At 33.6% G+C, this 550,420-nt stretch overlaps 6 protein-coding genes across 8 annotated transcripts; 4 read left to right on the top strand and 2 right to left on the bottom strand.

Annotated features, from left to right (window-relative positions):
• Positions 1-16,364: 16,364 nt before the first annotated feature.
• On the bottom strand, positions 16,365-206,253 carry LOC124365043 (vacuolar protein sorting-associated protein 13D-like). The gene is given in 72 exon segments (XM_046820942.1): positions 16,365-18,591; positions 21,414-21,567; positions 27,924-28,043; positions 29,615-29,755; positions 32,479-32,591; positions 34,262-34,461; positions 35,514-35,691; positions 36,168-36,350; positions 38,939-39,145; positions 41,692-41,790; positions 41,793-42,002; positions 43,251-43,370; positions 45,005-45,171; positions 48,578-48,758; positions 49,860-50,052; positions 55,969-56,168; positions 59,766-59,910; positions 61,849-62,027; positions 64,822-65,046; positions 67,584-67,799; positions 70,279-70,458; positions 71,673-71,886; positions 74,122-74,338; positions 75,131-75,284; positions 78,887-79,029; positions 89,969-90,069; positions 90,164-90,307; positions 91,503-91,655; positions 93,163-93,359; positions 94,974-95,155; positions 96,655-96,802; positions 98,262-98,441; positions 100,804-100,955; positions 101,194-101,315; positions 101,408-101,507; positions 103,383-103,587; positions 109,253-109,404; positions 111,366-111,563; positions 112,677-112,869; positions 113,868-114,039; positions 117,161-117,422; positions 118,131-118,290; positions 119,271-119,440; positions 119,667-119,901; positions 121,584-121,720; positions 126,190-126,472; positions 127,354-127,543; positions 130,134-130,349; positions 132,474-132,677; positions 133,829-133,997; positions 142,480-142,725; positions 144,040-144,243; positions 157,371-157,466; positions 158,119-158,316; positions 160,616-160,779; positions 161,920-162,098; positions 162,937-163,084; positions 164,142-164,302; positions 166,454-166,577; positions 167,703-167,844; positions 168,857-169,043; positions 170,050-170,248; positions 173,386-173,533; positions 175,445-175,602; positions 184,286-184,614; positions 186,157-186,297; positions 187,495-187,677; positions 190,907-191,077; positions 192,377-192,622; positions 196,828-197,010; positions 200,196-200,386; positions 205,941-206,253. Coding segments are annotated over 72 exon segments (12,552 nt in total). The 5' UTR covers positions 206,038-206,253; the 3' UTR covers positions 16,365-18,498.
• An 8,275-nt stretch (positions 206,254-214,528) lies between these two features.
• On the top strand, positions 214,529-219,893 carry LOC124365287. The gene is made up of 3 exons (XM_046821255.1): positions 214,529-214,667; positions 217,948-218,046; positions 219,452-219,893. The coding sequence occupies exons 2-3, from the start codon at positions 217,963-217,965 to the stop codon at positions 219,806-219,808; spliced, it is 441 nt and encodes a 146-aa protein (XP_046677211.1). The 5' UTR covers positions 214,529-214,667; positions 217,948-217,962; the 3' UTR covers positions 219,809-219,893.
• Positions 219,894-245,616: 25,723 nt separating this feature from the next.
• Positions 245,617-458,657, top strand: LOC124365041 (hydrocephalus-inducing protein-like). Its single transcript, XM_046820939.1, has 56 exons — positions 245,617-245,721; positions 252,466-252,684; positions 254,330-254,553; positions 254,828-254,895; positions 258,962-259,176; positions 262,415-262,657; positions 264,854-264,981; positions 267,868-268,054; positions 271,546-271,787; positions 274,669-274,779; positions 275,539-275,622; positions 277,003-277,187; positions 279,704-279,939; positions 284,357-284,551; positions 284,956-285,120; positions 286,644-286,808; positions 291,973-292,182; positions 296,011-296,250; positions 299,544-299,783; positions 300,498-300,651; positions 303,317-303,573; positions 307,519-307,658; positions 310,805-310,970; positions 314,067-314,284; positions 316,085-316,272; positions 319,436-319,603; positions 320,534-320,677; positions 323,440-323,634; positions 331,723-331,918; positions 333,779-333,966; positions 334,779-334,981; positions 340,268-340,442; positions 341,857-341,978; positions 342,829-342,927; positions 343,887-344,010; positions 345,840-346,045; positions 346,654-346,864; positions 348,928-349,142; positions 352,476-352,582; positions 353,085-353,223; positions 358,845-358,955; positions 360,814-360,989; positions 361,619-361,718; positions 410,723-410,922; positions 414,878-414,986; positions 416,616-416,752; positions 418,719-418,869; positions 418,985-419,100; positions 422,672-422,801; positions 426,219-426,377; positions 427,277-427,525; positions 428,610-428,846; positions 430,079-430,157; positions 431,223-431,457; positions 458,150-458,391; positions 458,524-458,657. The coding sequence occupies exons 2-55, from the start codon at positions 252,499-252,501 to the stop codon at positions 458,277-458,279; spliced, it is 9,258 nt and encodes a 3,085-aa protein (XP_046676895.1). The 5' UTR covers positions 245,617-245,721; positions 252,466-252,498; the 3' UTR covers positions 458,280-458,391; positions 458,524-458,657.
• On the top strand, positions 364,674-380,314 carry LOC124365042 (juvenile hormone esterase-like). The gene is made up of 9 exons (XM_046820940.1): positions 364,674-364,839; positions 368,636-368,786; positions 369,802-369,987; positions 370,735-370,928; positions 374,353-374,518; positions 375,239-375,408; positions 377,232-377,376; positions 379,165-379,306; positions 379,918-380,314. The coding sequence occupies exons 2-9, from the start codon at positions 368,654-368,656 to the stop codon at positions 380,216-380,218; spliced, it is 1,437 nt and encodes a 478-aa protein (XP_046676896.1). The 5' UTR covers positions 364,674-364,839; positions 368,636-368,653; the 3' UTR covers positions 380,219-380,314.
• A 2,110-nt stretch (positions 458,658-460,767) lies between the features above and the next one.
• On the top strand, positions 460,768-487,623 carry LOC124365039 (hydrocephalus-inducing protein-like). Of its 2 annotated transcripts, XM_046820935.1 has the most exons (11): positions 460,768-460,902; positions 463,741-463,870; positions 466,545-466,687; positions 467,916-468,063; positions 468,223-468,386; positions 475,276-475,426; positions 477,095-477,331; positions 480,764-480,991; positions 482,023-482,168; positions 485,132-485,312; positions 487,361-487,623. In XM_046820935.1, the coding sequence occupies exons 1-11, from the start codon at positions 460,796-460,798 to the stop codon at positions 487,523-487,525; spliced, it is 1,800 nt and encodes a 599-aa protein (XP_046676891.1). In that variant the 5' UTR covers positions 460,768-460,795; the 3' UTR covers positions 487,526-487,623. The 2 variants fall into 2 exon arrangements, with proteins under 2 accessions (XP_046676891.1, XP_046676892.1); XM_046820936.1 differs by lacking the exon at positions 477,095-477,331.
• A 1,048-nt stretch (positions 487,624-488,671) lies between these two features.
• On the bottom strand, positions 488,672-525,283 carry LOC124365040 (UDP-glycosyltransferase UGT5-like). 2 transcript variants are annotated; one of them, XM_046820937.1, is made up of 7 exons: positions 525,168-525,283; positions 517,803-518,051; positions 512,532-513,136; positions 510,486-510,708; positions 506,190-506,298; positions 505,921-506,031; positions 488,672-488,978 (listed from the first exon to the last, which is right to left on the bottom strand). In XM_046820937.1, the coding sequence occupies exons 1-7, from the start codon at positions 525,172-525,174 to the stop codon at positions 488,687-488,689; spliced, it is 1,596 nt and encodes a 531-aa protein (XP_046676893.1). In that variant the 5' UTR covers positions 525,175-525,283; the 3' UTR covers positions 488,672-488,686. The 2 variants fall into 2 exon arrangements, with proteins under 2 accessions (XP_046676893.1, XP_046676894.1); XM_046820938.1 differs by lacking the exon at positions 517,803-518,051 and having other exon boundaries at positions 525,168-525,189.
• Between the last annotated feature and the right edge of the window lie 25,137 nt (positions 525,284-550,420).

Genomic DNA, 550,420 nt, shown 5'->3' with positions numbered 1-550,420 from the left:
CTTGGTTACTATCATGTGTGTCACTTTTTGTATAGGCTTGGCTGTTTCCTGTGTCAAATTATGGTTATGTTTGGTCTTGGTTATAGACAAAAGGACGGTGGTTTGCCTGGTTTCCTCGGAGTGTCTAGTGTCAGAGAGTAGAGATTCTCTTGAATCTTTTTTCGATTGTCTGTTAATTTTATTCAGAGTGGAAATTAGAATTTGGCTGTATTTTTGCAACTTAGAATGAAATACTACAGCAATTTTGTTTTATTGATGCAGATTTCTACTTGTATCCTTATGACAAATCTTTGGTATTAGTATTGAGTGAGGCTTATATATCTCTTGTCTGGATGAGAGGTTTATCTTCTCTTCTAAAGACTTAAAAGTGTCCTATGCCATACTGCCTATTTTTTCATGTATAATAGAGTTTGTGACATAAGAGGGTACGTTTGTTAAGGTCATTTCATTTTGGGGGTCTATGTCTCAGAGTTAGTATATGTCTTTAAATCAGACTGGTTATTTTCAGACCTATTTGAATTTTATTTGTTGATTTTAGATATAATATTTTGGAGTATATTTTTAATGTCCTCTGAAGTATAAGGGTTTGTTTATTATCATGCTCTTCAAACAAGAGTTGCATTTCAGAACTATTCTGTTTTTCCTTTAAAAGTTGAGCTACAGCGGCTTGTATATTTTTCTGTAAATTTTTCAATTTCAGTTGAATATTTTTTCCTGTCTCTGTCATGACTTATAGAGTTGCCTCCATTTCAGCTAGTATTTCTTTTCTTATTAAATTTTGGTTATTAAGGAATTCATTGTCACTTTTTAAGTTGCAATTTTCTGCTAAGAGAATGTTTCTGGCCTCTGCTGCTAGAGACAATGATGTTTCAAAATCTGTCTCTTCTCCATTTTCATGCTCTTCAACTTTAGATGTAATATTGTCCAGCTTAAATTTAGAGCCAGTTGGCAGTGCTGTGCTGGTGTTCAATATTTGCCATAGTCTCCTCTTTGGCTCAGATATGGTAGGGGTTGGAGCTTGTTTTACCTTCCATAGGCCATGTAGTTCACTTCTGAACTAAGTGATGTGTTAATTGGTAGGTTATTAGTATTTAACATACTTAGGGGTTTTATGGCATCAGCTAGCTCTGTATGGGTATTAGTTTTTACATGTCCTGGTTTTATTTGATCTTTTACTGCCTTTTTCAAAAGTTGATAAGAATATTGACACAGCCACCATTGTACAATTTATTGCAGGAACTAGTGCAAAGTATACCAGAATATTTCACCCTAATACCACAGCCTCAGCATTGATATTTGGGAGTTATGGGTTTTGACATTTTGAGAAAAATATTGACTTTAACCTACTGTAAAAACTGTAAAAAAATGCATAGACAAAGTGATGTGGCTTAATGATGGTCTGGTTGTTTTCAATTGGTAAAGTGGTGGAAACTAGATATATAATGACTGAATAGAATTAAATTGCGTTTAGTCATAAGTAATTTATTTTAATACACTTCAGTGATATTGAATTGTGTATTGGGGGATTAATAGTCCATTTAAAAAAATAAAGTATAAGAATAGTGAATCAGAGTGTAAATGTGCAATGATAGACATATTTAAAATGCAATGGTAGCCACCATGTTATTTATATTCAGTCAAGAAGTGTTGTGGTGGATCAGCACAATTGACATAGTATCTAGGTCAGCGGTACTGTGTCACATATAGTGAAGCACCTGGATAATAAAAGTATTGGTGTTTCAGACAACTTAAATTGAAATACCAGTGATGTATGTATTGCCACTTTTATGTTGGCTATTTTTGTGATGTCAATGAGTTAAATGTGTTCTTATTGTTGTGATAAGTCAGGTTTTTTTTACCTTATTATTTAAAAGAGTTATTTTTATTCATACTGATATATTCAGCTTCAATCTTGTATTATTAATAAAGGATCAATTTGTTAGAAGTATGTCAAATTCAAGCGTTGCCATAGAGTGGACTGACTTGTTAATATTCTATTATTAAAGATTTCTTACGTGATTAACATAGGCAGTTTGACTCACAGTACTTTATATGTGTTGCTGACAAAGTCCATCAAATGTCCTTTGTCTAAAGACACACTAAAAATTACACATTTAGAAGACTTAGTACTCTGGTTTGTCACTGGTCTACCATCTTGTATAGTCAAACTAACATTAGCTTTAGAGGCTGATTTAAATAGTTTTAGTCATTTTAGTTCTACTTTTTAGTAACTTGTCTATTTAAAACGTGTCAGATGTGAATTATAAAAATGTTCTACTGATAAACATATATACAATACTTTACGTCATTTCAATATAAAACCAGGAGAAAAATTTGATTATTAATATAATGTCCTGTAGCCGACCAAAATATATTGTAAAGTTGATGATATAAGGGTAAACATTTGCCACACGTGCTCACAGCACTAGACAACACAAAACTCGTATAATATATTATACAAATAAAGATTTTTTGTACTGTAAATATTTTAATATTAACATTATTTTGATAAACCTCAATTAATATTGTGATTTTATGAAAATAAATATCTCTACAGATGTTGTTTTTTTACAGTTTAATAAATTGTGGATAAGATTACTAGTAGTATATTTATAAATATACTAACTATATTTTGTTACATGTCCAACATAACTTAGATATAACAAGATTTTATATACCAAAGTTTTATGAAAATCCAATTGTCATTCACAATATGACTAATTTATCAATATGTATATAAAGTTCTGCTTTAAACAGATACAAAAAAAATTATTTAAGAAATGTTGAATAGAAATATTTGTATAATGTATTTAATTTGTATAATTAAATATTTAATTTTGTAACACCTCATTTTCTAACCCCATCTTCTTTATCATACCTACAATATTAATATTGCAAAGTACAGGTACTGTCAGGCTAAAATGTTCAAGAAGTAAATTATATATTAACCCTTCCCGGGTCAATGACGGTTATATACGCCTAACTTAACATTTCCCGGGGATCATATGCGTATATTTACGCATACACTTATTTTGGCCAAGCGTCAAGTGCGTGTATATACGCATAATAATGTTCATGAATATCCTTATTGTTTGCAGTTGTCAGCTATTCCAGCTAATCGGGAACATAATATAAGTGGTTTGGCGGCAGTATGGTTGGGGGGTGGGTGCCGGAGTGGCTTGAGCTGCTTGGGGGGGGGGGGGGGGGGATGAGGGCTTTAGCGGCAACTGAATGAAGGTCATTGTCGGTTGGTTGCCTCTTTGTTTACTGAGTCGCTCTCCACTCGGCGTACTGAACTGAAGTTGTTAGGTTGTTTCATACTCGATCATACCTATTGAATTGATGTAGATGAAATTTATAATGTACGTTGCCTTAGAATAAGTCATGAATATTTTATTCCTACATCACACCCAGTTGTACTCTAAAAAGTAAATTTGCAATCAGTTCTGTAGTTATTGAGTGAAGTAGTTTGGTGGCAGTAAGTTAGGAGAAGGGTGTGCCGGAATGGCTCGGGCTGCTTGGTGGGGGGAGGGGTTTTAGCGGCATGTCAAGGTCATTGACGGCTGCCTGCCTCTTTCTTTCTCAGTCGCGCTCTGCACCCCGCGTACCACGGCTAGACGGAAAACTTCATCTCATGAGAAGAGACGCAAAGGGTCATAGATGCCATGTCTGCTACAAAAAATATCTGAGAAAAGAAACGATCTATTTTTGTAAAACGTGTGTCAACAAACCGTTCCTTCACCCAGATAGCTGTTTGAAGCTTATCATAACATGGAGGACTATGTGAATGGACAGTGATCAATCTCCTTTGTTAGATTAGTTTTTACTTTTTTTAGATTTGTTTTGTATGTTAACCCTAATTATGTAATACATACTTATTTTTAATCATAAAATGTTTGTATTACGCTAAACCTAAACATCAATTATATTTATATACGCATGTCAATTTGTGGAAGGGTCAATGACGCTTATATACGCATACTGGTCTATCACACAAAAAAAGGTGGGAAAAATTATTTATGGATAGATTTCCATTTTTCCATGACAGGTAAGCAATTTAAAATCAAATTGAGCAGTTTTGGTCAAAAAATTTTTTTTACCCCAACACATGAATAATAGGCAATCTAAGGCTACAGTAAGTTGACCCTGGAAGGGTTAACATTTCCATGTCTCTATGTTTTTATAAATTCTTACGCAGAGGCTATCTTTATATCCTCTTTTCGTACTGATGACTCATTAAATTGAGTTACATATTCACTGCACATAGTATGCAGAGGCACCCATTGCATTGTTGAGGTAAATGCACATCAGGTGACAAGTGTAAAACTTTAATATTATTTACATTTTATAACATAAATACTATTACGTATCAAGCAACATATAAAACGTTTTAGGTTTTGAAGTAAAATATTGGGCAGTGTACTTGGGCTACCAGCATCCCAGGGAAGACAGAAAGAGTAGCCAGAAGTGCCCATGAGTAACCCATATCCCAGATGTCACGCTTGGTGAAATAATGACTCTGGACCAACTCTGGTAACTATACAAGGATGTGCTTTCATATAAGAAGCAGGCATGCACAAAACCATTACTATTAATTTTTGATAGTGAAAGTGTGAAAATAAGTCTATTTCGAGATATTACATCAGCATAAATAAATGTCAAGTTCAATAAATATTTCTATATACAACAAGAGTAAAAAATAATTTAAATAGTTGTCAATACATATTAATTGATTAACTAATTGTTTATAGAATATTTATGTAGTTTTGTGACTTACATGTTTTACTACTAAAGACTTAGAAAACACACGTTCTTTGATAAAATAACTCACAATGAGTAAATTTAACAAACAACATGGAGAATTTATCAAGTAAAGAAATTGCACAAATTTAAAATGATCAAAAGGGTTTAATATACAAAGGGGGCTTACACAATAAAAGGGTAAAAAATTTTTTTTTTAGTTGTAAAACATATTTCATTAAATTTTGGTGAAGCAAAATTTCTCTGAGGGTAGTTATCCGTACTGCCTCAACAAAATTTTGGAGGAGGTTTTTTTTACTTATTAATAGCATGCAAAGCCAAATAAATTATAACTCCGACTTCAAAATATTTAAAAATGGTTCGAATTAAAATATTAAAAAAATTACGTATGGATTAACATTCTTGTAGACAAGTTGAATTACAATTTGAAATTTCTTGATCTTAAAGGAATTGATCAAAAGTCAAAGTGTTCGACTTTAAGATTATAACATTCAAAATGGAAGATGTTGTCATATACAAAGTCTGTCTCACCGATGGTGTCTTCAGTTCCACAGGGGAGGATTGATGCTTAAAAAAAGGGAATAAAAAAAACTACTGTGGTACTATAGATTAGGTAGACAAAAAAATGTAATTCCATTGAAAAACTTGGGGAATAATTTACTAGAAATTGTGTCCAAAATTAGCTAACACTGCCTTCTCCTATGTCCTTGGTGGAGGAATCATGATTTAGGAAATGGTAAAATAATTTATTAGTTTAACAACAAGTACAGAAAATGGCACTGGTGAATCAAATTCCTTCTTTCTTGCTGGTTACTTCACAGCTCTATAACTTGTTGGTGAGGCAAAATAAATTTAAAAATATTAAATAAGTTTAATTTGACTTAATAACAGTGCATCAATAGTTTTGCAGAACGTGGTGAAATGTAATGTGATGATTAGCCATATGAAAAACAAGTTATTAGGATGATTTTATAACTTAAAGTCAGTTATTGACAAAATATTAGATTTTGTCACATGCATTACAGTTATCCTGATCTGTAAATATTAATTACTAAATAAGAAGGGGAAAATTAATTTCATTAAAATAAATTTATAAAGCACATTAGGAAAGATGAAAAAAAAAGGATGCACTTTAGGATGCTAAAATGTTAGATAAATTAATGAGACCTTTCAGAACACCATGGCTTATCAGTACCAGTAATAGCTTTCATTAGATATTTATTGGAGCTACCAGAATTTTTCTATTTATTTAGATCTACCAGGATTTTTCAGATGGAGCTACCACATCACATAATTTAGATAAAATGCTAGTTAAACAAAAGCAAACTATTAGAATTATAAAAAAATAAAGAGAAGAGATTCAGTTAAACATCTATAGGAAACTCAAAATATTTACTGTTTACAGTCTTTACATATTTAAAACTATAAATTACGTTTTACATTTCTGCAATCTTGCCTTAACAGAAAGAAAACATCAGTATAATACACAGTACAATATATCTAATGACTGTCATCACTTGGAATTTTATAAAAAGAAAACCTCATACACCGGGAAAAAGTTTCTAAATCATTTACCAATTAAATTGAAAACTCACTACAACACTAATAAATTCAAAAATAAACTCAAAGGAGTATTTACTAAATAAATCTCTATATTCTTTCAAAGAATTGTTTGAAAGGGATAACTGATTGGTTTAGTTTATTATGTATATATGTATGTATGTGTCTGTGTGCATGTATATGACAACTATTTATTAACATAATGTAGAATATTTTATAAGTTGATATTAGATAATTTTTATTAACTATAATGATCTTTATGTTACTATTCATTGTACATTCTATGCATTTGTTTATGAATAAAGAATTTCTAAATCTGAATCAGAATGGTTGTTTGTGGGAATTTGTGATCATAAATTGTGTAGTGGTAACGTAAAGTTGATCATCATTCTTTAGTATAGTGGTTGAATTTCGAAAAACACTCTATTTGCTCTGAATAATTAATACAGTATATTATGAGAATAAACATAGTGATTCAGTCCCTCAATGGTGATTACAGTTGAGTATTTCCAAGTAGAAAAAGGCACTGTCAAAGGTCCTACTTGATGGTCTGTGAGCAAAACTATTTAGATTGTGGCTTTGCCAATAGTTCGACATACTACACAAATTTCATGTGGAAGTTCACTTGCAAGGTAAGTTGTAAATTGTTTAACTCATTCTCCATTGTTTCATTACCAAAATTCCTACATCTTCTTTTATGAAGGGAGCTAAGAAAAACCATACAGTATGTTGTAGCCTGGCAGTGTAGTACTGGAGAGCTGTGACTCTCTAACTAACACTATAAACAATACAAATTTAGAAGCTGCACCACCCAGGACTGAACACTTATGCTGTGTGACAACACTGGGAATTCAATTATGGACCCCAAGCTTCTTTCCTTAAGCTTCGTGCATGAATACAATTTGAATATGGAAGGTAGGACATTTTTTAAAAACAAAACTATTTTAACCCTTTTAGAGCAGACAAAAAATTAAGTTATTTCCAAGAATGCCAGGGATTTTTCATCCAGTACTACAGAAGGAAACCAGGCCAATTACAGCTGTTTTGCAGTGTTCTACTTAAAAATAGTTGAAATTACAAATATTGAGATATTTTTCTATTATTTTACCAGTTAACACGTTCACGACAGCATGTACCCCCCCCCCATCAGGTACACATAATCTTTCACAACTGCTTTCATATACCCGATCAGGTGTACAACGAGCTTTCATAAAGCACATCATCCCATGCATTTCCTTGTTGCGTTATTATTGTTTGCCTGTCTTGATGGCTTATTAAATGTGAACCTGTGCTTAAATAAATATCTTGGACTGTTGTGTACCCAATTGCAGGTACACAATTGCTTAATTTTTAAGGTAATTAATATTTTAGGTACTCCTTAGGGTACACGGAGAAACATTGGAAAAACATACAGAAATAATTTTTTCTGTGAAAATTGCGAAGCCTACATACATTTTTCGTTATACTCAGACGTTTAACATAAAAAAGATAACAGATTTTTGCCATTGTTATTAAGAAATTCAACATTAAATAAAAAGGTCCGGAAATAAGCCATATGAACGTGTTCTGCTACTTTCAGTCTATATTTTTTTACCAGTTTCACATGAGAAATAGCACTGAAAAATTATTTCACTATAAAATATAATATTACTTGAAAGAGAATAAAATGGAATACAAACATAAAACGTATTGATTAATATTTTAAAAATTGTAAAAGTTATGAAGTTTTTTAAAAAGCTACATCTCACTTTTTTCTATTGTTTTACACTAAATTTAAAATAAACAATTAATAATCTTACAATACTGCTATAAATATTTTTTTTCTTTTAATTTTGTTGATTCTGATTGTTTGTATACAACAAATTTATATTATGTTAAAAAATATTGCAGGAGAATTTTTTCCATGAAAATCCGTATATATGGTAGATATGGAACACGTCTGTAGATATGGACAACATTGGCACTAAAAAGTTTAAATCAGGATTACATAAGATCTTAGTTTATTTTTCTTCTTATAACTTGGTATTTCAGTTTAGTTTTCTTTTGTTGCTGTAATTTTTGTCAACTTGCCTAGTAAAATAGACCAAAAGAATGTTATTAAACTGAATTAAAAAGAAATGTTAATTTGATTTTTTTATCTATGTGATAATTATTACCAAAGTAAATAAATAGTAAATGATTGCAATTATATTTAATTAGTTTAATAAAGTATTCTATTTAGTTCTTTCTACATGAGTGCTCCTGATTTCATAAACCACGTGAGTTACTCCATATTCAAGGCCAATGTCAGGTCTGTTACTAATTTACTACATGTTGCCCAATTGTACCACTCTAGATCCAAGAGTCAATTCAATTGCAACTAGCTATAATAATATGTGTTTTATATGTATACATTCATTGTAAATTACTTTTTATATTTTGCATGTACAAAACTTGTTGCCTGCTGATGAGGTTAAAATATTTAAATAATTAAACTAAGCAGCAATTCGTTACTGCATCTTGTTTGACATTTTATTTGCAACACAAAATGCTCAATGTTTCTTTTCTAACATTCCTCATATTTAGAAAAACTCTACCACAGATTTTATAGCAGACTATACAGGGTGAGGCAGACCACCTATCTGCGATGTGTAGCAGCTGAAGTGAGAAACCACTTTATATCGTGGACATGTGGTCTACCTCACTTTGCATATAACCACTTGGACACTACCTGTGTTGTGTGGTAATGAAATTGTCAAAACTTAATTTTCAAATTAAATTTAAATAAAATTTATATATTTTACTTTGCACAACCAAACTTACCTACCTAAAATCATTGGAGTGACATGGATGATGTTCCTTTTGGAAACTCCCATCAGCCGCTATTTGCACAAAACTGAATATTTTCCAGTTTACAAGCATTGGGATAGTGACGTTCAGAAAGAATGGACATTATCGGTTTTTAAATTTATTAACAATACTCACTTAAAACTATTAACAATGATTATACAAAAATAATGTATTAATAAGCAAAACCTATATAAATTATTAAAAAATGCAAGGAACTATATAAATTAACAAATATATGCACACTATAATACATATTAATGATTCCATAAGTTTAGGTTTTAGTGACAACATATAATGTAGTGCCAAGAACTTGATTATTATTTGGTTTAAATACAAACTCAAAAATAACAAATAACTAATCACCCTTTAATTGTTTCTTAGTAAGTGACATTCATAAGACTGGTTTATCAACTAATATCCAAAACCTTTGCTTCCTATTAAGTAAAATTAATTGGACTTTATTTACTACCACTATTTTTTTATCTTTCCATGTAGGCTATAACAATTAAAAAAATCCAATAAATAATAAAAAATTGTAAGAAAATTAAAACAAAAATCTAAACAAAGTGTAAAAAATAAATGTTAAGATTTTTTTATGAATTCAAGAGCCAATCTTCAACATGCAAGAGTCATGCTCATAGGACAGAAGTAGAATATTGTCAAGACTGCTGTTTTTTTTTTTTTTAAGGAAGAAGTTTCGATTAGTATGAAGTTCGGTATTCTCGATCTTCGATACAAGTCGGAGAGAAGAAGAATATTGTATCTAATTTTCATTCTTGTCATTTCTTTTCTTTGCTGTTGTTTACGTATTGGTTTGTTTGTTTGTTTATGTTTCTCGTTGCAAGCATGTAATATTATTTGAGTTATTATTTAGTCAAGTGGTATAAACATGTTTAAAAAAGTGTCTTTCACAAGAGTGGTAGTGAAACAAATTATTAGTGTTTTGTTTCAAAATAACTCAAGTTTCGTAATCTATGTAGGCCTAGGTTAAGAGTGTCAAGTTTGTGTATTTTAGGAAGTTTTATTTATTTTGTATGTTGAATTTTACCAACATTATATGCATTTGAAATGAATATGAACTATTTAGATCAATCTAGTGATATAAGAGAGTTGTTAGAAAGAGAACTAGTAGACCATGACAGAGGTAGGTGAATCTGATTAGGCCCAGTGTAAGATCTCAGTGCCCCAACCGAAACTAGGTTTATAATTGTACATCTTTGTAAATACATTTTTTATAACAATTAGGGATACCTGTTAACAATACAGAATGTGTTTAGTGAATAAATAACATTTTATTTTTCAAAATGTGAGAAAATTTAAACATTGCTTCTAACTTTGAAGATATAAAGTTTGACGTGTAAGAAAATTTACACTTTCCTGAATCATAAATATGATGAGTTTTGCTACATAATTTTGTACTTGTACTTGTTATTGATAAATTATATGTTGTTGCTAACTCTTGATGTGATATAATACTGTTTCATGTCTGGAAAAGCTATATTATTGTTTTAATATAGTATGTCACCAGGGTAATGTCAATTTTCATAAAGAAACGCTCTGTTGCAAGTTTATCAATATAAAAATTAAACTTTATAAAATAAGTCCATCAAACTATATTTTTTGAAACTAGAGAAATGTATATATAACTTTTATATTTTGGAATTTTGATTTAGTGCAAATATACCAGCTCTGCAGGTATGGTCCAAACCCCTAAAACAAAAACAAATATATAAAAAAAATACTTATAAAAGTATGCACAGTAAAATATGCAGACTTTTATGAAAAAATAATATATGACAATGCACAGTCAAATAAATTTTAGTGTTTCTTATATTTTTTATAAAATATCCTTGCAAAACCTGGAAAAGTGCCCTGGAAATAGAGGTAATTTAGTTTCAGCCCTTGGGTTAATGCAAAAGACAATTATTTTACTAAACTAGAGTTGTGTAGTCCATTATTTTACAAGAAATTCACAAGAACGAAAGATTTAATTTACAATGTATTCAAACAATGTATCATCTTATGAATAATTACATGGGAATTACCTACAGAGACGATTATGATAGAAAATATCTTCTATTGGCTCATCAAGTTTAGCATGCTCAACTACAATGAACATGAGAGCTCTTAAAGGTATGAGAGCCTTTAATTTATCGTCAATGACATAACCAAGATGTTTTGTTCACATATTGTCAGTGTGTTATTTTGGCAAGTGCTTTGTTAGAGTGTTTTGGTTACGTTTATGTTTGTTTATAATTAACCCTTTGAGTGCCGCAGCGTCTACATAGTAGATGTTGTGAAATGTGCATAAATTGCCGGCATCTACCCAGTAGACGATTTGTATTTAATTAATATCACATATAATTCATTTTTGTTTTGACAAATAACTTATTTCACGCCAATCTACAAGTTTCGAACGATCGATTGTGATTGATTTTTATTGTTCACCGCCTCCTTGTAGTTATTTGCCATCATAAAAAACAGATGACGCAATAGTTGGTCAGCTGCTACTTGTTGCCATTAACTACACAGTGTTTGGTTCGTTGGGTGTTTACATTGTGCTAGTTTCGTGTGTTTATGCTGAAAACTGTTGTTATTACTATTCTGCAATTGTGTTCAGTAACACTTACAATGCATTTATAAACTTCTTTTTTCGTGTTTATTTGTTTAGTGATGTATATTTTATTGTTGGATTGGTGATGAAGTAAAATGCAAGTTCCAATCAAACTATTGATTTTAGGTGAAGTAAGGTTATATTGTAGGCCTGTGTATATTTTTATATACTTTTTATATAATTAGTATTTTACAGTCGTCTTACTTCATTGAGTGAAATAGGATAGTTATAATATTGTTTCTAAACTTTTGACAAACTTGAACAAAAATTGCTTTTTGTTGTATTTTGTATATATTGCAGTATCTGGTTAAATATTACTGTAACACACCATATTATGCATAATTTTTGTTCAGTTTTTCATGCTCTTTCATATGGTATAGCTAAAAAAGAATAAAAAAATATTGTATATATAAAATTTTAGTTCAAACTTAAAATTTATTTTTTTTAATTTTTTAGTTTTTTGTTATAACCTATATTCTTTTTGTGTAAATAAAAATAAAAATTATTATATTATATGGAAAAAATACCTTGTTTTATAACACACAAATTAAAAAAAAAATTATTCAAATCGGTTGAATAGTTTTGTTAATATAGTTTTTTCCCCACACGCTTGCAAAACAGAAGGAAATGCTCCGGCACTTTATGCGTATGACTTGGGAAAATATGCTGTGGCACTCAAAGGGTTAAAATATAACCAAATCGTGTGTGTGTAATTTAGGGGTGCAGTGAAGTATTATGAATCGTTCCATTGCCCCCACTGAGTAAAAAATACTGTTAGAAGAGTAGTTGGAGGAAGAATACCGAAATGACAACTTTGTAACTGATATTTCTTTTATCATGTAAATATTTTTAAATAGCCAAAATCATGTTAGGCCTATTATTTTTTGTCCTATCCTACAGTGCTACATAGTTATTATTATGGCTATCACTCATAAGAAAAGTATTAAAGTCAGTAAAGGACACGGACATTTTGTTAATCAAGATATATTACACATAAAGCAACTATGGTACGAGGGGCTGATTCAATGTGAATGTTGAATTTAGCTCCAGTTCACCTTCCTCTTACGTGAAGCATCTGAAATCTGATGCTTTTGCAGACCCGACTCCTGAAATCTAGAGTTGTGTTCGAAGAACGAAGACGTTCAAAACGAACCCCCCACATAGTTTCAATATCAGACACATCCAGACTACAAAAAGTAGTGCTATCTAGGTGGTCTAAGGTATTCTCATTGTTTCATCAGGTGCACAATTGATAATGAGCCAATGAGAATACATCTTCATCTAGCTTGCACTACTTTATGTAGTCTGGATGTCTCTGATGTCAAAACAACGTAGGGAGTTCATTTTGAGCGTCTTTGTTCTTTGTCACCATCTATTTTTGGATCCCTTCAGATGAAAATGACTCCAGATTTCAGGATCAGGGTCTGCAACAGCATCAGATTTCAGATGCTTCACGTAAGAGGAAGGTGAACTGGAGCTAAATTCAACATTCACTTATACATTTTAGTTCCTCACAAAAAGTGATTGGTGTTAAAAAAAATGCTGTAATATTTTTATTTTGGGTGATAATTTGATGAAAATTAATGGATATGTTTAAAATAGTGTTCTTGGCTTTATTTTGTGAGAGAATTGTTTGGGTACATATTTTAATGTCAAACCTGAAAATAAAAAAAAAGTAGGTTAAGGTTTTATTGTTGTTACTATTTTATTTTTCTTGTAGTATGAGAAGTTTTTGAGTCTATTTAGTGTTAGTATAAACATTTGTGTTGTTAAAAGAACAATTATAAAAATTAGCCTATAATTAAAAATTATTACATTTTATAATGACTGTATGCAAATTGCTAAAATGTCATGGCGGTTTTGGATAACTCCTGTAAAATTACCCTTGGCATTATTGACTAACATATGAATAAAAATGCCTGGCACCGAAAGGGTTAAAATGAGATTGGTGAATAATGACTCATGATATGAATAAAACATAATATGACTAATAAATAATTAGGGTAATAATATTTTACTAGAACTAATAAGTATTTTCTTAATTACAGTATATAAGATTATTAAAGGTACATAATACGTATCTCAGAAGCGTTCACAATAACAAGGTATATTTAAAAAATGGTCATATTTTGTGTAGTGAAATGTTGATTTTAATTACACCCATTTCAAGTTTTCTTGTTATATCTCTTTAAAATAGCTTTTCACATTTAATTCATTTAATATTAGTTTTCTCACCATAATATTTAAAAAATTATACTATTCAAGTATAAAAAGTTCTCTACTGAATTGCGTGGATCAGCTAAAGTTCAAACAAACGTTCAAGTATTACATTTAATATTAGTAGGAATAGCTCTCTCTGTCAATCAGTAGTATGATCACATCAATACAAATGTACTCTTTAAAGGTACTAAATGGTCATTGTAGAATGAGATGTTTTTTAAGTAAGAGCCATTTTGTTGTATGTAACAGTGACGTGCCCTGGCATTCGTTAAGAACATCTGTGCTCAGTTGCAGCTCTGTAGCAAACCTGAACAGTACTTTTTGTGTTTTTTAAATGTTCAAGATTATCGAATATCTGTCCCATGTGGTGTTTGTCCAATAATATGAGTTTTGTTGCCAAGAAGGCTATCTGCTGCAGACATTCACCAGCAGATTTGAGCAGTTTACGGTGCTAATGTCATAAGTAAAGACAAAGGGTGTATGCAGGTCAATATTTAAACAGGCCATGATACCATCCATACTGAGGCTCTACCGGTGGCCTATCTTTCACCACAGAGTTTGGAAGATTTACGAGGGGTATTAGAAAAATAAGGTTCCCTATACCGCCGAGACAGAATGCGATATGTTGGGAGAAATCTGGCAACACTGTCCTACTCATCAGCTGTCCCTCTCTCTATCCATACCATTCGCGCCTCGCTACGTCTAACAGTGCCGGTCTAGCTGACTTCGAAGATGGAGTTCCCTGTCGTTGTTACCGCCAGATGCAAAATTCGTGCTGTGATATGTTTTTTAAATGCAAAACAGATTTCCCCTATTGAAATTCAAGGTCAGTTAATCGAAGTTTATGGCGAAAACTGCATATCTGTTCAGCATAATCGGAAATGGTGTAGAGAATTCAGTGAAGGCCGTATGGAAATTCACGATGAAAACCAAAGTGGACGGCCTTCAGTTTCAGATGGAGTTGTTGAAAAAGTTGAGACAATATTGTTCGAAGATCGGCCATCCCCCCTACAGCCCAAACCTAGCCCCAAGTGATTATCACTCATTCCCAAAATTAAAGGAACACTTGGGTGGAAAATGCATCAGTACCGATGATGAAGTCAAGGAAGAGGTTAATAGAATCCTCAAAGGATTGATGGCAGAATTCTACAACATGGTGATAGAAAAGTTGGAGCATCGTCTACAAGAGTGTTTTGACAGAAACGGTGATTATGTGGAAAAATAGCTTAACTTTTAAGTTTTAAATTGATGTATAACACTAAGTAGAAATATAGAGCTGCCTATTTTAAAAAATCATGGGAACCTTATTTTTCTAATACTCCTCGTAGTTGAAGTGAAAATGTACGAGAACAGATGTTTCCAACAACCAGTCTCTTTATAGTGTAAAAAAATTGGTTGAAAATTTTACATCGGGGGTAATCAGGGACCAGAGACGATAGGTAAGCAGCAACTACAAAAGTGAGGTTAGTTATTATTTCTTGTGGTTTCTACCTGTGCCAAAACCTGGTATTTATCCATTCTTAACTATAAGAAAACTGGAAGTTATTGTTAGTAAATAGTTTTATAATTTATAACGCACAAATAAACAGGCTACATTTTAATATAACTACTGTTATTTTAGTTGTAGTTGTTAGTTTGAGGTCAACTTTTTAAACTCAGATCCTTTTTATCAAGATTTATTAATCTTGATTCATGATTTAAATTTAACTATTTTGTGTAACATGTTATGATCAGTTAAATACACTTAATATAAACTGTATTTTTTTGCAGAACATTGTAATTACCACTGTATAAACTTCTGTGGATTGGTGGTAAGAGAGGTTTTACTTTATACATTATACACTCTGACTTGATCTTTTCCCTCCTTTTATTAGTTCATAAGTATTACAAAATTATATTTTTAGGACCTAATATTTTCCCGGGTGGAGCTCCGGACCCGCTGGTCTGGAGTTTTTCTATACTCCTGACTCCCTGGTGTTCTGAAAACTCCCCAGAGAAGATTTCTGGGTGCACCACTGGCGGTAATCACCACAACAGTGAAAAAGGGGTGAAAATAGCCCTAAAGTCTTGCCTATCTGAGCAGGCAAACAAGTTTTTATAAACAGGGTTTTCTAAATTAAGCTGAAATGTATGATGTGTCTAAAAAAAATTTGTATGTGTTTGCATTTTTTTACATGTTTGAAAAATGTCATTTTCTCAGCCAACGTTCAGCTAGTAAAGTGCAAGCCACGTATACGTCGCCATACACACTTGAAGAGACTGACGTAACAGTTTAATTTGACCATCAAGTACTGTCTGTCTGCCAATAACTGTAGTAAAAAGCTGTTCCTACAAACTTAGATGAATTTGTTTACATTTATATAACTAAAACATTATCAGATTCAAATGAATAATTTTTTATTGACTCAAAAACAACAAACAAAAATTCAAAAGCTAAGCTAGGCTCTTAGGCATTTGAAAATTTTTAGATTCAGCTAAATCTGTACAACACATAACACATCATGGTGCGTTTGCAAAAACTTTCAGATCCTCAATTATTAATTTTGAATGCTAAAGCAAATTTTTTGAGAGGAATTTATCGTTTAAATTTATATAACAATGGTGTCATCAATGCATATAATATTAGAACAAAACACTAATATGTAACTCTTATTATGGTTACATTTAGAAAACAGTGTAAATAGTATTCACTAGATTTTTCTGCCAACTTTCTAACCTAGCATACAATGTAATGAATAATGCTAATGTCTCTTTACCACTCACACAATATCTTGGTTAGGCAACAACACATTTTACAGCGGTAACTGTTAAATTAGAAACTATATGATAATCTAATATTTGTACAATTAAAATTGACATAAAAACCAATACTTACAAGCTTTTTAATCACAAAGCTTTTCTAGCAAAACTATTATATTCAGGCACAACAATAATATAATTTGAACAGTTAAATTATATTTATAGTCAAATCCAAGATTCACATGACATTTGTACACCATATTACATTTTTATAAATAACTGGAATAATCTGCGATGTGTGAAAATCGTCAAAAAAATATCCATATCATAACGCAAACTAACATATTTCTTAACAAGTCTAAATAAATAATGTCTATTTTTAAATTTTATATCATCAAATTCCTTGAAATTAGACATTTTAATGATGTTTTGATTGGTAAAACTAATTTTGATTGGTTATGTTAAAAATCTTAAAATTAAAAACGAATACCTGATAAAAACTAATTTGCACAGATAATAAGTCTAAACTACTGCACAATGGGAACACAAATTCACACCGCAACCACTGATCAGTTATTAAAATCACTTATTTAATTTTACAATAACATATTTCAGTTGTACACACACAAAAACAAGATGTATATATCAAAATTTTAGAATTATTTAACAGCTTACAACAATAAAAACATAGTACAAAATAAGTTGAAACATTTTAAGTAATAAATATCTTAGTTAAAAACTATATAACTTATTGAAGAATCAGTTCACTGAATGTTAGTTTTTGTTGCACAAAGAGCATAAAATACATTATGATTTTTGAGTTTTTAAGTATTTTGATTATAATATTGGCCAAGACTTGACATACCATGTAACTTGGTTAATTCTGACACAATCATATAATTTTATATAATACTGAACATTTTATCTTATAATAGTAAAACAAGCAACTGTCAACTCACAATAAACAATTCATTTACAATTTTTTAAATGAATATTTTTTGTTAGTGGTACCAAACATAATTAATACAGGTCAGCTATTTTAAACTGCCTTAAAAGTTTTTCTCTAAAACATGTGTTGAACTTAACTTTTTGTGCTCACTTATGGTTGTTTGGAATTTTTCAAGTAAAAAATAAAATGTAGTTTATGGCCATTTTAAATGGCTACAGTCAATTCTTGGCCACTCGGTTTATTTTGTTCCAAATTGCATTGCTCTTAAAGTTGATATGGCCACTGCGAATGGCTAAATAATGAAATTAATCTTGCCGTTAGCCTTTTGATTTCACAGGAAATTTTCTTTCAGAATTTCCAAACTAAAAGGAGAAAACAATTCTGATATGGCAACTGCTAGCAATCAAAACAATGGGTGAACAGCAGAAAACAGAATAAACTAAACAAGCAAACATGATCCGTTTTGTTCGGGAGGGAATAAACTTATGTGAAAGCAAAAAGTTAGAAGTATACAGAGAATGTGATCACTGAGAAAGCAAAAACGATATAGACTAGAATCATCTCGTTGCACACAAATACTAAATAAATATATGCAAAGTATTATGAACAAGCAGCACCTATACAATCAATAAGTTATCACCTAGAACGTAAAAATATAAAACCCGCATTATTGCTCCCATTCTTATTATTAAAATACTGCGGAGATTATGTTACGAAAAATATATTCAATAGTCGAGAAAATAAATGGTCAACAGTGGTTGGATTATGAACTAGCCTATGCTATATCACAAGGTAGAGTTGCAGTCTTGTAACGAGAACAGTCAGTTCAGTCTTCCAGCAAGTTTAGTTCAGAGTTGGCCATAAGAGTGTGCTGGCGTTCAATGTAGATTGTGCGAACATGGTTCACTTTCTCTGACACCTGAAAAAACATGCAGGATAATTGTAAATTTTAAAATAAAACAATTTTTGTTAATTATTTTTTGCATAAAAACAAAAGATGATGCCAGATGCATAATTAACCGCTTGAAGCCCACAAGCTGATATCTTGGCTCTGAAATTGTTTCCAAAACATTTCCCTCCAAAGTCTTGGCACCCTATCTTTTATCTTTTTAAATTTAATTTCTGTTTGCTATCAGTGATGATATAATGACAATGACAAACAAAAAAAGATTTAAAATACTTTCATTTGTTTCATCTATTTATTTATCTCTTTTTCATACACACACATATATATATATATATATATAAATATAGTGCCAACAAATTACATGAGAATGTTCCCACATGGGCAAAAAGCCTGTGTGTGAGAACCGAGTCCATCTTCACTCGAGTTTGCAATCACAATATTATTAATATACAAAATCTACGATATGAAATTAGATGGCTATAAGATGAAGGACAAAATACGGGATGAACTTAAAGACTACGCAAGAACACATTTTATAAACCATGAAGAAAATAAAAATGAAAGGAGAGAAAAAATGCTAATCGATTTCTGAAACCTACACTAGTATGACAGAATTAATGTATTCCTTTATAAAGAAAAAACAGCCCACACAAAAACACACACACACGTGCATGCATGTACACACATACCAAAAACATGCTCACACACTTTCAGATTCTCATAATAATAAGCAAGCATATTAAGCATTATACTAATCAATTCCACAACTAGAAGTAATTGAGCATCAACATCTAAATTTACAGAGATATCTTTAGTGAATTCATTAAACTATTAGCTTTCTTTAGAAGATATATATCCGAATATCCAAATAGCTCTTAGAATTTACTTTACACTTCCTGTCATGATGGCCTCTTGTGGGAGAAACTTCAGTAAATGAAAGCTCATCAAGAATTATTTAAGATCATCCATGGAACAGGAACGCCTGTCAAATTTAGCCATTTTATCGACTGAACATGAAGAGGTAGCAAAACTTAACTTAGAGGAATTAATTGATAATTTAGCAAAAATAGAAGTTAAGAAAGTAGTATTTGAGTAAATTAACTAAGCTTAATACCAGTATTAAGTTAAATTTTATATAGGTATTCCTAGCAACTCAATGTATTTTGAAATAGACTTTGTAAAATATAATGCGTTCTTGTAATTAGATGCATTTCTGTTTCTTAATCCTTCGTAACTCCTTTGAATCTGGGGTGTAAATTAATTTCATTCTTTTTTAAATTTCTGTAAATTAACAATATTGCTTACCTATCTTTATTTGTAAATATATATATTTCCACCAAGAAACGCCTTCACATATTATATTTTTTTCTTGGGATAAGGGAAAATATAAATCTCTCTGTATTGATAAGGAGGTGGGTGGTTCTTTGTTTCCTGGAAGGTTCTTTAGAGGGTGCCATTTAAAATTCTTGCCAAGGGCACCATATACCTATGGTACACCACTGTTTCTATAAAGCCTAATAAGGAATCGTAAGATACAACTGTTGTTTTAACAAATTTTCCATTTTTTTTATTATAAACAATATTTCTTAAGGAAATACATTTTGTATATGTAGATATAAAATGTACCTTATATTAATAATAATACTTACTTTGAAATATTTTGTTTATCCCAGCCATTACAAACTAATATAAAATAGTCAATATATAAAAAAATATATTTATTAATACACAAAAAATAATTGAGATTCTGCTACTTTAGCTGAGCTAGTTTAAAGATTTTAGTAAGAGTGTCAACAGTTTCATTTTGAATCTGGCATTTCAGACAATAGTAATGGGTTTAACCCTAGCAATGTTTACCATCCATTTTATGGTCAATCCATTCATTTTGTAAGTGCAATCAACAATAAAACTGTTGGTTTGTATTCAGCTGGAACAATCAATGTAGAGTAAAACTTTGATTATCAAAAATAATATTTAAAAAATAATTTCCTGGGTTATAAGATTATATAGGGTTGTGTTAATACAAAGAACTTCAGAGAAATATATATATATAGGTATACAAAAATTTTGCCATTATTGTATTATTTTATGTAATTGCCCATGTGTAAATGTAATATAGAAAATAGAAGTTGAAAGCACAATAATTTGTCAACGCTCTGGTTTTACATAAACAAAATACAGCAGTAATAAATTTTAGCAATTATTAATTTGCATACTGCAGATTAGCTACCCTCAGCAAATATACACATTAGACTCATCGAGATGCATTTATATAGATACAGAACTGCAAGCAAAATATAATTTTTTTAAACTACAATATTTTGTTAATTAGGTTACCTATCTACAAAAGTCTGTACACAAAATACAGCAAAAACATGTTTTAATGATTGATAATTTGTGTATGGCCGATTAAGCAGTAATTCATAACGCTAATCGATTCTTGTATCCAAATATTTGTTGAAGATTAGATTTGAGATTTGGTTTTTAGACACCACTAACTAAAACCTTTTTAGATTATACTTTTCATTTCAATTGTTGTTTAACTTCTAAACAGTAAAATTTAAAAAAAACTAAAAAATTAATATATTTTTTACAGCTACAACCCTAGAGATTTGGTAGCCATATTAATTATTAAATGAAGGCACAAATGTACATCTACTGTAAATGAGAGGTGAAAGAGTTAAATTTAGTGAAAATTTATTTAAATTACAATACTATTCTTTCATACAGTTTGGATAAGTCTTGTGCGAATTAAAAACAACTAAGTGATGAAATAAAATTAATGTTACTGCAAGTACTGTACCAATATTTCAAGTCTGAATAGCTAGACCTACCCATGATGCCACAGCTCCGGTGTCACAGCGGACTCGAGGTCGCTTGGTGGGCTCTTGCCCCAGTGCCCCACCATCCACCCGGATGGCCAGCTCTATATAGTGTAGTGTCGTCCCACCCTCATACAAGCTCAAAGGCTGACAGCTAACCAGCTCTCTACAAACACCATAGACAATGAATTACACTAGACCATTCTTGTTTTTTTTATTTAAAAACTTGAATTTCATACTCATGTGACATGAAATGACCAATAGCCCTTTTCTTATTCTCTTTACAGTAAGGCTCCAACTTATGGACAATGGTAGCATACTGAAGGTGGCTTTTGATCAATGACCGAATAAACATACACATGAATCTATATCATTAAAATTAGGGTGAGGATTTCAAGTTCCTCTAATCTTCCATCTTCAGAGAAGATCAGCTTGGACTCTATGAAAAGCCAAGATATTATTATATACATTTTCTTTATATTAACCCTTTGGACGCCAACGCCCAAGACTGTCGCCCTACCCATCACGCTAGCGCCCGAACCAACTGTACTAGCCAAAACCGCCAGCCCTGTTTTGAAGTTTTTGTAACCTATTACGCTTTGCTCTGTATTATCCTTAGTTTTTATGTTAATTGAATGTTTCTTTTTTTATTTGTAGGAAATTATATGCACTATCGAATAGTGTTATTATAAATAGCATTTAGAATGGAACTACATTGTTTATGATGTGGTAATGCCTAACCAAAACATTTGTTTACATAAAAATGTCACTCCTGGCCAAAATATCAGTACGAAAAAAAAATATTTTTACTTATCAGTGATATTTTTATTCGTTACAGATATTATATCTAAGACTGCTCACAATAATTCAGAACTGAAAGTTGAAAAATAGTTTCACAAAAAATACTTTTAATTAGTGTTGATATTAGAAAAAATGTACTATAACTAGAATTAATTTTACAGTAGGAAATAAGTTTGTACATACTTACATAGTATTAAAATGAGAGCATCTTCTCACTACTATAAAGTCTATATCAAAGATTTTCTTCAATAAAGTAAGAAAAATCTTTGTCAGAAAAATAATTATTTATAAATATTTTTATATTTTTATAAATTAAATATATTATATTATATTTTATATAAATAAATGTGTATTTAGGGAAACACAATGGGTGGACACTAAACTGAACAAAATTGATTACAGATAGTCTTATTTACTTCTAAAATAGTCCTAAACAGTTTAAACAGACTTTTTAAGTTAAAAAATAACTTTTAAAAGATGTTTTTCTTGAACGGCTGATCAATCGGACGTTGGCGCTTTTCGCCCGGACCTCGGCGGTCCGATCGATCAAACGTTAGCGTTTTTTCGGCTAGACTTCGACGGTCCGATCAATCGGACGTTGGCGTCCAAAGGGTTAATGCCTCCATAGGACTATAAACAGGAATTTGTTTTACAAGTAAATATAACAATAACCTTTATATTAATAGTCCTAAAGGTAAGAGCCTATTTGCATTATATGCACACAACTTAGTTTTTCATTAAATTTATAGAAGAATATCCATAAGAAATAAATCAATAATCAGCCATGCTAGTTTTAATCAAGGTCAAAATGGGAAGGTATCGAAAGGGTTTCAAATATCACAATTATTTTATTCTAATAATATATATATATATATATATATATATATATATATATATATATATATATATATATTTCTATCACATTCAGTCTACAGAGTACAGAGATTGTGGGCCACCAATTTCAGTGAAACAGCTTTATAAGGTTGGTTGATGCTGATTTAACTGTTACTTACGTGTTTCATTTGTGGTTGGTTACTTAATAAACTTTCAAAATACAATCCATCAAGTTATACTCTAAAAACCTCAGCAGCAGACTTATAAACTTAATTAATCCTCAGATGGAAATTGGAAGTCCTCTGTCAGAAGAATTTCCAGCCAACTGACACCATGGATATAACTTTTAAGAGGAATATGACTACTGTTTTTACCACTGTAACACCCTCCGATCATCAATATAATCCGGTTTGGTCATCAATAGTTAATACAGACCCAATGATTGTAAGAATGAAACATCTATGTCATTGACAGCAATAGAGCTGTGGCAGATTCAAAAAACTTAACCCTTTTGCCAGACAAAAAATCAAAAGTTGGTCTGAGAAATGCCAGTGATTTTTCACATAATACTACTAAAAGGATACCAGGCCTATTTCAGCTGTTTTGCAGTGTTTTACTAAAAAAATTGTAAAAATTACAAATATTGAGATATTTTCCTAATTTTTTCATTGTTTTGCAGTAAAATAAATTCCCTTATAAAAAACTACAAAGCAAATTATATTTCTAAATGTAATTAACTTAAAAAAATTTATAAAGTAGGCATTTTACTTACAGTTTTTATATTTTTCCAGTTTCACATGAAGAATAGTACTTTAAAAAAATTATTTCACTATAACACATACTATCACTTGAAAGAGGAATTAAGACTGAATACACACATAAAAAGTTTTGATTAATATTTCAAAACCAAAAAAATCATGTTAATTTTTTTAGAAAGTTACATTTTCACTTTTTTGTGATATTTACACTATTTAGCTTCTTTATAAAGTTTATAATATTTTCCACTATGAAACCATTAAAAACTGTTTGAAACTACTTTCTACTTTAAAAAAATGTACACTTTGTAAAATGTCAAAAAAAAATGTACACACTTTTGTACATAGGTATTATAGTTAGGCGGTAACACAAATAAGGTGAGGCAAACATAAGGGATGCAATCCTTTTTGACAGCGTTTTAACAGTATTCTCGCTAAGTAGAGATCGCGAGCGTTTCATTTTATTGAAGTTTACCTTTTATGTTAGTAAAACATTGTTAGTAAACTATTCATCAACAAACAAACACTGTGGAAGCAGCAACACAAACAACCAAACAAAGAGGTTAGACGTGAACTATCAGCTGACACAACTTTGTCTGATGCAACAACCACAGCCATTTCTATCATGGCTAAACACCTGACTAACCTTACGATATTACTTCTATTATTTTTTTTTATGTAGATTGGTTCATTCTGATTGTTTGTATACCAACAAATTTATAACAAGTTATAAAATGATTATGGTATGACTTTTACTCCAAACGTCCGTATATACGGACGTCAGCATTCTTTGGTAGTTATTCAAACGTCCGTATATATACGGACGTTGGCATTTCTCGGTAGTTTTTCAAACGTCCGTATATACGGACGTTGGCACTAAAAGGGTTAAATCACACAAAAGAAAATTACCCTATCCTAGAAAAAAAACTTCACTTAGAGAACGATGGCAAATGTCCGAAAAAATTCTGTTTCCTTCACAACTCTTCCATCGTAAAAAACACAATTCAAACAAAGCATAAAACATGATCTCACCACCCAAGCAAGAGTGTATAAACATTGCTCTATCAGACATTACTCTGAGGTAATAACCTAACATTTGTCACACAGTATCTGATTTCATGTGCAGGAAAATGTTTACATGATACACACTTAACGTTAGTAAATCTGTACTATTATACTGTGACTGAGCTGACTTATAGAAACCCCTCCCAGATTATATTGGATGAAAACAGAGTTTTAATAAACCATCAGTTCAATGGATAGGCCTTGTTTGCATTCTGTATTATTTTCTGAAGGCAAACTATTTTTCTATCTACTATTACTGTATTTGTTTTAATACAGAATGAATAATACAAAATTCACTTTAATTAATCAACCAAATAATTGTTTTAGTTCATCAACAATGACTAAAAATCATGTTTTAATATTTTTTTTACTAAAATTAATTTTAAAACGTACTATTTCTAAAACTGAAAAGTAATAACAATATTGCATGAAGTTTGTCATGTTATATGTGTAAAAATTATTTTTGCTGTCATTTTCCAGGAATTGTTTTATTTTAATTTAGTCTACGAGAGTACATGATACACAATGTGTCAAATCCAGTGCGTTAAACACTAGACTAGAAGCACAATTTAGTCTACAAGAGTACATGATACACAATGTGTCAAATCCAGTGCGTTAAACACTAGACTAGAAGCACAATTTAGTCTACAAGAGTACATGATACACAATGTGTCAAATCCAGTGCGTGAACACTAGACTAGAAGCACAATTTAGTCTACAAGAGTACATGATACACAATGTGTCAAATCCAGTGCGTGAACGTGAAACACTAGACTAGAAGCACAATTTAGTCTACGAGAGTACATTATATACTAGACTAGAAGCACAATTTAGAGTACATGATACACAATGTGTCAAATCCAGTACATGATACTGACTAGAAGCACAATTTAGTCGAGAGTCAACACTAGACTATAACACGATACACAATGTGTCAAATCCAGTGCGTGAACACTAGACTAGAAGCACAATTTAGTCTACGAGAGTACACGATACACAATGTGTCAAATCCAGTTAAACACTAGACTAGAAGCACAATTTAGTCTACGAGAGTACATGATACACAATGTGTCAAATCCAGTGCGTTAAACACTAGACTAGAAGCACAATTTAGTCTACGAGAGTACACGATACACAATGTGACAAATCCAGTGCGTTGAACACTAGACTAGAAGCACAATTTAGTCTACGAGAGTACATGATACACAATGTGTCAAATCCAGTGCGTGAACACTAGACTAGAAGCACAATTTAGTCTACGAGAGTACATGATACACAATGTGTCAAATCCAGTGCGTGAACACTAGACTAGAAGCACAATTTAGTCTACAAGAGTACATGATACACAATGTGTCAAATCCAGTGCGTGAACACTAGACTAGAAGCACAATTTAGTCTATGAGAGTACATGATACACAATGTGTCAAATCCAGTGTGTGAACACTAGACTAGAAGCACAATTTAGTCTATGAGAGTACATGATACACAATGTGTCAAATCCAGTGTGTGAACACTAGACTAGAAGCACAATTTAGTCTATGAGAGTACATGATACACAATGTGTCAAATCCAGTGCGTGAACACTAGACTAGAAGCACAATTTAGTCTACGAGAGTACATGATACACAATGTGTCAAATCCAGTGCGTGAACACTAGACTAGAAGCACAATTTAGTCTACGAGAGTACATGATACACAATGTGTCAAATCCAGTGCGTGAACACTAGACTAGAAGCACAATTTAGTCTACGAGAGTACATGATACACAATGTGTCAAATCCAGTGCGTGAACACTAGACTAGAAGCACAATTTAGTCTACGAGAGTACATGATACACAATGTGTCAAATCCAGTGCGTGAACACTAGACTAGAAGCACAATTTAGTCTATGAGAGTACATGATACACAATGTGTCAAATCCAGTGCGTGAAACACTAGACTAGAAGCACAATTTAGTCTACGAGAGTACATGATACACAATGTGTCAAATCCAGTGCGTGAACACTAGACTAGAAGCACAATTTAGTCTACGAGAGTACATGATACACAATGTGTCAAATCCAGTGCGTGAACACTAGACTAGAAGCACAATTTAGTCTACGAGAGTACACGATACACAATGTGTCAAATCCAGTGCGTGAACACTAGACTAGAAGCACAATTTAGTCTACGAGAGTACATGATACACAATGTGTCAAATCCAGTGCGTGAACACTAGACTAGAAGCACAATTTAGTCTACGAGAGTACACGATACACAATGTGTCAAATCCAGTGCGTTAAACACTAGACTAGAAGCACAATTTAGTCTACGAGAGTACATGATACACAATGTGTCAAATCCAGTGCGTGAACACTAGACTAGAAGCACAATTTAGTCTACGAGAGTACATGATACACAATGTGTCAAATCCAGTGCGTTAAACACTAGACTAGAAGCACAATTTAGTCTACGAGAGTACATGATACACAATGTGTCAAATCCAGTGCATTAAACACTAGACTAGAAGCACAATTTAGTCTACGAGAGTACATGATACACAATGTGTCAAATCCAGTGCGTGAAACACTAGACTAGAAGCACAATTTAGTCTACGAGAGTACATGATACACAATGTGTCAAATCCAGTGCGTGAACACTAGACTAGAAGCACAATTTAGTCTACGAGAGTACACGATACACAATGTGTCAAATCCAGTGCGTTGAACACTAGACTAGAAGCACTGACACAGTCGTTGCCCAACAATGGCCAGTTTTCAGTATACATAAACTGAATTATTAAATATAAGAAATAAACTACCTTTTAGTGATGATTCAAAGTTTTTGAGATTATATCGTTTGAAGGTTTCAATGGAAAGAAGTAATACGAAATTGAACAGTCAATATTCCTTTTTCTTTTTTTTTGTACTGATTTTACATTGTGTTTATCCAGCTTTCTACTTATAAGAGGGTGAAAAGATTAAATTATTTTCACTATATTTTGTGAATAATTCAGTAGTTATTTCACATTACCTGGTGATTTACAGTAATGAGAGAAAATGTAACTTTAAATGCAGATGATACTAACCTCATATGGACCTGTAGAAACATGTTGTTGGTATTGCCACTGATTACTCGTACCATCTCGCTGGAGATGACGATACGAAGGTCCTCCGAACCGCTGCGCAACACTTCATAGGCCATGAACCTGTGCAGCCCAACAATTCAGTCCAACTCACTTTATAATAAAATCTTAATAAAACAACACATTTTAAATGTATTTATATTGGATTGGAATAAATATATTAGACTAAAAAGTAGGAGTTACAGAGTCAGTATGTAGATGCAAGCTTTGATAAATCCACACATTTTTCATGTTTACTGGAATGTACTTTCCGATGATAAAGGGCCATCAGTAAATCACATGTTGATGACAGTGACAAGTTGCCGTCTCTGCATAACCAATTCTATATGGTCTGAGATATCCATTGGTATGTTTATCATCATCATTATTATTATCAAAATGTTTGTATTTTATATTGATATATTACAATATAATAAACAGGTAGCAAGATCTCAAGTCCGTTGTGATCTTATCATCCATTGTAATTGTGGCTTGTAACTTGTTCATTATCTGCTTCAGAGCCGAAGACACCCACATACAATCAGCCAGTATGTGATCATGTCCAAGAATGTTGGTTTCCGCACTATTTCTTAATTTTTTAAATATTTATTTAAAATTTCCAAAATTGGTTAAAAATTAAATTTTTTTGAGGGATGTCATTATTAATTCAAATATATTGTTTAAGTATATGAAAAAAATTTGGTTAAACTTGTGGTTTTATATTCTTTAATCTCTTATGATATTAAAAACAAATAAAACATTTGTCTTTACAGTTCAAAAATAAACTTTTTAACCTAATGGTGCTGCATGAATAATATCTATCTTCATATGACTTACTAAGAGCTAAAATACAAAATCTTTTAAACCAATGTTAAAAACAATTTGGAAAGGCCCATTTCCTATTCATCAATACCCTTAATTATAAAGGAATCTTGATCTTAGGACAAAAATTCATGGATGATTTTGTCAAAATTCAAGTACTTCTTGTGTGTATGTGAGGCTGTGTCTACCATACTCAATATTTTTAGATATCACAATTCAAGCAAAATAATCAATAGATCATTGAACATATGCTTGCTGATGAAAATACACATGTATCACCAAACTAGAGTTTGAAGATAAAGTATAAGTCAATAGTTCTGCATTATGTTTGTTTATTAGTAGAAATACATGTATAAGACGCCTGCCAACTTCATCTGTTCTGAGACAGACCAAATATGAAAGAAGATGACAGAGAAAGAGACAGTAGAATAAGTCGCTAAAGCTACCAACGAATACTAGTATGGCACATTGAACTAATTGTGGCATGTAGCCTACAAATTGGAACAATACTCCCATATCAAGTTTTTATCAACACTCAATTTATTAAATTCATTGAAGGTCAGAGCTTCATCTGAAAATTGCTTTAACTCTAAAACAGAAATATAAGAATTATTACATTTAACTCTTTAGTGGAGTAGTAATATCGGCATTTAGTAGAGACAGAACCGATATAAACACATTAATTACTGGGGTTGGTATTTTGGAACCTGTACATTAAGCCTAAAATTAACTCACTCAACTTGTATGAAACAGATTTAAAATGTTATAGGTCTATAATATCAGCCACTACTTTTCAGATCCCAGTTCTTAACGGTTATTAACACAGTACTCACAACTCTGAGTAGTCACAGTTGCTGATGGTGTAGAGCAGCTCTTGTCCACGACTCTGCTTCTGGTTGTATACAGGCATCAGACCAGTGACACTAGAGACACACCGAGGGGGCCTGGTGCGCTCGGGACTCTTGCGGTTAGAACTAAATACATACACATCAGTCTATTCAAAATTATTTACCATTTAAAAATTCAGGTTTTTACTAACACCTGTTCTCAAAATTTTATTTATTTTGACTTTTTGGAGAGGGTTTTTTTTTTTCTAAATTTTAATATTAATTTCTAAAGTCATAATATTTTAGTACAAAAAAAAATTGGTACCAAAAACTGGTAAGGTTTGCGATAGCTATTCATTTATAACACTTATCAGCCACTAATGTCTTGATCACAATACATTATATTGCAAATTTTTATTGCTTTGCAATTATATACAATATGTTTTACATATTATTATATACTGTTACACAATATAAACAGTAAGTTTTGCTACATTATAAGTATAATGAAACACATTGCGCTGAAGAATATATGTTTGAAATTAAAAGATATTTTCAAATTTTTATGTTTGAACAATGTTGGACTACAAGAAATAAAAGGAATTTTTTAAAGTTTTATTTCAAATTATTACCATTGCTTGAATTTTACTGAAACTAGTATTACATGATAATATGTATTTTGTGTTACACATTTACTTTTTACAAGTTTTTATCAAAACTCTTGTAAATAATACAAATCAGGTGGTTGGGGCAAAAAGGTTTGTAAGAGTGAAGCGTTAAAAATACCACAAAATTATCTTTTTCACTTTATTTAAACTATAATATTATATTTATGTTAAGAAAATGTTCAAACTAAAGCTTTGTTCCCCTGCATACAACACTTAATACCTTAAATAAATGTTACCAAATAAGATTAGACTACTGTTTTCATTGTCAAAGCTATATAGGTTAAGATACAATTGGTTATTTAATTGAAGAAAGTTTTATGGTGATTGGTGAATATTTAAGCAATCACAAGTCACAAAACCAAATTCTCGCAAATGCACCAAATATCCAGCGATAGTAATTGAACAACCACCTTTCTCACTGGATATGTAGTGACCACCAGTTCTAGGTTAAAATTATAATAATATCATGTATATAAATAATTAATATTTTAATTTGTGTGACACGTATTTGGTTTCCTAATCACATGGTAGTTTGGGTATTTAAACACTAGTGAGACAGAAACAGCCAAATACAAAATAGTTGATGGATAAAAGGTGAGGGCTCTGCGGTGTAATAGTCAGCATTCTCGGCCAGAATGTGAGATATCCATATACAAGTTCCAGCAGAGGAACTAAATTTTGTTCATAAATTTTTATTGAGATAAAATTATTGTATGGATATTCATGGATGCGGTTATACGAGGGCAGTTCAGAAAGTAAGTTTCTTTGTCGGCTAGTTGGCTAACGGGTGGGGGTAGCGGCATGATCCGAGTAGCGCTGTGTGGCTCTGTTCAGTGCGCGTCTGGCAGTGCCGCTTTGAAGGTCGTGACGTTATTTGTTGTGCTGCAACCTTGCTTTCAAAATGGCCGCCATTATCGAGTCTCCCGCCTACTGTGAAGTACTTTCTGTTATAAGATTCATGTGGGCAAAACAAATGCCACCAGTGGAAATTCATCGTGAGTTGTGTTCGGTATATGGAGAAAACATTATGTGTTACACTGCCGTGAGAAAATGGTGCCAATTGTTTAATGATGGACGCACAAATGTCCACGATGAAAAGCGATCTGGCCGACCATCTGTCATTACTGACGACCTTGTTGCGAGCATTGACCAAAAGATTAGGGAAAATCGCAGATTCACGATTACAGAACTTTCTGAGTTTTTTCCTAACATCTCAAGAACTCTAGTGTATGAGATAGTGACACAGAGACCTTGGTTTTCACAAATTTTGTGCTCGTTGGGCCCCTAAACTTTTGACTGATGAGCACAAAAAGAAGAGAATGGGATCCGCTTTAACCTTTCTTTCGCGCTACCATGAAGAAGGTGAAGAATTCCTTAGTCAGATTGTGACAGGTGACGAGACATGGGTCTCCTATGTGAATACCGAAGAGACAATCGATGGAATGGGGTCACACGTCATCGTCAAGAAAACCTGTGAAATGTCGCCAAACATTTTCGACAAGAAAACTTATGGCAACAGTGTTTTGGGACAAAAAAGGGATTATTCTAGTGGAATTCATGGAAATAGGGACAACCATAAACGCTGCAGTCTATTCTGACACTCTCAAAAAACTGAGAAGGGCTATACAGAATCGTAGGCAGGGAATGTTGACTTCGGGCATTGTTCTCCTGCATGACAATGCGCTGCCGCATACAGCTGCCCGAACTCAGGACCTTTTGAACAGTTTTGGCTGGGACATCTTTGAACATCCCCCCTACAGTCCAGATTTGGCGCCCAGCGATTTTCACCTTTTTCCCAATATGAAGAAATGGCTGGGATCTCAGCGCTTTACAGACGACGAAGAACTGAAAAACTCCGTTAGCGGCTGGTTACGTGCACAGGTGGCAGACTTCTACGCGGCGGGTATTGAGAAGCTCGTAACCAGATATGATAAGTGTTTAAATAATTTTGGTAATTATGTTGAAAAATAGTGTAAGAGTTGCTCTTTAAAATGTGTGTAATAAAAAATCTGTAAGTATATTCTGCATTTTTTTATTAACCAAAGAAACTTACTTTCTGAACCACCCTCGTATATAGCTGTATAGTTACAACTTTTGTTGCATAATTTGGATTTGTAATAACAATTAACATAGCATACATACAGTACTATATAAAATACAACTTATATAAGATGCGAGAAGGTACAGAAATGTCATCGTTACCTGCGACTGGAGACACGCACTGCGCTGGCCGTCTCAAAGGTCAAATCCAACACTCCCACCACAGGCTTTGTTACAGTACCAACAATCCCCTTACCGAGCCCTGAGATAAATCCCTACATCATAACAATATAAATTATTTAAATGGCAATTTATAGAAAGTTTTTTTACTGACTATGGTATTAGCTATGATTACTTAAATTGAATAGGTCTTTAGCTTAATTTTAACGCATTCAAAACCTAGAATTTGGTTCTGTAAAGAATGTCCATACCAGTAAACATTATTAAAATGTTAAATATTAGAGTAAAACTTAAAAGTTTAGATTTTAACTACATACATGCATCACAAACAAGCTTCAAGCTTTAAACATCTGCATAAAATTCAAAAAGTGAAAGGAATTAAACAAAATAGCAAATAACAACCAAGAGGTTTTCATTACACCATTGAGACATATCACTAGATATTGTACATCAATTTTATTTAACCCCCTGACTGCCCTTATTATTTTCCTTAAACGCCAAGCCGTTTTTTCCCAGTTTTGCAAGCTATTTTTCTAAAATCTGTAAAAAGAATTTTTTTACTAAAAACAAACTGTATTTGGTATTGGTATCACTTTGCTCACAATGAAGAGTAGAATACAAAGAAAATAAGTAACTGGGTAAAGTAAAATAAGTAAATATATTCGTATATTTCATAAGTTCGTATATTTTCATTCGAATATTTTATGGTGAGTGGGAATTTTGTTTTGTTTTTTGTGTGTAAAAAAAAGTGAGGTGGTGTGCCTGGAAAATTTAGTTCAGTAAATCAATTTTAAATTCCAAGATAGCCTAAAAGTCCAAAAATTTGTCTAATTTCATAAAATGTATAGTTTTGTATAAGTTTTTGGGTAAATAAGTTAGTTTAGCACAAAAACAAGAAGTAGCACACAAAGCGTGGTTTTCGTGATCAAAAACGCAAATTCTAAGAAATTTCTATAAATTGTTATAAACTGTAAAATTAACTCTTTTTGGTATGGTTTTATTTACAATAAACTAGAGAACACTATCACAAATCACAAATAACTTTAGACTAATAATCATAGCTAAGGTTTTTAATTTTTTTATAGTTCATAGAAATCAAAATTTGTATAATACATTTCTAAAAAAAGGATACTTACCTGACAAAACCGTTATTGCAATAATATTTTGGGTTATGTAAAATGTTATAATAACCAATAGGTGTGAATATTTTTGTCTGCATTACATACATTATTGAGCACAAGATACATGATGACAATTCATATTGTTGAAGGCTTTCCACAAATCTTTTATTTTATCTCCTACACACATATATTACTTCACTCAATCTAAAGTTATATGCAGGACAAGTAGCAGGACAAGTAGCATGAATTGATTATAACAATAAAGCATCGTTAAGACAAGTATTAGTAGGCACATTCTTTGCCATGACGATATCCTTCGTCGATAACCTAAGTTCGAATTTGTAAGGAGGAAGTACCTTTTAACTATTAACATGTTTGATCAAATGTCCGTAGTAAATATTTAGTAAAATGTAATAATACTAACAAACATGGACAACAACTTCATCAAAGATTTAAATTATAATAAGAGTAATTACTAATTTCAGCAATATGGATTTATTGTCATGCTAAAGATGATTCCTGTCCAGGACAAGACACACGGGTTTAATCAGAACATTTTGGTCGAAGATTAGTGTAAACTCGTTATGTACAGAAGTAATATCAAATGGTTTTAAAATAAGATGTAAAATCACTAGAAAACTAACCGGAATGCCTTCATTGGCTGCTCCCTCATAGGTCTGCTTGAAGACACTGGTAAGGCCGCCGAAGAGGCCATAGCCAAGCCCTTTGACTCCTGCCACAAGATGGTCTCCTGAAGTTCCGGAATGGGCCCGCCGGATTCGCCGTCTTGCCTCTTCATGATCATCATCCAAGATCACCATGCCCAGACCATCTGACAGTGTCTCTGTAAAAAAAAAAGCTGATTACTTGTTAGTTCTTAGGCTTGTGTGGACTAGTTTCAGTTCAACGTATGTTGACTTAAGATGGCTCTCCACAGCGAAGCTGAAATATCTCAAGAATGTGTGTACGCAAAGTTTCAACAGGGTTGCTACAGGAGTCCAATAATAAAATTCCCTGACTTTTCCCTGATTTCCAGATCAAATTTTTAATTTTTCCCTGACTTTTTTCGACGCAATCCCCAGGGTTTTTGGCAATTAATGGGTGGAAAAAAGCGGTGTTGAGGGAAAAAATATAAAATCCCTATTTTAGCAAAGGGATTTTATATTTTTCCCTGACCAACGTCGAAATTCCCTGACTTTTCCCTGACTTGAGACCGGATTCCCTGACTTTTCCCTGATTTCCAGTCCTGTTTTTTTTTCCCTGACTTCCATGATTTCCCTGACCTGTAGCATCCCTGTTCAACACAATGTGAACTGCAAGACTTCCATGTTGATTTTACTCTTTGTTAGAAAAGTTTACACAATTTTAAAGTGTTAACCCCTATGCAAGGTTTACAGATTTGTCTGTACTATTAGAATCGTGATAAATACGGCATATTAAAATATTCGTACTGTCTTATTTTAAATTATTTTGTACACTACAATTCATAAAGTGTTGTAAATGTGTAGATGTATTGATTTATGACTGTCAGAAGGCAAACAAAAATGTTGTCATTCCAAAACTATATCAATAACCAGCGCTATTCTTTTATCGTCATTTCATCTGACAATAAGTAGAACAAAAAATACCACCACCAACCAGCCAGTACCAGTAGATTTTTTCCAAAAAATAGGGTTTTGTTTATTACTTCTTCTTTTTAGAAGTAGAAAATAAACTAAACTGTGACAAAAACAGAATTGGTTATAAGTAAATGCAGGCTAATTGTATCAAGGTTAAATTTAAGGATTAAAATATTTGATTCTTTAAAATTATGGAACATTTGGTAATATTGAGTTGTTTTACAACATACACAAGGAATGAACCAAGCAAGAAACCTCTCTTTCAGCAAACACTCACCGGAAACTTTAGCAGCAGAATTAGAGAGTCCATGAGTAACATTCCCCACTAGAGCTTTCACATTTCCACCTTCTGAGAAGAAACGGGATACTCCCTCAGAGAGATCGTTGACGAATCCCAGTGGGTTGCCAAGAAAATCTGTTGACCCCAGGATTACAGCAGCTTGCCACTTTAATTCCTAAAACTTCTTTTAATTAAAATAGGAATTCATATTATACATTTATTATAACAGAGCAGTTACAGATCTTATGAGCTTCCCTCAAGCTAATTCATAATTGAAATCTAAAATGTACCTCTATGGATTTTCCAAGTTTTCATTGTGTTCCTTAACAATATTTAATATTAAAATGTTTTAACATTTAAAAATTGAACAAAGTATTTTAAAATTTTAATGCACCCCTATATAATGTTTTATACAAAAGTATAAATAGTACACAAAATAATATACACGTATAATATTGAAGTTGCCATATTCTTAAAGCAAGTTAAACAATCTACTACTGAAAGGTACAAAAAACTTACTTCATAAACGTTTGTCACATCAGTATTTTCGGTAATTTTTTGACATTTGTTAAGTTTGCTAAAATGTTCAACATTTTCATGACAGAGTATCCCACGAATGCAAAATATATTATACTAGATTTGACTACTTGCCTCTTTGTAATGTTTGACAATAGAATTCATCAGTAACTGGCTATTTTCGAAGATGTGTCGCTTGACAAAGGGCTCAAGTTCGACAGCTGCGTCCTGGAACTTGATGAGCGTGAGGCCCAACTTGCGCTTGATGGCCACCAGCTGATCACTCAACTTGCTACTGGTTGCCACACTTAGACGCAGCTGCCAACATACAGCAACATTTTTAGCCCCAAATTCATAATTTTCTAATATAATTTAAACAACTTTCATATAATAAATAACCTTAACACGTTCGCTACCACCATGTTAAGAAAAGTCATACACCCACAGACCAGCCGGCTCAAATACGAGCCGCACGGTTTCTTCCCAGTGCACCGGCGTCCCAAATATGCGCCGCTCGGGACACCTCAAATAGACTGACGTCCCATATTTGCGCCGCTGTTTGCATGCCACTATTATTGCCATGAAAGATCACTGGTCTATTTTAGAGGCTTGATACTTTTGTATTGGTCTATGGGGATGTCTGGCTCACATGTGGGACGCTTGGTCTCTGGATATCTTAAAAATTATGTCCCGCACAGTTGGTAAACTTGTTCATTGCCGCCTACACTGTTCTTGTTGTAAAACCTCACACCACGGGCTTCTTTCTTCTGAATTACGGTTGAAGTTATGTTTTGATAGTGTTTAGAAACTATTGTAGAACAAAATGGAACGAAATAAGAAACGTAAGCTTGTGTGTACTGACAGTAAAATAGATCATGAGCTGAGTAATAGTGACTGTGAATCTGACTCAAGTTCTTTGTTTTCATCGGATGGACAGAGTGGGTACGTTCCGAGCTCTAATAGTAGTGATGATAGTAGTGTAGTAGAACAAAATGAATTGTTTGATATTGAGGCTAATAAAATTGTAAATAACTCCAACATTGTCACTGATGAAACTGAACAGTCTCAAAATAGTTTGGCAGATGACTCTAACGTGCAGTTCGTACAAATGAAGTTCACAATGCCTACGTTAGTTCAGTTGCTTGTTGGACCAACACAAACAATGTTCCACTAGTTCACGAGTTTACAGGTAAAGAAGAAATACACTTACAAACAACAAGATCCCGTTGAAGTTTTTGGTGCTATTTTTGACAACGTTCTCCTAGAAAAAATAGTCACTTGGACAAATAAGAGAGCATCAATCATTCGAGGAAATCCTCTTCCTAAACATGCATCATTGAACGTTTTGGAGGATGTCAATATAGAAGAACTTAAAAAGTTTTTGGGTTTGTGCATGTTGATGGGTAATGTAAACTTACCGTCAATAAAGCACTATTGGTCCAAAGATAGCCTATACGAACATCCTACTTTTGGGCGGACAATGTCCTATAACCGATTTGAGTGCATTTTAAGATGCTTACGGTTTTATGATTCAGGACACTGACAACACAAGCAACAGAATGCATAAAAATATGGTCCTCTTTAGAGGAAGACTGTCGTTTCGGCAGTATATAAAAAAAATAAAGCAACAAAATATGGGATAACACTTTTACGAGCTGACTACATGAGAAGGATACATTATAAATATTATAATTTATGAAGGAAAGGGGGACTCTGATGGACACAGATAAAGGCCACTCCTTTGAAGTGGTCAAAAAAGTTAATGAAGGACTACATTGGCAAAGGCCACATACTTTTTCTTGACAACTTTTACAATAGCGTCGAGTTAGCAGAGTATCTCATGAACAACAAGACCAACATGGGTGGTACTTTGAGGTCAACTAGAGCTGGTAATCCGGAGGTTGTGGTTCAAACAAAGTTTGAGAAAAGGGGAGTCTATCAGTCGCCAAAAAGGGAGATGTTACAGTTATGAAGTGGCGTGACAAAAGAAATTTGTTAAACTATTTCAACATGGAATGGCCCTGAGAATTAAAATACTATCATAATAAGATATGCATGTTTGATTGAAACTTACCCTAAAACCTACAGTAACTGAGCAAATAAATAATGGCTCATATATGGGACGCTTGGTCTATGTTAAGATTTTGATGCTATAGACCGAGCGTCCCACATATGCGCCGCCGTAAAAAATTACGAAAATCAGCAATATATCAAATAAGAACAGTACAGACGTACATTTTAGGTTATTTTGTTAAATTATAGGTCAATTCGACAATATTTTATCCTTGGTCTGTGGTTAGTCTCACACCAATTATTCGCGGTCTGTGTAGAACAACTACATTTTGTAACGTTTGGTCTGTCACGGTGACCCGAGTGGCGCAAATATGCGCCGCCTGGTAGCGAACGTGTTAAACCCAAGAAAAATTTATAAAAATGTAAAAATGAACCAAACAAATTAGATACATCTATTAAATTATATTTGTGATAAAAAAAATGCAAGAGTATTTATAACTTTTATAATATAGTAAACACCACATATGACGTCAAAATGCTTTGTTGGATGAGAAAAATGTAGTTTACAACAAAAATCCTCATTATACCCTAGGCTATAAAACATCATAATGAGCTCAGCATTATTTATATCCAGTAAGATTTTATGCATAGTCACTATCACTCGTTTACGTTTCACTCCACTATCTATGTAAACTGATTATAGAAAATACTATACATTTCACTCATAAAGATGTTGTATAATCTAATATCAATAAAGAGCTGATTTTCACAACAACTGCTCCATGTTTAGAAGAAATGCAATTTAGAAAATGCATACAAAATTCATTGAGCATAACAAGAGAGAGATATTACACGTGAAGCAGAACTTCACACTATACTCTAGTAACACAAACCTGGCAGAATATCAGCTTGAGGGAGCCGAAGTAGTAGCGTTTGGCATGTGCTGATGTAGCCTCTGCCAGGATACGTTGAGTTTCAAAGTCACTCTCATCAGCTGTTTCTGGCTCTTCATGCGCTTTGAATCCGACGAAAGCAAACAGTTTCAATAACAGACGCTCCTCCACATTCAGTGATATGTTTTTCGTTCGTACAATCAAGTGCTGCACACACAATCAAGAATTTGTTAATATTAAATTACTTGCTTAACTAAATTTGTTTGGACCATTAAGATGGTTAACTATGTCAAAATGTTGCCACAATTCGTTCTATATACTTTAGCTCTCAAGAGATGCAATATTGGAAGCATATTATGCTCGTTAAAGATGTATTTTGTTAGCATAGAAGTTTTGGACTCCAAAAAGATGTCACTTCTGAGAAATTACATTACTTGTAATGGAAATCTTACATCAAACTTCTGAAACAATGTGAAAATTAAAAAAATTTGAATAGCCAAAATGAGATTATTTCTATTAATGTGGGTCCACAAATGCGTTCTTTCAGAATTACAGATACATAAAAATAGAATTTTAGCTATAGCAGTAAATCTACATGACAAAAATATTTAGCACTTATTATTATTTAGAGTATTCTAAACGCAAAATTTGGTTATACCTATACAAATAGACTGTGATTATTCTCTGGAGGTGATTATGGAGATTGTTATTAACTTAAACTGGCAAAACACTATGTAAATATTCAAAATAATCTACTTATTGTAACAACTGTAAAATTCTATTTATCCACCGTCCTGTAGTTCACACTTGGTAATCCTTTTAGAAAAAGTAACATTTTCCTGAAAAACGCAATACCCAATCATTTAGGCAACATAGTTTTTCTTTCTGTTCGTGGTGGACACAACGTTTAGGTAGGCGTGGAAAAAAATCATCATATTTGGCTGACTTCAGGTGTTAACAATTAATAGTGAGTCACGTAAACAACTATGGACGTCGGCTGTCAGCCGGTGCAACCAGTTGCACTTTTGTATTTTCGTATCAATTCAATTGAATCTAGTAATGGTAAGTCAATTTCACAGTTAATGTGCTCAGCACAGGTTTATGATGGAAGGACGACTCTTAAACAACTGACGTCTCGCCACTGCCTTCTGAGATAGGCAAGTAGTGTCTAGAGAGGCTGGCAGTGGTAGTACGATACAGGGCTGTAATCAACCGGAATGAATGTGCCCTCGACCTTGACGCCATATTGTTGTGATGCGTAGACTACACACTGTAAACGGATAGTTAAAATAATTGTTCTTATAGATCCACATATAACGAGGACCACCTGAAGATTATATTTGAATGTGTTTTATATATATATCCAATAATCTGGCATATTTGATGATTCGAGCATGCCTCAAGTCCTGACCGTGCGGGATTAATAGAAGTTTACTGTATTTGCGACCAGTGAAGAAAAATAAAATATCTGAAATTTCAATGTTCAATGACAAACCATTATTATCAAAATTTAACAAAGTTAAAAGCCATTTCTCACAGAGTGGTTATATATTGAACAATACAATGACTTATATGCCGACTTGGACATCTGCAGTTCTGAGGACTTGCAGACTTGTTTATACGAGAAAAAGTTTCATTTTTACCTCCAGAATACAATACTCTCAAGAGGTTTCAAGTATGAGCATTCGATTTTGGGTTTTAAAAATATTTTCTTCCTGTTAAATTCATAGCTATTTAGGATAATTTCCTTGAGGACCTGACAAATAAATAATCTGTTTTCTTAATTAAGCCCAAATAACGATTTTTTGGATAACAAAATGTAAGAAATAAGTAAAAGAGATATTCAAAAACACACAAATTTTGTAAACTTTAATTAAATACTTCTTAAATTAGTATTCAATTGAAAATACATAATTTATGATTAAATATAGCCGCAAAGGAATGAAAATATCACTCTCTAAAGGTATGACTCAATAACATACTGTAGAAATTTCAAATTTTTTCTACAGCTCTTTTTATTTGGACCTGATTATAAAGGTTTCCAAATTTCCTACTTTAAAATGCCTGTAATTTCACATAAGGTGGGAAAAAAATTGGTTATACTTTTTCTGAATTCAGGAAAATTATTTTAGAAGACTATTTATTTAACATAAATAAATATTTTCTAAGCCCAAACTCTATTGCACCACCTACAATAATTCCGGAAAACCCTTTGTATAAAATTTCAGGTTGCAATAAGTGGAATGTTCCAGGGGTTTGCACTAACTAGCATGTAAAACCCTTGAATTCAAATTTAATTTTAGCGTTTGACTTATTTATCTACTGATTACTAAATATATCAATAAAAATTCATATTAGTACACAACCACATCATAATGATAAAACATTATTCACTTGTTTAACTAACCTTGGCTTAATACGTCAATGTTAATAGTATCTTTTTACTTTGTTCCATTCTTTACTTCAACTTAAGTTAAGAACATATATCCATCAGGACAGCAGGGACTACTTGACCTTTTTGTATCAATACTGACAATGCCAGAGTTACAGACAGTGATACAGGATGTTTTGCTCATAGATCAATATTATGTTTTTGTTTACTAAACCAACAATATTTTTTTTTTAATAATATAGCCTACCATAATATCAGAAAATTCCTGAATGTACTTGTTGAAAAGCCTTACAGTGTTATATTTTTTCTTTCTCATCATAGACTAATTAGGTTCATAATTGAATGGAATAGTTCACAGCACCTTGACAATCTCCACATTGGAAGTGTTCCGGTGAGGCACACGCTCGGCAGAGATCTGTATGGCAGGCCTCGCTACCTCCTCAGGATCTGTGGAGCGAGAGTGGTGGGCGGCGTCACGTACAACACGACAGGACACTGAGCCTCAAATAATTGATTGTCGATCTGCAGATCCTCCACGTGGAGACTCAACATTTCCATCTCCGCTGTCCACATCACATTCAGGTGCATCCGGGAGAGTCTAGCGTACACCAGCTCCTCTGGGGGACTGCGGGACACCAGGCTCACCCCGATACAAGGCAACTCCACTGTTAACTGAAGCAGAAAATCAAGTCAGTCAGTTAACTCGACGTTTATATCACATCATTGTACTGAATACTAATATGACTGATTGATAAATCACACCAGTCACAGTACAGTCGAAGGCAAGTTTAGACGGAGGTTAAGTTGACTGAGTACAATATTGAGAATATACACTATTCATAATATTGCTTATTTATTTTGGATTTTAATTTATGTTTGTTGAAATTAGATTCCAATGTTTCAACCACAGAGCCTTTCAAAAGCAAAGCTAAAGACTTGTTTGAGGTGTCTGATGAGGGCAGCTTTGCTGTTTAAAGGCCTCACAAAATAAAAAAATTATAAATATTGGTTTGTTTTTACTCTAAATTATGTAATATACACTTAAATTACAGATAAAAATGTTAGTAAATGAAATAAAATCATAGCAATAGAAAAAATCTTAAATAGCATAATGATAAAAAATTAATAAAAAAATAATTTAAAGCAATGAAATGTATATGAATAAAAACAATTACTTATAAATAAATTACAATAAAACTATACTAAATTAAAAATACACTAAATAATGGAAATTAAAATGAAATAGAGTGAATTAAATAAATATATATATATATATAAATATATAAATATAAATATATATATATATATATATATATATATATAAAGTCAAACAAGAAATTGATACAATATTGTGTAGAATGACATATTATTGTTAGTTATACATTTCATTGTATTGAATGGAATATTGTTGTATATCTGATAATTGTATACTTTTTTATAATTTACATTTCATGTTTGTTTTGTAAAAATACTTTATTATTGTTTGTAAATTGAGGGGAAATAAATTTAAGAAATTTAAAATTCATTGAAAGAAAATTAATTAATTTACACAGTATTAGAGAAAAATATTTTTTAGCCAAATACAAGAAATAAGTAAAAAAATTTATTAGATTATTAGATTATTAGATACATCGCTCACATATTTGGTTCACCAAAATACTAGTGTTAATATCTTATACCCAGTATAATGTTAATTTAATAATACTATATATTTAACACTACAAAGTTAAATACCTCATATAAAGTTTTCTTCCTTACAGTGTTTTTTTTTTTTTTTTTTTTTTTTTTTTTTTTTTTTTTTTTTTTTTTTTTTGCCAAAAGATCAGCCTTTTTAGTGTAAAAATCCAACATTTAAGGTTCCAGAAAAAACAAATAAAATCAATACAAAAAGAAATATAATACACAAAACTAAATAAACACCTGCACTTCCTTATTGTCCCTAGGAGCCAGTATGGTTGAGTCGTCTGTGAGAACTGGAGGAGGTCTCAAGTTGGTTGCAACATTCATCCAATCACTTTCCTCCACCACTGCCACTATCCGCTACAACAGGTCATATCTCAGACAGTGAACTATGCAAGTAAACTGTTTTTCTGAAAGTTCTCTTTTTAAATATAGGAAAGAACTGTCTAAAATGGTAGGAACACTTATTTTCCTTTATCTAGTGAGACAAACGACCGCTTGAAATAGTTTTCGCTGCTGCTGAAAGATCACATAGGAATACTGTCTACATAATAATGTGGCGTTCACATGAAATCACTGCAGCGTGTCAAGTTAGCTGACCAAGACTGTCACAAGACACCACGTTCAAGGGTTGATTTAAACCACCTAAGGCCAATGTCTAATAGACAACAAGACTGGTAATATTTTATTAGTATCTGGTGCCTTGTGAATTGATTCATGAGCTCATATGAATTATAGTAATATCTGTAACTTGTGTAAGTCAAATATCCATTACACACCAGAAACATCTGAAGAGGTTACGGATTTCCATGTACATTTTAATCATGTATTCTCTTTACTACTTTATCTGTATGAATGATTAGTAAAAAAACTATATAATTAAGAATCAATTGTATGTATTCATATAGTTGTAATGGTTTTAAAATGTTAGTATATCATAGTAGGCAATGTGTTTGGAATACTTACTACGTGACAGATTTGAGGAATAACAAATTTTATTTACTGGAATTATAATTTAAACAAGTTTGTCTTGTACTTTGAGTACAGCTAGTCACATTATATAATATTTGATAAATACATGCATAATGTATGGTATGTGTGTGTGTGTGTATCTGCTTAAATATGAATAAAATCTATTGTAAGTAAATCCCACCATAAATGTTCAATATATTATGTGTTACAGTAGTTTTCTTTCTTTCCTTATACAGTGTGTGTATATATATATATATATATATATATATATATATATATATATATATATATATATATATATATATATTGTGTGTGTATATATATATACAATATAAAAACGGCTTTATAAATTATATGTATATATAAAGACAAATTCTGTAACACATAATATATTAAACATTCATGGTAGGATTTACCTACAATAGATTTTCTTCATATTTAAGCAGTTTTATTTTATCATAAATAAAATAACATTGCCTATAAAACTTGCATCTGCTTAGATTAAAAAATTTTCTTTTCTTTTTTTTGCTACAGAAACTTCAAATGATTTATTTTTTACTCAAAGCAAATATTGAGTCTAAAATATATAAGAAATACTCTTAAAACAGTTTGAACATGTTTCATAGGTCACACAAGTAATTATTAATTATTTCTTTGCATATCAACAAAAAGTATTTGGCAAACTATTTTGCTCAAAACAAAACAAAATATAAAAATGTCCGAAAACTGTTTTAAAGCACAAAACCGTAAATGAATCTGTTATATTTTGAAATTAACAAAAAAAATTACACAAGAAATAACAATTATTTAAAAAATCTTCGTATATTTTTAAAATTACAAATTCATAATATAACTTTGTGTTTTACTTAATTAAGCGATTACAGAGGATTATGGCAGTAGAATTCAGAATGCTACAAAATGTATTTTTCAATTTTACAGATAATACTGGATATATTATACAGAGTACAAATTTTAAAGAGCAAGCAAGTTTTGAAGAGGTGAGCAGGCAAGTGATGACTTACAGAGTCATTGACATCAGTGACTTGCAGGACGCGGGTGGGGCCATCGGTGAGCACCTTGACTGTGAGAAAGCCTGAGCCAGGCCGCAGTCTCTGACGGTTGACTAGCTGCTCCAGCGGTACACTGCGCTCTTGCGTCAGACAGCTGGGACCCAGCACCACTTCACTCCCTGCACATATTAGATTCAGTGATGTAAAATATTACACGTTCCAAACCCGACATCAAGAATTTCAAGTGTGATCTTGAGGTAAAACTAATACCCCTTCAGAACACGTGTCTGAAAACACAATCTCTGAAAGCTATAGCTACAGTTGATTGTTAGTACTAAAGTTGGAGAAATGTAGTACTTTACCATTGGCCTGTCTTCATCAACAAAATTAGCATTTTCAAAAGTTATTTTCCAGTTCTATCTGTCTACTAACACCCCTTACTAATGCACTACACAACAGGGAGAAGGGGAGGGGGTTGAATGATCCCTTACTGCTGCCCACTCCACATAATCTCACATTTTTCATTATTGCAATTTTTTACTATTTGTTTCTTATTTGTATTTTTAATAGCATCTTAGAGTAATTAAATCTTAGTACTGATGTGTATGCTGAAATTTTAAAGTTGAGATTTGCAAACTTATCAATCTATAACATCAATACTTAACCATGGAATCGAGTTTGAGTGCAATGTGCTACATGAGTGAAAGAAATAATGCAAAACACAGTGCAGCACAAATGAAAAAGCTAATGTGATCCGGAACAAATAACCGCAGCACAACAAGGACAGAGCTTGATATGGTACAAAAGACTGAGTTAAAAACAAACATGCAACTTGATTTAGCACAAAAGGTTGAAAAAGACATGTTATAAGGCACAATCACACTTCAAGTAGACCCAAAAGTTAAGTAATAAATAATTGTTAGTTCTAAAATTGAGTATGTTTTTCATTTGTTGTTAAAGAATAAAAAGTCATCATGACACAAACAAGGATGTTAACTCACAAAAAACAATAATAATATCTAGGTGGAATTGAGGAACCAACACTTTGTGATATGTTTCCAGTTCTGGATCATTTTCAAGAACTAGTGAAACTGAGAACCGACTTTAGGAACCAACACATCACTAATTTAATTATACAAGTAACTTCTCTTTACTACTAAGACATATTGTACAACGGTTAGGTAGAATCCAATGCACAGAAGTGGAATTACTCAGAGTTGACAACCAGAGAATAGAAAACTAAAATCTCCTTGCTCAAACAATTCTAAAACTGCAAACGGACATTTCAATCCCAATTATACACTATTTAAATTTTTTCAATTATGTTGAGCTTCAGAATAAACTATTTAAAAAAAACAATATTAATACGCCTGACTTCCTTTCGGATAATAAATCACACTAATACCAACAATGAAAAAATAAAATATTACTACAAAATCATGATTCCAATTCCAAACAATTTACAATAAACACACTTTAAAATATGAGAAACTACATAAAATACAAAAAAGTTTATAATATGTATCAATATATAAAACTCGTACACACACAATATAATATACAGGTGAAACAAGTTAAATAAAACCAGGATACAAAACCATGCAAATACAACACAGCAAGGAAAAGTTACATACACATTTGCCACGCAACACCACGTTTTATTCCTGTGAACACATACCAGCCCTATATGTGAGAGATTTAAAATTCTGTTAAACTATTATATTATTTGCCCCTTTTGTCCTCACTTAATAAACATTTCTAAAGTTTAAAGTTCATTTTTACTCATCTAAAAAAGTAGATGAATAAAGAGACTTCATTCAGTTTTAGTTTTAAAAATACACACTTTAAAAATTTGTAATAGTGTTCAAGAAATAAACAAAGTTGAATTTCTTAGAAGTAATTTTTATTTGATGAGTTACAAAAGTGGGGGTTCTAGTTGAAAGCTAAGTTGCCCCCGTATCTATAAATGGGCAAAACGAAAAATTCTAAAGAAACTTTGATTAGCCAGATGATCAGCCCCCCAATTTATATGTAATTAAATAAAAATACGATATAATGTTAGCTACATAAAATAGTTAGGATGTGTTAATTAATAAGATTAAAAAGCGTTAAGTATAGTAAGAATTCTGTAATTCTCCAGAGAAGAACATTATTTTACAATCACTCAGCTGACCATTCCACAATCACAGAATTACCTGTAGCCTAACCTAAGTACACATCTGATAATTGCATCGACCAACACTCGATATGTGGTAAGCGTTTCATCAAAGAATATTCCCTTCTGGAGAGACCCGTTATAGAAAGTTCTAGTGTCAGATCGTTTTATCACTGACTGTGAGACAGTATGTCTTTAGAACTGGAAGATTTGGAGCAATCAAGATTTAAAACTCTTTTCCAAGTACTGAGGATGCACACTGTGTTTGAGTATTCCAACAAACCTAGTGTTTAATGACCCCAATAATAACATGGAAGCAGGTCAATTCTGATTTGGAAAAATTAGGTTTTAGTTTCGTTAAAAACCAAAGTTAGAAAAATAAATATTGAAACAGAAGATTTGAGAATAGTTTCCATCACATGAACTTTTTGTGTTTTGACGTAATAGCAATATAAAAATTGCATAGAAAAATATCTGGATTATTTTGGTAATGTCAGCGGTATAAGCATTAAAACAATACTGGTCTGAAGTCCTTCTTACTTCCCAGATAAAACTTAACCAAATTGTTTTCATTATTGTTTTCCTTATCAACAACAAAAATTCATAATTGGGTTTTAAAAAACAGAAGAATGCTTTTGAGTGAAATCCACACCAAATGTTCAATACTAAATATTTAAATCTAATCAATGTTTAAGGAATGAACAAAACCTTACTGAATGTATTGTGTGTGTAAAATTAACAAAATACATTAAATATATAAGTTGGACAGATTAAAAATAGGATTAATACAAAGCAATATAAAAGTACGAGAGCTATCCAGAAAGTAACAGACGTTTTGACATGGCACGGCAATAGGCAAGAAAGCATCCCTAGCGCTCTCCCCCACAGACGCACATGTTAATGAAACACCCTTAAACTACCAGGAAAATATTTGTCAAATAGTAGGTGAGGCAGTTGAGTCTTCGAATGTTACAACTAGGAATAAAAAATTCTTAAGAGCAACTGACTTTGTTGGATATCATAAAACACGGGGAACCCTCACAGGTTAGGTGTAATAAATATATGGTTTCCACGTTTGCTAATAAGAGCTCATTCTTTATATGATTTTATCTAGTATTAAATCTGATTTCATTCTTATAAGATCAAAATAGATTTTGACACTAACAATATTATTTCCAATGACTGTCCTAAAATTAGACAAAACAGTATAAGAATACTTTCTTGTTAATGAGTCAAATTGGAAAAACAATAAATCATACGACTACAATAAAAAGGGAAGGAAAATTACTTTGTTGTTTATATAAAAATGTTGCACTTAGAAATTGACAATGTTGCTTAACATTCGATTCTGATGCTTTGTGAGCCAACAGAGCAATGAACAACTACTGAACATTTACACAACAAGCACATAGACTGACTGAGTTACAGACCTTGTCGGAGACCGAAGAAGCCATCTTTGGCCTGAACGCACATGTTGTTGTGGACACAGCATAGTCGGCCATCATCTGTAAAGCGCCAAGTCTGCGTTGACTTGCGCCGCTTGTCCGGCCGGCGCAGCAGCAAGTTAACACAGTGAGATGGCTGTGGGGCGGGTCCTGATATATCAAGCACCTTCAACCAGAAATTACAATAGTTAGTATATAAAGGATATGTATTTCACTTATCCTATGTTCACTCATCATTTTGTAATTTTTTGGCTTTGGTTGATTGGCAAACTAAGGATAAGATCATGAAATCTTCATTTTGGGGTAACAAAACCTATACAATTAATAGTACATCCTAATCAAGCACTGATAATTTCAATTAAGAGTAAAATATCTTCAGTAGTTCAGGCTTTGATTCCAGTAAAAAGTCGTGATGGTAAGATATATTATTTTCCAATCTCAATTCCAAATCTTAAAAAAAAATTCTCAAAATTCAATACCATTTATAAATCTAAATTCGATTTAAATAAAATCATTACAAAACCAATATTGACCATTATTAAACATTGGAAGTCCTATAACACAAAAAGTAATCCAATAACACCACTCTGTTTTAAAGGGATCAGCAAAGGTTTAGGAAAATGGATATATTTTAAGAACTAACTTGTAATCTACTCCGCATTCTACTTTTATTTGATATATCGTAAAATGCGCTACCACAATTTATGCCATTAATATGAAAAGATGGATATAGTTTTGCATTACTTATAATATGTATTTTAAACATAAAATTTTTGAAAGAAATTCCAAACTATTCCTACTCACGTTAAACATTATCAATATAAACATACATATACTCTTATAGAGGACATATTTATACAACTATACAATATAATAGGTGAACACTAGAAATCATCTGTTTGTTTATTATAGAACAGTTTTATTCTGTGAATAGATGTGTGGCAATGCATAAACATAGATATAGGAAATTCAAACTGCAAAATTAATCTTATTTATAAGATGACAACATTCTGTTATCGTGGTTGTCTATATACAGTTCTCTTCAAACTAAAAACGACAAGAAAGTTTTAGAACCTTCATGCTTGGATTGCTTTCAGTATTTGAAGTAGTTTGAGCATCCTGACCAATGTCATTCCAGGATTCAAGTAATTAGAAAGATTTTGATGCAAGGAATATCCCTCAAATTCGTAGGCTCATCCAAAACTAATCTTTACCTTGCCAGTTTCCCTCTCATGTTCTCTACTCTGTCTGGATGAATCTTACTCACCAATATCTTGTCAGGTGAAGCACGGGGAGGGCTGGAACCCTCGTGCTGAAGCTGGCCCTCTCCTGTCATTCTCCACAGCTGACTGCGAGCCCCGAACTGTTTGCGGGCCAGCACCACCTGGGTACAGCCATCAGGCACCTCCAGAACCAGCTGTTGGCACTCCACGTCCAATGGATCCACTGAGTCACCCACACTGCACAGAGACATATTATATTATTGTTTATTGACTGCGAGCCCAGAACTGTTTGCGGGCCAGTACCATCTGGGTACAGCCATCAGGCACCTCCAGAACCAGCTGTTGGCACTCCCACGTCCAATGGATCCACTGAGTCACCCACACTGCACAGAGACATATTATATTATTGTTTATTGACTGCGAGCCCAGAACTGTTTGCGGGCCAGTACCATCTGGGTACAGCCATCAGGCACCTCCAGAACCAGCTGTTGGCACTCCACGTCCAATGGATCCACTGAGTCACCCACACTGCACACAGACATATTATATTATTGTTTATTGACTGCGAGCCCAGAACTGTTTGCGGGCCAGCACCACCTGGGTACAGCCATCAGGCACCTCCAGAACCAGCTGTTGGCACTCCACGTCCAATGGATCCACTGAGTCACCCACACTGCACACAGACATATTATATTATTGTTTATTGACTGCGAGCCCAGAACTGTTTGCGGGCCAGTACCATCTGGGTACAGCCATCAGGCACCTCCAGAACCAGCTGTTGGCACTCCACGTCCAATGGATCCACTGAGTCACCCACACTGCACAGAGACATATTATATTATTGTTTATTGACTGCGAGCCCAGAACTGTTTGCGGGCCCAGTACCATCTGGGTACAGCCATCAGGCACCTCCAGAACCAGCTGTTGGCACTCCACGTCCAATGGATCCACTGAGTCACCCACACTGCACACAGACATATTATATTATTGTTTATTGACTGCGAGCCCAGAACTGTTTGCGGGCCAGCACCACCTGGGTACAGCCATCAGGCACCTCCAGAACCAGCTGTTGGCACTCCACGTCCAATGGATCCATTGAGTCACCCACACTGCACACAGACATATTATATTATTGTTTATTGACTGCGAGCCCAGAACTGTTTGCGGGCCAGCACCACCTGGGTACAGCCATCAGGCATCTCCAGAACCAGCTGTTGGCACTCCACGTCCAATGGATCCACTGACTCACCCACACTGCACACAGACATATTATATTATTGTTTATTGACTGCGAGTCCAGAACTGTTTGCGGGCCAGCACCACCTGGGTACAGCCATCAGGCACCTCCAGAACCAGCTGTTGGCACTCCACGTCCAATGGATCCACTGACTCACCCACACTGCACAGGGACATATTATATTATTGTTTATTGACTGCGAGCCCAGAACTGTTTGCGGGCCAGCACCACCTGGGTACAGCCATCAGGCACCTCCAGAACCAGCTGTTGGCACTCCACGTCCAATGGATCCACTGAGTCACCCACACTGCACACAGACATATTATATTATTGTTTATTGACTGCGAGCCCAGAACTGTTTGCGGGCCAGCACCATCTGGGTACAGCCATCAGGCACCTCCAGAACCAGCTGTTGGTACTCCACGTCCAATGGATCCACTGAGTCACCCACACTGCACAGAGACATATTATATTATTGTTTATTGACTGCGAGCCCAGAACTGTTTGCGGGCCAGTACCATCTGGGTACAGCCATCAAGCACCTCCAGAACCAGCTGTTGGCATTCCACGTTCAATGGATCCACTGGGTCACAGTGAAGTTCATAACCCAAAAAAGAAACAAACCATCAGAATAACCAATCATTAAAGTTTGTTGTACGAAACTACAGAGTTGAGACTCCTCCATAATTTTTTCGTTATACACAATTACTTTATGTTATCTTAGAATAGAGTCCTCAATAAGTTTAGTTATTATACATTAGCTATTTAGGTAATTGCGACTGAAATTCTTCTACAAGCACAGCACTAATAGGCCTGGTTGAGTTTGTAATTGATCAGGATGAAGAGGGTAACATTTCTAAAGCAATCCTTCTTGACTATGGCTAAGCTTTTGACTGTCTTAAAAGCAAATATCTTATAAAAAAAAGTAAAATTACTCTGAATTTTGGGAACAGCAAAAGAATAGTTCACAACAAAAAGAAACCAAACTGTAGAAATGAAGCACAACCACATTAGAAAGACAGAGCAATATAAGTCAAAATCTAATATTTGGTAGTAAGATCACCAAAGGAGTGCCCCAAGGATGTGTGTTTGGACCTGTGCTCTTTCATTAATGCTTTACTCACGGTACACAAAAGAGTACAACAATACAGTTATATCTGCTTATGATACAGTGCTGCTGCTGCTGTACAAGAAGGATTCAGAACAATTTAAAATAACTTCTTATACAACTCTTAATATGGCCATTCATTACTGCCACTGAAATTACCTGGTTCTAAATTAAGGTAAAACAAAACAACTAATCCTTTAAAGGTAACGAGGTAACAGTGATGGAATACCAGATCTGACATAAATAAGCTCCACTAAATATCTGAGTGTAACAGCTGATGATGGCTTAAGTTAGACTCTACGATATTAATTCCCTCTGCAGCAAGATTAGTCCTGCCACGAGCCATACCAACAACTCAATACTCAACTTGTCCAATAGAGCAAATGTCTTGTTATGCCGTTCTATGACTTTTTAGAAAACAGCGATTTAATAAACACCAAGCTGAAGTAATAAGCTACTTAAAGAAAATTTCCAAAATAGAAATAAAAATTCTAGACCAAGCCATTTCGAAAAATAGTAAACACTCCTTGAATGTAAAACAAACAAACACATAAAAATACTCCATCAAATGCGCAATCAATTCAAAATAATATTGACAGGCTAGCACACTTTCTAGATTGCACTTCCCTAGACATAGCAATTTTTACTGAAAATTTATTTATTTATTTCCATGCTAAATTACAGACAAGTTATCCAATTACATTGTAGCATATACTATAAATTATTAAATTTAAGCTAGTTAGTAAATATACAAATAATCAATACTCAATCATGCAAGTCTAAATACTAATAACTGTAACTAGTAATAAATACGTTATACAATTTATTCTCATCTGAAATAACCTTAGATAAAATATTGAAAGCTGAACATATTAATTTAAATATAACATATTTTACGAGACTACGAGACATACATAATACATTTTACTAAGTTAATTTGACTAAAATGGCATAAAAGAAGAATTAATACATTACATAAGGCTACCTGGATACATTCTCAGAGCAAGTTTCAGCAGATGGAACCACAGACAATGAGGAGTAGCAATAATTGTCAAACACAATCTATTGACAGTAGTATCTATTCATCTATTCACAATCTATTCATCTTAAAAGTTGAGAGTTACATTCACATCAAGGCACTAACAGCAATGAGGTCAAGTGTACAGCTTCGTGATTATAACACATACATGTTTCCAACAACTTCCTGTGTGGTCACAAAAAAGCCAAATTACCAGCAAAGATATGGAACAACCAACCAGAGAAGCTAAAACAGACATGCAGGTCACAGTTTCTAAAGCAACTGACAACCTAGCTCCAAGACCATCCATTTTATACACTATAACAATAGTTGTATTGTATTGTAGTCATCAACAATAATTCAGTATTCAATAACTCAATTGTAATTTTGAGTTGAACTTATATGTATCTCTACTGTTCTACACTGTAACTCTATTGCTGATTTAGCAGATTTGAAAGATCTTGTTAATAGAGAATTTGTTGATTTTGACTTTGAAGCAACCACATGAATTTTAGTATACTGAACAAAACGATTCAAAAGTTGCAGGTGTCGTCAGGTAATACCAATTCCCTGTGCCATTACTTCATATGGAGGATGTATAAATTACATGGGATTGGTACTGTTAGTAGCTTATCTTCATTCTTCTCCTCTTCTATCCCCAACTCTCTCACTTATTGTTCCTGTAGCTGGAAACAAGCTCCAGACATACTATTTAGGATGGTGGAGGAGGTTGAAGTTAATATTACTGATTTATTGTCATGTTTAAACAGAAGCTACGTATGAGCTATCTCTGGCTTACACTGAACTAACACTCCCTAATTACTCCTATTGACCAAAGAGTGTAAGCTCAGATCAAATGTGCAACGGATTGGTATAGAATAGAATAGAATATATTTTATTGCGTTGACAATATATATTACATTGTATTGCAATAGTCAATAATACCAATTTTTTTACGGTATTTATCTTAAAAACTAAATCCATTCACTCGACTTTCCATACAGTTGCACGCAGGCACACATTCATACACATACAAAATTCATAATTCGTGGGATCAACCCCCAGGATTGCAACACTGCCGCGAATATCAATCCCAAGTGTGCTCCATAAACTCGCCAACTGAGTAAAAAGCACAAGACACCAGGTAGTGTTTTAATTGGGTTTTAAATTTTTTTGGATTTGTTTCTAAATTTAATGTTTCAGGGAGATTGTTAATGAATTTGATCCCAGCTTGAGAAGGGAGGCGTTCAAATGCTGCTGTTCTATGCTGTCGGGCTCGAAAGCGCCCCCGAGCTCTTGTCTCGTATTTGTGTATATCACTGCCCTGCGTCAATATACACTGAAATCGACAGTAAAATGAAGTCTCTAAAATATACAAGCTGGGTAGAGTTAGCAAGTTGAGCTCCCTGAAGGCACTTCGACATGACTCTCTGTTGTTCAATTTTGCGATGATTCGAACAGCTTTTTTCTGCAGTCTGAATACTCTTTCCAAGTTTGATATGGCACAACTGCCCCACAGAGAAATTCCGTACGACAGGTATGGAAATATTAATCCATAGTAAGCCATCATTAAGACATCAGACGTACAAAACTTTGATAAATTGCGAAGGACAAAAATTCCAGTTGCCAATTTAGCACATACACTTTCAATGTGAACTTTCCAGGTTAACCCTTTATCTAGGTGTATTCCTAGAAATTTAGCAGAATCAGTTTCTTCTAGAACAATGTTATCCATCATTACTGTTGGGGTTTCATAAGTATTCAACCCACGTAAACAGAAGTTGATGTAATTTGTCTTTTCATGATTAGTTTTGAGATTATTTACCAGAAAATTTTGAATGCAGGAGTTAAGATCAATGAAGGTTTGAATCTCCAATGTAGTTAGAGAATCAGCCCGGAAACAGAGAGTCGTGTCATCTGCGTATTGAATGATTTTCCCATATAAGGCTGACGCATGGATATTATTCACATAAATCAAGAAAAGGACAGGACCCAAGATTGATCCCTGTGGGACTCCTTGGTATATTCTAATAGTACTTGATACTGCATTCTGGACCTGAACACATTGACTTCTACTGCTCAAGTATGAGTGGAGCCACTGGTGTGCTGTCCCTCGTACACCACAGCCTTCCAGCTTGTGTAGCAATATACCATGATTAACAGTATCAAACGCTTTTGAGAGATCAAGAAAGACACTGAGCGTTCTTTGGTGTGTCTCAAAGCCCTCCACAATAAAGTCTACAAGTTGGGTGATTGCTCCAAAAGTTGATCTTCCTGGTCTGAAACCAAATTGTAGATCAGACAAAATTTTGTGTTTGTCAAGAAAATTAAGAAGTCGGTCCAGGAACAGTTTTTCAAAAATTTTGCTAAAAACAGGTAAAATTGAAATTGGTCGATAGTTATCCGCTAATTTTGGATCGCCTTTTTTGAAAACAGGTACGACTTTTGCCAATTGGAGTGCGGATGGGAATGTGCCAGTTTCAAAAGAAACATTTATGATTTTTGTCAATGGGCTTAATATGTGCTGATAACATTGTTTTATAAGCCACATTGATATGCCATTTATGTCATTGGAAGTTTTAGCTGAAAAACTTCTTACAATACGTCGCACTTCGTCCTCACACACAGGAGTCAGAACCATAGATGAAGCAAGGGTATGTGTGGTGACTGTATCCAGTGTCATATTGGAATGACAATTGTTAATATCTAGTGTACTAATATTGGTATAATAGTATACTAGATTAATCTATTATAATGTACATTAAAGTCTCAGAAAGGTTAGGAGCGTACCTCTTGAATGTGCCAGTGAAAGCAATGTAGATGAAGTTCTCGTAGGTGAGACCGTTACCCTCTCCTAGTTTATTGATGTCATAGCTGGAACTGACACCTCCTGGAGCCACCACTGTTAGTCTCTGAGGTTTGGTGGGCTCGTCCAGTGCATAGGGCACGGAGGAGTGAGCTCGTACAGACGTCACGCACTGGACCCCTGTCTGGAGTAACAATACAATAAACATCCGTATTTTAAACAACCTTTGTAAATATATTACAGTTCTTGTGGTATAGTGTAATTATATTTGATACATTGCCGATATAAATGCAAAAAAACACACTAAACAAATGTTTTTAAAATATATATATTAAAAAAACGGTTGGTTTTCAAGTTATTTAGGTTTTAATATTTTAAATGGCCGCCATTTTGAAAATACACATAAGATTTTTTTAAATATTTTTTTTACAACTTATGTTCATGTTTATTATATTTTTGCAAAGTTTCAACAAAATTGGAAAACCCGTATTGAAAATAAAATTACTTGTATGTAAAAAACAATGGCCGATCTAAGGTAAACAAAGCTAGATAGGACTATACATTACATGACATTTTTCGTTCAGTTTGACCTCCTGAACAATTTGGTGAAGTTTGGTCCTGTAATTTTGGGACACCCAGTATAAAGTATATAAATGAATATTTGTCTATTTGTCCTTAATAGAAATGTAAAACTATTTGACCGATCATTACGAAAATATGTATGTATATGTATTTTTTCACAGAGGAGGTTTATATGCTATGCCCATTGATGTAACTCGCCATCAGGCGGCACTGTAAAAGATAAGTTTTAAAAGCACCTGCACATTATAAACTGCAATTACGAGATAGTTACGTATACTAGACCACTTTATAATAAAGTACATGTACGTGTACAATAGCTATAAATTACACTTTTGACAGATTTTCTTGATCATGGCAAAAAGGTAAACTCTATATCAGCATTGGAAATATATTGCACTTGAACCAGAAGTGCTCATATACAGCCAAAGCTTACGAAAAGCATGTGAAGCTGCGGGAAACAACTAGTTCAAAATGGAATAACTGCACAGTTTACAATATAACTCAATCAACACAACTAATATAGCTTTGGTTTTATATACCTCAATTTATTACAACTAATTTAATACGAATTAATATATGTGAAAATTTTTGTAATTTGTGCATTGTATACTAAGACCTTAGGTATTACATGATAAGAGGCGCATCCAAAGGTTTCATCGTAATTCCACCCCAGCGCTAAATGTCAGCACTCTACGCATGTTTAATATTCTTTAGTTTATCAACTTTACACTGATACAATTACATTTAATTAATCCTTTAGTTAACCCTTTGCACGCCAACGTACCTATATTACGGCCGTCGGCTACTCAACCGAAAATCGCCAACGGCCGTAATATAGGTACGTCACGTTTTTCGCCTGTAATTTTCTTATAGTTCATCTTATTGCCGCGAAATTTTGACTAATCGATAGTCGATTAGTTGCTTTGCAACCACAAAGTAGTTAATTCCTTTATGGACTGTTTGTTTGGTCGTATTTGAGCTTCGCAGCTGTTGGATTGTTTGGTCGAGAGTGAGGTTACGTTCGTGTTGCTGTGCGTTGTTTATGTTTGTAATTCTCTCATTACTTTTGTTGTTAGGGCATTTTTATTATGCCCCTTTCATTAGATTCATTGGTACTTTGGGATTATACCGACCACACCCAGACATGAATCGTTATTTGACATTTAGCTTCAACTGATTATAGAATAGCGTAGAACAATATTTCGTCGATATAAAACAGGAATTGTCTTATCACAAGCCCCTCCCCATCCTCAGACAGAGGTCAAAGTCGAGCGGTCTAGTAGATAACGTGATTGCAGAGTCTCACCGCCCGTTTGCTTTGTTGTACTTTCGTATTTTACCCCTACATTTCTCCAAACACAAAAATTCAACAAAAACAAACATTACCAAACAAAAACTAAACTCTTTATTGAAAAAAAACACACAAAACTTGTTTTTATTCTTGATCAAACTCCGCCACCCAAAATGCGAGTGCCTCCGGCCGAAGGTGCTTCCGAAGCTCGCGCTGATGTCAACGAAAGAAAAAACATCCCTCGAGATAGTATCTATCAGTAAAATATAATTCTAGAGGGGCTGATCAGAAATATAAATTGAATTGTAATGGAAAGGCAATTATGTACCGTGCAAAAAACTTAAATAATCATGTGATGCCGAGCGGCCTGCCGTAATCGGGATTCTCGAGAAAGATAAGATAACAGCGACCACAATACCTGGAAATGCTTGTTGATTGATGGAATGTTAGTTCTGTTACTCAAATACATCGTTTTATAACGTTCTAAGTTAATTTAAAAAAGTTTAAGCGAATCTGACCTCAGTAACAATTGATAATCTTTGTAAGTTTGTAATTTTGTAATTAAAGAGTTGTTTTTTCGTTCTATAACGTTTGTTTATGATATATCTATAAATTTATATTTTTGTGTTCCTCATACTGGTGTGGTTGGTATAATCCCAAAGTACCGATTTGTATAGTGTCAAATATTGATTTGTGAATATAGTGTAACATTACATACAACGTCCATGCAACTTACAAAAACTGTGCCCGTGTCACATTTAGTGAAAAAAAATCACAACTGGACTTCTATATAAGGCAGGCTTTTGAAATTTTGTAATTCGGTTAAGGGGTAGATATAGATTACTGGGATATAACAGGAAATCAGCTTAAATGTTTTTGGAAACCATTTATTTGTGCTAAAAAACATTTTTTTGAAAATTTAAATTTTTTTTTTCTAAATTTAAATTTTTTTTATAAGTTTAAATTGCATTTATGCAACTACAATTTATTAACTGAACAAGGGAAGTTTATACGCAAAACAATAGTAACGAAATCATCAATATCTGTTAAAAAAATAAGAAAGTTATGATAAATGTTGTGAAAGCTTGCAAAACTGCTGAAAATGCCCTTGGCGTTTCTGGGTAGTACTTTTGGAAAATAGGCTGGCATGCAAAGGGTTAATATTGTTGTTTAAAACAATTAATGATCCACCGCTTGCTTTGAGATTCAGCCTGTTAATCAGGTTTTGAACACAAGAAATGTCAATAAATAGATTTTCAGATTATACAGATTTATGGTGATAGTACAATGAGTGATGGAATAGTACAAAAATGGATTAGACAATTAAATTAAGGGTAAACACAAAACTTACTACAATACACAAAGAGAGGCCTTATGTTTTATATGATGACTTTGTTAGGAAGGTAGATAAGAAAATTAATTAGAACAGAAAATTCACAACACTACTTTCACATGAAGTTCTAACAGTTTTGATTATTACAAGCTAGGTTCCAAGCGTGCTCATAGATGTACACAAAACAAAACGACTTGGTAGTGGTCACCATCCTGTACAATCCAGACCTATCACCTTATAACCCACTTGTTCCTTCCAACAAAACATGAGTTTGATTATAGGTGCTTAGAATGCGATAGTGATGCTGAAAACGGAGTACATATATACCTCTATTAACTAATGTGTCTTTGCAGAAGGTTTAGATGAGCGGGTTGTCATTAAAACTGGTGACTGACTGGTGGCACTATGTTGAAGATTACACAAAATCTTTAATTTAACAAAATTATCTTAAAGAAGTTTTGTTTTTTATTTTAACTTTAAAATAGTATTTACATTAGGAATGTATAATTCAAGCAACAACATTATACATTTTTGGCTATGACTTTAATGAAAGTAAATAAGTAAACAATAAATACCTGGTGGAATGTGACAGGGACTTGTGAGAAGTTGTCTACTCGTATGGGAGCTGGCATGGAGTCAGCATCAGTAAAGACAATGAAGAAAGTGGCTCTCTGCAGCATGATCTCCACCCTTAGGAAATACATTTGTCCGCTGGCATTCCTGCAGAGTATGTAAATGACTATCAGAAACTCAGTTATTTTAATTTATATTTTGCTTAGACAATAAGTAGAGGCGCTAAAACCTACAAGATCTTTTTATGACTTTCAGAATGACAGAATACTTATCTTCCCAGATAGGTAAGGGTGAGGAATTGGTGCCATCTACAACCAAGATCCCATGATATATTCACTGTGTACACTATCTGAGCCATGCCAGATTGAATAAAAGGCTTGCTATGCTCCAGACTTCACCAGTCAAACCAGGGTGGAGACGTGTTACACTCATGTTTAGGCTTACTAAAACCTTTAACTTTACTCACTAAGTGCAACAATAAACCACAGTAGAAAACTAGAACCATAGATTGTTATCCCTTTACCCCAATATCTTGGTTTATTAGCTTTCTGAGGGGTTGCAGCCAAATAGTAAAAATAGCTTAAAACAGTGCTGGCTCTGCCCATAAAATATCTATTCCCTTCCCGCTATTTAGAGGTGGGTGTAACCCAAGGGTCAGTTTTAAACCCAAAATTATTTTAAATTTGTATAGGCTACATGACTTACCCAAGCAGCTCAATGTACAAATGTACATTCTAATTCATGAGCATTTTAATTCTCTTTGTTAATGACACCACAAATTTTATTAAATCTGATAAAAAACCTTGACCTATCTAAAAATTTCATGAAAGCATTTATTTTATTTTTAATTGGCTTACATGTAACAAATTCTCCTTAAATATTCCCAAAACAAACATAGTTAATTTTAACTTTATTATAAATTAGAGAACAACTTGAAATAACTTTTTACCAAGTTGAGTTACTTTGGTCGACAGGATCTGAGACAGGAAAATCACATCAGTCAGTCAAATGAGAAACTAAATTTAACCTGCGACACTATTCATAAAATTTGAGATTTTATGCATTTAACAACAGAAAAAAATATTTATTTTGGTTATTTTAAATGTAATGATATACAGAATTGTTTGCTGGGGTAGGTTGCCATTTATTGAATAGACATTCAAAAGTCAAAAAAGAACAATCCGAATTCTAAGAAATTTAAAATTTAATCAATCATGTAGGACACTCTCTTTAATCTTCAAACTTTGACAGTGAGAATTATTTACACAATGAAACTTTTAACTCAAACTTATAAAAAATTGCAATTCAATCTCTTTATCATCCATCTTAACTACATAACAAGTAATATTCATTCTCTTCCTGTGTTTATACACAAAACAATCTATTTCAATACATCTTTCTCTTACAATAGTCAGTGTTTTTTTAAATAAATTACCTTTATCACGGAGGGGGAGATTCTTACATTACAGACTTTAAAAAAAACTATTAAGGAATCTATGCTTCAAATTTAAATGAATGCTTTTGATAATTTTTTTCCGAATTTACCAAAAAATAATTAAGATGAAAATATCATACTTCACCTATAAGATAGTTTTTTAATTGTTACTTAGTATTTAATGTTTTTATACCTTGATGAGCTTTATAACAGTGTAATGTTCTATTGAGCTAACAAATCGTTTCATTTCTTGACATTTGCAGTTAATAATGTACATTGTGGACATCCATTACTGTAAATGACAATAGTTGTTGCTGTACCCAGGGTAGGTTCTACTCGCAGGTACTAACCAGTCAGAAGTGAGCCCTTCTGGTGGGAGTTATTTCTTTACCAAGGATATATTCATAGCAGTTTTACAAAACACTTCTTTATAGAGAAGATTATGTTAGGATATTCAAGAAATTAAAATAGTCCATAAAGTTCACAAAAAACTGTTAATAGAGGCGGTTCATTCTTGATATATATGATGGATTAAACAAAATAAGTGCTCTTAGAACATGAAAACGACAGCTTAGGGGAGATAATGAAGAAAAGCCAATAAAATAAACTTTTAAAGCTCAAATTGCTACGTACAGTGTGTAATAACATACCGAACATTGATATGGAGGGAATCATTGCTGTCAATTTTAAATCCTCCGGACCAGCGACACTGTTGAACATCACAAAGTCGCAGACACAATAGTTGGTCCTTGTCCAGCCTGGGCCAATGGAATGCTAGGGAACAGTCTGGAACTGCGGACAGATACGTGGCTTGGGCTCCTGGATCACTCTGTGACAGGCACAGAGCAAAAAGATAACACAATTGTAACTATATTGTTTCAATACGTTTAAAATTTATGTAGTTAATCCTTGCCATACCAATCATTGCTTAAGCAACTTTAGCAGACTTATGAATGGTAATTAAATGTTTAAATAACTGTCAGTCAAGCTATAACTGTTAAATTTTTATAGTAAAAGTAACACTGTATCGCTTTAATTCAGTTATCATTAGAAATAGCAGCAATTTGCAATCATAAACTTGATTTTGTATGCTAAAAGAAGAAAGTGTGTAAAAATATCACTTAGAACTCATTTTTAAGCTCTCTTTACTATTAAAACATTTGGTTCTTTTTTTATTCACCTCAAAAACAGAATGATTTTGAAGATTCTTCCAGTAAATGGAAATAATTTAACTAGTTAGTAATAACCCTTTTGGGACAAGGCTTTTTGAATTTAATGTTTTTGTACCGTAGTTGTAATTAATATGCTGAATCGCGGTAGGAAGTAGACTCTTTTGTTAACTAGACGCTGTGCGTGGACATTGTTTGTTGGTTCGAGACAAGTAAATCAGCTGATCGAGATGTCTACGGTGATACGTCCCGAGCCGGTTGGCAAGAGAGAGGGGGAGCAGTGTTGGAGTGTCGACGACAGGGTGCAGACGTCCAGTTGAGAAGCAGTAGTTCTTCCTCTAATCCTCTAGTTTGGGATATAGAGTAATTCTTTTTATCGGGTGTAATTTAAATCAAGTTATTAATTTTCTTTTAGTGCGTATTAGTTTCCTATCAGCCTCCATAGTCTTCAAAGTAGTAAGTCCCGTACCAGCGTTTAGTTAATATCTTTTATTTTTATACTGTTGTGATTAAATTTCTAAAGTTTCCCATATTACAGAGTCTGTGAATTAATTCAATTTCTGAAGTATTGTCAATTAGACTTTGATCGTAAAGTTAATATCAAGTTTTGTGTTATTTTGATTTTGAATATTTTGAGAAGAGAACCTTTTAGTTTATTTTGTTAATTTAAACCATTTTGGAGAAGTATACATTTTTAGTTTCATTTTAATTTTAATTCATTTTTTGAACAGACTCTTAATTAGATTTGACCGATTGTGAGAAGTTTTTGAAGAAAATCTAATCTAAAGTTTGTAAACTTTGTTAAATTTTTGGGTGTGAACTTTAATTCGGAATAAATCAAGTATTTCCGAAAAGTTGTTTTGATTTATAAAGTATTAGTTCCAAAGTAATATAGTATATGTACTATAATAACAGTACATTTTATCCAAAGAGGAATCCATAATATAATAAAAATAATATTTGAAAAGACATATTATTACTAATTCTAGTTTTATAGAATTATATAACTGACTGAGCATCAAATATAAAAAAACTTTAAAAGAACATAATATTTTAGGTTTCTCAAAATTTGAATACTAAGTGACCTTTTTTGAAGTTTCCATTTCTGATTTCCACCAATTCCTCATTAGACGTTCCTTTGAGGATATGATGACCTTATTCTGAAGTGTACACCGATCATACACAAGAATAGCTCTTTTCTATCATGTTGATGTGCAGTGTTATACTGCTATAAATTAGATTATTGCAAAATTATTTAATTTCTCTGACAAACTAACACACACAAAATACAATATTAATAGTAACCCTTTTAGTGCCAAACAAAATTTTCAAAATTTGTACCAGGAATGCTAGGCGTACACATGCATGTTTGTACCAAGATTGCCAGCCACGTTTAGCCAAAATGTACCGTAATTCTTTAAACAATTATAAATACACTATTTTTTAAGATAAATGTATGGGTTTTTTTTTGTTTTAAACTTAAATAGTTGTATTTTGTTTCCTGCACTTTATTTGACAAAAAATTGTGTTTATTACTTAAAAAAAAAAAATTATTAGTATTTAAAATTTTTTATTTTTTACTTTTTTGAGTTTAACTTGTGATACACAACAATAAAAAGAACATTGGAAAAACATTGATTACATCACTGAATTCCTATTTTTATTCTATTGAAATTTACAAACTTTCAAACTGATAAATTAAAAATTGTGAAAGTACAAAAAGAATATCCAAAAGTGTGCTAACCTGGAAAAACACTCCGTTTTGCCTAATCTGTTAAATGTCTTCTTGTTTTCTTGAAGGTCTTAACACAAGAGTCAAAATATTTCACAGATCAATAGGCTAGGAACTCTCTTGAAATAAATAAAAATTGTTCTCTAGGGATCACTTAAAGTAAACAAATAACTATTTACATAAAAATGTACAAAATAGAAAATTTTAAGAGAAAGTTCAGCAGAAGTGTAGAGGGTAACACTTGGTGTGCACTCCTCTCTTACAATTAGCACACATATAGGATGATTTTTTTAGTTTTCCTCCTGATTTAGTGCTTGCTACGCTACATACACAAAAGTTTTTTTCCTTTTTTTCTCCAATTGTTTCAAAAAATTTTGACAGCTGGGAAACGAAATGCACAGAATAGCCAACTTTAAAATCAAAATATGGCTACCTAGTATGACTTATAAACTGGGTAATGTAATTATCGGAAAGATCGTTGTATTGTGATTCTAAAACATTACAAGTATATTTATTTTGACTAATTAAAGTAATTTTTATTTTTTTTTTTACAAAACATCCGAAAATACGGACGCTGGCAAACTACGCACAATAATCCAACGTCCGAAAATTCGGACGTTGGCACTAAAAGGGTTAACCTCATAAATCATGTTATTCCTACCAATCCTCTTTACACCAACATAAAGTTTACGGAGAATATAACTGATGGATGAATAACTCACTACAGTGGAAGCAAAACACAGTTGAGCAAACTGTATTCTGCGGGTAGACTTGTTGTGTATCTGGTAGTGAGGAGTGAGAGTGACAATGTTGGTACACCTGTAGCGGCCACGACCGGGACGTATGTCTATCCCGATCATGTACACAAGATCAGGTCTGTTGTCCCACTGAGTCACCCGCAGTCTTCGCACCTGCACACCTGGCTGTAGTCTGAAGTGTTGGCACCACTGAAAATATACAGGACCACCTTTGTGTCAATCAATATCACAACAACATACAAGAGTTATCAATGGAATACTCTACTCATAAATCAACTTTTGGACACTTCTTATTGGAAAATCAAAGTAAGGTGATAAAAGGAAGGTTTTTACAGACTTTCTTTGATTAGTGAAAGAAATCTCAACCAGACAGAGAAGATCATATGAGATTTAGTCTACACACGTAGCTATGGTGGGAAGGGTTAATTCCATGTGAATGTTGAGTTCAGCTCCAGTTCACTATCCTCCTAGCACAGCGTCTGGAATCTAACACTGTCACAGACTTGACTCCTGGAATCTGGAGTCACAATATTTCTTACACAATCTCATATCATTGTTCGCCTGAGGTGACAATACAAACACCTCTTCACCTAGATTTTACTATATTTCTATATTTTGTAGTCTAGATGTCTCTGATGTCAAAGTGATGTAAAGAGTTTGTTTTAAGCTTCTTTGTCACCAACTTTTTAAAATCTTTTCAGACGAAAATGACTCCAGTGTCTAGCAATCAAGTCTGTGACAGCATCGGATTCTAAATGCATTAGGAGGAAGGTGAACTGGAGCTGAAATAAACATTCACATTGAGAGTTAGTGTTTGTCATATAATATTACACTTCCTAATACATGCTGTCCATAAACACAGGTATTAACAGCTTGGACTGATTATTCTGCTTCCTGACTTTACAACAATTACTAGAGAGATGTGCCTTACATTTTTAATGGGCATACCAATCCCATTGATCTAGTATCCACCAACAATTTGGAGTTTACTTCTGCTATAAGTTCCCTAGTCTGAAAACCTTGTTATGAATCATTTTTACAATGAAAGAGGAGTCATCAAAGTTAAAAAAAAAGATAATATTTGTAACGTTATGTTCTATTTTCCATTGTTACTATGATTCCATGTTAAATTAGATATTAAACGTAGTTAGTTATTTATACAGTGCGCAGTACAGTAGTAGTGCGCAGTACGCCGTAGTGGGTACGGCGGTTATCGCAAGATAACCAGATCAAGCAACGCCGAGCGTGGCTGCTGCTTGGACAGGTGACCGCTGAGCGATCCTGTCCTTGCAAGCGGCCCGCCTGCTCGGCCATTGGTGGTGGTTCAGAAGTCACTTTAAGCCGTTGGTCCCTAGGTTAAGTGTTAGAGAGGGCTTCTTAGCCCTAACTTCGCCTGGTAAAATAAGACCTTTTTTTTTTTTTTTTTTTTTTTTTTTTATACACTATAAAAATTAATATTTCGATCAGTGTCTTCAACTTAAGGCTAACAAATATTCTTCTCCAAATATAAATGATATTAGGAATATTGTACTTTAAATCAATTATTAATTAACCAACAATATTAATTTTGCACAATGTATTAAACTTCAAAATCTTAAATACATGTACAAAGGTTTTTACAGGCAAAATTGTGTTACCTCACCATTTTTTTAAAACAAGAGAGGCCAATACCCTTTTAAGCCTTATTCTGCCCGTCCTCATAGGCCACTGGCCTATGAAAGGATCTTACGACACAGAATAAGGGGGAGAGTCTAAAGAATACAAGGCTTATGGTATTGATAAAAAATACTATGGTCACAGACTGAATTTGAACCTGCGCTATCTCTAACTCAGATTCAAAGTTTGGCGTCTTAGACCACTCGGCAATCGGGATTGCCATAAAATAAACAAACATTCATAAATTATTAATTTAAATACAAACATTCATCCACTGCTACTACCAGTCAAAGTAGGATTTCATTCAACTTGCATTCTAGATGTCCCAAATGCCATAACCTAAGATTGTCCATTGCAATATCCACATAATACAGAGTTGCATTACAGTATCAAGGTATCAACAGTTATCAATACCGCAGCTCTTTCCACTCAATTCTGATACCAATACATTGAATGTACTATATTACCGTTCTTAAAATATGTTTCAAAAGCCATGATATTTTATGTTTATGTCTTCATTCTGGAATAAATAAAGAATTTAAGACAATGAATACCCTGCAGAAAGAACAACCGCACATTAAAAGACACCCATATCCCAGTTGGGACATTTGTAGCATTAATATTTCTCTTATTATAAAATATATAAAAGAATTTTATAGTAGAATTTTTTAGACTTACCTATATTCTTAGTTACACAGGTATCGATATTGAATTCATTACTGAGAATTGCGATTACAATTTTTGAAATAGGTAACAGAATTGAAATCAAATTCATGTTTTATCGGCCCACCCCTAAAAGAGTATCTAAAGCCTGAAAGAGAATAGGGTTGCCTTAATAATTAGAATTATTAAGGCAACCCTTTAGAACTGTCTGAATGAGAACTGATTTCAATCTTGATTTGTAAAGTTTTGCAATAATGAAGCAGTGACTCAGATATTTATCTTTAGTTATGAAGTGGATTGTATATGTCAAGTGTGACATAGAAACCTTAACATTACTTCTTTTATGAGAAACAAAAGAAAATTAGCATATTTCCCTAAGTTGATTATCATTGACACCTGTGGCTCACCTGGGGAGTTCCCTCAGGATGCACTTTGCTGCCCACCCTGGCTACCACCATGGGGCTGGCATCCTGTTCTACGAATGAAAACAGCAGTGGTGCCACCATTCGCGCCACTTCATGTTCCTCGTACTGTCCGGCAGTTTCAGTTGCTACCCCCTCTTGCCTGAACACCAGCGGCAGCCCCGTCTTGTTGACCAACCAGAACGGTGCTGACACCGATACCTGTCAACAGGTTGTCACATTAGTTTGACATGTAACTGTGTCAGCTGCTCATCATTCACTTGGCTGAAACCCTTTACAACTATTAAGCGTTCATCTTTATTAATGTCACATTTTAAAATGTATTTTCTTCATCTGAAATTTATTCAGGCTGTAACTTTACTGTGACACAACCTCAGATAATGTGAGAATTTTGAGTGACCTTGTTATTGGCGAATGATTTGAGAGAGAACGAAAGATTTAAGATATAAAAAGTCTTAAGACACAAGGTTAAGCATAAACTTACAAATTAATCAATGTGTGGCAACAAACTTGCCAGAATGTGTTATTGGAAACAAAGAGAACAGGAGAGTAATGGTCTGAAGGAGATTTTTCTTACCAGAAGTGACTCATATTATTTAGAGCATTGTATTGACATGTTTATACATGAATACACAATCAAAGTAATCATTTTTAAGGCTGCTAGGTTAAAGACATTTTCAATTAAACTAAGTGAAATTATCAATAAAATATTAATTAAAGAACTCACTGTGTAGGTAGGTATTTAAAAAATTTAATACGTATAAATATCTTGTATTAATAAAATTTTGTACAATAAAAACGATTATTTGAAAACTAAATTCGCTAGTCAGTTTGTAGTATTGAGAAAAAAAATTTAAACTCGAACTTGCTAGTAAAAGTGAGCTATGTGACTGATATCAATGGAAGTTACATGTGTCCAAGCGTACACGTAGGCCACCACTGAAGTCTCTTGGTGGTTGCATTTGTACCACAATCTGACATTCAAGGACCCCATTACTTCCTAAATCACTCTTTCTTGCATTAATGTAAATACATTAAAAACTATATTAATTTAATTAATAAAAAAGGTACATTTTTATAGAGGAAAACAAACAAAGGACTTCCAAAAGCTGTATCGGTTAAACCACTATGTTAAGAAATCACTAATATTTTCATACATTTACTACAAATTAATGTCATAAAAATCTAACACCAAAGAGAAATAATCAGTTTTTTTCTAATATTATTACAACAAAACCATATAAACAAGTCAATATAAAAAATTAAAACCTGACATTAGTTATGATATTTATTATGGGTAACAGTGTACTAAATTTCAGGTCTTTACCTTTCCTGGTTTACTTCAGTGAGGCATTCAGAAATTTATAACCTGTTGATAGAACATCCTGCAGACTGTATAAAATAATAATGTTTCTAATATATTGTGGTTTTTTTTATCTTACAGCATTTATAATGTAGCATTACCATCTTAGTTTAAATACAATCAATGTTATTGCTAATGGTAACATTCATTAACTTTTAATGTTTCCTTCTGTTAAGATTTCCACTCTTAAAAGTTCAAAGTTATTCTGATATTACAATGGTTTTACTCCTCTTTAACCTGTTGGATCCCGTAGCCGCACAGTTGCGACTGAGGCAAGTGTGCAGTCGTGGCCCGTTGCCGTACTGTTGCGGCCGCGCGCAGAGCGTTTTATTTTTGAGTTTTCTTCAACTCAATTCGCTAAATTAAATGACGTTCAATATACCGGGTTACTCGGGAGAACACTGGCTTTCTCGTGAGGTATATTTTGTTTCGCGCTACGATACTTGGCAGCCTGTTTTTTACTCTAAACGTCGAGGCGTTTCAGCCGGTTGCTGTTGTTTGTACACAATAATTATGGCTTCGCGTAAGCATGAGTTGTTTGATCAAGATATTAATGAATTATTGGGCAGTGAGTTTAGTGAACTATCTGATAGTGACGACGAAAGTGATGTGGATATTTTCAGTCGTGTAAGAAGTGGTGATTTTATTTTTAGTGAACTAGTTCGTGATGCAGACTTTAACCACGATTTAGGTTATCTCGATGAACCAGTACCAGGACCATCAGGTGATACTGTTTATTCTAATAATCGTCCAAATAAGCCTACTTTGGATAGTGTTGACTTGGTAATAAACGAGGTAGTTCAAAATTATATAATTATATTCAAAATTATATAATTATAATAATTATAAGTTGATTTATAAAAAATAAACTTACACTTGGAATCAAAATATATATATATATATATATATATATATAAATTTAAATATGTATATTTGAATTTAGAAATATCAATAATATGAAATAAATAAACATAAAAATAAAACTTATGAGTATATGATTATGCAGATGCAAAAAATAACTATAATGCAAAGTAGTAACCAAGTGTCAGAAAAAACCCGAGCCAGCAGATGCCCCTGTGCTGCCATAACCCGGGACTCAGCAGGTTAAACAGAATTTCACTGTTAATTAGTAAAAATTTTACACCACAGGATGTAACCAAGGGTTTGAAGGGAGTGTATGTTAACCTTTATAAAATACTAAGCATTACTTTTTTTATAGTGTCTAAATTACTCCTTTATAAGTATCAACTAAATATATACTATCTACGGTTTATAGTTATTACAGAGTACTAATAACTAAGATAGATAAAAGAATACCTTGAGACCTGTGCCTTGCTGAGCTACCACACTCGCAACCACCTGCAGTCTCCGCCTGGCCTGATCATGAAGTCTCAGTTTGTGGGTGAAAGGGGTTGGGAGGGGTGGAATGGTCAAGGTCCCCACCCCAGGGTAGTTCTCCAGACCGATGTTCAGCTCTATCTGGTGGTCCTGATCCACCTGCAACCACCACATTAGCGAGGGTTAATTTGTTCTGATGTAAACATAACTAACTACACCCTATGGATTCTGTTTGTAAAAATCCAAGCACTGGTCAGACCCATTATAAATGGGTAGATTTGATAACAGCTATCATTTTGTTGTTATTTTTATTAAGTATTTGAACCCTAGATAAGTTGCTAGATAAGATGTTCAGTTTTGTTGTGGTCCCACTGGGAATACAGGGAAGTAGTAAAGGGTAGGTAACAAGTCGGTTCACTTCACTGAATCCTCCATATTAAATTCATGGAAGCAGGTTACAACAAAATCATGAAAAATAATTAGACTTTATTACTTTTTATTTAATGCCAGAGCTATTTTGATAACAGTTTAAGAAAACAGGTTAAGAAAATGCAGATATCTCTATTGCAGATCTGGTTTCTTAAATTTTTCTTATCACTTTATCTAGCCTTGAAACTACTACCCAAATATGCTATGTTGAGAATGTTATGTTCCCGATGGCAAGAAGGTGTCTACTCCAGTTGTTCGTCTCCAATCCAAACCATTGCCCAGAATCTCAAATAGCCAACTGAGACGTCCTTTTTACTTTGTACTAGCAATTATTGTACTGCAATACTACAATCAATTATGTAATAGTTAAACTTTCAAAAAGAAAGTCAGCACAATTATTTTCTTAAATTAAAAATGATATAATCTGAGAAAAAACAGTAATTTTGTATTTTTAACCATTTTGATTCACATCCATTTCGACCTCCACCAAAATTAGCATAACTCACAATTAATTCTTTTCTTGGAAAAATCCTCTATCGATTTCATGAAAACCCAGATTATGTGCTTATACAATGAAAACTTACTCTCAGATCCTGGACTGTGTGGGTAAGAATAGATTTGTCAAGTGAATTATGAATAAAAATCAAACACTGCTCACAGAATTTTTGTAGACCATTGCTTTTCTGTTTTCAATGCAATTTATTTTAATTTAAAACATTTAATTATAATATTTGCAACAATAAACATGTACTTAATATAAATGATTCAATTATACGTTGAATAGTTTATAGGTCGTTTTACAAGTTCAAATATATGAAAATCAAGGGTCTATCTTATATCGCAACACCAGTTCAAAAGGTTAAGTGGTGAATGAGATTCGTTGCTGCTCATAAATCTGTCCCCCACTATTTTACTCTGTTGTACACAGTTCCTAGACAGCTGACCTGGTGTATCGCAGCCTCCTGCCCAGCCCGGACACGGCCAGAGACCATGTTTTTGACAGAGTAGTTGAGCTCGTAAGGCAGCAGGTTTACTAAGGTGAGAGAGTTGAGCAAGGTGATGGTATGAGCAGGCTGCAACCACACACTGGACAGGGGAGGAGCCAGGGGTGGCGGCCGGTCCACAGGATAGTTCTCTCTGCGAATCACCACTGAGAACCTGTTGTCAAGAAAATATGTGTCTTACTTACTGACAAATAATGAAACTGTTACCCAATTTAGAATTAATTATTAAACAAAATAATTAGGCCACACTTTAAAAAATTCAAATTTGTTGGCTAAATCAGAAATGTCGGAGGACACAAAACAGTTATTTACAATAACAATATTTTATAGTAATTTAGTCTACTCTGAAAGATTTAAATATATCAACAAATTATTATTATTAGTAATTAAGATTTATATTCTGAAGATGTAAAACCATAAATTGATTACCTCAAAAATGCATTTTGTGTTAACTACATCACATCTTTAGTTGAATTTTGTTGTACAAGTATTTTGTTGAATTTAGTTGAGTTTTGTGTTTTTTTTTTTAGTGTTTTGTTGTAGATGAAAAGTGACTACTAACAACTTAAGTGATAAATAAATCAAGAAAATTTCAAAAATTTATAGATTAAAAAAGCTGATTGTGTAACACTCAACTAGTAAGTCTTTAAAATTAATTTAGTTAACTACATCCATAGACATACACATAGATATAGACATTCTTTATTGCCATTAAAATGAGATGCAATAGTCACATAACAACTTCAAATCTAACCCAATATCACAATAAACAACTTCATTGAAAGTTATATGTCAGAACTAAACGAATTAGCAAATACATTATCAGGGAGGTCATTAACCATAATCAAAAAGAGAAAAGGGCCCAGAACAGAACCCTGTGGGACACCATATTTAACTTAAGCAGCATCAGATACAAATTTTTGAGAACGATTACTTAAGTAAGATTTAAAGAGTTTCAGTTTAGTGCTGTAATGCTCAAACTTTATCAGAAGTATACCACAGTCAACACATTTGAAGGCCTTACTTAGGTTACACATAGTAGAGCTTGTAACAACTTGACTTTCTAATAGCCTTCAAGTATTGAATCAACAAGACCACCAACTGTGCCAACCACAGAAATACCAGACCTAAAACTAAACTGAGTAGGAGTCAGTAACCGATTTGTATCAAAGTGTAAAACCAATCTGGTTCTTGACTACCACTTCCACAATGTTTGTTATGACAGGGACCAAGGATATAGGCTTATAGTTAACCGTATCCTCCTTGTTTCCCCTCTTAAAAACTGGTACAACCTGTAATAACATCACTTGTTCAGGAAATGTGCTTTCATTTAGACAAGTAGTTATGTAGAAGGTCAAGGGTAGAAATTACATCAGTAATAGATTTTATAAAGTCATTACACATGTGATAGATATCTTTAGTTCTAGGTGATTTAAGACTAGATATATACCAAGCACTTCATACGGTATCACACTCTTCCACCTAAAACGGACATCGAGTCTGGGCTCCTGGCTCAGGAACACTTCCACTGAGGCCGCTGCAGGAGAATCCTCGATCACAGTTCTCCCACCATGCCCTCATAGAATGTGGTGAATTCCTCTAGAGATAGTGAGATGACAGAATGAGAGGAAGAGTCAGTCAAGGATCTCAACACCTGCCATGCAGCTTTAACTTTATTTCTTGAAGTGTCAATAATGCACTCATTGGTAATTTTCTTGGCTTATCGTACAGCAGCTTTATAAAGATTTCTTGCATTGATACGCCTGCTTGTCCTCAGGTAATTTGGCACAATTTGCAATCATTACGTAATTTTTATTTTTGTAAAGCTCAGGTGAATAACAGCTGCCAGTATTAAGCTCTTCAACCATCTTAGGACCCTGCGTCCATTGTATGTATGGGAAGTATATCTGCATCATGTTTAAAATTGTACCAAAAAACAGATTCCACGATGAAGTTGAGTCTCGACCACCCAGAAGGAACAACCAATCGATAGTACTCAGATGATCCCGAAACAGGTTAATTTTACTGTGTGAGAAAATCCTAATGGGCACCATTGGATTCTCTGTAGGTACTTCACCGTTAACGTTTCTTCTAGAATGTATGAAAGTTATCACCTGATGTTTATCTTAAATAAACACATCAACTATCAAACGTAACTCACTTTTGATTGAGGCTGTGATTGCTGTGACATTGATGCATTTCCTCCACGGCGCGCTGTGGTCGAGTACCTGATGTTTATCTTAAATAAGCATATCATCTATTGAACACGACTCACTTGTAGTTGAGGCCATGATTGCTTTGACATTGATGCATTTCCTCCACAGCGTGCTGTGGTCGAGTACCTGATGTTTATCTTAAATAAGCATATAATCTATCGAACATAACTCACTTGTAGTTGAGGCCACGATTGCTGTGACATTGACGCAGTTCCTCCACGACGCGCTGTGGTCGAGTGACATGCTGCCAGGTGATAGGCCGGTTGCAGAATGCATGGTAGTGGGTGGGCACCTGAGATCTGTCCAGAGGTCGCACCCACACCTGCGCAAGTGCGTAGGCTAGCGGCACAGACAGTGTGGCTCCCGGGTTGGCTGTCAGGTGCATGGGAGCTGGGGGCAAGACACATCTCTATTATAAGACCGTCCATTCTAATAATGACAAGAGAACAAATTTACAGATAAATAATAATAGTTGCAATACTATAAAATGGAAACATATACACTTAATATTTATAACACTTTTTTTATCATAGTCTCCATGCGGTTATTAAACTCTCAAACTGGCTTTTTGTACTTTTGTGACAGATCTTCTTTAAAAATTCATAAAAACACTACGACATTGAGGTTAAGAACAAAAGCATAAGAATCCTAGTGTTTGCCCTAACCCTCCTCGTGCCCAACCATCACCTTTCTGTTCCCTTTGTTTCATAAGACACACTGTGATACCACAGGAAATGCCAACATTGATATCCTTGTCAGTGTTCCACCTTTGCTAGTAGGTGTGTGACTTGTTTGTGCTCTTGACTCCTGTGCAGTAACATCACTTTGGTTCATTCTCTCCAGTCTGGACTTCATGCTAATGGTGTACCAGTCAGGTATCACTTAAATCTTTGAGTGGTAGTCCATTGCGGCACTTTTTAGCATTTAAGTTTTTGTTGTTGATGTATTAGGGTTTTTGACACCTGAAGAAGAGACCAGATTTAAATACAAAAACTTGGTATTGTATTTTTTGTGACATATAATGATGGAAATGTTCGAAATTCTACTATACTTTCAAATTATCCATCGTCAATAATAATCTTTGAAACTAGATTTGAAATAGTCTACTGCTACGCCAAAATGAACTTAGATGAGTAATCATAATACTCAAGAGAACAACATTGTGTGGAGTGGTGTACTTACAGCCAGAGTGGATATGTGTGTTGTCCAACTTTACTTCCACTGTATCTACCAGTTGGTTGCACAGCTGCAGAGCTGATCTGACTGTCACCAGCTTACGAGCCGAGCCTTCCAGCGTTACCTCCAGTACAACTCTGGCTTGGGGCAGCTCACTATGCTGTCAACACAAACCATTCACTAAGTACATATAGTTCTGATAAAAAATAATGAATAGTAGATGTATCTATTGTATTGATGTTTTATGCACAAATAAAAAATAAATGCAACCTGAAAACTGCTGTTGTTTTCCTATTTTATTATGATATTCCATGACTTTTAACATAAATTCTATACTATAACAACAACTTGAATTTATTTGAATATTTTAAATTATTCCTGATTTTTTCAACTGCTGGACTTTCTGTACCAAGCGTTATGTTATTTTATAGTTAAAAAATTTATTTGTATAATATAAGCATGTAAGAATAATAATTAACACTTAAAGCATAGCACACAGATAATATATCTTACCATCAGAGTCACACTATTCACAGCATATGGTTATAAATTATATTGTTTTATTTTTGTTTATTGGGTACATGCACAAAGGTTGCCGTGAACGTGTAGGGATACGTAAATGTATTAATTTATTAATCAAATTGAAACATGTGATGTGCCAAAAATATATCAATAATCAGTGAGTGCTATTCTTTTATTGTTGTTTTATCTGACAATATGTGGTGCAGTCTGCAGATATATGTGTATTGCACACCTACGTGTAGAGCTTTTGTAAAAAATATGTTTTTTTACTTCTTCTTCCATGAAACAGAAAAATACATTAACCCACTGCGGATCGTGAAAAACGGCGCGTGCGCGGGCCTTATAGTACGAATTAATCCGTATTACAACGCAGCACCCGCAGTGGGTTGCACGCCTACCTGCCTGCTTAGCGCGCTCGCTAATTATACATGTTTTGTTTGTTTATGTTGTTATTTATGTTATATAAACATTATACAGATCATATTAAACAAGTATATTATACTAAAAAAATGTAAAAATACAAGTACGTAACATTTTTACTAACGTTTTTTTGCGTGTTGTAGCTGCTTGATGTAGGACGGATCAAACGTTTTACACAATAAAAAAATGTTGTAATAATACTGACACTTCAAGAAACAACTAATCTAATATTTACAAAATATTTACACTGTATTTGAGACTGTCTTTTGTCTTAGTAGTGGATTTTAGTGTGATAGCCCGCTCGTCACTGTCAACATTAGTATCCGCGTAATTATGAAAAACGTGGACAAATACGGCGTGATAGAACCGTCTACATCCTCAATAACACTATCGATATCACTTTCATCACTTCCAATTTCTAATAATAGTCTATCTAATTCAGATTGATCGTAAATTGTCACCCATTTTATTTACGTACACGCACACGAGGCAAAGGAAAATCGAACGCCACGACTGTACGCCTTAGACAAACTATTTGTCGCAAATAATAACGTTAATTGACCGATAACGAGGGGAGTATTTGTGGACGAGTACCAGAGATAAGATAGGAAGCCAGTCCAGGAAAACAGACTATAAATATCTCCGAGGCTTATAACAGCGATAAGCGTTCAAAACAAATGAGTCATCCGTACCACGTCATCCGCGTGAGGGTCACGTCATTGTGCTTTTGGTCCACGCCTCGCTCCGCGTCACCCTCACGTCGTTGATCCGCAATGGGTTAAACTTTTACAAATCTGAATTTTCTTAATATCTAAATGTACCTTACTTGTACCCACACAAAATTGTCTTCAGAGCTTTAGAGGTTAAAGCATTGTGTATCAACAATAACAGAAGCAGTTCACAGTTTGTATTATGTGCTTTGATTCAGCTTATCAAAATTAATAGGATATTATAGCACAGTGAATGAAAGTTTCAATTTCTGATGAAGATATTTTGAAAATGGTAACACTCGGGCTTGTTTTATACGAGAAGTAACTTTTCCAGTTAAAGCTGATGCTCAATAATGTTCAAATACTTAAAAAAGAAAAGGACACAAGATAGATCCTTGTGGAACTCCTTAGTGTTATCCAGTACTGTTAATATCCCCCCCCCCATTCTGAACCTGCACACACTAACTTCTACACACTAAGGTATGAAAAAAGACAATCGTGTAGAATCCCCTGCATAAACACAAACAGTTTGTCTTGGGTGTAGGGTCTAAAATCAAATTGCAATCAGTTAAAATTGATTTTATTTTAGTAGAATTATCATGTTTAGTTTCTCAAGTTTTCATTTCAACTATATATGAGTATTTCAAGTTATACTTCTTTACCTCAAATAATAATAAAAATATTAATAAATAGTCAAAAGATATGGGTACATCAAGAAAACCATGATGTATTAATAGTTAGAAAGTCGAGACTCCACATTAAGTGTGTTTCTCGACTTATCTAAGGCATTTGACTGTGTTGACCACTCGAAATTGCTTGACAAACTTGAATCTCATGGCATCAGAGGCGTGCCGCTCCAATGGATTAGCTCATTTTTAGGCCACAGAACACAAATCGTCCAAATCTCAAACAAATTCTCTGAACCGATTCAGCTGAGCTATGGTGTCCCTCAGGGATCAATACTCAGTCCGATTCTTTTCCTCATCTATGTCAATGACATGGAGTCATCACTACTGCATGGAAAACTTGTGCAGTACGCTGATGACACGACACTTTGTTTCACCAACAAATCAAAAACTATTCTGGAACAGCAAATTTTTCTTGACACCAACAATTGTGTCCAACACTTTAACAGCCTCAACCTCAAAGCAAATTCTTCAAAATCAAATTTCTTGACTTTCGCGTTGCGATCAGGAAACTCCAATGACGGGCCAGCCGTGTTATTGGATGACTTTTTCCTGGAGGAAGTCGACTGTTCAAAATTCCTCGGAATATTCCTGGATCGGGGATTGACTTGGAATTATCACATTGATCATGTTTGCTCAAAACTGGCCTCGGGCATCTATGTATTGAGGTCTTTAGCCAAATACTGCCCCAGTCAGGTACTGATGACGGCTTATTATGGCTTGATCTACCCCCACCTCACCTACCTACGGTTTGGTGCTGTGGGGAGCCAGCGCAAACTATCATTTTTTCAGGGCATTCAAATTGCAGAAGCAAGCAATTCGCATAATCGCACAGCTAAGGTTCAGAGAAACATGCAAGGAAGCTTTTAAAAAACTGCAACTGTTGACTCTGCCGTGTCTCTACATCCTAGAGACAATCTTTTTTTGTATGTCTAAATGTGCCATGACACGTGGCCGAGACATACATTCGTATGGGACAAGAGGCAGAGATACCTACCGAACTGGAAGTCACAGGACGGGGGTTTACGAACACTTGCCTTCGCAGGCAGGAGTTCGTTTTCTCAACAAGTTGCCAAATTCAATCAAAAACGCCCCAACGCCCAAGGCATTAAAAGCTCGTTTAAAACGCTTTTTAGCGTCTCAAGCATTTTATAGTGCTGACGAGTTTATGGCATTCGACTGGGTGACCGCACAATTGGAACACTGACAACCAGCGTTGGAAAATGGGAAAATTGGCAAGAGTGAATGTGGGGCGACTGAATTTCTGTATGTTTGACTGGTCTCAATGTGGAGTGATTGGTCCAAATTATAGAAAAATGACTATTGCTATACATTTTTGTAATGTTCTGGCAAAATAAAAATGATTTGATTTGATTTGATTTGAGTTTAGACACTACTCTTTGAGATAGTGGTGTCATACTCACTGCGGAAGTGTAGTCAGGGGATGCGAGCCGGAAGTAAACTCCCACCCTGTCTACTGTGACTGGGTCTATTGGCTCCCATCCTTCCACCCTGACTCCCAGCTGATGTATGATCACCTTGTGTGTATACCGATGTCGCATCTTACCTATCACAGAGTAATGTGAAGCTGTTAATGTGAGCAGGTCCGACAAATGATGAGTAAGACACTGTACAGTCAATAGAGAGAAGGAGGAACAAGATAGAAAGAATGAGGTGACAATGATGAGCAAGACCACTTTCAAAATTAAACTCTTGCCTTGCTTGGTTAAAAGAGCACTACCTTTCTAGTAAGGTAATTTACCACATTAATTTTATTCTTTTTGGTTTAGTTTTAAGTTCATGAAAAACACAAGATTTCTTTCTTCTTCGACACCTCATCTTGCCAAGAAGATTTCAGCTCATTTTGGCAGCTCTACATCATAGTCCCGGTTTCCACAATTACTCTCAGAAAGGCACAACAGCTGATATGACAAAACAAGCTGTAGAAAACACTAAAGAGTCTTAATAAAAGTAAAAGTAACAGAAACTTTTACTACTTTAATTATATTTTCATGGTTTTTACAACTGAAATTAAAAAGTATTTACATAAAGTTTCACTTTCTCTAACTCCATTTTCAGTTGAACTTAGCACTTGGAAAATAAAGAGACTGTTTTTATTCCAAATTTATAAATAAAAAAATGATTTAATTTTAAAATTGAATGTAACCTGTTATAATGTTTCTGAAATTAAAATATTTTATTTATACAAACTACATCGATAACAAAAATAAATAAGATATTAGATAACACAGATCATGTATTTTACACAAAAAGTATACTCAAAGTGTATTCAATTTTTATTTTCTTTGAATCTAAACTACACTGAAATTACTGGTTCTATTTGATATGATGTTGATAAGTTTATGTAGTTTATATTTGTATAAGATTTCATATATAATAAATATAGATTTCATAGTTTTTTATAAATATATACAGATACTTGGATATTATTTTTTAGAAGTTTTAGAATGAGTAATCTTACTTGTCAGATAACCAAACTTCATGCTGGGGGTTTTAGGTCCAGATCTGGTTGGTCATCCTGTTGTTTCTTTTTTTACTTGATTATTTCTGTTTTTGATGAAAATTCTATACCACCATTTGGTAATTTTCAAAGTTCAGAAAAAATATATGAGTCTATATGAAACCTTGTGTCTCAGATCTTGAAGGATCATGGAGTATGTGGAAATAACTATGTTGGACCTCATTAGGGCTTTTAACAATACCTCTCATGATGTTTTATTGAATAAATTACAATATTATGGAATATGCAATCATAACTTACAGTTCTTAAAAACATGCTTACGCAATAGACTACATATGGTCAATGTTGGTAACTAATATTATTCATCTTTAAACAAAGTTTCTTGCTAGGGTACCTTAGGGCTCTGACCTTGGGCCCCTCCTATTTATTCGAGGAGCCAATGACTTACTCATCAATTTATGTAGTAATACTGTATTGTACGTGGACGATACTCTATAATAGTAAAGAAACACGTGTATAGATGATGTTCTTGATAATACTAAAAGGAAAATCAGTGCAGCGTCTTTGTTGTTTATGAAAATAAAACTGAAAGCACACTATTCTCTTTAAGAAATAATGAAATGAAAGACTCTATTTGAAGGCAGTAAAGGCTTTTAGGAGTCAAATTTAGATCATAAGTTTACACGTATGAACATACGAGGGTCGTCCATAAAGTAACCGTCGTTTGGTGTGATGCGATAAGTATTGGGGGTAGCGCCGCCATTCTCTCATCAGCGTGTGCAGCCGTTCAGTACGCTTCTAGCTGTGCAAGGGAGAGCATCGTGTGATCGCGCGTTGTTTTGTTACAACGTAAAAACATGGCGCCGTGATAGAAAATCCCGCCAAGTGTGAAGTGCGTGGTGTAATAAGATTTCTGTGGTCAAAAAGTTACACAGCAGCTGAAATTCATTGTGAATTGAGTGCGGTGTATGGCCCAAACATTATGAGCGAAGGTGTAGTCCGTCAATGGTTCATTTTTTTTTTAAATGGAAGAAAGAACGTTCACGATGAAGACCGGAGTGGTAGGCCATCTCTCGTCAGTGATGACTTGGTGAACAAAGTGGATGAGAAAATTTGTGAGAACCGTCGCTTCACAATCTCTGAACTTTCCAGATCATTTTCCTGAAATTTCTCGAAGTCTTGTGCATGAGATAGTGACAGAAAAACTACGCTATCACCAAGTTTTGTACTGCTTGTTGATTCCAAAAGTGCTCACCGATGATCACAAAATGAAAAGAATGAGTTTCTGCCATAGACTTTCTTACTCGGTATGATGTTGAAGGAGAAAAATTTTTTGAACAGCGATTGTTACAGGAGATGAGACTTGGGTAGCCTATGTGAATGCCGAAACAAAACAACAGTCAATGGAATGGAGTCATACCGCTTCGCCAAGCAAGCCAAAGAAAGCTCGCCAATCTTTTTTCAGCGAGAAAAATTTATGGCTACAGTTTTTTTGGGATGCTAAGGGCATCTTGCTCGTTGAATTTATGGAGCGTGGGTACGACCATTACAGCTGTAGCTTACTGTGAAACCTTTAAAACGGCTACGACGAGCGATTCAAAACAAGCCGTGGTCTTCTGACATCTGGTGTTGTGTTTGTCCATGACAACGCCCGCCTCATACAACTCAAAGAACAACAGAACTTTTGGAAAAGTTCAAATGGGACATGTTTTTGACCACCCCCCCTTACAGCCCGGACTTGGCTCCCAGTGATTTTTCCATCTTTTCCCGTACATGAAGCGGTGGCATGCATCTCAGAGGATTTGCGAGTGATGAAGAGCTTCAAAACGCTGTGACAGGTTGGCTACGTTCTCAGGCGGCAGATTTTTTTTTTAAGACGGAATTTCAAAAACTGTTAAAAAGATATGATAAGTGCTTGAATTTGTATGGTGAATATGTAGAAAAGCTGTAGTTTTTAAACATTTATATAATAAACTTTTTGTATCTCAACTGGTTTATTTTTTATTTCAAAACGGAGGTTACTTTGTGGACGACCCTCGTACAAATAATTTAATTTAAAAGTTGTCAAAAGTTTGTTTTCTGTTACGCAAACGTTAAGAGCTTTGTTAGTATTAAATTAATTAAAATTGTGCACTTTAACTTTTTATATTCTATTTTGTTGTATTGTATATATGTAATTTGCATATTTTACCCCATATGCAAATATATTATTGGGTAATAGTGTAGGTACAGAAAACAGATACAACAGACAATTGTTAATTTATGTTTACCTCGTAATTTTTGTAATATGTAAATTGTAAAATTTTTGTATCTTATTTTCTTAATATTTTTTATTGTCACTACGAGGTGAGTGAAATTTTGCAAGTAATATACAAAATGTCATATTAGAGGCTATTTTATAAGTAATAAAAATACATGCTAATATCTTTTGCAATGTATTTATTCTGTAAATTCATTTTATAAACCATCAAATAAAATTAATTGGGTAAAGGATATGAGTTATTAAACTACAATCTCAAACTATATTTCTAAAAAGTTGTAAATCTTTTATGTAATATTGGATTACGCTTTATATTATCAAACTGTCTGAAGAGGTTTAAGAATGCCAGGAATCATTTTGGTGATACTTTTATTAAAATTTAAATTGAGACTAAAAAACTATTAGGAATCGCAAATTATTTTTTCTGGATTTAAGATTGGATTTTAGATTCAACAATTTTAGATTGGATCACTCTAATGTTTACACAGTCCACCCTTTGAGTGCCGCGGCATTTTGCTATATGGTTTGCATGAAATGCCGAGCCAAAATGCCTAATTTTGCAAGGGTCTGGTTACAAATTTATACAAAAATTATTTATTAGTATAATGTCCTGGGTTTTTGTTTGTTTTGTAGATAAATATATTGTCTTTATAAATATAATACATTTATTGGTAATTTAACATTTTTATACCAATAAAAAAAAACATTAACAAAAACTTTATGAGCAAAAACATTTTGTTTTTTATTTTGACACAACGTAGTGTTATTGAAATATTTTTTTTCATTTTCAGTTATGCTATCTTATACTCCATTTAATTCTTTACAAAAAGACATATAACACCTTTTTTTATATACTTATAATTAAAGTTTGGAAAATAAATATGAAAATATGATCTGCTACGAAACTAGAAAGTTTCTAACCTAACCTGCAATCTGTGTCTTGTCTACACTGCTAATGCTTGAATCTAATGACTGCAATACTAGGTCTTCATTGTCAGCAATGTTTTTACACTCATTGTTTATAAATATCACTGAACAAACACAAAAAAACATAAACACAATACAAATGTATTTAGTAAGGTACTAGCTGCTTACGATCACCGTAACTCACGGTCAGGTCATTGTTCTACTTATACACAGACTAGAACAACATAAACAAACAAAATAATATGAAGATACTAACACTACAAACCCATTTAAAAACTTTCAATATTTACAATAATTTGTTAAATAAACACCAGCGCAAACTAAATATGTGACGGCTCGCCTGTGTCGCTGTCGATTCTAAACCCGACTAGGACGCAATCTCCCAAAATAAAAAAAGAATCTACCCAAAATTCAACAAAACCTTCATCAAAAGTTATGTTGAAGCCTTTGGAATGTGTATGTATAGTCATTGAGCCAATTTAGATAAATACTACATAAAATATAAGCGTTACTGCAGAAGTCGCTAACAGCGATTCTGGCATTTCTTGCATATAATGCAGGATCGCAAATAGCGATGCTCTGGCACTCAAAGGGTTAATTACAAATTTGTGTAATTAAAAATAATACATTTTTATTCCAAATAAAATTATGAACATTAAAACAGCTGCAAAGCAATGTAAACATGTCACTACCCAAAAAAGTAAAATATGGACTTACTAAAATAGTGTTTCCTCCACCACCTTAAGCCACTCAGGAAAAACATGCAGCCATATTGTATATTTTTAATGTATTTAATTGATACACTTTCAAAAGATTTGTGCAAACCTCCTGTGAACATACATTACGACATTTGGACACAAACATAAAGTTACACTTACTTTAATAATGTATCTGATAATAGTCTTGGCGGGGTTGTTGATATTTGATGTTCAGTCCGTAGTGATATCTAAATTTATGGGACTCGCAGAACTAATATACTGCCTATTCCTACATCAATAGAGAAGTTTTACCATTTATACTACAATAAACTGGAAATGTTTCACTGGAAACATGAAAAAATGTTTTATTGACATCCTTAATTCAGTTTAATTTACTGACTAGCAGATCCACGGCTTTGCACGCAATTTCGCACAACTTCCATGTCAGTATTTTTTGTTTCATAGCTGATTTTGCTCCTTACCAGCCAAGAAAATATATATAAATATAAAGTTCTGAGAAGCCTACTTTTATCAAAGGACAACAAATTTAGGTTTCATAACACTCTTTAAATTGAAAGTAAAGTTAGACTAGATTGTCTTTTATATCTGCACTGCTAGCAGTTACCCCCTCCTTTGCACGCAATTTAGTGGGTGATGCATGTATATGACCACTGCTGGTTCGAGTGAATTATATTTCCGACGCTAATGTTGAGTTAGCCTTGTTGCCACGATCAAGAAAATATGTCAAAAAGTTTATATTTATGGCCATTGTAATTTACTTTGTTCTAAGTATGTTTTTGTTCCATACTTGATTTTGCTTTGTTTCCCATTCATATATATTAGTATAATAAAAAGTCAACTAAAAACCCTTTTAAAAATGTTTTTTTTGCTATACACGTGTTTTAGTATACAACCATCATCAGTGTACATTAACCTCTAAATAAATAATAAACAATTAACCCATTGCGGATCGTATTGTTTTGGCGCTCGGGCACCAGCGGACACGAATTAATTTACGGCAGCGGCCGCATGAACAGCAATGGTGCGCCACATCGTATCGCTCGCTATTGTATACTAGAAAATTCAGCTGTGAAGGTATTCGTTCAGATGGAACATGGACCTGCTGGGGTATCCGTGATGTAGGAACGATAACACACAAGCAAGGTTCCGGGGTGGCAGGGATGATGTCTGAATCATAGTCTAAATAAATCGGCTCGGGCGAAGCGATTACAACATCCGGGCCATTGTCTAGACTAAACCCGCCAACATGTACGTCTGCATCGATTAGTTGTGTCACTAACCTCAAAGTATTATAATAACTAATGAGGAAAACACCCAATCAGAAGCGCTAAAAAGCAGAGAGTAAACTCATATGAATGATTTTTCAACTTTGACATACAACTGCGATCTGTAGGATATTTATAAAACTTTTGAAAACTCTAAACATAAGCCGTTGTTAAACACTCTTAGTTGACAAGTGAAGACGATCTATCAGACATTAACAGAACTATTTGGAGGGAAACTTATATGTAGACCGCTTTTGCGACCTGAGCTCGTCATCATGCCGTTAGGCCCGGCCGCTGCGTGACGAGCCCAGCTCGTCAGTGATCCGCAATGGGTTAAATATACACATGTGGACCATTTAAACATATGTTCAATTTAAATGACACAGTTGTAATTTTTGATTAGTAATCTGTATTATTTTAATATATTATTTTTTTCCAAAATTGGGTTTGTCTTATTTTTCAGATTACTATTTAAAATGTTATAAGGATCTTTATTATAATTTACATAGATATGTAATTCTTTTTTAGTGTTTAATTTCTTCAATATCTAAAATTTCCATGTTCTTTTCAATATTTGTGTAGTTATGGTCAGTTTCTAATAAGTTTTCAGCAAAATTTGATTTTATTGTAGACATGTTATTTGTTTTCAAAGCTTGTATATGTTCTTTAAACCTTTTATTAAAATTTCTACCAGTTTGCCCAATATAAAAGCTTTCACAGTAACTACAGTTAATTTTGTATATTCCAGATTGTTTGTATAATTCTTGTTTGTCATCATTTTGGTTCACTTTGTTTTCAATAAGTTTAAATGTGTTATTTCTTGTTTGGTAACTGATGGAAAATTTTGAAAAGGTTTTTCGAACAGCTTTGTTTAATTTAGTATTGAAAGGCCTACACATATATATTTCTGAACTTCTCTAGTATTAGGATTAGGTAGTATTATGTTGGTTTTATTGATTTTTCTTGTTTTCTTCTTAATAATTTTTTCTACAATATGGGGTTGATATCCACTTTTGACACCTAGGTATTTTATTATTCTCATTTCTTTAATTATATTCTCATCACTCATTGGTATATTTAACATTCTGTTTTCCATTGAGTGAAATGCTGCTAATTTGTATTTCCAAGGATGGTTAGAGGATGATGGTATTAGAAAGGGTCTGTTTGGGTTGTTTTTTCTATAAATTTCAAATGAATGATTTCCATTAACATTAAAAATGCTTATATCAAGAAAGTTAATTTTGACTATATGGATTTCTTTTGAATGAAAACTTAATTGTTGGTGATATAGAATTGAGGAAAGTTAATAAGTGTTCTGCTTGGTTCTCATCTCCGTTGAAAAGACATAAGATATCATTCAGTAAACTTTTATCTAGCATAGTTCTTGCTGACTGCTTCAAAGGGAGTTTTCGGAGTCAAGTTCTGACCATCTTATCTTTTAGGGCATTTTCTAAGTTAGATGAATACTTACCTAATCGCTGAAATCTAAATTAGCATGAAAAATAATCCTTATTCCTTAGAAAATGTAGTAACTATAAATGTCAACTAAAAATGTATTGAAAATAATAAATAATGTTAACACAGATCAATTGTTTATATTATGATATTATTTTAATTAATATTTCAAAAAGATTAAGATGGGATTTTTTCGCTACATTAAAGACCAGTGAGGAAAGTTAATAAGTGTTCTGCTTGGTTCACATCTCCGTTGAAAAGACATAAGATATCATTCAGTAAACTTTTATCTAGCATAGTTCTTGCTGACTGCTTCAAAGGGAGTTTTCGGAGTCAAGTTCTAACCAGGAATTCTAACCCAGAGGAATTTTTGAAAAATGAATAGGTATATTCATCCAAGGGACCATAAGAATGTCCAAGTGATATTGGTTAAATAGTTTACACGTGAAAGCAAAACAAACAAACAAAGGCACTTTTGCATTTATAATATTATTAGGATGATAAATCTCAACATGTGATCCTCTCTTTGGACGACAGATAAAACAAAAATCTAGTTCAGTCTACACATTATAACAAATCAGTAATTTTGGAGGATAATATTTGAAAGGAAGGATATTCGCAGCAAATCATACAGGCGGATCTAGCGTATCACATGACCTATCCTCGTCCCTACAGGCAGAAATAATAACCTCATGAACTTGTTGAAACTAATTAAAATAAACAACAATGAATTAAAATGGACTAAAAATATTAAATTAAAATGATTGTAGCCTGAATTTGTATTATATAATAATGTATACTGGATTCTTATACTATTGGCACAAAACTATTTGTTACACGGGTGAAACAGCTATAGAAGCTCTCTCTGCAACAAGACACTGAACAAGAAGGATGTGAAGGTGTCGTCTTTCCCTTTACCAACATGTGCTATTGAATCTTGATGATATATTGACTAGTATTAAAGAAGGAGTTTTCAATTGATGTGTTAATAGTAGTGAGAATTTTTACTGGTAATCACGTGTTTGAAAATGTATTTGTCAATGTGTTATATTTAAAAATAGTATTTAATAAATAAATTCGTAATGTGAATCCAGTATTAAAAGAAAATCTGTATGATTATTCTTAACTGGCTAATAAAAATAAAATGTTGAAGAGATGATGATCAAATAATTCAAAATGTGCAGAAAGAAAGACATTAATAACTAAAGTGAACGATATCAACAAAATCAAGGAAGTACTGGTGAGTGATAATTATATCTTCAAGGACATGACATTTTTTAAACTGAAATAAACATAAAAGTTAACCTACACACCCACACCGAAAAGAATTACATCAGGATTTGTGTAGTAATTAAAGTTACAAAAATTTAAACTTTAAAAATGTTAATTTAATTTTAAATTGTAATCAATACCAAATAATACAGGCAATGTAGGGCATATATTGTTGTATTGACCTATAACATATAGTGCAACTAGCTTCAGGACTACTTACAAAAAGTTAACATACATATTTTTGTCTAGTGACCTACAGAATTTGATCATCATAAAATGTAGGGCATATATTGTTGTATTGACCAATAACATATAGTGCAACTAGCTTCAGGACTACTTACAAGAAGTTAACATACATATTTTTATCTAGTGACCTACAGAATTTGATCATCATAAAATGTAGGGCATATATTGTTGTATTGACCAATAACATATAGTGCAACTAGCTTCAGGACTACTTACAAGAAGTTAACATACATATTTTTATCTAGTGACCTACAGAATTTGATCATCATAAAATGTAGGGCATATATTGTTGTATTGACCTATAACATATAGTGCAACTGGCTTGAGGACTACTTACAAGAAGTTAACGTACATATTTTTGTCTAGTGACCTACAGAATTTGATCATCATAAAATGTAGGGCATATATTGTTGTATTGACCAATAACATATAGTGCAACTGGCTTGAGGACTACTTACAAGAAGTTAACGTACATATTTTTGTCTAGTGACCTACAGAATTTGATCATCATAAAATGTAGGGCATATATTGTTGTATTGACCTATAACATATAGTGCAACTGGCTTGAGGACTACTTACAAGAAGTTAACATACATATTTTTGTCTAGTGACCTACAGAATTTGATCATCATAAAATGGCACCACCAGTGAGTGACATTCAATTAGACCTATATTCATTCATCAACTATACAACTATATATTTGATCTTCAAAATTTGACACTACCAACCTGTGCCCTACTATTTAAATAACCTGACTTTCAACAATTGGGACTACCAACGTGGGGCATAATCATTTTTAAATTGAACTACTATGTATGTCCTTTGTTTGAAGTTTATTTTAGACGATGGAAGGATTGTGAAGGAAACAGGATTTTTCCGGACATTTTCCATCGTTCAGTGAAACAGCAAAAATCAACAATACTCAAAACGTTGTGTTACTGACTTTTTGTTTCACTGAACGAATGCAAATTTCCGGAACAATCCTGTTTCTTTTATTACATACGGCACAACCAACTTGGGGCTAAGCCTATATACTCACAGCTATGAATTAGAACTTCAACATGGGACAACATTTCCCACGTAACTATTTCAATTGCTTTATGGAATCAAATCTGAACTTTTTGGGACCAAAATATGAGGTAATCTCTCTGTATTAACATGATTTTCCGGCCAGTGGATTAACCTTATCTACAAAAAAATTGTTTTAGACATCTTAAATAACTCAAGTGACAAATGAATGAGAGTTTTTGCAAAGATACATAAGGAAAGGAAAGCTCAAAGTTTGGTGTCCAAAAGCTCATGCTTTGTGCAAATTTATAGCAAACATACCAAAAATGTTTAGCAACAGAAAATATTATTTAATTTCCTGAGCATGTAGCTCCAATACAAAATTAGTAATCTGTTTGTCAGATTGATGAAATGTTCAAAGTATCATTAGGAAAATAACGTTTTAGATAAATACAACAGAACTAAAGATACAAACCCAAAAACAATATAATCAATCAGTGACAATATATAATCTATTACACGTTGGTTATTTCAGGTGCATTGTGACCTGTATTATTTAGTTCAGTTTATAATAATTAGTATTAGTTTTGTTAAGTGCATGTTTGCAGAGATAGTGCATTGACTTAATTTGACACACATTGTGTTTGCTGTCTTCCTCACTTATTCATGTCACAACACTGTTACAAGTATATTTTGTTTTTTAACCTAGACTGTAGTTATGTGCTAAGTTACCTACCTGGGGAGGAGATCAGATTGCAGATCTCGTAATGTAGTGTTACTGATTTTTAGTATCACTGGACATAGGCAAAAGTTTGAAAAAATCCTGTTACCTTCCAAAACCGAAACTAAACTTTAAAGAAAAGATACCAACCTCTCTCCTCAAAAGAGAACGGGACAGTTTCACCAGGATCGACGGACACCCACTGGAATCTGTCTGTCTGCATACTCTGGCCTTCCATTCCATCAAGGAATCTGAGACAAACATATGGAAATCAAATCTCTAATCCTAATAAACACAATCTGCTTATGTTCACATCTGAATATTGTGAGTTAAATATCGACATACCGATTATTGGAGGTGGTGATAGTTGTGTACCAAAGCCGTGAACCGGTGTCGTTGCGCAGAGCAAAGGGAACAAACGGTGATCTCCTACGATATCCCGGTGGACTGCCGAGTGTCTTTATGTTAGTAGCCACGTCACACCTGGTGCTGGAACATCACAAACTCTGACTGAACTTTCACAGTGGTCTGAAGCTCTTATCATGGGATTTAACAAAATCCACTAAAACATTATCAGACATTCATGCAGAGGCTACATGACATAAGTTCCATGATAAAAACAGTATTATAATTTATATTTAAGTACTCTAAACACCAATTCAGAATTACATTGAAAAGATTTAGTTAAATATTTTTATTTATTAACAACAATAATGAATGTATTATAAAACAAGCGCTTTACCAGCAAGTAAATTATCAAAGACAAAGTCAAATATCAAAAGGGTGACCGGGCTCTACGAGCTTTCGGATCCCAAAAGAGTCAAAGACAAAGTCGGATTTGCAAAATGCGGTATTTTGGCAAGGTAAACATACAAACAGTACCAGCTGTAATGCAAATTTCCAAGTTCTATGGCTACTTTGCCATACTGATGAGTTCCAAAAACAGAATGAAAACAGGATCAAACGCAAACTGGGTCATCAATCAATTTCCCAAGACACTTTGTCCAGGCGACAAGGCTTTGTCACAAAGAGATCAGTTACCCTTTTGGGATCCGTTACTCCATGACAGCCAAAACGCTTTCGGATTGCGTGTCAGTGCAAACTTATTCTTTTAGCTCTTGACATATTTGCAGATTTTCTGTTTCGACTTTGATTTGCCTCTTCAGCTTAGGAGTTCATGTGTATTTTGCAGATATTCGCTGCAGCACACACACATACCTTAGGACAGGATATGGATGGTAAAAAGTAAACAATAACATGTAAGTTATGTTATCATTATACACTTGTGCTGTTATACACTTGGAGTATGCTCACTGTTAGATGGACAGCAAGATGATTATTGCGTTTTTGTATTCTGTCACAATCACTGTTGTACTGTATAAGCTAAATTACTGTTAGTTTTAAGATTTTGGCTGTAATAATGAGCTGTATTTATGACTTTGTCAATGATGTTGTACATTTTTGTGGCAAATAAAAACGATGAAATGAAATCCATATCACTAACTCACCACACCATCTCAGACTAGGCAGTTCTAAAAAATCTTTTTTGTTGAATGAAATTGTTTCTGAAAGTGCTTGTAACACAGTAACCTCAGTAGATACTTGACCTAGACAGAATAAGTATACTTATAAATATAATCCAACTGGATTACTTATACTTGGATTATACCACATAACAACTCACCTTTCCCTGGGATTATAGTAATCCTGAGTCCACGACTCCTTGACACTGTTGAACAGTTCTACAAGAGTGCTAGTGATGTTCACGTTCAGAGTCTCCTCACTGGTGAGATGGACCTTCAGCAACTCTTGGGTCTTATCCCAGTGTACACTACACCTGTCAGATCACACAGAAAGTTTTTTTAAATCTTCAAAAAACTTGCTTCTTTATTTTTCTTCCATTTTCAACTAGTACAAACCTTAAGCACAGTAATATTTTAATATAAATGAAATGTAGGATTGATATGAATTATTATATGTTATAAAAAAAGTTTCCAGTATTTGAAAATTCATAAATTAAAAAATTTGTAAATCAATCAAGTAATTTGTAATGATCATTTAATTTAAAATAATAAAACTAATAGTTAGGCTCTTTACTGTCACATATAGCATATTACATAAATGTAGTCAACGAGGATCAATTAAATCTATAAGATAAAGTAATATAAAATTTAACATTATTTTCACAATTATTAGAAAGATAAAATTTAAAGATTTACATTGTACAATTCTAAGTTATGCTTTAACTTCATTTTACAAACTAAAACACAAAAGACAGCATAACAATAAAATGTCATGTTTCTAAGTATTACAAAAATTTCAACAAAATGTAATTTTTGTATTTACTTTTGTGAAGTGTCAGTGAAGACAGCCTTGCTATTGAAAGGTCTCATAAAATAAAAAGTCTGACTATTTTGTGTGTATTTTAATTAAAATATTTTTACACGTTGACTAACCAATATAAACTTCATATTCAAAATTACAATCAAGTAATGTTTTGATAAAAGTTTCAACTTCCTTATCACTGACTTTGCATATTTTAGAATGTTATGGAATTACCAAGTTAACATTTCCCCCACGTTTTGATAATCATGACAGTGTGGTATTAGTTGTGTTACAGTCATTGCAAAATAAATAGTCATAATGTGTTTTTTTTTTAACTAATTACAATTAAAGATTATATTAAAAGTTATTTGAAAAAGGTTTCCAATTAACGGTGAGCGGCCCCTGCTCCGCCAAACATGCTATACAGTTTGTCTGATGATTTGTCAAGCTCTTTTATGATCTTCGAGTTTTGGTTGAGAATTCTTGGCACTGATCACATTAAATTACCACTTTTCATTTAACTCATAAATACTAAATATATTTTATTATGTATCCCAAAAACCACACAATCAAACCAATTACTTAACAATCTCATGAATTTAACTGGATAAAAATAGTTGTGACCATTTGATAAAGGAAAACGTTAATTTGATAACAGCTATTTTATATACTGTACTCAATGTACTAACTTACTGACAATGTCTATTTTTTGTAATAAGGTGCGATAAAGTTCTTGATTCTTGATACTACTTGTAATGTAAAATAATAAGGTTAATGAAACCCTTGTAAAATATGATGTATATATATATAAACTACAATACATGTTAAATTATAGCTTTGTTTATATTTTTGGGAAACTTCAATTTTACTTCCTAATTTTAATATAGCGATACTAACTAGCAATATTAATTAATAAAACTAATCCTTAGCACCTTTAAATGTTTTGTCCCTACTGATTTCATGTACAAAGGAATGAATATTAATTAAGTAAAGTATTAAATATAATATAGATTACATACATCCAGGGCTCCAAGAAAGGCTCCCAGCCGGAGAGAAAGCGGTTGTAGTAGTCACTGTTGAGAGAACAAGAGGCTGATCCCAGCTGCTGGGCCAGATCTTGTCGCAACAACAGAGAGCCTAGAGTCAGCTCCAACAATGGTACATCAGCGTCTCTACAGTCATCAATGATGCACATCGACAGGCAGTCTGTCTCAACCTGCAGTCATATTTAAGAATTTGTTTCAAATTATTTTTGAATGGTTTTGGAAAGAAAGATAACACTACCCACAATAGAGGATTATAGAAACTGGAAGATAAATTTCCAGTTCTTAAATCTGATTTTTTCCGTAGATCGATGACAAACTTAAATCAAAGACATAAAAAATATATAACCACAAGCATAAGTGAAGAGTTAACATTTCAAGGCATTTCATCGTACCATGATATTTAGAAAATAAGTGTTGGTTAATAGAAAGATTTTATTATTTAAGTTTATAATTAGTCACGTGCTCAAATATAGTAAAGTCCAAAAATATTCTATAACCCCTGACTTGGTACAAGAGAATCAAATATATGTAAACTGAAAACTTGTTTCATAAAATGCACAAATAAAGTATTACAAGAATATTAACCTAAAATAGAAAATGTAAAAATTAGCAGTTTGCAGACTAAAGCCTAGTGTGTGAGATGACAGGTAGGCCAGGCTGCATGTGCCACTGTGTGTGCATGTTGAGCCACGAGGGTGGGGCTCTTAAGTCTCCGGACAAACTATAGACCTGCTCCAACAGGTCCAATTCTGAGGAAGCATTAAATGTTGGAATACCCTTCTTATCTTAATACAATTTTCTCCGGGTATAACAATGATTATTAAATCACTCTCATGCACTTCACTCAATATAAAGTATGTTTACAACTCACAATGTGCAATAATTTAGGAGCATTTTTATAAATTACTTAGGCAGCTCGCCAACTTTAAAAATTAGAATATATATATATATATATATATATATATATATATATATATATATATATATATATATATATAGATACTTGGCATGGTGTAATTTATAGTTCTTTGAATAGGCGATAGCAAGATACTTTATCAGGAGAACCTTAGGTAGCTCTTAATCCTTTTTTACTAAACAAATTTTTGTTGCATTACTACAATTCCCCCACAGCAAAATTTAAACCTTAAATGTGGGTGGAAAAGAGCATAAAAGACTGTCATTAGTATGTCTGTGCGAACAAAAAATTTTAATTTTCTAAGAAAATATTTAACTATTGTTGATTGTCCACGTATTACATGGACATGTGTACATGCCAGCTTAGCTTGGGATGACCAGTAAATAAAGAATGTGGTACTTTTATAAATAGGGCTATGGAAAATGTTATGTAGAAATTCCATGTCAATTTTTATTAAGGATTATCAACTTTGATTGTAATGAGTACAGAATTTTACAATGTATTAATTTCTTATATAGTTAACAAAATCTATAGATTTAAATTTAGTTACTATTTAATAATTTGCAACACCTTATGAAATTATGTGCATTTGTTTACATTAAAGTGAAACGCTGCAAGTTTAAAAACATTCAAATTGCATTTTTATTTATTTTTATTAGTAGAGAAATTAAAATTCCATAATCTCTTAAACTCAACAAGAGATAATAAAATTGTTATGGAATAACACGTATAAGAATCTGTAAAGACAAAACTGGTAACAACATATACACAACTTTAAGAAAATATAAGAGGCACCCCTTCTTTGTCAAGCCTTATTACTCCTTCATGTACAATAAAGTAATGCACTACCTGAATCAAATAAAAATACCTCAATAACTGTGAATGATCTGTTGACAGAAGCACTGTTTCTGTCACCACTTGTGTCCTGGACTGGAAAAGCATGCTGAGTAAGCCAGAGAGCAGCATCGTCCAGTTGCCCATTACACTTTTCAAGTGCAGTTGCACAATCGCTCTTGGTGAAGCCGAGCGCACTAAGTTTGGTCAGCTGGCCTGAAACAATTATGAATATGTTATTTACACTGGCTATATTACAATATCTCAAATATTTTTGTCACAGACTCAGTATTTGAAACTAAGAATATTATAGATTGAAAATCTCTTGACTCATTTGAAAGTGTTCAGTAGCCAAAATAGTTCACTCATATGTACCCATGTGTACTTATTGTATGAGTGTTTCAGTATGTTCTGAGCATTTTCACAGTTTTCTAATAGGTTTTTGTTAAACCGTTGGCCTAATATGATGGAATGTCTCCTACAAATGATTATAAATACCAGAAGCACAAAAGGAAGAATCATTATAGCAAAATCGTAAGTGAGCTATCTGCAAATACAAGACTTCAAGTTGCGATGTCTGCATGGTGTAAGGCGCTACTCTACAATGCGAGAGTTAGCCTTGGAGTCACGGCTTCAATTCCTGCACCTGACATTAGGGATTTTTGAGGTTTGCTGTACACTTATATGAGAATCACTGGTCTATGATAAAGCTGATGGTACGTCCCAAATAATGGTAGTTGGCTTGGACTGAAGTTAACGGGATCAGTGTACTTTTGTGTAATGTAACAGTTCCAAAACACCTGTTCTCCATTTTTGTCTTTACTGCTAAAAACACCACTCAATATGTGTTCTTTTATGGCTGGCAACACATTTATTACAAAATCATAACCATAGTAATAGCTTTCAAGAGTCAAAACCCGTTTAAACCTGAACAACAACAAACCATGAAAACTAGCAGGTCAAAAGGTTAAAATGTATTCACCTCTACTAAGTAATAAAAACAGTGAATAAAGGGGAAATACTGGATAGTGCAGGAAGGCAGACACATCTGTATCAAGTTGGATAATTAGTCATCTCGGTCTTACATAGAAAAATTGGGTTGGATCATATATAGAATATTTTGTTCTTATTGGGAACATTTTCAATAACAGAAAATTCAATTATATTTGAACCTGATATTAATACATCGAGAAAAAGAGAACTACCATCCCAATTTTGTAAAGATCTTGCTCCTCTTACCAAACCTATTTATTTACTAAAACATAGACAGATTGAATTCTTTATTTAAACAAATTATTGTTCTAAAAAATACAAATTGATATGTAGAGAGCAAAACAAAGCAACCCAAAAAGATCCAATAGAACAACACTGATTAATTAGCTTGTTTAAACACACTCTGACCAGAGTCCATGATGTTAAAACAGGTTTTCTGTAACTGAGAATTGTTGTTATTCAAAAGGGACAAAATAAAACCTAGTTATATCACATTAATACTGTGCTGATAAAATATTACACTCATTATGAATGAATCTAAAATAATAGTGATAAACATTTTGTGTTTAATCCTTGGACAACAATAATAATGGATAAAGAGCAAAACCCTCTGGCCCATTATTATCTTTAACAAAAGCAATCTAACTTGAATCAATATTGTTTGGTATAAAATTGTTTCTTGTGACAGCTAAAACTAGAAGAACTACAATTAAACATCTCACTTTTAAAGTTAGCAGGTCTGGTGTCTACCACAGCTTGTAAGCTGTGACTGCGGGCCCACCGGGTCTGTTTGGGCAAGGACTCCAACATCTGCGAGAACATCCTCACGTCATGATACGAAAGCCGTAAACTCAAGTGTACCATGTGTACCTGCAACATCGAGTTCTAGTTAGCTGAAGAACTATAGTATCAAAACAACCACAGTTTTATCTCTTGTGATGGCCTATTTTGTAAGGTACCAGCAGTCACATTACAGTCAAGTAACAAAGAAATGACTAGACACCGAGTCGTTGTGTTCATCCATACAGACCATCAGTTGTGACATAAATTTCATTCCGTAATACACTGAAGTGTTGATTTATTAATTTTATTTTCCACTGCAGTCAAACCTAATTTGATGTTGCCCCAAATGTTTTAATAAAAGAATAAGAACAGTATATTCAATTGTGAGTGATAAATAAACAATAATGACACATTGTTGTGGGAGTGCCGATGGCCTTGCGGTCTAAGTCGTTGGACTTTGAGTCTGAATTAGAGATAGCGCAGGTTCAAATTCTGTCTGTCTGTGACCGTTGCACTTTTTATCAGTACCATCAACCTCGTACTGTATCGACTCTCCCCTTTATTCTGTTTGATAAGATCCTCGCACAGGCCAGTGGCCCATGAGGACGGACAGAATAAGGCTTAAAAGGGGATCAACCTCTCCTTAAAAAAAAAAAAAAAAAAAAAAAATGTAATTTCCTTTTCACATTAACTAAATTTGTCTTACGTATCTAACAGTGTCATAGTGAAGGTCGCTATGTCATTCTAAGCATTTTAAACTAGTGTCTGAAATGACCGCAGCTATCAACTGCTGACTGTGAAGTACACAGCATCATTAGATTGGCAAAGAAAATGCAACCAGTGGAAATTGTGTTCTTTCATTACAATAAAACATGAAAAATTATACTAAAGTTAAAAATGTAGCAATTTTCCATGTAGAATGTATTAATATTCACAATGAGAAATAAAGTGGCTGACCATCTATGAATACTGATGACCTCATCGAACAATTCAATCTTTAGATTAAGGAAAGCTGAAGGTTCACAACCAAAATCTTTCAAAATATTTTCAACCAATGTAAAAAAAAACTCCAGTGAGTAAGATTATGACTATACAAATTTAAAATCCCAAATTTTATGCCTTAAGGGTGTCGAGATTCTTGTCTGATGAACTCAAAACAAAGAGAATAGATCCAACTCTTCAGTTTCTTATATCATACCATAAAAAAGGTGGTAAATTTCTTAACCACGTCAAATAAAAAAGCAAATTAATGGAGTAGGGTCACACCTTGTTTTCACAAAAACCATAGTGATTGATTACGTGCATAGGCTACAGAATTTTATTTAGTAGGTACTAAAAAGCTTGCACCTACATATGATAAGTGCTTAAATTTAAATGTTAACTATATTGAAAGAAAATTAAGAGTTAAAAGTTCAAATATATATAATAATAACAGCTACTTTATCAAAGCAACTTACCTTCCGAAACACCCTCATATGAACAACAACAAAAAAAAACAAAACACACACCCTCACATAGAATTCCAAATAGGAAGAATGTAGGTTACCTTGAGTGTTTTAACATCCTTATCGAGAACTATCTCAATGTTGACAGTGACAGGATCAATAATGGAGAGAGCCGTCTCATCCTCCATGCCCAGGATACAGGAGAACATCTCACAATGGTTCAAATTACAAGAGAGAGGCTTCTCCACCACCAGAGGCCGGTAAGTGATAACTGTTGTGCTCTGAGGGATTTAAACATTCACAGAATAAGAAAAATACTGATACTTCTAGATTTAATAGCTTATTGACATTACATAAAACTGGAGTTATATTTTTCTGTTACGTTAAACAAGACGTTTAACTGATTGTTCCATTGGTGGACATAAATTGTAAACAATATAAATATAACATACCTTTTAAATTTTCCTATAATTTTTTGCTATGTCTTTACGAAAGATATATATATATATATATATATATATATATATATATTTAAATAGCTAGGAATAATCAGGTATCTATTTAGGATTCCATTTAAAAATAAACTGGCACCAAATATGAGTAAAATATTACGTTTCTTACAGATCAATATAATTTTTACAGATCAATATAATTTTTAAACCGCAAATTGACTCTGCATTATGTTAAAAAATTTAACTAAACAAATTTTGTATAAAACTACCAGGAATAAAAATACAGTGGTGCAGAAGAAGTATAAAAATGTAAGGACGTGTTGGTTTAATGCAAGTGAAAGATGAGTTATATTTTTAAATGAAAAGAATTGTTGTATGTGTCTTTATAAGGCAGCACCAGGGTTTTATACAGATATTTTTATATACCTTTGTAGAAAAGTTTAAAGTGTTCTATATTTAAACAAACAATTAGCACTGTTTAATAGCTGAAATATTTGCAAAATATGTAGATTCTTTTAAATGGTTTGTAAGAATACCTATATATTATCATATTAAGTGTATAAATATATTCCTTTGATCTGTACCGATTGTATTAAATAATAATTCTGGGGTAACTGGATTACCGGTGGAAGGAGTAGGCCCAGAAGAATGATAAGGACTGGACTGTACAAAAGAGGCTGCTATCAGCGAGGCGCGCATCGCAGATGGCAGTGTTTGATAACGAAATTGAGAGGTGGGGTGAGGTAGACGTGCCGTACCTCCCATCTCAGTTGATTGGAAGTTATTGTAACGAGTAGATTTTGAAAGTGCTTAGAGTTAATCTTTTTACTAATCGTCATCAAACCTGCGGGTAAGTGATCTTTTTAACTGGAGTCCAGTCAATATTCATTCTTAGTTATTTTGAATAATTTTGGGGAAAGAAATATTGTAAAAAATAAGTTTAATGGGGATTTAGGAACTTGTCCTTTTGATCTGTGCAATATAAAACTTGTTGGTGCAGTGAGCACATGTATATAAAATGTTATGTAAAAATACTAAAAGAGTTTTGTGGTTGTTACAGATGCTTTCAGCAATATTTTTAATTCTTTAACACTGAAGAATTTTTAATTCTCTAACACTGAAGAATTTTTAAAGTAAAGTAAAGGTAATTAGTAACAAATAAAATTGTATTTTGAAGATAAATTAAAGTGAAGAATTGCCAGATCAGATTAGAGTGTGAAAGTTTTGAATTTTGAAAATTGAATAAAAGACAAGCTGTAAGAACTTTGTAAATTTTTGGAGTCACGAATGTATTACAAGTTTGAATTTAAAAGTCATCAAGAAGTTTTTATTTTAATATTAATTCCAGTAATTATTTTTAAGAAGAAGTTTTATTTTAGTTTGAACTTTATTTATTTCAGAAGATTCTCTTTCATTTTTAAACCTTCATTTCATTGTTTTTTAGCTTTTTAAAAGTTTTAAATTTTAAAGCTAACCCCTCATGTGCCAGTTAAACGGTACAGATCCATTAGGTATTTATTCCTCTGCAAGCCTTGTGGCAGCAATTAACATAGCTGGAATAAAGGAGTTTAATTTTATTCTTATACTTTCTTCTAATTGCGATAAAACTATGAAATTAAAACATTTTTCTCTATAGTACAATGTAGAAGTACACCATGCCATGTGTCCTGTAACAGGCTTCACTGAGAATGTATGCAAAATTTCAAATCTATACCATCTACATGCGTTACTATGTCAGGTGTTGATTATATCCAGTTTGTTCACAATTTTATTTATTTAGTGATTTTCTCGTTGCCATCATGGTTACCTATAAGACTAATGTATGAATATGATCACTAACTCTCAGCCAAATCCCAGTGTTTCAGACACAAAATCTACCTATCTATAAAAGAATGAAATTCCTGTTACATTACAGATGAAATTAGCAGAGCACGCTTTGTACTCGCCATTAAATATACATATATTTTAAAATACACAATAAAAACAAGAAATTTATAAAAATTTTAAAAGTTATTTAGATGTACATACGATTCCCTCTAAAACAATTAGAAACTGAGATACAGTCTTAAGAAACCGAGGATGAATAGTTATGTCATAATTATTTCTGCTACATAGTTTGGTGTAGTTTTGATAAATCTTTAATACATTTCCTAATCTATGAATAGTTTGCTTAATTAATTTAAATTATCACCTTTAAAATTACTGAGTTTGAATCCCACTGTGAGGTATCCTCAACAAACACAATTTCCGAATTGGTGATATTTAACTTCATTTCAAAGGCCACTGGTTCTTCTGCACCTGAAGGCTTCTTCTCTTCTCTGTTCACTCCCAAGACATTGTTCACTACAAAGAAAAAAAAACAAAAATCATCAAGTTTTAAACTATTTATTTAGGATCTCCAACATAAGAAATGTTACAGAGCAGAAAAGATAAATAATTTTACAAAATAAAGTATTAAAATTTGGTTCAGATTGAATTTGATAACTATGATTACTGAATTACTTAAATAATGTGGAAATACAACGCAATATCTTCTGTGAGCACAGACAAATTCTTGAATAAATAGATATGGTATAAAGACCTGGACAAGGATTTTCTGGATTTTCAAGGATGAAGTCCCGAACAGTTTCCCACCAATCAAGAATAGCCATGAGCCTCATGTTGTTCAAGAGAATTGTGAACTTGGACATGTCCAACAGTCTCCTAAAACAATTAGAGAACATACAGTGTTAAATATAGAAGAGGTAAGTAATAATATAAAATATATCAATCTTCTTTAATAAATTTTTACTAACCTATGATGTACTTGAGCTTGGACCGTGCCTGCCTCTGAACTCATCAGAATAGGCTGTAGGATGTTGGTAAATATGTTGGACCTCTTGTTGGCTGGTTCATCTACAACAGATTCTTCTGTAGAGTCGAAGTGCACATGATGTGTATACATATATACTGTCTTAATTTTATATATATGTATATATGTATTTTTACTTAGATAAATAAATAACAATCAATTAACTAACTGCAGTACAAAACAAACCTCATTTTGGAAGTGCAAGCAACCCCACATATAACAGATATTTTCACTATCTGTTCAAAAAAGATGCATACAAAATGTCTGTGATCAAAGATGGGTAACCAGAGCCGCATAATCATGACGTTATCATGGGTTGGATGGATATCTTTTAAGTCTCTGACCCACTTACACCCTTTGCCTTTACTCATGGCATTAGTGATGTAAACTTAATAATCTGCTGGTGAATGTCTGCAGCAGACTTCTTGCCGACATAGGCTGTATCACTGACTAAATCTCATACTGGGGCAGACAATTTTTAACATTTTGAAAGCAAAACATTGACCGTAGAGTTACAGTGCTGCAATTGAGCACAGTTGTTCCCAATGAATTCTAGGACTTGTAGTGGCACTCGCACGGACTTCCTTTATATAACAAAAGTGCTCTTACTGTATAAAAAACTAGCTTCAAAGACAGGACAGGTAACTACAATCTACAGTACAGTTTTGAGTGACTGATGAATCAAAGTGCACAAAATAGTTCAGGCCACATGTGTATGGCTAAGTAAAGTGTCTTCATATTGTAAAAAATTGGGTGTTAAAAGATCTCAACGTTTGCTCTTAGTAGACATGCATGTGCTCAACTCAAAAACTGTTTTGGCACTTTTCAATAGTAATAATGATGAGTTTCTGAGTTGATATATAAGTGTAGACAAAAATATGGATTAACAGTCAAAACAGTAAATCTTTCGTCTGAAGAAGAAACAGACAGTAAAATTGAATTGCATGCAGAATCATCCTTTTTGATTACTTCGTAAAAGGAAACAATTTACAAGAGAGTATTTTACCTTGATATTGCACTGGTTGAGCAAAGAAATAAAAAAAATTATCTTTATTTGAAACAAAGACTTTTCATCCATCAATACAATTTTGCCTAGTTTCTATTGTCAAAATTTTAAAAACCAAAGATAAAATTATTACAAAATTCACAATATTTATTAGGTCTTCACTCCAGAAAATTTTTAAACAATATATTTGAAAAAAATGGCTAAAGAAACTGTTTGGATCAAATATGGCGTTGCTGATCACATATGTCTATTTTTAAATCCTACTTTTGGCTAAAAAGTTGGAGAAAAAATTGAAAAAGAATATAAAACTTAAATGAGAACACATAAAAAATTTTACTGAATTAATTAGGTATTTTATTTTTTTCCAGGGACTAATATATTAACCGCTCACTGCTGTAGTGTAGATCATTATAACCTAAAAAATAAATAAAAGTTTATAAGGGTACAAGATAGAGCCTAGAGGCTTAAGTAAATTAGTTGTAAGTATGAACAGATTCAATAACAGTGCAATTTGTTGTTTATGTATCACTAGTGTATTGTGCTTGAAGAACTAAACAACGGTATCAAGGACATAAGGAGGATAAGACTGACAACATTTCAAAATGTAATGCTCTAACAATTGTTTATCATGTTTAAAATTATATTTAGCACTATACCAAATAAATAACAATAACAAATTTGTTGAACAATCTGTTTATTTTTCTTATTGCCTAATATCAAGTTTGAAAACCGTATCAACGCTGTATAGTTAACTCTCAATGATAATGGATGGTCTCTTAATTTTGCAGCTTGTTCATACAATTTTACTACCATTTGATTTGGCAGTAAAAAGGTCAAAAAAGTTCTTGAAGTAAAAACTCTTAGGTTCAGAATAAATCTACTTAGAGTCGCTTAAAGAAACTAAAAAACTTACTCAAGAAGCGAGTATCGGTGATGAGTATCTCCTGAGAGACCAAATCTACGTCCTGTGTATGATCGCTGAAACTGTCGACATTGAGGTGCGACTTCACAAAGTTCACGCAAGCCAGTGTGAGTTGCGGATTGCGTTTGAGACACACGCTCACGTCCACCAGCTCCAGATGGATGGAGTTCCACAACCAAACGTTGCAGACCTCTTCCTAATAACAGGAACAAATAACATCTTAATTATATTCCATCTTATTTAATCAATTAAAAATTATCTGTAAAACACCCCAGCACAGATTATAACTACAATCACAAAAAATATCTGCAGTTATGCAGTTTTATTACGTTCACTTAAATTTACACACTAATTGGCTTTTATTTCTTATTAGTAAAGAGTCATGAATTTATCATCGCTGTTACCAGTATATCACTGGTACTTAGTGATTAATTGACAACACAGAATACTATCCAAAAAATTAAGTATGCATATGGAATTGATCATGATAACTTTACCCAAAACAAACCAATACAATCTGTAAGAAACACAATATACAGTGTTGACACGTCCTTACAAGTAACCTAAATACTAACCCTTTTAGTGCCAGACATTTTGTTGGAATGTTGGTCAATAACGCAAAGGGTATTTCTGCAGGTGTTATCCAAAAGTAACATGCCATTTTTAGCAATTTGCATACAGTTACTATAAAATGTCATAACTTTGTTATTTTATGGACCAATATAACTTCTCCTTTGCTTTGTACAAAAATGTATATATTAACACTAAATATACCCAAAAACTTCTTATACTACCAGAAAAATAATAGAAAACAACAATAAAATCTTAAATTGTTTTATTTTTAGGTTCGACACTTAAATAAATACCCAAAAACTTTCTCGCACTAAAATAAGTACCCAAAAAATTTCTCACACTCAATAAAGTCAAGCACACAAAGAGAACACTTTATTTTAAACATATCAACTAATTTTTCAAATTATCATCCAAAATAAAAATCTTATGCACTTTTTTAACACTGCTCAATTTTTATGAGGGACTAAAATGTATATGTTGATTAGCAAATGTCCATGTCCTTTACTGACTTTACTACTTTTCCTATGAGTGATAGCCATAATAATAACTATGTACAACTATAGGATAGAACAAAAGAAATATGCCTAAAATTATTTTGGCTATTTACAAATATTTACACAATTTGAGTGTTTCACACAATGGAGAACTGTTAAAAAATATTCATCTATCAGTTACAACACTATATTCAAAATTTAAAGTGTCATGCCAACAAGGAACAAAATAAATTAAGCACCAGAAATGAATACAAAATAAAATAGTATTAGCATTACTTTTTAAGAGTATTTTTGGTTCTTCTTGTAACACCTTGTAAAATTGTTACAATATTGACTACAATGGAATATGATGATCATTAGTGTTTATACTTAATATGTTATTACCTATATGTTTTACTTAAATACTCATAATGAACCTGTCAGACAACAAAGAAACATTCTTTGTTTAAAGGTTATTTTTGACGATGGAAGGATTGTGAAGGAAACAGGATTTTTCCGGACATTTGCCATCGTTCAGTGAAACAAGAAAACAGTAACACTACGTTTCGAGATCTGCAATCTGATCTCTTCTTCAGGTAAAGAACTAACCTAATACATAATTACAAACTAGGTTAAAATAAACAAATCTTACTAAAGCGTTGTGGCACGCCTAAGTCAGGAATCACAACCTACATGTTGTTGTCAACTTCACTAACACTAAAGACATGCACTTAATACAAAACTATACAAAACACTAATCATTAAAACTAAACCACGGAATACAGGTCACAATACGTCTTCACTCGTCTACTATCCACCTACTACTGACCAGAGGGACTAGCCAATGGCAATCGTGACGGCTGGCTAAAACAAGATGGCGGAAATACAAGGGAAGGGGAACAGGAATGGGGGCCTTTCGTTATTATTGGTTCATGCGAGAGATGAACTTCTTAATACCATATTGTGACTCCGCATTGGTTTATTACAAATATCCGATCCGTTTGATATACTTTTGGTTTATTCTCTTTAGTTTCATTTTATAGAATTGGCAACCAAAGCGGCCTAATCTCGACTGATGGTTGACTGATTGGTTGGTCTGCCAATTTAATGTATGTTGCCTCAATTAATTTCCTTTTGAAGAAATGTGGTTTCCCGATGTATTATGTGGGCTTCATCCCAATTCATATGATGGTCTTTCGGACCAACAATGGTGTGCAATTTTTGACTTTTCTGTGTGAAACCCTTTCCTCGTGTTTTCTTTGTGTTCTTTTATCCCGTACGTTTAGTGGTCTTTTTGTCTCGCCTATGTATTCCCTATTGCAGCTACATTTTATACTGTAAAACACAGTTTTTGGAATCCTGTGTGCCATTTTTTTGGTTTTGTTTTTACGAGACTTTGTCTAAGAGTGTTGTGTGTTTTAAACGCGGTTCTAATGTTGTACTTTCTACCTACTCTTCTAATTTTCTCCGATAATCCCGGCACATAAGGGATTGACATAAACGCAAATTTTATCACAATTTCTGTTTTTCTGACTCAGGAATGATTCTTCTGGTTCGTTTGCACTTATTAATTACTAATTGAGGGTATCCATTTGCTTCTGAGATCCGATTCAATTTTTCTTAAATTCTTCTTTTAGTCCATCTTTATCTGAGCACAAGCTCTTTGCTCTATCAAACAACGAGTAGGCTACTCCTTATTTGACAGATTTTTGATGGTTGGATTGATAATTTAAATATTTTCCTGTGTGTGGTTATCTTTCGAAAAACAGTTGTCTTAAGGACATCCCCTATCTCTTAATACACACACATCCAAAAAGGGAAGCTTGTTTTGGACTTCTACTTCCATTGTGAGGCGGATGAGAAGAGAAATACTATTAATGTGATTCAAAAAATTATTTAATTCAATGTCTCCATGAGAAAAAATAAAAAAGGTATCATCCACATACCTCCACCAAATCTTCGGTTTGAACTGAGCTGAAGCCAAAGCTTTTCGCTCGAATTCCTCCATAAAGATATTGGCGCGAAAATAGGAGACAGTGGAGAACCCATTGCCATCCCCTCATCTTGACGGTAAATTTTACCCTCTAACTCAAAATAATTGCATTGAGTGCATAGTTCTAACAGTTCCATAATTACTGGGCACGGGAAGTTTAGTTCTATCCTTTAATGTTTGGTCTTCTTTGAGACGTGATTTAATAATTCCGAGAGTTTCTGGAACTGGTACATTTGTAAATAGACTTTCGACATCAAAACTTACCAGTTTGTCAGTTTCAGTCAACTTTAGGGATTTTGACTTCTCTACGAAATCCCTGGAATTTTTGATGAAAGAGTCAGTTTTTTTCCTACCAATGGCGTTAAGATGTCCAAGAGGACTTTAGACAATTCCCTGCACGGTGAATCACGAGAACTAATGATGGGCCGAAGAGGGATGGTAGGTTTGTGGATTTTTGGGAAGGCCATACATATGGGGGATTTTTTGAGTGGTGGGGAGTTAATTTAGATCTAAATTTATCTGAAAAAAATTCTTTATGTTTTCTTAAGTGTGTTTGCTACTTTGCGTTCAAATGAACCAGTCGGGTCTTTATTTAAAACTGTATATTTGCCAGTATTTAAAGTTTCCGCAATCTTTTCTTTATACGCTACTGAGTCAAGTACCACAGTAGCGTTGCCTTTGTCGGCAGGTAAGATTTTGACCGTGTCGTCTTTCCCAAGGATCGACCTGGCCTTTTTCTCCTCTATTGTCAAATTTGGGTTTTGTGGGAGGAATTTTTCTGAGTAAAAGACTGGCCTCACAACGAAAACCGGTCACCCTGTTTCCTCAGGTAACTGTGAAACAGCCGACTCGATTCCTTAGGCGTGCCACAACGCTTTAGTAAGATTAGTTTATTTTAACCTAGTTTGTAATTATGTATTAGGTTAGTTCTTTACCTGAAGAAGAGATCAAGATTGCAGATCTCGAAACGTAGTGTTACTGTTTTCTTGTTTCACTGAACGATGGCAAATGTCCGGAAAAATCCTGTTTCCTTCACAAAGAAACGTTGTCTAAGCAGAGCTGAATTTCGGCATACTAAGCTATGATGTTGGCAACTTATCGTAGCTTTGAGAAAACGTATCATAGTAACAAACACTTTTCTAAAGACAAATCAAATTTACTAACGTAAATAATATTAATAAACAAATACGTCCCGTTAGGACAAAATAACCGCTTTGTTTACTCATGCCACCATTACCGCAATCAGCTGACTGAAGCCTATTGAATATTGACAATATGCAGCTAAACAAAACAACCAGAATGAACTACAACAGTTAAAAAACATATATTCCATCTTTAGTCAACAACTTTGTCTTACAGATACTTAATTGGAGGACTTAATTCAAGAATTGGGCGCAACATAGGACCACATAACTGGTTATCGCCAATGTTACATGAACGTCAAACCACATAACGAGTTTATACATTGGCATGTCCATATAACGTCAAACCACATCATGAGTTAAGAATAGCATAATGCTAATTGTTACATTAATATTCTTAAGACACAGTCAGAAGAAAATTATGCATTTTAATATTTTGAGTGATCACCATATTTCATGTTGGAGATAGTAAAAGTCTTGTAAGGTCACAGGTTTTGTAAGAGCCATAATGCAGTTTTAACCATTTGACCGCCGTGAGCCACTATAGTGGCTCGCTGTATGCGGTACCTTGAGCGCCGCGGGCCACTATAGTGGCTCTGTGAACTTTACGTCTTTGTCCTTATAGTTTAAACATAATATATATAAAATGTATTTAAATATATTTATATCAACTTTGAATTGTATTGCTCTGCTTCATTTCAACTATAAAATATTGATATTTACTTGTTTCTATAGTAACAAGTGTATCTTCATCCTACAGCGGAATTTTTGAAATTTTTTTGAATTTTACTTAAATTACATTATTTTATGCAATTTCTGTGGAATATATTGGTAACTTTTAGTATATGCTCAAAACAATACGTACTTTTAGGTTAAAAAACGTTATTTGAGCCCAAGTTACTTATTCAGTGTGTTTTTGGACCTCAAACTTAAGATTTTTTATTTTTTTAATTACGACAGGCATACATACTACTAAACAAATGTAAAAAAAAAAAAAATAAAACTGTAATTTATTACATCAACTGAAAGTACATCTCTTCCCCTCAAAAACAAAACCAAAACTAAAAGGCTAGCTCAAAATTTACGAAAGTTATGTAATTTAATATGTGACCATGCAAAAATGGGTGATTTTGCCGTGGCGGTATTGGATCCGTGCGGTGCTCAAACGTCTGGCGGTCTAGCGAACGACGGCGCGCGGGAGCGGCGGCGCACAAAGGGTTAATTTGTTTCTATTCACGTTATATAACGTACAACACTAATTGAAACTATGTTAAACACTTAAATACTGAAAATATTATTTATATGAGGATGGTTACCAAGCTCAACATGTAGTAGTCCAACTGTCATTGATAAATTAGAACTGAAATCACTTTAAAATGAACACAACAATCAATATTGATCTTGTGTTCACAATATTGTGTTAAATTCCTAACATACAAATGAATGGCATTCAAACAATGATAAATGGGGGTAAAATGAACAAATTAATCTGTGGTCAGATTCAACTGAGATTTAAGAACATTACTGGAAATGCTGAGATAAAATGTATTTCACGCAATTAAGGAAATTGATATGGACTTTACTCAATATTTCATTAAAACCGAAAGTGTCTCATTGGTTTATATCAGCCAGAAGATTGAGATTGTACATATGTTTACTACACTATATCAGTCAGCTCACCTCTTCTTGCACAGTGTCAGTCTCCACAGGTAGCAAATCATCAATACACTCTCCGATGTTGAAACTCAATAGACCTTTTATGAGTTTGTACTGGTCCAGGTCTACAGTAGCTGCCAGAGCAGATAGGGTACCTTGTATCCTCATGTCTGGCACTGCAATGTACAGAGTGCATTCATTTATCTTTTATCTATTTCAAATTTTACACTAAATTTAGGTTTTTGAGAAAACTAAAATGTCTGGTTAACCCTCTCCCGCTTGCAAGGCATGAATCGGCACGGCCACCACATAGCCACTGCAGCTTAAACGGCACAGATCGGCACGCACTGCTTTACCCGCTAGAGCCGATAAGTGCTGCTCTCGAGTAGCAATATTTTGTACTACTACGGGTTGTTTGCTATCAGGAGACCATTCACTTTACTTTTACAGTAGATTTATTCCATTATTTTGCTATTTATATTAGTTGTGCGTAAACAATGGCGAGTTGTAGTTGTACACTTCGTGACAGTGAAATCGATATCGTTATTAGTAGTGATTGCGACGATTCAAGTAAATGAAGTAGTTGGTGGCATTGAGGATGTAGTTCGGAGTGATCACAATGGCAGTGGCAGTGACGGCAAGCCAGACAATGACCTTCACCAAGTAACTGCGCAACAAACAACCCTGCGCCACCGGCACCCAGCTGTCCGTGTGCCACCTCCCTAGTCTCGTACAATCAACTTCATTGAATCAATATATAGTAAAATAATTAATATATATAATTATAGTTAATTACAATGACAGAACGTGTGTAAGTTGAGGCGCCGCATATTTTTACCGAGTGCGACCGGCAGAGCGAATTAATTGAGGTTAGAAGCACCGTGAGCGCCTGGAAACAATGCAAGCGGGAGAGGGTTAATATAAAATTAAACTAAATATATTGTCATACAATGATAATGTAGCCATTTTATTTCTTTACTAAATTTAACTTAAACTTTTCCTATGAGAAAATGGGCAGAAATATTATTAAAAATTGCACTACATTAATATTTAACTATTTTAATTCTGAATATGTTTTCAGCTATTTGAGCTCCTGATTATAAAAATTATTTTATTGAGAAACAATGTTATGAAAAATTGTAGATTCATTCCTAATAATATTAAAAACGTTAAATAACCAAATAATAATTACAAATATTTTTGTCTAGTTTTTATTTTAATTTGTATCAGGTTTTGTTAAGATTAAAATGTTATAGAACTTAACACAATAGATACAGTAAATTAGCATCTCATCTAATTCACAGATGACGTGAAAATAATTGCAGGAATCTTGGAACTAATTAGCCCCACACTGGATATACCATATGAAGAGTGTTAGATATACTTTTTGCAGCACAATAATAAGTTTATAATTTCAGGCCTCAAGTTGGTGCCATCATGCAGTATGATACAATTCAAATAATAATTACAAATAAGGTTGGTGACGAACCAATAGTAAAATGTTTCAATTGTTTTGACTATTTAAACTTGAAAGTGATGACAGTAAAAGGAAATAGTATAATTATACCACACTTTAAGCTCATTAATACAAGCCATTGTTTCTTCTGGATGACGCTAATTATATTGTCCCATTGTAATAATCAGTATTGTAGGCTACCTTAAGACTTCAATGACCACACATTTGAAATAGTATAGTTCAGTTTCAATTAAAAACCATGAATTGACTGAGAATATAGTCTAAGGCTGAGTCACTATTAAAAGTTAAATTATTACATTTTTACTTAATGTTCAAGTGACACGTGTAGTGGCTAATTTTACCAGATCTTTCAATGTAAACATGAAGAATTAATCTCTGCAACTGGTTATTATGGCAAAAAAAAAGAAATGAAGACTAAAAGTAGAAACAAGGTAGGTTGACCTGAAATCAATTTATCAATGTAATACCAAAGGTATTAATTAATATCTTGTACCTTTTCCATGAAGGGATAAAGGATCATTGATCAAAGAAAATTAAGTTTCTTACATATCACTGATATTTTTACTTGAGCTACATCAAATTGAGTCGATATTGATAAAATTCTATAGCAAAGGATAATTTTTAATATACTACTCAAGATTCAACAAGTGGTTAACTCACCTGGGTGGGCGATGTGAGTCATCAGGTTCCGCTCGACTACGAGCTGCAGCTGACACTTGTCACGCAGCAAAGAGCCGTCGCGCCGTGTCACCCAATAGCTTCCCAGACACAGGCTGCTGGGCTGGGGCTGTGTCACTCTCTGCCCACTCAAGATGTCCATGTTGTCCAGTTGTACTTGCATCACATCCAACAGCACTTCTGACAATGTTATAGAAAGTTGTCATCATCATAAATCGCAACAAACAAAAAATTACTCTTAGAGAATTTTATTCTTACACAACTTACGTTGTTGATGATTTAGATTATAGAGTAAATAAAAATAGCAAAGGTGTGATCAATTGCTAAATGACAGCAATATTAAAGCATCACCACTCCTCAATTCTTTGCCATTTTTAGATGTTGTGGTCCGTTTACAGAAACAAAAAAATATATTCATTTACTTTTGAATTTCAGTGGTACCAGATCAGACTTACTAGAGATCGCTAATTACAAGAAAAAACTTGGTGGCAATTCAGAGAACTAATGCAAGCAAGAGTGATATAGAATACAGTGAACATAATATGGTAAATAGAGCAACACTACAGCACTGGCTTGGTAGATTCGGATTTACTTATTGGCTAATTGTGTTGGCTTAATGACTTATGATTATTATTGCTTACTTCTTTACCCTCCAAAATGTATGGGTAATTTCTTTCTCTTTACTAGATTATAGGTAGATTGTTTAATACAAAATCAGCCTTTTGCAATCGCCCTCACCGTAGCACTTACCAATAATTTCACCATAACTATGATGAAGTATATATGCTTGTAGAAACAATAGCTATCCAAAAAAAAAAGTTGAAACTTGGTACAAAAATTGATCTATTAATAATGTCTCAGCTAAGGTCATTGGCTTGCTTGGTATACCATTTTATTTCAATATTGCAGTAATTCAAACATTAACAGAATTCACAATTCCAAATTTCACATTGATGCGCCCTCAACTGGCCAAAGGAAATATCGTGTCTTCCACCACCTGTTCTGCACTGTAGCTGATTGTTTATCATTCTAAAACTATTTTGTTAAACAATTTTGATCCATTTATAGGTTTACTTACTATTATTCTAATAAAGTGTCTTGTTTATCCTTTACTGAGAATGTTTAAAGGTGAAATAGACCTCAACAAACATAAGATGTCAAGAACTGTTAATAAATACACAGTAGTTTATTGAACAATAGTTAAGGTTTTAATTCTTATTGGTCACATGAAAGTCAGGTAAAGTTCATGTTCTCTTGTAACCAATTAAATTCCAGAACATAATTTTAATATACCTTTTGCTGTGTCCTGACCACTGTCACTGGAGCCGTGAGTGCCAGACATCACAAACCGGTTGCTCACACTCAGCTTTCCGAGGTCGGCCACCAACACTTCGTTCGACTGAGAGCTCATCGGCAGAAGGATCACAGGAGAAGCAGTGTTCACTTCTAGCTTTAATCTGGTCCCTGGGCCTTGCAACTCACTAACCTGCAACAGCACTAACCTGTTAAGTATATTCGTACAAATTTGACTGATATTGTGGAAAGGAGAATTCTGAGTCAAAACCAATACTTTCCACAACTGAAGTATTCTTAACCCTTAGAGCAGAGCACTGCATATAGACTTCTTTACTTTCCCCTAGCATGCAATTAGCTTTATAAAAATGTTGATTTGCTTAACCCTAGAACGGCTGTGGAGCTACTTTTTAGCTCTACAAATGTCACCTTTGGCGGCTGTAGACCTACAATGTAGTTGTTTTTGCATAATTTGTTACAAATCAACATTTCATTGTGAAATACTGCTCCAAATGGAAAGTAATGTATACCACTAGAAAGATGATGAAACGAAACTGTTATTTCATGTATAATACACCTTGCCCAGACTCATAATTTGTACAAAATTACAATAAACACTTTTTACTATGTTTTCAAACGTGCAAGTTTGTGCACCAAAACTATGGTTTAATATTGTATACTTTCAGTATTTCATGTGAATTTCTTAAATAACTAGAACTGGTTTCATATTATAAATTTACTTATTATGTAGAACATTTTAAATTTACATTTTTTTAGTGTAGGTGTTTTTTAGGTAGTGTAATTACAATCTTTGAACTAGCAGTAATAATTAGTTTATTTAAGGCCTACTAGGCTATCAAAAACAGTTAAAAAGATTATTTTGAATAATGGCAAAATAAAAAAAATATATTTCAACATTTACTATATCCTTAATATGTTGGAATTAAAAAAATATTGTTAAAAAATATTGGATGGTACAAAATATCTAACAAATACATTATGACCCGGGATGTTTGTACTCCTGCTTTGGTAATCTGTAGAAAACTAGATAATCCTGACAGTAGATTAAGTATTTGTACCCAAAATAAAAAATAAAAATGATTTACAAATAAATACTTTTAACTAAATATAACTAACGAATAAAGTAAAGCTTCCTTAATTGAAGGATCTTTAAAATTAACCAAGTATGACCTGTCTTGCAGAGCGTATGCTGTCTAGAATCCTCTGCAGTTGAGAGAACTGCCGGAAGAAAGCCTGCAGCTCTGCGATGAAGCGTTTGGTATGAACGTATTGTACGGATGTCATGTCTAGTCGCAGGTACATGTCATATTCTCTTATCAGGTACACATCAGGTGAGTTATACCTGTGAAATTGTGTTATGATAAGTAAAATTGTACAATATTTATCATGATGAAATATTAATTTTAGGAAACCACTCACACACATTATTATTATTAATTCATATATAACACCTTCTTGTAATATATGTACAAAATAAGTTTAAGTTTTTAATAAGTATGTAAGTAGTAATGGACACTTAAAATACGCTCGCTTTCAAGTATAACAATAACAAACAGAAGAGAATAAATATTTAGACTTAAATTATATCATTAAATGAATAAGCGATATATTACACAAACACATAAATATACAGGCTATATGGAATACTACATATGGGCTTAAAAAGTGACATTTATTTGTGATTTAAATTATTCAATATTAACCTTTATGCTCGAAAGGCCAGCACCACTGGCCACCCCAAGGTTGCACACAGCTTGCGTTAGTTTTGCCGTAGTTTGTCCTCGCAACTCAATGGCTAGCACATATGGTCGCACTACTTCCATTGACAGCTCAGTGGCCACATTTGTTGTTAGCCTCCCCAGATCGGAATTATTTTTCAATGTCCGCGCTAATTGCATAGTAATTTAAAATGTTTCAAAAAGAAATGAAAAATAATTTACAATTTACTTTTAATGAATCTGTCTAATACAAAGATAAACATACATTTACGAAATGTAACTCTTATACGTATATTGTTAACAAAGATATACAAATTAAACATTATAAAGTAGGCCTTTAGAGTTATGTTATACTCAGACATGAACTATTTTAAATTTTTCTGTCTTTACATTTTTTTACAGAATAAAACTTTTAAAAATACATACCTATGTGTAGTCAAGAATCTAGTTAACACACGTCAAATTTTATAGGTCTCTATCACTTCAGTTTACAGACCCACTACGCATCATTCATCTTATTTGCCCAGTCCATGTTTAGAGAAGAATTAAGGCTAATCAAAAATTACTTTAAAATAAAGCTGTTTGATAGGTTTCAGGGACTAACCCATTCATTATAAAACAAAGAGAATATTAGAAAATAACTGCTATGTTTAGTGGCCAGTGGTGCTGACCTACGAGCTATGGAAGTATATCTTGGTCAGAACAGCTGGACATACGAGCTGAGATAACATTATGACAAAATTTAGTCTGCGCTTCCGACAAAATGGCAGCGGCCAGTAGAGCTGGCCATACAAGCTCCAAGGACAAATTATAAATACTGCCTTCGAGTGCATAGGGTTAAATTATAATTCTTATAGTGACGTGAACTAATATCAAATCTACTGATATGAAGATATGGTAAGAAATAAGAAGTGAAGCTATTAAATCAAATAACAACTTCTTTACATGGAATAGGGTCAATTCAGTCCATTTCTAACAGAACTGTTCCATTAATCTAGGCCAATGTATTTAAAATCCAATTTTAACAAAAAGTGAATAGGCTACACCCAGTTTATTTATTCCAGTCAATTTATATTTATACATTTTTATAAAACTGAATTAAAAAAGAAAGTATGTAAAAATCACAAAAAATGCAGTGTGCCAGAGTAATAAACAAACAAATCTCACCATACAAGCAATTTTTACCAAATAAAAAAAAACTTGTAATAATGAGCATCAAAGTCTTTCAGTTCACACTGTGTCAAAACATTACTTACACAATTATTGGTTTAATATCTGTTAATTGAAGATGGCTATAGAATTGAAGACAAGTTTTGTACTTGCACAATATTTAATTTAACCCTCCAAGTGCTGGTTAGAACTGCCTTAAGTGCTGGGGCATTTTTCAGTATGTTTGCAAGCGTTTAGAAAGTTTTTTTTTATATACTGTTACCTTAATGTAAATACTACATATTATATATCATTATTTTCAGGAAAGATCACAGAATATGATAATAATACTTATATGACTTACCTTTACATGGTAAAATATTGCTGAATGTAAATCTTGACAAAAAAAAAAAAAAAAAGTTTTTATTTTTTCACTTTGAGCTTAGATATCATTTCACCAAAGTTATGAAAATAAAAATCCAAGATATACAAGTTGTAGGTAATTTAATAATGAACCCAAAAGTATATACATCTTATGGGTTTACATATTGACAGAATTCACTCAGAGCAAAAAACGATAAATTGTAACACGTAAAAAATCAGTGATATTTGAAACATTGTGTACTACATTGTAACACCTTTCACATTCCTTATTGCACTAGACCTACTTAATTCACTCATTTTTACAATAAAACACAATATAAAAACAGTAATAGTCAACTACAACACCAAAGGTATGATGCAAACAACGACGGAACAGCAATAAACAGAACGACCGAACCGTATGACTTGGAAATAAACATACGCTTAGAAACAGCTGTCGTATAGCGCCGGTCTTTGAGCAAAGACGTGCTCCATAGAGTATAACGAGTTCCGCATTTCTTCTAGTTTAATACTATATAAAATAGTTCGTGATATTCCGTAATATATAGCCACTAGCGTGGTTTAAAGAGATCGCGTTTCTGACATCGCGCTCCGCGAGGTCAGCACTGGAAACAGGTACGCTAACATCGCGCTACGCGATGTCAGCACCTGGAGGGTTAAAAGCACTATCGCTGTCATTAAAATCAATCCATCAAAGTCACTAAATTTAGTTTTATTATAGTTTTATTATTTAGTTAATTTAGTTAATTATTATATATGCTTTATCTTTTGTTTTCTATTCTATACATGTTTTCTATTTATATTTCATAACTAATGATACCCTAACTGGCAAAAGCGCTTTTAAATTAAAACTTTGTGGAAGTACAAAACATGTCACCCATTCTGAAACTTTACTACTTCCATTAAGAATACAATGCAGAAAATGGAGATGGCTCTCCGCAGAAAGGCCGAAATATTTCAAAAAGATAGTTGTGTAAGCAATGTTTCTACATCGTGTGAACCAGAAGACTTTGATGTCAGTTATGGCTGGCCATTTAAGCCTAAGAACTAAGAAAACGTATAATACGTAATCAAACAAAAGGAGTTACTGAAGAAAACTATGTTCCTTAAAAAAAAACTATTATTGACCAGGAAAGAGAGAAAAGTAACAGCTCTGTTATTTACCTATCTTAAAAAAATCAAAAATTGTATTTAATTGTAATATTTGCTCACTTCTTCATGATAAGGTTGAGGCCTGCAGTGAGGAATCTCTCCCTGTACAGTTGACCGTGGACTGGTGTCAGGTCTAAGAGGCTGAGTGATCCAACACTAGCCTCTGTGTCCGTCACGTCACTGCCTGCCTGCGTGACCACCCGTGCACTCAGTTGTGACATGACAGCACGAGCCACCTCGCACTCGGCACGGTTCAGCACCACACTGAGTGAGCGCACTGAGATCTCCGTTTCCGTGTTCATCTGAGGCTTGTCACTACCAACTATCCACATTGAGATTAGTAATTGTATACAAAATTTTCGTGACAACAGATTATAGATTTGTTTAAGTTGATGAGCCTCTAAGAGGTTGCATACAGAATACAAATAATATAGTTTATTTTATCACTTCAGAAAAAAATGACAATTTTATAATTTTATTATCTGACAAAAGCGTAAGCTTAGTTTCTTTTAGGAGTTCTAATGTATGTACTGTTGTAAATCTATGTTTTTTTGTAACATGAGCAAATTCTATTATTCTATATGGCACCTTATTTAAACAACATTAAAAGTGGAAAAGATTTTACTCCTTCAACACATTTTTACCTTTATAAAATTGTGTGTCAATACAAAATAATTTTGTTTTCCATCCTTGAATCTATTTGGTTCTACTTGAAAAAAATAATGACAAATAATTGAGATATTAATTGAACTATAAAAATACAATTTGAACTGGATTTAAAATTTGAATATTGCACATATATAAAAACATTGCACTTAATGTTCCCTTAAGAAGGAACTTTTATGTTACTCAATAATTTTAAATAAAATTGAATATTAAATGAGAGAGAGAGAGAGAGAGAGAGAGAGAGAGAGAGAGAGAGAGAGAGAGAGAGAGAGAGAGAGAGAGAGAGAGAGATGCCTTGCCAAAGCCTTAAAGATGATGATAATGTCGAATTGTAGCACTGTGATAGTCATGATTGGGAACTTACAGCTGACTAGTTCCGAAGTAGGTGGCTGTCCCCCCGGGCTCTGCTTGTCCAGAGGTGGTTGTGTGGAGCTGATGCCGAAGAAGTCCAGGACTACAACCCATGACTCAACATTGACCACTACATCCAGACTATTAAAATCTATATTCACACACCTAGACATCTGCAAAGCAAAAGTACAAGTTATAAATACTACACAATATTGTATACAATATAAGGTTAACAAACCTTTCATCACAGAATGTGTTTTGAAATGTCTTTCTTATCTTATTTTGGAGTTTTCAAAACTAATTGAATGGTAAAATACGCTAGGTTGTTGCACAATAATAGTTATTCAATTATTTTCTGTTTCTAACTGAAATGTTACATTTTAATTTCCTTTTAACATGTTCAATCCTGGAAGACCCCAGTGGCATCATGCGCATGTTACATCATTAGTACCAACGACATTGCGTACATGCCTTTTTGAAACTACAAAATGTTATATTTTTTAATATCTTGCTAATTGCTATAAAATATGTTCTTTTAGATATTTAATAATACAAAACTGATGTTGGTTTCTAGAAATTAGTCCTGAAAATATTGTAACCTTTGTTATTTATAACCTGATTCAGCTAGCTATTATAAATCAACCATTCTGATGAGCTGACAGATTCTGCTAGTTCTCCACACGTGACGCTAAATAGTAATTGGGAAAACTCCGAGTTTATGATTATAAAATGTGTTCCTTACTCCATTATAATTGGTGATTTAGTGAAGTGAATTATATTCTATAAACAATAGTACTGATGACGCTGAGATAGAATAATAGTATTTTTATGAAAAAGTAACTCTCACTTGTTAAAATTGTGATACTTAGTAATTTTGTTACTACATAACCAACACTATTAATTATTTCAAAACCATTATTTGGTTAATAAGAGGCATATCAACATTGTTAATACTGATGAAGCTACAGTTGCACCATAGTAATTCCTATGCATTAAAAGTTAATTATTTTTAAAATTTACTATATTTAGCTATTATAATGTTAAATGAATACAATGACCTAGATAGAAAAACAATTTTGAGATTTCAAGTGTTGTATCTTTATTATAAGACTAGGATTGAATATGTTGACTTTCCTGGATGAGGATCACTTACATTTAGAGAAGGATGTCTGGGAGCCCTAAGCACCACATTGATGTGGACCAGATTGTCCTCAGAGAAGACAGCAGGTGAAGGGGTGCCCCTTGGCGAGGGAGGAGGGGTGGAGGGGTACAGGCCGTTGACAGCTGCAGTCATCGGCTTCTTAGGTATGGCACTCGGTTCTGCTATAAAATAATATCAGTGATAGTACTCAATTTTTAATTATTTGCTTAAACAAGTTAGATCAGATCTAAGACTTCAAAACTAATAAAAACTCTATGTGCAGAGGTTAATATTACAAAATTTAACTCACAATGGTGACTACTAATATATTGTTTTAATTTCCAGACAGGCTTTATAATAATTCTAAAATATTTTGCTTTTAATACCACAACTCAACATTTGACCCACCTGGCATATTGGGTCTGTACCACCTCCCAAACGCGTTATCAGTCTCCAAGTGGTCAGGCAAGGAGATGTGAGTATCACTCGTGCCAGGATGTAGTACCGCTGCCAGATTGGGGCAGGACTGCGATACGAAGGCTAGAGGTGCTGCGGGGTTGGCCTGTGTGGACGACATGATCCTTCGGTGTCGTGAGTCTGGGGCCTGCAGCAGGTCTTCCATCACCAGAGAGCGAAGAGACATCTGTTGCAGTCACCATAACATCACATTAAAACAGTTGTTTAGCCCATAGAAATTTTAATTAAGATAAAAATTTAGCAATATAGCCCTAGACCAGGCAGTCTAAATTGTGTTTATTGATAGGCCTATGTTTGCTTTTTTACCATACTTAAAAATACCATTGGACCTTACATTAAATAATAATTTCTTATCAAATTTAATTTATGTACTATTTTATGAAATATCATAACATTTAATTTATTAAATATATTTTTTACACTTTTATGTACAATTAAATCAAGTTAATAACTTTTATTATTTTCAAGATCAGCTATACTTACTTAAGAAATAAGAAATTAATTTTACAAACAATTCTCATATTGTACTATAACGATTTTCAATTTAATTGATAAGTTTATTATAAAATGTATGGCTTTAATTTTTAATTTTTATTATGATTTAAATATATTACTAGTAACTAGAAAGAGCCATATTCACACAATTGTTGAAACTGATTTAATATTTCATAGTGGATTTGGTTCAAATTCTTTGCAGCTTGCTAAATATCAATATTTGCTACTTTTATTAATCATTATTTAATTTATATTCTGATTCATTTACATCTAAAATGCAGAATACAAATATTATATTTATTAAACACTAGTAATGTGCAAGTTCCTAAACTCGGTTTTCACTTTAAGTTCTTTTCAATTTTGTTCTTCTTTGGAACCAGCAATCTAAACAAAACATGAGTTATCTTGGTTCATGACCAGTTAGTTAGTCCTTGTTAATTGGGCTTTTGCTATCACCACAATCATTTGTTCTGACATATTTACATGTTTACTAGATCAAACCTGAACAACCCAAATGCAAATATTACTATTTTTAAGTTTAAATACATTTAATGTATATACCGCTGAAAACCTGGAAAGCCATATACGATTTTAGTAGTTTTAATGAAAAACGAAGTGTCAATATTAGAATAAAGATCAAATGAAAAACCAAGAAATATTTAATGAATAATTCCCCAATTCCACTAATAATCTAATGATTTTGGGATCATTTATTGAAATTAATCACATTCGATTATCTTATACATAATGAATATAAAAATAAAATAATTTTTAAGTTACATTTAAAATGTTTTAACACCTTCCTTCTCACCTAAAATTAAATTATTTCCACAAAATTATTAATGAAAATCATTAATTAGTTTTATAGACTATGGTGTTCAGAGTATATCAAGTTTACTACATACAAAACAATATTTTTTTACTCTGGAATTCATAAATATTCTGAGAAAATTTTAATAAAAAATACTAATTAGAAATGCAACAAGAATCTAAGCAATGATATTAAGAACTATATAGTAAAGATGTTGAGCTTCAAAGATTAAATTTTCAACCTGATAATAAATCTAAAAAATATATAACCATACAAAATTATGACTCTGCATTTAGCAACAGTGATAGGCCGTGATTTTAGACAACATTTCTAACTTTTATATGTTAGTAATTTTTGTCTGCCAAATAACATAAAAAAGTTTGAATGTTTTACTTCAAGATATTTTTCTGGATTTATTGATAAAATGTAATACACTAAATTAAAATGTCATTGAATATGTAAAATATTGATTTCAAAAACTTTTGTTAAAATTAAAGAAAAAAGTTAAATCTAACAGAAGATTTGCCCAAAATGTCACCTACCTGAATATTTGTCTCCAGAGAATGAGATTTGTCATAATGAACTTGAAGGTCTCTAAAGGACAGGTCCACCAAACCTTGTTCACCAGACCCTAAATCTGCCTTTAGTTCAACTGTAAATATAGGTAGATCCATGGATGCTGGAAATCAAGATAAAAAAACATCCATTGAGCATTTATAATCCAAACCAGTATTATCAATACACACTACATCTTATCAAACTACACCTTCCAAACATATTAAAACCAGAAGTTTACAAAACTTGATAATATTTTATTAAACATCTTTATTGGCAATAAACAAACTGAAGAATTTAGCCAAAATACATGGCTATTTTGGGTAGATTTTTGTCTCCAATTTTTCTACTCCAATTGTCTGGAACCTAATTTCCCTATCGATTCAATTTCATTGTGAAGTAAAGCTGCATAGTCATCTGTTTACCTTGGGCAAAGTATTTCTCTCACTTCTGAAAGTCAAATGAATTTTTGATTTGTCATTTATATATAAAATGAAGCATACATTGATATAAAATAAACATTTACTTTTAGTATTTTAAATTTAAGAAGAACATCAATTTCTTTTATCAGCTAATGTAAATAACAAAATTTACAATATATTTCAAATTGAAGTAAAAATACAAAATTACTTACAATCTGTTGTTTATGTTTTTATTCACAAAATGAAGTAACTGATTTACAATACTTTAAGACACAATTATTCAAAAGCGAAATATTTTTAGCAAAACAAATATTTTATGGGTTTTATCACTAATGTATAAAAGAAATTTTACTGCTTATTTTCTTTTGTTTGATTTACATTTTTAAAAGCATACTATGTAGAACAAAAGTGGTGTGAACAATTATGTGTTCATAGCTAACTTTAAACATTATATAATTAAAACACATAAATTCATTAGCAAATTTTCATTTACACTTTTACAATTTTATGACAAATTGCTGATGTGTCTTCTGACTTTTTAATAGCAATGAAATCTGAAACCATTATCAGAATGAAATGTGCAACAACTGCTTGACCCCACATTCACAAAGCAAATCAATGTAATCCATTTATTTCATAAAAAAGCAAAAGATATCACTTAATTCAAACAAAGAGAGCGCAAGACACCCTGATGCATGGTTTTATCTTTCGTAAAAGAGTAACCAAAGATAAAGCTCCTTGGAGAAATGACATCATAATAAAACACACCAAATTAAAGAATAAGTTGAGAAACAAATATTGGAAAACCAGGGACAGTGATGATTGGAAAGATTACAAGAGAGCTCACAATAACCTGAATAAATTGGTGTGGAGGACTAAGAAAACCTTTTTTGCAGAAAAGTTGTAATCCAATAAAAATCCAAAAGAATTTTGGATGTGCCTAAAGAAATGTAATGTTGTTGGAAATAACAAAAATAAAAGTTTCCCACTTCAATTAAATATTGATGATATAAATAAGTATTTTATTGAAATGGGGTGTGGAAAAGAAGTAAGTGCTGAAAAAATTTCCTTCTTTAAGGAAAACAGGCGAGAGGAAGTGGTAAATGATTTCATCTTTTCAACAGTAACAAGTAACGAAGTAAAATCAGCAATGAATGAAATTAAATCAAAAGCAGTCGGGAGTGATGAAATTTCAATAGATATGATCAAGGCTGTGAGTCCGTATGCCGTAGAGGCCATTACACATTTGATAAACGAGTCATTAATAAATTAGATTTTTCCTGAAAACTGGAAAATTAGTCTTGTACACCCTTTGCCAAAGGTGGCAGCCCCTAAATGTGTTGAACAGTTAAGGCCCATATCGATATTACCCGCAATATCCAAGATTCTCGAGAAAATTATTGTAACAAGACAAATTGTTAATTATATGGAAAGAGAAAACATTTTGCCAACAACACAATCTGGTTTTAGGAAAAGCCACAGCAGATGCACTGCCCTGGTAAACTTATTCAGTGATCTGATCGATGAAAGAGACCAAGGAAGATATAGCTCAGTTGTAATGCTTGACTATTCACAAGCGTTTTATTCAATAAATCATGAACTGCTGGTAGCAAAGATGCAGCATTTATGGATTTGGCAAAAGTGTAATAGATTGGGTCAAATCATATCTAGATGATAGGAGCCAGATTACAAAGTTGGGAGCTGAGGCATCTGCTGTCTTGTTTAAACGTAGAGGTGTACCTCAGGGAAGTTGTCTGGGCCCAATTCTTTTCAACCTGTACACATCAGATTTTCCTTCATGTGTGCAAAACAGTGGAGTACACCTGTATGCAGATGACTCACAATTGCACTTGTCATATGCGCCTGGCAACATTGAAGAGGCGTTTCTGAGGATTAACTCTGATCTAGAGAGAATCAGCCATGACAATGGTCGCATGACAATGGCCTCAAACTCAATGTTAGCAAGTGCACTGTGATTCATCTTGCCCCACACAACCTTGTAGAGGCCCTAAGTGACAGGGGTCTGAGAGTCACGATCGGTGGCGTGAGTTTGGCTGTTTGTGACAGCGTGAAGATTCTCGGCGTAGTGCTGGATAGGGACCTTACGTTTTCCAACCATGTCACATACCATCCAGCGTGCCATTGGCAGGTTAAGGGGTCTCTACAGGTTTAGGGATCTGCTGCCGGAGTCTGCAAGGCTGCAATTAATGCAGGCTTTTCGTGTTCTCTGTGTTTTACTATTGTTATCCTGCTTATGGCAACAGTATCTCGAAGGGAGACCAGGAGCGAATCCAGAAGCTTCAAAATTCCGCAATTCGTTTTGTTTTCAAATTGAAACGCTTTGATCATGTTTCTCCTTATCGAGATGCTGTTGGCCTATTGCCGATGGAAACTGTGTGCAGGATACAGACCTGTATTTTAATTCACAAGGTTCTGTCTGACGGAGAGCCACAGTACTTAAGCGGGAGGCTCTCATCCCGGGAGGAGGTTTCAAAATACAGAACCCGTCATGTCACGCACTTGCTACACTTTCCAAAAGTGAACCTGGAATTGGGTAGGAGGAGCTTCTCTTACTTCGGCCCAAAATTGTACAACGACCTCCCCGAAAACCTCAAACGAGTAAAACTAGATTCATTTAGAATAAAAGTAAAGGATTTTTATAAAAATAGTCATGTAGTTTAAGTTAGTTCATTATTTAGTTACTGTTAAGTTTAGTGTGTACTTGTTAAATATTGTTTGTTGCACCTATTTTAAATATTTATAATGATTGGCCTAAGTTATTCTGAAAAACAGTCTTGTACTGAGAAACGCTTGGAAATAAAAGGCATTTTTATTTATTTATTTATGCAGTAATTTTGCTGAGCACCATAATTAGTCAAGATCCATCTACATATTGTATAAATCAAGGGCAATCTGTGGTTGATTAGTGACCTGTATTCTTTAGTTCAGCTTTAATAATTAATGTTAATTAGTATCAAATGCATGTTTTAGAGATAGAGTGCATGAAGTTGACACACAACATGATTGTTGTGATTCCTGACTTATGAGTGTCACAACGCTCTGGTATTATTTGTTTACTTTAACCTAGATTGTGGTTATGTTAGTTACCTAACTGAGGAAGAGATCAGATTGTAGATCTCGAAACGTAATGTTACTGACTTTTTTGTATTACTTACGGTGGCAAATGTCCGGAAAAATCCTGAATCCTTCATTAAGGGCAATCTACTAAGTGAATTAAAACAACGTTAATTCAGGCAATACAGGATTTCCTTTTTTGTAACTTGTATTTCATTTGTTTGAAAATATTACATGTTATACCTGTAAAACTGTATACTGCAATTGTCTCCTATAATTTTTGTGAATATATTGCTAATATTTAAACATTATGCTAACATCTTCATTTATGCTAACATTTAAGCATAAATGAAGAGAAAACCAAAATAATGGAGTGTGGGAGAACAACCCAAATAAACAATGAAAATAATATAGAAATAGAAGGGCACAAATTTGAAAAAGCAAACAACTTCACTTATTTGGGAGTAATGCTGACGAATAATAATGAAGAAGACATGGAAATACAACAAAGGATAAATGCAGCACACAGAAGTTTATCAGCATGCTACAAGCTATTAAGCTCTCGACTACTATCACACAAAACCAAACTCCGTATATATAAAACCATTATAAGACCAGTTCTGTTATATGGCTCAGAAAACTGGGTGTTAAGTAAAAAAAACAGAAAAACGTTTGATAGTATTTGAGAACAAATTATTGAGAAAAATCTATGGGCCAACCCTTGAAGATGGAGAGTGGAGGATAAAACATAATGTAGAGTTGAGGCAACTATATATGGACCCAGACATAGTGGCCGAGGTGAGAAGTAGGAGAATGAGATGGGCTGGCCATTTAATAAGGAAGGAGGACAACTCCTTAGTCAAGAACGTCCTTGTAAACAATCCGGAGGGCAGAAGACCACCAGGAAGGCCCAAGTTGAGATGGCGAGACCAGATCAGAAGAGACATAAGAAAACTGGGAAGAAGGGAAGAAGAGGCAATGGATAGAGAGATCTGGAGGCAGTGTGTTGGCGAGGCGAAGTACCACCTTGGGTACCAAGAGCCACGGCAGTAAGTAAGTAAGTATATTGCTAATATATACACTGCACATAATTTACCTTTTAGTATGAATGAGGACTGCTGCCGCAGCTCCTGGTTAGTGGGAGTGTTCAGGTACATCCTAGCTCGTAGTTTGGGGTCAAGATTGAGCGTGGTGACACCAGTGAGCTCAGAGTCCTCCTCGATGTCCTGCAGTGGACGCTCCACCATGTCGCTCACAGAGAGAGGCTCAGTCTGCTGAGTAGTCTGTTCACTCACCATGTAACTCACCGTCTCTAACACCTGCTCGTACTGCTGACGTGACAGAGAAACCTTCAGCGGTGTCACTACACTCGCTCGCACCTACCACAATCACAATCCATCAGCTTTCACTTCAAATAGTTTAAACTATAATACTGTCACACTTGGATATTTACAATGTTCCTACAAGATCGGTCCCAAGGCTTTTGACAAACAACGTACAAAAAATGGCATTTACTAAAGACTCTTACATCATTTCCGAAAGAGAATAAATTAATTTACACCAACATGTTGACTTGTGATAACACATTATTTTTAACTCTTGAACCAAAGAGACAATAGAATGGCAAAGCTTTGTCAATAAGCAATTGACAATATCACTGGTTATAAACGGCTCTACAGGTGATAGTCAAGTCATTGTAGAGAACAAAGCTAGTACTCTAATACCAGTGCTCGCTTCACTGAGCGCAGAAGTCTTAAAAGTAAAAGTAAAGTTTATAATTTATTCACTACCAAAATTTGTACTTTCACTCATAATTCTGTTTTCATGTTCCATCATCAGAATTTTCTATGACCCAGACTGGCCAGGATCCTAATTTCTATTTATTAACATATGCTAAACTAAACAATGGATTTTGAGTGTTTGAGTAATTTCAGTTACATAAATTCAATATAATTTAATATCTTCCAATGACCAATTAGTTTGTTAATATCCTCACAAACCTGACCTGATTTAAAATGTATTCAGATTTAACAAAAGGTTCTAATTGATGTAAAGTTTCATAATTTATTGATTGTACCCTGAGTATTCAATGAGTGAATCTAAACACTGAACTTGGTCACAATTTATTTGTTCATTTAGTTCCTTGTGACATATAAAGATAGACAAAAACGTGTTTATACGATAGATAAAATCTATCTTAAAGTGGGCATGTGGTGTTAGAAATGTATCACTGTACAATATTTTAAAATGCTGGTCTGACCTGGAAGTTATTCTGACGCTCTGCCGCAGTGAACTCTGGCCCTGACTCGAGCAGAATGTTCTCAGAGTGCCTCATGTGCATCTGGCCAGCCTGGTGATCCACTGTCAACTGTATCACTGTGTCGTACAACACTGGCTTACCCTGGTCCGCACAACTGTACAACTTCTCCACTCTCTGCATCATTGGGCCTCTGTCACATATGACATTGTTAAGTGTTACAAGAACAGAAACATTGACACCTTGAGAACTAGTATCTACTGTCTTCTTCAAGTGTCAAACCCTTCAAAATTCCTTTAAGCATAACAAAAATAAACAATTCAAAACATGGTAATAAACACACCAATATCAAAAACCAATATCAAAATAGACAAAAAAAAGCTATTTTAAACATCCTAGTCCATGTATATTTATTAGTTTATCAAATCGTCACTATCATTAATTACAATACCACTCATCATCCTCAATGGCTGATTAACACCTTTACTGTTGCTCTATACTGAGACCAAATTACTCACAATGTGCCTCTGTGCTGCAAGGCGTCTGCCACACAGTCAACTTGTCAACATGTTCGCTGCATTGTTAAATAAGGTGATTTTTCTCATATTGTAATGGGAGTCTCTTGTGACTTATAAAGATGCATTACTTCAGTGCAATAAGGTTCATCAAATTACTCATGAAGATGGTGGACTTTGATGTTTGATAGTATAGGTCAGCACTAGAGCGCTCTACACGCAATTTGTGGAACTACCAGATTGTGTTCTGTTAAGGAGCGCTACCGTGAACGGTGTTTACTATTAAATATTATGAGTCAATCACACACTATTTATATTGAATTAGACTAATGATGTTGTCTACTTAAAAGTTGTAAGCAAATTTACTATATAAAGCTTCGAAACATGACAAAACGATCTACCGCGTATTGAAGGCTGATGCAATATTAATAATTTAACAGACAATGAAAGCAGCTGAAATCGGTGCAAACAAGCGATACAACTGTGCATGTTTATCATGAGTGGCTCATGGCACACACATGAAATAACTGTAAGCAAAATAAGTCATATGCGGCATGAGTCAACTGTGGCTCATAAGTAATAATATACTTTTTTGTAATAATTATAAAATATACTTCATGCAAATTCAAATTCAATCCCCAATAAAATCAGTAAAAAAAACTGTTAAAAATATATGTTCCACAATACAGAGTAGGTTTGATGAAATCTGGTAGGATTCACAACTAAAATTACTGAGTTAACAGTGAACCACCATGCTGTAGTTAATGTATTATAAAACCAAAACTGTTAACGAACTTCAAAGACCTCTTTGCAGCTTCAAAGCAAGATCTAAGCCCTGATAAGGTAAGACATAAGCCCATCATCAATATCTAAAACAGTAGAGATTTGTAACAAATCCATTCTAGAAACTTAGAAGTATATCAGAAGTACATTGATTTAAGCTTTCCATACAAAATATTCTTAAATACTCATGTCGATGTTTACTTTTGAACCCTTAATGACACTTTTTATCCTCTGATGGCTGGAATATTTCCTACTAATACTGTGACAGGCAGCAGTTCTTCATCGTAACAAGTGCTAGATGAAATTTAATAGGGGTATCTATAAAAGAACAGTGACAAACCTTGTTTGAAACAGAATAGTAATACAAACTCAAGTGATCCAGAGAAGGGAAACTGAAATGCCAAAACGATTCTTCACCCAGCTTATATTATGAATGGGTATCTCATAAGAGAGTTATCACCTGTCAAACCAGTACAATGGAGATCCGCTAATCCGAACTAATTGAGACCGAACCCAATCCGGATTACACGATTGTTTGGATTAACCGGATTGACAGAAAAATATGGTGCTTAAAATGAGAATGGGTCTATTTTGTTATAAAATTATCCACATTGTTTATTAAAACACAATTTCTTACTGTTGTACTGTATTTCATGCAACAAATGTGTTGGACTGTGAATACTAAGCACAATATCGTAGTTCACTTTTGTAGCGCACATTGGACATGTCTACACGCTATGGACCAGACTGTACTTCCCCTTCCTCGGGGCGCCAAAAATACACACACTGACTCATAGAACAGCTGCACATTGCGCTGTAGTCGGCAGTGTGCCATCTGTTGTCTCAGTGCAAACATCGAATCCACTGTATTTGGTACTGTACTTGAACTTCATTATTTTATGTACCATAAACAATTTGGACCTAATAAAATACTGTACACGTATTTAATGAAACTTTCTTTACTAAACGATGCACCCATTCTCATTTTTTAGGTAATTAGTTGTTGGTATAACTGTGCATTATCGTTAAAAATAAATATAATAATTTACTCCTGGACCTGTTTGGATTAACCGGACGTTCGGATTAAACATGTTCGGATTTGCGGGACTCCACTGTTAACTTCGATACATTACTTGGATATTTATTATTATTTTTAAGTAAAAATAAAATTAATATCTATCAAAGATTAAAATTTACCACTGAACTTTTTAACACCAATTTCTTCTCCTACAACATTTTAACAACCTTTTATAAACAAAACAACACATTATTACTCTCTTATTGAAACACCTGTTTAAAACATATTCTAAAAATTAATGATTAGATCAAACCGTTGTTATGTTACAACTTGTTCATAGTTCACAAAGTATTTGACTTTAGTAACAGTTGCCATTAAAAGAATCCCATTATAGCTCTTTTTTGATTTTGCGAACTACCTTAGGTCTTTTTATCATCATCTAATTGAGAAGAATAAGAGTGACTCACTCGGCCAGATGTTTCTGTATATCCAGAGTGTACACATTCATGTCACGTATCTCTATATCGTAATGGTCACAGACATCGGAGTCGTATAGCCATGAGCTCAAGGGTTCGGGCTGATTGTTGGTGAGTGACATACGGCCCAGGTGAGCCACTAACACTTGGGTGCTGTTGGGCGCTCGCGGTAACACCACCACCGGCGTGTCCAGGATCACATCCCACCTGCAGGCACAGAAGGAACAGAATTAGATAACGGTTTCCACTTATGAAGTGTGCCAAAAACTCGTGACTTTTCATAACACGTCAACTATTAGAACAAACATTTGAGACCGGAAAACAATGATAGCTTAAAAAAGTAAAGGTTTTTGTTTACTTTTTATCCTGAAAACACTTATTTTGGTAAAATTCCAGTTCATACAATATTTTACTATTGTTTAACTTAAGCATTTTAAGTTTGTCCACTGATTTTATGGCACTGAACTATATTCTAATAGTTGTTTAGAAGACAAAATTTGAGAACAGTACAGGCAGATTTGGTAAAATGGATTCAATTTTTTTGTTGGCTTTAAATTATGGTATATATTATAATAGATACTGTTAAAACCGTATAAAAATATAAAGCCAATAATTAATAAACTAAAATTACTTGCGTAATACACTACTTTAATTCTGAACAGTTATCAAACAAAAAATATCATACAAACAAAACTAAACGAACTGTTTAAAGCAAGAGATACAAGGTCCCAGAATATTTGAACACATTCAATTTTCTTGTATCACTTTAAAAAAAATATAAAATAAAAATTAATATACACAGGGGTAATCAGAAAGAGTGAAATTTGTAAAAATCTGGTTTAACTGTGCAAATAATTTTATTAATGTGTTTTAAGCAATATGACATCATAACTTTTTAGGCAAATTGTAAACCATATTGCACTATCTGCTAATGGACAGGTACTAGTATGCCACACACGTGTCACGTAATTCGCTTTGCTGAGGTTGATGCAAAATATCAAGCCTATAACTCATTTCATTCTCGAAATGGCCTGTGGATAGAGAACAAAATGTATTCCTGTAATATATTGTATGTATGTAAATGTAGTTCTGTTCTGTAGACATCATACAGGACAGAAAATTTGGACATCCCTCCAACAGACAAATTGTGTCAGCCTACTGAATTATAGGCTTCAACGACACACAGCCAACTCAATAGTTGAAGATGTACCATTACAGAATTCTTCTTTTACATTCTTGTCTATGTGGAAAAGAAGTTTCATGCATAATATAAAGTCTTCAGATGATTGACTTTTTACTCTTTTTTACTGTATGAATACTGTATATCTCTATGATAATATAACTCATGATATCTTAAACAGGTTTTTTACAAATTTATTTATTCTGCTATTTTCTAGTTGCGAACATGATTATCCATAAGACTAATGTACAAATATTTGTTAATACTCACCCAAATTCCATATGACAGGCACCATCATCAAAATCAGTATTGTTAATATGGAAATGAAGATTCATGCAAAATTTCACGTCTATAGGTTAATTTGTTTTCGAGATATGGAACTGGCAATAAAATAGATGGACAGACAGGTTTCGTTAACACTCAGCCAAAAGAATTACTATGTAGTTTTGTAGACTTACTAGTGCTTTAATGTTTGTAATGTTCTTGTTCACTTATTTTTCTACAGGAAGGCTGAGCTTTATCATAGTAGATTACATTATGAAGAAAATAATTTTCAATTACTCCTACAATTGATATGTATAAATTAACAGAAATTTTGTAAATTTATCAAAACAACACCATTACTTATAGTATTTTTATTCATGACATTCTGGTAGTTCTTATTCTTACAGATTTTCTGAAATTTCATTGATTTGTACAGGTCATCAATCATCGATTTTCCACCTTATAAGGAGTAAAACGAAAATCAAGGCATAAAATATTGTACTTAACCAAACCATGCAGACTTCAAATTTTCTATATCACACCCACATAGCACACAGAAAAGCACATTTTGGTACACATCAGGCATATGTCAGAAAAGCGGCACAGGATCTGACATCATTGAGGGAAAAGGATTGTTATTGAGGTGTTTATGATTTTTATAAATCTAAATGGTCATAACTGTCTGCTAGAGTCCTAATCAAGGACTCAAGGAGGAAGGTTCTCCTCTTGCAACCATGCATTATGCCATTCTTATTAGTGTGTGACTCCAATTTAGATATAAAAAGAAAATCATTAATAATATTGCAATGAAGCGCTGGATTGTAAGTAGTGTGAACACTTGGGTACCAAACAGTTGCAAGAGCAGCAGCGAGATTCACGTTACTCACTGTATCCGAGTGCGCAGTAGAGGGTCCTCAGTGGGACTGAACGGTGTGACTGTACCCCGAGTATTGGTGACCTGGCCAGAGTCCAGCATCTCCAGGGACTGAGACAGACTGCTGCGGCGTCGCTTTCGCGGGGTCGAAGCAATATCCGTCGCAGACCCATACAGTCGACTGCTCATTGACAGCGACTGAGCCAACTGTTCGGCCCTGGACATTTACATGTCGCTTTTGGATTTCCAGCGATGTCAAGGAGTAAATGAATCTCGGTTTACGTTCAAATTGACTTATTTTCACATATATTACATTAGAATTACATAACTGCGTTACAGAATTAGGATAACAAGTGAAATTGTTATATTTCTTACATAAACCAACAATTGAATTATAACTTCACTCTAAAGGCAAAAATGTGAAATATGTAAAAATGTATTCAACTAGTTTTTCAATTATTTTTTCCAAATGTGGATAAAGATAGCAGTAACAATTATTTATTAAATTAGGCTACTAGGAGAAACTTTACATTTAGTGATTGACAATATTGAAAATATTTGTAGTTTGTCAAAGTCACTACTACTCATAAATAATAATTACTACAACTCATCCAATATTTGATAAAGACAATTTTAGGATTTTCTGTACTATATGTGGCCACCAGTTCTCTCACATAGAGGAAGATATGTTTGGGAATGACATATGCCCAGTTGCAATTTGTTGGGTTTCTTTTTCATTCATTCATTTAGTCTTTTGGAAAATGCATGTATCTCAATAACACCTGTTATTCTATAAAATTATTGATATCAAAAATTGATCACTATAAATCAATTATTCAGCGTCTATTGAAGAAAGTCAAATTCTATAATGCTTTATTGTTCCTCAAATTCCAAATTGATTCTCCATACAAAAAATTGATTCACAAAAAATCCAAGTGACAGAAATTATATTTACTTGTTGATGCATCACCTTAGTTTAACTTTTTATAATTAAAGTGCCTTTTACGTATTACTGTTTGTTTCTTGAATCTTGCTTCATTTATGTTACTATTCTGTTAAATTTTAACTTGGCTTTTTTGGAAAATATAATATTGGATAGTCACATTAATTTATTGCTTTAGTAAATTTAAAAACATTTTTTCAACTGATTTATCATTGAACCACATGAATCAAACTGATCAAATAATTCATATTCTTATTTAATTTTAATCTCCAAGTGTAATATTAAAAAGAAATTATCCAACGTAATTCATTCAATAGTTGCTGAATGGTCTAACATTATTAGGCTTATCAATACAAAAATACTCACAACGCACATGAGTGACCGCATTGAAAGCCACAGAATTAATGATAATTTTAATAACTAACCTGGCATGAACGAGTCCAATAGCCATCTCCGTAGCTGCTGAGCCAATGGAACGTGCCAAGTTAGCCAAGTACTGCTTGAACTCTTTGGCGCAAGACTGCAGCTCCAGCAATAGGTGGGGGGAGTGAGTGTACCACACAGATGCAAACCTGATGGATATAGCAGCACTATCTGCAACAACACACAATTCAGTATATTATTGGTTATATTTATACAAAAACTACTGTTCTAATATATTAGTCTACTCTTTCTTGATAGGGTATCTACTTTCCGAGGAACTCAAATAGTAAAGTAAGAAGACTGGTCAGAGTAGTGTTATATGAACACCGCTGAAAAAAAGTCTTTTCATGAAGAAAGTATTTTAATCGATCTCAAGCCCAGGGCTCTCTTTTTCAGCTGTCTATTGGCTTTCTAGATGTGATAAGAGGCGAATAAAATCGATCTGCAGAAAAACTTACTGTGGTAATGAGAAAAAGGTATCTAAAGTTATATTTTAAATATAAAACACAACATACAAAGTATGTAGTTTATGGTGAACTGTCATTTAGTTAGATCTTCTGGGTTTTACAAGTGTATACACATTTTTTGTATTAGAAGGAATAAACCATAAATAATTTAAGGTACGAGTGTGATAAATGAACGGATGAATCATATAAACTTATTCCTTCATATGAATGGTTATTTTTTGTAACTCTTATCAATTTTTATAGTCCAACAAAAATCAACCTTATAAAAAAAAAAAAAAAAAAAAAAAAAACTGAATATTCAGCTAACCAGTTACGCAATAACTTTTACTACAATACAAGGAGCAACACTGCAATAGGATGTGTTATAATAATCTCCCAAAAATTCCTCATTAACACTGAAAAATATTTCATTCATTATATCTACAGAGTATTCCAGTGAATTCAGACAGAAATATTAACTTGCTATTATTATTAATATTATCAACCATAATTGATTATCTTAGTAATACATTTTCTTCTATGACAACAAATAATAAAAATTCAGCCAATAATTAATAAAAAAATGCAATTTTCATATTAATGCGAGTTAGATAGCACCAGATACTATAATACATGCTAGTTCTCAAACTGTTTTAACATCATTGATATTTAAAACAAGAAAACTACCAATTTGACAGCTTAGTTGTTAATCCACCTGGTGTTCAAATTCAAATTCAAATTCAAAATTCCTTTATTCTTTTTATACATAATGTACATGAATTGCGTCAATTACCTTTACTACAATATAAAACATAAGACTCAGGTTAGAGTATTCATACTTTATATTTAATACAGTATAATAATACATATAATATTTTAAATATTTATGTCCATAGTGTTAATATGTTTTGTAATGGTAGGCAAATACAAACAAAATTACTTTCAAGTCACAGTGTAAAAAACTCTTCAAGAGAGTAGAATGAATGATCTGTACAAAATTGTTTCAACATTTTCTTAAAATTATTAAAAGAATTCTCATTCTTAATACAGCCTGGAAGGTCATTTATAAATTTTATTCCTATGTATGTCGGACACTGTTTATATTTTTCTTTATTATGTTTCTTTACTACAAAATTTTCTCTATTTCTTGTATTATAATTATGATAATCTTGTTGCCTTGGTATAGACTCTGCATTTGTCTTGACATGTAATATAGTTTTATAAATATATAAACTATATACTGTCATTATTCTTAGGTTAATAAAGTGGTCTTTACAACTATCATTATTTTTAAGGTGTAGAATATGTCTTATTGCCACTTTTTGTAAATGTAATATTTTGTTTAAGTTATTTGCACTGGTTCCACCATAAATTTCAATGCCATATGAAATGTGTGGATGTATCAAGGCATAGTAAACAGATTTCAGTGCATTTATTTCTAGGAAGAAGGATAACCGCCTGATTGCAAATATTCCAGAACTCATTTTATGACAAATTTTTTCTACTTGTTTTGTCCAACTTAATGTATTACTTAGAGCCAGACCCAAGAATTTTGTATCTTTTACAAATTTATTTCCAATTGTATTTATCTCATTTGATTGTTTACATTTAAATTTCATTAGAATTGTTTTATCAGAATTTAGTAATAAATTTCTATCATTCAAGTAACATTTTAGTTGTGACATTGAATATTCTGTTGTATTTATTACACTTTGTAAATCTTTTCCAGAAACTGACATACTTATATCATCTGCAAACAAACATAAATGATTTTTATTTGATAAATTTGTTAAAATCTGTGGCATACCTCCCAAGTAGCATAAGAACAAAAATGGGCCCAATACTGAACCTTGTGGTACAGAATATTGTATTTTTTCTATTCTTGAATTAATATTTCTTATTTCATTATTACCTAGATATTTAATACTAACATACTGCTGTCGCCCTTCCAGATATGACTGATGCCAGCTTAATTCTTTATCCTCAATACCATATGATTCTAATTTTTCTAGCAAGGTTTTATGGCAGACACTATCAAATGCCTTTGTCAGATCCAGAAAGGCTCCAACAGTATGATTCCCTTCATCCAAATTTTCTAGCACATTCTCAATATAATCAATTAATGCTGTTACCGTTGATCTATTTTTTCTATAGCCATGCTGCTCCAAATCCAGCAATTTACCCTTCTCAAAATAGTCTACTAATTGAATCATCATAGTCTTTTCAAATATTTTTGATAAAGCAGGTTGTATTGCCAATGGTCTATAATTTAGAGGATTTTTGCTGTCTCCTTTTTTTAACACAGGAACAACTTTTGATATTTTTAATTGAGTTGGGAAGTTTCCTGTTATTATAGAAACATTCACCACATGTAAAAGAGGATTTAAAAGTGCATGTTTTGCCTCTTTAATAATCTTTATAGGTATGTCATCATACCCTGCCGACCATTTTGGCTTAATAGAATCAATTATTTTAATTAGTTGATCACAGTCAATAGTGTTGCATTTAAATTTACTTTTATAATTTGAATTTCGATTAATAGAAATTGACTTTTTGTTTAAATTTGGAGCAACATGCTTTTTTACCATTTCGACAAAACTTATGTTTAATAAATCAGCTACACAAACAGGGTCACAGATTATTTTACCACCATCGTTAAGCTCTATATTTTTAAATGACATTTCCTTACTGTTTCTAATTTCATTATTTACCACTTGCCATATAGTTTTATTGATATTTGTTGTATTCACCACTTTATTATTAATGTAATCTCTTTTCTTTTTTTGAATCAATTTTTTATATTTATTTTTTTGTTCCTTCAAAGAAAGTTTTATTTGTTTGTTATTTTTACTCTTCCTATATAAATTATGTTTATTTATAAGTTCTTTTTGTTTGCAAGTTATTTCATAATCTATCCATTGGTTTTTATTGTGTTTAATAAAGAAGCGTTTTAAGGGAAAATTTATATCAAAATAATATTTTAGAATGTTGTAAAAATATGTAAACTTATCATCTACTGGTGCCATATAAAGTTTAGTCCAGTCTTCCTTAGATATGTCTTTCTTAAAGTTTTCTATATTTCTTTCACTAAAAATTCTTCCAATTCTACTTATTTTTAATTTAACATTTTTATTTTTCTTTATTTTGAACATTTGAGCATCATGATCAGAGAGTGATGTTATTATACATTCTACATCAAATAAAGTAGCTTTCATGTTGGTGAGAAAATTATCTATTGCAGTTTCACTGTTGTCTGTTACCCTGGTTGGAATTTTAACTGTATAACAAAAACCATGCATATTCAATGTATTGACAAAGTCTTTTTTTTTCTATCCTCCCTCAAAACATCAACATTAATATCACCACCAATAACAATGTTATCACAAATTTTGGATAAAATCTCTAAAAACATGTCTAGTTTTTGTAAAAAACTTGCAGTATTTTCAGATGGACTCCTATAAATCCCTCCCACTAAGAATTTTACTGAATTGATTTTAATCTGAATAACACAAGATTCAAATATTTTGTCTTCATTCAGTAGATCCAAATTAACATCAACAATTGTTTTGTAATTTATTAAATGCTCCGATACCAATATTAATACCCCACCTCCCTCATAATTTTTTCTGGCATACCCTTTTGCTAATACAAAACCTGGTATTTTAAGTTTTTCAACTTCATCACTATTTAATTTATGTTCAGTCAGAATTATGATGTCAGGTTCAAGCTCTTGGATAGTTATTGTCAGAGGATCAATTCTGGTGGCCAGGTGCTGTATGTTCTGATGGAAGACAGTTACATATGAAGTTTGATTTTGTATGTAGTTCGGTTTCCTTTTTATCTTACAATGACTTTTTGTTTTGTGAACATTAAAAAATCTTCAGAATTGTTATTTGAGTTATTAATTAAACTACATGCCTTATGCCTACCATTTAACAATAATTCACCACTAACAGAATCATTTAAACCTATACTGCTAGAATGACAGCTATCATTAAAACTACTATTTGCCTCAGAGCAGTCTTTTCTTGTAATACAATGCGTCGAGTTGTCATGTGGCGAGGACCTGGGTATGTAGAGTGTAATTTCTGCTGGCTCAGTGAAACTTATCTGGTTCTCTTGAGCTGCTGTGTGTGCCCCTTCCAGCTTCCCTGGTGGTAATGGTGGGTTGTTTGTCATGGGCGTTGGTGTTGAAGCAGAAAGATAGTCAGTTGGTGCTGTCTTTTTTTTATCTTCCACTATTTTATGTAACTGTCTGGTACTAATAGTATCCTGAATTTTTTTCAGAAAATCCTTGTGAGTCATACCATTTCTCAAGCTTCTTTGGGATTTTTCATTAAAAACAATGATTTTAATTTGGGCATTAGTTGCATTCTGGAACTCAAAAATATTTTCAATGAAGTGACCTATTGTTATTTTGTCCCGCATACATCCCATCGGTGAGCAGACTAATGTTTGAAGACCTTTGTTTTTGAAATCAGCAGTGAGTTGTTCAAATGCCTCATCATAGTCGCTTTTTGATGGTTTCATAAAATATTTTGGTTTGGTTATTAAACTGTATATAGTGGCTCCATTTTGTGATTGTTGGCAGGCTAGATGGCTGGTTATACAGCTTGACTGTGTAGGTTTCCCAAACTGACTCTTAAATACCACTGCAACACCGGCACTCATGTTTTTTTCGTCATTCAAGTCGCTTGATATGCAGTGTGAGAATGCCACTGATCTGTTATCTTTATTTTTTTTTTATTTCTTTTGACATATTGGCTTCAATTACTGTAATACTTTTGGTGCTAGTCAGTTTATCTTGTGCATTATTATTGGTTAACTTTGTATTTTCAGAGTTCTTCAACAAAATTTTTAATTTTGGCTGAGCACATATCAATATTGCTTTATTTATTATTTTGCTGACAGTCATAGAACCCTTTCTGTTTAGGTGGACTCCATCTCTTGAAAGGCAGGAGTCATTAATGTACTTCCCAACATCCAAATAGACTGCTTTAAGTTCTTTACATGCCCACCTAATATTTTGGTTTGTTCTTTGCAACAAGGATTGTGGAGTATTTCTTCTAGCAATTATACTATTTACAATTATTGGTTTACCACTGAACGTTTTCTTGGCTATTTTAATTAATTTACACATAGCTCCCATTACATCTTCTGAACTTCCAAGACAATCCAAGTCATTTGAACCAAAATGTAGCACCACAGTTTTCGGGTTTTTTGCAATCGTACTCACATTTTTAAGTCTTTGACACATCTGTTCAGCAGTTGCTCCCCGATAGAATTTTAATTCTGTGTCTGGCACTGATACATGCTTCAGCATAGAGTCCCCTAAAACAAGAGCATTGACTTCCTTTTGCTTATCTTTTTTATATGTAAATGTAGGATTTTCCCAATAGTACTTAGACTGTTTAATATTGCCTCTACAATGTTCCGGCTCTACTTCTTGGGTATCAATCTCCTCTTGATCTTCATTTCTGAGACATTCATATTTGTTAGTAAGAGTTATAGGGTATTCATTTAATTTTGTGTTTGTTTTCACACTCTTGCCACTCTTAACCTGTGTCCAATTTCCATTATTTTTTTGTTTGACTTGACAGGCTTGAGACTTCTGAGTAACACGGTTCATCTCATTATTCTGCGGTTCACTATGTACAATCTTATCATTTAATTTATTTTTCAGTTTAGTTTTGGCTGAACTTAGAATTATTGGGGCTAGACATTTGATATTACTAGAAGACCTCGTGTTGTGCAGTATTGAAGCAAGTTGAGCTCTTTTGGTCCACACATCAATTTCATACAATCTTGGAATTTCAAAGTCTGTATCCACTGATCCAGTATCCGCAATGTGAGCCAGTAACATTTCTGCCACTAGCAGCATATGTAATCCGCAATCATAAGAATTGTTCTGCTTTGTTATTGTACATAGCTTTATTTTCACTTGTTCAGTCATACCAATGTGTAAGAGCAATTTCGCTGCCACCGCTTCAGCTACTTTGAGGTTGTAAGTACCCAAAGAGTCAAAATACAAAAATTGTTTTTCTTTTCTTGCATAAAGTAACATACTCCAATGGGTTCCTGATCCTTTACTGTCTGTAACAAGAGGGTCTCCGATGGAAAAATGAGAATCGTTTATTGGCATCAATATGTAGGATTTTTCATATAATTTTAAAGGTTCTAAAACATTTTCAATGGTGTCAGAATGTTTCAAAATAAGTACAATGGCTGGTAGCATCAAACAGATTTTTCTTTGGTCTATAGTAGTATTAAGTAGATCAAAATATATAGTTATAGCATCATCTGTAACCCATTCACCATCAAGCAGAGACAGGGCTACAGATACATTATTTTCGGTGTTAGACTGTGCCACTGTAACATTCTTTTCTTGAGAGGCTTGTACAGTGTGCAGTTTGTTATTTATTTCTCTGAGGTCTTTAATTTCTTCCTTGTACATTTTTTCTTTTTTCAGTAGTTTATTTATTAGATTTTCATTCTTGTCTACCATTGAACTGTCACTTTTTCCTGATTTTTTTTCATTTTCCAATGTTCTTATTGTGTCAGACATGGTTTTAATTTTATTTTTATAGTTATTGCATGTTTTACTGATTTCGTTCTCCATTGCTTCATAAGTGTTAGTTAGCTCTACACGTTTATTTTCCAAGTTTATTAATTTATTTTTTAAAACATCGATTTCATTTTTTAACCTTTTGTTTTCTTCATAGTTCTTTGTAGTTATTTGTTCAACTTTGTATTCAGTTTCTTTAAGTTTATCCTCGAGTTCTATTTCATTCTGTGACTTCCTTAACTTTTCATTGTGTAGCTCTTGTTTTAGATTTTCGTTTTCTTGGAGAAGAGCACTTCCTAGCTCAGCTGCAAGATTTAATGAGGTTTCAAGATCCTGATTTCCATTTTGGCATTGTGTTATTCTTTCAGAGAGATCTAAGTCAATGCAGAGCTCTAAATTTTGTTTTTGTACGATATTTATACAATTTGGACATTTCCAACATTGTCTCTCATTCTCTGATAGTTTCTTCACCTCCGAGTATGCAAAATTCAAACATTTTAGATGAAACCACATTTTGCATTGTCCACTGCAGCCCAACGCTCCATACCTGACATTTTTATGGCAAATTCCACAAGGATATTTTGTTTCTTGGTCTTTGGATTTAGAGTCATAGACAGTTTTCATTATTAAAAGTTAACAAAATAAATCCAATTTTAAATATCACTTTTATTTGGAAGACGAAATAATATCATATGCACACAGATATAATCTGTCTTTATTTGTTACTTATATAAGTGTCAGTTTTACACTGAAAGATAAATTATTTTATTGATTACAGAAATTTGTAGAAAAATGTTAAAATGATAATAAAAATTTTTGCAGCTTATTTATATTACAATAACACATTAAATATGCTAGCCAGTTAAAATCAGCCTTGCAAAAAGTATATGCTACTGGTTGGATTTGAACTGACGACCTCCAGAACTTGAGGCTGTAACTTAACCAGTTGAGCAATCTCAACTGATAACAGCTGGTATTGACAGTCCCTCTCTTCCTCCTGTCAGATCCAGTTCAACATGTGGTCCTTTCAAACAGCATGTAATTTATATTCAACACTACAATCAGTCCACATTTAACTACAGTGATGAAATAAAATTAATTAATTTATTATTATTATTGTTCAGTGTTGTGCACAAGTATTATTGAAAGTCTAGTATTGTTTTATTTATAGTTATCTGTACAATCCAGGTAAGCCTAGGTTCTGAATTTTTATTTGATTCTATAAATAACTGTAGTAATTTAACACTAGTAATAAGTAACCTTTAATTTAATGGCTTATTATTTTGTCAGAGTTTCATTAACACAAAAACTTCACAGATCCAAATTGGAAATTTAAAAATAATGCAAAAAAAATGCAAGTTCACTGTTCAGGTTAGGTCTGTAATTAAGTGAATAAATTTTATTGTGTCGAATGAAAACTGAAATTTAATTTTTCAGTCTATTCAAGAGACTTTATTGACTGTACAAAACAAATACTATAGTCACCGTTTTGGCTTTTCCACTCAAAATCCCTCAAAAACACAGCACCATTTACCACTGCAACTTCACTATCTATAATGCACAAATTTGTGTATTAAACAAATGGAGCTGATTTAACAAATTTTCATTATTATTTTGTTCAAGTTGATCTAGTAACATTTACCAGAATCGGAATGTAGTTTCCTCTGGAGTGTGAAACTAAAGGCCTCTTTCTCCTGTCGGCGTGAAGGTGTGTACGAGGGTGTGCCTGCCATGGTATATAGGTCAGCACTGAGACACGCCATCAGGTCCATGTTCTCCGTCAGAGGGTCTTGCCCCAGACTGAGAATACGCTGATGTGTGTGACCTTCTGCTGTCAGATCCAGCACCTGAAGTCCACCCAATGAGCCCTCCACCAGCAGCTCTGACCCTGCAATATAAAGTACAGCTCAGCATCAATAAGACTATCAAGTAGTAGTCTTTTTGGCTTATCATAGTTATTTTTCCAGAAATTGAAACAAATTAGCAGTAAAAATTATTAGCTGGACTTTTATAACAAAAAAAAACTAACCCCTCCACCAGCAGCTCTGACCCTGCAATATAAAGTACAGCTCAGCATCAATAAGACTATCAAGTAGTAGTCTTTTTGGCTTATCATAGTTATTTTTCCAGAAATTGAAACAAATTAGCAGTAAAAATTATTAGCTGGACTTTTATAACAAAAAAAAACTAACCCCTCCAGGTATACAGTTCACATAAAAAATTCCAAATTAAATTCTCTCCATTGAAAATTTTAAATTGTATAAATAACTTTAAAGTATTAATTAATTCTTGAAAAACCTATGTACTTATTTGAATAATTTGTACAATAATTGATAATTATCAATAGACTAGTTGGAACTGTTGCATTCATTATCCACGTAGAATTAATTTTTACTAGATTATTCATAATTACATAATTCTGTAATTATTGTACAAGTTTCAATATGTGAAAATAATGAAACTGTCTTATTCCACATAGATCGACTGTTGCTATCCTCATGTAAGGTTTTAGTTTTGGCTGGAGAAATGGGTTTGAATGAAAGGTTACACAAAATTGTTCAGTATTAGCAAATATTCTATGTTTTTTATGTTTTACTGACTGATGTTTCTATATATGTTTATATTTTAAAGATTATGACTATTGTTTATTTTACTATATTGTCTCTGTCATTATCATGCCAATATGTCTATTTATTTAATGACTACTTTCTGCATACTTTTAAATCTGTTGCTGTTGCTTTATCGTTTATTAAAATCTTTAATCACACTTCTACCAAATTAAAAGTGATAATTCTGCTATGTTTGTGTAAATTGTGTTCTATTTTAATTTTAATGTTTAGCCATATACCGTATATGAAGTATTTTGTCAAAACATGCTCATTTGATTGCGTTTATTAACATTGCCATTACAAATTGTGTCGTATGACAGTTATTATTATTAAATGCACGAAATTATTGGTCGATCAAACAAATCAGGAAACACACTTTAACTGACAAACAACAACAAAACCGATCTTTCTTTTTACTGAAAAATATTTGTATAAGACATTATTGAGCAATGAATTTTGAAGGATACAGGTATTCTTCTTCAATAACACTGTACTTTAAATGTATAAAACGACAAAAAAACTTATTTTTAGTTACAGGAACCAAAATAAAGCAAACACTACAGATTTACTTAAAGATATCAGGTATAACTGACCAACTGAGGCATTAATCTTGGCATGACTGAGAGTAACAGTAGCGATCTTGCGGCCAACGAGAACATTGTCCTTCAAAACGGCCCGCAACAGCAGAATGTTGAGGCGGTGGAAGTCAAAGGTGAGCTGCGTCCGAGTGCTTGGAGGTGGAACAAAACTCGGCCGTCGGCTGACCGGCTCTGATGATAAACTGTCCACTTCATCTTCTGTACCAAGCAAACGCATCATTTTAAGAAAAGTTCATTCATTACAAGTATTTACAGTAGACTATGGCAAGTAAGACTGAATAATTTTTAGCATTTTAAGGAAATCTAATAGTGGTGTAACTAACCAAATAATTGATGCCTAAAATTTTAAGAAAATGATTTTCTAAATCAAGTTGTTTCTTCCCATTTTAAACTGAATGACAAAAAATTAATGTCTCAAATTTTAAGAAAATTATTTTCTAAATCAAGTTTTTCTTCCCATTTTAAACTGAATGTTATATAGTACAAGAAATATTCTGTGTGAAAAGTGGTTTTCTTTGTCCAAGTTTTTCTTCCCATTTTAAACTCTTTGTTATATATTATATAGTATAAGAAATATTCTGTGTGAAAAGTACCTTAACCCTCAGTCCACTCTCCCAGATCAAGGGATGAAATTATAGTATTGTATTTTGTCAAGAATGAAGTGCGTTATGAATTATTATTTTATATAATATACAGGAATTGATTTAAAAAATTTTAAAGAATGTCAGCATAATTTAAATATTACATAAAATTGAGATTGATTACATAATGAAAATAAACGTTAACTAATGTAGGAATGTAGATTGAAATTTATAACAGTTTGTAATTTACAATAGCAGAATAGAAGATATTGATAATGGGTCAATTTGTACCAACTTGTTCATTTTAATCTCACACTGAAATTAAATATATTCACTGTGTCAGTCCACAACATATTGTATATGCCCATTAAATTAGTGATGGTCTCAGTATTGAGCGTGACCCATTCAAAACATTTTTTTTTGTCTGGAGTTAAGTGAAATCCGGGACTTCAAAAGATAACCAACTACCTTGCATCGGAAACTGAGGATCCAAGTTCCCCAACTCATTGATTAATCCTTCATATGGATTCTACTTCAGCATTATCCAGATACTGAGATAATTAGAATTTTGTTAAGTAGATTGCGACAGTTCCATCCCGTTCATACAGATTTTTAAATTGAAATTTGTGATGGCTATTAGTACTTGTCCTGAGCTGAGGTTTTGGTGACAATGCTGGTGCAAAAAAAAAAAAAACACTCCACTACCTTGTGACACCATCAGAGGATCTTCCGAACTGTGGAACTGTACGATAAAATTTGGTCAGCAAGATCGATGTCGCGTTTTATTTTATTGTAGCTTTTTACAACTATTGACTTAAGGAAGAGATTTCCTTATCTGTCTTCCTTGCCAGTGTCAAACATATCAATTGTACATGAGAATTTGAATCTTGTCCTGCCATCTTTTAATAACAATCCCATCTTTATTTTCTGCACATACCATTTGCAAAAAAGTTTGTCAAAAAAGAAAAAATTCTTAAGTATGCCAGCTTCATCAGTTCTTAAAGTACCTAACAGATGAGTGAATTTTCCTAGTAGTACTCAGACCAACTCACCGAATTGTAATAGTTGACAAAATAAACAGTCTTTTCTGAATGAAGATAAGAGCGTAGTAGTTTTGAAACTACAGAGGTACACATGTAATAATCAGGAGATAGGTTGGATACTTTACCAGAGTATATTTTAACTTTGCATATACAGTATAGACTGACTGGTCACATAGTTTAAATAATTTTATATCATTCTTCTTGGGATTCTTAGGGGAAATATTGTAAGAAAAGCAATCATTCTTAAAATGGAACCATAGATTCATCAATGGCAAGATCATTTTAAACTTATTTACTTATTAACTTTTTTACTTATAACTTATTATAAGCAAAATTCAATATCTGAATAAGGTTATCCACCTTAGCAAGTCTACCTGCACCATTCTCATTGTAGTTAAAATGCCAGAAACGTGACAGCAGTTGGAATCTGTTGCGGCTCACGACATTAGGAGCAACTTGATTTTTAAACAACATATTATTGCTCGAATGTTGGGGTTCTAGAGGCCAGGAAATCATTTGTAGGCCTAAAAGTGGACCCCTAGTTGGATCAAGTTCATGTCTTTTATTGGATCTGTTTCTAATTTCTTTGTATTTCAAGACTAGGATCCAAAGAAGTGTCATCATAGGCATTCTACATGTCATAATCAGTAGGAGTATTTGTATAAACAAAATTGTTGTTTAAATCATTTGAAGGACTATTTAAAATTGTGATAAGTCTAATGGTATCATCAATGTCTAATGCATGTTTTGGTCCGAGGTTGATGGTGCAGTAGTATCAAAGGGCAAGTTGGCTAATTCAACCATTACATCTTGTGAAGGATGTTAGAGGTTCATAGTGAACACTTTTTCATTTCTTTCGAATCCATACAAAAAACACAAGCAAACTTTTATAACATATAAACCTGTCAAATCATGCATTAAATCTTTGAATATACCATTCTCAAAGGCAAAAAAAATTTAAAGTATACTGGTAAAATTTAAAAAATAAATACATATCAGAAGACATAGTTTCTAATAAACTGAAAATTTTAAGTATACCTGGCTACAAGGCTGGGAGTCATTCTTTATACTAGAACTATCATCCTATATCTATTTTATCTATAGTAAGGAAAATCATGAAGTACCATAATATGGTAAATAATTGAAATAAATACCTAATCAGTAATAATATAATTAATGATTGCCCATATGGATTTCAAAGGAAGAAAAGCACCGAAACGTTGCTAAAAAATGTTTCCAGCATTGTTAATAAAGAGATAGAAAATGTAAATCAAATAATAGATACGTTCATCTATTTGTTTAGGGCATTTGATACACTATAATTTGACAGTCATTGAGAGCATTGGGAAAATTCCTAAACTGGTGTGAAGACTACTTAAAAAAAAAGGAAATTGATAGTAAAAATATGAGATTGTTTTTCAGAGAAACATAATGCATCTAAGAGCAGCATTTGGGGACCAATATTAAGTAAACTTTACATGTATACCATCTCATAGGTAAAACAATTGAAATTATGAGTCATTATACAAAGTTTTTACATGTTAATTTATATATTTAAAATGACTAATTGTAATATTTTAGAAAATGTTAAGAATTTTAAATGTTTAGGCCTTTAAGTAGACATAATTTTAAATAGGATAAGCATATATACGTATTTGTAATAAAGTTAGTGTGTTTACAAACAGTACTATTTAAAACAGTTTTCGCCCTATAGCACATTGCTGATGGTTTACAATTCATTATGTTATTATATATTGTTTAAGAGCATGAGGAATGCATCAATCAATTTAAACCCATTGAGAATTTATAAACACAAGTGCTTAAATGTAATATACCTAACAACACAAAGGTCATACCAAAATGGAGAAAAATTCTACAATATGCAAAAGGCTACAAGTAGATAAATGGTTGTAGCGTTTTTAAAGCTACATTGATTTATTTTTTTAATTAAAACTTAAATTAAATGAAAATTTTGGGATCGGAATATTGGGACTTAATTTTAGATTAGATTGTGAAAAGTCAGGGTAAAAACGAACATGTAATCCTTTGGCAAGTTAGTACTGGTAGTTTTAAATTGTTAGGAAGGCAGGTTGACTGCCTTGAATTGATTAGAACTTGTATTGTTACGAGTATTATTCTCCTTGTTTGATACAGCTGGACCAATGAGAGAACACCGCGGATGTCCTGCAAAGTTGATTGGAAAGGGAAGTATTTAAACACCCGCTCATAATTTTCGCCCTTCTTTTGCTTATTTTCGTGAGTAAGTATTAATATACAGTGCACCGTGTTTCTTAAATTTTTTTCCGCGAGGGATTTTGAGGTAAGCACCAAATTTATTGTACGTTTTATTGAAATAGTCTTCCTGATTTGATATTAAATTAATTTTGTTGTCTTTTTTATAGGAAAAATTAAATTCATAGAAACTACAGAGCAATCTGAATAACTTATTCTCGATGAACAATAGAGCACAATAGAATCATACAAGTTACATTTGGTTCATACTTGCAAGAAAAGTGAATTAAATTTGAACTTAGTTAATAACTTTAATTGAGATTTGGTAATTTATTAATATTCAATTGGAACTGTTTTATAGTGAATTGTTAATTGGTAATTAATTGAACTTTAATAATATGTTAGAGAGAGTTGTAATCTGAATTGCAGAGACTTGAAAGTTAAGGTTCAACTAGTGGAAAGGTAAGTTTAAATTTTTATTTTGAATTTTGAGTGTACTTAGAAGTGAATATTTTTATTTTAGTTATTTAAAAGTGGTATTTGATTTTTATTTTAAAACCTTATTATTTTATTTAAGAAGAGAGCTCTAATTTTTAGTTTGATATATTTTATTAATATTTTTATTTCTTGCCAAAGGAACTTTTAAATTTACTAAACAGTTTGTCAATTCTTTGTGGAAAATAGAGTGACAAAAATACTGAAACGTTGAACTTATTAATTTTCCAGTTTTATAAATAAATCCTGTGATTTTTATTTTAGACAAACCAGATAATATTTAATAGTTAACAAATTTAGTAATAAATTGTACTTAATATTCACTAGGAGCTTACGAATCAAAAAATATTTTATATCGTCTTGGATGCCTTATTGATAATTTAAATATTAATACTCTGGAATATTAATATCTACAATCCAAGTCGTTATAATGGTTTATGTACATAATTATATGTGATAACCTACAAGACAGTACTTATAAAATAAAAACACAGACACACCTACTTGGTACGATTTAATTATCTAATTGTACCTAAAGCAAGTAATTAACATGGAAGAAGAACACTGAAGTTTATATGCCCACAATATTTAATAAAATTCCCATTGATATATGAAGCATTCAAAATTTGAGATTGTTTAAAATTACAAGAAAAGTGTTTTTATGGAAAAATGAGACTTAATAATGTAATTTAGAATTGCTCATATTGACTTTTACGTTTTATAAATCTCTTATATAAAAGTGTTAAACTGTTAAAACTACTAGTGTTGTTGGTTTATTGCCTTCTAACGTTACTTGTTATTTATTACTAATTTTTATTAATTTATTATTTACATTTGTTGTTATCTATTGCTAATATTATTTGTTTCTTTATTGTTATTCTTTGTTATTTATTATTAACATTTAATGTTATTTACTTACATTATTTTTTCCTTATCACTATAAATTACTCTACATGTTATATATTGATATTATTGTTATTAATGGTTGATTTAATTTCTGAAGTTAAAATAATAAAAATGTACTCTTTCTTTCAAGCATCAAGCACACTGAGTCCCTGGATTCTAAATTAAATAGAAACAATCTAATGGCAACAGACCCCGTACAAAGTACGAGCAGCTTTGCACAGGAAGTACTATTCAGTCTATACTTACAATTTATTTTTTCTTTCAAGCATCAAGCACACTGAGTCCCTGGATTCTAAATTAAATAGAAACAATCTAATGGCAACAGACCCCGTACAAAGTACGAGCAGCTTTGCACAGGAAGCACTATTCAAGATTCAAGATTCAAGATTCAAGATCTTTATTGGTCTTTAAACACATTCAATAGTGCAATGGACTTCGTCAAGTTACTAAAATATTCTAAAACTAAAACACTAAACTAAAACTAAAAACAAACTACTCAGATTCTACCTACTCAATCCAGCCTACCAGCAAATATATAGATCTATACAATTAATAACAATAATAACCAAACAACCAACAGATCTATATAAATTAACAATAATAAATAACTATTAACACATTTAACATGGATAAAATTTTAAAAGTCAACAATATTAAAACTAAATAAATAATAAATAACTGAATAAATAAATACATTGAGAGACAAAATTTAAAAAATTATTCATTTATGTATATACAGATAAGTTAATAAATTAAAATACATACTATATCATGAATAAATAAAACAAATACAAACAAACAATTACGGTTTATAATTTAACAAATCAATGGGACACACAACGAATATTAATTTTAAAAGCATAAACATGTAATATCGCTGCTTAAGAAATCTGAGACTGAGTAATAAATATTATTCTTGAACCAGTTCTCTAATACTCTCTTAAAATTGTTTAAAGGTACAATCCATGCATTTTGTGGTAATTTGTTAAACAGTTTAATTTTCATAAAAATATGGCTACCTCTAGTTTTTTCTAATCTTACTTGAGGAAGATCTAAAAAATACTTCCTCCTCGTATTATACCCATGTACTTGTTCCCTAATTGTAAAGCTGGGGAGGACTTCTTTTACACTTACTAAACAACAGTAAATATAAAGATTTGGCAGTGTCATAATTTTATACTCTCTAAATAGAGGAACACAAGTTTCTCTGTCTGATACATTTTTTATTGACCTAATCGCTTTTTTTTGCCATATGAATGCTCTTTGTGCACTAGTACTGTTTCCCCATAAAGTTACACCATATCTTAATTGCGATTGAAAAAGAGCATTATAAACTAATAACAATGTTTCAATAGATACATAATTTCTTAACTTTCTTAGAAGATAAACTATTCTAGATAGTTTTTTACAAAGGTAATCAATATGATAGGCCCAATCCAACTTACTGTCCAAACAAATACCTAATAACTTAGCAGTTGAAGTACTCTCTTCTAATAATAGATTGTTTAAAGAAAAAACTATTTTCTCTCCGTCTTATTACTATTTACAACAAGTGAGTTTGCTTCAAACCATTCTAATGCCATTTTTAATGTTTGATTTTCTTTGTCCATTAATTCATCTAAATGTTTTGTGCTGTTAATCAGAGTAGTATCGTCAGCATATAACACTGACTTACATGTCACATTGAATGAGAAATCATTGACTGCCATTACAAATAAAAAAGGACCTAAGATCGAGCCTTGAGGCACACCTCTGGTAATATTCTTAAAGCTAGATTTATCATTACGTTGTACAACCATCTGTTTTTCTGTCATTCAGATATGACCTTAGTAAATTAAGCTCATTATTTCTAATTCCATAACTGTGAAACTTATCCACTAAAATTTTGTGATCTATACAATCAAAGGCTTTAGTTAAGTCAATTAACATAGCAGATGTTGTCATACGCTCTTCAAAACTCATTAGAATATTATCAATTACAGTCTCTACTGCTTTGATTGTACTTCCCCCTGGAATAAACCCAAATTGTTCTTGACAGTATACATTATTTTGGACAAAGTAAAAATGAAGTTGCTGTTTAATGTTTAATTCAAATATTTTACCAAGTATAGGTATTAAGGAGATTGGGCGGTAACTTGAGGGATTTGATTTGTCCCCTTTCTTGAATATTGGACACACTCTAGTTAGCTTTAATGCCTTTGGAAAAATCCCTTGCTCCAACATCTTATTAAATAACCATGTAAGAGGTGTTACTATTCCTTCAATAACATTTTTTATGGTTTTATTCGAGAATCCATATATATCTACACTACTTGAATTACTTAATCTAGAGACACAGTTTAAAACTTCTTCTGCTTTAATCTCATGCCAATTAAAAGATAGGTTTGTATCAATATTTTCATGTATAATATACTTATTAACTAGGTTTAAAGCTTTATTATCAGGTACACTTTTACTCTTATTAAGATTTAAACTACTCACAATATTAACAAAATAATCATTAAAGGTACTAGAATCTATAATACACTCTGAACTCTGGGCTGTTGAATTAGACTCTTTTTTAATTATCTCCCAAGCAGCTTTACACTTATTACTAGAGTTTTCTATGTAACATTCATTCTCCAACCGTTTGGCTTGATCTATTCGTATTTTAAACAATCTTTTTGCTTTGATATAATCTTTTTTGTAGTCTGGTTCCTGGGCTGTACCTTTGCTAATTTTATATCTATCGTAGAGGGCTAATTTGTACTCATTGATTTGTTTCAGCTCAGGTGTGAGCCATTTTAATTTTACCTTCTTTTGCTTATCCTTAACCTTAACATCTTTAACTTTACAATTTTTCTCAAAAGAAATCGTCAACAACTCCATAAAATAATCAAAGGCTTGTTCTACATCATTAAAACAGTTTAAAATACTCCAGTTTGTTTGAAGTAAGTCATACTTAAAATTAAAAATTGCTCTATCACTCATATCTCTAATACATTTTTTTTCAAATTTAGGCTTATTTTTACATACATACATGTCGAAAAATTGAGCAAATACACCAGAATGATCAGATAAATGTGGTTCTATAACATTACAATTAGTTTTATTTCTACTGATTGATGTTACAATGTTGTCTAGGCAAGCCTCGCCCCTAGTTGGCTCATTGTTTAACAAATACATGTTATGTGATCTTAAAATATTTAAAAACCACTTCACTTCTGGTTTATTTTGTCGTACGTTAATATTGAAGTCTGAAGAAATTATATACTGTAAATTATTGTATTTGTCATGTAAAAATAATAAAAATAAATCAAGAGTATTTAAAAACTGTGGTACATTAGAGTCTGGCGTGCGATATAGAGTGACAGTTATTAACTTAAGTTTAGGCAAGAGAATACCTGCTACCTCAAAAAGGCCTGTTACACAAAAAGGTCTTAAATCAATTGTTTTAAATTCAATCTCTGGCTTAATATAAATAGAACATCCACCACCTCTTTTAGATAGATTATTCCTAGTAAAGGAATTAGCTAAAATAAAATTATTTGGAATATACAAAGAAACTTCCTCGTCAAACAGCCAATGTTCATTCACCATGAAAATGTCACAATAAAAATCATTCAAAAATAGGTTTATTAAGTTTAATTTATTTCTAATTGACTGGGTGTTTAAATGTAAAATACTAAGAGGTGATGTTTGTAAGTTTGCTACATTATCTGGGTTGTTGATGCTTCCCGGTAGTTTCCCATAGAGGCCTCCAAGTTTCCTGCCAATTCCACGCCAAGCGACGAGGGCTGCTGCAGTTCAACGTTGCCCTGTTCAGGGTGCTTCATGCCTTCATGCCTCTTCAGTGAAGAACCCTGAAGTTCTGCACCGCCCTGTTCAGTGTACTTCTCAGATAGTTCCTCTTCATTAAGGCTCAGCTCCATATTGACCAGAGCTTGGCTTTGTGCATTACTGCCCATCTTGTTTATTGCTTTTGATATTTTTTCTGCTAGCCAAACTTTCCCCCTGTAGTTGTAGTGCATACCCTGTCGGGTGTGAAAATGCCTTTCTGCCTCACTTGCTTTTACCAGCGTGACGTTTGGATGCTGTCGACAAAGTTCTTCCAAAGAAATATTTGTTTTCCTAACCTCTTTATTTACACACGACCATGATTTCAGATCGTACCTATTTGGTAAGTCCACAAGTACAATATTTGTATGTTTATATTTGTTTAACGTACGAGTTAACCCCTCAAGGGCTTCGCTAGCCTCATTTCTGGCCACATCGTTTGTACCACATATTAGGATTAAGACATCATTCTTTTTCAAATTTATTGTCTCTAAGTTTGTATCATTTAATATATCCTTGGTTCGACCTCTAGGCCTAACAAAACCACATGCATTATTCGACTTGCGCTTTTGGTTAATATGATATGCCAGGTCACGCCCATGGCTGTCGCCATAGATGTAGTATTCGGATTGTGAAACTTCTTTATCGCCCACATCTTCTTCCTCCTCCTCGTCAGCCACAGCCAAGGGTGAAAACCCATTTGTGCACTGTAAACCTTGAGGTGACTGTGGATGCTTGGGCCAGCCAGCTCCTCTTCTAGATTGTGTTATCCAGGGGGATGATGAACCTGAAAGGTCCATATTGGAATGTGATTGTTGTATGGCTGGGAAGCAACTCAAGCAGGTTCTCTTAGATGTTTGTATTTCTTGAATTTTATTTTCCAAACACCTGATTTCTTCCTGTAGAATTTTAGATGCTGTTCTTAAATTTTCACTTTCCAGCTTTTCCTTTTTTAATTCCTCCAGAATAATCTGCGTCTGATAGTCCTGTTGTGTCGTGGGATGCTTTTTTTTCTGTTCATTTAATTCTTTTAACTTGTTTCGCAATTCCCCATTTATTTTTTTTAGCTGTTTATTTTCTTTTCTTAATTCGTTTTCTGTTTCCTCTTCAATAATTGAGATGAGGTTCTCGTTATCTTCTTTTTCATTTTTAAGTTTTTTTTCTAAAGATTGTATTTGGCTTATTAGTTCTTTTTCTCTTTTATCAAATGATTTTTTTTGTGATTCAATGGTTTCTTCATCATGTCGTATCTTATCTTCGAGTTCTAGTACATAGAGAGAGCTATTGTTCTTCGCTATATGTAGTTCTTGTTTAAGTTCCTCATTTTCATGTATGATAGATTTGTTAATCTCATCGGCAAGAGAGGGAGAATTTACTTGATCAAAATTTTCTTCATTATTTTTAATTAATACACCTTTAGGGATTTCATTTGTTTGCATGTTATCTTGACAAGTTATACATTTCCACTCTCCCACGAAATCCTCCTTTTCCATAGTTTTCACATTGGATAAGGTCAAACTTACGCATTTAAAATGAAACCATTTGCTGCATAGGCCAGTACATAAGATTGCTGATGACCTTACATTAATTTCACAAATTCCACAAGGAAATTTTGCCATATTATTTCTGTGTGCCTAATGTGTGTCTTAAAAACTTTTGTACAAATAGTCAAATTTGTTTACAACAACAAAATAAAGCTTTAAATTAAAGCAAATTTATTTTTCAGTGGAGCAAAAAGATTACACTCCTAGAGGGAATTGAACCAGGTTGCCTCTGTACTGTAAGTATGCCAGGTTTATTTAATTCAGTCTATACTTACAATTTATTCTTTCTTTCAAGCATCAAGCACACTGAGTCCCTGGAGTCTAAATTAAATAGAAACAATCTAATGGCAACAGACCCCGTACAAAGTACGAGCAGCTTTGCACAGGAAGCACTATTCAGTCTATACTTACAATTTATTCTTTCTTTCAAGCATCAAGCACACTGAGTCCCTGGATTCTAAATTAAATAGAAACAATCTAATGGCAACAGACCCCGTACAAAGTACGAGCAGCTTTGCACAGGAAGCACTATTCAGTCTATACTTACAATTTATTCTTTCTTTCAAGCATCAAGCACACTGAGTCCCTGGATTCTAAATTAAATAGAAACAATCTAATGGCAACAGACCCCGTACAAAGTACGAGCAGCTTTGCACAGGAAGTACTATTCAGTCTATACTTACAATTTATTTTTTCTTTCAAGCATCAAGCACACTGAGTCCCTGGATTCTAAATTAAATAGAAACAATCTAATGGCAACAGACCCCGTACAAAGTACGAGCAGCTTTGCACAGGAAGCACTATTCAGTCTATACTTACAATTTATTCTTTCTTTCAAGCATCAAGCACACTGAGTCCCTGGATTCTAAATTAAATAGAAACAATCTAATGGCAACAGACCCCGTACAAAGTACGAGCAGCTTTGCACAGGAAGTACTATTCAGTCTATACTTACAATTTATTTTTTCTTTCAAGCATCAAGCACACTGAGTCCCTGGATTCTAAATTAAATAGAAACAATCTAATGGCAACAGACCCCGTACAAAGTACGAGCAGCTTTGCACAGGAAGCACTATTCAGTCTATACTTACAATTTATTCTTTCTTTCAAGCATCAAGCACACTGAGTCCCTGGATTCTAAATTAAATAGAAACAATCTAATGGCAACAGACCCCGTACAAAGTACGAGCAGCTTTGCACAGGAAGCACTATTCAGTCTATACTTACAATTTATTCTTTCTTTCAAGCATCAAGCACACTGAGTCCCTGGATTCTAAATTAAATAGAAACAATCTAATGGCAACAGACCCCGTACAAAGTACGAGCAGCTTTGCACAGGAAGCACTATTCAGTCTATACTTACAATTTATTTTTTCTTTCAAGCATCAAGCACACTGAGTCCCTGGATTCTAAATTAAATAGAAACAATCTAATGGCAACAGACCCCGTACAAAGTACGAGCAGCTTTGCACAGGAAGCACTATTCAGTCTATACTTACAATTTATTCTTTCTTTCAAGCATCAAGCACACTGAGTCCCTGGATTCTAAATTAAATAGAAACAATCTAATGGCAACAGACCCCGTACAAAGTACGAGCAGCTTTGCACAGGAAGCACTATTCAGTCTATACTTACAATTTATTTTTTCTTTCAAGCATCAAGCACACTGAGTCCCTGGATTCTAAATTAAATAGAAACAATCTAATGGCAACAGACCCCGTACAAAGTACGAGCAGCTTTGCACAGGAAGCACTATTCAGTCTATACTTACAATTTATTCTTTCTTTCAAGCATCAAGCACACTGAGTCCCTGGATTCTAAATTAAATAGAAACAATCTAATGGCAACAGACCCCGTACAAAGTACGAGCAGCTTTGCACAGGAAGTACTATTCAGTCTATACTTACAATTTATTTTTTCTTTCAAGCATCAAGCACACTGAGTCCCTGGATTCTAAATTAAATAGAAACAATCTAATGGCAACAGACCCCGTACAAAGTACGAGCAGCTTTGCACAGGAAGCACTATTCAGTCTATACTTACAATTTATTCTTTCTTTCAAGCATCAAGCACACTGAGTCCCTGGATTCTAAATTAAATAGAAACAATCTAATGGCAACAGACCCCGTACAAAGTACGAGCAGCTTTGCACAGGAAGCACTATTCAGTCTATACTTACAATTTATTCTTTCTTTCAAGCATCAAGCACACTGAGTCCCTGGATTCTAAATTAAATAGAAACAATCTAATGGCAACAGACCCCGTACAAAGTACGAGCAGCTTTGCACAGGAAGCACTATTCAGTCTATACTTACAATTTATTCTTTCTTTCAAGCATCAAGCACACTGAGTCCCTGGATTCTAAATTAAATAGAAACAATCTAATGGCAACAGACCCCGTACAAAGTACGAGCAGCTTTGCACAGGAAGCACTATTCAGTCTATACTTACAATTTATTCTTTCTTTCAAGCATCAAGCACACTGAGTCCCTGGATTCTAAATTAAATAGAAACAATCTAATGGCAACAGACCCCGCACAAAGTACGAGCAGCTTTGCACAGGAAACTTTGCACTATTCAGTCTATACTTACAATTTATTCTTTGTTGCTTTCTTAAGATTTCTTGATCTACAGTTAAAACCCACCCCTCATTAGTTTAGTTGATTTTTAATGTTAAGTTAAGAACAGACAAAATATATTCCGCATACCTGGTGTCAGAAGTACAGGAGGTTTGTGATGAACCGGTTTGCTTGGAAATACTCTTTTAACAAACCCAATCAGTTCCACAATTGTCTCCTGGTTGGCTGAAACATATTAGGTTTCGTGATACAAACAGAATAAAAATAATTGAATTAGGTGGAATCATAATATTGGATCTGTTAGTGTGTTACATATGTTTCATCTTGGAACAAATATAGACCTCTTAATTTAATATTAATATTAATTTAATAATAATATATTTTGTTTTTATTGTGTATTTGTATCTGATAAATGTTAATGAAAAAATATATTAATCAAATATTTGATCAATAATTACCAATGAAAAATAGTCTGTTGACAAAAAATTATTGTTCGTATTATAATTTAATAAGTACTGAATTTGTTTGACATGAATATATCTACATTTATCATAATATACCTATAATACAGAGAAGAACTTACAACTAGAATGTAAAGAGACTGATAAAATGTTTTATTACATGATAAAACTTGGTGCACGAATCCAAAATGTCAATTTAATCATCAACTCAATAACTTTAAAAAGAAATACTTGAAATTACTGATTGACAATTGAAGACTCCTGTCTTATTTGATGAAATAGCGGGACACTTATTAATGACGTGATAAACTTTACTATTAGAAGACATCGTTTTAAAATATAAGGATTAATGAAGAATTAAAATGTTATCAGATCTGTAACAACAATAAAATAAAACACACAGTTTTCCAACTTACCAATGATATCCAGATTGTTGAACTGTATATTGGCGATTTGCAGCTGTTCCCTGGCGTCAGTGTTAGTGGGACAGTCTGCGCTGACAGACACCAGCTCTATAGTGATGAGTGCCTCAGTGCTGGGCACCTCCAGGGGTACCAGGGGTGGCCAGGGGCCAGTCGGGGGGGAGGAGGGACAGAACCCTAAAGGTGACTTGACTGTGCCAACATCAACAACACTGTAATACTACCTTAACAACAATTTTAATTACTAACAGACATTGTAAAATACCAACTTTGCATGGTCTTGTATTTTTTCTTATTATATACATAAAGTTAACTAGAAATCTTTACCTATACAAAGACCTGCATTATTTAAATTACACAAGATAACTTGCAGGTGTTTGACACAATATTTGGAATTCAAAAAAGACCTTTACATTTTTTTAATGTTTATTTGTAAACTTCAAACCTTTACTTAGATCTTTAAAAATTATGACTTTACTACAAGTATATATTTTTGGTATCTGTAAGTTATTTTTTTTAAATCAATACTTTTTTGTTCAGATAACTTACACAATACCAGAAGATATTTCACTGACTTTATAAACTAAAATACTTCAAATTTTGGATACTCACCATCTTATATGGCTTGCAAAACTATACGAGGGTCATTTAATAAGTAATCAGACAAGTTACTATTGCTCAAAAGGCTGAAATAATCTATATGAAACTTTCAGGAGATAAAGTTGGCAACCTTGCAATGACATCTGATTAGCTGTTCAATCATATTTTGTAAACATAGCATCAAATTTACTCAGTTAACATTAGCAAGTCCGCTAAAGAATTGCACCATGGAAGAGCAATGTGCAGTGATCAGATTTTTAGTCGCGGTGAGAAAGGTTTTAAAATTCACAAAAAACTGTTCAAAGTGTATGGAGACAACTGTTTGAATCGATCGAACCTTTAAAAAAGGGTAGAACAGTTTCAAAGGGGCCAAACAATGTTTTCTGATGATTGGTTGAATTTGGAAGTTCCTCTCTCGAATCTCGGATTGACGCATTAATTCGGGACAAAAGGCATATCGCTGTTGAACTGATAAGTGTAAAAATAAACTAGTGTTGGAACTGTCCATAAAATTATTCACAACAAGCTGCAGTACAATAAAACCTGTGCGAGATGGGTGCCCAGACAACTCACAGATGCTCACAATGCAACCCGCCTTCAATCAGTTGATAGTTGAAAAATCAATATTCGACTGAATTGTAATGTGTGACGAACCATAGATCCACCACTATAAGCCAGAATCACGACAGAGCCGTGAGTGGAAGCATAAGACTTCTCCCACTCGCAAAACATTCAGGACTCAGCCATCTGCCGGTAGTCATGTTTACAGTACTCCAGGATTTTTAGGAGCCAATTTATTGTGATTTTCTTGAACTTCTATCTGTTTGGACCTCTTAAAGAGAGTGTATAAGGGAAACATTTTCAATCCAATGAAGAGGTCAAAAATCAGGTGCCAAAGTGGCTTTCAGATCAATTCAAAGATTTTATGCCAAGGGCATTTACAATTTAGCAGAAAGATGGGACAAGTGTAGAAGTGATGATGGAGACTATGTAAAAAAGTAATAATTTGTCTTGTTACTTAACGAGTGAACCTTGTAAATAGAACTTTGAAACAAAATTTAATATATTTAAATCTGGAAAATCATTTAACAAAGATATAACAGGATTATTAACAAATAATGAATACTAAACAATAAAAGAGTATTTTAAAAATGACTTAAATGTTTCAAATGAACAATCTAAATTTCATCTAGAGTATAGATCAAATTAAGTAAGTTTAGGTTTAACATATTAACTTATTAATTAGTAATATATTGTGATTATTTAAGTTTATATTGATAAGTCCAAATTGCCATGGTACAATATGCATATTTAACTATGTATTATGTTAACATTAACTTTTAATATACAATTTACTATTTGTATGATGATTTCCAACATACTTTAGCATGTAACTAATAGGAAATAAAGTTTTGATTATGAGTAAAAGATAAGATAATGTTTGATATCAACTCCATCCATTGCCAGCTCTTCAAATGTGAGTCACTGTAATGTATATATATACATACATATACTAATAGTAAGTGATGCAGCCCGTCCAGTTTGTCCCACCCATAGGGAGGTAATTGATAGTGTTTAATTTTACTAGGCGTTTTGAATGCATCAAATGTTTTCAATAATACAAATTTTTGGTGTTTCAATACATGATTATAACCGTCATGAAGCTTTACAATAAATGTATTTAAGATGTATCATAATTTGTGTTTCAGTTTTATCCCACGGTCATCTGAAAACACTATCCATTCTTTTTCATTTACAGGTACCTGCTTCACTTTCATATAAATTTTAAATCTCCTTAAACTATATCTACTGTGTTTACAGATGTACTCTATACCATAAAATTTGTCTTGAACCTGTATAGGTGTAGTTTATAATAACTAGGGGAAAATACCTCTGCTCTGGTCAGTGGAAAGCGTAGACAGCGCTGTGGTGATGGCCGAAGGGGAGGTGATGGGGAATCCTCGCAAGTTGCGGCTATACAGCGGGTCCGGAGAGCCAGGAGAAGTGGGAGATGTCGGTTCACTGTCTCGTAGACTTCCACTGACACTGTCCATTCTGAACCAGACACAATATACTGCACAACTGGTAACTATTCATAGTTCAAAAAATCGTTGGTACTTTCTAATTTGTTTCCCTATTTTTACAAATGGTTTGCAAAGTGTTAATTAAACCGGATTTTCAAAAAACAATTCTGGCAAAAGAAAAATTAATAGGAAAATATTAAAATTTAATTATATTCAAATCTTGAACAATCAAATTTGTCCCCTTATTCTTGATTTAGATTTAAATTTCAATTCAATTATTTATTGTACAATAATGTAAAATATTACTATTACATTTTATATTTTGCTCAGGAAAAGTACAATACTTATGGTATTTTAACTGAGAAACAATACTTTAAAAGAAGTAAAATGTCATAACATAATCTAATTTAACTAAACCCAAACTAATCTAACATATTGTTACGCAAAATCATTGTAAACCATCTGCCATGTTGCATATCTGTCCAAGTCACAGTAAGCATTCCATAAAATTCCTAGACAAAGTATGAAAAAAGTTCCCGAATAAAGTATAATTGAATTGAATGGTTTGTGTGTAAAAATATTTCTATTCGGTTCAGTTATTTATTCTTCAAGTCATTTTCTTCCTGATGGGCTGTGGTATCATAATTTTCTCACCAGATTACATAAGTTTCATTGTACAAATATCACAATAAACATTATTAAATATCTAAGTTGCGTTGTAACCTAAATAAATTCAAATGAACTTACACAATTATTAGTAATAACAATTTGCTATTAAGATATAAAAAGAAGGTTAATATAACATACTCTATTATTGTATGGATTCCGAGACTTGAGTAGTGGTAAAAAGAGAGAGGAATAGATTGAGTGGTGAGGCCTCATAAGAGGTGAAGTTTCTGATGAACAGCACTCTATCGACTAGAAGAGAAAGAATAAAGGATGAAGGTCACTAGAAGGATTTGAGTACGAACTAGTGATAAAACGGATCAGAAGGGAGCGGCTGAGGATACGAGAACATAAATTACAAAAAATGCTACACAATAGAAGAATGGAAAAACATGTAGAGACAAGACTTGTTGAGGTGCTGGAGGAGAAGAAATGGGAACATCACAAAATTGGAGGGCACCTATGCTATTACTGTACTTAGTTAAGAATCATGATGATGACTCACCCAACATGTTTGTGGCTAGCAACGAGGAGCTCAAAGTCAGGACCAAAGGTCTGGAGAGCGTCCACCAGCAGCAGTCCGTGAACACTGAGGGTGAGACTCGTGTCGAAAGGTCGCTTGGTGTATGACACTCGGACACCAGACACCTGCAGTTCTGCGACACTGCGGCTGCGAGACTGCACCTAGACACAGTGTAAAGAGTGACTGCCTTGGTAATGTATATTAACACCTTCACTGCGACACGAATCATGTACCAACTTTAGGACAGTCGGGGTACTTGCGAGGTGCGTCCTCTGTAATTTGCTAATCCTGTATATTTCTTTGGTCACCATCGCATCTCAGTCAAAGTGGGTTGATCAATAAATTATATAAAATATAAATTTTCACGCATTGATTAAATAACCATCTCTAAATGTGGACATGATTTAACTAATGCCATATCTTAGTCAGATGATAAATTTAATATGATTGAAATATTAAATAAAATTAATATCAAAATATTTAAGGCAGTTAAAATAATTAATAAAAAGGTTTGCTAAAGTAGAATTGTATATTAAATAAAGTCAATGATTTATATTAATAATGTGAAATTAAGAATAACAATGTTAAAAGGGATCTAAAAACCAAGAGCAATGTTGTGTATTTTTAGTTGGTGGCTTCAAATAATATTTTATATATGGAGTCAACCAACGTCCCTGGTTTAGTATGGGTTTGAATTGCCTGATAGAGTCGTCCATATGAATCACACTAAAAATTTGACTTTGTCCAAAATCAATGTTATTATTAAATATGAATGAAATCTTCACATATTGTGTAACATTGTTATAAATTGTCTAAAGCAATTTAAATTTTGTTAGTAATTTCCACTTTAAAAAATTTTTATGTTACTAAAATATTTCAAGAGCTTTTGTTTAATTCACAGCATTTAAAATATTAGTGCCGCAAAATAAATAGTGCTATTTATTTAAAAAATAGTTTTTATGAAGAACTTCAGTACAAATAAAAAGTATCTTCACTTACTTCCAAAGCCAGTTGGTCCACGCAAAACTGCAACATCAAAAGACGTGCTCCACTGCAGTCATTTGTGTCCCCCGTAGAGTGTGATTTGTTCTCACCGGTCACAACTGTTGGTGCCATCTTAGTCTCATCTGGAGATCCTTCTTGAGACCTGGAACCAAAGTCAAAATTGAGCAATCTATTAATAGAGTAATACTAAAATTCTTTTTTAAATACTGGATTATGGGTTTTTATCAAGTTTCCTAGGTCAGTGAAAAATGCCAAATACCTTGTTGCAGTCAATAAGTCAGACCATCCAGTTTTATATTAAAGTAACTAGAGGACAAGATATTCTGTTCCTATGCTTGCTCACTTCCCATCTTTAGCATAATGTTATAATTAAATGCGTATTTCCACTTTTATATCCACTATCTATATATATAAAAATGAAACTGTTCGTGTGTAACAGCATCACTCACAAACGGCTAGACGGATTCGCCTAATTTTTTTTTTAATTTGTTCGTCTTGATCTGTAGAAGGTTATAGGATACTTTTTATATCCCTTTCCCGATTCAGGATTCCGCCCCACTGGTTACAGAAATACCCGTAAGAAATGCATTGCAGCAAACATATGTTATTAAGTGAAAGAGTCTTTTCAAATTTTTAATCAGCTGTTCTTTGTAAACATATATAATGCGACAAAAAATATATTTATATATAAATTTCTTTACACTTATAGTTTTAAAGCATAGAGTAAGCTATTAAAATTTGTCGTTTTAAGAGAAACGACAAATTTTGTTTAAACTGTTTCTGCAATCATAATATATAAAAATGAATGTTTGTGTGTTTGTCCTTTATAGACTCAGAAACTATTGGACCGATCACTATGAAAATTTGTATTTTTCTATGTAGAAGGTTTATACGCAATGCCCATTGATGTAACTAACCACCAGGCTGTACTGCAAGATATAAAAGTTATCAAAGCGCCTGCACATTATAAACTGCAATTACAACACAGTAGTTACGTATATTAAAATATCCAAACACTATTTGAAGGCAAAGAAATATACGGGCAAAGCTTAAGAGACGCGTGCGAAGCCGCGGGAAACAGCTAGTAAATATATATAATCCATCGTAACTACAAGAAATAATTACTAACTAACTATATGTTAAACTTTGTAGTTTTATAATTTTAGGCAAACAATAGAATATTTGTAGTAGACCATAACCTGAAAGGAGATGGGAGACCTTTCCCTGAGATGACATCAACCAGAGTGCGAAGTGCAAGTATCTTCTGTTCATTGACGTGTACCACCAGTTTCGGCAGGTTCCCAGCAAGGGTAAGGCTTGGAAACTGCGGATCAGTGGTGTAAACAATTCTTCTTTCCACCTACAACATTCGATATTCAATTACTGTAAACTTGAATAAACTATTCATAAAGAATCTACAAAAACGCTTGAAACACTGTTACTCATGCAATAATTTATTTTAAATGAACCCTACTAAAAAAAAATGTTATTCCTAAATAAAAGTGAGAGTCATATAATAATTAAAATATTGCAAAATAACAAGTCTGTGTATCAATACTTCATCTTGTACATATTCTAGCATTCTGCTACTTGCTACCTAAAGAGTCCTCCCCATTATACGTTGTTTACCCATCTTCTTTCTTTTACTAATCTTTCTCTCTTTACAATACACACTTGCTCCCTCTCACTCTTTCACCTCATTTGCCGTCAGTTTGCCTCTTGATCATCTGCTCTATATCTTTCCTTCAAGATTTTCTCCGTACTCTTCCCTCAGATGTCCTTGTTAACTGTCCATGCCTTGTACTAAATCAGTTGATGGAATTATCGCTACTAAACAACTAGTCATTGCTTCCACCAGTTATACAGGATGAATTCTGTACTGTATGTGTGTACATGTACCTTATACACAGAGTGCTGTAGTTCATGTTTCACTGGTATTATAAAAGTTACAATCAATCATTTTGTAGTAAATGTTAAATATTCTTATTATTTATTATTGCACCATCAAGGTACATCTGAACTCAGGTGACTTAACAATTCAATATGCTTAACAGCTTAACCCATTGCGGATCGTATTGTTTTGGCGCGCGGGCACCAGCGGGCACAAATTAATTTACGGTCAGCGGCAGAACGAACAGCAATGGTGCGCCACATCGTATCGCTCGCTATTGTATACTAGAATATTCAGCTGTGAAGGTATTCTTTAGATGGAACAAGGACCTGCTGGGGTATCCGTGATGTAGGAACGATAACACGCGAGCAAGGTTCCGGGGTGGCAGGGATGATGTCTGAATCATAGTCTAAATAAAGCAGCTCGGGCGGATCGATTACAACATCCGGGCCATTGTCTAGACTAAACCCGCCAATATGTACGTCTGCGTCGTTTAGTTGTGTCATTAACCTCAAAAGTATTATAATAACAACTGAGGAAAACACCCAATCAGAAGCGCTAAAAAGCAGAGAGTAAACTCATATGAATGATTTTTCAACTTCGACATACAACTGCAATCTGTAGGATATTTATAAAACTTTTGAAAACTCTAAACGTAGACCGTTGTTAAACACTCTTAGTAGACAAGTGAAGACGATCGCCCGATCTATCAGACATTAAAAGAACTATTTCGAGGGAAATTTAAAAGCAGACCGCTTTTGTGACCTGAGCTCGTCATGGCCGTTAGGCCCGGCCGCCGCGTGACGAGCCCAGCTCGTCAGTGATCCGCAATGGGTTAACAGATTCTGAATACTTACCATCTACAAGCTGAAAGTATCAAGAATATAGAACTACTAACTCCATACACACACTGGGATTTCTTTATGAAAGCATATAAAACTTTACCTTATGTACTTTTCAATCTAGTATGTTCCTTGTAATTAATAACTTGCTAAAATTGAAGTGAATTTAACGTGTTTGTTTAAATAGTTGTATTTGTTCAAAATATCTGCCTCTTTATTATGTACTTGTATTACATATCCAAAATTTGAATCTATAAGCATAAAAAATTATATACCTTAAAATTTCTTAAATACCATACAAATACAAAAAACAAATAATAATAGGAAGACAATGATACATTTATTAAAACGTTGTTTATTTTTAACTCACAAGTGTTGGCATAGCGTATGGCAGGTCAAATCAACCAACTTAACCTTTGGTTAACCTCATTGTTGTTACAATCCAAAATTAACTACAACAAAAAGTGATAGCTAAAAATAGAACTGGCACTCAAAACAATTCCTTTAAAAGTAAACATCCAATGAAGATGGACTACTAAAGTCCAGATTGAGATATTATTTAATTTGTTCAAAATAAATCCTACAACAAAATATACTTAGTCTAAACAATACATATATTGTTGATATACAAGTACAATACATAATAACAAAACATTTAATTTTGGATGTAAATCTATGGATCTATATTATGTTTATCTTTAATAAAAGTTATTCACACAAATAATTAACTAGTTGTCATGCTTATTTTTTGTGATGCCTAAAATAACAAAATATTTACCTGGAGTGAAATGCTGAATCGATCCAGAACGTGGAGTGCAGATGTTCCTTTCAGATGAGCAAACTTCCAGTTGTCCTTTACTCTTCCTACAAGGATCTGTAGCTCATTGAGGTCCATTGAATACCTACAGACAGTTTTTGTTGTATATAAAACTATTTTGGCTTCAGTTTTATTTCAAAATAATACAAGAAAAATAATTATGGTGATAGAAACTGATTTGTCATCAAAAAGAACCTACCAATAAGGTATTAGAAGCTGAGAAATCCTTAACCTTTCATCATCTTAAATTATTAGTAGAAAAGTAAATCTTGTCCATATACATTCTTTAACACATGGAAAATAGTAGGGGTATGTAGTATTACCTCACTGCTTCTGTCTTTTATTTTTCATGGTATTAAATAATTAATAGTATGAGAGTACCCTGATTTAAGAGAACTTTAACATTCGGTTGGTTATAATGTATTCAATGTATTCAATAAGAAAGAAAAATTAGGGACTAATTTTGGACACCAAGGACTGGAAAAAGAGAGAAATGGAAGTTAAAAAGAGAGAAGATAACTTTTTCTTTGGGCAATGTTCAATTATATTATCAGGTGGAATTTATAAAAATGGTTGCTTGTATTCTGCTCATACGGACTTAACTGAAGATTATGTATAAAGAGTACGTTGGTGTCTACAGCCCAAATTTCTCAAACTGTCTTTGCTTTGCTTTTAAATCTTAATTTACAGAATGCATTACATGAACAGTAATAGTCATACATTGTCATTTTTATAGTGAACTTTGTCAATAAATTCTGAAACTCCTAATGCTTGATCTAAAAACAATACTTTTTTAACTCCAAATTGACAAAAGCAGTCAAGAAAAACGTTTGTTACAACAAAATTTGTTTTCCACAGAACAAATTCAAATTATTTGTGTGAAAGAAACATTTCACCGGTGATTTACCTAGTCTAACCTTAATTTGTATAGTAACCAATGAATTAACGAGTGAGCTTGAATTATGCGATGACCACTTGACAAGGGAGTTACTGAATCCGTACATGTCACAAATAAGTCTACAATGATGCAATTTTCGTCTTACCACCTTAATCATAATCAATATATTATACATTTAAAAAATGAAAATGTATCTAACGGATACAGAAATAGCTCTTCTTGGGAGTGCAAAAAATCTCATTATGTTGTTGAAGCATTTTTGAGTGGAAATTTCATGAGTTTAAGCGAGTTTCACTTAGTGTGAAGACTCACCTGTCGTATAGCTTGTGGTGCAGAGCCAGCTCACTGATGCTGCCAGAGGTCTCCAGAGTCTGGTTGAGAGGAGAGCCAACGGTTTCTAGCGAGTCGCTTGCCTCACTGCCTGGCGGTGTGGAACATGGTGTCTGGAATGCCTCTGACGCAACATTTCCAGATCAATTTTAATAACAACCAAATATTTTTATTAACTTTTTGATTACTTTACTCTTACTACTTTTCTGAAATTATCATTCAGAGGAGAGAACTGTTTAACCCTTTGTAGTGAATATAGGCCTAAATGATGATCTCAATCCTAGGAACTGAACCTGGTCTAGGCCTGTGCATAGGATGAATGACATGGAAAAGTTTGGAAGATTATGCAAAAATAAATTACATAACTTTGTAATTTATTGTTATGTACATGACATAGAAAGTATTTTGTGTATGCTGTAGATGGAGCTTATATTGGTCACTGTTAAATTACATTAAAAACATAAAACCAATATTTATTTATTTATTTTTTTTTTTTTTTTATGTGTCTGAAGAAGATATCTTGAATATCGAAAGGCCTCACAAAACAATAAAATGTATTAAAATATTGGTTTTATATTTTGTGTATGCTTATATCTTTAAAAATAGAAAACTTTCAATATTACAAGTAATGCACAACATGAATTAAATAACACCATATACTAGCACTAAGTTGTATACAAAACACCAAATCTAGCCAAAATTGCCAAATTACGTCATGCAAGATAGGTTAGTGGAGGTAAAATAAATAACAAGTCAAAGGATTAATTATCAATCACTTTCCATAAAATCATCCTAATAAAGAAAACTTAAACCACTATCTACTTTTATGGAGAGATAATAAAATTTACTACAGGTTAGCATTTATCCAATTTGATTAGAAAATTGTATTTGACGGGATTTATATATTATGGTGAGATTTTTAACTACTAAAACTTCCTTATTTTAAAATACGTTTTCATCTTTGCCTTTTATAGCTTATTTGAAGAATATTTTGATTCCAATGGTTTTGATTAAATATGGGCAAATATTTAGTTACTATGTTTTAAACTAAACTAATTACCATAATGCATTAAAAAAGTACTTTTAAGTCATAGTTTAAAATGTTAAGTTTTCAAGAGCCTAAGTTAAAATCTCACCTTCATCCTCTTGGTCAGGGTCAGAAACGACAGACAGACGTACATCCACGACAGGTTCTCTATTGGTGAAGTGCAGCTTGCCCAAGTCCACCACACACAGCACAGCATTTTTATCATTGAAATGTTCCACAAGAAAGATCTGCGGGGCGGAGATTGCCAAGTCAATGTCCCATGTCTTCCTGGCAGTCTGCAGTTCCAACAAACAGAATGAGGAAAATACGTCTAGTATGCAGTGTGAGGTAAGGTACTCTTATCTTTCATGTAATATGTTTTTTTTTTTTAATTCTGCATATACATAATAACCTTAAAAATTACTTTTTAAATAAACAGTCAGTTTGTGTAGATTGGTCATGAGAAGGTGTTGAAAGTCCAAAACATTAATATTAATATTAATTCAGTTTTTTACTAGTAAAATTGATAGTTTTACTAATATGTATTGTATTTTTATTACCTCATAAAGATAGTGAAACAATAATTTTAGTTTTTACGTTAGTTTCACATTAATGAAAAATAAGTATAATTTTATTCTGTTTGAGAATCAAATAGATAATAATGGTTTTGTTCATTTATTTATAACATTAAGGCTTAATGAAATAAGTTTAAGTACAAATCCCATAAATATTGGTTTTTAAATTAAACATTTTAAAAAAGCACCTTTATAACTGTATTTTGTTGAATTTGACATAGATCTTTAAATGAATGAAACTTAAGGTGCAACAATTTTTCACACATTATATGCATTATTTACACTCACTCGTTTGTGAATGCCGCTTTTAGTAGTTTTTTCTATATGGGAAACCTATAAACAAGGAGCCGCGCACAAACCTTTATCACCATCACTGTACTGGTAATGTGATTGTTTGTGCATGTTATTCTTCGAGCATGCCTACACTATCTTCTTGCAGGTACTGTTAACTACCTACTGTTATTTATTTCACAGTTTTCCTGCCACCAGTCACAGATGAAAATAAAACAGGTCATTATTGCAAACGGATTAACTCATTAGCGGCCCTTTTTTAGTCATTAGTCAGCAATGAATTAACTCGGCAAAAGCTGTTACGGGGCTAAGAACCAAGTTATAGAACTTAACTTAAAAGTGTGCAGATAAGAGTTAAACTAATAACAGTGTATTTTTTGGTAACGCTAACTAATAATAAATTTTAAATTTGATTAATTATTTTCCCACCACTGACCAAATGTCCCTGGAGGATTTTGTCCCAATTTCTGAAGATCTCCTGTTTGGTACGTTGCTTCATGGCATTGTAGCCCTGCCTGGCCGCAGCTCGGAAACTTGGGTCTGACGTCTGGAAAGGTCGGACGAAGAAGTCTATCAGCCATTTAACAGCACCTGGATTATACACTACATCCAATGCTTCCGAGCGGACTTCCAATCTGCAACAATATTTCAACATTAGAAAGAACTGATACTATAATAAGGTGAAACATGTGGCGAAGTGCATCAAAGCAGTTTTGACCATAATGTGACAAACATAAAAATTATTACAAAATAAATAAATCATAATGAAAATTCAAGAGCTGTCAAAATCAAATGTTTAGCAAACAAATATTGATGCATTCAATGTTTTGTATTAAAATAATGATTTTCATTACTAAATAATTAATTAAAAACTTAAAAAAAACAACAGAAAATTAACTAACTATTTTACACCAGTAAAATTAACTCTTGTAATTACATGATATAGAAAATTGTGATTGAGTTTTGAACTGGTTGCCCATAAATTTAGTTATCTTTAAATTGGTACACCATAAAGCATTTTTTTCAAAAATGATAACTGGGAAATAGCATATAAATGCTGTATATAAATGAATGGTTAATTTTATTGTACAACCAATAAGGATGTATACATATTTAAGAATGTTTTTCTTCAATGGTTTAATTCAATTTGTCAGTCTATTTCACTTTGAGATGCACTAAGAGTAACTTTAACTTAATGTTCATTCTGCATTCTAGTGGCTAACCATGAGATTACGATTATGTGTTTTGTCTACTCTCAGTACTGCTTTAGTATTTTGCCATAACTTCAGAAACTGCACTGGCTCATAATTTACCAATCCAAACAGATCTACGACAATTTTAAAGTTTTATGAACTATTTGTACAATAAATTGATCTTGTGCTTTTCATTAGCAATGACTTTTTTTAATTCAATATGCCCATCTCCTCTGCCCTGACTTAAGATTTCTATATTTTTTAAGGAGTTATTTATGTACATGGAACAACACAGCAATATGTTAAGTATATCACTTACAAACTGATTTATTTATGAATTTATAAACAAATAGACAATAGACAATATTCTTTATTTACATATTCATAGAGAATAGTAACAGCGTCCTTAAAACTAATAATATTAAAATTTGTATACAATAAATTGGTCTTGTTTTTTCCATCAAAAATCTCTTTCTAGATATTCTTCAATGGTGTAGTAGGGATTTTCTAGTAGCCACTTCTTTACTTCACTTGTGAAAGCCTTTGTGTTACTCTTCTTCAGATCTTCTGGTAAATAGTTCCACAGCTTCATACCCATGTATGATGGCTTCTCCTCAAACAGGGCCATTCGATGCACAGGAAGATGAATGTTTTCTGCCCTTCGAGTGTTGTAATGATGGATGTCACGACCTCTTGGTAGTCCATTATTGTGAACAAAGGTAACTGCCTCCAGAATATAGAGAGCCGTGACCGTCAATATTGATAAGTTGACAAAGAATGGACGACAACTGTCTCTCTGTTGTAAGCCAGTCAGTGCTCTTACTGCCTTTTTCTGGATTACTAAGATGCGATGTAGGTTGCCTATTGAAGAGTTTCCCCATACTAAGATACCATAACGGAGATGAGATTCTAAAAGAGCATGATATGCTATTTTAGCCGTGGCAGTGTCTGTAATTTTTGTTAATCTTCTTATGACATAGATCCCAGTATTTAGTTTCTTACACAAACTGTCAACATGAGCTGTCCAGCTGAGATCCTTATCTATTGTCACTCCCAGGTACTTTGCTTCTGAAGCCACCCGAATATTTGGCAGGTGAGCTGTTTGTTCCTTTTTGCTGCCCATAATTATCTGCTGGGTTTTAGTTTCATTTACCACTAGATTGTTATTGTGGCAATACTGTACAGCCATATTCATAGCAATATATGACTGGATTTCTAAATGTTCTATAGATTTTTCAGACAGAAGCAGAACAGTATCATCAGCATACATCAGGGTTGTGGCAAATTCTTCCAAATATTTAGGCAGGTTGTTGGTAAAAAGTGTAAATAGGACAGGCCCCAGGACAGATCCCTGTGGAACGCCTCTTAAAACTGGTAATGGGCAGGATCTAATTCGCTGAACTTTATTATGTTGGGCATATTTAATTTCAACCACCTGTTCTCTATTGGTCAAGTAGCTCTCCAGCCATTCTGCTGCAGTGCCTTGTACACCTAAGGACGATAGTTTGGTCAAGAGTTGTTCATGGTCAAGCGTGTCAAAGGCTTTACTTAAGTCAAGTAGTATTGCAGTAGTTGTGTTTTTCACTTCTATTTGGTCTATTATATATTCAATGAAGCTAATCAGAGCAGTTGATGTTGATTTGTTTTTTGTGAATCCATGTTGTTGTTGTGTAAGAAGATTATTAAGTCTGAAGAAGTCAAGAAGTCGAGAGAGTACAACTTTTTCAAACACCTTTGAAAAGGTTGAAATAAGTGAGATTGGCCGGTAGTTTGTAGCTTCAGACTGATCGCCTTGCTTAAAAATAGGAATAACCTTAGAGAGTTTTAGTTTACTGGAAATTTGCCACATTGGAAAGATAAACTGATTAAGTTAGTTATGGGATGAGCTAATTCTTGCACGCAGGCCTTTAATAATTTTGATGTGATTTCATCTATACCTGAAGAAAGTTTAGCTGGAAGAGTGTTGATGATATTTATTACTTCCTCAAGTGTTGGACTTTTTAGGTCTCGCAAGTACGGGATGTTAGGTTTCTGAACAGTATTTTGTGACTTGTTAAGAGGGGGGTTGTTGCTTTTAATAGCAGCTGTGTATATTAATTACTGCTTGAAAACACTTAACAGGTGCTGATACTGGACTACTAGTGAAGAACTGAATACTGGAGAGTTAGAAATAATTAATAACTAAACAGATTTTTGTCAAAATCTCTATTTTGTTCTCCTAATATTGAAAACAGAGTTTAAAAAAATTTTAAACTTTGATTGATTTTCATACACCATCCACCAAAGACCTACCTAAGTATTTCCAGTTGAACAGTAGTTTCAATTGTTATTAATTTCAAGAAGTGTTCACTAAATTACGCAAAGTGGATATATTTAAAATGTATTAAACAAAAAACATACTCTGATTTTCATTTAAAAAAACTGTTCATGGTAATACTACATTATATTTTAATAACAAAATATTTGTTAGTTTGGGTAATTTTAATCAAAATTCAAATAAGCTAGCAATTATGAGCTGTGAATTTTGAACCAGTGACAAACCTCAGCAGTGTAATAATTTATCTAACGAAGCTCCAAACCTGAAATCAGCACTGGAGTTGAACGGTTTGTACTCATAGCTGAGATGAAAGAGAGGCTCTTCCTTGGTATCAGAACTCTGGTTGAGAAGGCGCTGCAGGCCAGGAGGGAGGTTTCTTGCTGGACGACCGGAGGGGGCTGCCTCGCTGCCTGAAATATGAAATATACATAGTCATATTTGAATGACCTTAATAATTATTTTATCTGATTACTCATCTAGAAAGTGGGCTATCATTACAATATTTCTGAAAAAAAAAGAAATTTCATAATACCTGAATACTAATTTACAAAAAAAGATTCTTAATTTAAGAAATTAACAGTTGTTGACACAGGACTTTTTAATTTTGGAATATTATTTTAGTAACTAAGCCATCTAGGTGATGTTCTGTAATTATGCTAGACATGTACGTAACATAATGAGTATATATTTCTTTGAACATATTCATAATGTAGACTTCCATATAAACTATAACAGTGACACACATAATAATAATTATATATACTTAAAGTAATATAATTTTATCCTTTTAGTGTAAAAAAAACACTGTTTTTTCTAATTTAAAGCTGAAATTTGGTTAATAAATAACAGTATATAACATTAAAAGTAAATGTCTTAATTTATCGTATTGATCAAATTAGGGCTCCTACTCCATTGTATAGTTTTAGACTATTAATTATCTTTTGATTCAATTCAACTGGTTAAAAATGTCCACAAAATAATAAAATTATGAATGGGTAGAGTGGATCTTCTGACCACTGAATGCATTGGTCTAGATTCAGATATTGCGGAAATGGACTCCAATGTACATAATTAATGAATCTGAACTGATAAAATAATTGACTAGGCATTGTAGGTAGTCAGCTGTGGATTCACAAAAAAATTTAAATATTAAAAATTAAGTATAGGTCGGGCCGCGTCGGCAGCGCCCGCTACCGGCGCCCGAGTATAGCTCGGGTTGTGTTATTTAATTGTATTATTTAGCTCAGTCATCTTATTTTTGGATTCAAACATTTTGATTATGTTCATTGCTTGTCTAAGTTCGTATTTGTTGGTATTGAGATCCCTGGGTCACCTTTTAGTAATGAAATACGTATATTTTTCGTCGTACTACAAGCGAGTCTACACAGCTGATCGTAGGTGTCGCGGCTGATCGTCGGTACTGTGAGTTTGCTTTGAAGTGTTTCACGTTGTGTATTGTGAGTCTTAGTGATGTCTTACTAAGTTTTCTACTACAAATCTTGCCAACAAATACTGAAGCAAATGTTATTATAATGTATTCTAAATGTGAATTTAACTGTTTGTAAATAATCAGAACTTTAGTTTCTTACTGAATGAAGTAAAGACAAATGCAAGCAATGTGAGGTTATCCGTGTGTTTTGTTATGTATTTACACTCGCTTTGTTCTTTCTTCTCGACTTTCCGTTGATTTTCTTTTATATTCTTTACTTATTATTTTTGAGCTTAAATAATATTGGTGATGAAATCAAAAGTGATGCGATTCGCGATCTTTTGTTTGACTCCGAGTCAGAAAGTGACGATGATTTTGATACACACCTGGAACCAAATATTGATTTTATGAACGATCTAAACGAAAATGTGCTAGATCCTGTATTTGATTCAGACCATTGTGCTACCACACTAAGGCGAACTACCTGAACTAACAAGCTTTGTAACTAAAACTTTTTTTGTATTTTTTACATATCATTCAATATTATGTAATAATTTTATTTTGAAAAAACTTTATATTTGTATACATTTAAAAAAGGTATGTATCTCTATCTTTAAAAAGATATATAGTATGAGTTTATAACATAACTACTGTAATAACACAGAATGTTTTAAAAGCATCATAAAACCCCAGGGAGCCACACCGAAACATGTATTAAGGCCCAGGGTACAAAGTGTTAATGCATAATTGGACACAGAGTGTCTGTATTGTTGTATGTTCAATAAATTAAACTATTGAAGTGAAGATAGTGCAATCATGATTTATTTATCATCCTTTATAAATAAATCACTGTAAGTCCACAATATATTACAAGGTAAGAGGTAAAACTAACTTTGTGGGGAGATCAGAACTGGGAAGGCAGAGTCCAGTGTGAGGTTGTCGTGAAGCATGAGACCACCCAGCTCCACCTGCACACAATGAGAGCCGGTGCGAGGTCTACTCTCTAGCCCCAGCCGTACTCGCTCAAACTGCAGCTCCATCACTGGTGTCCTGTTCATAGACATTCATTCAGGGCCCAACTCAAGAATCAAAAAGCTTTATTGTCATTAAATACACGAGTGTACAATAGACATAGACATAAACATAGTAAGCATGTACTATAATACTAATATAAACTATATTACACTAAAATTATTTTCCTTTAAATTGTTCACATATTTGTGGTCTGAAAAAAAACATTATTCTAGTGGTGAAAATTAAAATTTTATCAAATAAAATACATAATTTATTACATAAAAATGCACAAACGAGGAAGATAAAACAACTTAGTACCATCAGTGTGACTAAAAAGCTTCAACGTTAACACTTAAAATTCAAACAATTAAAATGATCACTTAAACAGGGTGTCCAGTGATGACCAAATCTAAAATTCAAGCACATTTCAAGGTTTTCAAGGCTCAAAATTATAAAAATTCAAGGCTATAGTCGCGGTTTTACTTTTGGCTCTTTATCGGTAACTAACAACTTTACAAGGCAAAATCAAGTCACGAAATAGTGTTCACTTTCCATGTATTAATAAAGATTTATCAAATATTTAAGGCTTAATAACAGCATCATGATATTTTAAAATAACAGTTTAAAAGAATACATACCTTTATTTTAGACGATGCTCAAAGATAGTGGGTCCCCTGTTTAAATTATTAAATAATGTCCTTATACATTATTATAACATTTTATAATTCGTTGTTGAAAAATCTATAGTAAATGAGCTTTTTTTCATATGTTGTAACTTATAATTGAACTTCCATGAGTTCAAAAACTTTAAACTGTTAATCGTATCTATAAAAATATGTTAATTTAATTATTTAAACAATACTAAGCTATTTATGAAACATTTCATTTAGTTTGAAATGAATTTTTTAGTGAAATGTTACTATTAAAAAAAAAGTAAAAAAAACATTGCAGGCCTATAAAAAATTATGATAAAGTACCAGAGCTTAATTTAATGTTTTATATTGTGATAGTTTGTTACAAATACATTTTAATATCCAAATAGGTAAATGATTTAGATTTTGTATTTTAAGTCTGAAAAACCCTTCAAATACACAGGATAGTAAGAAAAGAACAGTTTTACTAAAAAAATTTCAAGAACAATTTTTTATTGATAGAAATACACAAATAATATTTACATATATACATGGAACAGCTTTTAGTAAATTATTTGATCAAAATTTTCTATTTCCTGACCAATGCTTTCACATTCCTTTTGGGCAACTTCCCAGAATTTTTTCTTTTTTTTAGTTCCAATTCTCGTACTAGGATTTGATTCCTTTTCCTACTTTCCTTTTCCGCAGTCTCTTGTGTGGTCTTCTTCTTTTCCTCTAACAAATGCTCTTTGTACATGGAGTACGAATTAGAGGCAGAAAGAAGAATCTTCTTGCAAATGGGGCACCTTCTCCACCCCACCATACACACTTACAGCATTGAAGATTGTTCTGGCTGAAACTAACGAGTATTCTTCTTTCATATTTTTCAATCAAAACACTCTTTGTTAATAGAAAACCCGTCGCTCTACCTCAGCGTTTGCCATGTGAGAGGATCAAACCAGTTTAATAATCGTCTCAATAGACTGATAGTTAGAGCAATATTTCCTGACCAATCTAATCCAGAAATGGTCCAGTCTTCTTGGTTCCTTTTTCTGGCACCCACTCCTTTCCTCTACGTCTTCAACTCTCTTGAAAACTTTTCATCTCTTGGATGACGTCTTTGTTCAAGGACAACTTTTTAAAACTCTTCTTGAGCTATCTCTGCTGTTCGTGTGTGTTAATAAGATTGTTCTGGGTCAGAAGGATTTATTAATCTTTCAAAACCTCACCTGCCCTACTTTAGTGTGTGCTATGTTGGGGTCAAGCGAAGTAAGAAATTTTTGTTGCTTCATAACTAAGTGGGGATCGATCCAATAATCTTTCCAACAGGCATTTCAGTGCTTTTCGGCATTCATCTTTAAACAGAGTCACTTCTTTTAAACTAATCTTTTCATGAAATTTCCCCAATTCGCATTTTGCTCCAATTCCAATGTTTATCTTGGAAAGTGGAATTAAATTTTCTGATTTCATGAAAACTTTAATAGAAGGAGAAACTTTCTCTGGCAGAACAAACCGTTCCATCTCTTTTATCACTAAATTTCTTAAAGAAGTGTACAGAAAAGGGGCAAGGGGCAAATTACTTTGGAACTCTGTAAGAAGGGGTTGTACATCAGAGGACAGAGTTTTAAAGAAAGCTAGCTCAGCACCCAATAAGTGGTTTTTTTAAGACACTCTTCTATGATAGAAAAAACTTCTTGTATTGGGTTTAGCCTTCACTTGGTCCAGAGATTCAACATATTTCCTTAAGTCAGGTAGAATGTTTATGGCTCTTTCTGCCACATCTGCATTTTCCAGCCACCTGACAGCACAAAACTTTAGAGGAAATTTCGTTGAACCCGTGTGTTTGGTAAAACTACCGCGGCGAGCTGGCTGGTCCTTGAAAAAAGTTATAAAGGGCACGCAGAAAGGGAACTATATTCCAACCAGTGGAATAGACTATATTCTATTCCACTACTATATTCCACTATATTCAACTATTATTCAACTATATATTCAACTATATTCCAACCCTCCATCTGTTAGACGACTAGTCACTAGTCGCCAAAAAATGTTTCTCCAATGTTGAACGACTAGTCACTAGTCGTTCATGCAGTCATCTTTTTAATCAAACTTTTCCTTTCGAAAATAAGATTTTAGTAAGACAAATATTATATCACATTAATTGGGAGGTTTCACAGAATAATTTGATGTATAGTTTATTGAATAATAATGCCTAATAAGTGTGCACTGAAATTATAAAGTTGCAATACAAATGTTTCGTTTTCCGTGTCTGCTCGCGCCCATCGTAGAGAACGGAAAAAAACGGGATTTTTCCCTATACTCTTGACGAGGGAAATGTTGTGTGGGAATGAGCTTGGCTACATCACTGCGTTCGGAATTCCTTTCTTTACAAGAACATCTGCTTCAAACATCTATTTTTAGCCTCCACATTGTGAAGAAAGACCTTCGAAGCGACCATTGTTTGCGACATTTCTGTAATGTTAGACGACTAGTTTGACTAGTCGCTAGTATTTTGGTGTATATAATACTATTATTAGTGATGTGTTTATATCAAAGTACATCAAATTTTTCGTTGTGAAATTTGCCACCTAGTGATATGAACATCTTCATGGAATTAATCAAGTGTGTGCGTGTATTTGATGAACAAACTTTATAAATTTCGAGGGGACTGTGACCGCCATATTGATTCACCGGCATCACTGACTGTGCATTTGAACTTGTGTTGTAAGTTTCTAGGATTTTATTTATACACAGTAAGGTGAAGAATGGTTTTTGTTTTTGTTTTATATATTGCATAATAATTTATTGACATACACAGGTGAGCCTGTAGGCTAAATTTTTAATTATAAACTTTTATACACAGGACTAGGCCTAGTTTACAAATAGTGTTTATTTTATTTATTTTTATTTATTTATTTTTATTTATCGAACAATATGAGTGACCTAGTAAATAAGTCAGGTGAACTCAGACAATTACTCTTAGATGATGAGTTTCTAACCGACAGTGAAATTGATGAAACGCCCCCCGTAACATCAACACCAATTCACCCTGGCCCCAGCACATCTGCAGGGATTTCAAGACTCTCGTCCTCTCTAGGCCTAAGGGAGGTGAATTCCTCCGATATATAGAGGTGGCAAATGAATCGGAGAGTGAAAATGGATTCTTTGATGTCGATGACATCTTTGCCCTGTCTGAAAAATGATTTGGATGTGTCACTCACAGACTTTTCGAGTGGTAGTGGGGACGATTACGAACCACTAGAAGGGGAGGAAGAAAGTTTCAAGCGATGAGGCCCAGAAACGCCCCAGAAAAAGAAGACGGCGACAGCCTTTGGCATCCCCGCCACCTACTGCGGAATTACCATATTTAGCTGCTGAGCCACCGGCTGTACAACCCTCACCACCAGCTGCGGATCAACAGGCAGTACAACTCCCATCACCAGCTGCGGAGCCACCGGCATGTACAACCCCCCATCACCAGCTGCGGATCCACCGGCTGTACAACCCCCACCATCAGCTGCGGAGCCCCAACTTCCTCCTGTCCAGCCATTGTGGTTGAGGGCGTATCCTCCTGAGAGGCCAAGACAGGTGAAATCTAAATTTAAGGTTAGAGGCCCTGGACCTCGACACACCGAAAGGTGTTTCGAAGCCAATAGACTTTTTTTTTATCTGTTCATGAACAATTTTGTTTGGAACCTAATGGTTCGGGAAACAAACAATTTTGCTCAAAGACACATTGATTCACTACGAGCTAGAGGGAGGCTTCGTCCCAGTTCACGGCTGCTCTCTTGGGTCAATGTGACTGTTGAAGAGATAAAGAAGTTTTGGGCTCTACTAATCAGCATGGGCTTACGAAAAGAAGACTGTTGAATCATACTGGTCGACCCACCCTAGTCTGTTCATACCTTTCTTTTCTAAGACCATGACATTACGTAGGTTTCAACAGATCCTAGGCATGTTTCATGTATCGAATCGTGAATCTCCAAACAAGGGCCACACCCTGGGTATGACCCTTGGGTGAAGGTGCGTGATTTTATCGATCACATGAACGATGCCTTCAGGTCTCACTTTGTGCCAAGCCAGGAAATCTCTGTATTGATGAAATATGATTGGCATGAAGAACCGTTGTACTTTTATTCAATACATGGCTAATAAAACGGCACGCAAGGTTTGGCATAAAAGAAATTCGAACTTTGTGATTCTGCGACGGGATATGTCATGCAATCGGCATTATATTCAGGCAAGGACTTTTTGGAAGGTGGATCTGATCCATTTTACCCAAAAAGTTGTGGATGACTTGATGACGAATGCTGGCCCTATACCGTAAATATTACCACCTGTTTACCGACAATTTTTTACACAAAAGTCCCTCTTGCAAATTTTTTATTCACAAGGAAGACCTTTCTTACAGGCACTATCAGTAAAGGAAGCAGATTTTATTTTCAAATCTTGTAAAAGAATCTAACATATCAGTTGGCGAATCCCTATATTTCAGGAAAAACAAGGTGCTTATCGTGAAATATAGGGAACGCAAAACTAGAAAAACCTGTCATGCTTATCACTACGGCCTACCATGCAGAGGATCAGGAGGTGGTAAGTCGTAGTGGTAAGCACAGTATCCAAACCGGTGGTAATAGCAGGATACAATCAACACATGGGGGGTGTTGATTGCAAAGATAAAAGTATTTTTCACTTGACCTGCAGCCGCACAACCAAGCGATACTGGAAGAAAATTGTATACAATTTTTGTTGATATGGCGCTCCTAAATGCTTATATCTTGTACAGATACCACTCTGAAAAGCCTATGAGCAGATGGGAGTTTATGAACAACATTGTAGACAGTCTTCTTTTAGTTGCTGCTGCTCCAGTTCCTCAGGGTGATGCACCTCTACATCAGCGCCCCCTCCCCCCCACCAATCATACCTTGCAATCCTTGCCGGAGAAAAACAATAGAAAGTGTACAGTGTGTAATAAAAAAACTACAATCTGGTGTGCCGATTGTAAAATTGGAATCCACTACAAGTGCCAACCCAAGTTTGAACACTTCCTTCGTCCTGAACAGAGAAGACGTCGAGTGGTCAACTCGTCTTCCAGCGAGTCCGACTAATTTTTTGGATTAAAAATGCCATGGATTTATGTATGTACATATTTTTTATTATTACAATAAATTTTACTTCATTTGAAGCATTTTCTGTCAGTATATTGTGTGTTTTTTATCAACTTTTATTTCCTGGAAAAAACAATTCTCAGAATTTACAACAAAATTTTTTTTACATATAAAACATAGAAAATAAGCTAAATAATATATTTTTCTGTTCTAAAATTTTATGCTCTACAACATAGAGAATGTCTAAAAATATAGTAAGCATACAGAAAATATCTAAAAATGTTGGAATGTGATTATGTATTTTTTTGTAAAAATACAACGATTCACAATTTACCAAAAATAATGTAAACACTTTTGGGAAAGTGTAATTTTTTTAATGTTATGCATAAAGAACCTTTCTTAGAAGATTTTGTATATCTTGAAAAGTGATAAAAATATTATTAATATTTTTTATGAGGCTTTACTTTTGGATTTATTTATTTTTTTTTTTTTTTTTTTTTTTACTTATAATGAAAAAAAAGTACTAAATAGAAATTAAAAAATTACTCCAACTGCATATACATGTTTCTGGTTTCATACTGAAAAAGAAAATATATAATAGTGTATACTTTACTTCAAAAATAAACATTCTACATAGGTTTGAATGAAGGTGTGCACAACTAGCCAAAATAGTGCCTGCCATTATAGGAATTTGAACTGCCAGATCCAGGGTTAAACAACATTAATAAATAAAAAACAAAGTTACAAACAGATATAATAATTTAAAAAATAACATAGTTTACAGTTAAAATATTAAGGTACTTGTATCACAGGCAAAGAATTCATAAACAGTGTATAAGGGAATTATCTTAAGCCACTTCTTAAGAACAATTTTAAATTTATTGATACTTGTTGTCCATGCACTATCAGGTAACTTTAAAAAGTTATTAAAAAGTTGAACCTCCATAAAGCAGACCTTTTTTAAATTTCTCAAGTCTTTACAGGAACTAAATTCAACATATGTTTGGCCCTTGTGTTATAGTTATAAATGCCATGACGCATCTCATACTCATTCAGATTTTCTTTAACTTTAACTAAACAATAATATATGTACATAGATGGTAAAGTCATTATTAAGAACTCTTTAAAAATTGGTCTACAAGATTCTCTACCCTTCACATTCTTGATCAAGTTATTGAGCAGAACATACTATAAATGAGTGGCTCTATGTTATATAGTAATTTATATGCTGAAGCAGTAGTATGTAAGTTTAGAATAAAACTACAGTGTTTCTTACTTGATAAGGAATTCTACTCTGTGAGTGATTATTTTATATTCAAAACCATTTAAGTTAAGGCGTTAGGAATTAATGTTTATTTTGGCTGTTTATTGTACTTATCCTGACAATTGTCATGCAATGTTTTATATTGTTAATTGACAAATAAACACTTTGATTTGATTTGATATTACAAATAATTACAAGAAAAGCTAAGATTTTAATACCTTACTTAACCCTTTTACTGCCAAACACGTTTTTTTTTGTATTTTGAAGCCGAACTTTTTTTATTGACTTGCCTAAAATGCCAGGGCAAAATTGACTAAAATATAAAGATTTCTATTAAAAATCGTAGATTTATTATTTTTTATCATACATTGATAAACTTTGTCTTGTTTTTTCCCCTTGTAACTTGTATTTTGCTGTAAAAATAATTTAAACCTTATCTGTAATTACAAAAATGTATATTTTATCTTAATGTCATAATATTAAATTAAGTGTTTTTTTTTAGTTTGTACTGAAATAACTAGGTTGAAACATTAAATCACCACCATAATTATATTTGTGTATTGTAAAAACATATTATATTATGTAAACAACCTTAAAAAATCTCAGGAACATACTCGTCTTGATATTTGAGTACTGAAGCAATGATGAATTTCCTAAACTGGTGCAACATCCTCAAATATCCAAATCAAACTTATTAAAGTACTGAATGTGCACTATGTCAATTTGTAATAGAGGAAACATTGTCCTAGATACAAAAAAAATTTGAACTTAAAAGTTAAAAAGGGAAAATTTACAAAATCTAGTTAAAATAAGAAATAGTGAGGCATCGTGTGCAGGGCAATGCTTTGGGCCTTATATTTCATCAAAATGAAATTGGCCTCAGAAACACTCATCATTATTTTAGTGAATCCATTAAGAGTAAGGCAAGTTTGCAATAATTTTCTCTATTGGAACATCAACACAGATATCAATGGTATCATTGTTAGGCAATACAGGTTCTCTGTAACTGTTTACAACACTATCCATCACAGCATCAACTGAACATGGTCTTGTATGTATTACCAACTGTGGATGATTTCTTTTTTCCTCAACAGAAGATTGTTCCGAAACAACATAATCGAAACATTAGGTTTTGAAGATTGAAATCCATCCTCGCCAGGTATGACATATATAAGTTTAAAAAAGCACAAACATTTTAAAACGCAAAAAGTTTGTCACAATTTTTAGTTACTACAAGTGATTTGAGTGTCAGCTTAAGAAACTTGTTGTAAGAGAATTTTTTCAAACCAATATGTCACATCCACAATCAATTGCCTCAATAACAGATGTATTCTTTGTTTGAAGGTTATTTTTGACGATGGAAGGATTGTGAAGGAAACAGGATTTTTCCGGACATTTGCCATCGTTCAGTGAAACAAATGTGATTTTTTGTTTCACTGAACGATGGCAAATGTCCGGAAAAATCCTGTTTCCTTCACAGATGTATTGTTGCTAATTTCATTCATACAACATTACAATCTTAATTTGAACGCACAAGTCTTGTGTAGTTATGTGTTTGTTTAAATTGACACATTGAGAATGCCTGAAACATTTTTATTAGTCCAATGAGACCATAAGACACCCTAAAGTTTTGCAGTAATGTGTAACAGGCCTGCAGTCTGGAGCCACAGAATACAAGTCTAACAGTTTCAATATGAACAAAATGAGCCACTCACTGGTTGTCTCCACAGAGGTGGAAGATGCCCTGGTTGACAGTGAAGTTGATCTGACCGAACACAGTGTCTCGCTTGAGTAGAGTGCTGTTCTCTACCGTGTCTGCCAGAACATCCAATATCTCATCTTCCAGGGTGGGCGGGCCAGGAGCAGGAGCGGGGGCAGAGGCGGGGCCCGTGTCAGTAGCAGGGGACACAGTGGACGCTGGGGCAGGAGCAGAATACCAGCCCCACCACTGTGGGAACCAGCTGACCAGTACACTGCGGCCTTGCTGTTTGTGGACGGCCACAGCATTGGGCAATGCGGGTGGCCGCACTCGACACATTGCTACCTGCACAATTAACTCTTCAATTAAATTCAATTTAAACTTGAGTTATGCATTACTTACTATTCGTAAATAATAAAAAATCTGAGTTGATCTGTAAATAAAACTTTTAGAGGAACTGTCAAGTTTAAACTGAATGGATGTGTATCTTAAGCCAACAAAAACAAACACTAAACATTTTAAGGCAAGAAACCATGCTCATAAAGAACTAACTGAGACTAATTATATTATAGTTGATGCACTTAAATTTTGGGAGTAATTATTGATTAAAATTTAAATTTCAAATCACACATAAATTATTTAGTAAATAAATTATCGACTATGTTTATATTTTCATTAAAGGTTTCATTTAAAACACTGCCAACTGAAACACGTAAATTTGTGTATTATGCCAACATATAGTCAGTTTTTGAAAAAGGACTTACTGTTTAGAGAACCTCATGATTCAAATAAAACTTACATACTTTGGGAGTGAATTACCAAGGTGGTCAGACTGTCTTGTTCATTAAAATATAGGGCAGTGGGGTATCAAATAAATGGTTGTAAGAACAATAAACCTACTTATGTGTGTGAATACCATAAAAGCAATGAAGAAGAGTAACAAATTTGAGGCTTTTACAAGAATGATCCCAAGAGTCTGAGATCCCAAGTATACTGGCAATGGAAGTTTTGAAAGAATAATAGGACTTTGAACATTAGCAATTGTTATATTTCCACTTATTATCATTATGTTACATTTTGTAATATATAACAATTGTAAATGTAAAAAATTCTATTATCTTTTCCATGTAAGATTGGTAAAATAATATATATATAAATTTTATTTTCAGGTGTTCCCATGGGCCGATTTCGTATAATTTTGGATGTGTTATTTAGCAATGGTTTCTGATATAAAATCACTTTAAATAGCTCCATTGCAATTTTTCATATATTTACCAAAAACTAGCCTGGACTAAATTTGATTCCAAATCTTACAAAATTGATAAATGATTCTTGAAATTTGGACCTTAATAGCCTTTTTTAGCCTAAGTTTGATTTGAATAAAATCACCAAATTTCTGCTCTTATGCACTGGGACTGAAAAGAATTCCAGACCTACACTGCAGAGCTACAATTAAGGGCACTGAATCAACTGTGTTTCAAGAAAGATCACAGAGCTGTTGAGAGATTCTTCCAGGTCACCAGTGTCAACGTGACTCTCTTAAGCTGCTATCTGTCCCCAAGTGATGGTACCACAAGAATTATAACTTACATGCATTGGAGGATGCAACCCTAACAAATTTATTTATTCCAAAGAATTTTTTCCCCTTTGAAGGGTTTGGTATGAAAACAGAATCTCTAGACATTAATACAATTTTCAAACATCTTACTAATCAAGAAAAAATTATCTGGAATAATTAATTAAATTAAGAAAGTAAATAACAACCATTTCTACAGGAATGTTGAGTTTAGCTCCAGTTCACCTTCCTCTAAGTGCAGCATCTGAAATCTGACTAGTTTAAATCACAGACGTTTACAGTAATTTCTAGTGAGAACACAATGTACTAACCTCTCTGAGTGCTCGCAGTTCCTCGAATCCACGTTCCCACTCAACCTTATCCTTGAGCTGCTTGTTGTCTGGGGCCAGGGGTGCTGACGCTGTGCTGGTGTGCAACAGCTTGCTGTAGATGTCTACATATGCTATGTTCTCCTATACAACAAAGATAGAAATTTTATGTTCAACTGACACAAATGGAAAAAATGAACATAAATCAGGATAGATTAAAATTCTTTCCCATATATGAATTTAAAATAAACAAATAAGCAATACTAAGTGACAACGCATAGTTATAGGGAAAGTAGCCTACCTTAGTCCACGTAGAAATAAAAAAATGTATCATCTGTAAACATGGCTCAGATGCACTGGTATTAAAACTAGTTTCCAATGAAATTAATATGATAAAACTTACAATAGAGAAAGAAAAAGAGGAGCACTTCTAAATTTACATCTCCAAAACAAACAAAAAACTTGGTGTGATTTTAGATAACCGATTTTTTAGAACATCACTTAGAGTATGCATTTTGACGAACAGCTTCCAATTTAGAGACAGCTAAGATGCACACTGTGCTTTATTTGAAACACACATAATATATTATATACTGTTTAGGGAGTTACATGGAGAAAGTACTACTAATCCTACAAAAACTTGTTAAAATGATTTTAGCTGGATTGAAGCCAAGAGATTCATATAGGGATGAATTATTCAAGGTAAAATATCCTCCATCTATATAACCAAAGCAATCATGTATGCAGAACAGCATAATTTACCAACATCCATATCCATTAAAAATGATAAGACAATCACAAGACTATCAGTTACCAACTTGCACACTGACTTACTCTTTTAGAGAATGTTATCGTATTCTAGCACATACTTCTGTAATAGACACCACAAATTCTCAATAATAACCAAGCAATGGCTCTAAAGAACAAGATGAAAGTTTTGAAAGTTGTTTAAATTTTGTACCAATTGCATGTGTCACTACTATGATTCTCTTTTAGAACTTGATGTTTATGAAATCAAGAGATTCTGATTCTGCAAAAATTCAATTCAATTGGTCTTGTAAACTTCTTCCGAAATAGAAAACTAAGTATTGTCAAATCGTGCAGACACCACATCCAACAAGAATGGATAATATGTCATCAGAATGTGTCAAATACTTTGTACACGATACCTAGACACAATTTTTCACACTTTCCAAAATCAGCTGATTTACGAGTTGATTATAATAATATAATCAGCTTCTTTTTGAGTATAAAAATAAATATTTTCACGCAACAAAACATCACCTCTCCATAATCTCAAATTCAAAACAGGCCTCCTAAATTAACTCAAACTCGGCTTACCTTTGCACGCTGGTGCATTGTGACCCAAGTTTGCCGGGGGACTGTGATGCATGTGAAGGCATACCTCCACCAGGCCCGAGGGTCTTCCATTATCGGTGTGCTGGGCCGATGTTTACGATAGCGTTGACTCAACATCACACTATCCAACATCTTAATACTGCTCACCATCTGGTCGAACTGTTTCTGATACACAACATTCCAACTTTAATATCAAAATATTGTCCAATTGTGCAGAAGACATACTCTTCATCTAATAAAAACATGACAAGAGCCAAGAAATAAAATATTCTGAAAACGTTTAGGTGTTAGAAAAGTAACAATTTATTATTTTAAAAGCAAGGAATCTATGTCCTATACAAGGTGTTTCGTAGCAGTGACAAATATTTCAGATATTGCTTTAAGCCATCAATTTGTTTTATGCCCTATACAAGGTGTTTCATAGCAGTGACAAATATTTTAGATATTGCTTTAAGCCATCAATTTGTTTTATGCCCTATACAAGGTGTTTCATAGCAGTGACAAATATTTTAGATATTGCTTTAAGCCATCAATTTGTTTTATGCCCTATACAAGGTGTTTCATAGCAGTGACAAATATTTTAGATATTGCTTTAAGCCATCAATTTGTTTTATGCCCTATACAAGGTGTTTCATAGCAGTGACAAATATTTTAGATATTGCTTTAAGCCATCAATTTGTTTTATGCCCTATACAAGGTGTTTCGTAGCAGCGACAAATATTTCAGATATCGCTTTAAGCCATCAATTTGTTTTATGCCCTATACAAGGTGTTTCATAGCAGTGACAAATATTTTAGATATTGCTTTAAGCCATCAATTTGTTTAATGCCCTATACATACAAGGTGTTTCATAGCAGCGACAAATATTTCGGATATTGCTTTAAGCCATCAATTTGTTTTATGCCCTATACAAGGTGTTTCATAGCAGTGACAAATATTTTGGATATTGCTTTAAGCCATCAATTTGTTTTATGCCCTATACAAGGTGTTTCATAGCAGTGACAAATATTTTAGATATTGCTGTAAGCCATCAATTTGTTTTATGCCCTATATATACAAGGTGTTTCATAGCAGCGACAAATATTTCGGATATTGCTTTAAGCCATCAATTTGTTTTATGCCCTATACAAGGTGTTTCATAGCAGTGACAAATATTTTGGATATTGCTTTAAGCCATCAATTTGTTTTATGCCCTATACAAGGTGTTTCATAGCAGTGACAAATATTTTAGATATTGCTTTAAGCCATCAATTTGTTTTATGCCCTATATATACAAGGTGTTTCATAGCAGTGACAAATATTTTGGATATTGCTTTAAGCCATCAATTTGTTTTATGCCCTATACAAGGTGTTTCATAGCAGTGACAAATATTTTAGATATTGCTTTAAGCCATCAATTTGTTTTATGCCCTATACAAGGTGTTTCATAGCAGTGACAAATATTTTGGATATTGCTTTAAGCCATCAATTTGTTTTATGCCCTATACAAGGTGTTTCATAGCAGTGACAAATATTTTAGATATTGCTTTAAGCCATCAATTTGTTTTTATGCCCTATACAAGGTGTTTCATAGCAGTGACAAATATTTTAGATATTGCTTTAAGCCATCAATTTGTTTTATGCCCTATACAAGGTGTTTCATAGCAGCGACAAATATTTCAGATATTGCTTTAAGCCATCAATTTGTTTTATGCCCTATACAAGGTGTTTCATAGCAGTGACAAATATTTTAGATATTGCTTTAAGCCATCAATTTGTTTTATGCCCTATACAAGGTGTTTCATAGCAGCAACAAATATTTCAGATATTGCTTTAAGCCATCAATTTGTTTTATGCCCTATACAAGGTGTTTCATAGCAGTGACAAATATTTTGGATATTGCTTTAAGTCATCAATTTGTTTAAGAAAACCTTCAAAACTTCCTAGTTTTTATGAAATCCAACACCTAAGATTTTGAAAAAGTGTCATCTTAATCTATCAACAAGGGGTCTTCTGCAAGCCACAAGAGTTATTCAGCTTAACATCATTGACATCATGAGTCAGCTACCGGGTAATTATTTTAAGTCTTTTGAGGTTACTTTGTAAAATACAGTAAAAATACAATTGTGATGATATAGCTATTACATTACTGATGTTTTACACCTGTTTCAATTATATCAAATAAAAACAATATGGTCATACTAAGACTTGACCTAAAAAAGCCCATCAAATTAAAACACTTACCGTTTTCCTTAATGTAGACTACAAAAATGTATATCAATACTTTAATCTGTATTAACAAACAGTTAATATTTTAAAACTGTGTAATGAAAATCATTGTAAATTCAAACTGTAGCACATGAAGGGAACATCACAATCCATAATGTTGAAACTACCAATCTGTTAATATAAATAAATTGTTTAGTTAAAACTCAGCTGAATAAAACAAACAAATCACTGTAGTAATGACAAATCAGAATCAGAAAGATACAAAAAAAGATTTATCTTATATACATTGAGACAAATAACTGCTTGTAACAGTTCTATCAAAGATAGATCGCGTAGGGATCCTGCCTACACAAAAATGTGATATAACGTGACACCACTACAGCACGGTAGTTTATCAACCGGTCAAATGAAACTATGTTGTAAGGTTGAAAGGTAAAAGTAACTTGTTCTGCTTTGTTTATTAACAAAGTATAATAACAATATAATAATAATCACTACATATAATTAAGTATTACCAGACAGGCTACAATAGTTGAAAACAATTCAAAAGTGTAATAAATTTGAATGTTGTCTCAAACCGTTTATGAATAATGAAAATAGATTATAAAAACACTACTACAGATGGACTGGTAGAAAAAACGCTTTCAGAAATGGTTCATTGAATTAATTTTTTTTATTTGATATCTTGAATCAATCTGAAATTCTATATGTCATCTGCTAAAAAACATCATGTATAAACCAAATATTATTCACTCTGCACTCACTGCAATATGCTTCAAAGACAAAAAAATTGGTTGTGAAACATTTTTAAGTAGTTTGGATTGTGATATTTATTCATTGTTATTTTCAACTAAATATTTGGAATATATTCAATAATTTGGAATATAATGGAATATTTTGTGCCCACTGGGCACTTTGTTAATCACAAGGAAAGTTTTACAATTTCTCTAAACGACTAAATTTCTTAGTGAATAGAGAATAAACAAATTGAGAGATAGATAATACCTCTTTTATCAACTCATTTTTACGTTATGAATGCGAGCACCTTAACTTTTAAAAGACTTGACAGAAGAGTTACAGATCTAAAAGAATTTCTTTGAGAGAAACCTTTAAAACTGAGCGATCACAAATAAGTGTGACATTTTGCTTCTTTTAAAAACAATATTTAGGAAATAAAATTTCTTACATCAGTGAGTGAGAGACGAACTTCCTCAAACTTGAGATCACAGACAATGCGTGGTTGATGGCGCGAGCGCAGAGGGTGCTCGGAGCGGTTGCGTTTCACCTGGGCCTGTGCACTAACAGGTACCAACAGGTAGTTGTGGTTCACATCACTGCTTTTCTTGCCCATAGCAGCCTATATATCATCAACATCAATACATAATCAGCACAAACATTTTATACCAACTTTTATAATTTATTTTTAAACTTGTCTTTAACCCTTTAAGGAGTATAGACGTCATATAACGTGTTCTTTTGATAGGCTAAAATGAGTAATGCATGAAGTCCAAAAGGAGTAAAAAAATTAAAATCTTTAAAATCTCTTAAAAATGTTTATTTGCATTTTAAAGCTTAATAAAAAAGGACTACGTGTTCTACAAGTCAATATTTCAGTACTTTTCAAAATCAAATGTCTTATTTCCTTACTACGACAGACTCAATCAATATTGCCTGCCATTTGGACAACAGAAACAAACTAGATAGTTGCTCAACAAATATGTCACTCTCACAAGATAAATATGGTCACAGTACACAGTATACGAGGCACGTCCAGAAAGTAAGTGTACTGGTACTCTCACAGCTGTACGGAATACTTTTTTGACATGTTGGCAACACTGCCGCATAGCCTGAATCCTCCCCTTCAAAACGAGACCAATCCGAGGTTAGTGTGTTGAAAACTCTTGATGCAGTAGCATATCTCGCGAAAAATGTCGATCGTACCTCCCGCCAAGTGCGAAATTCTCGCCGTCATTCGCCACCTCGTTGTGAATGGAAAAACTCACGATAATACAAAAATACTGAGGTTAAACGTCATATGACACCCGTACTCCTTTGGGCCACTTTAAGAGTATACATCATATGACGTCCTTACTCATTGTGTAAAGTTTACACGCACTCCTTAGAGGGTTAAAAAAAGACCAATAAATAATTTATCCAGCATTTACGTAAGAGAAACCATCTCTGATTGAATTCAAAATTTGTTTCTTACAATATATGTTATCAGTATATAAAATGACTATATTTTTGAATAGCATACCTTTTATGAAAATTCGCTAATGAATGTACTTTGCAATACCAATGAAAATAAAACTCTCAGTGTTATGAATTTATAAACTACGCACAATACAATTTGATATTTTTCTTGTATTATCTAATTCAGACTTGAATTTCTACTAATTGGTAAATTTCCTACTAACCTAAGCCCCGATAAAAACTAATTAAATACATTAATTACCTTTTTCTTGTAGATAATTAATTTTAAATTAAAATTTGAAATTGGTGAAGTACATTAGTCACTAAATTTTGTAGGTTTTCATAAGGAAATTTCTTTTTACAAAAACTTTCAATGAAAACATGTTTGATAAAACTTTTAGAGCTAAAAATATGTTATTTGTGTAATATATAGAATAAGTTATAGACTGGCTGACATACTGACCGACAGCTCAGGTATGGATAGGTCACTCATCATCTGTTCCGTGGATACATTGTCCCAGTATATCGCCAGGTTGTTAAGCTGCAGCAACTTGAAGCTATTATTGCTGTCCTTGCCGACACTGCCGGGGGTCCAGCTCTCGTCACAACTGTGGGCCGTCAATGACTCCACCTGCAATCCCAGCACAATCCCACAGCCAGGGACCGTCAGCTCATCTTCATACCGGAAGTGGACATCGGAGATCTTCAGCTGAAAAGGACAAGACCCCACTTTTCTGTTAGTAACTTTGTAATAGTATTGGCCCCATCCAGTGGCAGTTACCATTTAGTGGTAAGTTACAGTCCAACCATGACAGACCACACTCCTAGAACATTTATGGAGTATTGATCAATTAGGTCGAGACTAGCACTAGCCTAGTAAATACAGTTATGCATATTCATTGAGATTCTGACAATCTACTAGATTACTGAACATTTAATTTCTTACACGCTTGTCTTAAAACCATTCAAAAAATTCCTGTCAAGATCATATTCATTTAATAATATCAGAGTCATGGATTATAATACTTTTTAAGATACTAAAACTTTTTAAACTATTTTTCTTACAAAATAACTGTTTGAGAGATTTCACTTTCTTTGGAGATCCTGTAAAAGAATCCAGAACTAAAGTGACATTTTCATTGTCTGTAGAAGTTTTGTTTTGTTCATATTGCTGCCTATTAATATTTTTTCACTGTCCCATGTGCTTTTTAAACTCATCACAAATTCATACAATACTGTTGCCAGCAATATTGTATTCTAAATTCTTTTTGCTAATTTTTGGATTCCTTGGGTATTATCAGTCTTCCAGTAATACTTCCAAACCAAGTTATTTCAAGCAAAGGACAACTGAACAGAATCAAAGTTAATAAGATAAAAAAGTTACAACAATACATTACAAAATAAATGTCTTGAATTACGAGATGATAAATATTTTCAGTTTCTACCACAATTCAAAAATGATATACTCTCTGAATCTGTGTAAAACAATACTAACATCACTTCACTTAACTTTGCAACAAAATTTATGCAACTTGTTTTATTCCTCGTTGAGTTAAAGTTTTTAACAATTTGGACATTCTTTTAAAATTTTGATATTTTTATTCGCCTTATACTTCTTATCGAGCACTTTTAGTACAACACTCAACCTTTCAGCTTTCAGAACCCTGAAGATTATCTTGAAAACCTCTCATATGTCATATTTTCAAAACAGGCACATAAAGTAAAGTTAACGGCCCATCTCTATTCTCCCTGTCTTGGGAAAATTATTAGAGACTTTAGTCTATCACTACGTATGTCTTTATCTTGAAATAAATCATATTTTGGATTCCATGCAGTTTGGATTTTGAAAGAATACATCTGCCATTCAGGCCTTGTGACATTCTGGTAAGGAGCTATCCTCAAGCTTTTGATGAAAAAGCTTTAGCTCAGGTAATATTGTGTGACCTGATAAGGGGCTTTTGACTGTGTAGAAATGGATGATCTCATTATGAAACTATCATATTATAATTTTGACACCAACTCTATTATTTCTTAAATTTTTCTTAGTTGGTAGGAAACAAAAAGTATTAACATCACAGTAAAAAGTTGTTAATGGAACAACTCTGGAGAAGCTACAGTGAAATATGAAGTTTTTCAGGGATCTATACTTGGCCCACTATTGTTCTTAACATCTATTATGACCTTTCTTTTTCAGTCCCAACAACAAAAATTATGGATGCTGATGAAACAAATTTCTTAAGTATTAACAACAGTTTAAATGAACTTAATTTAACTACACAATCTGTTATTGCAAAAACCTCAAATTGGTTTAAAAGCAACGGTTTTCTTTGAAATATCAAAAAATGCCATTCAGTTTAAGGCCAATGAATAACAATTATGCCTCTTTAACAGTAACCTATCAAGTGCCAAATTATTAGAAATATTTACGAATAAAAATTTAAATTGAGATACACACATAAATTACATATGCATCTCCTACAGAACCATAACCAAACTTATCTGTGGCGTCTATTACTGCTTTCTCGGTTGTTACGAGTGCACGTCTACTACGTATCTCGTTATTACTCTTCATCGTGTGGTAGTGTTGAAAAGAGTTTTAAATATTTATCTTGTTTTATATTAAAATTGAAATTTATTTAAATAAACAATTTTGTAAATATTTGTTTTATTTTTATTAATATATATGTTACTTTTAAGTTAAATGCTCTGTTTTATACTTTTTTTGCTTTTATCTTTTATAATTTAGCTATTGTAAAAATTAGCTTTGAACTTGAACAACATTTTTTTACTTAACTTGGTATTATAGGAAAGTTAATGGATTTATTGGTGATGTATGAATGGTTTAACTGCCTTTTACCTCTTTTCAATTCATCCTTATATATGGGCTTGTCGTGTGGGGAAATGCCAACAAAATCAATACTATTCTTATTCTTTGAAAAAAGGTTGTAAGAATTTATTACCAATTTACATAGTTCAGAAATTTGTAACCTCTTTTTAAAGATTTAAAAACTTTCATAAATCTGTATCTTTTTGGTTTGATAAAATATATTTTTTTAATCCAACAAACAAAATTTTTTTTTAAACCCCACAGTGATGATCACTCCTACAATATAAGGCATACGAGTTCGGTATTAATTGATCATAAGTGCCTAAACAAAACACAAAATAGTCACTCAGTAATTTCCTGGAAAGTACACAACTATCTGCTATTATCAGTTCAAAAATATGATCAAAAAAGTTTTCTAAAAAAATATTATTTATCGCTTTTGGACAATCCCTTCTATTCATTGGAAGAATTCTTTTACATCAAATCTGTAATATTCTAGATAATTTTAAATTTATACTGTTTTTGATCAATTAATGCAACTTTCTATACATTTTAATCCATAATGGTCACCCAAAATATTTTCATTTTCTTGTTTTATAACTAGCATGTTAACATTAAGATGGACATGGCTGTCACTAGGCCTCCTAGTGATTTTGATTTCATTTTATTTAACTTTGTGTTACTAACCATTAGCTGCTATAGAATGTAAACATCTTATTTGACATATTGATTGCTATATAATACTGTACTCATCTCAAGAATATTTTTAACTATGAAAAAGAACTCCATGATACCATATGATTTTACTGTTTGTTATTTATTGGTCTCAAACTAGACATCATAGTTGTAACATCATATTAACACTTTGACAACCGAGTGACTCAGTGGCTAGCATTAAGCATCACACCACAGACTAACTATAACTCTTGATAGTGAACTTTTTAAACCACTTTGGCACTGTCATACTGTAGTCTTCTAATTCTTTATCTAAATTCAGCTCTAAATTAAGACAGTGGTTGTTGGAAATTGAAAATATAGACGAAATATTATTTGAGATAATACAGTAAAAGTTTTTGTTTTTAAAGATTATGGCAGATAAAAAATGTAAAATCTTCTGATATGGATATACGTTATTTTTTGTTTATATATTATTTAAACTTATAAAATATAAAGGTTTGCATATTAATATTTTATGTACATAAAATCAAGTTTTAAGGTTGATTTTTGTTTTGTTGTAGGGTAAAACATAGAACAGTTTTGTTTATTCATGAAACTAGATATTTTTGTTTAATGGTTTATAATATTTGTATGGGCTTTAAAGAAAGACAAATTATTAATTGAAAGTGTATTTTTTTATGAGTAGACTTTGTTGGTTTTGGAGAAATTATTTTTCATTCTATATGTAATTTGAAAATTAGATCAGCCATTTGTAAAATAAATTCAGTAAGACCTCCAATCAGGCTGTGCCTTGGAGGAGTCTATTTCTCATAATTATATTATATTATGCATTGTACTTGAAATATATTAATTTTATAGGATCTGCTTGGCATTGTTTTAATTTTATTGTTATGTATGTTATGTATTGTATTGTGCCAGTGTACAATGTTCAGCATGATTTGTAACATATTTGTTGTTTTGAGAAATAAATTTATTATTATTATTATTATTATTTTCTGATTCTGTGGAAATCGGATCACAAATCAGATCAGGATCTTTTTTCATTTTTTGGCACCCAAATCTAACATAAAGTCTTTGTTAGTTCACTACATCGCATCCTCTCACGCAAGAAAGGAAAAAATTAAACTGTAAATTTTCCGCAATAACAATTAAATACATATATTACTCATAATAATACATCAAAAATAACTGGTCCTAGATATTTCTCTGGTTCTTACAGACATAAAATTAAAGCATCCATCAACTGATTGTTTTTTCTGTAAGAAATTAAATGTAGGTCCCTACAAATGTATAACAAATAATCAAGAATGGGTGTAATTGTCAATTTATAACTAATATACACATTATTATTCACAAATTTGAAAATGTTGACAGTGCATATGTCATTACGTGGACAATGAAGAACAAACCTGTAAGTTCTCGACAATGTTGGTAACCAGACTAGTGCCGTATCCAAGCCAAGAACTGTAACTGGAGGCGTAGTAGCTGTATTCTGGGGCTGTGTCGGTCTCTGATCTCCATCTTGCCTCTATGGCGTCCAGCAGACTTAGTTTGTATTCGTACACAGCGTGCTCCTCCCCCTCCTCGTCCCACTGATAACATTCTCATGGTCATGAATGGAAACAAATTAACTTATGGATATCCAATGTGTCTATGTTAAGAAAATTTTTGTTTAGGTATATGTTCCAGTGTTTTATGCAACAACCACATCTTCGCCTCACTGGTAATATTTTATTGGTTATTAATGGACAAACATTACTTATAATGATCCAAAATGTCTATACTATTGTTATAATTAAGATATATTTTGTGGTATTTCACACCATAACCTACAATAAGACAATCACACTTCTGAGTACTATGTAAAAATAGTCAGTAATAGTGACGGGCAAATCCAGAATTTTTTTATTTGAAATCCAATTATGAATTTCAAACAACTAATTATTGTTTTTTAAATTATTTTTCTAATAGGTTTTTGTAGTATAAGTATGATTATAACAAAATAATCGTCAATCCAATATAATTTGCCATTTTTAAACTGTTAGAGATTGCCCGATAATATAAAACGTAATCCATGAATACGTCTGTATTTTAATAGAATTTGCTGAAGTTGAAAGAAATAGCTATATATTTTAAGAACTAAGTTATATTCCTTAAATTCAACTTCAATTAGATAATTTGATAGATTATGATACTGACTTCTAGGATAGATGTCCCTAATCTGCAAAGAATATGGACATACATTTATTTATATTGCTTATTAAACATATTTTAAACAAAAAATGTTTGAAAAGTTTCAATCGACCTGTAGTCATAATAAAATTAATTAAATATAAACATAATATATTTTATGGATTAAATTTTTATACAATTACAAAAATTTTGTCATAATAAAAAGTAAGCAACCACCTGTTTGCTTCCTGTGGAGCAAATGATATCCGCTAATAGACACATAGTATTGCACAAACATAAACATAGAAAAAACAATCTTCATGCAAAATATTAATTATAAAAGGACCATAATTTGGTAATTAGGTGATCTACCTTCAGGTTATCACAAAGTGCAACAAAATATCATTTTAACAATAAGTAATTTGCATACTGCCAATCAATGGTTTTCCATGAATATTTCATAGCGATGCTCAAACAAGTATAGAAAATACTAACTATAAGTAAAATATTATTTATAAAAGTACAATAATTTACTAATAAATTAGGCTATCTATTTATGTTTTTATTTTTACATAAAGTACGATAAAAACACCGTTTAGCAATCGATAATTTGCATACTGCCGATCAGCTATCATCCGCAAATATATACAGTAGACTTATGGTGATGTATGTACGTAATTACAAAAGTCCAAGCAAAATAAAACTACTATAATTCATTAATTAAATTACCAACCTAGGTTTTAATACACAAAGTACAACAAAATTACAATTTAATTTTCTCGATCAGAAATAATTTTTGTAATGCCACTCAACTGTTGTACATGAATAAACACAGCAGACCCACAACGCTACAAGAATATATCTCGTATAATAATTTCTCATGCTAACTGAAACCAAATTTATTTATAAAAGTACAGTAATTATCAATAGGTTATTTACTTAAGGTTTTTATTTTTAATTATGGCAAAAACACATTTTAGCAATCGTTAATTTGTGTAGATAATAAATAAAAATGTGATAGATCTCCACAGATTTGATTGTCAAATCGGAATCTTTGTTGAAGATTCGGTGTGTTCAAGATTCTGGATTTAGCTACTAACTAATCTATCTTCTAACTATCCTATCAATCATGAATTTATTTTAAACGTTTAACTGCACGAAGCTACTTGTTTTACTATGGAACCACTAACATTATATACTTGTATACTACGAAGCTACTTGTTTTACTATGGAACCACTAACATTATATACATGTATACTAAAAAGTACAACTATTCAGTTTACCAACCCTTTTCACTGGGGAACGTATGGCCTACTTATCTACTTGAGTATGCTAATTTTTCATTCTAGTGGCAAAACATGAAATCATTATTACATGTTTTGTTTATTTACTGTACAGTGCCGCTCTCTGTTATCCTTTATTGTAGCCAAGACAAATATACATGTTTTTACTCATCACTTAATATATGGTCTGTTTTGAGAGTGAATAAATTTTAAAACTTTAGTACGCTTTTTAATCAATAGATTGGTTTTTAGAGACCCATAAACTATCAATATTGCAAGTTATTAGTATAGTAAGATACCAATGATTTTAAATGGAATTTTAACCAAAGATGCATAACTTATCTTATTGCCCCAAAATCCTAGCAATAGGTAATACTGGATTGTCAGAAAACATTGCAGTTAAAGGGTTAAAAAAACAATCCTTTAGTATTTAACACAAACCAAAGACAAAGTGTTTGTTTTAAGATATGGTATGTTAGCTTATAGTTCCTTTCAATCTAGTTAACCTTTAATACACAACCAGGTCTAGAGCACACTCAGGAAATATTAATTGCATACAGTATTCTAGGTACAGTATTCATCTTTGCTACATCACATTTAAGTGCATTATTACCACTCAAACCACCAGATCAAACTCACATTATATGGACACTCTTCCTATAGTTTTTTTGAAGTTTACAATCAAAATTAAATGTAATCATAAATATAGACGTAAATTGTATATAACCTGGTAGTTGACCATTTTACACAAATAATTCTCATGTTATTACAAAAGTGAAAAAATAAAAATATAATAAAGAGCTTAAAACATTTTTAAAGAAACGTATTTGTTGTGATGAATTATAAACTCAAGCTAACATTACTGGAATGATAGTTTGAATTTTGCTATAAATTAGTAACGCATTCTGTTAACTTGAAGGTTACAGTGCAATCCAACACTAACAAAAATAAAAAGTGCTTTAGGAATTGCATTCAGTTGTAACAATTGGATACAAAGGTAGTCATTTTATTTTTCATATTTGTACATTCACAGCTTGCTATAAATATATATTATTAGGGCAATTGAGTTATGTAATGATAACAAATTGATAACTCCCCATAATTAATTACTTCAATTAGCCTAATCCCTACAAACATGACAAAGCTCAGCTGTTCAATGATTACATTTGATGAAATTAGTGTTCATTAATCAAACCAAAACTATGCCCAACAGAATATGAACAATTTTAGATGGGAGTGATTAATTTGTAAAACTTGGTTGGTAATGAAATACTTGTTCTGATATTTTCACAAAAATGAAATGTCCAAATTATTAACTCACATCTGATAAACGCACAGGCCCCGCTACCAAGTAAAGCTGATCTATGCTGATCTCCCAAGGTGCACTACGTATCTGGCTGACTGGCACCTTTAGTCGGATTTTACCGATGAAGCCAGCTCTCACCTCAATTGGCAGCCCAACATGTCTCAATGCATCCTTGCGCAACGGTAGATTCTCTAACTCGACTGCACCTAGGGTCAGAGCATTAAAAAATAATACTTGTAGCTTCAAAAGAATAAAAGTTTAAAATAAAGAAAACTAGAAAAATGTTACCATATGTACTATACCTAATAGTGCACATTTTTATTAATTTGGAAAGTGGAACAGAAAATTTGTGTTTAATGAGTGAAATTATTAGAATATAAATTTACACTGGATATGAATTTAATACTGTTCCATGGAACTGGCCTGTTCCATGTTTTTCAATACATTTAATGGCAAAATTGCAGTTTATTTTTCACATTTAAACCTACAATTCATATAAATAATATTATCGGATTACAGCAGAAACCATAACAAATGGGTAATTCACTGCATCAATTCGAATTTCTTTAATATTAAAATAGGTACCGGGTGTCCGAAGAAGAACTCCCTAGTTTTGGATTCTTTTTATTTATTGTACAATATACAAATTACAATGACATGACTGCTACATTAAATGAAAGGTAATGAAATACATTTTTGTTAACACTAGTACACCTCTATATGTGAACCATTTGTAGGCCTACAGATATCCAAGCGATATTCGAACTCTCTCCAGGTATTAGTTAGCATATTAGGTGTGACCGATGCTACTGCTGCTATGATTCTCTGACGAAGATGGTCAATGTTTCGTATCTTCTCTGAATACACAAAGTTCTTGACATAACACCACAGGAAAAAAATCTAATGGTGTTATATCGGGGCTTCTTGGAGGCCATGCGATTGGGCCACCTCTACCCATCCATCTTCCTGGGAAACAGGCATCTAAGGCTGAGCGCACACATTGTTTGTAGTGGGGCGGCACACCGTATTGTTGGAATATGACCGGTCCCTTTTCCGCCTCGATGTCATCCACCTGTGGAAACACGTACAGTTCCAGCATGTCGCAGTAAATATCACCAGTTATGGTCTTCTCTGCAAAAATAAAAGGTCCAACAATTCGGTCGTTCATTAGGCCGCACCACACATTAACCTTAGGCGAGTCTCGTTGGTATTGAACGATCTCCTGTGGTTTCTGAGACCCCCAAATTCTGCAGTTGTAGCGGTTTACAACCCCATTAAAGTGGAACGTCAATTCATCAGTAAAAATTACATTGTTTAAAAAGTCTTCACTATCATCAATTCTGTTTAGAATGTCCACAGCAAAATCTAGCCTTAAACCTTTATCATTTGGTTTTATCTTGTGTACCAGTTGGATTGTGTACGCATGCAATTTAAGCCTTTTACGTACCACATCATAAACAGTAGATCTTGGTAATCCCAGTTGTAGACTACGTCGCACTAGTAACTTTTTCGGGCTGCGACAACAAGAAGCTCTGATTCTCTCAACATTCTCCGCTGACACAGTTGGCCTACCTGGCGATTTTCCTTTCAAAACACTACCAGTGTTTTAAACCATTGTTGTAACCATTTACGGATTGACTTAGGATCAGGTACATTACCACCATATTCACGCCTAAAATAACGCTGCACAGTAGTAACGGAATTTGTTTCCACTCACCAAATAACACATTGTGCTTTCTGCTGAGGAGTAGCCATTGCACTGACAGCGCTGAGCGCTGGATGCGGCGCATGGTAAAACTACGCTCAAGGTCAAACAGGTGTACCAAACTTATTGCCAATGTTTGAAACTAAAACTTACAAATATACTCTACAGCACCAAAGGATTATTACTCATCCATTTAAACTAATACTATCATGAGTAATTTCCAAAACTAGGGAGTTCTTTTCCGGATACCCGGTATATTACAGAGTGAATGTAATTGAGAAGAACATTATTACAGAACATTTGAGAAGAAAACAGTTATCAGATAGACAAAATCCTAAATTGAATCTATCAATGTAATTCTCTCTCCTTGTCCACTATTTATAAATACGTGATACAGTATACCAATTTCAATTTTTTTTGTTACTATTGAGGTACATTAAAAGGTTAATGCTTTCAATAACATTTCAGATAATTACAGATGATGGAAAGACGAAATACCCTAAAAGCACTGTTTTAAAAATATCAAATGAAGCAAAGCAAATTCTCTATCCTGATCAACTATTTGTAATTAAGTGAAATTTAAATGATTTGAAATTATTGAAAATCTAGGTACTACCCCAAAAGAAGTTTTTCTTTGTCTACCAGAAGTGTGGACCACTGAAGCCCACAATGATGGTCAGGAGTATTACTGAACAGTACTTTCTTGAGCTCAGATTGGACAATCTAACTCATGAAAGTATATCAGTTATTATAATTCGAGACGTTGGAAAAATTTCATCTGTCCACACAATATCTTGAAAACAAAATTACCTAACTTATAGACTATAAATTTTACATGAAACTTCATTTCTATACAAACAATACTGAGTTCGATGTGATGCATGTCATTCTATGGGATTTGGCTGAGCATTAGTGGATATTTTTTCATTGGTCTTTTGGGTGGCAACCAAAATGGCAACAAGAAAATAGCAGAGTTAACAGACAAATCGAGACAGTTATATGATATTTTAACATGTGATATTTCTACTCCGAATAAAAAGAAAAAAAAATATAGTGTGGATAGTCAATATTAAAAGTCAGCGATAAGATTTGACTTCAGCGCACTCTTGCGTAGCAGTAAACCTCTCTAGCTTACCACAATGTTTATTAATTGAACAAATATCTCATGATTTCATTTGTAGACTAAATTTTGCATGAAACTTTATTTCTACATAGACATGAATGTGTTCTATAAAGTGTAATTTTTGTATCAATTCCTTTTCTGTATGATTGTCTGTCCACAGGATATCTAAAAAATGAAATGATGTATAGTAAAATAGTAAAGTTGATATATCCCGTAATCAATATAATGAAAGTTTACGGTCAATATATTCATAATAATGAAATTCATTTGCGGCCATCAAAGCGGACAGGTACAGCTAGTTTTATGATTTGGTACAAATGGCATTATTTAAGATTGAACACACTAAAAAGCCACTTTTTTTATATAAATAAAAAACACATTCTCTTAAAATCTTTTATTTGATGCCTTTACGAGCTTCCCAGCTGTTTGAAGAAAAAAGTTACAAACGTTTTTCTAAAACCTAGTTTTAGTTTCGGAAATCATAATAAAATCATGCAATATAATTTTCCTAAATTTTATAAAAACTTTAATTTCTGTGTGTGTTTAGTGTTATTATCTGTATATTGCATGACCCAATACTCTTTAGATTGATATATGTACTTGAATTAATGAACCCTGATTAAATAATAGTTCTTAGTCAATATATTCATAATAATGAAATTCATTTGCGGCCATCAAAGCGGACAGGTACAGCTAGTTTTATGATTTGGTACAAATGGCATTATTTAAGATTGAACACACTAAAAAGCCACTTTTTTTATATAAATAAAAAACACATTCTCTTAAAATCTTTTATTTGATGCCTTTACGAGCTTCCCAGCTGTTTGAAGAAAAAAGTTACAAACGTTTTTCTAAAACCTAGTTTTAGTTTCGGAAATCATAATAAAATCATGCAATATAATTTTCCTAAATTTTATAAAAACTTTAATTTCTGCGTGTGTTTAGTGTTATTATCTGTATATTGCATGACCCAATACTCTTTAGATTGATATATGTACTTGAATTAATGAACCCTGATTAAATAATAGTTCTTAGTCATATCATGACTGTTTTGTATTCTTAGATGTAGTCTTCCACAAAATGTATGATTAATTTTAGTTTTAATATTCACATTTATGCCTAGTTATATTTATATAGTTATATTGTATTAGTGCAGGGCCTGTTATATATTGGTTATATATTAATTAATTAATTGTTGCATGGACATGAACTAATGCACACTGTTTGTAACTATTAGTCAAATCTTTATTTTCTTACATCTAGTAATTTTTTTTTAATGTTGGTTAGTGTTTAATTTTAATACCTGCATAAATGCTTAGTTTTATTTATATTTTTAGTATATGACCTGATGGACATTTATTGGTTTTGATGGACATTATTGGACATTGCACGGACCCTTATTATTGCACACAGCTAAGTTTTGTAGTTGAATGTTGTTTTCACTAGACGTAGCCTATTACAATTTGTAGATCGGCTGAATAAATCATTTGAATCAGAGATGGTGGTGACATTTCATTAAAATGTTGGGTGATTTGATATGGATGACCCAGTTGCTTCTCCTGGATAGATTTGGTAGCATAGTCATTTAAAGAAATAGACACTTTTCTTTCGCTTTTGAGGTGCTAGTGAGTGATATTTTTCTGCATATTCGATGTAAAAGTTAAAGGCATGAATGCACTTTAAAATATAGCCTACTACTATTATTGTGTCGGAATAGACACGAAAAAACATTTGTGTTTTCTTTTACTTTGTAATGGAAATTTAAATTCTTTGTGTACAGTGTACAGATCTATAGACTATAAGAGTTAGCCCATTTCCCACTATACAATTTTGTAAAATTTTATAGGTGCGTTCCAACGAGCAATAGTAGATATATAGTGTAGATTTCATCCCCAGACTCCAGCTCATTAGGGGATTTACCATGACCTCCCATTTTTTTTAAATTATCCGATTTCGACCAAATGTTTTTATAAAACATGTGCTTTAATGTTTATTTTCAGGAAACCCAACTGAATATTTTTTAACCCCCAACTTTGGGGGCTTCAAAACTCCTATGAGGAAATTTTAGGGGTGTGGAGGTATAAGTACTTGTACTAATTCCACAAGAACGGAATTGTACAAATATGTAAAACGGAAGAGATCATTACAGTCCATGTGACTACATCCAAAAGAACCCCAAGAGGGTTACCATGACTCCCTTTTATAAACGTTATCCGATTTTGAAATTTTTGGGAGGGACTCTGATTTCTGAGGATTAAATCTGCATCATATATTTAGGTGCTAGTGATTAGCCTTTTGGAATTTTATATTTTACTGATTGGTATTCGGTATATCTCAAGGAATGTTTTTCACTCATCGCCACCAGTGCAGAGACATTACTGTTAGCCTGTTTAACTACTGGTTCCTTTCAGAAATATTTGCTAATTGTTTTCAGTTTTTTTTTAGTTTACTTTTTTCTTTTGAAAACAACAAATTTTGTGAAGTGGTTCTTTAGCTAATTAATTCAATTAAACGTTTACCCAATACAGTACCCCAACACTGCTATAAATTATCACTTCAAAAAGGAAGCTGATAAACTGATATGACGTTAAAAAAAAATGATTCCTTCATGATTAGCAAATATGACTCCCATCATTAATTGGTCTTGCACCACCATAATTAATGGAAGGCTAATAAACTTATTTAGACTTTAATAAACAGAATTCTACTTTCTGTATATTATGCATGCCCACTGAAATGTAAGAAATAACTTATGTATGCTACACAATAAGATACTCTTTCATCAAATTATTTATTTTAATATAACGTAACAGAACTTTAATTTCTCTAACAATACATCCTTGTCAATAACCTATGACTCTAAAGGTATGTTTTAAACTTTATAGGATTAGTACTTTAAAAATATTAGTAGGACTATCTTATGAATACTCACCTTGAAGAAGAGCGATACTCAATTGGTCAGTATTTAGGTTTTCTACATATTTTCCAAGATAATTGTTCAATACCCAGGCTACCAGTCCCTCCAACATGTTTATATTCACCACATAACAATTTCACAATCATTAACAAGTCATTTAAAATTATCGAAAATCAAATAAATAATAAACTACAGGAATATCGGACCTTTACTGGATTCGTGTTTACCCACACACAGAGTTAACCTACAATTTTATCAAATCATGATTCATGAATGAACATTGACCGATACGGAATAACCCAAGTTGCCGAATATAACACTGAAAACAATCAGTACAGAACGTGAAGGACCTGTCTACAAATCAGCTGTTCAAGTCTGTTTACAAGCAGCTGTATGTCAGCGCTGCCAACAACATATTAAAATAAACCACTAATGAGTGTTGCCAATTGTTTATAAACAAATCAACTACTTTAATTACTAATTAAATGTCGGCTCTTTACATGTATTTGAACAAAAACAGTACATAAATCACCAATTCTACAGATAACTACAGTTTTATTTGGTTATACCTATAGATTTTCAAATCATAAAACGAGTCAGAGATAAAAAAAAACTACGACAAACACCAACTCACCCTGGAAAAAACAGCCGTTAATATGTAACATTTCAGGACATTTAAAATCCTGTTTACCTAACGATCTTGTGTATAACATTTGTGAAAAGTGGAAATGCAGTCGCGGGACTGACCTACAAAAGTGACCTCGTCTTATAACGATGTGTGTGTGTGTGTGTGTGTGTGTGTGTGTGTGTGTGTGTGTGTGTGTGTGTGTGTGTGTGTGTGTGTGTGTAAAGTACGTTTCCTAACTATTAAATGGTGATTTTTGATATTTTAAAATTATATGAGACACTCAATTCTGTTAAAAAGTGTTACACGTTCTATTAATTATATACATAATTGTGTAATATACTTTACACTTCATATACTGACTTCTAAATAACAAAGTAATAAATATTTATACTTTTTTTCATTATTATCGTTTACATACGTTTGTATAATTTTGTCAGTATCATTTTCACTACAATCTTGTATTTCCGAAATAATTTCTTCATTTTCATTGTCATTATCTAAAAAAAAAGAAGTTATGGGCTTATGATAACCGAAATAATAATTTTTTAAAATCTTGAATTAAATTTTGTCAATATCTTGTAAAAATAGCACCTACTGTTGTTCCATATCTCATTGTACTAATATTTTTATCGTTTGACAGTGTTCAATTTAATTTATCTTTTAAAAAGTCAATTCACGGTTTTGATGTTTCTTCAGCAAAATTTGTATTTATTTATAATCTGCTTTTACATAATTTACTTTTTAAGTAAATTTAAGGTAAGGCCCTATGTAATTGAGTAAAGGTTATAACTACAGTAAACAAAAAAGACTCATTTTCTTCCATGATTAAATAATGCTGCGGCTTTGTTAGCTAGAACACATTTAATCCAGTTATTTTAAATTCTTTTTAAAATCTCATGAGGATGAAATTAGTAGTGGATAGGAATATGAATTGATATTAACCGTGCTGAAATCTAGTTCAGAATCCGAAAAGTTTTAAATATTGTTATTAAATGATACAGTCAGGGAATACATTTTTGGTAGAATTTATTAATATTTAAATTAGTAGTTTGTATATTTATTCTAACATTCTTCTTGGGCTAATTGCCTCAAAACCTTGATGGCTAGGTAGTGAGAGCTATTCATACCATATTTCACAGTAGTGAGCTGGTAGACAGATGGAGATTCAGAGAGATTAGAACGCTAAAATCTGAGCTGAAAGCGTTGATCATGAGGGCACACCTTTTTTTATCTCATTTAAGCCTCAGCGTCAGCTATGCCGGCTTCGAAGTGCAGTTTCTTTTTTATTAAAGTACAAATTACATGATTGGACCTCCGCGGGATTTGAACCCGTGATCTCTCGGTTAGAGTGCCGAGACTGTAACTATTAGTCTACGGAGGAGGACAGGGCACACCTTAATGGCGTGGAACTGGATAAGAGTATCACATATGTTATTTTGAAGTTTTGGTCCTGTCATCTAGACACCCTTGGGAGAGAGGCCTGAACTGGTCTTGCAACTGACATAAAAAGCAATTGATGGGGACGATTTAAGTTGAGTAAAACGTTTTTATCACGGCTCCGTAATTGTTCCGATATATTAACTGCAAATCTTACTCCATTTTAAATTTATTTTACATCTGTTTACTGTGAATACTTCTATTTATCTAAAAAAAATTACCATGTATATTGCTATTCAACATGAAAACAAAGTGTATTTTTGTTTTCAGTTAGTTTTTTTCATGTCTTGTTTGCGCCTCGTTTGAGATCCGGATCCAAAGGTCAACCTCGTCTGATAAAAAAAACTGGTGTCCTGTTATATTCTCCATCGACGTGTAGCTCGTGAGCAACTCACGTTTGATTTGTTGTTAAAAATAATGTCATAAAGATTATTGTAATGCATTTTCTGACTAAATAATACTGAATTTGTCCTTATTATTATTATCTATGATATTATGGCTAGTTACACTCATGTAATAGAGATGGGTGACTTAAGTACTGACCTACTTGGTACTAATACGATTGACCAACGATATTTAACTAATGTTTCACTCATGTGGCATGAGTATACAGTTACAATCCACTCACCACTCTGCCAACACTTGGTTAGACATTGTAGCTGTTGCTGACCCGACTTACGTTGCGCACCATGGACAAATTTCAGCACCAGGCCTTTCAAAACATAATCTTATCTTTTATATCTACAAACTTCTTCCTCCTAAAGTCCAATTGTTTGCTCCTGAAATTTTAAAATAATTAATCACGAGGCTCTCTTAGCTGATGCTTCTGTAATTCCGTGCCATATAGTTACCCCATTAAATTGTATTGAATACATTTTTACCCTGTTCAATAGATTTATCATAAATCTATTTGAGTATCATGCACATTTGGTGAATAAAAGAATGGATCAAATTCTGCGCCTTGAATATATGATCAAACCCGTTAATTACAAAACTGAGATTTTTGCCTTTTTAACACTAAGCGAACCAAATTTTTAGGACTGGAATGCCTACAAGAGAATCCGAAATCAGACGGAACAACATATCAGAACGTCAGATTTTATTACATGTCCTTTGCAAAGCATGAATCTTCTAAGACTCTGTGGTCAAAACTGAAAGATCTTTGTGTTGGCAAATCTAGTCCCGACACCCCAATCCCCATTGATATGAACGTCTTAAATTACTATTTCATCAACATCTCCGTTGTTGTTTCAGGGGCTCGTGTGACAATACCTCTCATGACCAAGAAATTCCTTGTGGCGGTCCTGGCCGTCAGTTCTCGATCTCTCCCGTGATAACTACAGATAACTAATTTCCGGTACTTGGAGTGGAGGGGAAATGGGCCAGCTGGCTGCTTATCGCAGAAACGACAGTAAAGCAGGGAACAATGTTGCTCATGCGATCTAACGGTCAGAGTTTGCGATACTGACGCAAGCTCAATCTCAATTCAGCGATGTCCTCTCTGGTCAGTACAAGAGGGTCTTGTTGTGGCTTTTCCTGAAAATGAACAACGTCAGCCAGCACTCTTATTATGTGTTGAGACAGCGCTACAGGGATTTTCTATTTAATAATGTTTTACTGAGAAGTGCAACTTAATTATCGCTATTAAACTGGCCAAATGAGTTATTCTGTAAGCAGCAATGTAAAGAATTTCCCGAGTGTACCGCGTAGTTCTTCAGCACCTTTAGTTCCTATTTTGCAAGTCGGTATATTTATTTTTCCAAGCGAAACTTCATCTTGCATTTTTTTTAGATTTATTTTGTGTTCTAACTATTTTGTTCTGATTACACCACAATTTGGACAAATATGTAACATTATTGGTCTGATGGAGGTGCATCTAAAGTGATAGTGTTAACACTCTAACTGACCTTTAGTTTAGGTGGGTTGCATTTGTGTTTGATCAAATCTCTATATCACCAATTAATCGGAATTGTATAAATATCGGGATTTGTAAGTTGTTTCAATATTTCAACCAGTTTAGGATGAACTTTCATAAAAATCTCGCACGGATGGTTAAGTTTTTAAGGCATAAAGGCGATAGTAAAGGAGATATCAGAAAAACTGGCGGGCAGGTTTTTGAAAAATAACAGGAATCGATAAGAAAACGTTTCTGTAAGTTTGTTGGTGCTATCCTGAACGTGTGCTATTCTTTGATACAATTCCTGTTCCGCAAGTGTTACATGTAATTGAGACTGCACAATCTTTTCCTAAACATCTACAGGACACTTCTCAATTCTTCAAAATTTGTGACTAAAACAGCTCGTCCAATTCAAGGAAGGGCTTATCAGAGTGAGTTGTTTTAATTGTAAATAACATTGTGTTTTCTGAAGTGGTCCGGTCAAATTGAAATGGAAAATAGACTCTATTTTATGAGGGAATATGAGCTTTTTGAATCTGAAAAACTATGTATGGATTGCTAAGAGCGTTGCGCCTTCAAATGTATCTCTGTAAAAGTAACAGTAGACGCGACTTTCTCTGGAAGATGGAGGGACGAGAACAACGAAATCCGCAGTTCAACTGGAACATTATGAAGACCTTCAATAGCAACAACGCCTTTGTGCTTTGTCCAAGTGCTTTATTTACGAAGTAAGCGCAAAGGTACTTTTAGGACAGCAAGCAATGAAAGGTGTCTAAGGTACCTTGTCATAAGGGAACAAAAAGGTAATACCAACATTTTCATTATTCAAGGGAATTTTACTGCAACATTTAATACCTAACCTGTTACTTCCACTGGACATACAAAGAACAACGCTTGTTACGGTTTATGCTACTGCTGCCGAGTATTTGTTATGCTCTTTGCAGTGGCCGCCTCGTTTTATTATTTTACCAAGTTTTCCCTCTGTTCTCTGCCTTTTTGTTCTGCAAAAATACTCCAGAAAGCTGGATCTTCCACTTCTACTAGCTGTTCAGATTATATTATTGCGGTACATTGTATAATATTAACGTGTTTGTTTTACAGAATAGGTGTATTATTTGACTTTTCCTTATTTCTTAGTAAACTAAACTTCCATATAAAATTAATACCACTATATATTTCATACAAACAAGAAAATTACTTTCAAGGTATTCAAAATACAGTAAACATATTTTTACTTAAAAGGCATCACTTAATCTATTCCTAAGCGGCAATCCCAAATAGAAATTATTGCATTTACTTAAAACACTAATTCAGAAACAAAAATATATAATTTAAGGGATTCTGTTGTTTGGTTCCAAAAAGAACCCAAATATGTATAATAAATAGGTTATGTTTAAAAGATATCACTCTTTTACTGGTCTCTTCATTTTCCGGTTTATATCGTGAAAAAGCATTGTTCACACGATGAAAATTTTGAAACATTTCTACTCTTCTGCGAAGAACCATCTTCCCATGATTCTTCTAGTTATAACACCAGCCAAGAGTAAACATGTTTTAAAATATGCCTATTCAATAAACTTCCTTGAATACAAAATAAACATTATCTGTCCACCAACCCAGTTCTACTTCAGACTACTTAATATGTTTAAATCAGAATGTTTGTACTTAAACAAAGTAGTTACACTGGTTAAAATAATTGAGGTAACAGAACATTTCCTATTTTTCACTTTTCTATCAACCACCAATACATGTAAAAATCACTTAGTTAAAACCTAGAGAACTTAGAAAAGCATATCGTTATAATTTGAAATTGAAAGCTAGCGGTATACACTCTATTACCGCTTTAAAAATGGTGGTATACAAATTTAGAAAAATTTCAACCTTATGACTTTATCAGTTTGGGGAAAATGTTATATAACTATATTTGAAACTCAAATACCGGACTCGCTTTCTTCAAAGTTGGCATTTCCACAAGTAGCTGAGCTCATTCCTCAGCCATAGTACGTAAAAAGGCGAAATTTCAAACTAATTTTCCAATTCAATAAATTTAAGATATAGAGTCCCTCAGGGTTCCATTCTCAGTCCAGTCCTCTTTTGGAAATAGTGTCATAAGTACGACACGGGCGACTCTTACAGTATGCTGACGACTATGTTTCAGCTCAAAAACATAATCAAATGTGGATTTCCAATCTTTTGTCAATCTTAATAATTGCGTCCAAAATTTTAACTCCATCAATACCACGAATAATTTTGCAAAATAAACTGTTATGTTATATTTCCTTGCGCCTTACAGACTCACAGTATGGCCCTGCCACAATGTTGACAGACTCCATGCTGTAAGAGGTGAACCCAACAAAATGTATTGGAATACATCTGGATCAAGGGTTGACGTGGAATGATCACATCAATGCTGTCTGTGCCTATCTATCCTCAGGCGTTTATGTTTTGATATCGTTAGGTACATACTGCTCAATTCAGGTGCTGATGACGATGTATTATGGGCTCATTTACCCACACCTCTATTACGGATTAGTGTTTTGGGCAAACGCAGAATTTATTAGGGCATTCGGCTTCAGAAAAAATCTGTCCGAAATATTGCACAGTTAAAACCCAGAGTCGTTGCAAAGAGGCTTTCAAAACCCTGCAACTGTTGATGCTCCCAGTCTATACATCTTGGAAACCAGATTGACTTGTATGACTACATGCTCCTTGGCAGAGTCCAAAGCATTCACAAGTAGGATACTAGAACCATAGAAAGCTACCGAACTGAGAGGCACGGGATGGTAGTTTCTGAACACTTGCCCTCACAAACGGGTGTTCAATTCATTAACAGGTTGCCAGATTGTATCAAAAACTTACTAAAACGCTCTTTAGCTACTCATGCATTTTTAATATCGGCGAGTTTCGGGCATATAACTGAGCATGACCCCCAGCCCATTTGGCTCGATGACACCGAAGCTGGGACTGGAATTGAAAAATTAGCGAGTGGTTGAGTGGAATCAATGTATAATCCCTGTATAGTTAAATTGGGAAAATTATGGTGTGCGTGTCAAAATTCTCAGTTGAATTTGCAATGCAATTCTCGTTGTTAATATTCCATCTATCTATATAGTTCTCACTACCCACTCCTATGGTGACGTTACTACAAGATATCATCAGTAAGAGAGAAAGTCCCAAACTATGGATTTTGTGCATATTGAATATTTTGTCACCCCAAAAGCTGCGCAGAAGACATTTCACGTTAAGGTGCAGCAGAAGTCTCCTCAGCTTCATATCTTAGAAACAAAAACGGTTCCTTAATTTCCATTTTTCTTATTTTAAAACCTGAGGAATCTAGCGTTAGTGGAACTGTGACAGATTATTATAATTTTAAAAGAGTTATATTCTCTATTCCAGGATTAAAGGTTATACCCTTAATCAGGCCCGTACTCAGACTGGGGTTTTTGGGAAATCTACCAAGGCCCGCTACACTTGTACTGGGACGGTTGGCGGTACATGACAGGCCCGGCCTAATATCTGTTCCGGGGCCCGAGATTGCTGGGTACGGGTCAGCCTGCCCTTAGGAAAAGGCACTCATGTCATACCATAACTCGACATAATATTATTAAATAGTCCGTACCGCTCAATCGGAAGATCTAGGTAGCGTTTTTAACAATTGAGACATATTTATTATAAATTATCTTGAAAACCGATAGAGTACAACAAAATTTGAAATTACTAAATCGTTTTGAAATGTTATAAGCATTCCAAAATCCTCTTGCCTAGGGAATTAATGGAGTTGTGAATTTTGCAAGTATTGAAATATGCAAGTAGAATGGCCGCCGTATTAAAACAAAATGCAGTATGAAGCTGGTCGAGGCAGTTACTCGAGATATTTATGTAATCAACTTTTGTACAAGTTCCAACTTGGTTGGTTTTTTTTTGGAGCAGTCATTGTTTCCATACATTTTTTAAAGGGTGATTTGTTTGTTATAAAGATCATGTTCGGTGATGTTATGCAGAAGGTTTTGGTCCGGCCATGGGGAACATAAAATTGTAATAGGCTGATTTTGTATAAAAGTCAAAGTAAACCATAACACGCAAAAAGAACTATAACGGCCCCTTTCTAAGTTGTCCACATCTGGTTTGCTCGTTAACGAATTCAATGAGTCGTCGTTTCTAAAAGGTCTGTAGTTCGATAGTTTTGTTGATGTTTTTTGATAGTAAAACCACAGAGAGGTGCAGCTAATCCAATACTTATATGAGGACAGTGAAAGAGTTTAATAGTTAGAACTCAAAACCCCCTTCTGTTGCATGACACATAATGAAGGACACCAGGACATAACTTTCGAATTCAATAAGCCATTCTACATTTTTACTTGACTCGATACGGTATTGATTTTTATTTAGGTTTTTATTCTTCTACAAGCAATAATTCACAAATAAGCACATACTGATAAGGTTAGTTAATTAACTATTGTTCCCGTGATTAAAAGTTGATTAAAGTTACGCTACATAACTCTTATTCGACAGGTTAACAATGGTTACTCGTTCTGCGCAATAAAACCTCAGAACACAAATGTAACGGTACATAAATATTATTTGACAGGTTAACAATGGTTACTCGTTCTGCGCAATAAAACCTCAGAACACAAATGTAACGGTACATAAATATTATTTGACAGGTTATTAATTCGTTTTTTGAGTATTTATATTCGAGAAGAACCTTTCCATTCCTCAGAGTAACGTTCGACACTGCACGTCAAATAGACAACATCCTTTCCCAATTTACCCGATCGAGGTAAGTGAAATAAGTTTACGCATTGTAGTCAACCAACCCATTGTAAAGTGCATTTTCATATTACTCTTTTTATTAACTCCAGCTGCTTTTTGAAATACCCTACAAATATTCATCAAAATATACTGTATATACTGTAAGGGATCTTCTAGAAATCCCAGCACTATCTAATTTTTTCAGACTCACTTATATGAATTAATTTCACTAACTTTTTAAATAATTGCAAAGATTTAAATTTCTTTTCATTCATAATAAAATATTCTAGATTTTAAGAATTGCGAGGAAAATTATATTTAAAGTGTGCAACTATGTCCAATTTCAAAAGTTACATCACAAAATGAGTCACAAATAAAATTTTTCTATAAATTTATGTTTTTCGGTATGACTAAGTTTCCTTAACATAAAGTAAAATAATAAAGTGGTAAAAGGAATAAAATATTATGTTTAATGTAAATGATAACACACAAATTAAATCTGTAAGCCATTTCTCTTAAGTGTTTGATTATAAAGAAATAAATAATTTAAAAAGGTTTAAATATTTTTTAATTATAAATTACACCCGGAGTAAATATAAACAAGACTAGAGTATGAATTATTTTTTTTTATTTTTTAGGTAGTGCGTATAAATACTAATATGTAGGCTGAGAGGGACACAAATTATTATAATACGAATATTATATAATATTATTTATAAAATTATAATAGTGTCTCTGCATGTATATGCGTGTACATATTTATAAATACGAAGTTGGCAAATATTATAATAAATTAAGTAATAAATGAACATTATTGTTGAATTTTATTGTATGTTTATTAGTTATTAAAGGTTGGTTGTTATATAATATTTATTCATAGTTAAAATTGTAGTTTGATAATTATTAAATAATAGTTGGTAAAAAAACAATTTGCTAATATTTTATTTTCGACTTACGGTACTTTAAATTACATATCATTTTATATAAATTAAAAATAAATAATTATTTTGTTTTAGCCAAAAACATACTACATATTTTTATAGTGTTGTTTTACTGACTACTAGTTTAAACTTTAATCTGTATAATTAAGAATATCTTAATCAAGGATAATCTAGATCAAAGGATAAGTTAAAATTGTAGTTTCTTAGTAAATTAATTAGTAGTTAGTAAAACAACACCAATATTATTTATTTATTTACATATTTTAAATCATATACAAATTTCAAATAAATTAAAATGAACTAAACTATTATTTTATTTTAGCCAAAAAATAATATTTTAAATTTTTTATTTTTTTTACTGACTAACAGTTTAAACTTTTTCCAATTACTTCACGAGTCTTCAATATAATAATTATTTTCAATAAAATATTTCATTAAGTTATAGCATTGACGTACATTCTGCTTTGTGAGCGTTTGATAACAATAATTTGAATTCATTTAATTTTTTTTCTTGTTTATTGGTTTTGCGGGATGTACTGTAATGCGAAAACCAGCTAGACGATTTTAAATGTTCCTAAAATTATATATAAAACTATGTCGACGAACCCAAAACAACGTAAGACAAACATGCGTCTAAAAATATATATATAAAGGAAAATAATTTTAGTCTTTTAGTAGTCCGTTTAATATTTATTCTGCATATTTCACAGGCTACCGTACAAAACATCTTCGTTTAATCATTGAAATTAAGTTATATAATTACAAGTATCTTAATCAAGGATAATATAGATTATTTGTTAATAATTGTGAGACAAAATCAATTTCTTTTTACAACTTTCTTTATCATCCAGACGTGTTAAAATTATATAGTTTGTATGATTTACTCAATCTTTTACTAATGGACCTATAAAGCACATATCATAGGTAAGGCCTAATGTCAATAATACTTATAGGATAATTTTATACAATTTTCGTCACCTTTCGAGAGACTATTTTAGATGAAAATGCAAAATACGCTTATCAGTTTTAAATCTGTATGTATTAAAAACTGTTATACCAACCGACTAAAATTCAATAAATCTTGAAAGGTTTAAACATGTGTTTTAAAGTTTCGTAGTTTATGCCCAGATGGATTTAGCAGAGGATTCTTGCAAACATTTGGCTCCAAAGTTGTAGTGTCTACTGAAATAGCGAGTAGCACCACAGCATACAGTTTTAAGTTGTGTGAGTGACCGTTTTTTATAAGCAATAACACTATTTCTAGTTACGGGTTACAATGTTAAATTTGATTGCATGCAATTAGAAAACCAAACCTTTTGACCGAAACGTAATATTTAGTAATAGCTGGAAATGTGATCAAAATATTCTATATCTGAAAGTAAATATGGTGAATATTATGCTATTTATAAATTTATCAGGAAATAATGTTGAACAAATTTGCTTAAAGTAATTTATATCTAAGTATTTACAGTGTATCACCATTATAATACTGTAAATCTGCAAAAACACAGCAGACCTATATGAGAGATTTACCCGAGTTTCTTAAAAAGAAATATATCTGCTTACCATTCTTCAAAATGGAATCATCCTAAATTTATTATGTCAGACAACTTTGTCATAACTTAAGATTTAAAAAATTTAATAAGTTGTTATAGCTGAGTTAAGTTCCAATAAAACTTCCTCCTAGTGTAACGTATGGAATCTGAAGGTGTCACTGACTCCTGGAATTTGGAGTCATGTTTGTCTCAAGAGATCCAAAAAGAGCTAATTTTGGGCTTCTTTGAGACCGCCATTTTTTGGATCTATTGAGACTCCAAATTCCAGGGGTCAAGTCCGTGATACCTAGGAGGAAGTTTTAATGGAGCTTAACTCAACATTCACATTAAATCTACCCTTCCCACCTTAGACTACGTTATGTCTATTCTTTGTGTGTTTTTGTTTTAAATAACAGATTTTAATTCATGGGCCTGTTGTTTAAAAAATACCAGTCAGCAAGGAGGAAGACAAATAAGATGGCAAATGCTTTTTGCTTTTTTTATTGGAGCGACTAGATCGGTAAATAGGATGATCCCCGCTTTGACCGATTACCTCGAAAGGTGTGAATATTGCCGATTCAAACGGGTTTTTCACAGTGATTGACACAAAAAAGTAATTTGTGTTTGAGAAATGATTAATGGTAGGCATTTGTCCGATTGGGGTTTTACGTTGGCACACCTGAGACATTCAAGATCACAATTTTGCAAAACACACAGAAACGATATAGACACAGGATATTTTTTGTATATTTGGGAAAACCATTGCCGAAATTAGTGTCAGTGGTAGTGTAATTTGCTGTATGTTAAATGCTCTCATGTGTTTTTATTTCAGAAAAACTATTCAAACATGTGGATTGTTGTATCTTTGGCAATATCGATAATCGCTACTGCTTCGGGATATGTGGAAACACAGCCCTACTGGGGTTATCAGGTAAATCCTAATAATATATTCCAGTATTTTTTTTTTTACTATATTGTGAGACATACCACTAAAATTCTAGCCATTTAGCTTATTATGTATTACTAATCATATAAAGAGATCTGAAGAACCAACTTGAATACTGGTGTCATATCAAGGAATAAATCCTCTACACTTATGCAAAGTTTAAACAACATATGTCAGGTCTAAGTGCATTCAAGAACAGTTTATTCGCCGAACCCAAGTTTGCAATGATGTGAATACTAGCTTATACAGTTATGAATAATTGCCGTGACCTAGTTAAGCAGTTATTTGTACTTAAATCCATATTAAGAACTAGAATCCTGTGAACAACTCTTTCAAGGAGCCGCAATGTACATACTGGAATGTACATTCCGGGGGGGAAAGAATGTTTGAATGTATTTTTTATCCAAAAACAAATAAGGTTCTACCTTGAACCGTGAAGAACCAATGTATCAAGTTTCAATTTCTATCAAGAGTTATCGTATAGACGGGCAGAGGGACAGATAGACAGATGGACGGACTGTCATTTGACATTTTCACCCCAAAACCAAAAGAGTATTTTCTTGGACTTTACCAGATTTTAAATCTCTTGGACCTTTCTATCAAGAGTTATCTCACAAACAGACGGGCAGGTAGGTAGATATGAGTCCTCCATATTATCCTTTTCAATTAAAAAAAACCAACAGTTCCCAGTCAAACTCTGTTTTTCTATGACGGTGAAGGTCTCGTTAAAAAATAGCAACAATAGATTTAAGAATCCCGTATTTTTCCCACGGTCAGCTGCAAGTGGCCTGCTCTAGAATATGCTCTCCTGACAGCCTGGTGATTCGGCAAACGCTACGCCATTATTGAGTGAATGTTTTAGACGAAAAACTTGCAATACTCATTATTAAATCATTTATTACAGTATCCGATACACAGTAATATTTGGGACATAACAAACTAAGTGAAACAAGATTATTTTTTAATCCCGTAGTAAAGTACGGTTATTCAGCTAGTAAGTAATATTCCCATTTTCCATAACTTCTAATCTGTCTTTCTACAAAAACCTAATTTGGATTATTACAAACCTTTTAAAACAAAAAAGCCAAATCATTGTTGCATTCTCAAGTCAGCGATTACCAAAGAATAACGTTTCATTTACAATATTTCAGAAGGAAAAATGGTTCTTGCGTTTGGTATATGCCAATAACTGTTTATTATGCTCGAAACCAGAACCTTACATTTTAATTTCCATTTCCAGTTATGCCTTAACTTTAGTTCACATTTCACAAAACAGTGAGCCGTGTCTATGGAACAGCAAAAATCAAGTAGATCAAAACATAAAATATATATTGGATCAATCATTGTTATTTTAGTACTTCATTATAACAACTTCCTGTTTTGTACGCAGGGTTATCCTGGCAACCCCTCCTACAACACCTGGAGTGCTCCAACTGGGAATCAAGGGAACGGCTTGCTACAAATGGTTTCCAGACTGTGTCCTAACTGCCTACAGTCGGGTGGAATAGATGAGGTCTCCGGGATTCCAGGTTTAAGAAATGCCATTGAATATTCATATTTCAACACGATAAAGCCATCCATGAACGAAATGTTTTCCAACTTTGGAATCGACAGAGGAGCCACGTACAGATACGCTGACAGTCTGTGTAATAAGAATTCACAAATTATATCACTCTTACCCGGCAATGACGTGGTGGATATGCTTTGTTCTGATATTCATCAGACGGTGCAGCAGGAAAATTTGTAAACCTACTATATTGGTGTTTGATTGTTTTTGGATTTCGCAAATTATATATTTCTAAATGATTTACTCGTATATAATTCAAACATTATGCTTGTTTTTATTTCATTCCCCCATCATTTAGTAATAAGTATACAATAGTAGCGTGATCAAAATAAGTAAAAACTGGAATTCCGATACTAGGTTTGCGTCAACAGCTGTATTTTATGCTTTGGAACATTTTACATGTTGCATCAAAAGCTTTCCATTTTTGTTGACAGTTAATTTTGATTTGGTAATTATTATTAACTGGAAAGATTTTTAAATTTTAACCACTTTAAGCTTATAGTACTAAAAGCTTTTAAAAGTAATTTTTTAATTAACTTAAAAAAAGGTTGGTGGTATTGTTCAGGGTAAAGTGTGGGCTCCTCATTACTAATTGATTTTCTAAGGCTGCAATAAAACGACTAGGTATGCGTCAACAGCTGTATTTTATACTTTGGAACATTCTATATTTTGCATCATAAGCTTCCTATTTCTGTTAAAAATATTGATTTTGTAAGATTTAACATTTTAACAACTTTAAGCTTATAAACAAAAAAAGCTTTGAAAGAAAGTTATTGATTAACGAAATAGGTTGGTCGTACTGTTGAGGGCAAAGTGTGGGCTCCTCATTATTAATTGATTTTCTAAAGTTGAAATAAAACGAGACTAGGTATGCGTCAGCAGCTGCATTTTGGACCTTGGAACCTTTTATATTTTTCATCATAAGCTTTCCATATCTGTTCAAAATTTTGATTTTGTAAGATTTAACATGTTAACAGCTTAAAGCATATAATACTAAAAAGCCTTAAAAGAATGTTAATTAACTTAAAAAGTTTGGTGGTACTGTTGAGGGAAAAGTGTGGGCTCCTCATTATTAATTGGTTTTTTAAGGGTGCAATAAACCTTTAGAGTTTTCAGCACTATACTAGGACAGTATACAACCGGTTTATTAGGGATGGTGCCTATTACGCTGTATCCGTATGATCTTCCGATCGTGGGGGTTGTTTCATGCTGTCTGAAAGAAGCAGATGGTGGGAAGAGAGAATGGAAGCTGAATTGAGGCCGGTGATTGACTCATGGAAGAATGGGGACATAGCCAAGGTCAGAAAACAAAGCCTTCTGGAAATGAAAGAGGCGCCATTGACTTTTGGATGACTCTTTAGCTATGGAATATGATTCAAATATATTATGAGGCAGGTACTGTACACGTAGGTTCTTAAACAATATTTAGGCAATGCACATGAATATAAATTAACAGTACTATATAATAGACATGTACTATTTGAACATTTTTACCATATCGTGTGTCGTGTATAAGAGACAAGAAATATAATTAATTGTACATTTTTGTACATATGAATTAAGAGCTGCTTTACAAAATCTTTACAAACTGATAGAATAAATGTACGTATCGTGGATAAGGGTTGCAGTAAAGTTGTAAACGGTTTGTTTGTTTGTAGAACCACACCTAATTCTGATGAGAGTGGCCGTCGTTACGTTTTTTAATTCTAGTGATGCTTTTACTACATTTGTACAGCGTACTGACAAGGTTTAAACATTAACAACAATTTGCTCAAACCTAAACCTAAGCTAATACATAGGAAATGGATTCCAATTTTTGGTGATTTTTTAAATCACCGACAGCATTATATTTCTATCTGAGTAATAGGGCATTATACTAACAAACTCACCTTCGACTCGCTGGGGGCCCCTAACTGGGGTGTTGGATGTTGGCTAAATTCGGAGATAATCAGAATTCGGGGACAGGTTAAGTCCGAGTATTAGATTTGGGATTTGGGAGTTTAAAGTAGACCTATCTTATCGAATTTTTCGGATTTAACCAAACTTTTGACTTTGAGGGCGTTTTGTGGCTTAATCGTTAGAGATACGATAAAAAGTGAATTGGCCTTTCTTGTAGAACATTTAAAATTGGAGGGCAAGTTGGGCTGTATACTGTGACCCCATGTAGGGTTCTAAGGCACAAACGTAGTCACATATAGCATCACTAACTACAAAGAACTTAATACTCTACTTGGTGGGCTTGCCAAGTGATCAAGTGGGCTTACCCCCCCCCCTTGGTAGGGCTGAGCAAACCAAAATAGTGGTTATTTGTTTATTATTTAGTTTACAATCAGCCCTGATATCCAGGCCAGAGGAGCATTTAAGCAAAATGGCAGTGGCCACTATACCAGGACAGAGGAGTGAAACGCCATGACACATCACAATATATTAGGAGTTGACTAATAAATGATGACGGCTTGGATACTGGGACAGAGGAGTAGAAAAACAGAATGATTACATAAGCACAGGACTGCAAGGTTAAATTGACTTTTTATTTTGGGAATTATTTACTAAGATACAGTATTTTGGTCACTTCATATCCTTAATTGTTGTTCACATAATGAAACTAATATGGTATTTTATTTCTCTTCAAACCTTTATTTAAATTCTTAATCAATAAGTATTCCAAATTGAAGGATAGGAGTAGCCTTTTATGAAGAAGTCTTTTCAAATCAATCCGACAAAAAACATACACTACACGTGAAAAGCCAATGTACTATTCCCTAAATCTATTTGAAACTTTAAATTAGTAGTACATTATCTCAACTGACCACGATGTAGAAAATACAACATACAGAGTAAATTGCAGATGATAGGAGTATCACATTGTTTCTACGACCTTATAGAATAGCAACTTCGAAAAGCCACAGATACCAGAATTGTTTTTTTTTCTTACGAACGATTTGTCAAAGTGTATTCGGGGGTACCGTTTTTGAAAATGGAAAATTGTTGTTATAATCAAAATGCATAGTTGCGATGAGCTGTAGCAACATACAGAAACGCGTAACTTAAAGAACAGAAAACAGTGTTAAGATCGTGGTAACTACGTTTGAGTGAGCTACTCTACTGTCTACATGTACATCGGTTTAGTTATCTTGTTCAATTGTTATTTAAAATTAAGATCGTTTGAATTCCATCATCAAGTCATGATCACAGTGGTAAAATAAAATTGACATTGCTGCAACGAAATTCATGAAAAGGTGTATTCCAAACAATCGTCACAAGAGAGGGTGAGATTTTTGAAATTGCAAGAGGGCGCATAATAAAAATCTAGAAAAAGTAGATTTAAATCTACTTATCGCTTATACACAGCAGGTATGCATCAAAACTATTTCACACCTAATTTGTAGTCTACCTTTAATGCAATTAGGTCCTTTAAATTTGATCGGACTTGTTTCCGGTGTTAAATGAATAATTTATTAAATATTTCTTACAAAATAGTTCCTCTAAAGGTTCATAGGGATCCAGTATTATCAGTGGAAATAAGATTAAATAGAACGACATATGTATTTTTGATGTTTCGTGTGTTATCCGTGCAAGTAAGCTGATGGTTTTTCTCTGTAAGAAACGATAACAATTCTGATTTAAAAAGTGATGTAAGCAGAGATGGGGAATCGTATTAATTTAAGGATGCAAAGAGAACTTCACGTTTAAATTATAGTACCTTTAGCCCTTAAAATATACAATAATATTTTTCAAATAAAGTGTTTTGAAATTGTGCTAAAGATTAGAAACCTTTTTAAAGCAGCGCTCCATATGAATAAAATACACCTCAGATTTATACAAAACTATTGAATAAAACAATATTGTTCTTATTTAACCCGTGATGCATCGACGTGTACGAGTAAAGGTAAAAGGATAGTTCACATTCTTATAATTGTATTAAAACGTTTAAAATATAACCTAAAATAATTAATTTACTTCTGCATCTGTCCGGTGAGTTCACGTCAACGTCACATTTTTGACAACACATCCTTCTCTGCAAATGTTGGCGATTTAAAAAATGCACCCAAAGCTTTAATTCCTCATTCGTAAGGAACGTCCTCGTTTCTATTTCCTTCTCTTTTATAACTGATTGCTTGCAATCACGTGCTTGTAAACGAGCCTGCCAGTGTTCTTTTACGATGATAATTAGCGTGATATTATGTTATCCCTTAGTACAATTAGGCCTGGGGTGGCTCGACTGTGCTAATTACAGAGTTGTTAATCAGGGTGTAACAACTGACCTCTCTCATTTCTTCCTGTATTAAGAGGTCGGACTTTGGATCTCAGTTACAGAGAGCGCAGATTCAAATCCTCAGTAACGGTAACACTATCAGTGCTATCGACTTTGCACTGTATCGACTTCCCTCTTATTCTGTTTGATAAGATCCACGTACAAAAAAACGTACAGGTCAGCTGCTAGTGGGAGAATCGAATATTTTACAGAATCGATTATGGTGTATCGAAAAGCACTCTTTTATTCGAGCATGTATTCGAATATAAGTATTTGAATAGTTCATCTGCGTTGGTTATTTCTAAGAGACAAGTCTACACTGTCTTACTTCCTTCATGTAACCCATTGTTTCTCGGTTATTTGGAATTATACTGCCAAAAAAAGTGAGAAAATTCTTTACCTTTTTGTACCTTTAGCAAACATGCCATTCCTATGATTTATGAACTTCAGAAAAAATAACGGTTTACATGCTACTTCAGTCCCGTCTGAAAGAATCTTGTGCAGGTATTGTCACCAATGATCGTAGAAATATATTGAAGACCCAATCATATTTTTTTACATAACAACATGAAATCAACATTCATTGTTGTCTTTGTTGTTTACAATTGTGTTTATCATTTGAATATTTGTACAATTATACTCAAGTTTGAAAATTTATGTCATTGTATGATAGAAATATAATTGAAAGAGAACTACGATGCTTCATGTGATTGCTACTAAGCCTAAGAAGAAGAAAAGTATCTCTACCTAACCTTAGGTTAGGTCTTGGAAACTTGGAACTATAAAATCTGCTGAGAAGATTGTCTTTTGTTTGAAGTTTAATAAGGTTAACTGTTAAGTTTAAATTAGTTTGGGAATTTTTTAGTTGCTAGGTGGTACATGCAAGAATCCGTTTGATTATCTTCAACTTGTTGCCAAACCTATCTACTGTATTTATCAGTGACAAATGTCTGAAGTCCCGGTATCAATCAAAACCATCTATTTTCAATAATAAACAATAAACAAACCACCATGTTTTAAGTAACAACAGATTTTAACATTGAATGCAACATCTTCCCTTTGTTATATAATCAAAGCTTTCACCATAAACATTTTAGAAAATTTCCGTTTACATACTGCATAATCTTGAAATAAACCAAATATAAGTTTTGTTAGTATTTTCTGTTAAAAGTTGTTGATTGTGTAATACTATATAAATTGACACTATAATAACTTCTTGTTGCATTATTACCTATATAATTGTGGTATTTATTTCACTATAAAATAAAATAAATCATATGTATTGTAGAAATTATATATAAGGTCCTTGTTAAGTTAGCAGTAAAAATAGCTATAGATGTTGTCTCCAGTTTTATGTAAAAATATTTATTAATTTTGCTTCATATATAAATGTGTTTACTCTATGATCTACAACATCAGTAATCAGCTGCTGCCATGATTCAAGACAAGCTTTACAAAATTGTAAGGATTTTTGGCTCTGTTTATTTGTTCAATTTAAAATCAGAATCATAATCCCTTTTTTCAGCTGATACAAAATGAGGTACTTGTGAGTTATATAAACCCTGAACAACAAAATATAATTTTGGTGTGTTTATATTTCAATTTTCTCTGAAATATGTTTGAAACAAACTCAAATTAAGTGTAAGTTATTGACTTATTACATATTATACATAATTACCATAGCTAGGGTGTGTAATGTATAACATGAAAACTTACACCTACAAAATGAAAATTTTAAGGTTTTGACACTATCCCTAGAGCTGAGAAATGTTGAATTTATATACTGCAAGGCTTTTGGCATCTTTGCACAGTACATTTAAAAAATTCATAAAATCTATAGTCATACTTAGCATTTTGTTTTATTCAGAAAGAAACGCTCTTATAATTTATATCATAATTATAAGCTTTTGTAATTGTTTAGGCACACTTCTTATGTTTTTGGTGATGTGTCTGATGAAGATAGCCTTGCTATCAAAAGGCCTCACAAAAATAAAGTTATTAGTATTTGTTGGTGTTCTCAATGTAGTGAATAAATTAACAATAGCCAATATAAGCTCCATCTTCAACATAGTTCTTACGTTTATATAAAAATGTTTTCCATTTAACTAAAATTACAATCTTACCCCTTTGAAAACTATAATAAAAAATGTATGTAAAATTTATTATACATAAAAGGTAGCAAAAACTTATAGTTATAACAATCAAAAATAAAATTTATGGTGTTTTGTATAGTAAACATAACATTTCAAAATTATTAAAGTGTACCAAATTAGAAAAAAGTGTCCATTTTCTTGAACTGAAAACTTCAATTACAATCATCATAATTATTTATACATTGCAGTTAGACATTAATTGGTTCACATGAATCACGATGGTTTTAATGAATAATTCATTATTTTTATTTTATTTTTACTGCTGAATTAGAATGTTGAATTTTATAGGAAAAAATTACAATAAAACTTCAACGAAACAAATTTTAAATTTAACGAATACATAATAAATAGTTAAATAAATTTATAGGGATTAAAAAATGTATGCATTTACATAAATTGTTTGTAATGTCTGCTCCCAGCTCACTTTTTTTACATCAAATTGTACATTACAAACTATACAACTTACATACATTGCATAAAGAATATCAGACAAACACTAAACCAATTTTATATTGTAGAATTTCTTCTAGTTTTTCTTAACACAATGACTTAAATAGAAAATATTATTGGTTCCCATCAACAGTGACAAATTGAAAGATTTGTTTAATAGTTTTGAAAATGGAAACTCCCAAAGTATGCCATACAATAAAATCTGTAGCTCGGATGACAAAGCAGCATCAGCCTAAAACATATAACTAGATTGTAGCAGAAGAGATTTCAAACAACATAATTGAATTTCATAAAAAATACTCAACTTTGAAAATAGAGCCGACAGAAAATAGCATTATTAATAAAATATTCGTCATTGGTGCTCCCGCGATGATTGATTTTGATTTTGTACTAAAGTTTATAATTTTATATTAAAATATTTGGTATGAAAACCTCCAGTATCTTACATCACAATACTGAGCATATTTTTCTGAGTGAAATGGTAAATAGATTACATCATAAACTGTATTCACATGCAAATAAATATGGTATTAAAAAACCTAGTTCAAGAGACTCGCCATGAATTATCTGCCAATAGCGGAACAGTTACAAAGGATTCGTCACATCTTTAGCGAGTTTTATAATTAATAAAAACATTATATTTATCTATAGACCAATATTGAATTTTAAATCAGGAATTTTGTGACAAATTCAGTTTAGGAAATTAAAAAATGGAACAGAACATGGAAAATTTGTCTCTGGTGTCTTATGTAAGGGGGAAAAAATAACAGCTCTATTATGAATGTACTTTTTAGTTTACATGCACTTTAAAATAAATATGCCCCAAAAGAACGAACTCTGTTATTAAACATAACAAAAGGATATTGTAATTTAAACTTATTGAAAGGACTAATAAATGGAATGTTCTTGGAAAGATAATACATTAGTTTTATTAACAGTTTAATTTGCACTTATTAACACTTATTTATTAGGTGATGTAAGATTTTATTTAGGAAATTAAAACAAAATTCTGTTTTGGTAGTTGTTGCCTGTGTACTGTGGGATGATCGGATCCTATAGAAGCTTATAGCTGTGTGAAGTTCCTAGACCATGCTGTGATATAGATCTGTTGTTATGAAGTTCATGTAAATTTGGACAATAAAGGCAAAACAGTTGTTTTCTTTAAAGATAAGCTCTTGTATATATTATTCATACCTTTTTAAACATTTTTATTACAATATGTTAAGTTTTGTAATTTTTTTTATTTAAACTGTTATAAAAATGTAAGTATATTTTTTAACCTATTGTCATCAAAACAAGATTTGTTACATGAGAGTATTCTTATTTGAAGTTAAAATGAAATCATCCACTATCTCATATTCTTACTATTGAGGTCATACTTCACCTTTGATCTCCAATGATCTTAGGGGCTACTCCTCTTTTTACTGGCTCAGAATATTAGATTCTGAATGTTGTCTTTTTCTGGTTATTTCCATATCTGAATAAGACAATAAACCTCCGGATAGTTCAGGCTACAAAATGTATTTTCTATACCTCCTCTTGGTTGAGTGGTGAGTTTGTATATCAATATTCACAGGCATGAAAGAGAAGCGATATACAAGGAATGATAAGACTCAAGTCTATGGAACAAAATTGGATCTTCTCGGGCTAAAAACTTAATGGTCTTTCTGTGTATTTTGATGCTTCTACAAATTCAGTTTCTAATCATCTTCTGGCCATTCAGAATGTAAATTCAAATAATGACTAAGATCCTCAAAGTCCTTTGGTAAGGAGTTCAGGAAAATGTAATCAAATGTAAAAAGATTCACTAAAAAAATACTAATCTGAACCTTAGTAAGTGAACTTACTTATCTTATCTACTTCCATGTTCCTGGGCATACGAGACTGCGAGACACCTTTGCAAGACTGTACTATTCAACGACCTACCAACAACAGAGTACGATACCTCGACTTCTACGCAGCGGAAATGAGATGGGACATCTTGTTGACTTCTTCGCAACCAGCCCTGATGATTTCGAGAAGAAATCATCAAATTAGTATATGGCACTCTATAATTCTGTTTCAACTATACCTTTTTTTTCTGTTTTTACTCGCCTTTTTTTAGTAGTACTTTGTTATATATTATAGTCTTTGCATTTAAATTGTTCGATATTGTTGTTGTATTTATAGTTTATTGATTATTTCATGTACCTGTTCTTGTTGATCTTGTTTAATCAACCCTGTTTTGCTTGACTCTCTGTGCATCTTAAATCTCCAAACTTTTCTTGTTATATTGTCAAATGGTTACCTGTTGTTGTTATTGAATTATTGTTATCTATTGATTTAGTCGTTATCAAGTTATTGTTATCAAATTGTATCAGTTGTTGTATTCGCTTGTTGCACTCTTATTCTATATTGTTATGTTATTTTACTATGTAATGGTATTGTAAAAGTGGCGATTGCCGTGGAAATAAATAAATGAAATAAATAAATGAAATAAATAAATGAAATGAAATGAACTGAAACGGTCTGTTCTATTCTCCCAAGCTGATCTTTTTGATTTTTTAATATATTGATTTGAAGAGATTCTGCCCAAAGCAAAGCCATTGCTAGAAATGAAGCAGTTTTCCTGAAGATCTTCAGGAATTGTTAGTGACATTGATAATACTACTGAAATCCATTTACTCTGAATAAAATGGTTAATTTCGACCAGCAATCAGGTTTTGAAATTGCTTGTTGAGAAACATTAAATGCTTGTTTTTTATGGTGGTGAAATACAATCAAATATTTTAGCAAAATTTGCACACTAAATGAATAATTTGCAGCAATTCTGCTCCTCACTAAAATCCTGGCTATTTACAAAACCTGATATTGCTTTTTTAACGAGTGTATTAATTTAAGTTTTATGCAACCACTTATTACGTTATTTACAACATTATTACATAACTTTTGACCTGATTGTGGAAAACTATCATAATTATAGTAGTGTGTACGTGTGAATGTATGTTTTAGAGTGTGGATGTTCTGTCGTATGCATGTAAGTGTATGTATGTGATTTCTCTGATATTTGTAAGTAATGTTATGTAATACATTAATTTAGTTTTTAATTATTCAAATACATTTGTTTATACATTAAAAAAAATTATTTATGATTTTAGTACATAAGATTGTGTATTTGTATTGTTTTTTGAAAACAGCTTTTTATTCTTTACATTGTCTAATTAGTTCCTAGTCACTCTATATTGTATAAACGTCTGCTAAACATATTTATTTTGGTCGTAGTTTTGTGCAGATGCTGCGGAAAGCAGTCTGTTGACCTTTTAGTTTTTTTATGTAAGAGCTAGCTATAAACTGTTTATTTGTGTATTGTTTATCTGTTACACTGACCAGCTACTTGTTTTTGGTCAGTGACTTCCTAAGTTTTTCATTTATATGTAAACATAAATGTAAATGTTGCAAAATACAATATTTATTATTATTATTAGTGGATGGTACTACTGAAATCCGATTGCCCTTGGATAAGTTAGACTGATTTTGACCTGGAATCAGGCTCTGAAAACTACTTCATATTCCATTGTGATAAGGAAGAACTGCCCAGGTTGAAAACCCAACATAGAGAACATAACTGAAAAATTATCCATTTATATGTTTCTTTCCATTTAAAAATACCTTGTCAATTCAAAAAAAGAGTCTTCACACTCTGTAATTTTGACAAATTTTAATTTTAGGCATACAAAATATATTTGAAAATGTTATATTACACATTTGTTACTTATATGAGAGGTTGCCATGGTATAACTTAACACCAACACGTCTTCATGAGAAGCCACAAACTTGTAATTGATTTTTGCAGTGGTTAGTTTTGTGGTTGAGGTTCAAGATCAAGTTAATTCTATACACCTTGACTTCCAAAATGTGTTCAACAAGTTCTCCTATCACATCTTTTAGTGAAAGTTTCTGAATTTTATTTTTATTTAGTCAAGTCTATTCTGAAAGTCTTTTTCAAATCAGGATCACATCAAGGTTCGAAATTGGGTCTTGTGTTTTTTATTGTTTATCAGTATTCTAAAACCTACCCTGAACTGAGATATCCAGATTTATATTAATAGTATTAATATATCTCTTCTCCTTGCTGAAGTGGTGTTCAGCTCTGCCAATATTTTGTTGTAATGTGGGCTGAAAACAACCACATTCCTTTGAATGTAAATAACACAGTAGTAATTAATTTTACTTATAGAGCCAACCCTTCATTCTTTTTATGTTATCGGGTGCTGTACGATTAAGAGGAAGCATATTGTGCAGGATCTTGCTGCTCTAATATACTCAAATCTGATTTTTTATGAACATGTGTTTTTATGTAGATTGCCTAATCATTCTGCAACATATAAAATCTCTTGGTGCAAGTGTGACCAATATTTATTTGTGAAGCCACCTGACGATGAAATATTTGGTTTCAAATGGCCTCATCCAAATATAAATTATATTCTAAACGTGTTGTTTTAACTACTATTAAAAAAATTTCAAATTCCTCTAAGCGTCTTCAATGTAATATCTATTTAGGAATCAAATTATCAAATGCTATAACATGCAATTTCATTCCCCATTCTGTAATAAATAATAGAATTCAATTTACAATTTCAGAATCCGTAACAAAACCATGCTGAATCAGGAAGAAATCGTTTGTCAGCAAAACTCTAAAAAATCCAGAAGAATATCAATTGAGCGACATGATACAATGAAGCTAATTCCATTATTTTTACGTGACATATCACTGAAATCTCATTCTCTACAGGTAAAAAACTAGTGATTTTTCAGCTTACCAGTAATTAAATATATCTTTTATTAAAATTGTTTCTGTAAATAATTAATTTTGTAACTTCTTTTATGATAAACGTACTTTTAGCCTTTACATTGTCAAAAAATATCAACACATTCTGTGTAGGAGTATTGTTTAGAAGAAAAATATTCTATAACATTTTGAGTGCCGGATGGGAGTGTGTTCAGTTTACAGACTTATCTGCAAGATCAAAGGATACCCTGTAATGATTAACACTGATCTTCCTAGATGGTAACATAATACAGATCAGACATGTTGGTGCTGGCCAATGTGGAATTTTTATTATTTTAATGTTTTGATGTAGTTTTGTTGTTTGTTAATGTAGCACTTTATTTATAAATACTTGTAGTAAATTTTTATCATAAGAAAAGTATTTTTTTAATGTATCAAATTTTGATTATCTACTGGATGTTTCTGTCATACAAACAAATTAAGGCAATCCAAATAAAACAACATTGAGTAATAAGTTAATAATAACAACTCTTAAAATTACGAATATGGTTGATTTTTCCCTAGGTGTGTTTTAAAATTAACTGTAGCTTTCCATCTAAATGTTTGAATAGCATTACTTCATTACTTACTTTTATGCCCATGGATATCCAAAATGGCATTTGTTCTCATCAATTAGCTACCTCCAACTCTCCCGGTCAAAAAAGTTCATCTTCCACTCCTAACTTTCATCTTATTATATACTATATTGTATTGTATAACATTAAGCATGCATTATTCGTTTCAACGACAACTAAAAAATCCATAAAACATTAAAATTTACTCAGTTTTTTAAAATTGTCAAATCTTTTACTGCATTCCTCAAAATACAGTGAAAGAATTGTACAGTTTTAGTATATTCATATTAATATACAGAGTGTGGCTGATGGATTAATACTAAGTTACATAGTAACTGAACATTAATTTTACCTCACTGTGATAAAGGATTAAACAGTGTTTGTCAAACAGCTTCTTTCATATTTTCCTTTGATTTTTATTTATTATTGCATCAATCTGGATTCTTGCGATAAAGATTTAGAATGATTCCAACCAGATTAAAAATGGAATTAAAATTGAAGGATATATCCTTACCAGAGTATTATGTATATGTACATTATTTCTTGTATTTAGGCAGAGAGATTATGAAAATATACATTTAATTATTTTGAATGCATTTGCAGATTTTAAAATATTGTCAGTGATTTCTTTCGTAGTTTATACAATTTTTACAAAAACTTAAGCTTTTATTTTATAAATGTATGAAAAAATCTTGGGTTATTGCAAAATAAACAAACTACTTGTATTAATCTTGATTTCCCACAGTTAATGCTTTGAAAGCTTTTTTTAAATGGGGAAAATGGAATGAAATGAACATATTTTTATTTTAACAGTCAATATGGAAACACAAGGCCCTTTCTTACAGTTAACCTGCATCATAATAGAAATAAGTAAACTAAAATAATTGTGCTATAAAGTAAAAGTAGCTTTTAATATCTAACAAGTAAAAAAATAACACAAACTAAAATAAAAAACTACATGCCATTATTTAAAACCGGGACAAAAACATGTGTAACCAAAAAACACATGTATATGTATCTACAACTCGAAGTGTTGCTCATGAAAAAGTTCATAATGGGGCATAATCCTGTTTTTATCTTTTTGATAAATTGTTTTTTTGTCCCTTACACCACTTTGTGTTTTGAGTGACTATGTGTAAGCAATGATATCATCTGGTCTTCTTGTCTTTAACTCGCTTTGGAAAGTGAATCGCAAAAGAATTCTTAACCCATTGGCCTTGTATCACGGAACCGTTCCGTGACAAGTACAGCGCCATCTAAATAATTTTTTTTAACTCCTTTTTCAACCAAATGTTAGTATAAATTAGACTAATATTGTTGTAACACTAAAGAAAAACTGCAATAATACAATTAATTGAAATTTAAATTAATAATATTACTATAACAATATTAGTGTACTACAAGAAAAAAAATCAATATTCTTGGAATTTTCAGTATTTAGAAAAAACATTTATTTTGACAAACTGTGCATATACATACACATATTCTAGTATTACTAGGTAGAGAAATACATGTCAAATAAAATAAAAGCAACAATGTTGTATTTTATTTTATATTATTTGAGTACAAACATTTTTTTTTATTTAAAAAATTCCAAAACTTTTTTAGTTTTTACAGCATTATTATTTTTAAATTATGACCAAATATATCACTATCTATTTATTATTAAAGCCCATTTCATGTTAATCCAAAAACATATAAAATATAACCAAATAACTTGAAAAATAAATGTTTTATAAACATATAACAAAACTCTTACGTTTTTAGCATTTTTAATAGAATAACTCCAGTTGAGCTGATAGTAAAAATATGTATAAGCCAATGGGTTAAGCCCCCAAATCGGATAAAAAAGTTCTAAGACAATTTTGTTTTGCTTATAAATAGTTGAAGCCGAGTGTCTATCTGAGAGAGATGCTTCTAAGCACAGATGAGAGGCTAGAACAACTTGTCAAACCATTGCAGAAGCAGCAGGGCAACCCACTCTTTCTTGTTGAAGATCACAAAGACTTCAAGGTTATGCCACCTGTAGTTATTTTTCAGTCTTTTACGCCTGGAAAGCAATATAATGCTACTTTCACTGTTCGTAATACATCAGAAGTAAGTAAATTGTACTATTTTATTTAAACTGTAACATGTCTAAATAATTTTCATATGTGATTGCAACAAATGTATCATTAAATTATTATTTGGATCTTTATTTTTATACATATTTTATGATAGCTGTTAAATATGTTAACTGTCTATGTTCTTCATCACAAACCTTTGGATTGCTGCTTGGACTTTTCAAGAACAAGCCAGCACAGTGGAGTCATATAGATATTAGTAAATTTTTCACTGTATATGCATTTTTTGCAGTTAAATCCTTTGCATATAGTATGTCCACTGAAAGTGCCTATACAGAAAGCCTTGAAAATTCACATGGTATTTTCAAGTACCATTGTTAAAGTAATAATTTTGTTAATCTCTATTATAATTATCTTTATTTTAATTGTGAAGTGAATAAATCTATTAAAGAAACCTCACACTGAGTAGAAAGAACAATTCCAACGCTGAAATAGTCTGTAGTCAAACTAGCATCCTATCACAGTAGGTGTGAGTGTTTCACCTAGTGAACAATAATTTGGGAGTGTAAGGAAGAAATAGTAATGCATAATGGTCTTTAGATTAATATCTTTGATTTTGTTATCATAGTTCTATTGTTGCTTTTGAGCTGTATATGAAATGTTTTTGTATGACTGTACATAAAAGTAATTAATCAAATGACATTCAATTTGCATAAATAATTCACATAATCATTTCTTGTTCATTTAGAAATAGTTGCTGATTCCGATTTTAGTTAAAGCTTGTAACCCTAACAATGTATTATTTTCTAATTAGTGGATGTTGATCCCTCCTAAACCCCTATTGTTCCTATCACTAAACAAAGAAATCTTAATTACAATCTCTGCCCTTAGGGAGTATGAAGAGTAAGCTTCTTCAGCAAAGTTAAATATCTGGACATGGTGCTTGATAAAAATTTAACCTATAACGCAAATTTGAAGTCGATACTACATTGTGCAGTGGTTGCTGTCCACACCAACAGTATGTAGTCTAAGATGGTTGTTTGGTTTCACTAGACCAGGGGTGCCCAACCGTTTTTACCCAAGAGCCACATTGTAAACCCTTTATGGCCAGGCGGGCCAACATCCCAGGGGATTTGCAATCCCAAACAAAACGTATTGCCCGGGGTTTGTTCCAGAAATCTTGTGCAAAATATGAGTTTTAAGGTTATTTGGCCCTTGTTTCCTGATTATTGTAATTTCTTATTATTTATTAGTTGTTAGGTAAAGGTTTATAATGTTTTTAGGTCCTTTTAGTAGAAATAAATATAAACCCAGACTTTTGGATGTTTGCTCTAATTCTGAGGGAACAATAAAAAAGTCACCAATAAATTGAATACATTGATTTAAATTAATCCTACTAGGATACTAAGACATACAAATTACGTGGCGAGTGGTGACCTTGAGTTGGGTAGGGGTTACGTTGCCGCACCGCGCGCTGTGCCGTGCTTTACGGGCGCTCTATTCGCCAGCCGGCAGCCACCACCGTAGTCAGTGAAACCTGTCTGCAACTACTTTACTTCTTTCAACACTCATACTCCACCAAATGAATACGGCTCGTTCTACGTGAAATTGGCTGGACTGCTTGGTTCTCAAAATTTGTATTTATTTAATATTTCAAATGCTTGTAAACAAATTTGGTTGTTTTGGCAACAAGGCGGGCCACATAAAACTGACTCGCGGGCCGAATCCGGCCCGCGGGCCGTAGGTTGGGCAGCCCTACACTAGACCATTGCTAGCCCAATGATCGCCTATTGCTGTTTTGTTTGGTGACTGAAGGTGGAACAAAAAATGGCAATGGCTGGACTCCATGGCATTCAGCGCCTAGCTTCTCTTTGCATTAGTGGAGCCATGTGTTACAACAGCTCTAGAAGCCTTGTATAGGGTTTTCTCCTTCACCTTTACATGAAGGGCGAGGCACCATTAGTACTATAAAATTGCTTCAAGGGACCAACCTAGGGCTACTTGGCTAGGAATATGAGTATAATTAATAATTTGAAAAACTCACAAATGCTAATATCTTGCCCAGATTCTTTGCCATAACAATTCTGCTCTGATTATCCTTTTCAAGTGGTCATACCATAGTGACAACTGTGGTAACAATGTGGGATCTCTTTAGAGAAGGTACCATAGATTTTGAACAAAGTTGGATCAAGGATATATGAAGGGGGTTCTGAGTGTCAAAAGACCTAATTTCTGGTCCTCTAAGGCCCTGGATTCCTTGTAACTTATCAAGAAAATTTAAGGGGGCCAAGACCTATATTCTATCGGATAGTCAAGATGCAGTGAGGTCTCTCAGCAGCTGCACTTTTGTTTCCAAGATGGTCTGGGACTGTCTAATACTACTTACGATGCTAGCTGTAAAGTGATTACCCTGACTAGATGAATTCACCTTTACAGGACATTTCTAAATCATGCTGATTTGTTCAAAGTTGCAAATAACAAAAATTTACTTTTCAACCTTACAGCAGCTCCTAGTGACGTCTTGAGGTTTATCAAAAGCCTCAAGATGACTTTGGTTGTTATAAGGGTTCAGTCACAATATATTCCAGGATTTTGGTGACAGGGATGTTCTCTTGCCCAATCGATCCTGTCATATCATACTATTGGCTAACAAATTCAATGATTAAAATTTTTCACCCGTTAACATCAGTCCAAAATATTGTTCTAGGGCTCCAAATTCCTTTCATTGGATATGAAACCCAATAAGCTGTTCTCTGTGACGTACCTGTCCAAGGTGTGTACCCGACTGGCTCCCGGCATCTCTCTACACTTTCTGGTTAAGTTCTCTCCCCAGTCAGACCAGGACTGTGGCTACATCGTCTCTCTTGCAACAGAGAATCAGCCGGTCAGAGTGCCTATCTTGGGTGAGCAGTCAAAAGTGAAGTTTAACTTAAATGATGAACATTGTTTTCAGCAGTAAAATTAGTGATTTTTTCCAAGAAAGTATGTTTAATGTTCAAATTTTTACTATAGATAATATACATGCAGAGTAAGTTAATGATAAAATATGTACATTTTAATGTTGTTAGACTATATTATTTCAAATTTTACTGATTTCTGGATCTTTTGGTTTGTGTATTGTCTGTTTGATACTAAAACTTTATCTTATTCTATTTTAAATATTACATATTTATTTGAAGTATATTGAGCCAATCATTATAATTTACATTATGGTTAAGAGAAGGTAATAGTTTTTTAAATAATTTTGATTCAGAATTTTCTGTAGGATTAGATTGATAATTTTTAATTTGACATTTAACACTTTCAGCTCCGGACGTCTATGTTACTCTAAGTAATATATACCATAAGTTTAAATACCATTATCATAACTGTCTTCGCATGGGGCTGAGGCCTCAGAATGACTGCCATGTACTTCTTGACAAAAATAAAGCCGAATTCAAAACCAACCGCATCTCAAAAAACGTATACCACTTCATTACACCTGAAATATTTTGAAATGTGAGACGCGGTTTTGAATCTGGCTTTATTTTTGTCAAGAAGTATACATGGTAGTCATTTCAAGCATCTCATCTGTTGAAAATGAGGTGAGATTTTCAGATTATTACTTTTTTATTTTGTTACAAAATTATTCATAGCTAATGGGGGTTTTATAAAAAAATTCAAAACTGAAATGAGCTACCAAATTTGATAGGGTAACATTAGTTTTTGCTATTATTCTTCTTTTGTAATACCTTTAAATTGATTTATCACTTGCTAGGAGTTCCTATTTACAAATTTTGACATAGGTACCTACAAACTACCCCATTTAGGAGGTGGGTGGGGTAAAAAATATTCATACGTAAAAGACTCCTTAGATGGTCATATAAACATGCTCCAAAGTAAACAACTTTATATCTATCTATAAGAGAGTTAATAGGGAGTGTAACTTTTAAGACATCTGATATGTACATCTTTTCATATAATGCTGGTTTGATCAAAGTTCAATGGTATGTATATTGTACCTCCTATACATTACTTTGTTAAATGCAAAATCTGAAAATTTATTTCAAACAATTGCTTTTTCATATAAAGAGCTGAAAGGGAAAATAACCCTTATTCCAAAATGTTTGCTGTTCCAAGAAATACAAGTTTAAGAAAGTTCTTGTACTTTAAGAGAGCAGTGATCTTTGACATTTCCCTAAATTGAAAACATTCCTCAAACAAACAAGATTTGAGAACTTAATGGCAATTAAACAAAATGTGAGGAAGGATGTATCAGTGATTCCTGATGATGAATCCAAATATGTTTCTGGAAATGGGAGTTGTGATGAAAGAAGATAGTGGTCTTGTGTAAAATGTAAAAACTTTTGTAGTAAAACCTGCTTAAATAGACAATTAAAATAATGTATAGTGATGGAAAAATATATGTCTCATCTGCCCCCACACAGAGGTCACCACGAATGTTGTCATTATCTCACTAAAATATTACATGGAGTCACTGCAGATACCAGACTGGTACTCAGCTTTCATCAACAATATTTGATCTTCAGCCTCCTTTCAATGATGAACCCGTTGTTTAACATTGGAGACTTATACTGTTGCATCTCCGAACACGTTTCAGCCTTTCAGGAATGTGAATGGGCGTTTCACTTTTTGCATGTAAGAATCAATCACCGAACAATGTCAAATACAAAATGTAATATAGCAGTTTTTTTAAAGGATTCAGTACTGCCATATGTTGGTACTAAACTTTGTTGCTACAGTGGATTGGAAAAAATGAGAGAATTTTTCAATTTAATGTTCTTCCTGTATTTAACTTACATAAAAAAATTGGGAGATGTTATGTATAATATTTATACTAATTAAGTCTTTAAATCCCCTAATATTTTTGTCTTATCTAAACATTATGTTTTGGTCTAAGAAGCCAAAGTAATTTTCATAAGGTTCTTTAGTATGAGAAATATCATTGCAAGTCTGGCTTTTGGCAAATAAATTGTGGTTTAATGTACTCGGCCTGTTTAAATTTCACTTAACTATAAAAGATTAGTTTCTTGTAATAACTTTAATATTGCAATGATTAAATGAGACCTCTTTAATTTATTAATATGTAATAAAGCCAAAAAGGCAGGCTTGCAATGATATGTCTCATACTAGAGTAGTTGATTTGTTATAATTCATTTTCAGTAAACCTCATCTGCATAAACTTCTCTGCAATGAAAGTAAAACGCACAACATATTGCTTAGCCTTTCTCGAAACGATCACCAATCTGTCAATTTACTGGGAATTTGTATTGACACGAAATTGAATTGGAACGATCATGTTAACGGATTAAGCAAAAAACTTTCGAGAGTTGCTTTTCTGTTTTGGAAATTAAGATCTATAATATCTACTGAGTACCTTAGGACAGCGTATTTTGGGTTATTCCAATCACATATTGCTTATGGTTTGATATTATGGGGCCATTCTGTAGCAGTCTCAGATCTATTAATAATCCAAAAAAGGGTTATTAGAACCATTTGTCATGCTGCACCATTAGATCATTGCAAATGCCTATTTATACAATTACAAATACCCACCATTATTAATCTCTACATTTACCATATTATATTATACACTAAAGCTAACCTCAGAAACTTTTTCGTTAGAAATCAATTTCATACACACAACACCAGAAATAAAAATAAGCTTGACATTCCTCAACATCGACTGACCAAATTTGGAACATCCCATATGGTAAATTGTGTAAGATTTGTTAACAAGCTTCCAGAAATTGCTCATGTTACTCCCATAACTAATTTAAAAAGAAAATTATATTTGTGGCTTTTAAATAATCAATTTTATTCAATTGAGGAGTTTTTAAATATGGATGTCAATATTCAGTTTTAAATCAATGTGTTTTAATTTTAAAATATATGTTTATTTAACAACTGTAAGGTAAATGTTTTTGAGTCTCTAAAATCTGTTTTCTGGTTTTCAATGATGTTTCTATATTAGTATGTTTTATACTTAAAGTGTATTGACAATGCCTATTTCATTGTATATATGATCAACGGCAATAAATATCTTATGTCTTATGTCATAAAACCTATCTAAAAGAAATGTAATTGCTTGTGATATGTAACTACAAAATAGAACCGTTATTGGACCAAAGACTCCTGTTTCTTGCCAATTGTTTATTTCTCTCAGAGCCTCTTACCACCACAATAAATTTCAAAAGATCATAAACTTGAAAAACTAGTATTCAACAATAATTTCAGGTTTGGGACCTCGGCCTTTGGTGAATTTTCCTGATTTTGTGGACCTAAAACAAACACTAGTTAAAGTTCCATGTAGTAAATCTTTCTATGTGAAAAACATAGGACAAGTGCCTGCTGCCTTCAGCATGATGTGTGAAAAGTAAGTTTTTGTCCATAATTTAAACGTTTATTTATTTACCATCATAAAATGTTTAAACAACATTCTAATTAGTCAATACACAATTATTGTATGATCCTTATTCAGAATATATATTTGTTATTTTACTGTAAATGATTGAAACCATTCATGTACTTTTTATGTACTGATACGAATAAAAAATATTTCACTTCAATTCAATCCGCATTTAAAACAACTTTATATGTTTACATTTAAAACAGTTGTGCCAAGACTTTCACTGTTTCTCTGTTTTGAATCTGAAGCTGCCATTGAAGCTGTTACTGGAATAACGGTATATACAATGAAGACAAATTATTAGTTATTATTAGTATTTTCCTTCATCATGATTAGGTGTTTGAGATATCAGTTAAAATTTAGGTGTTTTTATGCTCGATTCCAATCTACAAAGCGTGAATGTTATAAAGAAATGAATACCTCTATAAATATTCATTCTGATGCAGTAACAATAAAGTAAAATTCAAATGTGATTGTCACATATATGTATCAAATTGAAAATGCATTATATTTTAAAAAGTTAATTTGTACAGCACTGATGGTATAACAACTCAATCGGTTTATATGTTAATATAATACTTTTATACTATCAACATTTAGAAACTTCATCAACAACTATTACAATTTATATTATTACTAGCAGTTACCTGTGGCTTACCTGGGACACCTTAACCATATCCTTTTTAAATGGCATACCAAACACTCCTGCGATAAGTGATAAGATGGTCATTTGAATGTATTCCAATCTCCTGATCCATTTTTGAATAATTGCACTTTAAGTGTACATAGTAGTATTTGAAGGCCCTGAAGTCAAGAGTGAAACAGTTTCTATAATGGTCATTGAAATAAATCGAATTCTCTGTAACATTCTATGATATTTGATAGAATAGCTCCAATGATTTCAGTAACACTTGAAATATTTTAGGCCAGTGTGGAGGAATACAAAAAGTCAAAGTCCGTAGTATTTTTAGTTAAATCACTTATAATGTAGTATGATTGAGCTCTAATTATCATAATTGTTGTTTTACGACAATTTTAACAAGGAATTAAGCATGTTTCAAGTAGATATTATTCCAATGTTTATGGTTAAGACTATCAGAGGATAAGCGAAATTGTGACGATTTAAAAAGGAAATAAGCATGTATCAAGTAGGCCTAGATATTATTCGAATGTTTATGGTTAAGACTATCAGAGGATAAGCCAAATTGTGACTGGCGCTTATTTCAGTTTTTGCGGGTTTAGGAGCACTTCTGGTTCAAATGAATCATATTGCATTTAATTAAAATGCATGGCTTCAAAGATATTAGTAAACCTGATACAGTAAAAAAATTGCACTAATCTTGTATGTCAGTGCAAATTGTTAATTGATGTATAATATATCAATATGTATAGACCTCCTAAAAATATGAAAATATATAAATTAATTTTTTTTTGTAGGCATTACTACCCTTATTTATATATTACATGTTATTATTCCATGTCCAGGCCTTTTTCTGTGACGCCAGAGAAAATTATTTTGGATGTTGGAAAAATTGCTATGATCACCGTACAGTTTGAAGCTGATGTTGTAGATGATTTTTTCCGTCACATGACAGTGCGATTTGAAACAGGTAAGGTATTTCCAAATAGAATATAAGAATTTTGGAATAATAGAATAATAGAAATCCAAAATAGAATAAATTTGGCAAATAGTAGCATGTACGCATTAAATAATATTTTAAAATCAAAATTACTGTCTTACAAAACAAAATTAAGAATATATAAGACTGTTATAAGACCAGTTCTTCTCTATGGAGCAGAGACATGGATTATAGATAAACAGACAGAAAAGAGATTGGTTACATTCGAGAATAAAATTTTGAGGAAAATTTTCGGACCTATTAGAGATGGAGATGGATGGAGAATCAGTCACAACCAAGAAATCAGAGAGATGTTTCAATCTCCAGACGTTGTAGGAGAAGCAAAGAGCAAGAGACTTCGGTGGGCAGGCCATGTAATGAGGAGGGAAGATGATAAATTGATTAAAGAGGTTTGGAAACACAATCCAGTTGGAAGAAGACCTCGAGGTAGACCCAAAAATCGCTGGAAGGACCAGGTGGAGAAGGACTTGCGGAAATTGAGAGCGGGTCAGGGGGATTGTGAAGACAGGGAGAGATGGAGGCAGCTGGTTGGCGAGGCCAAATACCACCTAGGGTATCCATGGCCATGAGAGTAAGAGTAAGTAAGGTATTTCCTATTCAATTAAAGTTGTTCCTTCAAAACTGGTTTATGAATAATATAGAAAAGTTATTAATCTTAAGGGTTTTTTGTGTTCAATTTTCAGTTTTAATTGTTTCTTAGGATTATTATAGTTTCCAGACCCAAAGTTATTGTGAAATTTTCAGTACACTATGGTGTAGAAGATACTGTAGACAACATTAAACACACACACATGCAAATGTTTCATAATAATTAAATAATTGAGCTAAACTTCACGTCTGCTGGCTGTACATGTATTTGTCTATAATTTTTGTGTTATTCATAAATTTTTGTTTGATATGAGATATGTGTGTGTTTTTACTTTACACTGTTCAATTATGAATAACCATTATATACTTATAACTAAAATATTAAATAAGTTGAAGATTTTACTATGTTATTAAATTATGTATTAAAACTGAAATAATTCTCAAAAAAAAAAAAAAAAAAAAAAATAAGACTGAATATAAGATATATGTAATCGGTTACAGTCTCCTATTTGTGGATATTAATGAAAGTGTGTGAAGCTATATTTAAAATTCATCCACCACAAGTATATTTTTAAGTAGATCAGAAGAAAATAATTAATTATAGAAATTAGATTTGTTTTCATCTAATTTTCTTGAGTATCATAACTATTCCGTTAGAAATGCTATCTTATAGTTTTTAAGCTACTTGGTTTCTTTATACAAAGTTTGTTCGTCATAAATACTGTATCTTATGAAAAATTTTCTATTAATTTGAGATTTGTCACACTAAGCAATTGTTTATTTAAAAGGGTAGTTTGATAAGTTAGTGCAACTTTAGAGAGATAACAACACTGGTGCATTTTGATTGTCTCAGATAATAAGATCTATTTAAGGGACTAACACCAAATTCCATGGTACTGGTAGTATGTGATTTAAATTAGGCAAGTCAAGTAATGTAATAAAACGAAATTCCTTCCAAAAAGTCCTATAAAGTGTTCCAAAGATCATTTATAGTGGTTTTTGTGAACTCCAGAGATTTTTTGGGTCCAAACAACGGGTTAAAAGAAAAAAGGAAGAAATAATATATTTAAGCTAATTAGAAAACATCAAAACAAATTCATATTATAATTGTTTTTATTTTTGTACTGATTGGTAAAAGAAATGCCAAAAAACATCCATGGCTAACCACAGCAAAGTACTTTCCCATCCTAAAGACATACCGGTTCAATATTTTGTGGTTAATAGAACTGAGATACGAGGGGGTACCCAAAAAAAACCGGAATTATTTAATAAAAATTATATATTATCAAATTTTTTACAATACGACCTTATCTCCTTCAAAATAATCTCCATTACAACTAATACACTTGTCCCAACGGTATTTCCATTGATCAAAACATTTTTTGTAGTCATCTTTAGAAATGGCTGCAAGCTCGAGCTTCGTTTTTTTCTTAACCTCTTCAACGCTGTCAAATCGTTGACCTTTCAAGCCTCTTTTCATGTGTGGAAATAAAAAAAAAGTCGCATGGAGTGAGGTCAGGCGAGTAAGGTGCGCGGAGCAGCGGAACCATGCCGTTTTTGGCTAAAAACTGCCTAACTGAGATGGTTGTGTGTGCCGGTGCGTTGTCGTGGTGAAAGAACCAGTCTGCCACAAATCGGGTCTTTTCTGGCGAACACTGTTGCGCAATCTTCTTAAAATCTCCAAATAAAATGTTTGGTTGACAGTCTGACCTGGAGGAACAAACTTAGAATGAATAATGCCTTTAGCATCAAAAAAGCAAATCAACATGGTTTTGATGTTTGATTTGACTTGCCGACATTTTTTTGGACGAGGTGAAGATGGCGACTTCCATTGGCTTGACTGTTGCTTCGTTTCTGGGTCATAACCATAGCACCATGACTCATCACCAGTAATTACCTTTTCCAGAAAATCGGGATCATTTTCGAGATGTTCTTTCAGAAGGCGGCAAGTTTCAACTCGATGTGCCTTTTGATGGTCAGTCAGAAGTCGAGGAACAAATTTGGCAGCAACCCTTTTCAGTCCTAAATCTCCTGTTAAAATTTGCTGAACCGAGCTCCATGTTAACCCACTACTCTCTGATAGTTCCTCAATTGTCTGTCGATGGTCGGCGAGCACAAGTTCACGAATTTTCTCAACATTTTCGTCCGTTCGAGAGGTTGATGGACGTCCAGAACGAGGTTTGTCTTCAATCGACATGTTGCCATTTTTAAATCGAGCAAACCACTCGTAGACCTGAGTTTTCCCCATAGCAACATCTTTGTAAGCTGTATTCAAAATTAAAATAGTTTCTGCAGCATTTTTACCAAGTAAAAAACAAAATTTCACAGCTGCACGTTGTTCACTTAAACTTGCCATGACAAAAAAAATGAAACAAGAACAAAACAGGGTTAGCGAAAACAGTCACTACGAATGAACAGAATGCACTAGGACAACGGAACTGGGGTCACTGAGCTCGCAATGGGTTGCGCGACACACGCCTAGCGGCAGGAATGTGTACTACACGCTGCTGGCTGCCAGCAATACAATTTCGGTTACTTTTGGGTACCCCCCTCGTATGTGTTCCTACACGTTTTATATGTAACTTGCCTTCTAGTTTTGTCTCCCTCCAATTAAAGCTGCCTATCAATATGAAAAAAAATGGCTTGCAAACAAGAATGCTGTAAAATAATGATAAAGTTACTGTTTTACTACTTGGACGTGATGAAAATAATGGAGTAGCTCTAGAAAGTGTTTAATTTTAAGAATAAAATTGCTATGAGTTATGCTGAAAAATAAATTTTTTCCGAGAGTCAACTAACAATATTTCCTTTTTGTAGCTACTTTTCAAATTACCCTAGTCCAGTTTAAAGTATTAAAATGTAAACAAACACTAAATTCTGTGGTATAGCATGATTGGTAAACAGTCCTATTTTCATAAATAATCGTCTATATTCATGTATGACTATTCCAGGTGAAGAAATGATTGTTGAGTTGACTAGTTCATCAAAGAATGGTAAAATCTGGCTTGATACAAGTGAAGTTCATTTTAAAGATACATACATGGGACTAACAAACCAGAAGAAAGTCACCCTTTACAATGATAGTGAAGTAACAATTAAGTACTCATGGCTAAAATTTGGGACTGTACAAGAAGATTTGAATGAGCTAAACAAGTAAGTATGACACATTAACTTGAAGATTCTAGTCAAAAACACTGAGGCTATTTTTAGAGTTGTTATAAAAAATAATGAGCCATTTTTAGCAATTCGCGCACAATGATACAAAACTGTCATAAACTTGTTGTCTATTGGCCAATTAATATAATTATTTTTTGTTTTGTGAAAAAATATTTATGTTAACATGCTATATACTCAAAAGAGTTTTAAAATATTAAAAACCTAAAAATCTTAATTTGAGCTTTTGTTTGAAAGTTTTAAGTTTGATGCTCAAAAGAAATTCTAAAATGAATCCTGTAGTGATTGAAACCAAGCTACACTAAAAGAAAGCTAATTTTAATATATTTATCAACTTTTACTGAAAGATTAAAGATTTTTATTTGAAAAGTTATTGTATGGCTACATTATTGTTTGTTGAATGTTGTTAATTGTACTGACTGATCAACTTAGTGGCATAATGATAAAAACTAGTAATTTGTCCAGCGGAATCTAGAATCCACCAAATCTTCAATTCGATACTGGTAATCAAATCAGTGGAGATTTGTTGCATCATTAATTTTTGTCATACTTTTGTTTGAAAATCATAAATAGATAATCTTGTTAATGAATTATCTAAGTTTTGTAACTAATATTTTGCTTGCTGTTAGTGTTTTCTATATCTACATACATGCATCCCTATGATCTGCTACATATATTCCCGGATACAGCTGATTGGCATTACACAAATTACCGATCATGAATTCGTAATTTTGTTGAACTTTGTGTGTGAAACACCATAGATAGTTAATCTAATTAATTACAAATTATCTTAGTTTAATAAACTATATTTTGCTTGCAGTTCTATATTTATGTTCATGTATCACCGCAAGTCTACTGTGTCTATTTACAGATGACAGCTGATTGGCAATATGCAAGTTACCAATTTATTGCTGAAATGTCTTTTTTTTGGTGTATGTTGTACATGAAAATCCATAGATACATAACTTAATTAACAAATTATCCTAGTTTTGTAAATATTTTGCTTTCAGTTCTGTATAAATGACATGCTTCGCCCCAAGACTGCTGCAATTTACTATACATTATTATTGTGCTTTTGTCAATAATATTTTTATTTCAGTTTGTACATGTCATGATTTTTCCTGACAAAATTGTCATTATTTTTTACAAATATAGATAGTTATGCATTAAGATTACTTGGGCTGCTGAATAGACAGTTGACAATAGACAAGTATTTATTGTATGTTTTCTGTTGTCACAATGTAATAAAAAACTGATACATAGTCAATGATTAAATCTACATAACTAAAGCTTATTCTAAAACATTGCTTTTTGATATATATTTTATTGATATAAAAACTTTATAAAGCATAAAAAACTTTGATTCAATCTAAAGCTTTAAACAATTTTTAAAATGTTATGAATATTTTTATTATTATTTTAAAAATGTGATAAAAGACATATTTTATTATTATTTGTTTTTATCAAAACTGTCTTCAAAGAATTAATTTACACAATAATATGTTTGTTGACAAAGTACTTCTTTAAATTTTTTAGTAAATATAGACAAGGGAAGTTTTTTTATATAACTGTGGAATATTATTATATAATTTTAAACGTAGATAAAATTGCACATACAATAGTCTAAGGTAAAATTATTACGGTGCTTCGATCTATGCATACATACCCCTGTTTAATTAGATAAATATGCTCTAAAATATTGCTTTGTAAAGATTTTTCTTTTCGCACAGTACTTTTGTAATGGTTGTCACTAATTTTGTGTTTCAAAGGTCACTGAAAATCACCAAAAGTTACAGATTCTCATTATATCTCAGCAGTAGACAGCATAAATACGCTTAAAATACAAAATTCTAAACTTTTGTGTATTTTTTATTAAATATTCTGTAAAAAATTCTTAATTGTTAAGTTACCTGGGTTTTGGCACTAAGAGGGTTAAATGAAAAAAGAGTCAAAGGATTTTGTTTAAATGTTTAACATAAATTTGACACAACACACACACGAATTGTTATTTTTAGGTGTCTATAATATATAGGTAATACTGTTGGAAAAAGAGTTATATGGAAATAAAGTAGAAAAGACAATTTATTTATTTTGATAACTATTATTATTAAATAAAAATGTCAATAATAATAATTTTTGTATCCAGGTTGAAGGAGGGGTTTGAATTTGTAAAAGTGAATGAAACCTTGCGCTGCAATAAACTAGAATATAATGATGTCATGAATGAAAATGACCATGCTAGGGTTTACTCAAGGATATGCACTGATGAGACTCAACTACTGTCGACACAAGACTTACTCTTTTCCAATAAAAATGTTTGAAATATTTCCTATGGTAAGTTAAGTTGGTTAAAAATTTATGTAAGACGAAGGTTTGAATTTTTAGCATGGGTATACCTATTAAATTTCACATAAATAAATTATTGTAAATTAAAAAAGTAAATAAAGTTTCAAAGTATCGTGTATCTTTTCGTAAAAATTCTAGTAGATTTGACTAAAATTGAGGTTGGATCTTTCAATTTGTCCTTCATACAATACCATTTTCAAAAATCACCCTTTCAATATTCAATTTTCTTTTCTTGTACAAATATACAAATGTAGTCATAAATTCTATTAGTACAAATATTTTTAGTATCACTAATAAGACATTTAAAAACTGCACTACAAAATTTTATGATCTTGCATTATTTTTTTTACAATTTTTTTTTACAATATACTTTATTTTACATATTCTTTGAGAACAGTAAGAGAGTCATAAAAAAGGTAATTATACAAATCAAAATTTTATAAAACAATTATACAAATCAAATCTTTGTAAATGATAGTCCAGTCACTGGTTGATGTTCAAAGCTCTCCAGTTTAAAAACTCGTCAATTGAGTAGAAAGGATGTTGGAGGAGCCATCTTTTCAGCATTTTCTTGGGGTTTTGTTCTGTCTTAATGTCGGTAGGTAGGGAGTTGAACAGCTTTGCACCCATATATGAAGGCTTCTCTTCAATTAATGCTGAATGGTGTTCTGGTAGTGTAAAATCTGCTGCTCGACGAGTGTTGTAAGAATGTAAATCAATGCCTCTGGTCAAGCCATTTTCATGAGCATACATTACTGTTTCTAAGATGTACAATGAAACCACAGTGAGGATTGACAGCTCAACAAAAGATGTTCTACAACTGTCTCTAGGCTGCAGGCCTGCCAGTGGTAGTTATCATTAAGACACACAGATTCATTGAGATTTTGAAGGTGTACTATAATATTCACACTTCCATATGTGTCTATAGTACATACTTGAATAAATGTTCATCTAAAATAAACAGTTGTTTCTATGTAGGATGTAGAATCTTGGAGCATTGGAAAAAATGGTTTCTATGGTTTATTAATAATAATATTATAAAGTTAAATAAACCTTTTTTACCTTATTTAATGCATTTTTTCTCTTCATGTATTCTTAGTTGAGGACAATTATTCAAAACATGGCATGGGCTAATTTAAATTTTCTAGAATTCTCCTTATAAATTTTGGAGTTACCACATGAGACACAATTTTCATGTCTTGAAATAGGCTTGAAATGCTTATAGTACTGAATTCCATATTTCCGGCAAAAAGTTATTTTAAAACATTTTCAGTTTCCTTTATAACCGACAGGAAGTCAATTAAGCATTACATAAACCAGTATACCAGTAGTACCAAACTAATGAAATCAACGTTTTGATTACCATAGAATCACAGATCGTTGACAAAGTCTTATTACAGCGTTCATTGATGGCCGCTTCTACCTTTTTATTATACTTGACCACAAAGAGTACTACGTGGCTGTGTACCTACAATGCAATAACTGAATGGCTATCAAGATTCTTACTTAATCTATTAAAGTGGATAGATGCAGCATTATTATTCCTGGTGTTGTGGAAGTTTTAAATACAGCTAACCTTTACTAATTGTGGATTTTGCAGGAAACAGTGTCATAAGATCAAGCACATTTATTATGGTCTTAATTTTACAAGTAGTGAAAAAGAGGTTTACAATGTTCTAGTGGCTGTGAGTTAATAATATTCTAATAGACTTTTTTGAATGATAAGAATGTTATTAATCTTACTTGCATTGTCCCACACTACAGGTCCCATATCTTATAATAGATTTTAAAAAAAGTAAAATAAGCCATTCTCGCATAATTTGTATGAACACAGAATGTAAGCCGTCTAAAAATATAATTTACTCTAGACAACTTAGCTGAAAGATAATATGGGCATCCCAATTTCAATTTCTGTCAATAAAGATTCCCAAGAATTTAGTGTGAGTGTTGTAATTAACAGATTTTCTTAAAACGAATTAAATAATTGTTTTGGATTCATTTAAATGGAAACTGTTGCTTTTAAACCAACTTGAAGCTTCTAATAAAGTATTTTGTGTTAAAATGTAAAATTCCTCAATGCTATTGCTTGTATTTAAAAATGCTGAGTATCTGCATACAAGATTGATAAAATCACTGGCTGCTAGATGCTCAGTCATTACAGTGAGGCCCGTGTTGGGTACCTCAAAAATGCAGGGAACACAAGAGTGGTGATTAATGAAGGCGAGTTTTGGTTGAGTTGGTTAAGGATGGATAAAATAGGATAAAAAACATCAAGGAAAGCCAGAAATTTTAAAGATGAGGAATTGGAGAAAAACACACCAGAAGAAGATTCTCAATAAACATAAGAATAACTTGCAGCAACATTCTTACTCCCAATAATTCGACAAACTATTTTGGTATGTCTAAAAGCCATGGGCAAGATCCAGAAACAAGGGAACTGGGTACCATACGTGTTGAAGCCAAGAGATGTTGAAAGGCGAGTTTTCATCTATGAACAGTCGCTCCAGAGGCAAAGAAGAAAAGGTTTTTTTTTCATTTCGCTAATCCAAAGTGAAAATAATCAGTGGGAAGACCGGACCATGCATCAAAATTTACTAAAGAAAAACATTAGTGGATTCATGATCCTCAGAATTTGGTGGGATCAGGTAGGAGTAGTGTATTGAAAACTAATGATTTTTGCTGAATTCTAATGTTCATTTGATACATTTCAAATATTTGCAATATCTTAGAAACCAAATAAAAGACAAAGTACTGTAGTCGTTGAAATGTAATTAGTGTAATTTTGGAAAATCAACACAGAAAATTAAGAAGAGACAATTTTACATTACATACATTTCAAAAATGTTACCAGCATTTATTATTTTAATTTGGAGCCGGAGTGGCAAAGATAATCAATGATGGTGTCTGGATCTATGGAGTTCAAAATTTCAGTCAATCATTTGTTGTCAGATCACGAAGTTTATAATGATGTCATGAGTTAAAGGATAACAACAATCCAGGCCAGCCTATAATTATTAACTATAAATACTTTTTAAAAATTCATCAACCATTTAAATACATGTTTTCTTTATTATATTCAAGAGTCAACTTTTTTTGTCATCCTAAAAAACATTATTAAAACAGTGAATATTTTACACTGTTACATTTATAGTAAATATCCTAAATTTTCGTTTATCAAAGACGATCTCAATCTGATTTTGATAAGTTTCAATTAAGAAAACGTTCATTCACAAGAGGCATGATTCAATGGGATGTTTAAAAGAAATTTATGTATTTTTGAAAGTTCTGGCTATTGTAAATAGTACATGTTATAATCTCATATAATGTTATTTGCACACTTGGTACAACTGTTGCATGATGCCAACTGCTGTATCTCATGGCCTTCGTCAAACTCCTTGGAGAACTCCAAAAGTAGTTTATACTATTACCTGAAGAAAACTCTTTCACAGCCTCATCAGTGTGAGTGTGATCCTTCTGAATTAGATCAGGCACAGAATAATGTTTCTCAGTTACTTCAGTTCTATACATCCAGTCCCAGGAAACAGATACATCGTCCAAAATAATCTCATCTGTTATGTGTTTTTCCATCCTTTGTAAAATATAGTGTCCGTTAAATGCTGAATTACGTCTCAGAAATGAGGAGTCAAAACCAAATATTTGTTGAACCAAAATAAAAGATAGTTTCTGTTAAACCTTTCCCAGTATAGTCTTGAACAAAGGTAGTTATTCTAAAAATAAACATAGTTGAATATGCAATCAGAAAAAATTGTAAAAATTGAGACTCTTATACCAACCATATCTTTATATCTGTAGTTGATCAACGATGTAGGCTGCAATTTCTTTGTTCAAAACCTAGTGTTTTCATGTGGTAGAAACAACCTTCAAAACTCTTTTGGCTGATTAGAGAATGCTACAGAACTTTCCCTTTTGCATAGTTTAGTTACAATAGACTCATAAGATTTGTATGACGAGTTCATGTTTGTAAATTACTTAAACAGCACTTAAACAATTACATTTTCATGTTTGCTTAATCTGGTTAGGAATATTATTTGTTTATAGAGTTCGTTAATTTATAAAAAGAACTTCTCTAAACATTGTTGTATTTAAGTATGAAATAATGAAAGAAAAGTGAAAAGTCGGGAAAAGTTTAATGTGATTTGTGTTTTAAGTGTTGACATTGTTATTAGATGGAGTGTTGTTGATTGGAAGATATGTGATGTAGCTGTGTTATTTTATGTTATTTAGTTATATAGGAAAAAATGTTGTAGCCTAGGGAAGTGTGATGTGACTATGTTATTTAATTGTTACAGGAGGGAGGGTTGTAACCTTGGGGAGATGCGGTGTGACAGTGTTTTTTATCTTATTTAATTGTTATAGGAAGGAGTGTTGTGGCCCGGGGGGAGGTGTGATATGACTGTGGTCTTCAAGCCACAGACAGCAGAATATCTCTGTACCGAGGCGTTCTGTGATGTGGCAGGCCGTGACAACAGGCTGCCTCTGGGTCTGGATGGTCATGGACTTGGGCCTCTACTAGAGCTATGCTTCCATTCCCTGGATATTGGTGCAGTCTTCCTAGGTGCTATACAATGCTATGAGGTATGTAGTTCATTCATCTAAGTGTATAACTCTGTATTAAGGTTGGAGTAACAGTGAGCTGCCTCTGGTTATGGGTGGCTAAGAGCATGGTCTTCTAATAGAGTTACGCTTCCGGTCCCTAGACATTGGTGCAGTCTTCCTAGGTGCTATACAATGCTATGAGGTATGTAGTTCATTCATCTAAGTGTATAACTCTGTATTAAGGTTGGAGTAACAGTGAGCTGCCTCTGGTTATGGGTGGCTAAGAGCATGGTCTTCTAATAGAGTTATGCTTCCGGTCCCTAGACATTGGTGCAGTCTTCCTAGGTGGTATACAATGCTATGAGGTATGTAGTTCATTCATCTAAGTGTATAACTCTGTATTAAGGTTGGAGTAACAGTGAGCTGCCTCTGGTTATGGGTGGCTAAGAGCATGGTCTTCTAATAGAGTTATGCTTCTGGTCCCTAGACATTGGTGCAGTCTTCCTAGGTGCTATACAATGCTATGAGGTATGTAGTTCATTCATCTAAGTGTATAACTCTGTATTATGTTTGGAGTAAAAGTGAGCTGCCTCTGGTTATGGGTGGCCAAGGGCATGGTCTTCTAATAGAGCTACGCTTCCGGTCCCTGGACATTGGTGCAGTCTTCCTGGGTGCTTTACAATGCTATGAGGTATGTAGTGCATTCATCTAAGTGTATAACTCTGTAGTACGGCTGAAGTAACAGTGAGCTGCCTCTGGTTATGGGTGGCCATGGGCTTGGTCTTCTAATAGCTTCCGGTACCTGGACATTAATCTAGTGCCATGGGAGCCACTGAGTTTTTGATAATACATTTTTATGAAAATAATTCATCTTTCTTGTGTTGTACCATAAAAAAATCACTTAACTTCCAGAACTAATCTTTGAGTATGATGAAGTTTCTTTCAAAATATTTTATTTTTGTTGTGTTGAAATGCAAAATCTACAGATACAGTAAATATAATGTTAAAATAAACCTCCTGAAAGTCAGTACTGGATCCGCCCTTGGCCTCTGGCTTTGGATGGCCTTGCACTAGTTTAGGATACTGACGATTGTACTTGAGTTAGCTGATTTGTGTAGTATAAATTGCAGTAACTAGATTTTATTTAACAGGGTACTTTTGCAAAACAACATTTATAACAAGCTGTGTAGTTCAAATGTATTTTGGGTGTCATTCATGAGTCTTGATACATTTTAGTATTAATTTTCTCAAAAATTTAAAATTTGTTTTTAGAACTTTGCAAGTGTTAATTATAGATTTTTTTCATATGAAACTATACTTAGAGTATAATTTATTAACCATCAGTATTAAAAGGGTATTTCATATTTATAGCACAATTTTAAATTTTTTATTCGTGCTAAAAGCGAAACCTCAGATGCACAGTCGGCAGGTAAATTAAAACAATCATTTTTTTGTGGAAGAAGATATTGTATTTTGTTGCAGCTTATAGAATGTTTTGTAATGAAAAATTAAAACATGTCCCTTTATTCTTATAACCAACAAATTAAAATAATTCCTTATTTAAAAATAAGACATTTTCTAGGTTTCAAATAATTTTTAGTCATTTTGATGCACTTTTTAACAAAACTAAATATTTGCAATACATTTCCTTTAGATTTTAAATTAGGATGATGAAATTTTTCAGATTGTGGTCGCCAATAAAGGAGATATCCCTGGAAGTATTGAACACATACCTACCAAAATGGTATTTGGTGGAAACTTGACATGCAAACCTGAAACTTTGTGTTTACTGCCTTTTGAAATGAAGTCGTTCATAATTTCGTTTTCCAGTGGTCGCACTGGAAAATTTATGGAAGATGTAAAATTTAGAATAAGTCAGTCAGGTGAAGAACAGAAGGTTTTGTTAAAGTAAGTATGTAAGATTGTTTTCAAATGTATTTTACTAAGACCGTTCATTTCCTTATCATTTTAACAATTTTTTAAACTTGTTTACATTCAGTTATACTTAAATTTTCATGCACCTCCTTATACTTAATTTTTGAATATGTATGGTATTTTGCACAATAATTAAATTTTGAATTTATATTAATGTGTAATGTGAGTGTTTTGAGATAAATAGTGAGTATAATGTTTATATTCTTGTTTTTATGAAATATATTTATTTTTCAATGCATATTTTTAGAGGCAGCATTGTCAACCCAACTGTATCTTTTGATGTGACCAACCTTGATTTTGGTTGTGTTGCTGTAGGTGAGTAAAATTTCAAGAACTTAATATTACACACACATATATAAAATTTTAAATTTAAAAATAAAATTACTTTCAATAAAGGAACTGACATGAGCACTCACTCTTTATACATCAATATTTTCATGGGGCTATTAAAAACAATTTCTTAACTACTCAGAATTATACACCTCTAATTTGGTACAGGTAGGCTACATAGATGATATTTTTATGCTTTGGCACAATGGTATTAAAAAATATTACAATATTCTCTCAACCATAATGAATTAAGTGATTTGAAATTCACATAATATAACTCACCATATTCAGTATCATTATTATAAAGGTACTGATGTATTTATTGAGAAATATAAGTTAAAAACTTAAATTCATATCAAAGACAGTAAAAAAAATGCAATATTTTCATTTCATCACCTATCATCCAACTCACATTTAAAAATCAACCCCATAAAGTTTATGAATAAGACCCAAAAATCATTGTAGCAATCAATCTGATTTTCATAACTATATAGATTTTCAGATGATCTTTTGGAAATGGGGTATATCCAAAAAACTCTGATATAGATAAACATTAGAGTAACTAGAAAATTCCAATATTATTAATAAGAGAGATCTTAAATTTATTACTTAATATTTTCCTGACCTTCAAAACATCAACAAAATTCTGAAGATCCCTTTTCCCATTTAGAAGTCTTCATCTGAGATTAGAAATTTACTATCTAAACTAATACATTAGGGCTATTTAAATTATCAGTGTTGTGTAATAAAAATAAATCTTTTGGTTGATATAAATGTTCCATTTCAATTAATGATTAGCTAGTGGTTATTTAGACCTCTGCAGACCTGGTAACAACAATTAATTTCAGTTAAAACGTTAGACTTTGTTTAACTTTTGCTTTTGGTACCATTGCTTTTGTTTGTTTATGATAGAGAAACATTTTATTTAAAAAAAAAACCTTATATATATATATATATAAAATTTCAATAAACATTGAATCACAAAAAGTACTTGCTCCGCCGGGAGTCGAACCCGGATCTCTCACTTGTGCTACCATTACACCCGGCAAGTGAGAGATCCGGGTTCGACTCCCGGCGGAGCAAGTACTTTTTGTGATTCAATGTTTATTGAAATTAAATAAGGCTATTGCCATTTATACAGTTTAGTGTAAATAAAAGTCGTTTGACAGGTATTTGGTCTTCCGATCATATGTTAGTTTGCTTATTTAAACGCATATGTGACAGATACGGCCAAATACAAAATAATTGAATCGGAAAAAGTAAGCGCTCTGTAGTGTAATGGTATATAATATATATATATATACACATATAAATATATATATAACTACATTGTTACATTGTCTTAAAATTCTAGTTTACAATTAAAAAAACTCTAAATACACACTACTGTCAATATCAAGTAAGTTATCAAACTCTTTTCATGCTACATACGTATTAGTATATACAGTATTTAGAGGCTACACTTTTATATCTTAAGTCATTTACTAAAAAAAGTTTTGAAACGATTTTGTACAACAACAAACAAAGGTGCAGTGGTACTTGGAATTGTTCGCACATCCCTCTTCTATCTCTAGAATTATACTTACAATTACTCTACAAAACCTTGTCAAATTCAAAATCACACAAGTTTTCACAATTACACAACTTTATCATTATAAGTAATGTAAACAACGTGTCAGACAGTACAGTGTACAATTTTTACCTTGTCAACAAACAATAAAATCAGCATAAATTTGGTTGGCTACATTCATTAAAATGAAACAATCTGGTTAGTTGTTGCATCTAAAACCTAAGTAATGAATGTTCCAACAATATCTATAGTCGAATAGATACAACTTCCGTATCGGCGTGCTGGGGCGTTCTGACGTTGGAGTGAGAGGGAGAACTGCCTGGTTGGCTACCTGACCAATAGGAGCGAGGAGCGTCTGACGCGGTTGCCATAGCAACAGGCACTGTTGCCACATCGGCAAAGGCATATTGGCAAAGGTGGTAGGCTGATTTTACTGCACCCTGGTACATCTGGAACATGGCTTCCAGTTCTGTTATACAATTAAATAGCAATAACTGCAATGGAACTGTATATTATTATGAATGTACTTGACGCATGCATGCAATGTAATAATTGTTGACGCAATAAAGATTATTATTATTATTATCTGGAGGGTTTGTTCCTAATTGTTGCTTGTTATTTGCTTCAAAGCAAACCACAGACTACCATGAAGAAATGAACCATGACACTTTTTCAAAATGGTTCAGAGAATCACTTCTACCTAACCTTTCTGCTCCATCGGTTATTGTTATGGACAACGCCCCATACCACTCCAAGATTTTAGATAAGGCCCCAACGCAAGGTAACAAAAAAGCGCGGAGCTGGGGGGCGGTGTTTGAAGTATTTTGACAGCCCCCGCAATAAATATATTCGTGCTGTGAATGCAATATTAGGTTTTCAGAGTACCCAAATTATTTGTCCTTCACGATATCCGAATTATTTAGTAGTTGTAGATTATTATATAGTATAATGGAAACATATTAATATCGCACATATTTGTGTTAAATTAGAGAATTTTCTTTTCTGATTACTAGTGTAAACAATCAAAAGACAACACACACTGACGCGTTGTTTGTTGGTAAGTACGCTGGCGCGCACCGTCTGATGTTCTCTTCTCAGTGTTCGGTGAGAAAGTGACCGCTCTCGGCAGTGCCCGCACCAACGCGGCAACGCCGCGGCATCAGTCTCCCCACTGCTCGCCGCCCCTCCACACCCTTCCAATACGGAAGTTATATCTATTCGACTCTAGTGGAGATACACTGAACTAAGTGAACAGTTTCAATGTCAAATGCAGACCGTGTAAACGTGTGTCTACTCCAGCTGTAACGGGGTTAAAAACAGCTGTATTGGTGCTAAAATAAAACATAAATCAGTGCTTGGTTCTAAGAATACCCTTACTATCCATAAGAAAGAATAAAAACATAATCACTAAAATAGCCAACTTTTTTATTTCTCAACCAATGTAAACAATTAGGATGAAATTTATCATTACATTTACAACATCACTTTTTTCATTCAATATTATTCGTGTAGGAATAACGGTTTTCAAGATATTTAGTTTTACAAATTTCAATTTACGCCATTTTTTTTTAGATGGAAAAAGGTATTATTTATTGAATTTTTTCTGAATGTCCATTTGATTAGCTTAACATAACAGCCAAGTTTCAAGTTCATATTAGATTTTTTTGAGATTTGAATTTTTGTTATGAAAAACATTTATGGACAGCTGACACTAAAAGAAGCATGATAGGATGCATGTACATACAAACTTATTTGCTTGTTTTTGTGTCTACTACCATTTTCTGAAGTTGTACCAACTTTTCATGAAATACCCTGTGTATGTATATGAGTTTTGAATTGTGGAGCTTTTGGGTTCGGGAGTCATTATCAGAAAAAAATTCATAAATCCCTCGGAAATTCTGTCATGAAGGTGATTGCAATAGGCAGATTTTTATGAAATCAACATCAATTAAAATACAATTATACAATTGTTTATTACTACACTTATATTATCAAACCATATGTTTAAAACTCTTATCATAATATACATGTTTAGTTTCATAAAGTATTTATTGAATTTCAGCAGAACCAGAGTTTTTGTTAGCTAAACATTTCTTTAGTGAAAACTTGCTCGCCAAATGTTTACGGATGTACTTAACTTTTTTTTATTTTACCTTATAATGTGGTACAGAGAAAACTGTACTGCAGTGTGTACAGTGTATATTAATAATACATTTTTTATTAAAGTCAAACAAAACATACACCTATTTTGTATTGCAAACATAAAGTAAATTAATAATTTAATTATATTCATTGTTATTTGATTGAAATACAATAAAATTGGAGTTAGAGTAGTTAGTGTCAAGCAATAGATGTAATGATAAAGTGTAAATTTATTGTACAGTTTATATTCTTCACAAATCTTGAATTTCAATGCTCAATGCTGTAAAACCCACACAAAGTGTTTTCATTACATAGTGATAAATGCTAGTTGCATGGCAGGTTTCCCAAAGACGACAGGAGTGTGCTTGGTCAACCAATCAGAAGTGCCTGTGGAGTTCTCATTGAGAGTGCCCAGTGATGGATTCTATGATCCGGTGACGTGTTGGGACTTTGCCCAAGCAAAGATTAAACCTGCTATTGTTCCGTTCTGCAGAGAGTTTACCCTGAATCCAGAAAATGGAGTGGTCCATGCCAATTCCACTTTACCCATTGAGGTTAGACTAAGATAGTTTTTCTTCAATTGAATTTAAACAAAATACATTATGGAAAATTCAATTTCCGTAAATTGTCTCCAAGACCTGTTAATTGTGATGTAGTGCAGTTACTTCACTGCTCAGATACTGTGAAAGATTTCATCAGTGGGGATAAAAATATGCTAATCGAGTCAGAAGCATGTAATAGCCCACAGGCAAGTGGACAGTCCAAGGGGCTATCGTAAAAATGTTAGCATGGTGTATCTTTAGATTATTGGGAGCAATCTTGTTAGGCCATGTTATCATTATGACAACAAAAATTAACATATTGAGTCAAATCATACTAAAAAAAAAATAAAACAAGACAATAAAACACTTTGGCTTACCAGTTCTAAGATTTAGGTAATTTACAATGCAATTATTAATACTGTATTGGGGTTTTTAAACTTTGAGCACTGAACCACTTGGCTCCTGAAAGCCTGTAGAGTGTACACAATACCACCATAAAATCTAATTTCTGAAAGCCCCAGAGCATTGGTATTAGGATTACCAAAGCATTTCTAAACTTATATACAAAAATATGTAGCATTTAGGGCTACTTATGTATTGATTAAAACAGCGTTTTCCTAATGTGAGCGGTACAGAAATACAGAAATCTTTATTCGTATACATGGAGTACAGAATTGTGTCAATATAATTTAGTTGTACAATCAGGTATTTAAAAATTTTCTTCTAGGGTGTAATATGGTTTCTGCAGCAGCGAGGCCTTAAGTGCTGTCTTGAAGTACTTCTCATCTCTGCGTCTCTTGAGGTCCTCTGGAAGTTGATTGAAAAGTTTTCTCCCCATGTATGTAGGTTTCTTTTCAAATAGGGTCAGGTGGTGTGTGGGGAGGGCATAGTCATAGGCGTTTCTGGTGTCATAGCTGTGTGTGTCACCTAGCTGGTCAGGTTTCTGAGCTATTGTGAAGCAGATGGTCTCGCAGATGTAGAGTGAGACAGCTGTCAAGATCGCTAGTTCTCTCCAAATGCCTGACGGCATGAGTCTTGAGGAGTCAGTCCCGCAAGAATTCGAATTGCTTTCTTTTGTAGAACCAGAAACCCGCTCCCTGTTTCTTACTGAGGAGTTGCCCCACACGAGTAGTCCGTACCTCAGATGAGATTCAAAAAGAGAGAAGTATGCTGTCCTGGTAGTATCATTGTTACAAGTACTTTTTATTCTTTTAAGAGCATAGATACTAGAATTGAGCTTGCTGCAAAGACCATCAATGTGTGAGTTCCAAGAGAGATTGTCATCTATTGTTATGCCGAGATACTTGGCTTCATTATCTTGGATTATTTCAGGTAAGCCATAGTAGTCATTGGTTCTTCGGCCCTTTCCATATTAATTGTTGTGTTTTGCTCTCATTAAGAACTAGGTCATTATGTTGGCAGTATTGCTTTGTCATATTCAGGGCTATAAATGAAATTTATTTCAAGAGATTCTGTGTCTTTTTTTGCAATAAGAAGAGCGTTGTCATCTGCATATAACATAGCTTGGGCCCAGTCAAGAAGATAGCTTGGTAGGTCATTTGTCAGCAATATGAAGAGCAACAGGTACAAGTATAGATCCCTGAGGTACACCTCTAGTGATTGGGAGTAAGGTTGATCTTGCTTTATGGGATGTGTTGTTTCTGGTATAATTTTACTTCCACTAGTTGCTGTCGATCTTTCAGGTAGCTAGCAAGCCAGTCATGTGATGCTCCCCTAATTCCCATATTCCCTACTTTTTGGAGCAGTAGAGAGTGGTTTAGGCAATCAAAAGCCTTGCTGAAGTCTAGTAGCATGGCGGTTACTGTTGTACCTTCTTCAAGTTTGTCGATAATAAACTCTGTCAGTTGAACTATAGCCGTGGTGGTGGATCTTCCTCGTAAGAAGCCATGCTGTTGAGGCGTCAAGATGTTTTGAGTAGTCAGATGTGCTGTCAATTGATTCAGAAAGATTTTTTCAATTACTTTTGATATCGTTGGAAGAATCGATATAGGTCTATAGTTTTCCACTGATGTTGTATTGCCTTTCTTGCGTTTAGGAAATACTTTTGCAAGTTTCAGTTTCATAGGAAAGACACCTTGTGAAAACGACAGGTTAATTATGTGACATAAGGGATTTGCTATTTCATCCTTACAGTGTTTTAGGAGTGTGGAAGAGACTTCATCGACACCTGCGGCTGGTTTTGATTTAAGGGATGTGAGTATATGAAGGACTTCTTCCGGTGTGGTTGAGAGTGGGATGAAGTCAGGTACATCGCCATAGTCCTTTCCATGTTGTTAGCTGATTATTTATGGCCTGGTTAGCGTTACAGAGAGTGATGTCAGCTATTTTTGTAAAGTAATGGTTGAAGTGTTCAGTTATTTCCAAAGAGTTCTGGATCAGTTTATTCATTGATTATAAGTTTAAGTGGTTCGTTCCTTTTTACTGTTATTGCATTTTTTTGTAGTTAATAACCTCCCAAATAGCCCTTTGTTTGTTATGTGAGTTATTAATGAAGTCTGAGGTTGACTGTTTCCTCAGTTTTTTCAGTTTTTTAGGTATATATATCTAAGAATATCTGTATCTTGTTCCACTGGACATCTTGGAATCTTTGCCCATGAGCTTACAGTATTTTTATATCTTTAAAATATCTACAATGGGTTTAGCCTTGGATTTAATAAATTTTTTTTTAAATGTTTTATAGATCAATGTATCAAAAGTTCTTTTTTATAAGTATGAAAGTAATGTTTTAGAATAAGTTTAGTTATGTAGTTTTTAATAATTGACTATGTACCAGTTTTTATTACATTGTGATACCAGAAAACGTATTGTACAATAAATATTTGTCTATTGTCTATTGCATATGTTATCTTCCTTTGTAAACATTTCAGTGTTGAAACATTAAGAGTTGTGAGAGCTTCCTGTCTCTAAGTTTTGGACACTGATACCAGGAAGCATTTAAAAGCAGCTTGAATTTAAAAGTTCCCAGATAACTTTGAAATGCAGTGAAATAACTATTTTTAACTGTAAGAAAGTAAAATTCCATTGACTAAAACAATAGATTTTATACTTCAGTACTTCTGAATTAAGTTACTATGGACTGAAATCTTCGGCCAATAAAACATCTTAACATTGTAGGTAACTCTCATGGCTGAAAATAAGAGAGTTAAACTGTCTGAGCCCATCTCACTTCCGGTTGTGTACTAGTGTCTGGTAGTCACTCAGGAATGTAAAATATCTTAACATGTTGCAGGTGACTCTCGTTACAAATACTACCCACTGTCACACTTGTACTTTAGTGGCAGAGAATAAGAGCGGTAAACTGTCAGAGCCCATCTCACTCCCGGTTGTGTACGAGTCTCAGGTAGCCACTCTGGAGTGTCGGCCATCAGAGGTGGAGTTTCGTTTCTGTTTCATCAACTATGAGTATATGGAAAAGATGACTCTCATCAATGTCTCCAACTTGCCTGCCTATTTTGCCATTCTTCCCCAACAGGTAAGTGAGTGCTTATGTTATCTTCCTTCTTTTTTTTCTGAGGCAGCTGTAATGCACAAGTAAATAAATGGCCAATTATTTGGGATGATTAAAAGTTGACCATTCTGCTTATATTCAATCAATTTTAAAATACAGCATTTCATTGTTAAATTTTGCTTGGATCATTCCTGTTATTTTAAAACTTTAGTGAGTTTATTTCATGTTTGTTACATAACATGAAATATATTATCGAAGATATCATGTCAATGTGTTAAAAAAATCTAATCTAAAGTAAAGTTTAAATTACAAATACTCGTAGTAACAAACACAGCATCAGTATTGAATTTAGAAACCAACTGTTTAAATAATGAATATTAAATAAAGAAATAATTAATGTCAAACAGTACAATAAAGTTCAAACTTAAGAAATACACAACTCAATTCACAAGATTATTTATGGACCTAGTGGAAAAATAAAAAAAATTCTTATAGAATGCTTATACCATTTCCTAAATGTTTGTATTAATAATTTCTCTGGATGGTTTTGTGATATCAATTACATGTAAATCTCTTAAGAAGTAATATTTTCAGTTACAAAATCTACATACTTTTTACGATTTACGAGGGCTGTTTTTTTTCAACTTCCGATCGTGCCGCTAGATGGCTGGGCGAGCGGTATCGGCGCCAGCAATGCGCGGCAGTCGACTGCGCACCTCTCCCACTACAACCTCACTCATTTTCGGACGGCCGACGCCATTTCCAATTTATCTAGCGACACATAAACATGGCTACTATGATAGAATCTCCCGCCAAGTGTGAGTTGAGAAGTGTCATTCGTTCTTTCTTGCAAGCTGAAGGGTTATCTGCAGCAGAAATTCACTGTAGAATGAACATACGGTGAACGAGTACGTGAAAGCTTTATGAGTGACAGTGCAGTGATTGGTGTAGGAAACTTAAAGATGGACGAGTTGACATTCATGATGAAGGGGGCCAAGGACGAAAGTCGGTCGCAAACGAAGACCTCTTTGATCGAGTTGACCAAAGTTTTAAGAAGCAATCGAAGGTTTACGATTACGGAGCTATCCAATCAGTTTCCTGAGATTTCAAGGTCAGCCCTATACTCTATCGTAACTGACAAGTTAGGCTACAAAAACTCTGTGCGCGATCGGTGCCGAAGATGTTGTCTGATGACCACAAACGTCTTTTCTGAACCGTTATGAAGCTGATGGCGAAGATTTTTTGATCAAAATCGTGACAGGAGATGAGACATGGGTTCTGTACGACACCCCAGAAACAAAACAGCAGTCCGAACAATGGGATGCAAACTCTCAAACTCTCCAAACCAAAAAAAATTCAAAAAAACTTTCAACAACAAAAAGATTTTGGCCACCGTGTTTTGGATCAAAAAGGTGTATTGCTTGTTGAGTTTTTAGAGCCAGGTACCACAATCAATGCGGATACTGCGTTACGGTACGTTTGCGGATAGCTATCCAGAACGAAAGGAGAGAAATGCTCATCGGGAGTAGTGCTCATTCATGACAAACGCCCATCCTCACAGTGCTGCTTTGACAAAGCGTCTTCTTGATGGTTTTAAATGGTGTTTTTAAATGGGATGTTTTTGACCATCCGGCGTATAGTCCTGACTTAGCTCCAAGTGACTATCACCTTTTCCCGGAACTGGAGAAGATGCTAGGAGGAACAGACGACACGCTGCGAGACGACGCCGTGAAAACCCATCTCAAATCACTAGCGGCAAACTTCTATGAAGAAGCTATTAAGAAGCTTGTACCCAGGTATGAAAAATGCATCAATTTAAATGGTGATTTATGTTGAAAAGTAACTAATAATGTACCTAACTTTTGATAATAAATTTATTTAATTACTCTCCCCTAGTTTTATTTTTAATACCACATCGGAAGTTGAAAAAAAACAGCCCTCGTAACTGGAAGGACTTTTTTCAAAGTTTATGTACTGCAACGTTTCATAATTCATGATTGTCTTATTTATAATAAATTGTGGTATAATACTATATTAGTTAATAAAATAGTATTTATAATAAAGTACTAGTTATTTCTTGTTTATTTTCATTCAATTCAATATTCATTCACATCATTGTCCTATTCCTATTATTAATAAATTATAATTTACACTACTAATATGTGTACAATAGTTAGAAAAAGAGATGATACTTATACTTTACTATTTCCTATATTTCAGGAGTCCTCACTGAATCCATTCAAGTATACAGTGACCACTAGTGAGTACTTCCTCCAGCCAGGACAATCTATGAGCTTCACGGCCACTGTGGTGCCCTTAATTGTTGGAAAGTTCAACCAAAATGTGATGCAAGTATCTTTACTCTAGTAAATGAATTAATATTTGTCATTTCTAAGAATATTTTTGTATACACACAAGACTTTAAACTATCTACAATATTACTAACTCTTAAGGGCTATGGCCAGGAGGAGTGCCTACTGTCTTCAGCAAGTGGTACTCTGGTCGGGCTGCAGCAGTGGGCACTGTAGAATTAGCACCCTGATTCAGGAGGATGCTCTGATCTCTGATCAGATGCCACAAAAGTTTTCCTTTTAAAAACCCTTTAGGATTGTGATACCTCCTAGGGACAATTGGTCGGAGAGAAGGAAACCTCTTCCACCAGCGGAGCTTGAATGGTTTACAGACGGCTCTAAAACAAAAAGCGGCACCGGCGCTGGTATTGTGGAGCTGAGACCACGCAGGGAGCTGGTGGTACCTATGGGTCCTTATCCTACAGTTTTTCAGGTGGGGGTCGCAGCCAATGCGCGTGAGAATCTTCGTCTGCGATATAGGAGTAAGACGATCAATATTTTCACGGATAGTCAGGCAGCACTGATGGCGCTGGACTCTTGTGCGTTCAAATCCAAACTTGTCTGGGATTGCTATCAAGTCGTTTCTTCTCTCGCCAGAATCAACAATGTGACTGTTTGTTGTGTTCCTGGTCATAAGGGGATCCATGAGAATGAAAAAGCTGATGCCCTGGCCAACCGGGGCTCAGCGTCAATCATGACAGGCCCTCAACCGATCTGCGGTATTCCAAGGTGTGAATTCTTTAGGGCTGTCTCGAAATGGGTTTGCGCTGACATGAGAGAAGGTCGAGGTTGCATCCGGGCATGAGGAATGAGCAGAATGGTACTACAGTCGCCTTCCTCCAGAGTGGCGTCTGACCTTCTCTCACTAAGTAGATCAATGTCTTCTCAGGTTAGGTCTGATCACGGGTCATGGTCACCTGAGGAAGCATCTTCACAGAGTCAGCATTCTTCAGGAGGATCTGCTCTGTAGAATGTGTGAAGAGCAGGATGAAACTGCCGAACACTTGCTCTTTGATTGTCCATTAACCCTCTAAGTGGCGGTAATATGTTGCTGGAATGGCGGGCTATTTTTCAAAGTCAAGCAGGACTGTCTTATAATTTAAAAATAAAATGCAAATTCTAATATGAGCAATGCTTGTTATATATCAATTTTTTTGTAATAAACTACAGAATAACATAGTATAGTTATTTTTTACATACCTTAACCTTTTTTTATGATATCCACACAAATGTTCAAAAAAACGTTTTTTTCTCCACCAAACTTTTCATTTTTACGTTCTGTAACTTTAAAAATGTCATTCCTAGGAGATTATGTTAAATGCAACCTTTATTCACAATTTAATTCTAAACAAAAAACCTTCAATAATTTTTTTTCTATTTACAACACTGTAAAAGTTATATGGGAAAAACTGAATCTAGAAAAAACACTTTTTCTAGTCAGAATCGCTAGAAGTTGCTTGCCTTTTCCTCCCTTTCCCTCAGTAAAAAAACAGACCGCGGGAGAAAACTTAGGATTATTGGTACTTTGGGATTATACTGACCACACCAGTATGAAGAACACAAAAAATATAAAATTTATAGAAACAAACATGATAGAACGAAAAAACAATTCTTTAATTACAAAATTAAAAACTTATAAGCATTTCCAGGTATTTTAATCGGTATTGTTGTCTCTGTTATCTTATTATCTTTCTCGAGAATCCCGATTACGGCAGGCCGCGCGGCATCACATGATTTGCACGGTACATAATTGCCTTTCCATTACAATTCAATTTATATTCTGATCAGCCCCTCTAGAATTTGATATTTTACTGATAGGTACTATCTCGAGGGATATTTTTCTTTCGTTGACATCAGCGCGGGGCAGCACCATTTTGGGTGGCGGAATGTGATCAAGAATAAAAACAAGTTTTGAGTGTTTTTTCAATAAAGAGTTTAGTTTTAGTTTGGTAATGTTTGTTTTTGTTGAATTTTTGTGGAGAAATGTAGAGGTAAAACACGGAAGTACAACAAAGCGACGCGATTCTGCAATCACGTTATCTACTAGACCGCTCGACTTTGACCTCTGTCTGAGGATGGGGAGGGGTTTGAGATAAGACAATTCCTGTTTTATATTGACGAAATATTGTTTTACGCTAATCTAGTAATCAGTAGAAGCAAAATGTCAAATAACGATTCATGTCTGGGTGTGATCGGCATAATCCCAAAGTACCGGATTATTTCAGTTAGTACCATTGATTATTTCATCGTGATGTTGATGATACTATATGAAATGTATTTGAAATTTAGTGGTGAACGCAACTGTGCAAACTAGGCGTAAAAAATAATTATCAGTTGCCTAGCAATAAGCGGCAATGTGAAGCGACTTCTAAGACGTCGCTTGCCACGTCACGGCGGCGTAAATAGAACGTCTCAGACGTCGCTTGCCACTTAGAGGGTTAATAGCAAGGGAGTGGTATGCCATCTTTGGTAGTTGAGACAAGGGTGGTAAATTTCCCCAGAAGGACCTGATAGGTTGTTTTCGGTGGTCTGTGGAACTTCTGAAATCATAGACTGGTAGGCCTCATGGTGTGCTTCCGGGGTGCGCAAAAGGCCCTTGAGGCTTAAGTGCATGGGAGTAGACCGCCCCATAGATGAAGAAGAAGAAGAACTCTTAAGTGATGTGAACAGTAATTGATAAAAATATTCTTTATCGAATATTATTCGATAAAGAATGAACAGTATTCCGGTCTTTATAGTATGTATTTAAATTTACTCTGATTCTGACAAACTTTTACGATAGTTATGATATTTTCCTAGTTACTAGAGAAATTGTTGGAATGTTGCTAATGAAATTTTATAAATTTTAACAGGTTCTCAGTAATAGTATGTTTTCTGTTATAGGATGATTGTTTTTGGAAAAAGCGAACCAGTGACACTGTTCACTATAAACTGCAGTACCCAAGGTCCAAATGTGTCTACCAACGTGGAGGCTCTCAACTTCGGCAAACTGATACTACTGGAGTCTAAGACATTGAGTTTGGACTTGACCAATGATTCTCCGATTGGTGCCAATTTTGAAATTTATGCAGTAAGCTATGTTGTGTTTGTTGGGGGTTGACACGATAATACCTACCTAGTTTTATTGGTATTGTCAGCTCTGAAATTTATTTAATTTAGGGAATTGATTGATAGTATGTAGTTTAATACAATAATCAGTACGTACCTTAACAATCACTCTTAGACTCTTAGAATCTGAAGTGCACGTCTGTCTGAGGAGATCCAAAGTCAACAATGCATTCAGAATGAACTTGGATTGTTACATAAGAGACACGTAGGCTAGAACAAACCTCAGTCTGGTAACTCAGCAGCTATCCAGTGTAGTCTAGATGAAGAGATATTCTCATTGTGTTGAACGCACTACGTTTTACACAGAGCCCAAAGCACAGTAGAGCAACCGAGTTTTCTACACATAACAAAGCAAAGTTGTTCATACATACTTTATGTGAAGTTGTTCTTTGATTTGCTTCCCTATCCTTGTATGGAATATAAAATTCAAGTATAACAAAATACGATAGTTTATGTTTATACTTATAGGATTAGCTAGTAGTTTTATAAATGGGCAGTTGTTGTAGATCTTGAGGTCTTGATGTTGAAGAGATATTCTCATTGTGTTGAGCGCACTACGTTTTACACAGATCCCAAAGCACAGTAGAGCAACCGAGTTTTCTACACATAACAAAGCGAAGTTGTTCATACATACTTTATGTGAAGTTGTTCTTTGATTTGCTTCCCTATCCTTGTATAGAATATAAAATTCAAGTGATAACAAAATTAAACGATAGTTTATGTTTATGCTTATAGGATTAGCTAGTATTTTATAAATGGGCAGTTGTTGTAGATCTTGAGGTCTTGATGTTGAGAGATATTCTCATTGTGTTGAGCGCACTACGTTTTACACAGATCCCAAAGCACAGTAGAGCAACTGAGTTTTCTACACATAACAAAGCGAAGTTGTTCATACATACTTTATGTGAAGTTGTTCTTTGATTTGCTTCCCTATCCTGGTATGGAATATAAAATTCAAGTGATAACAAAATTAAACGATAGTTTATGTTTATGCTTATAGGAATAGCTAGTAGTTTTATAAATGGGCAGTTGTTGTAGATCTTGAGGTCTTGATGTTGACACCATAGATAATATTAACACACAGTAAAAAAAGGATTTTATATGAAAATAAGAATATAGATTCTTTTTTACAAAATTATTTCATAAAGTGGAAACGGACTTTTAAAATATAAAATTATAATAAAAATATACCTTAATAGAGTTTGCAAAAAATATAAAATGTTGTGTCATATTAATGTTTTTTAATGTTATGACATGCATTTTATAATAATTAGAGCAAGGTGTTTTTATTCCTTGTGTATAATAGTAATTGGACAACTTGAAATACTCAGAAAGATATATAAAAGCATATATATATAATAATAAAAAATAAATAAAAAACATGGAGAAGCAAAGAAAACTTTTCTTTGGGAGGTAAAGAGTGGATTACTCAAATTCCCATTGAATCATTTGATACTAGATAATTAAAATAAAAGAAACTGATATTGAGTGGGTAAGGTTTTGTAAGGAACGATGCCACTCACTGACATGGGTTTTTTCCACTCACACCCACACAGCAAGATATGGACATTGCCAAAGAAGTAGCCAGCGAGGGGATCCAAGGGGTCCGGGCCCTCCCCAAATTTGTAATGTTTTAAATTACTTTTTTAGTAAACGAATGTTATTATTTTAATAATTCAGCTTTAATTACATGTAACTGCTTAAAGATCATTCTCACCAAAGAAACGGGTTAAGAACTTTTTACAGAACAAAACGGGGCCTTACTCTCTGACCACTACAGGAAAATATCAGTTGTCTGAACCCCCCACAAATTTTTTCCTGGCTACATTCTTGGATGTCACATCCTCCATAGAGGCCTTCACATGGTCGACTTGGTGTCCATCGGCAGACAGGCATTTGGAGACACAGCCAACATTACAGACACTTTACAACAGTCACTGGCATCGGGGGAAAACAAGTGGATAAAAAGGAACCCACATCTGTCCAGGGCCAAATGAAAGTCCACAAAATCTAATGAATTTTTTAAGAGGGACTTTCGAGATGCCTCTTATCTTGTTACTTTCATTGTGTAATCACATGATATGTGAAACTATTGAGAAATCCACCACATGCTGAGATAAAGAGCGACAGCCAGACGAGCTTACATTTCAAACTACTGGAAACCACTACCCTGAGATATAAAGAGAGAATGAAAGACCCTTGTCCTAGGTCACATCATGAATAACTGCTGCTGGGCAGCATACAGGGAACGCTATACCAACCAATCAGGTGATCACGTGATTTAGGTGTCTCTGCCAATGTGGAGCAATCACCTGATTTTACACTTGGTCCATAGTGCAACTCAATCCAGCATATTGAGTTAGTTTGAGATTATTTAGTTAGAAAACACAAATATAAACTAAATTATTCCAAACAATGAAGTTAGTATCTTATGCTAAATAAAACATAGTTGTAAATATTATACACCCAGAATGGTTTGGTTCAAATTGCTATCTCTGAAACACTGGTACATGTTATTGCTAGAAACTCTGATGCAACTTATAACTGTTCTGTCACACAAGGTGATCTTTGATGTGATATCTCTTTTGGGAATGAGGCATTTTCATTTATGGTTGATTGGTTCAAGTACTCTGAGAAAATTTGTATACGATGTAGAGTTGAAAAGATCCTAAAATTGTTAATCTTAGAAATCCACTGAATTTCTTGTCCTGTGGTTGGCAGAACTTCTATAAAGTGACAGAAAATAAAGGAAAGAGTAGCAGATGACTCAGTGTTTTTAGCAAATGTTACTAGATGAAGTTATTGTTTGATATGTGCACATGTACCATGGGAATATATACAAGCATTCCATTTCCTTGCATTTATAACCGTGGTCTTGAAATTCTAATTTTTCCATTTTTTTAAGGATACTCCAAAATGATAACATATGAGTTTTTAAATGATGTATTTATTTTCATTGCAAAAAGGTTCCAGTTTAAAGTGAGAATATTCCTCAATGCTGTCAAATTTTAAATGTAACCTTCATTTTATAAACTTTGATGAACATTTCCTGAAAATTTTATTTTAATAATTGAAATTTTTTACTAGGTAACTAAAAGTGTGCATTAAAGTAAATACATTTATTTTTGTATAAGAATTGATATTTCTACAACGAAAATAATAAATTGCTTTCTTTTACTGTTATATTTGTAATAAATAAATTCCTTACTATCTACAATCTATTGTGTTTTTACTCTACTACCTGTTTATCTGGATATTCATTTATCCACATCATTTCTGGTCCTAATTAATCTGTATAAATTATTTTGTACTGTACTAAAGATATGTCATGCATTTTGTATCCGTGCATACAAGTACATTTTTATGGAACAAAGCAACCAAGTGATCTTAATTCTCCAAACCAAACTTTAAAATTAAGACAGAGGTGAGACAGGAAATTTAAACACTGTTCAGGAGGGAAAGCACCAGGCCAAGTGGAGTGTGATGCCAAGCACAGGCCATCTGCATGCCGGAGAGACTAAGACAATCAGTGTGACGGTGACGGTGCTTGACCCTAGCACAGTGTCAGCCTCTCTGCTGGTACACGTGGAGCATAGTCGAGTGATCAACATCGGCCTCTTTGCCTCTGCATCAGGCTGCGGAATCCTAACGGAGCCCAAAATTTTCCCTGAGATAGACCTCGGGTATTTGTTCAGGTAAATATTATGTGATCCGTCTTTATTCCTTTTCTTCATTTTTTACCATCTCGAAACCAGGTGATAAACTCAAGAGGCTGTGTCTACATTACATACTGCTCCAGATGGTGAGGGGGGGGGGGGGGGCTTTTCAGCAGCGTTACGCACCGTTACAGGGGAGAGTTGGGAGTTCGACACAGAGGTACATGAAGTACTATTAAACCTCAGTCATTAATTGCTTGAATACATTCTCAAAATATGCCTGGATCTCCTCGAAGATTTTAAAGTTAACATTATGTTTCCCCCTCGATAAAAGCAAACAGAAAGATGTCTGAATTGTTTGAAGAAGATAAAACTTTGTGAAATATTGCGGGTAAACATTTGCTTTATTTTAAATTCACTCAGCGGTCCTTTATGTTACGAGGGTCGTCCAGAAAGTAAAGAACGATTGCGCATCACGGGCGGCGCAGTTCACCCACCACCGCGGTAGATAGCTTGTTCGTTAGCCACACCTTCTGCCTCAGTGTGAGCTGAGTAGCGGTACCGTGAGGTCACGTTTGCGTCTCCTGTGAAAGTTTAAAATGGCGGCGTTAATTGAAAATCCCGCCAAGTGTGAACTGCGTAGTGTGATACGGTTTCTGAATGCACAGAATGTTCGACCTATTGAAATTTATAGGCAAATTAAGGCAGTTTACGGTGACAAAGCTCCAGTCAATGGAATGGCATCACTCGAATTCACCAACAAAAAACAGGAAAGAAAAACCAAATTTGAACACCAGGAAATTGATGGCAACAGTTTTTTGGGACCGAAAAGGCCTAATCCATGTGGAGTTCATGCCGAGAGGCGAAACAATCAACTCAGAGGCCTACACCGAGACCTTGCATCGGCTTCGCCGCGCTATTCAGAACAAACGACGCGGAATGCTGTCGTCGAAAGTGGTGCTGATCCACGACAATGCTCGGCCTCATTGCAGTGCACGAACCAAAGCAGAACTCAATTCTTTCAAATGGCAAATCTTCGGACACCCTCCGTATAGTCCAGATCTGGCTCCGAGTGACTATCACTTGTTTCCAAAGTTGAAAGTGTTTTTAGGCGGAAAAAACTTTTTGGGTGACGAAGACCTCAAAGAAGGAGTAAAAATGTGGCTTCATTCCTTGGCGGCAGAACAGTATAACGTCGGTATAGAAAAACTGGTGCCACGCTACAACAAGTGCCTTGACAGTTCCGGCGATTTTGTAGAAAAATAGAGTAAGTTTATAAGTATTTATAAATAAATTTTCATGCTCTTATCTTTTGTTTTTATTGACTTATAACAAAACGTTCTTTACTTTCTGGACGACCCTCGTAGGAGCCACTGGTGCAACAAGCGAACAATCTACCAGTCAAGTACATTGCAATGCATTACAGTTTATGTAACAGTATACAGTGATGTTGTGCTGAGAGATGGTAGTGATTGTCTTACTGTGTTATTGGTTTAATGTAGATTTTAGTGAAAATGCCTAAAAAGGTAGGCAGGGAAAAACTGTTTCAATCGTTGATTCTAAATTACAAAATAGTACATAAGTACTACAAAGAAACAGCAAACAGTTTAAAATTACGTTCTGCAGTTTTGGAATGCTAGTTTTATATTAATGAATCACGATTTACTTTTGAGTTAAACATTTTCTTTATCATATTTACAATTTTTAGCATAATATACGTTAAAGAGGGAGGTGTTGGTGGCAGTGTTACGTAATTATTTAGGGGGTTTAGTGTTACAAGTCAGTTACAAGAGGGCTAGGGGGGTCTGAAAAATCCGATTTTAACGTACTTAATTAACCTGTTGACGAGTGCGCACGGCATTTGCCGTGCCCCTATGACGGTCCATACTGAGTGACTCATTGACCAGTGACAGACTGTTAGGGAGTAAAACAAAAAAACTTTTAAATGTTAATAAACTTGTTTATTATAGTTTAAATGTATATAAAAATACATTGTAGATTGTTAAAAGCAATATCCTCGTTTTAAAACTTTGCTAATATGTGATACTGCTCAAAACAAGGATATATACAAAGGGCGACCTCACATGTTGAAAATTCATAGCTGGTTTCTTTTCTTCTTTGTCCAGTTCGAGTAGTGTGTTTGCATGCAGACATAGCACTGCCTGAGTAATTTTCGCTTCTTTGGGTTATTCTGGGGGAGTGGCCTTATAAAATGATGACCTTGGAGGCGTAGCGGGTCTTGTGTCCCGCCTCCGTAAAATAGTGTTTTAAGTTATCACCAGGTGGCATCACAATACAGGACTAGCAACACTGTACAGAGACACTATTAGGAACAACTGAAAAGTTCCAAAAATCTTTGCTAGACGTCACAGTAAGTCAGTGAGAACGAATTGACAGTCATTAGTCTGCAACGGAAAATGCCGTGCCTCCTCATACGGAACCAAACGGCAAATGCCGTGCGCACTCATTTGGGTATGTTTTGCTGCACTCGTCAACAGGTTAAGGGATGGCCCACAAGCGAGTATTCATTCACATGAATCTTTCTAAATTACAGATAGTGCTTAGTTAATTTTCAGTTTGATCAGTTCACATATGAAAGAAGTCTACTGTGACAGAAACGTAACACATCGACTAGCAAGTGACAGTCGTTTAATGTTGCCACACACACACACCACACACAATACTATTGTTAACTTTGGTAGTGATTATGTTAATTTGTTTAGTACTGTAAACAAACAAAAACTGTATGATCTGAGGTAAGGAGAGCATTTAAGTTGAAGTTATAAATGGACTAACTTATTTAGTTGCAGGATAAAAATGTTTCAATGCCTCATGCATTAAAGAAGGACTCTGAAAAGAGTAAAACGTTAAAGAGTACTTTTCATTGTATGTGTGGGTGTGTATTTCTTTATATTTTCAGCCGAAGACTGTATCAGTTCACTATAAAACTTCATAATCCAGGAACCAGACATCACATGATACATTTCATTCCCGACAGACTGAGTATTAGATCTGGATCTGTTCCTGTACTGTAAGTTTACCTCTTTGTGTTTTTATTTTAACAGCATTTATTAATAGAACTTAGATTCATGTAACTTGTACTAATGAAGAAGACATTTCACATTTTCATTAATCATTATTATATACAATGTTTGTAATATGAGCATTATCAAGAAATAATTATTCTATGTGTATGTTCATTCACAAAAGAGTAACATATTTGAAAGTATTATTTACTTTTAAATATTTGCAAATGAAAAAAATACTGTTCCATGGAACTTTGTGCTTTACTCTATCAGTTAATAGAATGTTATTGGGGGATTTTCTTTTTACACCAGAACGCATTTTTTTTAATCAGTGTTATTCCTAGCCAATGGCAAAGGTTTTCAATCACATGTTTTCATTGCTCATTAATTCATATGATTCATTTTTTAATTGTGCTATAATTTTTAATAAAATGAATAGCATTAAGAACAAATTAAATTTTTTTGTAATTAAAAACATATTGCAATATCAACTGAAATTAAAAAGTCCTTCTTTATCAGTGGATTCAAATTTAATACCTTGTAAAATTATAGCGATAGTTTTGTTGAAGTATAAAGCAACACATAGATTATTATAATTTATGTAAAATGCATTCGTATAAAATGCTTTCATCACCTTCATATACCTTATTAAATTTTAATATACAAAGTTAATATAGTAATGTATACAATACACATTACAGTCACAAATACTAATTCATTGTGTTTATATTTATCTTACACAATGAATACATATTTGTTTGCAGGAGTTTGTTCAGGTTCGTACCTTACAAATTCGATCTGGAAGGTGGCCAAAGTACAGAGATAATATTGGAAGGTCAAAGCAACAGGTAAAATCAGTTTCTTTGATTATAAAGGTTTTTGAAACTTTCAATAAATTAATTATATGAGATTTGATTATTAATAATACTGATAATAATTTGATCTAACTACATGTGTCAAATCATATCACCCACTCAATCAAATAAAGACTTTCATGAATGCACTACTTTTTTATAGTTGTTACTTTATTATTAATGAATGCTTCAAATAATATTGATGATTATAATTGTTGCCAATCAAAATAAGAGTGATTAGCCATGGGATGTGAAGGTTATACAATATTATAACCTGGCATCAGGAAAGGCTAATCTGAGAAGGCCTTCTTTATAACCTTAAACAACATTTCAGATGCAAGAAATTGGTGGGTAGTTTTTTTGGTGGGTAGAAACAGTATGGTTTTTTTCGGTGTACCATACTGTAATTTACCCCTAAAGTTGAATCTGATAAGAGCTACTCTAATTTGCTCTAAACTTCCTTCTGTTTTAATCGCTACAAACAATGAAATTAGTTGGAAGACATCTGATAACCTAAATAATATTTCACATTGATGGCTAAGTTAAATTCCAATGACATAACATATGGTATAAAAGTGATAAAAATATGATAATTTATATCTTATAAAATGCATTATTTATTAGTTAAAATAAGGCAATCAGTATAATTATGATAACTACTGTAATATGTATGATTTTATAACATCATTGTGAATTAGTGTTTAGGTTCAGAAGTTTTCTCCTGTTATTTGAGCAAAATCAGTATGATTTTGAATCATACTACAGTTTTTATATCCTGAAAGTTCTTGTATTACTAACTAAATCATTTACATAGCTATAATAATTGTTTTGTTAATTCAAAATATAGTTGAACGTTGTTTGCTGATTAATTCAAATATGTAGTTCTATTTTACAACATAAGAAATAGACCCTCTTTAAATTTGCTCTTGATTACATTTTCAACAACTCAAAATAGATATAAATTGACCCATATACACATTTCATCTATAACAAGTTGTTACGACTTAATTGGAGTGACAGATTTGTACTTTATTATTTATATAAATATTTTTTATGTTTATAACAATATTGATAATTTTATTTTGCGCTGTGGGAGGGGAAAAATCAGATCTCATTCATATTTTATATATGTGCTGTATGTAATAGTTACTTTACTTGAGTAGCCTATTAGTTTATATAAGTCATCAAGGAAGGTGGAGTTGACATGTCCAAAATAAATGTTAAATAAATGTACATGTTGTAAATAAATGAGTGATTAATGATGGCTATGACTGTTTCTGTACTATATGCTAAATGTGATAAATATTTTATTTCATCCTATATAACGCCTTTATTTTTTTATAATTTAACTGCAGTTATTTGGGAATTTTTCAGAGAATTTGAGGTGTCAGAATCTTTTGTATGCTGGGCAATAATTAACAAAAGAGGCATCAAACAAAACCTTGGCAGTATTCAAATAAAAGCTAACTTCATAATGCCGATGATAGAATTGTCCGAGAGGTCCTTGGAATTTGAAATCAACATCGGTCCCCATAGTAGCCAAGGTCAAACAGACACGAGTGAGTGTTATTTAAATATTTTGTGAGCCTTTAGTTATATCAGTTAATTTTTAATTGAGACATTTTTGCCTGAAGTGTTTTAGAATTTGAAACATATATGTGTTAAAGTTCCAGTTTTGACTGAAACTGTTGACGTGGTGGTAATGTAGTTCATTTATTTGGGAATCAAAATTTGAGGATATTTTGAGGCTAGAATGTATAGGAATTGATGTTTCCCTGCACCAAAATATGAGACACATCAATGCAAGCCTGGATGTTTGGGCAGTTACCACACTGTCAACCAATTCACTCTCAGTATTAGCCGACACGATGATGTCTCCCCTTGTTCTGGTTGTTTACATTTGTTTTGTTCTTCAGCGTTCAATTATTCTGCATGTTTTATTTGATTTAAAATGTTTTGTTCGATTGTTGAATTCAGTCTGCTTTCCCATAACACTGAGTCGCTGTGGTCAGCTATTATTCTTCCCTTACAGTTGGCAACACCGCACCACAACGCAGGCTTGCATTGATATGTCTCGTACTATAACACGTCCATTGATATGGGCCTTGTATCACATCCAATTATATAAAACCTTGTGAAGGCATCAACATCTTGTAAAGATGTCCTGGGCATCAAGGGGTTGGTGAGAGGGTGGAGTTTGGCACTGAGGGTTGGATTTAAGTGTTCTACTATTATAGTATATGTTTTTATTGCTGAATAAGTAAATTCAATAACGGCAAATCCTCAAAATACAGAAAAAATTCATTACAAGAGTGTTAAGTAAGAGAAGAAATGATTCAGTGAGGAACCATTTTAAATAGTTGAAAACTCGAAACACTGTACTTATGGCAGTTATATTATGGACAGCATAAGGAGTACTAAATATTAAATCTCAGACAAAAAATATGAATACTAAACTTTCATAATATAATGATACCCCAGAAATAATGATTTACTCTTGTGATACTCAGAATAGAGGAAACAGACCATCCCAAGAAACAGACTGGACTTTTAAATAAAAAATTACACATATTACATGTATGGGTCCAAAATGTATAAACTTTGTCCATTATTAATCAAACAAGAAGATTAACAAATAATATTTTATAAATAAAGTAAAAGAATATTTTATAGACAAAGCTTCATGTTTACTATATTAACGTTTTAATAAACATAATCATCAATAAAGTAAATTTATATGCTATTATTCATTTACATATTAAAAATCAGTAGTGAATAGTAATGAAATAATGTGTTTTATAATGATGCGTTCTAATTTTATCATGTATCTTTTTTTACGTATTGTGTAATTTGTAAACTGAATATTATTAAGAATGGCACAATATCTTTATTGCCAAAAATCTCAGATACGATTTCTGATAAAATTATATATTCTCATTCAAACAAGTGAGTAAACAACAGAATTTAAATTAAATATGTAAACATTTCTTACTGCATTATTGAGCTATTTATATTGACACTATTTCAATGCTATGATGTAACTAAAGTAAATAAAGATGGTTTGACTTTGACTTATTGCCAAGATCCTTTTTCTTATAAACTCTAATTCACTCTAATTATATATAATTTTACTAGTAAAACATGACTGCTTATTTATTTGTCACTATGTGTCCTGAAGGTTTTGATTTTGTAAAAACATAATCTTCTGGATTCTAGTTAATAAAATATATTTCCTAGAATAAAAAGAATTCATTGCTACACAATCTAACTGAAAATGTGAAAACTACAATGATGTGAGTAACACAATTGCTTGTAGTTATTATAGGTTCAAATAAAATATTTATGTTTTTCTCTCAAAATGAGAATATTAAATTATTTTAATATAGTGTTAATAACATTGTAAATGAAAACACTATGAAGCTGTAATGTGTTTTGAATATTTATTTGTCCATGGATACTTATTGAAAAATATAACAAGTTTATAAGGGCAGTTTATTATCTTAACAACGTATTTTTCATTTTTTTAAACATATTACTAGAAAATGTTAAGTAAATAAGAAACAATTTTCTACACAATTTATTAGGTGTAAAAGCAAAGGAGTATTTTATGACAAGTAATAAATAATAAATTGTGTATTTTATTGTAATGAATAATAATATGGACAATATCCAAAATACATGATTTTGTTTACCAGTGCTATAACTAAAGGAGGGGATGAGGCGAATAGAACCTCCTCAAAATGCTCAAAAATTAAAAAAAAAATATATGTTCAATCAATTTAACTTATTTGAAGTATAGCAGTAAATATTTTACTTTAAATTACCTATATAATTTTATTAACTGTATATTTCTTCAGATATATTCAAGGAGGTGATTCCATACCTCTTTGGTGTGGTGTGCTTTACAACCAAATTCATCTCCTCCCAAAAGCAAGTTCTAGTTACGTCATTACTATGTGCATGGTTAAGTGGTAATATGATTCCCAAAGCTTACACAGTTGTTCCACAACATTAAAGACACATAATCAGTTGATGGTTTTTTTACACTATACTGATATAAATTCTGTTTTATCAGGAACAATGGCCTTAAAAAATATTTCCAACTTACCAGTCACAGTGGTATTAGAGCTGGCACATCCATTTTTGATTTCGGAAAGCGAAACTTCCAGATCTACAGAAAACATTCTGAGCCTGAACCCTTACACTGAGAGAGAAGTGGCAGTCGGATTTTGGCCTCCTGTACAGTGTAGTCTACAGTCCACCACTTACCACAGTGCCTTGCAAATCAGTTATAAGGAGCATCCACAGAGGGTGATACTCAACAATATATTACACATTTTGTAGATTAAAACCCTAAGTCAGCTAAGAACATCAGTACTTGATCTGTTGTATTTAACCCTTTGGAAGGGGGAGCGTCGAGGTTCAGGTTAAAGCTGTCAACATCCGATTATCAACGACTTGGAAAAAAATATTTTTATCTTTATTTATAATTTTGTGTAGTTTGTAGTAAATAAGGACTACTACCTTTATCAATTTTAAAGTTGGTATCACTAATGACCTAGACACAGCTGTAGTGTCGTTAGTTCAGGTGTAGTGGGTACGGCGGTTATCGCAAGATAACCAGATCAAGCAACGCCGAGCGTGGCTGCTGTTTGGACAGGTGACCGCTGAGCGATCCTGTCCTTGCAAGCGGCCCGCCTGCCCGGCCATTGGTGGTGGTTCGGAAGTCACCTTTAAGCCGTTGGTCCCCAGGTTAAGTGTTAGAGAGGGCTTCTTAGCCCTAACTTCGCCTGGTAAAATAAGACATTCTTTACTTTACTTTACTTTACTTTCACAGCTGTTTGTTTTTTATTTATTTTACTCAGATACTTGGCGGTTAGTACCAGCCTTTCAGGTGCTGGTGCCCAAAGGTTTAATAAAGCCCTCCTCCAGCGGATCAATTTCTGCCTAGTAAGCAAAACATTTTGACCAATATTGGTTTTTATTGGCCAAAAACTGATTTGGCTGCCATAAAAATACTAAAATCCAGTTGTTGATCAATAGTGGAGCCAAGTACAAAATTTATACCCAGAAATCTTTATAAGGTTAAGTAAAACAAAACTACAGAATCAGATGATATTATTATAGTACAAGGCATATCATTGCAAGCCTAGCCGTTTAGATTTAATATTTATTAATAATGTAAAGAATTCCCAATTAATAATTTTAATACTATTGTTATTGCATGATACTAATATTCTCTACCCATGATAGTTACACTCTTCTTTGACGTAATATTACGTTCAAAGCAAATGTGTAAAAGTATGTTTCTGATGTAATATTAGACATTGCTATATTGTTCCTGTTTTATTCTCTTGTTTACCGTAATATCGCACAAGAAGCGTTTCTTTGACAACCGTGTGTCATGCAATTAATTCTGGTGTTTTCTTCTAGATGTCAGCACTTCCTTGGCCCTCTGTAATGAGTGTTTGCACCTTGGTGAGGTCACTGTAGTCACATAGTGCAGAATGCTACCACAGTGTTGCTGTTGCATGTTACCCGCCCTGGAGTATTTTATGGTTTTATTTCTAGTGTTTTTGTACCTTGGAAATATCCAACACACAAAATGACGATTGGCTTTGTTTGAATTTAAACAAAGCCAATTAAAACCAAAAAAATGTTTTGGCTACAATAGCTGAAGAGAACAAAAACTAAAATAAAGACACTAAGAATAACTAGTTTGCAAATATAAAGGTATATATCTAAACTCCAAAACCTGTCTCTATAAAAAAAATAGCAAAACAACATAATTTTAGATACAAAAAAATGTGTTAAGGCAATATATCTCAGGCATAAGTGCATTAAACAACAGTTTATTTGCCACAACCCAGGCTTGCAATGATATGACGAACTATAGAACTTTTAAGGAGGTTTTTTTGGACTACTATTGAACTTACAATCCGTGAAAACCTGGTTGCATAGTAGCTCTAAACCAAGATTTTCCAGAGTCCTAAATCGAAATAGTTCGGAACGATTTATCACTAAGTTTTACCAAATTGAATTTTATTTTAAAGATTTTCTGGTGTGAGCTGAAGACTTCATAGATCAAAACAGAAACCATTCTAAAGACTTTCAGGTTCATCACAGCCACTAATCTTTTTTCTAGATGCTTGATGATCAATGTGTTCTCTACCTGTGTAATCCTGTCATAGTCATGCACAAAATATGTGCCATGTCTTAATCCCTAAATTAAATGACAGAAGAGTATGTCTCTATTCAATCAAACCTTGGTGGGTTACACTGTTTTAAGTACTTAAAGTATGAGAGCATTTCTGTGAAACTTTAGGGTTAATATTAATAACTATTGCAGAAAGCGTGATAGATTTTTAACCTTTACAACTTCTTATCAATGTATGGAATGGCATGGTAATAATATCCTGTATTGATAAGATGTAATTATTTAAAATATTTTATGTGGGCAGACTTAAATTAAACTATTGGTAAATTTATACTGTAATGTTTTTCTTGATTTAATTTTGTTCATGGACATTATTTCACATATGCACCAGGAAACTCTGCTTTGATACTTTATTTTTTATGTGTCCCCTAACTCTTCAGTATTATTGTCATTCAGGCATACAAGCCAAGGCAAATTTTCTTGCTCATGTGGAAAAAACTCAAGTATAATTTTTTTTGGGGTAATCAACATATGGGTATAAAAACCAAGTGTTATGGATCTGCATTTAACCCTCCATCGGGCGCTAAACGGAGTTTTCCTCCGTGTATGTTTTATTATTAAAAATAGTACTACTTTTCTGATGTCGGCAGTCGTTTCCCGCAGTGTACTTCACGAGCATCTTTCGGGGAAACGAAACAATACCCTCCCGCTTTTATTTATCAAAATGTGTCAGTATGAGGTCTACTTCCGTGCGTGACTGGACGATTCCTCCGTGAGCGCCCGATGGTGTGTTTGTAGTGCTTGGACGAAATCTCCGTGAGCGCCTTATTGTGTTTAGTTTTTATGTTGTAATAATCCGTGTGCGCCTAAATGTGTGACCTGTGATGGTTTCTTTTTAAATTATACCATATATTTTATTTGAATTTTTTGAAATGGAGAATGAAGACGAGAGACTTGTCAGTACAATACCAGTGTGCTAGGGAACATTTTAGTAATGATTATGGAGTGAACATTGCCGTTATAAGAACCAGAAGGAAAATTTTTTGAAATTTTGTGCAGTGTGTAAAAAAATTTTTAGTAAAGAATAAATTTTTATTTCAGAGCAATAATTGACATTACAATTGTATAATATCTCAAGAGTTGAAGTAAGTTGTTTTGTAAGAAGTTAAAAACTAAGTTAATTTCCATACATATTTAAAGTAGGTTAAACATTTTTACAATTAATTGCATTATTCCTTAAAATTAATCATGTTGTTACTATACAATAACATTTTTTAAGATTTTGAATTTCTTATTTCGAAAATTCATTACATAAAAGTGTAATTTTTATTATATTTCTAAAAATGAATATATTACATTGTAATTAAATCAGTATGAATATTTAAACAAATAAAAACAGTTTAAACGACTATGATATCCATTATTCGCCAACCTGGAGGAAACCTCCGTGAGCGCCTGATGGTGTTTCTAATTTTAAGCGCCCGATGGAGGGTTAAGTAGTGTTGAACGGATGTGTACCTTTATCCCCACATTGGTTGCAGCATATGTTGTAGTTCTGTCTTTATTGTGTTGCTAATTTCCCCCACGTTGGTGGTACCATATAAGGTTGATCAAATTATTGTTGGTTCAAATTTATTGTAGAAAACTGCCACACCTGTTGCACACCATATATAGAAGTTTGGGTTATGTAGTTTATTTAATTTAATTGTGTGAATAGTAAAATAAATTTTCAATTAAGGTTGACATGAAAATATTGAACAACATTACATGTCGTCGTTCAATTCACCTGTGACGTTAAGACAACTGGAACACGGGATCATTAAAATGTTCTTTAAAACCAATGTTATTGATTCCTTAATAATTTCTATAAAAGTATAAATAAATAATTAATTAAAATTCATAACTAAAACTTAATAAATAAACATAACACATACAAACTAAGTATAAATAGTAGATAAAAATTATAAATTAAAATAATTAAAAATCAGGGTCTACATTCTACAAGTAAGAGAGAAGGCCGAGATCTCCACAACAACCATTGGGGTTACAAAATGGGGCTCACATACTGGAAATCAACTGAGGTCGTTAGCTCTTCAGCCTCCAACCTAGACCAATATGTTTAAATAGGATGAAAACATTACATCTGTTTTTGCTTTATCAGCTGTTTATGATTCATGTCAATTTCCGTGTACCGATCCTGGTGCAAACCATTTGAATTTGAATTTGACCGATGTTGTTCTGTTACACAAGATATGTACATTATTTGAAGAGTTTTAAGGCAAGTAAAAGTGTTAATAATAGTTTTATTATTTGAATATGTCTTGATTAAATGTTTTAATGTTTATCAAATATAACAGTTAGTAAAGGTTTTTCTGATGAAAATCTAGAATATTTTACTACAAAATTCTACAATAGATACTCTTATCATTTCCATATTGGGCTGTATTGTCTTATTTCCTACTCGTATTTAGTGATATTCCCATAAAAAAGGGTTTAAAGTAGTCTACCTGTTCTTGAAAAATATCATTTATGTAATCTTGTGAAATGACCATTTGTAAATTACATGTGCAGGACAAGGTAAATTTGAAGGGAAAGCTGAATTTTCCCAACTTGCAGTTCTCTCATCCGTCAGTGGACTTTGGCTGCATTCCACTGGACTTTCAGGATCACAGAGAGATACTCATGGTCAACCCAACACCTCTCCCAGTCACTTACAGCTTCACCTGGGATCTAGACTCTGTGGCCGTCACATACTTTGAGAAAGAGGTACATTAGAAATGCAATTGTCCAGAGCGCATCAATTACTCTGATCTGAAGATCTGGGTTATCAAAAGTACATTATGAAATTTGGTTCCATCAACTTCGAATAATTATGCCCTTACGGTAGCAATATTTAGTTTTTTAGATTGGAAAATTTTCTGAGAGTCACTTTTGAGGCATTTTAAATAGCATTATGAAATCATTAAAACACATAATTTTGTTATTAAAATCTCAAACTGTCCTTTGTACTTTTTAATTTTAACAAATTCTTTAAATCTGTGGTGTAATTTAGTTGTTTGAAAAGGCTTTCCTAACTATATTTTATCCCTTACTTGATACTATTTCCTATGACATGAAATTGTTGGCATTTCAATTATTTAAATGTTTATAAAATAATTATTTCATTTCAGAAAATTGAAGAAATAATTGGTGTTGAGCTGTCTGAACATTTAAAGTTAGATCCTTTATGTGAAAATCGTTTACTCCCAATGATGAAGTACAAAGAATTGATTACAAGGTCACTGCCTCTGATCTATGTTGAACCGGTCCCTGTTGATCCTGCAATGTTTGATAAGGTACTTATTATTACTTACAAGTATTATCTACATAAATTTAATAATGTTATGTGATTAATTGTGAGAATCACAATAAAACTGCATTTTGATTGGCACACTATTGCACATTATTGTACACTGTGTATTCACTGAACAAGGTATTTCCATAGAACGATGCCATAGGTAACGGTGCAGTGAATTTAATACAGTCTCTATGTATATTTGGCTCTCAACTACAGCCATTTTCAAGATTGCTGTCAAGTCTTTAGCATATTAGGTGATCAAGTCAAATCAAATTGTTACTACACTAAGCGCGTAGTCCTTGGAATAACCCAAACATTGTCTCTAATTCAAGTGCATGAAGAATGGGTGCAAAACTATAGAATATGACAGCAAAATGACATCCAAGTTAAAGCTTGAACATTTTTGATTTTCGGTGTGAATTTAAGATCACCAGCATCTTAAAACTGATGTCATAGCGAAACAAAGAGAATAAATTAATTGAAACTTGTAAAATTTGGCAGACATGTTAAGTTTATATAAGCTGTTAATATATCAAATATGATTTACACAATGTGACTCAATGATCAATGTGCAATGGCCTTAAGCTCAACAATTTTTTACATGTCTCCCTCACTATTGTTCACTCTCTTGGTGAAATCAATTTACAGAACAACCGTATGGTAGTCTGGCAATGTGAAAAAGTGAAAACTTTGGTTGTCACACTGGATTGAGTGGTCTATACAGATATTGAAATACTCTTTCAGAGTTTGTAAAGCTGCAGATCATGCAAATATCTGCAGTCCTTAAGGTCCTTTTGCTCACTCCGGAAGCACATCATGAGGCCAACTAATCTAAGGTATCGGCAGTTCTACAAACCGCTGGAAACAATCGATCAGGTCCTCCTGGAGAAATTCATCAGCCTTCTCTAAACTACCAAAGATGGCATACCACTCCCTTGCTATTGCAGGGCAGTCAAAGAGGTGATGCTCAACAGTTTCCTCCTGCTCGTCACACACTCTACAGAGCGCATTCTCCCGAAGGATACCGACTCTGTGAAGACGATTCCGGACAGACCAGTCGAGACTGGTCATGCCCGACCTGGCACAACTACTGAGCGGCGCCGAGGGCAACTGCAGAGTGCACAATCGGGGCACTAGCCTTGATCCTGGAGTTTTGTTAACAGCAGGGCCACCTCAAGCAAGACGCTTAACTAGCATTTGCCCGAGCCCAACCATTGGTTGGATTCGAATCCCCCATTGGTCATGAGTGGAGATCATTGGAGATCACCTGAACTAAGGTCAGCCTATTCCTTAGACCCCAATGACAGTTTGGTTTATAATTAAGTATTCATCATATTGTTACCTGTATTTGTGTTTTCCATTTCCCTCACTCACTAGTCTCGTGATGTTAGTTAAATCTGACTCGTGGGTATCAGAAAACTAAGAACTAACTAAGATTTGTTATTGTAGTGTAAAGAATGAATGCTAAATTATTTAAATTATTGATGTAAAATAATTATTAATGACTGATTCTTTTTGTAGGGTCATGAGGATGAAATGGATGAGTTTCCAGATGAAAAAGACGAAAATGATGAAATGCACAAAATTTTATTTCCTTTGATTCAGTGCTACTACAAACCAGAACATCCAACACCAGAATTCAATATTCTCCCGAAAGAAATTTCACCAGTGCCTGTAGTCTCTGAGGTATAACTGATTGCATTTACTTACTATTGTATTTTGTATTGTGCCTTGGTTTGTTTGTGGTTCTAATTCTGTAATAACAAATAATGATATCAAGAATAGTTCACACAAAGTTGGTAACTAATGAAAACAGATAAGAAAAAGTGACTTTTTATTAGCTTTCTAGCAGCTTTCTTGATAGTAGCTTTCTTTGTTGATAATCAGGTACTATAAATTGTGTTGTGTTTATAATATAATTTTTTGTAGAAAATCTAATATTGAGGTACTGTGTCAATTGAGGAATACATTTGTTTATTCATTCTCAATAAAGGAGAAATATAAAATATATTTTTTAGAAAAGCTACATTTTTTAACATTGATTGTCAATTAATAATAATTTTTGAAACCTTGAGCCCAAATTTTAACTGCACTAATTAATTGCTCTCATGAAACAAGTATAATAGTAATAACATATTGTGCTAAAAACTGTTATAAGATAAATATTTGCTGTCTATGGGAAAATATTAACCTGTGTAATAACTTGAAATTTTGAACCAATCTTTTTACACTACAGATGTACTTCTTTAAATTATAGTAACCTTAATTTTGGAGAATTGTAAAACTGGTAAAGCTCATCCAGTCATCTTGACTGAGTAACTGATCAAACATTCTTCTGAAGGTTGGCGGAACCATCTGGTGACTGAATACCAAAATTAGATTACATAAAACTTAATTTTATTCTTTTATTTCACGTGTTGCTGGGTACTTAAAAAATTTCATTTCTGTCTGTCTATCTGTGTCTGTCCGCTTAATATTTTGACAACAAACAGACTTAAAGACTTGAAATTGTGGTGAAGCATCGTTTCTATATTAGGAACATTGAGTTAAATGTAGGCGCATATCACTCCATGAGATTTGGCTAAGCATTAGTGAATATCTACACACTAATAGATATATATTTGCATTTCATCAGCTGAGTGATGTTCTAGGCATACGAGAAGTAAGATTGGCGTACTACGCGTATGTCCAATCGCTGCTGCTCTCTTTTGGAATAATTGCATGGGGTGGTGCATACAAAACAATACTTGGACCACTCAATGTTGTTCAAAAAACTATATTAAAAATAGGATTTAAAAAGCCCTGGTGATTCCCTACTGGCACTCCATACAGAGAAACTGAAATATTTACCATAAGACAACTTTACATAAAGAATCTCCTATTTTATATTTACAAAAATTCCATTAACTTCTTTTCTCCAGTTTCACATTCACATAATACCCGCTATTCCAATAGTACTGGAATTCGATCTTTCACAGTGAATAAATCGATCTCAACTACTAATTGCTCTTCCAAATTTTGTATCAAAATATTTTTTCAAATTTAAACAATACTAATATTTTTTCTGTGCCTTCATTTTTTATTTAAAAAAACACATAAATAACATAATTTTTAAAAAAACACATAAATAACATAATTTTTAATTTAAATGTATAGGAGACCGAGTCACTGATAGCCACCAACTATGGACGGTTTTGACCGCTACCTCTCCGCTACTCCCCCCCTTCGGACACACTCTGTCACATTGACTCAAGACATATATATTGGCATTGGCTGCATATAATTGGGGTTGCTGCTTTCATCGATTAAACCAAACAATAATAGTTCAAACTCATTGTTGCAATTATTGTATTTATTTGAGCAACTCAGGTCTACGCATAGGCCACATTGCCTATGTAGACCCATTTCTTTAGAGCAATCTTTCCTTAGGGTTTAAGATAAGAAATTATTATGAGAAACCTGTTTAGTTACTTTAATTTGTTCCTTTAGATTAATAATAATTATTACGTGTATCTTTTCTGTTCCTAATTCATTCATTTATTCATCTTTTATTGGACTTATGGGTAACCATAATGGCAACAGGAAAATAGCAATCTCGAGAAAGATTTCATATGAGGACTTGAAATTTTTCATGCAACTTCATTCTGATGTAGACAAAAATGAATTCTATGATGGTCCATGTATGATATTTGGCTGAGCACCATAGATGCTTGTCATATAGTAGGCTGACGCAATTTCTCTTTTGTTAGCCAGAGGATGTGCAAATTTCTTTTCCGTATGATTGTCTATCATTCATAGTCATAATCAAACCATAATATGTATATTAAAAATAATAGCGTGATTTATTTAAATGCACTATATAATACTTTCATCTTAACAATTTATCTTCAATCCTTCTTTAAATTAATTAATTGGTTTTTATATTTAAAATTCCTTAAAGGAATACAGAGACAAGTTAGTTAAATAATCCTTTATCTCTTTTTTTTATTTGAACATGTTTATTTCCACTATAAACTTTATAGGTAAATTATGTAAATATCTCAAACCTCTGTAATAAGTTTTCTTTTTATAACAACTAAGATTGTGTTGATCGATATGTCTGTTAAAACGAGTATTGGTTTAGCAGCTTTCTGAGGGATCGCAGCCAGGTAGTAGAGATAGTTCAAAACAGTGCTGGTTCTGTCCATAAATATCTATCTCCTGCCCGCTATTTGGAGGCAGGCGTACCCCAAGGGTCAGTTTTAGGTCCAATACTATTTTTAATTTTTATAAACGACTTACCCAAGCAGTTCAATTTATGTGACAAATTAATTCTCTTTGCTGATGACACCACTAGTTTGATTAAATCTGACAATAAAACTGAACTATCTCAAAAATTATATGATAACATTAGTTTGATTTTTAACTGGCTTAAAGCTAACAAACTATCCTTAAATATTTCCAAAACATCCATACTTAATTTTCACTTTATTAGAAACTTTAGAGAACAACTTGAAATAACTTTTTACCAAAGTAAACTTACTTCTACAAAAAATTGTAAATTTCTTGGTGTTACTTTAGATGACAATCTTAGATGGGAAAATCACATCAGTCAGTTAAATGGGAAACTAAATTCAGCATGTTATGCTATTCGTAAAATTAGAGACTTGACTGACTTAAGAACAGCAAAAACTATTTATTTTGGCTATTTCGAATCTGTGTTGAGATATGGAATTGTTTCCTGGGGAAGTTCACCATTTATTGAACAGGTTTTCAAAACTCAAAAGAGAGCAATCCGAATTCTAGGAAATTTGAAATTTAATCAATCATGTAGAGGACATTTTTTTAATCTTCAAATTTTAACAGTAAGAAGTATTTACATAATGGAAGTTTTAACTCAAACATATAAAAGAATACAGTCCAATCCCTTTATCTCCCATCATAACTACACAACACGTAATAGTTATTCTCTACCTGTTCCTATACACAGAACAACCCATTTTAAAACATCTTTCTCTTACAATAGTCAGCATTTTTTTAACAAATTACCTTTAGCATGGAGAGAGATTCCTACATTAAAGGCTTTCAAAAAAACTATTAAAGAATACATGCTTCAAACTGAAATTTATACTTTTGACGATTTTCGTCCGAATTCACCAGAAAATAATTAAGATGTGAAATATCATACCACCTAGTATTAGCTATATGTTACTTGTGTTGTAGTTAGTATTTTTTTAAATTGTTATTTAGTATTTAGTGTTATTATTTCTTGACGAGCCTTATAACATTGTAATGTTCTATTGGGCTAATAAATCATTTCATTTCATTTCATTTCGTATAAAGAGAGTCGTTTGGTAAGTCCATGCAAATTCCAAGAGATAACACCACTGGTTCATATTGAGGTTATGTTCATTTGGTAGAATCTCTTGGAAGAACGCACACCAAGTTTAAGCCTGATGGGTCTATTTCTTTGTGTTTGACATTTGTTAGAATTGAGGAAGTCAAGTGATTTTTCAAAAATGGACGAAGAAGAATTTTGTGTGTTTTGATAAAACATTACTTTATGAAAAGCAAAAGAGCCTCAAGAGACTTAACAGAAGCTTGATAAATATTATAGTGAATGTTCACCTTCAATAAGAACTGTTTATAAGTGGTTCTGAACGTTCTGGAAGGCCCTGTTGAGGTCATAACTCTAGAAATCATTGAAAAAATCCATGATATGGTGATTGATGATAGAAGAGTGAAGGTGCGTGAGATTAATAGTGCTGTGGGCATCTTGAGTGAACAGGTACATAATATTTTAGACCAATATTTGGACATGTGCATTGTTTCATCGCTGTTGATGAAACATGGATACACCACTACTCCTGAGATAAATCTAAGAGCAAGCTAAACAGTGGGTTGCCAAGGAGTTATCTGCACCAAGAAATGCGGAGACTTCCTTCGGCCGAGAAGGTTATGGCAACCATCTTTTGGGATGCACATGGAATAATCTTCATCGACTGTCTAGAAAAGGGTTAAAACCATTACAGGTGAGTATTATTCATTGTCATTGGATCATATGAAAATTGAGCTGGAACCAAAACGTCTACAACTGTTATGAATGAAACAATTACTGTTGATCTTAGGAAATTCTTTTATCTGTGTTGTAATTAATTTTTAATTAATTAATTGATTTGTTTTAATTGATTTTTTATTTATTTAATGTATTGTTTCTTTTAAAGATCTGGACGAACTGGAAGATTGCATTGCTCTTGTCATTTTGAAGTGTACAATGATGTGTTTTCAATGTGACAATGTATGAAAATTTGCCATATAATCTTTACCAATAAATGTGCATCATTGAGTACCAAAAAAAGTCCTTTTCCATCATGGCAATGCACCAGTTTGTGCCGGTTCCAAATCATTCCACATCCCCCCTACTCTCCAAACTTGGCTCCATCTGACTATCATTTGTTCCGTAATATGAGAAATGGCTGGCGGGAAGAACATTTAATTCAAATGATGAAGTGATAGTAGAAAAACATGGCTATTTTGCAGACTTAGACAAATCCTATTATTCAGAAGGGATCAACAAGCTAGAACAGCGTTGGACGAAGTGTATAAGCTAACAAGGAGACTATGTTGAAAAAAAGGGTGTATTAAAACAAATTTAAGCAGTTTTTATTTCTGTATGAACTTATCAAACGACCCTAGTATATGTATGTTTATTCATTTATAGTGTAGGATTAAGAAATTGTTTTACATAAATTATTAATTCAAATATAAGCAATCCATATATTGCCAAATATCATGCACAAATACCATATTAAATGTGCACTTAATTCTTATATATTCTTTTCCATTTAAAATTCTAAATGTATGTCTAAAGATATTTGACCTGACACCCACTGAGGGGGTGCTGGAGCCATTCCAGTCACAAGTCCTGAATGTGGCATTCCGGCCACCACCATTCACAGGCATTGTGGCGACTGCTGTGTGCTCGGTGCTGGGCGGCCCCATGGAGACTATCCAATTGTCCGGGCAGAGCTCCAGGCACGTGTTCTCTCTCAGCTCCACTTACATCAACTTTGGCTTCCGGGTACGAACAGTGCTGTAGTTGCACACTATGAAACAGACCCTTACTTACATTTAGGAGGTATTCGATCATGTTTTTCACCACACAATAAGAGATCTGCTAATGAGATTAAAATAGTCTTTCATATTTAGAATAGTGCATGACAGTCAGTATTTTTTTAAAATAAAAAAATGTTCCTCAAAAACAAAAATTGTCAGAAACTTCTTCATTATTGCCATTGTTGTAAAATATGAAGAAACTTCATCTGTATGTTTGAATTTTTCTGTGGGTGTTGTGAGTGCTTACTTTTTAGTGTGTTCAGAATTTTTAACAAAATAATTATCTTCAAAAGGTATCACTTTATCAGGTATCACTTTTCAGGTATCACTTTTCCGCCTACGTTTTGTGACCATTTACAAAGGTCAACTGACAATGATATAAACTAACTTTCAAAAGCTCTTGTCTTACTTGTAAATAACAAAGCTCAGAAAGATCAATAATTCTGAAACAAGTTAGTGTAGATTTTTGCACAAGATAAATGATTTTCAATTAAATCACTTTGAAAGTTAAATAAATAAAACATTTAAACCAAACTTTTAAAAATACCGTACGTTGCAGAGTATTATTTTATTATTTTCATTTTTTAATGGAGTATTAAATATTTATTTATTATTAGTAAACTGAGGAAGAGCATATAAGCTTATATCAAAAGTAGAACTTCATTGAGTCATAAAATACCAATTGATCCACAAGCTGGTAGACAATGGCTCAAGCCAGGATTGTCAAATACTACCCTCCCAATGAATCGATTACACACAACCCTTAAAAATACAGGATGCGTAACCATACAAAATCATCTTGTAAATGAATCTAAAGGAGTAAATGTGTGTTCTAAACTCTGCTGAGTTTCGAAGTATCTCGTATTTGTATGCTAATCAACCAGATGGTTAAACACAACTGTGTATCGTTCCTTTGAAAATGTTGAGTACTGGTTTTTAATTCAATAATTGTTTAATTTGCATCAGGTATAAAAGTACACCACAATCTTAAATTATAATACTAACACTCAAAAAATATAATCACTTATAATTTTAATATTTAAGGTTATATTATTGCAACTAATACACATTTTTTTACAAAATATTGAGAATGTTTTATCACTAATTTAGTTAGTTAATTAGTTATTCTGTCAGGGATGAATTTATCAATATCATACAGCTGTTTCATAATAAATTCTTCACTTAAAATTCTCCTCTTGAGGGAAAGCATTTTACAAGCATACTCGTGAACATTATTTGAGCTTGGGATCACTTATTCAGGGATGAGTAATGTGAGAAAACATTTGGAGCAGAGTGTCGTGTCTTGTCAGATGATGAACCCCTGCTGGCAAAATCTTGCAGAGATGTTCACACAATATAATCTATATTTATAAAATTATAATTCTGCATGTGTCTCTGGTATTAAATTCATATTACAAGAAAAATTGAGATCCTCAAAATTGGTTAAATATATCTTTATGAAGGACTAAAGCATGTCAGAGACTTCAAGGACTATGATAATAAAAAATGTTATCAAAAGTGAATTATTGTAGTTCAATGGCACAACCTAATGAGGTTGTGGTAGTATCTAGTCAAACAAGATTTGCTTTACAATATATAAGCAAGTTGGGTTCAAGGTTCAGAGAACGGCCGATAGGAACCGCCACATGGGGGAGGATAGATGGGCAGTCAAAGTGAAGGAGTTGCTGTCATGTTGACTGACCAAATGGATCAGCATTCAGTGTCTGAGATTTATATCTTATAATATGTAACTTGAAATTGTTAGGGTTTGGCAGGGTTGACGTTTTGGTGTAGTAAAATTTAGTAACACGTAGATGTCACTAAATTGTTGTTGATTTGTTTCAGTCTGTATCAGTCAGTTTCTGAATTAGTTAATTTTAGTTTGAGCTGTTACCCAATTAATCAGAATGAGTTAAAGCTTGCTGTGGTGGCAGGCTATGTAGATTTAATGTGGGAAATTAGTACAAACGTAGAAACCCAAATTCAAATTATCTTTAAAATTATTTTGAATAAACTGTTTAAAACATTGTAAAATACGTTCCTCTGAAGATCTATGTCTGAGTCTCAAGGTATTGAAATCACATAAGTACTAAAAACTGATTGTAAACCATTTAACCAGATGTTTAATACAGTATTACTGTTATAAGACAGTATCTTTAGGTTCTTATTATAATTACATTCATTACAGAATTCTGGAAGTTTTGTTGCATTTTTGACCAAAATCGTAGAACACAAAACCACCATACTCCAGAAAAAGGTTAAGATGGTGTCAATTAGCTTTTACACTAAATTTTATATCAACTATCCTGCAGTAGAGATCATTATATTATGATCATATGCAATATAACATGGGCTTGTACACATCAGGCTTAAAAGGGGATCGGCTTCTCCTAAAAAAAAAAATCTGCCATTTTTTTAAAAATAAAACTCTACAGAAATATTATTTACATATGTCAGGAATTTGTGTTTGTGTGTGTTGCTTGTATCAAAGAAAAAATGGAGACCATTCACATTCATGCAGTATTGTTATCATGTGTATTCCACATTTTTCAATAACCCTGATGGTTCAAGATGCGACGGTCATTCGAAGTTTCATCCTCAAATCTCATAATGGTTTCAGTTAAAGCTTTGAGAATTGTATGATAACATGGAAACAATGCAAGTAAATACTTTTAAAACATATCTATTTCAATCCTATAGCAACTAAACTAAGTTTACATTTTTAGATATAACTGACAAGCTTATAACAAAATAAATCTTTAAGACTTCAAGGATGGCATATATATATACTGGGTGTCCCAAAATTACAGAACCAAACTTCACCAAATTGTTCAGGAGGTCAAACTGAACGAAAAATGTTATATAATGTATAGTCCTATCTTGTTTCGTTTACCTTAGATCGGCCATTTTGTTTTTTACATACAAGTAATTTTATTTTCAATACGGGTTAACCGATTTTGTTGAAACTTGGCATAAATATTATGAACATGAACATAAGTTGTAAAAAAAATATTTTTTTAAAAATCTTATGTTTATTTTCAAAATGGCGGCCATTTAAAATATTAAAACCTAAATAACTTGAAAACCAACCGTTTTTTAATGGCCGCCATTTTGAAAATAAACATAAGATTTTTAAAAAATATTTTTTTTACAACTTATGTTCATGTTCATAATATTTATGCCAAGTTTCAACAAAATCGGTAAACCCGTATTGAAAATAAAATTACTTGTATGTAAAAAACAAAATGGCCGATCTAAGGTAAACGAAACAAGATAGGACTATACATTATATAACATTTTTCGTTCAGTTTGACCTCCTAAGCAATTTGGTGAAGTTTGGTCCTGTAATTTTGGGACACCCAGTATATATATATATATATATATATATATATATATATATATATATATATATATATATATATATATATATATATATACTGTATATATATATATATATATATATATATATATATATATATATATATATAATTTTTAAGGATAATATTAACATACAACTATTAAGAGTTGTTGAGCACCAAGTTAAGCTATTAAAATATTTTCAATTTTACATTTCGAGAAAACTCATTTTTCAACAACATATGATAATCCTCGCTTCTTCGGAATGTACCGGAAGGTGTCATAATAAAATCTTGATATTTTTTTATTCAATATATTATTCATCCATGAAATATATAAATTAATTTTTCTATTAAATTAACAGCGTAGTTAATGATTAATAGTGTGTAGTAAAAGAATATTGTAATAAAATACTGAACAAATTTTGTTTCTTTAGACATTCACAGAGGTATGTGAGGAGGTGATAGAGCTCAGCAACATGAGTCAGCTGCCATTCACCTTCCGAGTGTCGTCTGCCGCAGATGCTGCAGTACCATCGGACATGGCAGATGTGGAACTCGGCCGGCTCACTATACAGCCCTCCTATGGTAGAGTAAATGCCCAAACAAGCATATCCATATATGTCAGGTTCTACCCAGGCCTGACTGGCGAGTTCCAACAGCAGTTCACAATACAGGTAATTCAACATTGCAATCATGTATTTTATGTAAAGTTTATAAAAATATGCGTTTAAAATGCACAAATTTGAGTCTTTCTGTCACGTTGGGTTAGTTTAGTTTTTTTATAGGTTTGGTTGTTTTGAGTTATATTAGATTTGACATTAAATTTGAGAAGAAATTAGAAGTGAACATATCCCATTTTGTAAAGATGGCAACTGTTACTGTTAAGTGGCAACACGTTGTGATGTTATACCACCAGCCGATAATGCCACAAGGTTTATTACAACCTGTTATTTCAGCAACAGTTGCCGACTGTCTGTTGCAAAGCAGTTGCCTCATCTATTATATCGTGTTAAGTTTTTTTAACAACATTGTCCAATAGCTGTTGCTCAAAGAACATTTATTGAAATACAATTATTTACTATAACATACACCATTATTTAGTTATTGGACTTTGTTGCTGCCATAAAGTGTTCAGACTTCATAGTTAAAGCTGCTGTGTTCCTTTACTATACCTAATTTACTTTGATATAATATAAAGTAGCATTAGTCTTAATGTATTATAAACTTTCAAGAGTTAATCTGCCACTATTCGTCAATTGCTTTATAATTATGATATGTAGATAATATAACAATAGTTTACTTTACAATGGTTGCAGATGGTCTCATAATGACATATCAATCACTGATGTTAAACTGTAGATAGATTTCCGGCAATACAAATAAATAGTCTTACACTTTTGTTTGTTGTCACCCTGATGCCCAAATAACAGTGAGTTTCTCACAACATCTTGGTTTTAATGGCAACACGGTTGTTAAACTGTTATCCTATTACATTAGATAATGCTCTCTCTATCACTATATGATGCAAAAAACTCAACTACAACAGTTTGATAGGTGTTTTTCTCTTCAATGCTGATATTGTTGAATATTAACAATCCCCTTCACATATTCTTGGTTTTAGGTCTTCTACTCGAAGAAGAGAATATTCTAATTGAATCTATTAAAAAAATAACAACTGTAGTACAGTTATATTTTCATGTTTCATATGCAGAAAGCATGTTGAAACAAATTCAAATTCCAGCGGACTACATTGTATAATTAAATAAATACGATTTTTATAGTCAAATATCTAACTCAATGAAGGAAAGATCTAAATACACTATATTAATATTAAAATAAGTATCAACTGAAAGTAATAAAATGGATTTGTTTATTACAAACTAACATGATAATTTGTCGTCTTATGTGGCTAAATTCTACTTGTAGACTTTCTAAAAGGAGAACAACTAGTTTTTAGTTATCATTAATACAGTCTGCTTTAAATGGCTGAGTGTCAGCAAAACCTATCACTTGAGGGATTGGAAAAATATAACTTCTGTCTGTCTGTACAGACATATGGAAAACAAATTGAGGTATAGACTTGAATTTTATATGAAGCTTTATTTTCATAGGCAACATCGAGTTCGATGTTGGTGCATGTCACTCCATAAGATTTGGCTGAGCATTTGTGAACATTCTCCATTGGTATTATAAGTAACCATCCATGATGACGAGATAATTGCAGAATCAGTAAATTTGCAAACAAACTGAATACAATGATATGACATTTTAGCTTGTGATTTTTTTTTAAAGAAATCCCCGTTATTAGCCTTATTCTGCTCGTCCTAATGTGCTACTAGCCTTTGCTAGGATCTTATCAAGCAAAATAAGGGTGGAAGTTAATACAAGGTGATGGTACCATGGTATCATGAAAGTACTATTTTCAGAGGCAGTTTTTGAACCTGCCTTATCTCTAGCTGAGATCCAAAGTCCAATGTCTTAGACCACTCTGTTAACGCAATCATGGTAGATTGTAGTAGATTTGTAGTAGATGTAGACTTGATATTTTTGTGTACCATGTTAGCGAAGCCTGTTACAGGCATTCCTGCCTAATTACTATAAATACACATTGATGCCTGACTGTTTCTTGTGCAATCACAGTTTCATTGTTATCTGACTCGGCCAATGTCACTGCTGTCAGATTCACTTTGAGCTATGGTTTTTACTAAATTTACAAATGTCAATCTTGTTGTCACAATACTAAAACTCCAATAGTAATCATATAAATTAAAAATAATTATTAAGATGAAATATGAAGGAGAACAATATCTTCCTGAAAGCAAAGCATCAACAGCAGAATCACCACTAGAAAACAACACTCATCAACTCAAGTGGGTAAAGTAGAACAATTCGATCTATCTTATATTCGTTTGAGCTGCAGAAGCTCAAATCAATTGGAGTCTTAAGATGGAGGATTAAATTGGGTGCAATACATGCCAGTTCTAAATATATATATTTTTCAGGTTTTAAAAATATATCAATGAAATATTTCAGCCATCGCAAACAATATTATGTTCACTTTAAAATCATACATTACCACTCTATAGTGAACTTAAACACTTATATTACATGAGCAATTCTGTCTTATGCTTATCTTTTTGCCAAACTTTTTAATAAAAATACACCCCATAAAATAACATTTTGGTCATAAAACACAATTATCTAGAATTTTCTCTCTTCTAACTCTTCTTTAATATATCTTAGACCTTAAAATATTTATTAAGACTCCAAGCAAAATAAACAACATACACTAGCTGTGTTAGCCCCTCTCCCCCTCCCCCCACCTCAGTTGTCAACATCTAAAGGAAAACCTCAATCTGTTTTTTTCTGCGTATTAGAAGTATGTGGAAGTATTTTAAAAAGAAATGATTTTCAAATAAACAATATATAATTAATTTAACTTGTCTCTTCTCTGTTGTGATTTTTGTCAGGTATTGTTGTATATAAATAAATAACTGTGAGCAACAGACAAAGGTTTTCAATACTGTACTGTATCGGTTCATATTTTTTTTTTTTTTTTTTTTTTTTTTTTTTTTTTTTTTAAGGAGAGACCGTTCCCCTTTTAAGCCTTATTCTGTCCGTCCTCATGGGCCACTGGCCTGTGCGAGGATCTTATCAAACAGAATAAGGGGGAGAGTCGATACAGTACGAGGTTGATGGTACTGATAAAAAGTGCAACGGTCACAGACAGGATTTGAACCTGCGCTATCTCTAACTCAGACCCAAAGTCCAACGACTTAGACCGCTCGGCCATCGGCACTCCCATATCGTAGTATCTTGCTTACAAATTTCCTTCCAAGTGTTAGGTAACAACAATACGGTACATTTTGGATCAAATTCAACTGAATCGTAATAATCATTTCAGAATAATGGTTTGTTTTAAAATATTTGGACATGTCGGAACTTGCTAACTAGTTTTGTTCTATAGGTTGGATACTTAGAACCAGTGATAGTGTTAGTGACTGGATACGGAGTGTTGCCTCAAGTCTCTGTGAACCAGGCACACATATCACGACCACGGCTGCCTATCTATCTAGGCTACAAGGCAGTGGCCAGTCTCACTGCCCGGAGGTTCCAACATACAATATCTTGTCACCACCTGTCTGTGGACCTGACACAGCCGCCTAGTGATGACATCCTGTCAGACTGGGTAGTCATCAACTTCACGGTACGTCGGTCACTTCAGCTGACTCGCTAATCTATAAAATCAGGAATTAGTTTTGAATTTATATTGCTACGTGCAGTCCAAGAGGTACAAGAAAGAGTTGAGCAATTGAACACTTGAGAAAACTTACTGTAAAACTACTCAAATTGTGTACAGTGATCCATGCCTATTTAACATGAATTATGAGCATGAGTGGTCATCAGATGATCTTGAAGCCCATAAAATATTTAAATTTAATGCAGAAAGGACCTTTCTGAGACTAATGTGCTTAGCATATATCTATAGTGGTAAGTTTTGCCACAGATGACAAAATGAAAGATTAAATTGAAAATAATTAACCTCACAGGTAGCAGACTTATGATTCTGGCATTCAAAGCTTATAAAGCATTATGACATGTCAAAACAAATTAGAAACTACATTGAAAAATAGAGAAAGGTGTAAAAGAATTGTTGTTAAATTAGTTGTTAGGAATAACTCTGTAGTTGTTTTATTTTTTTTATCAGAAATTGGATTTTATTCTTTATATAACTCTTGTATGTTTTTGTCTAAAATTGAAATTTACTTCAAAAAGACACTGTCATATTTTAGTAATTTTCAACATCCATAGATTCATTATAGATTAAACCTCATTTTCAATCCACTAGCTTCAATAGAAAATCTGTAAAACAATGTTTCAGTTTAACACAGCATATTGTGTGTTTTTTGTTGTTCTACAGGACAAGTTCCCCACCAATAATGACATTTGGCTGGCTATAGAGCGATTGATTGCCAGCAGCTACTTTAAAGAAAACCCACAGTTCTTGAGTGTGAGTCGCTCTAGAAACAATAACAAGCGTACACCTCAACTTGTATTTCCTGGTTATGTCCTAGGTAAGTTACTTTGCAACAGTTAAAAATTTGTTTGAATTTAACCCTCTCCCGCTCGCAAGGCATGAATCGGCATGGCCACCACGTAGCCACTGCAGCCTAAACGGCACAGATCGGCACGCACTGCTTTATCTACTAGAGCCGATAAGTGCTGCTCTCGAGTAGCAATAGTTTGTACTACTACGGGTTGTTTGCTATCAGGAGACTATTTACTTTACTTTTACAGTAGATTTATTCCATTATTTTGTTATTTATATTAGTTGTGCGGAAACAATGGCGGGTTGAAGTCGTACACTTCGTGACAGTGAAATCGATCTCGTTATTAGTAGTGATTGCGACGATTCAAGTGAGTGTAGTGATGTACCAGAGCTTTGTGAAGTGGTTGGTGGCATTGAGGATGTAGTTCAGAGTGATCACAGTGGCAGGGGCAGTGACAGCGAGCCAGACAATGACCTTCACAAAGTAACTGCGCAACAAACAACCCGGCGCCCAGCTGTCCGTGTGCCCCCTCCCTGGTCTCGTACAATCAACTTCATTGAACCAATATATAGTAAAAAAATTAATATATATAATTATAGTTAATTACAATGACAGAACGTATGTAAGTTGAGGCGCCGCGTATTTTGACCGAGCGCGACCGGCAGAGCGAATTAATTGAGGTTACAAACACCGTGAGCGCCTGGAAACAATGCGAGCAGGAGAGGGTTAACAGATTGCAGTCTGACTCTTTAAATTTCTTATTAAATGGATAAAAAAGTAATTAAGTTAAAGGAAAACATGCTAAAACTGTCAAATTTTAAAATATTTATGATGAGATAATGATATTGCTCAGTTTCCAGTTCAGTATCTAACCAGTATACAGGACAATTAAGGAGGCTGTGAGGAATAGTCTTTGGTGTAACTAAATTGGAAAATTGACAACAGTACGATTCCAGACAGTGCTCGATCTCTAGAACAGGTACAGTTTTAACCTTCTGGGGTGTCTGGAGGCTCTGGAATGGAAAGAAAAAGGATCCGGTTACAGGGTGAGGGCTCAGGGAGAGAGGTACCAGAATGTCATCCCAAAGAAAAGGAAAATAATAGGTTAGAACTAAACAATCAGAATTGTCAAGATAAAATTAAGAATTGAAAATACAGAATAGCATTTCTCCACAATACTGTACCCCTTTGTATGATTTTTTGTGTGTGCATTGAGTGTACAAATATACCGAAATTGTTTTTTTTATGCTGATGTTTGAAGGAACAATGTAAGTTGTACCAATTTCAAATAAACTGGAAGTCTTTAATCGTTTGAGCATTAGCAAAGCTTATTACTCAAGAAGTTGAAAACATTTCATTTCTGTCTGTCTATCCGCATAACATCTCCAAAATGAATTGACCTAAAGCTTCTAACTGCTCCAGTACTCTACATCCATGCCGTAGTCATGTATGCAAAGGAACTAGACCTTCCTAGGAATGAGGATTTTCACTCCTATTATAATAGAAGAGCAAACGACTACAGTCTTCCTGCCCATCACACAACCCAATACAGCAAGAAACCCTCATATATTGGTCGCAAAATTATCAACTCCCTTCCATTTTACTTGAAGACTACGCCAGTGAACAAACTAAAGAAAACACTCTAGGACTTTCTAGTGGAAAGACCAGTGTACTCAATCAGGGAATTTTTAGATCAACTGGGACGCAACACTATCTGAACAAAATCTGAAAGTTTGTAAAGCAAGAAATTGTTTTTTACTACTGTGACGCCATTGTATTTCTTAATGAAATTACAAATAAAGATATTTGTCTATTGTCTACCTGTAGACTTTAAATTTTGCATTATGTTTCTTTGTATAAATGCACTATTGAGTTTGATGATTGTCTATGTCATCCTATGGGATTTTCCTGATTGTTAGTGAACTTTTTACATTTGTGTAATGGGTATGTCATCCTATGGGATTTTCCTGATTGTTAGTGAACTTTTTACATTTGTGTAATGGGTATGATGATAATGAGAAATTTTAGAATAAAAGTCAGTCAGTCATTTGACATTTTAACATCTCCCATACCAAAACACATAATGAAATTTAATTGGCCTGTTAGGCTTTCATCATTCGTTTGTCGGGTCCTTAAATACTCCGTGGCATTGGCTTATTTGTGTAAAGACAAGATAGAGTTCAATGATGATGTGTGTTTCTCAATGGAATTTGGCAGTAGCAAAGCCTATAACTAAGAGTTATATCTTGAGAACGAATTGAGTTATGGATTTGAAATTTTATATAGGATTTGGCTGAGCATAGCCTAAATGTCCACAGGATATCTTGTGAGCGATATCATTTGTTTTAGATTTTACATGAAACTTCATTTGTACATAGATAAAAATGAGTTTGATGATGTCCACCCTATTACTCAGTAAGCTGGAAAAATTTTTCTTCTGTCTGAGAGTAGTAAAAATCTTTTTTTCTATCTGTTCACAGGACATCTCGAGAATGAAATAACCAATAGAATTGATATTTTACATGCAACTTCAGCAAAACCTGTTATACACCATGTGGTCTGGTGTATTACTACCTTGTTTAATTTGTTTTATGAAACAAACTGAATGAATAGATGATAAATGTTTATTAAAGTGGTAATTACTCTGAAATAGGTGGTCCTCAGGAATTATATTTATTTTTCCTTTCAGATTTAGGAAGCGTTATTGTTGGCACAACTACTGAAGCAACAGTGATGGTGGAGAACAGAGGTTTGGTCAGAGCTGACGTAACCCTCGCTTTCTCTGTCCCAGAAAAAAAACTGAAGCAGGACGGTTTTTTTATCAACTTCCAAAACCACATGTCACTGCCTATCGGGAGATCTGTTCCCATGATCATAACCATCAGACCTTCCCCTGGACGGTATTCTGGCAAACAGGAGATAGTACATTTCACCCTATACATAGAGGTTATTGTAATTTAGTAATATTTGTTCAAGTTTACCAGTGGTTTTGCTTTTAATCACCTTTTGTTGGTTGGTTTTGAATTAGTTTAAAATTGTATTTTTGTTATTGTACTTTTCTAACTGTGTACAAACTAACAATTTCATTATAGTTAATAATAGTGATACAAATATAGTAATATACAAAACAAATTTTCATCACATGTTATATAAGTTGTGCACTTGCAATACTTTGCATTCAGTTCAACTAAATTACAGTTATGTGTGTAATAGTGTTTTATAAAATTCGGAAATTATTATTAAGGAGTCCACCAAAAGTAGGAGCAATGCATGTCTGACCTGTTTGGTTCGAATCAAATGTTTGTAAAATGTCACAAGATTCACATTTGATTTTCGTGCCAAACTGTGAACTTTTAAGAGTTTTGTTGCTAACGTAGTATGCTAACAAAAACTGGGATGCAGTAGGTATGAACTATGTTTCACACAGTATTTAAAATTAATATTCTGAACTCATTTTTAATTTCAACATGAATCTTGAATGCCATTAGTAGTAATCTTGATTGATAAACTAGTTAATGAAATAGTTTGGTGTTTATATCAGTGTCATTGGCATTCTAAAATAGGATAGCATATGTTGTTTATTGAGATAGGGTACAGATTATGTGAAAAATAACTAGATCTTGATAATTACTTATATTTATTTCACATAATACTCCAGTTGTATCAGCAACCATAATTAAATAAAAAGCTTACTTAAACAACAGGCTATTGAAATGCTACTGACAAAATTAACAGAAAAATGACAAAACCAAGAAGTAAGAGCAGGAATTGGCAGGATGCCCAGTGTTGCTTTATGCATTGAAATCGATTACTATGAAAGGCGATCATAGCAAAGATTTCCAAAAATAAAAGGGCAGTAATAAGTTGTGTTAGGTAAAATTTAACAATATTGTAGTAGTAGTTCCCAATAGGCCCATTGTGTTTAAGTATTTACACTGTCTTTAACCCTTTCCGCTCGGATGGGCAGCAGTGCTGTCCACTATGGCGCCCGCGTGCACACAGCAGCCATGTCATTGTTGCGTCCCCACCAGCTCGGATTTATTTTCACCGCGTCATTGATACTGTGCCTTTTAAAAAGTTAAATGGATTTAAAGGTCCAAAGGTAGTCGAAAAGTATTACAATGGAAATGTTATATTTCTATAAACTAACATGAGTTACAATGAGTATTAATAATGTGACAGTAAATAATTATAACATGATAAAAAATAAAATTGAACTGCTTATTATTGTTACGAATACAAATTTAACTGCAGGCTAGTTATCATCTTGTTGTTGAAATATCTGAGATGAATGGTACTTTTGAAAACAAACACCGATGTGAAGACCAGGCTCATTATCACAAGTTTTGCATTAAAACTTCACACTTTTCCTGGTGCCGCCTTGTGCTCTGCTGCTACACACGACGCAATCCTTCACTTTTCTACCTTCAAGAGGATATGGTAAATGAAGTTTCCCATTTAGTCAGGAAATGTCTTGCAATTGGGATGGTCTTCCTTTTTTATTTGTGTTCCTTACATCGCCAACAAGCTCTAATACCAGTAATTAATAATAATACCAGTAAAACCAGATATTAATACTTTTTTTTTAATTAATTAATTAATTTAATTAATTTAATTAATTAATTAATTGTTCTTTATTGTTACATAATCTTAGAGAATAGTACATGCGTCAATACATAAATAAGAAAACAAGACAGAAAAGCAATCTGTTAGTCGTCAGTTCTTTCAAAGTATTCCTTGAGGGTGTAGTAAGGGTGTTCTCGGAGCCAGTGCTTCAGTTGCCGTCCAAACTGCTGTCGTTCTGTCTTCTTCAGTTCTTCTGGGAGGGCATTCCAGAGCTTTGCTCCTGCATATGTCGGCTTCTTCTCTGTGGATGTGAGATGATGTACAGGGAGGCAATAATTCAAGGCGTGGCGGGTGTTGTAGTTGTGATAGTCTGCTCCAGTTGCAATAGACTCAGGGAATTTGAGGTGTATTTGCGTGACAGTCTCCAGGATATAGAGATTAACTATGGTGAGAATCTTCAAGTCCTGGAAAGCCTGCCTGCAGGATTCTCTTGCTTGTAAATTTGCAAGGATGCGGATGACTCTTTTTTGATGGACAAGTACCCGCTGCATATTGCCCCTTGTGGTGCCTCCCCAGACTACTATTCCATATCGGAGATGAGTCTCATAGAGAGCATAGTAGGCAGTTTTAGCTGTTACGGTGTCACTGATGTGTTTCATCCTGCGTATTACATATAGTCCCGCACTGAGCTTTTTGCAAAGAAAGTCTATGTGTTGGGTCCATGCCAGTGTGTCATCAATTACCACCCCGAGATATTTTGAAGTACTGCTCTCCTCCACTTCAGGCAGTCTTCCAGTTGTGTCTTTATGCCTTCCTAGAACTAGCTGCTTCGTCTTTTTCTCATTCACGACAAGGTCATTACCATGACAGTATTGTACTGCCATGTTGACGGCAGTATAAGCAGCTATTTCAAGGTCTTCTTGTTGTTTTTTACTCAGTAGGAGCACAGTGTCATCAGCATACATTACTGTGCTGCTGTAGTTTTCCATGTATCGGGGGAAGTCATTGGTGTACAGAATGAAAAGGACTGGCCCGAGCACAGATCCCTGGGGCACTCCTCGGGTGACGGTTTGCAGCCCTGATGTTGTTTGGCGTGTTAAACCCCTGGTTGTGTACTTCACCTCAGTCATCTGTCTTCGTCCGGTGAGATAACTTCTGAACCAGTTAAGAGCTTGTCCTTGTATCCCAAGAGTAGTCAATTTTGATAGGAGATGGTCATGGCTAAGGCAGTCGAAAGCTTTACTATAGTCAAGCAAGATGGCAGTGGATGTGTTTCCGTCTTCCAATTGGTCAGCCAAAAACTCCACTAGACCTATCAGTGCTGTTATTGTTGATTTGCCTGGCAGGAAACCATGTTGTTCAGGTGTCAGTAGCTGGTTAATTGATAGGTGGTGTATGAGTCTGGACAGCACAAGTTTTTCACTTACTGATACTGATATATTTACACTTTTATTTACAGTTATATTTACACTGATATCTACAATACTTCATTTACACTAATATTTAATAAAATTGCACAATACTAAGAATAATAAACAATCCGTTCTAATAATGCGTGTAGGTTAACTCACTAGTGACAATGTGGTTAAAAGCGCGCTAAAACGAAAGCCTAGAATGCAATATTGACCAGATGATCAATTTCCAATCTTTGTAATGAAACAGCTGATTGATATTAATGCATTGTATTATAAAAAAATACGTCAGAATAAAAAAAAGAGTTTATAACTTGTGGTCAATGCTGCTTTCCATCCGAACGCTAGTAGCATTATTCAACGGACAGCACAGCTGACCATCCGATCTCTGAGGACGGCAACTCTAAAAATAAATGCGCGCGCTAGAGGAAATTGTGGTGGCCAACACTGCTGCCCATCCGATCTCTGTGGACATTCTAACATTACCGCTCCGAGTGGAAAGGGTTAATATATCAGCGTATACTGGGAAATCAACATTGTCCTAATCAGTAGTGTTGTTCTTCAAAGCTTAGTTATGACGCATTTACAAAATAATGTTTTTCTCCTGTTAATATTGATGCCTCGATTATTTATTTCCAGCTTTTAAATTCTGGTTGAACCAAATATGTTGCAAATTAAAAGAAGAAAAGTTTGATGCTAAAATTATGTGATATAAATTTGTATAGTTTGTTGAAACATTTATGGATTATTTTTTCATTGTTAATAATTGTGCTATTTGTATTCTTGAATTATTTCAACTGTTATAAACAGAAGAAACTCTTGACTACTTAATAAGCATGAGGTTAGAGGAGTTTACTGAGATATGTAATTATTATTCGAAATTTAAAGAACAGACTAATCTTTCTACTTTCAGGTTAACAATGGTGGCGTTATTCCCATGTACGTAAAAGCTCTCCTGACAGTGCCATATGTTACACTGGACCAGAAAACACTTGATTTTGGAGATGTACACTGTGGTCAGTGTTGCATCAAATGCATTGTGTTAAAAAACTGGTGAGTTTATACAGAACAGGTGACATTGTACTGCTGAACTATCATCATAATCATCTGTTTTACAAATGTCCATTAAATGTAAATTTCCAATAGATTGGACCTTCATAAATGAAATACCTGATATCTTTAAATAAATTCAATATATTGTCCCATTATATTTCGATAAAAAACAAAAACTGAAAATTTGTATATGTCCAAAAAAACTTAACATTATTAAATTATGCAATCCTCTGAATGAAACAAACAGTGATGCAGTTTATTCTTCAAAGCTCTAACCTCCATGCTCTTGATTTCATCAGGAAGTCTGTTGTAACATTGAGCCCACTATGTACGAAGGTTTCTTCTCACAAAAGGTCCTGGAGTGATTTGGTATAGTGAAGTTGTTACTATGCCTGGGAAATCAGGCATAACTCTTAGAGCTTTTTGCTACAGTAAAACATGTCCAAGATATTTTGATGGTGTGGCACCCCATACAAGGATTTCATATATAAAGTAGCTTTCAAAAATGGCATGATAGGCCTGTCGGATTCGTGGGTGCTTATAGCTTTTGTTCTTATTGCCAAAAGTGCTCTACTTAATTTCTTACACAATTTAATGTGAGCGGTCCATGTAGAGTATTATTGAATTTTACTCCTAGATGTTTTATTGATGTTTCATACTGTGGCTGAGGTATGAATCCTTTGGGGCTGTCTCAAAATGGGTTCACACTGAACATGAGAGAAGGTCGAGGCTGCATCAGGGGGGGCATTCTCAGGAATGAGCAGAATGGTTCTACTGTTGTCTTCCCTTATGGTGGTGTCTGACCTTCTCTCACTAAGTAGCTCGGTGTCTTCTCGGGTTATGGGTCCGATTACGGGACATGGTCACCTGAGGAAGCATCTTCACAGAGTCTGTTTCCTTCAATAGGATCTGCTCTGTAGAATGTGTGACAGCAGGAGGAAACTGCAGAGGACCTGATTGGTTGTTTTTGGCGGTTTATTAAACTACTGAAACTGTAGACTGGTCAGCCTCATGGTGTACTTCCGGGGTGCGCAAAAGGCCCTTGAGGATTAAGTGCATGGCAATAGGCCGCACATAAAAGAAGAAGAAGAAGACTGTAGCTGAGTTATTGCATATATTTCTTTTCTTTTATTGCCACAGGTGAGATGGTTAGTCTTGTTTCATTAGAGTTTGTCAGTATTGCAGAGCTAAGTTGATGTTAATATAAGTGTATATTTCTATAGTTTTTATTGGTTATTTGCTGTTAAGATAAAAGTATCATCATCATACATTATGGAATGACTGAGTGAATCTATGGGAAGATTGTTTGTGAACAATACGAAGAGGAGGGAGCCAAAAATAGATCCCTGAGGTACTCCTTGAGTCACGGGTAAGATGTGGAATTTGAAAGTGTTAGATCTTCCATGGTCAGAATGTCTTGACTAGTTGGCTACATTCCTTTAGGTATGACGCAAACCAATTTTTTTTTAGCTATACTCACAATGCCCATCATAGACCATTTTTGTAAAATGAAATCATGACTAAGACTGTCAAAGCCTTGCTTAAATCCAAAGTAACTGACAGTCACATTTTTCCATTTACAATAGTCTAATTTAAACTCTACTGTTTCACCTATTGCTGTAAGGGTTAATGCACTTTTCTGGAGCCATGTTGTATGTCTATTAGAATATTGTTATCTTGTAGGTGACAGAAAATGCGTTCAAGTACAATTTTACTTTGGATGATTTAGCAATGAGTGAAATAGACCTCTAGTTTTTAATTTCATCTTTGTTCCATTTTTTTGTATTGGAATTACCTTGGCAAATTTTAATTTAGGTGGTAAGTGCCCTGAAGAGAGTGAAGTTTTGGTTATATACAAGAGATGAATTCCTCTTTGCAGAGCTTTAAAATCTTGGATGAAATTTTGTCTATCTTTTTTCTCTCTTCTTTTTTTATTTTCTCTCACTATTTATAATTTCCCAAATCTCTTTGCTTTTATTTTCTGAATTTTTATATAGTCAGGATTTGTTTGGCGTCTTAGACCCTTCAGAAATCATATGTTTTCTTTAAGGCAATCATTTGGTTTTTATTTTCCTCTATTTCACTAAAACAACATTTATTACAGCATTTAGAAAGTTTCTCTAAGTTCTCTAACTTATTTATTGTAGAATATTTTCTTTTTTTGCTTCAGAGTTCTTTTTAGACATTTTTAGTGGACAGGTAATGTCAAGTGTGGCATTTAAAGTCCAAATAAAATTGTTATTACCATCTTCAGCATTTTCAGAGATTAATAGTGAATCCAATTTGAGATGAAATTGTTTCTTGAATAAAAGCAGATTTTCAGAATTTAAAGCTCGACAGGTTGAGACACAACAGGGAGACAGAAGAACACGTGACAAAATAGTGTTTTAACAATGTGCAGACATCTGAATCATCAGCTGTTCTGCCCCTAATCTACCTCAGGCTTGTGAGGCAGACTGTGTCCACAGCCTGTCTGTCCATATACCTGCATTACATTCATGAGATCTGTTCAATTACTTCTAAAGAAAATCTAACACATTCTTCCATGAAACAAAACTTAATTGTAATACTTCCTTTTCATCTCCTACTTTCAGTAAAAAGGAGCCTAATGTCTCTGTCATTATGGTCACAAATTATAAAACTGGTACAAAATATTTAATTAAAGAGTTTAATAAGCACATATATTTAGATATAGCTAGATCGAATATTCACAAAATTATATGTAATTGGATAACAGTTTAAAATTTTTATAACTTTGAAAAAATTGTTAAACTTTTTATTCAGAAAATTTGTTATTTATACACCTAATTATTTTGTCAGGCTCATGGAACAATTTAAAATCCTCCAAGTAAGATCTATAGTGTTAGCTAATTCATCTCAAACAAAAATTTAGTTAAGTTTTACTACAAACATCATTCTCTGAGAAAATTATGTAGGTTTCAAGTTTAATAAAGTAAGGTTGGAGGATGACAGTATTCTACAGTAAAACCTTGACAGTATTTTTTTATATACTACATTTGAAATAAACAGTGTTGTTTATGTTACTAATCAAATATATATATATATATATATATATATATATATATATTCTTTTCATTTGAAAGTTTATTTTTTGTGCTCATCTGTTAACAAAATACGGCCCTTAGTGGAGCAGTGGAGGCAGAGTGGAGTGCCACTCTTGTTGGAGTGAAGCGCAGGAGACGCTACAAGGACTCAGAGGAAGAGATGCCATTCTTTATCAAGAGAACCAGTGCCTTGTTCCCACCCAAGACTGCGGAACTGATAGAAATCGGATTCATTCCCACCAAAGAGGTATGAGGAACATTGTTCCATTACAGATAGTTGTGCCAATTTCACGGATTCTCAGTTCCACTTTACATTGCAGAATTGTTAGTTCGGTTTTTAATTCTTCATGTTTTGATTTTTCAGGTAAGAGTTGTGCTTACAAAATCCAACCACTCTTATTTAGAATCTTGGTTATATAATGATGTAACTATTCAAATACTACCCAAAAAATTAATAGTAATTGCTTCCAGATCCATATTTCTGCAGGGTGAATATGGTTTGAGAGTGTGTACTATTGCCCAAAATATTGAACCGTAATTCAGCTGACAATTTATATAGCTCCATTACATGGACGAATTGTTACAAAAACACTTTTATATTACTGTGTTAACATGAATTAACTAGTTGACTCCCACTAACCACTTTTAAAAGTTTTTTTGGCACTGAATTTAAAACATTCCTCACGTAGACTTATTTTTGATCCCAATAGTATTCCCAAATAAATGTTATAAAATTAAAGGCTTTAGTATTAATTCTCTTGAGAGCTAGATGGTGTTGATGAGCAAATAGCTGATATGATCTATAGTGACAACTTTGTTGTTCTACCATCCTGTGAGATAATTTCATACAATTGTATATATGGCATACAATTATATTTTAAATTCTAAGCTATAATGGTGGTTTCTTCGGTCATCCGGATATTTTAAAAACCGCTGTGGTAATTCCTTTGCATAAGAGTGGACCGAATAATGACTGCAACAATTTCAGACCAATATCTTTACTCTCAACTTTTGCAAAGATTTTTGAAAAAATTATGAAAAAAAGATTAGTTAAATTTCTTGAGCAAACCCATTTCTTTAGTAAAAATCAGTTCGGTTTCAGATAGGGCTTGAGTACTGAAACTGCGTTAAAAAACTTTATGGATGACATATTTGAAGCAAAAATTTAGGATGCAAAGTTAGTGGATTATTTTTGGACATAAAGAAAGCTTTCGACACTGTAGACCATGACATTCTTTTAAATAAATTATACTGTTGCGGTATCAGAGGAAACATTCTTTCCTGGTTTTCAAGTTACTTGAATAATAGGAGACAATGTGTAAAAATTAGCAATACTTTCAGTGACTTTGGTATAATAAAAAGTGGAGTACCCAAGGGTCAGTATTAGGTGTAATATTGTTTATAGTATATATCAATGATCTCTGTAATTCAAATTTATATGGTAAAATAACATCATTTGCTGACGACACAGCATTAACTTACATAAAAGATGACTGAAATGATATAGAAGAAGCAATGAGTATAGATTGAAAAGCCCTTCAATGGTGGTTCTCAAAGAACAATATGTTATTTAGTCCGGAAAAAAAGAAGTTAAATTTTAGCCTGAAAAAAGAACCATAAAATTGTACCAATCAAATTTTATACAATTGTGTGAGTTGTTTGTGTACAAACAGTGTCCTGAGTGTGCAATTGTGTCTCAGGCTGACAATTTGAAATACCTGTGAATCTTGCTGGATAGGGAAATAAACTGGAAAAAACACATAGACATGGTAAAGAAAAAACTTTAATAGTATGTTAAGAACCTATTATTTTCTACAAAATATGTGTACAGAGGAAGTTATGAGAATGTTATATTTTTCATTAGTAAACAGTAGATTGGAATACAGAATATTTTGCTGGGGTGGAACCTATGAAACAAATTTAAAGCCTCTTCTAATGCAACAAAAGAAATTCTTCGATTAGTTAAAAGAAAATGTAGATACGAGCTATCTCATCCATTATTTATAAGTTTAAAATTTTTCCAAGGTTTTAAAAATATTTTATGTTACTAGTAGTAATTTGTCTGTATTAATTAATATCTACAAAAATAAATTAAGGCACAAAGACAAAATAGCAGTTCCAAAACCTAATTTAACTATTTTTAGAAAAAGCTATTGTTTTTTAGGACCTAAAATGTTTAATTCAATACCAAAAGATATATGTGATTAAAAAATATACATATTTTTTCAAAACTATTGAAATTATGGCCATTAAGTAAACAAAATATAAATTGTCTCCTGCATACCATTAGTTAAAACGTTTTATTCGGATCAGAGATGCACATAAGTATAAATTTAGAAGTAACATAGATATTTGATAAAGTTTTTCTAATCAAAATTAATTGTCAACATTCTATCTGAGCTATCATGAATTTAATTTAGTATGAAGGAACCTCTGCACAGGCTTTGCCTTTAGAGGCCCTATATATTCATAAAAGTATGTTTCATTAAAATATTTGTTTGTATAATCATATAACTGAAGTGTTTCCTTTTTTTACTTTTAGTTTATTTTGATGTAAGAGTCATCATGCAAGTGGTATATTTAAATGTGTGTTAAGTACTAAATATTGTTGAAGTGATTCTTAAATTATTAGTTTAAAATTCTTGTAACTTGTTTAAAAATATGTACTTAACACTTTTATGAATAAATATATTCTTATTCTTGTTCTATTCTATTCATCCCCAAGGCTCACTTTTATAAGATGGCCCTAAAAGCTTAAAATTGTTGTAACACTGGCCCTCTCCAGTGTTTTTGAATCCCTCCACCAACTGCCTCTCCTCCGACCTATCCCCTTCAATTTATTTATTAGTGAATCACTTATACTCAAAACAAACACAGTTCAATTAATGTTTTAGATGTCTTGTATTCTGCAATCGATTACTACTCTTTAAGTATAGTTATTTAACAATTAATGGTTGAAATAATCAACTATAGATTTCCAAATGGCAATGTTTACAGGTACGTATTGTGCTTCTACATTTAGCACTGCAATCAATCGCCGTCCAATAACTCTACACAAATCGCAAATTTTGAATAAGGGTTACAAATGGTTAAAAGATCATGACCTTTAACTACAAAAAAATCATACACATGAAGATTGTAACTGTAAAGTACTTCAATAACATTAATGTGTTTTTTGTGAGTGTTATTTTACATTTTTGGTGTGGGAGAATTGATTCTCCTGAACCCTTCAACTTACTGGATCTGAGTTCCCTTAAAGTTTAATAGAAATTGGTATTAAACTTGTATACAATTATTTAAATACTTCAAATGTATTCCATATAACTGGTCCAGAATGTTCCAGAGATTGTATGAGACGATGCTGAAGCTGGAAGTGAAGCATAATCCAGAGAAGATGACAGTACAGCTGATAGGCTCAGGTGTGGAGCCTCGGGTGTTTCTGGATCCTCTGACTGTACAGTTTGGGGCCCATGTACCTTACTCTGGGATTGTACAGAGAGAGTTAATTGTCAGCAATAAGTGTAACTTCAACATTGAACTGTACTTTCCAGACTTTGACAGGTAACTATAGCAACCTTTCCACTGGTTACACAGTAGTTAATCATGATTCCTTAATGCAATACTATGTCCCCTTCTGATTCTGCCCTTCCTCATGGGCCACTGGCTTTTGTGAGCGTCTTATCTAACAAAATAAGAGGGAAACTCAATACAGGATTTGAACCTGCTTTATCTCTAACTCATCCCAAGTCCGACGCCTTAGTTCATATGCATATCGGATCTTATATGTTTACCAAAATGATGTTAGTAATAAGAACAATCTACATGTTACTGTAAGGCAGGTCTAATAGTTTGGTACAGAGGTATATACACGTATTGTCTATAATATGTTAAGGTTTAACATTATAATGTTTTCTGTTTGGGTCTCAACATTTTATTTACTTATGAATCGGCAGATATGATTTTGATGAGTCAGGAGGGCAATAAGCTGGGTTTTATTAAGAGAGTTATGTTCAAACCTGGCTATTTTAACAAAATAAGTCTGCTCTTCCTACTTTATAAAAAATCCCTTGATTACATTAACACAGAATGTAAGTACCGTGCTTTTTACTGACTGAGATAGAACTCATTGGAACTACTTCACAACCAAGTTATCTACTCATCACATATAAAATTGTGCAAAACATCCAATCAGTTACATGCAAATTACATGCAGTCAACATAAATTGTTAACTAAATTCAATGACATTGGTTATTCAACATATGCAGTGGCCACTTATACTGGTTAACAAAACCTCACTTTGAACTGGAACCAATGCTTCCTTCGCTATCTGTTAGAAAGTGCCAGTAACAAATGGGGACTCATGAACAGAAGACTTTTTGTGTTCTGCAGTTTGCAAAGACCGAATCTTTAGTAACTGTGCAACGTGCGTTCCATATAAAGTTCGGTTGTGATCCTCTGAGTGATGATAACGTCCATAGATGGTATCATGAGTTTGAAGATACTGGCTGCCTTTGGAAAGGGAAGAGTACGAGATGACCACTGGTTAGTGAAGAGAGTGTTGAGTGAGACATTCACACAAATCCCACAGAAATTAGGAAGGCTAGTGAGTTAGCAATTAATAAAATAACGTCTTACTTAAACCAGTGCTAAGGTGTGGAATCACATTTAAAACTTTATTTGTGTAATTACTGCCACAACTATTAAATTGTATGTGAATTAATACTGCAGGACTTAGATTGGAATATTATAGAACTCTTATTCAGCACATTTTTGTTGTAACTCAAAGGGTCAACTGATAAAAAATAATATTAATCACGCAAATATAACATATTTCAGCGTGCAAAGCCAGTTCTTAAACACATAATACATGCCTTTTGACCTATTGAATTACACAGTATACAAGTGTTAGCAAGAAATATCTGACAAAATGTTTCAGCAACATCAAGTGGTCTTTGTAAGAAAAAGGGAATTATTTTATTCATCATCTTTACAGTTTGTCATAAGCTATTTTATTTTTATTATTATAAGGTTGTAAGGTTGTTATTGTTTTATTTTATTGTTAAAGTGCTATTTGTAGGGACTAATTCATTCCAAATACCCAAGAATCTAGACGACAAATTTGTTTTCTAATGAATTGCTTTCCATATTATTTTTAAAATGATGCTTAATCACACCCATTAATGATTCTTATTGCCTAAACCCACATGTTATGTGTAGTAAAGTTATCTAGCTTTTATTAAATATATATTTGTAGTTTTTAATAGTTTTAAATTAAACGTGTAGTTTTAAAACATTTTTAGTAGGATCAGATCTACAGATTGTATTATTAGTGTCTTCATTTCAATTATGTTTTGTTACAGTGCAATACTGGAAGAAGATCGTGTGCTGAGAGTTTTAACTCATTTGTATAATTCTGACAAGTTATTGCTTCCTTTAGACCTGTATGATACAGCGCTATCAGAAGAACTCAAAGAATTTTACAAAAAACTTGTGGACAACGCACGAGAAATATCAAAATCAAGTTTGGAAGCTACAGAGAATATTGCAGGTAATGTCACATTAGAATTAGGCTGTGCCATTAGTAGAATAATAAATCACTTAATTTTTCTCTGTTTAAATTTTTATTGTAACTTGGAGATCTGAAAAATAAATATTTTTAAATTTAGGTCAGTAATAATAAAATAATTACGAATTTAAAAATAGAGAGGAAACAAAATTAAAATCATATTTATTTGACTTATGTATTTAGAAGTCTTCTCACCAGTGCTAAATCAATGGTTCTTCTGTTCAAAGTCAATGCTATACCATTATATAAAATCTATACTAATATATAACAATCTAATCGTCGTCGTGTTACACATACACATACATCAATTCTACTGGACCGATTGTACTGAAATTTTTCATGGACATTTCTAGAGTCCCTGGTTAACATATAGGCTTATTCTTATTTTAAAACTCCCTCTGGACTATGTCATGATGGTCTCTTAAGTTGTGAAAAATACCACCTTGGTCTCTAAAGTTACATTACAGTGAAAAGATGTTATTAATTGAGAGTCTGTTAAATATAATCAACTGCTTTGTGTAAACATTGTTTTATTACAGTAGAACTAAATGTTTACATCACTGTGGTCTTGAAATCATAGAGTAAGCTTGATAGTAATAACACTTCTCATTTCAACCTTTTCAGCGACCACTGTTGAGCACAGAGCAAGAATTTATCTAGATGAGAAAATTAACATTTCTAGTAAAAATACACTTTTAACTGTACATTTTAGTAAATATTAAGTGGGCAGTGCTTAGTCACTATTTTAATGCAGATATAAAATACAAAGTTACTATCTAACTTTTACTATAAATTTAAAACCCATCTTAGATGACAGATTTAGGCTTCTCAGACCCACGTATGTATATGTTTTTTTTTGGTCAGAAAACATGGCAAAACCAACAGTGAAGCAAACAATACTAAAACCTGAGTAAATTACAGTGGTTATTAATATACACTTTTTACACATTTTCTTGATTATAGCAATAAGACAAACTCAACATTAGTGTGGAAAATGTAACTCATGAAAATTGCATATTAAGCTTTGGTTAACTGCTAGTAGGAAATATAAAACCATGTAACTGTAAAGTGCACGATATGGACTAGGGCAATACCAAAAACTCTTCAAGCCTGCTATTTCGCTTATCCCGTAGTAATGATCAAGGACTGGCCAGTATGTAGACATTTTCCACCTCCCCGTGTGTGTTAGTAGAGTGGCAAATATCACGATTTATCCAAGCTAATACCAGAAAAATTGCACTGACGTGCCTATATTATCAACAACGTCTGATTGTGATATTGTTATTTTTAATTTCTGTGTTTAATTTGTTGACATTTTTATTCATCATTAATTTATTGGAGTGTCTATTGTGCTCATTATTTGCATTTATGTCATGACTTTCTTGGAAATGCTTATACTATTTGTAACTATTGTTTTATACATAGCAGACTCATTAAAGCAATATTAAACATTACTAAATTATTATATTACGTTCTAATAGGAAAATTTAATAAAAACTCTCTGATCCATTTTTTTAACAGGTCACTGAGTGTACCAGAACAAAGTTGACTTTTTTACAGTTAAGTGTAGACTAAATATCCAGTCTGGCTAGAAATGTATATGTGGCTTTCCAGATTATACTGCAGGAAAACCATGTGAATCAAACTAATTCAATCCACAACATTTCAAATGCAAATTTTCTGGTTATTGGCACACTTTGTATTGAATGATGAACTAGAATTCCAAATAATAGAGCTACATGTTCCACATTCTCAGCATGTTACATTCTATTTTGTATAACGATTATTCCCCTTCCTATCCGTCTGAATGCTTTTCTTTCATTTCTGAAACTAGCAATTGGAATACTCGACGTGGAGCCTCTCTGTTATCTATTCCTGTTCATAGATCCTCTATTTACAGTAAATCATTCACAGTCTCTGCTTGTCGACTTTGGAATAACCTCCCGGATCATATCAGAGGTATTCGAGGTCGGGAACGGTTTCGGGGGGTGCTTAGGGACCATCTGTTTTGGGCCTCGTCGGGTTGATGATATCGTGGCATAGGGTATGGGACGATGGCTTTGTATGAATGGTGATGGATGAATGTCTGTTAATTTCCTTGTAAGTTTTATTCTATTTATTTATTTTTAGTTTCATAGAGAACCTTTATTTCATTTTATTACTTTATATAAATAGAGATTATAATTTTTGATTGTAAAATAGTAATGTAAACTGTATTGTGGCTCTTGTTTTACAGTAATAGTAGAGTTCATTAATTTATGGTTAGGTGTAAGAGAGGACTTAATAGTCCTAACCTCGCCAATTGAATATGTTTTACGTTATATTCAATAAAGACATTTTTCATTTCATTTCATTCATGTTGACAACTTTTTACAACATTGTGCAAAAAAACATTTTTTAAATTTCAGTACTACACTATCCATGTGTTAATAGAAACAAACAGGGCTGGATTTACATATGAGCTGAATGTGCTATAGCCCAGGGCGGCAGAATTCAGTGTGCAGAAAATTTTGGTAAAAAAGTAAAAAAATAAATGTTTTCAAAAGTTAAAAATGTTTAAAAAAATTACTTGTAATAAATAATAATTTTCTACTTTCTTTTCATGATTTTAAAGTAATTTTCCAGTTGATAAATGTTGTAACATCTCATATTTTATGTTAAAAACAATAACTGCAACTATAAGAAGCATAACTTCAATGTTGACAGTTCAACCTATTTTATTTGAGTTTTATTACAAGCTTAGCGTGGCCGCCTCGCTGCCGCTGACATCAAGTCAACCCACCGCAGTACCAAGGTAAGCCTACATGGTTGGGGGGGGGGGGGGTTCAAATTGTGGATAGCCCAAGGGTGGCAAATCTTCAAATCCACCTCTGGAAACAAATTATTCTCTAATGTAAGGTTTGGAATCATCATTTCAGTACTACAATAGCTAACAAAGTTTAGACTCACATCATTCACAAGTTAACATTGCAAACTCCTATTTCAGCATAGTATAAGAGAATTTGGAAAACTTACAACAAAATTTCTTTGGAATTTCATAAACAGCATAATAACGGTTTTACGGTTTGAGCAATGTGTGGTTTTAAAATTCTGAAATAGATAGAAAGTTAGACAGTGTGTTTATTGGTATTTATTTTACTTGCAGAAAATTCTTCTACTGGAGTCTCATCAATAAGTCAGAGAAAATTAAGTAAGAATGAATTGAACACGTCAAGAGATGAGAAAACCAGTGATGTTGAAAGTGATAGTTTTGTTCCTCCTTCTCATCCGCTATCATTGATGTCGTTAGATGGAATAGAAAATCACTTACATGGTATGTATAGTTTGATTCTAGTTTTTAACTCTAGAACTGATTCAGTTGACTATTTTATTCCTGTTCATTGTATTTAGTTCACATAGTAACACTTACATAATTAAGGCTATTCTCATATGTTTTATGTAAATTAAGTTTTTAAATATTTTGAATATTGAAAATTGTATCTATTTTCTTCATATTTATATTTAAGAATGCAGACAATAATATAGAAAAAAATATTGTATCTTTTAGAAAAATTTCATTCTATGCAAATGTATTGTATATACATACTTTTTTCATGAAAAAAACTACAAAACACTTTTTTACGAACCATAAAAATATTAAATGAAATGTGGCTTTGTTAGAGTTGAAGTTATTAGGACTCTTAAGGTTTCCTCTTCCACTTAACGTCACCATTTCTACTGGTACTATATTTCAGTTTTAAACATCTGCATGAGTATACAGAGTGTTCAAAGCTGAGGAGAAATATTTTGTGATATGGTCAAATAGTTGAAAATAAACAAAAACGTTCCTATGGTTATATTTTTTCCTTTAGTTGTAAAAGTTATTTAATTAAAATCATCTTATTCATTATTTGCTTAAAACAAATAAAAAAGGAATTTCTCACATGTAAAATATTTAAGAAATAATACATTCACTTTAATAATGTTTTTTTTTTTATTTTATTGTGATTTTACGTATCAATAAAAATTTTCATAATACTGGTTGTCCTTTTTGTGTACTAATATGTTGAAACAAACTTTTTGTAATGTTTAGGACTCAAAATAGTGTATGATGAAGGAATCTTATATTATCAATTGCATTCTTGAGAATTTGTAATATTGACAATGAAAAAAGTATTGATTTATTATTCCAACCTTACATACACAAGGTTTTATATGTACAAGAATTGTACAGCAAGTATAAAAAGTAATCACTGTTTAACAGGATTGATTGATGACTCATCTGTTGAACTGGGAGGATCTAGTGACCCTCTGGAGCTGAAGGAAAGGACAGTCCCTCTGCCCGCCTTAGATGCAAAGGACCCCAACAAGGGCATCCTTCTGGCCTTCCACGGTGCTCCTAAAACAGGTACTACAATTAGCAATGTACAAGGGCTATCCAGAAAGTAACATACGTTTTTTAATGGTGCGGCAGTGGACGGGGCTTCAGCCACCATCGTGTCAAAACACTCGGGCATTCAGTATGCATCGAGCTATAGTTGCGCATGGTTTAATTTTCTCACTGTGATTAATTAAAATGTGTGCAGCAAATCTTGCAACTTATGAAGTGCGTTCAGTGATAAGGTTTTTGTTGGCAAAAAACCATAAACCAATTTAAATCTATCACCAACTGTGTGAAATTTATGGAAATGGAATAGTGAGTCAAATCAGAGTAAGGCAGTGGTGTATTGAATTTTAAAATGGGCGCACCAATGTTCATGATGATAGACGTAGCGGTCGGCCTAGCCTAGTGACTGAAGATTTGATATTGAAAATCAAAGACAAAGTTTGTGAAAATCATTGTTTCACAATGACTGAACTCTAGGAACATTTCCTACAAATTTCACAAGATTTACTTCATGAAATTGTTGTAGGGAAGCTTGGATACCACAAATTTTGTACCAGGTGGGTTCCAAAAATCCTTACAGAAGATCACAAAAAACCAAAGACTTGTTGCCTTGTTAACTTTCCTTGATGAATACGACAAACATGGTAATGAACTTCTCGATCGTATTGTTACTGGTGATGAAACATGAGTGAAGCATCTCAATTGTGAAACCAAAAATGCTTTCTATGGAATGGGGGCACACACATTCTCCAAACAAAATAAAAACCAATAAAATGTCTCCTAACTCTGTCAGCAAGAAAGATTATGGCACCTGTTTTTTGGGATGCTAAGAGTGTGATTCTGCTTGATTTTCTTGGACAAAGAGCAAAATCAACACTGAGAGGTACTGTGAAACATTGCAGAAGCTACGGTGAGCGATACAAAACAAGCGTAGAGGAAAATTGAGCTTAAAAATTTTGTTTTTACACGACAATGCACGTCTCCATACAGCCAATCGTACACGACAAGACTTGGATGATTTTGATTGGGAAGTGTTGGATCATCCACCTTATAACTCTTTTGAGACATGAAGACCTGGCTTGCAATGCAGTGCTTCGATAGTGATGCTGAACTTCTTACTCAGTGATTAACCCTTTAAGGAGTATGGACGTCAAATGACGTCTTCTTTTGATAGGCTAAAATGAGTAATGGATGAAATGCAAAAAATTACCAAAAGGAGTAAAAATGTAAAATCTTAAAAATTTCTTTAAAAATGTTTATTTACATTTGAAAGCTTAATAAAAAAGGACTACGTGTTCTAAAAGTCAATATTTCACTACTTTTTCAAAATCAAATTTAATGTCTTATTTCCTCACTACGGCAGAGTCAATCAATATTGTCTGCCATTTAGACAACAGTAACAAACTAGATGGTTGCTCAACAAATATGTCACTCTAAATATGGCCACAGTATGCAGTATACGAGGTATGGCTAGTATGTATAATGTGGCGGCATATTCTGACAGCAAAGCAATGCGCGCACGACGCAACCTTGAGTCAGTGGCTTCTACCGGGTGACTACTGCTATCTCCTGGTAAAATCAGATTATAAGTGATTGCGAGCACAAACATGGAAGTTAAGTATGTTGCCGATAGATGGAACCACTTTACAGCCAAATCTACTTAAAGGCAATCAGTAATAGCATCGCATTTACGATAATACAAAAATACAGAGGCTAAACGTCATATGACATCCGTACTCCTTTGGGCCAATATAAGAATATACATCATATGATGTCCTTACTCATTATGTATAGTTTACACACACTCCTTAAAGGGTTAAGATCTCAGGCGGCAGATTTATAGAAAGCTGGAATTGAAAAACTTGTGTCATGTTATGATAAATGTTTAAATTTGAACGGGGATTAGTTCAATAGCCTAAGAGTGTAACTTTTAACCCTTTGTGGTCAAAAAGCTAGCAGCACTGGCCACACCAAGGTTGCAGATAGCTCGCGTTATTTTTGCCGTAGTTTGTCCTCATAACTGGTATGGCCAGTACAGATGGCCACGCTACTTTTGTGGACAGCTCAGTGGCCATATTTGTTGTTTGCCTCCCCAGATGTGAATTATTTTTCAATTTCCTTCATGTTATTCGCATAGTAGTTTAAATGCTTCAAAAATAATTTAAAATTTATTTGTAATGAATCTTTTTAATAAAAACATGAACATACTCTTATACATATATTGTTAACAAAGATATGTAAATAAAATGTAAAATGTAAAATTAGGCTTTTACAGTTATGTTATATTCAGACATGAACTATTTTACATGTTTCTCAGTGTTTACACTTTTTACGGAATAAAACTTTCTATGTGTAGTCAAGAATATTTAGCACACGTCTTCTAGTAAAATTTTCTAGGTTTATATCCCTTCTATCACTTCACTGTATAGGCCCACAACACGTCATTCGTAGACTTTGCGATAGAGGACAATTAGAACGTAAATCCAAATTTTTAAGAAAACTTTTGCTGTATGGGCTAAATACACAGTTTACACTTTTTTTCTGGGCTGACAACATCAATAAGCTTGTCCATGTGTGTGTTTTAACAGAGCTATCTACTGAAGTAACAGACATGTTAGTAAAATAGAGCACTTATGCCTGGCTAACACGGCTTATCAAAATTACAAAGCACGGTTATTGGGCTGACAGGGCTGCCACCATTGTAAAGTGTATGCACTTGATTAATTATACTGACAATATTACAGAGATTGTTTACTAAGCTGACAGTGTAACCAACATTATAGATTGCGTATACTGGGCCAATAGAACTGCCAACAAGCTGTTGCTGAGTGTAAGGACCCTGGACCAGGTGATACTGGAGGAGGCAGCAGGATCGGACAGGTTGGCAGCAGTCACGGTACAGCAGGCTGTGTATGACAGCTATATGGAACTTGCTGTGGATCTGGATGCTGTAGAAACGGTATCTGAAGTTGGTACAGGTAAATGTCAGATTGTGAGACTGTATTCTTAACTTTGGCAAATGAGTTATTTTTGGTCCTGGTTGTGTGGGTGGGTGGTCAAAAAAATTTAGGATTAATTTTGATATTGAAAAATTTAAAATATAGTAATCAAGCTAACTAATAAAAAGGCAAGAAATCAATACCTGCACTATGTCAGCCAAAATTTTATGTATCGTATAATTTGTTGGTTGCCTATAATTATATAGAATGGTAAAAACGTTATTTTTTTCTGGTTGTATAATTGTTGTGATTTGCAGTTCGGGACATCCAAAATAAATTTCAATAAATTAAAATTAGTATGTAGAAAATTAGCATAAGAACCTACCTTTTAAATCTATATATTACAGTTTTATTCTTTCACTTTGTTAATTTTTAATTCAAAACAAACATCAGTTAATTTCCGTACAACCATTTTAAATTTTACCTCTTACTGATTCAGTTTCTCTTTACAGGATGTGTGCTATCTTAATCTTGAATGTTATACTTTATTATTATCAGACACTGACATGTGGAATAAATAATACTCCATTAATACTACATAAGTAATAAATTTTACTACCTGTTTTAAATTCATAAATGTTGAGTATTTACTTTAAAAATGGATTTTTAATAACTTATTTGACTTAACATACAGGGTGTACATAAAGTCCTGCACGGGTATAATATTTATCTGAACGATAACATATAAATAAACAAGATTTGGTACATCAATACTACACCTAAAAATCTACTTTTTGAAGGAACTATCAGTTTTCTCTGTAATATCATGGGGACGTCCCGCAAGGAGTCAGAAGGAAATCTTAAATAGGAGCAGAGGTCAACATGGACATCATTTTAAAGGGCTTATCTAGCAGAGTTTTAATGCCGCAAACCGCACTCAAAAAGTTTGATCCAGTACAAAATGGCGGCTGTTCAAAGATTTTACTTGGTTACATTTTATTAGTAGCCATAACCCCAGTAAAGCAAAACTGCAACCAAACGAATACTGCAGCTGACTACTACATTATGCTTGTCAGTTGTACAGAAGTGAAATTATGACATTAGTTATCTTCAAGGGTTACAAATTTGGTCCTATTATATTGATAACGGGGAAAACCTGATAACAGTAACAATTAGAAATCTCAGCGACCTATGACAATCGGAAACACTTCCTGTTTCTATAAAGTGTTGAACAGTTGTTCTAGAATTTGGCTGCCTCTCGTGACAGTAGTCATTAAATAAATGGCATGCTTCCTCGTGTGATCATCTGTTATTTTCCCCAACCAACCATCATAAGAAGTGTTTTACGTTCACGTTCGTCAAGCGACATAGTATAGTTGAAGAACTACAAGCAATACGATAAACTCTTTTGTACTAAAGCGCACTGATAAAATGGATGGACAGCACTACTAAAACAAGAAAACTAGAATAGCCTACTATGAATAGACTGGCTAATAGGAAAGTCCTAACTGCGACCCAAAGATAAGAGGTTTCTAATTGTTACTGTTATCAGGTTTTCCCCGTTATCAATATATTAGGACCAAATTTGTAACCCTTGAGGATAACTAATGTCATAATTCACTTCTGTACAACTGACAAGCATAATGTAGTAGTTAGCTGCAGTATTTGTTTGGTTGCAGTTTTAATTTACTGGGGGTTATGGCTACTAATAAAAATGTAACCAAGTAAAATCTTTGAACAGCCGCCATTTTGTACTGGATCAAATCTTTTTGAGTGCGTTTTGCGGCATTAAACTCTGCTAGATAAGCCCTTTAAAATGATGTCCATATTGACCTATGCTCCTATTTAAGATTTCCTTCTGACTCCTTGCGGGACATCCCCATGATATTACAGAAAACTGATAGTTCCTTCAAAAAGTAGATTTTTAGGTGTAGTATTGATGTATCAAATCTTGTTTTATGTAATGTATTGAATTACAATAATAATTATAATAATAATTATTATACATATTATTAAATTGTTACTGGCAAGTTAAAGCCACAGCCAAAGACCAACTGTATGATCTATGATGCTGTGACGTCATATGGGGTGATTAGTTTGAATAAATGCCATTGGCTGTTCTCATCACGCCACCAGATCGTACCACCTACCACTTTCCAGTGTCTTGCCCTTGTCTCTCTCTCTGTTACCCTCCAACCTTAACCGAGCACAGTCGATGATGTAAACTAATTCAGTCTTTTTATTCCGATTCCCCGTAACCCGTACACAACAATTGGCGACGAGGTATTAATGCGATCCCGCGAGTGCAATGCAACCTGTTCGATTGTGCGTAAATAATTTCTTCTCCGAAAATTATAGTGGGAGGAAGTGTGTCTGTAGTTTGGCGTCACGTGGACTCAAAATCGGTACATTTTGATTTTTGGAAGACAAGGTCGTAAATTAGAACATTTTCGTCTTTTATTTAGTGAAACAGTAAAAATGGCGGGAATTATTGGCGGAATTGGTGACTTCGACAACAGTGCAGAAACTTGCGGAATTCGTATGTTGAACGATTTGAATTATTCGTTGACTGTAACAGTATTAGTGACGACAAAAAGGTTAGTACGTAACTAACAGTCGTGGGTGTGAAAACGTACAGTTTGTTACGAGATTTTATGTACGCCGGAAAAACCCTTTCAGTGAAAAAGTTTGATGAATTAGTGAAGTTAATTCAGGACCATTTGTACCCGAAGCCATCATTCATAGCTGAAAGGTACAAGTTCAGCAAAAGGAATCAGCAGGAAGGAGAATCAGTCGCAGAGTACATCGCCAGCCTCAAGAAGTTGTCTGCATACTGCGAGTTTGGCGCATCCCTCAACGACTATCTCAGAGACAGACTGGTGAGCGGCATCATGAGTGAGTCGACCAAGCAGAGGCTGTTGGGAGAGACCACCCTAACCTTCGACCAGGCTGTGAAAATCGTCTGCTCTGTGGAAGCGGCGGAGAAGAATGCGGCGGCATTGACAGTGAACGGCGGCAGCCGGGTCCAGCGGATGGCAGCGCATCACCACCCACATGTGAGAGTCGCGGCAGCGGTGGCAGCGCGAGCTACATCGCAAGGCACGAAGTCAAGGTGCAGTGTACGTGCTGTGGGCAGTGTGGTCACTATAGGAAGCAGTGCAAATTGTTTGGTGTTGTGTGTCACAAATGTGGTAAAAGAAATCACATATCTAAGGTATGTCGATCTACTGAAATTAGTAAGTTACCAGACAATCAGCTTTCGAAAAGTTAAGAAAGGTATATCTTATCAGTCTAATTTTCAAAACAAGAAAAAACAAAGATTTATAAGAAACATAATTTTGTAAATGATAGTTCAGAACTGTCAGATTCAAATAATTCTAAGAATTATGTTCAGAGTGATGAAAATCTTGAGAGTTATGTCGAGGACATACAGAATTTATTTAAAGTAAATGAAACTCACCGTAAAAGAATTAGAGTTGACCCAATTAAGATTAAAGTCCTAGTGCAAGGTCGAGAAACCATATTTGAAGTTGATACTGGAGCTAGTGTCACAGTGTGTAGTGAGGATTTTTAATGAAAATAATTTTAGTTCTTGTAAATTGTTTAGAAAACGACCTAACTTTGAGTTCGTACACTAATGAACCTATTATACCTGTGGGCAAAGTTAATGTTGATGTTTGCTATGAGAAAATACATAAATGCTTAGATTTGTATGTTGATTAGAGGAGGTTTCACATCCTTTAATGGGTCGTGATTGGCTTAAAGTACTGGGAGTTGACATTCTCGTTTAAAAATAACTTGTGTGTTATAAACAGACCTATAGATAACAAGGCTAATTTCGAGACAATGACGTCCGAGCTAACTAATCAATTTCCAGAAGTGTTCACTGAGAAACTAGGTCAGTATACAGGCGAACCAGTAAAACTAAATCTAAAAGAAAAATGCTAGACCTAGGTATTTTAAGCCAAGACCGATACCATTCTCATTGAAAAGTAAGGTAGAAAAAAGAACTACAACGCTTAATTGACGAACAAGTGTTAATTCCAGTAAGCAGCTCGGAATGGGGAACGCCCATTGTACCCAGTATTAAAAAAGAACGGTGAAATTAGGTTATGTGGAGACTTTAAAGTTACTCTAAATCAGTATCTAGAAGTAGACAAGTACCCTATACCTAGAATAGAAGATTTATTTGCAAATTTACAGCATGGAGAACGTTTTCTCTAAAATAGATCTTAGTCAAGCCTATATGCAATTAAAGTTAGATAGTGAGTCACAAAAATTATGTACAATTAGCACGCATAAGGGTCTTTTCTCATATAGTAGAATGCCTTATGGAATCTCATCAGCCCCAAGGCATATTTCAAAGAGTTATTGAACAATCTTTGCATAATTTAGAAGGCATATCAGTGTTCATGGATGATATTCTTATCACCGCACCTAATAACGAAAACTCATGTAAGTAGGTTGCAAGAGGTTTGTAAACGCCTGAGTGAAAAAGGATTTACCGTAAAGAAAGATAAATGTACATTCTTTGTAGACAAAATCGAGTATCTTGGTTTTAGTATCGATAAAGATGGACTGCATACCTCTGAATCTAAAATTAAAGCTATAAATCAAGCACCTGTACCTAAATCTGTCACTCAAGTCAAAGCTTTTATTGGCTTGGTAAATTATTATGGAAAGTTTATCAAAAATTTGTCAACAATCTTGAGTCCGTTGTACAACTTGTTAAAAAAAGGACGTGCCATTTGATTTTGATGAAAAATGTCTCAAATCATTTAGCCATGTCAAGGATGTTTTGACTAAAGCACCAGTTTTGGCGCATTATGATTCAAAGTTGCCTGTAAAACTAGCAGTAGACGCAAGCTCGACAGGGCTGGGCTGCGTACTTAGTATCATAACCCCTGAAGGCGTTGAGAAACCTATTGCATACCACTCTCGTACTTTATCACCAGCAGAATGTCAATATTCACAAATAGATAAGGAAGCTTTAGCAGTAGTATATGGAGTAAGGAAATTTCATCAATATTTGTATGGCCGAAAATTCACATTGTGTACTGATCACAAACCTTTAATTAAGCCATATTTGGACCGAAAAAGGGTTTACCTGTTTTCGCAGCAAGCCGATTAACAAAGATACGCATTATTTTTAAGTGGATACAATTTTGATGTACAGTATGTAAGGTCAGAAAAGCATGGTAACGCAGACGCATTATCACGCTTACCATTAAGCACTAAACACGTTGTAAATAATAACAATGAACCAAGGTGGGAAAGGTACCTATTTACACTGTATCGCTGAAAGTTCAGTACCTTTAACTTTTGAAGATGTAAAAGCTGAAACCCAAAATGATCCTATTATAAAACAAATACATAACTATGTGATGTACGGATGGCCAAATTTTTTTGTCAGGGGAGAATAGGAATTGTTACCTTATTTCCAAAGGAAGGACGAGCTAACAGTTGAGCATGGCATTGTTATGTGGGGATATAGAATTGTTGTTCCTAACAAGTTGCGGTAGCTACATATTAAATGAGTTACACGCGAGTCACTTGGGAATTGTAAAAATGAAGTCAGTAGCAAGATCCTATATTTGGTGGCCAAATATAGATGAAAACATTGAAAGCCTAGCGAACAATATTGCTCTTCCTGTCTTATGGAACGTTCTAGTCCTAGTAAGAGTAATCTACATGTTTTGGCACTATCCATCTATGCCATGGGAAAGATTGCATATTGATTACTTGGGTCCTTTCAAAGATAAGACCTACTTGGTAGTAATTGATGCTTACACTAAGTGGTTGGAAGTATTTGAAGTAGGCTCTACTTCAGCTAAGCTAGCTATAGAAAAGTTAAGAGAACTATTTTCTAGATTTGGATTACCTGTCACTATCCATAGTGATAATGGACCACCATTACCTCAGTTGAATTTAAAAATTTCATGCAACTTAATGGTATAAGACATACATTTTCACCAGCTTATCATCCTCAGTCTAATGGTCAGGCTGAAGAACTCAGTTAAGTATGCTAAACGTAAAATAAGATTGGCTTTTCAAGAAAATATTGATACTAAAGTAGCCTTGAATAGGATGTTATTTAATTACAGAAACTCCGTTCATAGCACTACTAACGAGACACCCTGCCAAATTAATGTTCAATAGACCACTAAGATGCAGGCTAGATTTACTCAGACCTAATATAGCCAGAACTGTGCAATTAAAACAGGACAAACAAAAAGAATATTTTGGCGGTAGAAAAACGAGAATTCTATTTCCTAATCAATCTGTATTAGTGAGAGATTATCGCTCTAAAGACAAATGGATAGAGGGCATTGTAATAAAACAGTTAAATAATGTAATGTATTCTGTTATGACAAAAAACTGGTCTAATTTGGAGTAGACATATTGATCAGCTGATAGGACTACACAGTAGTATTGTTGACAGTGACAGTCAAATTCCACCATCTCAGGACCGTACAGTTGCGGAGCGTGAGGCAGGCGCTCATTGTCCGCCAACTCCAAGCCCAGTCCAGAATTAGTAACACTGACCTCACTAGATCAGCTGGTCTCTCCCCCTCCTCACCGCATCATACCTCTCCATGTCACATCACTACCCCTCATTCTAGACCACGTCTTTCTCTACCCCTCAGCTGTTCCTTCTCCTGTCACTAGAACAGCTGATCATACAAACAGATACCCAACTCGTATTAGGAAACCTGTAGAGAAATTAAAACTTGTAAATAACTTACAGTACTTAAGGATGACATTTAATAATGATATGTGTTATTTATATTTATATGTGTTTATTATATATTTATTATTACACTTGTATTGTTTTAATTTATCTATGACTTGTGTGAATTCAATTTATTTTGAAATTTGGAAGGGAGGAAATGTAATGTATTGAATTACAATAATAATTATAATAATAATTATTATACATATTATAAATTGTTACTGGCAAGTTAAAGCCACAGCCAAAGACCAACTGTATGATCTATGATGCTGTGACGTCATATGGGGTGATTAGTTTGAATAAATGCCATTGGCTGTTCTCATCACGCCACCAGATCGTACCACCTACCACTTCCAGTGTCCTGCCCTTGTCTCTCTCTCTGTTACCCTCCAACCTTAACCGAGCACAGTCGATGATGTTAAACTAATTCAGTCTTTTATTCCGATTCCCCCGTAACCCGTACACAACAGTTTATTTATCTGTTATCGTTCAGAAAATATTATACCCGTGCAGGACTTTATGTACACCCTGTATAAGTTCGATTTGGGGTAGCTAACAGTGAAAAATTGTTAACAATTTTTCTCTTCTCTTATAGTAATTAATTTCTTATTGTTAGTATGCAATTTTAAGTGTAATTTTTATTTTAGTGTTGTAGATATTATAAAGCATTTGTAAGCATGTATTTCTTTATTAAGCGGGTTTTATACTTCTCTACTAATAGTGATTAAAAACCTAAATTAATCCCTGTTTCAACTAAAAGTAACAGAACAAAATTCATACCCTGTTTGACATTTGAGAATCATTCCAGAGCATTTAATTTCACCCAGTAGTCCTATATTTTTGTATTTTTTGACTAAAATGCTTTTTGTACTAAGTACAGTATTGCATTATAAAATACCAAGTTGTTAAAAATGTACCAGCATATTTTAAATAAAAAAATTAAATAGCCATATACAGGATTAAATAAATATATATGTCCTGCGACACAGACTTTTTTTGTATGATTATTACACTATAGTTAAGCCAAACAATACAGTGCATTTATGATATAGTGAAAAATTATTCGTACAAATTATGTCAATTACAGAGAATATAATGCCCTTTGATTTAGTGTCAACTATTTTTCTTCCTTTTAATCACTATTAGTATTTTAAGGTCTGAAACAGTTTTGTTTATCAAGATTTCCTGAATTGTAGTGTTAGTAGAAACTCTGTTTTATAAACCAAATTAAATTATAACATATTTGGCAATGGATAGAAATCAAAATATTAAAACTTAAGCTTGCAAGTTTTAGAGATTTAATGGCTATAATAATACTTGCGTAAATGTAATGGGAAAAATAAAAGTTGTGGGCCAGTAAATAACATGTGTTTTAGTACTGAAAACATTTTTAGGTGTTAATTACGATGAACTCTGCAAGAGGGTATTGTTTCTAAGTACTGCTAAAGCACCACCCATCCTAGTGGATGAAAAGAAGAAGGGAGCAGGAGGAAAAAAATCTCCAAAGCCTAAAACTGCAGTTAAAACGGACTCACCAGCTACATTTAGAGATATTCCAGTTGAAGTATTTGTTGATTTGATTAAAGACAGGTTTGTATTTCTAGTAATTGAAATTTTACGTATATACATTTAAATTTATAATCTAGAAATATTGTGTTAATGAGGTTATTAAAAATATATGTAATCAATTAAAATTATATTTTTGAATATTTTATGATAACAATACAATTTTTGTAGATCTAAATGTATAGCGGTGATTCAATGTGCTTTTGTTACTGAGATTAAGCTTCAGATCTTTTTGCAAAGTGCAAGTAAAGTGATAATCTTTTACTAGCATTATCTTCAAGATATGTTTTAGTGTTACAAAAAGTGTAGAGGTATGAAGTAAAATCATAGCTCATAATTACAGTAGTAGAATTTGACCAGTGTGTGAAAGGATTGATCTTGCAGCCAGCACAGAATAGTTCTCTTTTCTCTTGGGTTTACTTTCTTCAGATGCTCCAGAAGCTTCTTTGAAAAGTTTTTTTCAGCATATAAAGGGTCTTTCAAATAAGTCTCTTCTTTGGACTGAAACAGTGTAGTCTCCTGCTTGTCTGGTAAAATGTTGTGCATATAATTTTGTCTTAAAATGATCCTTGGCTAGGCAATACCTGATTATCTCTGAAATGTCAATGGGTGCAACTGTCAGTAGTTTAAAGTGTTTGAAAGAGCTCTTACAACAACACATAGGTGAGAAAGGTTGATTCAATGCAAATGTTGTTTACCTCCATTTCTCCTTGTACTTAGTGCAATGCCTGAGATATGGTACTGGCACAGATTTGAATTCTGGAATCTGGAGTCCACATCCATCTGAGAAGATCCAGCAAGACCGAAACAAAACAGTACTTCAACATTCGCATTCAATAAACCCTTCCCACTATAGCTGTGTTATGTGTAGAAAACTCAGTTGCTTCGCTGTGCTTTGGGATCGTGTCTAAAACATCGTAGTGCACTCGGTTGTGCACCTGATGAGACAATGAGAACACTTCTTCATCTAGATTAAACTGAATTTAACGAGAACTTTTGTAGCATAGATCTCTCTAATGTTGAAATAATACAATACAAAAACAACCATGAACTCACTGTGTTGCAGATAATACATTTTGAATACTGAAATCATGGCACGTACATAATATTCTTTTAAGTTACTCTTTTATTTCTGTCTTGCTTGATCCTCTCAGACAGACATGGACTCCAGATTCCAGAAGATAAGTCTGTGACGCTGTCAGATATTAGAAGCTGCGTTAAGTGGAATGTGAAATGTAGCTAAATCCAACAATCACACCCTCTTGTGGATTACCTCTTTTTACTGGAAGAACTTTAGACTGTATTGATATTATAAGGCCATTGGTAGTTTTTTCAGTTCAACTATGTGAATTCGTCCTTTGCAGTAGTTTGCAAAGCTCTTAAGTGCCATTTGTTGAATTGAAAGGTTGTAAAGTTTATTTAAAATGTGGTTATTTCCAAGACTTTCAAATACGTTAATTATGTTAAGGAATAAAATTGTTATAATATATTCCACAAGGTTAACAATCATGGTTGTAAATTTACCATTGTTATAATCATGTTGCTCTTCAGTTAATAGTTAGTTGATTCTCACATATTTCTATAGTCTAGAAGTTTATTCAATTATCTTAGAAACTGGTTGTGGCTGTGAGAATGATCTATATTTGGAGATATTTTTGGGGTTTCCTTTTTCAATTTCTGAAAGATTTTAGTGGCTTTTAAATAAGGTGGAGGAGTACCTTTCTCTATGGAGGTTTAATGGAACAGGGAACTTTTTATTCCTATCTTTACCTTTATAAATACATTTTTCATTTAATTTTTCTTTATTGTTTCCATATATATCTATTAAACGGGGTTCTTTATTAATGTTCTAACAAAACTTATGAGGAACTTTATACTTTTCAGACTGCTGGAGGAAGTAGAGATGGGTTTGGTGCTAGTAAATTTGACAGGGTTCTTCCTTAAGTTGGTCAAGCCTGCTGTGAGCGTTATACTGAAGTGTGTGGGTCATATCAGCTGCCTAGACTTTGTCACTTTATTCAATACCCATATACACAACCTCATGTGGAAAACTAAATGCCAGCAAAAGAAAGGTACGTAATTCCTATCAACTTGTACTAGTGGGTATAATTTTGGATATGCTAAATTATAAGTAATTCATCAAAATGAATGAATGAATTGATTTTATTTCCCAAATATGTACAATATTACAATACAATCTGTACAATTAACTTCTAAATTTTTACAATACCGAACGAAGTTTGAAATGTGAACAAAGAATAAGAAATAATCATCATAGAATAAACATCATAAAAATAACATCATGTATAAAAACATTGTCCTCGGGAAATGAGCCTGCATGGGCTATGATGCCTGTGCGCAGACAGATAACATTACATCATAACATATGATCAGCTATAACATTTGCTGCCAAAATTAAATGTTCTGTTTTCTTTTAAATTTGTGACAAGTATTTGAATTTCCAGAGTTTTATGAGTTTGTTGTTCCTTACAGTTATAAAAATACCATTTTCATTATCGAAATATTTAGTTTTTCTATATATAAACCTTTATGAAGCCCTGAATTTTTAAAGTGATATGTCAAAAAGGTACTAATAACTTCGATTTCTTAAAATAAAATCATCAATAACCCACATCTTATTTTTGTCTTAAAAGTTGGTGTAGATTAACCCTTTAATGATTGTATGTTGCAATAACCTTACTGTAAAGGATACTTAAGATTCAGATACTTAAGATTCATTTGCAGCTATGGAATTACTGAGTACTTTGTGCATTCTTTCAGTTTTGTCAATGATTTAGTATTGTCATACATACATTGTACATACATACAAACATAACTGGTTATTTCTAATTTAGTTTAATTACATTGTATTTTTACATTACAGACATGATACAGAAGATGATGGAGGAAGAGAAGATGGTCTTGTTTGATGAGATGAGCCGAGAACAGCTGATGGAGCTGTCAGCTGAGGATCAGTTAATGTTTGAGAAAACAGTTTTAGAGGACAGAAAACAGCTGCTGAACAAGCTGAGGGGTAGAGAGCGTCAGACAAGCCTTCCTGCTTCTCCCGCTGGCACCATTGCTACCGTCAGTACAACGTAGACTGATATTTCACTTGTTTAGGGTTTGGTAATGGTCTTTGGGAAATTAGTTTACTACCATGAAATAGAACAGTTCGGATACAACCGATTATTCAACAGGATCATAGATTTTCATAAGTGAAAGTAATTAGATTTTGATCACCACATAGTATATTTATGAAGACATTATTTTAATTAAGAACCATATTATAACTTGTAAAAGATCAACATTGGTCAAATTTAAATTTCAAATGGTTCGCAGCAAGATTGGTAAGCAGAACTTGTTGTGTACCACAAACAGCTGATAAACCAAAACAGATGTTATGTTTTACATCACATGTAAATAAAAAATAATTAATAAAACAAATGATAAATTAATTTCATACTGAAATCAATTCAACATTTGTTTTGAATAATTTATAGTGACCATGTGCTTGGGTTATCTTAACTTCACTGTGAATTGAACCATGACATCTAATGTGGCTCAATACTTTCATGTTAACATTGGACATTTGGACATTTGTTTGATTATTGCTGAATTAGAGTAAAATTCACATTTAGAACTTTGTCATGTGGAATCGCTAATCTTGGACAGTACTCTGCAACCTAATACTTGAAGTACTTTTAATTACAACAACATCGTGGAACACCTAATCAATCTAATACATTTTGAACTTAATCACATGGCTAAAATTACATTGGGCAAATTAAAAACAAACACTGCACCACCTGATCTTCGCTATGTGGCACCACTAATGTGGGACACTTAACCCTAGAAGTGGCAATGCTAAACTTCCACAGTGGCAAGCTCTTTTTGGCCACTTTGCAGAGTATTTTTTAGAAATTCACCAAAAATATATTTTTTACTCTAACCTAGTCATGTTGCATACTGAATTCTTCAGAAAGAGTTGAATTTTCATATTATGACAAAATAAAATGATTTCTTGAAATCTGAATTGGACTTATCATGTGAAAAACCAAAAAATGTTGATTGACCGAACTAAAATTGTAACTTTGACACTTTGTAAAAAATAATAAAAACATAGTTACAGAAAATCCATTATATACCAAAGGTAGAAACAATAATTACCTACAAATACCAAAGGAAAAGTTTGAAAATTATAAAAAAATAAATAAAATAAATGAAAAAATTACAAATACATTTTTTTTTGCAAGATAGCAAAAAAAGTTGTTTTGTTGAAACTGGTAAAAAAACAACCTAAATGCTGTAGAATCTTTGCATACTATATTTTATTTTGAAGAGAAAGAGTTTTTCTACAGATCTAACAGATCAGTTTATTACAGTAAATTATTATTTTTAGATTTTTGTTTGTGATCAAACTTGAAAATGAAATTTGGTACCAGGAAACAGTGAATAAACAAACTAACACAAGATCATAAAAACAATGCCAAATTTATTACAAACCAAAAAGATAGACAATGTTATAATAATAAAGTAAATATATAGCTATATGTACAAGCCAAGAGAAATGAAACAGTCACGTAGGGCTACTCAGCTAGTTTTGCCACAGACCGCGAGAGAAAACTTAGGATTATTTCAGTTAGTACCATTGATTATTTCATCGTGATGTTGATGATACTATATGAAATGTTATGTTATTAACTCCACTTATAGGGTTATCTATATATATTAATGTAATGAAAATAACTAAAACTTTAAAGGGTTTTAGTTATTTTCATTACATTAATATATATGAAATGTGTTTGAAATTTAGTGGTGAACGCAACTGTGCAAACTAGGCGTAAAAATAATTATCGGTTGCCTAGCAATAAGCGGCAATGTGAAGCGACTTCTAAGACGTCGCTTGCCACGTCACGGCGGCGTATAGAACGTCTCAGACGTCGCTTGCCACTTAGAGGGTTAATCAATCTAATACACTTTGAACTTCATCACATGGCTGATCACGGGAAAATCAACACTGCACTGATCTTCGCTATATGGCACACAAATGTGGGTTAATCAATCTAATACACTTTGAACTTCATCACATGGCTGAAATCACATTGGGAAAGTTAAAAATCAACACTGCACCACCTGATCTTCGCTATATGGCACCACAAATGTGGGACACTTAATCAAGCTAATATACTTTGAACTTTATCACATGGCTAAAATTACATTGGGCTAATTAAAAATCAACACTGCACCACCTGATCTTCGCTATATGGCACCACTAATGTGGGACACTTAATCAAGCTAATATACTTTGAACTTTATCACATGGCTAAAATTACATTGGGCTAATTAAAAATCAACACTGCACCACCTGATCTTCGCTATATGGCACCACTAATGTGGGACACTTAATCAAGCTAATACACTTTGAACTTTATCACATGGCTAAAATTACATTGGGCTAATTAAAAATCAACACTGCACCACCTGATCTTCGCTATATGGTGCCACCAACGTGGGGTAATTAAATTAAACACCCACAACCGGAACTTCATCAAATGGAATAAGAGCAACTTTATTTACAAATGTAAACTGTATCAGAAACAAAAATATGAATGTTTTGCTTTTCAACCTATTCACCTTTATTATGTATATAAATTACTTAAGCCAAAACAGCAGCTTTTAGATCTCTTTATCAAAGAATTATTCTGCCCAGGCCCGTGCGCATGGGGGGGGGTTTTGGGGGTTCAAACCCCCCTTGAAGATTGGGATATATCATATTGTTTCCATATATCAGTTTAATTGTGCTCAGTTTAAATGTATTAAAAGTATGTAGTTTTACAATTTTATAATAAACTCATTTTCCATATGTATTAATTTTTAATCTATTACTTATTTAAGTTTCTTCTTTTTTATTTCACAAAAAATAAGTATAGAACACCCCCTAAATAAAATTCTGCGCACGGCCCTGATTCTGCCTGATCATTTTATCTGTTTGTAACAGTTTCTTTCAACATGTCCACTAGAAATTCTTTTTGTTTTGGAAAAAATGAAAGTATGATGGTGTTGTTAGTTTTGTATGGTGGGTGATTCAGTAATTCCCAATGGTAATTGTCTATAGTAGTTGCCACGAAAGAGTGCAGTTGGGGGCAATTAATAGAATGGACTGGCCCTTGCGAAGTTGCCACACAATACGTTAGCTGCCACCTGGCATGGCATACTGCAGGCAACACAGACCGTTGTCACAGTGTGTATAGAAAAATTGATGGGCTTAAATTATAATGACTGTTACAAGTGTAAAAATGAGGACTTTGAAATTCTTGCAAAACATTCAATGTCGATTCTGCAGAACTATCACCAGAATTTAAGCTGTTGAAATGGAATATCTGATACAAAATTTGTATCAGATATTTAATGTTATGTTAACATTTAATGTTCTGCCTAAAAGTATTCCGAAATGGATTAACTGATTATTAAAGTTCCAATGAGGTTAAACCTCAGGTTGAAAATTTTAGTGTTGTTGTGAATACATTTTGTACAATGCCTGGTACCAGCTGCAATAATGAAAGAGTCTTTTCAAAACTCAGTGTCATGAAATTCAAGCTCAGATCTACAATGAGTCAAGATTATTTAGAAACTTGATGATTTCATTTATTGAACAAGAACCGGGTGCTAATGTGTAGGAACATGTGACATCTTCAAGAATAATCTTGCATTCTACCATTGGGTGACTCTGTAAAATGAAGTGAAACATTGACGTGTAATACTTGACATTTATATGATGTGTATTCATTTGGTATTCATTTTGACTTTTTCAACTACAAAATAATAAACTCTAACGGTTTTTTTAACTTGATTTGCTTATTGTACACATTGATAAAACTTACACTTTGTTTGTACTATTATTATTCTGTGTACTTAAATGTAAATAAAAATTCTAAAAAGCAGAGTTGTTTACATTCTTTACAGAAAACTAACCAAGTAGGCTAGATGAATCACTCATTAAAAGACTCCATTCATATGAATTGCACTACCACTACTTAAGTCATGCACCCACCTATGATTATAACCCAACCAAAGTGCCAGGTATAGAAATAAAATCTTTTTATAATATAAATACAAAAATATGCAAAATCAGTTTTTTATGAACAAGTTTTGTTTTATTATTTCAAGTGATTTTGAAAGATATAAGGATATTTATATAAGGCTCCTTTCACCTAGCGTCCAACTCAACTACTTAATAGCTGGCTGTAGTGAAACGACCTTAAGTTTTACACCATATGATACAATTTTAAACCTCAAACATTTTGGACAAGTTCAATCAGTGATCTTTTATGTAGTGTTGTTTTTGTCTTATTGTTATGTTACATAATTTTAATGTTTTAAATCACTTGTCACTGTCTATCAGGGAAATAGCCGGTCACTGACATAAAGTTTAACTTTCAAATTAGAATGTCTGAAAGAGTAATAGGATTTCGGACATTTGCCATCATTTGCTGTTGTGGTTAGTGTCATATTTTCTTCAGGTATTAAATTTCTTTCAGCTCAGCAATAGTCTCATTACAAATAAGGTACTGTGTTTTACTGTTGTTATGAATCATAAAATATCATGTGCCTGCTGTTGATTAAAAACTCACCATTCTGAAACGACTTTCCATTTCTTGAGAGTTTCCAAGAAGCACAATTCACACTCATTTAACACTTGTGCAATTGAGTAACAATCAGTTACTACACACTGAAGTGAAGGCACAATTGGACAGTCCTACCTTTACTTGCACTAGTTTTTATTATTGAGAAGTAGACGTAGCGAAGTGAATATGACAGAGGCTTTGGTTTGGATACTTCCCGTCTTGTGTACAGTCAAGGTAAGGCGCAGTAGCATCAAGCAAATACAGTCTGCTTGCAGTACTATCAGAGCAGACTAGGTAACCTTACAGTACAGCTCTGCATCCCCTAGTTTTGTGATCATTTCTTCACGTTTCACTGGATGTAGCATTGCTCACCTTTATCTCCGAAGTATGCCCTGAACCAGACCTTATCTTTTAACTCACATACAATATCTGACTCGTGCTCTTACATTTAACACTAGATGTGCATAACACCAGATGGGTAAAAGGCTGGATACCACTAATTTAGACTGTTCGGCTATCTCGATTTAGAGTATGTATAGCGAGCCATCTTGACTTAATGTATATTTGGCAAGTCAGCCTATTTGATGGCCACCACTATTCTAATCAGCTACTTGGCTAATTAGAATGGTTACTATGAAAGTTAGTGTTTTAATAAAAGCCTAATCAAGGATTATATTGTTTTTCAAATTACCAATTCATTTTAATATCGTAAAAGTATAATTTTTGTTATTTCACTTAATTACAGAAATCAAAGAAAGATGACAAGAAGTCCAAAAAGCAATCTGTGGGTGCTTCTGAAAAATCTAAAGATACAAAAACAACTGTTAAAGGAAAGAACAAAAGTTCTACTTTGCCATCACCAACAAATCTAAAATCGAAGCAATCATCTCTTAAGTCATCGAAACTCCAAAAACAATTAGGTTAGTATTATGTTGATTTTTCATTGAAACAAACTGTTTTAGACTTTTGTTTTTTTTTTTAATTATGTTGTTATATTTTGTCTTGTATTTCTTAATGTAGTTTAACAACATTTGTCATCTGTAAACATTTATTGATTTAAAAAATTAATGGTGTTTTGAATTAGTATTATCTAAGTAGACATATGATTTATGTAATCTCTTCACTTATTACATTATTATTGTCACTTGACCTACTGTTATATAGAGCTGATGAGAACTAATAATAAAATTGACTGAATGCACCTTATAATTATTTAAATACTAGCAGTTACCCACAGCTTCACATGCAATTTCATAGGTTTTGCATGTGTATGAGCACATGTGGTTCGATTGAATTATATATCTGACGCAATTTTGAGTATGTCTTCTTGTCATGATCAAGAAAATATGTTACTTGATTTTGCTTTTTCCTTATCAAGAAAATATATATACATACACAGCTTTGAGAAACCTACTTCGATCAAAAGGCAACTAAGATGAGTTTTATAATAGTCTTTAAATTTGTAGGTAAAGTTAAATAGTAACTTTGTCACTATATAGTTTTATATCTATATAGATATTTATATCTAATACCCAATATTTGCTAAAAATGTATAGTTGAAAGTACGTTAACAATGCCACTATTTACGTGTTTGTTTCTGTATAAACTGAAAAATATTGTTAATACTCTAGAAATTTAGAGCTGGTATTGATACATTAGCTCAAAAGCACAGTTCAGCGAACTTTCATGTAGCGTAGTTTTTGCTGACTGCTTTCAAGAGTCTTTGGAGTCAAATTCTGAACACTGATTTAGGACATTTACTAAGGTAGATAAGTACTTCCTAATCGCTGAAATCTAAATACGGAGTTAAAACTAATAGGTAATCCTTACAGAATTTACATACTATAAATAAATTTTAAAAAGTTGTTAAATTAATGAGCAGTAGGTGCATACCCCGGAGGGATATTTGAAATAAGAATAGGCCTATATTCATCCGAGGGACCCTGAGAATGTCTATGTAAAATTTCGGTACAATCAGTTGAGTAGTTTACGCGTGAAAGCAAAACAAACAAACAAAGGCACTTTCACATTTATAATATTATTAGTATATCACTTTATCTTGAGATTAGAGGTGAATAAAGAGGAATGAATAGTCTTTGAAGAGACAAAGGTTTATAATTAACATGCAAAAACTTTGTGGCGAAGTAATAGCAGGTTTTGTTGTCTTATATCAATTTAATATATTGCAACCGATTGAGGGTTGAAATAATCTTATGCAAAAAGAGAAGTTGGTATTATTTAACTGGAAAAACACCTTGTGTTTATTACTAATTTGTAATACTTTTGCGAATCTGTATAGTTTAGTGTTATAAGAGAGTTAAATAATAATTCCAGGATTGGTGGATGAAATTGAAGATGATGCTGCATTGGAGGCTCAGTTTGCCTGTTATCAGCAAGAGCTGGAAGAACTGGTCACTTTACTCAGCAGGTGGAATAAAACTACAAAGGAATTTGAGGTAAACAATGATTTTATAATGCTGTACAAGAAGAAAATTTATAAGAACTTTAGAAAAGTTCCTTCATCTTAATACTGATTGAGAGAGAAGTCATATGTTTGTTTGTTATCCTTAAAATTATGTAACAGATAATAGACTAAAGGTGTTTGATACAAACATTGCTTTGATTTTTTAATAATCAAAACTTGTTAACTGTGATTTTCCAACAGATAAAATCAATATTAATTATGATGGTTATGTATTAATGTAGTGTTTTTTCTTCACTTTCTTCACTCAAGTAGCCTATTCAAAGACAATTGGAACAAATTAAATTAAATTTTAAGGTGGTGTAAAAAATACCTATTAGTAATTAATTAACGGGCATATTAAAAATATTTAGACAAAAGTTTTCCCTGTCTTTAAATATGTCACCATGAACCATTCGTTTAAATATATAAGAACATCCTCCTCACCATCCAACATTCGGTGAAGAACATAGGCATATAAATGCAGTAAAGTTTAAAACTTGGAGCGATCAGTTCCTGAAATTTTTGATGCATGATTATGCACATGCTCGGTACTATCTCTCAATGCATAGCACACATGCAGACTCTTCATATACTCACACTTCGCATATTAAGGGCTAAAGCCAGTTTAAAAATTCGCAGCTCATGATTAATTACTAAAACAATTTCAAGTTAAAATTATTTTTAATTTGCAGAAAAACTGTCCTGGCTTTTTCATAATTCATATTAGGACAGTACAGTCAAACCTTTTAGGTCATAAGGAATTCTCAAAAATAGAGCTATAAGTCTTTAGAAATAACGAGATTTCACACATTAAGTTAAATTTGAATAAATTTGTCTTTCAGGGTCTTGACCGACTTCCATCACTGTTCTCTGTACCAAAACCACAGACAAAGAAAGGGAACAAGCCCTCAGCTAAACCAGATATCAGTAATAATAGAAGAGTGAAGTATTAAACAGTATTAACAATTTAAATCTCACATGTCAAAGACCCATCAAGACTTTTGTAAAAGTTTTCCAAGATTCTACTTGGAACTTGTAGAAACATGCTAGTTTGGTAGGATCATATCACTCATTCTATATGAACCCAGACTTGCAACCATGGCAAACCAAAGGGTTAAGGGCAAACCATGGGGGGATTTTTACCCCAAAGGGTTAAGGTGCTTTTAAGTGTTCGATGCTGTCACAACCAGGTGATCAGGCTTTTTACTTTCTCAGCCACTAGCTTATTTACTCGATTTTGTTAACATGTGCGATCTCAAGATTACAATTTTGATGAAAGGAAGTATTTTTTGAAATCATTCAAATGTTTAATAATAAAAAATCAGTAACACTACGTTTCAAGGTCTGTAATCTGGTAGGTTGGTAGACGAATGCAGACGTATTCTGTAGTTCAGTTTTAATGATTAGTGTTGTGTATAGTTTTTTATTAAGTGCATGTTTTAGAGTTAGTGAAGTTGACACACAACAGGTGGTTGTGGTTCCTGACTTAGGCATTCCTGACTTTGGTATGATTTGTTTATTTTAACCTAGTTTGTAATTATGTATTAGGTTAGTTATTTACCAGAAGAAGAGATATCAGATTGCAGATCTTACTGATTTTGTGTTTCACTGAATGATGGCAAATGTCCGGAAAAATCCTGTTTCCTTCACAATCCTTCCATCGTCAAAAATAAACTTCAAACAAAGAGATAATAATAATGCATATTTTTTCTAAAAACCTTTCTTGCATCACAGTGCACTATCAAGCTATATAATATTAGACTAGGAAGAATAGTATTATAATTGTTAAGGATATATCAGAACTTGAGATCCCAATTTTTAAATTGTGTATTTTGTAGTAATTATTTGTGGCTACATTTTGTAAAGTTTCCACTTGAGAATAATTTTGTTTTTTTTTCAGACCTCAGGGACTAATATTGGTGTAAACTGCAATATTATCAAGTTTCCACTCAATCCAACAGATACCTGGTTTGGAGAGCTGACAAAATTTAAGGCGAACAGAGAAACTTTCATAACATCTAAAAGTAACTATAACCTATTTGTACTTTAAAGTCTTCAATAATGTAGTATAGAATATGTTCTTAATGAGACTCATCCAGAGATGAAAATAAATTTGGTTTGTTGTAAACGGAAAATTTATTATATGTTATCATGATTAGTGGTAGGTTATTTTTAACGAATTAGCTAATTTAAATCTGAATTCTTTTTTACTAATTTTTTATTAATAGATTACAAAACTTAATAAGATACAACAAAATTAGATATTTACTTAGAATTAATTGTTTTGAGGGTATCAAGCTCAAGATATGTAACGAATAAACATTAAAGTCATCCCATATTTTAAGGCTATTTTGTCTTTTCATTAAACACAAGGTACTCATGTGTGATTTTTCACAGATTACAAAACAAAGAGGGTGTTTTATACATGTAAATGAAATATCTTAATTTTTATGCTTTACTGGAGTGGTTACCAGGGTGCAAATACGATTTATTTTATTTTTCATTTATCTTTTCAGGTGAAATCACTTTAGAAGATTCCAAAAAACTATTTTTATATAGTACACATCAGAGGCTGGTTAACAAAGTCTTTGGTATATTACTTTATTTGCCATATCAGTAACCTCTTTTTAAACAGTATTATTAGAGAGGTGAGCAGAATGCCCACCTTCAACTGCTAACTTTGGATGTGTCTTCTTTTGTTATATTAATGTTGTGCCTGGGTTGGGATCAGCTCTTTAATAAATGTTGCTATAAGCTAAAAGATATCATAGGATGCAAAGGTACCATTTCTATCTATACCTACGTTTTGTAATTATCCAATATTTTATCTTTAAAATATGCACTACTTGTACTTACTCTTCCATCCATGTTTTTTTCTCTCTTAGAACAAGAAGCTGAGAGTCCTCTCATTGCATTTAGTCCTAAAAGGACCTTTTACTGCTTCCAGAGTGACAGGATATTCTGCATGGGTAAGATTGGGGATAGGGGCCATCTCCTGTCGAGATCCAAGAGGGAGGATGTTGGGCATTTTATCTCAGTCATGTCATCTTTTTAAGAAAGGGAGGCCAGCTCTGTACCAGCCTCTCCAATCAAAGCGGGTAGGGGTAGCACACCCATATCTAGTCTATCAACTGCCTATAACACTTAGGGAGTTCCAATAACTCCAGTGGTAATCCTCCACAGCAGACTAGACCTATCGACTACCCCTGCACCCCAGTATCTGAATATTTGCTATTAGTGGACATCCATAGGGTTGTCAAAATTTAAGTGACTCATCAGTTTTACTGTGCATAGTATAGGTTCAACAGGAAGGTATAAACTAGTCAGAAGTGAACCTCCCTGTGGCATTCCACTCCATTTTCAAATTATTTAATTTTTATCAATCTGTTTTTTGGGGTTTTTATACAAAGTGTTTCCATTTTAAGAGGGTTTTTGTGACAAATCAAGTATTTAATTTTGTCTCTGTGAGCCCATTATTTGTAAAATTAATCTCAAAATACTTGTAGTTTTACTCAGAAATCTTTAGTCCCAAATTGCTCTTGGACAGGTGATGTTCATGTGAATTCTCGCTAAAGTCTGATGATTGTGACATGAATTGTTTCACTTTTTGGAAACCTATGAATAGTATAATAAAAATAAATATACCATCACGAAATTTATTTTATCATAACAGTTATTTATTACACTAACTGTATCAAAATCATCAAATAAATAGCAACCCAATTATTTTTCTGTCTACAAATAATTTAGAACTTTATTTGCATATAAGCAGTCTTATTATAGACAAAAAACATAATACATTCAACTCAAAATCTATGAAAATAATAATTTGATTTATATTATTGCCTTTTAGAAGTCGAAAAAGAGTGGTTTGAAATCTCATTGCCACATCCTTTAACGCTAGCTTCTGTAAAAACGCCTGAAATTAGAACAGGAAACACTGATCTTGGTTATTTCAAAATCCTGGATGGTAAATTTACTGAACTTGAAATTGGAGTTTCTGACGATGATGTAACTGATGAAACAGAACAAGTAGTTGATGTAGAAGATTCCCAACAGGTTTGTTTGTGTAGTATATAACTAAATGAGTATATGATATAATTAATTATAATAATTTGAAGTTTTCAATATATTTTATTTTTGTTCAGCGTAAATTGTAATTCAACAAAAATGTTAATTTGGTTTAAAAGTGGATACATTTTTAAATGGAATATCACATTTCATACTTATTATTATTTTGTTATACAAGATCAAACAAAATTACATTTACAGGAATATAAAACATGCTATAATTATAATGACTAAATCATTAAACACATTACATTACTGTGTTTGTCATTAATGCAAAATACAATTAGGAAAAGTATAAGAAACCAACTTCAAGAAACTTGAATGGAATAAATGAAAAAATGATTGATATGTGAGTTCTGAAACTGATCAATTCTATTGTGTCTGGAATTAATCAAAACTAATTTTTATATTTAAATAGATAGAGCCACTGTCCAACTTCTCTACAGCTCCTGTGGTTACTTTGTTTTGCGAAATAAAGTTCATATAATGATTGTATCTGTAAGTAATTCCACTGTTTTGCATTAGTCTACTTTACTAGTACCATATTTTTCATAACATTACCAAATGAACAAACTTAAAAATGATAAACCCTACAGGAAGAAGAAGAAAACTCAGATGAAATTATAAGTGAAAAAAGTGCTCATTCAGTTGCATCATCCTCTCAGTTCAAAACTAGCAAAAGTGAAAACTCTATAAAATCTGAAAGGGATGCTACTGTGGAGGAAGTTGTTATAGAAGCATCTGGAGATTCTGCTTCCACAACAGAATCAAAGAAATCAGGGACGTCTGTATCCACCCTTAGCACAGGTAATGCACTTGTTAAGAACTGGATGTTGTGAAACAACCTTAAGTTGTAACACATAAGAACTATTTTTTAACTTGAAACACTTTAATGCCTTATTTTTGGTTGTAGGATTATGGGAGATGTCTCATTTGAAGATTATATTGTTTGTTATACACATTATGTAGCTATAATGGGAAAGATTGATTTAATTTGAATGTTGAGTTTAGTTCCAGTTCACCTTTTTCATAGTGCAGCGTCTGAAATCTGACACTGTCACAGACTTGACTCCTGGAATGTGTAATCACGTTCATATGAAGATATCCAAGAAAGATCGGTGATAAAAATGTTCAAAACTTTGCATTGTTTTCACATCGTAGACACCTAGACTACAGAATATAGTGTATCTAGATCTAGAAGAATGTAAAACTCAACATTCAAAGTTGAATCAACCCTTTCCACTATAAATACGTTACATGTAAAAAACTTACTTGTTACACCGTGCTTTAGGAATGTGTCTAAAAATCGTAGTGCACTCAATTGTGCACCTGATGAGACAATGAGAATATCGTTTCACATAGATAACACTATTTTTTGTAGTTTACATCGTTTCGACGTCGGTCACCTAAATAGTTGGTTTTCAGCTTCTCAATCACTGACTCTTCAGACAAATATGACTCTAGATTCCATGAGTAAAATCTATCAGATAAAATTATCAAATTTCAGATGCTGCACTAAGAGAAAGGTGAACTGGAGCTAACCTCAACATTCATTTAATGTTATGTTGGTAAAGTAATGTAAATTTAAATAGTTCATATTTGGTGAGCAATGTTTACTGAATGAATAGAATACATATATTATATATAGTGTAGTGGTGACACCACCAGTGCTGTTGCTGGTATGATGTGGATAAATGACTGGATAACAACTTTACTGAACCATCAGCAAATATTGAAATACACCATTCTTCACGTCACAACATAATGGGTGATGATCTTGTTTGGTTAAAAGTTTATGTAAGGTGAGTTTTTAGCCTTATTCTCGCAACTTTTACCATTTCCCAGAGCTCAATGTGATCTTGGTGTTCAATTGTTTGTAAAGTAATGAAGAAGAAAACCGCTCATCAATAAAGTGGAGTAACTTGGCTTTGGGAGGGGGATGTATCTGTTTGAAGAGCACATCACACCAAAGGGTATAGCATAAATCAAAATTTAAATAAATTAGGTAGGCCTTAGGTTAATAGATTAAGATAATTAGATTCAAAATAAACTTTTTAACTGTTGTATTTCAAAGTTGAATAGCTGTTATATAAGTATTTTTAAAGTTTTAGGGAATTATATCCTCTTCACCATCCCCTCACCTAGTTATGCCAATGTAGAAGTACTATCGTGGATTATATAAGCCTCATATTACACTAATAGATCAATTTGATTATTTAATATCGGAAAGAAAAGTTTTTGCAAGATACCCAAAATAATGTAGACGGACATGACTCCAGCAGATTCCATAAGTCAAATCTATGACAGTTAAGATTTCAGATGCTACTCTCAGAGTATGGTGAACTGGAGGTTAACTCAACATTCCATACCCAAAATATTTTGAACAAGACAGAAATTTTGTGGGAACTCATGGACAAGAAATTACTATTACAACTTTATAATTTTTAACCAGATTTTTTATAATTTAGAAATTGTACTTTTTAAAAACTCTTATATATAATTAAAATGTAGTAAAAAATAGTTCTATTTTTAAATCATAGTTTTAATTATGCACTCATCTAAAATTTGTAAAAGTACTGTAATGAAATTGTATATAATATGAACTTTTGGTGACCCAAATAGGATATGGTCATGTAAAGTCCACATCAGTGAGACCACTATATTAACTATAACAACATTTTTAGTATTTATATTTGATATTATCTTTTTATATTTTATAATTTTGGACAGAATTATAAATAAATAATAATAAATTTCATTATTTATGGCTGATGACGACGAATAAAATAACAATAATTAGTTTATTGATAAGTATAAAATTTATATTAAATACATACTTTTATTCTCTTTACTGTTTTTAAATTTTTCAGATGAGACAGTAGAAGAGAAGTTCACAGCAAGAATAAATCTTGAACCTGGTGAGAAAAGATCATGGAGAGTATTTTTTGATCCTAAAAAGTTGGCTGTCTATCACCAAACTTTGCAACTGGAAATCGGGGGTTGGAGAAAGAGGTACAACGTGTTTTTGTCGGCAACATGTGACATACCGCACATTGACAACAATCCCACAGCAATTTTCAAAAAGGTAACTTCAATTTATTAAAGATCGTAACCTAAATAAGCATAAAAACTGAGTTAGTGGTTTCATCTTTTATTTCTTGTATTGGGCCTGTATTCTACTGCTCATGGTATACTCCAGAAAAGTTTCATATCTTAACACTTTGCGCGCTGTTTTTTTACCGCCAATTTTTACTTTGCTAAAAACGCTGTTGACAAATATATTCGCTTTTAAACATTGAGTTTATTATTGGGAGTAAGTAGTTCCCAGTTTTGCCGGTGGAGTGCAGCAGCTGCTGGAGCATAAATCCCTCAATAGAAAAAACACAGTAATAGTTGTCCCCGCCTCCCGGTTGTTCTCCAAGCTGCAAAATGGCGGCGCACTACCCATGCCACTGCCTGTTTTGCCAGACACTAGCGCTACTGACAAACTAACTCGCCGGTTTAGTTCGTTCGCGGACTGCGAGTGGAACTGTTGTGCGTACGTTGTCAAATTGGTTTTTGACATATTGGGAAGATGTGTTGTGTGTACACGCAACGGTTTACGCAAGGAGACCATTTACGTGTGCGAGACATGCACCGCCCGGCCGAACCTGCACCCGGATACGTGTTTCAAGACGTACCACACGTTGACGTTACCTTGAAAACCGTGATGGCTGATTTTAGATTTTTTTTATATCCATTAATGTTTTATTTTAACTATAATATACATACTATATATATATATATATATATATATACTATAATATAATATTATACAAGATAGTAAAATTTCGTTCAATATTTCGTTAAATTTTGTGTATTTATATTGTTTTATAAGTTAAATAAACATATTAAAAAAATTATTCTTTTTTCATCCCCAAAAGTCTTTTTATATGGTAACAAACTCAAAAACAACATTAGCGTTGACTTTATGGAAAAAAAGATTTTGAGGTATATGTAGCGTTTGGGTATGGTGCGTCCCAAATTGCTGTAGCGCGGAAAGGGTTAAACCCCATTAAGATGTTTTGAGGTAACATAGTTCAAGTATGTGTAGGTTAAGTAAACAGCCCCACGTTGGTGGTGCCATATAAAGTTGTTCGCCTATCCAAGTTACTTCAGTTTATGAACAGCCTGAAGTTGGTTGCTCCTTATGTTGAAGTTCAAGTCCGGGTGTGTAGAATAAATGATTTCCCAAACGTTGTTAACGTTGTATGTTGTAGTTTGTGTGTGTATTCAAATAAGAATATTATTTTCCCTCGCGTTGTTTGTTCCAAATGTAGAAATAAAAAAATGTGGGTCTGTAAATATAGGCCTAGCCCTGTGTAGGTGGTGTCGTAAGTTCAAGGTCAAGCCTCTCGTTGCTGTTGTATACTCCAGTGTCAACAGTCTTATTATACTCACCACTGATGTACACTTCAGGATAAAAATTCTTTACTATATAATTAAATTTAAATTTGACTTTATTCATCAATGTCATGTGAATGTCACGTGGTGTTGGGATTACCAGTCTTACTGTTTTTACTACTTCCCCGAATCACTACTCATCACTAAAGAACATTCGTGTATATTTTATTTATCGTTTACTGTTTTACTTCAAATCACTAACCAATAAATTAAAAATATAGTTATGTTATTACTTACTCCACATTATAGGGTCATCTTTATGTTAGAATTAATGGTAAACTAAAACCTTTTTTTTTGAAAATTAATTTTAGTTTTGTTTCATACACTTGTTTCGGTATTAACCATCTTCAGTGTGTACATTAACCTCTGTGTATGAAATAAAATTAAAATTAATTTTCTAAAAAAGGGTTTTAGTTCACCATTAATTATTCTAAAAATATATTTTTTTTTTTTTGGGAGATTCGGTGCTATCAAAACATATTTTCAAAACTCAGAAATATATCATTAGGATCATGTTCAAATTTAAAAAAAGACAACATTGCAAACCACTTTTTGAAAACCATAACATTCTCACTTTACCATCTCTTTATATTTTAGAAACCCTTTTACTATTTAAAACTAATAACAACTCTTAAAAAAAATAAAGTATTGCACCATTATAACATCAGAAATCAACCTCTATAATACTCCATACATTAATTAAAACTATTCGAGCAGGCTCCTTATTATAGCTCTAGAAATCTTTAATAAATTGCCTTCAAATCTAAAGAATGCAAATTCCATAAGTGCATTTAAAACTTCCTAAAAATGCTACCTCATTAACCGGATATACTATTCAGTTGTTGAATACTTAAATGATTAAAAATTGTTACAAGTACTTATTATTGAATTTTTAACTAAGCTTTGCAAAATATTTAACTATTTCTTAATGGGTTTTAATTTAGTTTATTAGTTCATTTTTAAATGTTGAATATCAACATGTTTATCTTTAGCCATGCTGAAAATTATAAACCTATGTGAAGCTGGTAATAAATAAATAAAAAAATCCACAATCCTTGAACTTAGAAGAATCTGTTTTAACAAAATTATCAGGGAGAACCAACAGTTCTAAAATCTTATTTACAGCAATCTTATATAAATGTCAATTTATAAGTACAGTGGAGTCCCACTAATCCGAACACGTGTAATCCGAACGTCGGTTAATCCGAACAGGTCCAGGAGGAATTATTTATAACGATAATGAACAGTTATAGGAACTAATTACATAAAAAATGAAAATGGGTGCATCATTTCGTACATAAACAAAGAAAACTTTAATTAAATAGACATACAGTATTTTATTAAGACAAATTGTGTACGGTACAGTACATAAATAATGAAGTTAAATACAGTACCAAATTGAAACTTATAGGTTAAGTATGAGTTAAATTACTGTATTAAGAAGTGAAATCAAACAAAAATTGGACGTACAGTACTGATATTATTATTGAGTACAATATTAATTGTTAAAAGACATAAATTCAGTTATTGTCTTCTGTCGCATTGAAGAGAGTCTATTGGATGACGTGTAGTTTCGTACAACTATTGAACGCGTGGACCCGTACAATATCCAGTACGCTCACATTGCTTAACAATAGAACTCTCACACTAAATACGGTAAATGTGCTTAGTATTCGCAAACACGTTTATTTGTCAAGAAATACAATGCAACAGTCAGAAAACATGTTGTAATAAACAATGTTGATAATTCTATAACAAAATAGACCCATCTCAAGTTTAAACCCGTATTTTTCTGTAATTCTGGCTAATCCGAACAATCACATAATCCGAATAGGGCTCGGTCCCAATTAGGTCGGATTAACGGGACTCTACTATTAAATCGAGACATCAATATAAAACAAAGCAGACTAAATTATAGTCTGATATTATAATTCATAATAACCAATAACTGCAGCTGAGTTTCTGTGATTTCCAGGTTCACACAACTCTAAGCTCATCTGGTATTAGCAACAATGTCTATTTGCTTGATGAAAACCAGTTTTATTTTGGTCCAGTATATGCAACAGAAGCTAATAAAAACAGGTAAAGAGTTATTTTCTATGAACAGGCAAAATAACATAAAAATAGTGGTTATTGTGGTGTTACACCTCAGAAGACAATATTTTTCTAGTACAGTAAATAAAACTCAATATATTTGTATTGAGATATAAAAACCCTTAATAACCTTTATTTTACTTTAATTACTATTAACCCTTAATAACTATTTAGTTTATTTCATATTTGTAAATACAGTCTCTTAATTGTAGTAGCTTTTCATATTGATAAAGGTCCTTTGAAATAAAAATAGAGAAAATAGTTTTTATCTAGCAGCATGAGCTATTTTATACTCCTGAAAATGGTTGTTTTTATGTAGTTTTGGAGTAAATCAATGTATTTTTTTATCTAATAAAACTAATAAATTGTAAGTATTGATCGTGACGTTAAAATTGCCATTAGTATATTCCAACAGTTTGAATTAGTCTTATTTAACATAATCTATTTGCACTGTAACCTTATTAAGACTGTTAAATATATTTTTCTTTAGGACTAACGATGTGTCGACGAAGTTTTGTTTCACTAACATATCAGCGGTAGATGTAGAAATTAGTTTTGAATTCTTGGAAGAAGACAATATATTTGGAGACTTTCCTTTTGGATTCACATCAAAAAGTCAACAAATCCCAGTAAGTTATTTTTATTCTGACACTTTTTTGTGTTTTTTTTTTTGTTATTTATAATAATATTTTAAGGAAAATGTATTAGTATTTTATTACAGAAAGTTTATAAGATAATATAAGACAATATGTATTCAATAAATCTGTATTTACAAATAATTATAATTACCAAAATGGGTGTACTATGTAGCTAGTTTATTCCTGTTTAGAAGATAATATTGTGTATTACCACCATGTCTTGGTAACCTAATGGATGTCCTTGAGCTACACATCTGTAATCTGATTCTGGAATATGAAAATTCTTGGTTGGTTCGCATGCTTCATTCAAGAGGAGAGGATCTTGGTTGGGTAGCTGTGGTTCCCTCAGTTTAAAAGCTAAAAATATGTCCTGCTCTAGCCCAGAGAAGTAACGCTCTTTGGTAAAAACTCGTTAACACCTGGCTCCAAGATGGCACAGGCCCAGAGTGTAGTCTTTCATGGTGACCATGACAGTGTGCAGACTTTATTCCATATTTATCCTATCACTCCAGAAGCTGCACAGCAAATAATAAAAAATTATCTTTTGGAGTTTAATGCGTAACAATTTACAATCTCTTACACAATTATTTGTTAAAAATTCATTTTCTCATCTCCTTCATTTAATTCGATCTTCTCTTCCAGAAAGTATCAGGCCTCAGCACATCTCTCCTTCACCACCCATAACTCAACAATGTTAATCTTAAAATCATCATGTTTGAGTTACTTGTCCTCAGAAAAAAACTAATCATCTACTTTTAAATTGTACAAAGTTCAAGCTATATGGATATGATATTTCCTTTTCTTTTTATTAGATATTAAATATTAAACCAAGGACAAATAAGTGTGAGATGAATGAAATGAGTGTGTACTTTGTGGTGTATTTTACTGTCCAAGATGAACGATCCTTACAACTGTCCAGTGACCAGAAAAACTAAAAATGAAAAGATTAACATGTTTCAAATAACTTAGACTAATGGCTCAACATTCAATATTCAAAAATGTTTAAAAAAGTTGAGATCAGTTCATAAATATTGTATCACAACAACTGTAATATCAAAACTAAACATATTTGCATATTATTCATGTTGTATGTAACTCTCTGGACAAAGGTAATACAACATTATTGCTTAATTGAAGACAAACACATTTCACCATTTTATGAACATGGATCTCCAATGTTTGATTTTCCGTCTGTCTGTATGTGTTTTTTACAAAATAATTAATATATTTTTTTATATTCTCTTAAGACAAGAAGCTTAGAAAATGAACCTAGTCCTAAAAGGACCTTTCCACTGCTTCCGGAGTGACAGGATAATCTGGATGGGTAAGGTTGGGGGTAGGGGCTGTCTCCTGTCGAAAATTTGTGAGGAAGAATTTAGGGCATTAATCTCAGTTATGTCCCCTCGGAAGAAGAGGAAGTCGGCTCAGAACCAGCCTCTACAGTCATAGCAGGCAGGGCGTTGGCTCACCATTAAGATTCAAGATTCAAGATTCAAACATTCTTTATTCATATTATGTACAAAGGTACAATAAATAGCATCAAATTAAAAATGGTCAAGACTTAATACTAGATAGGACTTTAATATAGATTTTATTTATATTAAAATATATTATGTTATACCAAACATAGAATGGCCCCTCCTAGATTCCTTACAACAGTTAGGTCAGAATTGCTTAATTCTAGCTGAGAAAAATATTCATCTAGCGAATAAAGAGATAAATTTATTAAATAATCTTTCGCTTTAGATTTGAATTTACATAAATTATTTTCCAGTAAAATATGCCTTGGTAGCATATACAAAAAACTTTGTTCCCATATATTTAGTTTTTTTTCTTAAAAAAATCTAAATGATGTGTTTCAAACCTGTCTATTTAATCGAGTGTTGTGAATATGATTATTTACAGATAAAATCGGGTCAAAGTTCTGTTTTACGTAAGTCATAGTTTCTAAAATATAGAGCCCATATACAGTTAATATTTTTAGATTAGCAAAAAGATGTTTGACTGAGTCTTCTCTTTTTTAATTTGCACATAATTCTTAATGATTTCTTTTGTTGTATTAAAATTATATCTAAATTTCCATTTTTTTGTTGCTCCATATATGCTTATCCCATAAGCAAGATGTGAGTGAACTAAAAAAAAAATATATTATTTTTAATGTTTCCAAGCTACAGTACTTTGCCAATTGTCTCAGAGCAAATAAGCCTGCTGACATTTTGCCTACCACATGATCAGTGTGCTTGTCCCAACTTAGGTTTTCGTCAATTAAAAGCCCTAAAAATTTTGTTACTTCAACTTGTTCTATTATTTCGTTATTTATAGCTACTTGTGGGTTTATTTTATGCCTTGTTTGTTTTGTACAAAATGATATAAAATTAGATTTAATTGAGTTTAGTAGAAGATTTTTATGATCCAAAAATTCTTTGACAATTGACAAAGTAATAAATGATGAAACTTCAACATTTTCTTTAGTGTCTCCTGATATTGTTATATTCGAATCGTCAGCAAACAAACAAATACTACTACCAACAGGGATTGCTCCAGGTAAACCCTTCAAGTAGCAAAGAAACAAGAGAGGCCCCAGGGACAGACCCCTGCGGCACACACCATGTTTAATTATTCGATAAGTCTAGGCTAGCAAGAACCTTTGACTCTTAGGAAACCCCATCAACTCCAACAGTCATTTCCCTCAGTAGACTAGACCTATCTGGTACCCCTCAACATGTTTGGTTAGTCATGTGCCACTCCTGGACATCCATAAGGTTGCCCAGATTTAAGTAACACATTGGTTTGACCCAGCAGGGATCACTTCTGGCTGGTTCATAACTTCCAGTTGAACCTACCACTGGCAACAGCAAAAACCGATGTGTCACTTAAATCTGGGCAACCCAATGGATGTCACTAACTGTAAATGTCAAGATTCCGGGGTGCAAGGGCAATTCGATAGGTCTTGTCTACTGCGGGAGATGACTGTTGGAGTTTGGTGGGGTTCCCTAACAATCAGAGGTTCTTGATAGTCTCAACAAGGGTGTGCCAACCCCTGCCTGCTTTGACTGGAGAGGCTGGTTCAGAGCTGGCCTCCCCTTCTTTCGGGGGGACGTGACTTTAAGATTAGTGCCCTAATTCTTCCTCATGGATCTCGGTAGGAGGTGGCCCCTACCCCCTAACCTTACTTATCCTGAATATCCTGGATGTATCCTAATTACGTAGTAAAAATTTGAAAGTGTGTTTATATTATTTAAGAAATTGTTATAATAGTTCATTAGTTTAAAAATCAAACACTTAAATATTATTTCTGTGAGGCCTTCACTTTAACCACTTTGTTTTCAGTTAAGTGAGTCTGATGATGATTTCCTTCAAAACAAAAGAACTCACAGAAAGAAAATTTAACTATTGGAGTGTTTGATTTTTAAATTAATGAGTAATTAAAATCCAGTAAGCAAGAAGCATCTACAATTTATACCTATATTGGTTAACATTTTGGTATCATTGGATTTGTGATGGAATTCAATAAAACTTGCATTCCTTTAATTATTTTGTAAAACTGCTGATTTGTATGGTATTCAAAGTTAAAAAGTTGTTATGGTCACAATTTTAAATTATCAAAGATAATCTCATAATATTTTTGTAGTGACTGGCCTTAGTGCTGTGAACATTTGACCCAAGTTTGGTTGAATCTAATTTTCTAGTTTTAAGATATTAATTATTTTGTAATAAAAACATATACAGACAGACATGCGGGAAACTGAGCACTGGAGGCCCATGTTTATATTGTAAAATGTGTCTGTCTTGAGAGTAGAAACCTTTGTCCAGAGAGTTACAGGACACTGTATATCAGAACAAAAAAGCCAAAGCAGTAATTTGAACAAAAATATTTGTAAATATATGTTTATTAACTAGAGAGTATGCCTCCAATTAAGATACTTTTGGTGTTTCTCAAAAGCTGATATGATCATTGATTACCTAAACACTTATATTTCCTTCATATTGTAAGTTTAGTGATTTTAACATCTTAATCATCACTGCAAAGTACATGAACACTGACATCACTGTTTTTTGTATTGCAATTCCCTTTGTTTACAGTTTATTTTAGACGGTAAAGATTGTAAAGGTATCAAGATATTGTCTGACATTTGCGATCATTCGTTGAAACAAGAAATCAGTAACACTACAATTCAAGATCTGCAATCCTGTGAAAGTGTCAGTGTGAAGTGCAATTATCATCATCATCATCATCATCCGACGTTTCTGTTATCACGGGTCGTCGTACACAGCCTCCTCCACTTTTGTCTGTCATTCCAGGTCTCCTCTTCCTCCCACCTGCATTTTCTGTAGTCCCCTTCTCTCTATGTCTTTCCACACTTGGTCCTCCCATCTTCCTCTCTCGGTCTTCCTCTTGGTCTTCTTCCTCTTTCCTCCTTCTCCAGTGCTATTCTAGGCATTCTATTATCTCCCATCCTCTTCACATGCCCCATCCACTGTATTCTTCTTCTTTCCATTGTCTCTTGCAGTGAAACTACCTTCAATCTTTCTCTGGTTATTTCGTTCCTTATTCTATCTCTTCTTGTAGTCTTCTCTATCCCTCTTAAAAATCTCATTTCTGCAGCTTGCAATCTGCTTACATCATTTTTAGTCCACGTCCACGTCTCTGCTCCATATAATAAAATTGGTTGGAAATAAGATTTATACATCAATACTTTTGATTCTTTCCCAATGTTCCAACTCCACACAATCTTCTTCACCATATTGAAAAACTTTCCACTCTTCCATATTCTGTTTCCAATCTCTTCTCTTATTGTGCCCCTATCTGCTATGATGATACTTCCTAAATAACAGAAAATTCTTCACCTTTTCAAGTCTTTTTCCTTCAACTAACACGTCTTTGTTATTTCCTTACCTTCTCTCTACTTTCATTACTTTACATTTTTGTATGTTCATCTCTAAACCATATTTCTTCGCCACTTTTGCCCATTTGTTTAACTCTCGTTCTAACTCTTCTTCCCTATTTTCCCATATCATTATGTCATCCGCATATGCTATCGTCTTAAGTTCTTCTGCTCCTCTGTTTCCTTGTACTTCTAGAATAATTTCATCCATTATAATATTGAAAAGGAAAGGTGACAATATGCTTCCCTGCCTTACTCCTCTCTCTGTTTTAAAAGTTTTCCGTATATTTTTCTTCAATTCTCACCCTGTTTTTACATATGCCGTACAGGTTCTTTATTCTTACTACTATCCCCTCACACAATCCTCTCTTTCTCGTACTCTCCCATATCCTTTCTCTCAGTACCTTATCATATGCCTTCTGTAGGTCTATAAAAGCTACCATTGTATCTTTTCCGTATTCCCACCTCTTTTCTAACACTTGTCTCATCACAAAAATAGCATCCACCGTTGACCTACCTTTCCTAAAACCACATTGCTCCTCTCTTCCTGTTTCTTCCAGTACTGGTCCTTTCAAGAATAAGAACAGCCTCGGAAAAGGATGAAGTGTTATCAAAAGCATGTTAATGCTTTGTATAAAAATATAAGTGGTTGTGGTTTTTTTAAACATCTGTGTAGTGATTATTCAAGAGTGTCATAGTGACAAATACAAAAATTCCATGTTGCAGCCAGGCAAAAGTAAATACCTGGAGGTGTACGCCTGCCCCCAAGTTATTGGAAAGTTTGAGGGAACACTTGTCTACAGCATGCTGAATAACCCTGAACCTGGATTCATACAGGTAAGACAGGGCCAACCATTTGGTGATTTCATTTCTTAAAGTTGGTTTTAGCAAGTTGCTATTTGAGAAAAACCCTAAACTTTTCATATTAACGCTTATTAGTGTAGGGATTAAAGGAGGTTTTTAAATGGCAAAAGCGAGCAATCAGATGTGTTTCAGGTATTGGCTTTCTGGATAGCTGTAGATCACATTTTACAGAGCTAGGCATACTTACTGTTCCCTCAATGTATATTCTCCAATGTCTGATCTATGTTAAAGAACATTTGGATGAATATAACCTAAGAGGTAGTTGCCATGAGCATAACACTAGAAATAAGGGCCTAATTGATTGTAAATATGTTAGACTAAGTAAAACACAACACAGTTATGGTTACATTGGGGTCAAAACTGTTTAATAAGTTACCATTAGCTGCTAGGAATGTTACTGTACATAATTTTAAAAAAAGTTTTACAAAATTGGTTACAAATTAAAGCCTTTTATTGTGTTGAGGACTGGGAAACTGCTGACATGAGTGACCTTAAGTTTTAACAATACATAGCCTACCATTCTAGTCTAATATTTTATATTTTATATGTTTTATGTAGGCATTTATATTTTTAGCATAGAGTATATTTTATGTACCTATTTGACAATGTCTATTACAATGTTGTATGTTGTTTAATGACAATAAAGAATTGATTGATTGATAGTTTTACATGCAACATTAAAAATGTTTTCATGAAGTCAAGCAATAAGGATATCCCTTTTCAAATAAAACAAAATTGATAATATGTAAATACATCATTGCGCCATACTGATATTATAACAATGTTCAAGCAGATTATTTTTAATTGCTGTATTGAGATTTAAACTATAGACAATAATCTCTATTTTTATATTTCTTAAACAAAACACCAATGTAGTAATCTTGCTTTACAATTAATTATAGTTTTTTTAAGACTTCAGTTTGTAACTACGAGGTGCTGGACTACTGTAAAATTTTTAAAGTCTGTTGTGGAGGGATCATTTAACCCTAATCATAAGTTCAAATTTATATAATGATATACAATTACAGTTTTTATTTCCTTTATAGTAGTTTGTATAATGAAATTCTGATTTCTTAAGTATTCTAATCTCTGCACTTTCATTGGTTACTTCCAATTTTTGTTTTACTATGTATATATAATGGTATATAAATACATAGTATTTAATGGTTTGTTACTTTGACAAGATGACAGTTAGTTTAAGAGAAAGCAAGGTAAAAGTTTATTCAAATATTATTAATGAAATATATCATTTTCCTTGATAGCATGCTCCTTTTAGCATCTGCAGCCTTGTTAGTTGATGTGCCCACGCCTGTTCTCTATTAGAGAAAGCAACTATTAAAGAAGATAGCCAGATGTTTCATCAGTGTTAGGTATAGTACAACAAGGAGACTTATTTTCCATCATATAAATTTTAACTTTAAATGGCTGGAACATTTTAAAACATAGAAGTAATAATAGTACTTTTTGGTACACAGTATGTGGATGTAGAGAAACCTATTTGAAACGGTCTGTACTGTAGAACTTTATTTGCGTAATATGAAAATCAGAGAAAATAGTGTGTTAATCCAAAGTTCAAAATACAGACAGTTTCTTGTCACAGTATGTCATAGATGACGTAAGTTGCATAGGCTTCCAAAATTTCACAGATTTAAATTGAACTTGATCTAATATTATAAATTTAACTAATGCATACAGTGATTTCCCGTTAGTTTGATTTTTAAGTCTATAATAATTAGTTCACAAATAGACACAGTAATATAAATGCAACACAGTTGGGAGATAAAAAACTTGGTGCATTATATAAATTAAAACAAGGTTCTCTCTATTCTAGATGACCTGCATTGGAGTATTGTGTGACTTTGAGTTGACTCCAAAGGTAGTGAAATTCGAACGGGTTCTCCTCTACCGGAAAGAGTGTAGCCTATTGAACCTTATCAACAGATCTTACAAACCACTGGGTTGGCGTTTGGTAGGCGTGCCACTGCTCAGCGAGCAGGTTTCAGTCAGGTGCGCCAATTGCAGTATCTCATCAGGGCAACTAACTCGACCTCATCAAATAATTTTGCAGAAATAATTGTAGTATTTATTGTTTAATATAAAATAATTTAAACTTTGAATGTAAAATAAAAACAACATTTTTTGTTTCAAAATATTTTATTTATAATTAATATTTTAATCAAAAATTAACTTTTAGAACTTAGACAGTTGAATGCTAATCCTAAAAGCACTCATAAATTGTTTGTTTTGTATAATGTATAAGATGTTAGAACATTTTATAACAGATTTATTATTTTGATTGCTTTGATAAAACTACTTTAGTAATTAAATTCATTTATTTTAAAGCTGTGGAGCAAGTTTCCAAGCACACAATGAATCAAACTAAAATATTTATTTTTTTATATGAAACAAGCATTCAGATTGTTACATTTTCCAATCTTAAACCTACAATGTACGTATAAGGATATAATTTGGAACTATTCTGTCAGTTAGTTCCTTAACCTTTTAGTGCCTATCTGCACCTTCTACTCTGATACTAAGATTGCAAATATTGTCAGTATTGATATTTTTTTATATTGGAAAGTAATCTAGTATAAGAGTTAGTATTGATAGTATAAGAGTTAATGTGTTTGTTGTAGCCAGCAGTCAGGGGTCATACAAGCATTGCAAACTGCCAACGTCTATGTCAACTTCCACGCACAATTTGTTGAAGTTGCCACCCACTCTATCCAGATCGAGGTATTTTTAATTGTGTATTATGGGTTTTCTGATCAATAGCAGCATTAAAGATATCAAATCTTCTCACAACCGTAGATGGATATATTCCGATGATATACTTTAGCCGAAAACGCCTAACACGATTATATCCGAAATTATACATTGTGTCTTTTGGAGAGTTTTTTTAATTCACCAAAAGGTTTTGGAATGGAAAAAACGCACATTCCGTGTTTATCGTGATTGACTAGAAAGTATTTTTAACCCTTTCAATGCGTTATTTTTTTTTCATGGTCATACCCCCTCTGCGTTGATTTTTTCTGGCGGTGTTTTTTAGAGATTTTGTTTTAAATAATATAAAAATAATTTATCATCAATTTCACTGTCTCTTTCCCAATTCCTTCACAAGGTGAGATTACTTCATTTTCAATTAATTTTAAACCATTACAAAATCGTAGATAAAAGTTTTTACCCTAAGAACTGTTAATCGACATAATTATGTCGGTTAATGCGCTTTTTGTGGTGTTAACCGTCAAAATTTTGTCGATCAAACATTCCCTCGAATAATTACTTTTATAATATACTCCGGGGTAACGTATCGTTATATAATTCATGCACCATTGGCATTCGGGAAGAAAAATGCTAAGGAACAGATGAGTTTTATTCTCTTTGTATTATGGTTATGACGTAGCAAGCTTGTTATTTTGAACGTAAAAAAAACGCAACGCCGTTTGTTGTGACCGCCATATTGCCGCTGGCCGTTCTGTACACTTTGGCCGAGCTGTGGATATTTTGTAAGTTTTAATAGTTTTACGCGTGTTTTAGTGTCGTATTTAATGTGTATGTGTGTTGTTTGATGTCGTAGTAGGGTAAACATATATATTTTAGAATAAATCAATTTCTATTTACTGAAATATGTTTGAGAAAATACCCGGCTTTGTGTAGGCTATGGCAAAAATGACTTGGCTAAAATTCAGATTTCACATAGTTTGTTATTGTTTTCCACTTCTAAAACGTTATTTATAGCACTCTTTTAGCTCTGAAGTAACTATTTATTTTTGGTAAATAGATAGTTTTCACAATAAAATATATATTTCCTGTAATTTCTTTGGTTATATATAATAACTGTTTGGGTTTATTCTATATTTTTTCAATATCTTTAATTATATTTATAGTTTTCTAACTACATAATATTTCCTATTACTTATAAACCATAAATTTATAAATTTTGATATAGTACAAGCTTTAGAAACTATTTTATATTTTGCTGAATGAAAATGTTCGCAAAAATTTTTGAATAATGGCAAAATTTAACTTTTTTTACTTTTCAAAAAATAATTTATGGTAATTATTTCATTAGCTACTGTATATTCTATTTTAATTCTAAGTAATAAAATATGCAAAATAAACCATGTATTCATTAGATAAATGTATTAGCAAAACTTGTTTTACCAAAGTCTTACGTGTATACCCGATTTTCAGGAATTTATACGCAATCGCTGCTTTTTGTTCTATAGCTTTATGATGCTTTCATAAATGTGTATAATGTTTTATGTTTTTTCTGAAACTAGATAAAATTTGACACAGAAATGGCTATGCTCACTATATAAATATTTCTCACTATAAACTTCATTTGCTCAGGTTATGAGTCCCCGCCCAATTATTTAAATATTTTTTTTGTACAATTTTATATTTGATTTAAAAAAAGTGTTTATTTAGAAAATTTTTCGATGGTTTAATTTTACCAATATAGGTGCAATTCTACGTTTAAAAAATTCTTGAACACGAAAAATATTTTTACTCCTTATTTTATATTGCTTTCTATTTTTATTATTTTTTAATAATTTTTTTTAAAAAAAAACCTCGACGTGCGAGAAGCTCCAAAAACAAGCCTCGACACTACAGGATGAAGATGACGCCGCACAGTTCTTAGGTTCTTAAAATAAAATTCCCCTAAAATATGCTAAAAATATTTCCCTAAAAGCTAGCTAACTAAACCTACAAACCATTCCAACTCATGTTTTATAAAACACTCAAGAAATTGTTTCCTGTTCAAAAACGGGATTTCCTTCTTCAAAAACAATAATAGGTTACGCTTTGTAAAAACTAATAAATAATAAGTCATAAAAAAACTAATAGATAAATAACTAAACAAAGGTAAAACCATAAAACACACAAAAATATGTCAGTAGAACATAACAACCATCACTCTAGAACAATGACTGGTAAACCAACAACAAACATAAGCTGACAAACGATTGGCTGCACGGGCAATGTAGCGTCCCGTCTTGAATGCCAGCTGATTTCTCCAGATATTTTTTCTAAAAGAATCGATTTTTTCGAGATTATTGACTCCAATTAAATCGAAAGTTTGAATCTTCTCCTTTTGATTCGGTATAGTCATCAGTCATAGTCCATTAGTCCATATCATCTTTTATTATAATTCTCTTTGAGGAAATACAATGGGTGTCATAGAATGCAATATGATATAAGGGCGAATTTAATTATAGGTTATCTTTAAGATTGAGCGTTTTCCAGTTCCCAGTAGAGAACTCTTTCAATGGGGGTGGCGGTATAGAATGTCCTCTCCAGTAGCCCCCATTGTTCCGAGCTTCTTTTCTTGAAGTGCCTGCTCCTCTGTTAATTGCCTTAAGGTTGGATTTGGCAAGCAGGTATGTACAGCTTTGATCCCGTATAGCTGGGTTTTCTCTTCATACAGTGCAAGGTGATTGAATTGGGCAGGTGGCAAAAGTTGTTAGCGTTTCTTGTATTTGGGGGGGGTGGGGGGGGGGGGGGGTGGGGGGGGGGGGGGGTGGGGGGGGGGGGGGGTGGGGGGGGGGGGGGGTGGGGGGGGGGGGGGGTGGGGGGGGGGAAAAGATTTTTACATATATGAAGTATGACTTGTTACTTATATCTGTAGATTGTGTTTAATACTACAACTAATTTAAACATTTTCTTATTTATAATGCAGACTTTAACATATTTATGACACATTTAGGCTCCTCAACCTCCTGCTAATTGGTCTGATGTCTTGCTGACATATGCGGATGCTCCTGCCTGTCTTCAGCCTTTACGGGAGGTTCCTTTCCCCATTACATATAATGAGGACTGCCTTTATCTCAACGTCTTCACTCCTTACTTGCAGGTAAATGTTGAGAGTCAGTATTCTATTATTATATGGCTCAAGCTGTATTTCAATCCCAAAAAGTTACTTCGACCATCAGGGTAACATAATCTTATTAATATATGTTTTTTCAGTAATGTTTATTTTATTAAAATATCTTTATTGTGATGTGCCTTTAAATTGTATGCAACTTTTTAGATATTTAAGAATTCAGTAAAACACATTTTTATGTATTGTCTCAAATAGAAGACAGTTTTCAATTCACACTATTGGATTATTACCTTACCTTGTCTTGAATAAATAAAATGTTTGCAACATGTTTATAAGACATCAGGTTTAATTTTAGGAGAATATCCAAAATTTTATCCTTTGAGAAGGGAGTTTGAAAATAATGGAAAAACCCCTTGTCTGTTTTCAAAATTTAACAACCTTTAACAATGAATCTAGTTCACTCATTGAATCAAACTTGCACATCGGTCTTAACATTTTACAAATTAATATCCAATGTCTCCGTAATAAATTATTAGAATTAGAACACTTGTCTAAACTTAAGCATATAGATATTATAAGCATTTGTGAGCACTGGTTACTAGAAGAGCAGATATCTTTATTTACACCTCAGGGCTACAAAGCTGCAAGTATGGTGTGTCGCAAAGCCTCAAAAAATGGGGGTGCTGGTATTTTTATAAGAGATTCGCTTGAATATAGTGAACTAGACCTAAGCAAATTTAATCTAGAGCAAAATTTAGAAAATTTCAGGAATAAAATTGGCCAATTTAGAAGTAGCAATAGTTTCTCTGTATAGATCACCTTGTGGTAATATGGACTTATTTTTTGATAACTTTGAACAAGCTATTAAAAAGGTTTTGCAACATACCTCTAAGTTAGTCATTGGAGGTGACTTCAACATACCATTCCATAAAACCACTGACACAGTGACAACCACCTTTGTAAACATCTTACGCTCTCTTAACTTGGTAGCTATAAATAAGGCTCCTACAAGAAATGATTCGTGTCTCGATAACATCCTCGTAAATTTTTCAAGGGATTGTTATGAATTAAAAGTTTTGAATGACTGCATTTCCGATCATAATCCTCTTCTATTAAATCTAAAACTTGATAGATCATGTAGACCAAATGAGACAGTCACATCCTCAAAAAAATGTATGCGTAAGCAAAATGAGACACAAATTAAATTGTTTGCAGAAAGTTTGGAGAGTGAAAGGTGGGAAATAATTGATACCTATAAAAGAAAAGAGATTGACATTGAAACTTTATTTAACAGTTTTTCTAAAAACATATAACAATATTTGGTATCTATCATCTCCATTAGTTAAAATTGGTGTTAAAAGCAAGCAGACAAAGAAACTTTTGTGGTACAATGAAGATTTAAAAAGAGGTAGAGAAATAATGCTAGGTTATTTTGATGTTTTTAAGAATCTTAGAAAAACTGGGTCTCAGCATATGGAAGCCGCATATAACCTTTATAAATTCTTCAAAAAAGAGTATAGAAAAAAGCTCAACCTAGCAAAAAGGGCTTGTTTTGAAAATCATATAGAGGGAGCTAGTAATAAATGTAAGGCTGCCTGGGAGGTAATTTCCTCAGAAACACAAAACAACACAGGTGTGACACCAACAACACTTGATCCACACCTAACTAACCAGTATTTCATACAGTCGGTGGCAGACATTCAAACTAACATTGATAACACTGACATATTGGCAACCAACCTACTGGCTAACACTTTAACTAACTGTGTACCTCAATTTACTTGGTCATTAATCACCCCAACTGATGTAACTAAGGTAGCTGCTAAATTGTCAAACTCTAAAACTTCCGACTTTTATGGTATATCTAATTATATTGTCAAGAACACAATAAAACACATCAGTTCACCATTAGCTTTCATCTTCAATCAATGCTTATTACATGGATATTTTCCTGATCTTCTAAAAATTTCCAAGGTATTGCCAGTCTACAAAAAAGGGGACAGATCTCTGCCCCAAAGCTATCGCCCAATTTCTATAGTCCCCATCTTATCAAAAGTTTTTGAATCTATAATGTATCATCAACTTAATCAACATTTTGAGTCCAATAATATAATCAGTAATAACCAACATGGCTTTCGTACCAATAAATCTACAACTTCTGCCGTTACAGAAATAGTCGTTAAAGCACTTCATGCTTTTGAACAAAAGGAGTCAGTTGTTTTAACACTCATTGATTTAAGTAAGGCGTTCGATTGCGTGAATCATGGCATCCTCCTCAACAAACTTAAGATCTATGGTATATCAGAAAATTCCATTAATATATTGCAGTCATATCTATCGAATAGAGTACAATATGTTTCTGTTCAAGCTCAGCAGTCTACCACTCTTTCTGTGGCCACAGGTGTACCACAGGGTTCAGTTTTAGGACCATTCTTATTCATCATTTTTATAAATGATCTGCCCTCTAATGTGTTGTCTAACATTGTTATTTATGCTGATGACACCACTCTTTTTTCATCTAATAAGCAGTTGAATACTCTGAAAGAAAACATGGATGCATCTCACAGCTTGGCTTTAAATTGGTTCACTTCTAATAGACTGATATGTAATCAGGAGAAAACGCAAAATCTGCTTCTCAGCTTATCTGAAAATTATGAAGATCAATCTGTAAAATTGTTGGGTTTTCATCTTGACAGCAAGCTTAATTGGAAATCACACATTGACCATGTATGTAGAAAAATATCTAGAGTCTTGTATCTAATGTGGAAACTGAGGGATTTTGTTAGCTGTGAATATTTGAGAGTGGCATATTTTGCCTTTTTTCAATCACACATTTCCTATGGCATTGTTTTGTGGGGTCACTCCAATGCTGTGAATGATATTCTTCTCATTCAAAAAAAAGTAGTTAGAACCATCAGTAGAAGCAGCTCTCTAGAACATTGCAAACCACTTTTTATCAATCTCAAATTCATGACAGTTATTAACCTTTACATTTTTCATATACTAGTCTATACAAAATTACAAATTACAGATTTCAATACCAGACAAGATTTTCATCAACACAATACCAGGGGTAAAAACAAATTAGATCTCCCTCAGCACAGGCTACTCAAAACCGGCAACTCTTTTAAATTCAATTGCATAACTTTTTATAATAAGCTGCCTGCATCTGCTACAATGACTCCTTTCAATATTTTTAAACTAAAGATAAGTAACTGGCTCATATGCAATCCATTCTACTCTTTAAAAGAATTTTTAGATTCTGACATAAATATCATTTTTTGATTAGTTTGATTTGTAGATTTCTGATTTTTCTATACTGTATTAGCTATAACGTAATTAACAAACCATATGCACACTCTTCATAGATTATATTAAACCTGTTACTTGGTCATAAAATTAGTATAATTATAGTACAATATTGTAATAACTAATTTTGTTGTTGTAAATATCAGTGCTGTATATTTTGACGATGCCTATTTCATATTGTTGTGACCAATGGCTAATAAACTTCTTGATTCTTGATTCTTTACCTTTATACAGCAAACACCAATGCTGTGTTATTAGTCTGCATTGAGATACTTCCTCAATAAGACCTGTGTAAACTACTACAAAATTAATTTGCTTTAGAAAACTACCAATCTAAACATAAATAGTCTATATGTAAAATTGAGTTATTTTTTATGGCATATTTTAACACAAATGTATTACAACATAAACTCCTGAAAGGTAAAAATTGAGGTTGACTGCGTGTCAACCTCGGCATAATATGTTTGTTGAGTGTTATGTGCTCTATGATTGATTGTTCGTCCTTTGTAATTTTTAGCCCAAAAATGGCAAAGGGATGCCAGTCATCGTATGGATCCATGGAGGCAAGTTCTATCAAGGTTCCAGCGCAACTGAGAAGTATGGAGTTGACTTCCTCCTGATGAAAGATGTTGTTGTAGTTCTGATGAACTACAGGCTTGGCATCTTCGGTATGTGTTATTTGTTATGTGTTTGTTGTAACTATAAGTTAACTATTATGAGTAAGACATAGTAGGAAACCTAACTTACAGTTGATTTTGTTATTGGGATTTTATCCTTTGTTGTTGATGATGGAAGGTTTATGAAGGTGAAGGATTTTTTCGAACATAGGCTGTCCTTCAGTGATATAAAAATCAGTAACACAAAGAAATGTGCATGCACAATCCAAATATACTTCAGGCTAAAATAAACAAATTAAATAAAAGTATTGCGCATATACATGTCAGGAATCACAACAAATAGACAACTACATATGCACACTATTTCTAAGATATGTATCTAGTCTAGATGGCATATTAACAGAATTTATAAAAACTGTAGGCTCTAAACCACAACTGTGATTTCTTTTTCATTTCAATGTAATCCTCTAAAATGGCTCTTTACAAAAGAATTACTGTTTTGAAGCCCAACAAACCACCAGATTGTTTAGACAAATACCACCCAATAGCACTTTTTGGAAATATTATAAGAAGACTGAAAGACTTATTTACACTTGCTTCGGCAGTACATATACTAAAATTGGAACGAATCATATATTAATGATGATATTTATATTGATGCTTGCATTCTTCCTATGCAATTGGGTTTTAGCCCTAGTCATGAATTGATTTAGTAGACCTACTAGCATCTTTTATTTTAAAGGTAACAAGAATTTTTCAGGTATTTGTCAATATACATTCATACAAAAAAACATCCTTTTGGGTTGTTCGTGGTTGATTACTGCGAGTAGACATGTATGAACTTGACAGAAATGTTTGTTGTGGTTTCTAACATACTCGTATCATAACTTTTTTAATAATTTGTTTATTTTAACATAATTATAAGTTAGGTGATTTATTTTTCATTAAAATGTACCTAGTTTCATTTCTGTTCTTGATTTTGACTCTTAATTACTAAACTGGATGATTCTGAGACTGAAAGATGACATAATGCAAAAGAATCAATTTCACAGTAAATTACTTACAGGCTATCTAAACATGAATTTGGCGGAAGCCCAAGGTAATGCTGCCTTGAAAGATGCAGTCATGGCTCTCAAATGGGTGCAGACAGAGATCTCCAAATTTGGGGGAGACCCAAGCTTGGTGACTATAGTAGGGGACAGCTCAGGCAGTGATATGGTCAGCATGTTGTACTACTCACCTATGTCTAAAGGTAAATAACAGTAGTATAAATTAAGAATACGTTCCTTTTCGCCACTTGAACTGTCAAATATTTTAACAAGTTTTTCAAAGTGTCAAAACTTGCAATTTAAAAACTATTTTTTAAACAATAAACTTATATTTTTGTTATACTATAATTATTAATTCTGTTTTATTACTAATAGTTTTTTACTTAACAACTCATTTACTCATACTACCAAGGTCATCTACTTAAGTTCATATTTACCTGCATCAACATAACCTATTTATATTGGCCAAGTGACTATATTCAGACGTTTTCTGAGTCTCCTTCAGTAGCCTAACCCTCCCTTACTGTGGAAGAGTCTCATTATATAAGATTAATATCAGACTAATTAATTTAATGAAATCAGTGTGCATGAAACATTATCAATCCTCTAATATAATTTCAGTTCATTGCTATTTCTCATTAAATATTGCCAATACTACTCTAGGTACAGTGTAAAATTCTAACTACTATTACTTCAATATAGCACCAATTGGATCTTTTTATTAAGTGCTTGTACCTCCTATTACGTTGGGTTTTTGAATTTCATAATAAATCCTTTTCAAAAATAAATATAATTTGAGAAGTAAAGAGGCTGCTTCTTATAAACAGAATGTTGTGAATGCATGGCTAATATTTGTATCGTCTCAATATATGGAGGTTTCCTCTTCTGCAATTAAGTCGATATGTTTCAAGATATTTTTGCAACTGTTAACTTGGATAATGTCCTTGTAGGTCTATTCAGCAGAGCTGTATCACAGAGTGGGTCAAGTCTCTCTGATACGGCTTTCCTCCCGTCTACAGCCAATCTGGGCCTGAAGATGGCTGAAGCCTTGGACTGTCCAATAGACTCTCCCCAGTCTGCAGTCTCCTGTTTACGAGAGGTCGATGGTGTGATTCTGGCTGAGAAACAGAAGATATTCAAAGGAGTTAGTTTTCAAAAAATAACTTGTTTTCTGTTGGCTTAATTATTACTAACGAGTTGCAGTTTGTTATTACTTCCACTAACCGACTTTATTTAACATTTTAAAGTTTCTAATGAAAACTCTTACAAGATACCTCTTAGTGAAAATAAGTTTCCACGAAAATATCTCTAAATGTAATTTAACTAGCTGACAAATAGTTTGACCTCGCTTTCTTAGAATACCCATATAAGAGGTATTTCCTTATTTCCTACACTTAAATTTGGCATAAAACTCAACTATATTTAGGCATCATCAATTCTTCACCACTTTAAGAATGTTTTGGTGAAAAACAGGAAGAGTAATCATATATTATTTACATATGTTGATAACCTTGAAGAAACAAGATTAATGATATTTTAAAAAATTGTGTTTTGAATGAATTAATCAGCTCTTCATTTATAAAGCAAAAATACAAAGAACAGTACAAATCTGTAAAAATCTAGGTATAGTATATACAGATTTGAGAAATCAATACTAAATAGGTATTCATTTTGTATAGAAAAAGGTTCTTAAAAATGGATTTTAGAAAAATACTGTCTGTCTTAAATTGGGTGTCAACATATTATGTTACACACTTTTTTTAAAGAAAGGTGAGACGCATACACGATTTTTAAAGTAAATCTATTTTTAGTTATGATTCACCATTCTAAATGTAAAGCTCCACTTAAAACCAGCTGTAAAACTTCTCCACACCATACTGTATACTACTGAGAAATTTGCAATGATAACTGAAATTATGAGTTCTTGTTGCTACACCAACTCAATAAACCATTCTTTGTTTAAAGTCTTTATGATTATGGAAGTTTTGTGAGAGTAAGAGGATTTGTTTAGGACATAAATTTGCTATCATCCAGTGATACAAATAATCAATAACACTGTTTTGAGATCTAAAGTCTGATCTCTTCCTCAAAGAGGTAAAATTTAACACATAAATGAACCAATAATATCAAAGTGTTATGATATGCGTAAGTCAGGAATTACAACAAATATGTTGTGGGTTAACTCCATGTCTGTTTGCTTGCAAATACTCGTCCTTGAAAATCAAAATGGTGTTTTGACCACTAAACAATGGCAAATGTCTGGAAAAATCCTGTTACCTTCACACCAATTATGACCAGGCCTAAATCCAGTTTGGTCAGAAGTAATATGAGCATCAAGAATAGGTGAAATTGGCAATACTGTAAAATAAGTCTCTCAAACTTATAACAGTCCACAAAAGTGCTATTGAATGGCATTAAACCTATACGGGGTACAGTCAAAAAGTTTCCAAAATTGGATTATGTAACTTATATGTAATTAACAAAGTTAAAAACCTACAAACCTATTTCCTCTCAAAATACTCTCCCTCTGCAACAACACACTTGCCCCAACATTCATATAGCTGTTCAAAACAAATTTTTTAAATCTTTATTTGAAAGTTCTTTAATTGTTTCTGTTGCCATTACCTTGACAGTTTCAGTATTTGCAAATCGTTTTCTCCTTTAATCATATTTTCAACCGCAGGAACAGGAATAAATCAGCTGGTGAGGTGAGTAAGGTGGATGTTCTAACATAGTAGCACTGTTCTAGGCTAGATAATTATGCACTAACAAAGACTGATGTACAGGGGTGTTCTTATGAATAAAAATCCAATATTTACCACCTATTTTTTTAGAGCATTTCTTCCTAATGGCATCTCTAAAGCACCTAAGAATTTCCATATAAAATTATTTCTGAAATGAACTCATATTGAATAAAACCATGTACTCAACAAATCCTTCCGGCATTACTTTTCCTTTGCTTTTGTTCAAGTGAAATTTTTCTTTCCTTGATGATGTTTTTTGTTTCCATTCAGAAGACTGAAATTTTGTTTGAGGGTTATAGAGAAAACACCATCTTTTATCACCAGTTACAAATTTATTATGAAATCCTGATCTGCATCGGCCATATCAGTTAACTCACCAGCGATTAACATTGGTTTTCTTTGTAGTCAGTCGTCAGTTAGAATTTTTGGGACCATTTGCAAACAATTTTGATGCATGTTAAAATGATCACAAAGGATGCTGACTAAACTACCAGCAAATGCAATTTCGTAAATCTTTAGTCTCCCGTTTGCTCGTAAACTTGCAGTACTTGCTAAATGTTTTCATCACTGGTTGCAGTTAAAAGAAGTCCACTATAAGCGTCATCTAAATTTTTTACGTGACCTTCACAAAAACGTTTGTACCATTCATCAAATTGACTCATCTTTATTGCCTTGTGTCTGTAAACATGAGTTAACAACTCAAGAGTTTCACTAGGTTACTTTTGAAGCAAAATACAGAATTTAATGTTTGATTGCTGTTTACTAATTAATTGATTGACATGTTTCAAATCGAGAAGGTTAACTCTGCACATGAAAATAATCTCCACAAGTAAACAGTGGCAACTGAGCGATACCAGCACTACAAATATTTCTTCCTCAGGAGTAGTACCAACTGCTGCAAAACAAATATCTTATTGGCAAAAGCAATGGGATTTAAACAGAATCCAAAAAATGTTTTATTTTACCTTGTATAAGTGATCTGCTTGTTTGCTTGTTTGTTGTCAAAACAAAAGCAGTTAATTCTTTTCAAAGAGTCATTTCAGAGGATTATATTGAGAAGGATTGTGGTCTAGAGCCTGCGTATTTTATAAAATTCTGTTAATATGCCATCTAGACTAACAGCTTTTTTAGTTTGCATTGCAGAAATAGCAAAGCCAAACCCTTCCAAAGAAAGGATCTGAAGATTCCCAAGAAGGGATGACATATCTTTAATTTCTTTATTCTCTAGGATATTAGTTCATCAGATCAATTACTGGTACGGATTCTGTTAAGGCTGCAATTAATTTGGCTATATCGGAGGTATCAGGATGCTTTAGAAAATGTTTCTTAATGAGGGTACATCAGTGGAGAGTTTCTTGAGAAAGGCTAAGCCTTACTATTGCTGCAGATAAATAAAGTCTGATCTATTCTTTCATTTCTGACTTCTGGAGTTATTGAGTAAATTGAGTAGAAACTGTTTTTGAATCGCTAGTAGTTGTAAAATCATTGTATACATCTTCATACTCCTGACTCTATTCAGGAAGACATCCTAAATTCCCTATGGAAATGATTTTTTTCATCCAGAAGCAGCTCTTAAAACTCCATATATCCCCTGGATATTTCCAACTAAAGAATAGTTCTCTATGTTATCCCAGTTGCCATATCATGATGCTATGAAATGCGATGTTTTCTTATTTTGACTAAATACATATATATTTTCTTACTTTTAATTAACCTTATTGAAAAAGCCTTATACCCAAAGGTTTCTTGACTCCTAAAGAAGAGAATTCTATTCTTTGAAAATAATGTTTTATTTTTTAAATTGTGTGTTTTATCGTTGTCTAGGTTAAAGGAGCTGAAAATCCATTCTTGCCTACCATTGAACAAGATCTGGGAGAAGAAGTATTTTTACCAGATTATCCTATTAAGATGATGGAAACTACAGGGGATATACCTTATCTCATGGGCTTCACTGATGGCGAGGGGCTTATGTTTTTGAAGGATCCAGAAAGTGAGTATTATACAGCTGTGACATATTATGTTGGATCAACATTTTAAACAAACTTCCTATGGAAATTCTATCAGAGGATATGTATAAATTACAATTATAAAGCGTTTCTCATCAACAAGGCTATGTATTCCTTTGATGAGTTGTAATGTAATAGTTCTAGAAGTAAGGTACGGTATTCCATAAATCAATAATTTTTTGCCCAAAACTGTCATAGTTATAATAATATTATTTTAAACTCACTTTATTTTCTTGTGATATGAACATGTACGAGATACCATTCTTGTTTCTTGTGTATGTGTTTTTGTATCTTATCTTATAGACATAATTTAAAAATCCTGGCACTATTAATACGTATTTGTGTATACAGAACAGAGTTAATTGAAATTTGAATTTTTCAAACTTCAGGATCATATTTTTGTAACTACAAGACTGTTAACAATGATTAGTTTGGGGCTCAGGCTTAACACTCACTTTTTATGATCTTTTGAATCAATACGTTTATTCTGGCAGTGATACAATGTCATTGGTTGGATGAATTTCATTTAATTTCTTTAAAATAAACTAAGATACTGCAATTTAATATTAATTTTATTATTAAGTAAACAATTTAGAATTAATATTCAGAAATTAAAACTAGTGTCCGAGAAATTTCTGGGTCACACATTATTATTGTGATAGTGTATTAATATTACTTACACATTACGTAAATGCTTGTTACAGCAAATCCAGATCAATTTGAAAAGATACAGGAAGATTTTATCCCTTATCTGCCAGTCTATATGCTTGAAAACGAACAACCTGAGGTGCTGCAGAGGATAGCTACTCAGTTCCAAAATTTTTACTTAGGGTTTAACAGTTCCGTAAATGACACAATGTATGGGTTTATTAATGTAAGTATTTTTAGAAATATATCAAACTACTTTATTGTAAGAGTAAAAAAATATCTCATTTAAGAGACAAATCTTGCAATTCAGATACTGTTATGGAAGTTTTAACTAGTTCCATAATACCTTTTATTCTTTTAAGTACATTTGTATGTTATTAATAATATATGAACATATCAGTGTAATATGTGTACATATTGGAAATTAATCAATATTATTGTTATTTATTTTTCTTTCGTTGATAGCCGATGGTCACATTGTCTAAGACATTTCATTGACTTTAAGTTAAATATTTCCCAGGTTTAGATCTGTGATCAAAGCACGTTTATCGGTACCTTGTACATTACCAACTCTACCCCTTATTATGTTAGATAAGATCCTCACACAGGCCAGTGGCAGATGAGGACAGACATAATAAGGCTTAAAGGGGATCAGCCTCTCCGTTATTAAAAAAATTCACTTACATTTTAGTTTAAAACAAAGATTAGTTCTAATTTGTTTCTTATACCCTAACTAGCAGTTGCCCGCGGCTGGTTTTTCATCATTCGTGGTTTTTGCTAGGTGTTGATAAGTTATTCAGAACAATAAATGTATATGGATGAATCTCGGTAAACTAATTAGGTTATAAAGAATCAAATTCAGTCTATTAAAATTAATTTTCTGTCTAAGATATTTCCAGTATTATTTAGGAATGTGCCTTCAAGAAAATGTATCAAAGAAACCCAATTTCGATCATAAAGTGTCTTCTTTCAGCTCTTTTCATTTAACTTCGATGTAACCAAATTTGATTACCTTATGTGCAAACATTCACGGATTTGTACAATGAGGTTATTTTCATAATAGCGTTTAATAGTATTTTCATTGCATTAGATAGTTTATTGATCATTGGTGCAATCTGAATTTAAAATTAGACAATGACGTCCTCTATGCAACCTGCATTACACTACTGATCAAGCACTTTACAATAAACATTTTCGGAATTTTAAATGTAAACTAATGTTTCTGCCTCTTTGATGAACTTCAGCTGAAAGTATTAACAGCTGTTAAGTATCAGTTCACTTTGTATTACGTGTCATAGCGCAGTCTGTCGGATCAAATATAAAACACTCCAACATCAACAACAATTTATAATTAAAAGATTAATTAAATCCATGTTTCCCTCTCTAAAAGTATGCCTATGTTACTTCCAGGAACGTGTAGAATCACTGTACAAAATTTCACGATGTTTCGTGCATTGGTTCCAGAGTTATAACGAAACATACAAACAAACATTCGCATTTATATATATAGATTACATAACTCTTTTACACAAGGTCATAACTGCTTGGACAATGTTTTTATCACCTGTCATAGAAGATATGTTTTGTCAAGAAATGTAGTTCCTTTTATTTTCTCAGATCATGATGCAATTTGAATTAATCTGACAAATAAAATTTATGACAAATATCGAGCACTGTAGCTGTTAAATCTCTGTAAAATGTAAACTGTTATCAATGAATTATCCATTACATTAACTTTGTATGATTGGCTAAACCTGATCTTTCATTTTATTTTAGATAGATATAGTACAGAGTTAGTATTTGAAGCAAATCCTATTATAGTTAATAATATTAAATTCCTACAAAAAATTAAAATTCAGCAAACATTATGCACAAATAAATAACAATTTGTTAAGCAATGAATTGTCTTCCATGAGAGATAGGCTTTTCTTTTTCAAGTCACTGACTGAAGATACTACCAGCAATGAGCTTCAGCAACATATTAAGACCTTACAAAGAGAGTATAGACAGGCAATAATAGATAATAATCTTTATTGTTTTCCTGTTTAGTACAACACAGATAGGGAGTTTTCTTACTGTATATCGAAAACTGCCCAGATTATCAGCAATAGAGCACCAGTATACCTGTACTACTTCAATTATGCTGGGAATTTTCAACGAAGAGATCGGCCTTTCCATAAACTAAACGTAACAGGTGAGTTGATAACTGCTAACTGCTGCAAACATTGTAACATAATAACACATTACTAATATACACATTCCCAGTTCTGGAACACTGTTTCTACAGTAAGATATAAATGACCTGTGTTTATTTATTTATGATTGTATGTGCCAACTTTAGTACGAATTAAGAATTACTGAATAAACATAGATGAATAAACATTAACTGAGAAATCTTTTGCCACTAACAGAGCACAATTGAAAAATTAAAATTGCACCTAAAAAGTTGAAGAAAATCAAAATGATTAACTGTATAAATTACATTTTCTTGATTATGCTCAAATATTAAACAAGGTAGGAGTAGGCTAAACAGTGTGTTATGTAGCAGATTTTGCTGAGATTCAATGCAAAATTTCAAGTGCATAGACAGGTACATTTCATTATTGACAGAGAGAACTACAAACAATAATAGGACAAAGCAATTTTTACATCCCCAGCAAACAAAAGAAAAATTATAAATTAGAATTTAGAATTTATATTAAATAAGAAAAAAAGTCTACTCAGTGACATGCTTCAACTCTCAGTCAAATTCCGTGGTTGGGTATGCAAATAATAGAACTCATTCTTCTCTATGTAGAAATTAGTTGCATGCAAAATTAAAGTCTACAAAAGACATACTTATCAATTTATTTTGCCACAATATATATTTACAATTTTGTTCATTAAATTGGGTTTCATATTAGTGTTTAAATATTTACACACATAGTCACCATAAAATGATGTTGGATTTGTTGGGATAATTAGGGTACACGAGTTAATAAATCACATAAAAATCTTATAAATATACTGGTTTTGTTTAAAAGTGTTTTTATTCTGTTATTTTCTCATTGTCATCATAGATCAATGTGAAAATATTCACTCAGCCAAATCCAATGAAGTAACATTCTCCATAGTCGAACTCAGTTTTCCTCATACAGACATGAAGCTTCATACACAATTTCAAGACAGTAGGTCAGTTAATTTTTAAGATATTATGTGGACAGACAGGCAGTCACAATTTTTCAGCCCTACAAGTGATAGGCTTCGCCAATGCTCAGCCAATGAGAGATGGTTATAAAGATTATTACCTTTCTAAATTGAATTGTCTTGATCATGTTCACATATTTTATGTAAACTACACACAGGGTGAATAAAAGTCAGGACCTCCCTTCTATTTTGTTCTAAAGTTTAAATAAGGAGATATCTTTTGGGTAAGCCTAGTGGTGCAATGTGGAAAGGAAGTTTCTTTTGGTAATTATTGAAAATACGTTGTCCCCAAAAATATGGTTTTGATGACAACTCAAAAATTTTAAATGTAAGCCCCTTGAAAGTTGCCACCAAAATCCCGTATTTTTGGGGGATACAAATAATTTTCAAAATCACCAAGTGAAACTTTTTTTCCACATTGCACCACTACCCAAAATATGTCTCCTCATATTATAAAATTTAGAATAAAATTGAGGGGGTCTCCTGACTTTTTATTAACCCTGTATAAAGACTTTTTTAACTGCATCCTGCATTATAATAGTCTGTTACATCTGATGTGGTGTTGTCATATCACTGCCGACATTAGCTGTACCCTGGTGATGAGATGGATCAGTAATGTTTCATACACAAACCTGGCAACAGTGTTGTGCGCGGGGAGTAGAGGAGGGATTCAAACACAACAGCTACCATCAAAATATTTTGCTTTAGCTGTGCATGTTTCAATACAGAGTTTTAACCAGTATACAATTATTTTCCCACTTCATTTGGCACCACTGAATATGTTGAACTCTTGTAGGGGTCAGTCATGGCGAAGAGTTGGGATATTTGTTCTATCGACCCTGTTTTGTCAAAGAACAATACAACATATCAGCGTACCCGAAGGATATGAAGATGGTTGAAACGATGGTGACCTTATGGACAAACTTTGCAACTTATGGGTAAGTATTCATCAAAACTTTTTGAAAAATCATCTGAGTGGCATATCTGAAACTCATTACTTTGTCACAAAAGAAATGTTATGTTCAGTAATATTTAACTTGGATATTATTTTATGTTTTTATCGTTAAATGTAAATTTACTATACTGCATCATCTTCAATAAAGCATCGCAATAAAATTATTATTGACCTTACACTTACACATTGTTACATATTGTGTACTTAATAAATTTCATTCAAATTGAACAAAATATTTGTAATATAACCCTTTGAAATAGATTAATTTTAAGAATAAGTTATTTTGTGAAGTACCGTATTGGTATTTTTTGGCTCTTGGAAAGTTGTTTTGTAATATTGAGTTAATGACCATATGTACATAATAAGATATTAACTACCTATTATACAATTGTATTTGGTTAGTCACATATTATTTTTTTTTTTTTTTTAATATAGTTGTTTTTAATGATTTAAAAATATTGCAATGCTGGTATTTCAAGATTAGATGGAGGAGAAATATAAAATGTTTATAATATTGTGAATTAATTTAGTAAACTTCACAAGATTTTATAGTGAAAAGGCTTCAAATAAAATATGGACTAACATGATTTCTAGGGATCCAGTGCCTCCTGGAAGTAACTTGAAACCAACCTGGGAGCCTGTGAAGGGAAAACTTACTAGACACTTGATCATCAATGATCCTCTGGTCATGGCTCCCTATCCGGTGTTGGAGGATAGATTGGCATTTTGGGACAACATCTTCCAGTCCCTGTATGGGGAAGCCACACACCTTCGCATGGACAGAAGTTATTCAGTGTATATAATTGTGTATTTCCTCTTGTTGTTCTGCGCAATTCTTGGAATATATTGTTACTTCAGGCGTAAACAACACAGCTGTTATAGTATTTTGGATTAAAAATAAACTCAGTTTATAAACATTACTTAATAAATATTTTACTTAATTTTTGTAATGATTTATTTCAAAATTAAATGTTTAATTTTGTTGTTTCTTTTTAACGCTTTATTTCTTCTGATTTAATCATTGGTTAAGAGTTAAGGCCGCTACACACGTTCAATTCGGCTTGTCAGTTCGGCTTGTCAGTTTGGCTTGTCAATTCTAACTGACGCAGCAATCACATACTCACGTTCAGTTTGGCTTGTCAGTTCGATCTGGTTTAATTAACTCCAAAATTTTGTTGTGCTTGTGTTTCGGAAATTGCAAGTTAAATAATGTTTTCGGACGATGAATTATTACTAATATATGGTGCAGTGGCTTGTGTAATTGTGAAAAGAAGAAAGCGTCAACTCAAGCGGAATCAGTGGACTAAGGACTGGCTTTTAAATCGAGCCCAGTACTCCCATGTTAACCTTTTAAAAGAACTTCGGTTTCACCCCAAAGATTGGCATAATTATTTGCGGATGATGAACGAAGAAACATTCTTTTCCCCTAAACAACTCTATGAACTGAAGAACTCCTTCCTCCAAGAACTCATTGCACTGACAACACAGTGTAATGTAAATTAAAAAAAAAATACTTTTTCAAAGTCTGCTGTCACTTGGAAAAGGGCTATAAATTTCACTGACTACGGACAAAGCAGCAAACACGCGGACAGTTGCTAAACAGACGCCTGTCACTGGTGCGCAAGCGCAGACAGTTGATTTGAGGAACTGAACTGACGCTCCCATACACACGATCAGTTCGGCTTGCCATCAAGCCGATGTGTCAAGCCGAAATGATGAATTTCCATCATGCCATCAGTTCAAATTTCTGGCTTGAGCTCACATCGTTTTGAACAAACTTTTGCATACACACAGTCAATTCGGCTTGTCAGTTCGGCTTGTTCACATCGAATTGACAAGCCGATTTGAACGTGTGTAGGCCGCTTTAGCAAAGCCCATCACTCGAGGGCTGGAAAAACTGCATTTCTCTCCATCTGTCTATCCGCACGATATCTTGAAAACGGACATACCAGGAGACTTGAAATTTTGCATGAAGCTTTATTTGTATATATGCAACACTGGGTTCAACTTCATAGGATTTGGCTGTGCATTAGCAAATATTTTTACATTGTTACGTGTCACCATTATGGCAACAAGAAAATAACAGAATGCATTACATTATAAACAAATTGAGTAATCATATGCGATTTTAAATGTGAAATTTTTATTCATACAATATAAAGAAAAATATTAAAGTTATTTTATATAATTTATAAAACGTATATAAAATATAATTTATTTAAAATGTATATAATTTTATCATTTATTCTTTTACCTGATTAGATATAAAGTAGATTCACAGTAAAATTCATAGTTAAATATAAATGGGATAAATAAAAAATGGCATGTTTAAAAAATAAAAAATATTTAATCAATACGATATATTAATTTAATACAATAAAATGGCACAGACTTAAATGTACAAAATAATTACTTATATCTAGTTGTTTACATAAAAAATTAGTTTTATTCAACTTTTACACTTGTATTATTAAAATTTTAAAACGCTCAACTTCCGCAGTTATTGTTTGATTGCACTAAAAACCAACAAGAGACAGTAGACTTCTTTACTAGCAACATTAAATATATGGTTGGACTTGCAAGAAACCCGGAGACCCGGAGTTGGAAGAAAACAATGCATGCAAAATATTCTCTATTAAAAAATGTGTTATTTAGGTTACTGTACTACAAGTTGTATCAATTCAAGAAATAAGAAATGTATCACTAAAGTTTTGAGATAATGGAGAAAAGCTTGGAGACTACAAATTGTGTTCTCTAGAAAAAGGGTCTGTAGTTCTTACATGCTAATACAGGTTATTTTATTTTAGGTTTTTATCCAATAGATGAATGTACTTCAGGAAAAACATAAGTGAATTGTTATCCCAAAAATTAAATAGTAATTTAAAAAGAAAAAAAAATGGAAGTAATTAAAATATTCTTATGGTGAAGATCTTCTGAAGCCCTTTTGATCTAAGATATATTCCAAAATTTTAGGACTACCTCCTCCTTTTCACTTGCACTCCCAAAATGGACTCCCTACATTCATCCATGACTTAGAATGTGGTTCTAATCACACAGAGCTATAACTGGTTTAATAATGGAGCAGTTCTACTATGGAATTTAGTTATTTCTATGGAATAAATGTAGACATCGTATTTATTAACAAAGCCATTTTTTGATTGGTACTTAAATAAAATAACACATTTTGATAGTGATTTGGTTCTACAAGACATTGATTCTCATATTCTGAGAACTGTTTAATTTATAATATGATAAATAATAATATCTAAGAATGATTTAAGTAACAAGATACATAGTAATAAGTACATGTATGTATATTATTTTTTAAACTGTACTTCAATACTAATAACATATGATTCTACTGATTTTACAGATCTTTTTAAGGATAAAATATGAGCTATTTACAATAATAGTTTGAATTGATAGTCATTTACTAATAGTAGTCAACCCAATATGAAATATTATTATTTATTATTATTTTATTATTAGCTTTGAAATCAAAATCAACATAAATAATGCAATTTTCTTGTATTTTGGTTTCATTGTTTTATTTAATTATTATTACTTTTGAAAAGAATATGAGTTAATTTTGTGGTGCTCTTGTCGCAGAATTTCCTTGGAATGACCCAGATAATGTATGATACTTCTGGAAGTTTCCTTTGATTCCCCCAGTTAGCCCTGTGGTAGACTGGTATTGCCCGTTTAATGATGGATTTCCTAAAAATGTTCCCTGAAATTGGCCTTCATTAACATGTTCGGCATTTATCCCACCTTGAAATCCTGCACTGATACCATGCTCTCCTCTGATTCCACCTCCAGTATTTCCTCCTCCATTTATTATTCCACCAACCCTGTTTCCACCTAAGAATCCTTGTAGATTTCCCGCACCTCCTAAATGACCAGTTATACTGCCAGAAAGTCCCTGCATTCAGTTTATGGCGATGATTTCCCAAAATACCAAAGTTTCCTTTAAATGGTTTTTTTAAAACCACTCTCAAAATTTCCACCACTAGAATGTTGAAAGTTGGTTTGTAGAGCTCCGTTTATTCCTTGATAACCCTGAGATTCTCCTGATAGGGAGGCCTGCCCAGAAGCAGGATCTGTTGGTTGTGGAGGAATTCCACTTGGAGTTACTTGATTGTAATACGCTTGATTGGTGACTGGTGATGAGTTATAACTGTATACTTTTTCTCCTGGATTTGTTCCCCCAGTATTCACATACTGATAATGAAAACCGTTCTTGTCAGTGACAAGATGAGAGTTGAAGTTATTTCCAGGGTGTAGAGTTGCACTCCCATAACCTTCTACAGCTGAATACCCCATGTTCTGTGTGTCACTCTGAGGCACAATGGAATATTGTATAATATTGATGGTCAGGATGTCTGAAAACAGAAGTTTGAATTGAACCAGATATTTCCTTATTGACATTGGTTGCTATATTTCCAGATATCTGCCCTTGACCACTAAATGTTGAAGTAATCCCTGTGTTTCCTGATGGTGTGATAGATGTTCCATGGTTACCACTGCTTTCTGAGATACCTATCTGAGTACCTCCTCCTGACGTTGAACCATACTGGTTGAAATTGTTTGAACTAGAAGTGAAGAGATTTCCTGTATTCTGAGAGCTGGAGGACGTAGCTAACTGACCATTGCTGGTTGAAGACAGCGAACCTGTTGATGTTAGTACACCTACATTTCCATAATTAGTTGAACTAACAAGGTTGTTTTGTTCTTGATTTATACCATAACCACCTGTAGCAGCTGAAGCACTTGCCTGGTCTACATTACCAAAAGTCATTCCACCTGTGAAGCCTGACTGACTGTTTTGTGATGAGCCAGAAGCTCCTGAAGTAGTTATACTAGAAATCTGACCTGTCCCTATGGTTCCAGAACTATATGATGCTGACAAATGTCCTTGGGCTCCTTGTTGGTTGGCTCCATTACTTGTTAGTTGGACAGCTTGGTTACCACTTACTCCTTGACCCGAAGACATTGAACCAGTGTATTGGTTATAACTAGGCATAGTTCCAGAAGAAAACAAATTTGTGGTGCCTGTCATACCAGTGTTTGAATTTTGATTTTGTACTCCAGTAAAATGACCACTGCCTCCTGTCATTAATTCTGAACCACTAAACTGAAACGTACTCCCGGATATCCCTGTTCCTATATGCTCTTGATTATTGCTTGCAGACCCCTGCAATTCGTTTCCATTGTAGCTGCTGCCCGCAGCAATAAATGTACTTGAGCTTGAGGCTGAATTTTGTCCCAAGCTACTACTACTGGAAAGAGATCCGTGGTTTTCACCGCTATGTGATTCAGTAAAATGGCCTGAGCTTCCTATTGCTGGTCCAGAACCACTAGCCTGATGCGTACTTCCTGACGTTCCTACTATTAATTGGTGCTCTTTATTGTTTGAAAACCCCTGTAGTTGAGAGTTGCCCATACTGCTTTCAATGTAGCCAGAGCTATGAGTTCCAGATGTACTTGAACTTAAATCTGAGACCATTCCTGAACTGCTAATGGAAGAAGAACCATGGTTCTCATTACTTTGAGACTGATGATTATGTCCTGACAACCCTGACCCAGCAAGCTGTCCTGTGTTTGTACTTTGAATCTGAGAATTGCTTAAATTGTTTTCACTGTAACTAGAACTCTGACTTCCATGTAGACTGGAACTTAAAGAAGAACTTTGACCCAAATTAGATGAATAGCTTCCACTGTTTTGTGATCCACTTCCAAAACTAGAAGTACTTGAAGTTTGCTGAAATCCACTGTTTAAATTTGGCTCTGAGCTTGAACTGATTTGATTGTTATCTACATGTGCTGTAGACAAAGTATGATGGGAATGACCTGCATTTGTTGCTTGTGTTGAAATAGGACTTCCAAAATCATTAGAGCCATTACTTATTACTGCATTTGATGTGGCAGTTAATGTATACTGACCAGATACATTTGGATTAAATATTATTGCTGACTGACTGCCAATGCTACTACCCTCTGTAGATGTGTAAGTTGCCCCATCTACACTATTACTTCCTAAGTGAGATGACTGTGACATTAATTGCTCCTTATTTACTGTTGTCATAGTCACGGTACCGACCTGATTCTTGTTTGCATTTATGTTTAACATTTGAGAGGAAGAGCCGACAGTAGAAGATTCATCAATACCATGAACTGTTGCTGTAGAAGGCACATTTGCGCCTATTCCAGTTGAATAGGTTCCTGGTGTATGGGTATTGGATAATTCATTGCTTTGGCCACCAAACTGGGAGTTGAAGTTTGATTGTGAACTTCCGAAAGAACCACTACCCCCTGATATACCAGAAGCTGTATTTGTTGATCCATGTTGTTCATTGCTAATCCCTGCTGATCCAGTACTTCCTGTTGAATAGGTCCCTGATGAATGAGTATTTGATAATCCATGGCTTTGGCCAGCAAACTGAGAATTGAAGGTTGATTGTGAACTTCCAGTAGAACCACTACCCGCTGATATACCAGAAGCTGTATTTGTTGATCCATGTTGTTCATTGCTAATCCCTGCTGATCCACCACCTCCAGTTGAATAGGTTCCTGATGTATGGGTGGTCGACAATCCATTGCTTTGGCCACCAAACTGAGAGTTGAAGTTTGATTGTGAACTTCCAGTAGAACCACTACCCGCTGATATACCAGAAGCTGTATTTGTTGATCCATGTTGTTCATTGCTAATCCCTGCTGATCCACCACCTCCAGTTGAATAGGTTCCTGATGTATGGGTGGTCGACAATCCATTGCTTTGGCCACCAAACTGAGAGTTGAAGTTTGATTGTGAACTTCCAATAGAACCACTACCGGCTGATATACCAGAAGCTGTATTTGTTGATCCATGTTGTTCATTGCTAATCCCTGCTGATCCAGTACTTTCTGTTGAATAGGTCCCTGATGAATGAGTATTTGATAATCCATGGCTTTGGCCACCAAACTGAGAATTGAAGTTTGATTGTGAACTTCCAGTAGAACCACTACCCGCTGATATACCAGAAGCTGTATTTGTTGATCCATGTTGTTCATTGCTAATGCCTGCTGATCCACCACCTCCAGTTGAATAGGTTCCTGATGTATGGGTGGTCGACAATCCATTGCTTTGGCCACCAAACTGAGAGTTGAAGTTTGATTGTGAACTTCCAATAGAACCACTACCCGCTGATATACTAGAAGCTGTATTTGTTGAACCATGTTGTTCATTGCTAATCCCTGCTGATCCACCACTTTCTGTTGAATAGGTCCCTGATGAATGAGTATTTGATAATCCATTGCTTTGGCCACCAAACTGAGAATTTAAGTTTGATTGTGAACTTCCAATAGAACCACTACCCACTGATATACCAGAAGCTGTATTTGTTGATCCATGTTGTTCATTGCTAATCCCTGCTGATCCAGTACTTCCTGTTGAATAGGTTCCTGATGAATGAGTATTTGATAATCCATGGCTTTGGCCACCAAACTGAGAATTGAAGTTTGATTGTGAACTTCCAGTAGAACCACTACCCGCTGATATACCAGAAGCTGTATTTGTTGATCCATGTTGTTCATTGCTAATGCCTCCTGATCCACCACCTCCAGTTGAATAGGTTCCTGATGAATGGGTAGTCGACAATCCATTGCTTTGGCCACCAAACTGAGAATCAACGTTTGATTGTGAACTTCCAGTAGAACCACTACCCGCTGATATACCAGAAGCTGTATTTGTTGATCCATGTTGTTCATTGCTAATCCCTGCTGATCCACCACCTCCAGTTGAATATGTTCCTGATGATTGGGTGGTCGACAATCCATTGCTTTGACCACCAAACTGAGAGTTGAAGTTTGATTGTGAACTTCCAATATAACCACTACCCGCTGATATACCAGAAGCTGTATTTGTTTGATCCATGTTGTTCATTGCTAATGCCTGCTGATCCACCACCTCCAATTGAATAGGTTCCTGATGTATGGGTATTGGATAATCCATTGCTTTGGCCACCAAACTGAGAGTTGAAGTTTGATTGTGAACTTCCAGTAGAACCACTACCGCCTGATATACCAGAAGCTGTATTTGTTGATCCATGTTGTTCATTGCTAATCCCTGCTGATCCACCACCTCCAGTTGAATATGTTCCTGATGTATGGGTATTGGATAATCCATTGCTTTGGCCACCAAACTGAGAGTTGAAGTTTGATTGTGAACTTCCAGTAGAACCACTACCCGCTGATATACCAGAAGCTGTATTTGTTGAACCATGTTGGTCATTGCTAATCCCTGCTGATCCACCACCGCCAGTTGAATAGGTTCCTGATGTATGGGTGGTCGACAATCCATTGCTTTGGCCACCCAAACTGAGAATAAAGTTTGATTGTGAACTTCCAGTAAGAACCACTACCCTCTGATATACCAGAAGCTGTATTTGTTGATCCATGTTGTTCATTGCTAATCCCTGCTGATCCACCACCTCCAGTTGAATAGGTTCCTGATGATATGGGTATTGGATAATCCATTGCTTTGGCCACCAAACTGAGAATTGAAGTTTGATTGAGAACTTCCAGTAGAACCACTACCTGCTGATATACTAGAAGCTGTATTTGCTGAAACATGTTGTTCATTGCTAATCCCTGCTGATCCACCACTTCCAGTTGAATAGGTTCCTGATGTATGGGTATTTGATAATCCATTGCTTTGGCCACCAAACTGAGTATTGAAGTTTGATTGAGAACTTCCAGTAGAACCACTACCGCTGATATACTAGAAGCTGTATTAGCTGAACCATGTTGTTCATTGCTAATCCCTGCTGATCCACCACTTCCAGTTGAATAGGTTCCTGATGTATGGGTGGTTGACAATCCATTGCTTTGGCCACCAAACTGAGAGTTGAAGTTTGATTGTGAACTTCCAATAGAACCACTACCGGCTGATATACCAGAAGCTGTATTTGTTGAACCATGTTGGTTATTGCTAATACCCTGCTGATCCACCACCTCCAGTTGAATAGGTTCCTGATATATGGGTATTGGACAATCCATTGCTTTGGCCACCAAACTGAGAATCAACGTTTGATTGTGAACTTCCGAAAGAACCACTACCCGCTGATATACCAGAAGCTGTATTTGCTGAACCATGTTGTTCATTGCTAGTCCCTGCTGATCCAGTACTTCCTGTTGAATAGGTTCCTGATGAATGAGTATTTGATAATCCATGGCTTTGGCCACCAAACTGAGAATTGAAGTTTGATTGTGAACTTCCAATAGAACCACTACCAGCTGATATACCTGAAGCTGCATTAGCTGAAACATGTTGTTCATTGCTAATTCCTGCTGATCCACCACTTCCAGCTGAATAGGTTCCTGAGGTATGGGCAGTTGACAATCCATTGCTTTGGCCTCCTAATTGTGTATTATAGTTTGACTGTGAATTTCCAAAAGAACCACCACCCTCTGAATTGGTTGATGACATACTATTATATGAACTATTACTAGATGCTAATGCACTGCCAGATGCTCCGTAGTAATTAGACGATTGAGATGATAATGAATTAGAGCCATCACTCTGAAAAGACTGTTGTGAGTTTGACCCTCCATAATGCACGGCACTTCCTGCAACAGCCGAACTGGTAGCATTGTAGTTCTGTGAAAAAGATGAGCTTAAACCATAATTTCCATTGATGTGAGTAGTTTTATCGCCAGAAAAATTCACTGTATTTTCTTTGTGAACATCATTTGCTTCAGCACTATTTGGTTTACTTATGGCACTAGATTCCTCATTTGAAACATCAAACGGCTCATCTGCCAATGGGGAATGTTGAATTTGATTTATGTTGTACCCCTCAGAATAGCTTTCTGGACTATTTGACATAATATTATCCTCCATGCTACCTACCTGTTGAGGTCCACCAAAATCATGAACGTTTGACCCTGATTCATAGTTTATACTGAACTGACCATTGAACCCCCCCACATTGTTGTATTGATCTTGACCTAAATTACTTTGGGGATTACTTGTAGGTACTGTATAGCTGCCTGATGTAGATTGATAGTTTTCTAAATTAACGTTACTTGAAGGTTGCCCTCCAATATTTAAACCACCTTCAAAATTTACATTATTAGTACCAGTACCAATGTAATTTCCATTTGCCGTATTAGATATTTGGCCATTGCCCCCTCCTTGGATTGTCCATACAGTACCTGAGCCATAATTACTTGAAAGTCCTGATGGATGTACTTGTTGATTTGAATCTAGTGACAAACTTCCTTGTCCTTCATAATTTCCAGACTGAAATCCTTGGTAAATTCCTTGATTTGTCAAATAATTTTCAGAATTATCAGTTGAAGATGAAATACCACCTTGGGTTCCATAACTCCCTAATTGGTTCTGACCCATCCCATGGATTCCGACATTACCAGTGGAAGATGTTTGGTGATAATTTCCATAAATTTGATTTTCTTGCCCTCCGTTTTGATTTCCATATTGATTTTGTGTATTGCTTCCCTGAGCAGTTTGATAGTTTCCATTTCCACTACTGGATCCAATAAATTGTCCCTGACCTGATAATCCATTTTGAGTTAAGCTTCCTTGATGAAGATTATGCTGGGTGTAAATCTGACCTGAATTCCCAGTCCCAGCTGATTGATAAATATTTTGACCTGTTTGACTCCCATAAACACCTTGGACTGATCCTGATCCCCCATGCTGGCCTTGAATATGCCCTATCCCCTGAAAAATCCCACCAACTGAAGAACTGTGTCCTCCTTGTGCTCCAAAATGTATCATTCCTAATCCTCCATGATGGGATTGTCCATGACCAACTTGTAATCCTGCTCCACCGTGATAGTTACTGCCACTACCAGTTGAATAACTCCCCTGTTGCCCATGAACGCCATAAATCAAGCCTCCTTGTTGTGTTTGAGTTTGTCCAACATTATTTACTATACCTCCACCATTGATTGAGCTGTTAACAGTAGCATGACTGCTATGAATCAATCCTAAATTACCTTGAGTAGTTTGTTGGTTGCCAGCTTGTCCTAAATTATTTACCTCAGCAGTTGTAGCTCCTGCATTATGTAGACCTCCTCCAAAACTGCCTTGGATTAATCCTAAACCTCCATGATGACCATGGTGGTGTACCAGCCCTCCTCCTAAGCTTCCAAGTCCATGATGATGATGATGATGTTGGTGCTGCCCTCCATGTTGCAAATGGTTAACTCCTGACATAGCTCCTCCTCCAGCGACACCTCCAGATCCAGAAAATTGAGTGTTGTAACCTCCATGAATGATGTGCTGACCTCCGCCATGTTGTTGATGGTGTAGATGATGAACATGATGAGGACGGTTATGGGCATGGTTAAATTTATTACCTTTTATTCCAAAACCAGTTCCAGCACTAACTCCTCCTTGGTGTTGGCTTATAACATTTCCTGTTGTCACTCCACCAGCAAAATTAGCTTGGCCTACTGTGGCTGTATTACTACCTCCTTGAAGACCATTTTGTAAATTTTGTTGTACATACAAATTACCACTTTGTTGAATTTGTCCAGCAGATGCTCCATGACCAGTCGGTATACCGTGGTAGTGATGATGGAGCAAATTCCCTAATCTCTGAGACACTGAGCTATTCTTTGCATGCCCAATAAACTTTTTATTGACTTGGCCACCATGAATGATTCCAGAGCCTCCACTGGGGATACCTCCCCCACCATGGATCAATCCAAAGTTCCCTGTCACTTTGTTGTCATGTAGGATAAGATTTCCTGAAGATGACCCTCCTTTATTAGATAAAGATGGTCTTCGATTCCCTAAGTGGTTAAACGTTCTTGGTTTGATCTGATTGTAATTTTCATCAAGTCTAGCACAAATAATTGGCTCAGACCGTACTGCAAGGCTCGTCCATAACAGCAAAACAGCAGAACACTGAAACAAAATTAAAATGTTTAAATAGTAACCTAGCCACAACCTTAGCATTAATTGACCAATTATTATTTAATTTGATTGATTTTAATGATATTGTATATTTTAAGTTAACTACTGTGTAGTAGCAGATTATATTATTATTTTGGTTGTTTCTGATTGTGTTTCCTTATTTACTTTTGTTAGTAATACAGTAACATAAAACTTATTAGACAGTCAAAATGACAAATATATAGGGTACCTAAATCAAGTTACCACATCACTGACATACTTCCTCAGGAATAAAAATTAGAGAATAAGTTTTCAAATCAGCAAATAAATTTATATGGTTTTAAAAACTATAATGTCACTTTCATTTTTTAAATGGGAACTTATATTTTTCACCACGGATTCAAGTTTTAAATAAAAAAACTGTTTGAAAATATTTTTAGTCATGACTGTTTATAAAAAAGATAAAAATCAAACTTAGAATGTAATCATTTCTTGACAAGTATGAAAGTTTTCTAATTGCGAATAATCAAATTAATAAAACATTTTTAGCATCAAAAGTGTTCCGACTGAGTCATTTACTCAAACCACTTTAAACCGTTAGCATCACTATGTTGGATGTATTCACTTAATCTTTTAGATATTTAATTTGATTGTTGTTGCATTTATATTTGTACTAATTAGCTCATTATTTGTTTTTAATTATTTTTGGATCTGGCCATCTTTGTTAAGAGAATTAAAAATGGCATTACCATGGGAATGAAAATGTTTTGAATATTTGGGTCTTTGCAAAATAAAATGTAGGAAAAATACCTCTATGTACTACTGACAAAACTGTAAGTCCTAAATCAGAAAATTCTGAGAAGTAAGAGAAATCAAAGTTGGGCCAATCAGTCACCTGGTAACTTGTACAAAACAGGAGTTTGTGAATAAAATTGTATGTTTTACATCGTTAACTGACATTATCTTTTATGCACTCATATTTATAATCAATGTTGCTGTTTATTTTGAAGAAATATCCATTGTACTTATGATGAATATATATATATATAATTATTTGTGAATTTAAGCCGAAGGAACATGGTTACTATTTAAATAGTTTTCTGTGTGGTTTTTGTTTAAAAGTTTTAGTTCATGATTGATTTTATTCAAAATAATAAAATATTAATAATAATAATAATAATAATAAAAATAATAAAAAATAAAATAAACAACTTGCATATTTTGGAATTTTTTACTGCATTAAAAAAAACATTTAAACCTGATAAATTTAAACAAAATAATGACCAGTATTTGCTCTGCCACTTAAGAAAAAAGAATCTTTCTTAATGCAAAATGGTATGCATTTTTATTTTCATTTGTATTAGAGAGCATGTTTTTCCAAAAATAATTATGTATGATACATAATATTTGAATGAGTTTTTTTATTTAAAACATAATTTTTAAAAGCCCGTGTCATATACTTGAACATGACTCAGCACGCTACTAGTTTTCTATATCACTCTACAATGTTGTTAAAAAGTGTTGTTAGAAATTGTTCAAATCATACATTAAAACTCGACGTATCAAAAGAGAACTAAAACTATCCTTTTTTGTAATCAGGATCAGTGACTGCTCTTCAGGATAAAAGCCCAAGAAAGTTCTCAATATAAGCCAGTTATGTGAATTGGTCAAATCTTATATTTTTAACTCCATATTGAGATGAAAGTAGTTGTGACAAAAACAAAATTTGGACTTACTGTAAATGGCAAGATTTTAATATTTTGAAACCTTGATGTTAAATAAAATACAAATTTTTAGTTATGTTTCTCCAAAAATCAGTTATTTTTTATATATCTCAATCCACTGAATAATTGGTCTAATCCCAAGGCAAAATTGACTAACAGTTCTTTGAAAATGTTTGCCAGCAATACTAGTAGATGTCCTGACTAATTAATTACTTTATACCCAGCAACAACCATGAAAGGTAGAGACATGCAATTTGATACATAGATTTATCTTGTGCCCTAGAGGTGCACTAAGGAAGGACTTTTTCCCTCTGACCTCAGGGCTCCGACAACAAAACTTTGTTTATATTCTTTTATCTATATAAAAAAATGAAGTTGTTTGTTGTCATTTATAATGCCTATAACGCCTGGAGCGATGTTCGATATTTAGTTTTTAAATTCTCATAACAATCCATATTAGGTTTTCATGGAAAGAAAAATTTGAAAAGTATGAATTATATATATCCTATTGAAACACAATTTTGAGTGCATCAAAAGTAGTATACAAATAGCATTACCAATAATATTATCTAACTTTTGCTGTTGATCACTCCAGTAAAAAATTAAAAGCAATTATTTTTACTCTGGATATTGATTTGATATGGCTTTAAAATTCAATTAATGATAAAATTAATTTATCATTGTAGAATGGATTGTACAGTAACTGAAGGAAGAACAAGAGGGACGAGCAATAACATAATTCTATGATGCCATTCCCTCCATGAATATAATTTGAACAAACAAGCAAGTGCAGTGAGCCTCTGATAATAAAAAAATCAGTGCACCACACAAAAGGTGCAAGTATTTGCTTGAAAGGAGTATTTGAAGTATTTGCCTGTTTTGTACTAATAGGGGATATGACACTGATTAGGTGTATACAAGTTGATATTATTCTTAGACTAAAACAAGAAATTAAGATGATATAGCAAACAGAGATTAGAGAGCAAGAACTCCCACAGTACTGTATCAGATTTACAGGTAGCTATACACAGTTATACATAGTTATATACAGTAGTTATTTTTGTAGCCTGCAAAACAGCAACATGTTTCTTTTAGGATTTAATTCAATTGAACATTTTTTTATTTTGAGTGGCTCCTTAGACATTCTTTGCATGAGGAATTGTTTGGGAACTATAACTTAAGTTGCAAATGTAAAGAGAAATAATACTCAACGTGGTGATATGCTAAAAATACATATTGATAATCTTGAAACTAAAAGAAAAACATGCTTCCTTCGCCAGTCTGACACAAGATTCATTGAAAGGTAAGATTTATCAATACATTTTTTGAGGTTATTCCAGCCACCATTGGTTACTCTGCAAGATTTGTATAGCCTACTACTAGTAGAATGATATCAGCTGCCAATCTCCTATCTTCTGTTGAGAAAGGAAGTTTCCTTGTTGTAAAACACTTATTGGTATTAAGAGCGTTCTACTATGCTGATGAGTTCTTGTTGTGCCGTTTTGATTTATGAGAGGCATAGGATTTGAGGTCTGTGTGAGCGTACTTCACTAAATGTGTGAACAAGTAAGTTTGTGTGTGTGTGTGTTTCTGAAACATTGTTAGCAAACGTTAGAAATTTTGCGATGTAATATAAAATTGTGAGAATGTAATAAATACATTGATTTGATTTTGATTTACAATGGTATTGTGTGAATTCATATTTAGAATCTCTCATCCTCTTTCAAAGTACCTCCAAAATCCTGGAAGCGACATATCGACTGACTTTAATTTTGCTGCTAACATGGTTGAACGACTGAAGGTTTTGCGTAACCTGTATGAAAACGAAGAAAGCAGCAATATCAAACAGTTCACTTCCTTATTTGAAAGGACTGAACAAGATGCCTCAAGATAATTTTGGAACCGCAATTGTTGTTCCCTGACAAGTAAACTAAAAGAGCCTCCCTTGCTATACTGCTGAGGAATATTATCGTCAATCAATATCCATGCCTTGCATCGATTCATTCAATTCAAGTTTGGTTGACCAATTCTGGTAAAAACGATATTCTGAAGCTCTAGATTGTTTACTCCCAAATAATGCAAAACAAACAAATATTTACAAACTGAAAACCTGAGACTGTTCTGCGATAGTCGGTGGTCTGATTGTGGGGTCGAGGCAGAGTACAGAGTGTGAAGTACAAAATGGAAAAAGTAAAAGAATATAAAATTCCCAAAAAATCATGTCAGTTCTAGACAAAACTTTTAGCCTGCGACAAAATCTTCTACTCTGCTATCAACTGTTTACTTCAGGTAACTATTCACTCGTATTATTATAAAACTAAGTAGGCCTATACAAATATGTTTTGATACTTTTGTTTGTTTACAAGATACACATTTTAACACAGTTTCTTTTAGATAAAGTAGAGCAAAATATATCAATCGAAACTATTTTAAAATACAGACAGTAAAGTAAATAATTATCGGAGATAAAACTTTAACAAATTTAAATAATCCCTAACTAACAAAGATAACCAGATCAAACAAGATCGAGGGTGGCTGCTGCTTGAATGGGTGACAGCTGAGCGATCTTGTCCTAGCAAAAAGCCCACCTGCCCGACCATTGTTGGTAGTTCAGAAGTCACCTTTAAGCCGTTAGTCCCCAACTTTAGTGTAAGAGAGGGCTTCTTAGCTCTAACTTTGCCTTGTAAAGTAAGACATCTTTACTTTACTTTACCTTTTTCTTTAACTGACTTTTGGTCGAAATTAAAAGAAATCAAATAACTGCAAATGTCTTTCTATTGCAGTTCTTGTTACATTAGGCCTACCAGTGTCAATGGCAGGGGTAGAGATCATACTCATACCTCAATAGAATTTCAAGCTACCTGAGGAATTCTATGAGTAATGAACAATTAAATGGGCTTGCCTACTGTTAATTCACTATACAGCTGCGATCAACAGAGACGAAGTGATCGATCAAATGGCCAGAAGTTGTGACAGGTCAAATTACATTTAAATATTCGCGGGGAATTAGCAGACGGTGAACCAAATGACCGTGACGCAAGTAAATCACATGTTATTGGAATCTTGCCATATTTATTTAATTAATAATAGAGAAATATGTTAAACTTTATACGGGAACAAATTCAAATAATTAAACTGAGTTAGGCCTAAAACATAACCAAAATTTGTTTTTACTAAAAGTACCAAATAAAATTACGCAAAAAAGCCAATGGTGGGATAAAATGACTTGCGTATTGATGACATCAGAAAGCACATGTTGCAAAAATTTAAATAAAAAGCGATAGAAAAAATAGTTAAAGAAAATAGAAAGACTTAAATTGATCAATTATAGTGAACGTGATAAAATTCGATAATTATGAGAAAAGAATTAAATTATATTCAATCGTGAAAACACTAATTTGAACGGGAGAGGGGTTGAGCATTGTTTGAGACAGTACACAAGGTTTTGGCCCCAGAATCTTCCTTCTGTTTGGAGAGCTGAAGCAGAGAGGACGTCAGAAGTGTAGATCCACCTGACAGTGATGCAATACGGAATTGTGCAATAGTGTATTAAAAGTTATAACCGGGCGATGGGATATTGTTTTTAGTGAATAAATTAACAACAAAGCAAAGTGAGTACAATTAGTTGTTTGTATCACACTAAAATAAATTAACGTATCAAAGTGATTTGCTTTGTTTTAATATGATTGACTATCCCATCTGCGAAGAACTGTGAGCCTTCAATACAGTGATATTTAATTTGCACTATCATTTAACCTATTTAAAACCTGAGATGAATATAGGCCTAGGCCTAGTGACATATAACGTATACTTTCACTAAGACTCAGTATACTTCCAAGAACACTACATACAATTTCCACAGCATAGGACACATCGACGTGGGAATTGGAAGTTTGAACATTATTTAAACACCGATTCGGAGCAAAATGACACAGCCAACGTGGGACTACAACACACTTTAAAACTGATCATATACAAAGTGGAAAGAAATAGAAGATTAATTCTCTAACTGAGATCATTATTTCGTTAATTATATATTTTCGTAATGATAAAATGTTTTAAAAATATATTTTAAATAATGCTCTACACTGTTGTTTTTCTACCCTTATTTATTTATTCGAAGGTGCTTGAAGCTCCAGACAAACTACAACACTATATTTATGTTTATTTGGATAAAACACAATTACTTTACTTCATCATAAAAGAAATTAAAATATTGATAAATCAAGAGTTAAAAAACGATTTCATTGAAAAATTAAGTTTTTTGATCATGAGCAACTACTGTAGTTTGTAAACCTTTTTTTTACTCTTCTTCAAACATTTTCCTGGAGGGGGACACCCCTGGGTTTGGACTACCCCGAACAAAATTCCTGGCTACGGAAATTCACCTTCCTTCAGACAGACTGAGCATAATATGTGTCAATATCCAACTTGATGTTGTCCATTTAATAATGTAGTTTCATTCAAAAAATTTAAATCTATAGCATAACTCATTTGCAAGATATCTTGCGAAAGACAAGACAGACAAATAGATATAAATGGAATGTTCCCAGCCCTCTGACAGCAAAATACTCGAAATTTCAAGTCTATTTCTCAGTCCATAATCTGACAGCTAGGATTTACTAGCACTCAACCAAAAAGAAAGTATAGTCATCTTAAAGGTGCACTGATTACAATGCTTTATTTGCATCCTAGGTCATGAAATTAATAAAAATACAGCAATAAATCTGTTTGGATAACAAAGAACATTTATTGTATACAGTAGGCCTACTTAAAAACAAAAACATTACGTCTGGAGCCTCATAATTCAGGCTAAATAACTTTGGAAGAATACACACATCCAAACCACCCTTAAACTTTTCAGTGGCTATAATATTGTGATATCAAAAAATTAAATATATATGACTAATGAAAATTTCGTGAAATTAAAAACTCTATAATATTTTAGAATTGGTACCATAATTCTATTATATTACATTGGTTACATAATCAAAGATATCGTTCACTAAATAGATAACGTAAATGTCTGCCTGCAACATTGAAACTGCATTTCATATCCATTACTGTGTCACAATTATCGCTCACAAAATACAGGCGTTATTGTGCTGCTAACGGCTACAGTGTTATATAGTCTTTATATAAAACAAGATGACGTCCTGACTGACTAACTGACTCACCAAAGCCTAGCAAAATCCCTGAAATATAAACATGAACATATGTACATAGGTTTATATTTTGTCCTAGACGCGCACGCACTGAGTAAGGATTTTTTCCTCCGACCTTAGGGCTCCGTCCCTCTGGCCTCTAGAATTGCGAAAAATTCCATAAGAGGTGAATTGTAACTAATACATGGTATTAATTCAATAAACCTGTCAAAATATCAACGTTTCTAATTAAACGTTATACAGTGGAGTCTCGCTAATCCGAACACGTGTAATCCGAACGTCGGTTAATCCGAACAGGTCCAGGAGGAATTATTTATAACGATAATGAACAGTTATAGGAACTAATTACATAAAAAATGAAAATGGGTGCATCATTTCGTACATAAACAAAGAAAACATTAATTAAATAGACATACAATATTTTATTAAGACAAATTGTGTACGGTACAGTACATAAATAATGAAGTTAAATACAGTACCAAATTGAAACTTATAGGTTAAGTATGAGTTAAATTACTGTATTAAGAAGTGAAATCAAACAAAAATTGGACGTACAGTACTGATATTATTATTGAGTACAATATTAATTGTTAAAAGACATAAATTCAGTTATTGTCTTCTGACACATTAAAGAGAGTCTATTGGATGACGCGAAGTTTGGTACAAACTATTGAACGCGTGGACCCGTACAATATCCAGTACGCTCACATTGCTTAACAATAGAACTCTCACACTAAATACGGTAAATGTGCTTAGTATTCGCAAACACGTTTATTTGTCAAGAAATACAATGCAACAGTCAGAAAACATGTTTTAATAAACAATGTTGATAATTCTATAACAAAATAGGCCCATTCTCAAGTTTAAAACCGTATTTTTCTGTAATTCTGGCTAATCCGAACAATCACATAATCCGAATAGGGCTCGGTCCCAATTAGGTCGGATGGGACTCTACTGTAATGTGACTACACAATCATGTTTAATTAATTTAGGTATAATTTTAAATTTATTTCTTTACACTTATAGTCTTATAGAGTAAACTTGAAACTAACAATTAATAGTTCTCATTTCAACATTTTCTTTAATCAATCTTGAGCACAGAAGTTATCCAGACAACAAAATTAGAATATTTATTAAAAAATACTTATTTGAAAATTTGAGCAAATATTAAGTATCTAGTGCTTGATCATTAGTTTAACGCATATATCAAAGAGAAAGTTACTACTACTATAGATTTAAAGACTACTAAATACCCCACATTGGTTGTTTTTTTTTTTTTTTTTAACAAAAACTAGGTTTTGCGTATGTATATTTTATAGTTCGGGGCAACAGAGTAAACAAAAAAAACTAACTACCCCCTGTTTTGTGTGTGTGTACTATGGAACCAAACATATCTTAGACGGATGTAAATTACTCGTACAATGGCCATAAGTAGACACTTTTGACCAAAAAAGGCCTCCCAGGTGATACTCCAATATACATTTTCTTGATCGGGTCAACAAAGCAAACTCAACTATGGCGTCGGAAATATAATTAATTTGAACTAGAAGTGCTCATACACGCGCAAATCCTAAAAAAAAACTATTTGTAATGTACACTTAAATAATACGTACGCAAAACATATCTACTTATTAGGCTATAAAATTATTTATTACGTCATAAGTGTGTTAATTGAAAAGCTAAGAACTTCGACTTTAGGATTATTCCTCACTGGTCTAAAATAGTTCTATTATTAATGAAGTCGTCGGAGCTATTCAATTAAATATCATGGAGTATTAGAGAAAAATTCGTGTTCATAACAGTTCATAAACTGTTTCATTCTACGACTTCAGACCTCAAAAACACTGCTATTTACACTTAATTTTAAAACGGATCATTAAATTGGAATATCCTTCAGTGACTATCGCTTATCTCAGTGATGTTTAGAATTTCATTTAAAATGAAGAATCCATGAGTTTCCAGGTTTTCGGCAAGAATAAGCGTGCGAAACCGCTAGTTTGCGAATAACCGCTAGTTTAGTTATAAAACGATACCATACTAGAAATAATGTGTATTAATGATATGTTTCAACTGTCATGGGTACTAAATTGTATTTTATAATACATTTTTGTGTATAATTTTCTTTCTTAATTCTTTATCTGCAGTACGCTTTCAATTTAAGGAATTCTTGTAGGAATAGATTCATCTGAATACTCAGTGACTGTGAAGTAACAACAAAAAGAAAGAATCATGGGCTACCTGAGATGTCTTTCGGGACATTTTGGATTTTTTTTGTTGGCGACAACTGAATACTATAGAGTAAGAAGAAATAAAATCCTGACTGAAGTTACATTTGAGAGAGTGGTCTAGATTCATAGAGGGCGAAAAGCATTTACATGGGGCCCCTTTAAGAATGAGAAAGAACGTTAACTGCTTTCAGATCAAAACGTTTAGATACCCGAGTTTAAAAGTTAAACACAACTAACCAGTAGAACTACATGACGGCAGTTACTTTGAAATGGTCTTCGTTTGAAAGAAAACTTTGAAAAAAAATTCCTAATTCTAAAACTTGTGCTCCAACTAAATTACTATATAAACTTCTGTTTTTTGACGGAGTAGTTTAAAACATTCGGCATTAGTCTCGTTATCGAGCTCTCAAAAACATTAACTTGAGCGTATAATTTCGTAAAGAACTATTTAAAACGTTTCATTTTATCACAGATCAATGGCGTAACTCATTTTGCTCCCTCCTCCCACCCATGTACAATAATCGTGGTTATCCTGCTAGTACTAGATTCTTGGTAAGGTTGCGATCCAAGAATGTTGTTTAGAGAATGATAACGTCAGTTCCAGTATTGTTCAAGGTTTAGCTACTTAATAATTTCAAGATCCTTATTGAGGCTATAACGTTTTTGTAAAGATCCTTCATGTCAAAATAGTATAAAATGCATTTTAATTAGATCGAAACGAATGTCAAAAACGCAAAATCCCTCCTAACGTCCAGGTAAGCATCGCTCTACTTCAATACAAACGTAGAAAAAGTGTTTGAAGTGGACCAGATTCGGTTGGAAGGGAAATCGCCGCTATAGCTTCTCCGGGTTTACATCGAGATTATTAAACGGATTCCATATTGAACCACTGATATATCACTATCACATAATTATGTGATGATTCACTCTTGAAACTTAATTTATCTCACATAATATTCACTTCACTGCAATGTTTAGAAATTGTTAGTGTTTGTTAAAATAACAAAGCAGGAGTACGCCACACCCCGTTTCATTTAACAGGCTTCGCCGAGGTTCAGTGCAAAATTTGAAGCCTATAGCTCATGCCATTGTTGACAGACAATCATACGGAAAAGAACTTTTTATATCCCCGTCAAACAAAAGAGAAATTGTGTCAACCGTCAACCTCATGAGCGACTCTTAGCCAAATTCGTGGCTGGACATGCACCATCATAAAACTCATTCTTGTTCATGTAGAAATGAAGTTGTCTACGGATGAAATATTTCTCGAACTATCTTACCACATGAAACAATCGCGTGTTTTTTCATTAAAGTTTGGTTTCACATCAGAGTTAATATGATAAAAGTATACCATTTAATGAAGCTGTATGTGTTGGGATAGTTAGGCCTTATGTATTAATATTTCACTCGCAACTTTGAATTGCAATTTTAATTGGTGTGTCCTTACTTTTTGATCTGAGAATTATAATTAATATTATAAATTTCCAAGAGCCTTTGTTTGTTTTGCTTTCACGCGTAAACTATACTAGACTACCGATTGTACTGAAATGTTGCATGGACTTTCTTAGGGTCCCTGGGATAAAATATAGGCCTATTATTATTTCGAAAATCTCTCTGGGCTCCATCCCACTGGTATCTAAAATAGTGAAACCCCCCATTTTAGTCTCCGAAATTACGAAATATTAATTGCAAGATCCTGTTAAATGTAATCTAACGGTTTGTGTCAACATTATTTTTGACAGACAGTCAACCACTAAATTATTAGTAATATTTATTGAAGGAAGAGCTCTTCTTAAGAAAAACTATTTTAATTATTATATATATATATATATTATATATATGATATAATGAATGTTTGTGTGTTTGTCCTATGCATGTGTATTTTTCCACGGAGAAGGTTTATATGCTATGCCCATTGATGTAACTAGCCACCAGGCAGCGCTGATAAATATATATTTTTTCAAATCGCCTGCACACTATAAACTGCAATTACGAAATAGTTGAGTATATTAAATAGCCAAACACTAGTTGAAGGCGCTAAGTTATGATTTATATTTATCTGTATATTTGATGTATATATGTCTGTTTGAAATTAAATCTTGAGTGTTAGACCACTTTATAATAAAGTGCGTGTACAATGGCTATAAACATACACAGATTTTCTTGATCGTGGAAACAAGGCAAACTCTACATCGGTATTGGAAGTATAATTTACTTGAACCAGAAGTGTACATACACGACCAAAGCTTATGAAAAGCGTGCGAAGCCGCGGGAAACAGCTAGTATTTGATAAATAAAACTCACAATTAACTATCCAATTATTTTATTTTTTTCACACGAGACCTTTCGACACCAAAGATGCCATCGTCAGGTGTGAATCAACAATTTGAAATAGTATAAATGTTTTACAATTTAAAACAATTATCAACTGAATAAAGCTTAATACAAGATTTGTTTAATTACAAGTAAAAATAAAATAAATATTAATATTTTATGTATAAAAGTTTGGGTCAAAAAGATAATTTAGTTATATTTTTAAGGAAGAGTGAATTTTGAATCGACCCAAAATCATTGTTTAATATTTTATCTTTATGTTTTTTATGTATAATGTTTTATAAGCGTCGAGTTCTTCTTGTTTATGGACTTGTTTTAATAATGTGAAATTTTTTTAAGGATGTGATCTATTTCTAATGCATGTTTGACAATAGCTGATTTTTGAGTTTGTCCGTATTTATAATATATTTTGTGTTCTTTAAATCTTTTTTAATGTTTCTTTTTGTCTGGCCAATGTAAATCTTATCACAACCGTCACAGTTAATTTTGTAAATTCCACTTTTATTTTTATCTAAAATTTTAGCTTTTGGATTTCCAATTATTTTATACGTTGTGCAAAAATGTTTTGTTCATGCGGGTATCACCTAGTAAATCAATAAATAACGGAGTTGAAAGTTCGTTTAGTTTGAATGGTTGATATATTGGATAGAAATACCAATGCCTTACTAAGTAAGGCCAATGAACTAACTCAAGATATTTATGACATAAATGTTTTATTAGGTTTGAACTTCTTAAGCATTTCTTTCGCCAGTTCTTGGTGATAAAAACATTCTATGTGATTTACTGTATATGTATAATGTATATTTTAAAAACTGTCTGAATAAAAGAAAAACATTGCTCATGTCAAACAGTTCCAAAAATATTTTTGACTTTTTCTCTAGGTCCATAAATAATAACGGAGTTGTGAATTTCAACGGCCGTTAGTATATGAGGCGTACCAAGCTGATCAACGAACGAAGACGAGATATTTATAAGGTACATACATGTTTGTACTAAGTTTCAATTTGTTTGGGAATTTTATGGAACGGCTATCGTTTCCAGGCTGATTTTAAATACCCTAGTTACTACTTGTAGTGCCTACTTCCTTGAGAAATGATGAAAAAATTTTATTGTTTTCTGTCTTCGAGAAAGGCATTTTAAAAGAACTGTGACTAAAGATATGTTTGCTTAAAAAGAATAACACAACCGAAGTCGATTGTATCTCCTAAATGAGAAGCCGACTATATACCGACATTTTTACCTTGAACCACAACTGACTCAAGTAGTCATAGTTCTATGGCTGTGTAACGGACTTCGACGAACCCGTGTGCAGACTTGAATCAATTACACACCATTGTTGACCCAGATGAACACAAGAGGACGAACTAGTTCGGTTATTGTTTGTGATTCTTTGTTGCTATCCTTGCATCACAAAGGGACTACATCACCTCGCTCTGCTCTTTGTCCCAGAGTTCATCGCGAGTCGCAGAAATGCAACTGTTACTGGTAGTGACTATAGAACCTATTAAAGTTCTATATTCCAAAGCATAAGTATACTGGCCACTGGCAAAACTTGTATCTCTCTTTGTTGATTTCAGAGATAATATTGTTTACTCGTTGGTATTTATACAGGTAAAAAGTGACAAATGTAAACTTTATTGCATTTTTGTTATTTATTCTATATTTTAATGTATGTTCTACCCAGAACAATTTACTGCATACAACAATCTATATTTTATTTATAACTTGCCAAATCCGTTCAGAAAAATAGTTGGGGGGGGGGGGTGGGGGGGGGGGGGGGTGGGGGGGGGGGGGGGTGGGGGGGGGGGGGGGTGGGGGGGGGGGGGGGTGGGGGGGGGGGGGGGTGGGGGGAAATTATACATTGTGTCTTTTGGAGAGTTTTTTAATTCACCAAAAGCTTTTGGAATGGAAAAAACGCACATTCCGTGTTTATCGTGATTGACTAGAAAGTATTTTTAAACAACCTACATTCGCGGCAGAGGGAAGGGGTGCCCATTGTTTAGTTCTGTCCACTCGCTTGTCTGTTTCACCTATTTGTCCTCTATCAGTCATGTTTCTTTGCACTTTTTATTCTTTCCCTGATAATAAAAGTTCAATTTTGTTTTCAATGTATTTAAATAAATTGTGATTAATAAATAATGTAGCCAAATAAGTTAAAGAAACATAACTTTTAATATTTAAGTCCATAACCTTTTGTCTGTCTATAAATGAAATAAAATTTAATAGGCCTTGTGTGTTTAATGCTGTAATTTTATAGATTGCTAATAGAATCTTTGTTTTCAGGAAAACAAGGAAAATATACAACATTTATGTAACATAAATGTTATTTAACAATTCATTGCAGCAATAAAAGTTTAATTAAAATTCAGAAACAAGTTCTAAGAAATATATATGCAATATAATGTGATGTAGGTCCCATAAGTTTTAAAATTCTATGTATTCATACAAAATTTAAAAAGGAATAAGTCATAAGTCATATATTTGGCCATTAAATACATATTTGTACAATAGGCTATACGTCATTACAGATACATACAAATAAAAGCAATTAACATATACAGTTAAAACTACCTACAGACTAACTTTGGAAGACTAGACTAGATATATCACTTTTAAAGAACTCGTCAATTTTGTAAAAAGGATTGTTCAACAGCCAATCGTATAAAATATTTCTAAAACTATTGAAGCTACTATAATGAGCAGAAATGTGCAGTCTATTAAATAACCTTATGCTAACAATTTCATAAGATAATTTAGTTTTACTTAACCTAGCAAAAGGTACATGAATTTGGTGAGAATTCCTAGTAGCATAAGAGTGAACATGCTCATTGAGGACATAATTATTAACATTATTTTTTTGCAAAAAGTAGACAAGATAAAAATGTATAGATTTATAACAGTTAGTATTTTACTGCAAATAAAGAAGGGTCTACAGTGCTCAAGACAATGGGCGTTGTTGAGAATTCTGACTGCTTTCTTTTGAATAATCAATACTTCATTTATACTGCTACAATTACCCCATAATAATAGTCCATATGTGATTACACCTTGAAAAAGGGCAAAGTAAACCATTCTAAGATAGTGTTTGTCTACACAGTGCCTCAAATGGTACAAGAGATATATGACCCTGCTCAATTTTTTTACATACATTATTTATATGAGAATGCCAGGTCAACTTTGAATCCAGAGTGATACCTAGTAAATTAACCACATTATCATTACAATCAGCTTGGACTCTTAAGGAGAAAACCATATTTTGAGTTTTTTCTAAATTCAACAACAGAACATTTGATTTATACCATTCATCTGCTTCATCGATCATACATCTTAGTTTAAGCTCTCTTTCATTTTGATTATTTACTGTTGTAAAAAAAGTGACATCATCAGCAAACATTACTGATTTATAACTCACTTTGTACTCAAGATCGTTAACCATAATTAGAAATAAAGTAGGGCCCAGAACTGATCCCTGTGGCACGCCAAACTTTACCTCAGAAGATTTAGAAAGATTGCCATTAGTAAAAATGTTTTGTTGCCGATAACTGAGGTAGGATTTAAACAAAGAATTTTGAATGCCTGTTACACCATAGAATTTAAGTTTTCTCAACAGGATGTCGTGATCGACACAGTCGAAGGCCTTGGAGAGGTCGCATAAAACTGCACAGGTGTCAAAGCCTGCATCGAAACCAGCCAAGACGCCCGAAACAAGTCCCCCAACTGCATCGGTTGTCGACATCCCGGCTCTAAAACCAAACTGACTACAACTAAAGAGATTATTTGTTTCAAAATATAAGTTAATCTGGGTTTTAATGATGGCTTCAAAGACTTTAGAAAAAACTGGTACCAGAGAGATAGGCCTGTACGATTTAACACTCCTATGATCACCCTTCTTAAAGATTGGCACAACCTTTGACACTTTTAATTTACTAGGAAAGATTCCCTCTTTAAGCATCGCATTTAGACACATGGTGAGAGGGATATTCACTCCACTGCACACCAATTTCACTAAATTATTTGAAACATTATAAATATCACAGCTTTTGGAACTTTTTAACTTTAAAATTACTTTCACAATATCACTATACTCTATAGGCTGCCAGGCGAAAGACTGATGTAAAGGTAAGTGTTGCACCTCTAGGAGCTCATCTGCCTTTGTATTTGCTGCGGGGATTTTCTCTCGGATTTCATCCACTACCGAAATGAAGTATTCGTTGAAAGAATCAGCATCCGGAGTAGCATGTTGTTGTTGTTTCGGTTGAGTCTCATGTTTTATAATTTGCCACGCAGCTTTGCAAGTGTTGCTTGAGGACTGAATAAATTCTTGGTTAGCATGAAATTTAGCTTGTTTTAGAGCACTCTTGTAATTGATCTTGGCCAATTTATAATTTTTAGCATCCCTGGGATCTTCAGTCGCTTGTGAAATATTAAAAAGTGACATAACCATTTCTTTCATTTTTGCCAACTGAGGAGTGTACCAGTTGCGCAGACCTTTAGGTTTATGGTAATTCTTGAAGTTATTTGTTCTTGAGTTCCTCATTGGCAAATAAATATTCATCCAGCCTATAAACACATTGTGAAACTTATTATACATTTCTTCAGCACTTAATCCTTTAAGAGTTACACCCCAGTCAATATTCTGTAGACAAAGTTTAAAATCTTCAACTGCAGGCCCAGGTAATGGTCTGAAAGGTCTTTCAAGTCGTTGAACCTGTGTAACTTCTTTTGAAGCTGCCATTAGCCGGTCATAAATGTTAAAGGATAAAAAACTGTGGTCAGATATTAAAAGATCAAGAACATTAACGTTGTAGTCTGATGGTCTAATGTTTGTTATTGTGTAGTCAATGCAGGCTAAGCCTCTTGTTGGCCTAAAATTGGAAACAATAAAGGCCAGCAGTTCTCAAGAGATTATGAAGCTTTACAGTTGTAGTATTGTTCCCATTTGCTTCTATATTCAGGTCGCCACACAGCACTATGTCAATCTTAAATTTAATCAAATAATCCAGTAGATTTTTCCAATTTTTCAAAAAAAATGTTATTGTTTTCCACCACTGGGCCTATACAAGGATACTATTAATAACTTTTGGTCACTGAGTTTGACTGCAGAAACTTCGAATTGCATCTCGACACAAAATTCTTTAACATCAACTTCTTTTACTTTTAGATCTTCTTTTACATAAATACCAGAACCTCCGTGACTACTGGAGACTCTGTAAAATATTGTAGCGAGTTTGTAACCTGTGAAGTTAAAGAGTTCAAAATTGTCTTCACTAAGCCAATGCTCCACTATGCACAGTACCGAGTAATTTATTTCTTTTAAACACATTTCTATTTCTAGGACTTTGTTAGTCAAGCATTGAACATTTCCAAATAAGATATTAAATGAATTTCTTGAGATCTTGTCATTATTTGGGGGTGCTAATATTAAATTGTGAACATCATTACTTAAAGTTCTTACATAGGTTGAATTGGCCGAGTTTAGGTTTCTTTCATCTTGTTGGCTATAGTTTCTAAAAAAAGTTGTGGTGTACTCGCTGTAATGACTGGACTGGTGGATGATGGTAGGGGTGATGGTGTAGGTGCTTCTCTGAGAACCTCTTCAATAGTCACTGGGCTGCTGCTAATAGGTGTTGAAATTTCCTCATGTACTTCCACAACAGCGTCACAAATTTTGCTTGGCTAGCCATTTTTTTTCCCCCTTTGAGTTTAGATGTAATCCATGACGAGTGTGCAGCTGTCTCATTGCTTTGCTTACTTCCACAATAGATACATTATCATATTTACTGCATAGCTCTTTTATTGCAATATTAGTTTTTCTTTGCAGTTTGTTAACACTTGACCACAGCGGGAGGTCGTATCTAATTGGCAAGTCAACCAGAATAATTTTATTGTTCCCAGTTTTTTTTATTGTACTCTCCATACTATCTATTGCAACATCAGCCTCATTTTTAGAGATGTCATTAGAGCCACAAATAATCACCAGGACATCATTCTTGGTTTTTAACTCATTTGTAATATTTCTGTGATTTAGAATTTCACTGCTCCTACCACCTGGCCTCACAAACCCAACAGCAGTTCGGGTTCTTTGATTCTTGTTAATGTACCAAGCCAAATCTCTCCCATGACTGTCAGAACAAATCAAAAATTTACTTTGGTCATTCATACTAACTCTATTTAGTGTATTGTCAATATTTGCTTGATAGTTACTATCAGTGCACTTCCCTCGAGGGTACTTTGTTTTCCCTTGTACTTTTGTTTGAAGAGAGGATGTCTCTTGCCTCTTTCGCAGGCACCACAGTATTTTTTATGCCCTTGTGTTTGGAAGCTACTGCCCTGATAACATTTGGGATTAGATTATTTCGTTGCGGCTTTCTGGAGATGAACTTAGGGGTTTGTAGAGGAGGGAAATCACTTTCTTGATAATCAGCTGACTTACACATATCCGTATTTTCACCAAGCAACTGAAAACTGTTACTCAAAGGTAAGATAAATTCCGATGGCTGAGTAATGTTCTGTTTCAAGGAAACCTTGTTTTTATTAATTAAACTTTCTAACTTAATTATTTCTTCCTCTCTTTTTAATAGCAAATTTTCCAGTGTAACTTTTTCTATTTGAAGGTTTTGTACTTTTTGAAAGGCCTCTTCCAAATCACAGTTAAGGGTTACTACAACCTTATTTAAACTCTCTACCTCTTTTAACAATGTATTAGTTATATCATGTGATAAAATTGCTTCTTGTTCTTCTTCATTTGGTTCTAAACAATTTTCACAAACCCAATTTTTTGATTTTGAGAATTTGTTGTATTCTTCTAAGTTTAGATTAGAACATTTAAAATGAGTCCATTTGGAACAGTTTCTGCTACATAACAAAGCCTTGCTACACTTACTGACATTTTTACTACATATGCTACAAGGATATTTTATTTGGACATTTTTAACCATTTTATTAATTGTATGACAATAATCCTATTAATGTACAACTATAAATATTCAAACGAAACTGTATTAGTTTAAGAAAATGGTATGCTGAGCTGTCTGTTTGTTTATAAACAAAGCAGAAGACAGTTTAATATCCTGCACAAGATGATCTGTTGAGTTTTTACCAGTTGACTTTGACCAGGTTAGACAAGCCCTATATGAGTCTTTTATCTGATCTACACATCAATGTCAAAGTAAATATCAAGACAAGCATAAAATGAGTCTGGTCAAATATTGCCAGGTTAAAGAGTCCTGAGAAATAATATTTCTAGAGTTCAATAATCAGTAATCAGTAGAGATATCTTATCTGAGACAGAGTCCAAGGTCCAACTCAGGGTCACCTGCTGGCTGTGCTAACTCAGAGTTTATCATTTATTCAATCTCCTCTTGATATCAAATAAAACATGAATAAAACATTTAAAACAATCAATAAAATAATTATCACCAATAAAAAATGTTAAAACTGTATTTTGTATAAAAGATAAAAGTGTGTTCTTTATATTGATATAAAATGTTAATTAATATCTTTAAAATTTACCACTAAATTTCACCAAACTTTGAGGAACACTAAACACAAGGTCTGATCCATAAGCTGATCGAACACACTGTATAAATTATGGTTATACAAAATACTGTTTTATATCTGAGGCCTGTCATTAAATAATTTCATAACTTTTTACCTTAGAACAGAACAAGTTTCAGAAAAGCTAAAACAATAAAAATAACTTGTATTTGAATGGGCTTACCAGTCAGCTTTATATTCCATAGTAAAAGTTATAGATTAAAAACCACAACAGTCTACTTTGGTTGTGAATTTAAATACAAGTAGACAGTGAAATTAGTATTGTTTAAAGAGTTTCCAAAATGGTTACTTAGGAATAAGTTGTAGTTTTACCAATTTATTACTTCATATCAGTTTATGTAGACCTCAGCCCAGAATCTACTATTCAGTGTGTTTGGTGAAGCATGCTCAATAGAAGAAATGCACAGTATTTAAGCTCCTTATAATCCTTTGAAAAGGAAAACCAGTCTGTTTAGATTAATTTTGTGTTGTTCATTATTTTTCTAGGTCTACGATGATGAGTTTAGAGGAGAGCCATTTATGACAGAGTCACTCGAAATTGTCTTAGAGTCAGTCGACGTTTTAGTTGACATCATATTCCCAACAGAAAAATATTCTGAAATCAATTTTGATACCGTCCAAGTTGGAGAGCCCGAAACTCAAACCATCATATTGAAAAACAAAGGAAAATATGATGTAACATACCAGTAAGTTGATTTATGATTCTCTTTATTCTCCTTTTCTTGTAAATATTTTTGTATATTAACATTTATTTCTAAATAAACATTTAAATATTTTTGTTTCTTTAAAACATAAAGTAATTTTCAAATACCACACATTTTTCAACTTTTGATTGATTATATTTATCTATTTTTATTTTCTTTTTTATTTCTATTTATCTCATTTTTTTTCTTTGTCTAACTCGACTCGTTACATTGTCGTAATCTGCCATTCAAATAATAACATTAATAGTACTTTAATGAATCCATAAATATTTTTTTTATTTTTTATTTAATATCTTTATTTATATTTTGCACATGAGTACAATAAATAGCGTCACTAAAAATAAGTTACTATAATAGTTATGAGTAAAATCATAATATTGTATAAAATTCTTCAAATGAATAAAATGCCTTTTGAATTAAATACTTTTTTAACATTGATTTGAACTTCTTTATGTCTCGAACACTTGATATTATTTTTGGAATTGATTTTAAAAATTTTATTCCAGCATAAGAAGTTTTTTTTTTATAATACTCCAAATTATGCTTAGGTAATACTAATTCCTTCTTATTTCTAGTGTTATATGTATGATTTTCACAGTGACTCTTGAAACTGGACTGATGAGTCTTAACATACATCACACATTCTAAAATGTAAAGGCTATGCACTGTTAAAATATTTAGTTCAGTGAAATGATTTTTAACTGATTCTTCCTTATCAATTTTTAACATTATTCGCAGCGCTTTTTTTTGCAAGATAAGAATTTTATTAAAATTTTGATTTGTGGTTCCTCCATACACACCTATTCCATATGCAATATGGGATTGAATGTGGGCATGAAAGACCATCTTTAAAGCTGATAAGCTGCATAAGTAAGACAGTCTTTTAATAGCATATATTCCAGAATTGATACGATTTATCACCTGTTCAATATGCAAATCCCAGCTAAGGTTGTTGTCTATGATTAGTCCTAGAAATTTTGTATTGCGAACTTGACCCAAACAGGAATCATTTAATAAGATATTGGGACTTGAGTGTTTTCTACTTTGTTTGGTACTGAAAGAAATAAAGTTAGTTTTCTCCGTATTTAGAACTAATTTGTTGTCAATGAAAAATGTTTGTAATTTTGAAAGTTCCAAATACACAGTTATTTCTAATTCAGCTTCTGTTTTGGCAGAAATGATTAAGTTTGAGTCATCTGCAAATAAACAGAGCTGGTTTTTGTTATTTTCAAGAATACTAAGGCACTTTGGCATTTCCCTTATATAACAAATAAATAATAAAGGACCCAAAATAGATCCTTGAGGTACTACTCCATTTCTTACTATTTGGATGTTAGATTGAAATTTTTGTAATTTGTTATTTTCTATGTGAGATATCTCAACATACTGTTTTCTATTGGAAAGATATGTTTCAAACCATCTTAGATGGATGTTATTGATTCCTAAATTTTTCAATTTCTCGAGTAAAATGTCATGAGATATGCTATCAAAAGCTTTTGACAGATCCATGAATCTTATTTACAGAAGCTTTTGACAGATTTATGAATACAATTGCATAAACTTTGACAAGCAGATTGAAGTAGTGTATTTTATATTTCAGTAATGTAAAAAGATCTTTTTTTGAATGTCAATTTTATTACAAACATTTCACAGACTAGCTCCACACTATGTTTTTTTTTCATCCAGACCAGCTTCATAAATTGTAATCTCATTTTTCGACAAAATTGCGACACCCCCCCTTTTGTTGGTCCACTCACCAGGAACTTTCAATTAGTGAATAACCCTCTAAGTAGATGTTCTCTAAGTTTGTCTTTGAATGGCAATGTTTTGTTATTATTAACATATTAGGATTTATAATGGCAAGAAGGTGGCTCATAATGTCTATTTTGTTGGAGAGATGGTCAACATTTAGATGGAATATTTTTAATTCTGCAGTTCCTTTTGTGTAGTTAGCTCCAGCAGTTTTGTTATTGGAGGTGTCTCTAAAAATGGTTAATCTCATTGGGACTTTCAATGGATTTGCTTGGGTGAATATTATTGGTTTCTTTAAATGCCAACTTCCTGGTAGATGAGACTCTGGAAACTACGTGGGCTGTAATTGAAGTTCTTTGAAAGGCTGGTGTTGCAGTGACTAGACAAGCCTGGAGATTTTTTCTGGTGCTGTAAGTTGATGTTTTTGTTGTATTTTTGATGTCATAGGTGGTTTTTTTTTGTAGGAATTTGGTTGCCTCTCCTTGTAGTTCATCCTATCAAAATATCAGTGAGATTTTGTGTATTCCTAGAAAAACTTTTGCTTTCATTTCAATCACCTATCAATAGTTCATTAGTTGAATTAAAATGGTTCGATGTGTTATGGAATGAAATTTCAAGCTGAAAGGTTCATTTTGACATTATAAAGGAAGTTTTTATGTAGAAATTTATTGTTTCCTCTTTATTTTTAATTTTTCCTGACAAAAGAGCCTGATTAGTCTGCATTTAAGCTTCTTATTCTTAACTTTTATTTCTTTTTTTAAATTTTTCCTCAATGCAGAATAGATGTTGCATTTGAGTTTTAAGATAAAGAGTATCTGTTTTCTGTCAGTTGTTTTTGTATGTCAGTAATAGTGGTATTTAACAAATGCCACTTTTTCACTCTCAGCTTGGTTGATGATTTTTTTTTGCTATATTTCTTGAATTTGTTTTCTGTTAAGATAATGCTGGATTTCAATATCTTTTAGAGTAGAAACTGTTTCTTCAGAGAGTTTCAGGACATCTTCTAGGTCTTCAGCATTTTTAAGGTATTTTTCAAACTACATACTTCAGTTGACATTTTAGCATTTTCATGTTAACAATTTACCAGTTCCTATTTAAGTTCTTCATTTTCTCGAAGAAGGAGAGTGCCTGGCTGAGCAGCTAGTACTAGGGGGATTTCTTGGTCCTGGCCTTCTTGTTGATCAAAATTTTGAATATTCTTCAGTACTTAATGAAGTTTCATTATTAAAAAAAGCTTTATTGAGCAGTAAAGAGTTTACTTTGGTATAATACTGCTTTAACAATGATGTAACATCGAAACACGTAAGCGCAATTTTGTTTTTGGATTCCTGACTAAAGATATATGGAAATCTATTTAAATACTGATTATTGGTATCCAGGGGAAAAATATGAATCTTGATTTAAAATATGTAATGAAAACTTTAAGTATAATAATACTCAAAACAGCCAATTGTAAGGCTGAGTCAGTACACAACTACTGTTACCAGTTCAAAATGTGTTAATAATTACTGCACTTGTATTCTTTATTTCACTCATGTTTGAAATTCAGTCAGATATAGATAAATATTTCACAGTCAGCAATTCTAGGTCAGTGCTCCAATGTGACATATATTGCAAGGCTGGTAATTGCTGGTGAATCGGGAATAATATGTCACTGTTGGTAGTAAGTTGGAGCTTATCACTTATAACGGCACTAATTGGTTCTTTACTTATTTCACAAGGGTGTATAGCTTTATTTTAATCAAGATTTATATTTACTTGGTGTAAGTTACTTGATAAGTCCTGGGATTGACATGCTTTGCAATAGTAAAATGTGTTTATTGTGGTAGTTACAATACCCGTTTATTGTGTGACAGTGATTGATTTTTTATGATCTTTAAAACTTGGGTAAGTATATAATAACACTTAATAGTTCGTTTAACTCAGTCTCTATGATAACTTGAGGTGAGCATTTTATGATTTATCATAATCTTTTCTCAGCTAAAAACACGTTTCAATCCCCTCACTAATTCTTCATATTGGCGGCCATGTTTTATGAACTATCATAAAATAACCATTGTACATAGACATCATGCAAAACCTCTGGCTTCACTTCATCAGGCAAATTGCTTTCTTTAATTATAATTCAGGCCAATACAAAGCTGAATTTGTAAATATATACTAATTTACACATATCTTTTAACAGGATAAAGTTCAATGAAGAAGCAAACATTGGCTTCGATGCAGAAAAAATGTTTACATTCACTCCAAAAAGTGGAATTTTACCTAAACTAGAAAAACAAGTACAAGTAAAGGTGCGTATTGATAATAAAATAGTAGTAACAAATAATAAAATATTTTTTAGCATAAGAAGCGTGTAAAGGAACAGAGAGATGAAGCTCAGACAAACTAACATAAGTTACTATAAGAGGTCTTTGACATCAATATGGACTAATAATAAAACTTTTTTTGGCTCTTCCTTTTTGAGTAAGTCAGACCCCATGGGTAAATCATTCTCTCTAATTCGACCTGACTAATCCAACAGCTCTTGTATATCTTTGTACATTTTGTTATAACTACACCAGTTGCAGAAACATATTTTTAAATACAGGGTAGAGCGCGGTAATTTGCTGATTTGGAAACGAAATAAAAAAATTATGAACCTTAGAAAAAATTATTTTTTATTTTAATTATATTTAACAGTAAGGGAATTTTTAAATTACATGGTTTTAAATAATGTATTTGGCAAATGTCGACCTTCGGCATCCACACACTGCTGCATACGTTTTATGAAATTTTCATTAACTCTAACAAGCATGTCGACTGGTATTCTATTCTAATTTCAGCCTCAATATTGTTCCTTAGGTCTTCCAAGGTGTTGGGACGGTTGATATACACGACTTCAGGTAACCCCAAAGGAAAAAATCGCATGGGGCTGTCTGGTGAGCGTGTCGGCCAGTTCACATCACCCCTCAAAGAGATAAGCCGTCCAGGAAACATTTGCCTCAAACAATTCATGGTAACCCTCGCTGTGTGTGCAGTGGCACCATCCTGTTGGAAACATGTATCCTCTAATTGCATTGCCTCAAGAGCCGGCTGAAAAAAATCCTGTATCATAGTCAAGTACCGTTTGGAGTTCACAGTTATGGCACGACAGTTATCCTGAAAAAAGTAAGGGCCAATGATGCCTACTCGTGATATGGCACACCACACAGTGACGCGGTCCGAATACAGAGGTCTCTGGTGGACTTCTCTGGGGTTTGTTTCACTCCAGTAGCGCATGTTTTGCTTGTCACGCGGTATAGTTGCAAGCATGTCTTCACAAGAAGTACGCCGTGTCAAATAGTCCCGTGCTGACAATTGATGGACCATGCACATTTTATACGGGTGAAATCTCAGTTCATCATGAAGAATCCGGTGGAGAGAACGTCTTGAAATGCCAAGAGCAAGTGATTGCTTCCGAGCAGAGCGTTTTGGAGATTGCAGTACTGCTGCTCTAACTCTATCGATGTTTTCCGGTGTTGTAATCCTTCTCTGAGGTCCCCTTCATACACATGACACATTCCCTGTTGTTCTGAATGCAGTTACCCAATTTACAATTGATTGCCGACCAGGAACACGTCCGCGTGGGGGAACAGCGAATCGTAAACAAAAAGCATGCTGCACTGCAATGATCAAGTGGGCATTTGAAAAATATGCTTCAACACAAAACGACCTCTCCTCTCGTGTCCACTGCATGATGGCAACTGGAACGCGGAGGAATAAAAATCTCCCGTCAGCCACTATAAGCCACGCCCACTCTCCCCTCTTTTCGACCAACAGTGCCGCCACAGCCTGCAGTGCAAAAAAGCAAATTACCGCACTCCAGACGAAGCGAATTTAAGAATAAATAATAAATACAAAAACCAGTTGCTTACAGGGTGTTGTGGTTGTTCTGTTGGCAGGTCTGCTGTCTATGCCCACACCCTGTACACATCAGCAGTGTGCCGGTGTTCAAGGTATGGCTGGTGGATACTGCTCCCCAGACACAGCCAGTTGCTGCAGTACCCATCAATGTTACTATAGACGCTTTCACCTCACAGTGAGTATAACTTTAAATTTTAACTGCTTCACCACTAGACTTTTCCTATGTGCTGCATGTTTGATTTTGGATCTTTAAATGATCTGCACCTGTGTGGACATGAGACTTATGCTGTCCATATTTATGAAGAAATGAGGATAATACATTTGTTACCTGTGCATATGACCTAACCTCAATATTTTATTTATCATAGTTATGTGCTAAACTTCTATTTTGTGTTTACTGTGTGTGTTTCATTTAATGGTTATTTCATTATGAAATATTTAAATTTGATTTGATCCTTCATTTGAATTATTACCCAACACAATACAAAGAAGAGTATTGAGGTTTATGCAAAAGATCCATTCCCATATCAGTTTATTTTTAACTATATATTATTGATTGTCGCTGAATCGCCAAATGTGTCTTACATGTTCACACATGTGCAAAGTAACTCAGCGGACAAAATCTACCCATACGTTCAGTTCTGAAACGGCCATAATGAAGAATTCATGTAAATACATGAATACATGTACATTCATGTACATTTTGATACTGTTGAACATAGTATTCTAGTCAATAAATTGAAATTTTATGGTTTTAATCAATTAGTTTTAGATTTTTTTAACTCTTATCTGACAAATAGGTCACAATGTGTATATTTAAATGGCTCATATTCAGTAACTAAACCTGTTAACTTTGGAGTGCCGCAAGGCTCAATACTGGGGCCAACATTATTTATTCTTTTTATAAATGACCTCCCAGGAAATCTAAATGACAGCTGTGTAAATACTTATCTCTTTGCAGATGACTTGGGGCTATTGGTTAGTACTGAATCAGCCTTGGACAGTGTAAATAAACTTAGCGATAAGAATTCTACTGTCTTGGATTGGTGTTCTGCAAATAAACTTTGCATAAACATTGGAAAAGTTCAAGACCTACTTCTTAATTTTTACAGTAAAAGTAGTGAAAATAGTATTAAGTTTCTTGGAATATATGTTCAGTCGAATCTCAAGTGGCATGATCATATTAACTATATAGCCTCTCGAGTTGCTAAAGGTGTTTTTCTTAATTAGGGCATTAAAGGGCACAATTTCAACTGATTATTTATTGTTTGTATACTATGCTTATGTTCATAGCTTTATCACTTATGGAATCACCTTATGGGGCAATACACAGTATGCAACAAAACTTTTTATTCTGCAAAAAAAGGGCTGTTAGATTGATTGCTGGTGTATCTAACAGAGATCACTGTAAAGCTTGGTTTGCAAAGTTTAATATTTTAACCCTGCCATCCGTTTATGTATTAAGTGTTTTGATGTATGTTAAAGATAACTTGAATGACCTTGTTAGCCTTAGTGATAACCATAACTATTTTACGAGAAATAGGAATGATCTGTTGCTGATGAAGTGTAAATAAATACACAAGCACGCAAAGTAGCTTTAGGTATCTGGGAATCAAATTGTACAATGCTTTACCTGAACATATAAAAATTCATATATTATCTAGGCCTAGGTTTGAAACCTCCATAAAAAACATGTTGCTTAAGAAGTGTATATATAGTGTAAATGAATTTTACAATGCTAGTAATGCTAGTAATAGTATGCTTCTTTAACTGGTTTCACATGTTATAACTTGTTGACGTTGTTATACACTATTGTAGTGTCCTGACAATAAATGATTTGATTTGATTTGATCTCTTATACAAGAGTGTAGCCCCACAAAACAAATTACCAAATTGTAAAATTATTTGGTGATTTTAATCATTATCAAAACTAAAAAAGTGAATTATTGTGTATGCACAGGAGCTCTATGTTCAATATGTTGCATTACTTCAATATATAGGGGCACTGGATAGCACTGAGCTATTTTAAAGATGAAAACATTCTGGTGTAAAATTAGTTTTGTTACTTTCAGTTTCAAAATTTTCTTCAATATAAATCTAAAATTCATAGTTTTTTTATGCAGAGTAATTTTGTGTTCCAGATACAAAGTTATTCCAGAATCAGAATTAAACTTTGGTCCAATTCTGGTGGGAACAAAGAAAATTGAAACGATCATTGTAGAGAACATTGGAAAATTTGAGTTTGTTTTTAGCGTCAAGACACTAGAGCAAGTGGAAATGGAAACTCTAGAGGTAAACAAAGCATTTGTTCTAAAAAGCTCTTAGTTTATATTTTCCATGTAGAAGATATTTTAAATTGCCTATTTATATTTACTGTGCTAAATTTATTTTCAAAAATCATTTGCAGCAACGCCAAGGAATCCAAGATCAGAACAAGAGTGTTAAAAGTTCAAAAGGGAAGAGCACTAAAACTCAAGAAAGCACTAAGGGAAAGTCAGTGAAAAGTAAAGCATCTAGTAAAAAGTAAGTGGTTAAGATTGATGAGTGATGTGGAAGATTTTGAAAGGGAACCAGTGACTGAAGGGCTTCACTGGCAATGGGTGGATTGGATAGCACAGGTATACCCAGAAGTTTATGAATTGGGTTTAAATCTCCCAAAGTTTTGGTTCAACTATATCGAGGATAATGAGTCTGACTCAGAAATATATGTCCGTATTTAGTTCAAGTTATTGATAATGTTAAGTGTGATTAATTAAATCTGGGATTTACGAGGGTCGTCCATAAAGTAACCGCCGTTTGGGCGTGGCACGATAAGTAGTGGGGGTAGCGCCGCCATTCTCACATCGGTGTGCGCAGCAGCCGTTCAGTACGCTTCTAGCTGTGCAAGGGAGAGCATCGTGCGATCGCGCGTTCTTTTGGTACAACGTAAAAACATGAGTGCCGTGATAGAAAATCCCGCCACGTGTGAAGTGCGTGGTGTAATAAGATTTCTGTGGTCGAAAAGTTACACAGCAGCTGAAATTCGTCGTGAATTGAGTGCGGTGTATGGTCCAAACATTATGAGCGAAGGTGTAGTCCGTCAATGCAATGGGGTCATACCGCTTCGCCAAGCAAGCCGAAGAAAGCTCGCCAATCTTTTTCAGCGAGAAAATTGATGGCTACAGTTTTTTGGGATGCTAAGGGCAACTTGCTCGTTGAATTTATGGAGCATGGTAAGACCATTACAGCTGCAGCTTACTGTGAAACCTTAAAACGGCTACGACGAGCAATTCAAAACAAGCGTCGTGGTCTTCTGACATCTGGTGTTGTGTTTGTCCATGACAACGCCCGCCCTCATACAGCTCAAAGAACGACAGAACTTTTGAAAAAAGTTCAAATGGAACGTTTTTGACCACCCCTCCCTACAGCCCGGATTTGGCTCCCAGTGATTTCCATCTTTTCCCGTACATGAAGCGGTGGCTTGCATCTCAGAGGTTTGCGAGTGATGAAGAGCTTAAAAACGCTGTAACATGTTGGCTACGTTCTCAGGCGGCAGATTTTTTAAAGACGGAATTTAAAAAACTGTTAAAAGATATGATAAGTACTTGAATTTGTATGGTGAATATGTAGAAAAGTAGAGAAAAGCTACAGTTTTAACATTTATATAATAAAATTTTTGTATCTCAACTAGTTTATTTTTTATTTCAAAACGGAGGTTACTTTGTGGACGACCCTCGTAGTAAAAAATTTTCTGCTATTAATATTTACATCAAGCAGTGTAATAAAGAAAAAATTCCTTTTCCTGTGATTTGCAGTACTGTTGATAAAGGGTGAGAAGGCATTGTGTTATTTGTCAGATTGTTTTTTTTCCGTTTTTAGTCTCCGTTCTGATTATTGATATTTTATTTGAGAATCTAAAAAAACACTATGTCTCATCCATCATCTTTAAAAATGTTCTTAAAAAATTAGTAATTTTCATCGGCCATATACATTATGTCACTAGATATGTTTACACTTATTTCTTTTTGTTCAGGATAAAACACTTTCAAAACTATGTAAAAATTATTGATTCATGTTCAACGTTTTATGTGTGTATTCAAATCATTAAAAATACTGTGTAATATTGTTATATTATGAATACTGTAAACAGTATTTCTATTTGGAATTTTAAGTTAAGAGAGATGCCATTGATAGTTAAGTGTACGTACATACTATTCATTTAAATATTATCATTTATCAATATTTTCATTTGTGGGAGAAATACACATCTCTTCAATGTTTGTGTAATTTTCATGAAAACAGTTTGACACTTCAAAATTTCAAGGGTGTAAGGTAGTGATTTCTCAAGCAAAGTGAAGAATGTTATGGCATACTTAGAGAATGAGAAAATTTTTTTAATCCAATAAATAACATGTAACCAATAATTTTATAAACTTTTTGATTGTGGTTGAGTGGTAAAGAGGGCTATAACAGCACTGACTCCACCTCAAATACAAGGTGGTATCAGAAAGTTCCCAGACTGTACTCACCAGTTTTTGCACGTGACTGTATAAGCCGGCGTGCTAGTAGCCTCTGCTGTGATAATCCCACAAGTTGTGGTTTTTTGTTGCATGTTGTCATTACGTAACGATTTTTGTGATCGCTGATAATTTTGAGCGACAGGCTTGCGTCAAGTTTTGCTATAAACTTAAGAAATAAGTAACAGAAACTTTTGCAGTGCTTCAAGAAGCTTTTGAAGTATATTCACTGAGCAGAACACAGGTTTTTGAGTGGTACACTTGTTTCAAGGCTGGCAGAACTTCAAATGAAGATTATCATTGTTCAGGACGCCCTTCCACAAGCAAAACAGATGAAGTTGTTAGAAAAATTCTGCACCTCATTCAAGAAGACCATTGTCAGACAATAAATAACTAGACAAATGTAGTAGTGTCGGTAGAAGCTGTGAAAGCTTTCAAGAAATTTTAACCAAAACCTAGGCAGGTATCGAGTTGCCGCAACATTTTTGCCTCAGCTTTTGACTGTCGATTAGAAAAAGCGACGTGTTGATGTGTGGAGAGATATCTGAAAGTGACTCCACATTCAAATCTAGGATCATAACTGGTAGTGAAAGTTGGTTTTATGGTTGTTACAGTTGTGGTTACAGTGAACTCTGACTTTCAGTTTGTCTTTTTCAGGCGTTTGAGGGAATATGCATCTAAAAGGCCTTATTCGTGGAAGGCAAAAACTGGCTGTTGCATCATGACAACACCATCTCACGCTTCCTTGAAAACAACACAGTTTTTGCCCAAAAACAACACGGCTACCATTCCACATCCTGTATATTCACCAGATTTAGCTCCTTTTAACTTTTCTCTCTTTCCTAAAATGAAAATTCATATGAAAGGTACTGTTTTGACAGTGTTGAAGACATATTAAAAAAACGCAAGTAGTTCCGAAAAAGCAGTTTTTCAACACTTTCCAGTTGTAGAAAAAATTATGGGTGCGTTTTATCAATTCAAATTTTAAAGGGATCTTATTTTAAAGGGGATAACAGCCAATAAAAGCCCAGGTAATAAAACAAAAATTACCTGGGAAAAATTATCAGCAGACCTAGTCTGGGAACTTTCTAATAGCACATTGTATATAAAAACATTTTTAATTTCAATTCATTCTACAAATTATATAAAAATATACAGCTAAAATGTATTCATCTTGATAATCCTGCATGAAATTTTATTCTTAAAACAGTTTATAATTTAATCATTCATCTGCAATCAAGAATTTTTGGGAAAACTAGTAAGGAGAGTAACAGGAACAAAATTAAAAACATACTACACTTAAAGAAACATAGGTTTTCAATCATGCAATAATGGTGAACTTAGGTAATATTGTAAGATGTTAACATCAGAGATTTTTCACAACTTTTAATGGACTCTTTCTGAAAACTTGTAGAATTACTAGCGACATGAAAAGTGTATGTTTAGACCCTGAAAAAGAGTTCAGAATGTTGCATAGATAACTGATACCATTAAAATATATTAAGCTAGTTTGATACTTTTGTGAAGGCTACAATTTTTAATAGGTGGTTAACAATGTGTGTGTTTTTTGTAACCGATGTACGGGTGTTTTTCGTCAGAGTGGAGGAGTTCCCAAGCCTGACAGCCGGAATATTCTCTATCTCCAACACAGGTGGTCGGGTGGCTCCCGGCTCCTCCTTCACACTCAGCGTTGAGTGCAATGTGGAGACTGAGGAGGACTACTCTCAGGTACAATATCATAGTACTCAGTGGAACTGTGTAAACTATTATATGTTAAAATCTGAATATTGTTTTTAAACCATTTATATTATAACTAAAATGTAAAAACCTGTTATTATATAACAATAAATATATTTTTATAAATTTATTCACTCAATCACTCATTCCATCTGCTGACACCTAAGCCCACGTCATCAGTCTCTGTAGCTCCAGCCGTCTGCTTTAAGAAAAGTCTTTTCAAAATTGAGTTCAATGGCAGGAAAGAAAATAAAATTTGGCATGGTTAAAATATGTTTATTTCTCAAACAGTTGAGAACGAAATAGGTTGTACCTATAAAGTTAAGAAGTTTTTCTTTTGACTAATCTATATATCCTGTTTGTTACCACTGAATCCGAATTTTGAATAGTGAACACAAATTAACCCTCTCCCAGTTTAAGTACCATGACTTGCTTCTGGTGCTATTGGACTGAAATGGTTCACTGTTCTGTCGCACAAAAACATTTTCACATTTTTAGTATTTTAAAAACTCTATTGGAACAAAACTGTTGCATATTTTTACATTACTGTAAAGATGATTAAAGTCTCTATAATACAGTGGTATTTGAAATATTATTATTAATATTATTTGCTATCACGTAAATGCCAAATTGGACCTACCATCTGAGTAGTAAAGAATGATTAAACGCAACAAAACTTTGTAAACAACATAACAAGATGATGTCAGTAAAACAGTTGTTGTAGAAAGTGACGAAGGTCAGGTTATGTAACAATCCACATTGGTTGCCCCATATGTAGAATTTTGGTGTACAGGTCAAAATTAATTGCCCAACGTTGGTGACGTCATATGTAATAGTTTGGTTATGAACAGCCCGATGTTGGTGATGTCATATGTTGTAGGTAACTGCTCACATGGTGACGTATATTGAAGGTCGTGTGTGTATTCAAATGGGAATAGTATTTCCGCTCATGTTGTTTGCCAAATGTAGTTTTCCCCAAAAGTAGAAATTCAGAAATGTAGGTCAGTAAATATAGACCTAGTCCAGTGTAGGTGGTGTCTCATCAGTTCAAGGTCAAGTCTCTTGTTTTTGTGTACCCCAGTGTCAATAGTCTTAATAAACTCACCACCAATGTACCCTTCATGATAAAAATTCTTTTCAGTTAAATTTAAATTTGACTTTATTCATAAATTTTAAACGAACACATGGTTTCAGAGATCAGCAGCTTGATTGTCTTTACTATTCCCCGAATCACTACTCACCTCTAAAGAGTGTTCGTGTATAGTATTTGATTTACCGTATACATGTTTCACTTCAAATCATTGATTAAAAAGTAGTAAAATATATTTAAATCGTTTCACGCAGTAGCATCAGCTCCTTCCACCAAGAAAACCAAGAAATTAAAAAGGACGAGATCGCCAGTAGAAAAAAGAACAGGAACAGACGTCCTAACTTTAAGTCTTGGACCCAAACTACTACTCTTTCAATTACTATTTAATATTTTGTTAATACTGTGTATTAAACATAACTTTCTTTTGTAATTTTTAAAATTAAATAATTATAATTGATTCTAATATAAAGTTGACTTATCTTTTCTTTATTAATTATTTCAATCTCACATGTGATTCGGAGTTAGTCAAGAACAAGACTATATTGCTAGAGTTGATTTGACTATGTCCGCCTACCGATTTACCACGAACTATTCAAAAATTAAATTTAAATTTAACTGATCTGTTACATAGTTCCAATAATTCTGTGAAATAACAACACAAGTTGGAATAAATTGTAATGAAAAATAATTACATCACTGTCTATAAAGAGTGAAATAATAAAATATTTCATATGCTACTCATAGATATTACTCCTAAGTATAAAAATATTCAACGAACAAGGATAACAATACTGTTGATATATATCTCCATTTGCAGTTCTAAAACTAGCCACATGATGGCAGCACTGATAAAGCAGTTGGTAGAGATTGGACTAAGTGCCAGGCTCTCCATCATGGTGACTCAAGGCAATTGCCTGGGAGAGGATTAAGTACTGAATCATGATTTAGGAAATTACAATATGACCTGGCTGACATGTCACTTGCCCAACCATTACATGTTGGCTAATAACTTTTACTGTACTGTTGTGCATTTAAATTCTGATACTGTTGTACAATTAGCACAAAACAAGTACTAAATTGTGGTGTAATTTTTTTTTTTTTTCAAAAAAGCTTGACATCACTGGTCATCAGCACACATTTGTTATGTTCTGTTCAACTATGAAGGAAGATTTGTGACAGAGTGAAAGGTGGAGGAACATCTTATTCAATTTTATGTTAAGGTTTTAGAAGGAAAATAATTCTCATCCATTTAGTTTTTTTATATATAGATTTAAATGTAGTATATTGAATAAAAGAAGTATATTGTATATAGTATAAGTATATAGAACTAGTATATTGCCATAGAAGAAGCACTTCAGAGTGTAGCAGAGAGGGAGTTAGGGGTGGAAGTGGGAGCTAAACTAAACATCCTAGCTTTTGCAGATGATGTTGTCATATTTGCAGAAAATGTAGATGATTTGAGGTCACTAACTAGACTATTTATGAGTGAGGCAGAGAAAGTGGGGTTGAAGACGAATGATGCAAAAACTAAATATATGCACTTTAGAAGGAATCAAAATCAAAGAGGAGGACCCCTACAAATTGATGGGCATGTTTTCGAAAAAGTGGAGAACTTTAAGTACCTTGGGGTCACAATATCAAATAAAAACACAGATGAACCAGAGATACAAAATAGGATCAACTCAGCAAATAGATGTGTATATGCATGCAATAGGATACTTTCAACCAAATCTCTCTCTCACAAAACTAAAACTAGAATATACAAAACAATTATATGTCCAGTGCTTTTGTACGGATCCGAAACGTGGAGGCTAAATAAGAAGGATGAGAAAAAGCTTCTAGTTTTCGAGAATAGAATTCTACGTAAAATTTATGGGCCATCATGTGAACAAGGGGTATGGAGAAGAAAACATAATAGAGAAATCAGGGAGCTCTACAATAGTACGGATGTAATAGGAGAAATAAAGTGCAGAAGACTCCGTTGGGCAGGCCATGTTTTGAGAAGAGAAGAGGAATGCAAACTGAAGAGGGTAATGTACGGTAACCCAGAAGGAAGACGGCCCGGGGGAGACCAAAAGTGAGATGGTGGAACCAGGTGAAGGCTGATATGGAGAAGATGGGTGCTTCAGAGGAAGATGCAGAGGACCGTTCAAGATGGAGGAGCTTTGTTGGTGCGGCTAAATATCACCTCCGATATAAATGGCCCTGGGAGTAAGTAAGAGTAAGAGTAAGTATATTGAATAAAAGTTTAACAGAATTGAATTTTAAGCGTCGAAACTGTATACGGTTACAAAGTGATGTATATGTACGTGTTAAAGGTGATTGTGATCAAACTGCTGGACCATCCCTGGAACAAGAAGAAAGGCACTCATATCACTCTGACTGCTGCAGCTTTCCTCCCTTCAGTAAACTTTGACAACCTTGATTACATTTTTCAAGAAGCCCTCCCAGTTTCTACAGAGGACTTTGTCAGAGATGTAAGTAGAGTTGATAAATTAAATCATTCATTTTTACTTCACTTTCCATGTAACTTTGTGTCATTTATATTAAGATAGTGTAAAAGTAACTTTTTAAAAGGATTTGACACCTGAATAAGAGATCAAGTATCGGTTCTCAAAATTTTTCTTGTTTTGTAGTATTTCCAAACTCTGTTAAACTCTCAAATCATCATCTAATTTCAACAATAATTTTTTTTTAATGTTTTTTGTTATATCCATTTAATTAATGTATTCATATTTTATTAATTTCATTCTTATGTTCTAATTTTGTATGTTGTAAATTAAATACCAAATTTAGTACTAAAACCCAATGTAGGGGAACTATAAAATTGTGCAAGAAGCTTTATTCTCAACTACTATAAATGTGTTGGAGAATTTTATAATAAGAAGAAGAAGAATAATCCATGTATGCTGTGTAGGTGACATTTATGCGAGCAGCTAAAGTGTGTAACATATCTGTAGTAAATTAATACAAACGTCCCAACACGTAAAGGCAAGACGCTGTTCTTCCTGCCACATATAAGTATATAACATTGACAGCTATCACTGCACAGCCATTAGGAATACTCGTCTTAAAATAAAAAAGGTATACTCCCAGCTAAGTGGGATATGAACAATAACTGTTCTTTAGTTATACAAGCGAAAGATATCAGCACATTTTTTCAGCCTTATTACAATGTCTCTCAGTGTGATACTGATGCGTTCTGTGATCGGTAACTAAAACAATTACCAGTTATAATGGAGGTTCTCTGAGTATTGCAGCATTAGCCTGAGTATTGTGAGGTTAATCTTTAGAGTATGAATTAAGTAGTAAGAATTGTATCTGAATTTAAAAAGTAAATAAGGGCACATTGAATGAATGAACTATTTCTGATCAGGGAGAACCACACATCGTGTTCCATCAGGAACAGAAAATATTGCGGTTCAATGATGTGTGTGTCGGCTCCGAGGCCAGTCTAAGTATGCATCTGCATTTGCGTAACATGGGATTGGTGAACTGCGAGGTCACAGTGACCTCCACCCATACCACGCCACAGTCTGCCTTCATTTTTGAACCCAGCAAGTTTTCCATCATGTCGCAATCAGAGTTCTGCTTCAGGATATCTTTCGTGCCCACACAAATTGGCGTGAGTATTCATCTAATCTCATTTATTTTGTACGCTTTAGCTTAAATTGCTTTTGAAATTTACTCTGAAAACTACTATTGAAGTACTTTTGGTAAAAGTTTTTTTGTATGTATAATCTCATGCGAGACTATAGCCATAGGACCTAGGGGCTGGTTGTTTTCTCCCCATGACTAAAGGGTTTCCACATAGCCTACTATTGACGTTGGGACTATGTTTTTAACGTTAATTTTAATACTAAATTAACTGCTTGAAGTATCTGGGCACAGTTTTTACAAGTTTAAACTGGAATTTTACAAGTGAAGCCAAGGATGTTATTTCTTTGGGGCTAGCAGCCTCTACATAGTGGTCGGTTAGCTTTCATTTTGTGTCGTATCAATGTTATTAGATGTATGCCTCAATGAATTTTAATTGCCAAAGGAATCTGCAGCGATTGACTTTTAGGGCAATATATTTACTTACAAGGCAGTTTAATCTTTTAATTGAATCTATTTTCTTGTATATTTTAAGAAATAGATTCTTTTTAAACCAATTTTGTATAGAAATAAAAATGTGATTTTTAAGTAATGTTTTTTATTTTATTTTTAAAAATCTCCAATTAATATACAGTGTGATACATTTGATTTTCCTGTTTAGTAAAATATTATCCATATTTAATCAAATATTGCTCTCTGTATTATTATTTTAAAAGAAGGTATAAAGTCCACAGTGGAAAACACTTTCACCCGTTGCAGTTATGGTCATAGTCTGGAGTAAGACTACATGTGTAAAATCCCCAGTCTACTGGAGGAAATGTGTTCAGTGTAGATTCTGTGGGAGTATTCTATAGTAGGAAACACACTTCAAAGCTTAAGTCTTCAAAGTGTTAAAGATAATACTTAGGTGTAAAGGTAATATAGATACTGATAATTTTTTTGGTTGCTCTGCAATGAGTACAGTGCTGTACCAGCATAAAAATTTCTCTCTGCTTTTTGGATACTCCAAATTACCCACTTGTAGGAAATAGACAGAATAAGGGTTAAGCAGGAGAACACGCAAAACAAATACAAATCACACACAATTGAAATTCTCTTGATGTGGGTTCAAGACGTTCACAGAAGAGCTGCAGGTCCGTGTGATGGTGCCTGAACAGTCCAAGCCACAGATGCTCACTGCTACACTGATCGGGAAGGCACACTTGCCTCAGGTGCAAGTGATCAAACCTCCACGTCCTTCCATATGTGACGTTGCTTCTCCATCCATCCTTGAGTTTTCTCCTACCCTCGTAGGACAGTCAATCTCTGAACAGGTGGTCTTTGTCAACAGTGGCTCTATCAATTGTACGGTGAGTCACACATATGAGTTTTAAATTATATAAGAACTATTTCGCTTCTCTATGGTTTTAGCATAATGATGCAAAGAGATGAGAAAATTAAAATATACTTAGTCAATTGTAAGCCACACTGAACTGTTAAAAATTTTAAAAAAGTCCATCTTAGGGTTAAATATTGGCTATTATTTGTTGCTTAATTTCAATAAGTATTCTTCATTCAGTCATTATTAATCTTTACATAATAGTAATGAGTTGTGGCTTTAACTTTCCAGAGAATAGACCTTGCATTCATATGAGAATTGTGTGCTAGAAAAACTTTTGTTTTGAAAAGCTATGTTCTTTATAACATACATAGCGCTACTATACTAAATCTTTTGTTCTGAGTTTTATTCTTATAGTAATTACCTAATTTTTAAGAATGAAATTTAACATCTTGAGTATTTTTTATTATTGTCAGAGTTTACTCAGTATAACAAGAGTTTAATACTTTTCTGTAAAACATTTATAATTACTGTTTCCTTAGTTTTTACCAGGTAATAGAGTAAGATATCTTGAGAAAGTTTTGACCTCTAGACTTCAAATTTTGAATGAAAATTCATGTCTACCTAAATAAGAATGAATTCTATATTAGTGCATTGCCAACCATGAAATTTGGCTGAGGGTCCTTGAAGACTATCTTTCAATAGATTGGCACAATTTCCCTTTTTTCTGCCAGGGGATATAAACATTTCTTGTCTATATGGTTGTCTGTCTATTTCTGTGTCAGGACATTTGAAAAATGAAATGAGCTACACTTGAAATTTTGCATGCAAGCTGAGTGAAGCCTGTTACCCAACACATAGTGTGGCGTACTCCCATTTTGTACTAGAACAGCTCCTTATCTCATATCCTGTTCCAAATTAGAATGGGAAAAAGTTAAGACTGATTTATTAAAACTCGATTCATTTTTTTAAGAAGAGGCCAATCAATACCCATGTTCACCTCACTCTGTCTGTCCCTCATGGACAACTGCCCTGTGTTGGGATCATATTAAATAAAGGGGAGAGTTGGTATAGTACAAGGTTCACAGTAATGATAAAAAGTGCTACGGTCACAGACAGGTCTGTAACTCAGACCCACAGTCCGTCACGTTAGACCGTCCGAATATCAGTTCTCCCACAAATCGTCATAACAACCGCCTCCAAGTAGTATTGGTGGTTGTCATTCCAGTATTTAGGTCCAGTAATAATTTTTATTATTTTCAGGTAATTATAGAAGTTGTTGGGAACAAACACAAAGCATTTTCATTCCGAATATGTGATAGAGAAGTTTTACAGTGTAAAGGTATTGAGCATTTACATTGTATAAATTTAGTGTTAGATAATTTTAAGACCTGTAGTTAAGAAGGGGAAGCTTGCATCGTTTATTACTTGTTTGTGTTTTTATGCAGTACTTGTTCTGTACTGTACTTTTTATTTTATACTTACCGTTTAAATTCCAAACCAACGAACATAAAAGTACCTAACCAGATATACTGCATTAAAAACAACTCTGGCAAAAACACCTTATATATGCACAAAATATAAAATACTCATAATTGTACTATACATACCGTTATACCAAGTAATATTAATTTTGTCCTGTTTTGTCCTTAACTGATGTTATGCATATTTTATTACAGTGATATGTGCCATATCTTTTATTTTGTCATATAGCTTTATCTGTATCCTTGAAATTTAAATTTCAATCAGCAATATTTTTGCTTCATGAGTAATAACAGAGTAAACTTTAATCAGTCATCTACTCAAAAGTGGTTGCTAGTTGTCAGTCCAAATAAATATCAGTTGTTATAGAAAGTGTAGAGGATATCCACCATCGTATCAAATTTTTATTGTATTAAATGTGTTTCATACTTTTTAAAAATATAGATATATATTTATTTATTTATACTGTTGGCTTACGTGGAGACTATGGTGCAGAAACATTGCAGCTCCCTGCTTCAAGGTTTACAATACTGAAAAAAAAAACTACTAAAACCAGTATTCACAAATAATTGTGTGTAAATAATACATGAAAAAGTGATGTACCTTGATTTTTATTCATTTATAAGACCTATGTCAAATTCAACCAAAATCAGTTAAAAACATATTTAGGTGAGTTTTGGACATATTTAGCTTAAAAATTAAAAAAAAAACTACCTAATATGTGTGATTTTTAAAATTAAAATTGGCCAATAAATAAAAAATGTAATAAAAATAAGGAATTTTTTGTTTTTGTCATTTGCAATAAGCCATTAAGGGGCTAACATAATTTTCAATTAATTCAGATTTTTCATAATTATTGTTAAAATTAATTAACTGTCAGTAAGGTTATTTGGAGAATCATTAAAAGTGATGCAATGTTTGACAGATACAGACTTTGTACAAGAGGTGGTAAGGCTTGCACATAGCAAGGTGTGTGAGGTGGGAGTGGTGTTCCTTCCCATGACAGAAGGCCAGGCAGACTGTGAACTGAAGCTCTACGTCACCAACAACCCCTATGAGGATCAGAAGGTGACAATAAGAGGAACAGGCTATCTGCAGGATGTAGTACTGGACGGTGTGCCTCTCGTGGTGGAACAGAAGCTCAGTCTAGTGGATGAAAGGTAATCACTCTTTTAACTGGATTCACAATTTTACAGACTATCTGCATGATGTAGTGCTGGATTGTGTGACTCTCACGGCGGAACAGAAGCTCACTCTAGTAGATGACAGGTAGTCTGTGTTGTAACTGGATTCACAGTTTAACAGGCTATCTGCAGGATGTAGTGCTGGATTGTGTGTCTCTCGCAATGGAACAGAAACTCACTCTAGCCCAGGTAGTCTGTGTTGTAACTGGATTCACAGTTTAACAGGCTATCTGCAGGATGTAGTGCTGGATTGTGTGTCTCTCGCAATGGAACAGAAACTCACTCTAGTGGATGCCAAGGAGTCTGTGTTGTAACTGGATTCACAGTTTAACAGGCTATCTGCAGGATGTAGTGCTGGATTGTGTGTCTCTCGCAATGGAACAGAAACTCACTCTAGTGGATGCCAGGTAGTCTGTGTTGTAACTGGATTCACAGTTTAACAGGCTATCTGCAGGATGTAGTGCTGGATTGTGTATCTCTCGCAATGGAACAGAAACTCACTCTAGTGGATGCCAGGTAGTCTGTGTTGTAACTGGATTCACAGTTTAACAGGCTATCTGCAGGATGTAGTGCTGGATTGTGTGTCTCTCACAATGGAACAGAAACTCACTCTAGTGGATGCCAGGTAGTCTGTGTTGTAACTAGATTCACAGTTTAACAGGCTATCTGCAGGATGTAGTGCTGGATTGTGTGACTCTCACGCAATGGAACAGAAGCTCACTCTAGTGGATGAAAGGTACTCTGTTTTAACTAGATTCACAATTTAACAGACTTTCTGCAGGATGTAGTGCTGGATTGTGTGACTCTCACGGTGGAACAGAAGCTCACTCTAGTAGATGAAAGGTACTCACTGTTTTAACTAGATTCACAATTTAACAGACTTTCTGCAGGATGTAGTGCTGGATTGTGTGACTCTCACGGCGGAACAGAAGCTCAGTCTAGTGGATGAAAGGTAATCACTCTTTTAACTGGATTCACAATTTTACAGACTTTCTGCATGATGTAGTGCTGGATTGTGTGACTCTCACGACGGAACAGAAGCTCACTCTAGTGGATGACAGGTAGTCTGTGTTGTAACTGGATTCACAGTTTAACAGGCTATCTGCAGGATGTAGTGCTGGATTGTGTGTCTCTCGCAATGGAACAGAAACTCACTCTAGTGGATGCCAGGTAGTCTGTGTTGTAACTGGATTCACAGTTTAACAGGCTATCTGCAGGATGTAGTGCTGGATTGTGTGTCTCTCGCAATGGAACAGAAACTCACTCTAGTGGATGCCAAGGTAGTCTGTGTTGTAACTGGATTCACAGTTTAACAGGCTATCTGCAGGATGTAGTGCTGGATTGTGTGTCTCTCGCAATGGAACAGAAACTCACTCTAGTGGATGCCAGGTAGTCTGTGTTGTAACTGGATTCACAGTTTAACAGGCTATCTGCAGGATGTAGTGCTGGATTGTGTATCTCTCGCAATGGAACAGAAACTCACTCTAGTGGATGCCAGGTAGTCTGTGTTGTAACTGGATTCACAGTTTAACAGGCTATCTGCAGGATGTAGTGCTGGATTGTGTGTCTCTCACAATGGAACAGAAACTCACTCTAGTGGATGCCAGGTAGTCTGTGTTGTAACTGGATTCACAGTTTAACAGACTTTCTGCAGGATGTAGTGCTGGATTGTGTGACTCTCACGGCGGAACAGAAGCTCACTCTAGTAGATGAAAGGTACTCACTGTTTTAACTAGATTCACAATTTAACAGACTTTCTGCAGGATGTAGTGCTGGATTGTGTGACTCTCACGGTGGAACAGAAGCTCACTCTAGTAGATGAAAGGTACTCACTGTTTTAACTAGATTCACAATTTAACAGACTTTCTGCAGGATGTAGTGCTGGATTGTGTGACTCTCACGGCGGAACAGAAGCTCAGTCTAGTGGATGAAAGGTAATCACTCTTTTAACTGGATTCACAATTTTACAGACTTTCTGCATGATGTAGTGCTGGATTGTGTGACTCTCATGACGGAACAGAAGCTCACTCTAGTGGATGACAGGTAGTCTGTGTTGTAACTGGATTCACAGTTTAACAGGCTATCTGCAGGATGTAGTGCTGGATTGTGTGTCTCTCGCAATGGAACAGAAACTCACTCTAGTGGATGCCAGGTAGTCTGTGTTGTAACTGGATTCACAGTTTAACAGGCTATCTGCAGGATGTAGTGCTGGATTGTGTGTCTCTCGCAATGGAACAGAAACTCACTCTAGTGGATGCCAGGTAGTCTGTGTTGTAACTGGATTCACAGTTTAACAGGCTATCTGCAGGATGTAGTGCTGGATTGTGTGTCTCTCACAATGGAACAGAAACTCACTCTAGTGGATGCCAGGTAGTCTGTGTTGTAACTGGATTCACAGTTTAACAGACTTTCTGCAGGATGTAGTGCTGGATTGTGTGACTCTCACGGCGGAACAGAAGCTCACTCTAGTAGATGAAAGGTACTCACTGTTTTAACTAGATTCACAATTTAACAGACTTTCTGCAGGATGTAGTGCTGGATTGTGTGACTCTCACGGCGGAACAGAAGCTCACTCTAGTGGATGAAAGGTACTCACTGTTTTAACTAGATTCACAATTTAACAGACTTTCTGCAGGATGTAGTGCTGGATTGTGTGACTCTCACGGCGGAACAGAAGCTCACTCTAGTAGATGAAAGGTACTCACTGTTTTAACTAGATTCACAATTTAACAGACTTTCTCTGCAGGATGTAGTGCTGGATTGTGTGACTCTCACACTGCGGAACAGAAGCTCACTCTAGTAGATGAAAGGTACTCACTGTTTTGTAACTAGATTCACAATTTAACAGACTTTCTGCAGGATGTAGTGCTGGATTGTGTGACTCTCACGGCGGAACAGAAGCTCACTCTAGTGGATGAAAGGTACTCACTGTTTTAACTAGATTCACAATTTAACAGACTTTCTGCAGGATGTAGTGCTGGATTGTGTGACTCTCACGGCGGAACAGAAGCTCACTCTAGTAGATGAAAGGTACTCACTGTTTTAACTAGATTCACAATTTAACAGACTTTCTGCAGGATGTAGTGCTGGATTGTGTGACTCTCACGGCGGAACAGAAGCTCACTCTAGTAGATGAAAGGTACTCACTGTTTTAACTAGATTCACAATTTAACAGACTTTCTGCAGGATGTAGTGCTGGATTGTGTGACTCTCACGGCGGAACAGAAGCTCAGTCTAGTGGATGACAGGTAGTCTGTGGTATAACTGGATTCACAGTTTAACAGGCTATCTGCAGGGCAAAAAACCAACAGCTGCTTCCTTTTTCAAACAGAAAAACACCATAGATAGCAAATCAAACCTAACAGCTAATGAAACGAATGCTCTTGCCCAAAAACTACGGGCAAACATTACAAATAAAACGAACCTTAGAACTAAGGCCCACTCACCACCCTCTTCCCAGTCCTCTCAGATCTCCATTATCGATGAAGAAATGGAGAACCCTCGCCTGCAACCCGAATTTAGAACCCGTCAAAATCAAGGGAAAATAAAAAACAAAATCACAATGAGTTAAATCAACATAAAATTATACCGAAATCAAATTTAAATAAAATAAATATATATTTAAATAAAGACAGAAAACAGGAAAACTTGAGACAGAAGGTGCCGAGGTAGATCAGGCCTCTGGACCCAAATCTCTCCCGTACAGACTAAAGAGCAATCACGGATTACCCCAGCAAGGCTTAAGATGAGAAATATGAGCCTTTCTGAAAATCTTTCCAGACTGAGGATCTCCCAGTTGGGCAGTCACTGGAGTCAGAAACTTCAAGATGCGGTGGGGACCAGTCCACCTATAGCAAAGTTTAGCAGCCATTTTATCCACAGCCGAACTGACTGAGTGAGCCTTGCAGTAAACTAAATCCCTCACCTGGAAGGGATTGGCAATACGACCTCAGTTGTACTTCCTCCTTACTAACTCCTTTGCCCAATAAGATTCCGCCTGGCTGCCTCCCAAGTGGCTTTCACATTGGGAGTACCGGGGGGTGGCAAAAGATTGCCAATTTTCCAGATGTTGGCCAACGGGCTGTTTGGCGGAAAGCCAAACAGTAACTCGAAAGGGACTGCTTTGTGACTTTCATGCTGGGCCGTATTAAAGGCAAATTGGATCCAAGGTAGGTGGTCTGATTCTCCGCATGAAAGGCAATGAGAGCAGACCGAAGATTGTGATTAAACCTTTCGGCGTGAGAAGGCTGAGGGTAGAAAGGGGAAGTGGTCACATGGTGTATTCCGTGCCCAAAGCACATTGTTTTGAAGATATGGGACACAAACTGGCTCCCATTATCGGAAACTAAGGTGGCGGGGTTCCGAAATGTTGAAAAATGTGGGTACGAAGTGCTTGCTGGACTTGGTGCTGTGCAGACGTCTGCTGTTCATACTTAACCTCAATCATGAGTGATAATTGTGTTATTTGTCAAGATCCTGTTTCTGGAAATGAGGGTGAATATGCATTGTGTACGCTAAGTGATTGTAAATTACACTTTGATTGTGCTGGAATTTCTGAGCAAACTTGGACAAGAATGGGTCAGAAGAGAAGATCTGAATGGAAATGTAAGAATTGTCCTACTGCAAAATCCACATCAGGTAACCTAACAGATTTGATTAAAAAAATGCATGAGGAATGCTTACAGAAAATTGAAAGCACAATTAATGAACACTTTGTATTGCATACTAAGGAAGTCAAACGGGAAATTGAGGAAATTAAAACTTCAATTTAATTTTTCTCTGATAAATTAAATGAATATGAGCAGACTATTGTTAGTTTTACCTCTAAAGTTAAAGAAGTAGAAAAATGTAATGAAGCAGTTGTGTTAGAAAATAGTAAACTTAAAAATGAACTAACTTTTATGAAACTTAGATTCGAGGAGCTTGAACAGTACAATAGAAACCACAATGTACAAATTGATGGAGTTCCAGAAACTAAAGGCGAGGCAATGTCTAACATTGTAAAAAATGTTCTTTTTTTTTTTTTTTTTTTTTCCTTTATTACATGAACATAAAGTACAGTAATAGTGTCATACAAAATTCAAAATGTCATACAAGTAAAAATGGTCACATATTTTATGTCATTCAATATTAGTGCAGTTCTTTCTCAGCTTGGCGTTGTCAGGAACTCTTCAAGGGTGTATATTGGTCTTTTCACTAGGTAGTCTTGAAGTCCTTTCTTGAGTCGATTTCCTGATAGGTTTCTGATGTTTTCTGGGAGCATATTTTTGAGTTTTCTACCAATGTATGATGGTTTTTTACCAAAAAGAGCAGTGCGGTGTTGAGGCAATATGTATCTGGAAGCATTACGGGTATGGTAGGTGTGGATGTCACTGTTGGTTTGGAGGTTTAGTCTGTCAACATGTATGATTGTTTCAAGTATGTAGAGAGCCGTTACTGTTAGTATACCCAGAGACTTGAAGGCTTGTCGGCAGCTTTGAAGTGGTTCCAGTCCAGCTAGAGTCCTAACTGCTTTCTTTTGTAAGATGAGTATTCTATTAAGGTTTCCAGCAGAGCTGCCCCAGACAACCAGGCCATATCTGATATGTGATTCCACCAAAGTGTAATAGGCAGTTTTTTGCAGCTTCTAAAGTTCCAATCCATTTGATTCGTTTTACTACATAGAGTCCTGTGCTCATTTTTTTTGCAGGTGTTATTTACTTGTTCTGTCCATGAAAGCTTGTTATCTATTGTGATACCCAAAAACTTGACCTGATTACCTACTGATATATTGGGTAGACTTGGTGTTTGGTCTTTTTTCCTACTGAAATGCACTTGAGTTGTTTTGTCGGGGTTTAGTGCTAGGTCATTGACTTTGCTATACATGAGAGCATTTTGCAGTGATGTTAAAGAGTTAACATAAAGTTCTTCTGCTGAGTCATCTTTTATTAAAAGGGTTGTGTCATCCGCATACATTAGACAGTGAGTGCTGTTGTTTTGGAGAAATGACGGAAAGTCGTTAGTAAACAGGATGAACAATATAGGGCCTAGCACAGATCCCTGAGGAACTCCTCTGGTAATTGGTTGCAGATTAGATCTGACTGTGCTTGTGACACCGGATGTGGTAGATTGTAACTCCACAGCTTGAGATCTTCCATTTAGTGAAAATCTCAAGCTGTGAAATCTCTTGATGTCCCTATCGATTATGAGTTGGACATTCAGGCAGGGCACAGAGTTCCTACTCAACGTAACAAAAACCGACAAAAACCTATTATTTTGCAATTTTCTAACCGCCAAAAGCGAAACCTTGTCCTTGCAAAGGCTAAAGAAAAAAGGAATTTGCTTAAATCTACCAATTTTGTTGCTGAAGCGCCTGAATCGAAAGTTTACATCAATGAACATCTGACTGCATACAATAAAGAACTTATACTATATTATACTATACTAAGAACCTAAAAGATGTTGGATATCAATATGTATGGTTTAAGGAAGGAAAGGTTCTGATTAGAAAATCTGGCAATGAAATAATTGTTCATATCCGCTCCGCTCCCGTGCTGATCTAGATAAATTATTGCATAAGATAAATTAAGATTGTTTACAGACAGACGAACGAAATTTTTGTTTTTCAAACTAATATAGAAACCATATATGCCTACACAAAATGTTTTGAACAGTTTAAAGATATTCCATATAAACATAAGAAGTGTCCGTAAAAACTTTAGTGAATTTCTGGTGTTTCTGGCTTCAGCGGGTATAAGCTATAATGTGATTATTTTAACTGAAATATGGGCTAAGTCTGGTGAAGAGGAAAAGTATTACATCCCAGGTTACAACGTGATCATGGAACCGAGACAAGATAACAAGGCTGGGGGAGTACTAGTGTACATTGATTCTCAACTCACCTTTGACCACCAGCTATTGTCTCCGCCTGGGCTGCCTACTGCTGAAATCATAAAACTAGAACTGTCTGTCTGTAGTAGGTTTAGACTAACAATTTTGGCAATCTAAAGGTCCTGTAAGTTCCCATTTTCCAAGCTAAAAGAAAATTTTGAAAAACTTCTGGATATGCCAAATGATCCAATCTTAATTATAGGAGATATCAACATTTGTACTTTAAAGGACTCTGTGTCTGGGCAAAACTATATTGATATGTATTCGTCATATGGTTTTGAGAATTATGTTAATGAACCAACCAGAGTATTTAAAAATAGTCAGTCATGTCTTGATCATGTATTGGTTCGTAATTCTAAGCCGATTGATATTAATTGCCATGTTTTGAAGACAACTATTACTAACCATTATGCTTTAAAAATAGAAATTTTAAATACAAACATAAAAATAAATAATTGCAACCAAAATAGATTTTGTAGGGTAGTTGATTACAACCTGCTGCGGAAGAAATTGATTCAGGTGGATTGGCAGTCTGTTTATGAACATACTGATATAAATGCTGCTGTTGCTTCATTCTATGATATTTATAATTTGTGTTACAATGATTCATGTAAATTAAAAAAATTAAATAGTAAAAACAGAAAGCGTAGTCCTTGGATAAATGATTACTTGATTGGCTTAGTTAACAGAAAGAATTACCTATATAAATTGTGTTCTAGTAACGGGAATGATAATAATTTTTTACTACAATTTAAAGAATTTTCAAAATTTGTCCGTAATAAATTAAGAAAAGCCAAATTAGATTATTATTCATCTTTGATTGACGGAAACACAGGTAACACAAAGAAATATTGGCAAATTGTTAGAAATATTATGTTAGAAAAATAAATCCAGTATAACATGTGTACAATGTGAAAATTCGATGGTTAGGGTAAGTGGTAATGAGAGATTTGTGGTTGACAGTTTCAATGATTATTATGTGAATGTTACTACACATTTGAGGGAGCAAAATTTTGGCTGTGATATGTTTGTATGTGATAAGCCTGATAATTGTGATAATAGTATAGTACTGCAATCGTTTTCTGTAACTTATGACGGCATTCTTGAAGTTATAAATAAAATTCAGAATAAAAAAAGTTGTGGCGTGGATGGAATAAGTATACTAACTATTAAAAAAAATATAGATATATTTCTCCCACTTCTTTTTAATATTTACAGCAAGTCACTAGAACAGGTTGTATTTAAAATTGCTTGTGTTATTCCCATTTTTAAATCAGAAATCAGAAAATTTATTTGTCATTCAACACAAGAAACAGTGCAATAGACATCGTCACAGCCTAAGTTATGATTAAAACCTTTTCGTTATAAACTACAATGACTAGACTACTTTAAAAACACAACATGTAGCAATAAAACTTTAAAAGGCACATAACATATAGACTTAAAAAAATAACATCAATGTCAGGCATATTAAAAAATTCTTGTACATGATAAAATGGGTTTTCTTTTAACCAGGCATATAACACTCTTTTAAATCTACTTATAGGCACAGATCGGGCACTAGAAGGTAATCTATTAAAAAATTTGATGCTTATAACTTTATGTGATGCTTGAGTTTTTGCTAACCTAACATATGGTAAATCTAACAGTGCATTAAATCTAGTATGGTAATGATGAAATTCATTTCTCGTGCAATAGTCCTGCAAGTTATTCTTAACATTACATAAACAAACAAATATATACAGATTTATCACAGTAAGAATACCTTCTTGAACAAAAAGAGGTTTGCAATGTGCCCTATAAGGAGAGTTTGTTAAAATTCTTAAAGCTTTCTTTTGTAGAATTAAGATTCTCTGTACATCACTGCAGTTTCCCCAAAGAATAATACCATAAGAAATTATACTATTAAAAAAAGCATAGTATGCATTGATTACATATTGTTTTGGGACAAGCTTTCTAATTTGTCTAAGTAAATAAATTACTCTGGAGAGCTTGACAGAAACATTATTTACATGGGCATTCCAAGCTAATTTAGAATCTAAGGTTATACCTAATAATTTGACACTATCATTAATCTTAAAGCCTAAGTCAGTTTCACGATTACATAAACTAAAAATTATAGATTGAGTCTTAGACTGGTTTAGCATAAGACCGTTAGACTGAAACCAAATGGAACTTTCAGTAATATAATTATCCATTATACCAGATAGCATCTCTAGCTTGTTTCTACAGAAAAAAAGTTGAGTCATCGGCAAATACAACAGAATTACAATTAACATTTACAGGCAAATCATTTATATGTACAAGAAACAAAAAAAGGGCCCAAGACCGATCCCTGTGGTACTCCGCAATTTATATCTACTGTTTCAGACAGTTTGCTGCCAATACAAACTCTCTGAGTGCGACTGCTTAAAAAAGACTGAAAAAGATTTAGCTCCACACCACTTATGCCGTAATAATGTAATTTTTTGAGAAGAGTCTCGTGCGGAACACAGTCAAACGCCTTTGTGAGATCGCACAAGGTTGCTAAAGTGCTACAGTGAGTTTCAAAACCCTCCAATACAGATACCACAAGACCAGGGAATCCCTCCCAAATTTCCTCTTATAGACCGATCTCATTGATTAATACAGTAGCAAAGATTTTTGAAGTAATAGTTAAAGACCAGATTCTGGATTATTTTTTATGTAGAAATTTGTTTTCGAGTCAACAATTTGGATTTTTACCAGGCAGAGGAACAGACTTAGCCATTGAAAATCATGTTAAATGCATAGCGGATTTAATTAATAAAAATAAAAAGGTTTTATCTATTTATTTAGATTTTCAGATAGCTTTTGACTTAGTGGATATTGGATATACTGTTAAATAAAATTAAAGTGTATGGAATCGGTGGCGATGCATTCAAGTGGCTTGAATCTTTTTGTAATTGTAGGACGCAGGTAGTAAAAGTTGGTGGTGTACATAGTGGTAAATTAAATTTAAGACACGGAATTGCACAGGGGGGAGTGTTGGGCCCCCTCATGTTTATTATATTTATAAATGAGTTACTATGTATACCGCTATACTCCTCAATATTTGCATATGCTGATGACACGGCCATAGTTTGCTCTGCTTATGACAGAAGCACCCTAAAACATAAATGATCTCAGGACTTGTCTGTTATTTCCAGGTGGCTAACTCAGAATAAGTTAATTATAAACAGTAGCAAGTCCAAGTGTTTATTATTTTATGACAGAGATACAAAGTGTGAGGAATTGCAAAGAGAGAATGATTTTTGTTGTCATAAGCATTTGTGTCTGTATGGGTGTGTGTGTGAGAGGATTGAAGTTGTAAATAGTGTGAAATACCTAGGATTAGTAATTGATAGAAATTTAAAATGGGACTGTTATGCAAATTATCTTATCGGCAAACTAAGAAAAATTAATTACTCACTGTACCATATGAGGGGATTTCTAAAACCACAGCATTTGAAGAAACTATACTTCTCATGGTTTGAAAGTACGATGAAATACGGGATTATCTATTATGGTGCTACTTATGAAAAAATTTTGAAACAGGTAATATTATTGCAGAGGTTTGCAGTACATAATGTGTACCATCTAAAAAAATTTGATAGCGTTTCACATCTCTTCAAACAAGAACATATTCTGACCTTTTCTCAGTTATACAAATTGAGCTCAATTATGTATATTAGAAAGAATATGGAGAGATATAAGTTGAGGACATGTCCTGTGAGTACTCGCTTATCTAATGTAATTGCTATTGAGACTCCCATTTATTTCAAAGAGATAGGAAGGAAACAGTTTTGTTATTCAGGAATAAAATGTTTTAATGAATTCGTATCACATTTTGGAAATTATATATTAATGGAACAGAAACCTAAATTCAATATATATATATATATATATATATATATATATATATATATATATATATATATATATGTATATAATTTATATTTATTTATATAATATGATTTGTACTATCTAATAATTGTTTTTATATTTGTTAAATATAGATTGTTAAATATGGATTGTTTTATAGATTTTTATATAGATTTATATTAACAGAAAAGCACGTTTCCTGAATGTATTTCTATAAATTTGTATGTGTTTTTCCTGTTTATTTATTTATTTAGACATGTGTTATTTATAATGTTGTAATGTATAAGTCATTATAGATTTTTTCTGGTTTTGTTAAAGAAAGTATTTGTTGTTATTGTAATGGAATTAGAGGTTATAGAAATCTGTTAGTATTAATAATATTCACTGTTATTTAGTTTGTAAGGTTGTAATTGTGGGATTGAGTTATGGAATGGTAGCTGCACCAGCAAATAAGTAAATGTAAAGGACTAATTGCCAACAATACGAAAGACAATATAAAATTAAATTAAACGATGTTTTTCATTTCGCATGTGCTATACATAGCACATGAAATGTATGTATTGTACTGTAATTTACTACTAATAAAGAATTTTTGAACTTGAACTTGCACCGTGAGCTGCGCTGTGGCACTCCGCAATGGGAATAACCAAACAAACTTGGAGAAGGCATCAACACAAACAAGCAGGAATTTATTCCCAGACTTGCTACGTGGGAAAGGCCCAACATAGTCAATAAAAACCTTCTCCAATGGTTTTTTCGCCACCTCAGATGACAAAAGATCTAAATTGGTATTTTGAGCGGGTTTGCTTAGCTAGCACAATTCGCAAGAACGTACTCGAACCGCAACATCCCGGTCCATACCTTTCCAGATGAACTGATCCCTAATCATCGCGATGGTCTTATGAATTCCTTGGTGTCCGCCCACAGGAGAAGAATGAAAATATTGAAATACCATCGGTTCAAGGAAACTTGGCAGTACTAACTTTGGTTTTCTCTACTGCCTGTCACGGCAGCATAGAGCACCTCGGTGCAGAAAATAAGGAGGGTGGGCACCTCCGTTTTGAAGCTCATTGATAATAGCAGTCAACTCGGGGTCTTTGTGGTGATGTGGAACAATGTCCGAAAATGCAAGAGGAAAGTCTAAGAGCACGGCACAACATGTCGGCTCAGATAAATTCTGGTGGTTGTTGGACATGTGATACATGTGTGACAGAGTGTCCGCTATTATATTTTGGGTGCCTCGCACGTGCTGCACCAAGAACTTAAAGGAAGGAATTTGGACTACCCAGCGACCAATTTTTCCCAAGCTGATGGGGGTGAGCAAGGAGCCAATAAAGTGCCTAGTTGTCGGTTTCCAACAAAAGTTCCTTATGTTCTAGGTAACACCTAAACTTGTTAATTCTAAACATGACAGCCAAACATTCCAGTTTATAAACAGAACAACTCTTTTTCTCACAAGGAGTTAACATGCGTGAAGCATAAGCAGTGGGCTGCCGGATACCATCTATTTCTTGCGACAATACCGCTGCAACGGCTAAGGAGGAAGCATTAGTTTGCAAGACGAACTTACGACTAAAATCAGGCATAGCCACTGGAGGCTGCATCACTGCCTCTTTCAACAACTCAAAGGCAGTCTGTTGCGCTTCACCCCACTCAAACTTGGCACCCTTTTTTCTAAGAGAGTTCAGAGGGGCCGCCACTTCAGCAACATTGGGGATGAAACGACAATAATAATTAATCATTCCCACAAAACGGGCAACACCCTTGGCATCTTTAGGAGGAGGAAACTCCCTGATTGCCTGGGTTCTTTCTGGATCTATACTTACACCTCAAGAAGAGACAAGATGACGAAGAAACCAAATTTCAGACTGAGCGAAACTCACCTTTTCAGGATTGACAGTAAGGCCAGACTTATACAGCCTAGTTAGAACTTCCTCTAGATGAGTCAAGTACTCCTCAAAACTCTCATTGTACACGAGTAGATCATCTAGATAGTTGAAAACGAACTTAAATTTGACATCATGAAAGATAGAATCCTGGTAAGTGTTTGGGCCCCCACAGCCAAGCCCATTGGCAATCGAGTGAACTGGTATAAATTCCAAGGCACGCAAAAGGCAGTTAGAGGTCGAGACTCGTACTTTAGAGGAATCTGATTATAAGCCTGATTAAGGTTGAAAATTGAGAAATACTTGGCCTTACCGAACCAGTTGAAAGCAGAATGCAAATCGGGGAGAGGCACAGAGTCAATTTCAATCTGAGCATTGAGCTTGCGATAATCAAGGACCAATCTGGACTTGCCATTAGGTTTTGGCACTAGGAAAGCTGGACTGGAAAAACTTTAGCAAGGCAGCTCGTTCACCCCACTTTTAAGTAATTCATTAATCATATCTAAGAATTTCCATCTTGGGTGGAGCAAGTTTATATGGATGTGAACACACGGGACAGGTGTCTGTAAGACGTATCTCATATTCCAAGATTTAGTTGTCAACACTTCAGGAAACCAGAACAAATCCGCCTTATGGCATCAGCCTCCTTCAGTGTTAGATGTCCCAGTGGGTCGGGTGGTGCTAAGTTCTCAGCTTTCATGTCTAATGCTGCAGCCCCACGAGACTCCACATCAGAAAAAGGAATGAGCACCTCAGTTTTTACTTCACAAATTTGTTAGTTTTAAAGTTTATTATTGTCTACGGATAATATCAAAGGATGTTTTAATCATGGGTATTTGCCATTGTAATGTGTTATAACAAAAGAAACCCGAATCTTCAAGAACTAGATCGATTCTGATCTTTAGATATAAAACCTTACAACGTAAGGTTAGACATATTAAACCAGTAAACAATTATTTAAAGAAATGGTCAGACACTGGTCTGAAAATTAACTGGAGTGATTGTGGGGGCGGAGAAGTGGATGGGACAACTGGACTACACACCAACATATTACTCTGCAGTATAGCTTCAGACTTGGCTAACACGCAACAAACAACTTCACCTCGGCAATCTCCCCAATTCAGTAACATCAACTAATAGTCCTGAGCACAGGAAATATAATATAAAAATATTAAAGTTAGTAAAAATCTCTCAAATATTATATTTGATGGCTGAACTCAGGTCTGTACAGTGATAATGCCTGGACTTCTAGAATTTTCTAGAAGCTGGACTTAGCTCTTGGGTATGTTTGAACCCCTTTCCCTTTTTTTTTTTATTTTATTTTTTTTTATTTTTGTGTGTATTAATACCTTCCCCACCTGACGAAGAGGTTAGATTCCAAACCTCGAAACGTTGTGTTATACCTTTTGTAACCTATAACGATGGCAAAGGTCTGAAATCCTGTTGTCCTTTCAAACCTTGTCAATAACAAACTTTAAACAAAGAATTACTATACTCGTATTATAATTTAAATTTTTAACATTTATACAAGTTTCTAATTCCAGTATTTTGAGTTCTATAAGGTTGTTATTTCATAATAATGTTTTTATAGAAAAATATATAGTCTGTTTACACCAACAATTTTGTATTTTCATAATATATGTGTAAATATGTATGATTTATATGGATTGTTTGAGTCTAGGGATCTTTGAAGTTGTTTGTTACAAATAATGTTTACCCCTTCCACTCCCTGAAATCTATGTTACTTTACATGTGTAAATATGTATGATTTATATGGATTGAGTCTAGGGATCTTTGAAGTTGTTTGTTACAAATAATGTTTACCCCTTCCACTCCCTGAAATCTATGTTACTTTACATGTGTAAATATCATGACTATAAATCTTCATGGGGGTGGATTGTTTTAAAACCAAATAAAACTAAGTTGATACTGTGCTCAACAATCCAACAGTTTTGTTACCATGGTAGTAATTTAGTAAATTATCACTTGAAATTCTAAATAATTGAAAGCATGTTTCTATTAAAATTAAATTTTAGCAGTTATTATAGTGCCATATTTTTTAATAATTTGATTTAAAAACAGAGAATTTGAAGTTTAAAGAAACTTTTTCTAGTAACAAGATTTATTAAATTTACCACTGCTGATTCAAAATTCAATACAAAAATTTGACCAATAGCGACTACACTGGTAGTAACACCAGTTCTATTGAAGATGTACGCCACTTGGAGATGAATTCTGAGCTATGGCCGTCTACGATGGAAGTCTTCATCTTTGCGGCTCCACAGAGGAGAGTATCTATGTACTTGGAGCCAAATTTTGAGTGGTGGCCGTCTACGATGGAAGTCTCCATCTTTGCGGTTCCACAGAGGCGAGTATGTACTTGGAGCTAAATTATGAGTGGTGGCCGTCTACGATGGAAGTCTTCATCTTTGCGGTTCCACAGATGGGAGTATCTACTTGGAGCTAAATTATGAGTGGTGGCCGTCTACGATGGAAGTCTTCATCTTTGCGGTTCCACAGATGGGAGTATCTACTTGGAGCTAAATTATGAGTGGTGGCCGTCTACGATGGAAGTCTTCATCTTTGCGGTTCCACAGATGGGAGTATCTACTTGGAGCTAAATTATGAGTGGTGGCCGTCTACGATGGAAGTCTTCATCTTTGCGGTTCCACAGATGGGAGTATCTACTTGGAGCTAAATTATGAGTGGTGGCCGTCTACGATGGAAGTCTTCATCTTTGCGGTTCCACAGATGGGAGTATCTACTTGGAGCTAAATTATGAGTGGTGGCCGTCTACGATGGAAGTCTTCATCTTTGCGGTTCCACAGATGGGAGTATCTACTTGGAGCTAAATTATGAGTGGTGGCCGTCTACGATGGAAGTCTTCATCTTTGCGGTTCCACAGATGGGAGTATCTACTTGGAGCTAAATTATGAGTGGTGGCCGTCTACGATGGAAGTCTTCATCTTTGCGGTTCCACAGATGGGAGTATCTACTTGGAGCTAAATTATGAGTGGTGGCCGTCTACGATGGAAGTCTTCATCTTTGCGGTTCCACAGATGGGAGTATCTACTTGGAGCTAAATTATGAGTGGTGGCCGTCTACGATGGAAGTCTTCATCTTTGCGGTTCCACAGATGGGAGTATCTACTTGGAGCTAAATTATGAGTGGTGGCCGTCTACGATGGAAGTCTTCATCTTTGCGGTTCCACAGATGGGAGTATCTACTTGGAGCTAAATTATGAGTGGTGGCCGTCTACGATGGAAGTCTTCATCTTTGCGGTTCCACAGATGGGAGTATCTACTTGGAGCTAAATTATGAGTGGTGGCCGTCTACGATGGAAGTCTTCATCTTTGCGGTTCCACAGATGGGAGTATCTACTTGGAGCTAAATTATGAGTGGTGGCCGTCTACGATGGAAGTCTTCATCTTTGCGGTTCCACAGATGGGAGTATCTACTTGGAGCTAAATTATGAGTGGTGGCCGTCTACGATGGAAGTCTTCATCTTTGCGGTTCCACAGATGGGAGTATCTACTTGGAGCTAAATTATGAGTGGTGGCCGTCTACGATGGAAGTCTTCATCTTTGCGGTTCCACAGAGGAGATGGTATCTTACGTTAGTTTTGACGTTCTACTAAGGGCAATCACTACTTTCTGCAATATCAAGAGTTCATATCTGGCTGTGATATTGGCCATAGTTTTTACAACAAAGATTGTAAGTCATCCAAAATGTATAGCTCCTTAAGTTGCTGTTGGTCTTCGTGTTCATGGAAAGTGTGAAATTATTAATTTCAAATCAATCTAGTAATATAATAAATACAATCTCTAATTTTCAATAAGAACTATTGGCCGCATTATCTAACCATTTTTGTGCTAATAAAATTATGTTTAATTTGAATGTATTTTTAGCTTTTCTTTGTGTATTTGCTTTTACATAATTCAACATTACTACAATAGTCAAACTTATTTTAAAATTTAGTAGTGTAAGCATCTATAAACATTTATTAACGTGTTAGCTTCGATGAGGACCAATAATTGCTTGGTGGCCCTTGCTTGCTAAAGGCTGACAAACTTATAACTAAAAATCTAAGGCATTCAAAAATTAAAAGTACTAACTTTATTGTTAAATAAATAATAGTACAAATTTTTAATATGGGAAAACATTCTGTCAAGTTTAAAAAATAGCAACAGCTTTACAAAGAACGCCTCATGTGACACCTTTTATTAAAACAAAACAAAGAGGGGTTTATCTGGACTAACCATATTATATGAAAACCACAATTTAGGTGGAAGACAATAATGGTGGGCAACAAAAGAGAGGTTTTAAGGTTATTGAGGGAGCAAGGCCTTGTCATTATTCCTAATATCAATCATATATCCTCCTTATTGTTCTAGGAGAGCTGACCACCCTTTAGCATAAGAAGAGATAAACATTTTAGATGTTTTATGCCAGAGACCTTTTTCCAGTTTAAGGATGTAATCCTCTTCCCTACCGTTAACTAGGGCTTTACTGTAAAAAAAAACTACTCCACAGCCTGGCTCTTGTCCTACCATGAGAGTTTCTGTACCTATTTCGGTAAGAGTATCTTTTTTTTTCTGAATGCCCACGTGGCCTGGTACCTAACAGTGTACTTTAATCCTCCTTACCAGTTCTTATAGTACATTCTTGCATTCCCATACTGCTTTAGAGTCAAAGGAGTGCCTTTAGTGCAGCCTGACTATCTGAGAGGATTAAATATTCTGCCCCTATTATTGGCCTCATTTGTACATCTTCTGGCACATGATTCTATTGCCTTGATTTCCACTTGTCGTGGAAACACTGTGTCGTGTTTTCTCGGGGACACTGCTAAGTTTACTCCTGGTTCGTATATAGCAAATCCTGCCCTAGAGTCAATGTGTGATTCATCCGTGTAATACTTCTGGACTCCCTTACTTTGTAGGGTTGGCCTCCTTATTTCTGCATTTTCCCCCATATTTAATAGACTAAATATGGGTTTTCAAAGGAGTATTTCATAACCATACTCTCTGATACATAGGTTAACATTTCAGCCTCAGGAAATTCCTGAGTTTTCATGTGTCCTTCTGAGGAGGTAGGCTTAATCACGTTTTTACTCAGAAGCTTCATTGCACTTAATGCGGCTATCATCTTCATCTCCTGTCCCAGAGGAGTGTATGTCAAAACTGCTTCAAGTGCTAAAGTTGGACAGGAGCTCATTGCCCCGGTAATTCTTACACAAGCTAACCTTTGAAGACTCTGCAGCCTCTTGGCAACTGTTTTTTGTTCTTCTTTCGGCCACCACACTAGAGCAGCATATGTGTGTCCATTGGTTTTATTATGGTTTTATATACATCCAATATATCATTTTAGGTTTCAGTCCCATTTAAATCCAGAGTCTTTTTGCAGGCCCCAAGGGCCTTTGTCGCTTTGGATAAAATGTTTTGGATATGTGGATTCCATGTTAGCATAAAATGCTTTCTAGAACTTCTCCTAGATACTTGACAACATTGTAATATTCTAGTATCTTCCAGAATAGGTTGTGCAAGCTGGAATTTCCTCTTTCTGGTGAAGGTTATTATACTTGTTTTTGATGGGTTAATCCTTGACCTTCCCTATGACAACAGTTGCATAGAAAAGTTTGGGGCATCTTGAGTGAGGCATTCCAACATGCCTTTATTTTTTCCCTCCTTGTTCACAAAGACACACATTAGTTTAGCCTGTTGTTTCTAAGGGAGCTGTTTTTCTCATAGGTCTTTATAATGGTATTTTACCAATGGTGCCAGTCTTTCCAGTTCAAACTCGTTTTTCTGATAAGGTTTTATTTACACCAACTCTATTGATAGGGACATTCTATATCCCCTTCAGTTAGTAGAATTATGAACCCTAAATCTATTTCCACCTCTAGGTTGAACCTAATGAAACAATGGTCCGAAGGTGATGTTAACATCTTTTAGGCCTTTAGAAGGAGGTGATGTACAAAGTTTTACTTTTGTAATAAATGTGGAATCAGACTCCTTATTTTCTAATACTAAATCACTACAAAATATAAATCTAAAGCTAAAGTTAAACCACCTGTTTGTTGCGGTTTGCAAGCTGTGCTTTCACTTAATGATAGTTGAAATGATTTACAGTTTATTTTTTTTAGGTTTATACTTTTAATAAAACATTGTTATTTTTAGGGTATTTAAACAATGATCAACTGTTGTAGTGTAATTTCAATCAAAGTTGTTTAGTAAGCAATATTTATATCTTGTTTGAACATTAACTGATGCTAATATTAAAAAATCAACAATACTGTTCAGTCTAATTTATTCACATTGATTGGGAATGCAGTCTGAATATCGTGTTTATATTTTAATGACACCGATATATCTATTTTAGGGAATACATAATATGTACTGAAATTGCATAATTTATTACTATTTATACTACAAAAGAACCTTTAGACAGCAAAAGTCTAAATTCAAAAAAATTAATTCAATTTTTTCTAAACAACAGATAGTCCATTTCAGACAATATTTAATAAGTATATAGAATACATTACTCACGAAACATTTAATGCAATTGATAAAAATTTATAAAATATTTAACATAGTCCCTTCCACATGAATATCCTGAGCCTTGTTCCCCTGTACTTGATACTTGATACTGTACAACAAACACAACCTTTAAACTGTAAGTCCATTTATTTACAAAAAAAACTACACTTAGAAGAACTTAAGAATACTTTTATTCAAGGAACAAAAATTTCAAGCTACTTAAATTAATGAATCTTAAGCATAAACGTTCACTACAAAACAATTATTTATCAATATTAATGATATCTGCAAAATATTTAATTTATACCATGAATGCACAAGCCTATAAAAATTAGACATACCATATGGAACAGTACACGCGTCATACAGTGACCTACTTTGAAACTGTGTGGTAATATATCAATGTATGAACTACACAGACAAGTAGTCGTGAGGTGCTAACAACAAACATCGCTGACTGTGCAAACATCAGCAAACTCCTCACTTGACCTACCATACTGCTGCTGGAGCACTGACCTTGAGCTGCTGACTGTGCAACTGACAACGGCACCAACACTCGGCTGTTATTTATCTACATCTGACTTCCATCACCTATCTAGTTTAGGCTGTCTGGATCTTTCTACTTGACAAGGAACTAGATTACTCCTCAAAATCAAACAAAAAATTGTACACTTCTTTTTATTAATTAAGTATTAATACAACATTTTATTCATCATGACAACAGCAATCAGTCAAAGCTACAATAAAAAACTGTTTACCATTTTATTCATCAGGACAACAGCAATCAGCCAAAGCTAGAATAAAAAACTGTTTACCATTTTATTCATCAGGACAACAGCAATCAGGCAAAGCTAGAATAAAAAACTGTTTACCATTTTATTCATCAGGACAACAGCAATCAGCCAAAGCTAGAATAAAAAACTGTTTACCATTTTATTCATCAGGACAACAGCAATCAGCCAAAGCTAGAATAAAAAAAACTGTTTTACCCATTTTATTCATCAGGACAACAGCAATCAGCCAAAGCTAGAATAAAAAACTGTTTACCATTTTATTCATCATGACAACAGCAATCAGTCAAAGCTAGAATAAAAAACTGTTTACCATTTTATTCATCAGGACAACAGCAATCAGGCAAAGCTAGAATAAAAAACTGTTTACCATTTTATTCATCAGGACAACAGCAATCAGCCAAAGCTAGAATAAAAAAACTGTTTACCATTTTATTCATCAGGACAACAGCAATCAGCCAAAGCTAGAATTAAAAAAAACTGTTTACCATTTTATTCATCAGGACAACAGCAATCAGCCAAAGCTAGAATAAAAAACTGTTTACCATTTTATTCATCATGACAACAGCAATCAGTCAAAGCTAGAATAAAAAACTGTTTACCATTTTATTCATCATGACAACAGCAATCAGTCAAAGCTAGAATAAAAAACTGTTTACCATTTTATTCATCAGGACAACAGCAATCAGGCAAAGCTAGAATAAAAAACTGTTTACCATTTTATTCATCAGGACAACAGCAATCAGCCAAAGCTAGAATAAAAAACTGTTTACCATTTTATTCATCAGGACAACAGCAATCAGCCAAAGCTAGAATAAAAAACTGTTTACCATTTTATTCATCAGGACAACAGCAATCAGCCAAAGCTAGAATAAAAAACTGTTTACCATTTTATTCATCAGGACAACAGCAATCAGCCAAAGCTAGAATAAAAAACTGTTTACCATTTTATTCATCAGGACAACAGCAATCAGCCAAAGCTAGAATAAAAAACTGTTTACCATTTTATTCATCAGGACAACAGCAATCAGCCAAAGCTAGAATAAAAAACTGTTTACCATTTTATTCATCAGGACAACAGCAGTCAGCCAAAGCTAGAATAAAAAACTGTTTACCATTTTATTCATCAGGACAACAGCAATCAGCCAAAGCTAGAATAAAAAACTGTTTACCATTTTATTCATCAGGACAACAGCAATCAGCCAAAGCTAGAATAAAAAACTGTTTACCATTTTATTCATCAGGACAACAGCAATCAGTCAAAGCTAGAATAAAAAACTGTTTACCATTTTATTCATCAGGACAACAGCAATCAGCCAAAGCTAGAATAAAAAACTGTTTACCATTTTTTATCACAACTGAGAAGCACTAGTGTACTACAGGCGGATCCCATAAAAGTGAAGGCATTATGTCATCTTTTCCTTGTGGAATCTGCTCTATCGGAGTGAGATATAAAGGCATATTGTGTACAGGCAATTGTAAAAGCTGGTTCCACTCTAAATGTCTGAATTGGTCAGATAGCAAAATCAAAAAACTTTATAAAATAGAAATAGAAACTTGGCTGTTTGTAAATTGCAAATGTAATAACACTATTGAAACAAAGCTTGAGAACCTGTTAGAAAATAACACTTCCACTCAACCACAATCTACGATGGAAGATGTTCATACTAAAATACAACATTTTGAAAATACAGATGACTTAGAAACCTCTCTAACATTAGCTGCTGAAGCAGGAAATGCCCTACTCGCAGAAAACAACAAACTCAGGCAGGACCTACATGCTTTAACACTAAGAAATTCCCAACTGGCAAAACAGATCTCCAACCTAAATACTTTGTCAGAACTAACATATCAAGCTAAGATAGAGGAACTTGAGTCGCAAAATGAATCCCTACTCAGTAGAAATGCCATGCTAACTGATGCACTAACAGAAATTGAGGACCAACTACTGAAAGAGAAACAATTACAAGTTGCATTAGAAAAAACATTTGAAGAACAAGACGCAAGCAAAGAAAAAATTATCGGTATCCTTGAAGGAAAAATCAAACAGCTTGAAAACAGCATTAAAAAATTAAACAGTACAAAAAAATATATCTACAATAAAGAAGAAGCTACTGCCATTGACTCCGGAAACCCAGACGAAAAATCTTGACACCCCTAAACCAAGCGATACATCACATATCCTGGTTCGAACTAACCAAGCTAAAATGTCGACATGACCACATGGAGTCAACAATAAATGATTTGCAATGCAAACTACAAAACACAATGACACCTGCAGGGCTAACTTACAAAACATCTCCAGCTAAAAAACCTCTATCACCAAATTGCACGAATAAAAAATTTTAAAAACAAGGATCTAAGAAACAAAATATCTTCAGTATCTCGCTACAGGTAGCAAAAAATAAAGAACTCCAAGAAATAAAGAGACACAAAAATGAAACCATCAAAAAAACACCAGCCAATAAAATTGCCAAAGAGTTTGGTACTTTCCGTGTACAAAATAGGCCCCCAATTACAGCAACACAACTTAAAGGTATAACGCTTGAAGAATTTTTAATGGAACACCTACAAGAAGTGACAAGAAAAAACAATCAAACTACCAGACGTTGCTCAAGACAAAATTCCAGATACCAGCGCTTCAACTCATTTTTTAGAAGACCACCACATGACACAGAAAAATACATAACACAACACCAAACCGGATCATGATGCAAGACAAGACCATACCCTGCTCCTACCCCAATACGCAACATAGAGTTAACAAAATTAAACCTGCTAGAAACCAATCTACTCCTCCCAAAAATATCCTAAATAAACAAAAACCAACAGATGCAGCATCCAAAAAAAAGGAAAGACCCACAATTTCTACAAAAAAAGACACTTCACTAACAATACTACATCAAAATACAGATCGAATCTCAAATAAAATAGATATGATGACTGACCCTCCTCACCAATACCTATCCAGATGTCCTCATAATAACAGAACACGGCCTCTCAAAGTCAAATCTAGAAAATACCAACCTAGAAGGCTATACACTAATAGAGAGTTTTTGTCGAGAGCACCACCAAAAAGGGGGGTGAGTGGCGATACTAGTGAAAGATGAACTTAAGAACTACGCTTCTGGACTGGAAAGAAACATACATAGCCAGGAACTTGTATGTGAGCTGTCTGCAATAAAACTGACAATAAAAAAACAAATCACATACATTGTCGGAATCTACAGACCAAACACGAATTTGGACGAAGCCATTGACATCTTATCTAGCACGCTAGAAAACTATACCTACATGGAATAGCCCAGTACTGATAATCGGTGACATCAACATTGACTGCCTTGAGGACAAATAGAAACAACAACCAACTCCAAGAGACTCTTAATTCATACAATATCACAAGACATCAACTACCACCTACACGTATCACCCCGAACAGTGCAACTTCCATTGATATGGTCTGCTCCAATCAAATTCCTTGCAAACCAACAGTCAATGTCATTAACACTTTCATATCCGACCATACAGGACAACTGGTGACACTGAACAACAACAAGCTCAATCCATTTGACCAAATTATGTATAGTAGACATTTCACTGACAGAAACTTGGAACTGCTTAATAGGTTACTCAAACAGGAGACTTGGAATGACATTCTTAGATTGGAAACGGTAGATAGAAGACACTTATAACACATTCTTAAGAACTCTGACGTATAACATGGATGTAGCATGCCCACATACTCGAACTCGCAAGAGGAAACCGCAACAGCCAACTGTACTTAACCAAGAGACAATGGAAAAGCGAAAATCAGTTCCTAGCTGCACAGGAAAAATATCTGCTTACTGGCTCACATAAAAACAAGGCTAAGGCAACAGAAAAGAAAAGGGAATACGACATTCATCTCAAAAACCAAAGGAAACTTAAGACATCTGAACACATTAATAAAGCAGAAAATAAAAGCAAGGCAATATGGAATATAATTAATAAGGAGAGACACAAAAGTAAAAATGGTAATGATACGATAAAACTTAGCAATAATGGAACTTTAATTTCAGATCCCTTAAAGGTAGCAGACCACTTCAATAAATTCTTTGCTAATGTCGCTAATAACACCCTACTACAAGCTACATATGACGGTCACCTAGTTAAACGACCTTCCACTATACACAACATTCAAGACACGCTTACTCTCTCACCGACAACTGAACAGGAAGTTAGGAAAACTATACAGACAATGAAACAGAAAAAAAACTCAGCTGGTTTTGACGACATCTCCACTAAAACTTATTAAAGCATGTAAAGATCATCTAATATTACCTCTGACCAACATAATAAATAAGTCATTCGCACAGGGCATCTTCCCAACAAAATTGAAGTTAGCTAAAGTGTACCCTAAACTCAAAAAAGGGGATCCAACACAAGCCAGTAACTATCGGCCAATATCCCTACTGCCTGCAATATCCAAAATTATCGAGAAGATTATGTTATCAAGACTATTAAACCATCTCAATACTAACAACCTTCTTCCCCAAGAACAACATGGCTTTATGGGAGGTAAATCTACATCAACTGGACTGACAAGCATTGTCGAATATTTAATAAAAGCAATAGACAAAGGAGATACAACAACTGCTATTTTCTTGGATTTTACAAAAGCTTTTGACTGCTTAAGCCATGACATACTTGTGAAAAAGTTGAAGGCTCGGGGAAGTGATAGGGAAAACTGCTGACTGGTTTACGAGCTACCTAACGGACAGAATGCAAACGGTAGAAATAAGAAGCACAACACAAGGAGTGACAACAAAAACTACCTCGACACCACTGCCAGTCAGTAGAGGAGTTCCACAAGGCTCAGTTTTGGGCCCCATACTGTATATAATTTTTGTTAGTGACTTCCCTGACTACCTCAGAGAATACTGCTCTATGCTATTGTATGCTGACGATACAGTACTCCTGTTACAAAACAAAAAGCCCACCAGGACTGGAAATAGACTCATATATAGCTATTAATATGGCAATAGAATATTGTCAAGCCAATGATCTAGTACTGAACAGCACTAAAACTCAGCAACTAATACTTGGACGAAGCAAAGGAGAAGTTTTGGAACTACCAGAGGCTGAAAGAATGCAAAATGTAAAGTACCTTGGACTAGTCATAGACGAAACTCTCTCCTGGAATGACCAAATAGACCAGCTATGTGGAAAACTCAGTACATCATTGTATGTGCTAAGGAGATTAAAACAAGTTGGTAGTCCAGAAATAAATTAAATGTGCATACTACGCTCTCTTTGAAAGCCACCTGAGATATGGTATAGCCATCTGGGGCAGCTCCTCGAAAACTAACACTAACAGGATCATGGTGCTGCAAAAGAAAGCAATCCGCATAATGTCAGGATTAGGACCAATAGATTCATGCAGGGAAGCTTTTAAAAACTTAAATATTCTAACAACAGTTGCCCTATTCATATTAGAAGTAACTGTCCATACCAGTCAACAAAACATACCAAGAAGAGGAGATGTACATTCACACAACACAAGAGCAGCAAAACAATTACTCACTTCCCTCTCATAGATTGACTCTATTTGAGAAGCAACCTACTTATACGGGCGCCAAATTCCTGAACATACTACCGCCTGAAGTTAAAAATCATTACTGCAGACAAACAGCAATTCAGAAGGGAACTAACCAGATGGCTCCAAGAACGTCCCTTCTACTCAATTGAAGAATTTCTTAACTGGAGAGAGAGAACTGGATTAACTTATTTACACTTACACAACCATCGTAAACTTTATTACATGTAAACTTTATGACACCATTCTAATCTTGAAGATTATGAATAAAGAATTTTGTCTATTGTCTATTGTCTATTGTCTTGCATTTATTTTTTTAGCAAAAATGCATAGCTTTAAATAAAAAAAAATTGTTATGGAATTATACGCTGTACATATAAATGCACAGATTACCAGATAAGAAACAAAAATATCTTAATTCTAAAAATTATTCATCTATTAATTTATTTATTTACATTTTTTTGTGTGACATAGCACAAAGTATTGCCAATGTAAATAAACTGTAAACATCAAGTTTGAGTTATGACTAAAACACATACAAATGATATTTTTAAATAAATACGTGTGTAAATAAATTTTAAAGTGAAAATATAGTTATTATCTGAGATTTCTTGAATGTTTTTAGTTGTAAATAAACCAAACTTAACCTATTATACTCTGTTTAGAAGGTGCATGCAAATGAACTCAAATGATCTAAATGGAATAAAACACTAACACAACTCACCACAAAAAAAGCACTGCGTAGCATTCAAAATTCATAATACTCGTAACTTCAAACTGTGTCAGTGTAGTCAGTTGCTCACAAAGTGTTTAACAAAACTTTCATGTGACTTCACAACCGGAAAAATATATTCTCTATATATTTTTTTTAATATTGAGGTAACAACTTTATCAAAGCTCGATAACTAGGCTGAAAAGTTAGAGTAATAATTCCATTAAGTTTTTCAAATAGTCTATATGGCAGCATTCAAGTGAAAGGGGTTAAATCGTTATATTATTCTATGGGCCATTTTCTTATGGCATTGATACTTTGGAAATAACTACAAAAGGAAAAAGCTGCGATGCTATTGTTTACTTCTCAAAACTTTTAATGGCAGAGTTATGATGGTACTGATTTGTGCTTGACAGGTCAGGTCTTCGATCGCTGAAGTACAAATTAACGATAGGGCCGTGCCACGTGGGGGAGACTGTGAGGCATCTGTTGGTATTGAAGAACCAAACCTCAGACCATTGGTACCGCAGCTTTCCAATGGTCTGAAGAGCTACCCCTGCTCTCTGTCTCTCCAACTGTAGGCCACCTACCTCCCGAGACCAGCAAGGAGGTCATGGTCACTTTCCAGAGTCTCGAGCCTGGCGTTGTGCTGAAGAAAGTAAGTGCAATACTGTAGTTGATATTCTGTTGTTTCTTTCAAATCATGATCGACAAAAACTAAGTAACTAGTAGTAGTAGTAGATCAGAGTGCTCAACTGATAACCTTAATGAATACTTCAACAATTTTCAGAAAGAACTCAAATGTTTGCTGGCTCAAATCCAGTTAAAGGAAGAAAGTAATGCTCCTTTCGGTGGCTGGGACAATAATCTAAAAACAGTGAAATGGATGGAAAGCTCAGAAACTCCAGAGTTAGGGTTAGTAAGGGAGTTGTTACTGTAATTTTAGTTAATTTTTATTATGAATGAATTATTCATGACTTCTTTTTATTGATATTCATCTTTTATGTACACTGTTCTCCGTGTTTTAAAATATTGCTTTACAAAATGTTAATTCTTTAAAACAAAAAAAGATCTTTAAAAATTTGGTCTTCCCAATTTTCTTCCTACTACTACATTATTGTAATAAATAAGTCACATTACTTTTTTGTGTATAATTTTTGAAATAGCATTTGAAATCTAAAAATTAAGACTTCACTTGAATTTAAAATTACAAAGGATTTTAATTGGGGGGGGGGGGGTGGGGGGGGGACAATATAAAATATACAATACAATACAATCTTTATTTACAAATTCCTTGGAGAATTGTAAGGGTGTCAAAATATCTTTTTACAGTGCGTAATATATATAAAAGTTTTAGTTGAGTTCAAAGAATTCCTCCAATGAGTAGAATGGGTGATCTTCAAGCCATTTTCTTAGCATGTGCTGGAAGTTCTTGCCTTGAAATTTCCTTATCTCCTGTGGTTGGTGGTTGTGCAGTTTTCTTCCAATGTAGGTTGGTTTTCTCTCGTACAGTGACATGTGGTGGGTCCGGTAGGTGATATAGTTCAGCACCCCTTGTGTTGTACTGATTGACATCAATGTTTTTTGAAGGGTTTTCATTTACAGGTGCTGGAGATCACTGCTTCAATATAGAGATTCACAACAGTCAAGATTTTAAAAAGTTTTAAATGCTGTTCTGCAGCTGTCATTGTAGTGTAATTTCTGCTAGGACTCTGATGGCTTTCTTCTGAATTTTAAGGAACTCTCTCTAAGTTAGTCTTTGAGGTTCCACCCCACACACAACCAGACCATAGCGGAGATGGGACTCAAAAAACTGCAAAGTACCCAGTCCTGGCAGTGTTTTGTATCACAAGAACTTGCAATGCGTTTTGCTGCAAAGTAGCCAGTGTTAAGCTTTTTGCATAGGCTGTCCAAGTGAGGCACCCATTGTCAGGTTTTGTCTAGGGTAACACCCAGAAAACATAGTATGATTCTTCATTTCCACATTTGGGATGTGTTCAACTATCTCTGCTCACCTTCCAAAAGCAATCTTGTAGTGTCTTTGTAGTGTTTACTGCCAGATCATTTTTACTACAGTATTCATATGCTTTTTTTTTTACTGAAGTGAGACAAGATTAGATTTTCTGACTTGGAGTTTTTTAGGACCAGGGTGGTGTCATCCGCGTACATAAGAGTGTGACATTGATTTCCTATGTTACTATGTACTGTATCATGTCTCATTAATCAAGTAAAAAAGTAAAAACTTTGATTATATTAGTTCTTTTTATTCTTTCTACAAAAATTTATTAAGTTATGAAGTGTAAGTATTTTGTATAGTATGATTTTCTGTCTATAAAAAGTTGTCAAATTTCTCTCTTTATCCTCGTATTGTATTTTCTTATAGACCAGAAAGTTCTGAGAGATACACTAATGCTACGTACAGGATATGTGTATGAAATAATATTAAATCTGAAATCATACTTACCTGGATTAATTGTATTTGTTTTTAGCTAATGTTTTTAAAATAAAAGCAGACGTGACTGTTACTTAATGAATAATAAAGTTAATGATTTTTTTAATGATTGTTCCATTTTTTTGTTGTCTTCTAAGAACTGTATAGAAATAGGAACAAGTTTCACTAGAGCAGGCATTTTGGGGATACCCTGTGTATACATTACTATTGTCTGTATAAATGACTGTTTGGGGCAGTATTGGAAATACTATTAATGCTTCCATAATTACTGAAATATTATTGTCAGTATCGTTCATCAACTCACACAGTAATGTCAGTGGGATGGATTTTAACAATTCCAGATGTTTATAAATATACTCATCAATAACATTTTACCACTTTCAATAATATTAACAAAATCATATTAACAATATTGCGTTTATTGAGATTGTAAGTATAAAAATGTAATGTCTTGTTTAAAAATACTAGATGGACTAAGTTTTTTAATGACACTGTTATGAGGAATAAATTATATAATTCTGCATATTTAAAATGTGTTATGTTCAGTTGTGTGTAAGATTCCAAGACAACACACGAGTGCTGTCTACTGTCAGAGCCAGTTTCTGTTGGAATGAAAGTGTTCCTGGACCGTCAGTTTGTACCATTTGGTAGCACTGTCTTGGGAAACACAGCTACTAGTAGACTGCTGTTGTGTAACAGTGGGGACTTGGCTGTCAGGTGAGAGTTCTACAGAGAGATTCCATATTGTGGGGTAAAACTGGTTATTATATTCACTAGGTACTAATACAGTTTCAGAATACTTCATGTTTCATAATATAATATCTAAACTTCTTTAATCACAGCAATACCAATTTAATCATTGATAATATCATAGGTTTGACCAACTTGTACAGATAAACAAGCTCACAGGATACTCACTCGGTATCAAAAAAGGAAAATTCACTGTAATGCAGGGATTGTGTGAAAATTAATGTGAGTGATCTTTTAAACCCATTGCGGATCACTGACGAGCTGGGCTCGTCACGCAGCGGCCGGGCCTAACGGCACGATGACGAGCTCAGGTCGCAAAAGCGGTCTGCTTTAAAATTTCCCTCCAAATAGTTCTGTTAATGTCTGATAAATCGTGCGATCATCTTCCCTTGTCAACTAAGAATGTTTAACAACGGTCTACGTTTAGAGTTTTCAAAAAGTTTTATAAATATCCTACAGATCGCAGTTGTATGTCGAAGTTGAAAAATCATTCATATGAGTTTACTCTCTGCTTTTTAGCGCTTCTGATTGGGTGTCTTCCTCAGTTGTTATTATAATACTTTTGAGGTTAGTGACACAGAACTAAACGACGCAGAAGTACATGTTAGCGGGGTTAGTCTAGACATGGATGTTGTAATCGCTTCGCCCAAGCCGCTTTATTTAGACTATGATTCAGACATCATCCCTGCCACCCCGGAACCTTGCTCGCGTTTTATCGTTCCTACATCACGGATACCTCAGCAGGCCCATATTCCATCTGAACGAATACCTTCACAGCTGAATTTTCTAGTATACAATAGCAAGCGATACTGTGGCGCACCATTGCTGTTCGTTCGGCCGCTTACCGTAAATTAATTCGTGCCCGCGAGCGCCAAAACAATACGATCCGCAATGGGTTAATGTGAGTCAAAACTAGCCAGGATTGGTTGGAAATTGTAGAGGGGAAAGTCAGATAACAAATTCTCTGTCACTCAGTCTTATTTCACCAGATGGAGAATAAGGACAAACATTTCGTGATAGTTATTTTTTGACCCCCTGCAAGTCAGTGTGACACTTGGTGTAGAACATAAGACTGTTTTGCATTAAACTTGGCAAGACTGTTGCAATGATTAAGATGGCTTTTTCTGTCAGAAGTGTTCCAGTGACAAGGCAAAAAAACAAAATCAACAAAAACAAACAGAAACAAAAAGAAATCAACAAGATAACCCAGCCATCAAGAATCTCCAAGAAGGCCAGGATGATCAGATTCCAAATCAGGAAAATGATCATTTTGTTTTTTTATATATTAAAGGACTAGTCTATTATGAATTTTAACCACCTGGTACAATTTTGAATGCAAAATTTTATGTTAATGTGATGAAAAGACAAACACAGGAGTCAATGCTTTCGACAAAAGATTGCAAATCTCAGAAGTTTACATCACAATAACCTGTTAGTCTACAATGCCTTCCTCATCACCAACGTACTGGCAAAGCAGGGGTGTCAATGATTCCTCAGCCTTTGTACAGTTCGAAGACTCTAGCTGTGCGTGTGACCTTGAGTGTGTGATAGGCGGGAGGGGTGGCGGGATAGCGTTATGCGCTGCGTCCCAAAAACATTTCCTGTGACTCATGGGTAAAATCCTTCTTTCAGGAATCCTATTGGCCCAAATAACTCATCACACTCGCTAAAATCAGTCTGTTTTATGACAGTGCTGATTGTGGTGGAATTAAATAATAAGAGAATGCCAAATAATAGCAATAATAGGACTTATCCTTGTTTTTCAGTTGTTATAGTGTTGTTTAATGTGTTTTTGAAAATTTGTCAATACTAATCTGCAAATCGAAATCATGAGTTTAAAGTCATTAAAGCAATTGTTGCGCCTTCATCTCAGCGGCTAGCACGTAAACGCAACCTGCCACACAGATAGCGTTTATTTGTTGAAAGGTTAGTATCTGAGCCCTACGAGCACAGCTAAACTCCTCCAACTGAAGTCCCCCAACTTATTTTTTATCCTTTCATGCCTGAAAGGATCCATGAAACGAAAGCATTTAAAAATCATTGGGAGGCTGCATTTAGACTTGCAAGAGTTACAAAATGACCCACAAAAGTGCCTGTCCTAACTGGATACTCTGGCTGATGGGAGAAGACTGGATAATCTAACTTTTGTTAGCTGACATACAGTCACACAGTTCTATAGCTAGTGTTAAACTCAGAAAATGTTTCATTTCCTATTTGCCATTCCTCTAAACTGGATATGAAGAGTCAGATTGTTTAACCTTTTCATATAAAACAGCAATTGTCACTTTTTTATTAATATATTACTCTGATCTTTACATAACCTTTACATTTTGTAAGGCATAAGTTGTTGTTTCATTTATTGGTAATGCAGTTATTTCACAGATCAAGCATTATGCTTTAAGTGTTCATGGAATCTAAAAAAAATTGTCACTGGAACGCTGTAACTGAAAAATGTTCCCTTTTGCTATGAGAAATCTGTGATTTCATTCCCCAGATCATGTTTCACAATGGTAGTGTTTTACACACAAAGGAAATTTTAGAGGATTTAAACTGACTAAGCAGACTTACCTTTGAAATAGATAGAGTTTTTCTTCACAGAGTGCCTGACATGCTAGATAAAAAGAGATATACTTTGTACAACAATATAATTATACTTGTTTTTTTTTTTTGAAAAAAAAAAGAGTTCAACTAAAAGATTTCCGGTATCGTGGCTGCTTTTTTTCTTTTTGTAGATAAAGTTTTAAAAGATATGGTTTTTAAAAAGTTTTTTGTAGAGCTGCGTTTTAAACTAGAGTTACTTTTCAGATTCACGTGGGAAGTGAAGAAATCAATATTTGCCATATCTCCAGCAGAAGGATACAGTGTCCCAGGCTCGAATATCACTCTTACAGTATCTTATACACCAGAGAAACTACAGGCTGACGTCTGTTGTCAGGTATTGTCACCTTGTTTACTACTAGAAGTGTAGAAGATTATAATAACTATTATACATCCAAGAGTAGATGTCACAACAAATATAGAACATATTTGCCTTCCTATTTAACCCTCAAATTGCTATCATCACACTGTGCAAAGATTCCGTTTCATTGCATTATAGACTAAACATTTAGTCATTATTTTTGTTCTTCCCAAAGCAAAACACAGGAAAGCGTATCTATGCACTGATGAAACTCAAAGTACTAATTCAGAAGTTTGTGAGAAGCATGAGAAATAAAGTCAGCTAATTCAATCAGCTCTACTAGTTGTCAATACCATTCTTTTGAAACGCAAAATGATGAGTATTTTAACTTTCCTTTGTTTTATAGAAAATGTTTTTAAAATTATTTATAGTACAAATAAAAAAATACAAAATATTCAAATCAAATTTATTCCTTCATTGTGGATTTTCTTTTTTAGTGTAATATTTAAATATATATTTAAGTTTAAAGAGAACTTTCCAATAAATTGAGAGAGAAAATCTTTGTAATGACTATTGATTTTACTTATAACTTTACAAGAAATATTTCACCTCAACTTAATTTTTAATATTTAATATATTTCCCCGTGGAATTTTACAAAATCCTTCTTATTGCGCATCTAGAGCCTATAAAGAATATTTGTGTGTTACTCCATGGTCCAAGGCCTTATAGTTTTTAAGGAAATTTGATCAGTCAGTCAATGGTATTTGGAGTTGACATATATAGATAAAATGGGCAAGTCTCACAGATTATATCCACAACAATTTAATGTAGTGGATTTGACTTTGTCTATTGCTTGAATGACAAATAAAATTCTTATATATTTATTTAATAGCATAGCTTTTTGGATGCAGAAATCATGTGTTTTATTATAATATGTTTGGGAGCGGATTATAATAACAATCATCACATGGACAGACAGTGATTTAGAGAAAACGAACAGGAGTCTGCATGCCCTTTTGTTAAATTGAGGTAGGCAACATGCACAATTCATGTAAATTTTGTTTTTAATATTTAACATAGGGGCTGAATTTTCCAAAGTATTTTTTTAGTCCCCTTTTAGAGGCTATAAATAATGTCTGCGCCAAGCTTCATGGTCCAAGCTCTTACAGATTTTAAGAAAATATGATCAGTCAGTCACTTGTATTTGAATTTGTATATATATATATATATAGATAAGTATACCCACAACCCGAGAAGACACCGATCTACCTAAAGAGAAAGGTCAGACACCACCCTGGGTGAAAGCAACTGTAGTACCATTCTGCTCATTCTCAAACCCGGATGCAACCTCCACCTTCTTTCATGTTCAGCATGAACCCACTTGAAGACAGCTCCAAAGGATTCACATCTAGAAATACCACAGAACGGTTGAGGCCCTGTCAGTTGGCCAGGGCATCAGCTCGTTCATTCCCAGAGACCCCCTTATGACCAGGAATCCAACAAAAAGTCACATTGTTGATTCTGGCATAGGAAAAACTGATTTGACAGTAATCCCAGACAAGTTTAGAGTTGAACACACATGAGTCCAATGCCTTTAATGCGTGGCTATCTACTGTGAAAATGCTAATCATCCTACTCTTATACCATAGACAAAGATTCTCACAAGCATTGTTCTACTATGACTGTGACTTCTGCCTGAAAAACTGTGGGATAAGGACCCAAAGAGACGACCAGCTCCTTCTCACTCCCACAATCCCAGGGCCTTTGCCTCTTCTTGATTTAGAACCATCCATAAACCATTCTAGCTCCGCTGGTGGAAGAGGTTTCTATCCCTAGGGAGACCAAGCCTCCCTATAAGATATAACAATCTGAACTGCTAAAGTGATAGTTCTTCAAAGAAGAACTTAAAAGTAATTTGAAACCACAAAATAATGTTTTATTCGACTAAATACTTTAAAATCTCAAACCTAACTTAGCCTTATTAATTTGATAAAAATTTTGGTCTTCAATTCTGAATATTTCAAACTAAATCCACATAGTTTAAGTCTTCTAGAATGGAGATGATCCTTAAACTATAGGCTGAACTATTTAATCATTATTTTTTTCATAAGTCTAGACTGGTCTGACCAACATAAAAATGTACTATAAGTTTTTTCGTTAAACTTGATGGAATGATACTTGTCTTCTAGAAAATACAAAAATTTAGAAATCATTCATTATTAAATACCTGTTTCTTAGCAGGTAGGTAGGTGGAACCTTTAAGTGCCATGTTTTCAATGATACTGCCAGTTTTATTTGCCAGTCATCATACATGCAGCGTGTTTCTCGCCCACAATGATCAACTTCAACGTATTTATTTCCAAAGCTGCCAGGGGTTGTGTAGAGAAGCAGTGATTCGGCAGCAGTTGAACGCGGAGTTAACAGACAACACATATTTTCTTAATAACAGAGTTATAGTGAAACTCAACATTGAACAATACCACTGGCTCAGTTGCCATAAAAGCTCCCTCAATTTGACCTTGTAACTATACTCATTTTTACATTTTTCTCCAATGTTACAGTTATATTACTCTACACAAATAGTTTCACTCCATCATTGTTCCTATAAAACAATATTAATATGGAGAACCAAATATCAGGTTTTTAGCATTTATTTAGAGTGGCTGAAAATGCTTTAGTATCATGTAAGGTCCTTTATTGTTTGTACAGGCCATATGCACTCTGTCAAACCACGGAAAGTTGACAGTTGAGTTGTCAGGCACCTGTGTAGATGTTCCCCCACCATTGATGACCATCTCCTTATCCTGCCCTGTGAGACAGACTGCTACCACTGAGATACCAATCTTCAACAAGTAATGCACTTATTCTGAAATAACATTATTACACATTAGTTCAACAGTAAAGAAGAATTACGAGTCTGCAATACTTTGTTAGTATATGATTTTCCAATGGACTACTCCTGTGTTTAGATGTAGTATATTGTTCACTATGTACCAAGTCCAATCGAACACTAACTAACTATTCAGAGTGATGCGAAACTTGTGTATAAACAAAGTAAACCCTAATTTACATAATTATAACTAGTAACAAAAAGGTGGTGGCTGCAGGATGTAATGGCAGTGCTTTCCTAACCCTGATTACAACAAATCTATAAAATGAGTTCTGAATGTGAACTTCATTGCAAATTATATTGCCTTAATTTTTGAAAATACTTTTACTTCACTTTTAACAGTACTCTATTTTTGTAACAATTACAATGAAGTCAATAAACTTCAATATTCAAAATGTTTAATGTAATCTGTAAATATAGTAAAGAGTCTGTTTTAGGAAAATGGTATGATAATCTGACAATTTCCTGTAAAATAATGACCAGAAAACAACACTTCTTTTGCTACCACCATAAAATAATTTATCAAAGATTCTCGAGATTTTCAAGTGTTCTCCTATAAAGCAACCATTATCAAATTTGTCAATTTCAGCCTTTTACGATAAGTTTTTCAGTGCTCCCCAGCTATATTTTTTGCAGTTGGGCTGTTGGGCAGTTGGGCTGCTCAGTGATAGCATATTTTATTGCCTGAAAAACAAAGTGCTTCATGTCAGTATATTTATGCTGAAAGACATAACGTATATTATGCAAATTTAAGCAGTTGTTAAATAATTATTTTTTAGATTTTTCTAGAATTCATCAAAAAGATTTCTCCTGACCTTTAAAGACATAGCAATAATGGGAAAAAGTATTCTTATACAACAAATGTGCTAAGTTGTTAGCTTGAAATAATGTAACTGAGTTAAGCAGTATAATGCTTTATAAGCAGCAAGCAATAACTCTGTGGATCTGAATTGATTCAACTAACCGTCCAGCAATATATTTCCTGCTTGAACAGAATGTAACAAGCATAGTAGCTTTAATTATACTTGAAATAGAAGCAACTCTGCTGAATTACTTGACAGAACGAATTATTATAATTACATGCCTGTGTGTGTGAATGTACTAATTTATTGACTATATGAAATCAATATTATGTTTAGCTAATTTTCCCTACGATTTAGTCCCCATCAGAATGGTATAATTTTCTACAGGTTCGGACAAGAAGTGACTCTTTCAGCCTCTATTAGTGGAGAGTACTTTTCTGGAGATAAGGTCGCTTCCCTACCACCCTACGGCACTCAGCTGTTTAAGATCAAGTACGCCCCCATGAAAGTGATTACACCACCTCAACTTCACAAGGTATGTTGTATTGTCAAGGATTGGCATCTTTTCATTCTTTATTAATTACTCTTAAAATCATATTCTCTAAATTAATTATGGTGATAAGTAAAAGTAATTTCAGAGTGTCATGAACAGAAGCTATATTTCAAACACTGTACAAGTGTGTTATGACATTAGGGGACTGCATTGTTCTACTTGATGGATGGATCGTGTCTGGTGTATGTGCTGGAAGGGTTTGCCACTCCCCCTGCCATGGCTGAGAGACTGCAGGTGCAGTTGCCTACACACACATCTCATACACTGATTATACTGGTACATAACTGGCTGCAGGTACCTCAGAAGTAAGTAATCAGATATAGGCTCTTCTTGGCTGATTAAGAGATTTGTCAAATTCCTACTAAAGCGTCCCGCGACCAATTAGCCTAATGCAGGGGTTCTCAACTTTTTAACAACAAAAACCTATGTTTAAATAATTTAAGTACTCTTTTAAATTTTGTTTTGTTTGTCGCTTGAAACCTGAAATGAAACCATGTGGAATTTCACTTAACGTCTGAAGCTCTTAATCATGATTATTGTAATAGTAAGTACCTAAAACATACCTTAAAAATTACATAGAGCCCCACCATTTATTACATCATAAGTGTAACAGTTGAAAAGTTAAGGACTTTGACTGAAGATTCCTCCACACCAGGCTAAAATAGTTCAGTTGTTACTGAAATTGTTGGAGCTATTCAAAAAAAGTAATAGAATATTTAAGAGAAATTCATACTATTTTACCAGTACTTTTAAAAATTGTTCCACTCTCTTAACTTCAGAATCACAAAAAACTGTTTTTAAATTTAAATCTAAATATGGATCAGGAAGTTAGAATATCTTTAATTGATTACTACTATTTAACTCAGGATTGTTTGGAATGCCATTAAAAAAGAATATACTAATGGTGTCCTAGTTTTCAAAATAAAATTGTGAGCAAAACCTTAGGTAACTGCTAGTATGCATATATTTACATACATACATAATTGAAAACACACACAAAATTACACAATGTTGAAGATGGATCTTATATTGGTTACTGTTAACTTAATTACATTAAAAGCATAAAACCAATATTTAATACTTTTATTTTTTGTGAGGCCTTTCGATAGCAAGGCTATCTTCTTCAGACACATCACAAAGGTAAATTTACTTTTTGTATTTACTTTTGTAATGTGTCTGAAGAAGATAGCCTTGCTATCGAAAGGCCTCACAAAAAATAAAATTATTAAATATTGATTTTATGTTTTTAATGTAATTAAGTTAAAAATTACACAATAATAAAAATTATTAACTAAGATAAACTTCATTGTTTTTAATTGTTTTAAAAACTTCTCAGAAGTATAAAGTGCATATTGTAACAGGTAATCATTTAGCATTGTTTTAATTTTTCGAGTTATAATTTTTGGTAGCTGTACACCTAGTGTGCTAATAAATTTAGTTTTCTTGTAAAATTCTAGTTTTTGCTAATTTACCTTTCTATGATAAGGAATTTATATTGATACATTCTATTATCTACATTTAGAAATTGTTCAAAATAAGTTACTATAAAATATGAGTGTGTCTATAAAATACATAGATTTAGATTAATAATTAAGGTACTGATACTATATTTAATTTTTTTTTTTTCCCTTGGGGCGGCCTACTGCCATGCACTTAAGCCTCAAGGGCTTTTTGCGCACCCCCGGAAACACTGCATCTGAAAAATTCTAGGTTATCCAAAGAAGTGGTTATGCTTAAGCAAGTGATTAGTGAATTTGGTACTGAGCCTAGGCCTACCTCAACGTTGAGTAAGCCTAGTTCTAACGAAGCAGGTCAGATTGAGAATTATGTACCCAAGGTGGTCCTAGTGAGAATGTGGAAGGCACTATAGAAGATGATGACAGTGTCCAGCAAAAATTCTAATCGTGTGTTCACTAATTCTAACCGAAGGTTGGAAAACTGCGAGTTATAGAGGTGGAAAAAGTGGAAACAACATGAGAGGGAATATGGACAAATCTAAGCCTAATGTGAGACACATTTTTGCTACTGAGCATAAGACTAAAGAACTGGTTCATAGGCCTAAGTATGGTGAAGGTGGGCCTAGTTTTAGTGATGCAGTGAAGTCAAGTAAGAACAATGTGGTGCATGGTACGAGACAGGTGAGTGAAGATTTGTTATCAAGCCAGCTAAGAAAATGTTTCTGGATGTTCCTCTCAGGGCTCGATCCTTCAGTGAGCTCGGAGGATATAGTTACGTACTTGAAGTCGTTTTTTAAAATGAGTCTGAGACATTTGTGTGTGAGCAACTTGAGACAAGATACAATACATATAGCTCTTTTAAAATTGGAGTTTCTTATGCTTTGGGGGAGGAGCTTATGCACCCTAACTCTTATGGTTCGAGGGATGCATTATTGGCAAGTACCGGGCTCCTAGGAATAGGCCTAAGCCTTTTGTGAAAAGAAATGATTCTTTTTGGACAGCAACAAATCAGTCACTTCGGGCCACCTAAAGTGAGCCTAGTTTCAGATCCCTCTGCAATTCAATATGTAGACTTCACAGTGGTTCACTGGAATGTTCAGGGTATCCTTCATAAGATAGATGAAATTAGTCTTCTCTCTAACAAATTTGGCTGTCATGTGGTCTGCATATGTTGAACATTGGGAGCATCGAGACAATCTTGCAGAATTGGTCATTCCTGGGTTCGTATTGGCAATAGTGCGTATCATCGGCCTTCAGCTAAACGAGGCGGGCACAGCAGTTTTTTCTCAAATCTGATTTGAAGTTTAAAGAATTGTCCTTTTCTTGTAAACTCTCTCCGTACCTTCTGTGTGTGAAAGTAGCGGCGGTTTATATTGAGAATTTAAATGTTATTTGTTTAGAAATTTATAGAGTTCCCTGTATATGAAAATTTTGATTGTTTTATTGAAAAACTTGCATAATGTGTTAAATATTTATCTGATAAAAATAAAACTGGTGCCTCTCGATTGATTTTATGTAATGATTTTAATGTAGATATTTTAAGTGACAGCTTGCATAATAGGGTTTTAAACAACTTGTTTTTGAGTTTTAACTTGAGGAATACTGTGTATGATATTACTAGACCTAGCCTATATGGTTATTCTGTTGGTACATGTATTGACAACATAGCTGTATCTGTGCATCCTGATAGAATTTGTTCTGCTTTTGTGCAACCAATGGCAATGTCTGACCACCATTAGCGTGGTTTTTAAAGGTAAATTGGATCCATGTCAAAATGATGTCTCAATTGGTAAACAAAAATTTTAAAAGTAGGCCTAATTTTAAGATATCCAGATCAATTGATAATGTCACTAGTGCATATTTGGGTTCCTGCTAAGCAAGGTTTAACTGGTTGGTATTGTATTCGTTTAAGCTCAGTTAATGATAAGTTTGAGTTGTTTTTAGCTAAGTTTTTAGAAAATTGTTGATATAGCCTGCCCTATTAAATACAGTAGGGTTGTTAAAAATAAGCCTAAAAAAGCCAACTGGTATAATGAGCAGCTTAGATTAGTGAAAGAGCAATGTTTGTTTTATGTATGAATTGTTTAAAAAATACTGGTCAGGTTTGTTTTAAGGATTCATACAGAGTTCTGAAATCAAGGTATAAATGCAATGTAAGGCAAGCCAAGCGAGCTCATTATGGTAATAAAGTTAAGAATGCTATAGATAAACCTAAAGCAATCTGGTCAATTGTAAAAGAAAACCTTAGGTGCTAATGAATGTTCCTCTGTTAATAAGGTTGATGTAAGTTTAACTAGTAGTGGTTTTAATAATTTTTTCGTAAGTAAAGTTGAGTCTATTGTCCAAGAAGTGCCTCAGCAAATACATGATATGTCATACTATCTTGATAAGTTTAAGATTAACAAGTGTCATTAAAGGTAATAATGTAAATTCAACTTTTTCATTTGGCTGTGTTAGTGTTGAACAGGTTCATAAAGCTATTTTATCTTTGAGTAATAGTTCATGTTTAGATGTATACAATCTCAACTCTCATGTGTTAAAGTTGGCATCACCATTTTATTGCTGAAATTTTGTCATACTTGTTTAATATCTGTATTGAAGGGTGTATTGTCCCACAATGTCTTAAGTTAGTGAAGGTTGTTCCCTTGCATAAGAAGGGTCTTCAACAGGTGACTATGTTAATTATCGTCCTGTGTCAATAGTACCTGTTGTATCTAAGGTTTTTGAAGTTCTTTTAAATAACCAAGTAATTAAGTATTTTGAACATAATAATCTTTTTTCCCAATAGTCAGTATGGCTTTAGACCAGGGAAGAGTACCAGTATGGCGTTTAGTCGATTATGTGAAGGAGTGTGTACAATTAATGTAGACGCAAGAAAATTTGTGGTTGGTAGTTTTTACGATATGTCGAAGGCCTTTGACACTATTGATCATGTGATACTTTTAAATAAACTCAAATTTTATGGATTTGATGAAAAGTCTGTTTAAACTTGTTCATTCATATTTATCTGATAGGTTTCAATCAGTGTTTTATAATGGTTGCTTCTCTCAATACTTGGAAGTAATTACAGGTGTGCCACAAGGGTCAATATTAGGACCAACTATGTTTAATTGTTTATATTAATGACTTGCCCTCTGCCCTTAATAATGTTTGTGTATCATCTTTTATGTATGCAGATGACTTAGCAATACAAATTAGTTGTTTAAAATATAAATCTAGTAAATCAAATAATGTCTCATTTTAACTCTGTAGCTGAGGATTGGACTGCGGCCAATGGTTTATGTCTAAATAAAGATAAAACTCAATGTATTAAATTTAGTTTGAGTAACTCTATTGATGTCAATGATGTTAAGTTTTTGGGTGTGTTTGTTACAGTCCAAATATTAAAATGGGAGGCTCATATTGTAAATGTCTGTAATAAGATTTCTAAAGGTACCTTTATGATTAGAAGACTGAAAACAATATGTAACTCTAGATGTATTATTGTCAGTATATTATGCATACATACAAAGTCATTTTATCTTATGGAATCATTGTTTGGGGCTGTGATAGTAATATAAAAAAAACTTTTAATCTTGCAAAAGAGAGTTTTTAAGAAATTATGTGCAATGCTAGCTGTAGGACTCACTGTAAGCTTTATTTAAAGATTTAGGTATTCTGACTGTTACATCATTGTATATACTACAGTTTATTATTGTTTGTTAGGATAAATTTAAATGTTTTACCTACAAATAGTTCAATTCATGATCATGAGAACTAGACAAAGAAACTTGCTTAGAATCAGGCAATGCAATTATCAAGCAAACCATTAAATCAACATATGAAATGGGGATTAAAATTTATAATATGTTACCTAGGGAAATTAAATGCTTAGATGACAATAAAATTTAAAATTAAGCTTAAGTCATTGTTGATTGAATTAAGTATCTATGATGTAAAAGAGTTCATTTTATATTGTACTAATTATTAAATACATTTATTAGTATCACTGTTTTAAATATTGACGATGTCATACAATGTATACAATGTGTTTATGGCAATAAAGAATTTGACTTTGACTTTGACTTTGACCATGAGGCCTACCATCTACAACTTCAGCAGTTCAACAAACCGCCGAAAAACAACCTATCAGGTCCTCCTGGGAAAATTCACCACCCCTGTCCATGCTACCAAAGATGGCATACCGCTCTCTTGCTATTGCAGGGCAATCAAAGAGCAGGTGCTCAGCAGTCTCCTCCTGCTCATTACACCTTCCACAGAGCGGATCCTCCTGAAGGATGCCCAACTCTGTGTAGATGCTTCCTCAGGTGGACCATGCCCCGTAATGAGACCAATGACCTTAGAAGACATTGATCTGTTTTAATGAGAGAAGGTCCGAAGCCACCTTGGAAGAAGGTGACTGTAATACCATTCTACTCATTCTCAAAACTCGGATGCAACCTCCACCTTCTCCCATGCTCCGTGCAAATCCATTTCGAGACAACCCTAGAGGATTCACACCTTGGGTAACACCGCAGAACGGTTTGAGGGCCCGTCATAATTGTTGCTGAGCCCTGGTTGGCCAGGGCAATCAGCTCTTTCGTTCCCAAGAATCCCCTCATGACCAGGAACCCAACAAAACGGTTACATTGTTGATTCTGGCAAGGGAGGGAAAACGGTCTGATAGCAATCCCAAACCAGTTTGGATTTGATTGCACAGGAATCCAGCGCCTTCAGCGCTGCCTAAACTGTCCGTGAAAATGTTAATCGTCTTGCCCCTATATCACAGACGAAGATTTCTCACGAGCACATTCCATAATGGCTGCGACCTCCGCTTGAAATACTGTCGGATACGGACCCCACAGGAACCACCAGCTCCCTACATGGTCTCACTCCCAGAGTTCCAGCGCCTTGTGCCGCTTTTTGTTTTGGAGCCGTTCTGTGTACCATTCGAGCTCCGCTGGTGGAAGAGGTTTCTTCCCCCTCTGACCAATCATCCCTTGAGGGTTAAAATAATCCTAAAGGGTTTGTCAAAGGAAAACTTTTGTGGCATCTGATCAGCGATCATTTGGTGCAAAACATCCTCCTGTATCAGAGTGCTAATTCTGCAGTGCCCACCGCTGCAGCCCGAGACCAGAGTCCCATCTGCTGAAGACAGTAGGCACATATTTAATATTTACTAAACAGTGCCACATTCAGTATATTTTTATAACTGTACACTAAGCAAATTGAACGTTTTATTCTAGTAATATTCTATCTAAATTTCCTTTTTTAGTTGCTTGACATCCAATGTCATATGTTAAAAAAGAGTGAACCAAAGAAAAATATACACCAGTGTTTCATTTCTTGAAAAGTAGTTCATTTAAAATTTGCATATCAAGAAGGTATATAAAGTTATAAACATAACTTCTTTAGTAATTGTAACTGTTAAACTCTGTAATCAATTTAAAGATAATGGAATTTGTAACATAACTAAAAAAAACTCCAGTTTTTATAACATATGTGTTTCATTCAACTCTTTCACCATCTGTTTTGAATAACTAACAACTTTTACAATTAGAATGCAATTTCTCCAAAGAAAAAGTAATAAACCCATACCAGTTTATCTATAAAATAAATCAAATTATAACATGTTACACTTCTATGGTGAACACTTTGATGTAAAGATGTGTTAATATTAATCGTATATAAAGTTTTATTCAAACATAGAATGATAATATGAAGAATGATTTTTTAAGTAAGTAATGTCTGTTGACAGGCTTCTCGTAACACACAGCCTTGAGTCCAGCTCTGAACCTGTGTCTAGGTACAAGCTATCATATCATCCATATCTCATGGTGTCTGGGTCGAAGACACGAGAGTTGTCATTGACCTTAACTAGCTACCTGCCAGGCACACTCACTTTCAAGGTTACCAGACAAATTTTCTGTTAGAATAAGAATAAGAATAAGAATTTTATTCTGCCAGAAAATATTCCACACAAATACATTAGCACGTCAATACAATGTTACAACTTTTGTAATACAATGAATATTCTAAAAGTCTTGTTTTGTCCACACTGTTGAGATGTACTCTTCCACTGAATAGAATGATCTTTTACATAGAAAATAATTTAGTTTAGCTTTAAATTCCATATCACTTAGCATCCTTATATCTAATGGTAACTTATTGTATAGTCTAATAGCCATCATCATTGGGCTTTTGTCGGTTTTAGCTAGTCTAGTTTGAGGTAAGTTGATATTGTTACGACTTCTTGTTTCATAATTGTGAACATTTTTCCTTAGGTTTACTTTTTCTAAATTAGCTCGGAGGTAAAGTAGGCATTGTTGTATATATAAAGAAAATAATGTCAAAATTCTAAAATGTTTAAAAAGTTCTCTGCAACTATGATATTTATTGACTCCTGCCAATATTCTGACAACTTTTTTTTGGATGATGAATACAGTTAGTTCTTACTGTCACTAATACAGATACCTAAAGTTATTATTAGATACATATTTCAATTTTGTGGTTATTTGGAAAGTTATATCTATTGATTTGTACGTTTATCAAACTTAAATTTAAAGTGTTTATTATTACAGTAAAAACTTGAATAGTTCACCTTGTTATTTTCCATAAAAAAGAGTCACTCCTAGCATAGTCTAAGAGGTTGACATTTATCCAGGAGCTTTGTACAAGTATGTCTATAATATGTCAGAGATGAAATATTTACTAAAAATGTAAAGGGTCACGCAGTTAAATATTAGACGCTTAACTCTCAAAACGCAATGAATCGACTATAGGCCTCCTTTAAGGTCCCCATACACCTGCGAGTCTGGCTCGCGAGCCTGGCTCGACTCGCCTAGAAATGGACCAAATCCGTCAGTGTATGGACAATAAAGAATCAAGAATCAAGAAATTTATTGCAACATAACATCCACAGTTATACAACTATACATGTTGTGTGAACAGGTTCACTCTTTCATCCCAGGTTCAACTCGTGTGAAAGAGCCGAGCCGAGTCAAATTCAGGTGAGCCGAGCCGGATCCGCCACTACTTGCTGTGCGGCTGGGCTGGGCTCGGCTCGGGTATCAGTTCACCAGTGTATGGCGCATTACAGATCGGACTCGTGCCCCCACCACCGAAAAATCTGTTCATTCCGTTTTCACTACTGCAGGCAAAACGTTTGCGCCACTCGTTCCGCCAAGGGTAAGGTGTTTTGTTTGACATCCTTAAATAGTTCTGATAGTCTTAGCGACTATCATTCCTAATAAAATTAAATAAATTCATATGACTAAATCTCTTTCTATTTAGTAACCAATTCTTTGACCACATTACCCTTTTCTTCCGTTTCTTCTAAAATACAGCTAACTCATCTAACACTATGACCGCAGCTGCAACCTTCTTCGAAAAACTCATGTTTGCAACTGGGCGAACAAGATACGTAGGTGTATGGTGAATAATCAGCGGGTCCGGCTGGCGAGCTAGGCTCACGAGCCAGACTCGCAGGTGTATGGGGCCCTTTACATTCAAACATTTAACACATAGCTAACATACAAACATTTAATAACTAACCAAGAACTCTTTGCCATGTGTAGATCATGCTGACGAATGAATCGACTGAAGAGTACGAGTGGTATGAGGTGGTGTGTGAGGTACACCCATGCGGTCCGCTGGCAGACATCTCACTTACTACAACAGTGAGGCAGCCTGTCTACCATGACTTGGTGGTACGGAACCCCCTTGACTCCGTGATCAGTGTTGGGTGCATTGTCGATGTGCCAGGTCTGACTGTAGTTGTCAACACCCCACTGTCTGTGTACCCACTCCAGCAGGTACAGTATTGTTCCATCCCATAGTGTACATCCTGTAGTTCAAACTGATTGGAAGTCCTGTAAACTAGTTTTGTTGAAAACCGTACATACTTTGTTTTACCCACATTAAACATCTACTTGCACTCTTTACAATTTGTATTATGAATATTTTACTTTGTTTCACTTAATTTTGGTATATGATAGTGAACATTCTTGTACTTCAAAACTAACACAGTAAGCACTAATTTCAAATGAAAATGTGTTCTGTTGTTTTCTGAGGAATTAATTATATGTCTTTTTATTCCATCTCGGTTAATCTGAGCGTACAAGATCACTGAAGCTGAGTCATTTCTGCCTACTGATTAGAGAAGAATAGTTCTATGGTTCACCTGTTGTTGTGTAGTTTTCTGTGTACAGTATATATACTTTGAAATTATGCAATAAAATGCTGACAAGTGAATTTGCCTACTATATTTTGCTCTTGCTCTTAACAATGGTCTTACCCAATACCTTCTTGGTATACATTCAGTTGATCAAATTCGAGAAACAGCTGAAGTGACAATGATTGTTGTAAATTATTGTTCCATTCTCTATAAAATCCTTTGTTGGCCTTCATTCTATAAAAGTGACCACTATTTCTCATATTCAGTTAGCAGATATATACCGGGTGAGTTTTTTAAAGTGATCCAATAGCTAACTTTTTAATTACACGACTTAGCACCACACTTTAAATTTGGAACTTGCTCAATTTTAAGTTTCACTCAGGGATACACTTTCAAATTTTTTATGGAACACCCTATATTTTATGTTGTTTTTAGATTCTACTGTACAAAATAAGACATTTTTGCTTTTGAGAGTTTTTCAATACCTCTAATGGTTCAGGAGCTACGTGGACTGGAAGTTTTCACCATCAGTCCGAAAACTTCCAGTCCACGTAGCTCCTGAACCATTAGAGATATAGAAAAACTTTGAAAAGCAAAAATGTCTTATTTTGTAGAGTAGAATCTAAAAACAACATAATAATATACAGGGTGTTCCATAAAAGATTTTAAAGTTGGCTGCCATATTGGAAAATGGCGGCCTTCTTCATAAAATTTGAAAGTGTATTCTTGAGTGAAACTTAAAATTGAGCAAGTTCCGAATTTAAAGTGTGGTGCTAAGTTGTGTAATTAAAAAGTTAGCTATTTAATCACTTTAAAAAAACTCACCCGGTATATGAGTATTCACAAAAGTGAATAACAAGAAAATGGAGATGTGGATCACCAGACCACTCCTGTTTTTAGCAGCATATCAAAGGGGCTAAAAAACAAGGGCTTGTGTATAACCCCTACAAGTAGTGAGCATCTCCTAGTCAATAGTTGTTGTTAACCCTCCTATTGGCCATCAACTAAAATCTACTCAAATACAGAGTTTCTGGCCACCAACTATATAACAGTTGATAAATCAAGTTTTATTTTACTACATATTAAACCAAAAATTAAATATTAACCTCAATGAATTTATTTTTTGTGTTCCTAAAGAATTTGCTATAAAAATAAAGGTAGTTTATGGTTCAAAAAATTATGCTGGTCAATCATAATAAAGCGTAAAATAACTGAAACAAACCAAATGCATTAATTTATGCATTTTGATTTATGTTAATGCATAAATTGTATTGTTAGCAGTAAGAGATTGAGCTCACAATCTAAACCAACTTAAAATTACTGTTATTGAAGGAAGTTTCTGTCTGCGAGACAAAAGCTACATCCCTGAGGAGATCAATTTGTCATAATCTTGCGTTCATTTTTCATAAAGTTAGAGGTTATTTTTTCCTATTTAAAAACAGCTGCAATCAAATCTTTCTTTACTGGCCATCGACTAGTTCTAAGTCTGTTACTTTTTAATAAAATTTTTACTTGATTATTTGTGTGAAATATCCATTATACTTTTGAAAAAGAAGAAATAATATATTCATTTAGTAGGTTGTACAGGTATTAGTACTGTTGTCCTTGCTGCATACATTCTCAATGTACAATAGACACTTTATGTTGTGACATTTCTGTGTTTTATTAAACTTTTTCAGCCATCCTTCAGATTATAGTCAGGATTTTCAATCAGTTTTTATATCGATAAAAAAACTTTTAAGCAATTACATAAAATGAAACAATTACAAATTTTACATATTTTCTAAAAGTAAATTTGATAAATTTTGAAATTGAATTTTTTTTTAGTACGAAGAGCAGTAAAAATCCATTACAAACATGAATTTGTAATATTTATTTTGTAATAAATTATGAGGTAATATCTATAAAACCATTTTTATCATTCAATAAAAAAATGTTTACGATTCTTGTCATTTCGATACGTTTTAATAACTTTTAGTATACCATTTTTTTTATTTCATACTTTAATAACAGATTTGCAATGTCTTACTTCCAGTATATTTACTGATTATTGGATATCTTGATTTATTCAATAAAATCTTTTGGTAGGCACTAGGAAAAAGTTGGATTCTTAAAACATTTTGTAACAATTACTATTTTTTGTAATTATTTTTCTGTCTCAGACAATAATTAAAAAAAAACATATCCACAGTCCACATTTCATATTGAAAAACCATATACAAGTATATTTTTTAGTGAAAATAACATGACAGAGTGGTTTAATTTTAGTTGTTTAAATCCCTAGTAAGTCAGGTAAAGAAGGCATGTCAGTACAGGAAAATGTATGGCCATACCTTGGCTTAAGCCCCAGTGGAAGGTAGTGTAATGTAAAATCTATTTACCTAACACTGTCTTGGTAATTTTTCAGCCTTCATCTCTAAAGCATATTTTCTTAAACCGTTTATTTTATTTGTTATTTATCTAAAAATTCTGATCTTTCTCTCTTGTAAAATCCAGTAGCTTCCATTAAATCTATTCAGACTCATGTAAAGCTACCCTGGATATTTTCTTACCTTGCTCTAATGGACTCTGGTGCCTCCTTTCTTTGGACATTTGATAAAGAAGACATCTCTGTGTGATTGTACATAAAACCATTCTTGGGAACATATTTTTTGTTTATACCTCACTCACCCATCCTACTCATAGTTGTTCCAATTAAATCTAATTTGGGAATTAAGGATATCGGCTGATCCTCTATTTCAATAAAATGTTTGTACTATACATTGTTTTGTCTTCTTGAGACCAAATATTTGTCCTACAGTAATATAATTAATAATAATGGCTATTATGACAGAAAGTATTTTTGTAATAACAGTTTAGAAATGAGATTTCAATTAATAATGTTCCACCAAAACTGACATTTTCAAAACCACATAAATTCTATGAATTTTATTGTGGTAAAGGGAAATTTTGTTAGTGGTCATAGCTAGCAGAGTACAATATTAACTTTCCCCAAAAACACGTAAGATAAGAATTGTTAATATTGAAAAAATAATTAAGGAAAAGACCGACCATCAGTTTGCTGTAACAGGGAATAATGAGACTGCAGTATCTGCCTCTGTGGCCCTGCGAAAGCTCATCTAACAGACTGGAGCTGACATCTGAGCAGCTGGGGGTGTTACCCTATACTGTGAAAACTACTGCTCTCCCTCCGCCTCCTGGACCTTCCCTGAACCTCACCTGTGACCTCGGTCTGCAGGCTTCAGCCCACATCCAGCTCAGAAATTTCAGCTCCCTCCAGGCCATCTTTGAGTGTGCGGTAAGTAAGAAGTGCTACAGTAAGTACAGTCTGTTTGTAACCGGATCTAGAGTGATGAGGCTAATGTACAGTACTAAGTTTGATGAAAGAAGTTCAACCTTGTTCTTATTAAAGATAAACATTTTTTTAACCAAGTACCATCAAATGATCGTTTGATCATATTTTATTTACAAGATAGATAAGTTAGTGCAATATGTGGAGTTAATTTTTAATCACAGCTTTTTAAAATACCTCGCATGAAGACAGGAGAAATAGAAAATATTTTCACCTTTTCACTTACCTCTTACTGCAGCGTCTGACACTGCCACAGACTTTATTGGAATCTGGAGTCTGTGTCCGTCTGAAGAGATCCAAAAAAAGTCGGTGATACAAGCTTTTTGCATCATTTCGACATTAGAGACACAGAGCTGAACTCAACTTTTGCATGAAAACCGAAGGTCGTTTCACTACAGCCAGCTCTTTAAGGAATATGCCTACATGTAGATCTTTTTCTGATACTCAAAGCTACTCAGAAACTATGAATTATGTTGTAAATGTGTTCAGATGGAGAGTATGGACCATGTCTTTACTAACATATGTTTGATTACTTGTTCATACAGTATGACTGAAACAACTGAAAATGTTGTAAAAGAGCTTGGTAACACTATGTGTATGTCAGGAGCTGATTCAATGATTGACTGTGTAGTAATTTTTAATATTAACAAAATCATGCAGTGGTAAAGGAGACACTTCTTTGTTGATGAGGAAGAACAAGAAACTAGAAGGCTATACCAATGCAGTATACGTGTTTACTATTCTGATTTATGTTTCAACATATCACCAATATATTGGCATGAAAAAGTTTTAAATTTTGTTGGTAGTGTTTTAATATTGAATAAAAATCTTAATTAACTTACCATTATGTAAATGTGGGTTGTAAACATTTCGTTATAGGCATGTATGAATATATGATTAAGTTCCTGGTGGATAATGATGTTATGTTAGACCATTATGAAGGCAAAGCGTTTAAGATCCTGTAATATTGGCTGCAGAGTTCTCACGAAGATGTGACCGTGGAAAGTCCTGTGACTGTGGATCCAGGAGAGAGCAAGTCTGTGAACGTTGTCTACCAGCCGTCCTCTCTCACAAACATCTCCACTGGGATCTGTGCCACATCGTTACAAGCTGGAGACTTCTTGTGAGTGTCTACCAGCTATTAGTCTATGTTTTCCACTAAAATGAATCAGGAAAACATCTTGAGTATTTGTTATTAGCTGCTGTTACAAAATTGTGAAAGTTTAAGAAGCTTATCAGAGTATTTTTATGTTTAGATTAGGATCAATCTACTGAATTTTCCCATGACTAAATAAGATACTCAGATTCGTAATTGCGGAAAAAAATGTCACAGGGCATAGTTTTAGAATTTTCAAGAATATCCATGTTTCATCACACGTTATGACCTTTTCCACTAATTCAAGCTCTGCAGTGAATGACTCCATGATGTCAGAATAGATGTCTTTCTTGTTTTTTTTTTGTCCACAAGAAAGGTTTTATGGGACCATTCCAGTGCAAATTTTTATCATTTAAAATCTGAATGTAATTTTGTTACTATCTCCCTATATAACTTATTTTTGTTTCTTGATGGCATAGGACAATCAAATTGTACATCTTCCAGACCATCCAAAAATTCTGCCTCTCTAGATATCAAATAAACGGGCATACAATTAGTACCAAACACTTCCTTCAACATTTGAAAACATTCAGTTTTTTTTTTTACTTCTCAAGGAATTTGCTTTTAATGCACTTCTCCAATTTTTTAAAAACTTAATAATTGTACAATTCCATTAGTTAATAGCTGATAGATGTAATGAATTTATTTCTATCATCTGAAAAATTCTGTATACATTATCATTTCTTTATTTGTAATTTCATGGAGAAATACGATGGTGCCAATTTATTCTCAAGTAGAGAATAATAAACAATCAATTGCAAAGTTAATGTTAATCATGTCAGTTAAAATGTCTTGTTGTCAGCTGTCGTTAAAGAACTCTGCTAGGCTGTAGTAGGGCTGGTCCGTCAGCCATCTGCCCAGCTCTCTCTTTAAGTTTTGTCTTCTTAGTCTTCTAATGTTTGCAGGAAGGTGAGTTTAAAGTTTGCAGCCAATGTAGAGTGGTTGTTTGTCACACAGGTTAAGTCTATGTTGAGGAGTGACAAAGAAGATAGTATGTCTCATATTGTAGTTTTGTATGTTATCGTTACATGAAGGTTCTTGTTAGTTAGCATATATGATTACCTCTTGTATCTACAGACATCTATGTCTTTATCTTTATATCTCTGAAAGAGTTGCACCAGGTTTCCTAAGGTTTTAGATCCGCTAGAATCCATGTGGCTCATTACTGCGGAATCAGTACTCTTTCCACATTACCGAGGGAAGTTCCATCCCAGATAATTAGGCCATACCCTATGTGTGATTCACATAGACCAAAATATGATGTTCTTGCAATATCGATGTTGGCAGCTTGTTTAAGTCTTCTCATTGCTTAAAGACCATATGAAAGTGTTTTACATAAGTTGTCTACGTGGGGTCTCCATTTAAGGTTTGTATCTATGGTCATACGAGCTGATTAACCCTATCCTCGAGAGCCACATCTTCAAGTCCTGTTGCACTATTATTTTTCCAAAAGAGATCTGCTTTGTTTTTTGTGTGTGTTTGCAACTAGGTCTTTACAATATTAAAAGGCCTTATTTAGACTCTGAGAGGAGCATTCTTGTAAGTTGTCAGTTTTTTCTTAACTTATTATAAAGGTGGTATCATTTGCATTATCAAACATGTACTCAGGACACCAAGCTGTTACAATAGGTCATTGGTAAATAGAATAAAAAGACTAGTCCTAAAACCAAACCCTGAAGAACTCCCCTTGTTATTTTCTTCAGACTGGATTTCATACACTGGACTATATTGTTTTATGTGCATTTTAATTTAACTACTTGGTTACTTCCTAGTAAGTATTATTGGAACCATGATTTCCCATCTTCAAGCTGATTAATTATATTTTTTTAAGGCTAACTATTGCTGTTGCGATAGATCTTCCTTTAACAAACCCATCCTGCTTGTCAGTTAACAGGCTGTTGTCTTGTAAGTGTTTTAACAATCTTGCAATGCCACTTTTCTGTTACTTTAGAAATATCTGAAACCAAGGATATTGACCTGAAGTTGGATCTGTGAAGTTGGATCTGTGGTAGCACCTTTTTTGAATTTAGGGTAAACTTTTGATTATTTTAAGGTACATGGGAACAGTCCTTCTTAAAATGGTTTGTTGACTGTGTTTGTTAATGGAGAAATCAATTAATTGGAGCAAACTATAGCGTAACTAGCAAACTGGTGTAGTCAAACTGTTTGCAAGCTGAAGATGATTTATTTTATTTTTTCCTTTCTTTCTTTCTGGGTGTAAATAAAAAAAGAAAAATATATATTTATTTTATATATTTCATATATAAAGTTGCTTATATTTAAATTATATTAGTTTTATTAGGGTTTTATTTGTTCCGCTCTTTATTAATAATTATCCAGATTAGTTTTGATCTATTTTGTGCTTTTTCTGCATATTCCATTGACACTTGCTTCCTCAATGATTTTAATTTCAGTTTATAACTTTGTGTTCCTGTTAGTTCATATCTTGAAAGAGCTTGCATATAGACTTGCTTTAACATAAGTGCATTTTCATATACTTTAACATTATTCTATAATAATTCTACAATAATACAATAATAATTCTGTTTGTACCAGAAAGAATTTCAATACTAGTTACTGAGTAATGAGCATGTGTGCTCGTTCTAATGAAAATTAAATCAATAAAGGAAGAAACTTTCAAGTTATTCCCTTTCCTTTTTCCATTACAGCTGATCTGATCCCTGCCAGTAGGAAGATTATGTAAAAGTCCTTTAGGATTTTACCAAATTTGGTTATTTTTAATATATAACTTTAATAGAAAGAGAAAACTTTTCTAATATTGAGAGGTTTATTAGCTTGAAGTAAGGATGTTTCAGGACATGTTCTTCTTTTTCCTAAATTAGAGATTTTATGATTTTCATGATTATACAGAAATAATTTTACTTTAATTTTTTACTGCTCATACTGTGTTACAAATGAAATTTGAATAGGTTTCCTGTGATCGGCACAAGCTTGTATCCTGAACCTAGAGGCCCCTACACTCTGACTCCAGGTTCAAATGTTGCAGTGTCTATCAAGAATATCTTCAAGGAAGCGAAAACATTTATCTTCTCTATTGACAATGGGGCTTTCCTCATCAAAGAGCCAACTCTACATCTTCAACCCAATCAGGTTAGTTGAATAAATATTGTTTGAATACAGATTAATTTGTTAAAATTTCCTTAAATCCTTGGTCATCATTTCAATTTAATGTTCTTGTTTGGTTTTTTAATTATATTTGGAAAAATAGCCTAGAAAACGTGTTTGTGTTATTTTATAATGAAACAGTACATTAAAGTACACAATTTACATAAAGTGGCCTGAGCAAAGGCCTTATTTTCAAAAGTTGACAGTATATTTCGTATTAGCTTGTCAATGGCATCAATAGTGGATTTACCTCTTCTGAAACCAAATTGTGATGGACTTAAAATTTTATTTTCTTCTAAATAGTCACTTATTTGGTCATAAATGTTTGTTGTCAGTGTAATGTTTCGTTGTTAGAATGTTGTAGCTATGTTAACGTTTGTTTATAATTATAATATAGCTACATAATGTGAGTGTACATTTTGGCGTGTAATCTGTAAATCTTTCAAGGTCCCCTCTGAATGACCTATAATAGTGTTATAATTCCCAACAAACTAGATTATTCAAACTATCATTAGCTATAAGAGAACTACCAATGAGCTTCACTCCAATCCAATTAAATTAAGGATTTCAACTTGGCTTAAGACAAAAGCATTTTACTCTGTTGACGAGTACCTGAAGTGCAACATGTTTGATCTGTTACAAAATACATCTGGTTAATGTAACTAAATTAGTAGTATGTAAGTAAATTAGTTTTTATATCAAATGTTTTTTCATGACGAAGCCTGTTGTAACTTAAAATGTTATTTAATGGCCAATAAAGATCTTGAATCTTTCCTCTTCACTCCACGCTAGAGCACGTGGTACAGTCAATGCCAAACAAACGTTGTGCTTATTTAACCCTTTGATGAGTGCAAAAATGTAGCTAAATGGGTGAGAGCTTGGCATTTGCTGTTTAGTTTCATATGAGGAAGCATGCTTTTTTTCTTTGCGACATGTAATAGTTTGTCGAGCTATTCTCACCAATGATCTGTTACCAGCCTAATATACACTCGAGTAAGACACAGCATATGCTGTAAGTACTTATGGAAAAGTTAAAGCATTTAAGGTGCAATTATGGAAATATGTGATTAAAATGTTCAAGTAACTTTTTAACACTTTTTAAACTTCTTATTTTCGTACAATGTACATTTTTAATTCTGGGAATTCATCTTCAGGTACTAAGGTTAAGTTAAATTATGAAAATAAACAATTAAAACCAAATTGTCATGTGTTTTTTCACTACCTTGGTGGCTAAATTTGTTGTATTTAATTTTATGTATGATCAATGTATATTGTTTAAAAGTCTATCGAATAATAAATTTTTGTTAGAAAATCTTTGTCATTTAATAATATATTATGATTAATTTTGGCACTTTTGTAAATTTAAAAATGTTCTAAAGTAGACAATAGGCGACTTTTTTTGATTGTGTGTAAAATTTCAAGATTGTTTTCGTTGTTAGTGTATGTATGGCCGGTGTTACCAATATTTTTTGTTTAATTAATTCAGACTAAACAATTTTAATCACAGTATGAGTAAAGGGTAACAATTTTTCAATCTGACTTTGCTCTTTATTGTGTAGTGCGTGTATTTTTTAGGAGTAGGAGGGATGACTTTGGGTTGTTATCAAAACTATCCTTTATTTTCTTAAACCCTTAGTTTACTAAAGGCAAAATGTTTAAATAAAGTTTTTGAATTTTTAAAACATATTGTTAAATTTAGCATTGATCCTAGATTTTCCAAAAACCAACAAACGTCAAAACTTTTGGTTTCCACCAAAATTATAATTTTTCTACATATTTTCTGATTAGGTATCACAAAACGGGATCCAAATTAGAAATTTTTGTGGTATAGGGTCATCATCCAGGGAACAGTTTTCAAAAATTTTAAATACATTACATATACACCAGAATGTAGTCTCTATTTGTCCAGAAGCACTCTCTGAGTTTTATTTCTTAAACATAACCATTTCAAAATTATCAGAAGGGATGAACTTTATGATCACCCTGTATGTCATTCTAATAGTATCTTTCTCTCATAAGGATATGTACTAAAGGTTGTTGAGGTAACTGTGGAGATGGCTGAACTTGAGGGAAAACAGTTTCCCCAGTATCCAGAGACAGGAAAGCTGACAGTGTCTGTGACAGATGAGGCATTGTGTCACATCCAGTGGGTCTTCTATCTGTGCGGATTGCTCAACACATCCAGATCCTCTTCGTAGAATGACCAATATCCTCGGCACATTATATGAATATACCATTGAACTGAGATAGAAATAAAACAAAACACAGCCAACAGTGCTGTCAGTGTTTGAGTATATGAATATGTTAGAGGCCGACAAGTCATTGTTTTCTTCCTGATTTATCTTCTAAAGTAAAAAATAAATTCCAGAAAAAGATTAAAATAATTCATGGAAAATGTAAGTAACTTACATTGCTTATTTTCATTGTGTAAATATAAATGTAATGTATTAATTTTTATTTTTATTAAAACACATGTTCCTCTTATAATTTCTTCTTTTTACTTATTTATGCAAAAGCGATCCAGGTACAAGTAAATCTGCCAAATCAGAGTAAAGTCATTAAACCTTTTCCATAAAACACCCATCCAAATGCTTTTGATTTTTATGATATTTTTATAGGTTATTCAGAAAAAATCCCAAATTCTTTGTACTTCATCGTTTGATTATTAAAAACATATACATTTTACAAAAAGTACTAAGAAGCGTTTGGATTACTATTAATTATCTCTTTAAAACGGTATGTATCCCATAATGCTACGATCAAAATTAAGAGCATTAAAGTGGATGAGGTTTAACATTGTTCTTATTAGAGAAAAATTCAATTTTGTTTCATTACAGCTGCCTCTAAAGATGACATAATATTCAATTTCATCAAACACAATGATAACTTTGTCTAATTGACTGGTCTAAACAGTTTGATGACAACTTGGACACATAGTCAAGCCTTTTTACAATTTTAAAATTACCCCTGTTTTTACATCATGCAATACATTATTGTGTTGTTCTTAATAATACTAAGAAGCTAATTATTAAATTATGTATATCATTTTAAGTATTTTATTGAATTTAAAAAAATATACTTTTTATGAGTTTTTCATTAAGCAGGTGTTACTGTCAGCAAAATAATATTGTTAAACATTATTTGTTTTATTTATTATTACATATATTTATTACAATGGCCTATTTTTCTAAAGAGAATTTGATAATCAACCTGTGATGGCTTTTTAAATTGCAGGCAGAGTTGTTGAACGAAGCATCTAATTTATTTGACTCTATATTTATCAACAGGGGACGAAAAATATATCTGTTATAGGAAGATGAAGTAATATTTAAACAATTAACAAATTTCTGTAAAAATATTTATTTTATTTTCTTGTGGTTTGAAATACTGAAAGTTTTTTTACGGTTGCAACAGCTCAACAAATACCTGGAAAGCTTATACAGAATTAGATATACCAGTATGAGGAAGATGATTATTGTTGTTGCCACGTCCAGTAGCCACAGCTGATACCAGGGCAGCAGTGCTGAGGCAGGCCTGAGGTGCTGACCTGGATGTCTCAGCACATATTCTATCCAGAACACTGCTGAGTCCAGGGGTGCCATCGGCTTGTCTCGGACAATCTTGGACAGGCTTTCTGCGTTCTTCTTGTACCTAACATAAATTTAACTCATCAACAGTCATAACAACATCTCAACAGTCATAACAACATCTCAATAGTCATAGCAACATCTCTTCTTACATAGAGTGTACCCAGAATCAAAACTATGGAGCGTGATCAAGCCATCGTCATTCAAGTTGTAACACAAATGGTGAATGAAATCAATTTTAATACAATTTTATGTAATTATAGCAGTGTTTTATTGATTATTACAATTATTTGTTTGCAATAAAATAGACTTTCATTTAATTACATGTAACTTATTTCCTTATATTAATATAATTTTTCTTGCGTTTGAAGTAAACATTTTCAACTTATTTTTCAATCCATTCCTAATTTTTCATAAAGGATTCCGACGGAAGCTCATCAAACACAACCCAGCCAGTCATTTTCCACAGATTGTATAACACAAATCTAATTATGCCCTTGCAGTAACCACCCAACTCATGAAAATCCATGAAAGACTGTATTTTTTTTTAATCCCTCAAAGAAATTTTTACCGTGTATAAAGGATAAAAATAGAACGTGAAAAATCAGGTGTATCTTCTCATTCAAACATAAAGATGGGAGTCAAGGCGAGGGAGGATCAAGAACTGTTTTCATTATTTATTTCACAGTGTGGTTTTCGTTATTTATACCACGACCAAATGATTTCCTTACTTCGTTAAGCTTTTGCCGTTAGCCCTACAAAGTTTTTCTTTCACGCCTTTTAAGAGGCCTGATTTAATTTGCTCCAATTCTCTAAATTTTAAAACTAGTATGGAAAAAGAAACTTTATTTTGTCTTTTCCCACTGGCACACAAATTTTTTTTTTCTCAGACCGTCCCATAGGGGGAGGAGGAGTACTGGGCCCACTTTGGACTAAATTTTTGCCAGTACCAGGTTATTACCTAATTAGTCTTTTCAACGGCAAACTTAGGTCTGTTGATATTATGATGGGTGTAATTTTCTCATATTTGTAATTTTGCTTTGAGATGGTCTCTTCATCCTTTCTGATCCCCCCATCATTGAACAAAAATACAGACTTTATGTCTGGAATAATACTCTCCTGGTGGTTCAAGGAGTTCCACCAACCGTTCGGAGTTTCCATCCGGGTGCTAAGTGGCCCTTGGGTTCCGGGGTGGAGATAACCGGATGGTGGAAGACTTAGGGAGTGCTTTGGCTAATAAGTGTACACTTACTTAATTTCCTTCCCCAACCTTACTGGAACACCCGTTGGTAGACCTGCTCAGCCTTGCAAGTCTACTTATTTTTTATGCTCCGTGATTGTTGTATATTTTAAACTGTTTTAGTTATTATGTTGTTCACGGAAGTTTTTTAATGTATTAATAAGTGTCAAAGGAGAACCATTCCAAGTTGCCAAAGAAAACGACACGCAGCTGTAAGTAGTGTATGTCAGTCTCGTCACTAACATACTTGGAGCGGAGAAGGGAAGTCTGTAGTGGCCTGTCAGACGGAACGGCAAGCGGGACTTACTGCGCATCTGCAAGGCACAGCTGGCGCTACCAACATCGCCGCACTAGTTGTCCCACTATAACCTTCGTCACGCCCGAGCCTTGCTGTACTACACTCTGCTGCTACGGTGGATTTTATCTTGTGCCTTCAATAAAGTGACGCACCCTACCAACATCTGAGCTCTACGTAAATCGTCGCTTAACTTGAAGGCATCTGTTTTAGACTATATATTTTATGTCTTTACATTTTTCAGTATTGAAGCCTTGTTATTTGTAGTTGTTCGTTGTTGTTGTTGTTAGGTTTTAAGTATTGTTTTGTTTTATATGTTTATAAACTATATTATTGTTGCTATTTTATGTTACATTTTAAATTAATTTATTTTATTTATTGACTATTTTAATATTTTATTAAAATATATTTATTATTATTTATTATTAGATTAGGTTAGATATTTTATTGTTTTGACAAAAAATCGAAAAAAAAAAAACCTTAAATCTGACTAAAGTTATTATTGGCCATGGATAGCTTTATATTTGACTGCACTAATTTTAACGATGATGCTAGTACGTTAGTTTCTGAATTTTGTATTCAGCTAGATAAACTTGTATAAAATTGTGATTGTGACTGCAATGAATTGATTAATGGAGCTTCTGGCGTTGTTTTGATAGTTTGATGACGTCTGCGGACAGCTCAATGAGTGTGTAGTAAATATGAGCGCTTGAAAGAAAGAAACTGGACTATTTGAGTTGCACAGAGGGATGTAGAAAGGAATTCTCACCGTTCTGAATTAAATATCTTCTCTTAGCAATAATGACCATTTAGTTAATGAAAAGAATACTTTAGAAGTTAAGATTAAGGACATTAGAAAAAAGTTGTCTAAGGCCGAAAATACAAATTCTCTGTTGAGAAATCTGCAAGCAGAACATGATAACATTGTAAATGACTACGAAACAGTTCAATGTGCTAATCGTAAGCTAATTGTAGAAAATAGCAGACTAAAAAAGTTGGTCGAAAAAAATGAAAGCATTTGTAATGTTTTAAAAGATAAGTGCTAGTAAACACTAATAAGATTGTTCAACTTGAATCCTCATTGAAGGTTTTAAACAATAAATGGTGTATCAGATGAAATTATAACTGATCATATCAGGTTACTGAATTCTGAAGTCACTAGAATTCAAAATGATATTTTGTTTGTTGATCCAACTTTGACGCAACTTCTCAAACTGCATAGTAGAACTTATGTAGATCAGGCTTTAAGTGACATGTCGTTTTATAACAAATCCTGGGTGTTTTTTGTATTAAACAATTGTGACCAAGGTCTTGAGCAGAATGGTGGGTCACATTGGAGCCTACTGCTCCTTGATAACACAACACGAACAGCAGTACACTACGACTCGGTGCGCGGCCTGAACGAGCGGCATGCTGCAGCGTTGCTTGTCAACCTTGGATTAGATAGTGTTCCAATAAGTGAGGGGCAGACTTTTCAGCAGACAGAGTCTTTTGAATGTGGTGTTCACGTTCTTGTTAACGCTCGGCTGTTTGCTCGGTCAGTGTGTGCGACCGATTCGCATTGACTCACAACACACTGCATCACACTGACACCTCTGAGACACATGGTAGTACTAATGCCACTCTTGTACCAAGTTCTCAAAGTAGTAATAATTCTAGGTCAAATTTGGCAAATGATAAAGTGTGGAAAGTTGTGAAAGGTTAAAAAATGTGCCAGGCGAAACTTAAATCCGAATAAAAATAATCAAGTACCTTGTAAAAATAGATTTGTAGTTTTAAGTAACCACACTTCTGTTACTGAGTCAGTTGTTAAGGTTGTTAAGAGCTCTTCAGGTGTCTGGAGTGAAAATTCTGGTCATGTAAAATGCAAGGAAAAACGTAAAACAGACTCTTTGAAAAGCAAAGATAAAAGAAACCCCTCTAAAAATAAGAGTAAAATAAATGTTGAAAGTAGTAGTAGTTGTACAGTAGGCCTAAAATAATGCAATGGTTTTGAGTGGTTTGTGTGCCACTGATGACATGTTATCGGCTGTAGAATGTGCAGGCCAGACTACTCTGGAGGACAATCACTCTCTCAAACCCGTTGAGCAAAGTAATGTGATTATTTGCTTATAGGTGATTTCAATTCTCCGATATTCGGGGAAGCTTTGTAAGGAAAATGGTTGTACTGTTAGGGTACACCCTGGGGCGAAAATCAAAGATTTAAAAAATAAGTTGATGGGGTTTCTTGCAGCACCAACCTAAAATAATTCATTTTCATGTAGGAACCAATATACTTGCCTTTGAAATATAACGGTGGTGCTGGGTACAATGGGGGGATGCGGCAAGCGCGAGGCATTGCACTGTATGGCGGACCTGTTATACACAACACGAATCCGTTTTCCAAACAGTGTTGTTTTAGTTGACAGCATTTTGCCAAGGTCTGACATAAGTGGAACTGCATTAGCCACAATTTAATGAGCAGTTGGAGCTGATGTCTGGAAACTTTGGTGTCGTTTTTCTTGAACTGGAATCAGCTGGTGCGAAGGTACCATCTTGCTCGGGATGGCAGGACACCTTAACAGAAAGGGGGTGTCTGTGTTTGGAGCAGCACTTTTGAATGTCTACGAGCAGGCTTACATCCTGTGAAATGGCTTCGGGATGGGGTTTTGTCTAGCGCTGAAAGCGCTGTGACGAGTGGTGTGCTTCCAGTTGATGTTGTCGGAGGTTGCTTGTTGAAACCTGTGGGCTGACGGTGTGGACGCCCGTAACGAGGGGTGAGCTTGAGGTGGATGATGTTGAGGTTGGGTTGCTGGAAACTGTAGTTGTCGGTGTTGAAGCCGTATTGAATGTTGAACTTCCGGTTGACAGTGACAAATCTGGCTTGCCGAGACTTGTGGATGATGGGAATGTGGTGCAGCCAAAAAACGGATATGTAAACTTGATAAATTTATCAGGATAGCACATCTAAATATGAACTCTCTTTCCACGGGCTTCGAAGAGATGCGTGCCGTGGGTAGAGGATTTAAACCTGGATGTTTTTGGTGTTTCGGAAACTTGGCTGAATGAAAGTAAATCTTCTGATGAGTTTGCGATGAGTGGATATTCATTGTTTAGGAGCGACCAGAAAGGGAAATGCAGTTGCCTCCAGAGGTGGTGGAGTGGCACTATATGTGAAGAACTGCCTACAATTTTCGCTGAAATCACTTCAATTTGAAGATTGTAATTTTCCAGAGCATATTTGTGGAATATTGAAGTGTAAAAGTGAATCTTTCTGTATTTGCATTATCTATAGACCAGGAGATATGCCTTACACTTGTCTAGAGCCCGCTCTCCACTTTGTATTTTATGATATGGCCCAGTACGCAGATAATATTGTTGTAATGGGTGACTTGAATATTAACTTGTTAGATTTTTCATCCCCAGAGACCGCTTTGCAAATAAACTCTTTAAGAGCCTTGAGGTGACTCAGTTGGTTAAAGTTGCTACAAGGGTTACTAAAACCTGTGCAACTTTGATTGATCACATTATTGTAAATAGCAATGTTAAATACGTACTGTACAGTGTGACGTCGTGGATATGTCAACCATCTATGACTCAAGATTTGTTACTTATTGTGACTTCTCCCGATTTGACATTGACAATATGATACATTGTACGTCCAGTATTAGGTGGGAAGATGCTATGTCTAGATGAACAATGTAGATAACATTCTAGATTTTATTAATTCTGCTATTATTCAAGTTTTTAATGAAAATGCACCTCTAGTACATAAGAGAGTGACCAGAAAGAATCTCCATGGAGAAATAAACAAATCATTCAACTAACCATAGAAAAAGATTATTATAAGAAGAAAATGCTATCTACAGGAAATGAAACTTGTAAAAAAACATATTGTAAGGTTAGAAATATGCTCAACAATGAAATAAGACGATCAAAACAAAATTATTTTAGAACTGAAATGGAGAAATGTAAAAGCTCTAGAGACTTTTGGACTAAAATAAGGACAAGTGGTGTCACTGATCCATTCGATCCAGCCATACCCAACTTTGTAAAAGATTTGGAAGAAATCAATAAGTATTTCGTTGGTATGGGCTTAGGTATCATGGCAAATGATGATTGCGTACAGTTCTATGAAAGAAACAAATCAGAGAGTGTCACTTGTGATTTCTATTTCAGGAGTGTTACAAGAGAAGAAGTGCAGGAGGCTTTGAATAGCATCACATCAGAGGCAGTTGGAGCTGATGGCATATCAATAAAAATGATTTAAAATGATAAGTCCGTATTGTATTGATGCCATAACACATTTAGCTAACCAGTCATTGGCCACTTCCACTTTTCCGGATGCATGGAGGGAGGCAATTGTACTGCCTCTTCCCAAAGTCAAAGCACCTTCATCTGTATCCGAGCTGCGTCCAATTTCGGTATTGCCTGCCCTGTCGAAGATAATGGAGAAGCTGGTTGTTTCACAAAATGGTACAATTTCTGGAGTCAGAGATATCATTCCAGCCTTACAGTCTGGGTTCAGGAAGGACCATAGCACTGCAACTGCGCTTTTGCTCGTTTGTGACGAGTTGCTTCACGCAAGGGCGGATAAGAAAGCATCTCTTCTTGCAATGCTGGACTTTTCACATGCATTCGACTCAATAAACCACAGGATGTTGTTGGCTGTCATGCATTTTTATGGTTTTCGACCAGAGGTGGTTTCTTGGTTTGATTCCTATTTGGTGAATAGGAGACAAAAGGTTTAAAATTGGGATGGATTTTCTCCTCATCTTTAAATAGAGTTGCTGGTGTTCCACAGGGAAGTTGCCTTGGGCCCATTCTATTCACCCTGTTTTTCCGCCACTATGGGTTCAGACTTGCAACATAGTCGCTTGTATTCATACGCCGATGATGCTCAACTGTGTGTTTCATATGATGCCGGAAGAGCTGACTCAGCAGTTTCCATTTTGAATGCTGACTTAAGCATAGTCCATGATTGGTCTGAGAGGCATGGGATTAAACTGAAACAAGGAAAAGTGTAGTGTGTTGTCGATTCCTTTCAATGTGGGTTCGGAGACAGTGGGTGAGGTGTTGCTTGGCAGTGTCAGACTGAAGGAGTGTGAATCGTCAAAGCTCTTGGGCCTCATGCTTGATAGTGGGCCTCACACTATCTGGTCATGTAAGTGCTGTTTGTCGGCGAAACACTTGGGTCGACTGAGAATGCTATACAAGCATAGGCACATGTTTCCTAGAGAGACCAGGCTTCGCCTTGTCCGGGCTCTTGTGCTCTCTGTGATCGATTATTGCCTCCCTGTCTATGGCAACATTGTGTCTAAAGGAGATTTAGAAAAATTACAGAGGGTCCAAAATATGTGTGTAAGGTATGTATGTGGTTTAAGAAAGGTTTGACCACGTTTCGGAGGCTCGACGATCGCTGGGTTTGTTGACTGTAGCTGATACTTGTACCCTGCGCTCCTCATGCCTGGTTTACAGAATCCTGACCACTGGCAGGCCGGGATATCTGAGAGAGAAAAAACTAAAAAGCAGGTCTCAAGTCCGATCTCGCCAGTACTAGACAGGATCAAGTGTTGGAGATGCCTCGCGTTCGCCGTGAATTTGAAAGAAAGCGATTTGCGTACTTTGCTCCCAAATTATATAATGAACTGTCCTCCAGCGTAACAGGCCAGGGTGTATCTGAAACGACATACAAATAAAAATATATACAAGTATTTAATGTACAATTACAAGGTGATATAGCCATATATTAACTGTATGTCTAATATTGTGTTTTATTTATTAATATAACTATAAAATAAGCTTTTTAATCTTTTAAGAACTATAATAATAAGACATGAGTCGTTTTGTAAACCAGCAATTATTGTTGAAAACCGCTCCAAAATAAAGTCCTTATTTATTTATTTATTTATTTATTTTAACACCCTCTTTGAGCCCTTTTGACCACCGAGCGTATTAGTGATTTGGAAAGAAACGAATAAACCCATCCTTGTGTCAACACTTCAGACCTTTATTTATTGGTAACTACCACAGAAAGCACTTAATATTGTTTGAGTTTTTTTACTACCACATGGCTTTTCCTCAAGCCTCTTTAAATTAAAAGATTTATTCTTGACTAGTGTGGTCAGTCGGAATGGATTCTAGCCGTTACGCTTTTGGAGCGCCTCGCGAGCGTGCAAGAGATCCATACTAGAGCAATATCTAGCAGATTGCTAACGACAGCGGTACCAGTTGTAGTCTCCAATCTTTCCGTCTTTAACTTCCTACCTTATCCTTTTGAGTTTTTTTTTCATTCTCACTCCCGGGGTAGAGGGGGAGGATGTGGCGTTTGCCACTTTATTTTGTTGGCCGTTGGACGGGCCGGCAGCGTTTCCCTACAGCTGGTCGAGATGATTTAACCTTACTTCTAGATGTTTTCTATGGAAATTCTGCCTGTTTTGATTGGTTCTCGTTTTCAGGTTTCTAGATATCTGGAATTAGGTTTCTTGCTCTCTCCTCTTCAGGCTTCCGTAGGGCGAGGGCATCTTCGAGTTTTAGTGGTACTCATACTCTTACTGTACTCATACTATTGACACGGCACTTGATTGCCATTTAATCAAGAGTTTTTAGGTCTATGTTTTTTGACAAACTTCTCTCATTTTTTTCACTATCTGACAAAGCAGTTGATTAGCACATCTAAATCAAATAATATACAGTAATTCATTCATTTATACTCTGACAATATTAAACCACAATTGGAAAGCCTACGGACAAGTAGCTGTTTCCCACATATCTTAATGGACGTCACTAGAATAGCCAACTCATAAGAAGTAGTGACGTATTAGATTGTGTGATAGACTCCAGCTCACACCTGCTATACAGCAGAAAGTACAGAGTGAGAAGGTCACCGGCGGGAGCAGTGACCCAGCAGCTGCTGACAGTGCACACAACTACTCTGCCTCAGGCACTGCCACTGCCACTTGATATCTCACTCAATCGACAACTGACTTCCCCTTTCTAAAATATTAACAATTTTTATTTTCAATTGTTTTCCTGGACATAAGAAAATAATTCTCAAAAATGTCCAAGAAACAAGACTACATCCCGGACCTTAAATATCCCTGTGGTATTTGTAGTATATGTGTTAAAATTCTCTGTTATCTATTGTACTGGTCCCTGCAACCTGTGGTACCATGCTGGATGTGTAAATATTGCTGAAAAACATTTGAAAAAAAATGAATAAAGAGGAAATCGACCACTGGACATGTAAAAACTGTAATACAACATCAGCATCCCTGATTCTACCCACTAAACAGGATCACATCAAAACAAATGGTCAGCCACAAGGGCCTGCACCTAAAATTGCTGAACAAGGTCATCAAACACCAGGAGAAAATCTCAACAACTTCCAGCTTGGCAGAGGAGCTAGAAATGGTCAAACAAAGTGTCCAAAAATATGAAGACCTAGAAGAAACAGACATGGAAACTTCTTTGACCATAGCGGCTGAAGCTGGCAACTTCCTACTGAAGGAGAAACAATAATCTCAAAAGAGACATTCAGATCTTGTCAAAACAAAATCCTCATTAGAAGATACTTTTGCAGGGTTGGAGTTGAAGCTGGAAGAAATGACCTGAACAAGAAAACACATTTTTGCACAAAATAGAAACCCTGCAGGAAAAATTTCATGAAACATTGGCTCAACTGGAAAACGAAAAACAGCACAGATTAGAATTACAAAACTTATTTGAAGAGAATGACAGAATGCAAACCTTTTCACTAGATGAACAAAAAAAATAAAAATACTGGATCTTAAAAAATTAAATCAACATCTGACAAAAAAACTAAAACGTGATAGAACACAATAATTATACAGATTTAAAACTAAGTTTTAACAAGATTGAAAAGCCAGATCAATTTCAAGATACTAAAAATGCTCAAAGACATAGGAACTCAAAACAGTCCATGAAGAAACACCTGTCATAAACTCCAGCACAGCCTCGCTCTGACAGAATTAGCTCAAGTGAAGACGAGACAAGATCGAAATGGAGGACGTTGTTAAAGAACTACAAGAACAGCTTAAGACTCTAAATTTATCTAAAACTCCCCAGCGCAAGTGAATTGACTGCACCAGGAATTAACACACATATATCTGGTCAAGAACGTCAAAAAACAAGACATTTTGTGCCAAAACAAGTTTTTTCTGATAGGAAAAAGACTGTTTTTTAGCATTTCGCTTCAGGCAGCCAAATACAAAGCTAAAATTGACACAGTTGGAGCCAGACAAACGACTCATAAAAACTGAACTGCACTCTTCATTTAACAACAGATACAATACCCACCATCAACTGCAAAAATTCCGTCCCAATGATGAAGACATAGAAGCATTTTTTAATAGACACATAGCGTTTTACAAAAAACATAAATAACAACTACTTTTGTACTCTCACCAGACCACACTCTGCTCCTGTACAAATCTCCTCCTCCTACTCAGAAGCTGATCCTGCAAAAACACTCTTGAAAATAATTTTTAGAAACCCTCACTCCCAAAAAAAAAGCAGACAAAAAACTAATCACAACCTTATTGACCAAGGAAATCAACTAAGGATATTTCATCAAAAACATAGACTGCTTAGGTGGGAAAATTAACAGATTGACACACATTCTAGAACTTCACTCACCTGACCTGGTGATTCTTGTCAGAGCATTGGTCTTAAAGAATTCCAGCTCTCAAGTACTAGACTGCCAGGCTACAACTTAATAGGAGGCTTCTCTCGGCATACCTGCAGAAAAGGGGGTGTAGCAATTTTTACCAGTGAAACACTAGGAAACCAAGTACAAATTTAACAACTGAGCTTGCTGTGAACTTACGTGTGAAACTCACGTAGTACATGTGACTATTGGCAAAACCACAATCTATGTAATTGGAGTCTACAGACCACCAAGTGGAAGCCTTGACAATGCCCTTTGACATTTTATCTAGTACTCTGGACCTTATTCCAACATGGGAAATGTCCTACTATAATCATGGGTGACATTAATGTAGATGGGCTGAATCATGACTATAAAAACCAAAAACTTAAAGACATGTTGGCCAGTCATAACATCACCAGGACAGATCTCCCACCCACTAGAGTAACTATGAACTCTAAATCATCAATTGACTTTGTCTGCTCTAACCTTGACATAGGTAAAATTGACGCTGATTTAATTATCACTGGCCTATCAGACCCACCAAAGCTCAGCTCTGCTTAGCTAGTATTCCGAACAAAAAATTACCTTTGCCCATTTTAACCAATAGACATTTCTCACAGAAAAACCTAGATTACTTCAAAAAACCTGCTTCATTTAGAGACATGGCAAAATGTATATAACTCCCCTTCTGTGGAAGAATCCTATGAATATTTTCATGAAATACTCATTCAAACTCTTAATGTAACATGTCCAAACAAAAAAATCCCGCCCGAAAATAAAATCCAAAATTCAAAGCAAACTGATGAAGAATCTGAAAGGTTGAGAAAACATTTTTTAAGATCCCTGGAAATGGAATTAAACAACTGGCAGTGAGGGGTGATAAAATAGAAACAGCTATCAGAAAAAATAACTATGACCTCTACTTGAAAAAACTGAGGAAACAGTCAACCTCAGACTTCATTAATAACTCACATAACAAACAAAGGGGCTGTTTGGGAGGTTATTAACTACAAAAAATGCAATAAAAGTAAAAAGGACGAACGAACCCCTTAAACTTATAATCAATGAAAAAGCTGATCCAGGACCCCTTTGGGAAATAACTGAACACTTCAACCATTACTTTACAAAAATAGCTGACATCACTCTCTGTAACGCTAACCAGGCCATAAATAATCAGCTAATAACATGGAAAGACTGTGGCGGTGTAACCTGACTTCATCCCACACTCAACCACACCAGAAGAAATCCTTCATATACTCACATCCCTTAAATCAAAACCAGCCGCAGGTGTCGATGAAGTCTCTTCCACACTCCTAAAACACTGTAAGGATGAAATAGCAAATCCCTTATGTCACATAATTAAACCTGTCGTTTTCACAAGGTGTCTTCTTTCCTATGAAAACTGAAACTTGCAAAAGTATTTCCTAAACACAAGAAAGGCAATACAACATCAGTGGAAAACTATAGACCTATATCGATTCTTCCAACGGTATCAAATGTGAAAAAATCTTTCTGAATCAATTGACAGCACATCTGACTACTCAAAACATCTTGACGCCTCAACAGCATGGCTTCTTACGAGGAAGATCCACCACCACGGCTATTAGTTCAACTGACAGAGTTTTATTATCGACAACCTTGAAGAAGGTAACAACAGTAACCGCCATGCTACTAGACTTCAGCAAGGCTTTTGATTGCCTGAACCACTCTCTACTGCTCCAAAAAAGTAGGAAATATGGGCATCAGGGGAGCATCACATGACTGGCTTGCTAGCTACCTGAAAGATCGACAGCAACTAGTGGAAGTAAAACTATACCAGAAACCAAACATCGCATAAAAGCAAGATCAACCTTACTCCCAATCACTAGAGGTGTACCTCAGGGATCTATACTTGGACCAGTGTTCTTCATATTGCTGACAAATGACCTACCAAGCTATCTTCTTGACTGGGCCCAAGCTATGTTATATGCAGATGACACCGCTCTTCTTATTGCAATAAAAGACACAGAATCTCTTGAAATAAATTCATTTATAGCCCTGAATATGACAAAGCAATACTGCCAACATAATGACCTAGTTCTTAATGAGAGCAAAACACAAACAATTAATATGGAAAGGCCGAAGAACCAATGACTACTATGGCTTACCTGAAATAATCAAGATAATGAAGCCAAGTATCTTGGCATAACAATAGATGACAATCTCTCTTGGAACTCACACATTGATGGTCTTTACAGCAAGCTCAACTCTAGTATCTATGCCCTTAAAAGAATAAAAAGTACTTGTAACAATGATACTACCAGGACAGCATACTTCTCTCTTTTTGAATCTCATCTGAGGTACAGACTACTCGTGTGGGGCAATTCCTCAGTAAGAAACAGGGAGCGGGTTCTGGTTCTACAAAGAAAGCAATTCGAATTCTTGCGGGATTGACTCCTCAAGACTCATGCCGTTAGGCATTTGGAGAACTAGCGATCTTGACAGCTGTCTCACTCTACATCTGCGAGACCATCTGCTTCACAATAGCTCAGAAACCTGACCAGCTAGGTGACACACACAGCTATGACACCAGAAACGCCTATGACTATGCCCTCCCCACACACCACCTGACCCTATTTGAAAAGAAACCTACATACATGGGGAGAAAAACTTTTCAATCAACTTCCAGAGGACCTCAAGAGACGCAGAGATGAAGTACTTCAAGACAGCACTTAAGGCTGGCTGCTGCAGAAACCATATTACACCCTAGAAGAATTTTTAAATACCTGATTGTACAAACTAAATTATATTGACACAATTCTGTACTCCATGTATACGAATAAAGAGATTTCTGTATTCTATTCTGTATTCTGGTCGGAGTTTTATAGTTCAAAGCTGGCTGCCCGCTCCCTCGACGAACCGGCACGGTGTTTTGGTGTTAATATCGTGGGGCCTACCTTCCAATCAACGTTTCACGACTCATTTAATTAATTAGGGCCCAGTCGTTCCAAATTCAGTGTACAAATTGTCGCAACAGTCTCAGATAGTAGATTAATTCTTGCGTATTTGCTTTTGAGCGATTTTTGTTTTCCAAATCATTGTAGTTTTGTAAATAACATATTGTATATTCTATTGTCCTGTCTCATTGAATAACAGGTAGATCATAGGCATATCCTTTCTGGCAAACACTTCAGAAAATAAAAAAGGATCACTGGAAGATATTCTAATCTTCTGATCCATTTCAGAATAATTGGACTTTTGGTTTAAAGAGCAATGTTTTGGAGCCTGGAGAGCTGGAGAGTGAAACAATGACACAGTTTCATAACAACATACAACAGTTTTTATAAGTAACAATGAAATACATACATTTCTCTTCATAATTTCCTAACATATGATTGAAATCATTCCAACAATAAATTTTCAGTAACATATTATTAGGAATACTAAGTCTGTAGTAAAAGCACATATAATGTAATATGAGAAGTATTTCTGGTTTGAATTATATTTCAGAAGCCATGTTGGAGTTTTCCTTGTTGCCATGATAAAAAAAACATACATACTTGGTCTGAGAAGCCTTACTTTACACAAAAAGTCTCTACTTTCGTTCTCAAAATCTTCTTTCGGTCTTAGTTTGTTACTACCAGCGCCTTAGTAGCATTTGCATGTTGCCACGATTTAACATATACAGGGTGTAAAAAAATGTTGGACTAGCTATGCATTTTCTGATTCTATGTGTGATTCTAAGCTAGAAATGAAGAATTATTTTTTTTTCTAATTTCCACTTTGTTTAACTGCTATACACCATTTGATTTTTTTTTATCAAAACAATTTTATCCTTGTTGTTATCTTTATGATTGTTACAAAACTTAGTAAACTGGTCTATGTTGGAAGGTATTATAAAAATCTTTTTAAATAAGTTTTAATACTTTCAAAATGGCGGCCATTTAATTTTTGTTTTATGAAATATCTATTAAACCACTGTTTTTATTAAAATTTTACAAGACACATGAAAGTTTTTAAATATTGTGTACTTTCTGAGGATTTCTCATTTGTAAAAATCAGTTAAGAAATAACTGTTTTATGGAAGGTTTCATTTTACACATTTAAACTGTACGGCCCATAATTTGACAGTATTTGAACAGCTGTTATTTAAATCAGCTGTTGCTGTAATTAAAATGCAAAATTTTTTAGCTTAGAATCACACTCACATTAGCTGCTGTGCCTCTATATTTTGGAAACAACTTTGTTTTGTATGAGTAAATGTGCCTTAACCAGAGGCCGAGACATACACATGTATGAGACACGTGGCAGAGCAAACTACCGAACTGGGAGACACAGAACGGTGGTTTATGAACACCAACCCTCACAAGCGAGTGTTAATTTCCTCAACAGACATCCTAATTTAGTTCAGCCAAAGGCATTAAAGACTCACCTTAAACGCTTTTGAGTGTCTCGAGCATTCTATAATGCAGGTTTTTGGAATTTGACTGGGAGATCGCCCAATTAGAAGACTAACTCCGCTATACTAAGTGGGTTGCATTGGCGATGAATAAAAGAGGTGTGATTGTAATATTGTATGAATGAATGTGTATTGTTTTTATGAATGTCTGAAATTTTAGAAAACCTATATTGACGTTTGCCAAACAATGTACATATTGTTGCTTCAGTAAAGAAGATTTTGATTTCTAATTATATACAGATACACAGCTCTGAGAAGCCGACTCCTGTCAGAAGGCAACTAAGATAGGTTTCGTAACAGTTTTCAAATATAATATAGTAAAAGTTAGACTACATTTTTTCTTATATCTGCACTGCTAGCAGTACTTTGTACAAAATTTCGTAGGTGTTGCACGTTTAAAACCACTGCTGGTTTGAGTGAATTATATTTCCGACGCCTTGTTACCACCATCAAGAAAATACGTCACAAAGTTTATAACTATGGCCATTGTAATTTACTTCATTCTAAGTATATTTTATTCCCTAGTTGGTTTTGTCTCATTTCCCAATTAAGAACAAATATATTACAGATCAGAGAAGCCCACTTCTGTCAAAAGAGAACTAAGATGGGTTTTATATCAGTCTTTAAATTTATAGTAAAAGCTTTTTTGTTTTAGAAAATTTAAAGCCGCACATTAGTACATTAATTTAAAATAACAGTCCAGTGAAAATTTATCTAGTACAGTTCTTGTTGAGTGCTCCAAAGAGAGTCTTCATAGTCAAATTCTGACCATCTTATGTTTTAGGACATTTTCTATGGTAAATGAGTACTTACCTAATCGCTGATATCTAAAACTGTGTGTTTTGTGGTTACTCCTTAGATAATTTACTCACTATAAATGTAAACAAATTAAAATTAATAAACCATGTTTATACAGAACAGTTGATTAAATTTGAAAGGCCCTTTCAATCAATATTTCACAACTTTAGAGACAATGATGGATTTTTCGTTACTTTATAGACCAGTAGGGCATAGCCTGGAGGGGTTTTCAATATAATAATAGGCCTATATTTATCCTATTCACTGTAAAAAATGTAAAATGAAAATATTTACCATAGTTACTTATTATCACTGTATTTTACTGTTCATTGTGAAAAAAATTATACCAAATACAGTTAATTTTGCAGTAAAAACCATTTTTTTTACAGATTTTAGAAAAATAACTTGCAAAACTGGGAAAAAAAACGGCTTGGTCAGCTGGAAAAAAAAATACTAAGAGCAGTCGAAGAGTTGATACAATGAACAAATTTATAATTTAAAGCCCAGAAATTAAAAAACTTTGCTGATTAAATAAAATGGCATTAATTATTAGTATTAAATACATAATGTAAATTATTGAGTAGATAAAATAGTGACATTACATTCAGGGGAAGATAATTTCTAAACTGGAAAATTGGGAATGAGGCCTGGCTAAACTACATTCAAAATATCATAGTACAGTAATTGAAAAGCTATTATTTTTTTAAATCTTGTTCAGTTCTCAGTACTGGAAATAATTTTTACAAAATTTGACATATTGCAGCTTAAGATTATAACAAACTAGCTGTTTCCCGCGGCTTCACACGCGTCTCTTAAGCTTTGCCCGTATATTTCTTTGCCTTCAAATAGTGTTTGGCTATTTAATATACGTAACTGTGTTGTAATTGCAGTTTATAATGTGCAGGCGCTTTGATAACTTTTATATCTTGCAGTACAGCCTGGTGGTGAGTTACATCAATGGGCATTGCATATAAACCTTCTACATAGAAAAATACAAATAAATACAAATTTTCATAGTGATCGGTCCAATAGTTTCTGAGTCTATAAAGAACAAACACACAAACATTCATTTTTATATATTATTATTGATCATTGGTGCAATCTGAATTTAAAATTAGGCAATGACGTCTTCTATGCAACCTGCATTACACTACTGATAAAGCACTTTACAATAAAAATTTTCTAAATTTTAAATGTAAACAAATGTTTCTGCCTCTTTGATGAACTTCAGCTGAAAGTATTAACAGCTGTTAAGTATCAGTTCGCTTTGTATTATGTGTCGTAGCGCAGTCTGTCGGATCCAATATAAAACACTCTAACATCAACAACGATTTATAATTAAAAAATTAATTAAATAAACTATTTAAATTGGACCAAATTTACTCTAGTATGTATGCCTATGTTACTTCCAGGAACGTGTAGAATCACTGTACAAAATTTCACGATGTTTTGTGCATTGGTTCCAGAGTTATAACGGAACATACAAACAAACATTCGCATTTATATATATATAGATTAGTCTTTATGCAAAATTATAGTATATTTTATTTCACATTTTATAGATTTATTCACATAGCATGTTTACCTTGTGTCATTTAGTACGGTTGTTATTGCAGTGTGAAATGTCTCTTCTGTTATAGTCAAGAAGTCCAACTTCACTCCAACACCAAGATCCTCATAGTACTTCACATTATACCTTAAAATAAAAACAAACATCATACCCAATGAACACCATGTACTTTTCAAATCAAGAAAAAGTTTTTTAATTTTTTTTATTGTAAACTTTACTACCTATTAAAAACATTGTTTTCCCTACTAAAACATAAAGAAATCAACAAATGTAGTAAATTGTACCTTTGGTCTCCAAAAAAAGGAATCCCAACTACAGGAACACCAGCGTGCAAAGTCTCATACTGACTGAATACTCCACCATGGGTAATAAACAGCACACAGTTTGGATGCTCTGTTCACATGAAAAAGTTTCAGAATTAGCATAATTATAATAAACATAAATCGTTTTTTATCGTTTTTATCGATTATACGCTGATTACTCAGCTGGAACAACTGCTCAGATGAGCGTAATGATTGCGTTGCCGCGTTTGACACCTAGAAGCATCGGTCCACCCAAATGCTACTAAATAAGGGGCACAACGTATTTTTGGCTGAGCGTTAGCGAAGCCTATCACTCAAGAGGCTAGAACAATTTCATTTCTGTCTGGATAGACAATCCACACAATATCTCAAAAACGAACTTATCTATAGACTTGAAATATTGCATGAAGCTTCATTTCTCTACAGGCAACAATGAGTTCGATTACGGTACAAGTCACTCCTTGGGAGCGACACACTTTTACATTGAACTATGGGCATGATGGCATCAAGAAAATAGCAGAATAAATACATTCGTGAACAATTTTAAGTATAAACATATTGACACGTGGCATATTAACATATGTAGCTTATTCATACAGTAAAAATAAAAATAAAAGGTCAGTGTTTAAAGTTAGTGACAAGATTTGGTTTCAGCGCACTCTCTCTTGCGTTGTAGTACCTTCACTAACTCACCAGAACTGATAATATGAAAATCTAACTCAATGAACAAATGTGTGAATGTTTAATGTGGCTAGATATTTTGAGAAAGGTATGTTTAGCCTTTTACATACTTATACATGTGAACGGATATTAACCCTTCTAAATTGATTTCAGCACTGTTAATAATAATTCCTATTCCAGTTCACTGCTTGTTTCAAACTGACGAGATTTAAAAAAAGATTTAAAATAAATTGATTAGATCTTTTCTAGCTAACAAAGCCATAGTGGAATTTAATTCTGGAAGAAAATTAGTCTTTCTGTTGATTATTAATTATAATCTTTACTCAATTACATTGGGCCTTAAAAATTAAATGACATAAAAACAGATTTTGACACAAATTTTGCTGAAGAAACGTCAAAACCATTAATTGACTTTTTGAAAGATAAATTAAATTTAACAATGTCAAAAATAAAAACAAGTACAACATGATATATACTTTTTTTATAAAAGAGGGTCAGGTTTCCTGGGCCTGGCAGTCGCCTCTCAGCCATCCGGCTTATTGTGCACTCTTCCCGGTTTAAGCTATGTCAAATCCCAGGCCTTTACACAATCACGAGATCTTTTGAACAATGCTTGCCTGTTCGTACTCCTCTTCAGTATGCCTAAGAAAACCTAGGGAATTTGCTCTGTAATGCCGGACATTCAAATATCACATGATCAGCTGTTTCATCAGCCTCGCCACATTTCCTGTACAGTGTTTCCTGAACCGGAATACCTGTTCTGTTCAGGTGGCTTCGGAATAACAAAATGACCTGTAATAAAACCAGTCATCTTACAGTTCTCCGTTTTACTCATTCTAACAGCATCTGCTGCAATGTTCCTTGGTGGTCCATTGAGCAACCGCTTTGCTTGTACGTTCCCCTCAGTTCTCCTCCAATGTTGTTGGTGATTGTTAAACACCCACTTGGCAACTAATCTTCGTGCTAAGTTATTGGAAATCCCACACGTTGGTTCACTTGGCTTCTAAGTTAGCACAACTGTGTATCCCTTCATTACCTGTAATTCCTCTATGCCCAGGCATCCATGTTATAATAACTTTATTAGTTTTAGCCAGTAATTTCATGAACTTATGACATACATGCAGAGCAGCCCTGCTGTCAGAGTTAATGTAGATGGTTTTACCTTTTTTAGCCTCTTTCCACATTAATTATCGTGCATTCCGCAAGGGCTGTAACTTCAGCCTGAAAGACAGTTGCCAGTTTGCCTAGGATAAAGCTAAAGCTAGCTCTAGGTCTAGCTCCCCAGACACCTGCCCTAGTACTCCTTCAAAGTCTTCAGTCCGTTCATGTACCAGGTCAGAGCCTTCATCATGTAGACAGGTTGTGTTTGACCGCTCCTCTCTTTCAACAACGTTGACTTGAAATGGTTTTTCCCAGTCCATAACCTTTGACATTCTGTAAGACATCATCTCTTGAATTTCTAATTTGGGAATGTCAGAGATCTTGGAGTGCTTGCCAGCATGGTGATGAAGCCAGTTTCCATTGTACTGCAGTCTGTAGGCAGCCATCCTAGCCTCTTTATGACATATATGTCAAGAGATGGGAGGTTTAGCATTACTTCCATGTCAGTAGTTGGTGTGCCTTTCATGGCGCCCATTGACCCCAAGCACACCAACCGCTGTTCCTTTGACGGCTATTTTTGCGGCAGTCACCTGTGCCCCTTGGTCACCATAACAATGAGCCATACACCATCATCAGTCTAATGACTCTGGTGTATAAACAATATGACATTTTGGGTCTATGCTCCCATGTGCATCCTACCACACATCTAACCATCATCAATTTATTCTGAGATCGGCTGATTATGTATTCCAGATGACTGTTTCAGGTGAGTTTATCATCCAGTTTGATTTTTAGATACTTTAACTCCCTGCTTACCTGTATCTGGCCCCCACATAGAACTGGCTTTGTAATTTCCAGCTTCCTCCTATTTGTAAATGGTATTATGACAGTCTTTGAAGGATTCACTGCTAGTCCTTCACACCATCGCTCCACAGTAGACAGTGCTATATTATTTCTAAGCATGTGACCATATGCTTGCCTGTAATGAGTATGACAACATCATCTGCATAGTCCTGAACATACATGCCCTGTTCATTCAGAGACCAAGTCATCCACAACCATATTCCACAAGCTTGGTGACAGTACACCACCTTGTGGACATCCTCGCTGCGTTTTGACTTCTTTTGTGACTCCACACAGAAATGCCTGTCCTCTTCTGCTCTTAAGCATGTTCTTTATCCATCTAACAACAGTTTTCTCAGTACCATTGGATGTAAGCTTAGACACTATTGAGTGAGTATTCATGTTATCTAAAGCTCCTTCTATATCCAGGAATACTGCTACAGCTATTTCCTTAGTGCAATAGCTTGCTCAATCTTGCCAACCATATAATGTAGGGCTGTTTCACAAGATTTACCTTTCTGATAAGCATGTTGGGTTTGTTTGTAAGGGACAATTGATGAGAACTGTGTCCCTTAAATGCCTATCTAAAACATTTTCCATCTTAAGGAGGAAGTCTGTAAGCCTTTGCAACTTCATAGGAGTATCTACCTGGCTTCGGGATAAAAATAACCCTAGAGGTCCTCCCAAGATTAGGGTATGACTCCTGTTGCTGGGCTCGTTATAAACAATCTTAGGAGTGGAGGTATCTCCTAGTCCACACTTTCCTGCAGGAAAGCAGGAAAAATGCCATCGGTACCTGGTGAATTGAACTGCTTAAAAGACTTTAGGTCCCATTTGATCCCTGAATAGTTGATGACAGTTTTGCACAGTTCCAGTCCTCCTTGACGAGCTCTCTCTAGGTTCTTGCCGACATTCACTAGCAACTGTTTCACTGGTCTGGAAAGATCCTGGGAAGTGTGAGTTCAGTAAACACTAAAGGGTCTCCTCAGAATCTTTTGAATGAGTCCCACCTTCACTAAGTATAGTACCCACCACATTTATGGGGCTTTGAGCTAGGATTTTTTGAAGTTTTACACAGTTTTGCACCTTGATACAACAACATGATATAGAACAAGCTATTTAGCAAATTTTGTTCCAGAATTTCTTATTTCAGTCATTAAAAACCCACAATTTAATTTTTAGAATATAATGACAATGAAAATGAAGTAATTATTTCGGAAATACAAAATTGTAGTTAAAATGATACTGACAAAATTATAGAAACTAATACAATGGTAATAACGAAAGTGTATAAATATTTTATTATTTTAATATTTAGAAGTCTGTGATCATTGTAATATATAAAATGTAAAAAATATTACAAAATATGTATAAAATTAATAGAAAATATAACACTTGTTATGTTAAAGAATTGAGTTTCTCATATTATTTTAAAATATAACAAATATCCATTTAATATAATAAATAAAAAACATTTTTTCAAGATATGTAAATTAACATATTTTGGTTTGCTTTAGATATTAAATAAACTGTAATTAACAGGTAAATTAATAAAGAATATATAGGATACGGTTTAAAATTGAGAATTTTTAAATAAACAAAAAAATCTGTTAGATAAATTATTCAATAAATAAAAGATTATGTTTAACTCACCTAATACGGCCTGTTGAGGAGCCCACTTAATTAGCTTTACATTTTTTGGAAGTCCTGGTAAGTTGTCTATGCCAAATTTCCATAGTACTTTATTGGGTAATTTCCTGAAGGTATTTAGAAATGCTTGCGTGTAGCTATCCGGTAAAACATGCGCAGGCACAATTGTTCCTAAACTGAAGTATATAAAACCTTCTTTGGCATCATCCAGAAAATTCTTAATATTCTGCAACACATATACTATTCTTAGGCTTACATGGCCAGTGTAATGACTCGTCTAAGTTGGTTTGTGTTTTGTTTAAAATTCAGATTGAAAATTAATTTTTTAGCAATTTTGAACAGTTCTGCACTGAAGAAACTGTACTGTAATTACCAGTATTTATTTCTTTACTTCTTGTCTATTTCTCATAGACAAACATAAAAAAATATTGATAACTGTATGATGCAATTAACATCACATGACAATATTTATTCATTCTTTTTAAGTATCAAGTTAAAGCAGCACCTTAAAGAGATATGCTAACATCATATTCATTAAAATTTAATTTTGTGAATATTTATGTTTCTTTATTCAGGGTGGAAGTATAATAATTAATTCTATTAAAATACGTATATAATGTAAATTAAATCAAGAGCTTTGTTTGAATCCTGCTAGTTAAACTACTTAAATTATGGTATATATTTTTGGTCTTATTTCCAAAATTTAGGTAGAAATCAATTCAAAACTTTTAAATAGCAACCCCAGATTGTGATCCTCAAATATAAAAGAGTGTAGCCAATAAATCCAACACCATTTACAGAACTTTTAATTTGATGCAAAATAGAGGTTATAGAAAAGTTGTATTCAGCTTATTTTCTAGAACAAATTTAATGTATATATTGTTTGAAAATGAAACAAAGCACTTTGCGATAACTTTATAATACTATGAAGTGTTTTTATCTCTTTTTAAAGTTTGGAGAGGGAGCAACTCTTATAATATTAACCTTGTTTCGTGATTCACCAAGTGAATAAGCAGTACTAACTGCAAATCAACTTACAAAATAGTTTTAGTTTGTATTTGGCCAATTAAAACCTAATGGTGATCTTTTGAAAGGAAAATTATTTGTCAATATCTTACATTTATTTGCACATATGGTGACTTCATATTGAAATATTAAGTCAAATTTTAACATTTATGATATTGAAGGAAGTGTTTATTATTCAAATAATCTATGAACTTCCAAAACGTGTACAGCCACCATTTTATATCCAAACACATATCTTTTTGAATACATGAAACGTTGTTTTAAAAAGGTATAGCTTTTGATTTTATGTGTGTCATAGAGGAGTGATTTTGTGTGTGTGTCATAAAGAGAGGGAGGGCGGGAGGGGTGAGAGGGGGGAGTGGAGGTTAGTGTACTTCCACCCAGTATACTAGCTAGTGGAAAGGAGGTTAACATAAATAATAGGGCAAGAAAAAAAACAATGCAGAGTTTTAATAGTAGTTACAAAATGTCAGTCTAGCCTCATATTTTTTTCTTTATTTACCTTAACCAATTGCGGATCACTGACGAGCTGGGCTCGTCACGCAGCGGCCGGGCCTAACGGTACGACGACGAGCTCAGGTCGCAAAAGCGGTCTGCTTTTAAGTTTTCCTCCAAATAGTTCTGTTAACGCCTGATAGATCGGGCGATCGTCTTCACTTGTCAACTAAGAGTGTTTAACAATGGTCTACGTTTAGAGTTTTCAAAAGTTTTATAAATATCCTACAGATCGCAGTTGTATGTCGAAGTTGAAAAATCATTCGTATGAGTTTACTCTCTGCTTTTTAGCGCTTCTGATTGGGTGTTTTCCTCAGTTGTTATTATAATACTTTTGAGGTTAGTGACACAGAACTAAACGACGCAGACGTACATGTTGGCGGGTTTAGTTTAGAGCCCTTCAGTATGAAGAAAGTAGTTTGATTAGATCTAAATGAATTTGTTAATTGTACATATTAAATGTATTAAAGAGTGATATATTAATTTTTAAAAGCACAGTGTAACGAGTGAATAGTTAAAAAATAATACCTGAGGTAAATCATCCTGATGAGAAGACATGTGGGCTCCACCAATGGGCACGATGTTGGGTGTATATGGCCTTGTATATTCCAGAGTGTGGTGTGCGTTTGCTAGAGTCAGTGATATATTTCTCAGCATATCAAGGATTGGTGGAGATGTAGAGTTCTTGTAATACTGCTGGATCAACTTCTGGTGCTTGGGTAGGTGGGTCATATGATAAGAGGTCAGAGTTATCACTGTTGATATTGTGTTCTGGAGTCTTTCCATGAATGACATTTTATTTGAAAACGGAAAAGAACGGCTGTCCGGAATATATGGAATGGAAAGTGAATTTCCAGACATGTAGTTCAAAATGGACCAAGTTCCGAACCCTTGGAAATTTACTACTGGCGCTTGGAATTTGTGGCCAAATACTATGAAAGATTCTTGAGCAAATAAAGGTTCTATGAAAACGAGGTCGAATTTTTCTGTTGAGTTCAGTAGCGCTGATATTTTGCTATCTTTCAGCACATCTTCACACACCGTTAGCCCTACTTCCCATAGAGCATCCACACCAAAACCATAAAAAGATTCTTTGCTGCATATTTTGAAGAAGTCGTCAAATTTCCAAGTTTCTGTAACAAATGTTTTATTGTTTGTATAACTTTCTATAGTATTAAATAACGTAAATACATTACTTAGCATATTTATCTATACTTTAATATCTTTACTTACTTATTTTACCACACAATTTCTAAAATATACCTAGTTATTACATCCATTAAGTAAATCTGATTCTTGGTATATTTTAAGAAAAGTGTTAAACATTGCGCGGTAGCCTAACGGTAAGGTTGTTCTCTAATCAAGATGCGACGAGGCATATTTTGCCAACGGTAACACTTCGTGTAATGAACATTGACAGGTGCTACGGCAGGCATGACAGTGGGGGCTATGGCAGTGATCAGAGACGACCGATTGGCAGGCTGTGGCCAGCTGATCGAGAGCTCAGCTACTCTGGAGGTGACGTAAAAGAGAAGAAAATCGAAAGAATAAGAGAGAGTCTAGGGATGCTGTGTAAGTAAGTCGTAGTTACGTCGAGACGTGAGAATATTAATTAAATGTGTAGGGTGCGATAAGCGGACCCGGTTTTTATATCAAAATTGGCAAACGATATTACGTAATCATAACCATCGATATAATCAATCAATACTGATTAATTATTTTGAACTATTAACTTAAATAATCTATACCAACACTTTCAAATAATGCAGTAGGTTAATATTTAAATTTTACATAAGTACCTAATTTTAATTATTTAAAATGTCAGTCAATTTTAGAACACTACACGGCATTCCTTTGAAAGATGATAAGACATGCTTTTCGTGGCTACAGAAAAACCCCTTATGTGAAATTTGTGGGGAACTAACTGTGAGAGGAGCAAATATGGTCGTCTTCAGTTTTCCTAATTTTGGTAATAATAATTTGTTTGATCACTGCAAATATTAATTCATATTTTAATTTAAAACATGTGATTGTTATTGAGGACTATAGATACTTTTATATCGATTGATAGTCTAGGATTTGAGATGCGAATATTAGGTATCGATGACTACATTCGATATGAAAAACCGAGTCCGCTTATCGTACCCCACCCTATTAAATTAACTTGAAAATTTAAATTTCTTGTAATATAAACTTTGCTTGGTTGTCAAGTCAAAATGTGTTACCAAGAAACCGGCAAAAATCTAGAGAGTCAAGTGGAGCGACGATTGGAGGTTATATTTAAAGTGTGGTTGTGAAGCTGATTTTGATCTTGAAAAGTTGGGTTTGCCAAATAATAAAATCATTGATTAAGAAAAATATTCATCACATCCGCCCAGTGGTGAGTGAATTACAATTCATTATGCCAAATAAGAATTCACAACCTACTATTTATTATTATAAATTACAGTAGTTATTGCATATTGCAAACAGCCTGTTGCATGTGTGATTGTCATAACTTACAAGCCATATAACAGTAGTAAGTAGCTATTATTAGCAATTATTACTTTGTAGAGTGTTCTTAATTGATGAGATTTCTTTCCTGCAGCATCCTGTAGACGTTAGTCATATTAAGGTTGGCAATGTGAACAAGCACGTGAGCTGTACCGCATAGTACAGTACTGTATAGTAATTTTGAGGTTAGGTTAGAGGCCATTGAAACATTGATGGCGATACAACTTAGGAATATATATAGGTTATCGACCTAGTGATATATTTATTAGGTTCATCGCCCGTATTTTGGCAAGTAATGAGGCTAAGAGATGATATCGTAGGGAGCTATTCGCCACTCCGCGATTAAATTGTGTAGGATTTGCAACACCATTATTACTTTGTAAGACATATATACATAATTTCAATAAAGATTGATTCACAAAAACTACTTACGGTAATTCTAAGCAATATATGGGTCAACCTCGATTTTTCTCATATTACAATATATTGTTCCAATAGTCAATTAGAGAAGGAAATGACTAGAATTTCTTGCCGGAAAGCAGTTATAGGGAGCAGGCAACTGCCAGACGGTCATATATTGCTTAGAGTTACCTATTAGTGATCAGGGGCACTGACGTGATCTGGGCTTCAAATTTGGAACTACTCGAGTTAATTTTTTTCTAAAAGAGCAAGCAGTGCGAAGCGCTGCGCAGCGGGCAGGCATCGTGCGTGATCCTTTTTTTTTTATTAAAAATTTTTGATAAATTGTTATTATTACATATTACAATATAATGTAGGTAATGTATGTAAAACAATTTTAAACACATAATTACATGCTGGAAAGCAAAGTAAACCAATATAATCCGCCCAATACAAAATCTCCGTAAAAATCTGGTAAAGTAATCTGTGTCATTCCTTTGGCCTGAATCAATTCAGTATAGACGAAGATCACGCACGATGCTTGCCCGCTGCGCAGCGCTTCGCGCTGCTTGCTCTTTTAGAAAAAAAATTAACTCGAGTAGTTCCAAATTTGAAGCCCAGATCACGTCAGTGCCCCTGATCACTAATAGGTAATTCTCGCGGTTGCCTGCTCCCTATAACTGCTTTCCAGCAAGAAATTCTAGTCATTTCCTTTTCTAATTGACTATTGGAACATTATAATGTAATATGAGTTGCCTGCTCCCTATAACTGCTTTCCGGCAAGAAATTCTAGTCATTTCCTTTTCTAATTGACTATTGGAACATTATATTGTAATATGAGAAAAATCGAGGTTGACCCATATATTGCTTAGAATTACCCTACTTACTCCGCCGGGACTCGAAACCCGGCCGGTCTCGTGCCGGTCAAGCATGCTACCACTACACAATGGGGCACTTAATTTTACAATAAAAATTAGGCTATTGCCATTTCTACAAATTTAATGAATTTATATTGACCTGTACATTTTGAAGAAAAACAAGAAAATGTCTAATCTAGTACCTATACCGATTCAGTGTACTATTAATTTATACAAGCAAGATTAATCCAAACATAAAATTGTGTAAAATGTTTGTGCGGGTACTATGGAAACACATCGCAACTAAGAACAATTAGTTTCCATGGCCATAGAATAAGAAAATGTCTAATCTAGTCCTATACCGATTCAGTGTACTATTAATTTATACAAGCAAGATTAATCCAAACATAAAATTGTGTAAAATGTTTGTGCGGGTACTATGGAAACACATCGCAACTAAGAACAATTAGTTTCCATGGCCATAGAATAAGAAAATGTCTAATCTAGTCCTATACCGATTCAGTGTACTATTAATTTATACAAGCAAGATTAATCCAAACATAAAATTGTGTAAAATGTTTGTGCGGGTACTATGGAAACACATCGCAACTAAGAACAATTAGTTTCCATGGCCATAGAATAAGAAAATGTCTAATCTAGTCCTATACCGATTCAGTGTACTATTAATTTATACAAGCAAGATTAATCCAAACATAAAATTGTGTAAAATGTTTGTGCGGGTACTATGGAAACACATCGCAACTAAGAACAATTAGTTTCCATGGCCATAGAATAAGAAAATAGTGAGCAAATCTTTAATCCAAACACTGGACCGACCGTGTCTTATAACACCAGCTAACTTCAATCGCCCTTCTTATCAAAATATGGTATAATTTTGAGCATTATTTTACAGATTACTAAATTAAAGATCACTCATAGTAGGGGTTCGCTTCTGGCCTGGTTGGCTTGGACCCTGGATTATACCTTCCAATTGAACATACACTGAGTACAGCAAAACTAGAAGAGAAAAAGAGTATTGGACAGAAAAGAAGATTTTAGAAACTCAGCTTTATTTTAAGCAGTCAAAACATAAAATGATTTTTAACCGAGGAATCTGACAATCCTATAAAATAGCCTGTATTCCAGTTATTAGTGACAAAAGTAGTATATAAAAATTATCCTCTTCCCAAAAAAAAAGAATGAATAAAAACGAAGTTTGTCTTTTCCCACATGACAAACAGTCCTGTATCCCCACAAGTGCAAGTTCCAGCACCCTCACACTATGAAATATCAGTGTCATAACGCAGTACACCCGCCTGTCCCAGCAGCTGCCTTTGTACAGTGCGTCGTACCACAATAAACAATGAAAAAGGCATTTAAACTATGTAAATACCTGTTTAGGATCTATGTACATAGTAGTTTAAAAGTAATATTGTAACACTATGTAGCCATTAGTCTGAGGTACTGCAGTCTACGAGTATATCGCCATTTCTAATAATAAATAGGTCATAATTGGCTTGGCAGAAGATATTGTACGATTTGGGTGAACAATTTGGTAATGAAATGCCTACAAGGTGGGTATGTAACACTTTCATGTGTTCATAATGATATTTAAAACTCGTGAATTGTATTTTTTCAATTGCATTGAAAAAATATTAAATGTTATGCTGTTAAGGGGGCCACTACTAGCAATTAAACAAAAAAAGTGGTAATTCAATGTAGACCCTAGAGAACGGTTACCAGGTTTTTGGACTTGTAAGGCATGGTTTCGTAGTTACAGGAAAGTAATTGAAGGAGCGGAGGAATTCATTCTTGATTGGTTCTATTAGACTGAGCATTGTTGTACCATCATTCCTGAAAACATTTATCCACAAAAGTACTACTAAATTACACCAACAACAGAATGAACTGGGTGGAACCTTATTTTTATATTGACTAATACAATAAATCGTCACTGTAACTGAATACCCATCCGCCTAAGTATTCTTCCCCTTACCTGTCTACTACCTGGCATTCTACCTCCTAGGTTCAACACAGTAGTAAGACTTACTCTGCCTGTTGAACAGTGATGTGGTCAGCTCCACATAGGTGATGTTGGCAGCACTGCTGGGCGGAGGGTAAGGACTGTACACCACCACCTCGTGGCCCCTTGAGGCAAGCTCTACCAATATTGTGTACTGCATGATACTGTGACTTCTGCTGGGGAAGGGGAATACTGCCAGGATACGGGCACTCTCCACCACTGGGGCACTGAGCACACTCATCACGATGGCCAGCGTTAACATGCCCCTGCAGAGTCCTGTAATATATAACATTCCTAGATTTACCCCAGTGACAAGAGGTGGTGTGTTTAAGTACCAAGTTAAAACTATTGAAGTGATTACCTTTACCTATTAACTGCATCCATAGATGGATTTTTAGTAAAGGTATTCGTTTTAGCGAGTCTTTGTAAACAATTTTGTTTGTAATAATGTACACAAACACATCGTATATACGATATAAGACGATTTTGGTTACTGCAAAGACAAGGAGAGGTACCGTTTCTTAAGTAAGTAAAAAATGAAAATTTTGATAATTGTACGAGAAGTTATAAGTATCTCAAGCAAAATTTTGGGGACACCTTATAATTAGTCCCAAAGGAAAATGGTTGAAGATAAGGATATGGACGTTTTACAGTATGTATATAAAATATTATTGGAAGGGTGGCGTATATTAAAAAAAAATAATTATAAAGAAATATAATTGTTTTGAGAAAACATATTATCAAACACGTAATTTTCATAAATTATGTTTTTGGTATTTACATCACTTAAATGTGACTTACATGAATACAAAATGTGTCACTCTCTGAAGCTACAACTCATGCATACTCTGTACATTTCCACATTTACGTCTTCAACAGTTTGCACTTAAAGCTGAATTTTATGAATTTACTACTTTACAATGACACTCTAAATGTCTAAAATTTCTTGTGGAATGATAAACACATTTGTTCCTACTTTGACTGCCTTAACACTAGTTGTAACATCATTATTTATAGATTGTCCTTCCTGCGTTGATGTTACGCGAGCTTAAGTTACTGCGATAGTCTTCAGTCTACATAATTACTTGTACGACTGTAGATAACTGTGGGGTGCAAGGATTAGATACAAAACAAAACAGCGCCACTGCATCTTCAAGTAAATTTGACTCCATAAGGATTGAATACTAATAATGTTTTAATGCAAGTTAAAAGTTATTAAAAATATAAACAATTACGAGAAACAAGATCAAAACAATTATTGATCTATGTGGATTAAATTTAGTATATCGTCTATCTTGTGTTACACTCTATATCTTATTTTATAACTATTAATTAATGATTTATGTCTTATAATGATATTTATAATTGTTATAAAAATACATCTTCAACAGCTTTAGTTTCAAATTTTAGTATCCACGTACGGCAATGACGATATACGGTCATTACGACAGCTTAAGTCATCGGACACCTTCTTGCTAAACTGGAGGGTACGGAGTTGGCGGAACTATGATGCTCTGGGAGTTACCTCTCTCACCGAAGGTTGTTTGTCAGATTTGGTTTTGGTTCCATGGTATCCTCTCCCTTCATCGCTAGTTCTGGTGTACCTCAGGGCTCCCACTTTGGACCCCTCCTCTTCTCAATCTTTGTCAATGACATCAAGGAGGCCATCACACTCCCCTTTCTACTGTTTGCGGACGACATCAAGATTTTCGTTGAGGTTTTACCTTGTCGGGATAGCCATCGTTTACAGAGGGCTCTGGATATCAACTTTGGTTTGTGCTCTTCTAATTAGATGTCAGTGAGCAAGACAAAACAAAATCAAAAGCATATACGCGTAGTAGAATAACAACTGATAACCTTTTTTATCTTAGGTTAGGCAAATTTAAAAACAATGGATTGAATATATCAAAACCAAACTGTTATAAACGGATAGCCAGCGATCTTAATCTTTTAGAGTTAAAACGACACTCATTAACATATTGTATGTAAAATGTGCAATCTTTGATTGTATTAATTAGGTGAATGCGTTTAAAGCTTAAATTAAACTATTGAAAAACCGTGTCTACCTAAGGATTCAGTTTGACTATGAGTATAGTGTTTAAGTAAGATATCATTGTCTAACCGATGTTTATTTTTTGTTTGTGTCTTATTAAGTGAGCTTAACTATTTTTACTTAACTATATTAGCGTAGACTAAATGAACTAAATTTTAAAAGATGACTTGATTTACAGGCACAGGAACATGTATCATATAATTAAAATGAGATTTGTATTCTGTTCGTAAGTTAAATATTTTCATCATTAAATTTAAAAATAGTAAAAACACTATGTGTCTGAGATGCTTGAGAACAAATATAAAATAAAACTAGTTTAAGAATGCCCGTGAATTATCAAATAAATAAAACTACGTTAATGAACGCCACAGTTATACTTTATAATACAAAACTTTGCTTTTTTTTACGCCCAAAACATTTTCCTGTTATCAAGTATAACAAACAATAGAATGTTGAAAATGTTCGAAATCTTGTTATCCTTTCAAATTATTCTTCGCCAATACTGATTATTTTACAAATACTTACAATTGCGTCAAACATTATATGTGGATAGAAAATCCTTTGTTTGTCTAAAAAACGGGGAATTAAATAATCTAACTAAAAAAAACTCTAAATTTTAAAATTTCCTACAAAACTACTCGAGTATAATGGCGCTCGTTTAACAGTCGCTTAAATAAGTATAAAAGCTCCTGAAATATCATTTCTAACTAAATTCATTAAATTCGCGACAAATTAAAGTCGAAGATGACCCAAGATGTGAATACATTTTTATGTAGGAGGGCGCGAGTGTGCCCTCGACTCATTCAGATGCAGTGCGGGGATGTAATCACGTCGGTTGACGACACAATGTCGCTGATTGACAAGCCAAACCATTGCCGACAACAATGGCACATTGGCAAATCTTTTGTCGCCGTTTTACAATTACCTCTTCATTGTTCCTGACTTAACTCGTTGCTCCCCACTTTGCCTCCACTGTTGTACTCATTATAGTCTAATTAATGCCATAATCCAATTTAAAGCGATGAGTTTTGTCTGAATTTCAGCTGCACTATGCGGATTGTTCTCGGAATAATAGTAAAGCTGAGTGGTTGACATGCTGCTTAGTTGATGGCACTACAAAGAGTCAGGGTTGGTGTAAAATTATTTATTGTTTTGTGCCATGTGACGGATGGCGTGTTAAGTAGTGTCAATTAATAGAGAGTGTATCTAAAAAAAATACGGTGACATTAAACAATCTGTTATTCCATTTTAAGGTAAACAGAAAAAGTAATACACCGAAAACGTAAGTTTTGTGAATAGATCTCCTCAAAATCTTTTTATCATATTAATATTTCGCCAGTCAAACGTATCTAAGATAAAAAAAAAGTTAAGGCAGGTTTCAAATTTTAAAAATATTGGTGGAAATACGGCCTGTAGATACACAATACATAAATAATAACGCTCTAAAACTAACTAAATAATTTCATATACTTTCATACAAATTCATAATCCCATTTATGGTGTGCAAAAATGTGTTATAGTACAGGGATGCTACAGGTCAGGGAAAAAAACAGGACTGGAAATCAGGGAATTTCGACGTTGGTCAGGGAAAAATATAAAATCCCTTTACACAAATAAACTTACTGCCACCGCGCCGAGTCCAAGCCTGCAGACGACGTCAATCTTTTTGTATTTATTAAACTGTGTTCACTTTATTTTTTGATTTTTTTATATTTGCCACCCTGTTAGCCTCAACACCGCTTTTTTCCACCCATTAATTGCCAAAAACCATGGGGATTGCGTCAAAAAAAAGTCAGGGAAAAATGAAAAATTTGGTCTGGAAATAAGGGAAAAGTCAGGGAATTTCATTATTGGACTCCTGTAGCAACCCTGTAGTATATTAATGTGTAAAAACTTGTAAAATTCAAACAATTGAATCATACGAATCGGATAACTGACGAATGAATAATCACAACCATGAGCTGGTTTTTTTTTATTTGACAGTTGTTCCATATCTAGTAAAGTGTTACTATTACACTGTTTTAGTACAACGATATAAATGATTGCATATTGTACGACCTGTCCAGAATGTAAATTGTTTAGGAATTTGCAAATGTAAGTTAAACGCGATGACACAATTTGTACTTAACAACAGACAAGAAACGAAACCAATAAGAACTTTAATTTTTTAACTACTGTATGTGGAACCCATGCTTCAACCTTCCTAATTTAAATCAGAAGTCTGTCTCCTATCCACAGTCAAAAAGTGCTATCAAGTTTTGAAATACGTATAAAGTTTCAAATTTAGTTTAAAATCAATTATAGATCTATGTATAGTTCTGATAACAGACAGTTCAGAAATCGAGTTAGTAAAAATGCATTAAAACACACACACAGAGTTTTTAATACCACTCAAAATTGTTTAGGGGTTATTATAGGTGCAGAATTCACCCCTCCCATCCCATGGATGTAATTTCGAGGACGATTGCTATAATTTGTTCTTATTGTAAAAACTTATTAACAAATCGTTCAGTTATATTTGGATAACATTAAATAGCTTTTTACTTGCTGTACGAAGTTGTACGGGTTAAGAAGTGATAACTTCCGATGACCTCTCTTCCGTTTCTTATGAGTGTGTAACGGGTCTATTTTAGGCGTTTTACTTTAAACGGCCATTATGTAAGATGTCCTCTGCACGTCTACCTCGAGACGTCTGCGGAACCGATTTCAACATTATTTAGACTAGAAAATTTATATTTATTACTTTAATAATAAATACTTGTCAACATTCTGATTTTTTTATCACCTTACAAATATATAAATTTTGTTTCCTGTTTTTGTTTGTTTCTTGGCGTTTCCCCATCAATATATCGGTTTTGATAATATTATTTCCAAAAATACTAAGTACACGCTATACTTTGAAATGAAATCTACACTCAAATCTCTGGTGGTAGGGGGTTATTGTAGACTATTTCTAGAAATATGAAACGAATGTTTCTGAGGATTTTTAGATGAACATTAAAATTGTGCCCTAAGAAGACTCTACTCTACAATCTATATATATATATATATATATATATATATATATATATATATATATATATATATGAGTTTGTATGTATATCCTTTATAGAATCGTAAACTATTTGACCGATCATTATGAACATTTGTATGTATATGTATTTTTCTACGGAGAAGGTTTATATGCTATGCCTATTGATGTATCTCGCCACCAGGCGGCACTGCAACAGTTAAAAGTGTTTAAAACTCCTGTACACTATAAACTGCGATTACGAGACAGTTAAGTATATTCAATAGCGAAAAACTATTTGAAGGCGCTAAGCTTTGATGTATATTTGTCTTCAAAATACATTTCTGCTTGAACTTAAAGCTTGAGACCACTTTATAATAAAGTACATGTACGTAGACAATGGCTATAAACATACACTTTTGAGAGATTTTCTTGATCGTGGCAACAATACAAACTCTACATCGTCGTTGGAAATATAATTCACTTGAACCAAAAGTGCACATACACGGGCAAAGCTTACGAAAAGCGTGCGAAGCCGCGGGAAACAGCTAGTAATTTATAAATGACATAGTATTTACGAAAATATCATAATAATTTCGTTAAAGTTTGTGTAAAATATTCAACATGTAAGATTTCTAACCAAAACAATACCTATTTCCAGAATTCTGTTGAACGAATAAGCCTTAAACTCTTGGAAAGAATTAATTAACAGATTCGCTCTTAAAATTCGAGAATATTTCAAATTAATTTTAAGTTAAAAGTTTATAAACTAACCATAATAATCCAAACAGTTATATAAGTCATTATCAATTGAGGAGCTGAAAGACTTTAATTTCTGTTTGTCCACACGATACCTCGGAAACGAACTGAATTATAGTTTTTAAATTTTGCATGAACCTTTTTTCCTATACTGACAAGAATGAGTTACATTTTGATGCTGTCAACCTATACAATTTAGCTGAGCATCATTGAAGCCTATCACTCAGTGTGCTGGTTTAATTCCTCGTGACTTCCAAGAATCGCTTATACATTAAAACGGAATTTTATTTTGTTAAGTTTTTAGAAGCTATAATCTTCCAGTTTTAGCTCGGCATTAACAATAAAATTATTAATATTTTATTACTGCCACTTAAAGAACAAAATTAATTAAACTGTAACTGTATTGCCTCTGAATTCTAATAAACTTCTTTTCTCCCAATTCAACATATTATAATTTTAAACAACTCTTGAGTTTTCCGTTCCATTCTGCGTCTAAATATCGCTCATGCATTTACATTTTTGGAATATTCCGTTTTGCTGTGGCCATCTTACCAACCTGATATGATATTTATTTTTTGACGTGACAACGTCTTAAATTAGGTTGCGGCTCAGAGTCACTCATGAAAAAGTGTAACGCCCGGTAACGTTACGATGCCCGTCCAGTGGGTCCGCCGCGCACGGGATAAAGCAGATAACTGTGGGTCCGCCGCACGGGATAAAGCAGATAACTATGTTTATTCGTGAAAATGTGGAGTGCTTAGATTCGTCATTTACAACAACTAAAACAATAAAGGTAAATAATTGTACACGATATTTCATTATCGTAAACTATGATTGATTGATTAATTGTTAGATTGACACAAAAGTTGAGAAACTGAGTTTATAGGTTATGTCATACTATTGACAAATGTTGATAGTGTTAAGTAAATTATTAGTTTAAATCACTCTGCAATCAATCGTAATTCAGTCGATTGAGAAGAAACAGCGCGTAATGCTAGTCAAACATTAAAAATAACAAATTATAACCTCTAACCTGTCATAACAGTGCGACCAAACAAACGAACTAAACCGACCAATCACCACGCGCGGAGTTAGAATTTAACTGTGTTTAGCAAGAATTTCAAATTCCAATTTTAGTAAATGTTTTATTCAACTTTACCATTTACAATAAAAAAATTGTAATTAATTTCAAATTATGTACAATGTTTTAGTAAACAAAATATATTTCTATAGTTAAAATTTGTGCAATTCTTATTTTCATTCAATTCCTTGTTCCTATTGTGCAATTTAATAATATTCATATCAATAAATATTCTACCGAGAAAAAGACGTTGTCACGTAAAATCTTCGCCCGTAAAACCGACTTTACAGGCAACCATAATTTTTTATAACTTATTGTGTTATTTATTGCGTAGTTATGGTCTTAATGCGATTTTAATAGGACGATTATGTTACGCAACTGGGGTTATCCTTCCAGTGATATTGATTTGTTTTAAATATTCTGCTAAGATAAACCAACCATACTGTGGCTAAGATAAGGTATCCTACCCTGAGCCTAAGTACGACCAACCTCGCATGGTGCTGTAGTCTCTGCCGCACGACGCGTACTACTGTGCCAATACATACTCCCCGGCTTCATCTACTTACACTTTAATGAGCCGAGATAACGTATCGGAGACCCTTCCGGCTAATCAATGTTTCACGCCTTGTTTGCCTTCCATTATCTCCCTCGTATTTCTGTTATTGTTGGACCGCGCCCGAGTAATGAGCTGGCTCCTGGGTTATTCCTCATAATCCAAACATACCTCAGCTTCTGTTGGCTTACAATTTGATTCTCATAATATGAGTGAAGAAGGACATAAGGACCAACTTTACCTGTTGAATTAAACATTGATGTAATGTAGACGTTTGGTTATCTATTGCTAACTTCCTATTGTTGAGTGTAAACTGAAAATAATTCGGAACGGATAAAGAGGAAATTTCTCGGTATGAACAATTTTTAAAATAAATATTTTTGTGTATTCTTTTAAGATATAGTAAATTACAGCTAGCCAAAAGGAATTCTTTTATTTTAAGGAATTATTTTCTAATTATGTCAGAATGAGGAGCTCTTAAGAAGAGTTATTCTCATTTTACGGTTGCTCAGCGAATCATGGGTCATAATATAATGTTTAATGAGAGCAAAATAATCGCAGAATAATGCCTTCTTAAAATTTATCTACAGAATTAATCAATAAATTGATTTTAGTCAAAATTTATATATATATTTTTTTTCGGAAATGAAAAACTAATAACTTTGGTGCGTTGTAGCGCTCGAACTATGAGAGTGGTAGGCAATCCACGCACACCAGCTTGTTCCTCACAAAACAGAGGAAGGGATATTGATGCGCACGCACTCCTTTTTCATCATTAGCTTTGTTGCCGTCAGCTACAAACATCGCCATTTCCGTGTTTGTAAAAAAAAAAACATATAGGAACTTTGTGAGATCATCAAACTGTGAGTGATTTTTTTTCTAGTTGCCACAATAGCATTTATTTACTCCATATCTTATGTTAAAACAACGTACCAATTATTAAGATGATTGGACATTTATTTTAGAAGTTATAAATTTTAATGTTTCAAAAAACAGGTGTTTCCTCCAAAATTGTAAAATCACAAAAAAGTTCATATTTTGAAAGATTTTATACATAAAGTAATGAAAATCACACCAAAATACTTCGTTTTCACTGCGTTAATGGGGAAATATATAGAGTTAGCCAATCTGCTGTTAGTATAGGGACACAAGTAGTATATCACTTTATGTGGGGTGTCCCTAAACTTTCTGACAACACTGTATATATATATATATATATATATATATATATATATATATATATATATGTTTGTAACTTATATAACTTTCAGGTATATTTCAAAACATAAAACCGTGTTTTCGTTTAAAAACATTTTCTGAACATTATTACTATCAACATCACGTTACAGTCATGTTTAAACAATGTAACAACCGCAACCCCTGAAACTTCTCTATCAATACTTATGGATAAGTCAATCTTTAACTGTTTAATAATATTAATTTACCACGAACAGTAAACATACAGAGGTAATTAATTGACAATAGGATAAAAATTATAAACAGTACAATAAAGGCATAAGGATGAAAGTATATAACCAAGACATTTTGGAAAATTAAATATTTTTGAAATGTAAATGATGAACTTGTTCTGTTGTGTTCTTGCTTTCTAAATGTAAAATTCACATTTTATATTTTTTTTAACCCTCAGTTTTGATAATTTAAGATCTTTATTCTGTTAATAATGTTCAGATTCATTTAATGAAGATAGATTTAAACCATGATAGGAGATAAATTTGAACATATAAGTGCCAGTATAATATGAAGATCGTCAGAGACTTTTAGCATTTAAAAATTTTAAAACCCCAAGAAATTGCAATTTTCCTTCAAAAAATTCTTTGGTCTAAAAAATTATTCGGTTATAATTAAATGCCTTATACTATTTAGAGAGCAATAGAAACCAAATATTCAAATACATATTGATTTTTATAACTATCTAAATTAAACCTGACAATAATCGCACTAACTGCTGAAGCCTACCTAATAAGTGAAATGGGGACGGAATCCCTCCTTTAAATTGTATGATTAAAAGAGATTAAATAACAGTGCATTAGCTGACCAAGATTCTTGTAGGTATTCTATAAGCTGTTAATTAATATCGTAAATGAAAAATAAATGTATAGACTTTTCATAATTATCTAATAGTATTCATTCATTTCGTGTCTTGCAAGTAAATAGAAAATGTTTTGCTGTGGCCATTTTCTTCGTTTTTTGCCAGCAACGTCCAAAGAAAGTTAGGACAATGTTCCTGAATTAAACTAACGAACGTTACTTTTGATAATTAAATGGGGAAGAGTAGTAGACTAATAGTGTTTAACTCCACATAGGAGTTTAGCAAAATTGAATTTTTTAAATATTTTATTTTATTTATACCTAATACACTATTAGGGAATATCAATTTTATAATAGACTCGCATTATTTTGAAAGTCTACAGCGTACAAAATAGCATTATTACTATTTTGATTAGTTACTATAAATACAATCCATTGACACATTCATAGGAAATCTTAATCTAAAAAGCCTATAAAAACAGAACAATTATGGTAAAAGACTTGGTAAAGTACAATTGATATCACCAAATGTTATAGATTGTCAATGGGGGACATTGTGTCGTCAACTGAGGTGATTATGTTGTGGCGCCGAATCTCATTGAGAATAGGAGTAACGAAAAAAATTGTGTTTAAAAGGCTTGATAAAGTACCATTGTTACCGTCAAATTGTTAGGTTTGTCAATGAGGGACATTGTGTCGTCAATTAAGGTGATTATGTTCCGGCGCTGAATCACAATGAGAGTAGGAGTAACGAACAATTCTTGTGAAAGGCTTAATAAAGTGCCATTGTCGCCGTCAAATTGTTTGGTTTTTGTCAATGAGGGACATTGTGTCCGTCAATTGAGGTGATTATGTTCCGGCGCCGAATCTCAATGAGGATAGGAGTAACGAACAATTGTGGTTAAAGGCTTGATAAAGTACCATTGTTACCGTCAAATTGTTTGCTATGCTATGTCAATGAGGGACATTGTGTCGTCAATTGAGGTGATTATGTTCCGGGGCTGAATCACAATTGAGACTAGGAGTAACGAAACAATTCTTGTGAAAGGCTTAATAAAGTACCATTCTCGCTCGCCGTCAAATTGTTTTGGTTTGTCAATGAGGGACATTGTGTCGTCAATTGAGGTGATTATGTTCCGGCGCTGAATCACAATGAGACTAGGAGTAACAAACAATTCTTGTGAAAGGCTTAATAAAGTGCCATTGTCGCCGTCAAATTGTTTGGTTTGTCAATGAGGGACATTGTGTCGTCAATTGAGGTGATTATGTTCCGGCGCCGAATCTCAATGAGAATAGGAGTAACGAACAATTCTTGTGGTTAAAGGCTTGATAAAGTACCATTGTTACCGTCAAATTGTTAGGTTTGTCAATGAGGGACATTGCGTCGTCAATTGAGGTGATTATGTTCCGGCGCTGAATCCGGCGCTGAATCACAATGAGACTAGGAGTAACGAACAATTCTTGTGAAAGGCTTAATAAAGTGCCATTGTTACCGTAAATTGTTAGGTTTGTCAATGTGGGACATTGTGTCGTCAATTGAGGTGATTATGTTCCGGCGCCGAATCACAATGAGGACTAGGAATAGCAACAATTGTGGTTAAAGGCTTGACAAAGTACTATTGATGCCGTCAAATTTTTTAGGTTTCTCAACGGGGGACATTGTGTCGTCAATTGAGGTGATTATTTTCCGGCGCTGAATCACAAGGAGACCTAGGAATAGCAAACAATTGTGGTTAAATGCTTGATAAAGTACTATTGTTGCCGTCATATTGTTGGTTTGTCAATGAGGGACATTGTGTCGTCAATTGAGGTGATTATGTTCCGGCGCTGAATCACAATGAGACTAGGAGTAACGAACAATTCTTGTGAAAGGCTTGATAAAGTACCATTGTTGCCGTCAAATTGTTTGGTTTGTCAATGAGGGACATTGTGTCGTCAATTGAGGTGATTATGTTCCGGCGCTGAATCACAATGAGACTAGGAATAGCAAACAATTGTGGTTAAAAGGCTTGATAAAGTACTATTGTTGCCGTCATATTGTTGCCGTCATATTGTTTGGTTTGTCAATGAGGGGACATTGTGTCGTCAATTGAGGTAATTATGTTCCGGCGCTGAATCACAATGAGCCTAGGAATAGCAAACAATTGTGGTTAAAGGCTTGAATAAAGTACTATTGTCGCCGTCATATTATTTGGTTTGTCAATGAGGGACATTGTGTCGTCAATTGAGGTGATTATGTTCCGGCGCTGAATCACAATGAGACTAGGAGTAACGAACAATTCTTGTGAAAGGCTTAATAAAGTACCATTGTTGCCGTCAAATTGTTTGGTTTGTCAATGAGGGACATTGTGTCGTCAATTGAGGTGATTATGTTCCGGCGCTGAATCACAATGAGACTAGGAGTAACGAACAATTCTTGTGAAAGGCTTGATAAAGTACCATTGTTGCCGTCAAATTGTTTGGTTTGTCAATGAGGGACATTGTGTCGTCAATTGAGGTGATTATGTTCCGGCGCTGAATCACAATGGAGTCGGAGTAAACGAAACAATTCTTGTGAAGGCTTGATAAGTAACTATTGTTGCCGTCATATTGTTTGGTTTGTCAAATGAGGGACATTGTGTGTCAATTGAAGTGATTATGTTCCGCGCCGAATCTCAATGAGGATAGGAGTATGAACAATTGTGGTTAAGCTTGACAAAGTAAACATTGTTATCCGTCAGAATTGTTAGGTTTGTCAAATGGGGACATTGTGTCGTCAATTGAGGTGATTATGTTCCGGGGCTTAATCACAATGGAAAAGACTAGGAGTAACGAACAATTCATGTGAAAGGCTTGATAAAGTATCATGTTGCCGTCAAATTGTTTGGTTTGTCAATGAAGGGACATTGTGTCGTCAATTGAGGTGATTTATGTTCCTGTGTGCTGGAATCACATGAGACTAGGTATAGCAAAACTGTTGGTTAAAGGCTTGATAATGTAATTTTTTTTTTTCTTTTTTTTTTTTTTTTTTTTTTTTTTTTTTTTTTTTTTTTTTTTTCTTTTTTTTTTTTATTGTTGCCGTATATTGTTTGCTTTGTCAATGAGGGGACATTGTGTCGTCAATTGAGGTGATTATGTTCGGCGCTGAATCACAATGAGGACTAGGAATAGCAAAAATTGTGCGTTAAAGGCTTGATAAAATTTACTTTTTGTTGCCGTTCATATTGTTGCCAAGGCAAATTGTTTGGTTTGTCAACTGAGGGAATCTGTGATAGTCAATTGAGGTGATTATGTTCCGGCGCTGAAATCACAATGAGAATAGGGAGTAACGAACAATTCTTGTGAAAGGGGGGCTTATAAAGTACCATTGTTACCGTAAATTGTTAGGTTTGTCAATGAGGGACATTTGTGTCGTCATTTGAGGTGATTATGTTCGGCGCCTGAATCACAATGAGACTAGGAGTAACGAACCAATTCTTGTGAATGGCCTTAATAAAGTGCCATTGTGCCGTCATTGTTTGGTTTGTCAATGAGGGACATTGTGTCGTCAATTGAAGGTGATTATGTTCCGGCGCTGTATCACAATGAGACAAGGAGTAACGACCATCATGTGAAAGGCTTAATAAAGTGTCCATTGTCGCCGTCAAATTGTTTGGTAGTGTCAATGAGAGCATTGTGGTTGTCAATTTGAGGTGGATTATGTCTCCAGCGCTGAATCACAATGAGACTAGGCGTAACGAACAATTCTTGTGAAAGGATCTTAATAAAGTCCTTATTGTTGCCGTCAAAATGTTTTTGGTTTGTCCAATGAGGGAACATTGTGTCGTCATTATATTGAGGTGATTATGTTTCCGGCGCTGAATTTCGCAATGAGCATAGGAGTAACGAAACTTTGTGGTTAAAGGCTTGTCAAAGTTTCCATTGTTGCCGTATTATTGTGTTGGTTTGTCAATGAGGGACTTTGTGTAGTCCAAATTGAAGTGATTATGTTCGGCGCCGAATCTCAAGGAGGATAGGAGTAACGAACAATTGGGTTAAAAGGCTTGACATAAGTAACATTGTTACCGTCAAATGTTAGGTTTAGCAATGGGGGGACATTGTGTCGTCACAATTGGAGGTGATTATGTTCCTGCGGCTTATACACAATGAGATAGGAGTAACGAACAATTCATGTGAAAGGCTTGATAAAGTATCATTGTTGCCGTCAAAATTTGTTTGGTTTGTCATTGAGGGTACATGTGTTCGTCAATTGAGTGATTATGTTCCGGTGCTGGTTCACAATGAGACTTGGAATAGCAAACAACTGTGGTTAAAGGCTTGATAAAATACCTATTGTGGCCGTCATATTGTTTGCTTTGTCAATGGAGGGACATTGTGTCGTCAGTTGTGAGGTGATTATGTTCCGGCGTGAATCAACAGATGAGACTAGGTTGTAACGACAAATTCTTGCGAAAGGCTTAATAAAGTGCATAGTCGACGTCAAATTGTTTGGTCTTGTCAATGAGGGCATTGTGTTGTAAAATTGAGGTGATTTATGTTCAGGCTGAATCACAATGAGACTAGGAGTAACGAACAATTCTTGTGAAAGGCTAATAATAGTTCACCATTGGTTACGTAAATTGTTAGGCTTTGTCAATGAGGACTTTGTGTCAGTCAATTGAGGTGATTATGTTCCGGCCTGAATCACAATGAGACTTTGGAGTAACGCAACAATTCTTGTTGGAAGGCTTAATAAAGTGCCATTGTCGCGTCAAATTGTTTGGTTTGTCAATGAGGGACATTGTGTCGTCAATTGAGGTGATCTCTGTTACGCGACTGAATACTATATGAGACTAGGAGTAACGAACATTCTTGTGAAAGGCCTTAATAAAGTACACATTGTTACCGTAACTTGTTAGGTTTGTCAATGTAGGGACATTGTGTCGTCAATTGACGGTGATTATGTTCGGCGCTGAATCCACAATGAGATAGGTGTAACGAAACCAATTCATGTGAAAGGCTTATAAAGTGCCATTGTCGCCGTCAAATTTGTTTGGTTTGTCAATGAGGGACAGTGTGTCGTCAATTGAGGTGTTTATGTTTCGGCGCTGATCACAATGAGACTAGGAGTAACGAACAATTCTTGTGAAAGGCTTAATAAAGTACCATTGTTACCGTAAATTGTTAGGTTTGTCAATGAGGGTCATTGTGTCGTCAATTGAGGTGATTATGTTCCGGCGCTGAATCACAATTGAGAGTAGGAGTAACGAACTATTCTTGTGGAAAGGCTTTGATAAAGTAAAAAAAAAATAAAAAACACAAAATACTATTGTTGCCGTCATATTGTTTGTTTGTCAATGAGGGAATTGTGGTAGTCAATTGAAGTGATTATGTTCCGGCGACGAATCTCAAATGAGGATAGGAGTATCGAACAATTCGTGGTTAAAGGCTAGACAAAGTAACATTGTTACAGTCAGATTGTTTGGTTTGTCAATGGGGGGATATTGTGTCGTCAATTGAGGTGATTATGTTCGGCGCTTAATCACATGAGACTAGGAGTAACGAACATTTCATGTGAAAGGCTTGTTAAAGTACGATTGTTGCCGTCATATTGTTTGGTTTGTCAATGAGGGAATTGTGTAGTTTTTCAAAAATTTTTGAAGTGAGTATGTTTCATGAGCGCCGAAATCTCAATAGAGGATAGGAGTAACGAACAAATGTCGTGGTTCAAATGGCTTGAACAAAGTAACATTGTTCCCGTCATATTGTTTGGTCTTGTCAATGGGGGTACATTGTCGTCGGCAATGAGGTGATTATGTTCCGGCGCTTAATCACGCAATGAGACTAGGAGTAACGAAACTATTCAATGTGAAAGGCTTGATAAAGTATTCATTGTTTGCCGTCAAATTGTTTGGTTTGTCAAAATGAGGGTCTTGTGTCGTCAATTGAGGTGATTAGTGTTCCGGTGCTGGATCACATTGAGACTTGGATAGCAAACTAACTGTGGTGAAGGCTTGTATTAAAGTACTATTGTTGCTCGTCGATATTGTTTGCTTTGTCAATGCAGGGAATTTGTGTCGTCAATGGAGGTGATTATGTTCCGGCGCTGAATCACAATGAGAATAGGAATATGCAAAACAATTGTCGTTAAAGGCTTGATAAAAGTACTATTGTTGCCGTCAATTGTTGCCTGTCATATTGTTTGGTTTTGTCAATGAGGGAATTGTGTCGTAATTGTGAGGTGATTATGTTCCGGCGCAGAATCAAAATGTGATTGTGAGTAACTCGAATACTCAATTCTTGTGGAAAGGGCTTAATAAAAGTACCATTGTTACAGTAAATTGTTAGGTTTGTCAAATGAGGGACATTGTGTGTCAATTGAGGTGATTATGTTCCGGCGTGATAACACAATGAGATAGGATGTAACTGAACATTTCTTGATGAAAGGCTTAAATAAAGTTTCGCAATTGTCTGCCCGTCACAAATTGTTTGTTTGTCAATGAAGGGACAAGTTGTGTCGTCAATTGAGGCTGTTTATGTTCCGGCGCAGAATCACAATGAGACAAAGGAGTAAAATGACCAAATTCATGTGAAAGGACTTAATAACAGTGCCATTGCGCCGTCAAATTGTTTGGTTCTGTCAATGAGGGAATTGTAGTTGTCAATTGAGGTGATTATGTTCCAGCGACTGAATCAACAAGGAGACTAGGAGTAACGAACTCCAATTTTGTGAAAGGCTTAATATAAGTTACTATTGTTGCCGTCCAAAATGTTTTTTGGTTTGTCAATGAGGGACATTGTTGTCGTCAATTAATTGAGGTGATTATGTTCGTGCGCTGAATCGCAATGAGCCTTGGAGTAACGAACTTTGTGGTTAAGGCTTGACAAAGGTACCATTGTTGCCGTCATATTGTTTTGGTTTGTCAATGAGGGACTTGTTAGTCTCAATTGAATTGTTTATGTTCGGCGCCGCAATCTCAATGAGGATAGGAGTAACGAACAATGTGGTTAAAGGCTTGACAAAGTTAAACATCTGTTACGTCTATAATTGTTAGGTTTGTCAATGGGGGACGTTGTGTCGTCATTGAGGTGATTATGTTCGGCGTTATTTCTCAATGTGACCTAGGAGTACGAACAATTCATGTGAAAGGCTTGATAAGAAGTATCATTGTTGCCAGTCAAATTGTTTGGTTTGGTCATGAGGGACATTGTGTCGTCAATTGTGGTGATATGTTCGGTGCTGGATCACAATGAGACTAGGAATAGCAATAAATGTGGTTTAAAGGCTTGATAAATGTACTACTTGTTTACGTCCATATTGTTTGCTTGTCAAATGAGGGACATTGTGTCGTCAATTGAGGGTGATTTGTTCACGGCGCTGAATCACAATGAGATAGGGAGTAACGAAACAATTCTGGTGAAAGGCTTAATAAAGTCGCCATTGTCGCCGTCAAATTGTTTGGTTGGTACAATTGAGGGGAATTGTGTCGTCAATTGAGGTGATTATGTTTACGCGCTGTAACACGAAGAGGACTAGGAGCTAACGAACAAATTCTTGTGAAAGCTTACATAAAGTACCCATTGTTAACGTAAATTGATTAGGTTTGCTCAATGAGGGACATTGTGTTCGTCAATTGAGTGATTATGGTTCGGCCGCTGAATAATCATACCAAAAAATTATAAAATTAAATATTTTCGGAGTAGAACTAGGAGTAAGAAACAATTCTTGTGAAAGATTAATAAAAGTGCCATAGTCGACGTCAAATTGTTTGGTTTGTCAATTGCGAGGGGAAAATAAACATTGTTGTTGTCAATTGAGGGGACGATAAAGGAGTGATTATGTTCGGCGCTGAACATCACAATGAGACTAGGAGTTAACGAACCAATTCTTGTTGAAAGGCTTGATAAAGTACCACTTGTTACCGTCAAAAATGTTAGGTTTGTCAATGTGGGGACATTGTGTCGTCAATTGAGGTGATTCTGTTCCGGCGCTGAATCACAATGAGACTAGGCATAGCCAAAAACAATTGTGTTAAAGGCTTGATAAAGTACTATTGTTGCCGTATATTGTTTGCTTTGTCAAATGAGGGGACATTGTGTCGTCAATTGAGGTGATTATGTTCGGCGCTGAATCACACATGAAGGACTAGGGGAGTAACAAACAATTTTGTGAAAGGCTTAATCAAAGTTGCCATTGTAGCGTCAAATTGTTTTGGTTAGTCAATGAGGGACATGTGTCGTCAATTGAGGTGATTTGTTCCGGCGCGGAATTCACAATGAGGACTAGGAGTAACGGAACAAATTCTTGTGAAAGGCTTAATAAGTAACAATGTTAACGTAAATTGTTAGGTTTGTCAATGAGGTGAACATTGTGTGTCATTTGAGGTGATTTTGTTCGGCGCTGAATCACACAATGGAGACTAGGAGTAACGCAACCAATTCTTGTGAAAGGCTTAATAAAGTACTAGTGTTGCCGGTCAAAACTGTTTTTGGTTTTGTCAATGAGGGGACATTGTGTCGTCAATTAATTGAGGGATGATTAGTTCCGGCGCTGAATCGCAATGTGCCTAGGAGTAAACGAATCATTGTGGTTAAAGGCTTGACAAAGTCCATTGTTGCATCAAATTGTTTGGTTGTCAATGAGGGACTTTGTGTCGTCAATTGAGGTAATTATGTTCCGTCGCTGAATCACAATTGAGAGTAGGAATAGAAATCAATTGTGGTTAAAGGTTGAGAAAGTACTATTGTTGAGTAATATTGTTTGTTTGTCAAGAGGGACATTGTGTAGTCAATTGAAGTGATTATGTTCCGGCGCCGAATTCTCAATGTGGATTGGAGTACATGAACAATATTGTGGTTAATAGGCTTTGGACAAAGTACCAATTGTTACGTCAAATTGTTAGGTTTGTCAATGGGGGACATTGTGTCGTCAATTGAGGTAATTATTTTCTGGCGTTGAATCACAAGTGTGCCTAGGAATAGAAAACAATTGTGGTAATGTACTTGGCTAAATGCCATTGTCGCCGTCAAATTGTTTGGTTTGTCAATGAGGGACATTGTGTCGTCAATTGAGGTGATTATGTTCCGGCGCTGAATCACAATGAGACTAGGAGTAACGAACAATTCTTGTGAAAGGCTTGATAAAGTACCATTGTTGCCGTCAAATTGTTTGGTTTGTCAATGAGGGACATTGTGTCGTCAATTGAGGTGATTATGTTCCGGCGCTGAATCACAATGAGACTAGGAGTAACGAACAATTCTTGTGAAAGGCTTGATAAAGTACCATTGTTGCCGTCAAATTGTTTGGTTTGTCAATGAGGGACATTGTGTAGTCAATTGAAGTGATTATGTTCCGGCGCCGAATCTCAATGAGGATAGGAGTAACGAAAAATTGTGGTTAAAGGCTTTACAAAGTACCATTGTTACCGTCAAATTGTTTGGTTTCTCAATGGGGGACATTGTGTCGTCAATTGAGGTGATTATTTCCGGCGCTGAATCACAATGAGACTAGGAACAGCAAACAATTGTGGTTAAAGGCTTGATAAAAGTACTATTGTTGCCGTCATATTGTTTGGTTTGTCAATGAGGGACATTGTGTCGTCAATTGAGGTGATTATGTTCCGGCGCCGAATCTCAATGAGAATAGGAGTAACGAACAATTGTGGTTAAAGGCTTGACAAAGTACCATTGTTACCGTCAAATTGTTTGGTTTGTCAATGAGGGACATTGTGTCGTCAATTGAGGTGATTATGTTCCGGCGCCGAATCTCAATGAGAATAGGAGTAACGAACAATTGTGGTTAAAGGCTTGACAAAGTACCATTGTTACCGTCAAATTGTTTGGTTTGTCAATGAGGGACATTGTGTCGTCAATTGAGGTGATTATGTTCCGGCGCTGAATCTCAATGAGAATAGGAGTAACGAACAATTGTGGTTAAAGGCTTGATAAAGTACCATTGTTGCCGTCAAATTGTTTGGTTTGTCAATGAGGGACATTGTGTCGTCAATTGAGGTGATTATGTTCCGGCGCTGAATCACAATGAGACTAGGAGTAGCAAACAATTGTGGTTAAAGGCTTGATAAAGTACTATTGTTGCCGTCAAATTGTTTGGTTTGTCAATGAGGGACATTGTGTCGTCAATTGAGGTGATTATGTTCCGGCGCTGAATCACAATGATATTAGGAGTAACGAAACAATTGTGGTTAAAGGCTTGGCAAAGTCCCATTGTTGCCGTCAAATTGTTTGGTTTGTCAATGAGGGACATTGTGTCGTCAATTGAGGTGATTATGTTCCGGCGCTGAATCACAATGAGACTAGGAGTAACGAACAATTCTTGTGAAAGACTTGATAAAGTACCATTGTTGCCGTCAAATTGTTTGGTTTGTCAATGAGGGACATTGTGTCGTCAATTGAGGTGATTATTTTCCGGCGCTGAATCACAATGAGACTAGGAGTAACGAACAATTGTGGTTAAAGGCTTGACAAAGTACCATTGTTGCCGTCAAATTGTTTGGTTTGTCAATGAGGGACATTGCGTCGTCAATTGAGGTGATTATGTTCCGGCGCTGAATCTCAATGAGGCAATTCGTTATCACAGGCTGGCAGCAGTGATACCACGGAATGATTTGAAATTTTCCCTAATCAACTTTATCCTGAAAACTAGATTTGTGTTTTATCTAGCATTTACCTATGAAGATGGAAAATTGCGTATCTTGCTATTGGTTACTAATTTTTTTATATCTGATACAGGATACGACCGAGTTTCTAACATTGCAACATTGCACTAGTATCTTTACTATCACTATAAATTTTATGAAATGTCTTTAGAACTTTTCAAGACATTTTAAGTGTGTTTTTTTTTAGTGTTTATGAAGGTTATTTAATGGATTTTCGATTGGATTTTTTAATTTAAAGTCACATACTACACCTTGATACCATAATATTTTATAAACTTACTCTTCATAACACATTTTACAAAAGATCATGTCCAACAGACAACAGGTCTTTGGTCTTAATTTAAAATTTAACAAAATAAACACTTTAAATTCTTACATGTTCTTGTAAAGTGATCAAGGAATTTTTGTTTTATACCTTATGAAATATGATAAATATATTTTCTTCCTTTTCGATGGGGCGACCTGTTGCCAAGGATTTGAGTCTACATAAAGGGATGTGACTGTGAAATATAAGAGGAAACTAACTGAAATCTATTTACATAACCTTCACTGCATAAAACTCCAACAAATTTTACACTCGCTACTACAAAGAAAACGTAGCATAATTATATAATTTATAGTAATATAAAATAGGACTAACTTATCATAAAGCAACCACATAGTTTATTTATATAGGAAGTTTATAAATGTAGGTAAATTTTTACTTCTCAATTCAACGGTTGGATAAACTGTGCACGAAGCGCGTCCATGTGGCATGTTTAACCTCATTTAATATGCCTTTGTGTCATTGTTTCACTGACTCCGTGTATTTATGTTTGCGCCGCTGTAAATAAAAACTAGCGGGTGCAGACAAAGAAACCACCCTTTTGTAATGTGCCCTTCAGTTATTCGGTTCACAACCACAAAATTGCACTTGTAAAAACATCAAGATTTGGGCGGAAATCAAAACAAGTAAATTATATGAGATATGTTAATTAATTACTGATTGCTTTCGGACCTCACGGATAGTATCTTATTTCGGAGCTGGCGGACTCTACGGATAAGTATTCGGGGTTATAGGAATGTTTACGTTAGAATTCGGAGCTGCCGGAAAGACCATTTTTCGACCCTGGCGGATTATTTTCGGAGCTGACGGAAAGTTTCGTTTTCGGTCTTGGCGGACGATTTCACTATTCGGCCCTGGCGGATTCGGTCCTCACAGACCCACCCTTGCTAAATGTCTTAGTTAAACGAGGCTATGTGTTTAAGTTCATCAGTAAGTATATCTTACTATATGTTTGTTTAGAGTGTTTTCATCGTATACTTTCCATAACCTCGGTTATAAAGTGATTGCACTATAACAATATAATTAACCCAATTACATTATATAATTGTACGAGTTACATTCTAAGATCCTAAAATGTACATCTTTCACTTGCCATACCTCCAGTTTATCAATTCAAATTCCAACGGTTTCCAACTATTAATTCCAATTACACAATTAATTCCAACTGAGCATTAAATTAGCGCCAAGGTGAATAATTATGACAGTTGGAAAACTAATATATTCTTACAATTTACTAGGTCAGTGTCTAATCATTTAAATACAATTTATATATATATATATATATATATATATATATATATATATATATATATTATTAATATTATTTTGTAGTATATATATATATTTATATTTAATTAATTAATATTATTTTATATATATATATATATATTTATTTATTTCAACTGACATAGTTTTCCGGACAAACGATCTAATTCATCCTTATAAGTCCTCCTTTTAAAATAAAAACACAATTTTCGAAAATCGTAGGACATCCGCTCGAACAATTTCCATCATAAAACATAAAAAATTGTAAAACTTTTCTCTAGCCCTCAATTATTTTACATATAACATGAGGGCTTCTGTACACAGAAGCTTGTGGAACGTTACGATAAATGTTTAAACAACATGGAAACTATGTATACATTTAAAAAAAAGATGAAAAAATTAAATAGTAAAAGTGTCTTAAAGAAATCCGTGATAGTTTATATGCATAAGAAATCTAACCTCACTTGGACATTAAGACAGCATCCACACATTGATCCTTTACTTCTAAAATTGAGCGAAGCCTTGTATTCAGTCTTAACCTTATCCCAAGTAGTTGACCATCATACCCAGGAATAGTATACTTTGTGTATTTTAATCCCTTTATTTCCTATTGAATGGGGCAATTCCTGTTGTTATTGTAGAGTCTTCCTGATGAAGAAAAAAAGGGGCAGGTATAACGTCCAGTGTTGGCTTTAGTAAGTGTGAACAAATTTTTCAATCCCCTCAGATTTTATCCTTCTCACTCGTATTTCCAGTAAGTGAGTGTGTGTGTGTGTGTGTGTGTGTGTGTGTGTGTGTTTTGTTAAATGAAACTTTGACAAATTTTACAGCAGAAACCATTAACACACTTATTTCACCAGAAACTCATTTATACTTCAGTATCCTCTGCACAAACCTGCCTTCTTTGAAAAGCTCCATTCTATACTAGTGTTCATTAGTATTAACAACCATTTTCCATGCAATAAAAATAGTAAACAATCTCATAAACAGTTCAAAAGGGACACAATACCTTCTCTTTTTTACCAATGTTTCTATAGTATACAGGAATATCTAGACTTTTATAACGGATCAATAGCATAAATCCTCTGCAACAATGGGACTTAAGCCGACCTAGAGAATGTTGTTTTACTCTTGTTTTATAAAAAAAATTAACTTAGGGTAAGGTTACTTTTATAAGGCTTGTTATTTAAAAAAGTTAAAATGTCTTTTACATCAATATAGGCTTATGTTGGTAATGCACATTTGGAAATATAAATGTATTGTGGAATAAAGATGAGTATGATTTTCCGAATAAAAATTACAAAGCCACCCACGCTCGCTCTTCACAGGGTTTATCTGGTATTTGCCGTGACTTAAGTCCGTGTCCTGAGAAAGAAATAAGAAACACACTTGGCCAATATTGTTTATGTTATGTGCCCACTAAGCCCGATCGGCCGCTGAGTGACACGTGGGCAAGAAATCTGTGTTTGCCTTGCGGGGGAAAGATAACCGTCGTGTCCAGTTAGTTATGTGGTCACGCTTGCTGGATCTGATCACGAACCGCACTATCTTATCGTATAGTTCGTGTTAATAAACTTCGGTTTATATGATTGTTTTAACAAAGAATTAACAAATATATGAACAATATATATGTTGGCCAATACGTTACCAATATACACGGTGTAAATTGAGTCCTAATACGCCTGGATATCATCCAAGTGGATTGAGATATTGATGTACAATCTTCACCATACTTATTAAATTATCTTTTTGGTTCGTTTTGAGGGTAAATAAAGTTTCATCCACTATTAAAATAATAAGATGCACAACCATAATTAGCTGAAATAAACATTTTGGCACATAACTGCATATAATAGAAATAAATTAGTAAGAATATAAACATTTTTGTGTTAAATAAAAATTTAAAGTTTGACGTGAATGTACTTAGTTGTACAAAAATGGAGCATTATCTCGAAATTAATTTTCATATAAAGCTAAAGGAATGAGTGTGGCATCAACATTTTGCATTTTCTTGGGCAACTTTAAACTCCAATAAATCTTAAACTAATACGTCGGTTTTCATTTTAAAAAAACCTTACACTGCATTCGCAAAGTGGTCAGTATTTTTAAAATTTTAAAGTTTTTCCTCTATTTAGGAACTCACATTAAAATTATATATTAACAATGTTATAGATGTTATATAAATGTTATAAAAATGTTTTAGATTCATGAAGAAATATGTTTAACAATGCAACACCGAGTTATAAAGTCTATTCACTTACCGCCTTCTCTAATGTACGATGCGAATAAAACAATCGTGATTGAAACACATCTTAGTTACATCAGCTGCAGTCATAGTTACCGGTTTCTAATCATAGTCGTGCAGAACCGGTTCCCACCTTATTTATCACTCTTGTCAATATAAAGGCCGGTATCGACAGTGCGAGGCTGCTCGCTGCAAATGCCTCTTGGCGAATGCTCGGCTTTGCCTCGGACTGTGGATACCGGGGTTGCTCGCTATGAGGCGTTCGCGTCACACGTGAGGTGAGCCGTGTGCTTGTCGGTTTTAGAGCAGTGCTCAAAGGTGCCTCGCTCCGAGCTGTGCGTCAAGTGGATACCTGCGCTGTCTGCCTCGCACCGTACAAGACACAATTCTGCACTGCAAACCAACAAACCTCCACAACGAAACAGTCATCATGGATAATCATGAAATGATCAGACAGTTAGGCTCTATCAATGTAATAAAATGTTCAAATCTTGCTTGGACATTCGCAAGATATTTGGCACGTCTTCTAGGAGTCTGTTCACATATTTGAACAGATTTCGATAAATTTTTTTGACCCACCAACGGGGTTTACGTAGCTTTTTCTGTAGTTTTTTCCTGATAGTCGTCGCCATCACAATAAAAGCAGCGGCAGCAACTTGCGCATTTCTAAAAAAAAAAAAAACAAATTGTCCCGACTGTCTTCACTACGAATGCGAGTGGTTCGCGTGCTCGCAGTGAGCATTCGTGGTTACAAACTAGCTGCTAGCTGAAAAGCTCACCCTGAGGCAGATGGCACGAGGCATTGGCAGCGAGCAGCCTCGCACTGTCGATACCGGCCTTAAGCGAGGCCCGATTGTTATGTAATAATTATAATAAAAATATTATTTTTCATTGCATAAACAACCTTGCAATTATTGCATAGCATAAGTCAATAATAATCTAATATAAATTATATTTACTGTGCGAACTAATTATAAGAGTGTAAGATTGTTTCCGATATCAGAACTGGAGTTTTCATTTTAATATCATTAGAAATTTCAAGTATTTTCAACCTAGTGGCACATCATGAACCCTTCAACAGAGTAAAACTCTTTTTAAACTAAGGCGTTTTAATTAAGATTTGAATTGTTACTCAGTTGTTACAGTTATACATGAGTGGTCTCCGTGACAAGATACATAATTACGGCGAATGCCATAAATAATATGCAATCTGTAGCTGTATACCTTATTTTTAATGTATGCCTTTTTTTACCTACCATGGCTGCAGTTAACAGAAACTCTTCAGCATACTGGACTGCTAAGTGACTTGTTGCCCGAAATACAACTCAAATCTTAAACTTGAAATAAAGCTCGAAGTCGATTTAAAATTTACAAATTGAAAGCCAGAAAGTGAAAAATTTTCAAAACAATCACATTGCAATCTTTTTTAAATTCATAGTAATTACTAAAAATTGAAATTAATATTAAATTTGTGTCTCGATATATTATTATAATACCAGTTACAAGGGATTAAACATGTTCTATGTATGTTGAAAGAGATGTGGGCGTTGATGTTAGTTCTTGCACGGGAGGATTTAATGGAGATTATACCTGCACCAAGGGGATTTCGGGGCCTCAAAAACAAAAAGTAACTAGTTAGTCTATTTGAGGAATGACACTATATAATACTTTTAATCTAAGGCATTGCAAAATAAAATACGTGTTTTACCGTTGTGAAATATACAATAAAATAAATTTCAAACGTAACGCAAAACAGGCATGAAGAAACCATCACGACTCATTGAGAGCGAAACTTGCGTACAATATAGATTTTTACTATTTACATGATTTAACTTGACCATTTCCATACATATAATAATATAGAAAATACATTCATTACGATCTGATTTACACACATACAGTGTTTATGTAAAAAAACAATACTTTATGGAACCCTCCAAGCCACGTGAGCTTTAACTCAAAATTTAAAAAAAACTCTAGATGAAGTTCAATTTTTGAATGTTTATACCCAACAATGTTTACTGACTGTCGAAGAGCTTATTTTTAAATTTTAATAAATATAACCGGAACGTTAAGTCGGACACGAATTATTTCATTCACCTTCACTAATGGTTTCAAAATTTGCCTGTTCGAGCGTGATGTGGTCGATTTTTGTATCAGCTAGTGGAAATTAATTATAGAATATGCCAGTAAAATAAACATAAATTGACATTAAATGAGTGTAATAAAAGCACAAACATTAAGTCGTTCTCTTATGCTTTAAAAATTGTGTTTTCTTTCTGGTGTCTATTCTTTACCTACCATACATACATTGAGCATATACTGTCTATTAATGTTTGAAAAGTTCAAAACCCGTAAAAACATTATTTTCCCCTTCTCTCCGAATTTGTTATTATAATTTAGTATTTATGATATATTCAAAACCCCGCCAATAATAAAACCGTGTTTATAACATATTGCTTAAAATATTAACAGTTCGTCATAATTTAAGTTTAAGTTTAACACGTTTTGGATCCCTTTGGTATTTTTAACGATGGAAACAAATTAGTATAATTACAAGTTCGTACATTTTAAATTCGTAATTTCAAAATATTTTCACGTGAATATGCTGAGGGCCAAAATATTACATCAAATTAATTGAAACAAGCACGTCAGTTGCCTCAATTATTATTGTTTTCTGATAATATAGTACATAGATATTTCACAAATACACTTGTTAAAGTTTTTATACCAGTAATATTAGCTTTAGGAATATTTCACTGTGTGTAAGATTTTTTAGTTAAAAAAAATTTTAATAGACGGAATATAAACACTCATTCTTATGAACAGACACAAATAAGAGCAAACAGTTAAACATGTACCATGGTTTTATTTCTGGGTCGAATATAACAGCGAAACGACGCGGCGTTGGACGTTAAACAATAAAATGTAGTCTACTGTGTTTAGCTCATCAAATATGCCTTTGTGACATTGTTTAGCTTGTTTATAATGCGAATGCTACTAAAACAGTGTAAAATAACAAAGCTGTAGGTTTATAAAATAAAAATCAGTTTTTTTCTTACGTATCGTTGCTCCCACCCCTGTTAGTCAGTTGATCCTCCATAAATGATTGAGTTGTACATTCATTCTACATTCTAACTCCCCATAGTTTATAATTATGGTTAAAGGTAAGATGATACTTCTAAATAAGTTACATCGCTACGGCATAAGAGACGTAGTATTTGAATTGTTCTCTTCATACCTTTCTAATCGGTTACAGTACGTCGAAATTTTCCAAAATTGTGCAATATTTCAGTCACAGTTTCTTCGTGCAAAACAGGTGTTCCTCAGGGTTCAATACTGGGACCAATAATGTTTCTTCTCTTCGTCAATGATTTACTACCGTCGATTTTCTCCTGTGATCCTTCTATCATTTTGTTTGTCGAACACACAAACGTACTTTTTTTCCAGCAAGATCTCTTCTGCAACGAACTAAGCTGTAGATTGCTATTCTTCTCTATTGTTCGAATGGTTCAAACAAAATAAACTATTTCGTAATGCATCGAAAACACATACAGTTACGTTCTGTGCATCCGTAAAGCCAAGTTAGTGATTCACACATCCATATTACGAGTAATAGTCTTCAAAAGTCCTCTACCGTTAAATTTCTTAGCCTTCATGTTCAAAGTATTCAAAGTAATGGGTTTTTGTATATAGAGTATATGTAAAAAATTCAATTCCTTAATATATGTAATGAGACGTCTAGTTTTTATTGGTTTTAGAGAAGCTCTCTAACTTGCATATTTCTGTATTTTTCAATCATTGATGACGCATGGAATTATTTTTGTGTGTGAATTTCTCTACCCAGTCAAACATGACGAGAGAGGTTGTACTTCAGAAGAGGACCTTAGTGTTTTTTTGGGGACTGGAGTCTAGATATGGTTGTAGGGAGCACTTTCAAACACATGTAGTCTCGACATTCCCATCTTTAATAATATTTATCACACGTTAAATTTCATCTTGCCAAATGTAAAAATATTTAATCTCTTAATCACTCTTATCACACCAGAAACAAAGATCTTTTTATTACTCAACGTAATCTAAGATTATGTTTGCTTATGTCTGTTTTTCGTGGTTAAAGAAAATCACTTTTTCCTTAGACCTATTTTATTTAACTATTTACTGCCTATTATTAAAACTTCCCAAAGCCCATCGATTTCCAAGAGCAGATTAAGACTCGATCTCTTTGAGACGGCCTTCTACAGCCATGATGAATCTCTGTGATTTCAAGTTTTCTTTCCGGTTATCAACAAAATATATATATATATATATATATATATATATATAATTTTTCACTTAAATTACAATATTTTTTAGTATTTAATGTACTGTATTAATTTATTTAGCAATATGGCTTGCACCCAAAATAGTAAATTTTCAGTGGTGCCCGTAAATTGGATTTGAATTTAAAGCTCACAGCGAAAAAAGCGTACGTATGAATATTTGCAACAGTTTGTACACTCTTTATAGTTCAAAAACTATAATTCAATAGTTTAATATTAAAAAACTTCTAACAAAGAATTATTATTTTCAATAAGGATGTCCTTGGTGGAAATGTTTTTATTAATACCCTTTTAGCACAGGCGAGCCATTTAACACACAATTATATACATTATACACAATCATAATTTTAATTACAAAAATATTCCTTTACAGGTTTCCTCTCCAGGGTTTCTTTACAGAGTAAAATAATTAACAAACATATTATGTTAATGCTGAGTCCTACTGAAAAACATTCTGATTTTCTATTATAATTTCATAAGGATTAAAGTTTTTCATTAAAATTTCTAAAATATTAAAACCAAAAAATATTAATTTTTATTTTCCAGAGGCTTTGGATACCAAGTAAACTTAATTAATTACCTTAATTAAGTGGCCTCTAAATTTGATGTTTGGCTAAACTAAAAAAATTGATACTTCACAAATTAACAAAATGTACTATTACAGGCTAAGTTTACAGTTATAATTTATTTAATTCTATGGGGAAATTCTTTACCAGTTCATTAATCTTCACAATTAATAATTTTACTGCTAACAGTGATAATAAAAATCATTCATTTCATCTGTTAAATAATGTTTTAAAAATCTTGTTAGAAATGAAACAAGTTTAACTTTAATGTGTATATATTTATATTTAACATATTTAAAACTGTACACCTTAGCTGTAAGGTTATATTTAGCTTATAATAATAGTATATTCTTTGTTGCCACAAATAAATTGAACAATGTAAATTATATAGCAAACGTCAGAAACAAGACAAATTACTGTATACATGAGTTGGCACCGTCAGACTTTAATAAGACGATTGCATTTGAAAAATATGCAAGATATTTTCAATTGCTAGCTGAGCATCAGCGAAGCGCTGGAAATATCTATTTCTTTTCTCTCTGTTTGCCTGATGGATAACTCAAGAACTATTTTAGCTATATACCTGAAATTTTGCATAAATCTACTTCTGTTAACGGAAGATCAAGTTTGGTGATGATGCATGATCTTCCATGAAATTTTCTAAGGTAAGCAAAGCTTATCACTTAGGAGCATATCTCTAAAACGAATTGACGTATAGACATTTTGACATTTTGCGGGAAACTCCATTTTTACATATGAAAGATTGAGTTTGATGATGGTGCATGTATATGTATGTCTAAGTGTATATACACTTAGAGTGCATACTGTTCTACGCCTGTTTTGTCGTGATTCTCGGAAATCGGAAAGTGTATCTATACCATTGATATTTAACGACATGCTTTATTTAACTATTAAATAGCTCTAAATGTTTATTAAATTTTAAGTTCTTAAATTAAAGGAATGCAGGATGTTTTTATTTATTAAAACCTCTTAAAACCAAACAGATGTTTTTGGTTATAAAAGCAATAATTTACAAAATAAAGTTTGTTATAGCCTAAATGGGAAATATTATTTGCTATACAGAGTTTTATAAATCTATATTTTTCCATGGGATGTCTGACGTTTAGACTTTAATACTGCATTCTTTTACCACTGACAGAATAATCTAATTTTTGTAGAGGATTTTCAAAATTGTAAAACCAAAATAAATTTTCGTTCTGATCGATATACATACATTTAAGTCCCTAACATTACCAAGTGACTAACAAATTATATAGAACACTAATTTGAATTAAATTCAATAATTTTAATTTGTAGGTTTTTAATTTTATTGTCATTTTTAATGTCTATTAGAGAAATTACGTTTTAATTATTATAATGTGAAAATTATTATTTTGTGTTATAAAGTTATATTTCCTTGTGGCAATAAAATACATCAAAATTTACAATAAAAACTCATACTACCTAGCAAAGCTTTCATGATTTTCTACCTGATATTTTCGTAAGATGGTAATTGTTGATTAGTTCAATCAATCCAAGTGCTATTCACAAGTGTTCTGCCGCCTTTATTTATTTAAATGCAATACAAGTTTTACACAATGCACGTAAAACCGTCTTCTACAAAATGAAGGCGTTCGTAAAATATCTCCGTGAGGAGTTTCATGGTTGAGCTTCATGGCTGTAGCGACACTTATTCTTAATGTCTGTTTGTCTGGTTCTCTGTAGGATATTTCGAGAATCAATTAAGTAGAAATTTTCTAAATAAATTCATTAATACGTAAGTACATTATTGAGTTCGGTGAAGGTTTCAGATGAATTAATGTGATCAGTGATATATATATACCAGGTATGAGTACACCACACCACATGTCTAGTAACAGGCTTCGCTGAGGTTACTTTCAGAATTTCAAGTCTATAATTCATTTCATTCTCAAGATGTCCTGCGGATAGGTATTGTACACCATAAAATGTTTAAATTCTACGGGCATACTTAAGAGAAATTGGTATCAGCCTACTAAGTGACAGGCTTTAAAGACGCTCAGCCACGTTCCATGGTTGCATGATCATAGAATTTATTCTTGCTTATATGGAAAATTGAAGTTTCAAAATTCAAAAAATTCAAAATTTCAAAATTTTAAGATTGAAAAATGAAACAGATTCATTCTTTCTCAAAATGTCTTTCCACGAGATATACTCACATTATTTAAAACTAAATTATGTTTCATAGCACTTTTATAAATAATATAATAAAAGTTCTAATGAAGTAAGGAGGATACTACTAGCGCAAGAGTGCTGTTGGCTAATAAAATTATGTCTTGTACTTTTAACATTAACTTTTTACTACAATATTTGTTTTATTTTCACTCTGTGAACAAGCTACCTGAGTTAATATGTCCCATATGACTGCACTCGATGTTAACCAATTTATTTATCCTCTTATTTTATCCTTGCCATTATGGTTGCCCATATGACCAATGTAAAAATATTAACTAACGCTTAACCTAGTCCTCCTCTATAGACTAGTGGATATAGTCACGGCTCTGTATTGAGAGATCACGGGTTCAAATCCCGGGGAGGTCCTATCATACAGGAATAACAACCAAAGTGACCCAGTGAAGCCTGAATAGCCAAGAGTTGATGCGTAAAAGAGATAATAAACAATTTTTAAAAAACGCTAAAAATTATTCTATTCAGTGGCAAACTCCATCATCATTTCAATATTGCCTATATAGAAATGAAGCATAATGCAATATTTGAAGAAGGACCGTTGTTATGGGGCCGATATATTATTTTGTACATACTGACAATTTTCCAGAAGTAATTTATGGATACAAAATAAGGAACTTGTATCAAATATGACGTACGGTATAACTCCATTAATATGTAAAGACCGCATTGAGCTGTATGTAGACATTAGGCTCTGTTTGAATTTAACGTTTGCACTGGTGAAAGGGTTGCTTCATTATTAATGGTGAACGAAAATGTCAAATAGTCGTAGCGCCTCCGGTAAGAAAGGCGTTACCATTTTGCTTCCTTGAACACTTTACAGAATCTCCAAATTTTATCAGAATCCATTGGATTACCAAAAAACTAGAAAACGTGCGGAAGTGTTATTCCTGCATAATCAATGGCAGGTCTTAAGGTATGAAATTAATTTCATTTGATTTTTTTAAATGGCCGGGGACAGTACCCGGGTAGTTTTAAGTGTTCAAGAGTCATTTCAACTCATCTCTCAACTAAAAATTACAATAAAGGTTCTTTCAAAATTCCTAAAACCCCCACATTTCCCTTGTTATATACCCCTGCGGGATTAATCAACATACCTAAAAATAAATAATTAAAATAAATCAAACAATAAATTTAAAATTTTAATTTTAATTAAAATGTTATTTTTTAATTTATTAGAATTTTGTTTATGGTACCTTCTCTGATTAGAAGGTATTTAGTAAAAAATCATATAATTTACATAGAATAAAAAATTTACATACGCAATCTTTGCCATGATTTGATGTGGTGGTCAATAACAGTTAGTTGTGTTATAACATTCATACGTCAATCAACGAATTTTTATGAATGAAATATTTATATTTGAATAGAAGGTAATTAAATTACACACTTACAGCTTTTTACATAATGATAAGTAGATGTAAAACAATAATCACATAGTTGTGGTGGGAAGCATTGATTCAATGTGAATATTGGGTTTAGTGCCATTTCTCCTTACGCTTGGAGCAGAGTCTGAAATCTGAACTAAAACATCGGAGTACACTTAATTGTGCACC

This window comes from Homalodisca vitripennis, chromosome 6, assembly GCF_021130785.1.
Source record: "Homalodisca vitripennis isolate AUS2020 chromosome 6, UT_GWSS_2.1, whole genome shotgun sequence".
Classification (NCBI taxonomy): Eukaryota; Metazoa; Arthropoda; class Insecta; order Hemiptera; family Cicadellidae; genus Homalodisca; species Homalodisca vitripennis.
Note: the sequence above shows the minus strand (reverse complement) of the source record. Positions and strands in the feature narration are given on the sequence as shown.

Coding starts and splice junctions, on each gene's coding strand:
- LOC124365287 (XM_046821255.1), top strand. CDS start 217,963: ATGTGGATTGTTGTATCTTTGGCAATATCGATAATCGCTACTGCTTCG. Junction 218,047..219,451: donor AGCCCTACTGGGGTTATCAG/GTAAATCCTAAT, acceptor TTTTGTACGCAG/GGTTATCCTGGCAACCCCTC.
- LOC124365041 (XM_046820939.1), top strand. CDS start 252,499: ATGACTGTGGTCTTCAAGCCACAGACAGCAGAATATCTCTGTACCGAG. Junction 331,919..333,778: donor GTTGATTTGATTAAAGACAG/GTTTGTATTTCT, acceptor TATACTTTTCAG/ACTGCTGGAGGAAGTAGAGA. Junction 418,870..418,984: donor TGGAAATGGAAACTCTAGAG/GTAAACAAAGCA, acceptor AATCATTTGCAG/CAACGCCAAGGAATCCAAGA.
- LOC124365042 (XM_046820940.1), top strand. CDS start 368,654: ATGCCAGTCATCGTATGGATCCATGGAGGCAAGTTCTATCAAGGTTCC. Junction 369,988..370,734: donor CTACTCACCTATGTCTAAAG/GTAAATAACAGT, acceptor ATGTCCTTGTAG/GTCTATTCAGCAGAGCTGTA. Junction 370,929..374,352: donor AACAGAAGATATTCAAAGGA/GTTAGTTTTCAA, acceptor ATCGTTGTCTAG/GTTAAAGGAGCTGAAAATCC.
- LOC124365039 (XM_046820935.1), top strand. CDS start 460,796: ATGAAAGTGTTCCTGGACCGTCAGTTTGTACCATTTGGTAGCACTGTC. Junction 466,688..467,915: donor GAGATACCAATCTTCAACAA/GTAATGCACTTA, acceptor AATTTTCTACAG/GTTCGGACAAGAAGTGACTC. Junction 485,313..487,360: donor TACATCTTCAACCCAATCAG/GTTAGTTGAATA, acceptor TATGTACTAAAG/GTTGTTGAGGTAACTGTGGA.
- LOC124365040 (XM_046820937.1), bottom strand. Junction 506,032..506,189: donor CCTTTTTTTGGAGACCAAAG/GTACAATTTACT, acceptor TTTTATTTTAAG/GTATAATGTGAAGTACTATG. Junction 488,979..505,920: donor ACCGTACTAAATGACACAAG/GTAAACATGCTA, acceptor AATTTATGTTAG/GTACAAGAAGAACGCAGAAA.